We start from the raw sequence: 446,769 nt of genomic DNA on the forward strand, positions 1-446,769 counted from the left end.
CACACAGCATGTACTCTTTTTTTGTCTAGCTTCTTTCACTGAGGTTACTTATTTTGAGATTTAGCTACATTGCGCGTGTCAGATCCTTAGTTTCTATTGTTGAGTACTGACTAGTTCACTGTATGGATGCACCACAGTGCATTCATCAATTCACCTGCTAATGGACCTTTGGGTTGTTTCAGTTTGGGGCAATTACAAATAAAGCTGGTGCAAACATACAAGTACAAGTCTTTTTATGGACACATGCTTTTTTTCCCTTGGGTAATTACCTAGGAGTGAAAGGGCTGGATCATATGTTTAATTTTTCAAGAAATCGCTTTCCAAAATGGGTTTACCATTTTACGTTCCCACCAATGATGCATGTTTCAAAACAGAGAAACATTTAAGGTAGAAAGAAAGTCCTTAAGGTAGAAAGTAAAACTTCTTATAATTGTACTTCCTAGGTAACTGTTTCCTATAAGTTCTTCCAAAGTTTCAATTTTTTTTTTTTTTTTTTAAGTACACACAGAACCAGACAGACAAAGAAGTGCTCCAGGCAGACTAATAATTTGGGATCCCCTCAACTTGATATTTTAAAAACAGTGGTTCAAAGTGGTTCAAGGATGTGGAGAAACTGGCATTTCTGTTCATAAAATAGATCATTCTTCTTTTAGAAACAAAGAATTCATTACACATACAGAATGAACTGTGGTCTTTTACTTGGAATTTTCCTGAAATCGTAGTTGTCCAGGAAGGTTCTTGGGAGCTATATCAAAGGACAGATGGTTCAGGGGGGTGTGTTGTGTGCTCAGCCGTGTCTGACTCTTTGTGACGCCATGGACTGCAGCCCGTCAGGCACCTCTGTCCATGGGATTCTCCAAGCAAGAACACTGGAGTGGGTTGTCATTCCCTTCTCTGGTGGGTCTTCCCGGCCCAGGGATCGATCCCTCATGTGGCTCCTGCACTGGCAGGCGGGTTCGTTACCACTGAGCCACCTAGGAAGACCAAGACTCAGGTGATGAATGAACAAACAGCATGCAGCTCTGACCAGGGACTAAGCTGACAGACCAAGGCTCTCAGAGCGCCGTCGCCTAGCTGGACTCTGGCATGGTGGCGCCAAGGAGGGGAATGTTCTTATTTCCTCCAGAGGAGGCTATTTCCCTCTGAGCACCAGTTAGGTCTCAGTGAGTATGAACACTCAAGTTAACTGCCACTGTGTTTTGATCTAGACCAGCGCTATTTGGGTTCCCTTTCTAGTCTTGCACCCTAATAGGCTGCCTGGCTGATCAGTTCTGTGCATATATTCACATGTATTAGTGCTACCTTCATTTAAAAAAATGTGTACACAAATTGAATCATACAAAGTCACATTGATCTGTGACTCGCTTTTCTTTTTCCCCACATAACAATAACTTCTGAGATCCTTTCACATCAGCCTATGTGTGGATCCATCACATTCTTGTGTTATTATTAAAAAAAAAAGTACCAAGGTGGTCCAGATGGATGTACTGTAATGTGGGACTTAGCAACTTTAATGAGCATGTGAATTGCTTCAGGGACCTTGTTAAACTGCAGCTTCAGATTCAGCAGGTCCAAGGCGGCGCCCGGTGCCATAGGAGCTGCTGGCGGGATCACACCATGAGGGGCAAGACTACAGTGCAAGTGACCTCTACCCACAAGCGAGGGACACTTGGCAGTTAGAAACAGTGCTGCAGGAAACAGGCTTGAATATCTGAAAGCAGTCCTAGAGAACAGGCTTTGGAGTCAGAAGACACAGTGCTGAACTCCGACCCTGACACTAACCATGTGACCTTAAGCAGGTCACAACCTCTCTGAGTGGCCAGCGACTCCCTCTTCCCCCAGCAATTCAGTAAGTGGTCACAAAGGCCTCCACTCTCTTAGACCCCAGGGATAAAGATAAACAGTCGCTGTCCTTGAGTGCTCTGAGTAATACTACTAATCCTGGCCTGAAGAGCAGTGGGGGAGGAGGGAGTCAACAAGATAAGGATGGAAAAGGGCTTTGTCAGTGGTCCAGCCATCCACAAAAGGGCAGTTCTGTTCCAGCTGGAAGGCTGACTGGGTTTGCCAGGTGAGAGTGGCTAGACAGGGTTTTCTTTAGCTGAAAAGCACTCTGTGACATTTGTCTGCACTTCGGAAAAGCAAACCAGACTCACATAAATCTTCCAAGGAAGTCAATGCCAGATGGAATTGAGGAAGAGGGCCCAGTCATCTGCAAACTTTTTTTCTTTTTGGTGATTCCAATGAGACTGCAGTGGGGTCTGGGGCAGTGAGTTTCACCTTGGGCTGGGAAATTGGGGGAGGAATCCAGGGCCCTCAGCAGACCCTGACTCCTGCTCCTGCTGAATGAATTCCACACAGGTGTCCCGTGGATCGTGGCCACTGTCTTCAGTGCTTTGCCATCGCTGGGCAAACTGTGCCCCTGACAATCGCACTTAGAGACTCAGAACTGGCCTCTGGAGTTGGTTAGTCCAGGGTCTGCATCCAGATTCTGACACCTGATTCCCAAGGGACTCTGAGCAAGTGACCTGGCTGCTGCTGCTTTTTTTCAGCCTCAGTTTCCCTACTTGTAAAATGGGGCGGATAATAATAGCATCAAGCTCAGAGTGTTCTTGAGAAGATTAAAAAATTAACCCCCAGGGCTTCCCTGGTGGTTCAGTGGTGAAGAATCGGCCTGCCAAAGCAGGGGACACAGGTTTGATCCCCAATCCGGGAAGATCCCATATGCCGAGGAGCCGCTATGCCCATCAGCCACAACTATTGAGTCTGTGCTCCAGAGCCTGGGAGCTCCAACCACTGAGCCCATGTGCAGCAACTACTGAAACCCACACACCCAGAGCCTGTGTTCTGCCACAAGAGAAACCACCACATTGAGAAGCTACCTCAAAGAGAAGTTCACACACTGCAATCAGAGAGTAACCCCCAGCTTTCTGCAACTAGAGGAAAGCCCGTGCAGCAACAAAGACTGAACGCAGCCTCCCCCCCAAAAGTATTAGTAGTGATAAGAATGGTATTAAAAGCAAAAAACAAAAAAACCCTCCCAGACATGATGCTTAGCTCAGTACCTGGCACTAGGAAGTGGCCAATTACTACAGCTGGAGGATCAGAGATAAAATCACAATCACGTAGCCCGTTGAGTGGCTCCAGTAAAGAATGGCTTTCATGAACACTGCTCTGCCCATTCTGAGCTCTATCTTACCCAGTGGGTGAGTGAGAGAGTCGGGGTACCTTTTCGCAGCAACCTGCCTCCTAGAAGCCCCCACCTAATCTCAAAATCTCAGGGCAGGGCGGCCTGCTGGGGCCCCTGGGCCTGCAAAACACCTCTGCCTTTTGCCACCCCTTTGGAGGAAGGCCAGCTCTCCCAACACCCCTCCGCCACCCTCCCCCCCAGAGTAGGCTTCCTCTTAGCACCCCACCCACGTGGTCCCAAGGACCTCTGCAGTCAGGGCTGGCATTCCGGGGAGCTCCTGAGAGAACCAGCTCCTCTTCCTCTAGCGGGTGGAGACAGAGCAAATATTCTCGGTTATATTTTGCTTCTCTTTCTTTCTGGCAGGGTGTGGACACTGGTGTAAAATTACAACTGAGAAGGCCCCCACCCTAGGGGAAAGGTGCATCTGGTGAGAAGGGAAATTCACTTTGTAAGTCCTGGTTCTTTGTCTCTGTTCCCTTTGGAAAGTGGGCTTCTAAACCTGGAACTTTCAGACTTCACTGTTTGATGTCTGTGACAATAATAGCAGTATCGGCCCTCTCAGCTGACATGTACACGCTAAGTGTTATATACGTAGTTCTCATTTGTCAGAAATTCCTAGGAGGTACACTGTTAAGGTAGGTTACAGCTAAAGAAATAAAATCAGCGTTGCTGCAGGTCCCTGCTCTTAATCATGACTACTGTATTATCTTTCTTAGCCCTTCCTTAGAATCAAGTTTCTGTCACTCTGTGACCTTAAGTATCTGACTACTCCTCTCAACCTCAGTTTCCTTACCTGTAAAATGGGGATAATAACAACATCTTCTGGAGTTGCTGTGATAATTAAATGAGAATATCGGCACTTAAGAAGCAGAAGCTTCCATTATTATTACTATTACTACTATTCTTATTATTTCTACTGTTTTTTGTTAAATGAAAGCCTTGTCGACAAAACTGGAATGCATTGGTGAAAAGGCTCCGTGCAGAAATGCCTGCCCTCTTCTTTTATCAAATATTGATGAAGAGCCCTTTGAAGACCTTATGTGCTTCCTCTCCTTGTCACCAAAGCCACTGATCACCCTCCTCCATCATGGCTATGGAGTCCCCTTCACTCCGCATAAACTGCTCCCTTGGGTGTCTCCTGATGGGATGTAGAGAATCACCAGACTCATCCTAAAACAGGGGTGTCTCAGCTCAGAGTGAGGTGGACTAGATATTTATATGCAGAACTTAGTTATCTGTGTCAAGACCTGGTGAAAACAGACATATCTCCTGAGAAAGCAGAACCTTAGAACATTATCAGCTGCTGAGTGAACTGAGTTGATCACCTTAGCTCCAGTCTCACCTAGCAGGGAGGAGGTCCCCTTGGGAGTGAGACACTGGCTGATGAGTTTTGATGGATGCCTTTGGGTGGAAGAAAGCTTGAGGAACTAGAAGCCTTGCACATGGGGTAGGCAAGGTTACCCACAGTGCCTTTAGAGAATCTGCTGCTCAGGTTGTGTAGACAAAGACAAGGTCCAGGCTGGGAACAGCATGGCGGCTTTTAGGCACAGTACAGACTTTGGCGTTAGACCCAGGTTCAAGTCCAGCTTTGTCCAGTCCTTATCAGCTGACCTCCAGCAAATTTCTTCACTTAATCACAAAGAAGAGGAATGATTCTTCCAATAGTTACTGATCCTAACAATGGGCCTGAGCCAGGGCCAGGGCCAGGTAATAGCTTCTCTTCCTCAAGGCTCTTTTGAGCATTTCCAGTGAGTGAGGCAATCTATCTGAAGAAATTGCTTCCCCTTGTACACAAATGACCTGTTACATAATGCCACAACCACACATCTGTGGGCTCCTCCCAGAGCTGGAAGCCCTTGACGTCTATCCATCCTGCCCAACCTCTCTTCCCAACTGGGTCCTTAAAAGAATTAGATGTAACTATGGAGAACCAGAGAAGACAGCATGAGAAAGACTCCGCCTGATGTTGCTGGCTTTGAAGACAGAGAAAGCAGCCTCCGCCAAGGAATTTGGGAAGCTTCGAGAAGCTGGAAAAGGCAAAGAAATGAGTTCTTCCCTAAAGCCTCCAGAAAGGAATAGATCCTGCCAATATGTTGATTTTAGCTCAGTGAGCCCTCCGAGGGACTCTAAACTACAGAAAAGCCAGATAACAATGTGTGTGTGTGTGTGTTTTTTTAAAGGCAAAGTTTTGGTAATTTGTTATAGCAACATTAAGGAACTAATATACATGACAAATTATGGTTCATTTCTATCACCACCATTAGGGTGTTGTGATAGTTGATTTATACTTTTTTCTCCTATTAGTCTATGAACTCCTCAAGGTTAAATTATAAGTTTGTCTTATTTACCATTTGTTGGCAGGTGCGAAGAAGGCTGACAGGCCTTCAGTTAGTAGGCAGATAATAAATACTACTAACAATAATATTATAATTCATATGTGTTCAGTTAATATGAGAAGGAAAATGTCCAGTTCAGGGACTTCCCTGGTCACGGTGGATAAGAATTCGCCTTCCAGTGTGGGCAACAAATTTCCATCCCTGATTTCGGGACCTAAGATCCCACATTCCAGCTGGCAACTAAGCCAGCGCGCCGCAACTACTGAGCCTGTGCTCTGGAGCCCGAGAGCGCCAACGAAAGATCCCGCATGACGCACCTGAGACCCGAGGCAGCCAAATAAACTTATTTTTTCTAAATGTCCATTTCCTTCACGATGCTCCCAGTGCCTAGCACAGATCTGTGGACTGTGTTAGTAGCTCAGTCGTGTCCGACTCTGTGCACCCGTAGACTGTCCATGGAATTCTCCCGGCAAGAATACTGGAGTGGATTGCCATTCCCTTCTCCAGATGGACTTCCCAACCCAGGGATCGAACCCTGGCCTCTTGCCTGGCAGGCAGATTCTTTACCGTTTGAGCTACAGGGAAGTCCTTAACACAGCCTAGCACACAGCAATAGCTCAGTGAAAGGTCTTATTGAAGCTTATTGAACCTCAGGTGGATGAAATGCCCCTCCCCGCCACCCCCTCCCGCGTGACCCAGGCCACCGTCCCTGCCCATTCTGTCCAGGTTCCTGCCTCCACACGTCCCCTCCCTCTGGAACCGGGTGACCTTCTTGAGAAGCCGGACATGTCCCGCCTAGCTTCCTTTCACCGAGGCTGTGAGCACAGCGCGCGGGGACCCCAGAGGACTTGGGAGTTCGCGGGCCGCAATGCCCGCTTCGAGCGGCAGGGGGCGGGCGTGGCCCGGGAGCGCCCTCCTGAGGGTTGGGACGGGGCGGGGCTTCAGGGGCGGGCCGGCTCAGTGCGCAGGCGCGGGGCCAGACGCCTCGCGCGGCCACGGGCAGGCGGGCGCAGAGCAGCCCCAGCTGCGGCTTCGGTAGCAGCGAGTTCGAGCCCCGCTCCCGCTCCGCTTTGGTTTTTCGCTCCCCGCGGCCCTTGGGCCTCCCTACGCCAGTCTCCGGCAGCTCGCTGCGCATAGCGCTCTCCCCGCCGCCAGAATGCCGGTAACCGAGAAGGACCTGGCGGAGGACGCGCCCTGGAAGAAGATCCAGCAGAACACCTTCACGCGTTGGTGCAACGAGCACCTTAAGTGCGTGAACAAGCGCATAGGGAACCTGCAGACCGACCTGAGCGACGGGCTGCGGCTCATCGCGCTGCTGGAGGTGCTCAGCCAGAAGCACATGTACCGCAAGTACCACCAGCGGCCCACCTTCCGCCAGATGCAGCTGGAGAACGTGTCCGTGGCGCTCGAGTTCTTGGACCGCGAGAGCATCAAGCTCGTGTCCATCGGTGAGTGCCCTGGCCCGGCCGGTACCCCTCGCCCTCCACCCTCCACCGCGCTTGCGCCCCTGTGGAGGCTGAAGCTCCCCGTCGGGTGCCCCACCACCACCACCGCGCCGAGCAGCCGCGGGCTCCGTGTGGGCTCCGGGACCGGGGGACATTGTCCCCCGAGGGCGCGAGGACAAAGGGGACCTAGGCCCCCTCGGGAGGTCCATCCTCCAGGGCGCTCTCCTCGTGTGCTCGGACCCTGCCGTGCGCCGGGGCTGTGCGCCTGTTGGGGGCGGTGGGTTGAAGGTTCGGGTTGAGGCCGCACGGGGAGAGTCGGGGCTGTGGCGTTTCTCTGCAGCTGGGGTGTCGCTGCGGGAACTGGGGTGTCGCAGCGGGAGCCGGGGGACTGGAAGCCTCAGGTCCGCGGTCCCTGGGGGGTGGAGCCCTCGTCCGGCGCTCCCCGGAGCGCTCGCCCCGCTGCGCCCCGCGGCCGCCGAATGGGCGTTGGCTGGGAGGCCAGGTGGAGAGGCCCCGGGAGGGACTGTTCTCTGAATCCGGGGCCTCCCGCCCAGGTGGAGACGGGGACCTGGCGGTCGCCGGAAGGGGTGTGGGCCCCGAGGTGGGAAGGGGAGACGCGGGGGTGTGTCTTCCTCCCTCCCAGCTCAGCTCTGGCCGCGAGGTCGCCGCCGAAGGTGTCATTCAGCGATGGGTGGTGGTCACAGCAACCGCTGCCTGGTAGGAGCCCCAGCTAGTGCGCGCTGGGTGCCAGCCGCCTTCCCAGTCACCTCCCTCCTCACGCAGCCTGCGAGCTGGGGCGCCGTTAGACCCCTGTTGCAGACGAGGTGGGGGGCAGAGGGTTAATGGGCTCGCTCAGGCTAGCGAGGGTCCAGCTGAGAATTGAAGGAAGTGGGTGACAATTAAAGGAGACTTGGCCTTCCTCTCCCCGCCCTCCCCACACCAGGGTCTTCCTGAGAGGGGGCAGGGAGTTGGTGTTGGGTTCCTCTCCGCCGCCTCCCCCCCACCCCGCCACGGGGGAGGCAGAGTGGGGGTGAGGTCCCCCCTGTGACCTCGGCTGGTTGAGGGCTTCTGGAAGGGTCACACGGCGGCCGAGGGGTGTGGACTCTAAGGATCGGGGCAAGGGGTGTGTAGTGTGCGTGCCCGCGCGAGTGTGTCCGTGTGCAGAGGGTGTATGTACACAGAGCATGTGTGTGGAGAGCATGTCAGGGTGCAGAGAATGTGCACCTACATTGTGTGTGTGTGTGTTCTGCCAGGTGAAGCTCTTGCCCGTGAGTAGCTGCCCCAGGTCTCTTCCTGAGGAAAGCAGGCCTTGGAGTGACCCCCGACAGGAAAAAAGGGCCGCGGGTGAGGCTGCTGGGACGTTCTCCTGCCTAAACTGGCTTCCGAGGCTGAGTCTCCTGTCCTCTCCGCAGCCCTCCCCACACCTGTGGGGCAGGTAGGGCTGCTTCCCGGGCCGCCACCCATTGGCCTCCCCATCGAGGGTGGAGGCCCTGCCGAGGGAAGTGTGTGACATGCTGTCGCCTTTGGGGCGCCCATCTCCTGTAAGGAGGAAAGGAGAACCTCAGTTCTCTCTGGGAATTATTTTCTTTTCAGATTCCTCAGACCCCTCTGAGGAATCTCAAAGGCCGGCTGGGCTCAACATGGATCCCTTCTTCTTTGCTTTGGAAATGTGTATTTACTTAATTAACTGAACAAAGAAACTTAAAGTAAACCAGAAGTGTCCGAACATGACATGAAATCTCTTTAAAAAAAAACAACCACCAACCAAACCACAGTACTAGAAAATCCTGGACTGCCGAGTTTGCCAACGTTTACAGAGGCTGCAGCTGCCTCCAGCATGGTCTCCCAACAGTGCCCCCAAATTGAGGGTCTTATTCTAGACTTTGTCTGGCCCCGTACATTTTTCTCCTTAACCCTCATGATTTTCATTCCTGAACCCAGCCAGACCATAGCGACTCCTACCGTCCTGACATTCCAGGGTTAGCTTTCCCTTCCCTGGTTGTGGCCTGTGGACTTTGGCAGTTTCTTGCTATGGACCTCTTCCCACCACAGTTTACATTGTGTTATTTTCTCCTTTTAAATAATTTCTTGGATCATATTCCCCAGAGTGGAATTCCTGGGTCAAAGGCTGTGGTCACATTTATGACTCCTGTCATTGGCTGCCTAGTTGGTCTCCAGAAAGATCTTACAGCAAACAGGTTTTCCAGCCTCTGGAGCCTGGAGGCAGAGTTGCCAAGGGCCAGGACTCCCTGAGGCGGTAATGCCTGAGGCCTTTTCCCTCTGCTCCTGGGACTGTGCAGGGTAAAGGCCCTTCAGAAAAAAATTCACATCCTGTGAGGACTTCAGTTCAAGCTTTCCCTGCTTATGCTGTGTTGAATTGTGCTGACGATGACAAATGAGCTCCAACTTGGGACACAGGCTAGGTGTTGAGTGTGTTCTGTTGATGACCCCCTGATCACCACCTTGAATCCTTGAGATCTGGTTTCCTTGTCTATGTAAGTCCACTTCCCAGTCCAGGCCAAGTGCTTAGGAAATGGTTGTTTTTACTGGGGATGGTGGTTAATATCATTGTCCTCAGTCATGTCAGTCGAGTCCGACTCTTTGTGACCCTGTGGACTCTAGGCTGCTACTCTGACTCTATGGACTGTACTGCTGCCAGGCTCCTCTGTCCATGGGATTCTCCAGGCAAGAATACTGGAGTGGGTTGCCCTACCGTCCTCCAGGAGATCTTCCTGACCCAGGGATTGAACCTGTGTCTCTTACGTCTCCTGCATTGGCAGGTGGGTTCAAATGGCAACCCTCTCCAGTACTCTTGCCTGGAAAATTCCATGGAGGGAGGAGCCTGGTAGGCTACAGTCCATGGGGGTCACAAAGGGTCAGACACAGCTGAGCGACATCATTTTTCACTTTTCTTTACCACTAGCACCACCTGGGAAGCTGGTTAGTATCATTACCTCTATTTAAAGCTGGGGAAACGGGAGTGAAGTAACTTCTTGTGCAGCTCACCCAGCTGGTGAATGTTGGCTGGAACCTAGGTCTGCCAAGTTGTTGAACTTGAGGCTTAACTGACCTATTTTTCAGGGTCAGAAACAAGTAAAATACAGCCCCATTGTCCCACCAGAGAGCTCATATGAACACAAAGTTTTGTAAATCTGGGGTGTAGGGGTTTTGGTTGGACATCCATACATTGAGCCTCTGACCTTGAACAAAGTGAGGCCTTAGGTGAGGGATGAGATTAATCCTCTGAGCTGTGAAGAGGGTCCATGAGATGAGTGTCATGTCAGGAAGTGAGCAGAATCAGTTTGCATCTTTGTTTGTTTGCTTGTTTTGGGTTTTTGCTTTTCTCTTTCTTTCCCTTCTCTTTCCTTTGTTCTGTGCTCAGTTGCCTCTGACTGAGCACCCCCATTGTCTGTAGCCCTCCAGGCTCCTCTGTCCATGGAAGTTTTCAGGCAAACATATTGGAGTGGGTTGCCATTGCCTTCTCTAGGGGAGTCTTCCCAATCCAGGGATCAAACCCTCATCTCTTACATCTCTTGCAATGGCAGGTGTTTCATTTACCACTAGCACCAGTGGGAAAGCCCGAGTTTGCAACTTATATCTTGTTTTGAGGTGAATTTGTTGAGGGAATAGCTGCCCTGTCTTCAATGGTTTTGTTGTTGTTTATTTGTTTATTGGAGATTCCTACTACCAATGGGAGAAATTTCACTCCTGTAATCTGGAAAAGTATCTATACAGGGTTTTGTATACTTTGGATAGCTCCCAACAACATGAGTTGTAGGAATCATTAGAGTTGGCTATAGGCGCCAGTTGTGTGACATAGGTGGTTAGATGCTGAGAGCAGAGTGGCATTTCTGCCTAGAATTCGCTGGTTGTTTGTTTATGTTTGTGATTCCTTGTAGGGTGGGCCCATCCTCGGCTTCATCCCAAAGTTGAAGTTCCTTCTTATACCCTGGGCAGTTCATAATGAGGCCTCAGCATATTTAATTCCAGTTGTCTGCCAGGAGCTGGCAGGTTTATTTACTTGTTTTTCCAAAAGCTTTTCTGACCCTGGGCAGTGCAGCCAACTTGGAGAAGAAGGGGTCTCCCAACCCAGGAATGACAATCAGGGCAGCCTAGAAATTTGGGTGGTGTGTTTTGGTTTGATCCTTTATATAAAGGAATTCTTTCCTTTTTAATGGATGTGGTCTGACCCTGATGTTTGCTTAAAGTGCCTGTGCCAGGCCAGCACCCCAGAATAGGCGGGGTGCATGTTCCTAAGACCTCTGGTCACTGGGCAGAGTTTCCAGGGTGGTAGATCACTTACTCTGTTTTCTTTCCTTTCATCCCACTCCCACCAAAATAATGTACAAATAATACTAAATTCTGCTCTGTCCTGTAAGTACTTAGCAAATACCAGTGTGTCTTTCAGGCAGTGCAGTTCACATCTAGAAAGAAAAAGAAAGTGTTAGTCACTCAGTCATGTCTGGCTCATTGCGACCCCATGGACTGTAGCCTGCCAGGCTCCTCTGGTCTGTGGGATTTCCTAGGCAAGAACTCTGGAATGGGTTGACATTTCTTTCTCCCAGGGATTGAACCCAGGTCTTCTGCATTGCAGGTAGATTCTTTACCATCTGAGTGAGTCACTAGTTCACATCTAGGAATGGCTTAAAAAGCAGCAAGATAGCCGCTTCCTGAGAAGTTTCTGGGCCACTTGTAACAACGTAACACATTAGTGTCAGTTTGTTAAGAGCTAGGATTCTTGGTTCAAATCCTACTTGCCACTAAGTAGCTATTAAGAAACTTCTGTGCCTTGGTTTGCTTATAGCTTAAATGGGGATAACAGCTACTCCTTAAAAGGTTGTTGTAAAAACTGAACAAGTTAATATTTTTTAAAGTGCTCAGAACAGTTCATGGCAGATGAACTGTTGGTGCTGTGTGTTTGGTTAAATAAATAAAGTGCCGTCCAATAATATTCTCAAAAGTCACACTGGAGAGTTTGCACGCTGATAGGACATTTAAAATTGACACCATGCTGGGGAGACCAGCTCGGTTGGCTAATGGCGGTTCCTGTTGCTCTAATAGGGTTATGGATTGCCCAGAGGGTGTCCCCTCCTTCGCAGGGGGTGACCTCTGGTTGTGTTATGATTTTTTGCCTCCAGGACCCATTCATTCCAGCTTTGTTTCTGAGAGCTGGACAGGAGTTTGGAGTGGCTGGTCATTCCAGTCTCTCACCCGTTCAGGAATCTCAGGGCCAAATCATTTCCAGATGGTAGTTAGACGTCTGCAAGCTCCTCCAGCAATGGTGGGGCCAGCATGCCAGTCAGCAGCTGCCTTCTTTCTTGGAGAGTCTGTGCTGAAGGAGAGCTTTGATTTGGAGCCAAATTATGTCCCTGGGCACTCCCTCTTCACCCCCGACCTGGGGAGGGGGTCCTGATTCTTATCATGGGTTAGTCAAGGATGGCTGCCTTGCTCCTTGGGCAGCAGCTGCTCAGGTCGGAGCCTTGCATTGGCTCCGTGGCCAGGGTACTGCATCACCCTGCTTCCTCTCTAAACGGCCTTCAGGGTAGCACATACCTGAAGCTGTTTCTCACCACCATTCTGCCCCATAACAGTTATGCGACTCTGGTCCACTGCATTACCCTTTCTGAGCTTCAGAAAGGTTTGTAAAACAGAGGCGAATGATAGTTCCTATCATAGCTTTGCCGAGAGCATTCGATTTGATTTGGTTAAGTTACAGCATAATGCTGGCGTTGTCATTATTACTATAGTGGACTTTGTCTTACCCTCAATCTATTCTCTGGCCAGTCCTGCCACTGTCAAATGGTGTGTTAGTTATCCCCCTCCCTCCAGCTTGGCATTTCCACGGTGCCTCTCAAAATCCTTTCTCTCTTCCTTTCCTCATTTAACCAGCATATGAAAGACCAGCTCTGAGCTAGGCTCGGTGCTAGGGCCACAGGAATATAACGAGAGTCATGTCCCTGGCTGGCCTTACTGCTCAGCACAGAGGAGAGACAAATCACCAGGGCGTGTCCTCAACCCTTCAGGCACACACAGGTCACCTGGGAACTTGAAACTGGGGGCCCGTTAAAAAGGCCAGCCTGATTCACTAGATCGGGGTGAACTCTGAATTCCGGTCTTCCAGTTGGCTCCCAGTGGTCACTGTCTGCGGACCACCATGTAGTAGCCAGGACTGAGCTGACAAGCCCTCTGAGGGGGAAGAGCACCTTCCGTCAGGCTGGACTGGGTAGTTTGGAGGGCTTCCTGGAGGAAGGGGCTGTTGTGCTGAAACCTAAAGCCTGACTATAATTAGTCAGGTGAGCCCAGAAGTGGAAGAATGTGTCAGGTGGAGATCGGAGGGATGGTGGAGAGGTAGGCAGGGGCTGACTCACAAAGGATCCTTTGAGGCTAGAGGTTGCCAGGAGAGCATCTTCGTTTAGGGTGCCTGGGGTAAAGTAAGTGAACCCAGCTGAAATGGTTCAGCTGATCTGAGGATCTCTTCACTATTGCTCCAGTTACTCCTATCAGAAAAGAAAAAAAAATTGAATGTACCCCTTTCTCATATGCATATGTTTATAAGCTGTATACATATACCACGGTCAGTCTGTATATTAAATATTACTAAAGTTTAGTTTCTTTTTAGGTAGCAAATCCAAATAGGAGATCTGGTTTTTCCTCTGCTGTAATGGATAATCTTTTGCATCCTGGGGGTGCATATACCCTGTTTGGGGGCCCCCGACAGCTTGCATATCTGCATTTCCTTTTCCTTTTTTCCTCCTATTGTTATTAATCTGTGTTTGTTTATTTTTTAAAAATTTGACTGCTCCAGGTCAGGATCTTTAGTTGTGGCAGGTGAACTCTTAGTAGCAGCATGTGGAATCTAGTCCCCTGACCGGGGATTGAACTTGGGCCCCTGCATTGGGAGCTCAGAGTCTTAGCCACTGGACCACCAGGGAAGTCCCTGCATTTAGTTTCCATCTTTAATTTTTCTCTGTTAAAGAGGTAGATCTATAATTATAACCTCTTCCCGCAACAAATTGAACCAAATAATTAAATCCAATGGGATGAGCTGCTTCCATCTAATTGTGTGGTATTTCCTGCTCTTAAAAAGATTAAAAACTCTCTATCATGATGTTCTAGGCTTCCCTGGTGGCTCAAATGGTAAAGAATCTGCCTGCAGTGTGGCAGACCTGGGTTCAGTCCCTGGGTCCCGAAGTTCCCCTGGAAAAGGGAATGAATGGCAGGCTTACCTGGTGGCTCAGATGGTAAAAGAATCCACCTGCCCTGTAGGAGACCTGAGTTCAATCCCTGGGTTAGGAATATCTCCTGGAGGAGGGCATGGCAACCCACTCCAGGATTCTTGCCTGGAGAATTCTACGGACAGAGGAGGCTGGTGGGCTACAGTCCATGGGGTCACAAAGAGTTGGATACTTCTGAGCAACTAAGTAACACTTCATGATGTTCTGCTACAAGCCATTTTACATTACTATTGTAAATCTAGTTATTCATTAAACATGATTGATAATCACCAAATGGACTCATGTTATTGTATGATAAACAGCAGTACTTTCTTCTTTTGGGGCTGGGAAAGCAGCCTTGAATGTATAAGGTGCCTGGCTATTTTTCTTTAGAAATTGAGTCCCATGTTCTGGGAAGAGAGTTTATTTTGACAGAGTGTTAACTTCCTCCTTTCCCCCATTGTCAAAACCTGGCACAAGTAGATAGCTTGGCACGGAGGACACTTGTGCTTCTCCGAATATTCCTTGGCTGTTCTTGGTTTCAAGAATGCCCACCATGATGCTGTTCGTGTACCAAATGTTGCTGTGTGCACACGTATCTCTAACATAAGATCTAGCATCTCTCTGTGCCTGCTGTGTGCTAAGCGTTGTCCAGAGTGCCTTGCTTTGATTACTTCTAATCCTCATTATGAACCCTGCAAAGAGAGTGGCTCTATATCTATTTCCAAGTTATAGATGAGAAAACTGAGGCTCAAATCTACCTCACTTTACATGCCAGCCATGATCCTTGCCTGCATTAAGCTGTAGTTTTTGTTTTGTAGTGTCAAAGTTGGGTTCCACACTCAAAATAGATAAATTGTTGTTGTTTAATTGCTAAGTCATGTCCGACTCTTTTTCAGCCGTATGGACTGTAGCCTGTCAGACTCCTTTGTCTGTGGGGTTTGCCAGGCAAGAATATTGGAGTGGGTTGCCATTGCCTCCTTTAGGGGAACTCCCCAACTCAGGGATCGAACCCACATCTCCTGCATTGGCAGGTGAGCCCTTTACTGCTGCGCCACGGGGAAGCCCGCAAATGTTATACTGAGAGATTTTCTACTGCTTTATTCCTGTTCATTTCTATTTTATTTAAAACACTTTTATTTTACTTGAACATTTGGACTTGGTTAGTGTGAAATTGAAATTTCCTCCTATAAAACACAGCTTTGGGGGCCCACTTGCCTTACCTCTTCTGGCACCGTAAAGCTTTCCTGGGGGTCTTCTTTCCAGCTCTTGGAGACAGCTCTCTGGTTCTTTCCTGCCTTTGGTTTTCAGGGGCAGTGATTTCACTGCAGGTCTGGACAACAGGGACCAGCTGAAAGTCTTCTTGACAGAGCCAGGCAGGGCTTTCTTTGCGAGGCCTGGATGTCAGCCGTGTGGAGGAGGCTGCCTCCTGGCCACAGCCCTGTGGAGCTTGCATGCCCACCACTTGTGAGGGTGTACGGGGGGCGTTTGCTGAGACCCAGCCATGCTGGGAGATCCTTGGTGACAGTCGACATTGGCACAGCTGCGCTTTGTCGGCAGTGACCTCACCCCACACCCTCTCCTTGTGCTACCTGTAAACATTAACTGGCAGGGGCCGCGGGGTGGAGGGGGGTGTTGGGTTGTGATTGCCACTGAGCAGAACTTCTCTTTCCTGGCTGGCACTCGGCCTGTATCAGTCGAGCAGCCCTGGTACAAACTTCCAATCCATGCCAGCAGTTCCTTGCTCATATTCAAGGAGCCTGGGGGGCAGGCCCCTTGCTGTGTACCACCAGGGCACCAAGCCGTGCGCTCAGCACTGCCCTTGTGTCCCTAAGGGGCTTCTCCTGCAAGCACAGCTCCTGAGCGATCAAGCTGGTCTTGCCGGCCGTCTCTAGGTGCTCAGCCTCCCCAGAAATCTCAGGGCTGGCTTGTTGAAAGGTCTGGGCGTTAACACAACACTCCTGTTCTCCCTCTCTGAAGGCCCTTTATGCTGGCATGAATTCATTTTCTCATGGAGATCTGAAAGCTCTTTTGACTAAATGGGTCACCTTTCTGGGTATTTTCATAAGGCTGATCAGCTTTTGCCATGCCAGACAACTTTTCTGGAATTTCCGTTTAGATATAAAGGCAACCAAAGAGGTTGGAATTATTTGGAACCCCGTGTGGAATTTTGGCTTTCAAGCTATAGGGAAATGGGTGGGGACCATGGCCGGGACTGTGTAAATTCCCCGCGTCCATAAATTAAGATTTTCAGATTAGCAGAGGCAGGCAGCGGTCAGCTTTCCTTCAACAAACAGGAGTGGTGCTGCTCTCTGCCTTGTGTTCCTGGTGACCCAGGCAGAGGCAGGCCTCCCATGTAGCCTGGGATATGAAAGGAGTCTCAGTGACTAGAATCAGATTTCTCCATCTCCCCTGCAGCCCCGAAGAAAATAACCAAGTTCTTATCATGCTGGTACTGCACAGCTTGTGCGCACCTCCCTGAAGGGATTTATCAGATATTCTGGGAAAACAAGAATTATTTGGCATTCTACAGCCTGCTGGGAGCACAGCTCAGACTGGTGCTTTTTCCTTTTTTTTCTGCGCTGGGTCTTCATAGCAGCACATGGACTTCCTCTAGTTGCAGTGCACCAGTTTCTCATTGTGGTGGGTTTTCTTGTTGTGGAACGTGGGCTCTAGAGGGCAGGGCCGGTAGCTATGGCAGTTGGGCTTAGTTGCCCCATGGCATGCAGGATCTTCTCAGACCAGGGATTGAACCTGTGTCCCCTGCATTGACAGGCAGATTCTTAACCACTGGATCACCAGGGAGGTCCAGCTTGGTACTTCATGCACAGGAACAAATGATTGTTCCCTCGGTGAGGTAAAGCAAGCCAGAGGAGGAGGTCCAGGGCCTGCTGTCCCAGGGGTCCTCACGTGCTGAGGCCTCGGGGCTCCAACCCTAAAGGGCCTTTGTGACTTGGCAGTTCTGTTAATTGAGCAGAGTTAGTTCTGGGTTCTGTTTACAAGACTCCTTGTCAGAAGAGGCCGAGTTCTGGAAGACCGAGGATGTGCTGCTGGTGGGAATGGGGGCCGCTCAGTGCGGCTGCCAGCCATCCCAGGGCAGAACCCAGAAAGTGTTCTGGGAGAAGGAAACTTGGTGGATCCTGGCTTGCAAGCACCTAGGCAGTGGCTTGTCGCATTCCCCATCTCCACTAAAGGAGGCAAGCAAGCTGGTACTTGGGGAATGCCTCTTCTGCTGGGAAGTCTTCTGCTGGGAAGCGATCGAGGTGTCATGTTCCACTTCCAGTGGGGCACACATCTCTCACCATAATCGCCTCTCCTGTCTCCTCTTCTTAGTACTTTTGTTTGAAAGCCACGGGGAGTCACAGCCAAGGTGGGAGGGCGCCTGCAGCTCCCCACCCCCTGGTGCCCTTCCAGTTCCTAGCTTACTGAGCTGTGTTGGGCTCCTAACTTGCCTGTCTTGTTCTCCTACTGGGTGATGACTGCTCCAGGCCAGGCACTGTCTCTTATTTACCTCTGCGGCTCTGGGCTTGGCTTTTAGTAGGAGTATAATAAATAACTTACTGAATAAATAAACAACCTCCAGCATAGATGGATTGAATAGTAAGTTTGGTACTTTGACTTGTTTGCAGCGTATTTGCTTTCAGAAAATGTATGATCACCAGACTACAGAGAAATGGGAGTTATGTGCAGTGGACAGTTGGATCTGGGGTCCCCAGTAGAGCACCTCAGTTTTGGGGACAGTGAGTAGTAGTCACTCAGTCGTGTCTGATTCTTTGTGACCCCGTGGACTGGACCCTGCCAGGCTCCTCTGTCCATGAAATTCTCTGGGCAAGAATACTGGAGTGGGTTGTCATGCCCTCCTCCAGGGGATCTTCCCAACCCAGAGATCAAACCCAGGTCTCCCGCATTGCAGGCAGACTCTTTACTGTTTGAGCTACCCAGGAAGCCCCGAAATGTTTATCATTTGGGACAATGATGCTGAATATAAAGAATTCAGCTTTTTGTAGTCATTTTTTGAACATCCATAATTTACTTCAGCTGTTAGAGAGCAAGGTGTTTTCCAGGTTGCCATGTGAGGGTCAGAAAAATGAACATCAAAAGAAGCCACTGAAAGGCACTGTGATCATAGTAATAGTTTTGTTAATAGTAAATATATATCAAGCACGTACAGGTACCAGGCATTGGGATAAATCCTTTTCAATAATAGCTAAATGGAACTCCATTGCAACCCCAAGCTGTAGTTATTGTGGTAACCCCATTACACAGACAAGGAAACTGAGGCACGCCCAGATCAGCCAGCATGTGGCAGGCTGTGACTCGAACCCTCTCCTGAGATTTCAGTCCAAAGGAGGACATGTCAGCTCAGCATGTCTTGAAACTCACTTCTAATAAGTTGGGTTTTTTAAAATATATAAAAGTTGCATTTGTAGTTCTTTGTAAAAAAAAATTTAAAAACAAGAACATAGAAATATAAAGAAAAAGTGCATCACCTGTGAAGAATGTTGTCTTTTTTTCTGTTTTTCCAGAGTTTTGCTTTCAGTTGTCTTTTGATCAGAATGTGGAAGGGGATGCATTTTCTTAGGAAAAAGACTGTGGACTGGAAACGTTTTGTGAAATCATTTTGGTCATACTGATGGTTGTAATAAGATTCATCCTTGAGTTACTGTTGAGCTGTGGTCAGCATTAAAATTGGAGGTCTTGGTTGAGGCTCATCATGGTTTGCAAGTCTCCCTTCGTCTAGAAATATGTTTTGGTCAACCACAGAGTGGGGTGTTGCAGCCACTTCTGTCTCTTAAAAGTTTTTAGGATCAACTTTTATTGGTACAGCCAGGGTCTCTTAATAATAGTAATTATCTTTGGTTACATTGAGACCTTGTCTCATGATTAGTCCAGCACAGAAACACCAAACTAAAACATACCTTTTAGTTGCTCAGCTCCCTTAGCCGTTTAAATGTCTCAAATATGCTCGGTAACAATGTAGTTGGTTCACTCTTGCGTGCATGAGTGCTAAGTTGCTTCATTTGTGTCTGACTCTTTGTGACCCCATGGACTGTAGCCCTCCAGGGTCCTCTGTCCATGAAATTCTCACCCTTGCCTGTCTGCAGACTCTCAGATGTCTGAAAATTGTCTGCAGCCCTGAGTTCTTCATTGGTTTCTTGGGGACATTTTCTCAACAGCCCTCAGGACACCAGACCCCTGGAATCATCCTGTCTTGGTCTTGTTTGAGGCAAAGGAGATGGGCTATAAACCACTTTTAAATATAAATTGAGTCATTTCCTCAGGGTGCTTAAGAGTATGGGTTAGTTAGACCCTGCTACTTAATAACTAGGAGACTCGGGGGCAAGATGCTTGACTTCTCGCAGGTTATGTGCCCCAGGCTATATTAGTACCCCATTCTTGGTCTTAGTGAGGATAAATGATACAGTTCCTGTAAAGCACTTGACCCAGCCCTTGGTGGACAATAAGGGACCTTAACTGGTGGTCACTGCCTTCCTCCCTCCTCTTAATTCCTGGGCTAGTGGTGGCCACTTTTGACTGGAGGATGACAAGACCAAATTATCTTGTAAGGGGAAGGGTGGGTCAAAGAAAGTGGCGACTCAGAAATTGGTCAAAGATACCTCGTACCTTTTAGGGTGTTTTTTGACAAAGAAGTGGCCTGGATTTTTGAGGGCAGGAGTCACAGGCCAGTGGCATTTCCTGGTCTTCCGGCCAAATATCCCTTAAGAATAGAACACAGGTGCCAACTGTTCTTGACACATTCCCTGACTTTCCCTTTCTTCTTGTTTGGCTAGTAGAGCTGTATATGTGTGTGTGTGTATATAGACTAGCTCCTTTGCCCTCCTTTCTTTCTTTAGCCTTTCCTTTTGTCTCCTAGCGTGTCCTTTGCTCCCATTTCTTTCTCTCCTGATATTGCTCTCCTGGAAGTGGCTGTACCACTGTCTAGAGTCCAGATGACTGCTCATGGGTCTGAGTCTTAACTCTGCCACTTGAGAGCTGGCTGACCCCAGCTCATTGTTCTACCTCTTATTGTTGTTTTGTCGCTCAGTCATGTCCAATTCTTTGCAACCCCATGGGCTGCAGCACGCTAGGCTTCCCTGTCCACCTCCTCCTGGAGCTTGCTCAAAGTCATGTCCATTGAGTTGGTGATGCCATCCAACCATCTCATCCTCTGTCATCCCCTCCTCCTCCTGCCTTCAGTCTTTCCCAAAGCATCAGGGTCTTTTCTAATGAGTCAGTTCTTTGCATCAGGTGGCCAAAGTATTGGAGCTTTAGCTTCAGACTCAGTCCTTCCAGTGAATATTCATGATTGATTTCCTTTGGGACTGACTGGTTTGATCTCCTTGCAGTCCAAGGGAGTTTCAAGAGTCTTCTCCAACACCACAGTTCAAAAGCATCGATTCTTCAGTGTCAGCTTTCTTTACGTTCCAACCCTCACATCCTTACATGACTACTGGAAAAACCATAGCTTTGAGTATATGGATCTTTGTTTGCAAAGTAATGTCTCTGCTTTTTAATATGCTGTTCTAGGTTTGTCATAGCTTTTCTTCCAGGGAGCAAGCGTTTTTTTAATTCCATGGCTGTAGTCACTGTCTGCAGTGATTTTGGAGCCCAAGAAAATAGTCTGTCACTGTTTCCATTGTTTCCCCATCTATTTGCCATGAAGTGATGGAATCAGATGCCACGATCTTAGTTTTTTGAATGGTGAGTTTTAAGCCAGCATTGCATTATTATACTTTGAAGCCCTGCCCCTCCCACTAACCCTTTTCAGCCCCTAGTGGAGGAGGATGAAGAGAAGCCAGCTGTGCTGGAAGGGAAGTGATGCTGACAGCCTTGAACAATTTCTGAAGCCAAGCAGGTTATCCTAGCTGCTCCTGCAGCCCCAATTCCACTCCTTCAGCCTGGTTTGGTGGCTGACCTGGCCCTGGGCACCACTTTCTTTCTTTCTCTTCTAGTCCTGGCCCTTTGACATCTAGGATCATGAGGGGACTGCCTGAACCACTTGTCAGGATTTGTGCTGCCCTGCGTGTGGTCTTGAACCCAGCACTATCTAACCTCTTCTTATGGAGCCACCAATGTTTTTTACAGTAGTCCTTGGGGGCTGGACTGTTGGGGTGACACCAGCCTGTACAAACAGCATCAAGTTTGCCCAAATTGGGTGAGGGAAGGCAGCTGGCAACTGCAAACTGTGGCTGCTGAGACCAGGGGATGGGGGAGGTTGGGGGCAGGCAGCATTCTCAGTTCTTGTCGGGGATATGCTGGTCTTGGCCCAGACAGGCTGAAGGGATCTGTGTCTCGTGTAACTACCTGCTTCTCCCAGTTACCCCTTGAGTGCAGTTGCCTGCCGTGTCCTTTGTTGGGCCACATTTCCAATACTTGACTTTTAGGGAGTGTCATTTTTTTAGGTCATCTTTTGTGGGGGCAGGGAACACCCAACACCTTTCCCAGAGATAGAAGTTGTTGGGGGTGGGGGGTTACTTGAGTGAGTGACTAGTGCAGATTTTTATTTTTTTTAATGATTGCATTTATTTTTATTTCTTTATTTTTGGCTGTTCTAGGTCTTCACTGCTGCATGGTTTTTTCCTGTTGTGGCCAGTGGGGGCTTCTGTCTCGTTGGGGTGGGTGGGCTTCTCCCTGCAGTGGCTCCTCTTGCTGTGGACCACGGGCTCTAGGGCACTTGGGCTCAGCAGCTGTGGCTCCCGGACCCTGGAATGTGGGCTCAGTAGCTGTGGCACATGGGCTTAGTTCCCCAGCATATGCGATCTTCCCAGACCAGGGATCCAACCCTTGTCTCTTGCATTGGTCGGTGGATTCTTTACCACCGAGCCACTTAGGGAAGCCCGGTCTTTACGTTTTGATACTGGGAAGATATAAGTCAGCCTGGGTACCGTTTCCATGTGACAGAGCAAAAATGTAAACCATTATACAATGGCTTTTGTTTCTTTTTCGCCAGCTCTTAAAGTTGACCATCGGTTAGGTGTTATCAGTAAGATCAGCTCTGCATCTGGAGACCAGTTTCTGGTCCTGGAAAAGGGCCAGAGCAAGTTGGATTTGTCAGGATTTCCGGTCCCAGGCAGATGGCAGGACCAGACGCTGTATCCTAGTCCTAGGCCTGCTTCTGTCTTCCCTGGATGGAGAGCCCCGACCTCTCAGCCTGCTTCCCTATCTGTAAAATGGGGGATCTGGCCTATTCCCATGTTTCCCCAAATTCAGTTATTTGTAAAGGAACCACCTTTATTCTTTTTGCCATCTCCTGTGTCTCTTATTCCATTTTCACTCATCACCCCCTCCCCCGAAGCTGACTGACTCACTTTTAAAACAAATGTATTTGGAAAGGAGACTTTCATAATATGGAAAAGCAGTGTGTCACCAGGTAAACGAAGGTAACCATAAATAAACCCCAAACAGTGTTATTAAATCCCAGCTGGTGCTGTTGCCTGTTCTCAGCAGGAGGCCTACTCTTAGTTAAAAGGAAAATTAGCCAGAGGTGAAGAGGTGTTCAAAGTCACCTACAGCACACTGAACTTTTCTTCTTGACCTACTCCAAAGAGTTCAGAAAGAATTGGAAGGAGAATAAAAATTTTTTTAATTAATTTATTTTTAAATTGAAGGATAATTGCTTTACAGAGAATAAAATTTTCTCACCTGTAGCACAGAGTAGTAATGTATAGATACTTTGTTCAGTAAAGACTTGTGGAGCCTCTGCTGTGTGCCGGGAGCTATGCTGGAGGCTGGGAGCATAAAGGGGATTGGGGCTTAGAAGAGTGGCTAAGAAAATGATTTTTTAGAATTTGAGTGTTTTGAATGAACGATAAATTTATTTCAGCCCAGAATAATTCTGGGCTTCCCAGGTTAGCAAAGTGGTAAAGAGTCCACTTTCCAATGCAGGGGATGCAAGAGATGAAGGTTCAATTCCTGGGTCGGGAAGATCCCTTCAAGTAGGAAATGGCAACCTGCTCCAGTGTTCTTGCCTGGACAGAGGAACCTGTCTGGCTGCAGTCCATGGGGTCGCAAAGAGCTGAACAAGACTGAGTGACTGAGCACATAACAAGTCCAGAATAATTCTAGAGAAACGAAATATATTGAAATTATATCATAGTTGAACTATGATACATTGTTTCAACTATTGTATCCTAGTTGAAATTGTGTCATAGTTCTTACAGTAACCCTTTATGTGATGATAACCAATTTTGCCTCCCTAAAGCTTGCTTTGAGTTGAAACTCTCTTGGAGTCCCTGTCAGTAGACAAAGTAAAACAAATATGCCGGATACACTGTTTGTAGTACGCTCCCTTCCCCTCAGATTAGCATGTCCCATAGTTCCTACAAAGCAAGACGAACACAGGATTAGATCTCTGAATTACCTCTGGCTAGTCTCCAGGAATGGATGGTATGCTCTTAAGTAGTGGGGGTATGAGGCTGAGTCAGATTTTTTCATCCATCTGCTAGTTGATGACACCACCTGCCTCCCTTGGGTTTCTGGGAATGGGGAGCTCATGGTTAAGAGTGAGGACTTGGGAGTCAGGCAGCTCTGGGGTTGAATCTGGCATTTACTGTATGATGTAGTATTGGGTTACATGGTTTCTCCCGGTTAGTGCTCAGTGTTCTCACCAGTAAACTGAGGATAATCATAGTTTCTACCTGCAAGAGTGGGTGTGAAGATTTAATGAGTAAAGTACTTGCCACATGGGAAGTATTTGGAAAGCGTGGTCAGGCAATCAATCCCACACTTTTCTGATTGAAAGGGTCAGGTTTTTACTGCTCTAGGCTGGTGGGTGAGTGAGGTGAAGGAAGACATCAGATTTGGGGTTTGGTTTGTTGGTGCCGATTGGTGTTAGGTTTGGGATAAATGGTGTCAGGACCCCTAAGACATTGTGTATGGATGAAATGGATAGCAAGAAGAGCCCTCGGGCTTCTCTGACTCAGTGGTAAAGAATCCAACTGCCAATGCAGGAGACATGGGTTCCATCCCTGGTCTGGGAAGATCCCACATGCCACAGAGCAACTAAGCCCATGTGCCACAACTAAGGAAACTGTAGAGCCCATGACTACTGAAGCCTGTGTTCCGCAACAAGCGAAGCCACCGCAATAAAAAGGCCTCACAAAGAAACTGGAAGTAGCCCCTGCTTGCCACAACTATAGGAAAGCCCACACAGCAGTGAAGACCCAGCACAGCCAAAAATAAGTAAATAAAATTTAAAAAAAAAAAAAAAAAATGGATGAGTCCTCAGGAGAAAATGGGGCATTTAGAATCCTTTCGGTTGCAAGGAATGGGACCCTGAACTGGCTCGCTTACAAAAAATTGATTGTGTCATGTCAGCAAGTCCAGACAGAGTGGGTTATGGGTTTCTGGGATCCAGTGAGTCAGTGATGTCATCAAGAACCTAGGTTCTTGGGGTTTCTGCTCTCATGGTTTCATTGTTCCTAAGACTGATACCCCTTGTGTTTTCCCGTAGCAGAGAATTCTTCCTTTGAGGTTGAGAGGCAGTTCCTGGGGGTTCTTATAAGCCAAGAGCAACTTTCCCAGAAGGTGGTATCAGATCCTCCTTATGTCCCATCGTCCCAAATTAGATCACATGCCTACTTTTGAGTCCATATCTAGCAAGCAGGATGGTTTGTCTTGAGACCATGAGGCCTTTTTCAGAGCTGAGTGCACAGTCATTTCCTTGAAGGTGCACAGGTTCTATCCAGACTTCTACCAGAACTATTCCAGGAAGGACAAAGTAGGCTGGGTGCTGGGTGGGCCTGTTGTAGGAGGTGGAATCAGGGGTTGGGACTTGCTTGGGAGGAAGGAGGAGTATGACGGGGAAGATGTGTGTCTTATTCCACAGGCTTCTTGCTCCATCTCTCTACCTCCCTCAGCTCCTTTGTTTTATACCCAGGGGTCATGTCCACACCCTCTGCTCCCTCTCAGATCCTTCCTACTGTTTATCCTTCCTCAGTTCATTCAGTTCAGTCCAGGTCAGTCGTTCAGTCTGATTCTTTGTGACCCCATGGACTGCAGCACACCAGGCTTCCCTGTCCATCACCAACTCCTGGAGATTGCTCAAAGTCATGTCCATCGAGTCAGTGATGCCATCCAACCATCTCTACTTATCCTGTCTTCTTAAGACCTCTGCCTTCATACTGATTCTTTTGGTAGGAATCCTACTGATTGCATATCATTTGTAAAATAGAAATAATTTGTAAAGTATTTATTGTTTCTTTCCTAGTTAGGAGTAATATACATTTTTGCACAGAGGTGAGAAAATGGCTTAAAAATAGTAAAAGGGGAAAAATTGCTGATAACCTCATTGTTCATAGATAACCAAGGAATTGTTACTATTCCCTTCTGGTTTTCTCACCTATATGTATATAACACATTATAAATAGCTTAGGAGCCAGACTGGATGTAGTTTTGTATTTCATAATTTGATGATACTTTCTTTGTCATCAAGTATCACTTAAAAACTTGATTTCTTATAACACTCCATCATAAAGGGCATATCCTTTTAAATTATGTCAATAAAAATGGAGTACAGAACAATAAAAATGAATAAGCTATAACTTTGCTTAGTTTGGGGTCTCCTGAGAATCGGCTGGACACAAGGACCTACCCCCAGATCGAGGTGCCTTCTGGGAGTAGGATGATCCCAGAAAGTAGGAAGGAGGGATGATGAGTGGAAGAGAGGAGGCGGAGAAACCAATATTAAGGTAAATTATCAAGGTCATTGCTGTGGGCAGCAGGGACTGAGTTCTGCTGGGATCTCCTGAGGAGAGTACAGAACGCGTCTAGAATTGTCTACCTGGAGAAGGACAGGAAGCTGGAGACCCACCAGCTCCTCTTCTCTCCGTCTCCTTAAAAATGGAGACATGAATTCCTTTGAACTTCCATTCTGGGTGCACGTTGCATGCTGACTCTGGGGCGGGGGGAGGGGCAAAAGGGAAAAGAAGAGACCTGTGCTTGCATAGACAAGTGGTTCCAGTGAGAAGATCTGAGCTGGCCCAGAAGTGCCCATCATATCTGTAGCTTAAATCAGACATGGGTCAATTGAATGGTCACAGGCATCAGCAGCATCTCCAGGCTAATCACCCTGCATCAGTTTTTACAATGTTGAGAAGAAAAAGCAAACGGCAGAAAGATAGCCACTCTGTGATACTGTTTATATAAAGTTTTACATAGATAATAGAAATAGAGCTCTGTTCATGGGAATGGTTATCATCACACTTTGGATAGTGATTGCCTGTGGTAGGGGATGAAGGGGTGCAGTCATGAAGGGATGTGCAGGGGTTTTCCACTCTTTGTAACATTTTAGTTCTTCAGTTGCATGGTGATTGTATTGTTCTTCTGCCTTTGTGTGTGTGTGTATTATTTCCCTTTTATACTTTCAGTGGGCTTCCCCTGTGGCTCAGCTGGTCAAGAATCTGCCTGCAATGTGGAAGACCTGGTTCGATCCCTGGGTTGGGAAGATTCCCTGGAGAAGGGAACAGCTACCCACTCCAGTATTCTGGCCTAGAGAATTCCATAGACTGTATGGTCAATGGGATTGCAAAGAGTGGGACGTGACTGAGCAACTTCACACACATACTTTCAGTGCCAGTACATTGTATTATTGAAAATGATCAAGGGAAGTTAAAAGATGTTGTTGTCTGTCTGTTGGGCCTAGCTTGTTAGAAAGAAAACAGATCATTCTCAAGATGTCAGGATGATATTAAGACAAAAGACATTTACACTTAGCAAGGCTTCTACCCTCCCACTCCCCAAGTGTGTGTTGAAACTCCTGAGCTCATAACCTTAGAATGTAAGGCCCCTCCATTGTTTGTGAACACGGCAGGCTTGGGTTTCTCAAAGGCAGAGAGAATGTCTAATGTTTGCCTCTGGGAGCTTCTAGTCAATGGCTTTTTGTCTAAGTGAAGGCAGTATTTCTCAAGGAGCTATCTCAAGGGATTGCTGGTATGTTTGCATTGTCCTTAAAAGCAGGCGAGAAAGTCCAGAGTTGGGGATGGTTTGATGATGAAATGAATGTTACCAGTTAGCTACTTTCTAAGAACACCTTTGCATTATGACCAAAATCAAGCTTATCTATTTTGTGGTTTTGTGGTTCCTATCTACAGAGGCTGTGGTCTTGGTGTTCCAGGCAGCTGAATGTATAAGCTCAGAAATTTTTAACTTTAAAAAAGATTACTTTACTGAGTTATAACCAACATATAACAAATGACACGTTTAAAAGTGTACAATTCAAAGGCAACAAAAGCAAAAATGAACAAATGGAAATACATCAAATTGTTAAGTTTCTGCATAACAAAGGGAACCATCAACAACATGGAAAGGCAACCTACCAAATAAGAAAAAATATTTGCAAAATCTAGATCTGATATGGAATTAATATCCAAAATATATAAAGAACTCAAAAGCAGAAAACCCCAGACAATGGTGCCAGAGGATTTGAATGGACATTTTCCCAAAGAACACATACAAACAGCTAGTGAGTATGTAAAAACATGCTTGGCATCGCTAATCAGGGAAATGGAAATCTAAACCACAGTGACAGACTTCCCTGGTGGTCCAGTGGTTAAGACTCCACTTCCACTGCAGCGGGCATGGGTTCCATCCCTGATCGGGGAACTAAGATCCCACGTGCCCCAAGGTGCACCCAAAAAAGATGAAAGGGAAATGGAGCAACAAGCTATCACTTCACAACTGTTAGAATGGCTATTATCTAAAAACAGAAGAGATAGCAAGTATTGGTGAGGATGTGGGATAAGGGAACCCTTGGATACTGTAGCCACTATAGGAAAACAGTATGACAGTTCCTCAAAAACATTAAAAGGGGGTCTACCCTATGATCCAATAATTCCACTTCTGAGTATTTATCTCAAGATAGCAGGAACACTCAGAAAAGGAATATGTACCTGATGTTCACTGCAGGATTATTTACAATAGCCAAGATAAGGAAACAGCCTAAATGTCTAACAATAGATGAATAAAGAAAATGTGATATATGTACATCACATATTCAGCACTAAAAAATGGATTCTTGCCATTTTCAGCAACATGGATGAACCTTGAGGTTGAATAAGTCAGATAGCATCTGATCTCATTTGTATGTGGAATCTTAAAAGAAAACACACTTATTTGCACACACATAAAAAACCAAACTCATAGATACAGAGAAGAGATTGATAGCTGCCAGAGGTCAGTGTTGAGGGGTGGGCAAAATGAGTGAGGAGGATCAAAAGTTACAAACTTCCACTTATAAAATAAGCATATCCTGGGGATGCAGCATGGTAGCTATAGTGGATAATACTGTGTTGCTGTGTATGGTGACAGATGTTAACTAGAATTATTGTGGTGATCATTTTGCAATGTATATATACAAATGTTTTTAAAAAGTGATAGAAATGACTGTATCTACTGAACTAAGGGCAAAATCTCAACTTCTAAACATCAGTCGTGTGCCATGTTTTCCCTATTTTGCTCTGAAAGAAATCTTGCTGAGTCTCTATCGGAGTGTCTGTATAAAAAAGTGTACAGTTTGATATGTTTTGAGACACACACACCCACATTGTGAAACATTGTGAAGCCACCACCGTAACCAAGGTAATGAACATACCTCTCCAGCCTCCAAAATTTCTTGCATCTCTGTAATTCCTCCCTCCCATCTGCACACAGTCACTGATCTGCCTTCTGTTAGGAGGTCAGTTTACAATTTTTAGAATATTATATAAATGGAACCCTACAGTATATACTTAAATACACACACACACACAAACTCCTTTCAGCCAGTGTAATTATTCTGAAATTCATCCTTGGTATTGCATGCGTCAACAGTTCATTTCTTTTTATTGCTAAGCAGTATTTCACTTTATGCATATACTGTAGTTCTGTTAATGATGTCTGGATTGTTTCCAAATAAAGCTATTATGAGCACTTTGTACAGGTCTATATATGGACAGATATTTCCTTTTTTCCTGAGTGAATGATTGGATCATATGGTAGGTATATGTTTAACTTCTTAAGAAACTGCCAAACTGTTTTCCAGGTTTTCCATTTTCTGTTTCTACCAACAGTGTATGAGAGTTCCAGTTCTTGCACATCCTAGCCACAAGAAGTGATTTTTTTCCCCCATAAAAGAGAGTACTTTTTAAGCTAGTTGGTAAAGGCAGCTGTGGCTTTAGTCACTTTTCATTTATCTGTCCTCCACCACAAAGGTTTTCATTCTCACTGTCAACAGATTCTATAACTAGTTTACTTATAGGGAAAAGTCCCTGAAGTCCTTATACCATGGTGTAAGTGGTGGGTGCTTCTTGAAGATGAAATAGAGTGTCTCAAAGCCATCATTCAAGGAGAGGTAGGAGAACTAACATCTGCTGTGTGCTGGAGACTGCTAAGTGGTGCTTTTCATCAAGTATCTCATGAATTCTAACAGCCCTATGAAGTACATATTATCTGTTCTTTACAGATGGGGAAACTGAGGCACTGAGCTGTTTAGTGACTTGCCACATAGCCAGGAAGCAGAAGAAACAGACTGAAAGCAAATATATCAGTGAGGATGTGTATGGTTCCATGTCATAGGAAACCCAAATAATCCTGGCTCATCCAAAAAGGAAGCTCATGGGCTCCTGCAGCTGGAAAGTCCAGCAGTGGGGCAGGCTGCAGGTATATTTTGAGCTAGGGGTTTCTGGATTGTCAGAACCTTGGCTCTGTTCTCTAAGATTCTGTTGTCTCATGGACAGGCTGGTATAGCAGTTCCTGGCCCCCACAGCCACACCCATGCTTCCCAGAGGCAGGCCCTGGTCCAGGAAGTCTCAGGAAATCCATGAGGTTCTCTCTGATTGGACCAGTCTATGTCATCTGCCCTCTTATCAACCAATCACTGGCCAGAGAGTTGTTGGGATAGGCTTAACCTAGATCACATGTCCTGTCTTCCCCCACATCTGGGAGAAAGGAGCTCAGAGGGGTTTCTCATACTGGATCATTGCTACCTTAAGTTGCTCTTTGTTATTTAGAAACCTCCTTCATTTCATGAAACTGGTATCATTGGCTGTGGTATTATGTGGCCTGTGACTTAGAGTGATCACTTTTGTCCCCCCTTGAAGCAAGACTACCTCTTCACCTCACAAGCAGATCAAATAGGGGAAAAAAAAAAAAAGCATAAATTGTAGCGTGCTTGAGGTTTCTTTTACATTATCTGTATAATTAAAAGGTGTTAATTAGACTCGGATATAAAATAAAGTTTGGCTTTAAATGACATAATTTTCATGCCTTTAAAAATTAACATCATTTGTGACCCTCGGTATTGCAGGTTTGTTAGAGTGCTATCTCAAGAAGGTATAAAATGGCTGCAAGAGGCACCCTACTCCCCTTTCTAAGGGGAAGAATTGAAAGAAGGAATGAGTGAGGAATATGGGATTTGATTACCTTCCAGAGTCTTCATTGAAGGAGAGGAAAATGTAGCTTAGCCTTGGTGACTCTTCCCAATTAAAAATGAAAAAAAGATTGTGGTTCTGGGGCTTGGACTTCTGACAGACCGGCAGCCTCAGTCATCTTGAGTGTTATTCCAGATTGGAAGGTTCTTTTAGGTGTAAGGTGGAAGCTTCGAGAATTCCTCATTGGACAGTCAAGACTGTTCCCTTATCAAAGCCCCAGCCAGAGGAGACCACCCTAGTCACTGGACAGATGTGTTGACCACATGTGATGTCTGGCTCAGCACAACATACGTGACCTGAGGCGGCAGCTTGGGAATGAGTCTTATTGGGATTAACTTTCTACCATGATGTACTTTCAAATGAGACCATCCTTTTCTCTCTGGTGATCTCACCAGGGCCCTTATGCTACAAAGTGTAATTGTTTTGGACCCATAAATTTAAGCCTCTTAATTAATTGACTCAAGACCCAAGAGCAGATTTGCTGTTCCTTATAATGAGTCCGTGGCTTTGCATGCTCTGACTCAGATGAAAGGGGATTTCAGAGCACAAAATGAGAAGAACGCGGAGTTGGCACACCTAGTTCTTCTTCTGACTGTGCTCTCTGTCAGCCCTGCCCTTGGGCCTCCGTTTCCTCATCTGCAAGCTCTGAGCACTGATCCAGAATCAGGGGCAGCAATTAGTGGACTGCACTTTTCTCTCTTCTCGGCAGACACTGCTGGGTGCCCAGAGTGTTCTTTCCTGATGAGCCCAGACTTGACTTTCGAGTCCCTTAGCGGTGTGGTGCTCCGGGTAACCATTTAGTCCTTAATTGTCTCCAGGAAACTACCTGAACTTGACCTCCGCTTCATCTACAATGGCTTGAATTTTGCTCTGTGAAGAGCCTACAAAGTCCATTGTGCCCAGTGGGCTGCTGGTGATGGCCTAAGTTTTCACATCAGCTGCCCCGAGCGCCTTACTCTGACAGCATGCTGTCCTTCACAGCCCGAACCTTGGCCTCTTCTGTTTGAGCACTCATTTTTTAAAAAAATATTTATTTTATTTACTATTTATTTATTTGGCTGCATCAGGTTTTAGTTGCAGCATGTGGGATCTAGTTCTCAGACTAGGGATTGAATCCAGGCTCCCTGCTTTGGGAACTTGGCATCTTAGCCACTGGACCACCAGACAAGTCCCCACTCATTTTTCTCCTCTTAGTTTAGGAACCAGTTCCGGTGCCCCTTCCCTCAGAGAATCTGTCTTCAAATCCCCCGTGTGGAGGTAATCATTTCTTCTTGTGTTCCCACAGCACTGTCCACACAAATTGTGATAAGTCTCATAAAATGGCCACAATGCTGTTTATGACCACAGCCCTCCACCAGACCAGCCTCAGAGTCCTTTGATCTTCTTATATTACCATCATGATTTCTGCCTGCTAAGAGAGCCAGGATTATTTTCTGCATTTTTTTTTAATATACACTCATTTTGTTGTTATTGTTGTTTTGTTTGTTTGGTTTTTGTCCTCATCACACCTGAAGGCGTGTGGGATCTTAGTTTTCTGACCAGGGATCAAACCCATGGCCCCTGCAATGGAAGCTCAGGATCCTAACCACTGAACCACCAGGGAATTCCCTACATCTACTCATTTTTACGTTCTTTCATTTCACAAGGAAACTGTAGAACACAATCGTAAATAGAAAACCACTATCGCTTGCCTTAAAGGATAGGTCACTCCAAAAATAAAATCCATGGAAACAAGTTTTACTACATTTTTGAAGAGCTTGTTTAACACTCTGAGCCCGAGACCTGCCTAGAATTGGGGTGTGGTGATTCTTCATGAACCAACCCCAAATCTAGCAGTTTTCATCTCAGTCATGTGTCCTGCCCCTTCTTGGGAAAAGCTGCCTTTTCTTGGAAATGGAGTTTCAGCAGGAGCATAGCACCCGGAGGAGACAGATCTCCGGAGATGCTGGACGATTTGATACTCTAACCCCAGCCTCCCATATAGTGCCTTTGTTTACTGCAAAAGTAAGAATTGTTTAAGGATCATGAGAACAGTGAGTGGATAATATGTGACTTCAGTAGTTCACTGCCTCTGACTCCCTGCTGGCTCAGCAGGTCAAGAATCCGCCTGCCATGCAGAAGACACAGCAGATACAGGTTCAGCCCCTGAGTCGGGAAGATCCCTTGGAGAAGGGAAATGGCAACACACTCCAGTATTCTTGCCTTGGAAATCCTATGGATAGAGAGAGGAGCCTGGTGTGCTACAGTCCATGGATTTGCAAGAATTGTACAACTGAGTGCCTGACGCAAGCCAGACTGACAGGAAGGACTTGGTTAGATTAGGATTTGATAGATGAAAAAAAAAGTGATAGAAATGTGATTCCACCTTTGAGTCAACTCTAATGGAAAATGATGTCTTTGGTCTCTGTTCTTTGTAATTTACATCTAGGGAAGGCCTGATGATGCAGATACCCCCATTTCATAGATGGGAAAAGTGATGCCCAGAGGCCTTGAGCTAGTCTGACTGGGTGGAACTCGATTACCACCGTCACACCTTGATTTCCCATGTAGGATATTTCCTATTAGACTTATGTTGTTGTTTAGTCACTGAGTCACGTCCGACTCTTTTGTGACCCCACGGACTGTATTTCACCAGGCTCCTCTGTCCGTGGGATTCTCCAGGCAAGAATACTGGAGCAGGTGGCCATTTCCTTCTCCAGGGAATCTTCTCAACCCAGGGATCAAACCTGTGTCTCCTGCACTGACAGGTGGATTCTTTACCACTGAGCCACCTGGAAAGCTCCCAGACTTCCTCTACTGTAATTCAAGTTGCTGAGCAACAAACTAGAACCACAGTGGCTTTCTTGGAAACTTATCAGACTTCTTGGAAACATATTGGGGCTTCTTTTCCTTGCAAAGGATTCTGAAGCACTCTGTTTTGCCCTTGAAAGAATGCCAGTCAGTTTATTGCCTGTTCTCTTTGCCCAGAATGGTACCATACCGTGTTTTATTGGTGGGTGGGGAGCTTCCGGGTTTGACCTCAGTTGTTCAACACTTCACATGTTCCCAGTGAGGAGGTGGAATCTCACATTGTGAAGAGATGCTCCAGAAGTGAGCCAGATCCTTGGGACTCTGCCACAGCAAAACTCCAGGCTGTGCTGGGATGTCTGACCTCTTCTTTCAGCTTGCCTGTAGGATTAGTGTTTATTGGATAATAGCACACTCTGACCCAGGGAGCAAAAACCAATAGGACAGTCGCTGAATCTGGAGGGGTGTGTGAGTAAACAGCTGCATTCCACCCCCATGGAACTGGCCTCTGACCAGCAGCCTGACAGCTGTTTACCTTTCAGTCTTTTGGAGCCTTTGGCCTTCTCCTTCAGCAGGGTGGGCAGCCTCCTCGTCTCTGGATGCAAGTCCTGATGGGGAGGGAGGGACTTAGATCTCAGGGCACAGCTTCTTTAAAACATATGCCCCCCTCCATCCTCTTCATAGGTGAAGGTTGAGTGTATTTGATTTTTTCCTTTTCTCTCTAAATCTTCATTGTTTTAGATTGCAAAATAGATACATGCTTGTTTAAGAAAAAAAAAAGCTTGAGCATTATGCTTTATAAGTGAGGTAGGATGTGACTTGAATACTAACCATAGTGACTGAGTGCCTAGTATGTACTTGGTGGCTTTTTATGCCTCATCTCATTTAGTCTTCGCACACAGTCAGAGGAATAGTGTTAACCCCCATTTTACAGATGAGGAACCTGAAGCTCCAATGAAGATCACCCCTCTGGTATGCAAGTGACTGAGCCTGGGCTAGTAGCACCAAGTCTGTGAAACTCTGGAGACCAGAGCTCTGTGTGATGTCTTTGTGGAGGAAAGAATTTAGTTTGATTCAGTATCACTTTACTTGTAACAGAGTGAGGTTGTATTGTTTGTTTTCAGAAGAGAGGCCATACAGATTATTGTCATTTATAAAACAAGAAGGCATGTGAGCAAAGATCTCCAGAGATGAATTGTCAGCTGTGTGCATCTGACTCAGGCCGCTCAGTGCCCCTGGTGCCTGGTTAGTCTTTGAGCCAAAGCATATCCAGGCTGGGATGCTGGCAGGCTTCGGTAGGGTGTGACTCCTTGCTTTTCCTGAACAAGCCTCCCCACCGCCCAAACCACACCACCAATGGGGCAAGCCCATGAGGTCTAAGCCAACCTTTGCATTCCTAACTTAGTTTCCAAATAACAGGGAGCTTATCCACTCCCACTGCTTTGGTATCTCAGGCAGTCTTCAGCTGGAAAACAAACATTACCTGCCTTGAACCTTTGCCAAGCAGCCTCGATTGCAGCCTTGGGATCCATGGACCCTCCTTGTAGCAAGCTGAGGCTGAAGCCGCAGTGTGATTGTCCAGAATCCTCTGGGCTGCGCTTTACAAACCCACCTCACAAATCCATGCATGGCTGTCTTTGCTGGCTTCCCTTAGGAGACCTCACAGCCTGTCTGGAGTGTCAGCGGCTGGGTGGTCCCAGCCACACACACTGTCAACCAAGCCCCATAAGGGACTCACCCCGCTGCGTTGCCCTGGATGCCTTCACTGCTTTCTTTTCAGAGAACCTCATTAGAGAGGTTAGAGATTTTAGCATTCCTGAGATTCTTTCTGTGGCCAGTTAGGTGAAGCATTTCATTTCTTCAGTTTCCCAGTTGACCCCATTCTCTCCTTGACCCTCCATGGGACTGACAGGTGCAGGCCTATTTTGCATTCTTGGCAAAGCTGCCTGGGTTTGGTTTCTGTGGGTTTTCTGCCACCGAGGTTGAACACGTCTTCTTGACTTCTAAACAGTTTCTGACCCTTCCCAGCTTGATTTCTAAATTTGGCCTGGAAATGCAGCTGTAGAGAACTTACTCTCCTCTTTCACACTCTTGGACTCCCGATTTGCATTCACTGTTTGATTATTGTGTCTCATTAGTCTTTGTTGTGGTTTGTTCCCCTTGTAGGAACTTTCGTGTCTATAGGTTTATCCTCTCTTTCATCTTATGCCATGAAGCAGTTCTCAGGTTCTTACCCTACAGGTGATTGAATGCTGGGAATATTTATGGCAGCTAGCATGGTGCTGGGAGGGAATTCATTCTAGAAGGCTGAGGATTGGATCATGTTGTTCTGTTGATGAAGGTCATTAGACTTCTCTTCAGTTCTTCTGATGGACTGGAACGGAATTGGGAAATTTCACGGAATTTTCTCTGCAGTGTTGAGTAATATTGAGAAAATGTGCATCTCACTTTAGCTGTGTAGACCAGATAAGTCATTCTCGTGATGTATCAGGCACCACTCTTTTAAGTGCGAGAAACTCACTTGAGCCCGTTAAAGTGATAAAACTGTTCTTTTGTTAGGAAAGTTTATCAAGTTTTTTTTTATTTTTTAGTGGTGTGTGGTAGAAACCCATATGAAGCTACTTTAAAAAAAAAAAAAAGCCACTTTGCCCAGGAACTCAAAAGTCCCATAGTAGAGCTCCTCCCAAACATGGCTGGGTCCCCAGCTTCAAAAGAGTCAACAGGGTTTGTTTTTCTCATCTCTTTTGGTCCTTTTGGGCTCCATGTGGGGGCAGAATAGCTTTTGGCCTCCCGGATTCAAGTCCAGCCAGAAAAGAGAGAGAATGAAAGCTGCAGACAGGATTGTTGCTTGTGACTCCCATAAAGTCCCAGGATTTGACGACCCCTCTAGTCACATATGCCTAGCTCTGAACCAACTTCTGTGCTTAGGGGCACCTGTCACATCTACCCCACCTGAGGCCTAGCATCAGAAGCAACCAGTGACCCTTACAGACAGCTGTGGGTTCACAGACCTGGGGCAGTCCTGCGGTGGGGCTCAGGAAAACTTGGAACCAGGAATCAGGAAGCCACAGAGGCTGCCTCTGGTTTCTGTTTCCCTGGAGTCTCTTTTGTTTCCTTCTCTCTGTAGACGAGCCCTGCACACATCACGACTGCCCCACGGCTCCTGACTGTTTCCATTTCACGCAGTCTAGCTATGTGCAGAGACCTCAAGGGAGAATGTGATTCAGCTCATATTGGAGGTCCCACCCCAGTTCCTTTAGCTCTGGAGATTGAGACTGGGGCCCTTTAAGACAAATCTGGGTGGAGCCTGTGTAGGAGAAGATGTGATGTAGGCTGATGGTCCAGGAGGGACAGATAGATGCTTCTCATCTGGTTGAGAAGCCTTCTCTCTGCATCCTAGTTGTTGACATAAATAGTGTCAAGGGCCTGTCTCCCAAGCTAGACTTCATTGGACGGAGTTCCAGCCCAACGACAGGGTCGCCTGCTTCCTGCCTGGAAGCACCGCCCAGGCTCAGCACCTCGGGACCTCTCTGAGTACTCCTGTCAGCTCCAACATGGGCCCTTCCTTCCTGCCGAGGAGACGGCACCGTCTGAGAGGCATGAATGGGAATTTCCTCCTTCCAGGCCCAAGTCGGCATGACTTGGGATGGCTTCGACTGGAAAAACTGAATCAAAGTGTGTGCTTAGGCCAAGGATTTCCCCAAACACTAATCAGCAGTGATTACTTCCAGCGTGTTGCCTTTGGCCCTGCAGAGAGTTTTGTCCATTGTGGCTGCAGTGTCTGGCTCCTGCTGCTTAGAAGATGAGAAATCAGTTTGTAGGGATGAGCCTGAGTGAAGGGCTGTCCCTTCGCCAAACCGACCTTTACTAGGTGTGAAAAACCCTAATTACTGAATTCATAGGTCATTGGCTGGCCTTTTCCTCCAGCATTAACACTTGGGGGTGGAGGGTCATAACAGTGCTGCTGAAATGAAATCCTGAAAATGTGTTGAGGGAAGCTTGTATAAAAATCCTTGCTCATTGTTGGAAATGACTTTTCTCCTCTGTCTTTATGTCTTTTGAATTGAGCCCAGATACTAAGTATGAATAGAGATGCCATGCTCCAATCCCAAGGTCATCTAAAGGAAGTAACGCAATTCTGTGTACCTGAAACTCGATCTTGGATGAACTGAATGCAGTTTTATTATTGAGTCCGTGAAAGTTCACTGGCTGTGCTGTGTAAAACAGTGGTGAAAAACTTGTAGTTGGTTCTCATAGAGCGGCTTGGAGCGCCTTGAAATGCTTCCTGGTCAGATCTTGAGTTTACAGGCTGGAAGGTAAGAGCTAGCTCAGAGAGGGACAGGATGTATTCAAGGTCACACAGGGCATTGTGGCTAGGTTAGATCCCAGACCACCGGGTCCCAGGCCTCTGGGATTTGGCTTGTCTTAGTCTTGCCTGGTCAGGTCTTAAATTTAAGGCTTCCCTGGTGGCTCAGATGGTAAAGAATCTGCCTGAAGTACAGGAGACCCAGGTTTGATCCCTGGGTAGGGAGATGCCCTGGAGAAGGGCATGGGAACCCTCTCCAGTATTCTTGCCTGGAGAATCCCATGGACAGAGGAGCCAGGTGGACTTACAGTCCATGGGGTCACAAAGAGCCAGACACGACAAAATGACTAACACTTTTTCTTTTCTTTTTTCTTGGTCCTGCCTGTAACTGCCTTCTGCTGGGAAGGATGAGGCAGAACTTAGAGTCTGGAGTAATGGATAGGATTTAAAGAAAAAAAAAAAAAAGCAGCTTTACTGAGATATAATTCAAATGTCACAAAATTCACCCCTTCAAACTGTATTATTTTCAGTATGTTCACAGAATTGTACTATCATCACCAGTATAGAATTTTAGAACACTTTTATCTCTGCCCCCTACCCTGCAAAGAAACCCATTAGCAGTCACTCCCCATGCTTCCCTCCACCGAGGCCCCGGCAGCCACAGATTTGTTTCTCTGTGTAGATTTGCCAATTCTGTACGTTCATACAGTAGAATCATACAACATGTGGTCTTTTTGTGATTGACTTCTTTTACTGAGCAAAATGTTTTCAAGGTTCACCCATGTTATATCTATGCTTCAGTCCCTTTTTATGGCCAAATGATGGAACTTATAGGGATTGAATTTGAAAATAAAGCTAGAGCGGTTTCAAATTTATTTTTCCTTTGCCTGGTAAGCTTTTTCCTGAGAAACCAGTCTCTACATTTGGAGATGAAATGAGAGACTTTCTTAGCTTCCCTAAATCTAAGCAGTTGCTATTGATACTGTTCTTAAATATTTTGACACCTGGGAGAAAAGTTGGTCTTTGGAAGAAAGTGTACTCTTTCTTGTATTGCCAAGAAAATTAATACATGTTAATTAACACAGATGCTCAAAAGTCAGGGTTGTAACGAACTTTTTCCTTATGTTTATTTTCCAAATACTTGACTTGTTTAAACATTTTTAATTTTAGCAATAACGTAATTTTTCTTGCCCTACCCAAATTCATTGGAAACTTTCAACCCTGCAGACGATATGAAAGAACAGTATAGTGCACTCCCATGTAAATTTCTCCTGGAGTCTCCACTTGTTAATGTCTTTCTACATTTACATACTTTTGTCACTCTCTCTAAGGGTCCACATCACAGACCTAGTTTTTATGGAACCCTTTGAGAGTGCCTAGATCATGACCCTTCACTCCCACATACTTCAGTAGGTGTCTCTAAGATATAGGTCACGTTTCCTAACCACAAAGTCACTGCATACCCAAGAAGTTAGCTCTGATACAATAATAATACCTCACATAAAATCCCATGTGTCCTTTATGGTCAATTAAAAAAACCCAGGAACCAGATGAAGATTATTCAGTTGAATTTGGTTTCAAAGTTACTTCAGCCTTTTCTTTAATTTAGAACAGCCCCCATCTTTTAAAAAAAATTTTTTTTTTTTTGCCTCGACATTGCCATTTTGGAAGAAGTTGGGCCACTTGTCTTGTAGAACTGGTGCTTCTTAAATGTTATGTGCGTGAGGATGACAGAGTTGGAGGGTGTCTTGGTGAGGCACACACTCTGGTTCTGGAAGACACGGAGGGGCCTAGGCGTTAGCATTGCCAGTAAGCTTCCAGGTGCTGCCAATGCTGCCTGCCTGCACACCACACTGGGAGAACCGAGGCTGTGGAATGTTCCGTATTTTAGATTTGACTGTTTCCTCAGGACTAAATTCAAGTTCAACATTTGTGGCAAGTGCACTTCCCAAGGTCATGGGCGCTTTCCCTTGCATCATGCCAAGAGGCACATTGCATCAGTTTGTCCTATGATTTGTGATGCTCACTGCCGTCTCTTGATTGAAATGGTGTTTGCCAGCTCTCCATTGAAATAGTACCTTCCTCCTGTTGTAAGCAACAAGTGATCTTTGAGACTGCATGAATATCTTGGTCCCCAACAGTTTTCACCCATTAATCAGCTTCTTGTTAGGGGGGCGGGGATAAAACCATCTTGGGTTATAATCTCCAGCTGGCAACATTGCCTCTTATGTAATTAGCAATTAATTATATGGGTGTGTGAGTAATTTTTATTTTTTAAAATGTAGCTAGTGGCAGGTTCATTCCCATTTGTACTGTAAACATTGGCTTTTACAGTTTCCCAAATTTGGAAGCTTTACGGTCCTATTTTTATGATTCCCTTGAGAAGTATTTACGTCCTGCAGCCAGGGATAGTATGGCATATTTTAAATATTCACTAAAATAATTTTTTAGCACCTCCTGCAGTTGCTTGCTAGGACTATTATTGGGACTCTTAAATATCCCACTGATTTCAGAAAGTCACTCTTCTGTACTGGACAGGCGATTCTCACATGTTACAAGCTGTTTTTTTGTTTTTTGTTTTTTTTTTTAACTGAAATAAAATGTTGGGTGGCCAGGAAGGGAGTGTTTGAATAGGAGCCACTGGAAAAGTGTCTCAGGAAGGTCTGGCCCTTCCCCGACCCCCGGTCCCTAAGAAGCTGCCGAGGAGGGATTTCCACGTGAGGGCTGGGTTGGAGTGCATGACAGTTTTTCTAATCAGTCTAGAACCTTGAGCAGCTCCTTCACTGTGTGGTCTGGAGGTAGGAAGATTAGGGCTGGAGAGTGTTCAAACACCCCCTGCCCCCTGCCCACTGTCAGAAAGATGCTATCTGAAATTCCAGCCATACATCTCAGCAGCAGTATGACCAAGTTTCTGAACCTCAGTTTCCCTCAGTCTGTGAAATGGGGATGATGATGGTCTTGGCCTCTTAGGGTTGTTGGACACATGAAGGGAGATGACTGTGTGGAGTGCTTGACCCAGGGCTGATGACTCAGTGGATGCATGTTGATTGAACAGATTTCTGGTCCTTAAAAAAGAGATTTAAATCCTATTTTCACTTAAAACCTGTTAAGTATATATTTTCAAGTATATATGTTCTTGATTTTATTTTTCACTGTTCAACGAACGAGTATTGGTCCACATTAACAGATTCTGTGTATAACATTTTGGTTTACTGAGCTAATTTAAGAAAGGAGATCTTTAAGTTATATATATTTATGCTCTTCTATGCTGGGTATACTTAAGCTGACAGCAGGTTAAGTGAATGGATTACCACTGGCCACTTTCAGAATCACCATTATTCTGGAAATAATGTCCTAATCAGGGAGATTCATTCCACAGATATTACCTGAGCTTTTCACTCTGTGTCAATCACTTCTTCAGTATCTGTGGAACCCATGTGTGATGGCAGATCACCCACCACCCACTGTTTTGTGTAGAACCAGGACGTTTTCTGACAGTCGCTGCTTTGACTGGAGGCCCATGATTTTCTGGCGTGAACCACATTCACAGTGCATCATCCAGCTTCTAGTTGTGGCATCTTTAAGGTGGGGTGTGCTGTGCTATGCTTAGTCACTCAGTTGTGTCCCACTCTTTGTGATCCCATGGATTGTAGCCCGCCAGACCCCTCTGTCCATGGGGATTCTCCAGGCAAGAATACTGGAGTGGGTTGCCATTCCCTTCCCCAGGGGATCTTCCCAGCCCAGGGATTGAACCCAGGTCTCCACCATTACAGGTGGATTCTTTACCATCTGAGCCAGCAGGGAAGCCCAAGAATACTGGAGTGGGTATCCCTTTTCCAGGGAATCTTCCCGACCCAGGAATTGATCCAGGGTCTCCTGCATTGCAGGCAGATTCTTTACCAGCCTAACTACCAGGGAAGCCCCAGGGGATGGGGTAAGGTGGGGTAAGGACCTGGAAAACATTACAGGGGAACCCGAGTCTCTTGCTTTGCAAGTTCTCTGCCAGTGAGCCACCAGGGGAAGCTCGCAATAATTTTTACCTATAGGTAATTCAACAGCCCCCATTCCACCCCCAACCTTTGTTTTCCCTAAAAACTCCTTGGTATGTGTGCCTTTTTTCCCCCACACTGTTTGACATTTTGGGGGTTAGAGCAACTTACACATTTGTTGTAATGTGTAATTGACAGTTTAGGAAACCGATGTCAAACGAAGGGGTTAAGTCCCCTGTGGTGGTCCCCCAAGATTGCCAGAGAAAACAATTATATTTGAAGTTCAGATAAACAGTGAATAACTGTTTAGTAGAAGTATGTTCCAAAAATGGCAAGCAGTTCTCTCATGTTACAAGTCATTGAACAGGACACACAGTCAACAGTTGATTGTCTGAATTCACATGTAACTGGATGTTCTGTATTTTATTTGCAAAATCTGGCTAGGTCCAGCTGTCTGCTCAGAAATGCCCAGGGTTTTCATGTTTGCTGCAGGGTGCTATTTGCAGCTTCAGGAGTGTCCTAGGAGAGATCTGCTGAGGCATCTCATTAGGCTGTGGTTTAGCGCGCCGGGGTAGGGGCCAGATTAGTAATTAGCTAACCTGACCTCACTCATGAGGAATGTGCTCTTGCTAGGTATTAGCGGGAGGTTTAAGCTCGCAGAGCCATTGTCAGAAGCCTGTCAGTGATGTCATCAGCTGGAAAAGCTAGAGCTCCAGTTTTGGTAATAAATGGAAATGGAGTTTCACAGGTGGGGTGTAGAGGAATTTATTCCGACAGGAAGCCTGATGGAGCCTCCCAGCCTATGTGCAGCCCCCAGCCAGGTTTCTGAATCCTGAAGAACAACCAGAAGCTTCTGACGCGGCGTGCGATTACACCGTTGGCCCAAGGCCCTGGAAAAATTGGCCTGCTCTCAGCGAACACTCCAAGAGCTACAAAGGGGGTGTCAGGACTGTTTTGCAGCTCTGAGTGGGCCCATAAATTGGGGAGGAAGGGAGGCTGATGTGGAAATTGTTCATTAGATTGCTCAGAGTAGTTCTCAAATATGCACACTTGGTTCCGCCTGGGCCCGCACCATCTCTGTCATCTTGCCCTCTATCTACTGTGTGCGTGTGTGGTGGAGGGCTTAGGCAGGGGGGACAAGTCCTTAGGATTTACTCCTCACGAAACTCCCTTTTACCTTGAAATAGAGTGAACTTTCCATTTTTTTTTTTTTTTCAAAAGGGTAATTTGTTGTGCATGAGTGGGCTGTCAAACAAGTCCTGAGTGCGGTAACTATAGCCATTTCATTTTATCTGGAATCGCCCATAAAACATTCCGGAAAATGACGGGTGGGTGTTCTTTCTTTGGAAGCATTGACCCTGGGTCTCCTGGTTGGCTCACTTAACGGGGAGGCGGAGATGGATCCTCCCAGGCCCCTCTTTCCTTCCACATCATCCCCCTGGGGCCCCACCACTCACTGGGACAGTGTCCCTGTGTGCTGGGCAAATAGTACAGCCTCTGGGAGCCTCTGGTTTGGCATCTGTAAACCACGATGTTTGTGCCTCTTGTGGGCACGATACCGTAGCCGAGATGCTCAGTATTTTGTGAGCTTTTACTCTGTGGATGGCTTTTGTTGACTGGGTATTTTAGAGGATGTCATTGAAAGAGTTTGGCCTGGTCAGACGTTAGCTTTTGAATATGCCTTGTCACAGCCTGGCCATTTATCATTTGGGACCCTCGCCATCTCTCTGACCCATGTGTAAAATGGGAGTGCCCCAGGCCTCTCCAGTGATCGACTGGCTTGCTTGCAACACCCTTCTACTCCTGTATACAAGAGTTCATTATTAATGTTGTTGTTCAGTCATTCAGTCCTGTCTGACTTTCTGCCATCCCATGGACTGCAGCACACCAGGCTTCCCTGTCCTTCACTATCTCCCAGAGTTTGCTTAAACTGATGTCCATTGGGCCAGTGATGCCATCCAACCATCTTATCCTCTGTCATCCCCTTCTCCTCCTGCCCTCAATCTTTCCCAGCATCAGGGTCTTTTCCAATGAGTCGATTCTTTGCATCTGGTGGCCAGAGTATTGGAGCTTCAGCTTTAACATCAGTCCTTCCAATATTTCAGGGTTGATTTCCTTTAGGGTTGACTGGTTTAATCGCCTTGCTGTCCAAAAGTCTTACCCATTATTCATGGGTATTCTCTAAAAGAGAAAAAGAATTGCAATGCAGTTCTAAGAGGACCCTTCGGATTCTTTGCAGCATCATTCTTCCAAGGAACTGGCAGAATCATCCTTTCTTTGTTTAGAATTGGTTTCATTACTTTAAGACAAGTCTGTGAGAAAGGAGGCTTGACCCAATGGCCGAGGGCTGCACGGGGCTCCAGGCCACACTTGTTTTCTTTTCCCTTTCCTCCTTCACTTCTCTTGGGGTCTGACTCAGGCTCATTCGCTGTCAAAGAGAGGGACGAGGGATGACCTCCTGGGTGGGGATTCTGGGGTAATTGGATTCATGTGTGGTCTGGCTGCTGCGTGGTTCTGAACCCTGGCTGCGACCTTAGAACCAACGGGAAAGCTTTAACTATTAATGGTATTCTGGCCCCACCTCCAAGAAATGCAGATTTGATTTCCTTTTGGAGAAGGGGCAGTGTGCTTTTGTATTATTATTGTATTTTCTGGATCGAAACTCAAACGGTTTCTGTGAGTAGGAGAAGTGTTGAGGGTTAAAAAGACAAGTTGGACTAGCCAAGCTTGATTGGGACCACGGTCATGACCATTGTTAACAATAGAGCAGCCCTGATCTCTTGGGGGGCTGCCTGGAGGGATGGGATCACTGGGAGAGACTTCTTTTCTCACCCTTTGAATATAATTTGAATTGATTGTAACACGCTATTTGATAACTAGGGAAGTTTGATGATGATCAGGAAAAAACACTTTATATATATGTATGTGTATATATATATATATATATATATATATATATATAAAATCAGTACAAACATATGAAATGACTGGGATTCCTTCAAATTCAGAACTTCTTCCAACAAGGCTGCCAGAGTTCAAAGCCTTTCTTTGTAACTAGACTTAAAAGGGCCCCAGTCCCAATCATTTGAATTCCCTCAGAGGTGGCTGATCTCTCCCCCCTCCTCCCTCTGAGGGTGGATTTGATTCTTAACAATGGCCCAGCTACTTGGCACCCAGCCTGGTGAGTAAGACAGCTGAGTAAGAGGGGAAAACAGGGCCTTGGGTCAGAAAACCAGGATAACAAGTGGCAGGATTTTCTTATCTGTTCAGAGAAGCCCCAGAAGCTGCAAAAAGCTGTAGCCTCTGGACTGTTCTGTGGGCAGTGGCCGTGACATTTATGGGGAGAGCAGGCTGTCATCTCAGCAGTTGGGGCAGCTTAGTGGCTCGTGGGCTGGTGAACGTCTACTGTGCACAGTGACCCCCCCCCCCCACCAAGTGACTTCAGAGCTGGTGTGGCCAGAGTGCTCAGAGGATATGAGGAAGTGCAGCTGTTGTGTAACTCTGTGCCCTGCCTGCCCTGAGATAGACTGTATGGAAGGCTGGTTCAGGAATCCCGTGTTCATCCTGCTGCTTTTGCACTTTTCATCCTGCCAAGTCTAGTTTGTTTGCCTCCTCCATTCCCCATTCCCTGTGTTCATGGAGTGGGGGGCAGGCATTTGTGTCTCCCAGGACACTGCTGTTTATGTCTCTCAGCACTGATGCCAAGAATGAGTGGGAGTTAAGTGTTCTCTGTTTCTCCCAGGTCTAGACACTGTCAACCCATTTTACAGAGGAGGAAAATTGAGGCTTGGGAGGGTAAGATCTTGTGGTGGTAGTTGAATGGGATGTTAACCCAAGTGGTCATATCCCTCTGTACTTGTAGATCTGAAATTCATCTGGTAAATCTTTTAATTTCCAAAAGAAGTATTTTTTTTTTTTTTGGCTTGTGGGATCTTAGTTTTGTGACCGTGGATCGAACCTGGACCTGCAGCAGTGAAAGCATGAAGTCCTAACCACTAAACAGCCAGAAAATTTCCCCAGAAAGAAGTTTTTAAATGACAGCTTGTGTTAGGTACTCAGCTCTAATTACAGTTTGTTCATTTCACAAACTTAGTGCTTTCTTTTTAATTTTAAAGGCCCTGTGCTAGGGATATGGCCTTATCTTCAAATATCTCACAGAGAAGAAAAACAGCCAGAGAATGCGCCCAAGTTGCTGTGGCAGGTTTTATAGGACACGGCTTCTCACAGTGCCTCCCAGAGAGCAGTAAATTTCATCTGGGTTGTCTAGGAAGGCCTGAGGCAAAGGAGGCATTGGAAGGGGCAGAGTCAAGAGACAGGGTATTCTGAGCTGCAGAACTGCTCTGGCAGAGTGTGGGGAGTGTGGAATGTGAGAGCGTCTGGAATCAGCCTCCGGCCTCAGTGCTTCGGACTTGCTGAGGCTGGGATGGACCATCTGTTGTGCCATTGGCCAGGTTGTGAAGAACCTCTAAAGGGTGGAAAAGGTCTTGGATAGGACTGTCTAGACATGTGCTACCTGCCAGCCACTTATGGGTGGTTAAATTGAAATTAACAAATTAAATAAAATGTACAGTTGAACACTTCAGTCACACTAACCACATTTCAAGTGCTCAATAGTCCTGTGTGGCTTGTGGCTACTGTATTAGAAGGTACACATGTAAAGCATTTCCATCATGGCAGAAAGTTCTTCTGAACAATTCTGCTGTTAGTAGTGGTGCTGTAGTTTGGACTATGGTCTGTGGGGCCAAATTTGGCCCTCTGCCTGTTCTTGTAAAATTTTATTGGCGCACAGACCGCACCCATTCCTGCATGTTGTCTCCACTTTCTCACTCAGGCAGTAGTTTCGAATAATTCCAATAGAGGCGTTATGGCCAGTCAAACCTAAAACTTGGTGTTCAGTTGCTAGGTTGTGTCTGATTCTTTGCAACCCCATGGATGGTACCACACCAGGCTCCTCTGTCCTCTACTGTTTCCTGGAGTTTGCTGAAATTCATGTCCATTGACTCAGTGATGCTATCTCACCATCTCATCCTCTGCCACCCTCCTCCTCCTTTTGTCTTCAACCTTTCCCAGCATCAGGGTCTTTTCCAGTGAATCAGCTCTTCGCGTCAGGTGGCCAAAGTGTTGGAGTTTCAGCTTCAACATCAGTCCTTCCAATGAACACTCAGGACTGATTTTCTTTAGGATTAACTGGTTGGATCTCCTTGCCGTCCAAGGGACTTCTCCAACACCACAGTTCAAAAGCATCAATTTTTTGACACTCAGCCTTCTTTATGGTTCAACTCTCACATCCATACATGACTACTGGGAAAACCATAGCTTTGACTATACTAATCTTTGTTGGCACAGTGATATCTCTGTTTTTTAATATGTTGTCTAGGTTTGTCATAGCTTTTCTTCCAAGGAGCAAGCATCTCTGGCCCTTTAACAGAAAAAGTTTTCAGGTTCCCTATTATAGACCCAGGGGAACAATAGAAGCTGTCCAGGCTGAAAGTAACATAAATGGCTGTATCTATGGCCTGAGAGGATACCTAGGGTGTTGGTAGGTGGGCCATGTTGGTGAGGACACCCATTCATAGTGACCTCCAAGTGTCCCCATGAGAGACAAATGAGGCCTTGCCCTGGCAGATAATGTTCCACTGATCTGTGGTCCGTTTAACAAAACGTCCGTCACTGAAGTCCTCTAACTTCTGGTTCTAAAAATTATTAATTGGAGCCAGGATTCTTGCCTTAGTGTGTCTTAGACTCCTGTGACTCTCTGAAGACTGCACTTTTTCTTTATGCATCAGATAATATACATGGGGTTACAAAGGAAACCAGCTATGTTGAAATACAGTTGCCAGAAATAAATTTTGGACCTAGTAATAAATGCACATCTGTATTGAAATGTTTAGTAACAAAATCTAGGAGCAAGTCTAATGGCTATCATAATTTGGACATAGTGTTCAGTACAGAGGATATTTTGAGATATTGCTAACACTGTAATATGATGGGAACAGACTGATTTCGTTGGTGGCAGAACCACAGGTGCTTCTAATAATACACCTGTGTTTTATGGTCTACATTCATATAGAAAAGACTTGCTACATTGTAGTCAGAGGTTACTGAACACAAAGATTAAACATTTTCTCCTATTCTAGTTCATGACCTTCTCCCGCCCCAACCCCAGCTACCCCACCTTCCCCTGCAAGAGCCCCTGACTTAGGCCATCAGTCACGGGAAGTTAGAGGCCAGTTGAGGATGGTGGCTTATCTTGCTAAATGTCTTGGACACTTCATTCTAGTTCCACTTCTCTCTCGTTTGTGAGAGAATATTTTTTTACTTTTTTGGCTGCACTGGGTCTTCGTTACTCTGTGCTGGCTTTCTCTAATTGGGGTGAGCAGGGACGTCTTTTCTTTGTGCTGTGCTGGCTTCTCTCATTGCAAAGCACAGGTTCTAGGTGCTTGGGCTTCATGGGCTCTAGAGCGTGGACTCAGTAGTTGTGGCTCACGGACTTAGCTGCTCCACGGCATGTAGGATCTTCCCGGATCTAGGATCGAACCTCTGTCTCCTGCATTGGCAGGGGGATTCTTTACCACTGAACCACCTGGGAAGTCTGGGATATTCTTGATATATATCATGAAGCGTGATGCCAAAGGGAAAGGGAATGTGTCAGAGGAGACTGAACCTTGAACAACAGTGGCTAAGAAAGAGCCACGGAGTGAACGGTGGGAGAGGAGGGCATTCCCTGCGGAGGGACAGCCTGTGCAAAGATCTGGAAGGATGTGCAAGGTGGCTGCTGGCCCAGCCGCTGGGGCAGGGAGGAGGACGTATGGAGGCGTGGGGTGAGGGCTAGTGGGGAGCCAGGCAGGGACCTGCTGCAAGGGGCCTGAGACCTTGCAGAGGAATTTGGACTGTGTCCAGAGTTGCTGGGATGTTTTGAGAATTTTGGCCCTGAGCCCATCTTATCAACTATAATAAAACACACCCGTCTCTCACTTTGCAAAAACAATATATTTATGTGTAATGTTGTATAGTAATTTGAAACGTAAAAGAAAATAGTTTTACCTCTGCTTATATCTGTGCTTTGTTATATTATTTGGCTATGAATACTTCTTTATGTTACTACTGACTGATGTTTCAGCAGTCATGATACATATTTGGTGATTCTTGGGATATGAGAAAACTAACCTATAACTCATTTTCAAAATGTAGTGAAATTTAGGACTTCCCTGGCAGTCCAGTGGTTAAGACTCCATGCTTCCACTGGTGTGGATTTGATCCTTGGTCGGAGGACTAATATCCCACATGTTTTGTGATGTGGCCAAAAAATTTGGAGAAAAAAGGTGTAATGAAATTTCTGTGAATGCCAAAGTTAACAATTGCTAAAGAATATATAATGTTACATTCAAGAATTTAATAAAACATTTATTAATTTCAATTTCTTTTGCTTTTCTTATTTTGGAGTACCAATTCCCTCAATCTGCCTGTTACCAGCTTTCAAATTGTAGATCCCTGACAAGGAGCTGTGCCTGAGGGCCGTGAGGCAGCCCTGGTAGGGTCAGTGGGAAGATTTGGGTAGAGTTTTGATATGTGGGCTTAGATCAAGTAGCCAGTAAAGTGGGCCTGATATTAGCTGATGGATGGTGAGCTGGGGATGCATTCAGAGGTGGCCAGCAGTATTGGAGGAGAGAGGGGATTTGGTGAGGGAGGGTTGTTAAGGGGATCCAGTCGGGCTTGATAATTGGTTGTGTAGTAGATTTGTTGATTACTGGTTGCCTGGTCAGATTGGCTGGTGAAGATCTCGGGTGGCCTCAGCCTGTGATGGTTTGAAGCAGGGCTTGGGTTCCCAGCCAGACTGAGGCTAGGTCATGGTGGTGAAAACACCAGATCCTGTCTACTTGGTCAATGGTCAGTGACAAGGGCCCTGGCCTTCGACTTTGCAGAAAAGAATTTCCACAAAGACGGAAAGCAGTGAAGCAAAGCATTTATTAAGAGGAAAAAAAATACAGTGTGAGTGGATAGACACGTGGGCAGATTCAGAGGGAGAGTCCCTGAGCTGCGCCCTTGTAGTGGTCTGAATTAATTTATGGGGTATTTCTTCCAGTTTCTTTTGGCCAGTCATTTTTATTTGCTTGGTTCACAGTCCATGTTTGGGATATCTCAGAACCCTCCCACATGTGTGCAGTTATCTCTTAGCCAAGACGGATTTTACTGAACAGGCTTCTGGGTAGAACGTTCCTTGACATAACTCCCCTTTGGCCTCCCAGGAGCCTTTCTGCGCATGTGTGGTCAGGGAGGTCTCCTGACTTCAAGAACGAGAAATATGTGGTCTGGGTTGGGCCCAGCCTTCTCCCTTAATTGTCCTGCTCTTCTTATCTTGGAGTTTTGGGCAATAGGGAATGAATCTCCAATTGCTTTATCCTGTGGGGTGGGGATGGGGGGGGTCATCTGTCTCCTGCCTCAAATCCCCACTGAGGGACGTAAACCCCCAAAAATCTTTTTTGGGAAGATGAAGGGTGAAAGGTCTGACTTTTGACTTCTTCAAGCTTGTAGACCATACCTAGTTGAGGTCACAGAGCTCTTGACCTATCTCACTAAAGGGCCCCAGGGTGACTTCTGCCGTTGAGTCAGAATCTGCTGTGGGGAGTGGTTGTAGTGCTTGGGTCAGTGGGTTGTTGACTGGTTGATTTAATGATGAGTGGGTGGTTGTTGCTTTTTTTCCTAAAAAAGATAGAAAAGAAGATACCTTCTTTTTCCTGGCATCCTACTGAGTGCCAGGATCACATTGATGCTGCAGACAGAGTCGGGTTCTGACCCTAGGACGCTTTATTACAGTTGGGTAAACCTCAGATTTGGATCCTGAACTACACAGAGAGTGGATTTAATTAGCACCCACACTGTGTGGCTAGTTGCTGTTATTATGCTTATGAGTATTTCATTCCTCGGTAGCAACTAGGAATGCTACTTGGGTTTGGTTCAGTTATTTCACAAATATCTTTGTTAACTTTTCCTTAAGTTCTCCCAACTCCCCTGTATAGAACATTGAGAGCTAAGTGGAATTTGGGTGGAGGTTCTGGAGATTTCCCCAGATCACATAATTTAATATTCCTCTTGCTCACATCAGGATGACAGCCCCCATCCCACCCCCCATTTCTCCCAGTCCAAATTGCTGGGTTCAGTCTCTGACGCTTCATGCTTGACAATGCATTGTCTGAAGGATTTTGACATTAGAAGCTCTGAGGCAAACCCAGGCAGAAGGAGTCTGGCTTGTCTCTGTTTAAGAATTAGTTTTCACAGATCAGTAAGATGTTTCTTAGTGTGGTTTTTAAGTGAGTGGGTTTTGGCCAGAATTTCATAAACACTGTGGTTAAGGAGTGTGCTCCCCTTTGACACTATCAATGAGAACCGACCTTTTGAGACCTAGCCTTTATCTGTGAAACTGGTGGCTTCCAAGTCACAAGATTCTAGTTTCTTAATTACTGCCACCACAACAGTTGTAGATTAAAGACAGCCTTTTTAACTTATTTCCTGTTTTCTTTTTGTGTCTCTTGTCTGTCTCCTTCACCCCCCCACCTACCAGTTTCTTAAAACATAATTTCCTAGCCTATGGGAGGATTTAGGAGAAGTATTTATAGAGATCTGTAGGCAGTTTAATGTAGACGTTCCAAAATATCTTCTGGAGACTAATAGTGTCCTTTAGGATAGTATTTAAAAAGTTATCTAGTCACATAAAGTTGGGAAAATACTGAGTGACATCCTAGTGTTCTCTTGGAGATTATCCAGGTACATTTGGCTATTAAAGGCTCTGAGAAGTCCTGCTGCAGTTTAAAATTGTTCAGTTCCATATGTCTTCAGCTTATTTGACCACAGAAAGCCTTTTGTCTTAGAAAACCGGTTAGTGTCCAGTGCACTCATTTCTAAGTTGTGGTGCTTGTGGTACTCAAGATGTTTTCAGGTGTTATGCAACTTACATTTAAAGTTGTAACAGTTATGTGCCTATTTCCACAGGTAGTTTAAACAAAAAAACAACTAGTGCATCATCCACTCCTTTCATTCATTTGACTAAAGAGAAAAAGGTTGTGTAAGAGGGGGTGGGGGAAAGACTAGTAAATGGCCCAGAAAAACATCTACTTCTGCTTCATGGACTACACTAAAGCCTTTGATTGTGTGGATAACAATAAACTGGAAAATTCTGAAAGAGATGGGAATACCAGACTGCCTTACCTGCCTCCTGAGAAGTCTGTATGCAGGTCAAGAAGCAACAGTTAGAACCTGACATGGAACAACAGACTGGTTCCAAATTGGGAAAGGAGTATGTCAAGGCTGTATATTGTCACCCTGCTTATTTAACTTATATGCAGAGTACATCATGTGAAATGCCAGGCTGGATGAAGCACAAGCTGGAATCATGATTGCTGGGAGAAATATCAGTAGCCTCAGATATACAGATGATAACACCCTTATGGCAGGAAGCAAAGAGAAACTAAATAACCTCTTGATGGAAGTGAAAGAGGAGAGTGTAAAAGTTGGCTTAAAACTCAGCATTCAAAAAACGAAGATCATGGCATCCAGTCACATCATTTCATGGCAAATAAATGGGGAAACAATGGAAACAGTGACAGACTTTATTTTCCTGGGCTCCAAAATCATTGCAGATGGTGACTGCAGCCATGAAATGAAAAGACTTTTGCTTCTTGGAAGAAAAGCTATGACCAACCTAGACAGCATGTTAAAAAGCAGAGACATTACTTTGCCGACAAAGGTCCATCTAGTGAAAGCTATGGTTTTTCCAGTAGTCATGTATGGATGTGAGAGTTGGACCATAAAGAAAGCTGCACACTAAAGAATTGATGCTTTTGAACTGTGGTGTTGGAGAAGACTCTTGAGAGTCCCTTGGACTGCAAGAAGATCAAACCAATCCATCATAAAGGAAATCAGTCCTGAATATTCACTGGAAGGAGTGATGCTGAAGCTCCAATACTTTGGCCACTTGATGCAAAGAACTGACTCATTGGAAAAGACCCAGATGCTGGGAAAGATTAAAGGCGGGAGGAGAAGGGGACAACAGAGGATGAGATGGTTGGATGGCATCACCGACTCCATGGACATGAGTTTGAGCAAGCTCTGGGAGTTGGTGATGGACAGGGAGGCCTGGCATGCTGCAGTCCATGGGGTTGTAAATAGTCGGATGTGACTGAACTGAACTGAAAATGACCCAGGTGGTCAGAAGACAGAGCCAGGTTTCTGAATGTGACTTGTGGGACAGATATGCCTCAGAGCCAAGTACAGGCAAAGCTGGTGTTCTTGCTAAGGCAGGAAGCAGATTCTGACCCAAGAGTGGGACTCTTTAGATGAAGAACTGGTGATGAAGACATTTGACAGTAGGATGTGTGTCTCTAGCAACGGCGGCAGCTGCAGTTGGGTGATGTTTTGGGTATTTAACGTGTCACTCACTGGCCCTGCACTTGGACTCTGTGCCTCAGGAATGTTAGGATGTGTTCCCATTTTAGCAGCAAAGTCGACCTGCTATGTGCTCAGTCTGTTTATCTTACTGCCATGGCCATTTATCATGGGACAGAGGTCAGGGGCCCGGCGGTAAATCTCTTTTAGGAGGATGATGTAAGCCCTCAGCATTTATTTCCTCCTTGACTTTTGCCAGTTTTGAAAGCCTTTGCGATACCATCATGGCCGTGTCTGGGTCCCCTTCTCCGTGGCCCCAGGCTTGTCTCCAGACGGAACGATCAGTGCAGACACGAGTTCAGATCCCCTCCTCCACTTACGGGCTACGTGACTCTGGACGTGACTTGTCTTCTTACCAGTTTTTGCATCTGGAAAATGGGGCTAACAGTGATACTTCCTAAAGCAGTAATGAGAAGCCAGTGGGAGGGATTGCTCTGGGCTGGACCCCAGGTCTTCATGTGTAACTGAGAGGCTGGGCCTCTGCGTCATGGGAAGGACACTCTCAGGCAACAGGATGTGAAGGGAGCAGGAAGGTGGCTGGTTGTTTTTTTTTTTTTTTGGTTAGCTTGAAAGACATGCCCAGAGGCACCCAGATGTCTCCATTTCTGTGCAGTGTAATCCTCAACATCTTCCACTCCTCCGGCAAGCTATTTGGAAGTGGCCAAAGGCCACCTCCTGAGGCATGGAGCTTGCTTGCCTGGGATAGGTGTACCTAGCTGAGGAATGGGAAGGAAATTGGATGGCCAACTGTGAGAAAATGAGCAGAGGAAGTCACCACAAGGACAGCCTTGCAAGCCTGAAAAGCCTCCTGTATTCATTTGGTGATTGGTATCATTGCCTGTGGTAAAGATCAAGGGTGTTGTGAAAAGATGAGAAACTGGCTCCCTCCTGCTCCCCTCACCCCTGTCCCCTGCTTCTCTACTCAGATGCAATGGCAGTGTTGGTGGGAAATATCTCTTCTAGAGCAGTTTTATAAATATATGAACCCAATTATGTCATTTCCCCTGGTTGGCCACCCCTTTACTCCATTTCCAACCTGTCATACCCATGGCTTTCATCATTGGATAAAACCTGTCAATTTCCCCACATCAATGCCTATAGATCCCGACAAGCAACTTTGTCCAAATGAAGAGTTCCTTAACATTTGCATTACTATGCTGCTTTCTTCTGGGGAGTGTTTGTCAAAATTTATTATAAAAGTGGAGGGGAATTTGGGGGAGAATGGATATACATATTTGTATGGCCGAGTCCCTTCGTTGTTCACTGAAAACTATCACAACATTCTTAATCATCTACATCCCAATACAAAATAAGTTAAAAAAAAACACACAGAAAAGAGTAAGGTTTAAATTAAAAAAAAAAAAAAAATTCAAACAACATAGGAACATGTAACAGTAACAGAAAAGAAAGCCCATCTTTGCCATCACCCTGAGTCTTTTTCCCAGGGAGAGCCAGTGAGCACTGTTTGTTGTGCAGGCTTCCAGATCTTTCTGCTCAGACGCAGAGTCATGCCTTGTCAAAAACAGGATTGCACGAACTAAGCTTTTCTACACATTGCCCTGTTCCCTTAATATATCATGGAGGCCCATCTCTGCTGGAACACACGTATCCTTCTCATTCTTTTCACAGAGGCCTGTTATTCTCCCGCACGAGAATGTTCTATAACCTTTATTTAACCATTTATTCTTGGGAAGGCATTTAAATTGTTTTCAGTCTCTGCTCTCCCCCGTCCCACCCCCATTTTATTATAGTTATAAACTGCTTTAATGGTTAAAGGTCACTTTAATGCCCAGACCTCTTCTTTCCCCCACTAGGAAAAGAAATCACGTTAGGGAACCTCGCTGAATACGTTGCACCTCCAATTGAATTTTTTGACCTTGCTTTTAATTTTCTGTCAGCAGTGGCCCAGCCTGGCCTCTGCAGACTTCTTAGGAATCTGCTGGAGGAGTCGGGGTGGCCTGCAGATTTTAGCAAACTGCCAGTTCATTCAGCAGCTCGCTGAGCAAAGAACATCTTGATTCTATCAGGCTTAATCCTGGGTCCCTGATGGGCTGGCTTTTGTGGTTGTTAGCAGATGGAATGCTGCGTTGGAAGGCGGAGTTCTGGGGTATTGGGCTCTGAGCGGTCTTGAACCAGAATTGAATGGCAGTGAATCGTCCCCCGCACTCACGGGACGTGGGGAAGTCCCCGCACTCGTGTGTGTTTACAGTGACAAAGTGGTGGTTGTCATAGCCCTTGCTGAAGTGGCGGAACCCTCATCGGTCAGACTGCTACCTGCTTTACTACGATATCTCACAGCTGTTTGATGAGAAATGAGACGCGAGTCCAGTTATGATGCTCCTCTTACAGATGAAGAGGCAGCAGGGTCGAACCGTCCTAGTCCCACGGCCAGTGCGTGGCTGCGCCTGGGAGGCGGACCAGGATCATCCCTGGCCTCTGGGTTGCTTGGCCGCCAGTTATTTCAGCAAGTGAGCTCCCCTTTGTTTCAGTAGGTTCAGCCCTGCCCCCCACGCCCATGTTTTTTACACGGTGGAGGGGGAGATGCTGGTGGTGTGGAATTAATTTACAGGAAGGAGCCCCATGTCTGGGCTGAGACAGCTCTGTTGTGATTGGGTGGCATGTGTATCCACGGGCTCATGTAATTGTGGGTTGAAGGTCCAAATTCAAGGGGAACAAATCCCAGCCTTCAACAGAGCTGAAGACGCGATACAGAAAATGGCAATATAGGTATCTGTCTCTTGAGAACTTCCTCTCCTCCAACTTCATCTTCTTTCTGTTGGTAATGGTGAGAGCCAGCAGTCATAAATTATTTGGAATTTCCCTCAGCTTGGTTCCCATTCAAGACTTTAAATTGGGAGTTTTGTTCCTTTTATGACTTCACAATCTTTGGGCAGGCTGCCATTTCTATAACTGGTTCATATGAGTTGTAACATGAGGTGAGGTATGGGGGAAAAATGCAAACTGATTTTTCCCTTTTCAAAGTGAGGAAGTCACCTTGGTCTGATTTTTGTAACAAGCCTCAGCTTTTACAAGTTTGCAGTAGAAGAATGAATCCCTATCCTATTTATCATCGTTATTATTTTTTAGCTTTTATTCTTAATTGTAAAAGGAATAAAGAACCCTCAGGGGACATAGCCTAGCATGAGACACAAAAGGCAAAAAATTACGTGCGTTTGTTTTTCTTTTCTTTTTTCGCCTTAAAAGGTCTTCAGTGTCTTGCCTTGGAGTGGGGAGGTAATGCTGGTTTTCATTATAATGATGCTGTATCTTTTTGTGAAATATTTTAAAGGCAATCTAACTTATTTTCTTATTTTAAAGTGTAATTTGCATTTGGCACAGGGCCTGACACCCAGTAGGCAGTTAGGAAGTTATTTGTTGGCTGCAAGAATAAATGAGTAAAGGGAGCTTTTCAAGAATGCGTCCTAATTTCTGTTTTCCAGGGAAAATGCAGGTTAATATATTGGTTTGGGTCCACAAGAGCAGAGCTGAGTCATCTCCCTTCTAACTCAGTTTCCCTGCCGAGCAGCTGTTCTGCATGGAGGACTTGCCAGATGAAGGGCCAGGGTGGGGATCTTTAGAATCTCCAGTCCCTAGGGTGCAGCTGAGGCTGAGGAGTCATGGTTGAGGCAGAGGGGACTAATGATCCCGCCCTGACTCCTGCTTGCACCTCCCAGGACTTGTGCTGTTTTCTGTGCTATTTACCACGTTCTTTTCCTAGAGCCTTAGCAGTTTAGGGGTGGCGGGAATGATGGGCCAGATCAGAAGGCCTGCTGCATTCCCCTCCCAAGCACAGCTGCTCGCTGGCCATGCCACCCAGCGGTGGGTCGTATCCCTATGCACAGTCTCCTCATCTGTAGAATGAGAGTCATAACTGTGCTTGCCTCGTGAGAGCTCTCATGACATCATGTGTGTTCAGCAGAGTAGGGAGGATAAGAGTTCGGGCTCTGGGGAATTCCATATTTTTTTTTCTTGCTAAAATGATGCATAAATGCATTTTCATCAGTTAACATTACTATTACAGAAGACTTTAGAAAATATCTATATAGCTTGATGACTTTCTGCACTGAAAGAAATAGTTCTGCTTTATCCTCTTTCTCTTTAGAGTAGTATTGATAATAAAAATAAGCACTGGGTTTTGATATCTGAGAAGCATGTTGTAGTTCCTGAATGGGAAAGAAAAAAGAAATCCTTGATGGGATTTTTTTTTTTTTTTAATGCCAGCATGTCCTAGATCAGCTGCTGGTGCTGCTGCTAAGTCGCTTCAGTCGTGTCCGACTCTGTGTGACCCCATAGACGGCAGCCCACCAGGCTCCTCTGTCCCTGGGATTCTCCTGGCAAGAACACTGGAGTGGGTTGCTATTGCCTTCTCCGCCTACATCAGCTATTCCCTGGTAACTCAGTAGGTAAAGAATCTGCCTGCAGTGCAGGAGACCCAGGTTCAATCCCTGGGTCAGCAAGATCCCCTGGAGAAGGAAATGGCAAACCCCTCCAGTATCCTTGCCTGGAAAACCCCCTGGACAGAGGAGCCTGGTTGGCTGCAGTCCATGGGGTCACAAAGAGTTGGGTACGACTGAGCAACTAACAGTGTCAGTATCTGAATTTAAAAAAATAGAGCTTGGGCTCAGAGGCAGCAGAGAGAGCTGTGGTTAAATTTAGGCTCTCCTGTGTCATTTTGGGGAGATCCCTCTGTGAGCCTCTGCTTTCTCATCTGTAAGATGGGGTTAACTGCAGAAGCCATCCTGATAGGGTTGCTGTGAGGGTCGCATGAGGCAGTGCCTGTGGCCCAGAGGCGAGGTCTGCAGGCAAGGGCCGCTGTACTGTTTTGGCCGCTGTTGATGTCAGGACAGGACGTGTTCAGAAGTCTTTCTCAGGTCGCTCCTCCTGCCCGTACTCCTTTCCTTGCGGGCTTCCCTCTGGGCTCTGCACAGGATGAACAGTGACCAGCTGAGCTGGAGTTAAAGGTGCTGAGGGCCTCCATTCACAGCCAGCGTTTATTATTTCAGCTGGCCGTGTTCTCAGAGCTTTTGTGGCCGGAAGCTGTGAGAGAGGGTCAGACGCCTCCATGCTGAGGCCCCTAGAACTCACGCTGGGGTTTACCCGCACCTCCCAGGGGCTGGACTCTGGGCTCCTTGACTCAGGGCTCAAGCTCAGAAATCCCTGTGGCCCTTCTCCTGCTGGCCACTCAGGAGAATTGTGAGGCAGCAGTGGAATGACTTAATGCAGGGACCTGAAGTTTTAGGGTCAAAAAGCTAGTTTAGATGCACTGCTTTGACCATTTTGGAGCATCTTTCCATTTTTCCTTCTTTCTTTCACCTTTCTAACAGGTTAGATTCCTTGTTCTAACTTTTCAGGGATTTTCTAATAGTAAATGGAAAGAGATTTACTATCTTCTAGGCACTTTACTATAAACCATTTTGTTTAGTTCAGTGTGACTTCATTACTGAATATAGAATAATCCTCAAAAGTGGTAACTTTTCAAAAATGTCATTGAAAAGAAAACCCACTGGGATAATGCAGATAGTTCCCCAACCAGGGATCAAACCTGGGCCCCCTGCAGTGGAAGCACAGAGTCCTAACCACTGCACCATCAGGGAATTCCCATAAATGTAACTTTTAAATAAACAGATACCTCTTAATCAGAAAGTAGGTATTTGGGATAAATTATGAAGCAATGCACTATCATAGTACCTAAGATCTGAAAGTCCACCCGAAACTGTGTACCAAAATAAAAATAAGATGTTTATGGAATACTGTAATTTGTTCTAATTATTCTCAGCAAAAATTGTCCAGCAAGTGAGAAAGAACAGAAGGAATAGCTGGCAAGTTAGAAAATTTGACGTCTAAAGTGACATGCAAGAAATGTTTTATGGACATATAGACGAAACCTCGAATCAGGGATTTTTGAGAAGGTTTACTCTATTCTGTTGCAAAGAAATCCTAGTCACCATTCCTCATGGCATGCCCAGGGCAGACATTGCTAATCTGCACAGTAATCTGAGTCTCTGTATTCCTCGTGCCTTGTTCATGGCAGGATTCGTAATCCATTTCAGCAGTCTTTCTCACATCTAGATGGGGTCTCAGCACCTTTCTCAACTCAGTGAAAGATTTTCACCTCATGTGCCAACACCAATGACCACTCTTGGCCTACTGAATCTTCTCGTGAAAAATTCCTAGCATGAAAAGGCCTTCTGAATGAACTCTTAACTGAACCCTGACGCAGGGATGTGTAAAACGCGTTCATTCAAACAACCCCTTTGTCATCCTTGAGTAGTCCATGAGCAAGAAACAGAATCAAAAATCCAGCTGACCCCGTGCCCCGATCCACCCTTATTTCATTGTGGTCTATAGTTTATCTTACTGACATAAATGGGAATAGGCCCTGTGACTTCAGGTCTTCAAAGCCCAGAGCATCCTCTTATTATAGTCAAACTGCTGTGACAAAGAGCTTTTTAGAAAAATACAGTGGATTTTTTTTGGTCTTTAGGTTGGTGGGACACCCTATTCTGGGACCCAGGTTCCTTGCATCACCTGCCTGGCCTCTTTTAGGACAGGTCCCGTTCAGTGACTGTGATGCTGGGCTGGGAGGAGGCCCACCCGCTGCCCAAGGCTATGTGACTTGAGACAGAGTATATCAGACACAACTGAAGCATGTGAGCACGCACATAAAGCCTTGATGAGTTGTCCCCAAAAGCACATTAGAAGGAGGTTTCCTGAAACCCCTACCTGTCCTGGACCCCTTCAGCCACATGTCGTCTGCTTTTGACCTGGCAGCCAGCTGCACTGTGACTAGTGAATGCCTTGCTGTCCTTATAAGGGATGGTGTCCCCCCAGGCCTCTCCTCCTGGGTCCCCACTTCTGACACCCTGGCAATAGCCAGGAAAGAAGGTTGACATCGTGAAGGTAGTAGGAGTATTGATGGTTGTGTGGGTCCACACAACTCTACTTGTAGAATAGAGAGAGGGGAAACAGCATCATCTCTCTGACCTGGTGGGGACTTGTCCATAAAGGAGATATTTCTAAAATGGTGCTGAAGATTGCCCAAGAGTAGCTGGTTTCTATCTTCATAACTGCACCCATTCCAGAATGCTGCTTACCAGGACTGGGGAACTGATGTGCTGAAAAGATGTGAAAGCATCCCATCCTAGAATTTGTAATAGCTTGAGTTTAATTCTCTAGCTTAAACATTCCCCCCCCCCCCAAAAAAAAAACAAATATAAAAGCAATAACATTACCCTCACTTAGATGTAACTCAGGCTAATTTGAAGTAGTTTCAGAAGGTATGTTCACAGAAGGTGTGTGTGGCTTGAGAGCTAGTGTTGTCTGGAGCCTTTTATGTGGGGACTGATTGGTTGAATTTGGGGAGGAGAAACTTGTGGCCAGTTGCCAACCTGATCTAAGCAGATTCTAGGAGATTGGGCGTTGCCTTATTTTATTCCTGAAAGAGGCTCTCAGTAACTCAGAAGGTGGAATGCTGCCCAAGAGGCTTCCAGCTGACCTGGCTCTTTCCTCTTTTTACATCTCTGCTCCATGTTTACACTTGACATAAACATCACAGAGCACGTTCATGGCTGCAAATTCTGTAGTCAGCTGTGATGTTTACACATGGACACTGTGACGCTGTGTAGCGTTTCGTTTTCAAGGCGCAGGGAGTCTCCTATTTCATGTGGGTGGGAATGCGGGAGGCCTTTTGGGCAAGTCGCCATCTTTTTATTGTTCCAAGAGCTCGGTGAAGCATTTGAACTCTCACCTGTCAAAATCGCTTTTGGCGTGAGGATCGCTCTCCCTCTAGCTTCTCAGAATAGCAGAACGAAAGTATCATTTATCCCAATGAGACCTTAATGGGGGCTTTCCCGTTTGAACACCCACCTTGAATTCATTGGAAACAGACGTTCTGGGCATTGTACGTTTCATAAATTTGACTCCGAGTTTTACTGGGTCATATTTCCCCCAAAATCGTTTTGAGAAAGACTCATGTCTCATTCTTTTAAACCAACATGTGTAAGCTGGGTAAAAATAGAGCAAACTGGTTTCATGTTTTGATTTATGGATGAAATCTGCAAGTTTGCATTTGAAAAGCATTTAGCACATCACTCAGGAAAGTTTGAGCTTTGCACGCTGATGCCCGTGGCTGGGTGACACTCTGACCTGTTCAGATTCTGCCTGCTGCAAGATCTGACCCCGCCCGGTACACCCGTTTCCCTGATTAGCAATAAGTATGCATACTCTCTGCTTCTCTCCCCGCCCTTCCCCCGACCAGACTGTTCTTTGCCCTTTAAGTTGAATAAAGGAAATGGGCATGGAAAATTGTTTGACCCGATTTTTTTCTTTTTCTTTTTTGCCATCCATAGGTAGTAACTCAGTAATCAATAGCACTTTAAAGACACACTTGTAACAGGGCATCTAATCCAAAAATCTCAGTTATGGTCAAGGACTGGCAGTTGGTCCAGCAGAATGAGTATGAGCATCCTTGGATGCTCGTATTCTGTGGAGGGGTCAGTGTTTCATGCAGGTCTCTGCTTCTTTATTGGCCACAGGACCTCAGAAGCAGAGCTGGCTTCGTGGTTGCACAGCCTGCGCATCTGTCCAGGGCCCCATACTCACGAGGGTTCTGTGCCTGATTTAATGCTCTGCTGTTGCTGTCTTGATATTCTTTAATCCTTCTGGACAGAAGAATCCTGCATTTTCATTTGTCACTGGGTCCTGGAATTATGCGGACAGTCATGTGTAAACGCTAGTCGTACAGTTCATCACGTAGAAAATCCCTGGTACCTTAACTTTGAATGAGGATCACTTACATTCAATGTGTCTTACCGGCCAGTTCACGATAATCTCTACTCTCTCATTTTATGTGATCAAGTCTTGTTGTGACTGAATCTGTAACCATGAAATTACATTTGATTTCTGTGGGTTTGGGTGTGGGGTTTTAAGAGGGTTTTTTTTCCCCCCGCCTTTGTAAGAGGACATAACAATAAACAATCAGTTTGATTAAAAACAAGAAATCCCCACCCTTTCAGTTTTGAATGGCATGCCATTTACTCCTCCAGAGCATGTGAGTTTATTTTTCATGTGGTTGCAGCTGAGTTTCATTCAGTGGAGTTTGACGTGTGTTTAACCAACATTCAGGTGGCTTGCGGTCAGTGGGTGGGAAGGACAGGGCGTGGGGAGCTGCAAGATGAAGAAAGCTCAGTTACTCCCCATCCGGTGCTCACAGCCCTGGGGGTTGGAGGAGGCTGTGAGGGTAGAATGGTCCTTGCCATAAGAGGACCCTGGTGTGACCACACATAGGCTGGTGGGAATGAAGTGCGCTATCTGTTTTTAATAGATATGGCCCTTGAAAGATGACCCAGGGTTTATCCTGCTGGAGGTTAGGGTAAAGGTCCTTCCCATCAAAGGGGATACAGAACAGGTTGGGGTGTCCAGGGGGTTCAAAGCAAGATGTGCTTCAGGAATGGGGAGTCTTTGAGCCTGGATTGTGGAGTGTGGTGGGTGATGGTGACGGGGGTGGAAAAGCAGGCTGGGTAGAGGTTATGTGGGTCTCTCAAGGTGCTGAATGTTTAAAGAGTTTAACTCCGGGCAGCAGAGACCATTGGTGAATTGGGAAGCACATAGGTACCTTGCCAGAAGGATGGTTCTGGGTTCTGTGAACAATGGTGGAGTTTCATGGCTGTTGAGAAATCAGAGGGGAGGAGGGGCCCCCTATTTTAGGGGAAGGTGTAGAAAATTATTTGCCAAGAGGTAGGGAGGGAGGGAATTGTGGGAACTGCACCAGGGCTTTGAAGGAGAGTCCAAGAAGGTTCTGACATTTTCACTTTGGGGTCCTGGCAGAATGGGGGATTGCAACAGAAGTTGTTTGATGGGAAAAGGGTGTAGGAAATGGAGAGACAGACAGACAGATAGTTATCTTGGAGATAATGTTTGAATTTTGGTGGGTGTAGTTGGAGGTTGGAAAGAGGAGAGGGAAGCCAAGGGGAGTGGGAAGTAGAAACAGTTTCAGTGAGAGCTCCAGGAGGGGCCGGCCAGTGGCAGGGCATGTCCTCTTAAGCTGGGAAGTGACTAGAAAGGGGGCATGCCTTTGTCTAGTCACCTGTCCTCCTGGCAACACTTTGCTCAACTGCTAGTGACTTTCTTTTATGAATGACTAACTTGTCAGAGAAACAGAAATGAACGTGATTGGTAACACCCAGTATTGGTGAGATTTGAGGGAAAATGGCCTCTGAAACCTGTAGATGGGTGTGTAAACAGAAACAACTTTTTAAAAATTTATTTGTCTGCACCAAGTCTTAGTTCTGTTATGTGGTATCTTTTTAGTTGAGGTGTGCGGAATCTAATTCCCTGACCAGGGATCAAACCTGGGCCCCTGTATTGAAAGAATGGAGTCTTAGCCACTGGACCACCAGAGAAGTTCCAGAAGTATCTTTTTGTAGGGAAGAGATATCTGTGACATTGTGATTAGTGAAAAGAAAGATTTTAAGACTGATCATGTAGTATAATACAAATTCAAGACGGCAAACACACATATGTGTGTACACAATCTGTTAGATGGTATACTGCCTAGTTAATAGGAATGCAGCCACCTCTTTTTATTGTCTATATTTCTGAAATGATTTCTTGAAATTTAAAAAAAAAAAAGATTTTTTTGTAATGGAAAATTTCAAATGCATGTGAAAATAGAAACAATGTTGGGGGAGGGGGTGGGCTTCCCTAGTGGTCTAGTGGTTAAGAATCCACATTTCCAGTACAGAGTGTGGTTTTAATCCCTAGGCAGGAACTGAGATCCCTTCATCTGTGCGTCAAAAAAAAAACCAAAACAGTGATCAGAAGTAGAGACCACAGAATAATGTGTTCTCATGTTTTCATGATCCACTGACACTGGTTAACAACATTTTGGAATCTTATCATCTCTGCATCTCAGGTATTTGGAAACTGATGCCAGCATTCCATCCTTTCACTCTTAAATAGCTCAGTGTGGGTCTCCAACAGTTGAGGTTTTTATTTACTTTGTTACAAAGACTGATTCGCACCTGTGTGACTAGAGGCTTGACCCCGACTGTGTTTCTCTGCTCAGACAGCAAAGCCATCGTGGATGGCAACCTGAAGCTCATCTTGGGCCTGGTGTGGACGCTCATCCTCCACTACTCCATCTCCATGCCCGTGTGGGAGGATGAAGGAGACGATGATGCCAAGAAGCAGACGCCAAAGCAGAGGCTGCTCGGGTGGATTCAGAACAAGATCCCCTACCTGCCCATCACCAACTTCAACCAGAACTGGCAAGACGGCAAAGCCCTGGGAGCCTTGGTAGACAGCTGTGCTCCAGGTAAGTGCCCATGGCTGCCCGAGCCATCTCTCCCAGAGTGGGGGGACTGTTGACCCCTACACCTCTTGGTTTTCAGTGGGAAAGCTAGGTTTGCTGTGACTGTTGTATTTGTCCTGGTTTTTAGCTGATTGCGAGGTATCTAAAGGAACTAAAAATGGCTTCACTTGCCTTCTGATGGAAAGTCTTACAAGACTTTCCATAGACTTGTTTGAGCATGGAGTTATTTACCCAAATTCTGAATGAAGACCTTCATGCTCTAGGCAGACCTTGGGTTTAGCTTCCAGACCCCAAGTCCTGCTTCTTCCCCCTCTTCCCACAGTGGGTGCCTCGTTTCCCGTTGGCTTCAACATGTGCCCTATTAGGTGGTTTGGCATGAAAATCTAAAAACATTTATTGAGTGGAAAGTACCCGTTTTTATCAACCACTGGGTTGACTATATATGGCTTTCTCCACCCTTTTCTTTCTGCCTTGCTGTGAAATAGTTCTTGGTCAGGATCCAGTTGGAGCCTTTTCCACCCTTGATGGGCTTCTCTTTTCTGAGTGGTTGAATGTACACCAAGGTAGTAATTACCCTCACTGGAGGGTTTAGATTGATGGGTAGAGTTTGCTGTTACACTCTCAATAGAAAAAGCAGAGCCTGTGTTTATGTGCACCTCCAAAATTGTTTTTAATAAGAAATCTGCTCTAACAATCATATTTTCCATTTACTGATTGCTTTCTATATGCTGGGCACATTAGTATTAAGTAAGTTAGTAGTTCTCAATGTGCTCAACTAGCTGGTATCAACTGGAGAGAGGGAAGGAGGACTGGTCCCAGGCCCCAGTCTTCCTTGAGAGCCTGTAAGCTGTGCCATCCAGAAGTAACTAGAAGCTCAGCATTAGTTCATTTCCCAGTGCCCTCTTCCTTGCTTTCATGCAAAGACACATTTTGGGATGCCTCTTTCCAGTTTAAACCTGCAGATTTTTAGTCCAGTCCTGTAATTCTTGTGCTTACAAAAGATTTTGAGATCACTCTAGATTTAGATCTTTGAGTAAGTGAGTGTTTTAAGAATACAGGATGCTAGTCCAGTCTTTGTAGATATATCCACAGAGATATATATATCTTTGTAGATATATATCCAGGCTTGGGTTAGTGATATTATAACTTATAGTAAGAAATACATGTTTGGTCTTAGTCCCCTTTCCTGGCACAGAGCTCTTAAAACCCTTGAAATTTACCAAGTGGTGTCTTTCAACCATGCCTGAGTTTATTAATGAGGTAACTTTTGGAATGCCCTTAAGAATGGGGGCTGGGTGTTAGGGGAATCAACCAGTGATTAGAGGATTGGAACCTTTGCCCCCTGTCTCCTGACCTCCAAGAAGGGAAGAGGGGATAGAGGCTGAATTAGTTACTAATGTTAGGTGATGTGATCAGTGCATGTAATGAAGCTGCATAAAAATCCCTAAACTACAGGGTTTGGGAAGCTTCCAGTTGGTGAACATGTGGTCCTGGGAGGGTGGCATGCCTGAAAAGAGATGGAAGTTCCTTGCCCCTTCTCCCACCTTGCCCTATGCATCTCTTCCATTTTATAAGATCCTTTATAATTAAAAAAACCCAGTAACCCAGTAAGTAAACTGTCCTGAGTTCTGTGAGCCACTCTAGGAAATGATCCAACCTGAGGAGGGGGTGGTAGGAATCTCCAATTTGTAGCTGGTTAGTCAGAAGCCCAGCTCTGAATGAGCTCTGAAATTAGGGGTCAGGGAATCTTGTGGAACTGAGCCCTTAACTTGTGGCTTTTGATGCTATTTTTAGGTAGATACTGTCAGAATTCAGTTAAATTATAGGACACTCAGCTGATGTCAACCCAACACATTTGGTCACCAGAGTAGAGAAATAGGAGTGTGATGTGTCAAAAAAATCTCACTTCCTAAAAGACACCAGGCCCAAATGGTTTTATAGGCTTTGTTTGTTTATTTAGACCACCCCATCAAAGAATGGATAACCTCTATCTGAATGCAAGAAGAACAACCTGAAGAAGTCTCAGCTCAGGCAGAGTGATTTCTACCCTGGCATAGTTATACCCATGATACATTTAGCCCAGAAAGCATACAGTTCACTGAGATTTTTGGAAGAAACTGTTCTCTCAAGAGACTGAGTGAGTTTAGTTTAGGCACCGAGTTGCTTCCACCTCTTGAGTCAGTTAACACCAACAGCATCTTTTGTGTGATGTTAATAGGTCTGTGCCCAGACTGGGAATCCTGGGATCCACGGAAGCCTGTGGATAACGCACGAGAAGCCATGCAGCAGGCAGACGACTGGCTCGGCGTCCCACAGGTACGGGTACAAGACGCACGTCCCACCGTGCTGTTTCCTCCGATGCCCTGTGAAAGCCTTGTGGTTTTGCAGGCAGTCTGACCTCCTGAGTCGTCAGCTTTCAAGGAGCGTTGTCTGGGGCCCTCTTCCATCTTTCTCAGTTTATCCATTTTAATAGATTCTCATTGACTTAGATACTTGTCTGTCTGTCTGCTCAGTCGTGTCCAATTCTTGGCGACTCCAGGGACTGTAGCCGACCAGGCTCCTCTGTCCATGGAATTTTCCAGGCAAGAATACTGCAGTGGTTTGTCATTTCCTACTCCAGCCAATCTTTCCAACCCAGGGATCAAACCCACATCTCCTGCATCTCCTTCATTGGCAGGCAGATTCTTTACCACTGCACCACCTAGGTACTTGTAGATTCCCTAAAAATCTTTCTGTCACATGTGACAGATTTTCTAGTATATTTCTATTCCAAAGATCACAGAGGCCATGTTTGGAAGCCAGACTGCAAATCTTGACCTTAACTGTAAGAAATTACCAATATTTGACCATTTTTTAGCTGTGAAACATTTTTAAATCTAGTATCTTGGAGAAAGTCACTTAGAACTTTTAAAGAAATGTAAACCAAGGTAATCTGCCATTAACAGAAATTGTGGGAGAATTTGTATTGTCCATAATCCTAACACAGGCATATAACAAGGGAACTTAGAAATTGAATATGTCTTGGAGACCATCTGCCGTAGCCACGTTGCTTAGTTGAGGTCCAATCTTCTAAGCCCTTCCAAAGAGTTTAAATAGCATCTCCTGACATCATGACTCCCATGTTCAATGACTCGGTCAAGAAAAGTTATGGGTAGCCAGTGCCAGGCGATGTATGACCCCATTACAGACTCCATTAAGGTCTTAAGTTGGTATTCGGAGCTGAGGTCAGTGTATTTGTATCAGGATCCCTTGGAAGGCAGAAAATCTTGCCTGTATTTCTTTGGTTTGGTTTTGGCATCATGTCTCTGCTCCAAGGCCCATTCCTTGGCTCTTCCACCTTCAGGAAGTGGTATGATTTGTTTTTCATCTCCCTTTAAACTGAAATCCATCTCCTTTTGGTGTTCTTGTGATGTTGGCAGTGTGTAAAATTGTTGAAGGAGCTGCCTAGAAGAAATGCCAAATCAATGCACATCCTACATTTTGCGGGATGTATTGGAGGCAAGTGTACAAACCCAAATAGCTATCTTATTGCCGCAGGCTAATTATCAGAATATTTCCTGTTTGGTTTTTTTTTTTTTTTTTTTTCTTTTACCATGGAGTGAGGGAAGATGGGCACATAATGTTGTTCATCTGAATTTGGTTGATCTGGTGCATGAGAGACTTCTGTTACTCCGAAGAGGTATGGCTTATTGGGTGCAGGAGAACTTTTTTTTGCTATTTAGGGCTGGATCAAGTGGTGGAACTGGGACTATGACACCTTCAGGGTGTCCACCTACTTAGAAAGGGTCTAATCTTGCTCCTAAGCTGAATGTCAGGAGAAATTTTCCCCTTTCCTATTTTTAAAACGGCTTTAAACGTATTGAGACGTGTCTTAGCTCAGGCTGTTAGAACAACACCATTGACCAGGTGACTTAAACAACAGACATTTATTTATTTCTCAGTTCTGAAGGTTGGGAAGTCCAAGATAAAGGTGTGCCAAGAAGTTAGGTTCTTGGTGCAGGCTCTCTTCCCGGCTTGCACACAGCTGCAAGCTGACTCCTGGCTGTGTCCTCAGGTGGTGGTGAGAAGCTGAGCCCATCTTTCTTCCTCTTCCTGTGAGGGCGCCAATCCCATTGCGGGGGCTCCACCCTCACGGTCTCATCCAGACCTTCTCACCTCCCGAAAGCCCCACTTCCTGTTACCATCACACCCGGGGTTAGGACTTTCACATATGAATTAGGGGAGGGCACAAGCGTTCAGTCTGTTTCTTAGACCACACCTCTAATGTCATTGCATTATCTCATTTTTCTTTTATTTATTAAATTTTTTTTTTTAGTAGAAGCTGAGTAAATAGAAATGTATACACTAGATAAAAGAGCAAATATTTTGGTAATATGCTTTAATCCCGTGTGTTCTTGTTTCTTCTTCTTCCTTACTTGATAGAGATTAGTCTTTCTGGAAAGGAGAGTGGGTAGCCTTTTTTGTGGGGAGGTTTGAACCTCTGGAAATTACATACAGAATTGTCTGGAGAGGGTCCTTAGCTTCCAAAGGGAACAGTGACACCTCTAAAAGGTTTTTTTTAAAACAAAAAACAAAATAAAACTAATTTTGGCATGTGCAGTTTCACTTTATTGAGAGACTGACTCAATTTCTTTATACTTGTAGTGGTTGGTTGAAGAGATGTTTGCAAAAACTTCAGTAGTTGCAAAATGCTATGTTCTGGGTATTCATCTATCCTGTCATTATTCTAGGTCATCACTCCTGAAGAAATTATTCACCCGGATGTGGATGAGCACTCAGTGATGACTTACCTGTCCCAGTTCCCCAAAGCCAAGCTCAAGCCTGGAGCTCCCCTTAAACCCAAACTCAACCCCAAGAAAGCCAGGGCCTATGGCAGAGGTAAGCACTGGTCATGTTGGATTTGAGGCTTGTCCTCTGGTCTTGATTATTAATTTTTATTTATGTGTTTAATTTAAATTTATTTATTTTTAATTGGAGGATGATTGCTTTACAATATGGTGTTGGTCTCTGCCTATAGCAACATGAATCAGCCACTATGGTCTTGATTATTCAGGATTGAGAATGTGTAAGCTTAATGTTTAAAGACATCCCAGGCCTCCTTTGTCAGATAGCTTTTTTTTTCTTCTTTACCTAAAGGTCCTTGTGTTTATTTTCATCCTTTTCTGTCTTGTGAATCTAGGCTTCCAGGAACAGTGCTGCTTTAATGTAATGGAGATGGATGACTTTGTACTTTGTGATTTGGGTGCAGTAACCCTGAGATAAAGGACCATTCTTTCCATTTTTCAGATGAGCAATCAGAGGCCCAGTCCACAAAGGAAAGGGGATGTTGGAGTGGAGGGAGAAGGTGAATGGGGAGGTCTACCAGATTACCATGGTGGGGTGCAGCAGGAGCCTGGGTCTTCTGACTGCTGATTCGTTTCTCCTTTTGGTTATGCGAAAGCTGTGCAGGTTTTCAGATGCACTGGGAGCTATTGTTAACCCCTGGCAGATACTTCCTTGCTAAGACATCCTGTTTATAATCTCCCAGCCAGCTGCCAGGAGTGTTCTGCTCAAAACGTTAGAGTAGGTCAGAGGCATTCTGAGGAATTTGGTTTTCTGGTTGGCACCTGACTTCAAGCCTGTTAGCTTTTTTAAAGAGAACAGTTGCGTTTCAGCCCAGTGTGGTTTCTGGTAAAAATTAGTACAACAGGATACAAGTTATTCTCTTTTCTGTGGTGAGGGGGAAGAGTACATTCTATTTTCATAATTGCAATTAGGATAACACACCCACAAAGTATTTCCCATGTTCTCCCAGATTTCCTATAATCTGCCTACTGCTCTTAACATTCTAATATGTTCTTTTGCTCTGTGTATGTATGTGTGTGCATGTGTGTGATTGTTGAACAATTCAAAAATATATTGCAGGCATGGTAACATTTTGCTCCTCAGAACATCAGCAAACCTTTCCTAAGAATAGGACATCCTCTTATGTAACCACAGTATTCATTATCACACACAAGAAAATAGGACAATAATTTCATAACAGCTCATATGCAGTTTATAATTAAATTTCTCTCTTATCCTACAGTTGTCTGTTTTACAGTTTTTCTTGTTTTGCAAACCAAGATCTGATTAAGATTCACTTTCTACATTTGCTTGTTACTTTATCTGAAACTCTTAATCTAGAAAAATTTCCCCTAACTTTCTTTTCTTCTTTTTTTTTAAGGCATTGACTGTCTAAAGATGCACAGCACTTGTCTATCCACTCATTCCCTTTGAAGTTAGCAGTGCCCTACTTGGCATCAGCTTAGTCTTGAAATGACACACTACCAGGGCAGTGGTGCTGAGTGTGCGCTGTTCTCAGCCTCATTCTCGTCTTTTTCAGCATGATTTAGACCACAGGACAGAGAGTTCTGGGACAGACCTACTTGCCATTTGAAGTCCTTTTGGCAGTGAATGGGCTCTGTGCCATCATTTGTGTTATATCGAGACAGGGGACTTTGTTCAAAGCCATACCCACAGTGCAGTTGAGTGAGGGTTGGCATGTCCATGCATGCTTTAAAAGTGCTCTCTCTAAGCCATAGTCAAAGACACTGGCAGGAATAAGGAATCTGATTTGAAAGGTTATGCTTCCCTTAAAGGCAGAAAAGTTGCAAACAGCCAAATCTCTTTGTCAACAAAATTGGTCAAATGGATTGAATCTAATCAAGGCATAAAGTGCTTGTTTGCAATAAGCTTATCGCTGGTGTCCAGTTTCCCTGTTGTTAATGTGAAACGGTTTCCTTTCACAGTGCTGTTTTCTAGAAAATGACCTCTTGCTGCAGCTAAGGAATGTGGCTAGTCATTGCCGTTTCCTTCATTTGACTCTTTGTAAGTTTTATATACTTAGGGAGGAAACACACACACACATATATGCATATGTATGTATTTTTTGTATTTTTGTGCCATGGTATAATGCCTATAACATAACATTCACTAATTTAACTCTTTTTAGGTGCACCTAAGTCATTAAGTATATTCATATATTCACTGCGTTGTGAAGCCATCACCTCTATTCATCTCTAGAACTTTTGCATCTTCCCAAATTGAAACTCTGCACCCACTAAACGTAACTCTGCACCCCCACCTCCCCTGGCAAGTGCCATTCTACTTTCTGTTTCTATGTTGTTGTACAGTCGCTGAGTTGTGTCCAACTCTTTGCGACCCGGTGGACTGCAGCACAGCAGGCTTCCCTGTCCTTCACCATCTCCCCAAGTTTGCTCAGACTCATGTCCATCAAGCTGGTGATGCCATTCAAACATCTCATCCTCAGTCATCCCCTTCTCTTGGCCTCAGTCTGTTTCTGTGGATTTGCCTCTTCTAGGTACCTTGTAAGTGGACTCATATTGTATTGATATTTGTCCTTTTGGGTTTGGTTTACTATATGTAGCATAGGGTTTACAAGATTCATTCATATTGTTGCATGTATAAAAATTTTTCAAGCTGAATAATATTTTGTTGTCTGCATATTCCGCATTTTGTTTTTCCATTGTTCTGTCAGTGGGCATTCAGGTTTTTTGTTTTGTTTTTTTAATACCTTTTAGCTATTGTGAATAATGCTGCTGTGAGCATATGTATATAAGTATCTGAGTCCCTACTTTCAATTTTGGGGGAATATATGTAGAAGTGGAATTGCTGGATCATATGGTAATTCTATGTTTAATTTTTTTTTTTAAGTAGAAAGATAGAATGGTCATTTTAGGGAGCAGGGCCACATGTGAGGCCACATGGGCAGCACCTTAGGTATTGCCTTGTCCTTGATGAAACAAAGGTTCTGCTGACAGAACCAAGACAGAGAGAATGTTTCATCTTCTAGTTTTGGTGTTGGTGTTGATCAAGTTGCAGTTACCAGCTGCTCAGTCACTGAGACCCATTAACTGAAGGGAGGGAAGGCTGGGATGATGGAAGCCTGCAGCCACAAGCAGGTCTTTGTGATGGGCTCCCTGGTAGAGCTCAGCATGCTGGAAGCGTGTATCCATGGGCAAGCAGCAACCTTTAATAAAACCTTCTGTATGGAGCATCCACTGCATAGCAAGCCCTCAGCACGTTTGGTTCTGAGTAATCCTAGGGAACAGTGGTTTCTCTGCATGGGAAGCATTATCTCCGAAATAGATGTGGTTCTGCTTCCTAACCAACCATGGTTAGCCCAGTCTCCGGCCTTGGATAGGCTGACTCTGCAGGCTGTTGGAGTTTGATGGAGTGGGTATTTATAAATATTTTAAGTGCATGATCAAATCTTTGTTAAATGACATAATTGTTATATAAATTTTAAGCAAAAGAAAAAGTTAGAAAACAACAATTGAAAGTCCCATTTCCTAGCTGCTAGCCCCATTTTTTTCCTCTAGAATTGGAGGTATTTCTTTCCAGCCATTTTTCTATGCTGTAATGAGTTCAAACTGTATATTTTCTTCAATTTGCATTTTTTTTTTACTTAACAGGGTATGTTATATAACTATCTATCACCAGTTTTTCTTAAATTATTTATTGGAAAGCTAATACAAATCCAGATATAGTAACAAATGACCCAATGTCTTCAACCCAGACCAATGGGAAAGAAAAGAAGAGATGAAGAGAAATCTAGGGAGTAAATGAGGTTTAAGAGGTTTAGCAACCAGTTGTAACATGTGAACATTATTTGGTCCTATTTAAACTGTTTAAAAAAATTCATTATACTTTTTTTTAAGATTCAGAATATTTTATTTATTTTTGTGACACTTCTAAGATAATTTAGGACTTTGAACATTGAAAATTTGATGTTATTAAGGAATTCCACTTGATTTTATTAAGGAATTATTTTTATTTTTTGATGTGGGCATTCAAAAAATATCTTCTAAAGATACGTAGTGAATGTTTATGGGTGAAAACTAAGAGGACTAGGGTTTGTATCCAAATAATACAAGAGGAGAAAAGAGGTGAGAATGAAGTGGTGAAATAAGACAGGCTGTGGGTTGACAGTAGTTGAAACTAAGTGATAAGTATGTTGGATTCATTTTATAGCTCTCCATGTCTGTATAGGTTGAGGATTCTGCATAGTAATAATAATAAAAACTTTCTAAAAAGTAATACTTCTGGGAAGATGGAGTAGAAGTACTTTTTCTAATGCTTCCCACTAAGTGCAACTGAAACCCCCGGGAATTTTCTACAGGGTCAATGTAAGGAGACTCAGAAAGAGATTAAGGCAAAGCAGCTAGAGATCCTGGGTCTGAAGACTGGCACTGTAGTGAATTCCTTGAATGGTTGAAAAATTCCTAAATTTGGCCAAAAAAACAGAACATAAACCTACAGCTTCAAGAAACTGAGAGAAACCCAAGCAACTGCGCTCCTTGACATTTATCCAGAGGGATAAAAGCTTAACATTTGCACACAGTCCTGTGAATGAATGTTTATAGCAGCTTTATCAGTAGCAGACAACTGAAAACACCCAGATGTCCTTCACTGGGTGAATGGTTAGACAAACAGTGGTGCGTCCGTATCATGGAATATTACTCAATGATAAAAAGAACAGGCTATTGATACCGGCAACATCCTGGGTGAAACTGCAGAGAATGATGCTTGTGGAAAAAGCTAATCCCCAAAGGTTATACAATGTGTGATTCCATTATATGACATTATACAAATGATAAAATTGGAGATGAAGAACAGATTAGTACTGTGAAGGGTTACAAAAGGGATGGCTATGAAAGATCACCATAAGAGTTCCCTGTGGGGTAGAAGTGTTCTGTATCTTGACTGTACCTTGACTTGTGATGTTGTACTAGAGTTTTGTAGGATGTATCCATTTGGGGAACTAGGTAAAGGGTATTGTTAGTTCTTACACTTATGTATGCTACTGTATCTCAAAATAATTTGCTCAGTCATTCAACTTATAAATTTAGTTAAAAATAAGTGCAATATTTAAACCATTTTAAGTAATACAAAAATGATCTTTAGGGAATTCTCTGGTGGTCCAGTGGCTAGGACTTGAAGCTTTCACTGTGATGATCTGGGTTCAGTCCCTGCTCAGGGAACTAAGATCCTGCAAGCTGCATGGTGCGTCCAAAAACAAAACAAGAAACAAAAATGGTCTTTAATAAAAAAATGAATCACACTTTGTCTTCTTCCCCAAGGCAAGCCTGATTTCTAGTTACCACATCATTTTCACAGTCATATAATGTAGCCTTTTGACAAAAGTTCTCTGAATATTTCAGAACTGAATATTGCTTAAATAACAAGGACAAGATTTGAGTTATTTTAAAAAATTTATTTGGATGCATTGAGTCTTAGTTGTGGCATGTGGGATCTAGTTCCCTGACTAGGGAACACACCTGGGCCTCCTGCATTGAGAGCATGAAGTCTTAGTCATTGGACCATGAAGGACATCCCCAAATTTGTGAGTTTTTGACGTGATTATCCCCGTCACAGTTTGTCACCATCTCCCACATGGCAGAAGCAGGAATGGTTCCCGGTCTCATTTCCCTGAAGGAGGCACTGTTGGGGCCTGACCCAGTTTGTAACGTGCCTGTGTAAACCTGTGAACAGGTATCGAGCCCACTGGGAACATGGTGAAGCAGCCAGCCAAGTTCACCGTGGACACCATCAGCGCCGGGCAAGGTGACGTCATGGTGTTTGTTGAGGACCCAGAAGGGAACAAAGAGGAGGTATGTTGGAGGAGGCTGCCTCTGTCAGTATCCCATGGAACCTTCGGCTCTTATAACAGGGCCAGGGACTGTGTCTCTGTTTTTTTATTAAAGCTCACAGCAAAAGCTTTTCTTTTTTTTTTAAAAGAAGAAGAATCCTGAGTCTTATAGCAATTAAATTCACTTGCTTGCCTAAGGGTTGTGTTTGAAATATCATATAAATTGATACCCAAGGACACACATTATATAATACAATAAAATATTGCATTTAACTATTGTTACTGATAAAGTACAGTCCAGTAGCAATACTGATTCCCTACTCTTTGCCCATGCTGATCATCCTCTGGTTCCTCCCTCGGGACCTTTGCACATACTGTTTCTTCTGTCTACCTATCTTCTTAAGACTGTACTTTATTCCTAGTGCTTAGCACCATCTGAAGTTCTACAGTTATCAGTATAATTGTCTGTTTCTCCCACTGAGGCAGGAATTGTGCCCGATTTATTTTTGGTACCTGTCCCTGGGCTTGGTGTCATAAGCTCTTAATAACTACCGGGCCAATAAAGGTTTAGGTTACTAGCTACATAGTCTCTCCTATCTGGAAAGGTAACAGCCCTGAGGCGATGGAGGGGCCTGACTTGGTTATACCTGTGTGCCAGGGTGACTTTGTTTCCGTGACTTCAGGCTGCTTCTCTCCTGGAGCTTCCTGCAGGAGTGGTGGGCCAGAGAAGAGCCAGGGCAGGTTCCTGGCTGGCACCTTGCCGTGGGCCCTTGGCGAGCACAGCACACTTTTACTCACACTGGTGCCTTCTCTAACTGTCACTCATCTTCCATCCTAGGCACTCGTGACCCCTGACAGCGATAAGAACAAGACATACTCTGTGGAGTATCTGCCCAAGGTCACCGGACTGCACAAAGTAAGATAAGACATCACGGCCTTTGCTTGAATGCTCTTCTGTGCTTGCTTTGATAGATGCGGAGGAAGCGTGGTTTTCTTAAGTTCGTGTCTATCTGTCATCCATTTATCTATGGTTGCACTGGATTTTCGTTGCTTCTTGCAGGCTTTCTCTTCTTGTGGCAAGTGGGGGCTTCCCCCACTTGCATTGTGCCGGCTTCTCGCTGCGGTGGTTTTTCTTGCTGTGGTGCGTGGGCTCGAATGCTCCACAGTATGTGGGATCTTCCCCGACCAGGGCTTGAACCTGCACTGGCAGGTGGCCTCTTCACCTTTGGACCATCCGGGAAGTCCCTTAAATTCTCTTCTGATTTCTATTTCTGTTTATACAAGTATCCATGTTCATTGTCAAAAACCTCGGATCCCTGTGAATCAGTCTTGAACCATTCACTACCCCATGCAGATTGGTTGAATTCCATTAAATTCTTTGCAGTGTCGTTAAGGTTTTTCTGACTCCACCGAGGTAACTAACAACTGTAACTGTAAGCCTGGAGTGTAAATGCTGAGCTATGGGCTCTTTGCCCTTAGTGTTTCCTTAAATATCCCTCTTGACGGTGCTCTGGAGGCTCTGTCAGCATCAAAGCCTGAGTGCGGAGGAGGCCAGTGGCCCACCCAATCCGATAACCCTCAGAATTTAAGAGATGAAAACTTTGACTCAAAGTTTAGATAGAAATCTGTCTTATGTCTCAAATCCATGAATCTGAAAATGGTCTTGGTCCTTTGAAAAAATACTTTGACTCTTAGATTTGAACTCCTGGAACTCTACATGACATTCTACAGGGACAGTGGTCCCTTTTGCAGCTGCCTTAAAGAATCTGGTGTCTAGAGATTGAAGTGCTTGTGCATATGCCTCTATAGAGGCTAATCTCGGCATGTCTGATGTGTTTTAGTTGGCTAAAGGCCTGATGTCCCAGGCCCAGCTGTGTGGTTGGTAGAGTCAGATGGGAGTCCCAGTGAGGCCACTTCCCCAGAGCTCCTGGTTCCAGGACCTTTGTGTGTATGATCAGGAAGATGGAGGAGAAGGTGGTCTCACTGAGCAGGAAGAAGTGATGATGTCTCCCCTGCCTGTCATTTGTAGGTCACAGTCCTCTTTGCAGGACAGCACATCTCCAAGAGCCCATTCGAGGTGAATGTCGACAAGGCCCAGGGAGATGCCAGTAAAGTCACTGCGAAAGGCCCAGGCTTGGAAGCTGCTGGCAACATCGCCAATAAGCCCACCTATTTTGACATCTACACAGCAGGTAGCACCTCTCCTCTTCCAGAGCCGGAGATAATCCTTAGAAACCTGAGATCCTGGACTTTTTGTCTTTTAAATTGAATGGCCAACAACAAAATTAGCTTTTTCAAACATGTTGGTTATATTTCTAGATTTTTCAAAACCAGCTTTTCTTCTCTAAAATCTCATACTCAATCTTAACTTTGATTATTAATAATCAATTTCTGACTTGACTAGATAAATACTCCAAAGAGACTAAGGTTTGACAATCATCTCTTGGACCACATTCTATGCAAGGTCCGGTGGGAAGGAGGGGTAAGAAAAGGAATGAATAAAACACAACTCTTGAATTTTCAGCTTTCTTTTCGAAATAGAAATTTTAGGAAATAAGGATTGTGGAAAAATGAAAGTTGATTATGATCCCCCTCCCCATAAGCAACTTTCCTTTCTCCACCTTCCTTATTTCTGCTAGGAAACAGGTCTGGGTATGCACCTTCTAAATGCCTCTCTGTCTCCTATGGTTTACATTTTATAGCTGCCTTCGCTCTCATCTGCAGGGAACTTTCCAGAGGGCGACTTGGACTCATGGTCTGTTCTCTCTCTCCTAGGTGCTGGCGTGGGCGACATTGGTGTGGAGGTGGAAGATCCGCAGGGGAGGAACACAGTGGAGCTGCTCGTGGAAGACAGAGGAAACCAAGTGTATCGATGTGTGTACAAACCAATGCAGCCTGGCCCCCACGTGGTCAGGGTTTCCTTTGCTGGGGACACCATCCCCAAGAGTCCCTTCGTTGTTCAGGTTGGGGAAGGTGAGTGCTGACCGCTTCTGGTTCTGGCATTCAGGCTGGCTGTGCGTGACAGGGCCCAGCACTGAACTCAGACTTGTCATTTTGCTGCCAGGGCCCCTTTGGCAGGAAGTATCCTCAAGACATTAATAGTAGTATCTACTTTGTCCTCAAGATACGAACACTAATAGCTTCCTATGAGCTGTGCAGTGACCTAAGTGCTTTACTTATATTAACCTGTTTAATCCGCCCCCAAAACACTTTCTACCAGGACTCATGGTCCTCACTGAGAGATGCAGGATGGAAGCTGTGGGAGGAGAGGGTGTCTGTGGCTGAGATTAACAGCAGTGATGTGGCCGGTCCCCTGTGGCCTCCTTTACTGGCTGTCAGTCACAGAGCACAATGGCGTCTAATCATGACACCAGCCGCAGTGTCCCAGGGGCTATTGTTCCCAGTTGGCACCTAAGACACTGAGGCTTAGGTGTCATAAGGGGTGAGTCTGAACTAGACCCGTGGTCCCCAGCCCCTGGACCCGGGCTGCACAGTAGGAGGTGAGCGGCAGGCCAGAGAGCAAAGTTTCATCTGTCTTTACAGCTGCTCTCCACTGCTTGCGTTACTGCCTCAGTTTCCCCGCCTGTTAGACCAGCGGCAGCATTAGATTTCTTATACGAGCATGAACCTACTGTGCTTGAATCATCTCCAAACCACTCGCCTCCACCCCGGGCCATGGAAAAATGGTCTTCCACAGAACTAGGCCCTGGTGCCCCAAAGCGTTGGGGGCTGCCGGACTAGATGTCAGTAGGAATAGAACCGAGGTCTCGGTCGGCTCCTTAACCATGCTGTTAAACTCCCTCTGCAGCCAGAAGCATGCATTTTTCTCTAATGTTAGACTCTTTCCTTCTGACTCAGTTACTCTTTTTTTTTCCCCCATCTCTGCTACCTTTTCTAACCAGTACTTGCCTTTCCCTGTTCTGTTCTGTGCATCTGCGTCTGCAGACCTGGCTTCCTCTTCTGAATCCTGCCTCTTGGCCGGCCTGGAGCCTGAAGCTGTTGGCTTCCTAGTCGAAAGCACTGGGCCAGAGGCATCTCACTGGGTAAGGGCTGCCTGGGTGGGGCTTCTCTGCCAGTCTTCATGCTGCCTCCGGGTGTCCACCGGGCCTGTGCTCTTCGTGACCTTGGGAAATTACAGTGCAGGTGTTAGCACCACCTGTCTGGCCAGACCCCAGACTCATTCTCTATTTATATCTACACATCTCTAGGTCATTCAAGATGGTGGAAAATCCGGTGGTTTCCTTTAGACTTTTTAGTTCCATTTAGTGTTTATATGAACTGAGCAGTTTTCCTGCTGATGTTGAGACTCTTGCCCATACTCAGGATTTCCATGACTTATTTTTTTTTAAAGACACATTTAAACCGTCCAAGGGAAGTCCTGTCATCCTGTTGTGACTTATTTTCTGGTATGACCAACATCTTTCCCCTTGACAAAGGGGGAAAAAATTAAATAAATGTATTCAGAAACAGAACTTCATTTGACATAATGCAAGAAAGAATGTTGAACAGCTTTCCTAGTTTTAGTGATGTTTTCTGACTTCCTCTCATTTGTGAATTACTTTTTTCATTTCTGGCATATCCATCTATCACTGGTACTAGTTAATAGTTAATAGAGTTTTTCTGTTGATGTACTGACCCCTCCTCCACTTAAATGATTTTACGATAAACAGTCTTGTCTTCTGGAGTCTGTGACCCCTTAGTGTATAGAGGGAGCCTGTCAAATATGCAGTGTCAGATTTGGAAAGGAACAACATGACATTTTACCCATGAATCTCCTATTTCTGTATTTAATGAGAAGGTTGCTTATGTTACCAGAAAAGTCCCAGGGCACATCAATGTCTTTTATCAACCTTTGACAACCCCCATGGAATCGTTTTATGAACCTCTTATGTAGGAATGTTAGAAGCTACCTTTGCCCTAGACTTACAACTTTAGGTTTTTTAACTGGACCCAGAAATCAAATTGAGAGTGGGGTTTATTCCTGATTATAGAGTAGCCACCCGCATTCCGAGGTCCTTGTAACAGCACTAAACTGTCTGCCTTGGTCGAGGTGGGGTTGATCTGGTCTTTCTTTGCACCATCCTCTGGCTGTTCCTGGGGAAGAGAACAACATTTAGACTTTTAGAAACAACTGATCCAAAGTTTGGAACCAGGTCAGATGTTTTCAAGTGCTACATTTTCCAAGTAGACCTGAAAAACTCCAGTCTTCCCAATTACTGGACCCTTGAGTATGGCAGTGAAGTTTGAGCAATGTCCAACCCTAGGTCTTAACTCTCTTTTACCACCGAGAGGATAAATGCCAGGATTCAGCAAATACCAGGAGTCCAGCAAATTCCCGCTGTGCACTCCTGCTTTCTTTGCCAAAGTAACTTTTCCCCCCCTTCCCTGGACAAAGTTATATTGTGTCTTTATTTGCTAGCCTGGTGTGCTCTCTGAAGGAGACCCCTGGTCTCCGGCAGCTGCTGCACACTCCACAAAGCAAACATTTTCTTGGCGGGTGGCTCAAAGTTACCTTGGCTTACTCAACTCCGAGTAAAGAATAAAAGGTTGAATTGATGTCGAAACTGTGCTTGCAGCCTGCAATCCAAACGCCTGTCGGGCCAGTGGCCGAGGCCTGCAGCCTAAAGGCATTCGCGTCCGAGAAACTGCAGACTTCAGAGTTGACACCAAAGCTGCTGGAAGTGGAGAGCTCGGCGTCACCATTAAGGGTCCTAGTAAGTGCTCCTTTGTTTCCCTGTCTCGGTGTGATTTCAGCTTAACTTGACAGCCATGACATATGGGTGTCATCACACAGCCAGTTCTGATCAATTTATCCCAGAGAGCTGTGTCAGAGATTGGAGGCTCTCTCTGCTCCATGGAGAAGGAAACTGATTGTTTAGTAATGTTTGCCCTGGATGTGGGAACAGTGTTGGATTGACAGCCTCATATTATGTTAGGGCTTCCGGAAAAAGAAATAAATATTGGAGCTGGAACAGCAATATGAAATGGCCCATTTTTTTTTAATTTGAGGAAACCTAGGCTCAGAGAGGAAGGGTCTTGTCCACATTCACAAAGTTTTTAAGCATCTGAGCTAGAATTCAAGCCCGATCTCCAAAGCCAGTAATTCTCCCCTCTACAGGTTACATTTTATAGACAATGAAATTATGGCAGATCCCTAATTACTTTGATAAGTGCTTATAGAAGGAGAATAAATTCCCTACAACTAAGTCTTCTCTGTAGATAAATGCCACTTGTGGAAGAGTGCATGGCACCTTGCAACTCCCTCTCTCTCTCTCTTGAGAAAAGAGAAAGGAGGACAAGTATCTACTCTCTTCATGAGTTCCCCGCCCTGGGTCAGAGAAGCAGCTCTTTCTTTTCCAGTTGTGAGCGCAGTAGCCTCGGCAGTTTTACTCCCAAGCTTTGTAAAATCCTCTCTTCCTGCTCCGGGACTGTTCTCACTCCCCTATGTTCCTAACAGGCTGGGACAGGAGTGTTCTGAGCTCCAGAAAGTTAATATTTGATCTTAGAGCACTGAGCTTTGGGGCAGCTGTGCCCTGAGGGCAGCCAAGGTTCTAGACTGCCCAGACCTGGAGTGAGGCTGCTCTGGGGCTGGCCTCCCTCTTGGCTTGTTGCTACAGGAACTGAGGAGGCGTTCTTTTTTTTTTTCTGACCTTGGATTCTTACTTGACTAAATGGCTTTCCCGGCCAAACCTCAGGGCTCAACATAAAACAAGTTCCTGCCTGAAGGCTCAGTCTGGAGTTTGTGGGGTAGCCTCTGAAACCTGTTCTCTTGGAGATAGCATACAAGAACTTTCTTGCTTTCATTGTCCAGCTTTAGTTGAAAAGGATATGCCAGGACCCTAATGCCAAATACTCATAAGCATTTACTCCTTCTACAATTTTTTAAAAAATTTCTTTCCTTTTTTAATCTTTATTTTATAGTGGAATTTAGGCTTTCCCCAGTGGCTCCTTGGTAAAGAATCTGCCGATGCAGGAGACATTGTTGATGAACAATGTTGTTATATTAGTTTCAGGTGTATAGCAAACTGATTCAGTTATACATACATATGTATCTATTCTTTTTGAAGTTCTTTTCCCATTTAGATTATTACAGAATATTGAGTAGAGTTCCCTGTGCAATTTTTGCGGGCAGCTAAAAAGGATGGCTTTTTGATCATTGAAAAATATTACCGGCCCCAGGGGTTTAGGACCTCATAGGCCCCTCATACATGAGAAAGCTTTCTAAAGCCAGTGAGCTGGGAAATCTTCCATTTCCCCTTACTTTGCAGTAGACATGTGTCTGTTTTTGGCTTTGGAGTAACCTCCCAATTTGGGGTGGGGGAACCCCACACTCTGAGACCATCCACGTGGTTTTACTTTGTGGCTCTTGCTGTCTTTCTGTTCCTGTCTTCTGGATTCTTGTTCTGAGCCTGGATGGCTACTGGAAAGACCATGTGCTTCCTTCCCACAGAGGGTCTGGAGGAACTGGTGAAACAGAAAGGCTTTCAGGATGGAGTCTATGCATTTGAGTATTACCCCAGCACCCAGGGGAAATACAGCGTCTCCATCACGTGGGGGGGACACCACATTCAAAAGAGGTGAGTCTCTAACTGGGATTGTTGTGTCTTCTCCCGAGGCATGCTCGGCCCAGGACAGGCTTGTGGTGCTCACTTCCCAGGCCGCAGGAGGGAAGGAGAGCTGCTCTGTCAAAAGCTTTTTTTTTTTTTCTTTTTTCAGAACAGTACACAGTCATTTGGCCTGTTCTCAAATGCAGCAGAAAGTCACTGTGGTTTCAGCTGCCTCGTTTCAAATCGAAAGCTGGCGGTTTAAAGCTGTGGGGAGGCAGACAAGCCAGAAGGAACAGTGATACAGAGCAAATGGGCTGTGTGTCTATACCCCTAATTTAAACAGATTCTCTTTCTTTCGATGTGTGCCTCTCTGTTCATGAATGCCATGGGTAAAATGGCAGAATCTGCTCTGGTTGACGTTAGAATCCTCGCTGTGAGCGCGGTCAGGACGCGAGGGGCACAGTCTATAGCTTTGCCTTGCGGGCTTCACTTGCTTTCCCTGTATTCGTGTGCTTTCCAGCTTTCCTGGGGGCAGCTTTAGGCTCTGAATAAATTCCATTTACTTCAAGAGATGTCTGTGTATATTTTAAGCTTCTGAGAATCTAAGCAATGTTTTTTAAATCTCCTGTGCCGAAGTTAAAGCACGTTTATTCATGTTTGAGATAGAGCATATGCAATCCAGTTTTCTTGTTTTAGCGCTGGCAGCAGATGGAATGTAGGCACTCACTTAGCCTTCCAGGGCTCACAGCCTGGTGTGCATACAAGGCAAATGACCAGGATAGTGCCAGGCAGTGTGGTTTGAAACAGTCCTATTACATGATATTGTTGACGTAACAATGGTTGTGGGGGAACCTGTATGGAGGAAGGGCTTGGTTGGAGCTTGGGGCTGCAGATGAAAGGATAAGGCCAGTGGAAAGAGCGTGTATAAAGAGCTTGTGGTTGTATGTAGCCCTTTCTTCTCTTCTCTTTAATGCTTCCTCTGTTCCTTTCCTTCTAGCCCTTTTGAAGTTCAAGTTGGCCCTGAAGCAGGCATGCAGAAAGTCCGTGCATGGGGACCTGGCCTCCACGGCGGGATTGTTGGGCGGTCAGCGGACTTCGTAGTGGAGTCCATTGGTTCTGAAGTGGGGTCTCTGGGTAAGTGGAAGCGGCTTCTGGTGGCTGAGATTGCAGGGTGCCTGGGTCACGTGTTAGGCTGTGTGTTGAGGCCTCCTCTGAGCCTCACTACCCTGAGCCTCTGGCCTCCTGACCACCCAAGACCATCTCTGGATACTCCTGATGAATTGCAGTTCCCATGTTCTGCTTGTCCTCTGCCTCTGGCACCAACATTCATTCATCCACTAGACCATGAGGGCAAAGGCTTCCTGTGGATGTTGTGCCTAAAACAGTACCAGGAAAATAGTTGACACGTGGCAGATATTATTGACTGATCCTTAGTTTAGATGAATGAAGTTTGCTGAAATTAGAAATTTGGAAAGTGAATACTCTTTGGAGCGTAGTTAAGTGTATTTTAAATAAGCATCTGATGTAGATTTGATCATTTTAGAAGAAGGGTCGGCACCTCTCTCTGTTAAGGAACAGATAGCAAATATTTCCGTATTGAAGGTCGTATTCTCTCTGTCACAACTATGTGACTATCATTGTATCCTGATCGCGGCCATAGATAATGCATAAGTGAAGGGATGTGGTTGTGTTCCTTATTTACAAAAACATGCATTGGGTCAGATCTGGTTCAGCAGTTAAAGTTTAATGACCCCTATGTTAATAAATAGAAATAAGCAAAGAGGAAAAATTAGGAAATCAGATTTAATTTTTCTGTTTAGAGAAATGATAAACATCTTAGTATATCCTTATAGACTAGAAGCAGTATTAGACCTTTCAGTATATCCTTCTAGACTTTATTCCTGTACATAGGCATACAAATGTTTATCTGCTGCAAAAGTATCTTTATGTCTTTCTGCCTCAGGCGAATATAGGACCTGTCTCAATTTCCCATGTCATCTATGGAAATCCAAGGCATGGATATAACTACTGTTAGGCCCTTCAGCAAAATAGCTGAAGAGTTTTGCTATAAAAACAATGCTGATTATATATCCTTGTATCTAACTGTTTACACACATCCTTGGTTATTTCCTTCAGATAAAAACCCAGAAGTGGATTTGGTGGGGGCAATGGGTGGGTATTGTTTTAAGGTTTTTGGCTCATGTTACCATATTGCCAACAGAAAGTTTGCTGGTTAACCTTTCCGTTCAATGATGTTTAAAAAAAAATATGTAAAATCCAACCTTCCATCTCTTTTGAAGACTTAGTAAGTTCGGTTTTGTGGGAAAGGGACCCTAACAGATTGCAGTCTTCTGGCTAGCACTTGGTTTTCAGGGAGGCAGAAGGAATGGGTTGGTAATAACCCAGACTAGATACCTTGTAACCAGAGGGTCTTCCTACCCTGTCCCCAGGGTTTGCCATTGAAGGCCCCTCGCAGGCGAAGATTGAGTATGACGACCAGAATGACGGGTCGTGTGATGTCAAGTACTGGCCCAAGGAGCCGGGTGAATATGCCGTTCACATCATGTGCGACGATGAGGACATCAAGGACAGTCCCTTCATGGCCTACATCCACCCGGCCTCGGGAGACTACAACCCAGACCTGGTGAGTCAGAGTGTCGTGTTCCTGTCCTCTGGCTCCTGGCATTCTCTCCTATGCCCACAGAGTTTTCTTGAGTAGCGTGTGGAGAAATCACAGAGAAGAGCCTTTTAAAGCTTAGGAAGTTTCAAAAAAGACCTGAATTATAAGCCCGGTAGTACTTCTTATCGGGCTTCCCAGGTGGTTCAGTGGTGAAGAATCCACCTGCCATGCAGGAAATGTGGGTTCGATCCCTGGGTCGGGAAGATCCCCTGGAGCAGGAAATAGTAATCCACTCCAGTATTCTTGCCTGGGAAATCTCATGGACAGAGGAACCTGACGGGCTACAGTCCATGGGGTTGGAAAGAGTCTGACGTGATTTAGTGACTGAAAAACAAGTACCTCTTAGTACATTTCTAACATGTGGCAAGTAACTTAGCTCTCTGACTTCTGTATCTTCCTCTATAAAATGGGAACAATTCCAGTGGCTGCTTCCTATAGTTTCTGGCATGATTCAAGGAGGTAACATGAACAAAACCAGCTCTTATTAGCATAGTGCCTGGCCCACAGAGGGGGCTCCATAAGCTGCTATTTTTCTTGTACCCCAAGCATCCCATTTCAGTTTTACCACTTTCTATAGGTATTCTCTCAAGGTGCTCCTTAGATAAAGACTTGTTAATTTTTCTCCCCAGCTCCCCTTCTCTTAAGTTGGAGCAGTGTTTGCATTCTCTTCAGGAGCTTCTCTGAATCGTTTAGCAGGCTGATAAGCATGAAGTCTGAGCCAGCTGGGCTTTCGGCAGCCACCACCCACCCCACCCCACCCCGCAACGTGTGCTGTTTTTGGCCCACATGGACAGCTGACCGTAGGCTGACATCAGTCCAGCCTGGTAGCTGCTCCTCTTTGTCCACCTGCTGGTTCTTTGCTCTCTGGGGGCTGCAGACCATTGGGATATTATCAGTGGGAAAGGCTCTGAACCCCCTCCAAGCGGGAGCATTGAAACTGAGCACATCCGGAGTCCGTGCACTTGTTACTGCACACATTAATACAGGGAGCAGGGGCTGGTGTGGGGCCAGGTTTTACAGAGTTTTTCTCCTGCATGTTTTTAAGTTCCAGGTTGCCTGTGTGTGTGTATTCAGTCGCTCAGTCGTGTCTGACTCTTTGTGACCCCATGGACTGTAGCCCACCAGGCTCTTCTGTCAATGGCATTCTCTAGGCAAGAATGCTGGAGTGGGTTGCCACTTCCTGCTCCAAGTTCCAGGTTACTTGAGCATTTTAACTACCATAACCATCCTGTTATGTAGGTACAGTAAGTGTCTTACATACGAATGAGTTCTGTTCTGAGAGCACTTTCATAAGTTGAAGGATGTTACCCTGGGTACCTCACTAACACAATCGGCTATATGGGACTGTATATAATAGGGCTACCCAGGTGGCACACTGGCAAAGCATCTGCCTTCCAATGCAAAAGACACAAGAGAAGCTGGTTCGATTCCTGTGTCAGGAAGATCCCCTGGAGGAGGGCATGGCAACCCACTCCATTATTCTTGCCTGGAGAATCCCCATGGACAGAGGAGCCTGGTGGGCCACAGTCCATGGGGTTGCAAAGAGTTGGGCACAACTGAGCAGTCATGTACGTATGTACTGTAATAGGTTTATAATACTTTTCACACAAATAATATGTACATAAAAAACAAACACAAAAAATAAACAGTTTTAATCATACAGTACAGTACCTTGAAAGGTGCAGTAGTACCTTACAACAGCTGACATACAGGGACGGGCACACATATTCCCATCTTTGAAAGTTCACAACTTGAAAGTTCATATGTAGAGGACACTGTACCGTGAAGCCAGACATAGCTTCCCCTCTCCCCCTTCCCTGGTCGCCTGTCTTCTGTAGTTAGCACATTACAAAGAAAGGGAGTCACTGTTGGCCCTTTGCCCCAGGTGCAAGCATACGGGCCAGGTTTGGAGAAGTCCGGATGCATCGTCAACAACCTGGCTGAGTTCACTGTGGATCCTAAGGATGCCGGAAAAGCTCCCTTAAAGATATTTGCTCAGGTGAGTTTCTACCTGCTACCTGTGCAGGTAATTATCAGCTAACGGGATACATATAACAGCAAGTGACCAGTCCCTTGGATCTTCAGTTTCCTCATTCACACGTTGCAAAAAAGATGATTTTTCTCAAAGGGTTTATGTGAGGACTAAAGGGGATTCTAATATGTAAAGCAGGGTGCTTTTCTCATCTTTATGGTTTGTATTCTGTGGAAATCAGGCTTGTCTGTTTCAGATCTCCCCGTAAATGTCCTTTAGTGTGGCTATGATGGGAGGGTTTGTAAACAAGAGTGTAGCAAATATGTTTACCTCATTTAATTGAATTTTGGCCCCAGGATATAAATGCAGGAATTACAGTTAAGAAGCACTGAGTGACCATGCCTTTCTTTGGGGAAACCATTTGTTGTTAGTAATTAAAGATAAATAAATGCATGTAGTGTTTTATCACTTGTGTTCCTTGCATTGAGAACATGGCCCATCATAGGCGCTCCATGAAATTTGGTTGGATGAGTGAGTGGTGATTTGGGAAGACCCAGTGACCCTGTTTGATGGAGACAGTGTGAGGGCCAGCTCTGTACTTAGCCCCTACTCTTCTGTAGGATGGGGACGGCCAGCCCATTGACATCCAGATGAAGAGCCGGATGGATGGCACCTACGCCTGCTCATACACCCCGGTTAAGGCCATCAAGCACACCATTGCCGTGGTCTGGGGAGGTGTCAACATCCCGCACAGCCCTTACAGGGTAGGTTTGAAGCGGAATCCTGGTCATGGTGTGAAAAAGCCCAGTCCTGAGGCAGGTCTAGACTCCATGCTTGATGGTCAAGGCAGGTACATGGAAACACCATGCTTGGTGTATCTTGGAAGATGGTGTGGCCAAAAGGGCTGGGTGCTGTAGATTGCCCCCACGTATGACATTCTAACAACTGACCGTGTCTTTACTGGGTCCACATGCAGAAGAACTTGATTACAACTTTTCTCCCTGTCCTCTCTAGGTCAGCATCGGACAGGGTAGCCATCCCCAGAAGGTCAAAGTGTTTGGGCCAGGAGTGGAGAGAAGTGGCCTGAAGGCACACGAGCCCACTCACTTCACCGTGGACTGTACTGAGGCTGGCGAAGGTGAAAGGGGGCTTCACCCAGCGCACTGCTTGTTGCATCTTGGGAAGGAAGTTCTCTTTGTAACGTTTCAAGGGCAGTGAACTCTGAACCAAGAAACAGTCTGCCTGAATAGATGATTGTTCATCTAATGAGTGTCTGAGTCAGTTCGGTGGTGAGATCTTTGCTAATCCTCCATTCCTTCTCCAAAACCCTGATTTGAATACCATCCCTTTCTCAGGTTACTTACTGGAAAGTTCCCAGCTGCTTTTCTGGGGTGTGAGCTTAAGCTGGAAGTGATTGCATGGGACGTGCCGTTTCTTATAAACCAGTGCTAATAGGCTGGTCTGTTCCAGGTGATGTCAGCGTTGGCATTAAATGTGATGCCCGGGTGTTAAGTGATGAGGAGGAAGACGTGGATTTTGACATTATTCACAACGCCAATGATACGTTTACAGTCAAATATGTGCCTCCTGCCGCCGGGCGATACACTATCAAAGTTCTCTTTGCCTCTCAGGTGTGTGGGCAAGGGTTCTTTCTGGCCAGCTGTGTGTGTATTTCCTTTTATTTTTTTTTTTTAGCAACAGAGAAAGTATCTTGAGAACTCTGCCCAATAGTTTTCCTCTCTGGTTACTTAAAACCAAGAAGGAATACCAACACCCAAAACTAAAATATTACCACTTTCTAATGAAAGTAGGGATGCATAGTTAGTCAGTGGTTGAAAGCCAGGCTCTGGAAAGAAGTGAGATTTTTATAAACTATCATCAAGTTTTTGAATGAATTGTAATGAATTTATAGATTGTGTTCTACTTCAGTGTCTTTGAAACAATGACCTTGGCCTCAGCCTTTATAGGAAGAAAGAGTTTAGAAGTTTCAAATAGGGTTCATATTTATATGTGATAATGAAGACGAGGAGGAGCAGTACCCATTTTAGGAACCATGGAATCTTGTTGATTCAGATGCATCTTACATAAACATAGGGACCTCAGGAGAAAGCTCTGGACCTCAAATATTGATCTTGAGTTGGCTTCATCCATTTGACCTGTCCTGACTTTATAGTGCAAGTTTCTTTTTCTAATGTCAGATTTATTATTTTTTAAAAAATATTTTGCCAGGAAACTTGACATTTGGGATTGTAGTTGCCCAACTAGGGAGCGAATCCATTGCCCCCTGCAGTGGAAGCATAGAGTCTTAACCACTGGACCACAAGGGAAGTCCCTGCAGGATTCTTTTGGAAGCATTACAGTTAGTGCCTTGCTAATCAGTTCCTTGCATTCCTCAAACCCTAGCTCTCTGCTGTCCTTGCAGGACATTTCCTTCCTCCAATTCCATGTATTGTTGTTTTAGGTTTTATTCTTGGTAGTGTTTTTGCATCCTAAAAGTACTCAGCATTTGGTATTAAAGGCTGAGAGTTGTCTGGGTGTTTGTGGACACTCAGGCCCTTTAACTGTGAGGTCAGATACCCAGGGATTCATGAGTGACTACTGATGGCCCTTGCCTGATGCTAGCATGTAAAGACTTGACCGATCGTTACTCAGAAGTTACTCGCCACCCGCTAGACTGGAAGTACTGAGGTCTCCGTCTTTGCTTTGGGCAGAAGTTTAAGCTTAGGCAATGACTTCAGGGACTTTCCTCCTGAGACTGTATCTCTGCTACAGGAAATCCCCACCAGCCCTTTCAGAGTCAAGGTCGACCCTTCCCATGACGCCAGCAAAGTGAAGGCAGAAGGCCCGGGGCTCAGCAAAGCAGGTAAGAGGGCGTGTGCGCGAGGTCACCCTGGAAGCAGTGGGCCCAGTGGGTCCAGGGCCGGAAATGACCTACCTCCCCTAGAGCAGGTGCTCTGGCTGGGCTTCAGTTCAGCAGGGGCTGCGCTCAGCTGAGCTGCCGGTGTGGCTGAGCGCCAGCCCCTGTCTCCACCTCCTGCTTCTGGAAGCTGGTGTTGATGAACCTGTCAGACTGGTTCTGAAAGTGAAACTCCTCCGGCTGAGCCTGTCTCCTCACTTCACTGTCTCCTCCCAGGTGTGGAAAACGGGAAACCCACCCACTTCACTGTCTACACCAAGGGAGCCGGAAAGGCCCCTCTCAACGTGCAGTTCAGCAGCCCAGTCCCTGGCGACGCCGTGAAGGATCTGGATATCATCGATAACTATGACTACTCTCACACCGTTAAATACACACCCACCCAGCAGGTAGGCCCCTGCCTGCCTGGGCTGGGCCACTTTGGACACCAGAGGATAATCTCTGCTCTGATCTGTGCTCCTCTGTGAGAGGAAGAGATTCACCCTTTCCTTGTGAACCTCTCTAGGAACGCAGACCCAAAGCCTGGCTGGTTGTACCAGGAGGGCCTGGAGGATTCCCCAAGGACCGGCAGGAAGCTTGCCATCCCTCCCCACCCCAATTTCCCACCTCCATCTGGGTTTTAGCAGAGAAATCTGAGCTCTTGAAATTGGACCTAGTGTCTGCTTCTCTCGTAGACATTCTCCCCTCCTTACCAGCTGCCTTTGAGTCTTTTATTAGTTACTCAGAGGGAAAGAATTGCCACACCTCTGTTTATCCTTGCTGGTTCTTTTGCCTTACCTCACCCTTTTTTTTACAAGGTGGTACAGTGGGGTCTTTCTTAAAGAGCTTTTAGTTCCTCAAACCTGAAGTGGTACTTCAAGCTCTAAATTACTCCCTTTTACAAAATAGAGGAATACAGACAGGATTTTGTCATGCCACATGCTTTGCTGTTTGTTCTAGAAAATAAGGGCTTACAAATCTACCTCTCTATATGAATTTATGCTTACTCGTTTAAAATTTTGTTTTGATTCATGCCTATACCTCTAGGGTCTGCGGAGCACATACTCCTGTAGAAAAAACTAGATTCTGCTACTTCTGCATAGTGTTTTAACCAGTCATTCCAAACCTCTGAGAATCCTTCGTTTTTTAAAACAATTTTTGACAATTATTATTATTTTTTGGCCACACCGTGTGACATGTGGGATCTTTGTTCCCCAACCAAGGGTTGAACCCACACCCACTGCAGTGGAAGCATGAACTCTTAGCCACTGGACCCCCAGGGAAGTCCCCCTTCATTCTTGAAGCAGAACCCCACTGTGTGAGAAATGCCATTTGTAAGAGAGGAAGGGCAATGTTTTCTGCCAAAGCACTGTTTGAGAAGCATCACTCCTACCCCGGGCCTTGTCAGTGAGGACCTGGCTGGAGTGCAGTGGGGCAGAATGAAGGGGTACAGTGAGGATGAGGGAATGGTGTGGGTGTCCCCCTGCGCTGGGGGCTGCACATCCTTGGAGATGGAATCTTTTCTGTGAGAACCTCCTTGGCAGTGCGAGGTTCTCTAGGGCAGGTTCTTATGTGGCCTTTCATCTCCATTTCTGCTTCTTTTAGATCCTGTGTCTATATACCTTTGTGTGTTTCAGCAGAGCTGCTAGAAATTAAGTTGCCGACATCAGGACAGGTTTTGACTTGCAACCCCAGAAAGGACTTTGGAACTACCCTGGATGCAATGGGAGAAACCATAGGGAGCCCTATGGTTTCTTTCTGTCCTCTTGAGGGTTCATTATTAGTAATGGTGAAAGGGAAGCTTTCATAGGTGAATGCCATTTTCTCATTAGGACACTCAGTGCTCTGTAGGTCATTGTTTTCCTGCTGATGCTTATCAGGGCTGGTGGAAGCCGTAGCACTGGCAACACCAGCTCGATAGCATCTTTGTTTTCAGTTCTCCACATTCCTGAGGAGAAGGTACATGGCCATGCTCACTGGTCAAGATCACAAGATCATAGGTTCTGCTAAAAACATTCTGAGACTCTTAATCTTGTATCTATAAGCCTTGTTGGGTTTCAGCTGAGCTGCTAGAAAATAAGTAGCAGATGTCAGGGCAACCTCAGGTTTTGACTTGCCCCCTCAGAAAGGACTTTTGAACCCAATGCCCTATTAGTTATATATATATATGTATGTTTTTATTTATGTATTTATTTTTGGCTGTGCTGGGTCTTTGTTGTTTAGTCACAAAGTCATGTTTGACTCTGTGACGCTGTAGACTGTATAGCCCATGAGGGTCCTCTGTCCATGGGATTTCCCAGGCAGGAATATTGAAGTGAGTTGCCATTTCCTTCTCCAGGGGATCTTCCCAACCCAGGGATGGGACCCACGTCTCCTGCATTGGCAGGCGAATTCTTTACCACGGAACCACCAGGGAATCCCTAGTTGTGGCATGCAGGATCCTTATTGCAGCATGATAACTCTTAGTTGAGGCATATGGAAATCTAGTTCCTTGACCAGGAATCAAACCCGGACCCCTTGCATTGGGAGCACAGAGTCTTAGCCACTGGACCACCAGGGAAGCCTTGAGATGTGACACTCTTGGGGCAAGGGACCCAGTGGTTTTGTGTAGAATCCATCCTAGACAGTCAATACTCTTTCCTTCATAGAGGCACCTCATTTTTATCTTGGCTTTTCCCTCCTTCTTTATTACAAAAGGAATATAAGAAAATATTCCATAGGTCAAAAGCTACACCCTTTTAAAACTCCATCCGCGACAGCTTTTAGCGGGGGCTGAATTCCAGTGAGCCCTCTGGGGATTCATCCCTCTTTCCCCCTTGCTTCCTCCCCTCCCACATCCTCTTACGTGATACCCAGACGTTTGAGGTGAGGACAGCCTTAATCCACTGAGACAGCTGTGGGTTTTCATGGGGCCTTGGTGTGGATGGAGGCACTCAGCCGACCATGGCCAGAGGAAGCCAGCAGCGAGTGGGCCGGGACTGGCCGTGCCTCCACGGCCGCAGGGCTGCTGGCGGGGGGCCTGCTGAACCTACAGGCACAGTCCGCCTTCTCACTGGCAACTCTTCTCTCCTTGACATCCATGTGGGAGTTTCCATACTGTGCAGGGGGTCTTAGAACAGCCCCAGGCTAACTCTTGCAAATTCGTTTTTGCAGTGTAGTGGCCTGAAATCCCAGGCCATGGGAAAGAAAGATTTTGTTCAGTTAGAGGCCCCCAGGCAACCCCTGCCTTGCCCTTGGCCGGGCTGGTTCGTGTGTTTGATGTGGAGCTTGTGTGGCGGAGCATCTGGGACTCAGGTTCGGGTGACACAGATGTGAGGCCTGGCTCTCACATTTAGGACAAGCGGCTTCACCTCCCTGAGCTGTGGTTTTACTGCCTGGAAAAATGGTGACCACCTCTTAGCACCGTTTTCAGGTGGAATTGAGGAAATGCTTAAAAGCACACCTCAGCAGTGTGCTCTTGAAGCTGTCCCTCTTGCTTTTTTTTCCTTTTTTTTTGGTCTGATTTCTACATCATTCTTGCCATGAGGCTAAAAACTTAGATATATCTGAGACGCCTTCTAAATCTGCTGGGGCTATATACCCTGCATCTCTGGGAAGAATGGAAATCCTGGAAGGCAGGTTGAAACATCAAGTGAGTCTGCTGGTACCCACACATGTCCTTGGTTCTCTCTTATTGCAGGGTAACATGCAGGTTCTGGTTACATACGGCGGCGATCCCATCCCTAAAAGCCCGTTCACCGTGGGTGTGGCTGCTCCGCTGGATCTGAGCAGGATAAAAATTAATGGACTGGAAAACAGTAAGTGTGTCAAGAGTGGAGGGGGGGACGGGTCATTGAAGAGCAGTCAAGGTCCTTTCAAAGACAGTTCGTAGAGGAGCAAATTCTGCCATATGAGACTCTGCAGTCAGACAGACTCACGATTGAATTAGGGCTGTGCTATGGAGTAGCTCTGTGACCCTGCCTATCTCTTCACCTTTTCTCCTTTGTTCAGTGGAGGTGGGGGAAGAAGACTCACAGGCCTATTGTGAGAATGAAATGAGCCAGTAATTCAGGATCTGACTCAGAGGCAGCCCTCAGTAACTGCTGGCCTCACAGGGAAGGTTTTTATGACAAGGAGAATTGGAGGCATGCCGCTTTCTGGTAAATGTCTGTTGTACCAACTGTTCTTGACCACTGAATCCACCTTAGGGTCAGCAGTCAAGCGTAAAAACCAATTCCCAGGCACTCAGAAACCACAACTATGATGCTTCTCCCTATTCCCATCCAGATGTTCCTTTAGTTTGTTAGGGATCTTATTAGTACAAGCTCATTTCACTTAAATGAGTGAAGCAACTGAATGAATCAATGATAAAGTAAAGAGAATAGCATAATAGGGGCACTGATATGCTGCTCACTCAGCTTCCCAAGTTTAACACATGATCACAGAAGTATTTTTTTATATGTCATATAAAAATGCATGTTTCATCTAAAAACATCACAGACAAGGGTAAATTCTACTTTAAGCATCACTTCTCCCACTCCCTAGAGTGGACCAAAGTCACCAGTTCGTTCTCTGACCTTCCACATCTTCTTTCGGCATCTGTACATACTTAATTGCCAACAGAAAGTGTTTAGTAACATTTACTTCGCACTGAAGTTTCCCTGAGATACCCGCACGTCTTCAGCTTCCCTTTTTGCGTCAGTGTATCTTGGAGAACATTCATACCTCTATCCTTTTGTCAGCGTGACCACAACCTGGCTGCATGTCAGTGGCATGTATTTTCCTAGTTTTGGGGTCATGTGGGGCTCCATATACACCCCCAGGACAGCATTCTTGTGCTTATGAGGGTTTCTCTGGGTTTTGGGGGAACCCTTGGTGAACACCTTCAGGGTGCTGTGACCCAAATGTACAAGTTGTGACTGAAGCCAGCTCCCAGATCAGGGGCTCTGAAGCAAGAGCTCGATGCTGGCTTTTGTCCCTGGGGAGCAGCCACTGTCTAATCCTTCATGTGTCCCCTTGGTACTCCTTTCTCCAGGACACTGAGGATTTTGACTTCACACTAGGATGAGAACGAAGCCGATTAGAAAGAGTCTTTGGGATGTGGATCTCTGAGGCCTCTTTGTTTGTGGCTTGACACCATTCATCTTGGCATGCCCGGTATTGCCCAAGTCAGGACTTCCCTGGGTTGTGGTGGGGGCCCTAGGCTCCCAGTGCTTTTGTTTTGATTGAAAGTCCCTTCCTTGTTATTATCAAATGGAGCACATGGGTGTTCTGTGGCCCTGATTTGCAAATACTTTTCAAGTATCAACACAGTACAGAGAGTCACTTCTCAGGCCTTGCTTCAGTGCCTCTGTGTTGGCCAGCTCTGTGACTTCTGCCTTCTTTGGCTGTGGAATGGAATTTGCTGCCAAGAACCAGTAAATAAAACATTGGCTTCTGGGAGTGTTTTGATGCAAAGTTAATAATGAAAGTAGGCAGAGAAGCGACAACAGTATCAGGTTATAACTTACTGTAGATCATGGGGTCAAGTCAATTTAGATCAGTGTCCCAGCTTTGTGGTCTGTGAGATATGTACCCCAGACAACTCACTTCACACCCCCTGCTCCCCAAGCCTCAGTTTCCCTATCTGTTAAATTCTTTGGTTACTAATACATATACTACAGGGTTGTGATGAAAATGAAGAGAGATGATATGCTGTCCTCATGCCTGGCATATAAAATACATTCAGTGAATGATGACTATCATTATCATCAGTGATTACTTCATGTTCTTGTACTGGTTATTATCGAGGCTAGAATGCTGATTATTCTTATTCAATCTTGCATGTCATCCTGAGTCAACCAACGTTTGTTGCAGGAGCTGAGAAAACATTCCGTTTCCGAGGAACCATCTCTGCTGTCAGCAGTGTTTTCCCTACAGGGTCAGCTCATCCTTCTGGCTTGTCTCTCTTTGCAGGAGTCGAAGTTGGGAAGGACCAGGAGTTCTCCGTGGACACCAGAGGAGCAGGAGGCCAAGGGAAGCTGGACGTGACGATCCTAAGCCCCTCGAGGAAGGTCGTGCCGTGTCTGGTGGCCCCCATGGCAGGCCGGGAGGGCAGCACGGCCAAGTTCATCCCGCGGGAGGAAGGGCTCTATGCCGTCGACCTGACCTATGACGGACATCCTGTGCCCGGAAGCCCGTACATGGTGGAGGCCTCACTGCCTCCTGATCCCACCAAGGTCAGCTTTTTGTGTTTGTTCCAGAACGTGTCGTCTCTTGGCAGATGTAACAGTCCTTCTTCAGTTCCACCTGGTGAAAACCTTCAGAAAATTGTTTTGTGGTCAAAGTCAGTTCTAGGTTTTTCCTGGTAGCCCAGTGGTTAAGACTTATTGCTTCCAATGTAGGGGGTACAGGTTCAATCCCTGGTCAGGGAACTAAGATGCTGCATGGCCAAAAAAAAAAAAAGACAATGCCCATGAAATTAAACTGCACTCAAACCATTACAAAAAAAGAAAACCAGCCCCTAAGTTAGTTCTCAGTGACTGATAGTAGCTCTCTCTCCTATAATCCAGCGTGAAGGGTCCCATGCGAAGCTGGGTCCTAGTCCTGCTCCTTCTCTCTCTCTGGCTGTGAACCTTTGGTGAAGGACTCCTGTCCTTCATTTGTCAGCATCATAACAGTACTCCCTGCGAAGTGGGCCTTCAGGGTGAGGTCAGATGGTGGGTGTGGAAGCCTCGGTCTGGCATCTGGCACATGCAGTAAGCTCATCCTACACAAGCTATTATAATGAAACTTGCCTAATACAAAGAAAAATAGATTCTTCTCATTACCATTTCTTCCTTGTAGCCCTGAATCAAGGGTTCCGAAGTATTTCCAGTGTTCTGAATGGCATGGATCCTATAAAACTGTCTCATTTGTTGAATTTCACATGAAAGCCCCATCTGCTCCCTCTTTTAAAAGCAGGTTTTTTTTTTTTTAATGTTCTTCTTGTTTTTTTTTAAAATCTGACTTTATTCTTTAGAGCAATTTTAGATTCATTGTAATATTGAGAGGATGGCACAGAGATTCCCCTCACCCCACGTATATAACCTCCCCATGGTCACCATCCTCCCCAGGGTGCTACAACTGTGATAGTGGATGAATCTATGCGAACATCGTTGTCACCTAAAGTCTGTAGTTTATGTTAGGGTTCACTTTTGGGTGTTATATAGTCTATGGGTTTGGACAAACGTATAATGACATGTATTCACCGTTACAGTTTAGTTTTTTATTATGTTGAATTTATTGAGGGAGGTGTAGCAGCCAAAGCAGCAGTGAAATCCATGAAAGCCATTCAGCGAGTGCTCAGCCGGGGACACTGGAGTGCGTTGGTTGGACTGGACGTGCAGTGTCCAGCTCCAGCACTGGAGGCCAGGCTGGCAGGACAGAGGGGACCACGCCTCTGCCGTGCCCTTCCGCGCTGAGTGAGTTCCCAGTCAGGTCTCCCTTTGGCAGCCCTTTCAGCATCCACTGAACAGAACATGGCAGTAACTTGGCACTGTGGGTGAGCGAGTGAGACACATTAGACCCCAGGGAGAAGGACCACTCCATCCAAGGCCACCTGAGTGCTGAGTGCAGACTTGGCTGTTGAAAGCAGGGCTTGCTGAGTGGCTGCTCCCAGCATAAGACCGAGTCTGACTTTTATTTTGTGTTCAAATAGGTGAAGGCCCACGGTCCTGGCCTCAGAGGTGGTCTTGTGGGCAGGCCTGCCGAGTTCACCATCGACACCAAAGGAGCTGGAACCGGAGGCCTGGGCCTAACCGTGGAAGGTCCATGCGAGGCCAAAATCGAGTGCTCAGACAACGGCGACGGGACCTGCTCCGTCTCCTACCTCCCGACGAAGCCCGGGGAGTACTTCGTTAACATCCTCTTCGAAGAAGTCCACATACCTGGCTCTCCCTTCAAAGCTGACATTGAAATGCCCTTCGACCCCTCCAAAGTCGTGGCATCCGGCCCAGGCCTCGAGCACGGGAAGGTGGGCGAGGCTGGGCTGCTCAGTGTGGACTGTTCGGAAGCGGGGCCGGGGGCCCTGGGCCTGGAAGCTGTCTCGGACTCAGGGGCGAAAGCCGAGGTCTGTATCGAGAACAACAAAGACGGCACCTACGCGGTGACCTACGTGCCCCTGACGGCCGGCATGTACACGCTGACCATGAAGTACGGCGGGGAGCTGGTGCCGCACTTCCCCGCCAGGGTCAAGGTGGAGCCCGCCGTGGACACCAGCAGGGTCAAAGTCTTTGGGCCCGGAATAGAAGGAAAAGGTAGGTTTCATGAAAAAAAGGAGGAGGCCACCAAAGTCATAGGGGATGCCCCTGCAGCTCAGAATATTGGGGCGGCAAACTCAAATGTCTGCAGAGATCAGGCCAGGTAGAAGAAAACTCACCTGTGTTCTCCGCATCAGTGAGTGGTAGAGGAGACCAGAGTGAAGGGGTGAGCGCGTGGTGTTTCTGATGCCCAGCCCCTGTTTCTTCACAATCCTGGCACTGTCCGCAGGTTTCCCCCACCTTTTTTCTTTCTGGCAAAGCTAGAGATCTTGATTTTTTTTTTCTTTTAAATGTGGATACAGAACATATTACATTTTTGGCACTTACCTGAAAAAGGTTTAAAATGTGCTGCTGGCTGATACCACGCTTGCTGTCTTCACCCTTTGAGCTGTCCTGAATCTCATGTTTCTCTCAAGAAGTGGGCAGGTGGTTATGTTGTTACTTGGGGGAGCCTACCCTGGAAGAATCATCTTTTGCCAGGGAGATGGAAGGTGGGGAGGCATTAATATTCTTGATTCTGAGACAAAGAAACTGGTTGTCTTGGCAGTCACTGAAATTAGAATAAAGTGCTGAGAACCATGCCTCTTGAGTTTGCTGCTGAATATGAGGTGTTAGCTACATTCTTTTTTTTTTTCCTTTTTGGCCACACCACACATGTAGGATCTTAGTTCCCTGACCAGGGATCCAGCCCGAGCCTTCTACCGTGGGAACTCGAAATCTTTTTTTTTTTTAATTGGAGGATAATTGCTTTACAATAAGAAGCTCAGACTCTTAATCACTGGACTGCTGACACAGCCTCTGTCCAAGATATTCATTCTTTTTTAAAAATGTTTTAAAAAATTTATTTGTATGGCTGTGCTGGGTCTTAGTGGCAGCATGCAGAATGTAAGATCTTTAGTTGTGCCATAAGGGATCTAGTTCCCTGACAAGGGATCGAACCCGGACCCCTGCATTGGGAGCTCGGGGTCTTAGCCACTGGACCACCAGGGAAGTCCCAGTCGGCGGCATTCTTACTGTGTGATTGTTCAACAGATGTGTTTCGTGAAGCCACCACCGATTTCACGGTGGACTCGCGGCCCCTGACGCAGGTCGGAGGCGACCACATCAAGGCCCACATTGCCAACCCCTCCGGGGCCTCCACGGAGTGTTTCGTCACAGACAATGCTGATGGGACCTACCAGGTGGAATACACGCCCTTCGAGAAGGGTGAGTCGTCTTCTTGGAACATGATTCTTGCTTAGAGCTGTGCTAGACCGCCTCTCCCGGTGACTGGCGCTAAGTCCTGCCCCCTCGGCTTTGCCTGCCTCAGCAGAAGTACGGGCAGTGACTGGAGAAAGTGGAAGCCTGCCTCCCCAACAGAGCCCTCTGCCTGCTTGGTGCCCGACGTTTGGCTCTGTTGTGTAGCAACAGTTGGGCTGACTTCAGCCTCAGACTCATCTGAGCAGGTTATGGGGTGATGTCATGGCAGGTTGCTCATTTCTGCAATTTCTTAACATGATTCTTTCTTTTAAAAATTTATTTATTTTTTTGCTGTGCTGGGTCTTCGTTGCTTTCTTTGCGTGGGCTTTCTCTGATTGTGGTGAGCAGGGGCTGCTGTTCTCATTGCAGTGGCTTCATTGTTGAGGAGCATGGGCTCGAGGCCTGTGGGCTTCAGTAGCTGGAGCAGGCGGGCTCAGTAGTTGTGGCCTGCGGACTGTAGACCCTGGGCTCAGTAGTGGCACACGGGCTTAATTGCTTCTTGGCATGTGGAATCTTCCCAGACCAGAGATCAAACCCTAGCCCCCTGCATCAGCAGGCAGATTCATATCCACTGAACCTCTAGGGAAGCCCAGTTTTTTTCTTAATATTAGGAATTATTAAAATTTTTGATAAAGCATAAAAAATAAAAGCACCATATGTCCTCATTCCCTGTATATGTAATCCCTGGACATTATGATATAGATATTTTCAGTCTCTTTTCGTGAATGCTTGTCTATTTCATGGCTTTTCTTTGTCTTTTGATTAGTGACTGGGTATTTTGTCATATCAAGATGGTCTGTTTAAGATGACTGTCTTGAAAACAAACTTAGGGATTTTTGCTTGGACAGGCCTTGTGTGTGTGTTAGGAAATGGGGTTGGTATGTGATTGCCAAGTGAACAAAAGCATAAGCAGTTTGTATTTTTTAAACTCAAATCATTACCAGCATTGCTATTTGTTTAACCTATCCTTTCCGAATAGCTTGAGGTAGCACATAGACTTGAATGCTAGAGTGCTATTTCCTGCCAACAAGTGGCTCTTGTGCAAGTAAATTTCTCTGTGTTGTGTTGAACAGGCCTCCATGTAGTGGAGGTAACCTACGACGATGTGCCCGTCCCAAATAGTCCCTTTAAAGTGGCTGTGACCGAAGGCTGCCAGCCTTCTCGGGTTCAAGCTCAAGGACCTGGATTGAAGGAGGCTTTCACCAATAAGCCCAATGTCTTCACGGTGGTTACCAGGTAAGCAAAGGCCTGGGATTCGTGTGTTGACTCTGTAAAAGGAGAGTAGCCCTAGGTATTTTAAGTGATCTCAAAATGTTTTATGGATGTATCATGGTTTCCCAACTTTTTTTTTTCTTTTGAACTTTTTCTTTTGTGTTGGGGTTTAGATGATTAACAATATTGTGTTAGTTTTAGGTGAACAGCGAAGGGACTCAGCCATACGTATATATGAACCCATTCTCTGCCAAACCTCCTCGTATCCAGGCTTCCGTATTACACTGAACAGAGTTCCGCATGCTATACAATAGGTCCTTGTTGGTTTTCCATTTTCAATATAGCTGTGTGTACGTGATCTTCCCAAACTACCCCTTCCCCCAAGCAGCCATAAGTTCGTTTTATAAGTGTGAGTCTCTTTCTGTTTTGTAAGTAAGTTCTTACTTATGGTTTCCCAACTTTTGAGAGGCTTTTTATTTCATGATTTGTGAGACATCTTCCTCTGTAGAGACTTATATTACAGAGGAAGAGCAGGTATGATTTTAAAAGTACCAAAAAGCCCTTGATGATAGTCATAAAACTGCTGAGCAAAGCAGGCCTAGATGGAAACTCATTAACTTGATGATTCAGAAATGTAGAGCCGATGTCATAGTTAAATGAAATATTAGAAGTATTCCTGTTAAAACTGGTCACAAGTCACATACCTGAATTGTCCTTTCATTCCCAGCCAATGTAATTAGAAAAGATAAATAGATGAAGGGTGAGCGTTGGAAAGGAGGGGTGAAAGCTGTTTTTATTTATATTACACTGTTGAGAAATTCATATTACACTGTGAGAGGTATCACAGTAGTTGAGTCCAGTTGGCTAAGTGGGGTAGTTTATAGAGGGATTTACATGAATTTTGTCAGTAAGCAGACTGGCATGAACCACTAGTACAACTTGGCCTTATTTCTCACACTTCACAGAGGGGCAGGAATTGGGGGTCTCGGCATAACTGTGGAGGGACCGTCCGAGTCAAAAATCAACTGCAGAGACAACAAAGATGGCAGCTGCAGTGCTGAGTACGTTCCCTTTGCTCCGGGAGATTATGACGTGAATATCACATACGGAGGTGCCCACATTCCTGGTAAGCTGTCCTTCTGAGGGGAACCCAAAGGAGAACTGATTTTTGCATGAAAGCAGGTTTGATTTAGCTTATCTCTCTGAACAGGAAAAAATGTCTGATATTTACAATAGCTGTAAAGGGAGAATTTTCCTTTGGGCTGCATTTCCAAGAATATTTCAATTCCCAAGAGGACCAGTAATAGGGTAAAATACATTGGCTTAGAGTTTTGACTGAAAATTTAGTTTTGACTGAACAACATGATTGTTCACATGTTGAAGGACCTAGATCTTCGAGAAAAGCTGATTCTTTACAAAGTTGAAAATTTCCAGTTTATGTTGTGGTTAGTTCTTATTCATCTTACACACGTCTTGTTTTCTTTCTTCCGTTAACAGTCCTGGTAGCTGATAAAGACACACAAACTCAAATTTTTATACATCAATTTCTATTTAATGATGTAATATGGATACTTACTGTGAAAAATAAGAATAATTTAATAATAATTTCCTGTCCATTACATGGTATTTCTGTATTTCACATTGTAACAACCAAAAATGTCTCCAGATGTTCTCATAAATTCGCTAGGGGACAGCATCACCTGTAGTTGAGAACCACTGCTATAAATGATTCAGACATTTTAAAAAATGACTTATATAGTGAAGAGCTCTCTAACATTCATGCTCCAGCCAAGGAATCTTCATAGATTCTAGTTCTAGAAGGGTAGGTGAGTGTGTATGGTGTGGACACAAGACTTTGGGCTCCAGGGTTGCTCATAGTCAGCTTATCTCAGGTGGCACTAGAGGTAAAGAACCCACCTGTCAATGCAGGAGAAATTAGAGGTGCAGGTTCAATCCCTGGGCCGGGAAGATCCTGTGGAAGAGGGCATGGCAACCCACTCCAGTATTCTTGCCTGGAGAATCCCACGGACAGAGGAACCTGGTGGGCTACCATCCATAGTGTCACAAAGAGTTGGACACTACTGAGAGACTTAGCACACCTTGTCTCAGGTGTGGTGAGAGCAGGAGAAACCTTGGGTGGGTCATTTCTTCTGAAGGCCATCAGCCAGGACAGGACTGCAAGGAAGGGGGCAGGCTGAGCGCCCTACATTTGGATTTCTGGAATGACTTCCAGGACGGTGGAATGTCCACTGACTGCTTGTCGGTTATCATATGCAAACATGCACACACACCCATAATCACTCCTTTTGCATACTGATTGGGAGGGAAGTATTGACATTCAACTCAGATTCATTCTACTCAGATATTTGTTGAAGCCTTCAATTCCGTTCAGTCGCTCAGTTGTGTCTGACTCTTTGCAAAACGGTATGGACTGAAGCATGCCAAGCTTCCTTGTCCATCACCAACCCCAGAGCTTGCTCAAACTCATGCCCATTGAGTTGGTGATGCCATTGTGGAAGCCTTAATTCATTTAAAATGACATTTCTCCTCAAATTTGTCCTTACAGCTCTTTCAATATAGATTTTTTAATTTCTATAATCACTTGCCAAGGAGAATTCAGCCACGGACAAGACAAAGCTCCTGCCGTTTGTGAGCTTTTTGTCTAGTGTTTACAAAGAGAGCTGGGCTTGAGATAATACAGAGCCAAGGGGACCTTTTGGAGCTTTGCAAGTGTGCAGTTCTTGGGTTGGGAGAGTAGAGCTTTGAGAATGGCGGATGACCTGGTGACTCCCGCTGGGGAGACAGTGGGGATGAGCATCTCCTGGTTTTGATGGCAACAAAACTATTTTGACTTTTTTGAGAAGGTCTGCTGGATGCCATCAGCTTTGGAATTCCCCTGGCAGAATCGGGTGAGAGGTTGGGCCCCTATGGCTGACTCACGAGCTAGAATTAAATGGCCGAGTTGGAGCATAACAACAGCAAGAGTCCTGATTGGAATTTTCTCATCGGATGTAGATGGTGCCTCTTTTGTTGTTGTTATTGTTGTTGTTTTTTTTTAGTTTAAAATTTTCAGGCTCTGTTGCCTCCCAGAGCCAAATGCCAACTTCTAGACCCCAGAGTTTTCCCAGACAGAATCATTCAATAAAGCATTGGTTGGTTGTCTTAGTGTCAGGCTTCACAGTGAAAAGAATGCAGAGTTTCTGCCATGAAACATTCAACACCCTGGTTCTAATTTACTTTCATAGGAATTCTGGTTGGTTAAATATTAGTATGGTTTTAGCTGGCGTGACACAAACAAGGTATCCGTCTTACCCACAATGGCTTCCTCTGATGGGCCAGCTGGGGTCTGTTGGTGGTGACTGTTTCCACCACTGGATTGACTAGAATGAGTGCATCAGGAAGAAAGGCCATTGTGATTGATTGGTCATGTCTGCCTGGATCACAGAGCAGGATAGTGGCCTAGATTGCTTGGTAGCTACCACTCTAGATCTGAAGTTACCTTGTTGGTTCTTGGCTACTCTCCTGCTAAGTTCAGACCACTTCCACGGGAGGCGAACTTGGTGATTGGCTTTAAAGTCTGTTCATTGCCATTGCATTGAATTCCTCAGCTGTATTTAAAATAAAGCTCCTTTTTGTTTCCAGCATGGAGCATGGTGCTTGTCTTTGCCAGGGTCAGCCATTTACTTCAGTTAGCTGAAAAACCAGATGCCATTGAAGCCTGGCTATTATTAAAAAAAAAACAAAAAAAACCAGAGCCTTGGTTCTTTGTGTGGTCTTTGTTATTTACCACCCTTGATTCTACAAAGTACAAATGTTGTACAGTGCAAAGCAGAGAAACCTCAACTTACATGGCAGTTAACATCATTAACTTTGCCAGGCGTCTCGGGGAGCATGGAGTCTCCTGTAAGAGGTGAATGTCGCTCCTTGGTGATGGACTTGACAGCCTGAGGTGTGGTGCTGGGGACACCGCGGGTCCTGTCTCTGGCTGATCTCTGGGGAGGTCTTTCTTGGTCTTCCTTGGTAGAGGACTCCCTAAAGGCTTCTAGCCTAGCTCTTGTTTCTGTATTTAGTGTTTTACTCAAATCTCAACCTCCCTGCCTTTTGCAAGTTTCAGTAGTCTTTTTTTTTTTTTTTTAATAAAAAATTATTTTTCTTTATTTATTTGGCTGCGCCAGACCTTAGTTGTGGCACAGGCCCGGATTCATTACCTTCAGAGTCTACTGATACCTTCTACACATCCCCAGTCTGTGTTACATATGATGATATAGTGACTTGTTTACCTAAATCTTAGAGCGCTGTTCAGTACTCTGGACCTAGCACCTAGCACCTGGCACCATGTCTGCACATAGTAGGTACACATGGATGCACACAGCAAGACAGGAGGTGATACAGTGAGAGCCTAGGTGTGGGGCAGCAGGGTGGTTCTGGGTGCACACAAGCTCTCCAGTCACTAAGGGGGTTGTACTTAGAATCCCATGACCTCTTTTCTAGGCAGCCCCTTCAGGGTTCCTGTGAAGGATGTTGTGGACCCCAGCAAGGTCAAGATTGTTGGCCCTGGGCTGGGCTCCGGTGTCCGAGCTCGCGTCTTGCAGTCCTTCACGGTGGACAGCAGCAAGGCTGGCCTGGCCCCTCTGGAAGTGAGGGTCATGGGTCCACGAGGTAGGTACACACCCTTCCTTCCTGTCAATGCTCTCCTGCTCAGGACAGAGGCAGCCTGATCCAGAGCAGGCTGCTTATGAGTTTAGTCATGAACTTAAATTTCTTAAATTACTCTGTCGCTCTGTGTGCTAGCTAAACAGTGGGAGTTCATGCTTAAAAAGTAGGCAGGCCTGTTATTTTTCTAGCAGCCTATCTTTCCCCTCATTTAATAATGTAACCCTAAATGTCTTTTTAAAAATTTATGTATATATTTTTTCTGAAGTAGTGACGTGAAGCAAGCAGTATTTGGGCTCTCCCATGTGAAATTATCGGAACTGCATAAGTATGTTTTGGTATTTGTCGGTGAGCGGGTGGGTCTGGATTTGGGCAAGTGATGAAGGTGGAGGCGTTAACTCTCTTCAGGTTGCCTTGGTGCTCATGTAGGCTCACAGTCCAGATTTTTGGAAAGGACCAATACTTAGCCCCCGTGGCACACCGCCTTGTCGTTGTCCCAGCTCCCAAGAGAGGAGTCTCTTGGGGAATGGGCTTCCTTGGCAGTTTGACCTGCCCTTTTGCAGCCTGGAAAGCAATTTGGGTTGGGTGTGGCCAGCAGGCCCTTTTGGGACAAGTGCGGATGTGTGTTGAAATTTACCTATTTCGGTAGGTAATCGCACTTCCTCTCCCAACATATAAAAATGTGCCGTTCTCTGCCTCATCTCTTGAGTTATCTGGATTTTCCCTCAATGATGTGTTCTTGGCTTCACAGAAGTGGTGAATAAGGGCTTCCTACTTTGAAGAGGAACTTTCTCCTTAATGGGGTTCAGCAGGAGGTTATGCCCTTTGAAGCTCAGTGCAGAAGTGGTTTTGGGGAAATGAAGTCATAGGGCTGGAATTTGATTCCACCGACTTACTGAGCTTCAAGACCTCTGCACATGCGTGTGTGTGTGTGTGTGTGTGGGTGTGGGTGTGTGTGTGAGAGAGAGAGTGAGGAAGAGGAAGAAAGAAAGAGGGAAAAGCTTTATTTAGACATCTACCTCTATTACAGAGGACACCGAAATAACAGCCTTTTAATTTTAGCTGATCAGAGGATTTCCTGGTCAAGGCGCAGCCCCTTGAAAGCCATTTCAGGGTTCTTTAAACGTGACCGGAAGGGTGACGTTATGGAGACAGGTTTGCATTTTCCCACTGGCTGCTGCTCTGATGTATGGAACCTGAATGCCTCTTGCTGGCCTTGCCTCTGAAATTGCCCTGGGCCTGCCTCATCTACTTCATGAGTATGGCATGCTTTGATTAGGCCCCCCTTCCGTTGACCCTTTCTTGAGACTCTTGGCTAGAACTGGGATCTGGAATCTACCAACCTAATGCATGCCTTGACTATGATTTAATGTACTCTCACTTGCCCTGCATGCTACACCCAGCATGCTGGCGCCATAGTGGTTTTTGCTCAAAGGTGGATACAAGTCTTGACTGGCTGGCCCGTTGGTTACCTTTTGCGGTTCGGAGTTCTGGATTCTTTGGCCTTCTTTCGGCTGTAGACTGAAATTGCCACATCCCAAGCATGCCTAACCAGCTTGAAAGGATAGCATGTCTGCAGCATGCCCCCTCCAGCAACAAGTGCAGGCAGTCTCCTTAATTATACTCTCGGTCCAACTGAGTGTACTTGAGCCAACAAAAAGCTAAAGGTGTCTCTTAGGGTCATGGTTGCATTTGTGCAACCATGAATTGACCATCCTGTCTCCTGTGATTTCTTAGACCTCTGATTATGGCCTGCTTGCCTGTGTGTTACTCAGTGGAAACTCATAGCTCTCAGGGATGAATGTAATATTTTCTGAGCTCAGCCCAGGGTGGAGTGAAGGGCAGACCAGGCAGCTCCAACAGCCCTCTCATCTGTTTTTAGGCCTGGTGGAGCCAGTGAACGTGGTGGACAATGGTGATGGCACACATACAGTGACCTACACCCCATCCCAGGAGGGACCTTACGTGGTCTCTGTTAAATACGCTGATGAAGAGATCCCTCGTAGGTAAGCTCCTGACCCTTAGAGAAGGGGTCCAAGTCAATCTCAAAACCTCCTCTCTCATGATTAACTCTGCTCTGGTGCCCTATCCATCTATTCATCTACCCATGTATTTATCCATCTAGCTATCCTTCTATCCATTCATCTATCCATGTCTCCATCTATCTATCCATCCATCATCCACCCATCCATGTAACCATCTGTGTATCTATCCATATGTCCATCTACCCATCCATTTGTTTATCCATGTATCCATCCATCCACCCATCCAAGTATTCATGCATCCATCTATCTACCCATCCATCCATCCATCCATCCAGTCAGCATTGCTGAAAGCCTGCATGCCCTACACAAGCGTTAAAATACACTGGCCATGGTGTTTGTGTCTCCTCCTCTCTTGGTGCCCCCTTACATTTATTCCTTTCAGCCACCTTTAATGTAAAGATGAGCTGAAATTAAAAAGTGCATTAGTTCATCAAAGTCTTCTTTCTGGTGACTGTGCAACTTGTTTTCTAATCAGGGCAAAGATTTTTTTTTTACTTTTTTACTAATTGAGAATTTGCTTGACAATAGCATTCTCAAGAGATGTTGTTCGTATTAATACAAGGAATGTTATATAAGCTCTTCATCTCGCAGAACAGTCTACAAAGAATTTTTTTTAAGCATACTTAAAATTTGAATTTTCACCTATACTCCTAATATACATATTTTACATAAAGCTGTAGCTCCATGGAAATGTATAAATCATAAGTTACATTTGTAGTATTATTAATACTTGATTAATAGGTTTTGAATCATCTAAAACACACTAAAATGTAGAATATAAGAGGACGGGATAATATTGAAAGCATCAGTTTTAATGTTTTTTCTTTCCATTTTGGTGACCATTGTGTTAGCAAAACAAAAGTGGGTTACATGTGTTTAACCCCATGTTTGCCAAACTATTATGGATATTAGTTGGTATCCCATGGAATTCAGTAAGGGAAAGCTGATTTGCTATATGATGGTTACGTGGTTGTAAATTTCTCCAGATTTAAGGCTCTTGAGTCCTAAATGCTTTAGAAATTCCCCACTCAATCCCAGTCTCTTTGTGTGAGAGAGGTCAGATGTAGCTGGACTGAAGTGTATCCATACTGACTTGGGATGTGCATATGTCTGTCAAGTCCCTTTAAGGTCAAGGTCCTTCCCACATACGATGCCAGCAAAGTGACCGCCAGCGGCCCTGGCCTCAGTACCTATGGTGTGCCTGCCAGCCTGCCTGTGGAGTTTGCGATCGATGCCAGAGATGCTGGGGAAGGCTTGCTTGCTGTTCAGATAACGGTAATTTTGAGTGATTTTTCTGGAGCCAAACTGCATTAGTAAGATCTAATTTCCCAGTCAGGGATAAGAATCAGATTTTAACAACCAGTTCCTGATCTCACGAAAATGTTTGTCAGATTTCCCCGCTGGAGAGTCAGTAATTGTGCAGGGGAACAAACGTGCTCGCCTGAGAAATCTAAGGGTTTAACTCTAGGTACCACTTTTTGGTGAATCTCATGTATTTTGCTCCCTATTATAACTGCTCCTAAATTTTAAATTTCTGAATGTTTAAAATTACTCATTGGATTAGTTAGGACTAAGTTCTGCTGTGTATCACAGTAAACCCCTAAATAAAAGTGGCTAAACGCATTCATAGTTCTCTCTTGTTAGGTTTGGAGGCCAGATAAAGTCCCTGGGTGCTGTGTGACTTAGGAATGTGTCAAGGTTTTTCTTGAATGATTAGATGACAACATCCTAAATAGCATTTCTCTATGATCCACAGGACCAAGAGGGGAAACCCAAAAGAGCCATTGTCCACGATAATAAAGATGGCACGTACACTGTCACTTACATCCCGGACAAGACTGGACGGTATATGATTGGGGTCACCTACGGCGGGGATGACATCCCATTGTCTCCCTACCGCATCCGGGCCACACAGACGGGTGATGCCAGCAAGTGCCTGGCCACGGGTGAGTGCAGCTCAACGACTTTGGCATCACAAAGCCAGCGTATGCCATCTCATCACTGTGTGATCCGGGCAAGATGCTCAGCTTCTCTCAGCCTCAGTCAGACTTAGACGGAAGGCCTTTCTGGAAAACATTTAAGTTCATGAAGTTCTTCCAAGGATCAGAGACTTTCACAGGGCTATTACAGAGAGAGCAGATGAGGTCAGACGTGAGAAGTGATTAGCACAGTGCTGGCACGTGGAAACTATTATAATTACTTTCAAAGTGGGTGATTTGTTGAGATTTCAACTGTGATGGTAGCTCCCATAAAAAACATCAAATGTATGCCTTTCATGAGTAGATTGTTTAGTCTTAGAGATTTACTCGAGCATTTCAGGCCAGCACTAGAGAAACCCATTAGAGGACCTAGCTTTTTCCTCAATACTCAGGACTTACGTTTGAGTTTCTCGGGAATTTTCTAGGAATATTTGAGCATCATAGTTCCTTCCATTTCTAAGACACAACCATTTAAATATCATGAGCAACTCTGATGCTGCTTCAAGCAGATTTCAAGCCATAAATCTCCATCTCTGAAAGGAAACAGATTTGCTTCTCTAAATAAAACTTTACAGAAGTCTACCCTGGATGTTTCCTATTTCTCTCATCTTATTCTGAATGGAGAAATGCTTCTTGCTTTTAGGTTGTAAAAGCCAAACCTTTGGCAAGGTTATAAATTGTTCATATTGGCTCAGCACCCACCACAAAATTGAGAAATTCTGTAACACTGACCAGTCTGCCCCCTGTTAGGTCTATGCTGTTCCAGGGACAGCTGGATTGCATTTTGGTAACCTGTTGTTGTTGTTCAGTTGCTAAATTGTGTCTGACTCTTTTTGACCCCATGGACTGCAGATGCCAGGCTTCTCTGTCCTTCACTATCTCCTGGAGTTTGTGCAAACTCATGTCCATTGAGTCGGTGATGCCATCCAACCATCTCATCCTCTGTCGTCCCCTTCTCCCCCTGCCCTCAATCTTTCCCAGCATAAGGGTCTTTTCCATTGCGTTGGCCCTTCGCATGAGGTGGCCAAAGTATTGGAGCTTCAGCTTTAGCATCAGTCCTTCCAATGAATATTCAGGATTGATTTCCCTTAGGATTGCCTTGTTTGATCTTGCTGGTTAAGGGACTCTGAAGAGGTGGGGACTTCCTCTTGGCTTTCCAGGCTCTTCTGCCTCCCCCGCTGAGGCAGGAGGCTGCTCAGCCTGGGGTCTCATTTGGCCCCTCCTCTTAGCCTGTCATTCAGGGCCAGACTGTCACCTTCCCTCCACTGCTCACTGTCTCCGTGTGATTATCACTCCCTGCTGCTCCCACACACTTTGGTTTCTTTTTCCAGGGTGCCTTCAGTTCACACTTTTTGCACTCCCTGGTCCGTGAATCATCAGTAAAGGGGGTGCCATAGATGAGGGGAGGCAGACACTGGTCATCATTTGGAGGCAAAGGTTGTGAGTCTTCCTTAGCTTAGAGTGCCCATCCTTCAGAATTACCCTTTCTCAGGAATGCCTCTGTCGATGGGGCAACCCTGGGATGTATCTTTGAACTTTCACCTAGATGTGCTGTAGGATGCTTCTCTGAAGAACAATCATTGACTGCTTTTTGTTGTTGCACCACGCTGCTCTTGGGGTCTTAGTTCCCCAAACAGGGATGGAACCCACGTCCCGGGCAGTGAAAATGAGGAATCCTAACTACTGGACTACTAGGGAATCCCTGGCTATTATCATTATTATTATTTTTTGTGACTTAGTCCTCCCTCAGTGTTTTCACTGCAGACTGAGTTGTCATTCTTAGTGTCCAGCCTGCCTCCATCTGCCCAGTTAGATTTTGAGCATCTTGAGAGCTGAGACTCTGGTGTGCTCCCCTTTGTATGTATCTGGCATTTAAATGCCCAGGATGTGTTTGCTGATGAAAGTCAGCCTTCATCCCCATACCCTGGAATGCCAGCAAAGTGGGTTTAACATACAGTTGTCACTCAGAACTCACAGATGCTCCTCATTTAGTTAATAAGTGATGGATAGAATGCTCCCTGGAGAAACATCTTCCCTGGGGCATCTCTGGGCCATCCCTCTGCACAGTAGCAGCTGAGGGTCTGACGTTCATTCACAGATACAACAAACGTGTGCAGTTTGTTCTTGGGCCTCTAGGGCAGATGTCTGTGGTCGAAGCTCCCATACTTTCCTCCTAAACTTTTCTCCAGGGCCTGGAATCGCCTCTACTGTGAAAACCGGCGAGGAAGTGGGCTTTGTGGTGGATGCCAAGACCGCCGGGAAGGGCAAAGTGACCTGCACAGTTTTGACCCCAGACGGCACTGAGGCTGAGGCCGATGTCATCGAGAATGAGGATGGCACCTATGACATCTTCTACACAGCTGCCAAGCCGGGCACCTATGTCATCTATGTGCGCTTTGGTGGCGTCGATATTCCCAACAGTCCCTTCACTGTCATGGTAAGGAAACTACCTTCTCTAGAGTTTGTAGTTGTTAGCACAGACAGTAACAGCTGCTGATTGTTAAACCTGGACTGAGACTTCCTGGGCCAGTTTGTTTGTTTGTTTTTCTGTTTAAAAAATTTTTTTTTTCCTTAAGCAATCAGGATCTTGCAATAATCTCTAGAGACCCAAGGATACTTTGTCTCTAAGTGGTTTTAAGGAATCATATTGGCAATCAAAGTATCCATCATGCTACTGGGTCTTAGGCCATGTTTTGGCCTAAGCCCAGTTCAGAAAAATTACACTTTGACCCAAAAAATGTCCATAAGTAAAACATTACAGTTTTTCCTTCTGCTGGTTCTTCCTCTTCTCCTCCCCCGGAGGAGAGAGGCTCCCATGCTCTTGATATTACAGACTTGTCTCTAATGTACCAGGACTCAAAGTACCCCCAGTTGTGTTTTGGAAAGATTCAGAACTTTGATGGTAAGAGGGAAATAGCTTGTCTTTTGAAGCTAGGAACATCTGCAATAAAAGGAAGGCATTATGCAAATCCTCTGGGCCAGAGAATGGCTAGACCCTGTAATTTTCAAGTCTGAGTGACATTTAGATCTTCCTTTGATTACTTAGGTTCTTACACAAGGAAAAGGGGTTAGAAACCTTAGGAGAAGTCCTTCATTTCACCCCTAAAACTAAGCATTGTTGGTCCTGTTACAAATGCCACATAGGAGCAGGGATCAGGCTGAGTCTGCTGAACTCAGACTGCCCGCTCTGCACTGTCGCTGAGCACTGTCCTCACTGATGTCCTTTGATGTAACGGGAACAGACCACGAAGTTCACAGACCTCGGTTGGCCTGGCCGCATGCATGGCCCACAAAGCTCCTTCTGATGATTTGACTTTACACAGCAGCAGAGAAGGGCATGAAGACCATTGCAGCAGCAGGTCACATCTGTCTCCCGCTCTGTAAACAGCTGTACCTTTATTCTTTTCCATAGACGTTTGCTTATCTGTAAACATTGTGCCCGAGACCTGGAGCCCTTTTGTGTCTCAAGGATGGAGATACTTGTCAGCGTTTGACACTGTTGACTTGGGAGTGTTTTTCCTCCTTCAGGAGAGAAAGAGATGCAGCTAGAGAGTTTGTGTCCTAATTTACAGAGAAGTCCCAGTTGTAGCTTTAAGGATCTGTTTTAGCCCACAGGAGTTTTTTCTGGTTGGTTAGATTGGGCAGAGGTTGCCATCCTATTAGAGAAATGAGCTGGGGAAAAGAGACCACGTTTAGAGGGTGGGAATGAGGAAATCCGGAAGGGCACACCAAGGACTCTTCTAGCAGATGAGTCAGAAACCTGAAGTGGGGGCCGCCAAACTCTTTAGGAGGAATGTCCCTTCAGCCCTGGGATGCATACAAAGCAAGACTACTTGGTGTAAATGGTCTTCACCCCTGCCAACGACTGCCAAAGGCAGAAGAGGGTGACACTCAGGGCACACGATTTAGGTCTTCATTCTCTGAACTTCCTCCAGCCTTTCCTGGATGGGGTGACTTTTTGTTAATTGGCCTCTTGTGGGTAGTTTTCCTGCCTTTCCCTACAGGCTTGGGGCCAAAGGGACGGGAACATCAGTACTTTCTTTGTAGCCAATATGTGCAGGAGCCCCAGCAGGCTGGTTCATTTAAATACTTCACACAGGTGCACACAGCAAGGCATGGGTTTTGCAGCTTCTCTGCCTGTTGCCGTTGAGGAGTCATTGATCAAAGGCTATAGCATAGCCATTGAAAGATCTTACCGGCAGAGGTGTCCTGGACTCGCCCCCAGTCTGAGATGGTCCGGGAATTGGGGAATAGGGCTATTTCAAATGTTGAAGTTTACCAAGCTGCCTTTATAAGTGAAGCACCTTTCTGAGATGCCAGAATTCACAGGAAAGACTAAACACGGACACGGAAGTTTTCCTCCATAGGGGAGGATTTCTAGTTCTTTTATTTTTATTTATGTTTTGGCTGTACCGTATGGCATGTGGTCTTCGTTCCCTGACCAGAGATGGAACCTGTGCCCCACGCAGTGGAAGCACAGAGTCTTCACCGCTGGACCACCAGAGAGGTCTCTCCAGTCCTTTTGGTGTAGGAGAAGAGGGAACTGAGAAGGGGCCCATCCCTTAAGTCTCTGGTTTTGAAAAAATGAATTTAGAAAAACTTTTAGAACATTGACTACTATTGACACATACCAAGTAACAAGAGTCCCCGTTCCCAATGTCATGCTGCAGGGGTGGCCAGTGTTAGGTTTTTTTTTAACTTGTACAAGAAGCATATCAGTTTCGGGACTTTTCTGGTGGTCCAGAGGTTAATCCTTCATCCTTCCAATGCAGGGGCCACAGGTTCAACCCCTGGTCAGGAAACTAAGATCCCACATGCCATGTGGCATGGCCAAATTAACAACAACAAGAATACATCAGGGACTTCCCTGATGATCCAGTAGTTAAGATGCTGTGCTTCTAATGCAGGAGCTATGGGTTTGAACCCTGGCCAAGGTATTAAGATCCCACATACTGCATGGCCAAATAAATAATTTTTTTTTAAAAAAATGGCAAAATATTAAAAACAACACACCAGGTTACACCGTGCACATTGCTTTTCATCTTGCTTCCTTTACTCAATGTGCTGTAAATGCCCTTCTATATTAATTGATCAGACACAGTCACCTCTTCAGAGTGGCTATACTGGGGTCCACTGTGCACACTTACATAATTTCCTTAACCGACTCCCTTACAGATGGACATTGGGTTGTTTTAGCCTGTCCCGACAATGAATAGCACCAATAAAATCCTTTGCATACATCACATACCTATGGACTCTCCTGCTAGTATTTCTGTCGTTCTGCTTCCTAGAAGCGGGGTCACAGGTTCACAGGGCAGGTGGATTTGACATTCAAAGAGAGGAGGCCAGCTGGCTGTCCACAAAGGGAGGGAAGAATATGGGCTCCCGCTGCAGTGAGTGGCTCCCTGCTAGGCAGGATAGATAGGGGTGGAGGGGAGACCTTGGGTGGTAGAATCTTCTGAGTAGTGATGTCCCTCCAGTGTGATTCCCAACTAATTTGCATTTGCCACTGACCAGGCCACAGATGGGGAAGTCGCAGCTGTGAAGGAGGCACCGGTAAATGCATGTCCCCCTGGATTCAGGCCCTGGGTACACTTTTGGTTTTTGTTTTTACGTTTTCCCTTTTCCACGTCTGTGTTTACTCACCCTTCATTTTAGAAAAGCTACAGCCTGCTTTTGGGGGATTGCTTAAGCCCTCTGGGTGTCCTGGTCATTGGTTTGTCCCCACTGATCAGCCCATCACCATGGCCCCCGCTTTCTCTCTAATGAGACCCACCCGTGTCATCGTCTGCGCTCCACGAATCGCCCGCCACCATGTCTGTGATCACGCTCGGTGTAGTTGGTCTCCACATTTAAAGAGAAAGACGGACAGCTGTCCTCAGCCCTCCTGCTGACTCTCAAAGCCGCCACTTGCACATCGGGTTTCTGTTGAGGGAGAAAGCCACTGCTGCTCCTTTCTGCCACTTAAAACGCACCTTCTTTTCCAGGCCACCAGCAACTAAACCTTTCCAGGTGGAACCTCTTGGGACTCACAGACATTGCTGTCTCTCACTTTTCCACTTTCCCTGTGGGCACTGCTGGGAATTTCACAAGCAAACAGCCTAGGGATTTTTAGCAATTGGTCAGCATGACTCCTCCAATCCATCCCTCAGGTGTTGTCCACTCTGGCCCCAGAGCCAGTTAGACAAAGCCCACAATGCATGGGCAGCCATATCCTTGAATCCTGGCTGGACGAGCTTGCAAAATTCCCAGTTGCTCTGACCCGCCCCCTGCAGCTTCCCCAGCCCACACTGGGGAAGTGTTGCCCACTTTACCCAGTGACCGCTGCTTCCTGTTTCTAGGTAACAGAAGAAGCCTATGTCCCAGTGAGCAACATGAACGGCCTGGGGTTTAAGCCTTTCGACTTGGTCATTCCATTTGCAGTCAGGAAAGGAGAAATCACCGGTAAGCACTATTGGGAAAGCCCTCTTGTCCTCACTGGCTCTCACTAGCTATCCATACGGTGCTCAGGAGCTGGTTCCACCTGTTCCCCAGACCTGGGGTTCAGAACCCAGCATCCCTGGCTGTAGGGAGTCGGTCCATGAGCCCCTGAGATCGCAAAATGTTCTGTGTATTTATGTGTGTTTCTGAAGAGCAGGTTCATTTATAACTTGCATGCTGAAGAAAGGACCAGAAATTGTCTATAGAGGGAGAGCCACTGTGTTAATATCTCTCTTGATTGTCAGCTTCCTCTTCCCCCGCCTCTTCCTGCCTTTTTTTACTCTTCCACTCTTCCAGATGTGACATTGTCCCCGAGGTCTGTTGTGTAAGAGTTACTTCTCCTTGCCTTCTTTCAATGCCTGCTTCTGTCTGACTTGATGCTTTACTGGTCTGATTGGTCTCGTGGTCTTCTCAAGTCCTGTTTAAGCTTCTAATGGCTGTCAGTTCAAAAGACCCTTTGCTTGTGGGTTGCCTGCTGCATTTTGTGGAAACACAAGAGAACAGAATGAAGGCAGGTATGTCTCTGCTTCCTGTTACGGAGCTTGGTGTTTTACACAGCAGTGAGTGTTCTTGGGTCTGAGAACCTTTGTTGTGAAGGTCGCCTGTGCCTCAGTGCTCGGCTCCTGGTGGGACAGTCTTTGGTGGGGTCACTGTCCTGTCTCCATGTGCTCCAACAGGAGAGGTTCACATGCCTTCCGGGAAGACAGCCACGCCCGAGATTGTGGACAACAAGGATGGCACGGTCACGGTCAGATACGCCCCCACGGAGGTCGGCCTCCATGAGATGCACATCAAGTACATGGGTAGCCACATTCCTGGTGAGTCGGCTTCCACGCCTCTGCCGCCCGGCCCCGAAGGTCTCCAGGAGTCAGTTGTTCAGTCAGATGCCGTGCGGTTCTTGGTGGCAGATTTGGGGATGCAGTGTGGGCCTCCCTGCAGAACCAAGCAGCCTGTGACCCCAGCAGATCTGGCTAATTTCCAGCAGGGACGGTGCAGCCAAGTGGCCCGGGTCACAGTGCAGGCCTTTCGGTCTGGGATTGTTTTGTCTTCGTCACTGTGCCTAGCATGGCCAAGGGGTGAAGTAGGGAGAAAAAAATGGGAGACTTGTCAAGGGACTTTCCAGCCTGGCCTGCAGAGCCCAAAGCAGCATCAGGGTTTGGGACAGGAGGAGAGGTTGTGAGAAGAGGATATGTTGTTTTATTGTCACTCTGCCCTTGACAAGGAAAGCCAGCTCAAATTTCACATCCATCCACTAGCACATGTGTGCTTGTGCTCAGCTGTGTCCAGATTTTTCTGACATGTTGGACTGTAACCCACCAGACTCCTCTGTCTATGAGGATTTTCCAAGCAAGAATACTGGAGTGGTTTGCCATGCCCTCTTCCAGGAGATCTTCCCAACCTGGGGATGGAACCTCCTGCGTCTCCCGCATTGCAGGCAGATTCTTTACCATTGAGCCACTGGGGAAGCCCAGCATAGGATTACTTTCTTTTTCTTTAAATTGTTTAAATAGTTCTTTATTTCTTAGTGTAATATTTTAAGTATGTAACCTAGCCAAATAGTTTAAAAAAGATGTGGAGGAAGGTTTCCTTCCCACCCATGTCCCCTATCTACCCTCTCCTTGAACCTGACCATTACTGATTTTTTACGTTAGATTTTCCAAATAAGTTTTAAGACTCTTCGAGAGATGCGAATACAGATTTTTAATCCCTCTTTGTTTTGTAAACAGTAGTGTTCGCTGCTCATTATTCTGACCTTACTCTTCACCTAACATTATAACCTGGAGAGCTTTGCATGTCTGAATAGTAGAGTGTGTTCATGGTGTCCCACCGTTCGGGTGAACATCACGTGTGCACCCGCTCGAGGACCCAATAGAGTTCTTTCCTGCCTTTTGCAACCACTAGTCCTGCTGCAGTGGATAGCTTTTCACGTCCGTCCTCTCATACCTACAGGGTGTATCTGAGAGATTGGGTTCTCAGGGGAGTATTCGCAGAATGCAGGCACAACCATCTGTCTGACAGGTCTCAGCAAAGCACCCTTCACCCAGGCTCTTCCTGTTCACACATCCACCCACCATGTCACAGAGCATCTGCTTTTCCACCAATTTGCCAGTGGAATATGCCGTCAAATTTCTAGATCTTCACCAAATGGATAGTTAGAAAACAGTATTGCTTTGTTTGCATTTCTTTTATGAGTGAGCTTGAGCAACTTTCTATGCGGCTAAGTATTATATCTGTTTCTTTTTCTTTGAACTAGACATTTGTATCCTTGGCTCAATTTTTCTGTTCAATTATTGACCTTTGTCGTATCAGTTTCTGAGGGCAATTTAAATATTGGGGAGATTAGCCCTTTGTGATAGGAGTTGCAAATATTTCTCCCAGTTTGATGTTTGATTTAGTTTATGTGTAAGGATAATATTTGTTCAAAGGAACAGTGTATTTATCTGCTTCTATTTAAATATTCTAAAGATGCAGATACAGAAAAAGTAAAAAAATGTCTTCCTATCATATTCCTTCTACTTCCACAACTGTCTCTCTATACCGACAAATAAACATGCAATTTTGTTCTATTTTGGACTGGGATAATGGTATTGATATTACATAAGGGTCTATTATAATGGGTATATATTACTATATGGACTGTAGCCTGCCAGGCTCCTCTGTCCATGAGATTCTCCAGGCAAGAATACTAGAGTGGATTGCCATGCCCTCCTCCAGGGGATCTTCCTGCCTCAGGAATCAAATCCAAGTCTCTTATGACTCCTGCATCGGCAGACAGGTTCTTTACCACTAGTGCCATACTACTATATAGGGTATTATTATATAGATATTATAGTGAGTATTAATATTATATAGGGTATTAATATTATATTTGGTATTACTATAATGAGATATTGATATTAATATAGCAATTATCCTTTTTATTTTTGTCTTCTACTTTTACCAAGTATTTAATTAATCATAATTAACCAAAGCATGAAAGAATAAAAATTTCCCATTTAAAAGTCTTTCCTTCTCCAGCATACCAAAAAAAATGACATTTAAGTTTTAGGAAGAATTGTTAAATTTTAATTTTTTCCCTTTTGCTAGTTCCCTACCTTGATCCAGTTAATATTAAAATACTCAAAAAAATCCAGTCATCTTTCAACGTGGTGAACAAGTATTTTCATTGCAAATGAAGTATGTCTTATAAATGATTAAACAGTAGTAAAAACACCTTTTTCTCTTTTTAATGTAATATATATGGATAATCTCTTGAGTTAGTACACATAGATCTCCCTCATTATTTTTAATGACCTACAAGTCCAGTGTTTACTTAACCAACCCCCAATCGTTGAATTGTGGCATCTTTTCCTAATTTGCATCTGACCACTCTGAAAATGGAAGTACTTGTTCAGGGTTGGGGGTTGGAGTAGGTGGGCCAGAGGACCACAGTGAGATGGGTTCCTGGGGCTGAGTGCACAAATTTTGAAAGCCAGAAGCAAATGTCCTTCCCAAAGGCCCTCCCAGTCACACTGCATGTAGTGGGGGTCATTCCCACCCTGTGGAGCTGTTCCCTCCAGCTCAGGACTGTCTCCTGTGATCACTGAAGGGTCCATAGTGAGTAGCCCCGCCTTGGGTGTCCTAGGATGGTGAACCCCGCAGTCTCCTCTTGCTTCTGCTCTGCACAGGACACACCTACCCCTGCTGTTAGTTGAATCATCCCTCCATGAGTCCCAACATTGTGTGTGTTCTTTGCAAACCCAGAGAGCCCGCTCCAGTTCTACGTGAACTACCCCAACAGCGGGAGCGTGTCTGCCTACGGCCCGGGCCTGGTGTACGGAGTGGCCAACAAAACCGCCACCTTCACCATCGTCACCGAGGACGCAGGAGAAGGTACTGTAGTTCTCAGTTATCTGCTTTCATTTGGAGAGTTTAGGGAATGCAGTTCCACGGAAGCCTTTAAAAATGAGGCTCCTGAATGGTAGAATCTATCTTGTCTTTTCTCATATGAATCTCTTGTTAGAGCTCCTCTGTCTTTTACCCAAAACAGAAATTTTAAAGTCCTTTGTGTTCTGATTAAAGTCACAGTCATACTATGAAGTGTTGTCTGTGACTTGCCTGAAATCTAAGTGTATTTTGGTACGTAACATTTTTCTTTTTTTTGTACCTATACATGTATCCCCAGGGCCACATGAATGATTTAGCAGTTTAGTCTAGATAAAGCTCTATGCCCGTGCCCATTGTCATCACAGACATTTCTAATGTGTGGTTTTAATGGGATCGTCTCAGCGGTATCCAGCCCGAATCAGCAGCGATGTTTCTGTGTGTGACACTCTCTCCCGTATGTGTGCTTGGCTAGTGGGGTTCCGTCCCTTCCTCATCCCACACATCTGGAAGAACAGAACTTGAGGGTCACTTGCAGGAAGAATTCCCAGGGTGGCGTGTCCTCCCCATGGCACTTTCACTGTGTCAATCACTTTTTTCTGACCTACCCGCCTTGCCTGTGACTCCCATGGCTTGTGTTGGTCTGTCCGTCCTAGCATCAGGGCTGTCCCAGAGAAGGGTTGATCCCCTTTGAAACAAAGAAACCCTCTCCCTGATGGTTTCCCCCTCTCCTCCCATTCACAGGTGGCCTGGACTTGGCTATCGAGGGACCCTCAAAGGCTGAAATCAGCTGTATTGACAACAAAGATGGGACGTGCACAGTGACCTACTTGCCCACCTTGCCCGGTGACTACAGCATTCTGGTCAAGTACAATGACAAACACATCCCTGGCAGCCCCTTCACAGCCAAGATCACAGGTAGAGTCGCCGGGCTTCCTGCTCCAACAAGGACCTCTCCCCTCAGACCCAGAGCAGCAGGCTGGGCATCTGTCTGAGATTAAGTCTCACAGCAACTCCTTGGGAACAAACTAGGGGTGCAAGGCCAACACTGGATGGGCCAAATTCCTCCTTCAGCCGGCAATCCTGGGAAAAGCAAGCAACCATGTTTCAGGCACTTATTTGTGCCAGTCTGACTTCAGGGTCCAAAAAAGAAGCCCTCAAAGAGAGGCATTCAAATAATATGTACTGCATGAGTGAATGAGCTCAGAGATGCTTATCAACATCACTCTTAGATAGATTTTTGTCTCCGTTTTAATGATGGGGAAACTGAGGGTCAGAGAGACAGTGACTTAGCCAGGTTCACGGGTATTCTGGGATTCAGGTGGAGACTATCTGACTCAGAGCTCTGCTCCTGACTCCCACTGCGCTCTGTGTTCAGATCCTGCTCTCAATGGGATATAAACATAGTCTGTGTGGACCCAGGTCTCTAGTTCCTGCCAGCTACTAGTCGTCCCTGTAACCAGGCATAAGTAGCAATCATTCTTTCTTGGTTAGGTCTGCTCCTTGTCCGGGGCACTTTTTTCTTTTTTTTCGCTTAACTTTGCTTAACTAATTCTTGCCTGTCCACCTGTAAATGGTGTGTGATGTGAGGACTCTGGAGAGTTAGGGTGACCATGTGTAACCGAGCTATGTTGGGGGTGGTGTTTCCCAGACGACAACAGACGGTGCTCTCAGGTGAAGCTGGGCTCAGCCGCCGACTTCTTGCTCGACATCAGCGAGACTGACCTCAGCACCTTGACGGCCAGCATCAAGGCCCCGTCCGGTCGTGACGAGCCTTGTCTCCTGAAGAGGCTGCCCAACAATCACATTGGTGAGCCCAGGCTGCCATCTTGAGTGGGAGATGGGGATTCCCACCATGTCGGGGATCCCAGCCCTTGTGTGGGAGATTGGTAGCATCCTGGAATATGATGTGATAAACCCGCTGGGTCACGTGCATGGTCAGAATCCAAGCACGTCCACCTTTTGATGCTGACAACCCTCTTGGACATTGCTAGAAAGTCAAGAAAGAAGTCCTGTTTCCATTCTTTCAAGCTTGTCTCCCTTCTGCTTCCTCCCCTTTACATCACTCTCCCACCTTACAAACCCCAATCTGTGCTCCGGTCCAGGCATCTCCTTCATCCCCCGGGAGGTGGGTGAACATCTGGTCAGCATCAAGAAGAACGGCAACCATGTGGCCAACAGCCCCGTATCCATCATGGTGGTCCAGTCGGAGATCGGGGATGCCCGCAGAGCCAAAGTCTATGGCCGTGGCCTGTCAGAAGGCCGGACTTTCGAGATGTCTGACTTCATCGTGGACACAAGAGATGCAGGTGTGTGTGGGAGTGGACCCAGGGGAAGAGGCCCAGTCCTTTGGAACGGGCTTCTTTTTGCTCAGATTGTTTTGCCTTTTTATCCTGCCAGCTTTCTTTTCTTTCTGAGCATCCTCAAGCTATCGATCTTTAGATGTGGTTATCACTGCAGCCCAGGGTTAGCCGTGAGCTGTTTCATTATCAATACTCCCACCATTGTTCTCAGCTTCCCAGGGTCTCCTTGCCTCATCCTAAGCTAAGAATGTTGGGCCAGCTGGCCAAGGTCATGTTTAGCTGAGCAGGACTTTCAAGGAAATGAGGAATTTCTTCCTGTTTGCTCTTGGATGGTCTGGATTAGCTTGGCATACTCCAAGCTACTCCACCTTCCAGAGTCATGATCTTCTGCCTTCATGAGTAACGGGCTGCTTCACTGACTTCTGGACAAAGTCACATTCCCCAGGGAAGGAGCTGGAGAATTTCTGGTCCTGATAGGCTGATGTTCTCTGTTGATTCCTTAAGTTCTTAAAGCTTTAGATCTGCTGTCTTAGCGGTTCCCTGGCAGGACAGCCAAGGCATCTAGGAGCAGTTGGAAATGTCAGATTCTCAGGCCTGCAGCTGGTAATAAACCTCCAGGCAGTGCATGCCTTTCTTGGAGGCAGGTGGGGGATATATCTTCCCCAGCGAGTTCTGCAGGACAGGTGGTTGGTGGGATGTTAGTAGATAGCCTTGAGAAAAAAGTATGGTCAAGACCATATTCAGCCAGGTTATTTATTTCACTGCAGGAACCTGTAATTGACTCTTCTGCCCAGGGCTGTCCAACAGGGCCACTGTTACTGTCTTTTCTGCTGTCTGGAGCATTTGCTGGGGTGGAGGTCCTTTCTGCATTCATCAAGCTCCCCTTCGTGATGAGTTGCTGTCATAGCAGCCCCGGGCAACTGTGTTGCAGGTTATGGAGGCATCTCCTTGGCAGTGGAAGGCCCTAGCAAGGTGGACATCCAGACCGAGGACCTGGAGGACGGCACCTGCAAGGTCTCCTATTTCCCCACCGTGCCTGGCGTTTACATCGTCTCCACCAAGTTTGCTGATGAGCACGTGCCTGGTATGTGTGGTCCCCTCTGCTCTCTGCATCCCGTGCTTGGTTTTCCGTAAACTGTGTGTGGGCCCTGGGCCGCTCTCAAGGGCCCTCTCGGTTTTTGCAGGGAGCCCGTTCACCGTGAAAATCAGCGGGGAGGGAAGAGTCAAGGAGAGCATCACCCGTACCAGCCGAGCCCCGTCTGTGGCCACTGTTGGCAGCATCTGTGACCTGAACCTGAAAATCCCAGGTGAGCCTGAGGGGCTTGTGGATCCAGGCAGTGGGCGCCACTGGAAGTCCGGGCTTGGCCCAGAAGGTACTGTCCGTGTTTGCTATGGGGGATTACTTTTTGAAAGTGAAAGTGAAGTCGCTTAGTTGTGTCTGACTCTTTGTGACCCCGTGGACTGTAGCCTACCAGGCTCCTCCATCCATGGGATTCTTCAGGCAAGAATACTGGAGTGGGTTACCCTTTCCTACTTTTTGAATTTAATTTTATTTATTTACTTGTTTTCACAGAGGCCTATCCATGAAAAGTAAATCTATTTACTTTTCCTTCTTCCAGGTGAAAATAGCTTTATCACATCCCTTGGGGGAAAAATAGATAAGCTTTGAGAATTCACTGTCTGTCGACAGGACTAGCAGTGAAACAAGTGACCCTACTGATATTCATATTTGCAAAGAGGTGTCAGCCCAGTGACATCCTTCTGATTCCCATTTGTCCCTTTCATTCCTAAAATTGGAATGAGGGCTGGGATGCAAGGCGGGGTGGGTGGGTGGGCCACAGCTAGCCCTTTGCCCAAATTAGCCAGTCAGCAGCCTTAGTCCATCTGAAAAGTGGCCCAGTTTCTTTCTATTAAGCAGTGACTGTGTAAGTCACTTGAGGCTCCTCTGGCATGTGTGATGTGGAGTTGTAGATTTTATGGAGACAGAAAATCTAAACAGTCTTCAGATGAAGCTCACGTTGTGATGAACTTCTGGCTTCTAGATAAAACTCCACAGTGTCTCCTGTCTTTCCTAACTTGTCCCATGTCCATTTGCTCTGCCTTCACAGCAATACTTGATGGTTTCTTCCTTTCTGGATGTCGGTAAAAACCTCATTACTGTAGTGTCCAGACTAAGAGTCCTTAAAGAGAGATGCATGGATTATGATCATAAAAATTCATGTGCCAGACTTCACTAGTAGTCCACTGGTTAAGACTCTAAACTTCCACTGCAGAGAGGGTGCGCTGGTTCAATCCCTGGTTGGGGAATAAAATACTGGTAATAAAAAAAAAAAAAAAAAAAAAAATACTGGTAATAAACCTCACTATGTGGTCAAAAAAAAAAAAAAAGTTCATGTGTTCACAACCGGGGGAAGTAAGTGTCACCTGGTATCCCACCATTCATGGAGACTATGATTCATGTTTGAGGTCCAGAGCTGGACCTTGGGTGCCTCCAGCCTCCTAGACAGACAGGCTCCATCTCTGGTCACACTGATGCACTTCTTGCTCACTATATTGTGGGCATCTTTCCACACTAAAATACACTTCCCCATCATCTTTGATTGGCTGCCTAACAGTCCATCTCACCTCTAGGTACATGCATCATCATTTCAGGTACTCTCATCTCCATCCCTGACTTCTTTAGTCAGTGCCCTGTGACATCTCTCATCACAGTGGACTGATGCCCAGGAATGGGATTGCGGGACCCACACATTTCAGATGCTGCTATGCCTCAGCGGCCAGTCCTCCAGAAAACAAATTGGTGTTTCTCCATTTCCCCACTGGTACTGAGTAGCGATTTCTCACATTGATCAGTCTGATGGAAAGGAAGTTTGCAGTTCCATTTCTCCAGTCACTAGGCAGATGAACTGTGTTTTCATTTCTTCACTTTCCTTATTTGGGGAATTACGTTTCCTGTTGCTTTTGCCTGTCTGTGTCTTCTCTTTGTGTGATGAGGACGGTTACCCTTTCTCTCAAGTCTCGTCTGACTCTTGACTCCTTCCTCTTTTCAGTGCTCCCTGATGACTGGTGGAGACCACTTTCCCCTCCTTACCTAACGCATCCCCTCTCGTCAGCTAGAAGGGAGCAGAGGTCCTGTAGACCCAGGCCGTGTGGGCTGGCCTCCCCTCAACCTCCTTCCTGCCTCCTCAGGGCTCAGAGTCATGAGCTGCTACCCGGAGCCCGTAGGGCTGGAGGGTGCGGTTTCCTGCTGCCCTCGGTGATGGCATTACTTGGTCACCTGGCTTGCAGCGCACCTGTCTCCACCACGTCACGCAAGCACAGTCGCTGGCATGGCCGAGCACATCGTGTGGAACAGACACGGTCTGCTTCCTAGCGCTGGGGACCCAAGGCGCCGTGTTTCTGGAAGCACGGCTTCTGGTCTTCAGTTTGCTCAAAGCTTCGCTCACGCGTGGTTTTCCCTTTGCCACTGGGACCGACCCAAGTTCACTTTCTCCTCTAAATGCATTTAGATTTGTTACCTAGAAGAAATGCCAATGCTTCTTGACAGTGCTTTTTCTGTTTGTACCCATGGAAAAGAGCCCCTGTAAACATGCCGATAGCCCCATGTCACATTGGCTTAGAAACATCTGAGCCATCATCGTTGTTATTTACATGCTGTGACTATCAGCTCAGGCTCTGGTTTGAAAGCTCTGTGTGGAATTAATTAACTCAGCTCCAGCCAGGAGGGCTGTGCAAGCGCTTGTCAGTGCCCCCAGAACGTTCTCTGCACTGGGTGGCCGGAAGGGCCATGCTGTCTCCATGCTGACAAGCACCCAGGGGTTTGAGGGAGACAGGAGGGCAGGCATCCAGCCTGGATGAGAGGAAGCCTGAGCACCCCCCACCCCTGGGCTGCACTCACTTCGCCTTCTGCTGCTTGCCCTGCATGTCCTGTCCCACCTCGGGCCCTCACCCCGACCCTCTGTTTCTGCCTGCCCCCTTTCAGAAATCGACAGCAGTGACATGTCGGCCCACGTCACCAGCCCCTCTGGCCGCGTGACCGAGGCGGAGATTGTGCCGGTGGGGAAGAGCTCGCACTGCGTCCGGTTCGTGCCCCAGGAGATGGGCGTTCACACCGTCAGCGTCAAGTACCGCGGCCAGCACGTCACCGGCAGCCCCTTCCAGTTCACTGTGGGGCCGCTGGGCGAGGGGGGTGCTCACAAGGTCCGGGCAGGCGGCCCTGGCCTGGAGCGAGGAGAAGCCGGAGTTCCTGGTGAGCGTTCTGGGCAGCTTTCTTTTTGTTTGAGGAGACTGAACTCAGCCCGGTGGCGTGAGCACTCTGCACTCTTCACCCTGTTCTGAAAGGAAGACTTTGTATGCGTGAATCTGACTGGTGGTATGAAGGGGCTTTCTTTAAAACAAGGCTTCCGTGGCTAAAGACATTTGGGAGTTGCTTGCTAACCCAAAACTAAACAAGTGTCTCCCTGAGGGACTTTTTGGAGTCTGTAATTTAAGGGTGAGTGTTCTGAGTGTCTCAGAAAGGATCAGGGTCATAAAACTGTTTCCAGAGCATCTTGCAGGTATGGAACATGCTGGAATTCTTTAAAACGGATGGCAGTGGTCTTTTGCAGTGGTGGTTGCTGGGTGGGAAAATCTGTGGAAACCAAATTGCACAATCTCATCTTGTTCTGGCTTGGTTTGCATGTATTCAGAAGATGCTCTGATGCCATGAACTTTGTGTAGTCATGGATGGTACTTAGCACACATCTGCAGTGCCCTTGCTTGGGCTCTGCTTGGGATTAGAGAAAGAGGAAAGCGCTGGGAACAAATGAAACCCAGCACCAGGGCTCAGTCACTGACCAGATGTTTCTCTGTCTCAGCGGAGTTCAGCATCTGGACCCGGGAGGCAGGCGCCGGGGGCCTCTCCATTGCTGTGGAGGGCCCCAGTAAGGCTGAGATTACATTCGATGACCATAAAAACGGATCTTGTGGTGTGTCTTATATTGCCCAGGAACCTGGTAGGTACTTAGGGGCCAATGGAGGACATTAATCCTTGTTTGGGGATGGTTGGTTGTAAGGAATAGAAACTCACCAGGCTAGCACCAGTAGAAGAGGAGCTTTTCTGTATGGGCACATGGGAATGTCTCCTAGAAATCCAGTTGTGGTGTATCCTGCCAGGCCTTGAAGGAGCAGGAAATCTTGTTCTCCTTGTCTCTTGGCCTCTCTCTTGGCCTCACACCGTGTACTCTTGTTCAGCTGGTTCATTGTCCCCACTGAGCAGCCTCTCTTGACCCGCCCTCAACCAGAGGCTGGTGTGTCTGCCCCGGAAGAGGGGCCTCAGCATCTGAGCTCCCTTGAGCAGGGGTCTCAACCTTTCCTGTGCCATGGATCCTTTTGGCATCTGGCGAAGCCCCTGGGGACCATCTCGGGAAATATCTTTAAACACATGAAATAAATTACTTTGGATCACAAAAGAAATCAATTAAAGTACTGTTTTCAAAATCTTTTTAAAGGAACAGATAAGTAACATAGCAACATATACAGGTTTTCATGAATACGTTAAATCATATGTCTTTGTGATGGTCTGTTAACGCCCGTAGTTTCTAAGTGGTAAGGAGTGTAACTGCTGTGTCAGGATACATATAAAACTGAAAAGTGATTGTTTTTTGGTGACAAAAATCGCAATTCTTAATGCACTGTGGTCTCTTGTCAGCATTTCTAGAGGAAGGCGATGCTAAATTACAGTTAGAGGTTAGTAGAAATAAAGATACAGTTTTCTCCCATTCAAGTTTGGTGGATCTGCTGGGTCCTGTGTAGCGGCCCTGGTGGGCCCAGGTTAAGGATCCCCGCCCTTCCTCCTTGACTGGATTCTCTTCTCTAGTCATCACTCTGCTTCTGCCCCTGTTCTCACAGTTTCTGTCCTACTCTTCGTTGCTCAGGATCAATAATGGGATCCTAGTTACATGAGGCCCTTCTTATTCTTAAGCATATCATTTTTGATACAATACTTGGTCATAAGCCTCTCCTTTGGAAAGAAATTGGGCATACACGCAGATGTTGATGTGTGTACGGGTTCACATACACACAGGCAAAGCACAAAAGACACACTTCAGTGCTTTAGTCTTTGAAATTGCTAAACACAATATCTAAGATGGGAAAAAAAAAGAATACGTGCCCTCATTCAACTAAGAAAATCGCATTGGCCTGGTGTGAGCCGGGTGACCCTCTCTGACCCAGTCAGTCACAGCCATGGGCGGGGGCGTGCTGTGGGCAGTGAGGGGATCTCGCTTCTTCCCAGAACCAGGCAGCTGCTCTGGGACTGCGCTCCCGGAACCTCTGACATGGTGGGACTCTCCTCTCCCCACAGGTAACTACGAGGTGTCCATCAAGTTCAATGACGAGCACATTCCCGAAAGTCCCTACCTGGTACCAGTGATCGCGCCCTCGGACGATGCCCGCCGCCTCACTGTTCTGAGCCTTCAGGTGAGACGCAAGGAAACATCCATCTCCTTGGCCACAGCCTGACCAGTGAGGCCCTGGACTCCCACGGCCCCTTCAATCTCTGACTCTGTGCCAGGGGCCCCGGCGTATTTTGACCACAGATGCCGCCAGTCGTAGGGGAGCTTTCCTGGGGCAGAGTCACATTTAGGACAGGAGACTGTTGGGGCAAGCAAAAAGCAGCCACAGTCAACAAAACTCCTTAGCATTTGGGAATGAGTTTGTTTTCTAAATATTTATCCAAGAGAGACAAAGAAGGCCTGTTAATCATTGGTTAAGGGATAAGGAGGGCTTTTAAAACAAAACAAACACAAAACTAACAGTTCTATGATGTTCAGCTTGCTATTATTGGCTTCCTTTTCCTTGAGAAAGTCAATTGTGATTTATTTTATGAGGCTTATTTATTTATAATAAGTGTGGGCAAGCCACTGTGTTAAGAATTGTACCGGTGTTACTTCCCAGTCCTTGCAACAGCCTGGTGAATAGGTTTTTCTTGACCCTCCTTTTAAAGATAGAAAAACTGAGGTGCAGAGAAGATACAGCTCCTAGGAACCAGCTGGAATGAGGCTCAGAACCTTGCTCTTAATAGCCGCCACGTTAATGCCAGTCCTGGCATTGTGGCAGGTGGTTATGTAGCCCGACCTATTAGAATGGCAGGAAGTGCTGTTTCTCACCCTGGCTTAAAGAGGGCACGTCATTCAAGGTTGGATTAGAGTCTTCAGCAAACTAGGAACATTGGGGATGCCTTTGGGTCTTAGGACACTGAAGACAACTAGCTGTCTGAGTCAGCTATAGCAATCTGGCTGTAAAATAACACCAGAATCCCAAAAGATGATTTCTGGTTAAAGGGATTTCTCTAGAACCATCAGCGGCCCCTGGGTCTTGAAAATAATGGATAGATGAAAACTCATCCTTGTATCTCAGATTGATGATCGGTATCTTTGGACCTGGGTCCATGCACTTGGTTTATATTTGAGAGTCTGACTCTTCCCGAAGGGAAACTGGTACTGCTAGTTGTCCCAAACATTAGGGAACCCTAACAGAACCCCAACCAGAGTCACAGTCTACAGATTGAAGCGGCCTCTGGCGAGTACCAAGGGTGCTGACTGGTCATGGCAGTGCAGATGTTTTTCTTGTGTTTCATTTAAAGGCTTCTTAACAGAAGTCGCTTCTGTGGCCAGCTTAACTAAAACCTACGGAGGGAGATAAACCCAGCATTTGTTGAGGGGCTCAGAGCTGCCTTCATGCATCTCGAAGACTTCTTTTGGATCTTCCGAGGTGTTTATCTCCCTCTTGAGGATTTAGTGGCAAGCGGATTCAGGTAACGTAAATGCTTCCACCCAAAAGGAGCTGATGTGGAGAGACTTCTGTCAAATCTTCTTGTGACAGCTTGGTCATGAAATATTGAAATAAGTGTTCAGCAGGCTGGTGTGTCCATTAAGTTTTTGTAACCAGCTGCAACAACAGGAGGGACTTGTGTGTCAAGTTGGTCCCCTGTTCTCCCCTTGTTACTTGATGCCAAGGGATATGTAAAGTATTTTCCGGAGGTTTACTAGCAGGCTACACGGCAACATCTGGGACTGGTTAGGAAAGACAGGCTTGTTTTTGTCTTGCGTTTGAGACTTTTTAGAAAATTGGAGTCGGCTGGCATTCTGGATGGGGGTGGTCTGGTGATCAAAGACTGTAATTTTGGGTTCAGTCTTCCCTTGTCTGTAACCTCTAGGGCGGCTTGGTCTAGTAGAATGTTCTGCAACAGTGAGAATGTCCCATATCTCCAGGGGCAGCCGTGAGCTACTTGCAGCTCTTGGGCACTTGAAATGTGGCTAGTGTAACTGAGAGACTGAATTTTATAGTTGAAGTGATTTCAGTTTACATATATATATTTATATATATATTTCAGTTTATATATATATTTCAGTTTATATTTATATATATAAAACCACATGTGACTAGTGACTACTAAACTAGATGGCACTGCTTTAGTACCTTACCAAGATGTAGTCCTTGGACCAGCAGCCTCAGCATTGCATGGGGACTTACTAGAAACCTGGAATCCCAGGCTCCAGCCCAGACCTACTGAATCAGAATCTGCATTTTCACAAGACCCTCGGGTGCCTTGGTGGCACGTTGAGCGTGAGCCATGCTGCTTGAGAGTTATCATCTGGGTAGCCGTCTGACCAAATTTACGTCAAAACGGCTGCCTTGTAAAGTTTTGCTGTTCAGAACTGGCGAATCTTGAAATATCTCAAGCATCTGAACTTCTAATCCCTTTTTCCCAGTGGAGGATACAGTTTCCAGGAGAAACCATGGAGAGTAAAACTCATCCAGAAAGAGCAAAAGCTATACTTCTCCCGTGTTTTCTTAGGGGGGGAGGTGGGTGTGGGGGGACACTGAAAACTTCTAAATGTGTGTTAATATATAAGGAGAAGTTGACATTTCTGTTTTAAAACTATCCGATGTATGGGCCAGGCCCTATGCTGAGTGCCTTGAACACACAACTTCGTTTAATCCTTGTACCAGCTCCCTGAGGTAGATTTTAGTTATCATGCCCATTTTTACAGATGAGGAAACTATGGCTCGGAGAGGTTCAGCAGTAGCTACATACCTAGGAAATGGCAGCAACCTCAGGTCCTGCTGATTTTTAACTACTGTGCAGTACTGCTTGAAAGAAAAATCCTGGGTAGCCCTTTACAGATTTAGTAAAAAGTTCTCTCCATCTCCACCCATGAGATTTAAAAAAACCTTGTTCATGTTAGTGACTGCATGGTTTTATCAGCTGCTAGGTTACTCCTAAAACTGGGGTGGAGAATGGAAGGGTTTTTTTGTTCTTTCTTTCTTTCTTTATTTTTTTTTTTGGTGGTTGCTGGGGGTGGATCTGAAAAATCCTGGGTTTTCTGGCCTGTTTAGGTTTGTTTGGGATGCTGAAACTGTAGTCCTGCTGACCAGGATGTCTCGTCTCCAAACTCAGGAACCATGTCTCAGTTAAGATGGTTTAGATACAAGACTATGCAAATGTTTATCTCTGCTTTCTTATTTTTAATGCTGGAAATGTGGAATTACTCACCTGCTCTTTTGTTGCCAGATATTATTATGTAATAAAACATGTTCTAGGCCTGTTTGCATGAGAACTGTCCCTCCAGGAATCCTGGGTCGGGGTGGTGTGTGCTCCGAAGCAAGAACGCCAAGGGCTGTAACGTGTCTCATGTGTTGACTTCTCAGGAATCGGGATTAAAAGTTAATCAGCCAGCCTCCTTTGCAATAAGGTTGAACGGGGCAAAAGGCAAGATCGATGCCAAGGTGCACAGCCCCTCTGGAGCCGTGGAGGAATGCCACGTGTCTGAACTGGAGCCAGGTAAGTGCCGGCGCCCTCACCCAGGAATGTTTCTGCAAGTGACTCCCCCCGACGGAGGAGTCTTCAGATTCCCTCTGCTACTGCCAGACGCTATTTACAAATGAGGGTATAGACATTTGCTAGGGACAGGCTTTGAGATATAACACCCCTTCTATTTTTTTTTTTAAACAAATATGTCTTTCTTTTCAGCTGTTTTTCAGATTCTTTCACATTCATTGTGATGTTCTCATCTTTTAAGTAAATATCACAGATTTTTACTGTTGACCTTATGAAATGAATAAGTACACTTTGACCTCTGTTTACTCTGAAGGGAAGGTTGATTGATGTAAATGATAATCTGCAGGATTCCCTGGTGGTCTAGGGGTTAGGGCTCTGCGCTCTCACTGCTGAGGGCCTGGGTTCAATCCTTGGTTGGGGAACTATAACCCTGCAAGCTTTGCTGCCAAAAGAAAAAAAAGAGAGATAATCTGAGTCCTCAGTAGGACTTAATAGCATGGAATTTTCTTGCTCGCCACCTTGGTGTATGGAACTGTGTGATGTCAATCAGCTTTAACAAGACCATTTTGCAGTGAGCATATATGAAGTGTCAAGAGTTGACAGGAAGGTAAGACTGAGGAAGACATGACTCCTGCTCCTCAAGGAGGAACACAGACTGTAAGGAGTACCTAGAGAGAGTGAGCCAGAAAAATGCAGTGCCCTGGTGAGGACCCCTGCCGATCACCAACAGCACAGGAGATTTGAGAATCTAATGGTAAAGATGACCAGAGCAGGAGAGGATGAGGGTTTCTGCCTTGATGAGGTCAGGAGGTCTTCTCAGAGGAGGTAACATTAAGTGTGGGCCCTGATGCCTGAGGACAGGCCCTGCGACCACTGGCCTTATTGAGTGTTTGCTGGGTGCCCTGGTCAGATCATGGTTTGAGTCTGACCACATTAGAAAGAATGCTTTGGTTCATCTGAAAGACATGGTCATGAGCTGATGCTCCCAGAATGGTCCATGTGAGAAAACAGCGTTAATCAGCAGTGTTAGAAATGCAGAGGAAGGACTTGAGGCCAGAGTGCAATTGGCCATAAGGAATGAAAGTGAATTCAGGAAGCTTACGTGTAGCTTGGCGATAGGTTAGAAAGATGATGATTCAGTTAGTTAGGAAAACTCAGGACATGGGTGGACGAGGGTTGGTCGATGCCTTATTACATAGTTTAATATTTTATTTTTTGAAGGGTTTTCCAGTGTGTGCAAGATATCCAAGAGGGACTGTTTAATAGATCTTTAAGCATTGTCCTCAGCCCCAGGCAGTATTTGAAGCCCTAGGTGTGTCTGAGACCACTAGCCTGCCACAGTCAAGATGCTATTGGTGACAAATTACAGAACACCCATCTCAAACCAACTCACATAATAAAGGGGGTCCATTACACACATTAAAGGGATCTGTTCAGGATCTAAGATGGGTTTCAGTGACAATTTAATTCAGCCATTCAGCTACTTTCCCCATGGCCCCAGACATCTCTGCTCTTCTGATCTGTGGGCCTCATTTTGCAACAGCCTTCCTCTTGGTGGCAAGATAGCTGCAGCAGCACACAACACTAATCAAGGGAAACATCGTCTCCTCAAGATTCTTTCTCAGAAGATGCTCCTCCTGCAGAAGTCTTCAGCAAACCTCCCTTCCTATCTCACTGAACACACATGCTCCTTTCTGAGTCACTCTCTGTGGCTAAATGCTATGTGCTAATTGACTTGGGTTTGGGGGAAAGGGGATTTCTCCCCTCACTCTTCCCCATTAGCTTGACTCAAATCAAGGATCATACCTAGGCGTGGGATCAATTTCCCTTGAGACACATTGGCTTTCTGAGAGGAGGAGTGGGTCCCAGCTGGGGACTGGTGGGGGATGCTGCAGTGCTGAAGGATATATGGGTGGCGGTTCCATGTGGGGAGAGTCCAGAAGAGACTAGAAGAGGGTTTGGGTGGAACTTTGAGCAACAGAAGTTCTAAAGCGGGTGGAGGGCACGAGGAGCCAGGGAGTGGCCGAGACGGACTCGAGGAGAAGAGACTCTGCCTCCCAGCTGAGAGCCCTTCAGGAAAGAAGGGGACTGTCGAGGGGTGCGTGATGGGAGGATATTCTAGGTGCCCATTTCAGCTAACAGATCCTCTTGGTCACATTCTGTGACCCAAAGGCAGGGTGAGAAATCTGGCTGTTGCCCTGTGGGGCAGCTGCTAGCTTGGAGCTTACTTAAGGAGCATTAATGTCCAATGAAACCATTTTTCCTCCCTTCAAGTGGCCAAGCGGAGAAACTTTGCCAGAAGTGAGCTTTCCATAAAAGAAGCGTCCCTCTGAGGCTGAGGCCACAGGGGATTAAACACTGCATTCTAGACCTGGATGCATTTCCCGCAGGGCAGCCTAGAGACATGCCAATAGGCCCATCTGGTTTAGATCACCAACACTGGGCACCAGGCTTGCGGTAGAACCGTGGTCTTATTAGTAACCTCAGGTGGGCCCTCCCAGGTTGGCCTCCTGTCCCCTGTCCCCACCCATCAGGGTTGTGTCCACGGGCCCCATTTTACTCTCTGCCTTTGCTCATTCTCCCAGACAAGTATGCTGTTCGCTTCATCCCCCACGAGAATGGTGTCCACACGATCGACGTCAAGTTCAACGGGAGCCACGTGGTTGGAAGTCCCTTCAAAGTGCGCGTCGGGGAGCCTGGACAAGCGGGGAACCCCGCCCTGGTGTCGGCCTACGGTGCAGGGCTCGAGGGGGGCTCCACAGGTAACACACTGCCTCTACTTCTTGTTTGCAACGAGCCGACCCCAGGGAAGAGCAGATGGGGCTCTGCAAGCCCCGGGAAGCCAGCTGTCCGCTCTCCCCAGGGAAACTGCAGTCACCTGTCTCCCTTTGCCAGGTCCTTTTAGGAACAGGACACTGATAGGCAATTCAACACACCATCCTTCATTTTGAGGATGCGCAGAGTTTGTGATGCATGTAACGGGCCTCCGGGGAGGTCCCCTACCTCCAACTCCCTTAGTGGTCCCTGGGCTCCTAGAAACATGTCGAATCCATAATAAGACCTGTCTCGGCCAGGCTCCTTCTTATTCTGATCCTAACAGAGGAGGGGGAAATCCCAAAACAGTCAAATTCATCTTTAATCCTTGATACAAATGGGACGCGTTAGCTTGTAAAAAATATGGGCGGGGGGAAATAAGTAAAGTTCCATCTTGCTTCTCCCACCTCCCTCCCTCTGGGCCCAGGAGGAAGGATGGCTAACACATCAAGGGAGGACCTTCAGATCGTCTCTCTGTTGGTCTTCAGTCTTAGCCACTTGGTTGCTTAGCTAGTCAGTTCATTGAAGAAGCGGACACGGAGTTTTGCTTTTATTAAATAGCTATGGTCTTAGTGCTGTTCTCGTTGTGGTACAACTTGTTGTTGTCACCTGACATCCTAAGGAACTTTCCACGTCAGGACCTACAGATCTGCCCACCTCATGGTGGCTGCCGTTAGCGTCCATGCCGTGAACACAGAGGTGGGCGTCAGCCGAGTCCAGTGCGTCACCATTATGCAAGGTGCCAGGGTGGGTTTCTCCGCAGGTGTGGATCCGCTGGGGTGTGGCTGGTGTCTGGGTGTTACTTTGGGCTTCCTTAGGAAGGCAACCCAGTTTCTTGAGTCCCTTGGGTATGCACATTCTGCTCTTAGTGTTCCCCGGGTGGGTAAGTGAGACAGTGCGGACCCCCCTTGCCCATGGGCGAGGGGATAAGCAGCTGTGGTTGCCTGGCAACCAGCCCTGAGGTGCAAGCATCCTAAGGGCCCTAGGGACCTGCCCGGTGCAGGAGTGACTGACCAGCTAGCTAGCCAAACCAAGACTCTGGGCCAAAACAGTGGCCTCAGCAGTACTTCCCACTGGGTCTGTGTGAGGACTCCCCATCTCCCCAGGCCCATCCAGTCTTGACTCCACACCGAGCTCTGGGCCAGCAGCTTGCCCTTTGCAAGAGGCACAGGACTGCTTTGGCCTGGGACATGTCCGTTTCACAGATGAGCAACGTGGGGCTTAGAAAGGTTGAGCTGCTCCCCATCACTACTTAGCTTGGAAGGGCAGAACTGGAACCTGTCCAGGTTCACAGCCTCGAGGCCTGTTCCCTTACCCCCTTAGTTCTGCTGCTTTCCTAAGTGGCTGACTTGCCCTGAGGCAGCAGCTACACCCCTGGCCCACTTTGTGGGGTGTCCTACACCAGGACCCCTGTTTTCCCAGCTGCCTTGAAAGGTCCCCAGGCAGCAGCAGTTGCAGGCATTTGGCCCCTGATGAGCCATCCACCCTTGAAGCCCAGGCGGGGTCCTCCTGGCACCTGGAGCCCCAGCAGGCCTCCGTCCAGGCCCCACAGCGGCCACTGCGGTCTCCTGCCTTGCCAGCAGCCACCTCATCCACTGCTGGATCGTCCCTGCAGTGCTGGGGCCTCTGGTGCTTCCTCTTGGCTGTTCGCACACAGGCCTTCTCAGGAGCTCGGGTTTCAGACTGTGCTTTGCAGGCCCTGGATGCTGCTGAGGGAGGGAGCTGGTCTTCCAGGGAGACTCCCAGCCGGGAGCAGGAGGTACAGAGCATGGCTGTCTCAAGCCCTGTGTAAATATTGCCCTTGTCAAGGGGAAGGCGTCTTGTTTTTCTAGCCCTCCCGCTCCCAGGCCTTTTCCCAAATCTCCATCCCCAGCTTACACAGCTGCAGTGTGTGTGGAATGAAAAGGTGTCTTGTGTACGGCTGCCGCAGGGCCCGCATCCTGACCCTCGGCACAGAGCGGGCTTCCCTGTGTTTTTATGGGTGGGTTTGCTGTATCTCTTGGCTCAAGCTTTGAATGGTCCATTCTACAGGTTTTGAAGCACGGGAATGTGGAGAATTTGGGGTGGGACTTTTCTCTGCAGAGGGGCTGAGAAGGCCAGCAATTACACCAGGGAGTTCCAGGCTTCTCTGCTTGGAAGAGCCATTTTCTTGATGAAATGCTCCCGGAACCCCACTCTGCACGAGGTGTCTGAGCACAGCCTTGGCCCAGCACCTTTCACCCACCTTCAGGATGGAGTAGGGCTGCATCAAACTCACAGGGTCTCATCTGTACACACATGGGGATGCGGGGGGACACTGGAGAAAGCCCGAGAACAGCAACAGAGACCCAGTGCAGCCAAAAAATTAATTAAAAAAAAAAAAGAGCAGCAGTAATTTTGGACTTCATAAAACAAACAGAAAAAGCAAATATTATACTAGAAAAATAATGCGTAACAGGGCCTTGCCCACAGATGTCCTGGGTCCTGGTTCTAGCTGGAGGCAGTGGTGAGAGGGAACACCTGTGTGTGGATTTTCTTTCTCCCATCCACTCTCGGGTGAGTGCGCTAGCTCTGGGTTAGACAGACCTTCTGTTTAAACCCCAGTTCAGTCAGTCCCCAACTGTGTGACTTGGTTTGAGTGGTCTGACCTCTCTGAGCCTCCACTTTCATCCTAGTAAAATGGGAATAGTAAGGGACCCCACCTGATAGGTTGCTTTGGCCTATAATTCCTTATTTCTCTTTTTGCACCTCATCTTCCTTTCTGGACCCTCACAATCATGATGAACTGATGCTTCTCAGGGATGGAGCAAGAGCAAGGCCAGGTCTTTTCATCTTCACTTTAAAAGTATCTTTTTTTCCCTTGTTGTCACTTGCAGCTATTTCCTGGAAATCCTGTCCCTTGTTTGCACAGCCTCCTGCCTTTACCTGCAAGGCCTTGCTTCAGCAGCGCCTGCTGTGAGGGCTCCTGAACAGCACATTTGAGATAGTTGGGGGGAACAGGATGGGAGGGGGAGGGTTGCTGGGACAGGAGCCTCAGGAGCTTCCAGAAACAGCTGGGTTGTGTTTGGGGTTGCGTGATAGCAGTTCCTTTGTTTTATTGATAACCAGAACAATAATTCTTTCTCTGGCCTCGGAGCTATAATTAAACCAAAATAGTTCCCAGCTGGGGCGGGGTCCAGGGCTCTGGGAAGAGCACAGCCCTGCATGGGCATGCTATGCCGAGGGCGCCCCATAGAGGGCGCTGCGGCGGGTGTCTGGGCGCTACCTCTTCCTGCTCCGAGCTGGAAAGGGGGCTGGGGGCTGGGGGCTTTTGACGGGCTTTGGGCTCAGGCAGGAATGCCACTGTGATGGTTTGCACTCTCTCTTGGCCCAGCTTTCCTTCTATCAAAAGGCAGGATATCTGTGCAGGGGGCCCTCATGTACCAGACAGGTAGGAAGTAGAATGTCCTGGAGCCGGGTTAGGGCGTCCGAGGCAGCCCGGAGACAGGCCGGGGCTCTGGAGCCACGCAGACGTGCTCCGATACCAGCTCTGCCACTTCTCCTGTAGCTCCGAATGGCATGTGGTTGAACTTCGCTGAGCCTCAGTGTTGTTTGCTAAAGAGGAATCACTGGGCGTGTAAAGCGCTGGGCACAGGATCAGGAGTCAGAGTGGTGTGAGTGCTAATTAGCAGAGCTGCTGTCTGGTCGCCTTCTTGTTGCTGGTGTTCAGGGCACAGACCCCGGAAAGACGGCTGGTGTCTTTCCATCTACAGGATGGTGTCTGGGGCGGGGAGCCTGAGGAGGAAGGAGGCAGCTCTGGGCTGCCTGGGCTTCTCCAAGTTTACCCAGAGGAGAGAGAAAAGGTCAGAGGGGCCTACGCTCGCCCCACCCCTGGAGGCAGAGCCGCCTCCGGGGGCTGAAGCAGCACTTCGGGCACACAATGATGACTCGGGCTTCTCACCCTCAGCCACGGCGCGTGCCCAGAGGAGAACAGGGGGTGGGCTGAGAACAGAATGTCAGCCACACTCCTGCCTGGACCTTGGAAAGGGGTCACCATTCCGCAGGGCCTGAAGTTCTCTGTGCCAGGAACTCAAAGCTAGAACAGGTGGGTTCCCACACCACCAAGATGACCCCTCTGTGAGGGGACCTCTGTGTTCCCCGCCACTGCTTCAGGGCCCCCAGAACACTCCCCAGGCCCCCCCCCCCCCATCACCACCACCAATCCCTCCAAACTGTTCATGTGATCTTTATTCCCGCTTCCTTTCTTCCAGGTATCCAGTCAGAATTTTTCATCAATACCACCCGAGCAGGGCCAGGGACATTATCCGTCACCATTGAAGGGCCGTCCAAAGTTAAAATGGATTGCCAGGAAACCCCCGAAGGGTACAAGGTCATGTACACTCCCATGGCTCCTGGAAACTACCTGATTGGCGTCAAATATGGTGGGCCCAACCACATCATGGGCAGCCCGTTCAAGGCCAAGGTGACAGGTAACAACCAAATGACTTTGAAGTTAATGTTCCCCTTGTTAGCAGGGGAGGTGATCTTGTTACAGTATCGGCAGAGCTAACTGCTAGTAGAAACTGGATGATTTTAGATACGTTGAATCTGCCTTGAATCTTGGAGTAAAGAAGTAATAGGACATGTCAGCGGGGACTGCAGTTTCAAAACTTGCAGAATAAGCAGGGAGAGCAGGGGTGTAGAAGATGAGAAAGCATGTTAGGTCTCTAACAGAAAAGGAGTGCTTACATATTTGAAATCGTATGTATTTGTTTAGATCAGGGCCTGAAAAATCCCCTCATTTCTAACCTTCACTTTTAAAAGAATCAAAAGTGTTTTTTTTTAAATAAATTTATAAAAACGTGCCTTCTTCAGAACACTGAAAAAAGTACCAAACAATAAAAACCACCCCTTAGCCCACCATGCAAGAGAACCACCATAAATATTGTGGTGAATTCCTTCAACGTGTCTCTTTCTGCTTGGTTCACTGTCATATAAGTAGTATAATTCATTGCAGAAAATTGCATTAAAAATAAATTAACTTAAAATGTTGAAATTCCCTGACAGTCTAGTGTTTAAGACTCCGTACTCCCACTGCAGGGGAGCTCAGGCTCACTCTCTAGTCGGGGACTATAAGATTCCACATGCCGTGGGGCATTGTCCATCCCCCCAAGAAAAAAAATTAAGAGAAAAGAATTACTTTCTAATATGTAGAGCAAATCATTTTTGATATTTTGTTAGTGTTCTCCCACACTTCTACACAGCTTAGAAATATTTTACATAAATGGAAGATGTCCATTCCATAGGATGGCACGTGGTTATATGGGAGGCATTTCCAGATCAAGGATTTCCATCAAGTTAACCAAGGCCAGACTTCCCAATATTCCCAGAAAGCCATATCTTAAGTTGTGTGGGGCAGGACCCTAGAACTCCATAGAAGACAGTAGGCAGGTTGAGATGGGTAAGTTGTGGCATTTAGATCCAGGTGTTGGGTGTGTGAGGGAGAGGTGTGGTGGCTTTTGGATCGGTGTTGGGGAGTTGGGGCTCTCCTGGGATTTCTGCTCGGGACACTTGCCTTGTCTGACCAGTCACACCTGTTTCCTCCCTCCCATGTCCCAGGCCAGCGTCTGGTCAGCCCCGGCTCGGCCAACGAGACCTCCTCCATCCTGGTGGAGTCGGTGACCAGGTCCTCGACGGAGACCCGCTACAGTGCCATCCCCAAGGCATCCTCGGACGCCAGCAAGGTGACCTCCAAGGGCGCAGGGCTCTCGAAGGCCTTCCTGGGCCAGAAGAGCTCCTTCCTGGTGGACTGCAGCAAAGCTGGTAGGCAGCCTGGCCCTGCCCGGGGAAGGGAAGGTGTGGGGGCCACCCTCTGTGTCATATGTTCATTATCTTATTCTGCGCTGAGTATTTTTAAATGATTTGCCTCTTGATTTTTTTCAAATGACCTCAAGGTACATAGGAAAGGTTTCATTATCCCCATTACACTGAATCAGTGACCTGGCCTGTTCTCTGCCACTAATTGCTTTAACTGCAATCTGACTTGGGTATTTATTTGGGTGTCAGTGTGATTTAGTTGCCTAGGTCCTGGCACCTGGCACATCTGGCTGGAAACCTGGCTCCACCACTTACTTATTTCTCTCTCCCTCCCTCCCCAGTGCTTATTAGCCATGTGCCCTTGGGAAAGTTACTCAATATCTTTCTGAAAGTCAGTTTACTCTTCTCTAAAATGGGAATAATAATATTCCTGAAGGTTCTCAAGAAAATAAATGAGATTAGAGTAGCCAGCACTCACACAGCCTTTTTACTATATGCTAAGGGCTTCACATATAACAATTCCTCTAAACCTCACCAGTAGCCCAGGAGGTCTCTCTGTTTTTTTAAAACACTTTCACCCTCTGTTTACAGTTGGGGGAGCTAAGGCAGAGAGAGGTGAGGTCCCACATCCAAGGTCACCCACCTAGGAAGCAGCAGGGCAGGGATTTGAACTTGTATGATTCTTCTGCTCTCCCACCTCTCACTGGCCCCAAGCATCACATCCGAGAAGTGTAGGCAGTAACCGCGACCTTTCCTTTGGCTCCCACCTCCCCTCCTCTTCCTCTGCCTTCTTGGGTGCATCCTTGAGACATCACCACCTTCCTCTGCCCCCCACCCCCACGCGCAGGTTCCAACATGCTGCTGATCGGGGTCCACGGGCCCACCACCCCCTGCGAAGAAGTCTCCATGAAGCACGTGGGCAATCAACAGTACAACGTGACCTACGTGGTCAAGGAGCGGGGGGACTACGTCCTGGCCGTGAAGTGGGGAGAGGAACACATTCCCGGCAGCCCGTTCCACGTCACCGTGCCTTAAAACGCTTCCCGTCGGCCCGGCGGCCGTGCTGGCCGCTGCTTCTGTTGCTCATCTGTTCACTCATTTTATACAAAGTCCTCCGGCCTGTTTGTGGGGCTGAAAACCCCATCCTCAAAACATTGCCTCTTTTTTTTTTCCCCCTCCCTTTTAGTACAGAAAGAAGTCCTAAACTTGACTCTTTAGGGACATGTTGGGGAGTAAGGAAGTGAAAATTGATGCAATAGGCCTGGCCAGTCAGACCTCTTGTGGCACAGATCACCCCCTCCAGACAGAACCGGAACCGACCAGGCTCGTATTTTTAAGAAATGAAATTAGTTAGTCAGTTGACAAAACAAGGCTGGGAGGAGGGGCAGGGAAAAAGAGGAGACGTAGTTTATGCTGTCATTTGGAGAAGGAGATGACCGTGTCATGTGAGAAAGGGGTACTAGGTGGACACCTTTGTTTTAACACTACTACCGCCCCCCGCCGCCCCCACGGGCAGAGTCCGAGGTGACGGACTGGCCGAAACGGCTTCCTGGTGCCTCTGCCCTCATCCTGCTGCTTATTTCCCTGCAGGGTCCTTGCGTGTGACCATCTTGACAGCCAGGCCTTTGCTTTTGTTTTCAAAGTCCATTTCCATCACCGGGTCTGAGTGGTGAGCAGTCCCCCACCTGCCAAAGATGCCCCGCCCCGCCTTGTTTTAAACCAACACAAGTCCCTGTTCTTAGCCCTTGCTCCAGCCATTGGTCTGTCTGTTGAGTTTCCAGCACGCCCAGAGAGACCGCGTACGGGTCTGAGGGTTAGCGGAGGCCTCCTGCACCACCAAACGCTCCACACTCACCCCCAGTCGGCCCCAGCATGGCCTTTTTCTGGAAAATAATTATAGAAGGAAACCTCTGCCGACCTCTGGCCTGAAAGTCAAGGAATGATGGGAGGGAAGGACCACAGCTCATTCACCATTTGCAGAAACAAGGAAAACATATTTGGCCCCAAGGACATGCCACCTGAGGCTGTTGGGAAAGCAAGGGGCAGCTGCAAAATTCCGAGAATGGGGTATAAGGCATTTTGCATGCCTTCTTGCACACCTGCTTTGGAATAAAAATGAGAGTGGGGGGCGGTTGCTGGCTGACTGCAGGGCCCGGGTGTGCGGTGTGATCTGGGCAGGCAGCCTTTTCAGACTGGCTGCTGGGCCCTCACGAGTGGCTGCATTCATGGGTGGCATGGGGCGAGGTGGGCGACCCTCCCCAAGGTTCAGCAGCTGGGGGTGCATGTTGGCAAAGCCTACCTGTTAGAAACTGGAACTGCCCGAAGCCTGATGTGGAAGGACCACAGGCCTCGTGAACTGGGACGTGGAAGTGAAACTGGAACCAAATGCCGACTGTAAATTGTATCTTATAACTTATTAAATACGATGTTTGCTCCGTAAGCTCCCCGGGTGTTCTTGGATGGTGTCCTTCCCTAAGTGGTTTGAGGCTCTGACCCACCCTCCCAAACCCTGGCCGAAAGGATGCAGATTAAGCCACTTGTCTCTACAGGGAACTTCATCTCTTTTCGCTGGGGGATGTTCTAATTCTCTGCAGGCCCTGGCCGGGGGTGGGGGTGGGGTAGTTTATCAGGGTGAGGTGCCCTGGCACCAACACAGCCTCCTGGGGAAGTTTGCTGCGGTTTGCCCTGGTTAAGAGTCCCAGATATGAAACCCACTGAGGGGAAGGCTGTGGTTTTATAAGAGAGAGAGAGAGCCTTTTTCCTGATGAGCTGTGAAACCCTCACTGTAGGGAATGTATTGAGGCAAGAAGTGGTGTCACCTGTCACTCCTTGGGACAGCAGGGTTCGGAGTTGGTGATGAGTCTTCCCTCGCTCTGCTCCTCCTTGCTGCTCAGGAAGCTTCTCCTTGCCGTGTGTTTATGATGCCCTTAGCCCCTGCCTCCTGCTGCAGCCGTGCTGTGATACGATTTTATGGTGAGGATGCTAACTCAGGTGCTGCGGTAACATGTTTGCCGTCTCGAGGCTCACTGGGGGCGGATTCTGGCCCCTGCCTTTTGTCCCCAGAGTGGAAGCTCTACTTCCCTGCTTATCTTGCTGTGGGAGCAGAGACACAGCAGGAACCCAGGATCCCTCCTGGGTGCCAGCAGGTGCCATGATAACAGGAAGTCCATTCTGGACCCCCAGCCCTGCACTGGGGGTGGGGTGGTGGAGAGGAAGGCTTTTGGTGTGTATCCTTCCCGATGCCCAGTGGTGATGCATGTGTACCTCTGAGAGGTGGGAGGAGGACTGGAGGGATGGAGGGTCTTGCTGCCCGTCGTTCTGGAGAGAGCAGCCTTGTCTGTGGGCCTGTGCCGTGAACATCTGTTCCTGGACTCCAGGACATCCGTGGGCTTTGCGGAATGCAGGCTGTCTCCAGTGGGTCTGGAGAGGCCATGGTAGGCTGCGTTTGCCCAAAGAGAGCCCACCCTGTTGAACCCTGGCTGGTTTCTGGGGAGGCAGCATTTGTAAATTAACAGCTGGACTTTAGCATCAAGTAACCTGGTGATTACGTCCTGGCTCGGCCACTCACTGGCAATGTGGCTTGGGGAAGCTGCTTCACCTCTCAGAGTGTGCCCCCCCACCCCCCAGGAGAGGCTGTGAGGGTCAGCTGAGTGCCCTCTGGGAGCTGTGAGAGTCGTGGCCACTGCTGTCTGTGATCAAACCCTGCCAGAGGTGATGGGCCTCCTCCACAGGCTACTTAGTACAGAGGTGCTGCTCCTGGCGTTCCCCCGGCAATTACATGAAGGACGTCTCAGGATGAAACCTGTGCGTTTCTCAACTTGGTCAGTGGCTAGTACCACAGCGCAGTTGTTATCTGCACCTGGACTTGCTGCTATGGGAACCAGCTGTTGTTTGTACAAACACCTTGAGAACTTTGAAACCTGACCCTTTACCAACTGGGTGCCAGGCCCTTTCTGACTTTCACCGGTTGACTCTGCCCCTTTCCAACCAAGAGCTGGCTGGACCATCGCTCTCTGGTGACCAGTGGAAGTTAGGCGCACAACAGCTTCCAGCTGCCATGCAAAGACCTCCAACTCAGAACAGGTCCGTCCCCCTCCACGCCAAGACACCCTCCTGTTCCTCACCCAGTTTCCCTCTTCGACTCAGGGAAGCAATGCAACCAGGGAGGAAGCCTTTTATTAACGTGGGCCCTTGTCCACATGTCTGGTCTTAAGACTTCAAAGGGGCCTTGAAAGCCCCATTTTGATGAGTTTGGTGTAAAATGAGTTGGGCACACAGGGATTTAATTTTCCTTGAAAACTGCACAGCCTTAGAAATTAGCAGAGCAAAGATTAATGGCGAAATGCGTGCTCAATCCTCGTCAACCACCCCCCCCCCAAGTTTGTATTTTAAAATGGGCAAGATTGTTAATTCAAGTGCCCTTTGGCTTTAGTGTTTGACCAAAAGGATGGACTCTCTCCAAGTCTCCATTAACTCGTGGGAAGATGGGGTTTTGTAATCAACTAATTTCAACTAATGAAAACTCTCCCAGAAACACAGCTTGTTTGGCTAATTTTTTCTGCTCCTCACAATAGCAAATCATAACTCCAAGAGGGAGTGGAAATGTCACATCGCTCAAGGCAAGGCTGAGTCCCATTTTTTCCCTCTGCTTTGTCCTCAGGGTGCTGCCCACATGGTGGGAGGAATCCTTCTAGACAAAGAGATCCTTTCTGCTTTGTGATACGGCTTTTGTCTGGGCCCCTGAGCCCACAGGGGACCAGCTCATGTGCAAGGAATTTAGGGTGGCCCACCCTACACCCCTTCTTTCTTCCTCAGGAGTTCTCCCAAGCAGGCCTGCAGGAGGTGGGGAATTTACGAGCCTGACTTGTGGCTCGCATCCAAGGGCGTTCAGTATGTTGGGCCTGCTTTATCTCCCCAGGACAAAGCTCGAAGATGAAAGAATCTGCAAGCCTTTTATTGCCCACATTACTCCCTCTGCCTTGACCATGACTGCCGCCTTCCCAAGCACCAGACACCTCTCCCTGTCAGCATGGACATTCTTAGGGCAAAGCTGATGCCGGGCGCCAGTGGGGTGATATCAGAGAAGGAAGCCGTGGCAGAAGCACCAAGCCCCAGAAATGCCTGCTTCAGGCCCTGCTAGGAGCAGCAAAGGAAACTCATGTGTGAGAAATACTCAGCAAGCAGCAGGTCAGAAAGTCTGGCTTCCAGTCTCAGTTCACACACCTCAGGCATTTACCTTCTCTTGTGCCTCAGGGCCTTTATCCATAAAATGGGAAGATAATGGGGAAATCCACTCTAAGATGAATCTTCAGAAAGATCTCACAACACATCCATCTCCCAACTGAGCTGCCGGGAGAGGGGCTGCATGAGTTTTGAGGAGACTCAGCTGCCCAAGGTGAAGTGGAAGGGGTACCTCAGGGGGAAGCATGGTGTGTGGAGAAACTTTATCATGGGGGCTATTAGCACAGGCCGGCAGATTCAAATCTGTGACCTCCGGCCGATCACACACACTCACAGGAAACAGTGCCTCCCTTATCTTCTCCGATGACATGGGGTAATGGGACCTACTCCGTAGAGTGTTCTTAGGATTAACCAACAAGATGCCATAGAGAATATCACTGACAAGGTTCACAAAATTATTATTACTCACTCAGTGCCTAAAATGATTCTTCTGCTCTGAGAGCTTAATTCCAGGAGAAGCTACTTTAAAGGCACAAGTGCTGAGTCCTAGGAGAGGCCCTTGGACAAAGTTACAGGCTGGGGATTAGGGTTGGCTCATCAGCGGGAGTGGACAGCATGGGTCCCTGGTGGCCTGGGGGTGTGGCCAGAAGGCTGCGTGGAGACTCAGGTGCACCTGTGACCCTGCTCACATAGACCAGAGGCAGGCCCGGGGGCTGCCCCGACACCTCTGGGGTGGGTGGTGCCTTTTATATATTTTTTAATATTTATTTGGTTTCACCGGGTCTTAGTCGCGGCATGCGAACTCTTAGTTGAGGCATATGGGATCTAGTTCCCTGACCAGGGATAGAACCTGGGCCGTCTGCATTGGGAGCACAGAGGCTTAGCCACTGGACCACCAGGGAAGTCCCTGTTGGTGGCTTACAGACAAGTTTCAAAATCTATAGTAAGAAAAACATAAGTAACAATGCTAAGCACTGTTAGGATCACCTGTAATTTTTTTACAGGGGAATGTTCCCCGGGCTCAGAAAGGACAGTGATGATCAAGGCTGTGTTAAAACTCCGGAAGTCTAAACTAAAACTTGGGGTCCTGAAGCTGTCCCAAGGGGCCTCGCCCAGGTTGGACAACTTAACACGGGAACAGAATCTGAAGGCGGGTCGCCTTGTGGGTGGTTGGCTGTCCTTGGGCCCACTGAAAGGCAGCACTGTAGGGGTGCCTCTCTGCACCCTCCCACCAAGGGGGGAGGCCTGTCCGCTGGGTGAGAGGACAGCTGCCTGGGCTGTTGTCACCTCGCTGACCACCAGGGGCGGCCTCAGACACTCAGATACTCAGGCACCATGGGGAGCCCTGGTGGTGGGGAAGGCACAGGATCCCCGAAGCTCCAAGGGAGAAGGATGTCCGCCTCCACCCTCTTGTGCTCTGAGCACCTGGCCTAACCAGTCTGTGGGTGGGGGCAGTCTGGGCCACGGATGCTTTCTTGAGTTCTCCACCCCATCACTGTTTGACCCGAGGGTCTTGGCACCCCCAGGCCCCTAACTCTAGACTTTCCTCCCTCCATCCATCCTTAACCTGTCTCGTGGCAAGAGAGTTGCCATGAACCGGTGTTCATGGTTCAGTTCTCAATCAAAGGACACCTCCTCCAGGAAGACTACCCAGACCATCCCCCTAATTCCCTCTCTGCCCTTCTATCCATCTGGTTATGTATCTGTCTCCCCTGGACGGAAAAACACTGAGGGTAGGAAGCCTGTGGGCTCTGTCCCTTCTCATCTACCTTTATACCTGGCTGGGTGTCTGGCACAGGGTCAAGAGAAAGTGAATGTTTGTTGAACGAATAAACAAAAGTACAACGTGTAAATCTATGGCTGATTCATATCAATGTATGACAAAACCCACTGAAATGTTGTGAAGTAATTAGCCTCCAACTAATAAAAAAAATTAAAAATAAAAAAAATAAAAAAACAAAAGTACACCCAGCAGAGCAGAAAGGCAAGTGGCCCCAGGGCACTGTGGGTAAACTTCTCTCTGGGACAGGGAGGCAGAGTGTGAGGATCCAGGAGGCTGACTTCATGGTCCTGCTGGTGGGTCCTCCGCCCCATCCTGCCTCTGCCTCGCTCACGATGCCTGTCTCACAGGAGGGTCTGTAATGGAGCTGTGGGTTTTGGAGTCAGTCCCAGTGCAACCATTTAACAGGGCTGAGCATCACTTTTCTCACCTGGAAAAATGGCATAAGAGAGCCTATTAAGAAGTCACTGAGTGAAGCCCCCAGCCCAGGGTCTGGCGCACATGGGCAGTGTGCCCAGGGCACAGTATTTCTTCAGGCCTCCCTTTGCCCACCTGAAGAGGAGGCTATGAGAGCCCCGGTAATCAAGCGGGTGGTTTAAGGCACATGGAGCTCAGACTAGCAGCTGGCACCTAGCAGGTGCTTGTTAGTCATCAGCTGACATTTCCTCTGTGCCAGGCGCTGTTTGCCCCGTTGTTTACACACTGTCTTAATGTCCCTGTCTGAATACTGAAGGTCCCACCATCACCTCGCTGCACAGATGAGGCCGTGTAGCTGTCAGGTGGCAGAGCTGTGTGAGGGGCTGGCTCCCAGCCACGTGTCCAGAGTCTCCTGGAGTGGAGGCTGGATCTCTCTTTTAGACTCCCCTGGGTGCCTGGCACGCAGTTAGGGGTACACTTGGGTATGCCAGATAGAATAGAGGCTGTGGAACCCTATGTGCCACTGGGGATCCTCTGGGTATGAAGGGCAAAGGCGCCGACCCTGGTTCCCTTAGGGGAGAACGTGGCCCCCTGCCAGGCAGCCCGGGTGGGGGTGGCCTTGGGTCCTGTCTGTCCCACTGCCTGCAGATGGCCCCCCAGTTCCCCGAGCAGCCCAGCCCCTCCTTGCCAGCAGGGCCTCAGCAACTCAGCCCTCATTGGCTGCAAGTATCCCTGGAGACGAGGCACCGGCCTGTGCAAACACAGGCTGCAGAATGTTCCCTTCCGCCCCGGCCCCTCCCCCACACTGCCATGAAGGATCTGTTCACCTCCCAGAAGCAAGCCTGCTGGCAGGAGCGCATCCGCAAGGAGACTGCCGCTCGGGTGGCCTGGAACCTCAGCTATGGCCACAAGCACCCAAAGGAGGGAGCCTTGCCCAGGAAGCGGCCTCAGAAGGCCCCCTTCCGGTCGGCCTTGGGAGCGGGGCCATCGCAGGCCACCAGCGCCCCTGACAGCAAGGAGGTACCTGCTGGACGGCCAGAGACCAGGGGGCTCCAGGGTCAGCTGTCCAGGGGAGTGGGTGTCCACGGCCCTGCGCCCAAGGTAGACAGAGGCTGGCAGGCCCAAAAAGCAACTCGGGGGCCTGCAGATCAGACCAAACCCGTGGGCTCAGGGATGAGGCAGGTCTCCCCAAGCACCCTGCAGCTGCTCTTCCAAGGCGTCTCCTACGACGGCCAAGGCCGGGCCTCGTACCTCCGGGAGCGGTATCGGCAGAAGCCCGAGGAGAAGTTTCTGTACCCGATAGTGTCATCCTGGGAGTACGGCTGGCACATGGGTAAGGGCCACCACCCTCTTGCCATTTCAGGCCTTGGCAGGCGGGCCCAGCCTTGCCCCTCATCACATTCCTCTGGCTCACCATGCTCCGAGCAGGGCTCCAGATTTCTCACACTCTGGTCTTTCTTCTGCCCTCTCTCTGCTGGCTAACTTTCAGATGTCACCTCCTCTGAGAAGTCTTCCAGGAGTCCTCCAGGCAGATAAGCCCATCTCTGTGCGCTCATAGCTTTCTGAGTTTGCACAAGTACCATCGCCATTCCTTGAGTATCCCTCTAGCCTGGTGAGGCCTTGAGTATCCCTCTAGCCTGGTGAGGCCTTGAGGTTCCAGGGCTTCTTAGTTAAGGTCATTAATGCCCTCCCAGCTCCCAGGTTGGGGCTGGCACTCAGGGACTGTGGGCAAAATGAATATGAACTAGGGAATGAGGCTTTGATTTGGAATCAAGAAGTGTGAGTTCAAATCCTAGCTTCACGACTTTCATGTTGTGTGAGCTCAAGCAAGAACCTTAACTTCTCTGGGCCTCAGTTGCCACATCCAAAAAATGCGGACAAGCAAGTACTGCCCTTCCTTTGTCACAGAGTTTTGGGGGAAATCTGGTGGGAGAACACCTTGAGCGGGAGTTAGCTCTCAGAAAGCTGCATGAAGTGGGAAGGACACACATTCCTTCTGCATGTAATCCTGGTAGAATCTTGTTCAGAACAGCCAGTAGGGGCAGATGTGGAGCCATTGAATCCCAGCTCTGCCCCCAAATAAGTCAGCGAACCAACAGCCATAGAGCTATGCAGGTTGATATTATCAGACTGGGTTTGAACTCTGGTTCATTCATTTGTTCATTCATTCAACAGATGTTTACTGAGCACCTCGTATATGCTCCTCTTTTTGTCCTGGAGTGTCTGGCAGAGAGCCAGACAGACATGGCCCCTCACAGAGGGCTCGTGACAGACAGATGAAGTAGAATCAGGCAGCGGTCCCTGCTACAGAACTGTGCTTTTCAATCTTTATTGTCATCTGGGGAATCACCTGGGGGTCTTGTTAAAATGTGGGTAGTGATCTTTCAATGAATTTCAGGGATGGGGCGAGATTCTGCATTTCTAACCAGCTCCCAGATGACACTGATGTTATCGGTTCGGTCCATGGGTCACAGTTGAGGCTTTAAGAAGTGGTAAATCAGGAGACAGAGACAGAGGCGAAGGGGCTGCTCTGGTAGTACACAAGGTGGTCGGCGAAGGCCTGCTGGAACGGCATGTTTGAGTCGAGTCCCAGGCCAAATCTCCTCCATCAGATTCTTCTGAGAAGGGCCTGACTCCCTCTGTCTACAGAGCAAGATAGGCATCATACAGGGCTTCCCTGTTCCTCCTCTTCTGCTAGGCCCATGGGTCCATGCCCACTGCCTCTGAAACCCCTGCCAAGCACAGGGTTGCCGATGGAGCAGATTAAAATACAAAATGCCCAGTTGCATTTGTTTCAGATATGCAATAACCTTTTAGTGTAAGTAGGCCACAAGTATGGCATGGGACATACTTATCCTGAAAAAAGGATCCGTGAAACTCAGATGTAATTGGACACCCTGCATTTTATCCAGCAACCCAAGCACTGGGGTCAGAGGAGCTGGTTCTGAATGACCCCCTGGGTACAAGGGCAGTACAGGTTCAGGACAGTTTAGTTTTCCCTCATAGTGTTCTGTTGAAGCCACAGTTGCTCCCAGAATCTCTGGAACATTCTGTTTAAGCTGTGTCTGGCCTCATGCCCCTAAGCCAACCGGTTCATAGGCCAGAAGGGGAACAGATGGACAGACCTTCTGCTGACCCCTCCTCCCCTCCCCAACAGTTACAGATAGGAGCTGCGTCTTCCCAGCGGGTGGAAACAGCCAGGGAACAGAGGGGTTGAAGGCACCGTCTGGGCCCCAGCTGGGTCAGCCCCAAGTGACTTTTACACACAGAAAGCACTCGTGTAGTGCCTGGCACATCGTAAATGCGCAAGAAGTGGTTACTGGTATTATTTTTATTATTAATTCAACAGGCAGAATTTGCAGCCAGTGGGCATTTGCGGAGCTAGTTCAGCCTTGGGCAGGACCCTGGAGGTGTTTGCCATGGAGCACTGGAGTGACAGGGGAGTCGCTGGACAAGGGGAGAAATGTGATGAGGGGGAAGTGAGCCTGGGGTAGGGATGCTGTCAAAATAGTTAACAACCAGAGAACCTTACGGAGAAGGCAATGGCGCCCCACTCCAGTACTCTTGCCTGGAAAAACCCATGGACAGAGAAGCCTGGTAGGCTGCAGTCCACGGGGTCGCTAAGACTCAGACACAACTGAGTGACTTCACTTTCACTTTTCACTTTCATACATTGGAGAAGGAAATGGCAACCCACTCCAGTGTTCTTGCCTGGAGAATCCCAGGGATGGCGGAGACCGGTGAGCTGCCGTCTATGGGGTCGCACAGAGTCGGACACGACTGAAGTGACTTAGCAGCAGCAGCAGCAGAGAGCCCTAGGTGCCATCCATCGGGGCAGATCCTGGCCACGGGGCCAAAGCAGGGTGTTGAGGTTCCTATGCTTTGCCGGGCATACCGTTTAGTTAGTAGATTCTAAGGAAGGGGAGGGGGGCCTTAGATAGGGGTCAGGGGCTACTAACTGCACGGGAGCCTTTCACTGTCCAGCGCCCAGAGCCCCTGTGGCTGTGTGCTGTGCTGGGCTGGCAGGAGGTGTGGTGGCCCCGGCTCCACCAGGCCCTTGTTGCATTCCAGGGGAAGCCATGAAGGACACCAGGCCTCCAACTTATGCCAGGTTCCAGCCCATCACAAAGAGCTTTTACATCAAAAGTAACATCTTCCATGTCTCACGGCGAACAGACCAGCTGATGTGAATGAGCTGGGGGTTCAGAAGCTGCTCCTGCCTTTTCCGGTGGTCCACGTGGACCCTGCAGGGCAGAGACTGCCAGCCCCACCCACCCCTCTCTGTTCTATCCAGCCCTGCCTCTGCCAAGCAGGGGAGGGGCACAGGTCTACTCTAAGGTGGGATTCGGGGGGCCCCACCTGCTGCGACCTGTCTGCCCTCAGAGACCCTAGCTATTTGCAGAGCTCCCCACCCCCACCATCACCATTGCCAGCCAAGCCACTCCCGGGAGGGAAACAATGGAACTTGTAAGTGTTTCAGCAGCAGACCTGGGGCAGGGGAGGGGGCTCTTTCAGTTCTCAAGGTGCTAAGTGGAGCCGGGTATGGGGGGGGGGGGCACCTCCCTGGCCATACTCTACATTCTGTTGAAGGGACCCGGAGCAGAACTGCTGAGTCCCAGGGGAGCCCACAGTTTAGGGAGGAAGCCGTTTCCCTGTTTACCTTCTGCACACACCGCCCTCCCCCCACCCCACCCCGAGAACCTGTAAGGGTCAGGGTTGCCTCATTGCTATAACAAACGGCCCTGAATCCCAGCTGCTCAAACTTATTGACAAAATAAAGATATATTTCTTACAGCACAGTGCAATCTGAGGTTCAGCGGGTCACCCACCACAAGGTGATCTGGGGACCCAGGCTTCCCCCATCTATCTGGTGGCTCTGCCATCTCCGAGGGCCTCGGAGTCCTCGCCTGAATCCCTTAAACCCAACTGGGGGATGAGGGAAGACAGACTGAAGGACAGGAGAGGACACGCCCACTCTTGACTACCCTGGCCCGGAGCTGACCAACACGGCCACGTTCTATCAGTGAAAACAAATCACATGACTTGTAGAGAAGGCTGGGAGTGTTGCGTGACCAGGAGAAGAGAAGAAAGGGCCCCCAAACATGTAGCCCATCTCTGCCAGATCCCAGAGGGCCCTGCGGCTGCTCTGGGGGTGTATTTGAGTTCCGCTACTGCTGAGTATGGAGCCCGCGTGTAGACTGGCAGTTGTTTCCCGGGAGTTTTTGGACCTGCACCCTCTTCAAGCGAAGTTCCCGAAAAGACCACTAGGTGGTGCTGTTGGATCACAAGGGTAGTTACCACGGTTGGCCCCGGAAACCTGATTTCTCGGCTTGCCTTCTGCCATCCATTTGTTGTGTGGCCTTGGACTGCAATTTTCACAATTGTAAAAACACCAGGGATTGGGCTTCCTAGGTGGCTCAGTGATAAAGAATCCACCTGTCAAGCAGGAGATGCGGGTTCGATCCCTGAGTCGGGAAGATCCCCTGGAGAAGGAAATGGCAACCCACTCCGGGGTTCCTGCCTGGGAAATCTGATGGATAAAGGAGCCTGGCAGGTTGCAGTACACGAGGTGGCAAAGAGTCGGACACGACTTGGTGACTTAACAACAGCAACAACGTGGAGTTAGACTAGACTAGAGGAAACACGAACTTTGGGGGTGTACTTACTTGATTGGACTTCTGACTTCACTGAGGTTACAACCTCTGTGGGTTCTCAGGGTACTTCTGCCTTCACGAATCTCTTCCATAAAAAATTAATAAAAATTATATTTTACAACACTTGTACAAATACATTTATATTAATAGTAAATGCAAAAAAAGTCTGTCTTCAACCTAAAATTTTAATTTCTTTTCCTCCTTATTCCGAAACAAATTAAAACATTCCTGTGGCCTCTAAACATATGTGGCCCTTGGCCCTGTGCCTACTTTTTCTCATGGGGGAGGCACTACCTCCATGACTCACCAGCTGTGTGACAATGGGCAAGTTGTTTAACTTGTCTGGACCTGAGTTTCCTCCTCTATAATATGGAGATGACATCAGAACTCATATTATTGGTGCTCTTATTTCTTAAGAGCACTAATGGTATTTCTTAAAAACAGCCTGACACAGAGTAAGCTTTGGCAAGATGGCAAGTGCTGCTGCCATTATTATGATTATCTTTAAAGACACTTCTAGGGACTCGCCTGATGGTCCAGTGGCTAAGACTCCGCTCCCAATGCAGGGGGCCTGGCTTCCATCCTTGGTCAGGGAGCTAGATCCCGCATGCCGCAACTAAAGAGGCTGAGTGCGGCAAGGAAGATCAAAGATCTCAGATGCCACAGCGAAGACCCGGTGCAGCCAAAAACATGTTTTAAAAATTCTGCTCCCCCCCCCCCCCGCGAATAGTGACGTTTTCAGCTCTAACTTTGATGAAATTATTAAAATATCTCACACAAGGAAGAATCGTAAATAGGACGGAAAAATAAAATGAAACTTTCAGGGTATTTGATGGGGAAGTAAAGGAGGTTCTTAGAGAAAAAAGGCTCAGCAGAACTTTTTGCAAGTGACTACGACATATTTTCTCGTCATCAGGGAACTCGGATGAGGTAGGAACCTGGGCTTGTAACAATCAGCAGAAACCATGGCCGCCTGGGGCATGTGTGCTAGGTGGGCCTACGCGAGGTCGGGTAAGGGGCTGGGGGGTGCGTGCTTGCGAACTTGCATGCGTGGGCCGGCGTGGTGGGTGCGTGGGCCGGCGTGGTGGGTGCGTGGGCCGGCGTGGTGCCTGCGTGGGCCGGCGTGGTGCGTGCAGGCTGACGTGCGTGCGCCTGAGAGCTACTAGAGCGCTCCTCTCAGCGAAGGGAGGTTGACGTAGAGTTTGAAAGTGTTTGAAAGCCTTAGATTTAAAGAGTGAGGGACTTTGTTCTCAAAGGTTAGAGGGGCAAAGAGGGGACAGCACTTTTGGCAGAGGGAACGGCGTTACAAAGACCTGAGGCAGGAAGGTGGGGGGCACGTTTGAGGAACCGCCATGAGGTTTACCTTTAGCTGGGTTTTAAGCTTTTAGTTCTGTCTCTGATGCCGTCCTATTTTATTTGTCCATGCCAAACCACGGATTGAACCTGCTCCCTGGAGAGTGCAGGTGTTGGGGCCTAACCACTGGACCTCCAGGGAATTCCTGCCTTTCTATTTTATATCCCTCACATGTTCTTTGAGAAACTACATTACACTGGAAGACCCTGCTAGTTTTCTGTTTAATCCCTAGCTAGTACCAGCGAAAATTATTCCCTAACTTTGTAAATTAGATATTTCCATCTGGGAGGGTTTCTAAAAGAAAAATTATAACAATTTTCCTACCCAGTGTCTCCTGCCTTTTGCTCAGAATACATATATTTTTTAAAGGAGAACTCTGTAAAGGCTACTGCATTTTACTCCGGGATGTAGTACCCCCTGAGTTTGACTAACCAACAACAATGTATTAAGCAGTGACTAAAAAGACATAGCTCTGCCGTTACAGAGGTAGTAGGTTGGGGACGGAGAACAGACATTGGACAGGTGATATTACACATGTGATGAGGTATAGGAACGGAACACACAGGGCGCCATGGGAAGATGTAACTGCAGATCCCAAAATAGATTGGGGAGAGTTGGCCAGAGAAGGCCTCCCTGAATGAACAAGGTTTAAGCTGAGTTTCAAGGAATGAGAAGGTTGTTAAGTGAAGGGGGAGAAGAGCAATACAGGAGGAAGGAAACAGTATATGAAAAGTCTCACTCATGGCGAAAGCATGATCAAGGAGCTAAGTGGTGTGACTACAGAATGTACACGGTTGAAAGTGGAGTTGGAAAGGTAAGTGAAAGCCAAGAACTACTTTGTGAGAGCTTTGTGGGCCATGGTGAAGAATTGGTAACTGACACAGGTGTGACCTCTCTCGCCCACACACCCCCCTGCCCTTGTACTTTTTCTCCTTTTGGGAGGGAAGAGAGATGTGACCTCCAGTTTGTCATTCTTTTTCCCCCTGGTTTTGCATCTGTCCTTTACACTTGCCTTGTGCAACCCGAGGCAGAGGTGGGAGCCAGGGTGGCTGAACTGGAGAAGCTCCCTTCTGCATCCCCCTCCCTGCCCCCTCCAACCCACAGGCACAGGATGAAGGGCATGTTTGTTTGAGGTAAAAAAGGAGTGTGGATGAGGATGAGAAGATAACGAGGATTGGAAGTAGGGACATCTCCATTTCTCAAGACTCAAATATGCCAAAATACTTGCTGTGGTGAATGAAAAAGAATTGGAAACTTGGCCTGATTCCTTGTATGGCAGAAATTCATTCTAAATAACTGAGAGCCTTAAATAACTGGGTACGTATACCCAAAAGCTTGACTGGCTTACCGTTTGATGAAACAAGTCTTATTAATAAAAATACCCCCTCCATTTGTTGAGGGCTTTTGATGTGGTCGGACACATAGTGTTTTAAGTGCATTATCTTATTTAAACTTCCTCCAGGAGGTTGATTCTTTTTTTTTTTTTGGTTGATTCTTTTTTAACTCCAGTTTATACATAAGAAAACTGAAGGCTGGTGAGCTGCTCAAGGTCCCCCAGTTAGTAAGTGGTGTACATCGTGCTACAACTCTTCTCATCTAGATGGGTATAGGAGTGTGGGTGAAAAATTTGGTCCCCAATAAATAATGAAATAAAAATCTGGTCCTCGTATCACCTAGGCCATTCTCAAAGTGAAAGTCACTCAGTCGTGTCCGCCTCTTTGTGACCCCATGGACTATACAGCCCATGGAATTCTTCAGGCTAGAATACTGGAGTGGGTCACTGTTCCCTTCTCCAGGGGGTCTTCCCAACCAAGGAATCAAACCCAGGTCTCCCACATTTCAGGCAGATTCTTTACCAGCTGAGCCACCAGGGAAGCCCTCATATTACCTAGGAGCTTATTAAAAATTCAGGTTCCACGGCCCCAACCCAGACCTAGTGAGACAGACTCTGAGGGTCCTGGACCCTGGGGAATCGGCGTGGTAACTGGTTCCCTATGATTTCAAACCCTCTGGACAAAGCCAAAGCTGGATGAGTACATAGGACCAGGGTATACCCCACTCCCCCAAAAGTCACAGGAGCTCCTTGTCCCTGCCAAGCCAAATGAGCCAGAACAATGGGAGGAAGTCTGGGACTTGTGCAGTTGCAGCCAGTGAGAAGAAGCTGCACTTCGTCCCCTCTTGCTTGGCAGAGTTTGCCCAGAATGGGAGCTGGCAGATGCCCGTGTCCCCAGTAAGTTGCTCCATTGCAGGGACACAGAGATGTCTTACCGCCAAAGAGGCTGCTGGCTGGCAAGACCAAGTCAGAGACATGGACAGACTCAGGTAGTGTCTTGCTCACTTCCCCTGCCTGCCCCGTTCGGCACAGGACTCTCTTCCCAGCCACGTTGCTGGCCTTTGGGACAAAGGGATGACCCTTTGCTCAGCAATGAGCTCATTTTTTAATTGCTTGCTTGACCATTTTGCACCTTGGAAGTTGGAAGTTTTCCTGGGACTGTGAACACTGCTCATAAGGCCTCACAGAAGCTTTGTAGCCTTGCCACCACCGGTTGAAGCAGGACCTCTGAGGTTCATTGGATGTTTGGAGAAATCAGGGCATGTTTAAAGCAGGGCACTTTCGATTTTATTCTCTCAGCCATTTGTAACCAAATCTCAAATATCTGGCTTACAGTCTCTCATTCTTATATCAAAAGTCACATCGCCTTCAATATCATTAGGAAAATCAGCAAAAAGTGGGACTGCGCATATAGTATGCCAGGCTCTATTTCTCAAGATTACACACGGTGCTTATTTATGCAGAGTCTCTCAGGTAGAATGCGTCAGCTGGTAAGAGCGGCCCCTTCTGAGACAGGAAACCAGAGATGGAGGGCTGGGCACAGTGTCCCTTCTTGGTACTGCTTACAGATTTACTCCTGCGCGTGTACTACTCAAAGAAACAATATAAGGGAAGACAAAGCAAAACCAAAATGGTCACCATGGATATTGGTAAAATGGTACCTTGCTGCTGGACTCCTCTGCAAGTCTCCAGCTGCGGAAAGAAAACAGGATCCTCCAGTCCCTCTCAGCCTGCTGGGCCTTTGTCCCACCAGGCCCCCACAGAGCCCAAATAGTGGCCTTGGTGAACATACAATGAGGTCTATGTTCTAGTAGGAGTATGGTATATGGGGGTTGCTGAGCCCAGAAGGAGGGAGAGCTTGGGGCATGCAGGGAAGGGGCAGTTCTGCTGGGCTACAGTCCATGGTGGGCAAAGGTAAGGCTGACATGATAAACCAGGGAATAGAGACCTTCCTGGGCATCCAGACACCCTGGGCGCTCTCCATGTGGTGACAGGAGCTCCTGAAGGATTTAAAAATGGGGTGGGGATGGGGCTGGGCTGTGATCAGATTGGAATTTCAAAGGATGATACTGGTGATCGCTGGGCTAGCTGAGTTGGAAGACTGGAGGCAGGGAGATCAGTGGGAATGGCCTCACCCTGCATCCCTGCAAGATGTGATGGTGGCCTGACCTCACACAGGAGGGCCAGGTCCTAAAGCAGTTCATTGCCCAAATCATGCGGTACTGTTGAGGCCTTGGTGTTTCGGCCTTTAGGGTTGTTTCCTGTGGAACAGGATGGTCAAGACAAAGCCGATGTTCCTCTTCGTATGGCTTCTTGGCCGTTTGAGCAGTGACACCTGGTGGGGTCAGGATGTGAAGCCCCCAGTTTCCTTTCTAGACGTTCAGGGGAGGTTTGAGCTGAAGAGGGAGAATAAAAGACACTCTTCCCAGTTTGGCTTAAGATGAAGTAGATGCAGGTTGAAAAAGGGAAGCATTTGGGCCAGTCTTGTTTCCTGAGTGCAGGGAACAGTTCATACCTGTTGGAGCTGCTTTATTTAGAGGGAAGAAATAGTTAATAAAATGGCACCCTTGTATCTACGCATGACTGGCCTTTTTTTTCTTCTTTGAAGAGACAGATGTTTTCCTGTTGGTGAAGGCCCTCAAAAACTGAAGTTTAAATTCAACCGGAAAGTGGTCACTGACATCCAGGGCCTGTAAAGAGAAAAGGAAGATAGATTTGGAAATTAGGAGACACTTTGATTTTAGTGACAAATGAGTTCAAGCTGAGGGAGGCTGAGAATGAAATTCCCCGAGTCACCCAAAGGAACACACACTAGGAGCATCATCCCTGGACCAGTTCAATCAGAAATTGAGGCAGGTCTTCAAGTCATGGAATCATAGGCTTTGAGACTCAAGGTCCAGTGGCCCAGAGTCAGGTCTCCATTGGTGAGCTAAACCATCACTGGGTGACACCAGCCCGTCTGCCCAGGACAGTGGCACAGAAAGGTGTACCTTCTTTTCAGACAACCTGTAAGCTTTCTGGAAGTCAAAGATGTGGTTTGATTGAGGAACAACAGAGTTGACAATCTCTTCTCCTCTAAGCACGATCCTGGAAAAGGAGAGGGAAAAGAATCACATTAATCCACACTGTTGTTTTCTGAGATCAAACCAGGCTTCTTGCTTGACCTCTGGAATGACTGAACTGCTTGGCCCTTTCACATGGAATTCGAAAGTCCAGTCCTGGTTTTAGCTTGTGCTGAAGCTCAGAGCAGGCCACCCCCCAAATAGGCCAATAGCATATGATTATTTTGAATTAAAATTACTTAAGAAACAGCTAATGCAGGAGGAACACTCCTTTCTGTCTCCTTGAAAGCAGGAAATAAATCTCCCCTGTGAAAGGTACACTCCCTGCATCTGGAGGTAGAAGGAAGGACAGGCACCCTTATCTCCAGAAATAGGGAATTCAGGCCAACACTTCTGTGTAAACAAACTTTGTTACTTCTTTAATTGACTACCCCCAAGCCAAAACTCTGTTTAAATTCTTCACTAATTGAGCACACAAACCTGAGTTTTCTGTCCTGTCAATTCCTTGTTGTTCTTTGTCTAAAAATTATGAAAGCCTTCTGTTTTGACCACTGTAAAAAAAAATTTAGTTTTATTGGAGTGTATTTGATTTACAGTGTTGTGTTAATTTCAGGTATATAGCAAAGTGATTCAGTTATACATATATTCATTCCTTTTTAGATTCTTGTCTCATATAGGTTATCACACAATACTGAGTAGAGTTCCCTGTACTATACAGTAGTTCCTCATTGGTTATCTGTCTCATAGTAGTGTGTGTGTTCATTCCAAGCACTTGATCTATCCCTGTCTCCCACGTTTCCCCTTTGGTAACAATAAGTTTGTTTTAGAGATCTGTAAGTCTTTCTATTTTGTGAATAAGTTCATTTGTATCTTTATTTTTTTTACTTAGATTCCACATATGAGTGATATCATATGATATTTGTCTTTGGTTTACTTCACTTAATATGATAATCTTTAGGTCCACCCATGTTGCTGCAAATGGCATTATTTCACAGCGTATGGCTGAGTAATATTCCACTGTGTGTATATATATATATGGCAGATCTTCTTTATGCATTCCTCTGACGATGGACATTTAGGTTGCTTCCATGACTTGGCTATTGTAAACAATGCTGCAATGAATATTGGAGTGCGTGTATCCTTTAGGATTATGGTTTTCTCTGGCTATATGCCCACGAATGGAATTGTTGGATCATATGGTAGTTCTATCTGTAGTTTTTTAGGGAGCATCCATACTGTTCTCCATAGTGGTTGTACCAATTTACATTCCCACCAACAGTGGAGGAGAGTTCCCTTTTCTCAATACGCTCTCCAACATATTTGTAGACTTCTTGATCATGGGCATTTTGACCCTCGTGAAGTGATACTTTATTGTAGTTTTGGCTTGCATTCCTTTGATAATTAGTGATGTTGAGCATCCTTTCATGTGCTTTTTGGCCATCTGTATGTCTTCTTTGGAGAAATGTCTATCTAGATCTTCTGCCCATTTTTTTATTTGTTTTTTTTGACATAGAGCTACATGAGCTGTTTGTATATTTTGCAGATTAATCCCTTGTCAGTCACTTTGTTTGCAAATATTTTCTCCCATCCTGAAGGTTGTCTCGTTTTGTTTTAGGTTTTGTTTCCTTTGTTTTGTTTATGGTTTCCTTTGCTGTGCAAAAGCTTTTAGGTTTAATTAGATTCCATTTGCTTATTTTTTTTTTTTTAATTTCATTACTCTAGGAGGTGGGTTACAGAGAAGGCAATGGCACCCCACTCCAGTACTCTTGCCTGGAAAATCCCATGGACGGAGGAGCCTGGTAGGCTGCAGTCCATGGGGTCACAAAGAGTCAGACACGACTGAGTGACTTCACTTTCACGCATTGGAGAAGAAAATGGCAACCCACTCCAGTGTTCTTGCCTGGAGAATCCCAGGGACGGGGGAGCCTGGTGGGCTGCCGTCTATGGGGTCGCACAGAGTCGGACACGACTGAAGCGACTTAGCTGCAGCAGCAGCAGGAGGTGGGTTAAAAGAGATATTTCTACAACTTGACCACTTCTTAGGTCCCATTTCTATAAGACCTCTGTGGGTCCAAACTAAGATTTGTTTCTTTTTCTCCTATTAATCAGTATTGTGCCAACTTTATTGTCAGTCCAGCCACAAGAACTCAAGTGGGGTTGAAGGGGGCATTTCCCCCTCCCTGACAAAGACCCTCACCACAGCACCCGTGGTTGAAAAACAGGGTCATCCCTGCTGTGACCTGTGGGCACCAGGACAGTGTCCCCTGTTCGAGCAGGGAGCCCTGGCAGTGAAGAGATGTAGACATCTCAGCACATAGCAATGCCTGGAGTACTGAAAGATGTTTCCTTTGCAGTTATTTTCACTTTTCCTGATTCAATTATAGAAAAAGGTCCTGGCTTATATTTAATATTTCCCTACGCTCCTGTTTCGTCCGACAGAGTGTTCTGCCAACAAGAGAATGAAGGCATAATTTAACATCTTTTGGTTTTCATTGGGCTTGCTTTTATAATTATTTTTTGATTGATGACAAGTAATGCTGTTTCCTTACCTTCAGTTTTGTGAAGTTTTCTCTTGAAATTAATTTTATTTCAGTCATAATGGAATAGATTTAAAGACTAACACAGGGAAAGAAAACTATAGTACTGTCGCTTTGCAGTGCTGATAGAGAATAGGAAAGTGGGTTACATGGAGTCCGATATATCTCACATGTGATGGCGTGGTTAGGGTCTTCATGGCCCAACCAGCTGGCTGAAGAGTGACAGTCCGGGTCGGACTGCCCTCCCGTGACTGTGCACTGAGCCTTCCCTGAGTCCAGCCAGCTGACCTGGTTTCCTTTGTTGGCTCCCAACACCACCTGGCTAATTTTGACCTCGTCTTCGTAAGTAAACTCTTGGCATTCAGGTGGAGATTTCTTGAAGCCATCCTTTCCGACCCAGAACGTGAAGAACAGCGTAGTTAGGGCTCCCCTGTTTTGGACCTGTGTTGGTTTTGTGTGTGGGCGAGTCAGCGGCCCCCACTAAGCTTCCTGAGGCTGCTCCAGTGCCCAGCGGCTCCGAGCATCTTGGTGTGTCCACCAGCATGCAGCACACAGAACAGAGACTGCCCCTGAGGCCGTTTCATCTCCTCCCTTACATGCAAACCCTTCTTACAAACCATAAGAGATACATACTGTTACAGAAAACACAGAAATTCAGAGCACCGAAACAAGAAAGTAATGTTTAAAAAATCATGTAGTCCTGTCATCCTTCGGCATACACGTGCTTAAAACTGAAGGGCCTTTTGGGACTTCCCTTGTGGTGCACTGGCTAAGACTTCATGATCCCAATGCAGGGGGCCTGGGTTTGATCCCTGGTCAGAGAACTAGACCCCACGTGCCGCAACTAAGAGTGTGCATGCCGCAAATGAAAAAAAAAATAAAATCCCACATGCTACAGTGAAGATTGAAGATCCTGTGTATTGCAGCTAAGATCCGGGGCAGCCAAATAAATAAATAAATGAAAATAAATGTTACAAAAATACAATTTTTTAAAAAACATCTGGGAGTCCTTTAGTAAACATCTTTTTTGACCTGTTCCTCCACCCCATCTAATCTACCTTTTCCTGGGATGCACTGTTTTTCTGCAGCATTGCTTTCAGTCACCTCCCTTTCCTCTGCCAGGGAAGAGAAATGGGACCGCAGAAGGGACTTAACCTGCCAAGGCCACACAGCTGGCATATGCAAGTGGGCGAGGGAGCAAGCGACCCTTTTCAACCAGTTTTGAGGTAGCCCCTCATAATAAGGGTGGAGGGGGCAGTTCCCAGGCAGCTCAGTCTCCTGTAACTCCCCACCTTGGTTCTGCTTTTCCCAGGGTCGGGGGCCGGGGCTGTCTCCATTTAGGGAAGCTGGAATGATACAGTCTGCAGAAGGCACACTGGCCCTCTAAACTCTTAGAGGAACAAAGGAGGTCATGGGATGAAAATGAAAGTCAGAACTTAAACCTAGAGAAGTGAGAACTGTCCTCTTGGCCATCTCATGCTTCCTTGTGGCTTGTTGAGCGCAGGAAATAGCAACCACTTGGAGAACCAGAGCTCCTCCGGGCTTCCCCACCCGTGGTTTCTGCTGTGGATGGGCCCGTCATGAATGTTCTCACACTTCAGGTCCCTTCTCGCTTCCTGACTTAAAGAGCAAAGTTGAAAGCTGATTGAAAATCTCCAAGGAGAGTTTATAAATACTAGAGAATGCTATTATTTAGATGTATATATTTGCATTTAGAACGGTAAAGGATTGCAGATCCACCTGCAATGTGGAAGACCTGTGTTCAATCCCTGGGTCTGGAAGATCCCCTGGAGGAGGGCTTGGCAACCCACTCCAGTATTCTTGCCTGGAGAATCCCATCGACAGAGGAACCTGGCAGCTACAGTCCATGGGGAAGCAAAGAGTCGAACACAACTAAGCAACTAAACACAGGACAGCACAGGAATTCCCTGGTAGTCCAGTGGTTAGGATTCAGCACTTTTACTGCCGTGGCCCAGGTTCAATCCCTGGTCAGGGAACTAAGATCCTGCAAGCTGCACAGTGCAGCCCATCCACCCCTCCCCACCCCCAATGTATGGAAAAGCATTAGAAGTACAAATTTTCTTGCAGTAACTCATCTCATTTTTAGACTTTTTATCCTGAGGAAATCATAAATACAAAATGCATTTATATATATATATATATATATGAGGTTCATTACAGCTGTGCTTTTAATAGCAAACCCTTGGTAATGACCTAGTGCCCAGTGACAGAGAATTGAGTGAATAAATTGCAGTATGTCTTTGTGATGTGTAGTACTCAACAGCCAGTGAATATATTGAGCACTTAACCAGATTCCAGATACTGTGTTAGAAGATTTATACATGTTACCCTGTTTAAACCTCATGTTTAATACAATCTGTTTTACTAGTAAGGAAACAAATACACAAAGAGCTTGTCTCTCTTGGTCCCAGACTTACTAAGTGGTAGAGACAGAATTTGAATCCAGGCCCATCCAACATCAAAGCCCGCTCTTGCCACTGCTAAGCTATGTGTGCAAGGTCACCATATATGGCCATTCAGTTTGCATGCTTCACAGAGTACCAGTGGAGGGGGCCTAAAGTCTAAGCAACTCGGCTCTCCAAGCCAGGAGCTTCATCTGCCCAGGAGGAGCAGCCTTTCCCAACGCGCACCAAGTACTGTGTGGGCTCATGGTGGTCTGGCAGATGCCTCCTACCTGTCATAGGCACAGTTTGTGCTCTTCTTGACCGTGGTGTCCTCTTGGTCCCCGATCAGCCAAACGAACTTAGGGTCCATCCTCAGACGGATGTTCTTCCAGGCCTTCTTGGGGACGTAACTGCAGCCAGCATTGAAGTCACCCATGAAAATGAAATTCTGAAAGACAGGATTTGTAACTGTCTCCTGTAGGCATTGTTGTCTAACACTTTCATGCAGAACTGGTAGCAGTGACTCCACCTTGCACACCCAGTAAATGGTGAGTTCAGTTTATCAACTAAGGGTGTCCCCCCAGATTCATATGTTCTAACCCCCCGTATCTCAGACTGTATTTGCAAATGACCTTTAAAGAGTTAATACAGATAAAATGAGGTTACATATAGGGCAGGCCTACTCTGATATGACTTGTGTCCTCATAAAAAGAGATTAAGACATAGACACAGAGGGAAGACCAAGGAGAAAGCCAAACCCTGCTGCCAGTCTGGTCTTGAACATCCAGCCTCCAGAACTGTGAGGATAGACATTTTTGCTGTTTAAGCCATTCAGTCTTTGGGACTTTGTTATGGCAGCCCAAGCAGACTAATATAGGGTCTTAATTTCTTTTTGTTTTTAAAAGAAGAGGCCACAGTTTAAAACCAAGTCACAGTTCTGATAAGTATTGGACAGGTAAGTATGACAAGGAAGGATGTTCTTAATGGGAAGAAGGATATTTGTTGTAGCTGCTCCCTCCTATTCTTAATCCCCGAGTCACTCCAGTTTGGACTACAGATTAAAGATGAAAGAACACAGCTCAGTTATTCCTCACATCTTTTTTCTCTGTGGGTACAAACATATGAATGAATCCATGCCTTTTGTTTCCAAGAAAGGAAAAATGAACTCAGGTGGTGTATTTGGCCCTGCTCTTTCCTCTCTTGTTTTGAAGCTGGGAACTTAACTCTTCAGTGGGAATTTTGCCTATTGAGGAAGTGAGAAGAGGCTTACAGGGAGGGGCTGATAGAATGAGCTGTCCACCTCTGCCCTAATGCTACCATTAGAGTCTTCTATCTTGGAAGTTATTTCCCCTGTATGACTTTTGAGACAGGATTTTAGTATTCTTAGGAGAGGAAACAGATTTCCTTGTTAGTGCTATTGTTTGGTGCTGTTGCTGACCTCAGAATTTTCTTCAAAAACATTTTTCTTTGACCTTGGGTATCATGGTTTTCCCTGAGACTGGTGGGTGCAGTTGAGGACAGGATATCATCCTTAGCTGGAGTGTCAGGCAGCTTCTATTTATGTAGGCATGATTTACTGAGCACTTGCTGTGTTCCAGGCCAAACATTAAGTGTTTTATAAAGTTTATTTTAAATCTCACAATAAGCACTAAGAGGGAGAAGGGACCTTTGTCCCCTGTGGAAAGAGTAGAGGATATAGTGACCTTCTGTAGGCTACTCGACTTGGAAGTTCAGGTGGTGAAGTTAAGGACTGAATCCAAATCAACCTTCCTGAAAGCCCCTCCCTTGCTCAGCACAAGAGTTTCCCTTCTAGGTCACTTTTGTACCACTGAGGCCTCCCCAGTACCTGGCATTTAACAGATGCTCAATAAATTCTTGCCAAATGAGTGAATGGAATTTATAATTTAGGAACAAGTGAGTGTTTCTTGTTAGGAACAAGTGAGTGAGCCTTTTACAAATCAGCAGTGAAATACACCCCTTGCATGCACCATGCCCCAGCTCTGTGTCCACACTTTACTTGACTGATTTTGTACTTTGAGCAGCAGAGCTGAGGTGGAGGGATTGTGTCATTGGAGTCACATCTTAAAAGGAGAAAGAAGAATGAGGAAGAGCCCTCTGGATCATTTCCATATGTGCCACACACTTTCAGACACCTCACAGCCTCTGGGAGAGGGTGGCAGCTCTGTTTTTCCAATGAGGAAATAATTGAGGCCAAGAGGGATGGTGGATGTATTGTTATTCCCCTTCTGTGAAAGCACCGCTACTTTCTTTGAGAAACCATCTTCCTCTACCTTGGTCCATGAGGTTGGGGTGGAACTGACACAGACTTAACCAATTAGAGCATCTCAACCACCTGATCAGTTATTGGTTCAGGGATGAACATGTGATCCAGATATAGTCAATGAGGCTCCATCCCAGTGTATTTGTTCCATTGTGGGACAGAAAATTTGTCAGTTGCTTTAGAAACTGTTGGTGACTATCTTGCCATCATATGGGTGGAGACAGGCTGAAAATGGAGCCCGCCTAGGGGAACGGGAGGCTAAGAGATAGAGAGTGGAGAGAGAGAAGACAAGCCCTGATTGCCTTGTCCAGCTCTACCTTGAACCAATGAATTGCTTTTTCTTTTCATGAGCCATTTTGGGATTCTGTCACTTGTAACTGAAAGACTTCTGACATCTCTTGGTCTCACTGTTCTCAGTTGTGAAGTTGGAATGATCAAAGTTGTTACCTCATCCGGCTGTTGGGAGGATTAAGTAAACTTATCCATGTCCAGCCTTAGTGCCTGGTACCAGCTATTCATTTGCTCAGTGAATGTTGGCAGCCATTATTAGTGGAGCAGAGTATGAATTTCCCAAGACCCACAGGGAGCGTACCCAGGTACATTTAGCAGAAAGATATTTGGGGCTGAGAAAAGGCCTAAAATGAAGCTGTCGAGTGGTGGTCATCTGCACAGACCCTGCCTCCTCACCCTCCCTCAGAATTGCTCATCCCCTCTCAGGAACCAGATTCTGCCCCTGCTAGATGGGAATTCAGCAGACATAGAGGGTCATCACCTCTGCATTCCAGCGACGTTTCACATCTGTGTAGACATCAGCCAGCTCATCAATCTCTTTAACGGATGTCTCAGGGGTGGTGTGCAGGGGGACAATCACGAAGTCCTTGACAGCTGAGGAACAGGAAAGAAGCAGAGGTCACACATTTCCTCTGTCAAGATTCCATGAACACTGCTTCAGGGAAACAGGCTGTCCCCCCAAAAGTCACGGACTGTGTCATCTATGACCCCCCCATTTCCAGAAGGTCCAGTGGTTGAGATTTAAATAACCTTATGGTCATTAGACTGCCATTTTCAGCACACAAAAGCCTCTTTTCTCCCAGTTGCCCTTCCTGAGTAAGAGAAAGCTGGTAGACAGTGTTCCTCACTGGCATTGTGGGTGTTTTTATTTTCTCATTTTTAAAAAAATGCCTTGTATTTTCTATTTTTTAAAAAAACATTAAGCCTGTTTGACTTTGTACTAAGGGAAAAAAAAACTTTTTCTAAATAGAAAAAAAAGGTTTTTAGTTTATACTCCTTTTGTAAGTAGAAGGGGGAAAAAAAAGCCTGAACAATTTTATGTAAAAAGCAGAGTGGTCCTTTGTGGCCTCCCCAGCAGGAGGGACTGAGGGAGCCTGAGTGAGACGAGGTGGGTGTCTCGCCCGCCTGCTAACAGCAGGTGTCTTTCTGAACATCTCCTCAGGCTCTCCCTTGGTCTGTACCTGAGTCCCCTCTCTTCTCAGGAGCTGGGGTCTATTAGGTAATCACTGCTCAAGTCCCGCAGTGGGAAGCCCATCAGACCGGCAGCCTGTCTCCAAGACCTGTCCTGGTTCAGTAGCCTGTCTCTCACTCTGCCCCTCCCTCCTCCTCCCCACTCCCCAGCCTCTTTTTGGTCCCATGAACATCCCAGCTCCTCTCCTGCTTCTGAGCGTGTGTGCTCACTCTGCCCTCCCGCCAGAATGCCTTTCCACCAGCAATCTGTGACTGACTTCTCTGGTCAGAGACATTGTCTGGGGGGGCGTCCCCCAATTGCCCTATCTAAGGTGGCCCCTTACCCCGCTATTCAGTAAACCCTGCTTACTGCCTTCATGCCCTGAAATTACCTGCTTGGCTTCTTAGTTTAGCCCACTGGAACCTAAGCTCTCTGAGGGCAGTCTTATCTTCTTGTTCACCATCTTGGCTCCAGAACCTGGCACCATGCCTGGCACATTGGAGGTGCTCAGAAGTGTTTGTTTATTGAACTCATGAATGAATGATTGAGAGAATAAATGAAGGAAGAAAAGATAGATGAATGGCGAATTCCTTCCTCTTTAATCCCAAACAGAGGGGACATAAAGACATTTCCTTGTTCAGATGGAGAGAAAACTCCAAACATGGCAGAGCTGTGGTGCCATCCCAGCAGGGGTGGGTGTTGTGGGGCAAGGGTAGTAGGGAAGGGTGGAAGCTCCAGACAAACAGGTCTGTTCAGCAGTTCACAAAGGCTGAAGAAAGAAGAAGAAAGAATCGTTTGGTGGGAAGGGCCTCTCCTAACACTGCCAGGTCAGCTAAATGTGAATCATGTGCGTGAAAAAATGATTATTGAATGTCCTCTCTGAAAGGCATTTCTGGTTCCTCAGTAGCCCCCACCTCCTTCTCAGTTTTTTGTTTGTTTGTTTGTTTCCTACTGAAAATCTCCTGCTGTTCTTCCATGTTTGTTTTCTCGAAATACTCTGTTCTGAGCTATTAACCCTGTGCAGAAATAGTTAACTTCATAGTTCAAGATGTTAATATTTGTGTGATATAAATATAGGTGTCCATACATACAGCTCTGACTAGTTATTATCTGTCACCCCTGCTGCACCATAACTTCACAAGGACAGGGACCTTTTCTGTCTTGTCCAGTACCCATGTAGTGGGTATTGGAAAAAAGATCTGATTCTCTATAGTTCCAGTCTACAAATCAAAGTAATTCTTGACTTTCTGTTAAGTATTGCATGGTAGTTAAAAGCATGGGCTCCTGAGATGGCAGTTTGTGTTACAGCCCTGGCTTGTCCACTTCAATAACTGCTGGATGATCTTGGGTGTGTGACTCCATCTATTTGAACCTCAATTTCCTCTGTAAAGCAGAGACAGTCGTAATTGCTATCTTGTTGGGTGTTGCAAAGATGCCAGGAATCTGGCGTTCATCGCGGATAAATGATTGTTTGTGACTAATACAAGTACTATTGTTGTCAGAGATCAGAGTGCAATCTTTTCGATTTCCTCGACACCCCCAGTCTGTGGGGGAGATTGCTCTGTGGTTACTGAAGGGGCAGTGTGGCTCTAGGTTGGGAGATCATCTTTGTTGACCAGTGTTCAGATTTTTCAAATGAAGGAGCAGCTGTCTTTCATTGGGACTGGGGGATTTTTCTAAATAATTGCCATCAGCCTGAATGCTCCTAAGATTACTCTTATCATGTAAGAGTAAGGTTTTATTGATTCCAGAAAGTGGCTTCTAGGACGAGGAAGTCTTGAGCTGTGGCATTCTAAGCAGCCAGCCTGGTGTCATCAAACTATACTGTGTCCTCCGCATTCAAGTGTCAGGAGCCCCTAATGGTCATCTCAAGCGAAATGCCTCCTTAAAGATGCTGCATAAACCCTGAGATCACAGCTCACAACTCAGGGCTGCTGCCCATTCATGGGCTCGCTGGGGAAGTGAGGGGTGAGAGGGGCCTGTGGGTCTCACCGGTGTAGGGTGACTGGAACCAGACCACAAAGGGTTCCCTGGAAAATACATCTGCGTCTCCAGCCTGATAGTCATGGTAGAGGTAGCTTTGTTTTACAGACACTAGCTTTTCTCTGGAAGAAAAAAGAAAAAAAGACAGTCCTCCCAGATGAGTTGGCTCTCTTCTTACTTCTTTCAAGAAGCAGAGATGAATGTCCCCACAGCTTTATTGGCCTCCCCTGCAGAGTCGAGTGCCGGAAGGGATCTTTTACCTGAGGACAAGGCTCAGTCAGTCTTCTCAAGGGCCAGAGCCCTTGGGGAACTGAATATCTGGGGAGCTCAAAACTTAAAGGTCAGACTCAGCAGAAATAATTAGTAGGAAGAAAATGAGAATGTGATGTCCCAGAGCAGCCATGCTGGGCAATTCATGTTTCCATCCCTTGCCAGGACTTGACCATGAGAGATAAAGAACTCTTGACTTTCCTGACCAGGTCACTGAGTCATCCAACAAATTAGTTTTGAAGAGTTAATATTATCCTTTCCATCAGCCCCAATTTTAACAGTTCAGTAATTTGGTCAATATTGAGAACTGGTTTGACATCTAAATTTGGTTTTGAGGAAAAGATTTTTATTCCATTCACGATCATATTGATAAGTAAACCATGTTCCAGGAAGCATAATTTGTACTTACTTATAGAGAAAGGCATACTGTTCTTTGTATGTGTTTCTTCCAAGGCGAGAGCTAATCACATAGTTGTATGTTATGTTTCTTCTTGAATGTCTGGAAAACAAAAAGATTTTACATTGTGTCTTAAAGAACAAACATTTCTCTCTGCCTAGGTTCCCCTCCCTCCAGTCAGCCTCTGTATGTCCAATGGCATCATGTAGAAGGGCTTCTGTTCATTATAACTTTTGAGTCTCATAAGAAAGGCCACCACTGACTGGGAATGTGACATCTGCCATTATTTCTTGTCCTGATAAGGGGAGTACTACTGTTACTCCATTTTTATAGTTTGCAAGTACAGAGCTAGGATTTGGATTGAGATCTTACTCACCCCCAAACCCACCTGCTTTGTCCTATACCTGTGGGACATCACTGAGAGCATAGAAGATTCAGGCCACAGTCAGCCTCGAAGGTTGTTCTGGCCCGTGGCTGGACTGTACCTCATACTTCCTGGTAGAATAAACTTCACCAGGTTATCATATGCAGGATTCCTACTAAGATTTTTTTTAATTAATTTATTTTTTATTGAAGAATAATTGCTTTATAGAGTTTTGCTGTTTTCTGTCAAACCTCACCGTGAATCAGCCATAGGTAGACATATATCCCCTCCCTTTTGAAGCTCCCTCCTGTCTTTCTCCCCCTCCCACCCCTCTAGGTTGATACAGAGCCCCTGTTTGAGTTTCCTGAGCCACACAGCTAATTCCTGTTGGCTATCTATTTTACATATGATAATGTAAGTTTCCTTTTTTCTCTTTCCATACACCTCCCCCTCTCCTCCCCTCCCCATCTCCTCCCCTCCCCTTGTCGGAAAGTCTGTTCTCTATGTCTGTTTCTCCATTGTTGCCCTGTAAGTAAATTCTTCAGTACCATTTTTCTAGATTCCATATATATGTGTTAGAATACAGTATTTATCTTTCTCTTTCAGACTCATTTCACTCTGTATAATAGGTTCTAGGTTCATCCATCTCATTAGAACTGACTCAAATGCGTCCCTTTTTATGGCTGACCTACTAAGATTTTTGTTGGACATTTCTGCTCTGAAAACCCCCAGGCATTTTTCTTACAAGTCCTGAAACTTGATTCCAAATAGCTATTGTTTCTGTCCTGAGGGCTGAAGATACAGTCATAAAGTCCCATTGATCCTCTGCCTCACCCTTATCAGGAAGACTTGACCGTCACATGTGTGTGCCAAACCTGCTGATAACTCCGCCCTGGGCAGAGTCTACTTCATCTTCCCACTAGAAGATCTGGGGTATGTCTAAGCTGTGGCATATTCTCAGGTTCCATTGGGAGAAACCCAATGGAGGCTTTTAGGGGCCAACTTAGAGCCTACAGAAATTCCTGGAAATGAATATTGTAAGGCAGATCTGGCTATGGGGGCCCCAGGAGTGCAGACAGTGGATTCCACTGGGCTTCCAATTTGGAAAGACTGGCTCTGTTCTAAATCTAGCCTGCCAAGTCCTGGGTTGGCAAACTGCTTGCAATGACTCAGCTATGAAGTGACGAAGGCCCTTCCTGGCTTACAGAGGATTAGGAGACAAACAGGCCTGGCTCTGCTTGGAGTCCACAGCACAGTCAAGGGAGGGTGGGGAGAACTGAGGGTGGGAGGGCTTAGTCCAGACCAGCTGCAGGTGGTGCCTGTAACCCCCTGTAACCCCCTGTAACCCCCTGTCCCCTCAGTCGCCCGTACTTCTGAAAACTGGCTCGGGCCACTCCAAGGAAGGCTGAGGGGACTCAGACTAGAGCACTTGCTTTGGAGTCGGACACCACCCAGGTACAAAGGTAGGTTTGGCCATTTACTGGCTGGGTCACCTTGGGCAGATCCCTGCTGTCTGTGTCTTGGTCCCTCAGCTATAAGAGAAGCAGTGGTAGAACCGCTCTACAGGCTTGTTGTGAGGAGTGAATGAGATAGCACATAGACCGGTTAACAGGATGCCTGGCCTTTGTGATGGTTACGGTATATCAGTAGCTGTTTCCTGTGGCCCTCTGGATCATCAATTGCCATTACATACATCCCCTGACTTTTACTAGTGATGAACATCCCAGCACTTAGTTGCTACTGCTCCATACCAGGCACAGCTTAACCATTTATGTGCATGATTTGATTTAATTATCACCACATCCCAGGAAGATGAGTTCTGTTATTAGCTTTGTTTATAGATGGGGAAAATGAGGTACAGTGAGGTTCAGTAACTTGTCCAAGGTCATAGCCAAGCCAGAATCCAAGCCCAGGTGGCCTGAGCTGAGTGGAGATGCCGAGCGCCTGGGCTTCAGTCCCTCTGTCACCGTCAAGAGCAGACCTGGGAGGCTAAAAAGGAGATGCTCTGCTCTAGGTCTGGACTCTCAGATGAGAAACTGAGGCCCAGAGAGGGGTGGTTGGCATCAGCCCAAGGGCATCTCTCTGTGAAGGAGAGCATCGAAGGCTGTTTCTCTCAGCCTTCAGACTTTTTGTAAAATACTCAAAAATTCAAATCAAATAATCAAATTCAGACTTTTTGTAAAATAATCAAATCATACAGAGGTTTATATCCATTGGGTATATGTCCACGGGGTTGCAAAGAGCCAGACACAACTGAGCGACTGAACTGAACTGAACTGACAGAGGTATATAAAATAAAAAGCAAATGTTTCCCCTTTCTTCACACCCCGCTTCCAAGTGGTCCTCCAGTCATACCCACCACGCCCCAGAAGAAACCACTCTTAACAGTTGAGCACATCCTTCCTGTCTTTCTTTTATGCCCATGCACACTCAACCACACCCTTATTCATGTATGACGTAGTGTGATTACTAAAATGGGCTCTTCTACGTACAGTTCTGAACTTGCTTTTTGCCATGTATTGTAGCCATCTTTCCATGCTGGAATATTTAGCTCTAACCTACTCTGTAGTAACCGTGACTTTTAATCGCTGTGTAATATTCCAGCCTGTGGACATATCATGTTTTCATATTTGCACTCAGTCTTGTCTTTGTAACAGTACTTCAGCTCAGCTTCTAGTCTGTTTCATTTCTGTCAGTCCTGACTCCTCACCTGTTTCCCTCTTTTGTTTTATCATATTAAAACTAGCTGGCTGGTTAAAAAGAATTCATTTGAACCAGTCCTAATGAGATGGATGAAACTGGAGCCCCTTATACAGAGTGAAGTAAGCCAGAAAGATAAAGAACATTACAGCATACTAACACATATATATGGAATTTAGAAAGATGGTAACGATAACCCTATACGCAAAACAGAAAAAGAGACACAGAAATACAGAACAGACTTTTGAACTCTGTGGGAGAATGTGAGGGTGGGATATTTCAAAAGAACAGCATGTATACTATCTATGGTGAAACAGATCACCAGCCCAGGTGGGATGCATGAGACAAGTGCTCGGGCCTGGTGCACTGGGAAGACCCAGAGGAATCGGGTGGAGAGGGAGGTGGGAGGGGGGATCGGGATGGGGAATACATGTAAATCTATGGCTGATTCATTCATGTATGACAAAACCCACTGAAATGTGTGAAGTAATTCCCCTAAAAAAAAAAAAAAAACTAGCTGGCTGAAAATTCTCAGGACCACAGTTAGTAAAATTGAGAGCCTGGGCAGTGTTGGCCATGTGACCTGGTGGTCTGGGCCAGTGCAGGTCCTCACACTAGTTTCAGTTCCCAGGGGATTTTCAGATGTCCTTGCACCTGGCTTTAAGCCGGCAGAGGGTCCAGGGGCCCCATCTTTACCCATTTAGCTTCTCCATCAGCGTGGGACAGATCCTGTTGTTGCTGTCCTTGATTTCCATCAGGAGTATGATATCACAGCGTTTGATGACCTGCAGAGAGAGAATTCCCTGGGGGTGTGAGGCCATTTACTACAAATAATGAAACCTTTTATTGGGCACTTACTCTTATTTTTTTTTCATTGTAGTTGATTTACAGTGTGGTGTTGATTTCTGCTGTATAGCAGTGAGTCAGTTATACATATGAAAGTGAAAGTTTTAGTCGCTCAGTCGTGTGCCACTCTTTGCGACCCCGTGGGCTGCAGCCCACCAGGTTCCTCTATCCATGAAATTCTCTAGGCAAGAATACTGGAGTGGGTTGCCATTCTCTTCTCCAGGAGATAGAACCCTGGGATCAAACCCAGGTCTCCCGCACTGCAGGCAGATTCTTTACCGTCTGAGCCACCAACAATGTCAGAGGGTTCCCTTTTCTCCACATCCTTTCTAGCATTTGCTATTTGTTGACCTTTTAATGATGGCCATTCTGACTAGAGTGACTGTAGTTTTGATTTGCATTTCTCTAATAATTAGCAACATTGGGCATATTTTCATGTGTCCATTGGCCATCTGTATGTCTTCTTTAGAGAAATATCTATATAGAGTGCCCATTTTTTGATTAGATTGATTGATTGTTTTATTATTTGGGGGGCACTTACTATGTTTTAAGTATCAGATTAGGTGCTTTGTTAAATTAACTATCTTCTTCTCTGAAATAAATGATGGACTCCCTGAGGTAAGTACTATTATGGTATACATTGTAAAGACAAGGAGCCTGAGGTTCTTTCTGGGAAAGGTGAGATACTATCCAGAATCACCCAGCTAGAAAGTGGCTGAGCCAGGATGTGAACCTAGGAAACCAGAATCCAGACCAAAAGCACATGACCCCTGTAAGTCCCGCAAGTTGGCTTTGTTTGAATAATTAGAATAATAATAATAAATATATATATTAAGGCCTTAGTAAGTAAAGAATACCAGGCTGGATACTGCAGAAATAAAGAAGTACAATTATAATAATTGTAAGAGGTAACATTTATCGTGAGCCTACTGAGAGCCTCACTAGCTCTGAGACAGCTATGATTTTGAACTCATTAAGCATAGGAGGAACCACCCTCAGAGTGACTGACTGACTGAAGTCCTGAAGCCAGTATAGGTGGTAGAGTAGGATGTGAAATCAGGTTCACATGACTGCAAAGCCCACCATGCTACACTATTAAAATACAATCCCTCCCTCAAAGACTCCTTATCAGTGAGAAAGACAAATGGAAAGAACTAGCTACAGTGAGAGACCAAAGACAGTTGTGCTAATAAAAGTCAGACCTATGAGAGTGTTGAGGAATTACATCTGCCCAGAGGATCAGGGAAGGTTCCATGGAGGAGACTTTTGAACAAGCCCTGAGAGGCAAGAAATAATTCATTGTGGGGACTTTCCTGGTGGTCCAGTGGTTAGAACTCTGCGCGTCCTCTGCAGGGGTCACAGGTTCGACCCCTTGTCAGGGAACTAAGATCCCAAATGCCTGCCATAGGGAGTGGCTAAAAAAAGAAAAAAAGAAGAACTGAGTGGGTAAAGAATACAGGAGGGTCTCTTTCAGAATGAGCAGTAAGCTGAGGACCAGGGTGCCAACACCCACTGGAGGCTGCTGGGACCTTTCTTTGTATGAAGTTCTAATGGGCTGGAATCTGGTGGTCAAGGACAGAGCACCCTCAGTGTTCATTTTGTCTTCTCACATCGCTTCCAGAAACACGGAGCAGGGGGATTATGCCACTGGTCCTGTTTCCAGAGCACATGTATATTCTAGTTTCCTCTCTAAAAAGGGCAGAGCAGAGAGGGCCCCTGACACTGGCCTGGTGCCATTAAGAATTACCAGGGGCTGAAGATACACCAGTGTAGTGACAGAGGAGTAAGACTATGTCAGAGTCTGCATCCTTCCATCAACAGGCTTGCATATCATGGCATCAGACATAGGGTTCACCAGGGAGAGCTGAATGCTGCTCTCCCAACCAGCCTCCTGATTTAGTCACTTAATCACTGTCAGATCTTTCTGGAAAGCACTTTAGAATATGTTTGTGAAAAGTGAAAGAAGATGTTAGTCACTCAGTTACTCTGCGACCCCATGGACTGTAGCCCTCTAGGCTCTTCTGTCCATGAAATTTTCCAGGCAAGAATACTGGAGTGTGTAGAAGATCCCATCTCCAGGAGATCCTCCCAACCTAGGAATCTAACCTGTGTCTCCTGTACTGTGGGCAGATTCTTTACCATCTGAGCCACCAGAGAAATGCATTATTACTTTGATCTAGTTTTCTCACTTTGAGGAATGTCTTCCACTGTAAAAAGGTTTCTGCTACTACTCTGCATCTCAGTTTCCTTATCTGTAAATTGGCATAATAATAGTCATTCCCTCACAGGATTGTTGGAGGACAAATGAATACTTAGAACAGGGCCAGCCATATAGGAGGCAAACAACAAAATATTATTATTATTATTATTACTGTATGGGATTTCCCAGGCAAGAATACTAGAGTGAGTTGCCATTTCCTTCTCTTGGGGATCTTCCTGACCCAGGAATCGGACCCACATTTGCTTCTTAGCAGATGGATTCTTTACTGAGCCACCTAGGAAGCCCTTATTATTACTTATGCAGATCAAAGGCAAAGATGTATTGCAACAGAAAAACTGAAAATATCCTAAACATCCCCAGACAGGGAAGCATTGAATGAAACATGTTGGAAACACAGCATAAGGCATTAAAAGTTGTGTTTTAAAAGAATATTAACAACATATGAAATACTTCTTATATAAAAGCAGAATAGGATATCTCCATGCTGCAAAATAGATGCATGTTTATGTATTATTTTTGTATAGAAAAACATCCACAACAAAGTTACCCAAGTGCCAACAACTGTTACCTTCAAGTGATAGGATACTTCTTTATATGTTTCTGTATTTTCAAAATAGTCCATGTTGACTATTTTTAGTCTAATAAAATTAATTTATAAAATATGTTTATAATTTTAAAAATTACACTCCTCTAATTTAAAAAAATGAAGATGTTATTTCACACACACACACAAAAAAACTGATAGGGAAGAAATTGTGGGTGAGGAGGTGATAGTGTTTATGAAGACATGACAGATGTGATCATGGCTTACTTAAGTTAAATAAATTGTCCTAATATAAAATGCCTAATACAGTGACTGGCACAGAGTGGGCTTAGCAAAGGCTCTGTAAGTGTTAGCTCTTACCACGGACTCGTGACATTTTCACAGTGACCCTGCAGTGCCGGTCAGGTTGTGTGAGACCATCTTACTGAAAGGCACAGGGGCTCAGGGGAGAAGGAGCTGGCTGCATCTGGCTGTCAGGTGAGAGGTAAACCCAGGGCCCCTGGTGCTCCCACCAGAATGTGGTGTCTCTGGGGTTTTCTAAGGTAATAAAACCCAGAGCCTTGGGAAGGGTTTCAGCCCCAGCATCAAAAATAAATTAACTTCTAGGATAAAGTGGAGAAGGCAATGGCACCCCACTCCAGTACTCTTGCCTGGAAAATCCCATGGACGGAGGCACCTGGTAGGCTGCAGTCCATGGGGTCACTGAGAGTCGGACACAACTGAACGACTTCATTTTCACTTTTCACTTTCATGCATTGGAGAAGGAAATGGCAACCCACTCCAGTGTTCTTGCCTGGAGAATCCCAGGGACGGGGTAGCCTGCTGGGCTGCCGTCTATGGGGTCGCATAGAGTTGGACACGACTGAAGTGACTTAGCAGCAGCAGCAGCATAGGATAAAGAGAATCAACTGATACCAGAAGAATGTGAACAGAGTCTCAAGACATTGATCATATTACCCAAGGGAAGTCTTAGCTAAGTGGGGAGAAAGATTAGACTTGGGAGTTGGAAAAAGGTTGATGGCTAGAGGGGGAGAGAAGGAAAAAGAAAGGGAGAGGAGTGGAGGGGGTGGGAGAGAGTGCACAAGCTTCCTTCATCCTAGGGGCTAACTTCAGTTAAACTCCTCTTGAGTCTCTTAAAAGTCTGAAAGCTTTAGAGAAAGCGTGAGGGGTATCCAGCAGTCCTTCTAACAGGAAAATGTACTTACCTTCACAATAACATCCATGGCATTACAGTTTGCCTTCTTGGATTCCCCAAAGGACCTCACATTGAAGGAGCAGATCTTGAAGGCCAGGGCGCTGTGGGTGGAGAGGAGGAGGAGAAGCAGCAGGCAGGCCGGTGGCGGAGGCATCGTGGCTCCTCTGACTTCAGGGCTCAGAAAGAGGGTAGCAGTGTCTGGAGAGCGGGCTCTGGGCCACCTGCTCAGACTCCGCTGACTTGTAAAGCTTGCTGATAACAGGAATTACTGGATTCCTTGTTGCTGCTTTCACTTCTCTGAGGAACTGAAGATCATGAGTTTCATTCCCCAAGGGAATGAAGGAAATGAGCTAGTTTTTAGGATCCCCTGTTTTTGTCACTTGGATGAGGAAACGGGTCCGCTTAATCTAGGCATCAGTCTCTGTAAAGTCACTCGTAACCCAGCCGGAAGCCAGCCCTGACATCTGGTCATTTCTGCTGTGATTGTGTACCATATGCCTTCTCCTGGAAACTGATGAACTTGGAAATGGTCCACCCCAGAGGGCACCTGGGGTGTGGAGCCTTCTGTGTGTGGGTGGGAGGACAAGGAGGCAGGGGACAGTGGGGAATTCTGCCAGGTTTTCTGTCATCACTGGGATTTGGCAGTTAGCTGTCCCTGGACACACCCAGTTCCAGCTTGCCAACAACTCTGATGGGCGTAATTAAAGTCAAGTCTGGTTTGAAAAACATAAATTTTAAGGCAAGTTTTGCTATATACAATTTAACACACCAAATACTAGCAGTGTATTGCCAGAAAAGCAGTTGCAGATCTGCTGGGAGAGTCAGTCTTTGGACTGAAAGGACAAAGAGTTAAGCCTTTGGGGAGATCCATGATTCAATCTGATATTATTTAATGTTTGTGAGAGTTGTGTGTCCCTGTGAAAGGAAGGTTTTGCAAGAACTGTAGGATTTCAGTCCAAGTAAAATGGCTCTTGGGGCTTCCCTGGTGTCTTCCCACCAGTAAAGAATCTGCCTGCCGTGCAAGAGATGTGGGTTGGATCCCTTGGTCAGAAAGATCCCCTGGAGAAGGAAATGGCAACCCACTCCAGTAATCTTGCCTGGGAAAATCCACGGACAGAGGAGTCTGGTGTGCTACAATCCATGTGGTCGCGAAGAGTTGGACCCGACTTAGCAACTAAACAACAACAACAAAATGGCTTTTAGAGATTTGGGCAGGAAGATGAGAAGATCTGAAAAGCAAAAACAAGTACAAAATCCAGTCAATTTATAAACCCAGGTAGGATTTGCAGACCTTGTCATGGCAAAGTCTTCTGTGAAGAGAGGAAGTAATGAGAATAAGTTGAAGGCAGTGCTGGGATCTCCAGACCACTCCCTCTTGATGTGATGGGTGTGTGGTCATAGCCACAGGGAAGAGCGTGCAAGTATCACCAGCATGCATCCAGTCAGCATCCTGGCTAAATCACTAGCCAAGCACACCCAGGCGTTCTAAGGAGATAATCCCAGAGTGTTGAATACATGGAAGGAAATAATGACTTCCTGAACTGGTGGGGATGTTAATCTCCCCCTTGGCCACAGTCCAGACCTTAAGCCTGGTTGAATCTCTGGTGAAAAGCTGGTGGTGATTGTCCTCCCTGGTGAGTGGGTATCTTCCGACCAGAGAATGGTTGAGAATTCAGTGGGTACAGTTTTTTGTGTCTTTCAAGAGGGAATTTCTACATATGTGGTATTTTATGACCTTGTAACATATGAAAGATTTTAACCTATTAAACTGGCAGTCTTGTAACTACAACATAAAATGTGCAATTGAGGGAATGTATTTAGATTTGTAACCCTTGTTTGAAACCTTCCTTAGTTTCTGTACAGTTCTGGAACATTTATAAGAATTCTGCGTTAACAGTGTTTTATAAGTTGAATGTATTAGAATTATTTAGTATTAAAAAGGGTGGCTTTTTTAAATTAATTCAGATAACTGAAGAACTTTACAAGGAAATAGATATAAAAGAAGTTTAAAATGTTTGTAAATGGGTCTGTAACCCCTTAGAGGTAATTATTTAAGTTTGTTGGATGTAGAGTTGCCAGACTTAGCAAATAAAAATACAGAGCACTAGGTCAATTTGAATTTTAGATAATTCAAATTTAATTAGGCAACATGTATTTTACCTGGCAATCTTAGCTGGACTTATCAATGGAATAAAAAACCTGTATATGTCGAACTTAAAAGCATTGTCTAAGGCAGTAATCACCCTGCCAGGGTCCTGGGAAAGGTGTTCATTCTCAGCATCAAAAATAACCTAACCTATAGGATCAGAGAGTAAATTAATGTTTTTGCATTTTTTAACTTTGATAATTTTAATATTAATTTGAAAAATAAAGGAACCTCTGAATAATGGTTTCTGTATATAGACACTGCCCTTAAAGACATAAAAAAAAATCATATGAACAGATGAAGAGTTTGACCCCTTTTTGTAATTAGCACTCGAACTTCTTTAACAAAGTGCCTGGATTCTGGAAGTAAAATCTTGAGTCAAGTTTAGCTGAATCAGGTTAAGTGCAGGGCTTCACTGACTGCTTTCTGTTTCACCTCATCACACACTCCCCCAGGCCCTTACCGTGGTCCCTCCATTTTGCAGCTGAGCAAACTGAGGCTCGTGTTCAAAGAGGCACAGCTCGCCTGTGGCAAAGCTGCGGTCTGGTCCCACTCACTCTCACTCCAGACCAGCATTCTCCCCCACCAAACCAGGCACACCAGACTCAGTAAGAAACCAGCAGGTCAGGGGCTGTGAGGAGGAAAAAGAGAACTTCCAGGCTTTATTGTATACCCTTGGGTATTGTTTGAATTTTCTTTTTAAAATAAAAGCATGTACTTGCTTAGTAATTAGACAAAGTGCTAAAAAGCTTTTTATTCTTTTAAGTCGATTAAACAATGCCCATGCCAACATGTCCTTCTGGGCCAGCTTAGCCTCAGATGACTCTCAGCCAACCCCAGGCGTTCCTGATAACATGAGGGGCTGGAGCACTGGTGACCCAGGTAGAGCAGAAACCCTCTGCTTCTCCTTCTGCTGGGCTCCAGTGTTGGGAAGTGGAAGTTTGAGACTATCTCTTCCAGAAGCCTGGAGCCTGGAAAGAAAGGCAGACACTGGCCTGACCCACACTGAACACTTTGAGGTGTCCTTCTTTCTGCCATTAAGTGGCTACCGTGACATTTCCTGTGCCTTGTACTTCCAAACAGTAGTGTATAAGATGCTCCTGAAAAAAAGGATATTTATATATCCCTCCTTCTTGGAGATTTATAATACACGTTAGCATATTAAATGTCCTAAAAAGTCCTGCAAGGCTGGAACAAAGCTGCTTAACTATGTTGGAACAGTATGTCTTGAATTTATTGTCCATGGAACCCTTTATTCACATAACTCCTTTTAATATCTTGAGCTCCATCCACCTTGGGAAACACCATCCTGATTGAGCAAGGACAATTGGATTCCTTCAAAGACTTAAGCTCTAGTCCTTGTCAATAGACCCTACTGAAGATTTGCACGTGTCTTGTGAATGGGTAGATGTGAGGATCAGAGGTTGAGACATGTGACCCCAGACACCACCGGCAGCCACGGCCGTTCACCATGGGTGCTGGTGGGGCGGGAGTCAGTGGAGACAAAGGATGCTTAGAATTTGAGGAAGGCAACATGGGGATTCCAGAGGGAGTGAAAGTGTCACAAGTCAAGGTATCCAAAAGCAGCAAAAAAGAAATGAGGAGCCGGTGGGAAAGTTTTTACTCTTGGCAGGGGACATCCTCATGACTCAAAACAGGTGTTTCCAGTGACTGATGCCATTCCATGTGTAATAAGGAGTGTGTCTTAGCAATGATCTTGTATAGCATGCAGATTGCTCCAGTCATTATGTTTCATAACCAGCCTGGGGGTTGGGGCAGGGAGCGTGCATTTTATGTAAGGTTGCGTAATTGCGACAGATCTCACATTTGTATGATGGTTTCCAACTGGTGAAGCAGGCTCTGGTTTGGACCTCACGCAGCGTCTTCCACACCAGGCTGTGTCTGGACCTCAAGCTAGTTGCTCTCTGAAGGCAGTCAGTGCTCTGACTAGAATCCTTCAAAAGCTCTTTGTTTGACAGAAGGACCAAATTCCTTGTGGTGGCTTCTACCTACTCACCCCTTCAAGGTCCCATCCTCTATTCTCTTCTTGCCCCGCTGGCCTCCCCTCACTGCCTGGCTTTCAGTTCCCTCCTCCTGGCCTTTGCACAGCTGTTCCTGCACCTGCAGGGCTCTTCCTTCCACCTCTCAGTCTCAGCTTCAATGCCGTTCTCTCCCTGGCCCCCCTCAGCCCATGAGGGGTTTCCCTCTTACTCTCTTTCATGGAACACAGGTCTTTGCTTCATGGTATGTGTGACGATGTATTGTATTATTATCTATGAGCTCGTGTGTTGTCTGTTGTCTCTCCACCCCCACCCCCGACAGTTCTCATAGGCAGGGACACCTTCATGTAGCAGATGCTCAGTAAATCTTTGTTGAATGCCGGATATAATGCTCTGACTGACTCTGGAGCCTAGCTTCTCTACCACCCTTGGGATGGCTCTGAGCCAGGGTAACTCAGGTCCCTGGACAACCAAGGGAAACCCCAGGCGACTGAGACAAAAGAAATAATAACAGCAACCACTTCATACTGTCTGCCTTTCTCAGAGCACTGGGTGCTAAATTCTCACGTAACTCCCCAACCTCGGGAGCAGAGTGGAGCAGGAATCTCACCCTTGGTACTAATGGTATCTGAGGCCAAAAAATTCAGTGTCGTGGGGACTGCCCCATGCATTATAGGATGTTTAATAGCATTCTTAGCCTGTATCCGCTGGATGCAAGTAGTACACCCCCCCACCCCTAGGCACGACAAGCAGACATGTCTCCAGACATTGCCAAATGCTCCCACGAAGGTGGAGATCACCCTGTGTTGAGAATGCTGGAGGTTAAAGCATGCATAATTCCATTTATAGCTGTTCAGCCTCAGGCAAGTGTCTAAACCTCTCTGTGCCCATTTCCTCACTTTTGAAAATGGGGATAATTATAGCTCTTACATGTGAGAGCTGTAAAGATTTTGTGAGTTTATAGCTAAAAGGATGGAGAAGGAAATGGCAACCCACTCCAGTACTCTTGCCTGGAGAATCCCATGAATGGAGGAGCCTGGTAGGCTACAGTCCACAGGGTCTCAAAGAGTTGGACACAACTGAGTGACTTCAAGAAGAAGAAGAAGAAGATGGGAACTTCCCTGGTGGTCCAGTGGCTGAGACTCTGAGCTACCAATGCAGGCGGCCTGGGTTCGATCCCTGGTCAGGCAACTAGATCCCACATGCTGCAACCAGGAGCCAGTATAGCCAAGTAAATAAATATATTAAAAAAAAAAAAGAAGAAGAAGAAGAAGAAGATAGCTAAAGGGAAGACTCAGCACAGTGTCTGGCCCTTAGGAGTATTTTATTAGGATGATACTCTATCTTCAGAACAAACTGCAGATAAGGGATTGCCATTCCTACTTAACAGATGGGAATACTGAGACCTAGGGATAAAGAAGTTAGGCCCCAGTTGCTGATAGTGAAGTGACATAAAAAGCAGGAATTCAGGTTCTCAGGATTAATGCCCTTTGCCAGATCATGTGGGTATAAAATGGTCCATTAACTCCCGACCTCGTGACCAGTTGCAAACTCTGAGCTGGTGGTGTTGCAGTTAGTGGGTTAGATTCCCCAGGGTGGGGCTAGCGTGAGGCAAATGAGGCACTGGCCTTGGGTGCAAACTTTAAGGGGGTGCCGAAAAACTCAGTAATCAAGACAAATAATATTTTATGCATCGTTTTGAATAATTAATTTTAATAATTATTCAAATTAATGCAGATACATCTATAAAGATCAAAGTATCAAAATCTTAAAGACAAGATCCAACCTTGCATTTTCATGATTCTGCCTCATTCAGCTCACTCTGATCCTACTCCTGGGATCTGCAGATCTGTGCACTCGGTGGGCACACTTGGGAAGGATGACATTGGAGAAAATAGCACCCTCTTTTGGCTGATAGTGAACACTGCTCCTTTTCCAGGGAGCCAGTTCCCCTTCTTTGCCCCTTGAGGCAGCAGCGTCTCGGTGCTAGAAGAGTCTCTTCTGGCATCACAGTGCATTTTGCCATGATGCTTTAATGAGGCATCTAGGTTAAAAGGTAGCAGGCAGGTCAAATGATGTTGTTGGAGCCCCAGGCCCACCACTTCCCACTGCTCTTTGCTCTGAACTGGGTCCTGTTGCTTTTCTTGTTACCACCTGTGTGGACATGCCCTATGACCTGTCTCCATTTCTACGGAATATGCAAAAGCTGCCTGTTAATAGAAAGTTGGCTTTCCCAGCCTCACCATAAAAAGGGCCAGTGAAGAAACAGGGCCGAAGGGCAGTGGGAAACAGGACCAAGAGGCTTCTCACAGCTGCTGACTGGTGAGCAGGGAGCTGGCTGCTTCCTTAACTGCAGTTTCTTACTCTTCTTTTAAAGCTTTGGTAGCTTCGTTTTATTTATGTTTTACTTTTTACTTTGAAATAATTTCAAACATGCATGAAAGTTGCAAAAAAAGCCCCCTCACTTACATATCCTTCATCCAGATTCACCAGCAAAACTTTAGCCACATTCGTTTTTTCATCGTTCGTTTTCTCTAAAGATAGATTATTTTTTTCTAAACCTTTTGAGAGTAAGTTTAGGACATTATGACCTTTTACCCCTAAATCCTGCAGGGTGAATTCCCAAGAATAAGTACATTCTCCTACATAATCACGGGACAATTATAATTATAAAACATTATAGCAATTATAAAACTTGAAAGTTTAGCAATTATATTATTACCTAATCTACAGACCTTATTCAAATTTTACCAATTATTCTAATAAAGTCCTTTATAGCAGGATTTTCTTTCTGATCTAGAAGCCAATCTAAGATTAAGCATTGTTCTTAGCAGGCTTGTCTCCTTGGTCTCTACTCTTTCTTTCATATCCTTGACATTTTTGAAGTGTACAGCCCACTTATCTTGTTGAAGCTCTCTCAATTTAAGTTTGTCTGAGGTTTCCCCATGATTGCAATCATCTGATGCATTTTGGGCATGAATACTGTGTATGTGTCTCATGGAATTCTGTTTTTATATTTATTTTTGTTTATTTATTTTGGCTGCACCGGGTTTTACCTGCAGCAGGTGGAATCTTCAATCTTTTTTGCAGCATGTAGCATCTTTAGTTGCGGCTTGTGGGATCTAGTTCCCAGACCAGGGATGGAACCCCAGCTCCGTGCATTGGGAGTGTGGAGTCTTAGCCACTGGACCACCAGGGAAGTCCCTCTTGGAATGTCTTAAATAAGCTTTTCCTTGTATTCACAGGGCAGCTATGTGATTCTGAGACACAGGAAGCAGATTGATTTACAAGCTCTTACTAACAGCTAACATTTATTGAGCACTTGCTGTTTGACAGTCCTCTCAGCATTTGTTGATTTGGGGGCTTTTCTCCCCTTGAAACAATGTTATATGTGATGCTTATATTGGATCACAACAATGTAAAACAATAATAGCAGTTACGGACCCTGTTAGGGTCCGTAGGGTATTGAGGGTATTAAGCTCTATTTAGACCCCATGTTATACATACTCTTTACATGTGTGTATGTTGTTGATAAGGCAGTATCCGACTCTTTCGCGACCCCATGGACTGTAGCCTGCCAGGCTCCTCTGTCCATGGCATTTCCCAGGCAAGAGTACTGGAGTGGGTTGCCATTTCTTTTTCCAGGGGATCTTCCCAACCCCGGGATTCAGCCCAGGTGTCCTGCATAGTCAGGCAGATTCGTCACCACTGAGCCACCAGGGAAGCCCCCTCTTTACATGTTCAGTCAGTTCAGTTCTCAGTCGTGTCCGTCTCTGCGACCCCATGAACCACAGCACGCCAGGCCTCCCTGTCCATCACCAACTCCCGGAGTCTACCCAAACCCATGTCCATTGTGTTGGTGATGCCATCCAACCATCTCATCCTCTGTTGTCCCCTTCTCCTCCTGCCCTCAATCTTTCCCAGCATCAGGGTCTTTCCAAATGAGTCAGCTCTCCACATCAGGTGGCCAGAGTATTGGAGTTTCAGCTTCAACATCAGTCCCTCCAGTGAACACCCAGGAGTGGTCTCCTTTAGGATGGACTGGTTGGATCTCTTTGCAGTCCAAGGGACTCTCAAAAGTCTTCTCCAACACCACAGTTCAAAAGCATAAATTCTTCAGTGCTGAGCTTTCTTTATAGTCCAACTCTCACATCCATACATGACCACTGGAAAAACCATAGCCTTGACTAGACGGACCTTTGTTGGCAAAGTAATGTCTCTGCTTTTTAATATGCTGTCTAGGTTGGTCATAACTTTCCTTCCAAGGAGTAAGCGTCTTTTAATTTCATGGCTGCAATCACCATCTGCAGTGATTTTTGAGCCCAGAAAAATAAAGTCAGCCACTGTTTGCACTGTTTCCCCATCTATTTGTCATGAAGTGATGGGACTGGATACTAGGTTTTTAAAGCCTCCCTTCAACCAAGTATTACTACTATCCTCAATGTGCTGTAAGGAATTAGAGTCTCAGAGAGGGTGATTCACTTGCCGCAGATCTCACAGCTGGTAAGGGGCACAGCCAGGCCTGTTCGACACCAGAATCCGAGTGCCTGGCCAGTCTCCTGTACCGTGTCTTTCCTGGTACACAGCAGTGACGTGGCCGCATCAGTATTCCATCTCAGAACGCCAAGAACAAGCCATGTCCTCATCCCCTGACTCCCTGTAAAGATGGCGCTTTCCCCCATATTCTGAGGCCTTGTGCTTCCTCCACACAGAAGGCACATGAGAGCTTGGGGGACACCCCAGGCTGTGAGCAGGGGACCTGAGGAGGTGTGTGGTGTTCTCTAGGGGCAGATACCCCCTTTGGGTCATCACGCATTAGGCAATTATTTATAAACCATTGAAAACCACATCAATCATAGAGACAGGGTGAGGAGGGTATTTATGAGCAGAAGGTGTCAGTCTTTAACCAATTAGTGATTCATGAGTGTCACAAAGCAGGAATCCCATTTAAGAATGGAATTTTCCCTGCACAGGCAGAACCTGCTCCAGAGTCATCCCCAAACTGGATTTAGGTGCAGGCCAGTCATTCATAGCACATGGCCTTAAGAAATCAGCCTACTATAAGTGTGCGGGGGGTACAAAGATATATAAGACAGCTTCTGCCCTTGGGGGACTCAAAAATAGATAATTAATGGGATTTACCTTCGGTTTCAGTGAGTTTTCTATGCCTCTGAGCTATCATTCTATATCCCGTGGCCACAGAACTGTCATGGTTTTGAATTACCAATGTAAATCTGAGACCCAAACCTTCTTGAGTCCCATTGGCCACCATTTTATCTGGACTATTATGAGTTCTCTGACTGCGGAATCAGGGACTGTGGTCAGCAATTCTGGTTGGCCCAAGACTGAGAGGAGTGGGGGGTGGTATTCAGTGTAAAGACAGGGAAAGTCCCAAGCAAATCAGGAAAAATTGGTCACGCTGATGTTGGGAACAGGAGTGGCAGGAGGGGAATGGGTAGGTGGGAGAGGAATTATAGTAGCCAACACTTACTTTGTTAAGAATTTAGTAACACTGAGAAGAAATATATGAATTAAATACTTTATTACCCCTGTTTCACAGAGGTTTAAACTGGGACCCAGAGAGTAACTTGTCAGAAATACACGTTTAGTAAATGGTAGTCAGGCCTTCCAGAGAGCAATCTGTGTTTTCAGCCATTACTTTGCACTGCCTCAGAGGTCTCATGTGTAAACATGAGGCAGATAAAGTTTCAAAAATTATATTTTAAAAGTTGTCCATTTCTGTGAAGCTCAAGAAAATACAATGTATCTCTGAATGCCTAAATTGCTGCTTAAATCACAAGTTCCTTTTGGGGAGTAAAGAGCATGCAATTTTTAAAAAGAAACCATGTTGCAAATTAATTCTTAGATTGGAAGCAGACTCAGCTGGAAACAGAAGTGAGTGGAAGTTTTGTTTCCATAGAGACCCAGTCACATCCAACCCAGCAATGATCACATGACATGTAGCCCCAGTGATGTGGAACTGCCATTACTAAAACGAGGCTCAGCAAATGCTTGGTTTGTCTCGATCATCTTTGTAGCCCTGTGAGGTTGATGCCATTTATCAGTTCTTCATCATCGTCCCCTGTCTCTCCATGAACAAACTCAGGTTTACAGAGAGAGTTAATAGATGGCAGAGTAGGCTTCATGAAACCAGAGTGCACCATCTTCACTAGAAATGTGTTCAAGTGACTCAGACACCCAGAGCAATTGTTTCCTCATCTGCACCACCATCTGTGGGTTCTTGCCAGCCCAGTAGTCATTAGTCACAATTCAGTACCTACATCCCTGATTTCCCTGTGGTGTTCAGTTCAGTTGCTCAGTCGTGTCCGACTCTTTGCGACCCCATGAATCGCAGCACGCCAGGCCTCCCTGTCCATCACCAACTCCTGGAGTTTACTCAAACTCATGTCCATCGAGTCGGTAATGCCATCCAACCATCTCATCCTCTGTCGTCCCCTTCTCCTCCAGCCCCCAATCCCTCCCAGCATTAGAGCCTTTTCCAATGAATCAACTCTTCACATGAGGTGGCCAAAATATTGGAGTTTCAGCTTCAGCATCAGTCCTTCCAATGAACACCCAGGACTGATCTCCTTTAGGATGGACTGGTTGAATCTCCTTGCAGTCCAAGGGACTCTCAAAAGTCTTCTCCAACACCACAGTTCAAAAGCATCAATTCTTCGGCGCTCAGCTTTCTTCACGGTCCAATTCTCACATTCATACATGACTACTGGAAAAACCATAGCCTTGACTAGACGGACCTTTTGTTGGCAAAGTAATGTCTCTGCTTTTTAATATGCTATCTAGGTTGGTCATAACTTTCTTTCCAAGGAGTAAGCGTCTTTTAATTTCATGGCTGCAGTCACCATCTGTAGTGATTTTGGAGCCCCCCCAAAATAAAGTCAGTCACTGTTTCCACTGTTTCCCCATCTATTTCCCATGAAATGTTACATCTCCCCTAATCTAGCCATGTGGCTCAGGCCAGATAGGAAAGGGTTTCTTAAGACATAAAAGGCCACTAAATATAAAGGGTAATTTAACTAAATTAAAATTAATGTTTTTTAATTCCAAAATACTAAAGAAAGAGATGGGCTTCCCTGGTGGCTCCGATGGTTAAAAAAAAACACACACACACACACAAAAACAAAACACCTGTAATGTGGGAGACCTGGGTTGGGAAAAATTGCTCAAGCCCATTAATCTTGGAAATGAAGATTAAGATTGCAGTGAGGTGCCATCTTTTGCCTACCAGATTGAAAAAGCCTTATTGTGTCAAGTGCTGGAAAGATCCTAAAGATAGTCTCTTAAATTGTCTTCTAAAAGTTTACAGTTTTGCCTTTTATATTGAAGTCTTAATCTATCTTGAATTACTGTGGGGAAAGTGAGAATCATTAAATTCTGTTTTTTCAATATGAATATTTAATTGTTTTAGCAAGTTTTACTCAATTTCCTTCCTTTCCCTGGTGATCTGAAATGACAGCTTTGTCATAAACCAAGTTACCCTATGTAGATGAGTATGTTTCTCTGTTTTTTGTTTCATTAATGTTTTTATCTATCCTTACCTGAATACGTGGGCTTTCCAGGTGGCTCAAATGGTAAAGAATCCACCTGCCAATGCAGGAAACTGATGTTCGATTCCTGGGTCAGGAAGATCCCCTGGAGAAGGAAATGGCAATTTACTCCAGTATTCTTGCCTGGGAAATCTCATGGACAGAGGAGCCTGGTGGGCTACAGTCTGTGGGGTCGCAAAGAATTGGGCATGACTAAGCAATAACACCCGGAATACCTAATGTCCTAATAACCATACATTTTAAATAAGCTTGAGGGCTACCTTTTCTTCTTCATTGGAAGTATTCTGGCTTTTCTTAGACCTTTGCTCTTCCAATAAATCTTGTAATCAACTCATCTTTCTTGAAAAGCCCTGTTGAGATTTTGATTAGAATTACTTCTGTTTTTGAAGGAGGTATTCCTAATTTTTCATTATTCAGGATCGTATTTGCTGGAGGTTTTTGGTAGATGCCATTTAACTGGTTAAGGAACTTCTCCACTTAGTTTACTATGAGTTATTGCCATGAGGGACTGTTGAATTTTATGTTAAAATTTTGCAACTATTTAGATGATCTTATAATTTTCCTTTAATGTGTTGATGTAGTTAACTGCAAGGATGTTTTCCTAACTTGGTTATGAAGTATCATCCTTTTATATGTTGATGGATTCAACATTTTGAGTCCAACTTTACTAATATTTTACTTAGGATTTTTACTTCTGTGTGTTTGAGTTATTTATGAGCAATAATTGGTCTGGTTGTTTTGGTATCAGATTTAGATTGGCATCATCAAGTGAGTTGGGAATATCTCTTCTCTTTCTATTTTCCAGAGAAACTTATGAAAGAGTAGAATGATCTATCTATTCCTTGAAAGTTTAGATATGCTTCCAAACTTTCTTAATATTTCTGGACTTAATGTTTTCCTTTGATTAAAGATTTCTTCCATTTCCTTAGTAATAAATTATATATTTTCTGTAGTTTAGAAGTGACATATTTTGTTGTTGAATTGAACTCTTTATCATTATATAGTGATCCTCTCCATTCTTAATAATTTTTTTTGTTAGTCTATGTTCAGTTCAGTAGCTCAATTGTGTCCAACTCTTTGCAACCTTGTGGACTGCAGCTTGCCAGGCCTCCCTGTCCATCGCCAACTCCCAGAGCTTACTCAAACTCATGTCCAGTGAGTCAGTTATTCAATCCAACTATCTCATCCTTTGTTGTCCCCTTCTCCTCCTGCCTTCAATCTTTCCCAGCGTCAGGGTCTTTTCCAATGAGTCAGTTCTTCACATCAGGTGGCCAGAGTATTGGAGTTTCAGCTTCAGCATCAGTCCTTCCAATGAATATTCAGGACTGATTTCCTTTGGGATGGACTGGTTGGATATTCTTGCAGTCCACAGGACTTTCAAGAGTCTTCTCCAATACCACAGTTCAAAAGCATCAATTCTTTGGCGCTCAGCTTTCTTTATAGTCCAACTGTCACATCCATACATGACTACTGGAAAAACCATAGCTTTGACTAGACAGACCTTTGTTGGCAAGGTAATGTCTCTGCTTTTTAATATGCTATCTAGGTTGGTCATAGCTTTTTTTCCAAGGAGCAAGCGTCTTTTAATTTCATGGCTGCAGTCACCACTTGCAGTGATTTTGGAGTATTAGTCTATGTTATCTAATACTAATTTAGCTACACTACCTGTTTTTTGGATAATGTTTGTCAGGTGTATAACTTTCCACACTTTTACTTCAGCCTTTCCAAATTCCTGTTTTAGGAGTACCTCTTGAAACAATGCCTCTTAGACTTTTTTAACATTCAACTTGACAACTTCTGACTTTTAACTGATGTGTTAATTTATGTTTATTCTGATTATTAGTATATCTGGCCTTATTTTTACTATCTTTTTTTGGGGAGGAGTGTCACTTTTTAATATACTTCTTTTGGGTTGATTGGCGTTTATTTTGTTGTTGTTGACTTATGTCATTTTCCTCCTTCTATTGGTTCAAAAGATATATACGTATGTATGTACGTACATATATAGATATATGTCTTACTTTAGTGAATACCACTGGCTTTTTAACATACATTTAATAACGAAGGTGAAAATTAATTCACTTTCTACACAAATGCAAAGGCATTAGGATACTTTAACTTCAATTACCTTTTTTATGATTTATTGTTCCCAGCATTTTAGTTCTGACTTTGTGTTAAACGTACAAATTATATATGATTTTTGTTACCACTTTGTTTTCTACTGAGAGTGTTGTTTAAATTTGACTATATTTACCTATGTCTGCTCTAATATTTCTCTTTTCAGTTCAGTTCTTAATTGAGTCCAGTTTCTTCTTTCTGAAATGTATCTTAGAAGTTCAGTTAGTCGAGTCTTTCAGTTGTAAAATCACTTTGCTTTAATCTGTATCTCACTCTCATTCTTAAAATGGTGAGTATCCAATTCTCAGGTCTTTGAAGATGTCATTCTACTGTTCCTTAGCTTGAAGTGTTGCCATTGAGAAATCTGCTATCTAATTCCTTTTTTGTGTGAGTAATCCTTTTTTTTTCTTTCTTTTTTTTAAATCTACCTGCTTTTAAGGTCTTTTGTTTTTAGTGTTCGGCAGTTTCACTACTAAGTTTCTTGGTTTGGATTTCCTATTATTTATCCTGAATTATATGTAGGCTTCCTACATTTATGGAGTCACATGTTTTTTATGCTTTGGAAATTCTCAGTCATTACTGCTTCAAACTTTGCCTCTCTTTCCTTCTCCTCTTCTTTGATGATTAAATGGATTTTTAGATCTTCTCAATCTATCCTGCATATTCCATATCTTTTTTCATATTTTTCATGTCATATCATTCTGTGCTGATATATCTGAGTAATTTCTCCAGAGATGTCTTCCAGATCAGCATATTTGGTTAATCATGACCTGTGAGAATACTGGGCACTGTCTTACAGAGGGCATCCTTATTGGTGCTTGGAGTGAGGAAATACTGCTCCCCCAAGGCTGCTCTAAGCATTCGAGGGTCCTGAGAAATGTAGGCTCTGAGGTGCAGTGTATTCAATTTTGAGCTCAAGGATTAGTCTCCCAGTATTGTTTATGGATCTGCTGTACATATTTGGTCTAGGGACAACCATGTATTTCACTTTTATTTACTACTCACTGCCCGCTACTGTTTAGTGTTTTGAGAAAGGTGCCTCAGAATATCTGGCCTACTGTATGCTGAGATGCCATTTGAATTTTAAAAGCCTAAAGATGGCACTGCAAAATTTCACCATGTTTTTGGCATATTCTGAAACAATTTTGAACCCTGATTTTCTTTCCTTTGTTCAATTTAAAATTTAATGACAAGATTGGAGTTCTGTTTATCTAATTTTTTTTTTAATATCTAGGACGGAGAATTGGGGAGTTTCCATTAGAAAATTGCTTCCAGTCTGAAATTGTCAGATGAAAGAAAGTTGGGCCACTGTTGTTTAACCTTCTATGAATCCACTGAGCTGTGATGTTATGCAGTCTTGATTGCTTCATCTTGCCCATAAACACATAATAAACTGTTTTGTCCAAAGTCTGTAAACAATTCCCACAGCAGTCTTCAGATCTGCTCAGGCTAGTAATTGTTGAAATATCCTTCCTTTGTGTTTATATGGTGGACCCACATGAGCTCTTAGTAGTTACCTCCTTTGTTTCAGTTTCATAATCAACCACAGAATTTTGCTAGAAATCAACACCAAGCCTCTCGGTCTCTAGATTTCTGTATCACTCTTTGCATTTGAAGTAGGACCCCTTACTCTAATTAGTCTTCTGGCACGACTTACTGAAGACCACTGAATATGTTTCTGAGATCATATCTAAATATCCTTTTAATTCCCTGGGCAGTAATTTCTTTTGATCCCATGACTGGGACTGATTTTTCAGGTTGTTGGGTGTTCTTTCCATGTCTTTTTTTCCTATCCCGGGCTTGGTTTCCCTCTTTGTGATGTTCTGACCTGATCACATGGAAGTATTCTGCTGTGATGATTAAGTAAACAGGAACTGGTAGCTTTGCTTTCCCTTTACCATCTGTTAGTATTACATGTGCTCAGTTCCTTTTTAAAATTCATCTTCTTGATCTAAATCTGCTTTTAAATGAAACTTTTCTTTGGCATTCCAGTCTCAACTATTTTGAGTATTAGTTTCTCTTGCTTTTTCTTAATCTTTTGGAAAATTTCTATCATTTTCTAACTTATACAGAGGTATTTGGAAAATCTGGGCCAGAGGGCTAATTGTGTAGTGTTGGGGAGGAAGAAAATTTTCTCTACCCTTCTAAGTCCTTCTTGCTGGTCTAATAATTAAATCAACATGAAATACATTAACAGAGGAAAATCAAACAAAGTTTAATAACATGTATATACGGGAGAGACCCAGGAGAACTGAGTAACTTGCCAACATGGCCAAAACCCTCATCTTGAATATCGTCTTTGGCTAAAGAGAACAGAGAATGTTTGGAGGCAGTGGTTTGGGACTTGAAAGGGGAGAAGGCAAGTCACAAGAAGATGGGAAAGCAAGTGTTTGGTAAATAGGTATTTGTTGGGCCAGGCAGAGACAGTGAACACAGAGTGGAGTCTTAAGATATGTCTGATGATAACTCTATCCTGGGAACAGGCCTGTTACCTGAGTTCTTTAGGGAGCTAAGGGGGAGGTAAAAAGAAAAATTTCCTGAGTCTTCTGTCTCTTAAAAGTAATCAACCTAAATTAATCCTCGTGCCAAAGAGACATATTATGGAGTGGCAAATTTTGCTCCCCTATAGCAGTCACACTGTTGTCTTAATCCTTCTTTCCACGATCATATGCTACATTCTGACATATGTTGACTTGTCTCATGATATAATTTCCTGAACTCTTTCATTGATCTATAATAACTCATCCTGTAATTTATACTAGAGTCAAAATGTATGCGCTACAAGTTTGGTCCTATGCATAAACAGATACTTGACAATTACTTAAGTTACAAATACATGTATAAACAGTATTTTGAATTGTTTGTAAAGAAGATTTTTTTTTTTGCCTAAAAATTTCATAGATTTCTAGATATAAGCTCTTCTAAGGTGAAACTTTGCCATATATTTCAAAACCAATCCTATTACTAGTTATGGCAGTAGGCATCTTAGTGGTTAGGACATAGACTGCATTCAGATATACACAACTTGGTTTGGATTCTGGCAGTATCACTTATTAGCAGAGTGATCGTGGGTAGATTCACCTCTTTGAGTCTCAGTTTCCTCAAATGAGGCTCATTTTCCTTTAAAATGAGGCTAGTAATAGTACCCACCTCATAAGATTGTTGGGATAGTTCATTGAGATAATATATGTAAAGCGCTTGAGCACAAAGTGAGACACTCAGGAAGAGCTCAACACGTGATCGCTGACTATTATTTGCCTGCTCTGTGCCAGCCATCATGCTGGCCCCTGGGGAGATGGAGATGGACAAGGATTTCACAATCAGTGGAGTCAGGAGTCACTGAAATGAGTAAATACAGCATTATTTACAATGTGCTGCAGGGATATGGGTGATGAACTCGTTCTTTTTTGCATAGGTAATCTGGGAAGACTGCTTCGAGGTGATGACATATGAATAGCATATTGTGCAGGGGGCTCAGTGGTTGGCTTGCAGATGCCGTGTGGTAAATTTTTGGAGACTGGATTGTGCTCATTGGCCATAGACCCAGGGATGCTGTCTAGCTGGTATCCATATACATGTGGTATCATATATTTTTCATTTTTCTCCTATGTATATTTCCATATGGTATAGTATGTAAGTCTCAACCATGTTGCATTTGTACTTGGCCCAAATTTGTACCTATTGTTCCTCATAATTCCACCATAGCTTGTGTTTAATCCTTGATTGGATTGTTACTAATATTTCATCTTATTAAAGATAAAGTCCTTGGGGGCAGGAAGTGTTCACCCAGAGAGTACACAGCATGTAGTAGGTCCTTGGTAATGTTTGATGAATGAATGAACTTCTTTGACTGCTGACCCCACTGCTGGTTATGGTATCTTTTTTTTTTTTGTATGATTTTTTTTTTTTTTTTAATATGGAACGCTTCACGAATTTGCGTATCATCCTTGCGCAGGGGCCATGCTAATCTTCTCTGTACCGTTCCAATTTTAGTATATGTGCTGCCGAAGCGAGCACTGGTTATGGTATCTTGAGTGAGTCTCTTAACCCCTCAGAGCTCTACCTGTAAAGTGGGTTGGCATATCTCCCAGGGTGATTGTGAGGACTAAGTGAGGTGATGCCCAGTGCCCAGTCAGTAATAGGCGTGCATAAACAGTGGTGACCATCAGCATCACTCCGTTCTGACTGGCATGCCGCTGACTCCAGGGGCTTTCCATGGACTGCATGGCAGAGTGAAGCCTGGGGCCGTTTGCTGCACCTGCTGGCAGAGGAGAGGTTTCTGAACTCTTTCCTAATGCTGGGATGAGACCTATCAGGTAATAAGGAGTTTATACTGAACATGACTGAAGGGGCCTTTTGGAACCTGGATGGCCCCTTGGATTGCTCCCTGTCCTCCCACCCACTCTTGATTCCTCCGTGAGTGTTCAGAGGTGTTACTGACTTGGGGAGGGACCACACATGAGTTCCCTCCTCTCCTCCTGCCTCCTGAGCTTCACTGTGAAATGGAAGCTATTTAAGGCTTCTCTCCTGTCAGTCACCAGGTGGAGAGGAGTCACAGAGAAGGTGACTCCCATCTGGGGCTCAGTGTATCGAAATATAAAACTCTGGGGAAGAAAGCCTCTCTGAATGTAGAAACTGCAGACCCTAGGAGGCCTCTGGGGCCACAAACTATGAATTAGAAGAAAGATAACTTACCCATTTTTAAGGTTTTGGAGAGGAAAAAACATTAAATTTAAGCTATAAGTGTTTTTACGTGTTCAGACCCACCAAGTGAAGCTTATTGGTGGTTTCATGGGACCTTCCAGGAAGTCATCCATAAATTTTATTCCCTTATTTATTCATTCAGCCCCTCAGCAGCTGTTTGGTGAATGCTCCCTGAGCCTGAGATTTGCTAATAAATGGTGAGTGAGGATTAAAGTCAGTTTTAGTCCTTGCTGCCTCTCTGAACCTGTTCTGAGGGTGTTGAAGGACTGCTAGCTTGGAAAGACTTTGGCAGTGAGGAGAACTAAGGCCAGAGAAGGTACACGGCCTTTGATGAGTAAATTGTCCCCAAAGCTCTGAGAACAGTTCCATGAAGCAGGTCAGATGCAACTCTTGAAGTCTGAGTGATGAGGTGTCCAACATGCTCCGGCCCCAGCCAGGGAGATTGTCCCGTACTCTGGATGCATTCCAGCAGCCCTGACAGGCAGACTTTACAGGGCTTCCAGTGGCCTTGGAGATTCCTCTTTGCTACATTTCTGGTGCTTCTCATCTGTGTCCCATTCTTAAAACTCAAGACCTGACCAACTCAGCCAGGTTTTGCCAGGTTGGCAGGCCCGAGGCTGCCTTTGTGGTAGAGTTAAATGGCCGAGAAAGTCCTGCTGGGTACTGGTCCCACGTAGGTCTGGAGCAAGAAGCAGGCAAGCCAGGGACTCAGTACAGTAGGGAGACACCTCTGCTGCTGCCACTGTGTGCGTGCGCGCGCGCGCGCGCACACACACACACACACACAGGCTCAGCACATAGTAAATGTTCAGTAAATATTTGTGAAATGAATGAATAAGTACTTTGATGGAAGGAGCCCACAGTATAGTGTGGGTCCAAAGGGAATTTAAGGAAGGCTTCCTGGAGGAAGTGGCATTTAAATTGAGGTATGGAAAAGAGGTCCTGATGGGGGGAAAGACTGAGGGCAGAAGAAGAAAAGGATGTCAGAGGATGAGATGACTGGATGGCATCACGGATGCAATGGACAGGAACTTGGGCAAACTTTGCAAGTTGGTGAGGGACAGAGAGGCCTGGCATGCTACAGTCCATGGGGTCACAAAGAGTCAGGCACAACTGGGCAACTGAACAACATGGAAAAGAGGAAGGCGTAGCCAGGCCAAGTGGGAAAGGGTGAGAGTTCTTGGGGTAGAGTTCAGCCCCAGTGCCCCTGGGGTACTAGCAAATGCTGCTGAGGGTGTAAACTGAGGCCAGATGCTCAAAAACCTAGGCTTGGTGGCAGATAAACTAGACAGAAACAGTATTTGAATTTTAATGGGTGATGACTTCTATACACTCCTTCCTTTTTTTTTTTTTTTTTTTTGCCTAGTGAGGTTTAATTGTCCTTAAATGAAGAAATGGCGATAGCGGGGATTTAACCCATGCTTGAAAAGTTTATAAGATGGTCATTTTTGCACTCAAGAACTTTGAAGCTAGATGATCTAGGGTTGGGATTCCCAGTTCTGTGCTTTACAGGGCAAGTTCCTTGTCCCAGAAAAGCACAGTGCCCACCTCACAGCATCAAATGGGATGACCCACATAGGGCACGGTTACTTTGCTTGCCTGTGAACTTGTCTGTCCCTTCAAGCCCTTCCAAGGTAGAGATCCAGCCTGAGTCACTGCCGGTGCTGTGCCCAGCAATGCTAGGCACACAATAGGTGCTCAGTAAAACAGCTCAGCGGTAAAGAATCAGCCTACAAGGCAGGAGACAGGGGAGATGTAGGTTCGACCCCTGGGTTGGAAAAGGAAATGGCAACCCACTCCAGTATTCTTGCCTGGGAAGTCCCATGGACAAAGGAGCCTGGCGCGCTACAGTCCATAGAGTCTCAAAGAGTCGGACAAAACTGAGCGACTTAAGCAAGCAAAATAAACAATGCCGCGAAGGATTCTGTGGAAGTGTGTGTGGCTCTTTGGGTTCCAGCCCTCCCCCAGGCCCCAGTCAAAGCTTTGGGGCCGAGGCCTGGGTGATTGAGTTCTGCCACCCCTTCCCCTTCCCCGGCACCTGGCGCTGCAAAGGGAACACGGTAGGCGCTCTAGGATGTCTAGAGACAGGTTGGTGGGATCGGGTAGTGTCAAATACCAACTTTATCCTCCGGGCTTTACCCTATGACCCGGGGATGCCAAGGAGCTAGGAGTTCTCGCCCCGAGCCTTCAAGAAGGAACCCAGCAGCCTGGGAGCAGCGCAGGGGCGGAGCCGGCTTTTCTGTCGGAGGACCTAGGCCCGCGCACCGCGCCTTTAAGGCGACCAGCCGAGCCGGCCCAGGAGCTGAGAGCCGGTGCCGGCGGAAGGGTGAGCGCATCTGCAGGACCTGAGCTGGGGGCCAGGACCGAGGAAAGGCGTCTGGATAGTGCAGGGGTTCCAGACGGCTGAGGTCAGGTGAGGTGAGCGCCGGTCGGTGTGGGAGGCGAGGGGGGTGGTGGTGCTCATTTAGGAAGGAATATCCCCGGACTCCCCCAATGGCCCCATGACCTACCCTACACTTCCGAGTTCGGATTGCCTAACCTCTCTCCAGAGGGCACGATGCGAAGAAGGGTTGGGGACCTGTACCTCCCTTTTTCCTCCGTTTCCCCCGCCCTAGCACCAGCCCCTGCGCGCTCCCTTTGAGCGCCTGGATAGGTTTGACATTCCTGAATCCCTGGTCCCTATTTCCTGGGGCCAGGCTGCCTGCTGCCCTAAGCACCCGGACAAGGTGAGGACTGGTCGGGGACCTGCGCGCTTTCTATTCGGCCTCCCCGCTTCTTGCACCAGCCCCTAGGCGCCGCCTCCCCAACTGCCTCGATGGTTTGGAGGCTTCCTGCACCCGCGTTCCTCCCACTTTCTGGGGAAGGGCTACAGCTCAGCTGCCCCGCCAGCTGCTGTCACCGTCTCCATCCTGCCCCAGACAAGTGCACCCCTCAAGACCTTCCCAACCATAACTTACCTCCAGCAGCCTTTCAACTCTCCTTTCTCCACCCTCCGTCAGTTCCTTTGCATCCTCTCCTCCGCTCAACCCGCCGGTCAGGTTGCTGGTCCAACCACCCCAACCGCACCGCCCGGCATCCCCGGCATCCCCGGCATCCCCAGGGCTTCCTGGCCGTATTGGAAATGCGGGTTGTGTAACGCTGGCTGCAGGGCAGAGCTCGCGCAGGCTGTGAGCCCCTGAACCCGCAGAGGAGTAGAGGAGGCCAGGCTGAGGGAGGGAGGAAGAGGTTGTAGACTGAAAGGCTGTGCCAGCAAGCCACTGTATGAATCCTTTTCTGTGCCCACGGGCCTGAGTGGTTAAGAAAAGATCTCACCCCTCAAGGCTCAGAAATCCCTAATGGCAGACTCCACCTGGCTGGGAGTTTAAAATAGCTTCTTATTAATAATAGCTGACATACAGTAAGCAAAAACAGGGTGTCAGGCCCCTTCCTAAGCACCTTAGAAAACCTTACCTGGTGAACTCCTACCAATAGCCCCATATGAGGTAGGTGCCTCTACTGTGCCCATTTTTTAGAGGAGAAATGAGAGGGATTCAGAGGTGGGTCTCTCCCAGGACATACTGAGTCACCTCAAAGCCCCCATTCTGAACCACTGGGCTTACTTTGTTGTAACTAATAAATTTTTATCAACAACAGTTTTTAATACAGAAATTACATAAGTTAATAACCTGTGTCCCTAGCATAAATTAGTTTTTCTAAAATTAGGTTTTCGGACCAGCATGGGATCCTTGGTACCCTCTTTAAGGATATTGATGCCCAGAGAGAAGGGACTTGCATGAGGCCACACAGCCTGAAAGTGCCAGGACTGGGGTGCAAAACAGGTCCTGGAATGGCTAATTGGTACTTCCTGGGTTCTCTGACAGCTGCCTCGGCCCTTCAGTCTGGGATCTCGGAGACCCCGCCGCCCTCCCCTTCTGCATCGTGGTGTCTTCCTTTCCTGCTTCCTTTGCTCTAACCAAGTTAGTGAACACACGTTCCACCCTCTGCTGCCCTTCTTTAGCTTGTCACCTGCTCTAGGAACGCTGTTCCTGGAATCTCTAATGTCTAAATTGTCAAAAGTTCAGAAATAAGTAAAACCAATAATTACCAGAGTAGTAATTAGTAAGAATTTATTGTGCACACTCCAAAAAGACAAAACCAGGAGCGTTAAAACTAAAATAGTGGAACAAGGCTCAGGGATAAACTGTTTTAAAGCAGCTTCAGTTCAGTTCAGTCCCTCAGTTGTGTCCAAATCTTTGTGACCCCATGAACTGCAGCCTGCCAGGCCTCCCTGTTCATCACCAACTCCCAGAGTTTACCCAAACTCGTGTCCATTGCATTGGTGATGCCATCTAACCATTTCATCCTCTGTTGTCCCCTTCTCCTCCTGCCTTCAATCTTTCCCAACATCAGGGTCTTTTCAAATGAGTCAGCTCTTCGCATCAGGTGGCCAAAATATTGGAGTTTCAGCTTCAACATCAGTCCTTCCAATGAACACCCAGGACTGATTTCCTTTAGAATGGACTGGTTGGATCTCCTTGTAGTCCAAGGGACTCTCAAGAGTCTTCTCCAGCACCACAGTTCAAAATCATCAATTCTTCTGCGCTCAGCTTTCTTTATAGTCCAACTCTCTCATCCATACATGACTACTGGAAAAACCATAGCTTTGACTAGACGGACTTTTGTTGACAAAGTAATGTCTCTGCTTCTTAATATGTTGTCTAGATTGGTCATAACTTTCCTTCCAAGGAGTAAGTGTCTTTTAATTTCATGGCTGCAATCACCATCTGCAGTAAAGCAGCTTACATAGTGAGAAAGCAGTGGTGGTTTATTCTTTACAGTAGTTGGTTATAATATTAGAATTTTCTTAAATAATAGGGAATTAGTCAATAGTTACCTCATATCAACCTTGGGAAACAGTTCAGATTTTGCATATGATTTCTAGGGACATGAGCAAGAACTGACATAAGTGAGTCTTCCAAAATAAGTTAAGCTTTGTGTGGCTACACTAGTATCATCTGCTCAGGGAATCTTCAAGGCTGGTCTCCCATTTGTTTTTGATTTAACAAAACATTACCTACCCCTTAGGGTCTAACTTGTCTGTACCCTTGAGAACACTCCCCTGATTTCTCCCCTGCTCCCAACTAAAATCTCTTTCTTTCTCCCTTGGGATGCTGTAGCTGGGATCCTACCACCTTCTACTCCCATAATGGTGTTTGGAAAGCTCTGCAGCACACATCTGCCTTGTCCTCTTGGGTGCCGTCGTGCTGGCAGGATTGCTGGTATTCCCCAAGACTCCTCTTCCCACCTGCCTGGTGAAGCCCCAGGACAGAGAGAGGTCCATGGGGGATGGGGTGGTTTCTGAAGTAAGGATAAGTTCAGAATTTCTGAAGCCTGCAACCCCAAACTCCCTTCATTGAGCTGCAGCTGATCACAGGGAGAATGGCTCAGTGAGGTACTCAATGTTATAACTACATATTTGTTCATAACGCTGAGGGGTCCCACCAGAAAAATCAGAGAGACTGAGGTCCAAATCCCACTTCTACCACTGGGTAGCTTTGTGACTGTGGGCCAGTTACCTAACCTCTCTGAGCCTCAGCTTCTGGTAATAATACCTGCTTTAGAATGCAGTGGTGAGATTTAGATAAAGTAAAGCACAGGGCCCAGCACGTGATAAGCACTCAGTAAATACCTATTAGTGTGGAGAGTGACCACTACTTTGAGTTGTTGGAGAATTATTAACTTATTACTGTATGGCTCATACTGATTCTGCTTAGCGATGGGTCAGAGGAGTTCAGGCCAAGAAGAGGTAAGCATTTTTTGTGCTCAGAAAGGCCTGCCTGTGAGAATGTCTTCAACTGCATATCATCCGTTGCCTTTTCAATGCGATAAATTGTCTATTTTTTAAGCTTTAAAAATTTATGAGCTTCTAGTTCTGTGATGATCTGTGTTACCTAGAATGAATGCGTAATTGTGGTTTGTGCAGTTGTAAGTGATTATGAAACTTAGTGATAGGAGGGAATTAAAAAAAAAACCTAGAGATGACCTTGGTTTGCAGTGTGTGTGGTTGGTTCAGGCCTATCTTGGGAGTAAGAGGTTTGATTCAAAGGTTACCTGGGTTTGGAGAAAAGGAAAGCAAATGAATGCTTTATCCTAGTAGGCTAGTGAACTGCTCAGACTGTGGAAATCCACTTCCATGTGCCATATGCTTTTCCAGCTTCTGGTTATTCTGATAACTAGATCAGTCATTATAGTGGTGAGTGTTCAGAAGAAGAGGCGAGGAATGTCACCTTCAAAGCTAGTGTTTGGAATTCGATGGGAAGCTAGTTCTGCAGGTTTAAAAACTTTTTTATTTAAAAATTTCTCCTAAATTGATTCTTTACTGGAATATGTTAGGATCCCATTTGATAATTTAAGGACTGTCGAGTTTAGATGTTGTAAGACATAAAGTCAGCACAATATTGTAGAGCTGTTATTCCCCCCCCACCCCCCCGCCAAAAAAAGACAAAGTTTTGTAAGTTTCACAGTTGTATCGAATTTAGCAGCTGTGCAACTTTTATTTCTATGACCCTGCAGGGACATAAGCACTTTTCATACTGTCCTTTATAGTGACCTCTAGCCACATATCGCTATTAAAGCTAAATTAATTCAAATTAAATGTACAGTTCTGTTCTTCAGTCACACTAGCCGCATTTCAAGTGCTCATGTGCCATGTGGCCAGCAGCTACCATATTAGGCAGAGCAAACAGAGAACATTTCTTTCTTCACAGAAAGTCCTATAGAAGGGACTTCCCTGGTGGTCCAGTGTTTAAGGCTGCGCTTCCTACATAGAGGGCCCTAGTTAGTTCCCTGGTGGGGGAGTTAAGATCCCACCTGCCACGTGGTGTAGCCAAAAAAAAAAAAAGTCCTATAGGATAGCACTGTTTAGATCTATAAGGCTATGGAAAAGTCATGTGATTATGGGGTTAAATTCCCTTCTTTCTGGCAAGTCATCTGCAGGCCAAGTAATCGAGTATGCAGAGAATGTTTTATTGTTGAGAATGAAGATGTTAACAAATCCCCTTAGCCTCCATTTTGGCTGAATGGCTCACTGGCTTTTAACACTGCCAGATTCAAAGGATGGGGGAGAAGGGAGAATCAAACGAAATGTCTCTGGGCAAGTGCATCTGGCTGCCTGTTAGAACCTCCTCTGACCTCTGCCCCAGTCAAGCTGAATCTAAATCTCTGAGGGTGGGGCCTAGGAATTCCAGGAATCTGTTTTTGTTTCTTTTTTTCAAGCTCCCTGGGGTATTGTGCAGCCAGGGTTGAGAGGCAAGGTATGTATATGGAATCCGGAAAGATGGAACGGATAATCCTGTTTGCAGGGCAGCAGAGGAGATGCTGACAGAAAGAACAGACTTGTGGTCAGGGAGAGGGTTAGATGACTTGAGAGAGTAGTATTGGAACATATGGGGCTTCCCTGGTGGCTCAGATGGTCAAGAATCCACCTGCAATGCAAGAGACCTGGGTTTGACCCTTGGGTCAGGAAGATCCGCTGGAGAAGGGAACGGCTGCCCACTCCAGTGTTCTGGCCTGGAGAATTCCATGGACAGAGGAGCATATACCTTACCATAAGTAAAATAGATAACCAGTGGGGATTTGCTGTATGATCCAGGGAACTCAAAGCCTATGCTCTGTGACAGCCTGGAGGGATGGGATGGAGAGGGAGGTGGGAGGAAGGTTTGCGAGGGAGGGGACATGTATATCTGTGGCTGGTTCATGTTGACGTATGGCAGAAACCAACACAATATTATAAAGTAATTATCCTCCAGTTTAAAATGCAAAAAAAAAAAAAAAAAAGAACAGCTTCAAGACTGTGCCCTTAAAAAAAAATTCCTGAGCAAGAATTTTTCAAAGTAGATTTGGTAAGTGACTAAAAATGTTCCTCACTGATTAACTGCGGTAATAAAGATTGTAGTTGAGTGGGCTCACTTCCTGTAGAAGTGGGTCTCCACTGAGGGCAGCTTTACCCCTAGGGAGCATTTGGCACCATCTGGAGACATTTTTGCTTATCAAAACTTGGGGGCCTCTCTCCACTGATTAGTGGCAGGGGATACTGCTAATTACTGTCACAGTGCTTAGGAAGTGGATAGGAAAACCCCTCACAACAAAGAATTAATCTGGCCCCAAATGTCACTTGTGCTATGATTGAGAAACCCTAATTGAGACATAGGGCCCCCTAGGGGCTTCCCAGATGGCGCTAGTGGTGAAGAATTCGCCTGCCAATGTAGGCGCGTGCAAGAGATGTGGGTTGGAAGATCCCCTGGAGCTTTAAAACGGCTCCTCACTCCAGTATTCAAGCCTGATATGTGATGAAGTTTGGGAACTGAGCTATGGGCTGGACTCTGGGAGTATAAAGATAGTGACAGAGAAAAAAAAAAAAAAAGATAGTGACAGAGAACTGCCTACTGATGAAGCATCTGAACAGACCTGGGCACAGCAGCAGTGCATGGTGATGGAGGTGTATTTCTGAACACAAGTTCATGTGCACGATACACAGTGAGGACAAACAAACCGAAATGTCGGAGTTGGGAGCAGAGTAAATTTATTGCAGGGCCAAGCAAAGGGAACAGGTTCCTCCTCCCAGTGGTTTGAGGGGAGACGTTTTTAAAAGGCAAATTAGGGGTGAGGGCTGCGGGGTTTGTGGCTTTTTTCTGCTTGGTTGGTGGTGAGGTAAAAGCTGTGCTCCAGGAATCTTACACTCAGCAGGAAGTTACATCCTCAATCTGGGTGGGAGCCTTAGTTCCGACGGAAGAGATTGAAGATACTGTTCCGAGTGTTCCTTGAGGAGGAACCAGGACCCTGCCCCAAGGCTGAACTTTTCTTTCTTGACTACTCCTCTGTTTCTGCAGCCCCTCTCTTCCCTGATTAGCACCTGTTTGAATCTGCCCTGTGGAGCTCAGGGAAAGTCAAGGAGGCTGAATGAAACCTATTTCCTACAGATACGGAGGGAGCGCAGAAAGGCTTTTGTTCCCAGGAGGGCCCCGTAGGGTTTCAGTGGCATGGCTGTCTAGCTCCTCCCGGGAGAGCAGGCCAGTGCTTCCCAGCTGCGCAGCGAGTACTCATCACCCTCCAGTCCCTGCTTTGAGCAGTCTCCATGCATCATTTGATTTTGTCCCCACACTGAGGCTCCAAGAGGTTCTATGACTTGCCGAGGTCCCATAGCTGGTAGTGACAGAGCAGAGATGTGAACGTAGGTTATGGAACTGCACAGCTGACCCTCAGAGAAGCATTCACAGGTGGGGTGGTCCCAGGTGGCTCTGTGGTAAAGAATCCAGCTGCCAAGTAGGAAATGCGAGTTTGATCCCTGGGTTGGGAAGATACCCTGAAGGAGGAAATGGCAGCTCATTCCAGTATTCTTGCCTGGGAAATCCCATGAACAGAGAAGCCTGGTGAGCTGCAGTCCATGGGGTCACAAAAGGGTCAGACACGGCGGAGCAACTGAACAACAACAAGTCTCCTAGCCGAGACTTGAAGGATGTAACCTCAAGTCCTCCAAGCAGGGGTGTGCTAGGCGTAGGGGAGCCATTGTGCCAAAGCCCTGGGGGTGTGAAGGAGCATGCTGTGTCAGGATCGTAGCTCTCTCAGGAAAACAGGGGTCAGGATAAAAGAGGATGGCATGTGAAGGATGGGCAGGCTCCAGCTTGTCCATGGCCTTCCATGTCACGCTGTGGGCCACTGTGAGCCTCCAGTGGAGTGGGGCAGAGGAAGTGAAGCGCTGTGTGCCACTGGGCAGCTTGCTTCAGCTCTCTGGGTCTCAGCTGCCCCTCTGAACTGGAGTCTCTAAAGCTACTGTGATGAGGAATGCTCGTTTTGTTAGCGACCATAATGAACAGAGTGAAGAAATAGCCCCCAGTGGCGCTGGTGGGGCGGCGCTGTGATTCCTGGCTTGCCTGTTTGTCGCTTGGTATTCTACTAAGTGCCCCCCGAGGGACGGCGTGGTGACGCTAAAGTGCCGTGGCACGTGCTGAGATGTGGTAAGACTTGTCTTCAAGGAGCTTGCAGCCTGGTGCAGGGTGCAGCCAGTGTTTTCATATTACAGTAAAAGACATAGATCACAAATACTTGTCGTCATGGAGGAGGAAGTCAAGGTTACTGACCGCTGGGGGACTGAGGGAAGGTTAACTGAAGGAGATAACGCCTAGTTCTGCCAGAATGATTTGTTAGAAGATGGAGATAGATAGAGTGTATAGTTCAGATCAACAGAAAATGGGGAAGTGGAGAAAAATACAAAGCTAGTTCAGGTGCCCCCACCAGAGGGTCAGATTATCAGCCTGTCTGGTAACGAATTCCCCGGAGTTTCCAGGTTTTAGGGGGAACATGGCAGTTATAACAGGAATATATCCATTGATGGACTTGCCACTTACACACTTGGGTCCCACCCCATCATGCCTCCTCTCTTTTTAACCCTGGTGTCCAACCAGGCTCCTGGAGCATCCGTGTCTTGGTTATCTGTCCCTCCCAAGACATAAGGACATTTTACAAATATGAGACTTACCTTGAAAAGTGAAGTTATAACTGTTGACAGAGACAGAATTTCATGACATCACAGCAAGGGATGTTGAGGGGCTGCTTGAGTGACGTGTGGAGATTGTAATGGGTGGGAGTCTGGCAATGTGAGACCTGTTAACTGATGAAGAGAAGGGAGGGACTTGAAGCTCAAAGGATTGGGAAGCCTCTGGGAAAGCTGTAAGTAAAATATTTTTGCAAAAATGTCCCCTGAATGATAGCACTGTGACAACCAGATGTGAAGTGGAAGGATTTAGCATACTCTTAATGCAATCCGCATGAGATTAATTCTTTGTTCTAAGAATTAGCATAGGTGGCAGTTATTTTGTTCCATATTTGCTATTGATCTTAGAACTGACAGCTTTTGATTTTTACTTATTTGGATAGAATTCTAAACAAAACTGTGTTTTATTCTTAACTATGAAGTTTTTTCCTGATACTGATTTTCCCGAGTTACAGAGATCTCTGGGGAAGAGCTTCTGGTTAAGGAAGGTAGGGACCAGCTCACAAAGGGCTCTGAATGCTGGACCTCATGCTGGAAGCCAGAAATCTTATCAGGATCAAAGTGTCGGCTGTTTATAAGAGAGTTCCTTTTTGTCTCACACCAGCTTTGTCCCTGCAGTTAGAAAATACTGTAGACCAACTTCCCTCCTTTAGAAATGTCAGAACCCTCTGTAATCTCCTTGCTTTTCCTTTTTTAAAAAAATAGTCTTTTAAGCATACTTTTTAATTGGACGATGATTGTTTTACAGTGTTGTGTTGGTTTCTGACATACAACAACTCAAATCAGTCATAATTGTATATATCCTCCCTCTTAAGCCTCCCTCCCATCCCCACCCTGCTTTTCCTCTTGACTTCAGAGCACAGCTTCGAGAAATGGGAGAGTGTTTTGGGGATCTGAGGTTCTATTTCAGGCCTCTGCCACTACATACCCATATGAGGGCTATTTTAATTTCTTTTAGTCATGTGAAAGATAGTCACTTCTGTAATGCTCTTTCTAGCACTTTACCTTTGAGAATTGACCTCAGCCAAGGACAGTGCATACACTGGCACTAATTCGTAGAGAAGTGTTCGAATGAACGCTTGTTCCAGGCTCCCCAAGAGCTTGAAGACTTGGGTCCTTAGAGGTAAAGGATCAAGTGGCTTTTGGCTTCTCTTTTATCCAGTGAGAGACTGGCTTGTATCCCTGTAGGGTTGCCTGGCTTAAAGCATGTTTTCGAGCAGGTGGTTATTTCAGACTGTCGCCACAGCTGCATCTTGACCCCAGAGGCTGATGCTTTGAAGGTGCTGGGCTAGCTCAGGGCACACGGCGCGTGTTTCACTGCCTTGTCTCTTCGCCAGTACGATTTTTTAGAAGATATACCACAGGGTATATAAGCTACCTGCCTTCCAGCTGAGCCCCTGATTGATGTGGCAGCCTCTCCTCCGGCTGTGCCCCTTCTCCCGAGGATTGAGTAGCAGGATTTTCCAGTTCTCTGACCCTCTGTCCACAGGCCCCGTGTGGCTCGGCCTAGTTTCCTTGGCCATAGTGCTGCCCGAGGTGGTAGAAGCAAGGGAGGGGGCCATGGGCTTGGCTGGTTCTTAAAGCAAAAACCCCCATGGGGAATCAGGTGCTAGTGATTTGGTACAGAGCAAGACAGAGTGAATCCTCTTATCAGTACCTTTCCCAGGACTATAAAGGAGATAGAATTTCTGTGACTGTTAAGCATGTGAAAAGTGATTAGTGCAGCTGAAGAACTGATTTTTATATTTTACTCAGTTTCGATCAGTTTAAATTTAAACAGCCATCATGTGGCTAATAGCTACTGTATTGGACTGTGGAGGATAGACCATTGCATTTGAGGAGTTTATATTTTTTATTTTGTTTTTTAAAAGTTGATTATTCTCGGCTCTGCCGGGTCTTTGTTGCTGCGTGGGCTTTTCTCTAGTTGCAGTGAGCACTGCTCTTTAGCTTGGGTGTGCAGTCTTCTCATTGTGGTGGCTTCTCCTGTTGCACACAAGCCCTAGGGGCGCAGGCTTCAGTGGTTGCAGCACATGGAATTGGTAGTTGTGGCTCCCGGGTTCTGGAGCATATAGTTGTGCATGGGCTTAGTTGATCCTTGGCCTGCAGGGATCTTCCCAGACCAGGGATCAAACCTGAGATCCCTGCAGGGATCCCCTGCATTGGCAGGGGGATTCTTTACCACAGAGCCACCATGGAAGCCCCATGTCGTATTTTTTAATTAAAGAGGGAAAACCCTGTACACGCACATGGTAGCAACTCAAGAGGTGTGATTCATGTCAGTGAAAAGTCTCCCTCATCTCCACCCCAGCCTCTCAGCTTCCCTTCCCCGCCCCACTCGTGTGGTTCTCAGCTGCTTCTGCATCCATTCAGAAACGCTTTACACATACATAAGCAACAACACGCATATTTTTCTCTCTTTCTCACAATGCAAGAGATGTTATCCTACCCATTCTCTTCTGGTCCTTGCTTTTTTAAGTTAACAATGTACCTTGGAGGTCATTAGCCACAGAGACAAATAGAACTGACGGCTTCCCTGGTGGCTCAGGCAGTAAAGCGTCTGCCTGCAATGCAGGAGACCTGGGTTCAATTCCTGGGTCAGGAAGATCCCCTGGAGAAGGAAATGGCAACCCACTCCAGTATTCTAGCCTGGAAAATCCCAAGAATGGAGGAGCCCGGTAGGCTATAGTCCACGGGGTCCCAAAGAGTCGGACACGACTGAGCCACTTCACTTCACTTCATTATTTTAATGGCTTATATATATAATTATTGTCTGGAAGTGCTCAGCCTATTTATTTCACTTTATGCCCAACCTGTAATACGTAATGGCTTATATTAGTTTTATTTGCATTTAATGACTATACACTATAACTTGTTTATAAAGTTGTACCATCATTTACTTAACATGTCCCTTATGAGTGGGCATGCAAGTTCCATGTGTTTTGACATGATAAGTAATACTATAACAAATAACCCTTTACAAACTTATTCTCACATATGTTCAGGTATGAGCATAAATAAATTCCTGGAAATTAGAGATGATTAGAGATGATTTGAGATGATTTGATCAAAGGTATGTATATTTTACATTGCTGCAGGTTTTTCCAAAATGCCATCTGTAGATTTTGTTGATGGGAATGTAAATTTATATGTTGCTGAGGGCAACCCTACAGCCCCAGCTACACTGTCTGTTGTTACACTTTTTGCTGTGGTAAACAGAGATCACCATCACCTTGGAGGTTTAATTTGTATTTCTCTTGTAAATGAGGTTAAGATTGAGCATCTTTTTAGCTAAGAGTCATTTGTATTTCCTTCCTGTTCGATTATCTGTTCAGATCTTTTGCCCATTTTTCTATTGGATTCTGTTGTTTTTATTGATTTGTAGGAACCCTTTATTAGTCTGTTGCCTGATAATGTATCAACAGATTTTAATCTTGTTCATGCTATCCCTTTCCATGGGTCATTTAAAAAGATTTTTATGCAATCAGCTTATTAATCTTTATGTTATGGCCTCTAGATTTTATATCTTACTGAGAAAGATTTTTTCAGAGTTCTCATATTTTCTTCTAGAACTTTCATACTTTTTTTCACCCCTTTTGTTTAACTCTTTGATCCCTCTGGAATAATTCAGGGGTTTTGTGGATTTACCTTCCATTACCCATCTGCCCGTCTCCTCATTTTTCTGCTGTGGTGCCTTGGTCAGCATCTCTGCACTGTTCAGCCCTGCTTTGGCGCTTTGTAGTCCCCTCTTGTTTGCCATTCTAATAGAAATATTGTATTCATTTGCCCATTGGTTGCCAGCTTCCTCTCTTTTTTTCTGAGTAGAGCTTTTAGGTAGCCCTAACCCCAGACAGTTTTCCAACGAAGGTCCGTCTATTCAAAGCTATGCTTTTTCCAGTAGTCATGTATGGATGTGAGAGTTGGAAAGCTGAGCGCCGAAGAATTGATGCTTTTGAACTGTGGTGTTGGAGAAGACTCTTGAGAGTCCCTTGGACTGCAAGGAGATCCAACCAATCCATCCTAAAGGAAATCAGTCCTGATTATTCATTGGAAGGACTGATGCTGAAGCTGAAACTTCAATAGTCTGGCCATCTGATGTGAAGAACTGACTCATTTGAAAAACCCTGATGCTGGGAAAGATTGAAGGCAGGAGGAGAAGGGGACAACAGAGGATGAGATGGTTGGATGGCATCACTGACTCAATGGACATGAGTTTGAGCAAGCTTGGGGAGTTGGTGATGATCAGGGAAGCCTAGCGTGCTGCAGTCCGTGGGGTTGTGAAGAGCCGGACACGACTGAGCAACTGAACTGAACTGAAACCCAGACAGAGAGGGGAGTTTTAATCTTTGTTTGAAGGTTTTAGTTAAGTTTGAAGCCTCCAGAAGCCCCTGTCACCCAAGCATGCCTGTTTCCCTTGTTACCTCTCTCATTTGTGCAGCATAGTGATCACCAGCTCAGTCCCACACTTTGTCTTCATCACAGAATGCTTCTTCAACTTTCATGGCCTCCTGGCTAGGCTATTTATCTCACATGCCCTGCCTGCCCTTTGTGCAGGTTGCTTAACTGGGGGAAATGACCCGAACCAGAGGCAGCTTTAAAACCATAGGATATTTGCACTTTGTCCTTGCAAAGGAGGACAGGCTCTGCCTCGCATTATTGCCAACTGTTAGCACTTAATTCATATTCTCTGATATGATATGCTTTGTCATTTTCTTACTTGTGATTCCAGAGTCTCCTTTTCAGCTTCTGCCGGAGCCAGTAGCAGTTGGGAAAGAAGGCTGTGCTCTTTGAAGAGTGAGTATAGGTTTTTCACATCATAGGTTGCAAAAAAAAAAAGAAAAGAAACAGCCCTTAATGTGATGGGAGCTACTCTGTAAGCTTCCTGGCAGCCTTCTGCAGGCCAGCCTCTTAGCAGGCGGGGTGTTCGCTAGTTGAGTAGGTCTGGTGGGAGTGGATTGGAACCAAAAATTTTTTGTTTTGCTTTTCTTTTTCTGACTGAGCTGGGTCTTCATTACTGTGCACAGGCTTGGTTGCTCCACAGCATGTGAAATCCTCCCAGACCAGGGATCGAATCTGTGTCCTCTGCATTGGCAGGCGGATTCTTATCCACTGTACCCGCAAGGAAGTTCCACCCTGAATATTTTTAAAGCTCAAGATATGTATCCAAACCCCACCCCCTACTCCTCTCTCAGATACTGTGCTGGGAGCAGGGCTCTGAGTCTGAAGGGAGTCAGAAGACCTGGGCCTCTGGGCAGCGGGATGCTTTCCTGGGGAGAGTAACACTTGAATCAGTCCTGAAGGCAGAGAGGAGTTCATCAGGTGGGCGGGTGGGAGAGCGCTTGCCCCACACGAAGTGGGCAGCATGAGAAAGACGAGGCCTGAGGCTCTGTGGGTGCTGAGGTGTGAGGCCGGGAAGTTGAGTTGGGATCATAAGGGTGGTCAGCATTTACACTAGATGAGAGGCCCCAGTCCCTGGTGTGGACTACGAAGATTCTTCTGGCAGTTGGTAACAACTGAATGGGGTATGACAGAGCAGCCTTCACAGAAACGGGAGCAAGGAGAGGTGAGGACCCAGGCCTGGTAGGGTGGTTGGGGGAACTGGGATCTGACTCATATGAACTCTCACATCTGGTGGGAATGTTTCCTCCCTTGAGACATTCCTAGTAAATGTTAAGCCAAAGGAATTGGTTGTAAGGGGCTTTCGTGGCCGTAACCCCCATAAAACTGTGCTGTCCAACACACTAGCCGTTATTCATATGTGACTGTCAAGGATTTAATGACATGATGGACGTGACTGAAGGACTGAACTTTGAATTTTATTTACTTAATTGAAATGTAAATAGCCATATATAAACAGTGCAGTTTGTCTAGACTCAGATGACTTGCCTTCAGTGCTGACATCTCCTGGCCATCGTATGACAGGAGTGATGAGCAAGAAGGAAGAGTGAAAGATACATCAGTCTGGGAGGCCAGACTGGTGGGGACACTGTCGGCAGAAATCAGCAAGTCAGGAGAAGGAGGAGAGATGCCTCTGGGACATTGTAGGACTTTTGCATCGTGGAGATAGTCAAGCAGGCTTTTGGAAAAGTCTGGAAGGAGGTCCTGGCCAGAAATGTTGACTTTTTGCCTTTCCTGGTAGTAGTGGAGAGTATAGATATGGTGAGTTCTTCAAGGAAGACAATGAAGAGTGTATCATGGGACTGTTCAGCAGGGAGAGTAAGGAGAGCATCATGGGGATATCTGGGGGGAGAGGGAGCAGAGAATTTTAGGAACCAGGCCAAGCATGCTCATAGCATGGCTTGTTTATACATCAGGGCTGCCAGAGCTGCAGAGTACAGAGGAAGAGTGGGCTTAGCCAGAGTGAAGGGGAGACAAGGCCAGGAGGAGAAAGGTGAGCATCTCATGGCAATGATCCCAGGGTCATGCCACGCTTTCAGTGATGGACTGGACAAGCTTAACTGCTTCCTTGGAACGTTATGGAGGAGACAGATATGACAAGGAGTGTGAACTGCTTGTGTTTCTAATTATTTTCTCTCTTCAATCCTGGGACTTCCACACAAGAGAGTCTTAGTGCCTTTATGTTTTTTTTTAGCTATTGATCATTACTGATAGATTTGAGAAACTGGTTTATCTTTACAAGAGTCTAGTTTTAACAGCTGGCATTTTATACTCAGGTTTCAAGAGTATATTCTTTGGAAAGAATTTTCATATTGCAGAATTAAAAAAAATTATAAGCAGCACTGGTTAGTTTTTAAAAGACACCAGTAAGAATAAGGAGATAACTTGTTAACTTACAAAGTTAGCATGTTACTTGCTCTCAGAATACTTCTGGAGAAGTACAAAGAATGTCAAAGGGGACAGTGAACTCTGTGTCTTTTGTGTAACTGATGCACAATAAATATCTGCTTAGTAAGTGCTGAGAGAAGGCAAAGAACCAGACACACCTGCAGGACTGGATTGAAATGCAGCCCATGCCACGTACCAGTTAGGTGACCTTGGGGGCATTTGTTAACTTCTTTAATCTTTATTCCTCCATCTTGAAGGTGGGAGAAGTGCTTCCTACTCTCAGCATTGTGGGGGATAAAATGAGAGGATGTATATAAACCATCTACACAGAACCTGGCATGCGATAGTCACTTAGTAATTGGAGGCTGTTGCTTTTCTGTCGTTGGCTATGGTGGTAGTGACCATGGTCATTATTTTTGCTATTTTGTTGTTCAGTCACTCAGTCATGTTCCAACTCTTTGCGACCCCATGGACTGCAGCATGCCAGGCTTCCCTGTCCATCACCAACTCCCGGAGCTTGCTCAAACTCACGTCCATTGAGTCGGTGATGCTATCCAACCATGTCATCTTCTTTCGTCCCCTTCTCTTTCTGCCTTCAATCTTTCCCAGCATCAGGGTCTTTTCCAATGAGTCAGTGCTTCGCATCTGGTGGCCAAAGTATTTTTGCTATAGTTTTTAAAAAATAATCCTTATTTTGAAGAGACCAGGACATTAGTTTGTCAAGTCTGATGGACTATGAGTAGATGTCTAGGAGAAGACAAGATTCTGTGAAAGTGTTTTATATTTTGTGTTTGGAATTTTGCTTTATATCTTAAGATTTAACATGTCAGAACTTGGACGGGTTTTAAAGGTCAGTGAGTACGTTAAAAGACAACTGTGACACATTACGCCTAACCTCTCACCCCACTAAACTTGGGAACTTGAGTCCAGATGTTTATCTGAGTCTGATTAATCTTTGTCCCTGCATTCAGAGATAAAGGCCTCAAATGCACAGCTTAGATGATACCATGGGAAGGCCACATGGCAGGCTCAGGTCTCTGGGTGAGAGTGTGTTACCTTGCCTCATGCCATAAAGGCGAGCTCTCCTTCCCGTGGTCCCTTGTTTCAGACTGCTGCAGAGCCGCTAAAATCACTGTCTTTAAGTGTTGGGATCCTCACCTGATGCACCAGATATGTAAAGCGAGTGCATTTTTCTTTTTCAATCTATTCAAGTGTTATCAAATACTCAAACATTACCAAGCACCAAATATTAATATTTCCCAGATACTGTTTTAGGTTCCAGGGAGAATGTAACAGGAAATAAGATTCTCCTGCTGGGCAAGCCAGATCCTACTCTTCAGTTATCTGGCATAATTTCAGAAGTGTTTTAAGTCACCAGAGTAGGAAAAGACAGAAAAGATGTTTTGGATGAATGTTCTCATTAATAGATGAGGAAACCAAGGCCTCACAGTCAGTGTGAGGAAGGGTCAGCCAGAGCACCCCGCCCCCAGCCCGGGGCCAGTCCATCACTCACATCTACCCTGGCAGCCATTCGTGTGTCACCACCAAGATGTTCACCAGATCCATGTATCACCTAGTTAGCATTTTTCTTTAAATTAGTTCCTCCTTTTAAATTAATTTGCATCACTACCATAAATTGAAAATATCCACAAAAATCAACACAAAGAAACAATGTTATTAAATAGCTAGATACTGTTCCCTGCCGGAGGCTCAGGAGTTGGGTAGCTGTTTAATAACCACCCTCAGAGTTTCTCTTTGACCTAAGCAAGGTGGGAAAAGAACTGAAAAAAGAGATGACTTTCTCAGGTTGTATGGGAGTGTTACCTGGTGTCAGATAGCCCTGAGTGTTCTGCTCCCTGAAGTCATCTTGCAAACATCTGTTGTGTGGGCCCTGTGCTTAGGGATGCCCCATGTTCTACCCCTTAGTTGATGTTCAGTCATTGGTGATTCCAGGCTCATAAGGCTTCAGTTTTTCTGTGCCCAGCTTTCCCCCTGGGCACATAGAGCATCCTGTGAGCAAACCCCAGCAGAGTAGGCAACTGCCTTTTTAAAGACAAGTCCTTTGTCAGATGAAGGATGTCATAGAGGTAGGAATAATGGCCAGACCTGTATAGACACCTCAGAAAACATTAGTGTCTTCACTCAGGGCCTGTCTGTATTTGACCTCATCAGGGAAAATGTGCAGGAGTCTCTGTAACAAGTCCAAGACTTGCTAAATTGATGCTGCTCTGCAAAATCTCCTTAGCAAAGAGTTTATTCTGCCATTGAAGGAAGAATGGAGCCAGATAGTACCTTCCCCCAAACTGACTGTGATGTCCATAGCAAGCACTGATGAAGCCATGAGGTTTTTTTTTTAATGAGGTTTCTTTTTGATGATCATATCTTCAAGTTGAACCTCCCATCTCCAGTGTCAGAGTCGGTGACATAATATAGCTTTGGGCATAAAATGTCCTAATTCCTAGACTAAAAAAACATCATGTAATTAACTTCCTGCGGCTCAGGAATCAGAATTCATGGTGACCCTCAGCACTCTTTATGTGATGAAGGCAAGTCCTCTTGAATCTGACAACTCTTCAACTCTTTTGTGACCCACAGTCTTCAAACAGATCTGTAAAATTCCCTTCACTCTGCCATGAATTTGCTTACCCCTTGACAGTGAGGCCTTTTTAGCATCATAAACTGTAACCAGCATTAAATAGGTGACTCCTCTTGGGAGTTTTATAATTATTGAAAGAGAAAATAGTCAACATCATTGGGGATGGCTGTCCCTAAAACAAACAGGATTGAACCCATTTTGTAACTTTGACTTTTATTAATTCATTTGTAACTTATTTGTATCCTGTGCTATTCTAGGCACTGAGAACACACATGTAGCATTATTCCTATCCTCAAGGAGGTCTGGTTCTAGGAGGAGAAAGAGGCCAGTGAGTGATATAAGTGGGCTAGAAAAAAGCTGTTTACAGTGACTGAGAAGCTGAGGGAAGAGTTGAATCAGAAACACAGACAGAGCTCATGCCACTGGAAGGCAGCAGCTTTCATCACTGTAGACTCAGGACTGTCCCCAGACAGAGTGTGTATGGAATTGAAAGGACCATCTACAGATGCCTTAGTCCTCTAGGCTAAGGAGCTTGTTCCACCAAGCCTCTCATAAGAGACCAAACATCTAAATGGAGACATCACATCTTCATGAAGAAATTTGGGGCGATGAATGTGGTTGTTTAACAGCAAAGATGTTACAAAATCTGAGGAAAGGCCATTTGAAAAAAAAGAGAGAGAGAGAGAGAGAGAATGTGGAATTAGGAGCAAAGAGAGTGGGTCCAAGTCAGAAATCTGTTACTCAACCTCTCTGTGCCTTTGTTGCCTCAGCCTATTAATGGTGGATAAAGCTCCCACCATGCCTGTTTGATGGGGTAGGTATACTGTGCCAAAGATTAGCAAATTACAACCTGAAGCCTGTTTTTCACAATAAAATCTTACTGGGATATGGTCACACCCATTCACTGCACGTTGTATGGCCTGTCTGACTGCAGAGGCAGCTTGAGTAATTGTGACAGAGACCTATGACCCACATCACTGAACTATATATCATCTGCCCTTTGCGGAAGAAGTTGGCTGACCCCCATGCTCAGTGGTCATGAGGTCATATGTGCCATCATGAAATCATTATACAATTGAAGTACACATCAGCTGATAGAGGTGTATGGGGCAGAGTTCTCTGTTTCACAGGAAATATAAAGAAGACCATGACTTGCCAGATGTATGCTTTTTCTTGAAGAAGAGTCCTTTTTATGTTAGTGAGATGCACACTTAACACAAGTGACTGAGTCCGCAGGTGACAAACGGCCACACCTGACCAACAGATCCTAGCAGGAGTTATCTTCTCTACTGGGGAGGATGATGGAACTTGAAATATTTTTTTAATTCTATGGAAAATAAACCATGTTGTTCATGAGACAGAACTGGGTGGGGACCTCTAATTGAGGGGTGACTCCTAGAGCCCTTGAAAGTGGGTCAGGCCCCAGTCTGGGTGCTGGGGGTACGGCCCTGCCCTCCTGGGGCTCCCATTCTAGCCTGCACACGTGTCCTCACATCTTTGGGAGGACATCAGAAAGCGCACGGGAAGCGTGGGTGTTCTGATGTGTCCCCTCCTAAATTTGTATTGTGTATTACTTACTTTTGAATAGGCCAGGTGTGAACAGGGCTTCCCTGGTGGCTCAGACAGTGAAGAATCTGCATGCAATGCAGGAGACCCGGGTTTGATCCCTGGGTTGGGACGATCCCCCGGAGAAAGTATTGACACCCCACTCCAGTAATCTTGCCTGAAGAATCCCATGGACAGAGGAGCTCGGCGGGCACAGTCCATGGGGTCACAAAGAGTCGGGCGTAACTGAGCAACTAACACTTCACTTCATACATGTACATGATAAATAACCAAAAGATTTTAAAAAGTAGACTGTGAAAAGCAAGTCTCCCTCTGTCCCTGACTCCCAGCTTCCTGATTCCCCACCTCAGATGCTACTGCTATTGCTGGTTCCATGGACACCTTCCAGTGATGTTCTGTATACAGATAAGCATTCCTCTGCACATGTGTTGTTTTTCTTTCTGTCTGTCTTTATCTGTCTTTCAGGTCTTCTGTTCTTCTCTAACTTTTAGTTTTTAAAAATCGCAAACCTAATAGGAAAGTTGAAGGTTACAGTTGGGTTCACCAGCACATTTCACCATCTTTATTTCTCCCTTCTCTATACACACACTCACACATATGCACAAACACATATACACATTTTTCCTTCCTCAACTTTTAAAAGTGAGTAGCAGATATTACTATATTTTATCCCTTAATATTTACTTTAGCAAATGCTATGAACAAGGATGTTTTCCTACATACAAACATAACCACAACTTCATCACTGCATCACTGGTCTAATAATATTGTCTAATAACCAGTCCTTACTCAAATTTCCCCAGTTGTTCTTAAAATTTCCTTTATAGCTTAAAAAATCCAGGATCATCTCAATGATTCCTTATTACCTACACTTTTTTCCTCCTGATCCTTCTCTTCATTCTGGGTCATTCACTTCTCGCTTCCACTTTGCTTCTTCACCTTGTCTCCTGAGACAGAGTTTCAGTACTGTCTCTCTTTTCAGCCCCTCTAGGTATAAGCCAGACCTAAAGAGCAGGATGGATCTTGACGTGGTTAACATGTTTGTGATCGCGGGCGGGACGCTGGCCCTTCCGATCCTGGCATTTGTAGCCTCATTTCTCCTGTGGCCTTCAGCCCTGATAAGAATCTATTACTGGTAAGTTCATTTTACAGTTCAAAATTTTCAAGGGTATCATGATCATGCCGCTTTCTTTGCTTTTTGGTTGTGGCTCTTTGATATTTATCATGAAATATTCCGGACGTGGGGGCTTCCCAGGTGGTGCTAGTGGTAAGGATCCTCCCTGCCAATGAAGGAGACATAAGAGACATGGGTTTGATCCCTGGGTTGGAAAGATCCCCTGGAGGAGAAAATGGCAACCTACTCCAGTATTCTTGCCTGGAAAATCCCATGGACAGAGGAGCCTGACGGGCTACAATCTCTGGGGTCGCAGAGTTGGACATGACTGAGTGACTGAGCACTCATTTTAATCTTACAGAGAAGTTGAAAGGTGTTCTTTTTGGAATGTTGGGAATGTTCCTGAAGAATTGGTACTGGTAGCTTCTCACAGGTAAATTCTTCCAGGTTCCCAATGGTGTCTTTGCTCAGGAGACCACTCTCTCTCCCAAAGTCACTGATTCTGTGTGCATTCATAGGAATGCATTTGGTTTTTGTTAGTCACTGGATTCTAATCCAGTGATGTTTTGACAGGTACAGTGATAATCACTGAAAAATGAGTTAGAAACACCAGAATCATGGACATGGCATGGGTAGGACAGAATGTTTTTTGATTTGTCTAAAAGTGTTCGTTAGTAAAATGACAGGAAAAAAAGTTTCCAAAATTTCTGTCATTCTTAAATCATTTTTATGCTTCTTGCCCTATTTGCACACCACCTCTAGTTTTCTTTTGTGTTTTCTTTAGAGTAAATGGCTTTAAAAAAAAAATCTTACATTAGTTTCTGAGTGACATAAATATCACTACCTTTAGTTGAAAGCTTGCCATCCTTGCCACAAACAATTAATATAAAAAGTAAAAATGAGCACAATGCTTTACACTCTGTTCATGAATTCTCGCCTAGATACCATTGCCTGCCAAGGACTGACTCCTTTCTCTTTGTTACAAAAGCTGAGAGATGTGAGAGTTGCAGAGCTTTTCTCCTTTGATGAAAGCAGGTTTATGGTTGAAAAGAGAGAGACTTTTTCATGATGTGTTTCGGTAACTCTTCATGCCACAGTCCATTTACCAGAGAAAATCACTCCTCACATGCCCATGAATTCATCCCATGATGACGGAAGTACTGAAATCGACCTGGTTCCTCTCTGTGCCATAGGGGAGCGCATTGAGATTTAACCAGGACTTCTGGAACATAGGACTACCTTCTGAGCCCCCAAGGAAGAATGCAGGGAAACTGTACTTGTGCCCTTTCTCCGCCCTCCCTTCTGGCTCCCTTTTGTTTCATTAGAGTGTGGAATTTTCCGCCTGCCAGCCAGGCTCTGATCCTGGAAAAGAAGCTAATTGAACAGAAGGGAGCTTTCATCTTTCATTCTCTCTTGTGAGGAGGTGATGGCTCCTTTAGTGGGTCACCCAAGACCCACCTCTGCATTGATGAAGCTAAGACTCTGGCTGCTTAGAGGCCATTGCCCTTGCAGCACCCCAGCACAGCAGGAGTACTGTGGGGTCACAATGCCTATGGGACCCGTGACGTGGAGAGACCAGAGTGGTGTGCCCTCCTCAGTCCTGCAGAGGCACCGTGGACCTACACACACAGATTCCATGTTTCTTAAGTCAAAGTGAAGCAGAGTGCGCAGCTTCACGATGTGTCCCATAACCATGGATGTGGCTGCAAACAGAGGTGTGATTATTCCACCCAAAGGCTGTTTCTACCAACCACACGTGGAAACCAGCCTCTGTGCTGCACAGTCCCCCACCCCCAAGTTCCTCAGGCCATCAAGGAGAAAGCTTTCAGATTGTTAGAATACTTTTGATGCTTTATCTTTAAAGAGAAAATTAATGTCATTGCAAATAATTGACTTTTTTAAGTTAAAACTCATGTTGTTTAGAGTTCACTAAAACTCATGTGGTTCACCATTTTAAAGCATGCATTTAATTGGTTTTAATATATTCACAGTATTGTGAATTGCCACCACCTAATTGAGAACATTCTCATCTCCCCTCAAAAGAACCCCCATACCTATTAACAGGTACTCCCTGTTTTCTCTCTTCATCCCCTGGCAACTAGTAATCTGTCTCTTTGGATTTTCCTGTTGGTGACATTTTTGTGTCTGGCTTCTTGCACTTTTCAAGGCTCACCTGTGCTGCAGCGTGTATCTGTACTTCATTCATGGTGATGATTGAATAGTGGTCCATGGTATGGTTTATACCACATGTGATTCATCCAAATGGACATTTGTGTTGTTTCCACTTTTTGGCTATTATGAAGAATGCCTCATCACATAGAATTCACTTTTATTAACAAGTGAAGTTCAGTGAAGTGAAAGTCACTCAGTCATGATCGACTCTTTGCGACCCCATGCACTATACAGTCCATGGAATTCTCCAGGCCAGAATACTGGAGTGGGTAGCCTTTCCCTTCTCCAGGGGATCTTCCCAACCCAGGGATCAAACCCAGGTCTCCTGCATTGCAGGCAGATTCTATTAACAAGTAATACCACCGAAATTCAGAGAGGCCCCACAGAGAACACTCAGCCCTTTATTTGACCCCACAGACGCATGTGACTGTAAAGCCTGCCCCGGCCTGTCACTCCACTCAGAGCTGTAGCTGGAGGATGAACACAATGCTCTTTATTTCATGAACTCGGCCACACAGGCCAAGAAGAAACCCTGGTTGGCTGCGGAGGATGAAAATCCTGGAAATCCTTGCGGATTATGCCGGGTAGTGTTGTGGCATGGGGGCTGTGATTATAGTATTAGAACCTGTAATACCACTGCAGAGAGCTGCCCAAATTCCTGTGAGCTCTCCCCACCCACCCCACCGAGACACACAGCCTGTTTCCTTCAAGTCACCTCACCGTGAGTGACGCTGACACAGTGGTTGTCATAGGATGAGCAGCTTTACGTCAGTCCCCATGTCCCTCAACCACAGCTGCTCCTCCAGAGGCCTTCAGTCACTCAGCTGCCCGCGACGACCGCTTGTAGGTTCCCCCTGCAGGCCTGGCTTAGTTTAGTTAGTTTTCAGGATCCCGACATGAACAGAACAGCAGGCAGCACGGGTAACTGCTGTTGCTGCTGCTTAGTCGCTCAGTCGTGGCCGGGTCTTTGTGACCCCCTGGACTGTAGCCCACCAGGCTCCTCTGTGCATGTGATTCTCCAGGCAAGAATCCTGGAGTGGGTTGCCATACCCTCCTCCAGGGGATCTCCCCTACCCATGGATCAAACACGCGTCTCCTGTGGCTCCTTCCTCACAGGTGGATTCTTTACCGCTGAGCCACCAGAGGAGCCCGCAGAGGTAGCTGGGCATCCCAAAGACCCCGATCCTCCCTGCCGAGTGAGCATGCGGGTGTGAGGAGGGCCTCTCAGTTCCCTCTGTCCCTGGAGGAACTTCCCTGTGGGTCTCCTGAGCTCCTCAGGGCTCCGCAGCAGTGGCCCCGCAGCAGTGGCCCCCGGGGGCCACAGCCAGCCCTGGCAACCTCTCTCTCTGGGTCTAAGTGTCCCTGGCGCGTGGCCGGCACAGTCCCACAGTGATGGGGACTGGTTGCTCCTGCAGGGGGCGCCACGTGCTTGGCCGAGAGAGCCCGCAGAGAGCCATGCTGAGGATGCCGTCACCACCGTGGGTGACAGCAGGGGCCACTCTGGTTTTCATTGTATAAACTGTCAACACTGTTCACGGGGTGAAAAAAACTGACATTTTAAAAGATTTTCATTTTCCCAGAGAAACTCAGTTGTGCAATCAAGAAATCATATACATAAGAAAGAAGTGGATAAGAATTAGAAAAAAAAAACTGATGTTTCAGATGGTTTGCTTGTGTGCATAGAAAGTCTGAAATAATAATAATGATATGTGTAGATTATTTATTAGAATTAAAAAGTGAATTTGGAAGATTGCTAAATATAAGATAAGTTAACAGGGACTTCCCTGGCAGTCCAGTGGTTAAGACTCTGCGCTTTCACTGTAGAGGACATGGGTTCAATCCCTAGTCCAGGAATTAAAATTCCACATGCTACACAGTGGAATTAAAAATAAATAAATTTAAAAGTAAATAAAGATAGTTCAGGAATCTTGGCTTGAGATAAAGAAAGTCCGAAACCTTATATTAGTCAACATGGCGATGTATTAAAAAAAAAAAAATCAGTTTTATTCTTATTTCATAGCAACAGACAAATAGAACATTTAAAGTCTTTTACTGATACCATTTACCCTAAGGAAAGAAATAGTGCTATATTTTACAACATGAATGATCCTTACAAACATAATATCAAGTGGAAGTAGTCAAATACAAATAAGAACTATTGTGTGATAAAGTCCTACAGCATGTAAAACCCTCCTGTTTGAAGGTGAGCTAGTGGTCACCTGTAGGAGGTAAAGCGTCTGTGATGCTGCTCGTAGTCTCGACCCTGACCTGGGTGGCAGATGGTGGGCTCATTCACTTTGTGCAGATTCATCAGGCTGTACGCTTATGATATGTGTGCCTTTCTATATTCTTTATACTTCCATGGAAAGTTACTCTAAAAAACAACAGTGAAGGATATGGAGAAATTGGGTCCCTCATATTTTCTAGTGGGAATGTGAAATGATGCAGGCATTTTGGAATATAATCTGGGAATCCCTCAAAAGCTTACAAAAGGTAAAAAAAAAAAAAAAAAAAAAAGCTGCTATATGTCCCAGATATTCTACTCTTAGGTGAATTGAGAACACTCAACAGAATAGAAAACATATATCCACAGGAAAACTGGTATATGTATGTTCATAGTGGCATTATCCCTAAGAGCTGAGAGGTAGAAACAACTCACACGTCCATCAACAGATGAATGGATAAACAAATGTGATCTATCCATACAATGGAATATTATTTAGCCTTAAAAAGGAATGAAATACTTTTGATTTCTCCATCAAATATGAATGAGAGTCTTGCTGGGTAGAATATTTGTGGTTGTATGTTCTTCCCTTTGATCACTTTAAATATATCACATGATTCCCTTCTGGCTTGTAGAGTTTCTGTTGAGAAATCAAAAACTTTCCAGAAAAGCAACAGTTAAGAGAATTCAGCGCCACCAAACCAGCTTTACAAAAAATGCTAAAGGAACTTCTCTAGGCAGGAAGCAGAAGAGAAGGAAAAGACCTACACAAAAAAACCCAGAACAATTAAGAAAATGGTAATAGGATCATACACATCGATAATTACCTTATCAGTTCAGTTCAGTCGCTCAGTCGTGTCTGACTCTTTGCAACCCCATGAACTGCAGCACGCCAGGCATCTCTGTCCATCCCCAACTCCTGGAGCCTGCCCAAACTCATGTCCACTGAGTTGGTGATGCCATCCAACCATCTCATCCTCTGTCGTCCCCTTCTCCTCCTGCCCTCAATCTTTCCCAGCATCAGGGTCTTTTCAAATGAGTCAGCTCTTCGCATCAGGTGGCCAAAGTATTGGAGCTTCAGCTTCAGCATCAGTCCTTCCAATGAACACCCAGGACTGGTCTCCTTTAGGATGGACTGGTTGGATCTCCTTGCAGTCCAAGGGACTCTCAAGAGTCTTCTCCAATGCCACAGTTCAAAAGCGTCAATTCTTTGGTGCTCAGCTTTCTTTATAGTCCAACTCTCACATCCATACATGACTACTGGAAAAACCATAGCCTTGACTAGACAGACCTTTGTTGGCAAAGACAGCTTTTTAATATGCTGTCTAGGTTGGTCATAACTTTCCTTCCAAGGAGTAAGCTTATATGTAAACGCATTAAATGCACCAACCGAAAGATATAGAGTGGCAGTGCAGGTGAAAACCTGTGTACATATGCACTTCTACTTAACACATCACTCTACTTAACCCCCCAAATTGTATGTAAGTATTTTATATAGTTAGGTTAATCATGTTTCCTTTATGACTTGCAACTGTAATTATCTTTTATTTTTGGTCTGGCTGTTGATTGTGAAAACTGAGCATCTTTTACTATTGTGGATATGTAACTGTTATTTGCTTACCACTATTGCATCATGATCGGTCAACAGAAAATGATCGAATTCTGTATCACTTACTACCGTTTAATAGAAAATCCTGTAATCACTTTTTGAAATCTGAAAAAAAAGGAATGAAGTACTGATACATTCTATAATGGATGAACTTGAACACATGTTAAGTAAAATACATCAGACACAAAAGGCTACATATTGAATAGACCCATTTATAGAAATTGTGTAGAATCCATAGAGACTTGAAGTGAAGTAGTGGATGCCAGGAGGTGCAAGGGGAGGGAAATGGGAAGTGAGTGATAATGGGTATGGATTTCTTTCTCTTTTTTTATTGTGGTAAAATATACACAATACAAAATTTACCATTTCAACTGCTTTTTAAGTGGGTAGTTGAGTTTCTTTTTGATGGAAATGTTCCAGGATTAGTGGTGATGGTTGTATAACTTTATCAACACTAAAAACACATCAGTTGTACCATTTAAAAGGGTGAATTTTATGGTAAATAAACTGTATCTCTATTAAAAAAAAAAAGAATATTCAACATCCTTGTTAATAGGGAACATGCAAATCAAAACCTCAGTGATATATTACACACACATTAGGATAGGTGTTAGTTTTTAAAAAATGAAAAATAGCAAGTTTCGGTGAGCATGTAGAGAAGTTGGAACGCTTGCGCTTTGCTGGTAGAAATGTAAAGTGGTATAACTACCATGCAAAAGCTTAGAGGTTCCTCAAAAAGTTTAACACAGAATTACCCTGTGTGTGTGTGTGTGTGCACGTGCTCACTCAGTCATGTCCAATTGTTTGCGACCTCATGGACTACAGCCCGCCAGGCTCCTCTGTCCTTGGGATTTCCCAGGCAAGAATACTGGAGGGGGTTGCTGTTTCCTCCTCTAGGAGATCTTCCCAACCCAGGGATCGAACCTGCGTCTCCTGGCTTGCAGGCAGATTCTCCTACACCGCTGAGCCACTGGGGCAGCACCATCAGAATTACTGTATGATCCAACTATTCTACTTCGGGGTATATACATCAAAGTATTGAAAGCAGGGACTCAAACACATCCTTATTTGCCAATGTACATAGTAGTGTTATTCATAATTGCCAACAGAATGGAAATAATCCAAATGTCCATCAACCGATAAATGATAAACACAATGTGGTATATATGTACAGTGGGATATTATTCGACCTTACAAAGGAAAAAAAATTCTGATATAGTGTAGACAATGGATGAACTTTGAAAGCATTATGCTAAGTGAAATGATCCAGTCACCAAAGAACAGATATTGTATGATTCCACTTATATGGCTATCATATGTGTTACAAAATTTTCCACATTTTCCCCTTGAATTTTGGCAAATGATATATTTGAAGGGAAGAATCTTTTTTATATAATACTGAAACTGCCTTTTATTGGCTACTTCCTGTGTGTTGGGCATTGAACAAAACTGTAATGGCTTATCTCATTTAAAAAAAATTTTTTTTTCCGGATTATCTCTTTTAGTCTTAACCATATCCTCAGTAAAATGCAACACTTTTCCATATTGTAGATGAGAAAATTCAGTTTCACAATCATATAGGCAAAGAATGAATGAGCTGGGATATAAATGAGTGAACAAATTCATGTTACCATGTCATAACTTAGAACTTTGAAATATGCATATTTTGTCATAAAGAGAGCTGTTAAGCTAGCCAATTTTCTTGTATCTTTAATGTTTTGAGTGGCAATATATTCATTAAAAAAGCACTAAAAAGAAGATGATAAGTCTCCCTCCCACCATTGTTCCCTCTCCACCTACCTACTTCTCAAGAGTATTTCATACCTCCGCTCCAGATACTCATCTTAATAGCATCTTGTATATGATTCCATGCTTTTTTGTATGCAAGTACAAGTAAATATAAATATATATATCTTCCTCTCCCTCTCCCTTTATTTAATACAAAGGGTTTAAAGCTGATCCACTTAGACTATTTGCTATTGCATGTCTTGGCTACCTCTTTGGTGCAAAGTATACCACAAAGTCAATCTCTGATTGAATTAATTATCTTGCATCTTGATTCTTCATGCAGAGTGTTCAATTTGTTTAGATGGTAATATCATACTGAAATCATTTTCAGGCCAAACTCCAGCACTGCCAAGTCTTATGTAACCAACAGAAGCTGAGCTTTCAACCATATGTTGCAAGGAGTAAAACCAGAGAACAGATGAGATAATTCTTAAGAAACAAGTTCTCACTCCCAAAGTCTGTAGGAAAAATATATTTGGAGTGGAAGGCAGAGGAGGGCATGTGACTTTTATTGAGTTTATGTACCATAGTGGAAATAATGTCTCTGCAAAATCAAATGTGTGTCACCATATTCTGCATCACAATTAAAATCCACACTGTTTTTTGTGGTTTGATTTTCTGTCAATTAAAATCCAATTCTTGAGAACAATCAGCTTCTTTGAAACCAGAGTATCACTTAAATATGAGAAAGCCTGTTTGGCCAGTCCTGGTCTGTAAGTGATTCCCTGGACCCAGGAAAGGGACCAAGTTTCCAGAGCCCTGAAGACAAGGGGTAACACCCCAAAATATGGCCTCATCTTCCACTCCACGTTTATTGGCCAGGCAGCCATCAAAAGCAAAGGCTGCCACTATGGAAAACAGTGTGGAGATTTCTTAAAAAACTGGAAATAGAATTGCCATATGACCCAGCAATCCCATTTCTGGGCATACACACTGAGGAAACCATATCTAAAAGAGACACGTGTACCCCAATGTTCATCGCAGCACTGTTTATAATAGCCAGGACATGGAAGCAACCTAGATGCCCATCAGCAGATGAATGGATAAGGAAGCTGTGGTACATATACACCATGGAATATTACTCAGCCGTTAAAAAGAATTCATTTGAATCAGTTCTAATGAGATGGATGAAACTGGAGCCCATTATACAGAGTGAAGTAAGCCAGAAAGATAAAGAACATTACAGCATACTAACACATATATATGGAATTTAGAAAGATGGTAACGATAACCCTATATGCAAAACAGAAAAAGAGACACAGAAGTACAGAACAGACTTTTGAACTCTGTGGGAGAAGGTGAGGGTGGGATGTTTTGAAAGAACAGCCTGTATATTATCTATGGTGAAACAGATCACCAGCCCAGGTTGGATGCATGAGACAAGTGTTCGGGCCTGGTGCACTGGGAAGACCCAGAGGAATCGGGTGGAGAGGGAGGTGGGAGGGGGGATCGGGATGGGGAATACGTGTAACTCTATGGCTGATTCATATCAATGTATGACAAAACCCACTGAAATGTTGTGAAGTAATTAGCCTCCAACTAATAAAAAAAATTAAAAAAAAAAAAAAAAGCAAAGGCTGCATCTCCCAATACCTGGCAAACAAATGCTGTATCACCTTATAAACTGATTGCTTCTCTGAGGTGCCCTCAGCTGTATTTGTGGAGGAGCTTCAAGAGCAAGTCGAGGAGCAGCTGTCCTTCTGTAAGACTGAAGAGGTGCCCTGCAGGAATCTGGATGTTGTGATAGAGAGAATTGTTCAGGCAGAGGAAGCCGACGCTGAGATTACTAGGAAGCTGGAGAAACAGGAGAAGAAATGCTTGAAGAAGAAAAAGAAAGTCTTGTTGCAGTTCCCCTTGCGTCTTTGGAAAACTGCAGCAGTGCTCAGGAGGAGGGCCAGGAGATGCGTGCAAGACCAAAGAAGAAGAAGGTGGAGGCCTCAGGAGCCCCATCAGGAGAATAGAATGGAAGAGTCATCTGTATCTTTCTCCAAACCCAAGAAAGAGAAATCCTCTTCCAAGGATTTGGAAGGAGGAGCTGGTTAGTGGTGATCTTGAAGAGACAGCTGGTGGTGGAAGTCTTCCCAGAGGAACAGATCTTTCCCAATAGAGGAATCAGTTAGTGACCCTGAAGAGTCAGGAAACAAGAGTGTCCCCAAGAAAAAGGGGAAGATTCTCCTCCAGGAAGGAACTGTAACCAGTGGACCTGAAGAGGCTGCTGCCAGCAAGAGCATCAGCTCCAAGGGACGAGAAAGTTCCTAAAAGCTGTCCCAGGAAGACTAGAATGGATGTTTCACTGACAGTTCAGGCCCACGGAGATGTTTCACAACCCATCCCCTGTGTCCCAACGAAAACAAATTTCCAAGAATAGATAAATAAATAAGGCTAAGACTCAAATGCAGAGATTTTGTTGGTTGAAACCAGCTTGCTTAGATAGAATCACAAACAGGCAAATGTGTTTCTCACAGAGAAGCAGTCACTGGAACCACTCAAGGCGACAGCTGTGAGGTGTGTGGAGTCCTGAGACAACAAGGAGTTCAGACATCCGCCAGTCAGTCTCCAGTTGTCATCTCTTCCCATACGGGGATATGTGGGTGTGGAGTAACCCCTCCACCAGCAATGGCAGCCTTGATGACAGAGTCTGATTCCGCATCTCCACAAACAGGAACGCACTTTACCTTTAAGTCTTTTGATGCATTTCCTACCAATTAAAGTACCTCTGTGGTAAGGTCTTCCAGGTCAGCTGCACTGCACCCTGCGGCAGTCAGGCCCGCGAGTCCACGGCTGCTCGGCCCAGATTTCAGGTGTCGGTGAACATGGCCCGCCAGGAGCTGCCAGCCAGCTCTCCGCAAGGGGAAACCACCTTTGTCTTGGCCTCTCCAGAGCCCTTCCCGGCCTTACCACCAGCCGTTTTGAATTCTCCTGAAGCTCAACTGGGCAAGGCACACACCTGTGAGGTCCCACAGCCTTCTTTGCCCTGCAATTCAAACTACTAGAAACACGTATTAACAGAGGGTTATTGTGTGTCTTGCTTCTTAAGAAAACGTCCCGTTTTCCCTTCCTGATAGCGTGCTTAGGAACATTTACACCAGAATATTCACGTAAGGTACTTTCTGGAATGGCCTGACTTAGTGGTCCTCAAGGGTGACTGTGTAGAGGACGAGGGCTGGGAGAATCGTTGCTCTTACTTCAAAGTAAAGCTGTACAGAGTCCGCCTCCCAAAGCTGCTTCTCTGGCGCTTGCTGACTGATTTAGTCTGTATTTTCCATCCCCAGGTACTGGCGGAGGACGCTGGGCATGCAGGTCCGCTATGTGCGCCACGAAGACTATCAGTTCTGCTACTCCTTCCGCGGCAGGCCTGGCCACAAACCTTCCGTCCTCATGCTCCACGGGTTCTCTGCCCACAAAGACATGTGGCTCAGCGTGGTCAAGGTGGGGTGCGAGAGCCTTCCTTCTTCAGAGGGTGTCACTCAGTAAAAAAAAAAGAAGAGAGGGGGTTCTACTTAAATATGATGTCATCAGCAGTGGTAGAAAGCAGAGGGAACCCAGTATGATCACCTAAGGCTCAAATCACCCTAAACTAATGCAGTATATTATTCAGATCCTTTTATCAGACAGAACTTACTGAGCTGAATGTTATTTATAAAACCAGTGCCTCACCAGCCATTTCACCTTATGACTGTTTCTTTGGGAAGTTTCTGATACTCTGCTTCATATTTGGACTGTTATGACTATCAAAGTCCAGGTTTTAAAAAGTCATTTCTGTGTACTCCAAGATTCCCCTCTTCTTCCCTTCTCTGCTTCTCTTTCTCTCTCCCCATCTTCTCCTCCTCTCTTCCTTCCATTTCTACTTTCTCTTTTCCTTAGCCCTTTAGAGAAGCAGTCTTGATCTGACAGCTTTCTGGGATGGTTTCTCAAATCACTCACTTTCTGTCCTGGTTTATTTGGTTGCGTCAGCTTGCTTTAGTTGGTAAAAGTGAACAGCTGGTGAAGATGGGGGCTGGGAGAGGTCTGGCAGAGAAGGACCCCAGGGTCCCGCCTCAAGCAGGACCTGACTAATCCAAAGCATGCTCTACATTAGGACAAAGAGGCTCACACATCCCCTAGTTTCTTATTTCCAAAGTTCAGTATGAGGACAGTCATGCTTTAATGAACCTCTGACTTCCTCTTCATCTTTCATATAACTGGTTAGTTGTTTATTGATAGCTGATATATCTCAGATTCTTGGTTAAATGTAGCATATATTTAAATGGAAAGAGGTGTTTAGGATAAAAATCCCTAAGGAATTAGATCTTAATGTTAAAAAAAAAAGAATTGAGACCAGAACTAGGGCGATCAGACATGGTTCTTAGAAGTGTTGCTTCTGTGGACTCTGGAGCTGGCCGGGCTCTGGGAGAACAGAATCGCCCAGTGTATTAATAGTTCCAAGTTGGTGGCTGCGAGACTGGGATAAGCATATAAGGGATGAGGGAAGGGAGAAGGAGGTAGTACCTGCCAACAGGTGTCAAGAAAGAGCAAAGGACGCAGGCCTGCTCCCCGCTCCCCTGACCTCTGTTCTCCCCTTTCCAGCCATCCCGAGTCCTCTCCCATTGTGTATTAGACTTTGGGGGCTTCTGCTCTCTGTAAGGCTCCTGGCTGTGTTTATTCATGTCAGATGTTACTAGGGGAAGACAGGGGGTGGTTTAGGTTCCTACCTACCCAGTGGGGAGGCCGTCCAGGTCCCTTGGTAAATGGGGGAGCCTCCCCAGAAACATGGGCAGACATGCTCTGCACACTACATTCTGACTCCCTGGGCCTGTGTGTCCTCAGTTCCTCCCGAAGAACCTGCATCTGGTCTGCGTGGACATGCCAGGACATGAGGGCACCACCCGCTCCTCACTGGATGACCTGTCCATAGATGGGCAAGTCAAGAGGATACACCAGGTAAGCAGGGAGGCACCACCCAAAAGCTGCCCAGGTGGGGCTTGCCCACCATTGCATCCCCAGGTCTGAAGAACAGTCAGTGCGGGCTCCGTTGTGACTCATAATTGCAAACAAAATGGGAGCAGCCCAGTGGTATCCTCGGTCAGCTGTAGAGGGCCAGGGTTTACTGCCGACTTCTCTAAACCTATTATAATTGTTTCTGGAGAAATACAACCTCATTTTCTCAACTCTTCAAAAAGGGAGTTTAGAATTCCTCAAGACCGTTTATTTTTTTAGAGTGTATTTTTTTGGTTACCAGCTGCTTGATGATGGTGATAGCATGTCTGCCTAGTTGTGGAGGATGGGGAGGGTGATCTTTTCATTTTGTTCTGATTTAGTATCTTTCTTCAGCCCTCTCTGACTGAGCTTTCAAAGTCATGGGGCTCATGAACCATTTCAAAATTTAATGGTTCATACTCTTCAAGCTGACATTAAGTATTTTCTCCATCCAAGGATGTTTATTTAATGTCTGCCCCTCTCCTCTCTTTAAACTGTGTATTATTTGGAAGCAAGGAACCTTGCTGCTTTGACCGTTTGCTGTATCCTGAGCAGCTGACCATGGTTGCTTGTACGTAATAGGTATCCAGTAAATATTTTTTAGATGAATGGGTAGATGTAGGGAATAGTTGGTCAAATGGTTGAATAGATGAATGGATAGGTAGTTATATGGATGGATGTTTGGATGGTTGAATAGATGGATGGGTGGATAGCTGTGTGAATGGATGGTTGGATGGTTGGGTAGACACATGGGTAGATAGTTATACTAATGGATGTTTAGATGGATGGGAAGCGCTGTAAATTATAGCCAGTCCGCAAACTATGGCTTGTGGGCTTCGTCTGATCTGCCACTAAGTTTTGTAAGCTAAGTTTATTGGAAGACAGCCACAGTCACCTGTTTACGTGTTGTCTTTAGAAGACAGCCACAGTCACCTGTTTGCGTGTTGTCTTTAGAAGACAGCCACAGTCACCTGTTTGCGTGTTGTCTTTAGAAGACAGCCACAGTCACCTGTTTGCGTGTTGTCTTTAGAAGACAGCCACAGTCACCTGTTGTCTTTAGAAGACAGCCACAGTCACCTGTTTACGTGTTGTCTTTAGCTGCTTTTGTGCTACAGCAGGAGAGTTGAATAGTTGCAGCAGAGATAATAGGCCCTCAGAGCAGAAAATATTTACTCTTGGACCTTTATTTTAAAAATTTGCTGGCTCATGAATTTGAGGGATCTTTGTTGATTTTACGCTTAAAAATGACCCCTTGACAACCTATGTCAGGTAAAGAAGAGTACATGTATGTAACAGGACTCATCTGGATAATCAAGTAGATTTCAGATCCCATTTCATTAATAGCCCTTTTCCGCTTGTCCCCATAGGAAGTACAAAAGTTTTCAACTCTGGAATCCCCATTGTCATTGTCCACAGTTGTATAACCAAGGCCCTTTCTCATTTCCCTTCCTAGTTTGTAGAATGCCTCAAGCTGAACAAAAAGCCTTTCCACCTGGTGGGCACCTCCATGGGCGGCCACGTGGCTGGGGTGTATGCTGCTTACTACCCGTCAGACGTCTGCAGCCTATCCCTCGTGTGCCCTGCTGGTGAGTTGTAAGACTCAGATCACCCTGTGAGTGACGTGGACACAGAGGGACCTGAATCTCTGAAGAAGGCAATGGCGGTTTCTGCTGTGACTGTCTTTTTAGAATCATCTTTTTGACGATATTGTAGAGATACTAAAAAAGTTTGCCTTAATGGTACAATCAAGCAATAGTTGCATAACCATAATTGTAACCATATTGAGCTTTAAAATACAGAGCCAGCCTTGTCCCACAAAGAATCGGAGGTGGTTAATTAAAAAGTGTATAAAACTTTACAGCATATAAATACTTTGAAGTATAATGATAATATTAGCATCTAACATTTATTGAATTTTTATGAGCTAAACTCTATATGAATTTAATCCTTGCCATAACCTTATGAGGTGAAAGTAATGTTATTATGCGTCTTTCTTTTTTGGCTGAAAACTCAGAGATCTTTTCCTATTGCAAGATTTTTTTTTTAAATCAACAAACTTTGGTGTCTCTGTTCTTAAATGTATCCATGTCTACTTGAGCTGTAACATGTCCTCAGAAATTATGATCTGATGTTGGATTTAAAAAAATTTTAAAAATATGGAACACTTCATGAATTTGCATGTCATCCTTGCACAGGAGCTGTGCTGATCTGAATCTGTATTGTTCCAGTTTTAGCATATATGCCACTGAGACAAACACTAAAGTTGGATTTAAAATTTATATACATATATATGTATATGTATATAAATCTTCATACTTGAATTTATAGTATGTTAGTAAGAAAATTTTTTCTCTCTTTTTCCTTCTCTTGCCTCCCCTCTTCATCCCTGGTAATTTACTAGAATATGGTTTACACATAGTAAATTGTCCAGCTTTTCAGTGTATATCTCAGTGACTTTTTATATATGTAATTATTATCCAGATAAGGATAGTATGCCCATTTTATAGGTGCACATTATGTTAGTGTTGGAGCCAGGATAGGAACTGGCCCTATGCTGTCTGACTCCAGAACTCAAGCTGTGGTTTTTGGAGAAATCCTTTCATATTCACGGCCTCTTTTATATGACTCATATCCATTACTTTCTTTACCCACTAGAACCCAACCATGAACTGAACTTGTGCACCTTCTACTGAAACATAACTAAATTTATCTTTGAAGCCTTTCAACTCATTCAGAAAGTTAAGTTTTCAGATCTGTTAAGCTCGTTGAAATTGAAGGCAAGTTCCCAAAGGGTTTTCTCTTCTCCTTTTCCCAAGCACTGTGTCTGAAGTTATTTGATCTTATAATAATAAAGTCTGAGAATTGGAGGGGACTTACCAGGTGGTCCAGTGGTTAAGACTCTGTGCTCCCAAAGCAGAGGGCGCAGGTTCAATCCCTGGTTGGGAAACTAAGATCCCATATGTTGCACAACTCGGCCAAGAAAAAATGAAGAATTGGAGCCCCTCTGGAATGTTGTTAGATTTTAAATCACTTATGGAAGGTCAGATCTTAACTGACTAACCGACTTTTTTGAGTGTATCTTCGTTTGCCCAGAGAAGAGTTTTATACCTGTTTCCATTAGAAAGTTAGAATTGAATTTGTTTGTGTGCAAAAATGAAAAGATACACTTTTTTTTTTTACTTTGAAATAATTTTAAATTTATAGAAATGTTGCAAAGATAGTACCCTTCACCCAGTTCTCACCTTTAACAGCTCACATAACACAGCAAATTTGTCACAACCAGGAAACCCACATTGGTGTATTACTGTTAACCAAAATTCAGGCTTTATTTAGATTTCATTAGTTTTTCTACAATCGTCCTTTTCTGTTCCAGGATCCAATTCAGGATATACCACATGACATTTAGTTTAGGATTAATTTTTAAAGCCAAAAGAAATAGATCATGTAATCTGACCATGCATCATGAGAGCTGCACGATATGCATGTTAGATTCAGAGGAGTTGCTGAATATAGGAGATTTATGAAATATGGATTTCTGAAGCACAGTATGGGTTCCACTGCCTCTCTTTCTAAGCTCTAGCTCTTCAGCTAAGTTAAACACCTAGAAACTTGCTCAGTGTTGGAAATGAAATTAGTTTTATGCTCCTTCATACACCAGCTCGTGTGAACTCTTGTGTCATGCTTCAGGTGATAGAAAATAATGGTCAGTCTCAAGGCTCTTTCGGCTCAGGATTGCCTCACGGTTCCCTGGAGGAAGAAGGACTGTGTAGAGGGCAGTCCTGCCCTTCTGCCCCAATGTGTGGGACAGCTCCAAAGGGGACTCACTCTCACTGCATTTTATGTGCTGACCCCAAATGAGAGATTGTTAAGTGGGTCCAGGCTGAAGGGAGGAGTACTCAGTCCTCTCTGGTCATGCGTTTCACCAGGTCTCCTCTCAACCCTACAGATGTGAGAGGGGCTCAGGCTAGTTGTCTTCTAGACTCTCAAACTCTTCTTAATTTCTGTCCTACAGATGAATCCCCTGGCAACTTAAGGGCAGATTCTGATGTCAGAGACTTAGGGGAGGGGCTGAAGTGCTGCGTTTCTTACAGGCTCCCAGTTTGCGTAGCCAGCCCTTAAGATGTTCTGAAGAAAAAAATTTTTCCCTATGTTTCTCAAATTGTGGCTTTGACTTTGACCACGGACGCTAGTACCAATTAAAAAGAAATCTACCAACGGAAAACACCTAAGATACATTAGGTCTGGGCTGATTTTTAAGATACATTAGGTCTGGGCTGATTTTGGAAGTTCTCTATATAAAATGGGGTTTGGTAAGAAGGTAGATATAGTCCAAGCTTTTTTGGTTTGGATCCCCCAGGTCTGCAGTACTCAACTGATAATAAATTTGTGCAACGGCTCAAGGAACTGCAGGAGTCGGCCGCCGTGGAGAAGATCCCCTTGATCCCGACCACCCCGGAGGAGATGAGTGAGATGCTGCAGCTCTGCTCCTACGTCCGCTTCAAGGTGCCCCAGCAGGTAGTGTGGCCTCCGCAGCAGTGTGCCTGCCTCTGCCCAGTGCTCAGGTGGCCGGGGCCAGCTTCCCCCTCACGTTCCCTCCTTGTCCTCAGCGTTCATTCATTCAGCAAGTGCCGTGCCTGTGATGTGTCCAACACTATGCTTGGGCACCCTGGGGAAGAAATAAGACAGAGAAGGCCAGGCGGAGAAGCAGTCAATTAACAAGACAGATAATTTCATATTGTAGTGAGTTTTCTAGAGGAAATGAAGATAGTGATGTGCTTGACAACAGAGAGGCAGGAGAAACTTTGATAAGCCTCTGTAAGAAAACAGCCTGAGCAGGGATGGATAAAACAGTTAGGTTCAAGATGCTGGAAGGAGATGCCAAGGTGACGGGACCCCAGAGTGTGAGGGAAAGAATGGGTTGAGGTGAGGTTGGAATGGGACGCAAGGGCTGAATCAAAGATTCTCATTTAAAAAAACAAAGTCTCAGAGCACTTTTAACAGCCTTAAGAATTATTGAGAAGCCCAAAGAGCTTCTTTGTAACTATTGATGTGTACCGTATTAGAAATTAAACCTCAGGAGAACTTAAAACACAAGAATACACAAGTACTCATTTCATTAGCGATCAGAATGATGACATTATCCATCATTATGTAGACTCTGAAAATCAGCGTGCTTTTGAGAGAATGAAAGTGAAAAAGGCAAGCGACATTTAGTGTTATTACGAAAGTAGTTTGATGTCTTATAATCCCGAGAACTGCTTTGAGAACCACTAGGCTGGATCATGTAGAACTTTTAAGAGATTATGGGAAGGAGACTGGAGTTTTTCTAAGTACAGTAGGAGAAACGCTCACGAGTTGTAGGGGAACACAGAAGCAGAGAAATCGTTAGTGTGCTGTACTACTCCAAGATGAGGGTGTTGTAGACTGGGGAGTGGTGGAGAATGAGATCCGAGAAGCTTTGGAAGGAGGAGGTAGGACTTACTGGCCAGTGCGAAGTGGAGGATGGGAGAATGTGAGTCACAGGTGACTTCTGATACTTTAGATATCAGATAAAGGTAGTGTTTTCTTCCTCTTTTTAAAAGTTTTTATTATTTTCCGGCCACATCACATGGCATGCGGGATTCTCGTTCCCCAACTAGGGATCGAACTTGTGCTCCATGCAGTGGAGACACGGAGTCTTAACCACTGGACTGCTAGGGAAGTCCCAGGGTAGTGTTTTCTGAGTAGGGGAAGGGGAGGGAAGGTGGGTTTGGAGCATCAGCTGAGAGCTCCATTGTGGATGTGTTAAGTTCAAGGTCCCTGAGACGCCATCACGTGCAGGTGTCATGTAGACAGAAATACGAGTGGAGCTGAGGGAAGTCTGGCCTGGGCTGTGTGATTACAGCCATCAGCCAAGGATGATATTAAAAGTCACGGGTCTAAATGAGGTTGTGCAGGAGACAGTGTGGGGAACCGAGAGTCCACGAATGAGACCTCACAACAGCGCATTAGCTTACTCTGTTTCAGGAGCTGGACTCTGCCTCGGGGTGGGGTGGGTCCTCCTGGGAGTTGAGAGAATGGGCTCTGCAGAGGTCATAAACATGACTCATTAAAAGATGCGGCCCATCTCTGAGGAAGCATCACAGAATCAGATTCTGTGGTATGTTCTGTCCATGAAGTTCTCTTTTCAGTCATGACTTTATACTGATCCTCTCTCAGCACTGATCTCTTTCCAGAATAGAGTAACCAAGTAGGGTTTTAGAAAATTCCATGTTTTGAATTGTCAGAGAAGTGAAGACACTGGGAGAAAAGAAATGCAGATCCCAAAGTCTTTCCCTTGTAGGCAGGGAGGAGCCCCTAGGCACTCAGCCTGCTGTGTCACATTGTGTAATGACTGTGTTGGCTGGTTTGCGTCTTCCGGTCCTTCCTCTGTAAGAGCAAGGACTGTGTCTTTGGTGGTTCTGTTCCCAGCCTATGGCAAAGTGCTTGCATGAGATAGGTCCTAGGTAGAGTGGATGGATCAGTGGACGGGAGGAAGCCTGAACCACGCAGGGATGGAGAATGGATATGTGGGTAGATGCAGGGTAGAGGGGTGCATGAACGGATGCATGTGCATACATCACTGATTTAGGGGTGCAGAGAGATGGGTGGCCGAATGCGTGAATGGATGGGAGGGTGTCTGGAAATGGTAGAGATGGAGGGTGATGGATTGGTGGATGCAGGACAGATGGATACATGGGTATGCGTATGTGATTCAGAGGTGCAGGGTGGGTGGGTGATGGATAGGTGGATGTCTACATGAACCAGGGATGGAGGGTGGATGGGTAGCTGCAGGCTAAGTGGACACATGGATGGACATGTGCATGTCTGAATCAGAGATGCAGGATGGATGGATAGGCAGGAGTGTGGAGCAGAGGTGGAGGGTGGATGGCTGAATGCAAGATGGGGAGATGCATGGGTACAGGATAGATAGTAGAACAAAGGAAATATCTGATGCTGAGCACACTGTGTTGGACAGTTTGCCATTGGTCTCACCCCTGGGCTTCCACTTCCAGAATAGTCAGATGCTCCAGTGGGTGGGTTTCGTCCAGAGCAGTTATGACTGGGTCTTCCCACTTCAGTCAGCGCACAGGACTCCTGCGAGTGTGTTGAAGGGGTTCAGTCCGTTCCTAGGGAAATGAGAGGACTGACGGCTGCTGATGTGACCCCTGGACCCTACCTCGAGACCCCTGAGGTGGGGGAAGAGGCGGGCCATGTTCCTTCTGGCCCCAGCACCTCTCCGGGTCGGTCTCCCAGGTCCAGGAGCCCTGGCCTGTCAGCATTGCTGCAGCCCCACGGCCCGCGGCAGGGAGGGCCCGGCCAGTGTCACACAGTGAGCTCAGGACATCGAAAGCCTTCCCAGAACTTCCCTAGGGGTTGATTTCTTCATTGCTTAAGAGGCCCATCATCCCCAATAGTTAATTTTTTTTTAATAGACCTTGTTTTATATTGGGTATTACTGAGTAATTACTTGAAATTATTTTCATTCTGATTATGTCTCAGGATAAGCAGAGAATTCCTCATAGGTGAAGCAGCTTACATGCCACTGGGGTCCTTTGTCTTCACAGTTATTTCCAGAGTTCCTTCCTTAGGAGAAAGAAAAAAGCCTCTTACGAACCTAAGTCCCCATTACATTGCATGGTCATCACGGGAATTTGGAGACCAGGCCTTACAAACCTTGACAACGCCCGAAACTGCTGTCCTTTGGTTTCCCCTCTTTGTCCCAGACCCTTCTGAGGCCTGAGGATACCAATTTTCCCTCGCCTTCTGACTTTGGGTTATTTTTCCCTAGATCCTGCAGGGCCTTGTCGATGTCCGCATCCCTCACAACACCTTCTACCGAAAGCGTAAGTAGACCTGTGTTGACCTCTGAGCCTGTGACACATCTTCTGGGTGGCCGGCTCTTATTCCTTACTTTTCTGAGACTTTGACAGTTTTCTGGGACCCCTCAAGAAAGATGCAGTGCCTTAGACTTAAACACTATATACCTTGTATATATCCTATATATACATATACACTATTTATTTCCTATACTTGGTGGTGTCCACAGCACAGCCTACACTCACTTTATTTTCCTTCCCTACAAAGTGTTTTTGGAAATCGTCAGTGAGAAGTCGAGATACTCCCTCCATCAGAACATGGACAAGATTAAGGTCCCTACGCAGATCATCTGGGGGAAACAAGACCAGGTACGTGGTGTGTCCCTGGGGCTGCCTGCGACCCTTGCACCTGCCTCCAAGGACAAGCTCGCGGTCCTTTATGAGGGGAGCCTGGCTGCTTCCTGATACAGAGGGAGGTGGCACGCACCAGTGCCAAGTGCCACTGTTCCCAGGGAGCTGAGGGCAGTGACGGTGGCCTTCTAAAATGTAAGGCAGTTTGAAAGCATTTTTGCAAATTATCTTTCTCAAAGCCATATAGTCACGTGGCACAGAAACCTTGAAAGAGTACAGAAAGATGGATAAGAGTACACTCGGTCTCTTTGACATCCTAGATCCCAGTTCCCATTTCTTCAAGGCAGCACTTACAGTTCATGTGTGTTTCTTTTAAATTTTCTAAGGCAACAGTTGGCACACGCTTTCTATTAAAGGGCCAGATAGTAAATATTTGCAACTTTGCGGGTGATAAGTTCTTGTTACATCTATTCAGCTCTTCTGTTGTGATGGTGACATGCAGAACAAATGGTAAGCAGAGCTCCAGGGAACCTTCAGTCACAAAGCAGGCAGGGGCTGTTGTTTGCCTGTTTCTATTCTAAGCATGTATCAGAGTGCATAAAGAAGTGTTATGTATAAGATTTTCAAACATGCAGTATATACAGTTTCACACATTAATTGCTTCATATATATGAGAAATATGTACCTTGGAAATCATTTAATATCAGCTTGAAGAGATCCACACATTCTAGTACTTTAAATATTTTATTTTGAAAGAATCTCAAATTTACAGGATAATTGTAAAAATAGTACAGAGTACTCCTGTATCTACTTTACCTAGTTTCATCAGTTTTAACTGCTTTTTCAAAAATTCTCGTGCTATAAAATTTACCTTGTTGCACACCCCACTGCAGCCCAGTTGTAGAATGCTTCTGTCACTCCTGTAAGTTCTCTCTTGCCCATTTGCAGTTAATCCCCATTCCTGCTTTCTGTTCAACCACTGACCTGCTTTCTGTTTCTGAAGTCTTGTCTAGAATTTAGTTATCTAAAATTTTCATAAAATGATATTTTACAGTGGTAGTCTCTTGCATCTGGCTTCTTCCACTCCAGCATGATGTTTCTGAGGTTCATCCATATCGTCACCTATGCCAACAATTTGTTCCTTTCTATTGCTGAGTGTCATTCCATGATATGTATATACCACATCTTACTTATTACCAACTTTTTAACATTTACCACCTCATCTAGACAGATCTAGAAATATGTGTTTTGGGGCCATTTGGAGTAAGCTGCTTATATCATGTCCCTTTACCCCCAATGCTTCAAGGTGTGTTTACTGCAAACCAGAATATTATCTCACATGATCACAGTACATTGTCACATTTGGGACATGTAACATTGATACCATAGCTTTTAACTAATATACATATTAGTTAAATAATACATAAGTATTATTTATAAGTATACATAAGTATACATAAGTATAATAAATAATACATAAGCATATTTCAAATTTATTCCTTGTTTCAGTGATGTCCTACATAGAATGATCCTCCGCCTGCCCCTGTAACCAGGATCACATACTGCATATCATGTCTTTTTAGTTTCCCTTTATATAAAATGATGCCCTCTTTCTGCCTTTATCTTTTGTAACACTGAGATATTTGAAGAGTGCGGGCCAGTTATTTTACAAAATGTTCCTCAGTTTGAGTTTGTTGGCTGTTTCTTCATGATTAAATTCGGGATACATATCCCTGGCCAGAATATCTCATGGGTAATAAGACTTCACATCCTCAGAAGGAGAATATCTTTCCTTCAGTGGTGGGAATTTTTTAAACTATTATTTATTTTGGGGGCTGCACCGTGTGGCATGTGGGATCTTAGTTCCTCAACCAGGGATTGAAACTGCCCTAGACAGTGGAAGCCTCTTAACCTCTGGCCGGCCTGGGACATCCCAGTGATGGGAATTTTGATTGATTGTGATATCTGATTTCTTCATCACAGATATTATTTCTCCCCTTGCAACTAATAAGCAGTCTGTGGGGAGGTACTTTGAGACCATGCGGATATCCTGGTCCTCATCAAACATTTCCCTCTAGATTTACCATCCGTGAATGGTTGTTGCCCAAAACAAAAGTTTATGTTCTTTTTGGGAGCTGCATAGTACTCCATTATCTGCTGCATTAGTGCCCTACTGATGGTCACTTAGGTCATTTTCAGTTTTTTGCTGTTAAACCACACCGTGATGTGCATCATTATACATGTGTGTTTGCAGTGTGAGAGCATATCTGAAGGGCTAATTCTTGGATGTGGAATAGCTTGATCAAAGGCTTTGTGCATTTTAAAATTATGACAGGTTTTTGACAGGCTCTGTCAGATGGCTCTGTTAGTTTGCTAGGCCTCCTCTAACAAAGTACTACAAATTGGGAGGCTTAAACAACAGAATTACGTTGGCTGCCAGTTCTGGCATACAGATACACTAGGGGCTTTCCTAGTGGCCCAGATGGTATAGAATCTGCCTGCAATGCAGGAGAGCTGGGTTCAACCCCTGGGTCGGGTAGATCCCCTGGAGAAGGAAGCGGCAACCCACTCCAGTATTCTTGCCTGGAGAACTCCATAGACAGAGGAGCCTGGTGGGCTACAGTCTGTGGGGTTGCAAAGAGTTGGACATGACTGAGCGACTCACACTGTAACACCAGTTCTGGAGACTGTGAGTCCAAGACCCAGGCCGCAGCAGACTGGTTCCTGCTGTGACTGGTGGGAGCTGGGAAGCAGAGCCTGTTCCCGGCCTTTCCCTGAGATCCTGGGAGTTTGCTGGGGGACTTTGGTGTTCCGTGCCTTGTCGACGCCTCACCCTGACCTCTGCCTTCATCTTCAGATGATGCTGTGTTTAAACCTCTCATTTTTGTAAGACGCCAGTTATGATAGATTAGGGGTCCACATACTAGATTAGGAGTTCACCCTGCTCCAGTATGACATCATCCTAACTAATTACGTCCACGATGACCCTGTTTCCCAGTAAAGCCACATTTTGTTAGAACTTCAGCATACAAATTTGGGGAGGGGGCATGGTCCATCCATAATAAACCTGCCAATGAAATACTGACTTATACTTTGGAAACTCCCTTTCTGTTTGCAACTGTTCTTTAGAAATCATATCTTACTGAATGTTCTTGAAAAGTTTAAAATAAGAGGTGGTGGTGGGAAATGGAGCCTTTATAAGGCCAGCAGGCAGACAGAATTACAGTGTCTGTCAAAGGGTATCTGGTCGTCTCACACTGTTGACCGTCGTGAGAAGGGAAATGGGAGCAAAGCTCTCCCTGTTGAGAGAGCTCCCCTGTGGACGCTGGGGTGAAGCCACCATTGCGAGCCCCGAGCAGACTGCACATGCCCACCGCATGTGTGATGTGAGCACGGGCAGGAAGTCGGGCTGCACCTCAACTGCCCACGACTGCCGGAGGCCCAGGAGAGGAGACTGGGGAGAAGCCAGGTCTGTGCCCCGGCGCAGGGGGCAGGCAGGCTGGTGGCGCCAGTGTGCGGCCATCTCAACACCAGCCAGGTATGCCCAGCGCGGGAACCAGGGCAGCGGGAGGAGGGAGAACGCACGTGCTCCCTTCAAGCAGCCAAGGGACTGAGAACAGCTTTGTGGATGCCTGAGCGGAGAAGCAGGACCCAGGCTGGGCCAGCAGGCAGAAATGAGAGTTGGAACAATGAAGGCCTTTCTTCATCTCAGATCCCCAAGGTGACGTGGGCTCTCAGGGACCAGCAGGGAGAGGCGGGATCACGTCATGCTCCCCGTCAGCGGTTCCTTCTTGTGTTTTCTCAGCCCGGGGTGCTCTGCACTCTGCTCACCCCACTTCCCAGTGGGCAGCAAATCTTGGTATTACCAGTCTGGGTTGTGGAGAATGAAGCTCAGAAGCAGACAGTGCTCGAATTTTTGGGATTTTGCTGTCGCTGTTAAGGCCGGAGTGGAGGGGCCACCTTTGTCTTGGGGCAGGGAGGTGACGTGAAGGTGAAAGCGGTGACGCGAAGGGGGCAAATATAAATCTGACCCTGAAGGAGGAGAAAGTCAGTTAACTGAGTTGGGGTAAAAGCAAGGTGTAACCCAGGTGAAAATGAAAGGGAGTTTGAAAACCTGGGAAAGTGGTGGGCTTCATGTTGGAAAAGCACTGGCTGTTATTCACACACTTCAGGGCCTGAGGTCACACAGCTCCGGGACCCCCCGAGGGCCTTCAGGACCCAGTCCTCTGGTTTGTGATAATTCGTCTCCCCCTCTTGCATCTCTCCTGTGGCCTCCCCACAGCTTGGCCTCCCCTAGACCAGCTGCAGGGTGCATTCTCCGGGCCCAGCCCGATCGCGTCAACGTCCTTAATACAGCCCTGGGGCTCCCCACTGCCCTCAGACTGAGCACGACTCCCCGCACGGCCAGATGCACAGGCCCACCCGCCCCGCTCACGCAGCACTGGGCTCCTTGCTGTCCCTTGCACATGCCATGTGCTCCCACCCTTGTGCTGGCCCCTCTTCCATGATCCCCCTCCCCTGTGGCTTCTCAGCTCCCAGGATTCTCCCCCATCAGGGTCTTTGCCACCTTGCACTGCACTTGTCTGCTTTCCAGTCTGGCTTCCCCACCATACCAGGGCATCCTCAGGGCAGGGCCTGTGTTTCCAGCGCGGCAACACTGCAGCAGCATACCTCCTAGCACCGAGCTGCAGAGTAGAACGTGAGGCACGTGGTCACTGCCATCAGGGAGCCACAAGCCCCGACACCAAAGTGACTTGGTTCTAAAAATCACCCCTGCCAGGCCTGGACGGGAGTTCTGTCCACGGAGTGCGTTCGGGCACCTGAACCCTTTCCATCCAGTCTCCTCTTGTCCCGCAGGTGCTCGATGTGTCCGGAGCGGACATGTTGGCCAAGTCAATCGCCAACTCCCAGGTGGAGCTCCTGGAAAACTGTGGCCACTCGGTGGTGATGGAGAGGCCCAGGAAGACAGCCAAGCTCCTTGTCGACTTCTTAGCTTCTGTACACAACACAGACAGCAGCAAGAAGCTGGACTGAGGCCCCGGCCGCAGCCTGAGCTCCACACCCAGCCTCCACTCCTGTCTCCGGAACCTGTCACGGCCACCACTTCTCAGGGACCCTGCCCCAAATGCGGAGGGAGCGCCCCTGTCCCTGAGGAAGCCAGCCCCCGCTCCAGCCCTGGTCTCTCTAGATCCACAGAGCCTCAGGGGCCATGAAAAAATCTCCAAGATGTTTTTTCACAAAATGCAAATTCACATGGAACAACAAAAGAAAACCCATCCATGAAATCTACCCAGAAGTCTTCACATTTATGTTGCAGAGCGCCCACATTGGACCACTGAGGACATTTCCTGTAAGATGTTCCTCACAGACTGAGATTCCAGGTGTTTCTGTTGCTCAGACATTCTCCTGTGCATAGTCAGTGGCTCTTTTAGGAGCATTAGCCCCCTCTTCACCGAGCCCCTTGTTTATGTCTGATTTAAGTTTTATGTCCCATGTGTGACTGCCGCCCGTCAACTGCAGGACCATGGAGGAACACCGCAGGCTGGAGGAAATAGACACGCAGAAGACACGGCCTGCCTCAGCCAGCTGGCAGAGCAGCAGAGAACACGGCTGATTTGACCGGCACTGTGTGTCAGGTTATGTCTCACGTGAGCCTGGCTAGTGCAGTACAGAGATTCCCTGGCAGGGGGGTTTCCTGGGAATAATTTATTATTAAAAAAAAAACAAGACTAACAAAGCAATAATATTCTAGACATCTATCTGAATAATCAAACTCGGGTTCCACTTCAAAGCACCTCTTTTCTATCTTGCTGTGCTACTGAAAAACCTTTGGATGTTTGTTAATGAATTCTGTGAATTCTGTGAACAATAGTGTAATTGAAAATAAATCTAAACTGCTGTAAAAGTGACCACAATGACATGAAATAAATGTAATAAGTCTAGATCAGCAACATGCAAGTGGTTTCTATTTCTAAGCTCTTAATGAAGTGTAGTGTTGGCAGGTTTTCTGTAAACTTGAAAATGTGTTTCTTGTTTGCTTTCTTAAAATTATTTATTATTTTTGAAGTATTTTTACTTTTTGTTTAGCTGCTTCAGGTCTTAGTTTCAGCACACAGAATCTTTTTGGTTGTGGCATGTAACTCCTAGTTGCAGCATATGGGGCTAGTTCCCTGACCAGGGATAGAACACGGGCCCCCTGCGTTAGAATCCAGGAGGCTTAGCCACTGGACCACTAGGGGAATCCCCCAAATGTGTTTTTTATAGTAAGGCTGTTCTACAGGCATTGGAAGACCTTACTTGCATGAGTTACTAGTTTCATTTCCAGAAATCATGTTTACAGTTTTTTTGTTTTAATAGTTATGTATTTGGCTATGCCAGGTCTTAGTTGTGACATGTTGAATCTTTAGTTGTAGCATGCAGACTCTTAGTTGTGGCTTACAAATTCTTAGTTGCAGCATATGGCATCTAGTTCCCTGACCAGGGAGCCAACATAGGCCCCCTACAGTTGGATCGTGGAGTCTTAGCCACTTGACTACCAGGGAAGTCCCGTGTTTGCAATTTTTATTCAATTGAAATTGTACATCCAAAACAAAAGGTAAGGGTCATCAAACTGTTCTTTTGACTCTTCTGTGGCATTTGGAAACCTAAACTCCTCAGAGTATTCACTCTTTCAAATCTTTTTGCAGAGTCTGAAGCCCAGTAGTTCTGGAAATAAAGTGAGAACTCTGTGGTGAACATTGTGGTTTAAGTTGAAATTCAGGGCTTGGTCTGATTATTTTAATATATCAAGGAAAAGCAGAATATAGGTCTTAAAAATAAGAGATGCGAAAATGTGACATCAAACTTTGTGCAGCTAAAGCAGTGCTCACAAGGAAATTTATAGGCTGAAATACAAATGCTAGAAAAGAAAAAAGGCTAAAAATTAAATAATTTAAGCTTCTATCTTAAGAAGCTAGGAAAAATGTAAATCAAACCTAGGGGGGAGAAAATAGAAGGAAACAGTACAATGAGAGCAGAAATCAATGAAGTAGAAAAGAAAGTGTATATTTGTCATGTTGCTTGTTCTAGTCTCTCATATTCACCAAGAACTCTGAGCTTAATGAGGTTCCCAGAGGAGTCAATCACAACAATCATGACAGATATGACTGGGGACAGATGAAGAAGACCCAGACCTGGGATCGGGATCCCAGATTATTAGCCCTGGGTGAGGACAGATGGTTTCCTCCTGGGATAAGGATCCCAGATTATTAGCCCTGTTAGATGCAGGAATAGTTACCTCCTGGGTTGCACTAAGCATCACATCCAGAAGCCACTGCACTGCCCCCTCAGTGGAGCCGTCCAGAAAGGGGCATGTGCTGGCCATCACCCGTGGAAGAAGAGAGGGCAAGATCTTCAGGACACGACTCCCGCCTCCTCCTCTGTCACAGGAAAGCACAACTGGAACCCATTCCCCCTGCAGTAGAAGCACGGAGTCCTGACTACTGGACCGCCAGGGAAGTCCCTGGAGAGTTCTTTTGTTTGCTTGTTTATTGATTTATTTTTGGCTGTGCTGGGTCTTCGTTGCTATGAGCGGGTTTTCTCTAGTTGAGTTGAGTGGGGGGCTTTCTCTAGTTGCGGTGCGTGGGCTTCTTGCAGTGGCTTCTCTTGTTGCAGAGCACGGGCTCTAAAGCACAGGCTCAGTAGTTGTGGCACATGAGTTTCGGTGCCCCACGGCATGAGGAATCTTTCTGGACCAGGGATTGAACCTATGTCCCCTGCAGTGGCAGGCAGGTTCTTAACCACTTGACCACCAGGGAAGTCCCATGAGAGCTGTTTTTGATAGACCTGCAAAGTGGATTTTCAAGGTTCTCTCTTGACCCTGTAATTGTGGTCCTATTGTGCTAGGAAAACTCAAAAGCAGAAAAGCATGTCTCCCTCTTGAGCCCCACTTCCTGCCTTTGTCATTAGGAAGAGCCTGCAGGTTCCTGTGGAGTGTCTTTATTGATGGGTCCTGTGGAGCATCTTTAATGACAGTCTTAGAAAGAAGGAAGGGGTCATTTATCACAGCCCTGCCTGAAAGACTTCTGGAAGCTTCTGAAATAACAGTGGAAAGCCCCAGGAATCACATGTGGGCTCTTGCCTCACCGCCTGGAGCCGGATTGTTAGGACTACTGAGGATGGACCCTCCAGGCAGACGTAGAAGAGGCTGAGGGACCAGCAATGTTTAGAACTCAGTCCGCCATTAGTCTGGGCTCCTTGTTCTGGGCAGAAGTGACACCAGGAGTGACTGGTCAAGACACTGGATGGGCTGCCTGCCAGTGTAAGTCTTATCTTCTATTTGAGCCCCTGAGTTCCTCCTTCTTCCCAGGGAAGCTTACTTGTTGCTTTGTCCAAAGGAAGTCCCTGGAAGTTACTAGGAGATGTAATGCGTGTCAGGCTGGGCTGAATCTTGTAAATCACACGACTGAATCAGGAGAACGTGCCAGCTGCTGCTCTGTGTTTTGCATGCATCACCTTGTCAGACTCTCACGGAGCCCTATAAGAGACCAGGGGCCACTGTGCCCATTTTACAGCCAGGGAGACCAAGGCTTGGAAGGGCAAAGTGCCTGGCCCAAGGTCACACAGATAACAAGTAAAGGGAAGCCTCTTGGTTTGTGACTGAAGGTGACTTGCAAAAGCAATGCTTTCACCGATTCAGACAGGAGTGCTATTGCTTAATTTCCAGCGGAACCTGGAGCCCAGTTGGTTCACCTGGACCAGGCCATTGTGTGGCTGCTTCAGCTGCAGATCACTGAGGCCACACTTTGGGCCCCTGCTGAGGAAGGTGACCTGCCTGTTTATTCAGGTAAGTTCGGGATCTGCCATTGCTGAGCCGCCTGTGAGGCTGGAAACAAGCTCACCTGGATTCCAGCATCATGTTGCTACAGGGCACGTCAGGGAGCCTGCCCTCCTCCTTCTAGCCTCTTAATAGCTGGAGCTTGTGTTATTCGGTCCCTGCAGGGCTCATTTACCTTGCTGGTACCCTCATCCCTCCTCCACTCTCTGGAAATAACCGGGGCTGTTTGTCCAAAGCAGATTTCTGGGGTGGCGGACGGATGTTTCTGGTTGCCGCAGAGGTCAGGCCGCTGCTCTTGACTGGTGATCATCTGATGAGCACAAGGACTAGACCCCACACTGGTTGGAAGGAAGGCTGGTCATTGGGGTTCCCGAAACATCACCTGTTCCCTCACCACCACACAATCAGAAAATCATGCACCCTGTAGCCTCCACCCCAGATGTTGCCTTTAAACACTTCCCTCCGAGCCGTGGGAGAGTTTGGGTCTTCTGAGCTTGAGTAGCCCTCCTCCTTGCTTGGCCTTGCCATTAACCTTTCTCTGCTCCACACTCTGACCTTCAGTGTGTGTGGCTTCGCTGTGCCTCAGGCACACCAGCTAGGGTTGACGACAGTACTAAACCAAGTCTTTTATTAAAAGCAGTAGTTTATTGGGTCTATTTCAGAAATGTTTGCTAAAATACTCTTTGGCCAGGTTTGGGACCATTTTTAAAGGGTCTCTTGGACTCTGTCTGTTTCCCAAGTTTTTCTGTCTCTCTCTCTCTTCCCCACTCCTCGTCCCATCTCTTTTTCATTGTTTATCTCATATCTGTCTGTCTCCATCACCCACACCGACACTCTCTTAACAGTTGGAAACCCGACTCTTCTGATTCTTCATCTTTCCAATCTTCCAAGGTCACTCCTTGAACCATACAGACCAGGACTTTCCCATCAGGCTCTTCTCCCTCCCCCACTCTCATCCCTCCCAAATTGGATGATGTTCATACAGCCTCTCCATTCCTTGAAAGGACGTTTAAAAAAAGCAGTGGGGGTGGTCACAGGTGGGGCAGTGGAAAAGTCCTCAGATTACCTGCCGTGGTTTGGGCCAGAGGGCAGCCGAGCTGGGCTGCTGTCCTGGTGTCTCCAGCTTTCCCGGGACCCAGTGTTGCTGCTGTCTGGGCTGGAAATCATCATCAGGCTGTGGGCCTGGGGTTGCCAGTGCCTGTGATAGGATGAGGGTCTTGTGGGACCTTATGCAGGGCGGTGGGGGGAGAGAAGGATGTCCTTTGAGCAACAGGACAGCCCTGTCTTGTTGGCTCCTGGAGGAATCTTTCCCTGGTTTCTGGATCTTGGTCTCTAAGCCCTCAAGACAACGACCAGGAACCTCAGGGCACACCTAGATGGCTCCCAAGCTCTAGTAAGGATGAGAGGAGAAGAGATTCTTAGGGGCAGAAAATGGCAGGAGGGACTTCTCTGGTGATCCAGTGGTTAAGACTCCAGTGCGGGGGGTGAGAGTTTGATCCTTGGTCAGGGGACTAAGACCCAACATGCTGAAAGGTTGTTGCTGAACGGTAAGACGCGGGATTCTTGGCCTCTGGAGGAGACGAATTCAATCCGGGGCCAGAGACAAGGCTGGATCACTCAGAGCTTTTGTGTAATAAAGTTTTATTAAAGTATAAAGGAGATAGAGAAAGCTTTTGACATAGGCATCAGAAGGGGGCAAAAGAGTACCCGCCTCCTAGTCTTTAGCTGTAAGTTATATAGTCACTCACAGTCTGTTAATGAAAAGAAAGGAATGTCTTAGAATTTAGAATGGCACCAGATAATTCATCCCTCGCCATAAAACAATTGACTTGAATCTTGTAGAAGGGCAGATTACCAACAAATAGTTTCATTTACATAGATTAGGGAACAATACCTGAGTAAGTAGGTTGGGCCATTTGGCGGAACTTACAGAGTCTGGGGTAAATTAACATAGCTTTACAATAAACATTTCCATAAAAAAATGTATTGGTTAACTCAAGGTTTGAGAATAGTTAGCTTCAGGTGAAACCAGGTGTCATGGCAACACAGCATTTTAAGAGAAACCTCCTTTTAAATTTGTAAATAGAAGGAAAAACATATCGCTGGTTTGTTTCCTCCTGCCGCTTAAGATAGATAAAGATGTCTGGCACTTGCAGCCTATTTCCTCCGTTTGGAGACTCCTGGCCTTCCTGCCTGTTACCCTCTCAATGCCAAGAGATGTGGCCAAAAAAGGAAAAAAAAATGTGGCACAAAGATGACAATCCAAGCGACCCAAGTCAAACCTGACTGGGATTAGTTAACTCGCTAGAGGGCAACTATGAGTGTCAGACTACAGTCCCCCACCACACCTCACAGAACCAGATGTGATACTGAATTCAGAAATGTTCAGATTTTACAGAGGTATTATTGCATGTGCACCATGCATTGTGCAACACGCCCCGTGAGGTCTGGGGCTGCCTTCTGTGATCGAATGCATTTGTATTTCTGCTGTATGCTCTGTGCATATCCACAGCAAATGGGACAAAAGCTATAAAAAGCTTCACCTCAGTTCAGATTAAGCATTATGTCAAATGAAGAAAGATTTGGTTTCCAGAGTTTTCTTGGATTCCAGGGTGGCAGATAAGGGACAGTGAACCTGCCCTCCCTGTCCCCTCTCTCCTGCTTTGGGGAGTGGGGGTGGGAGGTGACATCTTGAGGAAAATCTGTTCTTCCAAGTTGGAAGGAGGGGCATGCAGATGGCTGTGGTCCAAGGCTCCCTCTGCTGATGGTAAGGGGCAAGTCCTGAGTTTTATTTAACAGTTATCAGTATTATAAAAGTGATGCCTTGTCAGTTTAAAATAAACAAACTGGATGCTAAAACATCACGAGCATTTCCGACACCTTCTACACAGCCCCACTCTTCTTCCATCAGTCCACTTGGAACCCTTCTAGACATTATACTTATGTATATATGTATGTATGTGTACACATAGATACATATACGTAACTGGTCAAGGCCAGTACGGAACCCGTTTGGCTGCTTGCTGCTCCAAAAGTCAATACTGAGACGAGTGTTGGTGAAAAAATGTGCTTTATTCAGGCACTTTCGCGTGGTGCCTGGCACACAGTAAACCCTTGATTAATATTAGCTATGGTGGACTGTGTCTGAGACCATCTCCTAGTTGTGGGTTAGAAGAAAAAGGTTTTAAAGGGGGGTTTCAGGAGTGCACAAGCAAGGGGCTCCATGCAGAACAGCACAGTCAGTTCCAGTAATTATCTCCAGACTGGTTGTGCAGTGGTCTGGTCAGCATCATCTTGACGGTTTTGTGTGTAATCAATCAGTAATCTACTCCAAGGTTGGGCTATTTCCATCTCCTTAAGGCCAGCCCCTGGAATTCTCAAGCAAGCAAGATGAATTCTCTTCTACTTACACACGGAAGGACTTCTGTACCCAAGAAGGGATCACAGGGTCCTGCTTGATTTCATTCCTCCCCATTTTTGCTGCTCTTCAATCCTGAGAGCAACAGGGGCACGACAAGAAAGGGAATAAAGTTTTGGATCGAGAGACTAATCATAAACTTGTCAAGGGAACTCGTTTTAGGGGTACTTGGTAGGAGTTGAGAGCTGGGCACGGGACGGCAGTGGTGGAGCCAACACAGACAAGGCCCCAACCTCATGGGCTTTCCATTCAAGTTTTGGCAGCCCCGGGCCCTTTCCTGTAAATACCCCTGACATATCACATAATTGGTGGTAATATGGTGCAGTGTGGAGAGAACTGTCCAGAGTCAGACGTACTTATAACTGTGTGCTGTTGATCTTAGCCTTTTATGCCTCAGTTTCCATCTCTGTAAAATGGATCATAATAATAGTCTCCTTAGGATTGTGAGAGTTCCATGAGGTAATGTACTTTTTTGCATAGTGCCTGGCACAAAGTAAGCACTTGATTAATATTAGCTATTATTATTGAATACACACAGTATGTTTCATGAGTACAGGGGCCATATCATCTTGTCCCCAGTACCTGTCACATAATAGGGGCCCAGCAAGTACTTATTCAATTAACGAATAGATGATACTTGGTTTACATTTGGAAAGAGAACCATCTGGGCTTTTTATGTTAACCCAGACAGAATACCTACTATACGCTGGGAGCCACAAGAGACACCGAGAAGGGGTCCTGTCCTTGGTGAGTGCTTTATAGGAGATGCTCACCAGAAGAGATGCTAGATACAAACTTTTTTGAACGAATGAAGGCATGAGTGAGTGAATGACTGCGAAACAAGCTCCTGGGCGCAGTCCCTTACCCCACGCAGACATCTGCACACACGGCTTTCTGCAGAGTGGGCACTAGAGGGCAGTAAGCGTGGCGAGTCTGAGATTCAGAGTCACTCCTGGGTCCTTAGGAAAACTCCGCGCCGTGGCGTCACATCCGCTCTCCAGGTCACACATCCGGGGGCGGGGCAAAGAAGAGCCAAACGTAAACACCCCGGAGTTTCCCCAGGCCGCAGGCTGCGCGGTAGCTCAACGTCTCGGTGGATTCTTGTAGTGAATAAAGAGTCCGGGAGGCGTCAGACTAGTCCGACGGAGAGCGGGTAGGCGGAAGTCCACAGCGGGGCGACTGTTTTCCGGGAGTGGGCTCAGTTGGCCGCACTGGTGACGTATGGACGTGCGCGCCAGGGGAGCGTGCGTAAGGCGGAGGGACGGCGGGCAGTGAGAAGCGGCCTGGGGTACCTCCCGCTCCTGCCACGGACGCCACGGGCTAAGGCGAGGCCGGGCCGCGGACCATCCCGGGCTTCTCTGCAACGCGGTCTCAGACGCACGGGACGGCTGAGAGGACTGAGCGCCACCACGTGTGCAGAGCGCATGCGCCTGGCTTCAGGCGGGCGCGAAATCAGTGGCGGAAGTTAGTCAAAAAGTTGAAAACGACCTCACCTGCCCAACAGTAGGGAATCGAGAGCGCGCTCTCTCCCTCTTTTTTTTTTTTTTTCCTCCCTCTTTTTTAAAATAACTGATTTCGTCTCAAAATTATATATTGAATGCCTGCCGTATGCGATGTATTGCTTTAGGTTTTTGGGAGACTTTTGGAGCGTATATTCTAGTAGGGCTGAGGAGGGAAATTGAAATAAAGAACAAATGAACTTAACAGTTAATGTTGGAGGGTGGTGAATGCCTTGAGGAAAAAGTAGAGCAGGGGCACGGGGCGGTGACATTAGATAAAAATGCCACTGGAACAGATCGGGCGCTGAAATTGAACAAAGTCATGAAAGAGGCAAGGGAGTGAGCCACGTGGCTATCTGGAGGAAGATTATTTCTAGCATGTGGAAAAGCTAGGAGAGATGTCCAGAGACCGGAGGGAAAAAGCTGGAGCTGGGGAGGCCGGCGTGGTGGAAGGAACTGAGCAGGGGAGAATGAATGGTAACACACGAGGTCAAGGCGTTGAAGTAGCGGGTATCGATCAGGTTGGACCTTAAAGGGCTGTAAAGACTTTGGCTTTACTCTGAAAGGGGAACCTCTGCAAGGCTTCGAGCAGAGGAATGATGTGGCCTGATTAGTTTGTTTTTTTTTTTTCCGATTAGTTTTTAATAAGGTCACCCAGGCTGCTCTAGAGACGAGGCTGGGGAGGGAAGCAGGGACACTTGTTACTAATAAGTCAGGTTATGAGTATCCCTGCAGCTACCAAAAAGGCTGACTTGAGAGATGGTGATGACGGCCACCGTGGAAGTGCTCACATTTTCCCGGTGAGCCTGGTGAATGTGCCAGGCTGCAGGGAGAGCTTCCTAGCCATCATTTCCTTTTCTCTCAGGACAACCTGCAGAGGGCAGTGCTGTCAATGACGCTGTGGCTCGGGCCAGTCAGAGGCCAGTCAGAAGTGACTGCTCAATAAACACCTGCTCCTTAAGTGTTTTGTTTGTGTTTTTTTTTTTTTTCTGTAATTTACCATTTTTAAATGTACAGTTTTCTGGCATTAAGTACATTTATATTGTTGTACAGCTATCACCATTATTCATTTCCAGAATACTGTGTGAGACTTTGTTGTTATTGGCATCCTAAGCCCCAGCTCCCATCTCACTCATCTACCTCAGGCAGCCAACTCTTCTAAAGTACTCAGTAACACTTCAAAAATAGCTGTTGTGTGCTGGGCAATGAGTGGAATGATTGAGAGTCCTGTTCTCCTTGCCCTTTTAGTTAGGGGAGACTGGTGGTGGGGAAGAAGCAGCAGGTACAGTCTGAAATCAAAGATATTCTTGAATATCCAGGGCTCACACTACTACCGATTGATCAGTTGTGCATTTAGTAAGCATTAGTTGAATATTCTGTACCAGACTCAGTTAATATTCATGATTGTTGAATGGATGGTTGGATGTAGCTGCTTGACCCTGACGTCTCCTTTTCTCTTGAGGTCATCATCTGGGAGTTATTGGAACTGAGCCCAGAGATGTGTCTGTAAATGCTGGTTTATAGCCATGTGACGTTGAAAAAGTTGCTTTCCATGGTTGGGCCTCAGTTTCCTGGTCCCTTTAGTGAGGGGAGCAGATACTAAATAAACAGACAATATTAAAATACTCCATAAAAAGAGGACTTAAAACAGGGTGTCAGAGAAGACCTCCTTGAAGAGATGATATTCCTGGAAGAGGTGAACTTTAAGTTAAAAATGTGAAGGCTGAGTAAGAGCGGTCCAGAGTGAGAGTGAGGTGGGATTGGAGCCAAGGACAGGGATTCTATAGAGGGGGACCGGTGTGTTCTGAGTTCTTGAAAGTCCCATATCTGTTGGAAATGGCTTGAGTGTCCATTCCAGACATTCCTCTTCAGACCTTTGCTGTTGAAGCTCAGTCTTTCAGGAGGCTGCCAGATAACCCTGTGCAGGCCTGGCCTCCAGACAGAGAACAGGCAAGTCCAGCGTTAGGAGAGTCCAGCAGAGCTGCCACCCCTCATTCTCCTTTTCATGTTCTTCGTTGACTGAGAGTAAAGAAGAGGTCCCAGATTGTACTCCTTGATGCTTTTATTTTTATTATTTGCATTAAGAGGCATCATGCCTGAGTGGTCTTGAGGGGACTCAGGAGAGTTAGAATCTCTGTGCCTTTGGGCAGGTAGTAGCCATCTTTGGCAGCGCTCAATGTTCTCATCTCAAAAATGGGGATACTAATAGTATTTACCTGCTGGGATCATTTTGAAGATGTGACCTAAAGTATATGAAGTATTTAGCACAGAGCTGGCTACTTAGTAAGGGAAAGTGTTTGCTGGGATTTAAATAAGAATACAGTGGTCTGGCATATGTAAAATGTAGAAACTTCCTTTGTGTCTGTACTGGTAACATCAGCTTGACCAGAATTAGATGAGTTATTGTACTAGGACTTCTTTTAAAAAATCAGCTCAAATTCTCTTTTTTAAAAAAAGTGAAAAATAGCTTATATCTTTGTAATTTTTAGCTGTCTTGACTCAAGGTAGATGTGATCAGCACTGGAAAAAGATGCCAGCCCCAGCCACCACATATGAAAGAATTGTTTACAAAAATCCCTCTGAATACCACTACATGAAAGTCCGCCTGTAAGTTCCGTCTCCTAAGTTTCTTATTTTTTTTAATTGAAGTTTAGTTGATTTACTTAAGTTTCATTTTGATTACTTTTTTATGAATCTAAGTAGTATGAAATTTAACACAGTGCATTAAAATTTTTTTTCTTACAGAGAATTTCAAGATTGTGGGGTTGGCCTGAACGCTGCACAATTCAAACAGCTGCTTATTTCAGCCCTGAAGGACCTGTTTGGTGAGGTATGGAATCACTTGGTAGTTTGAACACCACTAAGATTTTGTAGGGGCTTCCCAGCTGACGCTAGTGGTAAAGAACCCGCCTGCCAATGCAGGAGACATAAGAGACACGGGTCTGATCCCTGGATCGGGAAGATCCCCTGGAGGAGGGCATGGCAGCCCACTCCAGTCTTCTTGCCTGGAGAATCCCATGGACAGAGGAGCCTGGCGGGCTACGGTCCATAGGGTTGCACAGAATCGGACACGACTGAAGCAATTTAGCATGAAGATTTTGTAGGACATACTGAAAGGACGTTTTTCCAAAACTTATTTTAAAACCACATTTGAAACTGCACAAGCAGAGTTTTAGAAGTGATGAGTTTTGAGTAGGTTTTTTCTAATATGTCATTTAGTTGACAAGAAACTTGTGAGGCAAATGATTTACTGTAGTGCCACTCAAACTGTGGTGCAGACTGGCAGCCTGCAAACTGTTGTTTTTTTTTTCCTTGCCCACTGTGAGGATTAGTGGCTTGTACCAGAATGTCAGTCAACACACCATTTCCTTTACTGAGACAGTCTTCAGTGAGAAAATCTGACCTGAGCTAAACACTATGTCCACTGATACTGTCAATTTCCACTCTGGTGCGGCTCCTTATCACAGACCAGCACTTCTGAGTAGTACTATTTTAGTATTCACTTGAAAACAAGTAGAGTTTTGAAGAGAAAGCAAAGACAGATGATTCTCAGGAAATTATTTCCTGGTACATATGTTTTATTAAATTAAAATCTGTCAAGCACTCATCAAAATTAAAAACTTACTCTGCAACAGACTTGGTTCAGAGGCTGAAAAAACAAATTACAGACTTGGGGGAATATATTTGCAAATCACATAAGGACTGATATCTGGAATATATAAAGATCTCTTAAAACTCAGTAGTAAAAGAAACACAAACAGTCTGTTAGAAAATTTGCCTAGTGGTTAGGGTCGACACTTTCACTGCAGAGGCCAGGATTCCCTCTCTGGGGAGCCATCCCACATGCCACATGGCTTGGTGCAGCCAGAATACTAAAACCAATCCCCAAAAGTGATATGTTGAGTGATTCCATTTATATCATGCTCCCGAAATAATGTAATTATTGTACATAACTATATAGTCTAGAGACAGATTAGTGTTTGCATGGGTTGAGGACTGAGGAGGCAAGTTGAAAGAGAGCCTTGTGATGGTATAGCTCTTTATCTTGATTATGGTAATGGTTACATTAAACAACCTATATGACAGTGTTGCATAGAACTACACATATGCACATGTAAACAAATGTGAGTGCATGTATAACTGGCAAAGTCAGAGTAAGCTCTGACTTATTAATTTTGGTTTTCTGGTTTTGATGTCATACTGTGGTTATGCAAGGTGCTACAGTGCGGGAGGCTGAGTGAAGGGTGCATGGAACCTTCCCGTGTATTTCTTTGCAATGTAATATGACTCTAGTTTTTCAAAGTAAAAAGTGTGAGGGAAAAAAAATCCATGCACCTTCTATATGTCAAGTATGAAACCTGATTGCTGGGGATGTAGCTGTGAACAAGCAGACATGGCTTCTGCCTCACAGACTGTCGGTGTTGGTTATGTTAGCAGGAAACCATGTTGAACAATTAATGGCAAGAACGGTGAGTATTATGAAAGGCGTGGTGGGTCCTGTATGTGAAAGAGCGTAGCAAGCTACTGAACTTAATCTTGGGCATCAGGGAAGGAACAATTTAAAAAAGACTTGAGAAAAGTAAAGAGGTCTTAGCAACATGGAAAGGTATAGGAATAATGATCCAAGCAGAGGGAGCTGTAGAAAAACGGGCCTTGTACTCCAGCACCATTAAATAAAATACAGATTTTTTTTGGAGGAGAAAAGCAATTAGAGTTCAAGAGTAAGGATGATAGTCATCTGCTAACAGTATCATTCTCTACTTAGGTTGATGCTGCCTTACCTTTGGACGTTCTAACCTATGAAGAGAAGACCCTGTCAGCCATCCTGAGGATATGCAGCAGGTATGGCTGACGGTGGGACCCTTCTAGTGTAGCAGAGCAGAGAGATGGATGGTAAAAAAACAGCAGAAGTGCTCCCTTCTGAGAATGAGGAGAGTTTTGTCCTTGTGAACTCCCAGCAGCTTTTGGAAGTTTAAATGGGGGAGAATGTGAACACTCACCCACCAGGAACTTTATAGTCCAGTTAGCCAGACTTGGGATTTACTTACCGCTGTAGTGTTTCCCAGTTGGTAGTCACAGTTGCAGACTCAGAAGTGGGAATTTTACAAACATGCCTGATTGAGGGTCATTCTGTCCTCTGCCTTGACATGGTATGCTTTCATTTGTAAAGTTTTCTTATTTAAATCAGGTTTCCGGTAGAAACTACTTTCTGGCCCATCAGAGAAGAAAGTACAAGTCAGATGCTGCAGGGACGAATCTTTACTGACGCTTTCTTGATCTTTCCGTAGTGGTCTTGTCAAATTGTGGAGCTCTCTGACCCTGTTAGGATCCTATAAAGGCAAGAACTGTGCTTTCAGAGTGATTCAGGTAAACACACCTTCGCATACTCCAGTTGAAGCTGAGTAGTAGACCAAATTGCTTTATTAATATGTGTCCCATTTTTGCTTGCATAAATCTAGTGTGGTTAATGCCATCCAGCTGGGAGGGGGAAACCCAGGGCGTCAGTAGTTATGAAAATGTCAGACAGAACGCTTAGATTTTAGGTTGTATGGGAGAGGTTTGGGGATAAAACTTGGAACACCTGTGGAAAAGTCTTTTATCTTAATGCCTCATGCCTAATGTATTGAATGTTCTCTCTGAGCATGTCATGCCCATTTATTTATCTCAGGCTAGCTCTCAAGATGCTCTTTAAAATGCTACTGCATCCTATAAAACGGGGCATGTTTCTACACTATCCTGGATTTCCAGGCAATTTTCTCCCGATACTGCCTTAAAATTTTTTTCCCTCTCTTACAGGTTTCTCCATTTCTCCTTGCATTATCTGGCAATAGTAGGGAACTAGTATTGAATTGAGTAATCTTCAATTTGAGAAAATATTCCTCACTCTCAAAAGTACTTTTTGGTGCCAGCATAATGCTTGGAGACTGAAGCAGCCCAAAAACTCCTGTCGATGGAATTTGAGAGTGCTGAAGATGTTCCCAGTAATGTCCAACCATCGCCTCTGGTGGGGTAGGCTTCACAGGAGAGTCTGCCTGAGCCAAGCAGTGCTGAACAGGCAGCCCTTAGAGCGCATGCACCTCAGAGTTGGAGACCGGGCTGAGCTCAGGAGGGCCTTCACTCAGAGGGATGTGGCCACCTTCTCAGAATTAACAGGGGATGTCAATCCTTTGCACTTAGATGAAGATTTTGCAAAACACACCAGATTTGGAAAGACAATTGTCCATGGAGTTTTGATCAATGGACTTATTTCAGCTCTCCTCGGTACTAAAATGCCAGGGCCAGGCTGTGTGTTTCTTTCCCAGGAAATTAACTTTCCAGCCCCTTTATATGTTGGGGAAGTTGTTTTAGCTTCTGCAGAAGTGAAAAAGCTGAAGCGGTTCATTGCCATTATTGCAGTATCGTGTTCCGTACTAGAAAGTAAAAAGACTGTTATGGAAGGCTGGGTTAAAGTTATGGTCCCAGAAGCTCCCAAATCCTGAAATACGTCTTTAAAGATACAAATTCAGACACCAGTGTTGTTATTATTGAAAGCCTCAGGGGAAAACAGGGATTGCTATTCTTCAGCAAGGACAGGCTCATAGACCTGTACTGGGGGAGGGGAGCAGGTAGAGAAATGTTCCAGTGTCCACTTATGTTTCACTCTGGATTAAATATATTCATCATCTATCTAGGTTTTCAACACTGAAAAAAAAAAATAGGCAATTTCCTGGTGGTCCAGTGGTTTCACTGCCAGGGACATGGATCCAATCCCTAGTCAGGAAAGTAGGATCCCACAAGCCATGTGGCACAGCACACGCATGCGTGCACACACACACACACACACACACACACACACACACACAAGTGAATAGAGGAGATCAGAGGTGATTCTAAGGTTGCACATTGTTAACCAGGCTCCCATGAGGTGCCATTAAAAAAGAAAAAAAAAAACTGGAAAAAGTGTTAGGAAAGTTATCGTTTAGCTTAATGATCTACTTTTAGGATTTCAGACCTAATTAGATTTGCACTCATATAACACAAACCTACCTATATCTGTGTAGAATAAGAATTTACTAAAGTCACTGAGTTTATAAGTAGCAAGCATTTAATTATTAAAGGCAATGATGGAAGATAGGTCATCTTTGAACACCTGTCTTTTAACACTAAATATTGTTAGATCCTGTTCTTCAGCAGTTTCTGAATCAGAGTTTATTATAATTTGTTACTGTTTACACCAAGATGGTGATTTATTGACCCTTCAGTGTCTCTTGCCCTTCAGATGGTTTTCCTGTCACTGGGGGAGGGCTTATGTGCATCTTTGGACTCAGTTCTGTAAGCTCTCTTGGTTTCATCTATAAAGCAGGGATAACGACTCCATACAGGAGTGTTGGAGATGACAGATACAAATAGGTAAGCACAAGGCCCAGCCTCTAAACAGTAGCTACTGCTCTTGTCATTCTCGTCTGTGAGCAAGGTTACAGGTTTCCTGAGTTTGGAGCTATCTGGCCGAAAATTAAAGAATAGATCAGTCTTTCAGTATGTCAGCCAATCTCCATTGGTTTTCTAAACCTGGAATAGATCTTGAGTGCAGTTTCTGTTTTAGCAATCTAGGTGATTTTCTCTCTCCCTTGAAAATATTTTGGGGGTCCCCACCCATTATATAAATAATACATGCTTTTATTAAAATAACTGTAAGATAAAAAATTGAAGGAACACTGTGGTGGCCAAGTTCTTAATTAAGAGTTGAGGGGTGTTAGAGAGGAAATGTGCCTAATTTGTTATTGCTGGTCATCCTGTACACAGCCAGCACTATTAAGACAAGAATCTATAGTAGAACATACAGGTAGTCCATCTGTGCTCTGTGGCTTTAGATGGTAGCTCAGACCACAGCTGGTTGCTTTGATCAGGAAGATAAGATCAAATTAATTGGTTGCATCTACCCACATTTCCTAGAAAAAAAAAATTTTCCTGCTGCTGGATCAGTAACTAGATTTCTTTTTATTTGTTTACATCAAGTGAGTGAAGTCGCTCAGTCTTGTCCAACTCTTTGCGACCCCATGGACTTTAGCCTACCAGGCTCCTCTGCCCATGGGATTTTCCAGGCAAGAATACTGGAGTGGGTTGCCATTTCCTTCTCCATGTTTGTTACATCAAGGGGATCCTTAAAACAGACTACTAGAAAGAATTGTTCTCATCACTAGAGGGCAGTGTTGTGTATAAATGAGTAGTTTAATATTGTACCACATTCTAGTTTGTGTTGGTAATGTGGAAAATACCAAAATCAGGATGCAGAGCAAGGATGCCATTATCATGAGTTTCATAATGGGAAGCTTATAGAGGTTCAGGTTCATCTGAAGAAGGTGTATGTTTAGGTGAAACATGATACATGCAGATAATTGGATGTCACATTGGAAAACAAAACGGAGAACTTGAATCACAAAATAAACACTTGATGCTGAGACCATCTGTTCCTGCAGAATTCGTTCTCTGGGACTTAATGGCAGTCCTGAAGTATGGGTCTGCAAGTGGAGTGTGGTGTGATCATTGATACTATAAGTTACCATTCTTTCAATGACAAGCCAGGTTTCTACAGTAATTCTAATCCTTCAGACAGTTTTATGAAGTTACTGTTCCATTTTATAGGCAAGCCATTTTATAGGCTCTGTGACTTGCCCAGGGCTGTATAGCTAGTATGCAGTAGAGCTGGAATTCACATGGGCCTGCCTGGCTCCAGAGCATTTCTTTTCTCCATTACCCTGTGGGTCTTAAAATGTTCCCATACTGGAACACTATCAGTTTCTATAATAGTATCTTATGTTGCATTTGTATTTGGAACTACCATCGTACATAATTTTTTTTCTATTTAGAATATTCTAGATCTTATTCCCTGTTAAAGTTTTAATGTTTTCCTCACTGTTACTTGATGGCTTCTACCAATACCTATCGCCTGTACTTTTTCTAAGTTGATATTTATTCAGTGAGTGTCTTCAGAACAGAATTACTGAAAGAATTATTCTAAAGATGAAACTGTGCAAGTCAGGCGTTGTGGGGACTTGTGTATATGAGATCTGATGGATAGCTGATTAACAGTGTGTAACTTAAAGTAGCTTCTCAGGAATGTTTCCTTTTTTTTTTTTTTTTTTTTTGATGCTCCATAGATGTCATGGTCTTCTTTGATCTTTATAAACTGAAAGAAGATGGAACAGAGAATTAGGCAAGGATTTAGGGAAACTCTGTAAATGATAATTTGTTACTTTTACACTGAGCCAAGATTCTCAGACCACTTATGCTTTGTTAAAGCTGACTATAGCACAAGCTAGCTGGCTGGCTTTTTCATTTTGAGCTCTCTACAAGTTGCCAGAAAGAGTAACTCTTCTAATGAAAGCACGAGTGACTCCCATATAGGAAATCCTCTTGCAAGTAATTGAGAAGTGGCTTTGACTGTCCAGGGTCACAAAGAGAAGTGAGTACAAAAGTACTGACTGAAAGAGCAAGGCAGATAGTCCTAGTGCTTTCCACGGAGGGGCATTATAAGGCTGCAGTTCATAGGATGTTTGATCGCCACAGAAATATATCCATCGTAAGCAATTTCAGCCTAATGTACTGGAAAATTGCTTAACAGATTTTTGTATTTGATTAGAAACATTTCCACATTGGTGAAATGCCACTCATTTCTTTTTCTGAGCAGTGAATCTTAAGTAGCGGCAGGGAGAAAGCCTCCCCACAGCCACCGTTCGTCTTGCGTGTTCAGCTAGAAAAAGAAGAAACTGCTAAAGGCCCATTGGTGCCTCTTAGGTAACCACAGGTTTTCATTTTGTGCTGAATTATTAGGCATTTTTCTTTTTATGTTCTTAGAGCATGATTAAGAGACCAATTTACTCCCAAAGAAAATTGCTACTAAATTACATCTATTACGTTTTGACATTAAAACATACTCTTACCAAAGGTCGACAGTCATTGAGCGGCTGTGCCGCTCTGAATGCGTCATGTGCCGGCAGAGTTTATTAACTGACTCTGCAAGTGCCGTGAAATGACTCTGGGACTGCACTTGAGTCTCTCCAGGGTCCTGGATGTTTCACTCCCTTTGTCCTTGGCTTTTCTTCCTATGGATTACACACAGAGACCAGAATTTTCAACATCTTCAGAGAAATTTTGGTTTGCAGAAAAATCATAAGAAAACCTAAGACAAATGTGGACACTACATAAATAGAACAGAATTAATAGAAGGCTCCACAAACAGTCGATTTCTAGGCCACAATCAATTTCTTGGGTGGCTCTTAGTGAGGCCACAGTTCACATGACCTTATAAACCATGAGCAAAATTCCTCTGCGATGTGATGAAAAATTCCAGTATGTAAGGGAAGTAAGAATAATCACAAGTGACTTGAATTTTCTTTTTTTTAATGCAGATCATGAATATTTAAAGAAAGAAAATAATTCTGAGTGGGGAGGCGATGCTGCTTAGGAAGCACTGAGTGTTTCACTAGGTTCTGTGAGTTGATTTGTAGAACAGGTGCCAGGTCTGGAAGCGTCCTCACTAAAACTCATTATTTTCAGTCAGTCTGGCCAAATGTCAAGCCGTTAAACAACCTGTGGACTATCTAAACATTTGGCAGCATACAAGGATATAAATCTTGCTTTATTTTCCCTTGCAGCCCTGAGTAGTTATGTATATGGCAACAGAAGTACTGCATATCTCATTTGCTTTACCCAGTATGAGACTGGAAGCAAAGTAGATTTGATTCAGATCAGCTCTGGACTAGGGAGTTTCTCCACATTCACCGTGAGCCACTTCAAAAGCCAACTGGCTTTACAGACTATCATAGCCTAGTCTCCAGAGGATCCAGGGATCCAGTTAAGTCTAGGCTCTTCAGGGCACTGATTTGGGTAGATAAGATTATAAGGCTCTCTATAGTATTTATTCTCAGAGGCTTCAGGCAAGAATTCCTCGAGCACAGAAAAGCCTAGATTGAGAGTTAGTCTCTGGCTTCAGTCCATCAAATACATGATTTCTCACTTTCAGTTTCATTTCCTTAGTAAGGAAGAGGACAGGCTCTCCTTTGATGACCTTTGCAACCCAGTTGTATAATATTGTTATGTTTTTTCCTAAACATACAAGTAAAATATTTTTAGAGACATTTTGAAAAGTGCAGAAAAAATAGCATCATGATTCTGTTTGCTAAAGACCTTCAGCTAATATTTTGGTGGGCTTCCTTCTGATGTTTTTCCTATGAACATTTTAAAATCTTGAGATCATAAAATGCATATATTGGGTTTTCTTCCTACTTACTGTTGTATCTAGGGCATTCCCCAACATCATTAAATATCCTTTGATAATCTAATTTTTAATCTTTGTAAAATATCTATGATTGTATCACAATTTGTCCAGTCTTCTATTGTGAGATACATACTTTTGAGTGCTATGTATTTGCACTGATTCTGAGTATTTCCTTAAGATAATCTCCTACAGGTGGGATTACTGGGTGAGGACATTTCGATGTGTGTTGTCAAATCCCAGCTGCTAGTGCCAGACCTCTTACATGGTTAAGTACTCAGTAAATAATTGTTGAGTGCATAAATGCTCCAATTTATATTCCCCCAGCAGTATGCAAGAAGAGCCTTGTCTCCGGTCAGCCCACATGATATGAGTAATGATTAAAGCCGAATTTTGGTTTCTGTGAATCTGGTAATGAAATAACGTATTTGCCTTAAAAAACATAAGTAAAAAGTGAACCCTCCCTAAGTGATTCATAGTTTTAATAGACTGCTGCTTTATTATCTCCATGTTACAGATGGGAAGCTGGGGCTCAGAGGTGTTGGGTAACTAATTCAAGGGCACACAGCTGGTAATTCCAGCTCTCTCTGTTGTCCTGGGATGCTGCCCTGGCAGACAGCACTGTGGGTGGGTCAGGATTATGGCCTTGGGTTCAGGCAGATTGGGGCAGATTTGGGTCTGAGTTGATCAGAGTTATCTGGCTGTGGGTTTTGACGTTCTTGGAGCCAGTACGGTGGGATGGAGCACCCCAAGTCAGGTTGAAAGTTTGAAGGCCTGTGTGCTGAGCTTAGAACTGGGCCAGAGGGTAGAGACTGGGAGTTCTGGGCCAATGCCCAGGTTTTAGGGGCTCCAGTTCAAAGAGCTTTGGGTCTGAGAGTGTTGGAGTCTTAGGGCTTCAATTCTGAGGGCCCAGCTCTTAGGTTTTTTAGTCTGAAGAGCCAAGTTCAAGAGCTCCCCACAAAATCTCAATTTGAGGGGCTTGTTCTAGAAAGTTTGTGGTTCTGCAAGGCACAGCAGGAGAGTCCCATCCTGAAGGCCCTTTTTTCTGGGTCTTAGGGTTCTTTGGCCTGGGAGGCTTGATGGGAAAGGATCAGTTGTAAGTCAGGGTGTACAGTTTTCAGGGCCTAATAAGAGAAACCCATTAAGGAATGTTTGGGATTGTTTGGGCCTGAGCGTTCCGGGAGCCCAAGACGCCGTGTCTTCGGCTCTGAGGACCTCTGGGGGTGATGGCTTAGGGTGAACTGTCCCGAGGTCTGAGGCCGGTGCTGAGGGTATCGAGCTTGCGGTGCGCCTACGTGGAGCTTGGAGGCGCAGCTCCAGGACAGCTGTGACCGACGGTTTGGCCCTAGGACCCCGCGGGAGGTGGCAGCGCGAAAGGGTCGCCTGTGCCCACGGCCCAGGCGGCGGGGGCCGGGCGGCGCTAGGACCCCGCGGGCCCGGCGGGCGGCGGCGGCGGCGCGTGGGGCGGCGCGTGTTGACAGCGGCGGCGGCGGCAGCGGCAGGACTCGGCGCCCGCGGTTCCTGCCCCTGGTCCCGAGGCGGTGGCGGACCGGCGTCCCGGGATGGCCTTCATGGAGAAGCCGCCGGCCGGCAAGGTGCTGCTGGACGACACGGTGCCGCTGACAGCGGCCATCGAGGCGAGCCAGAGCCTGCAGTCTCACACGGTGCGCGGCCCGCCGGTCGGGGCGGGCGGCGTGGGGCCGCCCCGGGCCTTGAGAGGGTTGCGGGCGGCCGGGCAGGGTCGCCCGGGAGGGGCCCGGGGCAGGGGTCGGCGGTCCGGGCCGAGAGGGCTCGGGCGTGGCGTCGCTTATGGGCCAGGGTCCTCGGGGCCCAGGCGGCAGCCGAAGTCCTGAGGGGACGAGGGTGGTAACCGCAGCCCCTTGGGCCAAAGGAGTGGGAGGGGCTCAGCGGTGCCCTGGGAAGGGACTCCGAGTCGGGGGAGGTGAGGGACCCCCGGGCCCACCTCGGGCCGGCTGGGGAAAGGGACCACTCAGGACCCACTCCATTTCTCCTCTTTGGGGCGGCTGAGTTTCCCTCCTTTCAGCTGGGGATCCGAGTGGTGGGGATGAGGGTGTGCCGGGCCAAATGGAAGGATGACTTTATAGAGCCTACTTGTTGGGATGGTAGCGTGGCCGGTGTCTGAAGCCCCCTTTCCAGGTCAGCTGCTTGCTTGAGGCACGGGGAGATGGTGAGGGAGGCAGTTTGGGCTCCTGCTGAGGCAGGTGTTTGAAATTGCTCCTTCCCTTGCCTGACATGCTCTTTAGCAGGCAGTGGTAGCATTCAATTGAGTTTAAAACCCACTGGAGTAGCATAAAGGAGTAATAGGTCCTCATAGTAAACACAGACAGAGTTCATTTCTGTTACATAGTGTCTTTTATGGGTCTTTAAAACCGTGGTTGTTTTCATGTGCCTGTACCTTTTTTTTGAAAAGCACACTGTGCATTATAATTTACCGGCAATAAACCAGCAACCTCCCCCCCCCCCCCCCCCCCAAACCAGGAGCTGCTAGCCAGTGGGACTTTGGGAAATAATGAATGGGGAGAAAGAGATTCCTTAGATTGTAATGTTTTGTTGGGTCACCAAATCAGATTCCGGCTCAGAGGCTTGTTTGTTTACCATTGCTGGGTGTTTGGGGTTCATCATCTGGAGCCTAAAGCCCCACAATAGCCTTCTGTTTCTCTTCTTGCTCAAGCTGTTCTGGCGACTTCAAAGACATCTTTTATTCTGTTGTATTAAAGTGGGACTTTTTTGAACCTCAGTTTCCTCTTCTGACAGTCATGCTTTGTAGGGCTTGGATCCTTCAAAGTGTTCGCTTCCAGTCTAGGAAAATGATCATGTATTTTTTAAAGTGCATTTTATTTCACTGTGCATGTCTTTAATTCTGTTCTACAGGCTTGTGAGAAGGCTCTATATGGGACAGAATTTGTTAACCCTTCTGTAATTTGTGCTTAAGGGAATAGGGGTTAGGAGTTGAAATTTAGGACTGGGAATCAAGAATAAATTCTGCTATCTTAATTAGATTATTATTTTAACTTGACTGTTGACCAGTACATCTTATAACCTGTCAGGGAGTGGGGTTGGGTCTTAGGCTTATTTTGTACTGAAAGTCCAGAGGAGTTGATTATAAATGCTCACAGACTACTTCTTCCAGAAAGCATTTCATGGTGGATGGCCACTGCCCCATGCCCTGTGCTCACCTCCACCTTAACCTTGATCAGTTTATTCTGTCTTTACTCTAGTTTTCCACTCTACCAGGCTATGAGAGGAGGGACAATTATTGTTCATTTTTGGGCCCCAGTTCCAGGCATCTGATAGGATTTCATGTGTCTGTTGATTGAATAAATGAATGAATTGTAACTGTCCTTCATCTTCTTTTCTGTTTGTGTTAAACTGGAGTGATAAAAAATTGGAATAGCATGACATCTGAGGCTCTACATTAAGGGGTCAGTGCTTCAGCAAAGTGGTGAAAGATGTCGTAGGATTCTGTTTTTATTGCAGAGGTTTTCTTTAAGAAATAAAATAATTTAGGGTAGAGAATGAGAGTTCCTATAATGATGACTGAACACCAAAGACACTGACTCACAGGAGACACATAGAGGCAGATGTGGCAGAGTGAAAAAAAAAAATGCAGCATTGTCTTGCTTAATTTTTGACTGTTCTATGTTCTTGTCAGTTTAGCTGTAAAATATGAGACTGAAAAATATTGCATCAGCCCTGAACTTTATTGAGAAAATCCTATGCTGATGCAAACTTTTTGGACTAGTAGAGTCTTAAGGGTAAGTCTCTTTAAAACAGGAACTGTTGGAAATTGTTTTGAAAAGCAGTAGTTGTTAAAAGTGGTATATAGAAGAAAAAGGCATTGTTTTCTGTTGGGAAGTTGGAAGATGGTTTTCTGGCTTGTTAGCTGAAGGGAGATGGTATCCCCAAAGTCAGAGGACCATCCTCCCTTTCAAATGCCAAATCTCTGTGAAGTTACTCCTTGACTGTATGTAGGACAAAAAGCTATGGAGAGGGTACATGGTAGACATCCTTTGGGTTGAACGAGGCAGGACCCTAATGTGGGTTTGGGGTGACATGTCCTGTGATGACATTGGTTGGGCAAGTCACTTAAGCCTTTTTTTTTCTTTTCACTTAAGCTTTTTGATGTTTAGCTTTGTCACCTGTAAATGGGGTAATAAAATGCCTGCCCTGCCTGCTTCCCAAGGTTGTTGAGAAGATCAGATGAAAAAGTCTTTACGAAGTATTTGTAAAGTACATTCCTTCCTCCTTCCATCTATTCATTGTGTGGCCACATACATGCAAAGGGTTAAATACATTAACACGTTTTGATTGCAAGTAAGCTAATTTCTGGCCATGGTTGCTTTTGTTTATCAAGGTTGTTGAGCCTTGGGAAACAGGATTTATAGCAGAAAATGTTTTGTTCCATATGATTTAGAATTTATGGACTTGGGAGGGGAACATTCTGTGGATTGGAAAATAGAGATGCCAGAAGGATGAAGGGAACACAAGGTCACCACCAGAAAGGCATATTGGGATGAAAAACCGGCAGAAGGTGCAGCTTGGTAGGTGGTTCTGTGCCTGAATGTGGTTTGAATGATTTTGTTTTCACATTTATGGAGCACGATGAATTTAGCTTCAGGAAATAGAGCAGGCTTCTGCTGCAAGGAAATGAAACTTCCATAAAATCAGAAAGGACAGTATTTAGAGATGCTTTCAGCAAGGGGAGTAGGGAGTGGAAAGGGAAGAACTTTCCAGACAAAAGAGATTCTAGTAAAAGAAGTCACCCAGGTAAATTGTGGGAAACTTTGGGAGCGTTATGAATGAAATATGTAAGTTCTCAACTACATGAAAGGGAAAGGTTTGGAAGTCGACAGACTGAAGAAAACTGCTTAGCTAGCTGAAATAGAAACCAGAGGAAAACCTCCAGTTTTGGAGAAGGTTGTTGTCAAATGTCTGTATCTAATTTTTGCTGGTCACTATGCTGTAGTTTGATAGGTCTTAATTTCCCATTTCCTCCCTTTTTAACTGTTCTTCCTTGAGGTTCATCAGAATTAGGGCCCATTGACTCTGCATTTGGTACATTTTGTTCTTGAGAAACAAGATGGTTTAATGGTATTTGAGGCAAAACAGTATTTTACAAGTCAGTGGAAAACAATATTTCATGTTAAAATCTTTACTGAAAATGGATCTCACCTTGAACTTTGATTTTGGAAAGTGCATTCCTGCACAGCTTGTTTATTCAACAATACCTGTTCCCTTAACACAGATGTGCTGAGCGCCTAGTATGTGCCAGGCACCTGCTGGAGGTGAACTTCACAGCTCCTGCCCGCATGGAACTTTGTTCTGTCAGATTCTGAGGTCTTCTGTTTTCCAAGGTATATGCAAGTCAACTAGAATCTTTACCTGTCATAACAAAGAGTTTTGAAGTTCCTTTTGTGGCTTGGTTTATTGAGCTTCAACCTCTTCTAACCTTTTGTTTTTTAAATAAAGTGTTTTAAACTCTATTCCCATATCACCAGAATACCTGATCCAATGTGATGCCAAAACAGGAGACATGGTTGCTTGAAGGCCCTGACAGTTTAAATAGTCCAGTGCTCAATATCAGAATCCATCTGGGCTTCCTTTGGAGATGTTATTTGGAAACTTACTTTGATTACCAAGTTATATTGAATATTAAAAAAAAATTTTTTTTCAGGGTGTTTGCTTAGACAAGTGGAAGAATTATCGTTATCTTGCAGCACTTGCACACATTATAATAAGATAATAATAGTGATTTTCTGGGACTCTAATCACTCATCTTCTACTTGGTTGTATATTTTTCTGTGCTTGTCCTTGAAACCCCTAATGGATGCAGTCAGAAAACGGAGCTGGATGCTTAGAGACTTGTAATTAGTTAATTTATAGATTCAGTCTCTTCTTCAGTCTCTTTCTGCTAAAGAATCAATTGTTTTGTACCTTGAGGTAGGGGCTGAGAATTCTTAATTCTCATAGTCACCTCTTTTGAGGATTATCCCACTAGAAAGCTTTCTTGTTTCAGGAATACAGATAATAACCTGGCTGGAGTTACTGGGAGGAAACAAGGATTCTGGGGCTAAGGTTTATTTTAGGTGAAAAGATACTTACTTGCTTTGCTCCCCAGAGGTAATAATGAAAACAGCCACCCACATGTACACTTCCATGTGTATCGTGATCTTGAGATTGTTCAAAATACAGGTTGTTGATGGAGCACCTCAGTGGGTTCATTAGGGGCAAGTTAAACAAAAGCTCTGTTCTCCACGGCAAGCAGGTGGTGTGAGCAGTTTCCAGGCAGCTTCATATGAAATGAAGCTCCTTTCTGTTCCATCCTGAAAATGGGCAAGGTGGACACAGGCATTGTTTCAGGACTTGGAAGTGATTAAGCGTAGGGGAGGTGTTGTGGCAGGGAGAGCAGTAGGCTTTTCCTATTGTTTTTCCCCTTAAGCTGGCATTTGCCCTTGTCAGTGACTTCTTTCATGGATAACGTTCCCATGGTTTTGGGAAAATAGGACGTGGCTCCTCTTCAGAGGTGATGAGGGGGGCCCTGTGTTTTCAGCTTGAAACTTTTAACGAAGGGCTAAGAAACAAGTACTTGACCTTGGATAAGTACTTGGACCTCTGGAGGGAAGAGTGCCTGCCCGTTGGCCACTTAATCTCTGGTGGACTTTTCTGACCACCAAATTTGAGGTAAATCTGGCCATTACCAGCTCAGGATCATGATATCATGCATTTCCCCCAAAAGAGGACAGTTGAAAGCAAAAGGGAATTCCATTGTCATTATTGTCTTCAAATAGTCCAGTAGTTATTTTTTTAGTGGCTAACAGGGTATTCATTAACATAATGTTAGCTTGGGAAACTCACTGCAGAGTAACAGGAGTCTTCCCCGGAAGCTGTTTGCTTGTGTCGCAGCTTTATGTAATTCACATACCATACAATTTACCCATTTAAGGTGTACAGCTCGATGGCTTTTTGGTATATTCACAGAATCATGTATCTATTGCCATACTCAATTTTAGAACACTTTTCATTATCTTGAAAATAAGCCCCCGACCCCTTAGCCCTCACCCTGGAAAGTTTTGACATTGCCGGATGCTAACCGCAGGATATATTCTGAGTCTTTTATCTCTTTGGGTCCAGCTCCTTCAGGGTATCTGATTCATCAGAGGGACCAGTCCTCCATAAACACTCTTACACGTTTATATGACCTCTCAGAACCTCACTGACCTGCTCATGGGCTCTGAATCTTCAGGCTGGAACCACTGGAAGAATTTTGAAAACTGTAAATTTGGAGAGTTACTTATTTAAATTGGTGGGAGATGTGCATTTTAAAAAATGCACCGCACTATCACATATATTACCACTTAAAGAAAATCCTCTAAAGATGACTTTTGAACAACACCGGGGTTCGGGCACTGGCCCTCCTTACCCTGGGAAATCTGCATATGACCTTGTAACCTGCCCTTTGTATTGGTGGCCTCAACCAGTCACACGTAGTGTAGTACCGCGGTACATATTTATTGGGGAAAAAAAAAAATCCTTGTGTAAGTGACCCGCACAGTTCAAACCTATGCTGTTGGAGAGACAGCCGTAATGAGAACGGCAGATGAATTATGTCCCGTGAGTGTGAAGAATTGCTCCGGGCCGCAGCCTGCCTGGTGCTTGTAGGTGTGAGTGGCAGGGGACTTAGTGACCAGAGTACCCAGGGGAAGGGCAGAGGGCTCTGTGCCCAAGAGCCCCGCCTCAGACCCGCCTCTTACCGCGGCACCTCTGTTTATGATACTCAAACAAGGCTGCCCACGTTTCTTTGACATGGCTCATCAGAAACAGGCCATTTCTCCTTATTTTTCAGCTGCGGCTTTGTCGGCGGTGGGGGGGGCGCGGGAAGTGGGGCTGTGCTTAGACGGCTCACCTCTTCCCCTTCCCACTCCTTAAGTGGAGAGGGCCACACAGGCCACTGTTCAGCCACTGTGGGTGCTTTTCTTCCCTTTTTTTTTTTTTAACTTGAAATCCAGCCTTTCATGTCTATGTATTGCTATTTTGATTCAAACTAGCAGTCTCTGCCACAGACAGGAAGCATTCAGTAAGTACTACTGAACCCATGAGTTTGTTGAATGAATGCATTTATTCAGGGCTCAGCTCAGGAAGCCCTTCCTGTAGACTGCTACCTACTGTCTTACCTACCAAGCTACATGTGGTTTCCTTCCTCTGTCATTCCCACTCAATTTTATTTGTGCGAAAGTCGCAAGCATTTTACACACAGATTATGTCTTATTCCCTGTTCTCTGTTTATGCCCTCTCTCTCCAACACAGGTGAAACTGTAAATAGCTGGAGGAGTGGGGCAGTGCCTTAGTGATCTTGCTCAATCTCTCCAGCCTCAGTTTCTTCTTTTGAAATTATCTGGCTGCGTTGGGCCTTAGTTGCCGCATGCGAGATCTTGCCTTGTGGGACAGGGATTCTCTAGTTGTGCTCGTGGGCTCAGTAGTTGGGCTGCAAGGACTTAGTTACCCCTTGGCATGTGGGATCTTAGTTCCCCAACCAGGGATGGAACCCATGTCCCCAGCATACAGGGTGGATTCGTAACCACTGGATCACCGGGGAAGTCCCAGCCTCAGTTTCTTCATCTCTGAAGTGGAGTTAGTACAAAGATGCTCGGGCTCTGTGTGACGATTAATTGAACTCAGACTCATGGGTCATTCTGAACAGAACTCAGCACATAGATGTCACTGTTCTGGTTGTAGTTTACCCTCTGTATTTGTTAGAGCCTAGTAACTTTTTAGGTACTTGTACTTTTTTAGGCATTGAATGGAAAAAGGAAAATTATTTCTTTAAAAGTTCGTCTCACTGTCAACTGTGACTGCTAGAAAATAGCAAAAAAGACCGGTGACGTTTCAAAGAACCCGACCCCCACCCCCTTCCCGACTCCTTGTTTTTCCCTTTTACCCTGGAGGGACATGCTCTGGCAGCCAGGCTCAGAGATAGAGCACAGAGTCTCCTTACAGGCCTGCCTGGCAGCGGAGCTGGCTGTTGGTGTTCAGAGGCAGCAGGGGAGGTGGAAGAGGCAAGTGGGCAGGCCACAGGCTCAGCCACCAGACCAGCAGAGGAGTTCCTGAAGGCCAGACCCGAAGGGAGGAGGTCCCTGGCCAATGCCCACTTCAGCTCCTCACATCCCAGCTTTTGTTCATCATCAAAGGAATCCCAACATCAGTTCACACACACTTGACCTCTGGTAGCACGGTGAAAAAATAAAATAGAAAGCCCTTTGCTTTGTTCTTTTTCCTGCCACTTCCTCTGACAAGTGACCATGCTCATCGCCATTCGTAGGGGTGGAGGGGGAACAGGCAGCTGACATCTTCTGATCACTGCCTCCTGAGAAACGCATGCATATTCTCTGTGGCCTGACTGCCTTCCTTTCCGCTAAGACGAGCACGGTCAGGCTGTGGGTTTGTATCCCAGGCTTGGATGCAGGCTGCTGTGTGAAGCACACGGTTTCTGCCATGTCAGAAAGCCTCTTAAGACGTTGGGAACATTAGCAAGCACTTAGTTTTCTATGTGCCAAGCACAATATTGTGTATTCAGCTAAAAAGATGAATGAAATAGTGAGCTTACAACCCTGGTAGAGGTGGTAGACCCATAAACCAAAGGAGAAGTAGGTATTGAAAGTGCCAGCCTGCCTGGGAGCAGAGAGGGCCAGGTGGGTGTGGCCCCACCCAGTTCTCCTGGGGGAAGGAGGAAAGGCTTAACAGAGCCTTCCAGAGAGCTTGTTGTAAATCAGCATTCCACAGGCCTTTTTTTCCCCTTGCAGACTCTTTTCATAATAATACTGAACTGTAAAAACCACCTCTGGAAGTGATTTTTTTTTTTTTTTTGGAAGTGATTTTTAAATTTAAAAAATATGCTATTCAGATTAGCACGTTTTTAAAAATTATAATATTTTATCTTTGGGATCTGAATTACACTGGCTTCTGAAACCTTACAGTAAGAATTGTGGTAAGGTAAACATACCTGCTGCTTCAGGCAGTTTTCAGAATAACCATTTTTACAATGATTCCCATTTCTTGTCTTTCTTACTAACTCATATTTTGCCATTGGCTTTTCCTTAAATCTGCCTTTAGTCACAGTCCATTATGGGTGTAAATGAAACCCTATATGACTAAGAAGAAAATAATTTTAAAAGCTACATAATGGTCAAAACCATGATAAATCAACTGGAACTATGAGCACACTCATCGCATCTCTGTGATGCCTCCCTTATGTCTTACGCATACACTTGGAGACCCTTTGTTTTGAGTTAAAGGGAAAAAATACTTAAATATTTATTGACAGATTGTTTTAAAGTAGAAATAGAAGCCTTATAAGCTTTAACACATAAATTTTGAAACACTTTCCAGAACCCCTAGTTGTTTATCTTGTTCCAAATTATTACTAACCCACCGAAAGGATTTCAGTTAAAAGAAAAAAAGAATGAGAGAATGAGCAGCTCTATTCTCTGAGGTCAGGATGCATTTTCAGGGTGCAGAAGGTCTTTAGTTCATTCATCAGATGCTGCTGAGTATACCCCTGTGTTCCTGGCACCATCCTAGGCACTTGGGATCAGGTCTAAGCAAGGCAGACTCGGTCCCTGCCTTCATTGGTTCATTCATCACACAAAGATTTATTGTAGAGGATTCTGGTGTAGATTAAAAGATGGAAAAGGACACTAGAGCCAATTGTGGGGTCCTTTGGATGCCCCACTAAAGGATCTGAATAGCAGGGAGGGGGCTCGAAGCACACGTGTGGCAGAAGGTAGTATTTTAGGAACTTCATTTGTAGGCAGCGTGCAAGGTTCAGTAAGAAAGGTGGAAGGAAGAGAAGAGTCCAGAGTGATCACGAAGCAGTGAAGTTAGAAAGGCCATATCTCAAGTCGGTAGCAGGAGGGAAACAGGGACACTAGAAATGATTGCAAAAATAGTATATAGTATAAGGTAAGCAGTGGGTAGCTGGTCTTCCCAGAAAGATGGTGAATCTGAGTTTGGTTTTAGACAATACTTGTCATGAGAACAGTTAGCATTGTTAAAGCACTTTTTATATGCCCTGTGCTAACTTTTCTCATTTGAAAAGTTTTAACCCATGTAAATGTAACCACTGTGTAACATTTTCATTACTTGAAATATTTTCTTGGTCCTCTTTGCCATCAGTACCTGGCAACTACTGATCTGCTTTCCGTTACTGTTGTTTCACCTTTTCTAGAATGTCATATATAAATGGAGTTTTGTAGGATATAGTCTTTGGTGTCTGGCTTCTCTTACTTAGTTTAGAGCTTTGAGCTTCCTCCATACTATTGCATGTTTGTTGTTGTTTTTAAGTGAGGGCAGGTTTATTAAGAGAGATACTCCACAGATAGAATGTGGTTCTTCTGTTGCATGTTTTGTTGTTGTATGTTTTTTATTACTGAGTAATGTTCCACTGTTTGAATGTTCTACAACTTGTTATCTGTTGACCAGTTAGTAGACTTTTGGGTTATTTCCAGGTTGGTGCTAATCATGAATAGAGATACTATGAACATACAAGTCTTTGTGTAGATGTGTTTTCATTTCTCTTGGGTAAGTACCTAGGGATGGAATTGCTTAGTCACATGCTAAGTGAATATTTAACTTTATAAAAAATTGCCAGACTTTTCTAGATTCTCATCTGATCCTCATAACCCCTCTGAATTGTGTCTGTTATCATCACCATTTTTTCAGTTGGAAAAAAGTTAAGTGCAGGAAAGTTGGAGGAAAGTAAAGTACGTAACTTGCTCCAGGCCATAAGGCTGGGGGTCAGCAGAATGAAGGTTTGTCTGAGGCCTTTGGGCGATGTCGGGAGCTGTTCCCAGCCTGCTCTGTTGTTAGGGCCACACCTGTTTGGTGGCTCCCCCACACTGAGGCCTGGCCAAGGACAAACCAGCGGGCCTTCCCCAATCTGCAGAACCAGACACTAACTTGAGTGACCATTTTCTCGCTTCTTCTATTTGGGCTGCTAGGAGTGGAAGTATAAAGAAACAGGTGAAATTAGATAGTATATTCTGCCTAACCCACTGTCTCTGAAATACTGTCATCGGTTATATACAATCAATGTAAAGATTGTTAATGTATTTTACATTGTTTATATGAAGCTTTTGAAATCTGGTGTGTATTTCCCAGTTACAACATATCTCAGTTAGGACTAGCCTCATTTCAGGTGCTCAACAGCCACACATTTTTTGTGGCTACTGTATGAGACAGCACAGATATAGGTATTAAAAATAATATCCAGAGGTACAGTTACTAAAATGGAAAAAAATTCATGTTACATTAAGTGAAAAAAAGCAAGTCATAACACTATATTTAGTATGCTTATATTTTTATAAATACATGTTTATATCTGCAAATATGTCCTCTATAGCCGTATTGGCTAGTACTGTAGCCACTGGACTACTTAATTTTTTAAAAAATAAATTTTATTTATTTTTGGCTGTGCTGCATCTTCGTTGTTGCACGGGGCTTTGTCTAACTCTGGCGAGCGGAAGCTGCTCCGTAGCTGCGACGCACGGGCTTCTCAGGGCGGTGGCTTCTCTTGCTGTGGGGCACCGGCTCTCGGGGCGTGAGCTTCGGTAGTCGTGGCTCCCGGGCTCTAGAGCTCAGTCAGGCTCAGGAGTTGTGGTACGCTTGCTTAGTCGCTCCTCGGCGCGTGGGATCTTCTCGGATCAGGGCTCAAACGCGTGCCTCCTGCGTCAGCAGGTAGATTCTTTACCACTGAGCCACCAGGGAAGGCCTGGACTACTTAAATTTAATAAAGTTAAATGAAAGGTAAAATTCCGTCCTTAAGTCAGACAGGGGCCACGTGTGCCTCGTGGCCGCCACATTCAACCTCACCTCCTGGGGTCACTGCTCCCTTCAGTCTGCCGACCCGACTGAGAAAGACTGAGTGAGACAGTGGGATCTGCCAGCCCAGCATCCAGCAGGGCTTGGTGACCTTGGAGATCCAGAGCCTCCACGGGTTTTAACAGTAAAACACAAGAAAGAGGTTCACTTATCCCGCATTAAACTTAGCGTTTAATGGGAGCGTCGTGTGGAGACATGGCAGCCTAATCAAAGACCCTGTTCTGTTTTGGTACAACTGCCATTCAGATCGCTGAGTATTCAGAGCATCCACTTCAGACACGTTCATGTAAAAATGCTCCTTTCTGCTTCAGAACATGCCTAGTATTCATGGTGGGGCTTGTTTAAAATCGTTTTCTTATTTATACACACTTTGTATTCCGTGCCCAGATAACATCCATCCTGGAAGCGCATAGACAACAGTTTGTGTACATGTAGCAGGAAGTGGGTTGCAAAGTGCGGGGTATTAACGGCAGGGCGGTGTTGAGAGAGCTCTACAGCCGCGTTAACTCAGATCCCCCAGGCCGGAGTAACCCTCCTCGCTTGGCCCTCACTCTGTCCCAACCTCTTCCCAACTTGACGGACTGGTTCTGCCCGTTCATCCAACCTCAGAATGAGGGGTAGATGGTATGAAAGCTTTCTGCCCAAGGCCATAGAACCGGGGAACTCCTGTGCCCCTGGGTCAGTCAGGCCTGGGGTAGAGGCCATTCTAGCTGAGCACCCTTGTTTAGGGCATCTACCCTCTCTGAGCCCCAGGATTGTTGTAAAAGAGTGACATCTACCTCCACGTCCTGCTGGGAGATGGACTAAGCTGAGGAATAGAAGGCGTAGAGTAAGTGCTCCATAAACAGCAGTTATTACCTTCGGCTCTGAAGAGAGAAATGGCCGGATGGTGTGCGTAGTCACATATGTGGTTGGTTATGAATTGGGAGTAGTGTCTCAGGAGAACACAGTGACATTTTTAGGCCAGGTGGAATGAATTTCTGTGTAGTCAACTCTCTGTTATCCTTAGTGATGGTGACCAGTTCTACTATAAATTATTGAAAGCAGTAGGGACTCCCCTAGCTTGACTTCTACTTTCAAGCTTTTTTTTTTACTCCCACCAAATGTTTTACCATCCCTGATACAAGAAGGGTTCGTTTGACTTTCATCTTCTGTTTTTCCAGTCTTCCCAGCATAATAAAAGTGCTGATGAATTGTAAATTGACCAAAAGGTCCCTTGCCAAAGGAAAAAAGATGCTAGTTTGCATTTATCATTGATAACATACTATGCTCTTATCCAAGCTTGAATAATTTTGGTCCTTATCTTACTACTTGAGATTCTTTAAAGTACCATGTTTTAAATGATATGTATGACAAACCAAGGAACTTTAAAAAAAATGGCTTTTCCTAATTTGAAATGTAATATGTGCTCATTGAGGATAAAGTGAAAAATAGGAAACAAAGAATAGCTATGAGAATTTAAATCACAGATAATTTCACCTGCGAAGACAACAGATATTAACATTCGGTGTAGTTCCCTCTTCCTATCTATGTCATCCCAGAATTTTTTATCCTTTTTTAATAGTTAACATCATAGCACACACCTTTTCCCAGGTAATGAAAATCACTTCAGTTCATCCTTTTAAAGGCTTGCATATTCTTCCACTATGTACATAGTGGAACTTGCCCATCCTCTTATTGCTGATATCCAGGTTATCTTGGGCCGCCCTTGTGGCTCAGCTGGTAAAGAATCCGCCTGCAATGCCGGAGACCTGGGTTCAATCCCTGGGTTGGGAAGATCCCCTCGAGAAGGGAAAGGCTCCCCACTCCAGTATTCTGGCCTTGAGAATTCCATGGACTGTATAGTCCATGAAGTTGCAAAGAGTTGGAAACGACTGAGCGACTTTCACTTTCAGGTTATCTTAGGGAGGAGGCTTTTTAATTAACCTGCTTTAAAACTGGGTGTAGAAGCTGGGACGATTGAGGCTGGAGGAATGGTATTCCTTGTTAGCAGTCGGAGACGGATGAAAATTGTTTTCCACGTTCCTAGGGAACGGCTGTTCCTTCTCCCCTCAGCGCTCCTGGTGCTGCTGCTGACTCCTGTGCTTGCAGGTTAAAGCCATGACAGGTTCCCCCTTGAACACCGTGCCTTTGCTGTTTTTTTTTTTTAATATTTATTTTGGGAAGCTTCCCAGGTGGCTCAGTGCTAAACAATCTGCCTATCAAGCAGGAGACTCAGGTTCGATCCCTGGGTCGGGAAGATGCCCTGGAGTAGGAAATGGGAACCCATTCCAGTGTTCTTGCCTGGAGAATCCCATGGGCAGAGGATCCCGGCCGGCTACAGTCCATGGGGTTACCAAGAGTTGGACAGCCACTGAGGGACTGAGCCCGCATGCACACCGGGTCTTATTGTGAGATGCAAACTCTTAGTTGTGTCATGTGGGATCTAGTTGCCTCACTAGGGATTGAACCGGTGCCCCCTGCATCGGGAGCCTCAGCCACTGAGCCACCCAGGAAAGTCCTTCGCTATTTTCTTAGCAGGAAAGAAAACTAAGTTACAAAGCCAGCCTTTGTGCTGGCTGCTCTAAGTACGGATGTCACTGAATATTCGCCACAGCCCTGTTGGAATGTTATGATCTTGCAGATGAGGAACCCGAGGCTCAGAGGAGTTAGGTCACAAAACTGGTAAGTGGCAGAGAGCCGCTGTGCCTTCCCCTGAGGCCCTGTGGTCATGGCTGATCACCACACAGTGACCGGCTAGAGGGACTCGGGGTGGCCTGTCTTCCAGGCAGTGGCAAACGAGGATAGAGCGAGAAGCAGCCTGAGGAAGATGAATGCTTCTGCCCCGGTACTTAGGTTGGTAGTAGCTGAGCGTGTGAGGGGTGAGTAGTTGGCCATCCGAGACACCAGAACCCACATAAAAGTCACGATCACCAGCCAGATCAGAATTTGTGTGTTTGTGTTTTCTAGCCAGTTAAATATGTCATGTGTGATTCTCTGAGTTCATGTTCTCTGCGTCTATTTCTACCCTTTTAGGACATTGGCCTAAGAGGTGTGAGGACTATTGAACAAGCAAAGGTCATATTTCATTTTTAATTACTATTTAATTGAGTCTCCAGATTTTCCAGGGTTTATTTTCTTTGCTCTGATGTAACATGGAATTCATGAGTTTCCATCCTAGCAAATTATGTAATGGTTTTGGTGTCATTTAGGGGTCTCTGTACTAGAGAGCAGCTACAGGAACTGCTGTTTAAAACATCGCATCCATCCTGTAGTCTTGTCTGAGGTCAAAAGCATTTTTGAGCGCTGCTTTGCAGTATCTCTCCTGGCTGGAACGTGGGCTGTCTTTGAAGTCGGCGTGGAGACCAGCTCTCCCGGCAGAGCAGCAGACCATACGGCAGAGGAGAGCATGGGCTTCAAAGGGCCTAAGAGAAGGACGCATGCGCAGTCCTCCTTTTAAGGACGCTGACTCTCATTTCCGGGATCAAAGCATGTTTGTGATGTGATCCTTGTCCCTTCTGTGAACGCAGAGTGGAAACTGGAGACTTTGTTTTGCATAAAGTTAGAGCACAAGGTTCTATGATTCAGTCAGTTAGGTTTTTTTTTTTTCCAGTTAGGTTTTAAGTGAAATTTATTTCATGTGGTTGAAAAGGAGATACACTTGACTTCACTCAGTTGGCCAAAACGTAGGTGAACATAGCAGTGATTCTTCAGATGCCTTTTTTTTTTTTTTGGCCTTTATTGATTTTACTATATTTGTTTATTTAACTGGAGGATAATTGCTTTACAATATTGGGTTGGTTTCTGCCATACATCAACATGAATCAGCCACAGGTATACATATGTCCCCTCTGTTTTGAACCTCCCTCCCATCTCCCACCCCACCTCACCCCTCTAGGTTGTCTCGAGCACTGGGTTGAGCTCCCTGCCTTATACAGCAAATTCCTACTGGCTGGCTGTTTTACACATGGTAATCTGTATGTCTCCATGCGGCTCTCTCAATTTGTCCCAGCCTCTCCTTCCTACACAAGTCTGTTCACTATGTCTGTGTCCTAATTGCTGCCCTGCAGACAGCTTCATCAGTACTGTTTTTCTAGATTCCGTATATATGCGCCATTGACAACAGCTAGGGCATGGAAGTATCCTACATGTCCACTTACAGATGAATGAACAAAGAAGCTGTGGTACACAAATACCATGAAATATTAGTCCTAAAGAAGAACCCACAGTCAGTCCTAATGAGGTGGATGAGCCTAGAGCCTGTTATACAGAGTGAAGTAAGTCAGAAAAACAAGTATCGTATATTATTGCATGTATGTGGAATGTAGGAAGATGCTGTTGATGAACCGATCCGCAGGGCAGCGGTGGGGATGCAGACATAGAGAAGAGATGCCTTGTTAAAACCTGAATGCCTTCATTTGTTTGGGGGCAGGTTTTGTACATTATCGGCTCGCACAGCAGTTGAAATAAAGCACAGGCACATTCTAGCTCTGAAAATCTGCAGATGAAACAGTGATAATGACTGTTTAGTAGAGCAAGGAGTAGTCATTCATTCTCAGTGAAATATTAAGGATTGTAAGCAGGCAGGCAGGTGGCCTGCACGCCGAGCAGAAGTCCTGCAACTGTGAGAATTTCCTCAGGAAGCTTGCTGTGCTGCAGGGTGGGGCCACCCCCTGCCCTGCTATCACGGTGTGGTAGCGCAGGCCTGTGTATTGATTTTCATGCAGTCTGAGGGCCTGGGAGATCCATGGGGATTTCCTGGAGAGCGCTTCTAGACTTTACCTGGATGCGGGTGCACATGCGGGTAGCAACATGCCACCTGTTCCCCGAAGGGGCTCGTGATCAGTTAACAGACACCCGTCACCGAGCACTCGCTGGGCTTCTGCGCCTGGCCTGACCTTGTGCTGAGTGCTGTTCGGAATACAGAGAAATGTGTGATTTTAGCCTTTGAAGAACTCAATCCAGTTGGAGAGACACTCACTCCCCAAATGTAGGCAGACGTTGGGACAAAGATAACCCTGATATGGTTAAAAAGCTGGACGTCCCACGTTTTGACTAGGCAGAACAGCAGAGGGAGAGAAGTAAATAAGGGGTGTTCAGGCTCTGCGAGGCCTGATTAGGTAGAGGAGGGATCAAATAGAAAGGGTTAGGACAGTTCGCGCAGGCGATAGAAGAGCGTGGACGCCAGGCTGAGGAGTTTGGGTTTTATCCCGCGGCCAGTGGAAGCCCCTGCCGGCTCCTGCCCAGGGAAGTAGCACAGTGTTGGGGGTCCGGCAGGGTCGCTTGTGCTCAGCTTTCCCTTGGGGGTCTGGCAGTGGACTGGGAGTGCTGTGGTGCCCGGTCCCTGGAGACCCAGGCCTGGCCTCCTACCCCAAATCTCCTGTTTTCTAGTCCAGGTGTTGACCGTTTCAGAGACTCTGCCCCTGGCTGTAAATAAAGCTTCCTGTTTCTTCCTTGCTCTCCTGAAGGGACATTGGCGGATGCCGTGAGTGGGGCCACTACCGCGGGACTGTGCGGGGAGCGCTAGAGGGCTCAGGTTAGGCACCTCCCATGCCCAAGAAGAAAGGAGGACCCCTGCGAAGAGGCGGGGAGGGCTGGGGGAAGGGGGCAGAGGACACTGTGAATTGTGGCGGGTGCTTGGTTCACTGGTTCCCTTCCTCTCAGGAGAGGGTTTTTATTTTTGTAGTGTGAAGCTGCTTCCTATTGACGAGGTTTTAGAACAGTGATTTTCACCTCTGGTAGCATATTGGAATCACTGGGGAACTTTTAAGACCTACTAATGCCTGTGCCTCAGCCCAAACAAGGTAAATCAGAATCTCTGGGAGGTAGGGTCAAAGCATGGGTATCTTTTTTTTTTTAAGTTCTCTGGGTGATTCTAGAATGTAGCAGAGTTGGGACCCTCTGCATAGAGGTAGAGAAGTAGGAACACCGACAAGTGAAATACCTCCAAACAACTTCCCGGTCTCTCTGTGCTCTGAGTCTCAGTGAATCTGATTGTTGTGCCTAATGGGAAGAGAAGAATGCCATCGATGCAGTGGATTTGAAGTTTGGCTTTAAGTTTTGGCATTAGCTTCTTTTACACACTTCTTTCAAAGTGGTCTGTGTTTGTAGCTCACTAAAGTAATTTGGGGCCAAAGTAAGTTTTCCTCTCTAGTTTTTCCTGAAATCTCATCACACTGATGCACCTTTGAATAGCAGCTACAGTGCAGTAAAATCTTGAGTATCTTTTTGGAAACTCGGGAAATACAAAATGTCAGTGAGGATACTTATTGGGGAAATGCCTACATTGGGGGCATTGATCAACTCTTGTAGAAATGACAGCTCCTACCTCTGCCCCTGAGAATGAGTCCATCTGAATTCCCCAGACTTGGTGAGGACCCCCATCATTCAGGACTGCAGAAAGAGCCAGGCTCAGGGCATCCCCAGGGCCCTGGGTGTTGCCAGCCATGCCTGGCAGGTTGCAAAGTCTGAGGAATCAATCATGTGGGTTCCAGCTCCCAATCAGCCGCTTCCCAGCTGTGCAACCTTGGACAGCTCACTTAATTTTGCCGATCCCGTTTTAGCAGAGGTCCTGCCACAAGATCAGTGCTTATCTTACGGCAGTTCTATCTTCTGTCCCCTAGCTTAAGTCAGAAGTTACGTGGTCCCGGTGTCTTTCCAGATTGAAAAACTTCAACCCCCACCACACTGATTTGCTGAGATACCCACATTCTAGGGCTCTCTGCAGGGCAGCCACCCCACCCGGTCAAGATAAAGGGATGTGGTGTCCTGAAGAGGAGCAGGAAGGAGGCCCTTTGGGGAAGTGGCAGCAGATGGCAGGCCGGGCAGCCGGCATAGATCTGTGACGCAGAGCCGCCCCTCAGGGCTCTTAGCTCTCCCCTCTGTGCCCAGTGCTCTGCCATCTCTTACAGAGCCCGCAGGTTCTGTTCCACATCAGAGACGGTGGCATCAGAGAGGTGATGCACTAGGAGATTCTGGGCTGCTGACTGCAGCTCTGGAGGTGGAAGCCTGCCTTAAATGTTGGGTTTCTGCTGGTCTCCAGGGCTCTCTTCTCTCGGTTTTCATCAGCGCTGCAGCCTGGTAGCAGCAGTAGAACAGCTGTGCTATGTTTGCTTTTCAAATCAGGGATTTGAGGTGGAGGTATTTTCCTTTTAGTAAGGCTGGGTGGTGACATTCAGGCACACTGAAAAAAAATTTTTTTATATATATTTTGGGATGAACTTGCTCCTTTCAAGTGGAATGAGCATATTTCTGAGCAAAATCACCCTTACCTGTCTCCCACTTTCTATATCTGTAAGCACACGGCAGATGGGACCTGAGGGCAACACTGGAGCCTGAAGGTGTCTCACTGTGTCTGTACAGGGGAGGCACAGTGAGGTTTCTGATGCCACCAGTGATTAAGGGGGCCCTCTGGGTGGGTGAGCACGTGTCACCCACGGTGTGTGGAGCAGGCTGCAGCAGAGGACAGGCGATGGCAGGACTCCCCCTTCCACCCGCTGCACCCCCAGCCTCCATGGACTGGAGGGGCCTGTTTCACTTGATGAATGTGGCCCTGGGGTTCTCCGTCAGCACTGTCAACATGCAGGCCCAGGTTGTCTCTCATTGTCAGGCTGTCTCATGTGCCTCGTGTGTATTTAGCAGCATCTCTGGCCTCTGGCTCTCAGGTTCCCATGGCATTTCCTCATGCTGTGACAACCGGAGATGTCTCCAGGCATTGCCACATCTCGGGGCAGATCCACCTTCTTTGGGAAAAAATACTGATGTCAACATAAAGAGTGTCTTGGCAGAAACGTTAATGAGGATGTCATGTGGGGACATCCCAGTCTGACTGTTTGCAACCCCATGGACTGTACAGTCCGTGGATTTCTCCAGGCCAGAATACTGGAGTGAGTAGTCATTCCCTTCTCCAGGGGGTCTTCCCCACCCAGGGATTGAACCCAGGTCTCCTGCATTGCAGGCAGATTCTTTACCAGCTGAGCCACCAGGGAAGCTCAAGAATACTGGAGTGGGTAGCCTGTCTCTTCTCCAGGGGATCTTCCTGATCCAGGACTCGAACTGGGGTTTCCTGCATTGCAGGTAGATTTTTTTTACCAGCTGAGCTACCAGGGAGACCCCTCTGACCTCAAGACCCCAGCCTCATCTTGTAGTTACTGCTTCCCTTTTGCCAGATGTTTCCCCTCCACATCGTCACATGCCATTTTATAGGCAAGTTACAAAACAAAACCCCTGAACTGCGTGTCCACAGAGGGAAGAGTGAAGTCAGACTGTGGGAGTTGTCCCCCTAGCATGGACAGAAGCACAGGGATGGGGACGTGGTAACTGCTCACGTGATGTTTATCATCTGCAGCAACATGTTTGTAAAACACAGGTCTGAACTTTAAACTCAGAGTATATAAAGCAGGACAGCAGTGTTCATTTCACATCTACCAAGCGCTCAGCATTGAACTGCAACTTATTTATTTATTTTTGACCGTGCTGGGTCTTCGTTGCTGCACGGGCTTTTCTCTAGTTGTGGAGAGTGAGGGCTGCTCTGCAGTCCCGATGCACGGGCTTCACATTGCAGTGGCTTCTCTTGTGGCAGAGCATGGGCTCTAGGCATGCGGGAACCAGTAGTCATGGCACGTGGGCTCAGCAGTTGCAAATACTTGTGGTGCACGGGCTTAGTTGCTCTGTTGCATGTGGAATCTTCCCCGATCAGGGATAGAACTTGTGTCTCCTGCACTGGCAGGCGAATTCTTTACCACTGAGCCACCAGGGAAGCCCTTGAACCGGAATTTTGAAAGTATTATTCCTCTGACAGATCATAGTGAAGCAATGGATGCTTGAAGTGATTTTTGAGAAGTAACAGTTCCCCCCGATTTGAACATCAAAACCTGTTTGCATGTAGTTGTTTGAAAGTACGCAATTAGATGTGCTGATTTTAGCTTTACTATAAGAATGTAAAAGCACAGACAATCTGCCAGTAAGAGAACCCTGAGAAAAGAAGAAAATGTCAGAGCTAACAGACTGATCTCCAAATACAAGAAAGCCAGGTATTTTTAGCATTTTATCTTTATGTATTCAGAAATAATTGCATTGGCATATTGCTTAAGAGATTTGCCATACTACACAAGCCAGTTTTGAAATATTTATATTATAACCTGACATGAAACCAGCTAAGCAGGGTGCCAGCCACGTAGTTGATTCACTCGTAATTGAGTGGATATTGTTGAATGTACCATTCTTAACATAGTCCAGAGTAGGCAGAAATTTCTGCTTACGTGAACTTTATCAACCTTTGCAAACTAAACATAGTGGAAATGAATGATAGTGTAATAAGATCTATTTTAAAATTTAGCTGCCAAGTTAACAATGCTTATTTGGCTTTATTTTCTACATAACCTATTTAATTCAGAATTAATTCAGTAGAAAGGATTTGTTGAGTCCTGTGTTGATTAAGCATTTGTTGAGTAGTTACTGTGAGTAATACCTGAATCATACCATCCCAAAATGTTAAAACAATTCTGAGCATTTGAGGAAAAAAAAGTTACTGTTTTTTTCTGTGCTTCATCATAACTCCCTGTGTGTGTAAGCAGAAGGCTGAGTGAGGTCTCTTGTTTCCTGCTTATTTGATTACCTGGGGAAGCTATGAAAACTTCTGATTCCTAATTTCTATCTTGTAGATTCTGATTTAGCAAGTCTTGGGAATGGTATTTTTAACTCGCTCGCTTCTCCTTGCTCCCCAGGATCAGGCAGCTTCCAATGATCAGGCAGCTTGCGAGGAGGGGGAGGTGTCACTGGATTTGGTTTCTTGGGAAAATGCTATCACTGCATTCCTATACTACCTTTTTACCTGTTTTCTTAACCAAGGCCTTTTCTAACCGAAAAGCTTATATGCAAACTTTGAGCAGGAAAAATCATTGATCTTAGTCCTCTGACTCTACTAAGCTAATTTTGAATGCCTAAGGTTAATTTTTTAGGTTTGAGATAATTGCAGATGCACATACAGTTGTAAGAAACATTGCAGAGATCCCATCTATCTGTTACCCAGTTTCTGTCATTGGTGGTGTCTTGCTAAAGTTGATATGGTATCATAACCAAAATATTAACATTGACCAGTCAAGATACAGCACCTTTCTCTTGGCCCAGACATGCTCATGTCTTAGTCCATTCAGACTGCTCTAACAAAATACTGTGAACTGAGTGGCTGATCCACAACGGATTTGTTTCTCACAGTTCAGGAGGCTGAAAGTCCAAGACTAAGGTGCGAACATGGCTGCCTTCTGATGGTCCTCCTCCTGGTTCAGAGCTAGCACCTTCTCAAACGACCCCATGTGGCGGAAGGGGTGAGGGACCCCTCTGGAGCCTCTCTTATAAGAGTGTTGATCCCATTTTTGAGGGCTTTGCTCTCATGACCTAAGTAACTCCCAAAGGTCCTCCCGCTTTCTAATACCATCATTTTTGGGAGCTAGTATTTAAGCATGTGAACCTTGTGGGGACCGAGACATTCAGACCATAGCACATCACCTTGCCCTTCTCTCGTCACACCCGATTCCCTTCCACACACACCCTGCTACCCCAGCCATAACTGTTGACAACCAATAGGCTGTTCTCCATATCTGAGATGATGTCATTTCATAAGTGTTGTATAAATGGAGACATGTAGTTTATCATCTTTGGGGATTTTCTCTTTCACTCCGTGTAATCCTCCAGAGGGGCTTCCCTAAGTGGCTCAGATGGTAAAGAATCTGCCTGCAATGGGGGAGACCTGAGTTTGATCCCTGGGTTGGGAAGATCCCCTGGAGGAGGGCATGGTAACCTACTCCAGTATGCTTGCCTGTATAATCCCCCTGGAGAGAGGTGTCTGGCGGGCTACAGCCCATGGGGTTGAAAAGAGTCTGACATGACTGAGAGACTAAGCACACACACCCAGGATCCTCCAGAGATTCATCTAGTTTGTTGCACGTATCAATAGTTTATTCATTTTTGTTGCTGAGTAGTATTCCCTGGTATGGAAGTAGCAAAGTTGAAACATACACCTGTTTAAAGACGTCTGGCTTTTCTACTTTGGGGCTATTACCAATGAAATAGCTGGGAACATTCATGTATAAGTTACTGCACAGACGTAAGTTTTTGTTTCTCTGGAATGAATGTCCAGGAGTGCAGTTGCTGGGTCATAATGATAGCTGCTTGTTTTAATTTAAAAAAAGTTGCCAAACCATATTATAGAGTTTCAGTGCCATTTAAAATTCCCACCGTTAATTTATGTGATCCAGTTTCCCTATTTGGCTATTTCCCTAGCCAGCATTTGGTGTTATCATTATTTTTTTGTTTGAGCTGTTCTGATAGAAATACAGTGATATCTCATTGTAGTCTTAACTTTGCATTTGATTGATGACTGGTAATGTTGAATATCTTTTTCTGTGCTTATTTGCCATCTGTATATCCTCTTGAAAGGAATATATATTCTGCTGTTGTCGAATGGAGTGTTCTATAAATGCTGATTACATTTGTTAGTTGATGATGATGAAATGAAGTTCATATTTTATGGCAGGAAAAGAAAAAAACTGAGATGTAAAATTTTTTTCAGCCCATTTGGGCCTCCCAGAGCCCTCCCCTATAGTATGTATTCTGCTTATGCATTAACTAGACCAGTTTAGGAAACAACATTCCTTCTTGTTCTAGTAAGAAGTCACCATGACCACGACTTGCTTTGTACGACTTGTTTCTTAACTGCAGATCTGGGTTGTGTAAACGGTTGATACGTCATTTGATGAATAACTGTTTGTCCACAAAACTTGTAGAACTGTGCCTTGGCCTCTACTAGGCCCAACAGTCCTCAAGAGCTTTCTGAAAGAATGTCTCCTGGGTTATAGTCCCCAGGTCGACTTCAATAAAAATTTTCATTGTTTGCTTAGATCAACTGTTGATTAATTTTTCATCAGTAGTGGTTTTGTTGAATTCTTCTCTATTCTTACTGGGTTTCTGTTGTTCTATCAGTTGCTGCGCGAGAGGTGTTGAAATCTCCGACTCTGATGGTGGATTCTCTGTTTCTTCTTCCAGTCGTTGTCAGTTTTTGTTTGACATGTTTTGCAGCTCTGGTGTTTGAATGCACATACACGTTCAGGACTGCTGTGTCTTGGGGACTTCCCTGGTGGTCCAGTGGTTAAGACTCCATGCTTTTAATATAGGGGGTGCGGGTTCATCCCTGGCTGGGGAACTGGGATCCCACATGCCACAAGACTGCTGTGTCTTGCTATGAGATTACCCTTTTATCTTTATGCCCCTCTCTGTCTCTAGTAATCTTTTCTGAAGTTTACTCTATCTGATGCTTTCACATCATATTTTTTATCCTTGATTTGGGTTTTATAATAGAGTTTTATATTAGAGACTTTTTTGTTCTTCTTTTTTAGGAATATATCATTCGGGTACAAAGAGGAATTTCTGTAGAAAATAGCTGGCAGGTAAGTTTTTTTGTTTTTTGTCATCAGAAAAATATTTAAACAAAATTCTGGCCTGGAATCATCTAAAAATCTGCAAAAACTAAAACACGCATAAATATACATTGTATTTCTTTTATAATACTTTAGCTCTAAGACATCTCTTACAAAAGGCTTTCCTGTTCTCATTTGTTTGGTTTAATTCATGTATGATGTTACCACAGAGAGTAGAAATGTGTGCCCCAGTTGGACACAGAGTAAGCAGAGTAGGCAGATGACTTGTTTTGTTCCTCGTGTTGAATGATTCAAGCCTCCTCCCCTGAAGCCAGGGTGTGGGTAGGGCAGGCTAGTAGTCAGTCCACCAGTTTGAAAGATGAGACAGTGCCCGAGACATTGTGCAGCTCGGATGCTGCATTTCATGGACTCTTAAATCTAGTCATGGGCCGTTTCTATTGATAGGTCCCTCACTGACCGCAGGTCATGTCTGTTTACAGCTCCAAGGCCAGCTTTCCTGATGGGTGGCCCCAGAGAAAGAGAACTTACTCTATAGATCTAGAGGTCCTTTCCATCCCAGTTGACTTGCAGAAAGAGGCTGAATTCTGTACAGGAGCCATTTCTTTCCTGCTGTAGTGATTACAATGACGTTCGTGTTCTGTCTTCCAAAAACCTTACCTTGTCCTTCACAGCCCGGCTTGAACCTTACCTCTCACCTCAAGCAGTCTTTGACCTCAAAGGCTCGTACTTGGTCTTGTATTTGCCTGAAAATTCTAACTACTTTTAGTTGGAATAATTATAACATCACAGACTCGATGAACATGAGTTTGAACAAGCTCCTGGAGTTGGTGGTGGACAGGGAAACCTGGCATGCTGCTGTCCATGGGGTCGCAAAGAGTCAGACACGACTGAGCGACTGAACTGAACTGAGCATTTATTGTTAGGCACTGGTTCAAGCACATTAATTCACTTAGCCTGTTAAAGCCAGTTCTGTGCCATCACATTAGCCTCATTTTACATTCAAAAGGCAAGTAACTAGTCCAAGATCATACTGAAGTCTGTGACGGAACAGGGATAGAATTCAAGTATTCTCTGTGCCACCTTTTGCTCCCTTGCACTTATTAGGTATGGCCTCATGTTTAACTTTTTGATATATATGAATGTCAAGCAGGCCCAAGGACAGTGTCCTACCAGAAAAATCAACCTTTTATGTAGTCTTGTAAATCCAGTGCTTTAGAGGCCTGGGGAATACTTAATAAAAATGTAGATACTTAACTTCCTGAATTTGTTTCCCTTTGGGTGAGTAGGGTCCTCGATGATCTCCAAGTAATTCTCCTACACACTAATATTTGAGAATCATCAATAAACATTAGAAAAACTATTTGAAAGCCAAACAGCTTCCTTCCCCTCTGACTGAAGAGCTAGTGTAATTTGCTGTGGCCTAATCAGTGGCAGGAGGAAATGGCAGCCCACTCCAGTGTTCTTGCCCAGAAAATCCCAGGGACGGGAGCCTGGTGGGCTGCTGTCTGTGGGGCCGCACACAGTCGGACACGACTGAGGTGACTTAGCAATCAGTCGCATCAACATAGCTAAGAGAAAATGTGTGGACAGTGGGTGTGGACAGTGGGTGTGGACTGTTAGCCAGGAGGGGAATTGGTGAAAGGTGGTGCCAGCAGGTGCATCCAGCCTCTAAACTGGTGCCATCTCAGAGAGGGGCTGTTTTATTCAGGGCAAAGATGGAATAGCTTCAAAACTGTCTACATCCATTTACTTTGATTTCATGTTCAGTTAAACATTTTTTTTTTTTTTTTTGGTAAATTATTAACTCATCTTTCTAGTTAACTAGGTGCCTAGTTAATTGAAAAAAAAAAAAAAATTAAAGGGCTATTCACCCTCAAAACATCATCCTTCTCTCTTACCTGTTGGCATCTTGCGAGTTTGGCTGGCATTAACCAGTTTCCCACGGCCCGGCCAACTCTGGAACACTGCTTGGTCTGTTTTCTGGGGCTGCCAAGTGAAACAAGTTAAGCTCCAGGTATAAGCCCTGCTACCCTTAATGCAAGTGCCTTGATTCTAGAATGCCAATAAGTATTAAATAAGGAAATGAAAATTGATAGCTTGTGCTGAATCAAAACACCACTGTTTTCTTTCTTCCAGATTGTTAGGAGATACAGTGACTTTGATTTGCTGAACAACAGCTTGCAGGTAATTATTCTAAAACACCAGTGACACACATTTGTTGCTTGGGGTATCTTCCAGGGTTGGAAATGGCAACATCAGGAGCAAGAAGTTATCAGATTTCCCTAGCAAAGGTGATAAGCTCATACTTCAAACAGATGATGTGTGACTCTAAAAATAAACTTGGGGAATAAATGTCATTTATAATAGTCACCGTACAGCCGGTTACCTTTTGCCAGACTGCTTCCTTAACCGCAGTCATGGGATGCTGTGTGTTATCTCCTTTTCACAGGTTGGAAATGCCTAGGTGGATTACTAGAGTTGTTCAGTGAGAGCAGGGACTCTCAGACTCTCTTAAACTAGGCCACATAGTCAGCAGTACAGATAAGCACTCAGCAGTAAGTAGAAACAGGCTTTTTCAGCATTAGCTTTTTTCTCTCAAATATGTATTCCCAAATCCCTTTGGTTTAAATGTTTGTAGCTCAGTGGCCATGATGGAAAGAGGAGTGAGCTGGAAACACATCTGGTTAGTGGTCAGTGAGCCCCGTGGGAAGTGCTGACATCATCACCACATCCTCACCTGGCAGATGGGTCTTCAGGCTCCATGGATTATTAAAGACCACTGGGGCTCCCCTGGTGGCTAAGACCAGGATTCGGTAAAGAATCTGCCTGAAATGCAGGAGAGCTGGGTTAGATGCCTGGGTCGGGAAGTTCCCCTGGAGAAGGAAGTGGCAACCCACTCCAGTATTCTTGCCTGGAGAATTCCATTGACAGAGGAGCCTGGTGGGCTACAGTCCATGAGGTCGCAAAGAGCCAGGCACGATTAGGGACTAACAGTACCACTGTCACTTTCATTGGGCCTTTATTGTATCTCAACTTTGAGTGGTGGCATAGATCCTTGGACCAGAGTGCTTAGCTCAAGACCAGCTCACCCGGGGGGTGAACTGGCTCATCACTGATTCTGAGTGATCTCTTACCTTGTCCACAGAGGACAGGAGGATGGAGGGCTGGGAGGGAGTGTCATGCTGCCTTTCCATCAAAAGGCCATTTTTTACTGACCAGCCTTTGGAAAAAGAGCAGTTGTAGAGTCTAGACTTTCACATTATTTACAGCACTGCTGAATGCCATGTTCTCCATCCAGTAGAACTGGCCTGAGTATCTGCAGACCTTTATGTCATTGACATATGGTCTTGCTTCACACATGTTATCTGTCTCCATTTTAATTGTAGTGTGACCAGTTTAAATATACAGATAGAATATCGGCAGAGATCAGATTGTCAGAGATGGCTTTAATTGGTTTCACTTGTGGATTTTAAGAGCATAGTCTTTCCACTCAGACAAAAACTGGGCCTCTGATGACTGTTGTAGGTAAGTCGCTGACTGACATGCTGTTTATTCCAGCAGTGGATCTCGCCCACAAGGCTCCAGACATTTCCATGTGCTCAACGTGGCACGAACGTCTGGGAGCTAATGTTGGGCCTACTCTGTGCTTTCACCTTTATGCACAAGTGAACCCTTGCCTGGTTTTAAAAGAAAGGGTCGTGATTTTGTTCAGTGCTATTCAGCCAGGGTTGAGTAAGAATCATGAGAGAGATACTTCTGAAATGGAAACTGCCTGGGCCTAGACCCCAAGAATATGGCGGGGGGGAGTTTTATCTCCTGTTTGTTCTTGCTTTGGGGATAGAAAGTTGAATCTCCATGACTATTCAATTATGGCCTTATTTAATATAATGGAATTTTATTTTTACATCAGTGTAATTTTCCCTTTTAAAATGGGCACTTTCAATGTGCATCTTATTTCAAATGCAAATATCCACGTGTATTGATGTTGGCTTGTGTTGGGCAGGATATGGCCAGACAGCACTTAAGTGGGAGGTTTTCCTGGATCCAAGTAAACAGACAGAAGAAAGTACATACAACTTTTTGGCAGCAAAATAATTTCAAAACAACCTCCATAAAACAGACCCAAAAGACTCCAAAACCACAGAATAAAACTGAGACCATGAATTTCAGTTTCTGATTACCCTTCTGACAGATAAATGAGTTCCTGCTGAAGGAAGAGAAATATAATACACATAGGCAGGGTTGTTTGAACCCAATAGAAAAAATATCTAAGTGAAATAAAAAAGCAATGTGTAAAAGTATACATGCAATATAATAATTACATGAAATGTTTAGGAAAAACTGTTGGGAGGAAATATGCCGAAATGTTAACAATGGGGACCTCCAGGTGGCAGGATTATGGGTTCTGTTGTTTTTTTTTTTTTCCTGGTTCTTTATACCATTCTGTACTTTCCAAGTTCAGTACAAATAAGCATGTGCAAGTTATATAAGTGGAAAAAGAAAAAAAGAGCTGTATTTTCCCAATTTTTTATAGTGAATATATCTTATGATAACAGTGAAGAGAAACCACTACCTTATTTTAAAGGCACCATCAAATCAATGACCGTGTAGGGAGATAGAATGAGACACAGGAAAAGACTGCAGCAGGAGCTCCAGTGATGAGAACCGTAGGGGACCCTCAGACTTGAGATGGGGACCCAGCCTCTGCCTGGGCTCTGGTACTTCCCCTCTGTCCTCACTGTCTCCATATGAAGCCAAGAGGCTGAGCCAGATGACTTTTCAGGTCTCTTGCAGCACAAATGTTATGCGATTTGGTTTCACTGCCCATGCTGGGGGAGAAATGGGGACAAATTAGGGTCTGATGAGCACTTAGCACTCCTTGGAATACTTGCTGGAATGGAGTTCAAGGCAATTTGCAGATCATTAACAGAAGTGAGACATTAGCTGATTCAGAGTTAGAAGGTTTTTCCTCCAGACAAAAAGCTAGTTTTCTTGAAACTGATAGAGTTTGCCATGGAATTTAGAAGTTTTTGCTAGGCTAGCATGGGTCAGGTTACGGGCTCGAGACCCCACTTTGGCTGTCAATCCCACTTTGCTTTGTCACTCTGCAGGTGTTAGGAGTGGAGGAACTCTGGGGACTTCTCTGTTGGCTTTCTTGTTCTCTTTCCTTTATACAGGGAACTCAAGAATGGAATCCAAAGGGCACTTTTAAAAGGGAACAATTTAAAAAAAAAAAGTCATGATGAGGGGCCTTGGCTTGAAGCCATCCCTGTGGCGGTGTCTAGGAAGTCAGTGGCTGAGTGGCTTCATCATATGTGTGCTAGTATTCTCTCTCCCTCCTTTCTAACAAGTAACGGGAGTTCTAAACTTTATATTCTGTGATGGGTAAGCATTTGAGAGGTTCTGAGAGAAACTGAAAGAGAAAGTTAACTTCTCTTGAATGTTAGCCTCCTGTCAAAGGCAAGATTTTAAAATCACACACACATTGGAGAGTTTCAACACTTGGAGAAAAATTTCTTGTGAGAACCCAAACCGGGGCAGGAAAACACCTGCCATGTGCCTAGCAGACTGACATGGCAGAGACACTCTACTCACAGTTGTTGGTGAAGAAATTTTGTTTCACCTGATGGTTTGGAAGAGCTGATGAGGTGTCTGGGGCAGAGCAGTACATTTCATTTCAGTTCAGTTCAGTCACTCACTCAGTCATGTCCAATTCTTTGTGACCCCATGGACTGCAGCACGCCAGGCTTCCCTGTCCATCACCCACTCCCAGAGCTTGCTAAAATTCATGTCCATCGAGTCGGTAATGCCATCCAACCATCTCATCCTCTGTCGTCCCCTTCTCCTCCTGCCTTCAATCTTTCCCAGCATCAGGGTCTTTTCCAATGAGTCAGTTCTTCGCATCAGTTGCCAGAGTACTGGAACTTCAGCATCAGTCCTTCCAATGAATATTCAGGACTGATTTCCTTTAGGATGGACTGGTTGGATCTCCTTGCAGTCCAAGGGACTCTCAAGAGTCTTCTCCAACACCACAGTTCAAAAGCATCAATTCTTTGGTGCTCAGCTTTCTCTATAGTCCGACTCTCATGTCCATACATGACTACTGGAAAAACCATAACTTTGACTAGACAGACCTTTGTTGGCAGAGTTTATGGTTGGCAGGTAATATGCTGTCTAGTTTACCTAAAGAGAAATGATGCTTGACTTAAAAAATAATAATAATTTTTTTTTAAGCTTGGAGGCCACAAAGTTTGAAACAGCTAGCTTATCTAATTCATTCTGACATCCCCACTGTGAGTGAAAAATAGCCCCATTGGGGTTTAAATCTGGTCTTGTCAGGTGTGACTCTCCATTCTGAGTGACCCGGGCTTCAGCTGGGTCTGCTCTTGAGTGAGTAGTGCAGGCAGATGTGCTGATATTGGCTGTCGGTATTTTTTTTTTTTAATCCTTGTTGTGTATATGATAACTCTGATGAGCAAAAGTGGTTTTTTAATTGAAAGATAATAAATAAGATGTTAACCTTTCATAGTATAGAATTACCACTCTAAAGCAGGTAGAGTAAGTCCTTTTAGACATTCTTTGTGTATATGTAACAGTATGCCTGTGCTTACACATAGGTGCACACAGACACGCAAATGAGATTATATCCTGCAACTTAATAAAAGAGTTTTTAAAAGAAATAAATCAATTACATTTTCAGTAACACATTACCATTGATTCCCTTATATTACTCAGTGCTCCTGAACAAAAATAATAATAAAACAGTTGACTTGGATGTGTACCAGATGAGTGACGTGCTTCCTTCATAACTTTGCTTTTTTATTTAGTTAATAAAGAAACTGCTATTCCATAAAGCGTAATTGTATGAGAGAGGAAAACAGCCTGAAATTGAGTGTCTTATTTGGCAGTGAATTTGGCCATGGTTGAAAATTTATTCTTAAGTGTGTTCTGACATATTTTCATAAGTATGTTGTAGAAACAGGCAGTTCAGAATTATCAGCCAACCTTGTCATCTTGCCTAATTCAAGTTCAAGGTTCAAACTTGCCTAATTGCCAAGTTCAAGGTCTTCATTGTTTGAAAAAATGGAATGAAGCAGGCTCAGTTAGGTTTGCTCACATGGGTGATTTAGATGACATGCTTGTCTGAATTCAAGATGCTTTTCTGTTTTAGACCTTTCCCTCGATCAATACACATGCCACTTGGACCACTCTAAGCACAAGGATAGACTAGCACTGCTCTTTGAAAACAGTTTTTTGCTCATTAAATTATGATTCCAATCTGATACTTTGTTTTTTAAGTTTAAAAAATAGAGTCAAAGTTTACATGATCTGGAAAATGATAGTACATTGCACACCTGCACTTACTTTTCCTTTCTCCCCAAGCCACTCTAAAACAACAGTAAATTTGATCTTGTATATGTACACACACACACACACACACACACACACACACACACACACACACACCTTCAAGGACAAATAGAGGAGAAAATTACAACAAAAACATTAAAAACTAAAATCCAGTGAATGAGAGCTAACTAATTAAGCAGATATGGGACGGCAGAATTGCGAGATGGTAGTAGGGGTGGATAAACCCGTTTGGTCCCAGTTTACACCATAGAACCTCCAAAATAATGACAGCACCAAGTGCTGCCTCCAACGTGGGGTGAGGTCAAGCTAAAATCAGGAGTTGAAAGTATGTTTAAGCAGTTGGATTACCAGGGCTCCCCATCTGAACAACTTATGCCTACTCTTCTCCAGTGGAGAAACTGGGGTTTTTCCCTCTGGAAAGGGTTGAACATTCTTTGGACTGGAGAATGCAGGCACAGTTGGAAATATTTACATATTAAAGAGGAGACCTGTCCTTCCCCCACACCCAGCTGAGCCCTCTCCTTCCCCCCAGTGCCCAGATTACTGGCATTTAGACTCTCCAGGCACAGGAGCCAGGAATATTCCTTTGGGGGATCTGCCCAGCCTAAGAGAATGAGCTAAAGAGACTGAGGTCACAGGTTCTGAGAAAAATTATAGTTTTTAATCTCAGAGACAAAAAAAGTTGAATGACATTCAGGATGCTATTAAGGAAAGCAAGGAGAATTTAGAAATTATATATATATAAAAAGATAATAGTAGTAGAAATGAAAACCCTTTAGAAGGCCTGAAAGATTAAGGAAATATCCCAGGGAAAAAATGTTTAACATAGTTGTTTAACATAGTTTAACATAGTTGGAAATGAGAGGGAAAAGATAAGAACAGAGGACCGACCAGTCCAGAAGGTCCAACTTTGGAAAACAGGAGTTCCAGAAAAAGAAAGCATAGGGCATGGAGAGAAAGGAATAATGACCTAATGCAAGACAATACCATCAAATATAAGGATATTAATTTCTGGAGTGAAAGGGCTGAGTACTCAGTACAGAGAATGAACACAGAGCCACATTAAAGGCAGGTGGGATTCACAAACAGATCAAAAAGAAGATCCTAAAAGCTTCCAGGCAGAAAAAAACTAGAATCAGGAAACTACTGTTTGAACTGGCGACTAAAAGACAATAGTGTCGTTTCAGGGCTTCCCTGGTGGCTCAGAGGTTAAAGACAATAGTGTAGCTTCTAAAAATTCTGAAGAACAAATATTTCCGACTTAGAGTTCCATATCAAGGCTCATTATCAATCAGATGTGAGAGTAGAATAAAGACTTTAAAAAAAAAAAAAAAAGAATTTCTTTTCTCTCTTTTTTTAAACTAATTCCATGTGAGGCATGTGAAATCTCAGTCAACCCCTTGGCCCCCAACCACCACTACCAGTCAGGGGTGGAACCCTTGACCCCGGCAGTGGAAGCTCAGAGCCCTACTCACAGACCACCAGGAAATTCCAAATAAAGACATTTTTTATTAACGTGCAATGTTTCAAACAATTCTTCCTTTCTGGAAAGCTGACAGATGGTATCTCCACCAAAAATGAGGGGATTATCTAAGAAAAAGGCAGGCGTGGGTATAAAAATGGGATCTAGCAGGAGAAAGGGCAGAGGCTTCTCTAGCATGGTGGTGAAGGGAGGTCCCAGGATGCCAGTCTTGCCGCAGGTCTAGGGATCACCTGTCCTGCTTGGAACAGGTTTCTTGGTTCTGGAGAGTGCTCTTCAAGAAGATGACATTGATTCATCTTTGCATCTCAGTGTGTTGAAGGCTCAGATGGAGAGTTTGGAGTTGAAGCGAAAACTAGAAAAAAAATGTTAGTTGACAGAAAGGAGTAGAAGCATGCTCTTTGGCTCAATTGTGAGTATCGTTTACCTAATGTAAGCATGCATGCTGCACTTATTTAAAAGATAGCATCATGATGTTAGAAGAATTAGGAATAGAATGTGTGTGGATGAGATCAGGTTGTGAAAGAGAACTTAACCCTCATGTCCTCTAATGAGAAACTTACAGATAATGCCTAAAAGTGAAAAATCGAGGCATAACAATGTAAACCATCACTTCTTCCAAAAGATTAGCTGAAAGAGTTGAGCGTGGCCACCTTTGGGGAGTGGGGAATGGATACCTTTTGGCGGGGGTGTTGGGGGGCGAGCATCACGGGACTTTCAGCAGTAACAAACAAAAGAAGTATTTGACTCTCGGAAAATATGTTCATGTGTAAATTTCATTAAAAAAATTAAGTCTTAAAGTTGCTACACTTAGTAAAGCATTTTATCAGTTCTAAGAGGTACAGGTTTTCACATGTTTAAAATACAACTGATGAGGATGTATCTTGAAATGTTTTAGACCTAACGAAACCTGTTGGCTCAGGATTCTGCTATTCTGTCTTATTTGGGGATGACGTGAGTATAATACTTTTCTTTTTTCTTTTTAATTAAAGATTGCAGGCCTAAGTCTACCTCTTCCTCCCAAAAAATTGATTGGTAACATGGATCGTGAATTCATAGCTGAGAGGCAGAAAGGTCTTCAGAACTATCTCAACGTTATCACCACAAATCATATCTTGTCTAACTGTGAGCTGGTTAAGAAGTTTCTAGATCCAAACAACTATTCTGCAAACTACACTGGTAAGTAGAGGAGTCTTATCAGCTACATTCCTGGGACAAAAGAGGCACTTTTCTTTGCTGGAGATAATATATGTGGGAGAAACTCTCCTTCCAGATGGGGAGATGTGTTCTAGGGCATTATTCATGTGCTAGTACTTATCTGATTGTAATTTACCATAGATACCTAAGAAGAACATATTTTTAAACTGGAAGATAATTGCCGTACAATGTTGTGTTAATTTCTGCTGTACCGTAAAGTGAATCAGCTGTATGTATGCATATAGCCTCTCCCTCCTCCACTTCTCAGCGCCACCACCAACCTACCCTCTACGTCCCCACGGAGCACTGAGCCGAGCCGCTGTATTTTTAGCAGTTTCACACTGCCTATCTGTTTACGTATGGCAGTGCGTGTATGTCAGTCCTAATCTCCCACATCACCCCACCCTCTCCTTCCCCCACTGTGCCCACATATCCATTCTGTATGTCTGCATCTGTGTTCCTGCTTTGGAAATAGGGTCACCCGTACCATTTTTATAGACACACTTATATGTGTTAACACACGATATTTATTTTTCTCTTTCTGACTGACTTCACTTGGTATGACACACTCCAGGTCCATCCATGTCTCTATAAGAGAAAAATTATTCTAAAATGTTTTTAATGCCTGTTTAGAAAAATATGGACGAGAACTTGTCTGTGTACAGAGTCTTGTCATTATGATCTTCCCTGACAAAACTGAGAGTAAAGAGTCCACAATGATCTGTACAGTAATGTCAGTTTGATTTATATTTGCCTGTTTTTGTGTTTACAGTATATATTATCATGCCTGGCTCTTCTGGGAATTACTTCAAACACAACAGTGATTCAGAAGGGGCCTTTCTGTGTCTTCCCAGTTGCTTCCTGAAACCTGCTATGTGCAAAGTCTAGGGAGCAGGTGGTCCCTTTCCAAACCTGCCCTGGACAGAGCAGCAGCCAGGGCCCTGAGTGGGAAAGGGTTCCCGTCACGCATACGGCCAGCAGCGGTTCTGTAAGCCCATTGTCAGCAGAATGAGTGATTAAATGCTTAATACACTCTGGCATGGCCTTCAACAGGCCAATAGAAGCTGTTGTGAAACCAACCCAGTGACTAGAATTCAGCCAATTTGTTAAAGCTAAGCCATGCTGAGAGTCGAAGTGGAACACTGGGTATCATTAATAAGCTGATTTCCTTGCTAAGAGAATAGACCATTTAGAGGCTATACTTTGGGTCCTTAGAACACTGCTTTTGAAGTAATTAGAAGGCGATGCTTTTATTCTTGTGTCAGATAGAGGGAAACAGAGGACTACTTATCAGGCATGAAACTTTTCGTTATTTTATTTTTAATTAATTAATTAACTAATTAATTTTTGGCCATGCTGGGTCTTCGTTGTTCTAGCTGTGATGTGCGGGCTTCTCACTGTGGTAACGTGTCTTGTTTCGGGGCACGGGCTCTAGGGCGTGAGGGCTTCAGTAGTCGCAGCATGTGGAGTCAGTATTGCAGCTCCCAGGCTCTAGAGCACAGGCTCAATAGTTACGGCGCCTGGACTTTGTTGCTCTGAGGCATGAGGAATCTTCCCAGATCAGGGATCGAACCGAACCGGTGTCTACTGCCGTCTACTGCCGTCTACCTGGGAAGCCTGAAACTTTTCTGCATAATGGAATCACCTGGGGAGCTTTAAAAAAAAATTCCAATGCCCAGACTGCATTCATGCCAATCAAATCAGAATCTCTGCGGATGGGGTTCATAATTTGTAAGCCCGCCCTCCCCAGAGATTCTAATATGCAGTTGAGTTTGAAAACCACAGTTGGAAATTGCTACTCACATCATGGGTCCCCTGACCAGCAGCACTGGCATCATCAGGAGCTTGTCAGGGATGTAGCATTCAGGCCTCAGCCCAAACCTAGAATCAGGATGTTGTTTTTAACAAGGTCCCCAGGTTATTTGCAGGCATATTAAAGTTTGAGAAGCCTTGCCTGAGAACATGCCTGTCATCTTCTAGTGAAAGTGCCTGCAGGGGTAAGAAGAATGCCTTTGTAGAAAGCAACCCACTGAAGGGAAGTTTATTTCAAACTCATATTTGCTGTGAGTTATGAAATTGAACTTTGAATTATTACAAGGCTTGCATTTTTACCCTGCTTGTTTCTTGGAGCTCATTGGAGAAAAAGCATGAGTGGCCTGGAGCTCCCAGGACAACTCGTGTTCTTTCAGAGCAGGTCTCCCTTGGCTTTCATTTCACCTTACTGCAGCTTGCTTGTTCCAGGATTGTCACACCATGGACTCTGGGTTGACTTTTATTGAATCCCTTGCAGCTCAGCCCTGTTCATGGGTTTGTTTGTCCATAGCGTTTCCTGACAGTGTCTGCTGGTGTTCTCTTGAGGTCAAGCGTCAAGGTGTAGTGTACACGTGATGATGCTATCCATTCCGTACGCTTGACTGTCTGCTCTGCCCATGCCCGTGCTGGGTGCAGGGCTGGGTGTTGGGGTACAGGTGTGAGGAAAATGTGCTCCTTGTTCTCAGGGAGCTTGTACTGGAAATACCTTAAGTTGCCAGGGGATCAGAGCTAGCAGGGACCTTGCAGCAGATGCATCTAGACTAACCCTCTTGTTTTATTTATTTTTTAATGTAAGTTTTTTGTTTTCCTTCCAATTTTATTGAGATATAATTGACATACAGCACCGAATATGTTTAAGGTGTACAGCATAGTGATTTGACTTACATACGTTGTGACATGAGGATCACAGTAATTTTAGTGACCATCCATCATCTCATAGAGATGCAGGATTAAAGTAGGAGAAAAAAATTGCTTCTGTGTGATAAGAACTCTTAGAATTTACTCTCAGTAACTTTCATGCATCCATAATGTACAGCAGAATTAGTTATATTTATCGTGCTGTGTATTGCATTCCTAGTACTTATTTATCTTATAGCTGGAAGTTTGTACCTTTTGGCTACCTTCATTCAATTCCCCATCCTCCTACCTCCAGCCCCCACCTCTGATAACCACAAATTTGATCTCTTTTTCTGTGAGTTTTTGAAGAATAATTGACCTGCACTAGTCGGAAGAGGCAATGGCAACCCACCCCAGTACTCTTGCCTGGAATATCCCATGGACGGAGGAGCCCGGCAGGCTGCAGTCCATGGGGTCGCTAAGAGTCAGACATGACTGAGCGACTTCACTTTCACTTCTCACTTTCGTGCATTGGAGAAGGAAATGGCAACCCACTCCAGTGTTCTTGCCTGGAGAATCCCAGGGACGGGGGAGCCTGGTGGGCTGCCGTCTGTGGGGTCACACGGAGTCGGACACGACTGAAGAGACTTAGCAGCAGCAGCACTGTGTTAGCTCCTGTTACACAACATTATGATTTGATGTTTCTATACCTGTCAAAATAATCATCATGATAAGTCTACTTACATATGTCACCATAAAAAGATATTGCATAGTTATCAACTGTATCCATCCATGTTGTTGCAAATGGCAAGATTTCATTCTTTTATGTGACTGATTAACATGCTGAACTATGGTGTTAGAGAAGACTCTTGAGAGTCCCTTGGACTGCAAGGAGTTCCAGCTAGTCCATCCTAAAGGAGATAAGTCCTGGGTGTTCATTGGAAGGACTGATGCTGAAGCTGAAACTCCAATACTTTGGCCACCTCATGCGAAGAGTTGACTCACTGGCAAAGACCGTGATGCTGGGAGGGATTGGGGGCAGGAGGAGAAGGGGACGACAGAGGATGAGATGGCTGGATGGCATCACTGACTTGATGGGCATGAGTTTGAGTAAACTCTGGGAGTTGGTGATGGACAGGAAGGCCTGGCGTGCTGCGATTCATAGGGTCGCAGAGAGTCAGACACGACTGAGCGACTGAACTGAACTGAACATGCCACTGTGACACTTAGGTTGCTTCCACATCTCAGCTACTGTAAATAATGCCACAGTGAACATGGTGGTGCATATATTTTTTTCTAGTTAGCGTTTTCATTTTCTTCTGGTAAATACCGAGGAGTGAAATTGAAGAACTGTATGGTAGTTCTACTTACACATTTTTTGAGGGCTCTCCGTATTGCTTGCTGTAGTGGCTGTTTCAAGTTACCTTCTCAGCAGTAATGCACACAGGTTCTTTTTCTCCACATATTCACCAAAGCTTGTTATTTATCTGTGGTCTTTGTGATGGTAGCCATCCTGATGGGTGTGAGGTGATACTCCATTGCGGTTTTGATTTGCATTTCCCTGATGAGTACTGATGTTGAGCATCTTTTCATGTACCTGTTGGCCATCTGTCTGTCTTCTTTGGGAAAATGTCTATTCAAGTATTCTGCCCATTTTTTAATAGTGTTTTTTCTTTTTTGATATTTAGTTGTATGAGTTCTTTGTATATTTTGGATATTAACCACTTGTCAGATACATTGTTTGCAAATCTGTTCTCCCATTCAGTAGGTGGTCTTTTTGTTTTGTTGATGATTTTCTTTGCTATGCAAAAGCTTTTAAGTTTGATTAGGTCCCATTGGTTGGTTTTTGCTTCTTGTGTTTCCCAAGGGAACGTATGCAAAAAAACATTGCTAAGACCAATGTCAAAGAGTTTGTCACCTGTGTTTTCTTCTAGGAGTTTTATGATTTTAGGTCTTCCATTGATGTCTTTAATCCATTTTTAGTTTATTTTTGTATATGATGTGAGAGAGTAGTCTAGTTTGGTTCTGTTGCATGTAGCTGTCTAGTTTTCCCACACTTACTGAAGCGGTTGTCTTTTCTCCACTGTATATTCTTGCCTCCTTTGTCGTATTAATAGATTAATTGCTGGTGGAAGTACGGGTTCGTTTCTGGGAGCTCTGTTCTGTTCCTTCATGCTCCGTGTGTGTGCTTGTGCCCGTCCCAGTACCACACTGTTTTGACTATTGTACCTTTGTAGTGTGCTTTGAAATCAGAAGCATGATGCTTCCAGCTTTTCTTTTTCAAGATTGTTTTGACTATTCAGATCTTTTCTGTTTCCATAAAAATTTAGAATTATTTGTTCCAGCTCTGTGAAAAAAGCTAGTGATATTTTATAGGGATTGCACTGAATCTGTAGATTGCCTTGGGTTGTACAGTCATTTTAGCCACATTAATTCTTCCAGTCCTTGAACACAGTATATCTTTCCATCTGTTTGTGTCCTCTTCAATTTCTTTTGTTAGTGTCTTAGAGATTTTAGAGTACAGATCTTTTACCTGTTTAGTTGGATTTATTCTTCTTGATATGATTGTAAATGGAATTGTTTTCTTACTTTCATTTCTTTCTGATAGTTTCTTGTTAGTATACAGAAATGCAACCAGTTCCTGCATATTAATTTTGTATTCTGCAACTGTGCCAAACTCATTGAGTTCTAGGAGAACCCTCTCATTTTATACATGAGCAATCTCCCAAGAAGGGCCTTACCTAGGGTTGCACATTTGTATGATTGTACAAGTGTCTAGTGTCTGAATGTTTCCCAATTAGAATGCTGCTCACCCCTGGAACATTGTCTGATCCATATATCTCCTCCTCTTATGCCTCTCTACATGCTGCTCTTGTCCTGATCTTTCCCCTCTCTCCCAGGATGCCAGACAATCAGGAATCCAAAGGAGATGAGCACAGGAGTATGAGAAAACTGTCGGAGACTCCTGCCAGAACCCAAATACTTAAGTAGCTGCCGCTATTTAGAGGGCACAGTCCTGGTGAAACAATGAGGGTTGGGTGCTGTTTTCAGAGAAGTGCTGATTAATTTCCCCCTTTGCATGAAACGTCAGAACTCTGTCTTTCCTCTGCGCTGACTCACCAAGTGCCTCAGGAAAGGGAAACCCAGGCCATGTCCTCCGCATCAGCTTAACTGAGCGGTTCCCCAAAGAACAGGGTAGTCTTGCCCAGGTTTCCCAAAGCTTACAGTGTGGCCATGGCCCCCGAGGGCACCCTGTGCACCTCCAGCTTCCAGCATTTCCCCTGTAGTGTGGATACTCTCTGTACCTCCCTTTAGTTTCTGTGGTCACTGTCCAGCTTCCCTTCAGCAGGATCTGAGTTCTTTGTTCAGGTGTGGCTGAAACCACCAAGGCCACGTTTCCTGCCTATTGCTCTGACTGAGCCTGCAGGTGTTTTGTCAGAGGGGAACTGTTGATGCCACCCATTTCCCAGGGGATGGGTGACCAGCAGCTCTCAGGACATGAGCAGCTCCCTGCTCTCCTCTCTGGGACCCCAGCCTGGGATTCTGATCCTTTTATTCCTTTCCTTTTGTTTTTGTTGTTGTTCAGTCACTCAGTTGTGTCCAACCCTTTGTGATCCCATGAACTGTGGTACACCAGGCTTCCCTGTCCTTTACTATCTCCTGGAGTTTGCTCAGACTCAAGGAGTCTGTTGAATCCATGATGTCATCCAGCCATCTCATCCTCTGTCGTCCCCTTCTCCTCCTGCCCTCAATCTTTCCCAGCATCATGATCTTTTCCAGTGAGTCAGCTGTTCGCATCAGGTGGCTGAAGTATTGGAGCTCAAGCTTCAGCATCAGTCCTGATGAATATTCAGGGTTGATTTCATTTAGGATTGACTGGATTGATCTCCTTGCTATCCAAGGCAGCCTCAAGAGTCTTTTCCAGCACTACATTTCAAAAGCATCAGTTCTTTGGTTCTCAGCCTTCTTTATGGTCCAACTCTCATATCTGTATGTGACTACTGGAAAAACCATAGCTTTCACTGTATGAACCTTTGTGGGCAAAGTGGTATCTGTGCTTTTTAATATGCTGATTGGGTTTGTCATAGCTTTCCTCCCAAGGTGCAATCATCTTTTAACTTCATGGCTGCAGTCACCATCTGCAGTGATTTTGGAGCCCTAGAAAATAAAATCTGTCACTGTTTCTGTGTTTTCCCCATGTATTTGTCATGAAGTGTTGAGTCTGGATGTCATATCTTAGTTTTTTGAATGTTGAGTTTTCAGCCAGCTTTTTCATTCTCGTCTTTCACCTTTATCAAGAGGCTTTTCAGCTCCTCTTCTGCCGTTAGGGTGGAATCATCTGCATATCTGAGGCTGATATTTCTCCCGGCAATCTTGATTCCAGCTGTGATTCATCCAGCCTGGCATTTTACATGATGTACTCTGCATCGAAGTTCAATAAACAGGGTGACAATCTACAGCCTTGATGTACTCCTTTCCAAATTTTGAACCAGTCTGTTGTTCCATGTCCGGTTCTGACTGTTGCTTTTTGACCTGCATACAGGTTTCTGAGGAGGCAGATAAGATGGTCTGGTAATCCAATCTCTTTGTACTACCAAATTCACTGAAGGGAAATATGGGTCCTTGGTGCTTTGTTGAGGGTTGGTTTGGGGTTGTTCATTTGAATTAAAAAGTCTAATTGAGGGCCAGCTATTGTACAGGGAAATCAGTTGTCTCCTGGCCAGTCATGCAGGGTTTATGTTGAGAAACATGTACACATACACACACATCACCTTATTCATCTTGTTAGCAAGGCATAGTAATCACTGCACTGTAACCATCTTCCCACCTTAAACCACTCCGTAAATAAGCTTTTTAATGTCCATGCAGAAGTCACTTGGACCGGAAATCAAGAGGCCTGCATCCTGGCCCCAGCTTTCTCATTAGCAGCAGCCTCTCCACTCTATGGTCCTCAGGGTCCTGACTGATAACGTAAGAGGTGGAGGTGGGGAGAGTGGACCAGATAGCATCCAGTGTTCTCTTCTAGCTCTAAAATCCCAAGAGTCCTGTGAACAGGTCAGATAGTAGTTGGGCTCCAGGATGGAGTGGAAGAGGGAGAGAGGGTTTGGACAGGAGGGGAGAGTGGGAGGGAAGGTGAGATTATATTCAGAACAAGGGCAGGGTGCTTCAGAAAGGCTGCAGTTTGCTGTAACATACCAGCTACAGCTGGGGGGAATCTGGAGCCCAGTTGTGGAACTAGAGGAGCGGTTTGTATTTCCTGCAGTCACTTCATGGGGCTGAGATCTAGGGGGTCAAAGGCTGCACACAGTGGGGGCAGCTGGTGTTTTCTGAGCTGAGAAGTCTGAACTCTGTGGGGAGCATCAGGTGGACTTGAAGGCATCACTCTGCGTTTCCTGCCTGGGGCTTGTTTGTCAGCGTCTAGAGAGCATGCAGTTTCCCCCATGCGTCAGTCAGTGCTGATGAAATGGAGGACAGATGCTTTCCTTTTCATGGATTTCATATGCTCATGAGCGAGTGTCTACACCCATTGCGCATGCATTCAACCCTTGCTACTGTGGTGTAGTCGCTCAGTCATGGCCGACTCTTTGCTACCCCATGGACTGTAGCCTGCCAGGCTTCTCTGTCTATGGGATTTCCCAGGTAAGAGTACTGGAGTGGGTTGCCATTTCCTTTTCCGGGGGAATCTTCTCAACCCAAGATCGAACCCACATCTCCTGGTTGGCAGGCAGACTGTTTACTACTGAGCCATTTAGGAAGCCCATTGAACCCTTAGTTAGTTCTTACTTCATCAGATATTTGTTGAGCACCTGCTTGTGACAGGTGCTATGACTGCAGCACCAAGCAGGGAATAGTCTCCTAGCCCAGCTCCTACCCCAGGGCACTTCTGTAGGGAGATTGACGGGTAAAGACTGTGCCAGGTTAAAGACGTGATAGCACCTCGAGGGTGGGGGTCCAGGTGGAGATGACCCAGCTCTGAAGGTGGAGGAAGGCTTCCCAGAAGAGGTGACACCCGCGTGGAGACCTGAGGTGAGTAGAAGTTAGCTAGGCCAAGAGGCAAGGGCCAGTACTCCAGGAGAGAAAGAAGTAAATATTTCTCTATGGCCGTGGGCTCTGCCATGTTTAAGATATTTCTTTCTAAAGCCAACGATCACAGTCTCGTGGAAGACTAGTAGGACAGAATGCCATAGGAGAGGGCCGTGTGGAGCACTGGAGTGTACAGAGGAGGGAAGAAGGGAGGAAGCCCTGGCTAGGGGAGCAGCAAGTTTGCATTGAGCCTCAAAGGTTGGATGGGCAGGAATAGAGAATGCTGAGGATTAGGGTAGGCCAGTCTTCAGGGGCCGTGGCATGTGTACTCTCGGTGACAGGAGTGTGAGGCTCACACATTATTGAGCGGTGGGGATGGGGGGAGGGGGGCTAAAGACAGAAGGGTGACGTAGAGCCAGAGCTAGGTTGAACACTGTGAGGTTTAGAAGCTTGGTCCTGATTGGTAAGGACATGGGGCGCCAACAAAGGTTCTAAGCAGAAGATGTTTAGAATTGAGATATGTTACCTGAATCTGGGGAGGGAAGGGATGAATATTGGGAGCATGGTGGTTGTATGGCTTACTTGAGAATAAATGATAGTTCAGAGGAAAGAAAATGTCCTGTTTATAATTTCCTGATCCCAAAGATAAAAAAGAAGAAAAAAAAAAAGCTAATTTCTAATTCTTAATTTGTCAGTAACGAATCTTAACATCTTCCATTTGCTCACAGCTACTTCCCCCATTCCAAAAACAATGTGCAATGCCCAGTAGCATACAGTAAACTTGGTGGAATAATGAGATTGTAGGGGATTATGAGTCACTGTTAGTTCTGAACCAACTGTCCCTTAAAGTCTCTGAGAATGACAGTGTATCGTATTTAGAAAATTATTTTTCATAATCCTTCTCAATGTTGTCATGATTTTCATGTAAAAGAATATCTTTTGAAGTAGCTTACATTCAAGTTATTTTGGAAATGCTGAAAGCCTTTTATATCGGTATTACTTACAGAAAAATTTCAGAGCTTCCAGTGTTGGTTATGAAAATTCGTCTGCTGCCGCCACACCCAACCTCCCCAAATGGTTGTCACGTTGGAGTAGTTAAAGCAAATGTCAACGGAGTCTGTTCTGTATCTGTCATCTCATGTTCTTTTAGGTGCAGACAGCACTGACACTTTGCATATTGAGTCAATAAGATTGTTTTCTTCCCCAAATCTCTTAATTGATAATGTACTCTACAATATATCAAAATAATATTGTCTGCCAAGCTCTAGGCATAGTGGTTCCAGACTAGGTCATTTCAACACATGGAAAGTGTTTCTGCTGAATCCCTGGTGCCTGGGATGTGACTGATGCTTGGCAGAAGTGCAGTTCCACAGTGGATTTGCAGGATTGCTGTTTGCTTTCAGGGATCCGACGTGGCTTTCATTCACTCACTACATTGAGGGGGAAAACAGCAAATTACAGATGTTGCTTTTTTCAGGAAATGTAAAAGCACAGTTATTCTGATGATTTTTTCATACAGTGAACTTTAAAGAATTTCCTCTTTTCATTGTCTTCGTAGAAGGGGGAAACGTTCTCATGATAAACACAAAGAGAAGGATGGATATTTTTTTTTCCAGTAAGCAGATGTACAGTGGTTTCCCACAACAGAACTATGTTGTTGCTGTGCATGGATGTTTTTCTAAAACACTGGCTTGTATTTCCAATATATATATATTTAAGGCTAATCGCTTCTTTGTTGGTGAAAGCTATAATTTCATGAGGAATGAAGATGGGATAAATACCACTTGAAGCAATGTTTAATGCTATTCCAGGGTGACCTTAGGACACATTTTGAGTTTTGTGCTCCAGTTGTTGTCTGGTTCATATATTGAATTCTTGCTTAAGACAACTAGTTTGCATATTTTAGATCTTCCAGTTTAATTATTCTGGTACTAATTACTTTCTTTAATAAACTTTTGATTGTAGAATAATTTTAGATTTACAGAAAAAAAAAATGGCAGTGGTAGTATAGAATTTCCATATACGCCCTCACCCAATCCCCTAATGTTAACATCTTATATAAGCATGATACATTTATATCAAAACTAAAAAGTTAGCATTCACACTTTACTATTAATTATAGTTGTATTCAGATTTCATTAAATGTTTCATTAATGTTGTTATTCTGTTCCAGGATCCAATCTAGAGTCCCATGTTTTATTTACTCTGTGTTCATTTTTTTATAATTAAATTTTTAAAGAAGGTCATAGGGACTTCCCTGGTGGTCCAGTGGTTAAGGCTCCATGCTCCCAATGCAGGGGGCCCGGGTTCGATCCCTGGACAGGGAACTAAATCCTGCATGCTGCAACTAATACCCAGTGTAGCCAAATTATAATGAAGAATTAATTAAAAATAATAATACAGAAGGTCATAGACCATAGGAGTTTCACTTGCAAGAATAACATCTGAAGTGTATGGCACTTTCCTGATATGTTTGTCTAATACATTTGCAAAATATCTTTGCAGAGATTGCCTTACAACATGTTTCCATGTTCTTCCGGTCAGAGCCAAAGTGGGAGGTGGTAGAACCATTGAAAGACATAGGTGAGAAACTGGTGTGCCCATTGTGTTAAAAGAAGGATCACAGAACTGGGTTCTTTGTCATGCTTTCTTATAAGTATCCCAAAAAAGCTTTTATGCAGGTGAAATGCGTAAGAAATGCAGGTGATATCTTTTTTTGTCTGTTTCCATACTATTTGAGGATTCAGTCCTTAACTTTTATTAGTAAATGAATCTTGGTTACAGACGCATCTGGGGATTTGGATGGTGGTAACTAAGTTTCAGAACCATCATTCATTCCTCTCTTATCTTTTCCATTAAATCTAAACTGAAGTGCTGTTTTCCTTTTTCCATGAGTAATTTCTTTTATTTTTTTATTTATTTTAGTTCAGCTTTTACCATTTCAGTATTACCAAGTGGTTTCTTACAGTTTCCTATATAGCTATGAATAATATTTCTGAACTTAATTTTTATTAATTATTTGGTCAGTAAAACAGAATCTGTTGGTGTTAGATCATGTAGCTATAAACACATCTCCTTTTATGACAGGTTGGAGGATAAGGAAGAAATATTTCTTGATGAAGATTAAAAATCAACCAAAGGAACGGCTAGTGTTAAGCTGGGTAAGCTAATTTTGTTTTGTTTTGCTTTAGACTAATTTCAGGGACTTCAGGTGGGTTTATGAAAGCAAGAGAACTGACAAGAGAACTACAAAATTGTACTGTGCTGCCGAGAGATGTAAAGTCATACATCAAAGAGTCATACATCAAAGAGTCATTTTAAGTCACTTTGTTTATGCATGTGGTAATATCAGTGTGACTACATTTCAACAGCTAGTAAACATTTGGAAAGAAACACTAACAGCTTAAAATAGTTTTCTTGGACCTCTTTAGGACTGACACTTTGGCAGTTTGTTTTAAAAAAAATGCTTGGGCATTATTTTTGTTTTATCTATCACTTTGGGAGCTCTAGTGATACATTTGGTTAATAGAATTAAGTAACATTATAGTTAGGTGCTATTATTTGTATGTTTATATACTCCAGAAAGGCCATGAGGCAACACAAATTACTATGGTTTTCGTCTTTGGTTTATAGTCATGTATTTGGACAGATTTTTTTAAAAAAGGAAAGGCTTGTGAGGAATTTTTCTTCTGATGACCAAAACAGCACCCTGATATTTCCTCCCATGTTTGCAGGCTGACCTTGGTCCTGACAAGTATCTGTCAGATAAAGATTTTCAGTGTCTAATCAAACTTCTGCCTTCCTGTTTGGTGAGTACGAGTCCTTCTGTTATTCTTGATGCCGATGACAGATTCACAATGTTTTCTTGTGGTTGGGTGACCATGGACAGGAGAGCTGGAAACACTCTCCAGGCTTGAGAATGGAGAGGTAGAGTGGATTTCTCTTCAGACTGGAAGTGCTCAGGGCTACTCCCACAGACCATTGGCCATTTAAATGACATTCATGACTTCCAGACCACCCATGAAATGTGGTAATTTATTTAATTTTTAGTATTCATTTGGCCACACCACGTGGTATGCAGGATCCCTACCAGGAATCTAACCCTCACCCCTTGCCGTGGAAACACAGAGTCTTAACCACTGTATTGTCAGGGAAGCCCAAAATATTGTTTTTGTGTTTTAAGCAAATATCAGAATAGGAAAGCACCCACTTCTCTGAGCCTCTTGTTCTTGGTGAGGATGTTTATTATCAATGAGTTGAGAGACCTGTTTCCAGCCTGAGGAAGCAGAACTGATGCAGATTTAGATTAACTGGAATTCTAATCCAAGGCTTTCAGTGGTAAGAACCTCATGAATGTCTTTCAAAATATATGCAGATATTCTTAAGGAAAAGACTAACCTGGCCAGAGAAAATTGAGTTAGTGTTGATATTTGTTTTTTGAAGAGAATGTCTTGTCAAGCTAGCAAGACCAAGCGTTTAATGAGGTGTGATACCTGGCGGAGAAAAATATTGTGGTCTTTGAGTCTGATAGGTTGTGTCACACAGGCTGTGAGTGCTCAATCCTAATTTTTTTTTCTTGGATATGCTTTTTTTTTTTTTTTCATTTATTGGATATGCTTTTTTAAAAAAGAAGATAGTGCAAGGCTAGTGGTGCATATTAATTGCAGAAAGTCAGAAAGCACCAATAGGCAAAAATAAAATAAAATTTGCCCATAGTTCCAAATAACCTGAAGTATGGGCCAAAGTGTCATGTCCAATTGTTACTTCTCTAGAATTTTATGGTATTTTTTTTTTTTTTTGGCTGTGCCTTGTGTCTTGTGGGCTCTTAGTTACCCGAACGGGAATTGAATCAAGGCCACAGTAATGAAAGCCCAGAATCCTAACCACTAGGCCCACCAAGGAACTCTCTTACATGATTATTTTTGAAAAAAATCATATAGATACTGTTCTAAAGCTTGATTTTTGTTGTTGTTAGTGGTATACCCATGAACATCTTTTGTTGTTAATAAATACAGTATAATACATCATTATTGCTACTGCTGCTGCTAAGTCACTTCAGTTGTGTCTGACTCTGTGCGACCCCATAGACGGCAGCCCACCAGGCTCCCCCATCCCTGGGATTCTCCAGGCAAGAACACTGGAGTGGGCTGCCATTTCCTTCTCCAATGCATGAAAGTGAAAAGTGAAAGTGAAGTTGCTCAGTCATGTCCGACTCTTCGCGACCCCATGGACTGCAGCCCACCAGGCTCCTCTGCCCATGGGATTTTCCAGGCAAGAGTACTGGAGCGGGTTGCCATTGCCTTCTACTGACTGCATAAAATTATCATTGGCCATACCTCAGTTCACTCAGCTAATCCACTAGACATGTGGATCACTTCTAGTTTTTTGCTCTTATTTTTTTAAAAAATGCCATGGTGAACAATTTTAGCTGAACATTTGTACCCATCCTTAGTTATTTTTATAAGATAACTAGAACTAATTAATAAGCAACTGTAGGGAGGGTTTTTTTTTTTTTGAGACTATATAAGTAGTATAGTCTTTATCAAATCCACTAGTTGTAGCATTCATAGAGATGTTTTAACGCCATCATTTCTCTTATATTTACTGGTTGGCATTCTACTCTAAGGAAGAGCTTCATGTTCTCTTTTCTTTATCTGTTTATGTCAGTATGGATTCCAAGGATTTTTAGTTTATTCATTGGGTTTCTTTTTGAGGTGATGAAAATGTTCTAAAATTAGACTGTGTGATAGTCACACAGCTCTGAATATATTGAAAACCACTGAGTTGTATACTTTAAACAGGTGAATTATATTGGGATGTGAATTGTATTTCAGTAAAGCCATGAAAATATCCACAGCAATCGCTTTGTTGTGATGATCAGGAGGAACTTCATGATCAATTTTCTGTATTTCCTTGGGCACCCTCTTCCATCCCCCTGCCCATCAAGTCCTCACACAATCCAGCTCCCAAGGGTTTGAGTCTTCCTGGTACTCCTTTGAGCTCATGGCCATTGTAATACTTGAAGTCAGTTGGTCCATGTATCCACAGTTCCAGGTCACATGAGGACTTTTCTTTCAGTCATTAAATAATTGGTCTTACTCCCCACCCTGCTTTGTTGACATCCGTGTCCGCCCCTCAGGAGGGCAGTGTCACTCATCACACTGCACAGTCCAGCAGAGGGACAGGAAGACGCACGCTCACTGCCCTGGAAAAGGGCCAAGATGCCGAAAGACGCTGCCATTGCTTGTTTTCTGGCTGTCATGCTCCCTGGCTTATCACTAGACAGCAGTGTGGAGTGTTAGGCAGCAATGTGAGGGGAGACACATTTGTCCTGGTTTCCACTTGGCTGCTCTCGAATTTGGCTGGTTTTTTTTTTTTTTCGCCAGTTTACAGAGGCAGAATATTAAAACCACCTTTCCCAAAACTCAGACCTTCCCTCTGTTGCACCACACTGTCGCTTGAACTATGAGACCACATTAAAGCAGATACCTTACCTTGGAGAGCTTAACTTCTAGCCACTTTGCTTAATCACTGTAGTTTGCCTTCCTTCTCCCGTCTAAAAAATGAGTTAGTAATTGATCATCTGATGACTTGAAAATACCATGTGTTCAGGGAATGTTCTGCATTTATGTGCAGTTAAACTATCAAACTGGCACTTGATTCTAGATCTAAAAGGAACCTAGATGCTGATGCAGATTAAATGTGAATTTCTTTTTTTTTGTTTTGGCAGCACCCTTACATCTATCGTGTTACCTTTGCCACAGCCAACGAATCCTCAGCATTGCTAATTAGAATGTTTAATGAAAAAGGAACCTTGAAGGACCTGATCTACAAGGTACTGGAGGTGCAAGTTCCTGGTCATCAAAAGCTCTCAAGTCCCTCAAGAACCTGTTACTGATACTTGATCCCTAAGCTTCTAGACGCTAGGCCCCGAGGATTTAATTTTAATTTTATTTGGAATTTATATTTATTTTAGCAATAGAAACTACCCAATTTGGCTAAAGAGCATTCCTTTACCCACACGAGAAAAGGTTGAACATTTCATGATTATATCCACTAGATTGTAGGCTGCTCTTAGGTCAGTTTTAAAGTTTAAATTTTTTGTTAAAGGAATACTGAGAAGCTTTACAAACACACTCATAGAAAAAGAGATCAGATTTGTGGTTAACAGAGGTAGGAGAGGATATTTAAGGGAAATTAGATGAAGACAGTTAAACGGGTAAGATGGGTAAATACTAGAGGTGTAAAACACAACATAATAAATATCATTAACACTGCATGCTTGCTAAGTCACTTCAGCTGTATCTGTTTCTATGCTACCTTGTGGACTGTAGCCCACCAGGCTCTTTTGTCCATGGGATTCTCTAGGCAGGGATACTGGAGTGGGTTGCCATGCCTTCCTCCAGGGGATCTTCCCAACCCAGGGATTGAATCCATGTTTCTTATGTCTCCTGCAGTGGCAGGTGGGTTCTTTACCACTAGTTCCACCTGGGAAACCCATAATTAACACTGCTATGTGATTTTTTTTTTTTTTTTTAAAGCAATACTGAAGAATTCTAACAGTATACAAGACTTTGGGGTCTGCTAAAGTGAAGACCAGGAACATCTTCACTGGACTAGAAAAAGGCTGGAACCCTGGTCAGCCTCTTTCTATTAACTGTGCAGGCTTCTGTATTTAACAGCCCATGTCCTGCCAGCTGGACTCATCTGATGCCCCCAGCCTCTTAATGTGTCCTGTATGTTCAAGGAGGCCATGTGCGTGTAGAGTTCAACCCCTCTACTGCCTTCTTATGTGCTCTTTGTTTCTTTCCAAAGGCAAAACCGAAAGACCCATTCCTGAAGAAGTACTGCAACCCTAAGAAGGTTCAAGGCCTCGAACTCCAGCAAATAAAAACATATGGGCGGCAAGTATTAGAGGTAAGAAGTATCTGACTTTTGTTTAAGTTGCATTGGAATTTCACCCAGCATCACGTATTCTTTTGGGAACATTTTCAGGCAATATCTAAAATAGTTGAAATTATCTGGTCACATACAAACTGGTGGCACTGTCATATTTTATCCCCAGAAGCAAATATTTGAGACTAAAGCAGTAATCTAGACCAACACAGTTCCAAAAGCTTAGCTATTGGAAATTCCTAAACTAGTATGTGATTTTTAAGAACTTTATTGTGTGAATACCAAGTTTTGTGTTATTTCTGGTTGATTTATCTTTGTGCCAAGATTCTTGCTTTTGTTATATCCTATACATAACCATATGGCTCCCTTACAGAAGTGAAACTAACGTGAAAAAGCCTTTCCCACATCACTCTCTAGAGCAGCATTCACCAAACTTCTTGGATTATGCAAACCTATCAGTGAAAACAATTTAAGCATAAACACTCCCATGTTATATATGTTTAATTTATATACATATATATTATATATATTCTATTATTAATGTATTTTGTCCAGTATAAGTTAAGAAAGAATGAGAGTAAAAACAAAACAGACAGGGGACTTCAGTGATGGTTCAGTGGTTAAGACTCTACTTCCAACTCAAGGGGTGGCAGGTTCGATCCCTGGCCCAGTAACTAAGATCCCACATGCCACATGGCATGGCCAAAAAATTTAAAAATAAATAAATGAAAAACAAAAGACAGAAAAGCTGTAATACTTTTCTTCCGGTTCTCAACGGATTATCTCGGGCACCTGCTTCAGCAGGGCACTGCTGTGGTTCACCAGGTCTTTGCAGGGCTGTATCCAGTCTGTGTCACTGGCTGAACCACTGTTTATGAAATGGCAACTGAAAAGTTTGCTTCTTTTTGTGGGAGACTGTCATGTGTTTCTATTAATAAACAGCCAAATATATTCTGAGGTGAGACAGGACTAGAGATGTTTTCAGCTCAACCCCTCTTCCTGAATAATTGGCAGAAGCCCTGGCAGGATAGCTTTATTCATCTGTGCGGAAGGATCTTTGCCCTGAAGAGAGCTGGGTTGTGGTGCTTGGGTAGAGAAAGTGCTCACGGTAGAGGCTTTTGGCATCAGAGCTGTTAACCCGAGCAGGTGCAGGCTGCTTCTCTGTTCTTTGGAAATGAGGAGCTTTGCTTGGCGTGTCCACAGCTGGAAAGCACTCAGCGTCTGTCTCTGTTCCAAAGAAATACACAGACATGTACTCTTTCTTTAGGAATCTCCCCGGTGACTGGTTTGATCTTATTTCAAAATACATTGACTGAAAAAGCAAAGCTTAACCTGTCCCGTATCGAATGAGTTGGAGGGGAGTATAACCACTACATTCTTTTCCATAGGTCTTAAAGTTTCTACATGACAAGGGATTCCCTTATGGGCATCTTCACGCTTCCAACGTGATGCTGGATGGGGATACCTGCCGGCTGCTGGACCTGGAGAATTCCTTGTTGGGCCTTCCTTCCTTCTACCGATCATATTTCTCACAGTTCAGGAAGATCAATGTAAGTTGGTGAAAGTGATGAAACAGCAGGCTTATTTTTAGGTGTAAGTTATCCCCGTGGCAGGATGCATGATCTGTCCCTGTAAGAAATGTGTTCTAAGCAGGGGTGGGTATGGTTGGGGCAGGCAGGCCTGTTGGCCCTGTCTCTCCCACGGCACTGCTGGATCTGAGGCTGGTTGAGCAGGGCCAAGGAAGGGTAGAACCTCTGACTGCACCACCGTGAAGGGTAGGACCAAGACTTTTGGTCAAAATGATGCTTTGTGAGCTTTTACAAAAGGCCTCGAGTGGTCACTACCAGTTGTGGATGGGGTTGCCCCTGGGCCATGTTTCTTAGTGGAAGCCCAGGGCTAGGGATTCACAAAGCCAAAGCCCTCTGCCGTCTTTTCTTCTGCAGACTTTGGAGAGTGTGGACGTCCACTGCTTTGGCCACTTACTATATGAAATGACTTACGGACGACCGCCTGACTCAGTGCCTGTAGACTCCTTCCCTCCTGCACCGTCCATGGCTGTGGGTCAGTATGGGGTTTGTAAGGGTCTTCTGGGCCCTGGTCATGCTCGGAGCTTCTCACCGCCTTTTCCAGAGTTCAGGGAAGGACCAGAGGAAGTTACCGTGCTCCATAGCCAGGAAGTCTTACCAGGAAGTAGAAGTTACGGGAGTAACTTCCTTAAATGTATTTCACTGAAAATTCAGATCGCTCGTCTGTTTGTCAGGCTGTCTGAAATCTCAGAGCCCTTCTGTAACATGCATCAGAGTTTTGGAAGCAAGAGAATGTGAAGAGAAGTATGGCCAGACCTAGTGAGAGGTAGAAGCAGAAGCTAGGAGCAGACAACTTGCATGCAGTCTTGTGGACTCAGGCAGAGTCGGGAGGTATCCCAAGGCTGGAGGGGGACCTGTGAGGACAGCCACAGGCCGGACACCCAGCAGAGGACAGCCCGCCAGGCCCAGAGCTAGGAAAGGTGGGCAGGAAACCCTGGATCCAGGAGTTCTCCCAGCACCACTGAGGGGCTCCCGTAGGAAGGAGGGATGTCAGGGCTGATGCAGAGTCACCCAGGGACCCTTTCCTCCCCTCGACAGCCAGCTTACACCCCCCTGGGGCAGGGGTGGCGAGGGCAGGGCAGCTCTTAGAACATCGCGCCTTCCATGCGTTCGGGTCAACCTCCACCAGCGTCTGTTTTGTGTTGTGAGATGGTTCCAGAGAACAGGCCTGGAGACTACTTTGGGTTGAGTTTGAACAGCTGAAACGGAACAGTGACCTGCAAGTAAAAAAAAAAAAAAAATCTGGCTGCTTTTGTAAATAAAGTATGTAGGAGGATGTACATAGTTTGTATGCAAATATTAAATACCAATTTGTATAAGAGACTTGAGCATCTGCAGATTTGGGTATCTTTAGGGAAGGAGAGGTTCCTGAACCAGTGTCCCAAGGAGACTGAGGGATGACTATATGTAATAAACGATAATTGTGAAAACTTGCTCCATATGAAATGTCTTTTTCATTTGTGATCATTTTTTTTTTTCTGGTATAACCAAGTACTATATTAAGTTTAGAAGTTTGCCTCAGTTTCCTTGGATGTATCTCTTTACATAAAGTAAGAATTCATTTGGATATGTGAAGAATTAAATGTGTGTATTTGTGTGGGTAAAAAGCATAATGTTAATAATAGTTATTTCTGAGTGGTCAAATTATGAATGAAAAACAAAAATCTGGCTGCTTTTGTTTACACCGTCCAAGATGTTGGATGGTGAGATACCAACAGTTGGCACTTCGTATGTTGGTTTTGACTAAAAGCAGGCAAGCAGAGACATGTCTTTCAAGTTGAGAATTTTACTCATGTGTGGTGTTTACTTCTCTTTTAAGAGAGCAAACACATTTATGAATGATATCTTGAGTCCTTCCTCCAATTATCTGTGCAATATACTTAGCTTTCTGTCAGCATGTGGTTCCTGAACCTTTTTTTTTTTTTTTGAGTCATCGGGAGTTGTCAGCATTTCCAGCAACCCCCCTTCCCCCTCCACCCCCTGCCACCACGTATGCCATCTGTCTGTGCGTGAAGAGTTTTGACACTGTCCTGATGAGCCCGCAGACAGTTGTTGAGAAGTGGTGTCAAACTTTTCATCACCAAGTGGGTTTGCCAGCATGTTCTGTGGAACTAAAACGTGTATCTGTTCATTTCAAGTGGCCGTGTTGGAGTCCACGCTGTCTTGTGAAGCCTGTAAAAATGGCATGCCCACCGTCTCCCGGCTCTTGCAGATGCCGTAAGTCAATCCCACGCCTTGGCTGTAACCTTCCTAACCGTGTCGAGCCCTGTACCACTGGCCCAAGTGTCCAGTCCCAGTAGAGACTCATCTGCGGTCCCCATAGAGTCTCTGTGGCCTGCTTGCCAGTGGTCACTGGCCACGTGACATCCTGACCTTTCCTCGTGACCCCTATGCACCGTAGTCTGACTGCTCTCTCTTCACACCCGTGTCGTCTTCACGTGTGTCCTCGTGTATGTCTCTCCCTGTCATTGTGTACATGGACACATGACAGCCGCCCGCTTGGGAGGTACTGCAGGGGGGCAGCCCTGTTTCCATTCATCACGTGGCCCCCAGCGGTGGCTGCATCGTAGTCACTGGTCAGGCAGGGTCTGGCCTCCAGGAGGAGGGCTGCCTGGCTTCGGCCTCCCCTGCACGTGTTTATTCATCTCCTCACTGGGTAGCGTATATCTGATGTCTGACATGTACCAGGCCCTGTGCTGGGGCTTAGAGATGAATGGTCAATTGAGGCGGCTCAGATAGTGCTTTGGGGTCTTTTTTTAAGGTGCATGTTCTGTTCCTTCACGGAAAGGCAGCAGGATAGTTCAGAGGCTTGTGTCTAACTTTAGACAGACCTGGGTGTGGGCACAGCTTTAGCGCTTTGTCCAGATGACCTTGGGCAGGTTTCCTAACCTCTGGAAGCTGAGTTTCCTCCTCTATAATTGGGGATAATAATAGTCTCCACCTCAGAGGGCTGGTGGGAGGATTTATTGAGATGATTCCTAGTACAGACCCAGTTACTTAAGAAGTGCTTACTAAATGCTATTTACACAGCTTCTATTTTGTGCTCTGAGATGTACCCAATGCTCTGTGAGCAGATGTATTTGGGAAACAATTACATGGGGAAATGAGGAAGGACAACTTGAAGTACATACAACCCGAGTTCAGGGGAGGCAGTGTAACTTCAGATTCCTGTGTCCCAGGGGGTCTGTCCCAGTCTGAGGCCTGGGGAGGATGCGCTGTACAGAGCAGCCAAGCCCCTGCCCCGTGAATGTGACTTTTCAATGTTTCACTGACGCTGGAGCATCCCTCTGTGAACCAGGCACAATCAGCAACAGTGCAAACGTGGGAAAATCATTCTAGTCATTTTCACCATTCACTTATAGAACACATGCCTTTGTAGTTAGGAAACAGCCTCTATCCATGTCAGTTTACTTGGGTTTGTATTTGCACCCCCTGCTCCAAAGTGCTTGCATTTTCCTCCCAGCCTTCCAGTTCTAAAGCAAATCCAATTTTTTTTTTCCTTCACTTAAGTCTTTCTACCCTGTGGGCTTCAGCCTGGGATAGCATTTGGCGAGGTGTGAATTCTGCTTAGTTAAAAACGTGTTGTCTGGGAAGTAAGTCAACCCCTTGGCCTTGAAGGGGAGAGTTTTGTCTCCATCTCTAGGCCGCCCAGGGAGCGCTGTGGGGAAACGTTAACCCTGTCTCTTCTACTTGAGATGTAGTTACCCTTTTTCAAAAGGGGGGACAGTTCAAGGAAAGACTTATGCAGAACCATTTGGGCAGTGCCCAAACAACTAGTCAGAACAGTTCAGAATTCCTCACACTATTCTTTTTAATAGCATACTTTCAAGGAGAGAATTGATATTCTCCAAAAGCTGCTGTTTCTTCTTGAGAGAGCATGAGAAGCACTGCTTTTCCTTAAAAGAAGATTATTTTCTCTTGTTGGATTCCAATCAAAGCAATTCCTTTTTACTTACTCGCACATTTTTATTATATTGAGCTTTAGAATAAATTTTATCCTCCTCTGGGACAAAAAAAAAAAAAGGAAAATCAATCGTTCTGTTTAGAAATATCTGCTGCATATATTAATTGCAGTATAATATAAACAATGGGCTTCTGTGGTGGCTCAGGGCTAAAGAGTGCCCGCAGTCCTGGGGCCTCGGGCGTGGCAGGAGATGGCAGCCCACTCCAGTACTCTTGCCTGGGAAATCCCATGGACAGAGGAGCCTGGTGGACTATAGTCCATGAAGCCACAGAGTTGGGACAAGTCTGAGTGACTAACACTTTGACTTTTCATAACCATAAGTAACTTACAAATTTCTTTTCAAAATGCGAATTAATTTACATGAGATGACTGTTGGCCCTCTGTGGGGAAGTCACTTCCCCTACAAAGCTGACCCAGTCCTCCTGCTGAGCTCGGAAATAATGGGGAGTTGGGGTTCCTGGAGGTCACTCTGGGTGGCCTGGAAACTCCTTTGAGTTTATTGATAAACCTGAGGTGGTAGGTTGGACCGGGGCTGGGGGACGATGTGGGGGTTGGGAGGGACTTAATGGGCTAAAAATGTCTTATTCTGCTCTGGTTCTGTTCTGAAAGTACACCTTAATTAAGAAAGATATTTCTGTTTCTTTTCTTTACAGATTATTCAGTGATGTTCTGCTCACAACTTCCGAAAAGCCACAGTTTAAGGTAAAACAAATTATACCATTCCTTGGTTTGTGTCATGAATGTTTTCTTGGAAAGTTAGTTTTTTATTCAATAAAGAGAAGATACGGTATTTATAATAGATGTGGAGTGGGAAAACACATGCTCTTATCGATTTTGGGGGACCTAGGTGAGAACAAAGGCTGGACAGCCTCTCTCACAGCTCTAAGGAACGACTGTGAAGAGGCAAGGGAGCAGCCAGGATATAAATGAACTTTTTGCTGAAAATACCACTTGTCAAGCATAAAAAGATTGCTGCTAATCACAAAAGACAGACATCTCCAGTTAATGATTTTGATCGCTTTTTGTATGAATGATGCAGGAATCTGGGGTCACTGAAAATTTTCCTTAGGTGTGCATCTTAACTCTCTAGGGTCTGCTTTCCTGTTTTTCTCCACCCTGAGTTCTTACACCCCCAAGCCCCAGGGGTGAGCAGTTGCAGTGGGTTGCAGCTTAATCCTTGTGAAACAGGAATGGCCAGCAACATTCTTCGTTTTACATAAAGAAAAATTGAAAATAATCTAAATGTTTTACAATCTTGAAGTAGTTTAATAATTTACAGTACATGGATTGAGTGTGTTTTATCTAATGAAAGTGAAATTTACAAAGACATTCTAGTAGCATGGAAAGTGATTATTATTTGGGCTGAGGGGGGAAAGCAGAATATCAAATGCAGTATGTAGGGGCTTCCCTGGCGGTCCATTGGTTAAGGGTCTGCACTTCCAATGCAGGGGCACAGGTTCGATCCCTGGCTGGGAAATTAAGATCCCACATGCTGTGTGGTATGGCCAAAAAAAAAAAAAATAGTGTGAAAAAATACTTCTGTCTAGAATAAGGACTGGAAGCAAGTATCCTGGGAAGTAGCCATGCTATGCAGTGTTGTGGAAACAGCAGGAGCTTTAGAGCTCCCCAAAACCAAGTTGATGCCTTACTTTGCTTTGGTGATAGCCTCTAATCACCTCCCAAAGGTTCTACGACACTTGACTCTTTGGACCAGGTCGTTCTTTACTGCTGGGGCTGCGCTGTGCACTGCGGGATGTTGAGCGGCACCCTGGCCTGTGACCCCACTGGAGGGGAGTGGTGCTCCCTTTCCACCCCCACATTGTGTGGCTATCAAAACTGACTCCAGATGTTGCCAGCTGTCCCCTAGCTAGAGAGGGGAGGAGGGCAAGATCACCCCCATTTGAAAGCCGCTAATGGAGGGGCAAAAACCTGTCCTGTGGGTCTGTGTTTGCTCATGTAGTGTTGGGGAGTAAAACCTGACTGCTGCCAGTGGACTCCTGAGATGACCCAGGACACCTAGTACAGGCCGGGCCCCCCGCAGCGCTCACTTTTAGCATTGTTTTGGAGAGGAGTGTGTTGCGAGTGTGCTCAGTCATGTCTGACTCTTTGCAACCATTTGGACTGGAGCTCTCTAGACCCCTCTGTCCGTGGGATTTCCAACGCAGGAATACTGGAGTGGTCTGCTACTTCCTTCTCCAGAGGATCTTCCTGACCCAGGGATTGAGGCTGTGTCTCTTGCATCTCCTGGATTGCAGGCAGATTCTTTACCACTGAACCAAAGGAAGACCTTTGGGTGGTAGTTCAGTTCAGTTCAGATGCTCAGTTGTGTCCAACTCTTTGCAACTCCATGAACCGCAGCATGCCAGGCCTCCCTGTCCATCATCAGCTCCCAGAGTCCACCCAAACCCATGTCCATTGAGTCGGTGATGTCATCCAATCATCTCATCCTCTGTCGTCCCCTTCTCTTCCTGCCCTCAATCTTTCCCAGCATCAGAGTCTTTTCAAATGCGTCAGCTCTTCGCATCAGGTAGCCAAAGTATTGGAGTTTCAGCTTCAACATCAGTCCTTCCAATGAACACCCAGGACTGATCTCCTTGAGGATTGACTGGTTGGATCTCCTTGCAGTTCAAGGGACTCTCAAGAGTCTTCTCCAGCACCACAGTTCAAAAGTATCAATTCTTCTGCGCTCAGCTCTCTCTATAGTCCAACTCTCACATCCATACATGACCACTGGAAAAACCATAGCCTTGACTAGACAGACCTTTGTTGGCAAAGTAATGTCTCTGCTTTATGCTGTCTGGGTTGGTCATAACTTTCCTTCCAAGGAGTAAGCGTCTTCTAATTTCATGGCTGCAATCACCATCTGCAGTGATTTTGGAGCCCAGAAAAATAAAGTCAATCACTGTTTCCCTATCTATTTGCCATGAAGTGATGGGACCGGATGCCATGATCTTCGTTTTCTGAATGTTGAGCTTTAAGCCAACTTTTTCACTCCCCTTTTTCACTTTCATCAAGAAAGAGAATTACCCTTCATTGGGTGGTAGAATGAAGGATAATTCTCTTTCTCCTTTCTACAGTCCCCACAAACCCATAATCTTAGAATGAAATTAAATTTACTGGGAAAAAAGAAAGAAAACACCAAACAGGGTGGTGTCTGAAGATATTATAGGCAAGGGAGAGTCTTCCTTCTGTCCTATTTTGCCAGTTAGAGGGGGCTTCCCTGGTGGCTCAGATGGTGAAGATTCTGCCTATAGTACAGGAGACCTGGATTTGATCCCTGCATGGGAAGATCCCCTGGAACAGGGCATGGCTACCCACTCTAGTATTCTTGTCTGAAGAATCCCCATGGACAGAGGAGCCTGGTGGGCTAAAGTCTATGGGATCACAAATAGTCAGACACTACTGAGCAACTAAGAACAGCACACAGCAGAAAGAATAGCTTCTTTGGATCTGAAGTTGGAGTGAAAGAAGACTTTTGGAATTCATGTTTTTTTTTTTACCGAAGCTCTTCAGGAAATGCATTCAGCCTTGTAAATATACTCTCCTCAAGTCTAGTAGTCCAGCCCAGGGGTTACCATTAGCCCTTGTTCTTCCCGCAAGCCAGAGTGTCTGTGGTAAAGATACTGTGATCTTAAAAACCATGTTAATCTCTTGTGTGTCTGTTTTCTTTCTGGAAATATACACAAGAGACTGGTGGTGTTAGTTGTCTCCACGGAGGGGAACTAGGTGGGATGCTTTTTTTCTGTGGATATACCCTTTTTATGCCTACTGAATTTTGAACCATATCACTGCATATTACCTACTCAAAGATTTTTTTAAAGTTAAATTTTTAGAATTTGTTGTTCTTGTTCAGTAACTAAGTCATGTCTGACTCTGCAACCCCATGGACTGCAGCATGCCAAGTTCCTCCGTCCTTCACTATCTCCTGGAGTTTGCTCAAATTCATGTCCATTGAGTTGGTGGTGCCAACCAACCATCTTATCCTCTGTTGCCCCCTTTTCCTCCTGACCTCAATCTTTCTCAGCTTCAGAGTCTTTTCCAGTAAGTCGCCCCTTTGCATCAGGTGACCAAAGTACTGGGAGCTTCAGCTTCACCATCAGTCTTTCCATTGAATATTCAGGTTTGATTTCTTTTAGGATTGACTGGTTTGATCTTGCAGTCCAAACGGCTCTCAGCGTCTTCAGCATTGCAATTTGAAAGCATCAGTTCTCTGGCACTCAGCCGTCTTTATGGTCCAACTCTCACATCTGTACATGACTACTGGAAAAACCACGGCTTTGACTCTATATAGACCTTTGTTGGCAAAGTGATGTCTCTGCTTTTTAATACACTGTCTAGGTTTGTCATAGCTTTCCTTCCAAGGAGCAGGTGTCTTTTAATTTCCTGGCTGCAGTCACCATCCACAGTGATTTTGGAGCCCAAGAAAAAAAATCTGTCGCTTCTTCAACTTTTTCCTCTTCTGTTTGCCATAAAGTGATGGGACGGGATGCCATGATCTTAGTTTTTTGAATGTTGAGTTTAAGCCTGCTTTTTCATTCTCCTTTTTCACTCTCTTCTAGAGGCTCTTTAGTTCCTCTTCATTTTTGCCATTAGAGTGGTATTATCTACATATCTGAGCTTGTTGATATTTCTTCTGGCAATCTTGATTCCAGCTTGTGATTAGTCCAGCCTGGCATTTCACATGATGTACTCTGCCTGTAAGTTAAAATAAGCAGGATGACACTATACAGCTTTGTTGTACTCCTTTCCCAATTTTGAACCAGTCCATTGTTTTGTGTCTGGTTGTAACTCTTGCTTCTTGACCCCCATATAGGTTTCTCAGGATTCAGGTAAGATGAACTGGTATTCTCATCTCTTTAAGAATTTTCCAACTTTTGTTGTGATCCACACAGTCAAAGGCTTTAGTGTAGTCAATGAAGCAGAAGCAGATGTTTTTCTGTCATTCCCTTGCTTTTTCTGTAATCCAACAAATGTTGGCAATTTGATCTCTGGTTCCTTTGCCTTTTCTGGAAGTTCTCGGTTCAGGTACTACTAACGTCCAGCTTGAAGGATTTTGAGAATAACCTTACTGGCACTTGAAATGAGCACAGTTGTGCAGTACTTTGAACGTTCTTGGGCATTGCCCTCCTTTGGGATTGCAATGAAAACTGACCTTTTCCAGTCCTGTAGCCAATGCTGAGCTTTCCAAATTTGCTTGCATATTGAGTGTAGCACTTTAACAGCATCATCTTCTAGGCTGTCTCTTTGTTCCATAGGTCTGTTTGTCTTTATGCCAGTATCACACTCTTTTCTGTAGCTTTGCAATAGATTTTTGAAATCAGGGAGTGTGAGGCCTTAGGTTCCAACTTTCTTTTTCAAGATTGTTGTGGTAATTTGGGGTCCCTTGAGAATTGACATACTTGAAATATCCATCATGTTTATGTGTTCATTTAGTAATATACTTCTTGTTGAAAAATGCTAATGAGGTGAGTGGGTTGGGGATAGCAAAAGTCGGCAGGATAGGAGTGAAGTGGACAGCTTGTAAGTGATTTCCTTCCAGGAATCCTCTTTGATGAGCAACCATTTCTTTGTTCAAACCACGACTCGAGAGAACCTCCGGCCAGTTTCCTCTGTGGATTATGTACTTTCTCTTTTTTCAGATCCCCACAAAGTTAAAAGAGGCATTGAGAATTGCCAAAGAATGTATAGAAAAGAGACTGATTGAAGAACAGAAACAGGTAAACTGCTAATAGTTCCTCTTTGCCTTTTGGTGTTTTAGCATCCCCATCCTCTGCTGTGGTGATTGCAGTGATTTACTTTTAACTGATCGTTCATTCCATAAACATGTCTTGCATACCTGCTGTGGACCAGGCTCCATGTTCAGTGCTATGAGACAACTGAATACTAAACAGTCCTACCTGCAGGGAGCTCAGCCTGTGGCAGAAAGAAATGTGTTCACAAAGGATGGTCACTCTTTATGATCAGGGCAGACTGGGTGGTTGGGGGGTCATGCATATTTCATACTCTGATGGTTCTGGGGGCCACACTCATTTTCTCTAAGAGAGGAAAAGGCAGGTGAGGACCTGGGGGCGGATAGGGAACGGTCTTCACCTGCTGGCATCCTCTTCTTCCCTACATCCAGACCCAGTGTGGAGGCAGAGGCTGAGCACGGAAAGCATTTTCATCCAGATAATTTGATTTGGCAAAACATGGTAGAAATTTTCATTAGCGTAGGATATGCTTACATTTGTGGTGAACTGTGTTCTCTTAAAGATCCACCAGCATCGAAGACTGACGAGAGCTCAGTCTCACCATGGATCTGAAGAAGAAAGGAAAAAGAGGAAGATTTTAGCTCGAAAGGTAAGCCCAGTGTCTCTGTGAATTCTTTCTTGTGAATGCTTGACTCCATGTGAAGAAAGTTCTAGGTCAGTGATGTGCGTCTAGTTCTTAACAGATCTCTGTGCTGTATCTTTCTGAAAGCTAAAACTTTACAGATGGCTGGTTAGCTGCTTCTCAACAAAAACCATATAATAGTGTCAGCAGAGAAATGGACCACAGAATTCCCTGGCTTGCTGGGCTGATGATGGCCTTACTATAATTGTGGGGAAGGGTTGGCCTGAGATTGTAAACTCAGCATTCTTGGTTTTTATTTCTCCCTTTAGTTTTGGCTTGTGGCTTCTTCACTGTTATAAGGCTCAATATGACCTTGTGTGTAGCGAGTTTATAACTCTGTGCCTAGAAAATGTTTTTATTCTGGTATGTTCATTCTTTGCTTCCTACCACCTTTCTTTTTTTTTTTTTTTTAAAGAAGTCAAAACGATCTGCTGTTGAAAATAGTGAAGAGCATTCAGCAAAATACAGCAACTCCAATAATTCAGGTAACTGATTATAGGTTATAGTGGGGCCTGGGTCCCAAAGATTAGGGCCAGGAGTCGAGGTTCTTGGGTTCTTCTTACTGTATATAGCACAGGGAACTGTGCTCAATGCTTTGTGGCAGCCTGGATGGGAGGGGAGATTGGGGGAGAACCGTGTATGTATGGCTGAGTCCCTTTGCTGTCCACCTGAAACTTTTATAACATTGTTAATTTGGCTATACCCCAATATAAAATAAAAAGTAAAAAAAAAGGAGTCCCTGGGTTCTACTAGGCAGTGTGGTGACAAATGCAGAAAACAAAAGAATTCTGTTCCCAGGGAAGAGTTGCCATAGCACTGAAAGTCTCACAGGATTCATGTACTAGAAGGGACCCCAGAGCTTAATGGGCCACGAGCCTCTTCACCAATGGCAGGACTCGATCTGTCAAAGATGAGCATCAGCCCTGGAATGAAACCCCACCCAATAATGCAGTGCAAGGCCTCCTGCTTACCAGGAGAGGCTACACTAACTGAAATGGCCCTAAACCCTGCCCTTCGCTCGGTCCCCACGTGGCAGAAGGGCGCGCCCTCCTCCATTAAGGAATGGTCTCCCCAGTGTGCGGGGATTGCAAAAGGTAACATTCCAGAAGGGCGAGGAAGGCATAGAGAGCACTGTCCCTGCCCTGCCTGGCTGGCTTTGGGCCTTCATGTCCCCATCTCTTGACATCAGATCAAGTGACCCCCTGGGACCTTGCAGTTCTTCTGCCTTTTGAGTCTGTGAAGTGGAGTTCCACATGGAGAAGGGAAGGTTTCATCCTCATAGGGGCAGCTTTGCCTCAGCCCTGGAGGCCAAAGGAAGGGGATGGTTTTTTTTTTCTTTAGGTTGAGGGATAGTTGCACATACTTCCAGTCAGGATAAGGACCCAGTAGAGACAGAGAAACTGAAGATGCACAAGAGAGAGTAATTGTTGAGGGAGACAAGGTGAGAGGGTGCTAGAAGGCCACGGGGTTAGGATCAAGAGCCCAGCTGTCAGTCTCAGCCTTGGAGAAAACCCATGCATCCTTTCCTGGTGTCAGGAGCAAGTGGAGTAGGTGAAGAGGCAGAGGCATCTGAAGTGGAGGGGAGAGAGGAGATTGAGGGTGTTCACAGACCATGCCTTCTCAGAGCCTTTCAGGGAAGTCAGTGAGGAAGACATCTGCCAGGGGCAGGAGAAGAAGTGAGGGGTGTGTGAGACCTAAAGGCTGGGCTGGCCGCTGCCAGAGGGTGCAGGCTTTTAGGTAGAGCTGGAGCTGGAAGAGTTGGGGTGGGAGAAGATCCTAGACTCTGGGAGGGGGGGAACTGCCAGCACCGCTGCTTGGAGAGTCAAGCCAGGGAAGGGCTCGGGGATCTAGGGGGGAAGAGAAGGAGGCCCTGGAGGTCTAAGTGAGGACCAGGGCTGGCTCCCTGGGGATGAGGCTGGGAGACGAGGAAGGGGCTGGAGGCTATTGTGGCTGGTACATAATTTCAGAGTTGGAGGTCTGTTTTCTCATGGTTGATGGAATGTACATGGGCCAGTCATTTTCATCATTAGCCTGAGACTCGTGTCTTCAGTCAGCCTGTCACACTGGCAGACACTTTGTCCGATGTGGAGAAAGCCTGGCTCGGTGTCTCCACCTGCCTGCTTGCAGGGCTCTATGCGAGCTAGGGCTGTCCTAGCTCAGTTGGTAAAGAATCCACCTGCAATGCAGGAGACCCTTGTTCGATTCCTGGGTCGGGAAGATCCGCTGGAGAAGGGCTAGGCTACCCACTCCAGTATTCTTGGGCTTCCCTTGTGGCTCAGCTGGTAAAGAATCTGCCTGCGTTGCAGGAGACCTGGGTTTGATCCTTGGGTTGGGACGATCCCCTAGAGAAGGGAAAGGCTACTCAGTCCAGTATTCTGGCCTGGAGAATTCCATGGGCTGTATAGTCCATGGGGTCGCAAAGAGTCGGACACGACTGAGTGACTTTCACTTCACTTCACTTAGGCCAGATGCAGCCAGGTGGGAGGCTAAGGACTCCAAGACACCACCTCAAGGAGTTTAGGAAAGCCAGGAAACAGTTGATAGAAAGGTATAGATCATCTCCAGACCCCACTGAGTCACAGATGCAAACCTTCTCCCCTTTAAAACCCATGTTAGCACTACAAGCAGCGTAATATCACAGTGGGCTGGATTTTGCCATCTTTTTCAGTGAAACGCCTCCCATGTGTTATAGGAGGTGAGAGAATATTGCAAATAGTGGAAAGGGATTCAGCTGGCAGGAGATGTGGTTTAATTAGGACATTTCTCCTTGTGCTCCGTGTCTGTGTGGTGTGGGTGATGGGAGAGGTGGTGGTAGGAGGCGCCCCCAGAACAGGTGGTGGTCTCTCAGGGGCGTGGTCTCAGTTCTCCCTGCAGGGAGCTCTGGTAATCCTTCGCTAGGACCTCCATGTGAGGGAAGGGGCTTGTGTGGGCTATTCTCTCTGCTCACTGGGCTACTTCCAGGTTAAGTCAGGAGGGTGTATTCTGGGGATTTCTGAGCAGCAGAAGTGATGCTGGGGAATTTGGGAGTATCTGAAATATAACAATGTTACTAGGTCCAGGAAAAGCATACAATCGATGGGGATATGCACCTTATTTTAATGTAAATAAGGGTGTTTGCTGAACTTCAGGTAAGAAAAAGCCTGGGAAGTCCACACACTGAAGAGGCCGATCCTGTCCACTTCAGTGCGCCTGCTGGTAAAATGGCACTTGCGCAGGGAGCATTGCCGGGTGGATGCACTGGAGACCTCTCTCTTCCTTTGGAGAGGCCTCCACCACGCTGGCCTGCGCCCCTCCGTCACCTGTTCTGCTGTGGCTCTGTCATTTGTCATTCATTACCCAGGAAGAGGGGTTGGGTCCACACGAGAGACTGTAGCCAATTGCATAAGCTGTTGGATGCCACAAAGTTGATTTCAAACCAAGCAGGCTGTGGGGAGCGGTGGGAGGCAGCGAGGCTTGGGGAGGGAAATGCGCCCTGCACTGGGGTGGACGCCTGCAGTCACGGGTCCAGTCCCCGAACTCTGTCCCCGCCACGTCCACATGTGAGCCAAGTGCAGGGGCTCAGACAGTGGTGGGTCCCAGCTCAGGCCACATTCCAGATGTCTTTGTTTGGTCCCCATGAGGGTTTTCTCTATTTTCTCTCTTAGCAGGATCTGGGGCCAGCTCACCTCTCACATCCCCGTCCTCGCCGACTCCGCCCTCCACAGCAGGTCAGTGACAAGGCAGTGACCTGCCTGCCTCCCCTTCTGCACCGGTGGGGAGGAGTGTGGGGCTCTTGCTCTTCTCGTCTTGGCTCAGACATTTGAGGGGTTAGAAGGGACCATCCTCCTCCAGAGAAACCAGTGGGGGTGCAGATCAGCAGTGTCACTTGGGAGAAACGAGGGTCTCCGTTTCCAAACTCAGATTTCAAGGGGAATGGAATAGTTGGTTTTAGGGCCACTCACCCACCCCCTACCTCCGGCTCGCTGTCTTCCCTGTCAAGCCTCATGCAGGCTCCTTACATCAGACGATGTCTTGGTATACGCTCAGGCTGAACAAAACAACTGCGCTGCCGCCCAGGGGCCCTGTCCTGCCAGGACTCTCTCCTCAGGGAGCCCAGCCACACTGCCGGCTTTGTCACAGAGCACAGCTGGTGAAATGCCCACCTCTAGGAGTGAAATCCCCACTGAGCTTCTGATTTCCTGATAACCATTTGTGCTCTGTTCTGCTCTGCATCTCATCATCTGACCACGTTTCTGTGGCTAGCCAACCTTTGTTTCGCTTTTCTGACTTAAATCAGGTTTCTTGGAGTTTCATTTGAAAAATGTAAAGAGTTTTTTTTTCAGGGAATACTTATAAAAATAACCTCTAAATGTGTGCAGTGGCCTCATAACGCTATCTTTTTTCTTTCTTTTTGGAACTAATATCTCTCTCCTAATGACTTTGCAAGCCCCATAAAAATGCATTGGGGTACCAGTATCTCCTTTCCCTCCTTAACTGAACCAGATGTTCTAGATGTCAGAGGAACTGGTTCTACCACTCAGAGCTTGCCAGCTGTGTTTGGAGGAGTCTCTGCAGCCTTTGGAAGGGAGAGTGGGCTGGGGTTGATTTATGAGTTGACAGCAGCATACTCATTAAGACTTAAAAGTGGCGCCCACCAGCTACCAAGAGCATTACCCAACCCTTCTCAAATGCTTCTAACAGACCTTCCAAAAAGAAAAAAATAAAAAGATGACCATCAAATGTGAGGGGACTGGTTTGAAGGGCTTGCATCTGGTTGTCGGGTGTCTTGATCATGGAGGCTGGTTGCTAGTGGTTTGCTGTCGAGTGTTCTGGGGCCAGGGTCTATTTTAAATAAAGTGCCTGTCTCATGGAGACGTAATATCCTATTTCCTGTCCGACTCTGTCAGCAGATTTTACAAGAAGGCCTCCACATATTGATCCATACAGAAAGTAGACTTCTTCTCTGTCTTTTGTAGCGGTGACCTCTATAGGCTGATCAGAAAGTTTTGGAGAGCCACTGCCCATGATCACGTTGAGCCATTTTCTAGATGAGAGGATGGATATCGATTTCACACCGCTTAGACATACTAAGGAAATAGGAGAGAACTAATAGTGAGAATCCATGAAGCCTCCTTTAAGAAGTGAGGTGTCTGCTTAGAAGTGCAGACCACCTTGCTGTGTGCATTTGAGGCGGGCAGTTAGCTGCCAGTTCTCATTTTTAAATACCTTGGAGAATTCAGTCTGTTTGGATTATGTTTGATGAATCCTCTAATCTGAATTCTCAGTTGAGTTCTCAGTTCTGATACAGTAGCTGGTTTGCATGAAATGAGGCAACATTTAGAATGAGAAGAAAAAGAGGAATCTTTTGTAATTAGAGTCAGTGTTGGAAAAAACTTCATCTGAGGTGAGAGGGAACAGTCGGGAATATAGTTCTGTGTCCTGAAGGGTAGTCACAGTATTCAGAGGGAAACACATGTGAGGCCCCAAGCACAATGCCTGGCAGAGATGTGAGGTGCCAACAGGTGTTGGCTCTCTCTTTTCCTCTATGTCCTTTAATGTTTTATTGATGAATTGATTGACTCAGCCCCAGAGACTGTACTCTGACCTCTGCTGGGCATTTATTGTTACTGCAACTCATAAAAATAACTGGCATCTGCCTATCAACCTAGCATTTAAGGCCCCAAGCAAGCCACCCACAGGGAGTTTATTCATTCAGCTACTTTAGATGCATTCATCCAGAGCCTGCAGTATGCCTGGCATTGTGCTAATAAATCCTGGGTCACAGAGATGAGCACGCAGACAAGGCCCCACTGAGTGGCCTGGCATTGCCGGCACCTCTCAGGAGCTCCAAAATGATAGACACTCATCAAGCAAATGCTTTCCTCAGGTCCCGCCCGTGGTAATTTCCTCCCCCAATAGTTCTTCTTAAATAGAGAATCTCCTCCTAAAAAAAACTACCAACAAAGCAGCATCTCGAACTTCTGTACTGTGCAAGGCCTCGCAGGTGGTACCGTCATGCTACCAATCCTATGGGAAATGCTCCACAAATCCTAGGGAAGATGGAGAAACTCTATACGCAGAAACAAAACTGGGAGCTGACTGTGGCTCAGATCGTGAACTCCTTATTGCAAAATTCAGACAAATTGAAGAAAGTAGGGAAAACCACTAGACCTTTCAGGTATGACCTAAATCAAATCCTTTACAATTTTACAGTGGAAGTGAGAAATAGATTCAAGGGATTAGATCTGATAGACAGAGTGCCTGAAGAACGATGGACAGAGGTGACATTATACAGGTGGCAGTGATCAAGACCAACCCCAACAAAAAGAAGTGCAAAAAGGCAAAGTGGTTGTCTGAGGAAGCCTTACAAATAGCTGAGAAAGGAAGAGAAGCTAAAGGCAAAGGAGAAAAAGGAAGGATATATCCATCTGAGTTCAGACTTCCAAAGAATAGCAGGAAGAGATAAGAAAGCCTTCCTAAGTGATCAATGCAAAGAAATAGAGGAAAACAATAGAATGGGAAAGATTAGGATCTCTTCAAGAAAATTAGAGATCTCTTCAAGAAAATTAGAGATACCAAGGGAACATTTCATGCAAAGATGGGCTGTATATTGTCACCCTGCTTATTTAACTTATATGCAGAGTACATCATGAGAAATGCTGGGCTGGAAGAAGCACAGCTGGAATCAAGATTGCCGGGAGAAATATCAATAACCTCAGATATGCAGATGACACCACCCTTATGGCAGAAAGTGAAGAACTAAAGAGCCTCTTGATGAAAGTGAAAGAGGAGAGTAAAAGAGATGGGTTAAAACTCAACATTTAAAAAACTAAAATCATAGCATCTGGTCCCATCACTTCATGGCAAATAGATGGGGAAACAGTGAGCAGACTTTATTTTCTTGGGCTCCAAAATCACTGCAGATGGTGACTGCAGCCATGAAATTAAAAGACCCTTGCTCCTTGGAAGAAAAGCTATGACCAACCTAGATAGTGTATTAAAAAGCAGGCACTTTGTTACTTTGCTGACAAAGGTCTGTCTAGTCAAAGCTGTGGTTTTTCCAGTAGTCATGTATGGATGTGAGAGTTGGACCATAAAAAAGCTGATTGCCGAAGAATTGATGCTTTTGAACTGTGGTGTTGGAGAAGACTCTTGAGAGTCCTTTGGACTGCAAGGAGATCTAACCTATCCATCCTAAAGGAAATCAGTCCTGAATATTCATTGGAAGGACTGATGCTGAAGCTGAAGCTCCAATACTTTGGCCACCTGATGTGAAGAACTGACTCATTGGAAAAGACCCTGATGCTGGGAAAGATTGAAGGTGGGAGGAGAAGGGGACAACAGAGGATGAGATGGTTGGATGGCATCACCGACCCGATGTACATGAGTTTAAGCAAGCTCTGGGTATTGGTGATGGACAGGGAAGCCTGGAGTACTGCAGTCCATGGCATCATAGAGAGTCGGACATGACTGAGCGACTGAACTGAACTGAACTGAACTGGGTGAGGGCAAGGCTTTCAGCCTACTCGCCGCCTGCGCAGCCCTCACTTAGACTGGTCCTTTCCCTTTCAGGACAGGCGGCCAGGCTTCTCACTGGGTTCGTCTCTCTTGCTGCCTCTCTGCACGCTCCCTGTCTTATTGCTGGAATCACAATTTACTCCAATTTATGTCTTTACTTCTAGGCCACATTTATGCTTTATCTGGAGCTAAGTCAAGCATAGTATTAATATCTTCTGGCTTTATGATAATATGCGATTTTCTCAAGAAATGAAGGAAAAGTCCTCATTTTCAAGGGCTAGCATTGAAAAGGAATTTCATCTGAAGGTAGCATCTCAAACACAGCTCCATGTGGGAGCCCTTGAGAGCTACATCTTGGCCTGCAGAACCTAAACTTGAGGGTCACCACTCTGTAGTTCTAGATAGAACCTTGGAGAAGACACTTGACCTCCCTGGGCTTCAGATTTCAGAATCAACTGAGGCCCCATAGGGCTCCTGGGCATGGAGGCCCTTTTGTCCCTTGTTTCTTGTAGACAAGACTCCAGCCTCCGTGACCTTCCCTGAATTTCAAAGGGTAGAGTAGCTAATCAAGGGAGGAGCATCCAGAAACCTGCTGAGACAAGATTAAGCCCTGCACACACCTTAATCTTGTCAGGACCCCACCCTTAGACTCCTGTTACAAAACCCCTCGCCACATCCCCTGGGGGTAGAGATGCATAGTTTTTCAAAGCAGGAGCCCTCTGTGTTACCTGTGCCTGGCTAACTAATAAAGCCGTCCTTTTCTGCTTTGACCCAGAGAGGTTTGATTTAGTTTGATTTAGCCCTGGTGTACAGAGAGGCAGAGCTTTCACATCAGCTTCACGTTTGTAAACAAGGATAGCAACAATGCCTGTCAGTGGATATACTATGAGGAACCAGAGAGTCCGGGCCTAGGAAGTTAGAACAGCACCTGATACACAGTCAGTCCTCAGGGCACTGTGAGTTACTGGGAGACCTTGAATAAGTCTTCTGGGTTTGGGTTTGGGTTGTTGTTGTTTATTTGCTAAGGCATATCTGACTCTTTTTTGACCCCATGGACTGCAGCCTGCCAGACGTCTCTGTGCGGGGGATTTCTCAGGCAAGAATACTGGAGTGGGTTGCCATTTCCTTCTCCAGGTGATCTTCCCAACCCAGGGATCGAACCCTAGTCTCCTTGTTGACAGGAGGATTCTTTTGGGTTAAAAAGGCAAAAGGGAGGGGGTTAGAGGAGACTGTCTCAGTTCTTTCTAATCAAGCATCCTCTAAACCCACTGTTTGCTGGAAAATAACATAATTTATACAAGTGGCTCAGCGGGTAATCAATCCGCCTGTAATGCAGGAGATACAGGAGACATGGGTTGAGTCCCTGGGTCAGGAAGATCCCCTGGAGAAGGAAATGGCAACCCACTCCAGTATTCTTGCCTGGGGAATTCCATGGACAGAGGAGCCTGGCGGGCTACAGTCCACGGGGTCATAAAGAATCGGACACAGCATACGTAAACCCACTGTGGCCTCTCCCCTGGCAGTTTGCTCAGCAATAGATCAATTGAGGCAAGATCAGTTTGACAACATTGACTTTCTTCCTGAAATCATCAGTTTTAAAAGCATTTGTGGTAACTAAGGGTGGTTTTAAGCTCAGTTACTTTCAGGACAGGGCAGAAGAGACAAGTGTTTCTAAGCCAAGGAGTCTTACTCTCCTGAGTCCTTTCCAGCATCTGTGTAAGGACTGGGGCCTCTCCTGTTTCTCTCTGAACCTCCCTGCCCAGGGCCTTTTCTTGAAATCCTTACCAGATTGATGGGAGAAAGAGTTGAAAGATTTCCTTAAGTTTGTTGGCAGTTCTATTGGGTAAGGTGGAATTCTCTAAAGTTTGTTTTTTTCCAGTGAGAACATTCCTAGGTCTTTCTTTGTTCTAAAGTGTATGTTTCCTGCCTCTAGAAGGTCATTCTTAAAGAACTTTGAGATACTTTATCCTGACTCATCTCTGGGTCAGTGTCACCAGCTAGTGTTTACACTCTGTATTCGTGGAGCTGAGTGGTTTAGAAGTTCCTGATTTACATGCAGATTTTTGCTCCTAGCTCCCTTTGGGAGGAGACAGGCCTGCAGTCTTGCTATTGTGTGTGTGTGTGTTTTTAAAAAGATTTGCAAAAAAAATAAAGATTTGCAAAAGAGTATAAAGAGTATTTGGGGAACTCTTAAGTAAGCAGGAAACCCAAATTAGTATTGTTGTTAATGATGGTATTTCACATGTTTTGAGTGTTTATTTTGTCCTAGACACTGTTCTAGGAGATTTATAGTTACTGTTTTATTTAATCCTCATGAATACCTTCCTATCCAAGAAGCAGGGATTATACTTATAGCTCCTTTTCACAGACAAAGACATTGAGGCTCTAGCAGACCTTGACTGAGGTCACACAAGTGGGAGATCCTGGAGCCAGGATTCAGTCTTAGTTCCTTGGCCTGTTCATCTCCCTGATTCCTCCTGAGCACCTGCGCACTGCAGGGCCTGTGCTGCTAAAAGCTGAGCTTGGCTGGTGTGATAAGAGCCCTGAAAGAAGCGCTAGTAACCCCGGGCTTGGGACGCAGCTCCACCACTTGCCGGGTGACCTTGCACAAGTCATCTCCATTCTTTGAAGCTGTCTTTTAAGAGAATTCCTGGTCTTTATGAGGTAGATAATGTACACAGGGCTTGATAAGCAAGAAGGTACTCTGAAGTTAAGCTGTGAATACCCTGCAAGAGAATTCTAGCCCTCCTTGCTTGCAGATTATCATTTTTAAGCAATAATTTTGAAGAGAGAGAGCTGGCAGTTGGTAGAAAGCCAGTCTGTGAGAGTAACTGAAAAGAGGGAAGTTTCACGTGTGCGGGACTGGAGGAGGCGGCGAAGGGGGCCTTGTGGGCACAGAATGACTGAGAACTAGAGTAACAGGAAGGAAGGTTTAGGATAAATAAGACACAACTATGATGTGTAAAATAAGCTACCAGGATGTAGTGTACAGCACAGGGCATAGAGCCAAAATTTTACAATAACTGTAAGTGGAGCATAACCTTTAAAAACTCTGAATCACTATATTGTACACCTGTAGCTTATATAACATTGTACATCAACTATACTTCAGTAAAACAAATAAATAAGGTACAAGAAAAGGAAGAAATTCTTTTAGAATGTTGGAGCTCCCAGGATTTATCTAGCCACATCAAAGTCTGAAACCCACTCTAGGCTCAAAATAGACATCTGTGGCCCTAAAAATCGCCTCTTTTTCTCAAAACCACGTAAAGCAGTTTCCATTTGGGATGAGTGGCTCTGTCCTGTGGTGCTTCTCTAAATAATGTGTTGGTTCTGCTCTGCTCCCGGCCTGCGGCCCTCCTCCCTGCCTCCAAGCCCAGTGTATGAGCTCCTTCCCTGGGTCCTCAGTTGCTGGCGTGGGGTGGATAGGCAGTGGCCCCAGCATCCTCCCAGAGCTGCCCCAGGTCAGTGGTCAGCCTGCTGCACCCCACGTGGGCCTCTGACCAGCCCATCCTCAGAGGAAGGGATTCTCCTTTAGGCAGGGGAGCAGGTTGGTTCATTCAGAACTCTGGAATTCACTGTCAGGGAAAAGTTTATCTTTCACAATTAACCTGGAATCTAGTCAGTTAAAAGGAGACAGGAAAAAAAAAGTGTTTGGTGTTTTTTTTTTTTTTGGCTGTGTTCTGAGGCTTGCATGATCTTTGGTCCCAATCTGGCAGTGAAAGTGTCAAGTCTTAATCCCTGGACTGCCTGGGACTTCTACCCCCCGCCCTTTTTTAAATAGTTTTCTAGTCTTAGGCTCAGAGGTTAAAGCGTCTGCCTGCAATGCGGGAGACCTGGGTTCAACTCCTGGGGTGGGAAGATCCCCTGGAGAAGGAAATGGCAACCCACTCCAGTATTCTTGCCTGGAAAATTCCATGGACGGAGGAGCCTGGTGGGCTACATTCCATGGGCTCGCAAAGAGTCGGACACGACTGAGCGACTTTACTTCACTTCTTCACTTCAGTCTTAAGTAGATGCTGATGCCTTAGCCAAAGCTCCAAAACTTTGGCCACCTGATGCAAAGAACTGACTTATTGGAAAAGACCCTGTTGCTGGGAAAGATTGAGGGCAAGAGGAGAAGGGGGCGGCAGAGGATAAGATGGTTAGATGACGTCACCAACTCAGTGGACATGAATTTGAGCAAACTCAAGAGGATGGTGAAGGACAGGAAGGCCTGGTGTGCTGCAGTCCATGGGGTCACAAAGAGTCGGACATGACTTAGTAACTGAACCACAAACAAGTCTTAAGTAAGCTACTTCTGTTCACTGCCCTGTTTAGCCTCTGGATCTAAGCTCCTTCAGGGAAGGGGCCTCATGTTCCTGCCCAGCTTACACATCCCCGTGCTTTTGCTCTTCCCAGCTTTGAAAAGACACATCTCTATTTTAGACTATAGAAGACTTGCGTGGAAAAGTGATCAGTTCTCATTGTGCTCTCCTCTTCATAAACTGGCCTTATTTAGTAATAGAACTAGGTACACTCCCAGGACCCACTCCACTTTTTAGGGGAGATAAAACCATGATGGGTCTTCTGAATAGCACCTAACTGGTTTAGAAGAAAGAAATAAAAAGAATGAAGAGGAAAGTGACTCATCGGTTACTCTGTTAGTATTAATATGTTTGCCATGTTCTTAAGAGGATCACCGTCGTATTTACAAACCATGCTTCTTGTGATTCACTTAAATTATACCCTAGTTTGCAATGAGAATAATCAGCATGTGATTCAGACTAATATTTTATTGTCTCTATTTGATTAAATGACACTAAATAATGTCACTAAATAATGACACTGAATAATGACTTGTGTCCCCCTCTCTCTCTCTTTGCTGTTTTCAGTAGAGCATGCACCATTTTGAACGTGAATTTTCGGTAAAGTAAGCGATACTGATTTTTCTAACTTTAAAGATGCTCTGTTTCTGTCTGTGAAATGGGACAGTGTGTCTAGATCACTGAAGTGATGAACAAATGGGAAAGCTGATTCGAGACTATTTCCTTGTCTGGATATTTAAATGAAATACAGCATCTTTAAAAGGCACCCCAGTGACTTCATTTACATTCATTTCATTTTCATCATGACCTTCAAAATTTTCATTTTCCACTCTGATTTTAGTTTTAAAATACAGCCCTAAAACCTACACATCAACTGCATGGCATTTTGGTATTTTAATTTTGGAAGCCAGCATCTCTTACAGTCCTGTTGTTGCAAACGTGCTGGTTCCTTGTTACTTTGACGAAAGGGAAAGGACGTTGGGCGATTGCATTCCTGGTCACAGGGAAGCCACTTAGTGGCTTTATGACTGATATTAGGGAAAACAGTTCTTTTTTAAGCATCCTTAATAATAATTGGGACATGAATACAGCCTCCCCATCTTTCTGAGGTAAAAGGCAAAGGCAGTTTCAAACAGTTTCAAACAGCCCTGAACAGGGCTGCCTGCTTCAGGGGTCACTGGCCTGCAGCTCCTTCTGAGGGTGGCTGGTAGGTCTGGTGTTGGTCTGAAGGCCAGGTGGTCTTCCCTCCTGAGTGTGGGGACCACAAAGGAACCCAGACCCGCAGGCAGTAGTTGACCGCCCACTGCCAAAGTTGGCCCAGGGAAAGGGACTCTCAGAGGTCCTTTTGACACAGCTGGGGAAGATGTTTCTGGCAAGGTGTTTCTGCCTGGATCTAACCTATGATCTTGCTGCAACAGTCTGTGGCCTGTTTCACAGCCTCTGCTGGGCTGCCAGGCTCCCATTTGGGGTTACCGGGGAGGGTGGAATAGTTAACTCTCAGGGGTTTTGTCTAAGAGATTGGACAGATCATGACTGACCTGGTCATCACTGTAGATAAGCTGTTTTGGAGCGTTCCTCCACCTGGGGTGTTGGAGGCCAACATTTTTGAAAGCTAGATCCAGTTGGCAGTCAGTCTACTGTGGAATCTGGTGGTGTCTGCGACCTGGGGATGGGGCTTTAGGAGGCCTCTGGAGGGGCCCTCACTCACATCTGGGGAGTAGGGAAGCCCAGGCATCAGGCAGTTGTCCCAGATTTGTCACAGGCCCAAGAGTCAACTCTGAATTTGGATGGTGGTAACATTCCCCCATCTCCCACATTATTAGCCATGTGTTATAGCTTAAGTCCCAGTGAACCTTTAAAGGAATTTTGTGGACCATAGAAGAGGCAAAAAAGGAAAACTAAAAAGGGACCAAAAAAATCGATGGGATCTGTAATTAGACTGTGAGTCCCTGGGGTGTGTTTTTGCCTCCTCCAAGGTCAAGTGTTGACCTTGACCTTCAGACCTGGACCTCCCTCCCCGCACCCCCACCCCCACCCCACCCCACTTTCCTGAGGCTTCTGAGCTGCTCCTGGGCCTGATCCTATGTATGGAGATCTGCCCTGGTTGTTGCAGGCCCAGTGAGGAGAGGCGGACCTCATGGGACATGGGGCCCTTTATGATTGGTCTGGCCCTCTGTGAGGGCACCTCTGGTGACCTTATTTTGCCCTTTGGATGAGCAGACTCTCCTTGCACGGCCCCCAGCAGCACAGGTTATCCTGTGGCACTTTGGACAGTGGAATTATTTACCCACCTACATATTCAAAGCAATTCATTTAGACAGTCTTAGCCTTTACTTGGACAATGAGGGTCCATTTCCTGAGCATCAACCCCAGTCCCCAAACTGTGGTAGTGAATGTGCACTTCTAATTTTGAGCGCCCAGTAGTAATGAGGCCACAGTCCAGGGTTGGTTTCGCATGAGGGCCAAGCAGTTTAGTTCTGTGCCAAGATGGCAGCCTATATACCAAGTCTAGTCCCCGAGGCCCATCTCTCGCCTCCCAGAGTCCTGGGCTAGAAGGGTGGCTGGTCTCTGGGTAGTCAGTTCCATGCCTTTAGTAGAACAAAGTGCTGTTGCAGCCCTGTCTTCTGGTCTGTAGCCCTCCCTGACTCTTCTGCCGGGGTCAAAGCCCAGAGCTGGGAGGCAGAAATGCTGGCGCTCATTCCCGTACATATTGGGCCCTCCAGGTCAAGTCCAATTCCGCTGCCCTTTTCTGGCCATTGGCTGCGAGTGCTGGGGAGGGGCCCCGGGAGGGTTTTGGCATCCACTCAGTCCTCCGGGCTCTGCAGCTGAGTTCCCAGAGTCTTCAGAGGCCATCTCCCCATTTCAGTGGTCACTTTCCAAGAACACCCTTCAGAGGAACGCTTATATGACACAGCGGTTTTCCCTGCTCTTCTCATCTCCACAGTCATGTCAGGTTGCAAGTCCTTTTTTATCTCTGTAACCCTGTAACACCAGGCCAGGAGCATCTTCCCATAATCCACCCTGGCATACAACATAATAGAACTTCATTAGTTGTCATTGTATAGAACCAGTGAAAATGACATTTTGTTCATCTGTCTGTGTTCACTATTTGTATTGCCATATTATTTGAGAATTTCAAGAACTCCAGAGCATGAGTGTGTGTATCTGTGTGATTCTTTAATTTCAGCTGCCTTTAGGTTTGGGTAAAAGATGTAAAAGAAGGTAAGTGGTTTCTATGAAATACTTTAACCATGGCCTATCACAGTTGGTAAAAAAAAAAGGTTGCTCTTGCAGAACTATGTAATTGATGGTCCTGAACACCCATCCATATAAAGTCAAGTTGTGGTGGGTACGTTCTCTTGTCACCACAGCTCAGGGAGGTGGTGGGGGAGCCATCCAACAGAATGTCTTGCTGGGGCAGCCCTAGGATAGGGTAGAGGGTGAGGCTAGGGACAGAGAGGTGGAGTCACAGGGAGCTGCCCAGTTCCCAGGAAATGGGGCAACTCACTGTAGCACAGGCAACTTCTTTGAAGCAAGGCCTTTTCTCAACCTAGTGTTTATTTTGTTCGGGATGAAATTAATTTGTTGATTCAAAAGTATACAATTCAAGTGCACAACGTCTGTGTACCTGGAAGGAAGCTAAGAGAAGTTTCAGATACCTGTTGAGCTTCCTTATTGCCCACCAGGGTAGAGCCTGCCACTCCAGTCTCCCCCAGCACTTCAGCAAAGATGTAGGGTTAGTGCATTTCTGTCTTGTAGGGTTGGCTCCCAGTGGAGACAAGGGTGTTTGAGGAAGACACCTCCTTGAGAGTGCCATTGCAGGAGGAAGTCCTCTGCCCCTTGCTGGGCATTGCTGACAATTATTAGCCTTTTATATTTCTTTCAGGCAACCTAGTACACTCAAGACAGATGGAAAAAAAAAAAAAAAAGACCCTCCTGAGGAGCCCATAACCCAGCAGACAATGGTTCCTTGCTGAGAATCCTAAGTGGTTTGTCATATCATGTTAAATCACATCCTTCAAATACTGTGTGCGTTGGAGCAGCTAAACAACTGTTCATCCCTTTCTAGTAATCGATATTTAGGTGCCCCAGCTCTGGGCATACAGATATCTGTCTTTCACTGCTAGCCCAGGAGTAGGTGGAGCTGCCTGGAACGTGGAAAGAGTAGGGAAGGGAACCTTTCTTTTGGGATCATTTTTAAAATCTGGAAATTCATCTATGCAGGGAATATCACTGTGTAGTTTTATGTAATCTGTGATATTTGTTTAGTCTTTTCTCACATGACTGTTAACTTGGAGGAAATGGCAACTTTAAAAAAATCACGAAGTATCTTGGACCCTCTGAGGGAAAATGTTTGCAGCCTTCCCCAAGTCCTTTCTGCCCAGGACTGAGCATAGCATGTGCGCAGGGTACCTGCGGAAATACTGACTATCCCCTCTCCTCCACAGGGATGTCCACGTTACCTCCACCTCCTCCACCTCCGCCTCCACCAGCAGCAGCTCCCCCACCTCCTGCGAGCACAGAGGCGCCCTCACAGCTTCCACCCCAGGCTGTGAATGGCGTGAGCCGAGGGGCCTTACTCAGCTCCATCCAGAATTTCCAAAAAGGAACTTTGAGGAAAGCCGAAACCTGTGATCATAGTGCTCCTAAGATCGGCTGAAGCTTCGTGTTTACACTCGGAGGGGAAAGTTCTTTGTTTTTTTTTCTCCTTCCACCTCCACCCACTGAAGTACCCTCCTTCTGGATGAATAATTGCTGAGCCAGTACAGCCACATACGACTTTGCAGATGCTCATGTAAGGGGCTTTTCAAGAGGGAAACACAGTCTTCAAGTAGAATGAAGTCAGGCTGGCATTGCTGCCTTAAGAAATATTTTGCTCCTTGGTTACTATCGGAATCTGGTTCACCCTCTTTTGGTGGGCAGCAGCGTATCAGAATCAATTATTTCCACCAACTGAAGGAAATGGACAAAAAACAAAAATGATGACAATATTCAGTCACTGAGGTGAATGGCCTTGGTGTTACAATCCCTCCCATCCCGCCAGCCAGCTCCTAGAACTGTTCCTCTCATAATTTCTCTATTCTAAAGCATTTTGATTATTTCTTAGATAAAACTGTTTTTTGCTACCTTTAATTTCATCTTAGACATTAACACTGTAGCCCAAAGCATAGTGATGTCGCTGAGAGTCAGAGAAGCAACCGAGTTCTTCATTTCCCCCTCAAGTAGAAGGTGAAAGTTGACAACTTTCTCTCAAGTTCAGTCAGGAACTCCTTTGTGGTTACAGAACTCAGGGCTGCTAAAGGAACTACTCTAGGCTTTGTTCCTTTTAGTTAGTACATGTTGAATAGACAAAAAAATGTTGACATCAGGAAAAGCTCTTGCCAAGTCAAGGATCTTCTTAATCCTTAGCATTTAAGTCAAGTTTGGGGTTTGTGGGGGGTCATTATTACAAGTAAATTTGGCATCTATAGAAATCAGTTCTGATTTTTGAAAGATTTATCCAAATATATCATCTTTTTAACATTACTCATTTATTAGAAAGATCCTTTATCCTATGATTTGCTTAAACCCTTAAATAAATTGCACTTTAAAGGATTATAAATAATCCATCTAAAAAAATCAAGTTATACACATCAGTGTTGGTTACTATGCAGAGAGAATGTCATTGTGTATAGTTTCATGTAATCTGTGATAAATGTTCAGCTGTATTTTTTATTAAAATAAACTGTGTCAAGAAAATGTGTTGTTTTTAGCTTGGCTAGATATTTTAATGGGAAGTTTTTGTACCACTTATGTGCTTCTGTAACTAACTTACATCTATTTTTTCCATCTCAACTTCTGAGGAGAGCAGGGTATGGCAGAATATTATGTTTTTTGGCAGTGGGAAAAATACCCGACGCGGATCTTGGTTTAACTTTGAAGAGAACCTACTGGAATTAAGCATCTGAAGAGTCGGTGGACAAGTTCCTGTTGTGAGTGAGTGATGCAGTCTAGGAGATTAGCGTTTAGTTCCTGATGGCACTAATTTCTTGACAGAAGTCTAGGACTTCTATGCCACATTTATTATCTCTAGAATATAAAAATACCATTAGTCATAGTTAGGAATTCCTTTATTCCTTATCAAAACAATCTTAACAGTAAATGCAGATTAAATGCTTTTATTTTTACATATAAGTTATCCTTTTTTGGATATATCTTTCATCAGGACTCTGCCACATTTACACCATGTTCTTCCAGTGAGAGGGTAAAATTGCACATGAATCTTATTCAAAGAACATGGTACTGTAACAGACCAAAAAAAACATGGAACTTAGGAGAGTTTTACCACAAACACATTTAAACTTCTTCCCAGTAAAAAAAAATCTGTTGTTGCTTCAGAGATAACTTTATGAATTAAAAGGTCTTTAGGACAATCCAGATGAAGAGTCAGCAAGTATTTTAAGCAAATTCCAATGACCTGAACTTCATGTCCAAACTAGATATTCAGTGTTTTCTTTATTGCAAATATGATGTCTTTAACCTGAGGTACAGAGTTGTCTTCTAGAATCTTTGCGTAAGGCATAGGCACGTCGGCACCAGTGACACGAACTGCAGGGGCATCCAGGAAGTTGAACGCGGGGCCTGCGAGGGAAGGAGGTGCAAGTTGAGAGAGGCAAGGAAAACCGCTGAGCACCACCGCCTCAGCACAGCAGGTATGGCTGCCCAGAGCAGGGAGGTCTGAAATCTAGGCTAATTACAAAGAGCTGTTCATGGTTTTGCTTTTCTCAAACATTTACTCAAAGGAAAAGTACCAAGCTGACAAGTTGAAAATTTCAAGTCATTTGATCATTCCTAGCTTTTGCTTGTTCTGTCCTGTAATAGACAGTGTTTATTACAGCTTAACTCTTCTGGAATCAGTGTCTCTGAAATACCTTCCATGATCCTGGCACAGATTTCAGCTCCTACTCCGAATTGTGGCCAGCCTCCTTCCACGGTTACAAGGTGATTGGTTTTCATGACACTGGCTTCTATTGTTTCAATGTCCATTGGCCTGATGGTTCGCAAATTTATCACCTAGACAGATAATACAGTAAACAGCTTTCCAGAGCCACCGCCTCACAAACAGTTCTATCCCCACAATGCCGCTTCCCTTCTCGTATGTGTGCGTTCTAAGCCACACAGTCATGTCTGAGTCTTGACAACCACATGGACTGCAGCCCGCCAGGCTCCTCTGTCCATGGGATTTCCCAGGCAAAAATACTGGAGTGGGTTGCATTTCCTACTCCAGGGGATCTTCCTGACCCAGGGATGAAGCCTGCATTTCCCGTCAATCTTTGAGTCTAGGGAAATCTGCCTATGTCAAAGGGGAAACTAATGAAAAAACTACAAGCAGCTTTGTTCACTTACAGAACCCAATTGTCCTTCCTTGGCTTTAACTTCCTCATCAAAATAGTAACTAACATGTGACTGCTTACCAAGTACCAGATGCTACAGTAAGTACAAGTCCATAGCCACCCTGATGGGACAGTAAATGTATTATCCTCACTTTATTGCTGATGACACTGAGATTTATTAGAGTACACATGTAACTTGCTCAGGCATAACTAGCAAGTAGTATCTCCTGGGCATCAAAGGGTTAGACTCAATGACTTCTAAGTTTTCCATTCCCCCAACTTCCAGCTCTAAGGTTGGATCTTAACTTGATAAAACAGATACCAAAAAGATCCAGACACTAGCTGGTAAAAAGCTAGGTGTTTGAAAACCAAGTAGGTTTCCACCATTAAGCTAAGACAGAACTAAGTGACAGAGCAAGATTTTATATCTAATTAACCCGTTACAGAACTCAGACTCAAACTCCTCTTTCTGGGCCTTAAATTTAAAGGTATCTTTCTGATTCTCTAAGAACACATGAATGTCCACTTACCTCACACTCAATTCCCTCTTTAGACAGCACTGTTGCAGCTTCTAAGCAGTGGCCCACAGGTCTTGAATGAGCAACTATAGTTACGTGTGTTCCTGAAACAAAGTTGTCACAGATCAGAGGTCAGGTTGAAACCAAACACACTGTCCTTCTCTGTAGCCAGCTGTGGTTCTTGTTCATTTGTAAAATCTTAACTTCATTCCAGTGAGATGCAGAATGTGATAGCCTTCCTGGAAATGAAGTACACATCTACTAGGCTCAGATTTAGAAAAGCACAAATACATGGTGCAGTCAGGGCATAACACATTTTAAGCTTGAACTCGTCCTATAATTTCCTAGTCAAAGTAAAGGCCAGTAACTTCTAGATCGACATAAACAGAAGGAACAGAGTACTAATAATGTTGAAGTGTATACTAATTTCTCTTACCTGGCCTTTCTATTTTGGCTTTTCCAATAGGGATCAGAAAATCTTTTGACTGCGCTTCTGAAGGAAGTTCAAAAGGTACTCCATACATCAATTCATTCTCCAGCACCACCACTGCAATATATAAATATTTAAACCAAAGTAACCACATGACTAAAAAGATCTACACAACACTATCATTCATTCTGTGAGATGTTTCACCATGCTGATTAGGAAACATCAGTGTCCAGTAGCCTTATGGATGGTTTAGATACAGACATCTATAGTCTGGTTAATTCTGATTTTACCTCTGGGGTTAAACAAGTGTTACAGGTGTGTAGTAAATTTCTCTTGTACCTAACTGGCCCCCATATAGTAACAGTAAGAAAAACACTATTTTGTTTTTATGTTTACTACATCTGTAAATCTCTAACATATGTCTACGCCTAACTTTAATGATCTTTAATGGTTCCTTCCATGCAGATGTTTCATTTTAGCACTTCAATGTTCAAAAGAGATGCACGACACACCCCTCTACTGACCTGGGTTGTTATCCCGAATGGCTGATTTAATAAGCCCTTTTGCATCCTCTGAACTCCAGGGGCTGACCACCTTTAAGCCTGGGCAATGCCCATACCAGGCAGCAAAACACTGTGAGTGCTGGGCAGCTACACCTGCTGAGGCGCCATTGGGCCCCCTGAAGACTATGGGCACAGACTGAAGGCCCCCTGACATGTAGTACGTCTTGGCAGCTGAGTTTATAACCTGGTCGATGGCTTGCATAGAGAAATTGAAGGTCATGAATTCACAAATGGGCCGTAACCCAGCCTGTCAAATCAAAAATGTTGAAAAGATGTTGAAAAGACTGGAAAACATCAGTTTAGAGTGGCAAATAACTACTTTGCCCCCCCCAACACTCAAGCAATGATTTTAAAAGGTCTTGTTAAAAGAAATCTCTTTGGGTGACATTCCCAAAGAAGACTACATACCATAGCTGCACCTACAGCAATTCCAGCAAAACCCATCTAGAAAATAAAATGCAAATATAAATAAAAATCCACAAAAATTAGAGTAGTACCCTTTAACAAACATGCCCCTCCAAGGTCTGCTTCCTGATGGAAGGCTTACCTCAGATATGGGAGTATCTATGATCCTCTTATCTCCATATTTCTTCCACAGGCCTCGACTAACCTATAATTAAGGAATGACCCCATTACTTCTAATTGTACTGGGGGCAAATGGCCACCTCAATTCTGTATAGTGTTTTTTTTTTCTCTTAGTTACCTTATATGCCCCATCGTACTGGGCAACTTCTTCCCCAAGGAGAAATACCTTCTCATCTCTTTCCAGCTCCTCATCCATGCCTTGATTTATAGCCTCACGAACTGTCACCTGTCACAGGTATGGGAAAGCAGTCAATAAACTACAGGATTACTTAGGATACTACTGAGATTCTCTCTTGACCTAGGTTGCCCATAGCACATGATACAAAAACCATCAACAGAACAGGCTTCTCTTTAAAAGTTCAAAGAATTTAAAAAGTAACATTTCTATTGCTCACTGCCAGTCTATGATTAGATGTATAAATGAGAAGTATACTAAACACTTCCCTTTTTAATATTTATTGGCCGCACTGGGTTTTAGTTGCACATACGGGATCTTCCCGTTGTGTCACGCGGGATCTTTCATTGTGGCTCACCGACGCAGCAGGTGCCATACAAGAGCTCAGTAGTAGTGGGGCACATGCTCAGTCTCCCATGTGGGATCTTAGTTCCCCCAACAGGGATAGAACCCACGTCCCCTGCATTGCAGGGTGGATTCTTAACCACTGGACCAGCAGGGAAGTCCCCTTTTTCTTAATGACTACCTAATCTTGAGAAATCTGCTTGCTGGCCAGACCAGTTCACAGGTGCTTTCTTCCTAAGTAGAAAGTACACTGGATAATTTTATTTCCACATTTGGTATACTGTGGGGCAGAGAACAGGTAAGGAAGCCTAAGTAATACTACATATTGAGCACTAACTAAGAGTCAGACACTGCCAAACACTTTGCCTTCAGGATCTAGGAATTACTCAGCTATAACGGTTGGTAGAATCCTCCAGTAACAAAAATGAGAAAAGAGAGAAATTCCTCAAAAACTTGAACACAGAATTACCATATAATCCAATAATTCCAACTTCTAGATTTATACCCCAAAGAGAAAGCAGGGACTCAGATAACTGCACATCAATGTTCACAGCACCATTATCCAAAATCCAACAGGTGGAAACAACTCAGGTGTCCATCAGTGGTGAGTGGGTAAGAAAAAGTGGTATATGCCTACAACGGAATACTATTCAGCCTTAAAAACGAAAGGAATTCTGACACATGCTACGACATGGATGAACCTTGAAAACTGGGTAAGTGAAAGAAGTCAGACCTATAAGGAAAAATATGAAATTCCATTTATAGGCCATCCCTGCTGCTACTGCTGCTGCTAAGTCGCTTCAGTCGTGTCCAACCCTGTGCGACCCCATAGATAGCAGCCCATCAGGCTCCTCTGTCCCTGGATTTCTCCAGGCAAGAATACTGGAGTGGGTTGCCACTTCCTTCTCCAATAGGCCATCCCTAGAATACATGAATTCATCACCACAGAAAGTACCGAGGCTTTAGAGGTTACCAGGGGCTCAGGGAGCGTTACTGTTCAATAAGTAAGTTTCTGCTTGGGACGATGATAAAGTTCTGCTGGTGAATGGACGACATGCTAAATGTACTTACTGCCACTGAATACACAGTTTAAAACAGTAAATTTTGTTATGTGTATTTTACCACAATAAAAAATGTTAAGGGGAGGTGAGGGAAGAAGTGTCACGTCTAGTTCCTTCAGCTCGGCCATTTGATTCCATTAATCCTCGCGTGGGTGACATGCGACCCCGGCCTCTGCCCTGGGACCAGGGGCCCCTCCCGGCCCGACTAGTGTCCGGGCCGGCTACCTGCAGTGCAGCCGGCGCGGTCCGGTGGAACCGCCTCCTCAGCAGCCCGGAGACCTGGCAGGGAGAGAGAGAGGACGCTCAGAGGGGGACTGAGTGGGCAGGGGTCGCGCAGGGTCATAGGCGAGGGAGCCATTGCCTACCTGCTCAAGGGGTCTCCGCACCAACACAGCAACAACCGCCATCTTGACCGTGTCCTCTAGCCGCCGCCGAATGACAGCACGGCAGGGCCGCGGACGAGTCGGACCCCGCTCCCCCGCCGGCGCGGGCCAATGGCAGGGCACGACGCCTGCGTGCCCCGCCTCCCGCAGTGCGTCATGGGCCGAGGGGGCGGGACCGAGGGACGTGTGGGTGGTCCCAGCCTGCGGCGGCCGGGAAACAAGTAGGGAACGCAGGCGGTGCACGCCTGGGGCGCGTCCCTCCGTGTTGGTATTTTGAACGCGGGGCCCTAAAGTCAGACGCTGAGGAGCGTAACTCGAGGCCGTGAAAACTGCAGGCACAGAAACGCTTTGGTACGAAGTAGCACTTTATACATAATCTGGTGACTGGGTATTTACAGTCTGACAAGTTACTGTGGAAACACTGTCTTTTGGTTCCTTGGAATGTGAACTGGAGCTAGCTTTCGCGTGTGCCAGGCATTATGTTAAGTGCTTTATGGCTCACTTAATTCTCATAGGAACCCTCTCAGGTAATTAGTGTTAATGTTATTAACTCTATTTCTCAGATGGGTAGACTGAAGCAGGGACTCAGAATTTGACTTTAGGACTCCTGACTGTAAAAGGTAGTCTTTCCCCACTGCTTGGTAAAGCGGAAGTTGGGGTCCCAACCTGGGAGGGAGTTACAATAACCTGCATTTAGAGAGGGCCTATCACCTGAGAAGAGGGCGTCAGAGAATCAGATGGCTGGATGGCTTCACCCATACAATGGACATGAACTTGGGCAGAGTTTTGGGAGATGGTAAGGGACAGGGAGGCTTGACGTGCTGCAGTCCATGGGGTCACAAAGAGTCGGATACGCCTAGTGACTGCACAACAGCAACATAACCTGACTAGGGAAGCCTCTGGAAGCTTTATCTCATTGGTCTCATTTAGACTTGGGGGCGAGGGGAATGGGTCAGGTAGGACCTCTGGGAACTCCCCAGTCCTCACTCTTATCCAGAACATTTCAGAAATTTCTGTGAGGGCTGCGAGCTGCTGGTCTGCAACCTGAGAATCTGGGTTTACTGTAAGGGCCCCGGAGAAGCCAGTGCAGCAGGGGAGAGACTAGGTCACAGGAATCTGGTTGCTGAGTGGGAATGAGAGGAGAGGGGTGAGGGCAGAAGCAGGGAGACCCCAGGAAGTCTTGGTAGAGAGAACTGGAATAGAGGATAGCTTCAACATGAAGAGGAGGTGACAGGTTTAAGATCTGTTTGGGACTGGAATCAATAGGGTTGCCATGAGGGAAGGGGAAGAGTTGAGGAAGATTTGGGTTTTCTTTGTTTTTGTTATTTTTGGATGGGTAGGGGAAGGGAGGAGACTAGGTGTAGGTGGGAGGTAAGACTGTATTCTGAATAAGCTGTATTTAGACAACTGGATCATACTCAGGTTGAATGTTTGGAGCCTGGAGTTAGAGGCTAGTTGATGCTAGAGAAATAAATTTGGACACAGCTGCTTGGGCATGGCTTTTAGTCTCTGGGCTTTTGCTTCATCATCTTTGAAATGGAGAGTTTGTCTCTAAGATGTGAAGTCAAGACATTCTGTCTTCCTCACCTGACATCATTGCCTAGTCCCTTCAGTCTGTGGACTGAAATAAAAACACACAACAGTGAGAGCTGTGAGGTTCGTTTTATTTGGGGACTTAATGAGGACTATACCCCAGGAGACTGCTCTCAGTGCATTGTGATTTGGAGAAGGGTATGCAGTCTGGCACACATCGGGGTAGAAGGTTACTGCTAGCCATGAGTAGATATTTTAGTTAATGATTTTTAGTGCTTTTCCAAGTATGGTGAGATGCCAGAAATTGGGTTCATAAGCTTTTCTCCTGAAATTATCTGAAGGCCTGTTTTACCAGGTTTTCTCAGAGCTCAGAGTGCCTCATTTTTCAGTCTTTGTCCTGAATTCCTTTCAGGGTATGTTGATGGTCAGCAGTGGCAGTGACTAATAACTCAACTGTTGTAGAGCACAATGGCAAGCAACAGTCTTGTCAGGTCCTTGACAGGAAACCAGTACTTCTCTGGCAGCCACACAGCATCCTCGGGAATATCCTCAAATTTGAGCTATCACCCCTCACTGGTTCCTGGGTTCTGCTTAGAACAAAAATGTAAGTCAGTTCTCTTGCCTCTCTCACCTCTCCCACCATCCAGCACTAAAAGATTTCAGAATTACAAAGCAAAAGGAGATACCAACGTAAGGGAAGAAAGGCCTAAAGAGAAGCCAAAAATATGGACTACAATGTAGACAAAGGACAGTATTCTTGGACTTTATTTACACAGAGATCCTAAAAAGCCAGGAATCCTGAGACTGTGTAGCTAGCCTGGCCACTTCAGTCAGAACGGCAGTAGCAACTCCAGAGGACTCAGCCAGTCTCAGGTGAGAATTTCCTTTAAAATAATGACTGCAAACATTTTAGACACATTGAATATCTTCATCTGTATACATGCATTCCTTTCAAACTCTGTAAATGGCCAGTTGGGAAAGCCAGGTATAATTTTATGTTTTGGAGTAAAAAGCACAAAAGTTGGAAGTGCTAAAGTATAAATCCATAATCTTTTTAAAGCCCATCTACATTCATAGGCTCACTGAATTTTACAGAAGAGGTTTGGAAAGTGTAAGTTGGCTAACTAGGCCACTTCACTCTTGCAATTACATCTTTCCAGAGTTCCAGGAATATTTGTCCTCCAGTATCTTTGGGTCGTCACTCATCAGAAAGTCCTTCATCCAAAGTTTCAATCTCCACAGGGTTCCACAATTATTATTATTATTTTGGTCATTGCAAGCAGGGTTTATTAAAGAGGATTTTTCACTCCATCTTTTTAGCTATAACTTAAACACATTAAAATGCACATTTCTACCACCTCAGAAAGTTCTCTCATGTTTCCTTCTAAGTAATTCTCCACTCAATTCAGTAGGCAACCACTGATCTGATTTCCATCATCATATTTCCATTGGCCTGTTTTAGAACTTGAAACAAATGGAGTTATATTTGTTTATATTTATATATATATTTGTTATATACCTTGTGCTCTTGTGTTTGGCTTCTTTAGCTCAGCAAATGTTACTGAAATTGATTCATCCATGTTAAATCTTAATACTTTATTCCTCTTTTTATTTTCATAACTTTTTCTTTTGGGAGATCTTAAGACTCACAAGAAGTATAAAAATACGAAGAGTGTGCAAGAGTTTTCGTGTACCTTCCCTCCAGCTTTGCTCAGTGGTAATATTTTATATTGTTTGTTGTTATTGTTCTGTCACTAAATCATGTCTAACTTTTTTGTGACCCCATGGGCTGTAGTCCTGCCAGGCTCCTCGGTCCATGGGATTTCCCAGGCAAGAATACTGGAGTGGGTTGCATTTCCTTCTTCAGGGGATCTTCCTGACCTAGGGATTGAACCTGAATCTCCTGCTTTGCAGGCAGTTTCTTCACTGCTGAGCCACCGGGCAACTGACTCCAGTCTTGCCTGGGAAATCCAATAGACAAAGGAGCCTGACTGGCTACAGTCCATGGGGTCACAAGAAAGTTGGACATGACTTAGCAACTGAACAACAACAAAAATATTTTATGTACTGTGGCTTGTTGTTGAAACCCAGAATTAACATTGGTACAATACTAGTTAGCTAGACACTAACTAACATTGGTACAGTACTAGTTAGGTAGACACTCTATTCTGCTTTCACCAGTTTTTACACGCATCTTTATGTGTGTGCGTGTGTGTGAGTAGTACTACAAAATTTTATCATCTGTACAGATTTATGTAGCCACCAGCACAGAGTACAGAATCATTTCATCACTATAGAGAAACTCCCTCTGTAGACACACATAGACACCTTCTCCCACCGCTAACTCCACTGTTCTCTTCTTAACCACTTTAATTTATTATTTTAGGAATGTTTTTACATGGAATCATGCAATATGTAATTCTTTGAGATTGACTATACTTACTCACCCTAATGTCCTGGGGACCCATTCAAGTAATTCTGAGTATCAACATTTTATTCTTTTTTATTGCTGAGTAGCTGTATGGCTTTGTCAGTTTATCCATTCATCTGTTGAAGGACTTCTGAGTTGTGTTCATTTTTAATTATTTCCAGGATAGCTGCTGTGAATGTTGGTTTACAGGTTTTTATGTGAGCTTAAATTTTCATTGCTTCGGGTAGCCGGCAGTATGATTTCCTATTAAGTGTATATTTAACTTTAAGAAATTGCCAAACTTTTTCCAGAGTGGCTGTTCCATTTTAGTTTTCCTCCAGCAATGTATGAGAAATACAGTTGCTCTGGGATCCTTCCCAGCACCTGATATTGTCAATAATTTTTATTTAGGCATTCTAATCAATGTGTAGTGGTGTCCCTTGTGATTTTAATTTGCATTTCCCTAGTATTTAATGATACTGAACACCTTTTAAAATCCAGCATCTCACATGATGTGTCCTGCATATAAGTTAAATAAGCAGGGTGACAATGTACAGCCTTGACATACTCCTTTACTAATTTTGAACCAGTCCACTGTTCCATGTTCAGTTCAAACTGTTGCTTCTTGACTCACATACAAGTTTCTCAAGAGGCAGGAAAGGTGGTCTGGTACTCCCATCTCTGTAAGAATTTTTCCGTTTGCTGTGATCCCCACAGTCAAAGGCTTTAGTGTAGTCAGTGAAGCAGAAGTAGATGTTTTTTTGGAACTCCCTTGCTTTTTCCATGATCCAGTGAATGTTGGCAGTTTGATCTCTGTTTCCTTTGCCTCTTCAAAACCCAGCTTGTACATCTGGAAGTTCTTCGTTGATATTCTACTGAAGCCTAGCTTGGAGGATTTTGAGTATTACCTTGCTACCATGTGAAATGAGTGCAATTGTCTGCTAGTTTGAACATTTTTTGGCATTGCTTTTCTTTGGGATTGGAATGAAAACTACCCTTTTCTGGTCCTGTGGCCACTGATAAGTTTTCCAAATTTGCTGACATATTGAGTGCAGCACTTTAACCACATCATCTTTTAGGATGTTAAATAGCTCAGTTGGAATTCCATCATCTCCACTAGCTTTGTTCATAGCAATGCTTCCTAAGGTCCACTTGACTTCACAATCTAGGATGTCTGGCTCTAGGTGAGTGACAACACCATCGTGTTTCAGTCAGTTCAGTTCAGTTCAGTCGCTCAGTCATGTCCAACTCTTTGCAACCCCATGGACTGCAGTACGCCAGGCTTCCCTGTCCATCACCAACTCCTGTAGCTTACTTCAAACTCATGTCCATCGAGTCAGTGATGCCGTCCAGCCATCTCATCCTCTGTTATCCATTTCTCCTCCCACCTTCAGTCTTTCCCAGTATTAGGGTCTTTTCTGGTGAGTCAGTTCTTCGCATCAGGTGGCCAAAGTATTGGAGTTTCAGCTTCAGCATCAGTCCTTCCAGTGAATATTCAGGACTGATTTCCTTTAGGATAGACTGGGTACTCTCAAGAGTCTTCTTCAACCCCACGGTTCGAAAGCATCAATTCTTCGGCCCTCAGCTTTCTTTATAGTAAGCTCTCACATCCATACATGACTACTGGAAAAACCACAGCTTAGACTAGACGGAGCTTTGTTGGCAAAGTAACGTCTCTGCTTTTTAATATGCTGTCTAGGTTGGTCATAGCTTTTATTCCAAGGAGCAAGCATCTTTTAATATCATGTCTGCAGTTACCATCTGCAGTGATTTTGGAGCCCCCAAAAATAAAGTCTTTCACTGTTTCCATTGTTTCCCCATCATGGTTATCTAGGTCATTAAGACTTCTTTGTATATTTCTTCTGTGTATTCTTGCCACCTCTTCTTAATCTCTTTTTCTGCTTCTGTTAGATCAGTACTGTTTTTGTCATTTACCTTACACATCCTTGCATGGAATGTTCCCTTGATATCTCCAATTTTCTTGAAGAGATACCTAGTCTTACCCATTCTATTGTCTTCTTGTACTTCTTTGCATTGTTCACTTAAGAAGGCTTTTTTATCTCTCCTTTCTAATCTCTGGAACTCTGCATTCAGTTGTATATATTTTTACCTTTCTCCCTTGCCTTTTGTTTCTCTTCTTTTTCAGCTATTTGTAAAGTCTCCTCAGACAACCACTTTGTTTTCTTGCATTTCTTTTTCTTTGGGATGGTTTTGGCCACTGCCTCCTGTACGATATTACAGACATCTTTCCATGGTTCTTCAGGCACTCTGTCTACCAGATCTAGTCTCTTGAATCTATTTGTCACCTCCCCACTATATAATGTTAAAGGATTTGATTTATGTCATACCTGAATAGCCTAGTGGTTGTCCCTACTTTCTTCAATTTAAGCCTAAATTTTGCAATAAGGAACTCATGATCTGAGCTACAATCAGCTCTCAGTTCAGTTCAGTTCAGTCGCTCAGTCATGTCCGACTCTTTGCGACCCCATGAATCGCAGCACGCCAGGCCTCCCTGTCCACCTCAAACTCCCAGAGTTTACCCAAACTCATGCCCATTGAGTCGGTGATGCCATCCAGCCATCTCATCCTCTGTCATCCCCTTCTCCTCCTGCCGCCAATCCCTCCCAGCATCGGGGTCTTTTCCAATGAGTCAACTCTTCGCATGAGGTGGCCAAAGTACTGGAGTTTCAGCTTCAGCATCAGTCCCTCCAATGAACACCCAGGACTTATCTCCTTTAGGATGGACTGGTTGGATCTCCTTGCAGTCCAAGTGACTCTCAAGAGTCTTCTCCAACACCACACTTCAAAAGCATCAATTTTTCGGCACTCAGCGTTCTTCACAGTCCAACTCACATCCATACATGACCACTGGAAAAACCATAGCGTTGACCAGACCGACCTTTGTTGGCAAAGTAATGTCTCTGCTTTTTAATATGCTATTGAGGTTGGTTATAACTTTCCTTCCAAGGAGTAAGCATCTTTTAATTTCATGGCTGCAGTCACTATCTGCAGTGATTTTGGAGCCCCCAAAAATAAAGTCTGACACTGTTTCCACTGTCTCCCCATCTATTTTCCATGAGGTGATGGGACCAGATACCATGGTCTTCGTTTTCTGAACGTTAAGCTTTAGGCCAACTGTTTCACTCTCCTCTTTCACTTTCATCAAGAGGGTTTTTAGTTCCTCTTCACTTTCTGCCATAAGGGTGGTGTCATCTGCATATCTGAGGTTATTGATATTTCTCCCGGCAATCTTGATTCCGGCTTGTGCTTCTTCCAGCCCAGCGTTTCTCATGATGTACTTTGCATATAAATTAAATAAGCAGGGTGACAATATACAGCCTTGACGTACTCCTTTTCCTATTTGGAACCAGTCTGTTGTTCCATGTCCAGTTCTAACTGTTGCTTCCTGACCTGCATACAGGTTTCTCAAGAGGCAGGTCAGGTGGTCTGGTATTCCCATCTCTCTCAGAATTTTCCACAGTCAGCTCTAGGTCTTATTTTTACTGACTGTATAGAGCTTCTTCATCTTTGGCTGCAAAGAATATAATCTCTCTGATTTTAGTATTGACCATCTGGTGATGTCCATGTGTGGAGTCGTCTCTTGTTCTGTTGGAAGAGGGTGTTTGCTATGACCAGTGTATTCTCTTGACAAAACTCTCTCTTAGCCTTTGCCATGCTTCATTTTGTACTCCAAGGCCACACTTGCCTGTTACTCCAGGTATCTCTTGACTTTTTACTTTGCATTCCAGTCCCCTATAAGGAAAAGGACATCTTTCTTTTGGTGTTAGTTCTAGAAGGCCTTGTAGATCTTAAGAGAACCATTTGACTTCAGCTTCTTTGGCATCAATGTTTGGGACATAGACTTTGTTTACTGTGACATTGAATGGTTTGCCTTGTAAATGAACTGAGATCATTCTGTCATTTTTGAAATTGCACCCAAATACTGCCTTTCAGACTCTTGTTGACTGTGAGGGCTACTCCATTTCTTCCAAGGGATTCTTGCCCACAGTAGTAGATGTAAGGGTCATCTGAATTAAATTCAAACATTCTCGTCCATATTAGTTCACTGATTCCTAAGATGTCACTGTTCACTTTTGCCATTTCCTGTTTGACCACTTCCAATTTACTTTGATTCATGGACCTAACATTCCATGTTCCTATGCAATATTGTTCTTTACAGCATCATACTTTACTTTCACCACCAGAAAGTAGAAGTGTTAGTTGTTCAGTCATGTCCTTCTCTTTGTGATCCTATGGACTGTAGCCTGCCAGACTCCTCTGTCCATGGTATTCTCCAGGCAAGAATACTGGAATGGATTGCCTTCTCCAGAGGCTCTTCCTGACCCAGGGATTGAACCCGGGTCTCCTGCATTGCCGGCAGATTCTTTACTGTCTTAGCCACCAGGGAAGCCAGACACATCTACAACTGAGCATCATTTCCACTTTGGCCCAGCCGTTGTATTCTTTCTAGAACTATTAGTATTTGCCTCCGCTCTTCCCCAATAGCATATTGGACACCTTCTGATCTGCGAGGGCTCATCTTCCAATGTCATATCTTTTCCCTTTCATGGATCATAGCCTTGTCGTAGTGAAGGGGCCTGTGTAACTCAGTGAAGCTATGCCGTGCAGGGCCACCTAAGATGGACGGGTCATAGTGAAAAGTTGAGAAACGTGCTCCACTGGAGGAGGAAATGGCAACCCACTCAAGTATTCCTGCTTAGAGAACCCTATGGACAATATGAAAAGAAATTATAATCAACTAAAAATAACTGCATGCGTGTGCAACTGGGGCAAAATATGAACAGTTAAGATACAAAAAGACCAAAACACAACCCGTTTCCGTGTTCTTGACTGGAAAATCCCATGGCCAGAGGAGCCTGGCAGGCTATCATGCATGGGGTTGCTAAAGAGTCAGATACAACTTGGCGACTAAAGACAACTGCCACTTCTGCGGTGCTGGGAACAAAAGCAGGATACCATGCATGATCCCTGCACACAGTACCTCCAAGGGTGTGGGCAGAACACCTTAACCACCCTGTGTATCTTTACGCCATTTAAGGAGCCACCTCACAATTCTCCCTTGGGGAGGGGGGATGAGCAAGAGCACCAGTTACTTGTTCTTAGTCCCTTGTGCTGTGACCCGAGTCCCCATAAAGCTTTACCCAAATTCCTTGTCTGGCCTCTTATCTATTTCTGTTGATTCAAGAGTCCAAGGACCCTGACTGGTAACAGTAGGACCTCTGACATAATGCTCTGTTGATTGAATCTGCAGGCATGGAATCTGAAGGCCAGCTGTATATTCTCCTAGTCTGTGGCATATCTCATCATTTTTCAATAGTCTTTCAGAAAAAAAGGGTTTACATTTTGATGAAATTCACTTTACCAGAATTTTCTCACATGGATCATGTTTTGATGTTATCTCTAAGAACTTTGCCCAACACCAGGTTGCAAAACTTCTTTGATGCTTTCTTTTAAAGTTTTACAGTTTTCCATTTAGATCTGTGGTTCATTTGGGGGTAATTTTTGACGGTGAAGGACAGGGAAGCCTGGCGTGCTGCAGTCCATGGGGTCACAAAGAGTTGGACACGACTGAGAGGCTGAACAAGAACTAAGTTTAAGTGCAGAGTTAAAAACTTAAACTAAGTTTAAGTGCAGAGTTAAAAAAATTTTTTTAAATTATTTATTTAATATTTGATTGCACTGGGTCGTCATTGCTATGTGCGGGCTTTTTCTAGTTGTGAAGAGTGGGGACTACTCTCTAGTTGCAGTGCGTGGGCTTCTCTTTGCGGTAAAATTTTCTTGTTGATGAGCACAGGCTCTTGGCACACAGGCTTCAGTAGCTGTGGCTCTTGGGCTTAGTGGCTGCATGGCATGTGGAATCTTCCTAGACCAGGGATTGAACCTCTGTGCCCCTCACTGGCAGGCAGATTCTTATCTACTGTACCACCAGGAAAGTCTCCAGAGTTTTTTACATATGGATATCCACCTGTTTAACATTATTTGCTAATAAGACCATCTTTTCTCCACTGAATGGCTTTTGCACCTTTGTGCAGAAATCAGTTCGTTGTTTTGAGTGGTGAAGTTGGACTCTTCTGGCCCATTGGTCTCTGTGTTTATCCCTTTTTCAGTCTTACACTGTCTTAGTTACTCCTGCTGTGAGGTAATTTTTAAAATCAAGTAATGTGAGTGTTCCAACATTTCTTTTTCAAAGTTTTTTTAACAATCAGCTTATCTGAAGCTACCAAAAAAAAAAATCTTAATAGAATTTTTATTGAAATAGTGTTGAATCTATAGAACATTTAAAAAAGAGCTAGTATCCTATTTATTTCAGTCTTCTTTGATTTTTTTTATCAGCCTTTTGTAGTTTTCCACATGCACATCTTACACATATTTGATTTCTGTCCTTTTTAGGCTATGGTACATGTTATTTTTAATAATTTTGGTTCCTGGGGACTTTCCTGGTGGCTCAGTGGTTGAGAATCTGCCTGTCAATGCAGGCGATGTGGGTTCAATCCCCTATCTGGAAAAATCCCACACGCTTCTGGGTAACTAAGCCCATGCACCACAGCTGTTGAGCCCATGCACTGCAGCTACTGAAGGCGGTGTGCCCTGGAGCCCATGCTCTGCAACCGGAGAAGCCACCACACTGCAGCTCTAGAGGAGAGTAGCCCCTGCTTGCCACAGCTAGAGAAATCCTGCATGCGGCAGCAAAGACCCAGCACAGCCAAAGATGAATAAATTTTAAAAAACTTAATTTTTTTAGGTTTTTGGTAGTTTACTCCTAGTATGTAGAAATGCAGTTGATTTTCAGGTGTGGACATGACGTTCTGCAACTTTGCTAAACTCATTTGTTGTTTCCAGAAAAAGCTTGTTTTGTATGTTCCATGGGATTGTCTGCTTAGACAATTATGTTTGTGACAGAGACAGTTTTTTTCTGTCTTTCTAATATTTTGCCTTTTGTTTCTTTTTCTTCCCTTTTTTGCTGCTATTCTAGTACCCATGTTGAATAGGAGTGGTGAGAATGGACATCTTCACCTTGTTCCCCATATTAGAGGAAAAGCATTCACTCTTTGACCAGTAAGTGTGATGTTTGTTTAAAATTTTTGTATGGATGCTTATTCAGGCTGAGGAAGTTCTCTCTGTTTCTCAGTTGCTGAGTCCTTTAATCATGAATGGCCATTGCATTTTTGTCAAATATTTTCTCTGCATCAGTTTACTAATATATAATCATTTGATTTTTCTTCTTTAGTTTATTAACATTGTGGATTATGTTGATTGATTTTCAAATATTGGAGCAATGTTGCATTACTGGTATACACTATACTGGGTCATGGTGAGATATATGTAAAGACACACATGCACACATATATATTGCTGGGTTTTGATTTGCTAGTTTTTTGTGGAATTTTATGTGTATGTTTATGGAAGATTTCTTGTGTTGTCTGATTTTGGTGTCAGTGTAATGGTGGCCTGCCTCAAACGGAGTTGGGAAATGTTCCCTCCTCTTCTGTTTTCTGAAGGAGGTTGTGTAGAATTGGTTTTATTTCTTCTTTAAATGTTTGGTAGAATTTATATTTGAAACCATCCAGAGATTTCTTTCTCATGGAGCTTTTGACTACAAAATCTGTTTCTGTAATGAATATAGAGTTATTCAGGCTATCTATTTATTCTTGGGTAAATGTCAGATGCTGTTATTTTTCAAGGACTAAGTCCAGTTCAGGTAAGCTGCCAAATTTATATGTGTTGATTTGTTCACAAAATTCAGTTTTATATTCTGTAGGGTTTGTAGTGATATCCCCCTTTTCATTCCTGAGATTAGTAACCTGTGTCTTTCTTCCTTATTTGTTTGTCAGTCTGGCTAGAGAATATTCATATCTTACATTTTTGCAGATAATCCAGATGATTTGGATTTCTACCTGCCTGCTGTGGAGAAGGCAATGGCACCCCACTGCAGTACTCTTGCCTGGAAAATCCCGTGGACGGAGGAGCCTGGTGGGCTGCAGTCCATGGGGTCACGAAGAGTCAGACACGACTGAGCGACTTCACTTTCACTTTTCACTTTTATGCATTGGAGAAGGAAATGGCAACCCACTCCAGTGTTCTTGCCTGGAGAATCCCAGGGATGGGGTCGCACAGAGTCGGACACTACTGAGGTGACTTAGCAGTAGCAGTAGCTGTGGGCTGTGGTTCCAAAGTCAGCTCAGTTTTTAAATTTCCAAAATTTTTTTTAAAAAATTTATTATTTATTTATTTTTGGCCGCACTGGGTCTTCTTTGCTACACACGAGCTTCTCGTTGCGTTGGCTTGTCTTGTTGCAGAGCATGACTACAGGCTCAGTAGTTGTGGCTCAAGGGCTTAGCTGCCCTGTGGCAGATGGGATCTTCCCAGACCAGGGATCGAACCCATGTCCTCTGCATTGGCGGGTGGATTCTTTATCACTGCATCACCAGGAAAGTCCCCAGCTGATTTTAAAGCATTTGCAGTGCTATTTGGATCCGTCCCACGTGTGTGCCACCCAGTGGTCACTTGGGGACCTTTGGTTGTACGTTACCTCATAGCTCAGTTGGCAAGGCTTCTGGTATGCTGTGTAGGGTCAAACCTGTACACGTAAGCTCCAGGGTGAGTCCAGGAGCTCATACATAACTTCCTAGGGTGTCTGTCTCGATCTCCCTCATCTCTATAATGTCCTCAATACCTTCTGACGCCCTTGACCCTCCCTTCCTAGTCCCCCAGCCAGAAAGATAACTATACTAGTTTCCCCAGGCTTCCATAACAAAATACCACAAGCTGGGTGACTTAAGCAACAGAAATTGATGTTTTCACAGTTCTGGAGGCTGAAATTCCACGATGACGTTTCCTACAAGGATGGTTTCCTTTGAAGCCTGTCTCCTTGCCTTCTTGTTCTGTCCTCACATGGTCTTTCCTCTGTGTGTGCCCATGCCTGTGTCCCAGCCCACTCTTCTTACAATGACACCGGTCATGTTGGATTAGGCCCTCCCCTAATGACTTCACTGTACCTTCATTACCTCTTTAAAGGCCATCTCCAACTGCTGCCACACTCTGTGATACTGAGGGTTATGACTTCAGTATAGGAACTTGATGGGAATACAAGTCAGCTGATTACAGTGTGGTTTTAGTTCATCTGCTCTGTTGTACACTGCTTACTGCTGTTTCTGCATCTGGACCAAGGAGGACAGGAAACAGCAATGGTATTCTCTCCCTGCTCTTGGAATCCCAGCTCCTCTGCTTAGAGACAGATTTCCCCTCCCTTAGAGTTTTAAGCCTCTGACCACCCACTGCTGCCACCAGCACTAAGGTATTGCATGCAGGCTAGGGCAGGAAACAGAAAATGAAAATTGAAATGAAATATTCTCCCGACGCCCCCACCCCCCAGATCAGAAAGAGAGGGCTTCTCTTGGAACTCTTTCTGTCTGCACCCGAGGAAAACTTCGGAGTTTTGAGCAGGTGCCTTTGAATTTAGGCCAGGCAATGCTGAAGGGAGAAAACCCGAACTCCCCACCAGTTTTATGGACTTTTGAATTCTGGTCTTTTTTCTGATTCACCTGCTGCCATTTGCTTTCTACCATCCTTGGGTCATTGCTCTCTACGTTGAAAGGGTCTGTAGTTGCAGTTAGTATGATAGCTCGGGCAGAGTGTGTTTACTCTGTCTTTCCTCGAATCCTCACCATGTACTTTGGAGTATATGTTAACTTTTTTCTTAAAAAAAAAAAAAAAAAAATATATATATATATATATATATATATATATTTTATTTACTTGGCTGCACCAGATCTTAGTTGCGGCACGTGGAATCCAGTTCCCTGACCAGGAGTTGAACCCAGGCTCCCTGCATTGTGAGCAAGGAGTCTTAGTTACTGGAGCTGTGCATTTTAAATTGTGTTCAATATTGTCATGTTGATTTCCAGATGTAAATTCCAATAAAGAGTATCTGAAAGTGGCTTTTTCCCTACAGTTTTGCTGATACTCATAGGTACACGTTTCTACATTGACATCTGTGTTAAAGGCCCACAGGTAGGAGCAGGCATCCCAGTGCTGCCACTCACCTTGAGCTCATTGCTTGTGGCATCTGTGCATCATCTCTCATGTGTCAAATGGGTGTCTTGAGTCTGCTTGGGCCACTATAACAAAATATGGTAGACATGGTAACTTATAAACAACAAATTTCTGAAGACTGGCAAGTCCTAGATCAAGGTGTCAGCAGATGTGGTGTCTGGTGAGAGCCTGCTTCCGGGTTCATAGCTGTCCATTTTATCCGTGTCTTCAGATAGCAGAAGGCATGAGGCACTCTCCAGGGTCTTCTTTTCTTTTTTAATAAGGGCACTGATCCCATTTATGAGGGCTTTGCTTTGGGACCTAATCACCTCCCAAAGAGTCCGTCTCTAAATTTGTCACATTGGGGATTAGATTACAGTGTATGTATTTTGTTGGTTGGGGGGGGGGTGCCAATACATTTAGTTTATTGCAGTGGAGATAGTAGTGCCTACCGTTTAGGACCGAGGGGCAGGTGAGTTCCCCAGTTCTCTCTCTACAGGGATTGGAGGAAGTCTCTCGGTTCGTGGGCAGCTGGCAGGCCCACAAATATCTGTAGGCCTGAGACCTCAGAGAGAGATTGGTCACGGCCAGCAGAGCAAGTAGTGACTCAGCTGGTTTAGCTACAGCTTGTTTCCCCTAGTGGGGAAAAGGGTTAGTCTGACCAAATATAGTTCAGTATGTGGTAAAAACCCACATAGTCAGAGATGCTCAGTAGGTCTATAAATTGATCAATCAGTATATAATGTAAAAATAAAGGAACATAATGTGTCATATATTGCATGTAAGTGTGTAGAGAAAAAGAGAGGCCTAGCTAGCATTGAATCTCTACTCCGTTTTTATCACATACTGAATTGTATTTTCCCTGGAGAATTTCATGCATGGAGGAGGCTGGTGGGTTACAGTTCATGGGGTTGCAAAGAGTCAGACACAACTGAGTGACTTTCACTTTCATTTATATATATATATTATCTGATAACGTGTATTATTATACATGTTAACATGTATTAATATATGTATATTATATTGTGTATATGCATATTATGAATTACATATGTTATTTGACATATTTAGAAATCTAGATAGCATGTTTGTTTTTTTACTACATACTGAGTTGCATTTTATATTTATTGTACTTTTTTTAGATCAGAAAACAGTGAAAACTCATTATAGCATGGTCTATGGGAAGAGGTGAATATCTGTAGTCATGGAGGGATTTTCTCAGAGCAGCCCAGAAGGAGCTAGTGTCAGGCCACCCTCTGCCTCCTCCCTGCTCTCCGGCCTGCCTCCAACAGAGTAGTCGGTAGGCTTTGTCCCTTTCCTACAACGTACGATGACCCTTCTGCTCTGGACCTGCCAGGAGCCTTTCAGGAGCTGAGCGTTTGGGGAAGTGGGAAAAAGGCTACATGGGGAAAAGGCCCAGATGCCAGGCCCTCCTGGGGCCCTTGGTGCCTGGACAGGCTGGAGTCACTGAGCTCTTTAGAGCCCTGTCGTCTGCTCCGTAACAGCGGTGTCCTGTCTGTGCTGCTCACCTTGGGCTGAGCAAAGTCGATGAGTTGACCATGGAATCTAAAAGTAAAAGAAGGGAAATATAAGAATGATTATGCTGTTGCTGCGGTTTACTCGCTAAATCGTGTCTGCCTCTTTGCAACCCCACAAACAGTAGCCTGCCAGGCTTCTCTGTCCATGGGATTTCCCAGGCGAAAATACTGGAGTGGGTTGCCATTTCCTTCTCCAGGGGATCTTCCCGACCCAGAGATTGAACCCGCGTCTCCTGCTTGGCAGGCAGATTCTTCACCACTGAGCAGCCAGGGAAGCCCAACAATGACTGTAGTTAACATTTATTTATTGAGCGGGTGCTCTGTGCTTGGCACCATGGCAGGTATTTACAGACTGTATATCTTATTTAATGTAGTGTTCCCTCACAACTTCTCTCAGAGGTGGTTGTTATTACTAATATATTTATTTCTATCGATGATATACTCTATACAGAATTCAAAGGGCATAAAGATTTTTGCTGTGAGTCTCTAACTGAATATTTCTGGCAAATTAATAGTAGAGATAAAACAAATATGGTACATGGTAACAGTTGTGGAATCTAAGTGGTCAGGATGGTCGTTATACTATTATACTATTCTGTCAACTTTTCTGTGTGTTTGAAACTTTTTCATCCCAAATTTGGGGGTAGGGGAAGTTAATTTCCCCGCATCCCCATCTCTCTTATGACATTTCCCTCGCAGGAGACAAGCACTGCTACTAGTTTCCTGCTTCTCCTTGCAGAGGTAATTCGAATTTTATGAGTGTGTTCACACACACTTAGATTATGTCTGGTATTGTGTTGATAGACATTAGGTTTTGGAAGCTTTAGAAAAGTGCTGCCTAGAAAAGGCCATGCAGGTGAATTCCCACGGACCCTTCCCCGGGGGTCGGAGACTGTTTTGTCCCCCAGTTTCACCTGTAGAGGGCACCCTCTCCTCTTGATTGGCAGCAGCAAGCCGCAGCAGGTTCAGAAAGGACCTTCTCAGGGATGCTCTCCCGTGACTCATGAAGAAGGGGTCCTCTGAAAGTATAAATACTTCTGTTCTCTGGCCTTAGCCACATTTTTTGTGGGAAGCAAAGCTCAGACTCTGAGCCCACATTTTGGTTTTTCAGTAGCAGAGGGAAAGGTTGCTCAGAAAGCTTCACCCACATGCTGTAGCATGAACTTTCAGAGCATGAATAAAACTCTCCATTTCCAGGCACAAGGAACACTTCATAGCATCCTGGACATTTTGATGTCGATTACTTGACTAGAGTTAAAAAATTCTTTTTTGACCAAAGGAAAGCCATTTTGTTTAATACATTGAAGTGAAGTGAAAGTCGTTCAGTCATGTCCCACTCTTTGTGACCCCATGGATTATACAATCCATGGAACTCTCCAGGCCAGAATACTGGAGTGGGTAGCCTTTCCCTTCTCCAGGGGATCCTCATTAGACCTCCTTTATAAAACACTGGGGTTTGGAAAGTATCTGTGAATTAATAATACTAGCCTTATTCTATGTCTGGTTGTTATGTAACTTAGGGAGACAAGATTTCTTCACATTATCTCTGAATCTGTATAAAAATGAACAGTATTATAATAGTGAATATATAAATTAAAATTTTTATTTATTTATAAAAATGTTCACTTATTTGGCTGTGCTGGATCTTAGTTGTGGCATGTGGGAACTTTTTACCTGTGGCATGTGGGATTGAGTTCCCTAACCAGGGACCGAACCTGGGCCCCCTGCACTAGAAGCGCAGAGTCTTGCCTCTGGACCAGCAGGCAAGTCCCAAGAGTTTTGTCAGTTTGAGAATATTATATAAATGGAATCATGCAGCATGAAATTTTGTTTTTTCCCCACTTAGCATAAAGCCCTTGAAATCCATCCAAGATATTGCCTGTATCACCAGCTTGTTCATTTTTATTGTTGAAAATAATTCCATGGTCAGTATGTACCACAGTTTGTTTAATCATTCACCTATTGTAGGACATTTTTTGGTTGTTTCCAGTTTGGGGCTATTGCAGAGCAAGCGACTCTGAACAATCCTGCACAGGTTTTTGTGTGAACATAAGTTTTCATTTCGTTGGGATCGGTGCCCAGGATTGCAATCGCTGGGTTGTAGGATAAGTGTATGCCTAGCTTTTTAGAAGCTGCCAAATTATTTTCCAGTGCTGTACCATTTCACATTCCCATCCACAGTTTTCTTTTCATACAAAATGCTATTGACTAGTGTTAGCACAGCGGCACGAGGCCAAAGCCACGTGAGAATCTGAGATATTTTTAATTTCTAGAGAAAATTAATATACATTAGATGGAGGAGAAAAGAGAGCTCAGGACTAATCTCTTTGTTAGACCACAACGCCCCATGTTTATCATCCCGGGTTTTCAGAATGATTCTTCCCTCACCATCAAGCTAACCTTCGATTGGAAAGCCACAACATTGCACAGGTCACTGGGGTGTACCCCTGACCTCTGACCCCTGCTTGTATTCTGTCCCGAGGCTCCCTAGGAAGCTTGGTCTTATTGTGGAATGTTCTACCTCTGAGAATAGTCATTTAGACACCTTTCAGAGTCATTTCAGAGCCACCTCCTCCCAGGGGCTTCTGTATTTACCCTGCTCGCCAGGCCCCCAGCACTGAATAGCATGAATGTGTCTGTCCACCCTGACCCCTACCGTCCAGGCTTTAGTTGTTAGGGTCCAGGTGTCTGGTCACACACTTACTCGTGTCAAGAATGCAGGCTCCAGGTCATGCTGCCCTCCCTGATGTCCTTGGACAAGTAGTAACAACGGAACCTGAATTTGCTCCCCTGAACAGTTGAGGTGATAGATTATAACAGTACCTACTAACAGGGCCATTTGGTTGTCCTGCAGGTAGTAAGAGGGCTGGCTGAGGACACAGTGGTGAATGAAGATGAGGCCTTGTCCTCAGGGAGCAGAACTAAAAGAGAGAATAAAACTACAGTGTTCAGCCCAGCCTTTGACATGTAGTTGAGAAATGTTAGTTGTTTCATTATGGTAGTTAAACTCAATACTTGTGTATGGATCTGAATGGAATATGAACCCAGTATTACCCATCAGGTCTAGTATAGACTCGTTCATTGTAGTCAGCCATTAATTACCATTAATTGTTAGGAGGTATGCTGGTTTCATCCCGTTGCTAAAGTCAGATCAGTTGCTGACCAAGGTCACTCCATTTTATGCTTAACACTTAGAATTATTCTGAATTTAATATCTTATGTCAAGTTCAGTAAAAGTCTCTTACTGTAAACGTACAGCTTAGAAAAAAGTGTTGTTATTCACTCTTGCAAAAAAGTCCCTGACAGTGTGTTCAGAGGTTCATATATTATCAAAAGCCTCCCATAACAATAAAGAACAATTTCATTGTTCGTAAAAAGCAACACATTCATAAATAGTTAATCAGAAATAGAAAATTTAGCAGGGGAAAAAACCCTTACAGGAAATTAATCTTTTAAATTTGTAACGATGTCCAAAAGTTGGCAAGAAAAAAAAAAGCAGCAGCAGATGACAGCTGAATGAATACTGACAAGAGTATTTGACTTTTAGGCAAACTGTTCATCATGCAATTGGTAACTGGGCAAGCTGGTCACTAGGATATGTAGTTCTGGTCAGAGTACTCTGTTCCTAGGCCAGAACCAACATGATGGCCATGGGCAGGTTGGCTACTGTTGGTAGGGCTGGATGGAAGTGTCCTCTTGGATGAGTCTTAAGCTATAGAAAGTGGGGAGAGGGATATGGGGCCTCTCTGACTTCCACATGGTAAATGGGGGCCTTGTTCCCTTCTGTGACCCACACAACCACAGAGGCCCCCAAATAGTAACCAAAAGATGTTCATTATGGTAAATGAATAGACAGAGTGAGGTAACATTGACTCCAGTCACCGTTCCTCAGCCATCCAGCAAAGTGACTTTGCAAAAGTACTCTAAGCTCTCCTCAGCCTGAGTTTACTCATGCATAAAATGTCAGTGTGGACTTAGATGGTCGCTGCCATCCCTGTAAGCCCAAGATTTCCTGAGATTTCACTGCTGTCAGGACTCCTCCCAAGCTCTGACCTTTCCAGAAGGCTGGAGGCTAGAATGGAGATAAGGAGTACCTTTTTTTTTTTTTTTTTTTGAGGCGTTTGAAGACAGGCATGACTTTGCTATAGCAAAGGTTAATGTTCCGTGTCTCAAAGATCCATTTCCCTAGGCTCTCAGAATGTAAATGTTAAAGTGATGAAAACAGCGAAATCTAGCTCTGGTTCATTTGAATCAGGGCTCCTCACCCCTCATGGTGCAGTCCTGGAACAGAGGATCTCCTCTGTGGCCTGCAGCTTCATAAACTTGGGTTTAGGTTGTCAGCACTGATTTAAACAGATTTGGTAGTTCAGTTTGCTTCTGGGAAAGAACTGACATTCCCAGTGGGGTTTGGGGGCTAACAGTGAAACCTGAGCTGGCTTCTTCCCTCCCTGGAGGGGCAGAGTGAGTCAGATGTTTGCACAGACGGCTGTGGTGTCAAATCCTCAAATTCACAGGCCTTATGCTTTCTCTACTTCAAACCAGAAAGGTGTTGCAACACGGTTTTAATTGCTAAACCTTAGGTGCAAACCCAAATCTCTGGGTTTATTAAGAGTTGGGTGTGAAAGGCTGTGAATACTGGCTGTTTTCTGCCAGGTGTGTCTCTTTGTTCCTCCTTCACTCATTTGCTTCTGTGTTTGTGCCTAAAAACCCAGACCTCCAGGTGCTAGGCCTGCAGCGGTGGCTATGGTTTGCCTTCACTTCGCTTCCTTGCTGAAGTCTGTAGACCTTGTATTCACCTCAGTCTGTTGAGAACAAGCAGCTGTTGAATTCTTCTTGCCATAGCTGGTATGAATCTCAGCCCACAACTCCGGTGGGCAAGAAATAAGGCTTGCTTTCCTAGAACTCCACTCTGAGTGCAGGTCTCTGTCCTGCTGAGGTGGTGTAAAGCCTCTAACGGCAGTCTGTCCTGGGCACATCGCCCTCTCCTCAGCAGTACATACATCCTGAGTGTTTCTCGGTCCCGGAGGTTTAACCAAGACCAAGGTTGGGGAGAGGGAGAGCTCTAGCTCTGGGTCATTATTCACATGGTTGGCCACAGGACCTGTTGCCCATGTTGACTTAAAAATATGAGTAGTCACGATCTAAAAGTTGAGAGTTACGTTTTATTCAGTAGGAATTTTTAGGACTTCAAGCCTGGGAGACAGCATGTCAAGTAACCCAAAGGGAACTGGCTGGGAGGGGTGGGGGTGTTGGATTGTATAGAAATTTGCAACAAAGGGCAGGTAGTCCGAATATCAAAAATATTTTTGTGAATTAAAGAAAACCAGGTATCCCAAATTAAGGAATTCAGTGCTTCTCTGTGTATGGGAAGATGCAAGTGTCTGGGCTCACTGAAATCACCCCTTTCAGCTGCACCTCAGCTATCTGGGGCCAGTATCCTCCGGTTTTCCTCAGTGCTCACCATAGGGAGTGGCTGCAGCCTGGTGGCTGCTGGATCACAGGTATCCTTCTCCTTCCTGGTTGCTCTTCGGGCTCAGAAATTCACATTTGGAGGGCCTAAATCACAGATGACTCTGACATCCTTGTTTACGGATATGACGGAATACTCCACTTCTCACCTGTGTGGCCCCTTTGGCTCCAGGGTCCTCTGCTGCTTTCCTGACATTGTGGGGCCCCAGGAATATTTCTGAGGTTGTCCCTTGGGCTGGTTGCACCACCTTCCATAGGCTTGCAGACTCCAGGCGGCATTCCCAGAATCAGTTCCCTTTTCAAGTGAGAGGAAGGGAGAAAGGAAAACACAGGAAGAGCCGACGGTGTGGATTAACACTCTCTGGCATAAGCCAGGCTGGTAGTCAGTTCACCCTTTACTCCAGCTCCTTGTTTCTACACAGGGGATTATAGGCATCTACTTTTTCAAAAGGGATAATTAAATGTTAAGAAGTAATCTCCTCTTAACATCCACTGAGTACATTCTGAACCCTGGTATTATCCAATTTAATCAGCACACCTGCCTTTTGAACGAAGAACTATGGTCATATCCATTTTTTACAGATCTGCACACTGGGGTTCAGGAAGATAAGAAACTTGCTAAAGGTCACACAGCCAGTAGTGAGAGAGTTGGGATTTGAATCTCAGTCATCCTGACTCTAAAATTCGAATCCTATTTGTAGGCGGTGCTCAGCTGCATCCTAAATGCTCAGCAGTAATGCCAGACCTGTAAGCCTAGGGTGGAGTTTAAAAACTTCTATTTCTATGAAATTTGTGGTATAGTTTAGCCCTCCTCTCAGTGGGCTGTGAAACAGCACCCAGCAGTTACTCCAGCTGCCAGGCCCGTGTTATGAGCTCCGTAAATGCTTGTTACCCGATTGATTGTGCATCTCACAAGCAATTTTGCACTTGAAATACTTTTGTGACTGGTTCAGAAGTGGCCAAAAAAAGTGAGAAGTTGCTGGCGGCATTGTCTTCCCTAAAAAAGTAAGAAATACCCTTCGAGATCTGTTAAATTTCTTTTTTTTTTTTTTTTTGCCTGTTGAGGTTCCTTCAATTCTTCCTTCATTTGGGCTTCCTAGTCCCAGCCAGACTCACTCAGAATGGGATGCCCTGCAGGGTTTTGGCAGGACAGTAAGAACTGGCCTTTATATCCTGGCTTGGACACTTGCTGTTTGTGTGATCCGGGCTCATCACACACCTGTCTGAGTCTCCACAAAATTTCTTTAAAACAGGAGCAATAATAAAAACCTATGTCAAGGATATTATGAGTGTAGATAACAGTTACTCAATTCCTAGTTCTTATCTTTATTAATTAAATCTATCAATTTAGACATTAAACTTAAGGTTCTTCTGAAAACTCTTTACAAATGCCATGAGTGAAAAAAAAGAATGTCATTGATGGGTAGATTAAGGAATTCACATTAACCAATACAGCTTAAAGATGATGTTCCAAAAGGATGTTCTCAGCATCAAGGAAGAGAAAATGCTGACCCAGACTGGCATAAATAGTAAGAAAATACGTCATCCAAAGGTGTGACTGTTGAATCAGTGGCTCACTGGTGTTGGTAAGGACCCAGGTTTCCCTGCTCTCATCCTCCTCTAGAGTAGGCTGTATCTACTGGTGGTCACAGGTTAATGGGAGCAGCAGGTAAAGGCATCCTACTTGGATACAGAATATCCAGAGGTAGAGCACGGGGGCTTTTATTCCAGTTTCTTCTTCTTAGGAGGGCTTTCCTGATAGCTCAGTTGGTAAAGAATCTGCCTGCAATGCAGGAGACCCTGGTTGGATTCCTGGGTTGGGAAGATCTGCTGGAGAAGGGATAGGCTACCCACTCTAGTATTCTTGGGCTTCCCTTGTGGCTCAGCTGGCAAAGAATCCATCTGCAATGTGGGAGACCTGCATTTGATCCCTGGGTTGGGAAGATCCCCTGGAGAAGGGAAAGGCTTCCCACTCCCATATTCTGGCCTGGAGAATTACATGGACTGTATGGTCCATAGGGTCGTGAACAGTGGACACGACTTTCACTCACTCACTCACTTTTTAGAAACCAGGAACCCTTTCCCACAGTCATCCCATCAGATATACCTTACATTGCAGCAGGCAGAACTGAGTTACATGCTAGAGTCTAATGAGACCCCTAAGGTAGAATTAAACCAGTTAGGATTTATCTCTGAGCTAGGGATAAGTCACGTTAGGGCGGATGGCTCCTTGAAAGAAACACAGGTTCCATTAGCAAAGGAAAATGGGGGAGGATTGCTTTGATCACCTCTTCTGCCTGTTAGTGAGGAGGGATTCCTGCCCTGTGGTGTGGGGATGACCAAACACAGGACACTTGCCGATGGCCAGGTGAGACTGACAGCAGTTGTTAGTCACTGGTACCCTCAGCCTTGGGGAGGAGGACGCCGCACACCCATGCCGGGCCACGTGGGAGTACACTTGGGGACAGAGAATACTCGTCACAAGAGGTGAGGTACCACTTAGTTGCTGCAGGAGGAGCTGATTGGCTTTTTGGAATAATTCCATGGGCTGGCAGGAACTGAAGCCCACTTCTCAGGGTTAAGCAGGAACTGTGCCTGATGCCCTCGACAGGAAGGGTTATATGGCTAGGGAACCTTATGGGTGCAGAAAAATGGATAAGGAGACTTGTGGTTAGACTATTTAAGGTCCTCCCAATTTTATCAGATGTCAAGGCAGCACATAATACAGAGCTTTAATTTTAGGACTTAGCAACACAGATATGGATGTGGAATATATTACATGTGGCAGATGACCATCCATCCCTTCCTGCCTTTTGTCATCCATCCAGCCATCCATTATCCATCTGTCCATCCACCCATCCTGCCGTCCTCTGTATCTTCCACAAAGGATTGACGTTATGACTCCTTCTCTGGTTAGTTTCCATGGCGTCCATCGCATAGTTGTTTGAGAGTAGTCAACATTTGGATCAGCCCTTCTCGTCCTGTTGCCAACTCTTCACCTTTCTCAACTCTGCATTTGCCAGTAGAGTCAACTCTTTTGACCCTGGAATATGTTTGTTTTCTGCCCTACTTCTGCTTTTGCTATAACCATCCTCCTTTCTTTTAAACAACTTGTCCAAATTTCCCCTCCCTTGAGCCAACTCCCTCATCACTCAGACACACTTTCTGTCCCTTCCCTGAATTCTGGTTCTTTCTCGTGTCAGCCCAGAACTGGCAGGGCAACTGCTTTGTGAGAGCACATAACCACACACTCCTGTTGTCACTGCACTTACCATCAAAGTGAAAGTGAAAGTGTTAGTCGCTCAGCCGTGTCTGATTATTTGTGACCCCGTGGACTGTAGCTTCCCAGGCTCCTCTGTCCATGGAATTCTCCAGGCATGAATGCTGGAGTGGGTTGCCCATTCCCGTCTCCAGGGGATTTTCCAAACCCAGGAATCGAACCCACGTCTCCTGAATTGCAGACAGATTCTATACTGCCTGAGCCACCAGGAAAGCCCATTTACCATCAAAGTCCTGTAAAAAATATTTATGATGTAGATACCAAAAGCAGTGTGACTAGAATCTCTAAGTGAGCATTTATCTAGCATCTGGCATGTAGAAGGCACTCAATAAAAAAGTGTAGAAATGGTCAATAAAACACCTGAATAGCCCTAAAATTCTAAACATTATTTTTAAAAGCCTGCATATTGATTGATCTGCAGAGAATTTCAGAGCTCAGAGAAATGATTTCTCTCAATCTAGGTCACTATTTGACTGGCTTCAACATTTGCTGCACACAGCCTTAGAATTTTCATGTTATCTATGCACTATCTATGTTATTACCAACGTTTCTTTAAACTGATTCATTTTAAAACCTATTGTAGCTCAAAGCAACAATATCTGTGATACTGAGGACTTTATGTCCTAGTTATTTTCTGGTATCTTAGAAAAAAACACAATTCAGGTATCACCTAATTGTCTAGGTGACACCTGAACTTCTCTCATGTGCCATAATTGGGAAACTGTAATCTTGTTATATTCATATTTATATCTTTTGTGATAAAAAGCCAGTCAGACACAAACACACCATTGAATGTTGGCTTCTGTGTGCTTCCATATGAACATTTTATTAGACGCAAGAGACAGAGCATCAGTGGTTTCCTGGGGCCAGAGATGGAAGTGAGGTTGACCTTGAACAGGCACCAGAGGACTTTCTGGGGGTGATGGAAGTATTCTAACACTGGATAGTGGTGATGTTGTACACTATATATGCTTAGTCATGTCTAACTCTTTGTGACCCCATGGACTGTAGCCCACCAGGCTCCTCTGTCCATGGGATTCTCCAGGAAAGAATACTTGAGTGGGTTGCCGTTTCCTCCTCCAGAAGATCTTCCCGACCCAGGAATTAAATCCACGTCTCCTTGTGTCTCCTGCGTTGGCAGGTGGATTCTTTACCTAAACTAGTGCCACCTGGGAAGCCCGCGCACACTGTATGAATTTAGAAGAATTCATCAAACTGTATATTTTAAATGGATACATTGAATGGTTCATAAATTATATCTCAAAGAAGAGGAAGGAGGAGGAGAAGTAAGAAAAATGATCACCCAGCGAGATGCATGAGGGAGTTTCTGGCATCCTGGTGATTTGTCTGTTTCTTGATCTGGGTGTGGGTTACACGGTGTGTTCACTTTGTGGAAAATTCATCACACCATTCATTTATGTTTTATGCACATTTGCTATATGAATGTTATATGTCAGTAACAAAATTTACTAAAAACAAAATCAGCCAAGGTGGGGGAGGGGGACACAGTTCCTCTCCAAGTGATAAAAATTTATTACTTTCCTATTTATTATTTTGTATAATCACATTACCCTGCCAATTTAGTCTTGTGACATTATAGGATCAGGTTTGGTCTATCTTAATGCAGAAAGGGTTATAAAAAGATAATATTTAGCTTGTTACACAAATGCTATAAGAATGTCAGCGGAAGCCATTGTTTCTTAATTATCCACTGCTGTTATCAACATGGACAATATTCAACTTGGAACCAAAATAAATAGATGTCTTAAGAGACCTTGGTGGAACAATCGAATCACCAAGTCTCAAAAAGTAACCCCCTCTCTTAGCGCAGTTCTCCTGCTGCCTGCCAGAGTTTCAATTCTATATTTATCTTTCCAGATCAGCAGTAGAGCAATTAGTTATTATAATAAGAGCTACCAGTTTATTGTGTGCCGACTTTATGCCAGGCTCTGCATTAGCAGAGTTTTCCACACTTTAATTGCCTCACTTCACTGTCATAACAACCCTGACACAGAGTTGCTTTATTCGACTTTATGGTGGAAGAAACTGTGGCTGAGGGTCCAGATCCATACTGCTGGTGACAGGGCCAAGTGAGTCAGCTAGAGTCCCACCCTGCGTGCTCTGCTCTCTCGGAACCTGACGTCAGGCACAGGAAATAAGTGACACGTGTAGAATTCTGAATCCTGAAACATGGCTCTTTACACGGTTACTATAGTTACTTCTCTACACGATGCTCTCATTTTTTTTTTTTTTTCCCACCAGGATAACAATGGATCCACTATTAGTCAGTGAGGATTTGAACCCCCACCATCATCATGAAACCCAAGGCCATTTCAGTAGGTTTAAAATAATGTTGCTGCCTTGTAAAGAGACCTTATATTTCAGAAGCCCCTGGGACATGAACAGATCCTCTTCTGTGGCAGCTTTACAAATATTGTTATTTGCTCCTTGTGTAAAACATAGGGGCTTTCTACAGGTAATACAGCTATATTTCAGGCAGAGTCCCACAGGACTCCTTGATAAAAGCGATGCATTTGGGTGTTGGGGGCAGGGTACACGGGTGTTCCCATAGTACATAGGGGGAGGGGGAGAGCATCCAGGCAGGAGGGCATGTGGAAAGAGAGGCTTTGGATGTGTTAAGAAGAAGAGAATCAGCCTGAGAGGGACTGGACAGAGGGGACAAGAGCTGTGTGCTCTGCTAAGCGAATGAGGCTCTTGCTAAACTAGGAAACGCATGCCGAGGAAATGGTTTGGATTAGGAACAGGCAGGAGGACAGCAGGGGCCTGCAGTGTGTTACTGACAAGCATTTAGAGCCCTGAGCTGCCAGGGAGGGTGAGAACTCAGAATCGGGAGTTGCCTTGCCTCCTGCGTGCCAGCTGGCCGTGCCATGGCCAGGCGGTTTTCTTCCCTCTTGGCACAGAAGGACTCTCAAGGCCCATGAACTTCTCACATGAGGCCTGCTGAAACACTCGGGGGACTAAAGACAGAAGCCGACCTCCTGATCCCTTTAATTACAGAGTCAGAATGGTGAAGAGGCTGGTGACATCCAAGGGACGACCACAGGGCCTCTCTCTCAACACTGGTGAGAACCAGATTCCTTCCCCTGGTTCTGTAACTCCAAGCTGAGCTTTGGAAGCCGATTAAAGAGAAGATTAGATGTAATAGGTAATTAGAAACCTTATAAAAAGGAAAAACGCTCTCGTCTAATTTACCAAAGCGTCTCCATGGCTGGAAGTGGGGGAGGCATTGGAAACCTTGCTGGCTGCAAGAGGGTGGCCCAGAGGCTGGGGCAAGTGTGCGGAGGGACTGGAGCCGGGCCCCAGGGTGGAGCCGGGAGCCTGTTCAGAAATGGATTTCCGGCAGGGCAGCCAGTGGGCAGAAGGCTAAGGAAGCCTTTACCAGCCCCAGGAGAAGCTGAAAGTGCCACCTGTGGCACAAGGATCAAAGGTGACCGAGGGGGAGAGAGGGAGAGGCGCTCACAGAGGAGGTGAGACGGAGCCCCGAGAAGGGCAGAGGGGAGTGGGCTTCCCCACGGGCCGAACCCTTGGCTCTTCAGCACACCTCAGCAGGGGGCGTTGGGAGGGGTTCAGCCACATCTTGAAAAGTGAAGCATAAACGTGTTGGTCGCTCAGTCATGTCTGACTCCTTGCAACCCATGGACTGTGGCCCGCCTGGTTCCTCCCATCCACGGAATTCTCCAGACAAGAATACTGGAGTGGGTTGCCATTCCCTTCTTCAGGGGATCTTCCCAACCCAGGGATCGAACCTGGGTCTCCCTCCTTGCAGGCAGGTTCTTTACCATCTGAACCACCACGGAAGGCTTCAGCTGGGTCTTGGGTCCAGATAATCGACACAGCTGCTTTAGGGTCCCTTACCTCCTGGGGTCCCGAGAGACTGTCCCCATCCCAGGAGGGGTTGTGGGGGGGTAATTGAATCACCCCAAGTGGCCGAATGTAGGTTTAGCCCCCAGATGACCTGCTTGGACTCTCCAAGCAGTTGGTCAGCATCCCCCAACTTTTGGGGGGCACCTTCCAACCCAGGGGCTTTTCTCAGCCTCTCTCAGATCTTTGAGACGTACATGCCCTTTTTGGTTCCCACAGGACCTCCCACTGGAACGCTCCGCAGTCTGGGGAAGCCTCCTGAAGGCGCACAGACTTTCTTTTTGCATATGCCTGGCCCACCCATCCTAAGGCCCCAGGAGGTTGGGGGACCTGAGGGGCTCTGGTGACACGGTTGAGGTAAGGCGGCAGGGGGTGCGCCCCGCTGTGGTAATCATCCGAGAGTCACGCTGCTTCGGGGGCCACGTTTCATTTGCTGGTTCCATTTCCCATCTTGCTTGCGCTTTTCTCTTCGGTACCCTTTCATTTCTCCCTCAGTGAACCTCCCCACCCCAGCTTGTGGCGGGGGCTCTCCCAGGTGAAGCCAGACTCCCTGAATGAAGGCTGAGAACACGGCCTGCTCTGTCAGCAAGGTCGCATTCCACTGGGTAACCGACAGTCAGAAACAGACTGTTTATGCTCAGTGGGGGCAAGCAGAGGGGATGGTCTCGGAGCCCAGGAATGGGGACGGGGCGGGGAGGGAGAGGCCAGGGAGGTCTCCCGAAGGAAGGGGGAGCCGGTGCTCGTTCCTGCTAGAGTTCCCAGATAAAATACAGGACGGCTTGTCATTTAGTGCAGTATTTGTGACGTACTTAAACAATTATTGGTTGTTTATCTGGAATCCAGATTTAACTGAGCAGCCTGTGTTTTCCTTTGGTGAACCTGGCAGCCCTCGTTCCTGATGAATATACAGGAGTTAGCTGAGTAAACGGAGCGACCGGAGGGAAGGGCACCCCTGTGGTGGGAACAGCATGTGCAAAGCCGCGGTGGTGACCGTGCTTCACTTAAGGAACTAAACATCGTCCAGGGCAGAGGCATGGGGTTTGGGTCGGGGGGAAGGGAGGGGGTGGAGGGAATGCACTGAACTGTCACGCGGGTGTCGAGGAGGCGCTCAGCGCCAGGCACGTGGCGAAGACCTTGGGTGCTGTTGTGAACCAAACGGACAAAACGGCCCCTGCTCTCAGGGAGCTCAGAAGCAGTGAGGTGGACAGGAAAAAAGGGACACTGTGGAAGTTACCGCTGGGGGACGTCAGCTGGGCTGGGAGGTCACGGGAGGCCTCTCTGGGGAGATGACAACGTGCTGAAGGAGGAGGAGACAGGCTTGCCCGGGCGCTGGGGGAAGAGTGTTTTAGGTAAGGGAACAGCATGACGGCAGCCCTGAAGTGAAAATGTTTGCTGTGGACTCCCGATACCAGAGAGGCCGGGGAGGTGAAGAGGTGCCAAGGGGGAAGGCTGGACCAGTGGGCGGGGGCCGGATCACACGGGAGGGAGGGGATGGGGACCAGATCCCCAAGGCAGTGGGAGCCAGAGACACCGAAGTTGAAAGGAAACAGGGTGACACTGCCAGCTTTGTGTCCTTGAAGGTGACTCATGCTGGAGAGAGGAGGACGGATGGAGAGCGTGGGGGCGGAGAGAGCAAGGGAGGCCTGGATGGGGCCACGGCAGAGGCCCAGGACGGACAGTTGGGTGGCTCGGCCCCGCGCGACGGAAGTGGAGACGGAAAGAAAGGGAAGGCGAGATGGATCCCGGCCGCACTGAGGAGGAAGACTTGGCAGCGCTGGGGGATCTGGTGCTGGGAAGTGAGGGGGTGGGAGAAGCAGGCGTGACTCAAAGCTGCTGGCTTGGGCAGATGGGAGGACGGTGGCGCCACTTGCCCAGCTGAGCTGGGGACTTGGGAGGCTTGGGGGTGGTGAGGCGAGAGCATTCAGGTTTGTACATGTCGAAGGTGAGAGAGCCGCTGGTGGACTGCGGAAGGGGAGCCAGGCAAAGCGGTGTTCAAACCTCCTTTCTCGGACTTGGCCGTGTGGCCTTGATCACCGACTTCACCTCTCCTTTCCTTTGTTTTCTCATCTGCATTTATGGGATGATGTGGGTTGTCCTTCTAGTTGCGAGGGTGCAGTGGCCTCCAGGATTACCTCTAATGATGCCGTCTCCTGGTATTCGGGTCCTTGTGTGGTACCCTGCCACGCTGCAATAGGCTTGGTCTGTGAGACCAAGAGATTCTGGGTGTGTCACTTTCAAGGCTAGGCTATAAAAGACGCAGGACTTTCCTGGTGGTCCAGTGGCTAAGACTCGCGCTCCCAATGCAGGGAGCTGGGGTTCCAACCCTGGTCTGGAAACTAGATCCCACATGAAAATTACACGAGTGAGCTTGAAGCACATGTCTGTGCCCCAGCCAACAACAGTCCTTCTGACATCCAGACTGCAAGATCTTCTGCCTACCTAATCTGCTTTCAAATTCTTGACCTTCAGAAACTGTGAGATTAAAAAAACATTTGTTGGGAATTCCCTGGCAGTCCAGTGGTTAGGACTTGGCGCTTTCACTGCCTGGGCCTGGGTTCAGACCCTGGTCTGGAAACTAAGATTCCACAGTCTGAGTGGTGTAACCAAGAGAAAAAAAAAAAGTTGTTTTAAGCCCCTAAGTTAAATTTTGGGACAATTTATGATGCAGCCACCCTGAATATTCATTGGAAGGACTAATGCTAAAGCTGAAGCTCCAATACTTTGGCCACCTGATCCAAAGAGCCTACTCATTGGAAAGGACCTTTGCTGGGAAAGATTGAAGGCAAGAGGAGAAGGGGGCGACAGAATGAGATAGTTGGATGGCATTGCTAAATCAACAGCCATGAGTTTGAGCAGACTCTGGGACACAGTGAAGGACAGGGAAGCCTAGCGTGCTGCAGTTCACGGGGTCGCAAAGAGTTGGACATGACTGAGGGACTGAGCAACAAGAAGTAGATAACTGACACAGAGGATAAAAGCATTTAGCATAGTGCTTGGCACATAGCAGGGGCTTTAGCATATGCAACATTTGTAGGTCTGGAGTTCAGGAGAGAGGCCTGGGCTGGAGGTGTGGATTTGGGAGTGTTTTGGCTTAGAGATAGTAGTGGCATCCACGGAGGTGACTGAGTCAGTCCACAGGGAGGGTAGATGGAGAAGAGGGTACAGCCTCACAGAAACCGGGGCATAGGCGTGGGTAAAGCAAGAGGAGGTGCATCTTCACGAGTCTGAGACGAAGGAGGAAGCTAGAACAGGGCTGGGGAAGGGGGTGTCCCTAGGAGAGTGTGGGCAGTGATGTCACTTCAGGGAGATCTGAGGGGTAGCTTTCGGATTCAGCCACAAGGAGATTCCTGGTGGCCCACAAGAGCTCTGCAGGTGGAGAAGTGGGCCCCGAGGTCAGGTTGAATGCTGTGAGTCAGGATATAAGGGTAAACTCTCTACCCCCAGCCCCCAAATCAAGATGGCCTATAGGAGAATTGTATGGAAAACCCAAACAACAGAAAAATCTCAGTCTTACAGAGGCTGCCCTAATGAGTAGGCACCCACTCCTTAATTTATTTTATGAGGCTCATGTTACTTTGGTAATGAAACCAGACAGAGAGAGAATGTGATAGGAAAAATCATAGGCATATCTCGTTCATAGCAATGGATATAAAAAGTCCAAATAAAATATTAACAAATGAAATGCAATACTATATGAAGAAGAAGAAAAAAGCACATCATCAAGGTGTGTTTATTTCAGGAATGCAGGGATGGTTTAATACAGTAAAAGCCATGATTGTAATTAACTACATTGTGGGGGGTGGCGAATTTCACATTTGATAAAATTCAACAGAGCTTCCCTGGTGGCTCAGACAGTAAAGAATCTGCCTGCAATACAGGAGACCCAGGTTTGATCCCTAGGTCGGAAAGATACAACACCCATTCATAATAAAGTAGAATAGTACTCCCTTACTCTGAGTAAGGGAGTCCACCAAAAATCTGCAACAAACATCATATTTAATGGTGCCATATTAGAAACAGTTAAGAACAAGATAGAAATGACCACTATCATCATTATTCAAATTTGTGCTGGAGGTTTTAGTGCAGTAAAATAAGGAAAAGAAAATAAAGACTGGACAAGAAGATTCCAAATGTTATTACTTGCAGACTCTATAACTGCTTACATAGAAAATTCAAGAGAGCATATAAACTTATTAGAACTCAGTTAGAACTAAAAGAGTTGCTGAATATAAAATTATTGTAGGAAATGAACCACATTTCAGTAACTATGTTATAAAATATAAATTTGATAATATAAGTTACAATAGCAATAAAAACTTTTAGATATATAGGAATTGTACTGACACAACCACTGAAAAATTAATTCCTCTCAGTTTTTAGATGAGGAAATAGAAGTCCTGAGAGGGGAAATGACTCCTTCAGGGATACCACTAAGCAAAGGGCAGTTTTGGATTTTCATTGGCACCAAATCCTGGAGGTCTGAGTGTTGGGTAATATCAGAATTATCTTTCTTAAAAAATAAAACTTTTTTTTTCTGATTATAAATTCAGCATCCATGGACTGTAGAAAATATAGAAGATTCAGAAGAACATTTGAAAGTGATGTCACTAATATTCCCATCCTACTGCCTAGAACTATGATCAGTGATTTGATATATTTGTTTAAAATGTTTGTCTATGGATATTTACATTTTTGAAAATAAAATCAGGATTATATCATGTATACCATTTTGCACACTGCTTATTTTTACACACATTTCCCTGTATCCTCACCTAGTCTTTTTGAATATAATGGTGCACTCAGGTGTATTAATGAGCCGTATGCCATTTATGGAACCTATTTAGCCAGCCAGGCTCCTCTGTCCGTGGGATTCTCCAGGCAAGAATACTGGAGTGGGTTGCCATTTCTTTCTCCAGGGGGTCTTCCTGACCCAGGGATGGAACCCGGGTCTCCTGCTTGGCAGTCAGATTCTTTACCACTGAACCACCTGGGAAGCCCACTGAGTTTTTCAGAGAAAACCAAATATCAGATATAACTGTGATGAGTGTGCAGATAAATACCAGAGGCAATCACACACTCAAAATGGTGAAGCGCAGGTGAGTTTCCAAGGCAAGTGCTTATACTGGTGAAGTTCAGTTCAGTTGCTCAGTCGTGTCCGACTCTTTGTGACCCCATGGACTGCAGCACACCAGGCCTCCCTGTCCATCACCAACTCCCTGGAGCTTACTCAAACTCATGTCCATTGAGTCAGTGATGCCATCCAACCATCTCATCCCCTGTCATCCCCTTCTCCCGCTTTCAATCTTTCCCAGCGTCAGGGTCTTTTCCAGTGAGTCAGTTCTTCGCATCAGATGGCCAAAGTATTGGAGTTTCAGCTTCAGCATCAGTCCTTCCAATGAACACCCAGGACTGATCTCCTTTAGGATGGACTGGCTGGATCTCCTTGCAGTCCAAGGGACTCTCAAGACTTTTCTCCAACACCACAGTTCAAAAGCATCAGTTCTTTGGTGCTCAGCTTTCTTCATAGTCCAACTCTCACATCCATACATGACCACTGGAAAAACCATAGCCTTGACTAGATGGACCTTTGTTGGCAAAGTAATGTCTCTGCTTTTTAATATGCTGTCTAGGTTGGTCATAATGTTTCTTCCAAGGAGTAAGTGTCTTTTAATTTCATGGCTGCAGTCACCATCTGCAGTGATTTTGGAGCCCCCCAAAATAAAGTCTGTCACTGTTTTCACTGTCTCCCCATCTATTTGCCATGAAGTGATGGGACCAGATGCCAGGATCTTAGTTTTCTGAATGTTGAGCTTTAAGCCAACTTTTTCACTCTCCTTTTTCACTTTCATCAAGAGGCTCTTTAGTTCTTCTTCACTTTCTGTCAAAGGGTGGTGTCATCTGCATATCTGAGGTTATAGATATTTCTCGCAGCAATGTTGATTCCAGCTTGTGCTTCCTCTAGCCCAGCGTTTCTCATGGTGTACTCTGCATAGAAGTTAAATAAGCAGGGTGACAATATACAGCCTTGATGTATTCCTTTTCCTATTTGGAACCAGCCTGTTGTTCCATGTCCAGTCTGTTGCTTCCTGACCTGCATACAGATTTCTCAAGAGGCAGGTCAGGTGGCCTGGTATTCCCATGTCTTTCAGAATTTTCTACAGTTTATTGTGATCCATACAAAGGCTTTGGCATAGTCAATAAAGCAGAAAGATGTTTTTCTGGAACTCTCTTGCTTATGGTGAAGGAGAAATGGCAAAAACCCTATACCTGATCTCACCTGGAAAGGGATGGGGATTTGGTTAGCCGGAAGTGAGTTCCGTTTGGAAGGAATCTATGTTTGGAAACCAATTAGCTCTGAGACTTTAGGTAATTCCCCACTCTTGCAGCCTTGGCTTCCTTCGTGGTGAAATGAGGACAGTATTGGTGCCAGCTTCCTCTAGGGCTGGCTCCTTCAGTCCTCAGAGCTTCTGCACTGGTCGTTTTCTCTGCTGCCCTTCTCTCAGCTGGCTGTCTTTCCCTACTCCTCCCACAAGACTGGAGAGGTGACCTTATCAATCCCACAGAGGGCAAGGCCAGGAGTCCTGGGACCACAGTCCCGGAGTCCAGATCTTGTATAGTCACCGTAGCTGCAGCAGAGACCCCCTCCCTTATTCTCCATCGAATTCATGTACCTCCCAACATTTTATAATCATAACTTTTTTTTTTGGTCATTGTTTTGTCGGCCGTTTATTTGGGTCTTTAATGTTTCTCCTTTCCTTAGGAAGCCCTTCCTTCTTGGTGACCGCTTTACTCGCCAGGCCTGGCACTTGGTCGGGGCCCCTTAAGTATTCGTAAAATGACAGGAGAAACTAGTCTTGAGTCCTAGCGAAAAGTGCCGGGGGCTGGGCAGATCCCTCAGTGCGGGCGGAGGCGGGACGTCGGGCGAATTCTGGGCGGAGCACGTGGGTCTTGGGCCCGAGCCTCGGGGGCGGGATCGGGCGTCGGGGCGGGGCTTCAGGGCCGCCGCGGAGCCAGCCTGAAGGAGCCGCCCAGGCTACGCCGGTTTTGAGTTTCTCCGGCCGCTCGGCCCTTCGGTCACTAGCCCGCGCCGCCGTTAGAGGGCGCCCGCGCCCGTGGCGCCGCGTCTCCGCTGGAAAGGCGCCGCCCGCGCCGGGCGGCAGGAGCCGCAACTCCGGGCGCGGGCTCAGTCGTCCCTTCTGCCGCCGCCGCCGCCGCCGCCGGGCGCGGGCTCGCTCGTCCTCGCGCTCGCGCTCTCCGGCCGCCGGCGTCTCCCGGCCCGGCAGCCACCGCCGCCGCAGCGCAGTGAGTAGGGGCGGGCCCACGGCGCGGAGGCCCGGGGCTCGGGAGGGCCGGGCTCTAGCAGAAGACCGCGCGGAGCGGCCCGGCAGCGGGGTTGAGGGGAGCCCGGGCGGTGGCGGGGCCGCGCTCAGGGGACCTCGGGGAGTCCAGGCGGCGCGCTCCGGGGCTGGCACGAGCCCGCCGCGGGCTGCCCGCGACCGGAGGCCGGCCTGGGCGGAGGATCCGGGGCCCGCCCCGCTGGGACGTGCGGGTTCGGCGGACCGGGGTTCGGGGCTCGGGTGCGCGCCCCATGCCCGGGCCCCGAGTGTCTCCCGTCCCACGCCCGGGGCCCGGGTCGGGGTGGGGGACTCGGCCTGTGGGCAGCAGTGAAGCCGGGACGGGAGCACCTCGAGGTTTGCTGGAAAATGATTGATTTTGGGTGGTGCTTATTTGCTACAGTTTACCTTATTTTAAAGCCTCCGGCAGGACTTCTGAACCCTGCCTTAGGGGATTTTTCTGCCCCAAAGAGACTGACCGCAGCTGAGTTCTTAATGCCCAGATTTGTGTGTGCCAGGGCGTTTTTAATGCTGGACGTCAGAGGTGATAAATGGCCATGGTAATGAGGAGCCTCTGAAGCACCTGCCGGGCTGTCAGTGGTGGAGGCTGTGTCTGAGGGGTGGGACTTGAGAGATGAAGCAGAGATCCTTTTTGGATATTGTGCTGAAGTTATCATGTTTCTGCAACTATACCAGTTCTAGAACAAGTTGGATACTTCCAATTTTAGGGCTTTGTGACAGAAGAGGTTTGAGTGCCAAGAGACCTGAGGTGACTTGGTTTGGCTAAGAGCGTTTGGGGTAGCCTGAGCGTGTGTTACCGTTTTCCCTTGGCATGTTCATTTTCTTTGCTGTCACAAACGCCCGAGCATATGAACGATTCCAAGATAGGAAAGAAGCGATTCCAAGATAACACAGGACTGAGCCCAGGACTGAGATGTTTTTGAATAAACAGATGTGTAGCTAGGAAGAGGAAAATCTTTTTTTTTACCTGCATGGTTGGTAGGTTGAGACAACTTGCTTTTTGGTCAGACCATACTAGTACTTCATTTTGCATAACATCATAAATATTATGAATTGAGTGGTGAGGACCACCGTAGATGCTGTTTCTAAGGTTCATGTCATTTAAATTTTAATTTGTCACAGTTTAAAGCATTACTACATAAAGAAATGCTAGGGTGAATCTGTGAATCACTGAACGTGTCTTGGATTGTGATATTTGGAGTTTATTTAAAATGCAATACAAATATTTATTTGGATTTGGCTTTACCTTGGATATAATCCTGAGTCATGCTTCAGAGGAGTGCCTTCTGTGATGAAGAGTTCCGACGTCTGGTGGTCTCTTGTGAAAGCCAGATGCTCCCTGTGATCTTCCCTTGTGGCACTCCAAGAAAAGGAGGACGGGATGAGGGAGACTGGAAGCAAATTAAGTGACCTCCTCTTCCATCTTGCCCTGTCTCCATGCCCATGCTCTGAATTACTTGTGTCCACACTCTCAAGTTTCTCAATTAACCATGGAAGTTATATGTATGCTACTGCCATTAGTATTTTCACACTTGCCAGGTTACCCATAAATTTTCGATTCATGATCTCATTTATTTTTTCTCCAAGAAGCAGCTGGGCAACACAGTGATTTACTCTGGGTCTTATAATTAGTAATGAAGCCAAGTTGGCTTAAGGATCCTCACCTGTGACCATTTCTCTCTCTCCTGCTCTGGCCTGCCTGTGGCCTCAGACCCCAAGCCCCCATCTGTCACCGTGTAGGCCAGTTGTTGCCCTTGTGTTGTGCTTAAGTGGTACTATTACTTTTGGGAATGTGGTATTACTCTGTTTTATCTTACAGAAATTTAGGTAAGAGGAATAGTCTGGTTTTGTGACTGTTTGTGGTAGCTCTTCAGTATGAAAAGTCAATTTTCAAACCTAGAGCACCTTTTTTGGTAGACCACATGGAGAGAGCAGAGAGAAAAAAGGATTAGTTTTTGAATGAAACGATCTTTATTTGTGTAGTGGTTATGGTCAGGCATAACCTAACATCATCATCACATTCTCCTTCTGTGCCTGGCTACTTAAACCAGCCTGTATGTGAGCGTTAACCCAAAAGACTCCTTTAGATGTTGCTGAACTAGTTACTATAAAAAGTATTTCACTTTCAAAAACTCCCACATTTCAAGAACAGAGAAATTCAGCACAAAGGTAATTTTGAAGGTATGTATAGATGGAATTTGTTGAGTCGTCTGTTCTGAATGCCAGCCACAAAGATTTCAGTAGAAAGTAGAAAGGCATTTTAAAAGGGCTACCTGGAAACTTAGGGAAGGAAATAGTGATGTTTTTATTATTTATTCAAGTTTGGAGGTGTGTCTTGCAGTGTATAAGTTATTTTGTAGGATGGGGGTAGGAGTTTTATTCCAGAGAATTCTTAGTCTGTAGCAGAAATGATAAGCCCAGAAAGTGTGTGTTAAATTAGTTCATCATAACCACGAAGCCTGTAATTGAGTCCTGCTGTGGGGAGGAAAATGAGTTTCAGGGGTCCTTACGTTATTCTTTAAGTCATTCACTTGTTGAATTGTGTGTTTTTCACATTTGCTAATGTGGAAAATTGTTAACAGTTTTTTTTTAAGGCTTTCATAAATTCTTGAGTTTGTGTTTTCCTTAAAATAATTATCTGCTAACATTATATTGTCAGAATTTATATATTAGTCATAATTAATGTTTGAAGCTGCATCTGGGTGAATTTTCAGAACTACTTTACTTTGGGAATGGTCTGCTGGTTGTTACCACATGTATTTTATTTGAGCCAAAGGTCAGATCTTTTCAGGTGAACTTGATTTTACAGGGTCAGAAGTCTTTGTTTGAATTTTTGTTTGGTTGTATTCATTGTTGTTTAAAACAGTTTTTAGTAAGGCAAGTCACTATAAAGGAAAGATGTTTTTCATTGGTACCTTCATGATCTCCATTCCTGGCCATTTTTCTGAAATATTAGGTCTGTGTTCCTCTAATAAGACAGGCACATTTGATGCCCATTTCAAGATCTTCCTTCTGCTGTCTGTCTTGTGGTCCTTCAATTTCTCATTAAGTCCTCCACTGCTGAGTGCCAGAAGGGAGAGAAGATGAAAAGCAAATGAATCATTTCTAATTGTTAGCAGCTCTGGAAAATGACTTAGTAGAAGAGATTGAAGCTATTCTGGAATTCTTTTGCACTGTGTTTTATTTCATTTATCTGCATTGTCTCTGAGATGGTCCTAACAGTCATCAGTTTAGAGGTTGATTTTCCAGCTATTGGTTGACCAGGAATGTCCTTGCTTCTCTTGTTTGTTTGTTTTGTTTGTGCTGTATCTGAGCATCTCTACAGAGGATGTTTAGAAGTAAGGCATAGAGATAAAATGTAAATTGATCATTACTCTTTTTCCTGCTCTAGAGCTCTTAAGTGAACATTTTCATTTTGAGGGTACAGTTTAGTAGTTGTTATCAAAAGTGACTGCTAGTAACTTCATCTTATTTTGATGTATCCTATACAGAAATGAAGGGAGCCTTTGGGTACTTTTTAAAGAAACATGGACTTATAAGATTTCCATAATTGCTTTCCTGAATTATTAAGCTTTGAGGTTTTATTACATCTTTGTACAGGAATAGAACCTTGCCTTTTGCTGTAGAACAGATTCAGGAGCATCATCGAACTGTGTGTGTGTGTGATTGCCCAAGAAGCTATCTTGTTTTGATTTAGCAGTAAAAAAAGAAAGGATTAATAGTGGACAGTCCTTGCATAACAGCCGTGACTTTGATGATACCTTTTTCTTCGTTTTTTAGTTGTCTTTGGTCTCCTTTTTCCCTTTTTTTGCATCTCCTGTGTCTTATTTAACTATTTGGATATTCGCAAAGTGGAGTTGTTTAAGATCGAAGATAGCAGTCTTGAATCACACTGGACAGTAGGCCCTTGCTATTTTGCTTCAAGGGAATTTTACAAAGCCATGAAAACTGCTCACTTTGACTGAGTTACTGTTACATTTGTAAATAAATCCTCACTAGGTGGATAGGGTTAATAGATGGCTGTTAGGAGTTTTTAAGTTAATCCTTTGGATTTCTTGTTTCTTGGATATTATTCTTTCAGTTTCTGTCGGAGGAGTTGGTTTATGGAAAGATTTGGACTAGGAGTCAGAAAACCCAAGCTCCTGTTGAGTTACTTTCTAGGTATGGGCCCTTGAGCAAGTCTCTTAATGTGCCTTTTGTCTGTTACATCTCTGAAAGTGAAAAGTGAAATTCGCTTAGTTGTGTCCAACTCTTTATGACCCCATGGGCTATAAGGTCCATGGAGTTCTCCAGACCAGAACCCTGGAGTGGGTAGCCTTTCCCTTCTCCAGGGGATCTTCCCAACCCAGGGATTGAACCCAGGTCTCCCGCATTGCAGGTGGATTCTTTACCAGCTGAGCCACAAGGGAACCCCAAGAATACTGGAGTGGATAGCCTATCCCTTATCCAGGGGATCTTCCCAGCCCAGGAATCGAACCGGGGTCCCTTGCGTTGCAGGCAGATTCTTTACCAGCTGAACCACCAGGGAAGCATCTCCAAAAGGAGGATAATTATGCACATTCTGCTTACTGTATCAGGGATGTTGTGGGGGAGCCCTCAGCCCTTTACTTAATTGTTTCTTTGTTCTAGAATCCCTTTCAGGTTGTTCACACATTCCTGCTGCGTCCCACGGAGAGGAGCCCTTCCCCAAAGTCCTCCGTTTTCATGTTTGGTGGTGGTCTTGCTCTTTCTCCCCCAGCTCTCTGCCAGCCCAACTTTTTTATATGGGACCTTTGAATCCTGTACTTTAGCTGTTGCATGTGGCCCTTCTTCAGAGATTGAAAGCCTCACCAGGGCAAGGGCCGGACTTTGCTGTTTCTGTGTATCTGGCTGGCACATAGGCCCCCCGCCTCTGTACCTCCAGTGAATGCTGGGTGATGGGAGAAGGCCAGAGGTGGGCATCTTAGCAGAACTTTCGGGTGACTGGCCTTTTAAATCGCTCAGTTGTTCCATCTGCTGGTCTGTCTGTCGCGTCAGTAACTGGATCAGGTGCAGGTAATACAAGTTGGTCAAAACCTCTTTCTTGGTTCTGTTACTTAAAATTCTGTTGTTGAAGTCAGTCAGAGGAATGAAAGGTGGTCGTAACAGCCCTGAATTTGACATGTGTTCCATTTCTCACCCTATAGCATGTGGAGCCCTACCTATACCCAGCTGCTGAATGTGGAGAATAAAAACTGACCCCACAGTTGTCTGGTTTACATTTTAGCTTGTTTGCTTTGAAGAATTTGCAAGGTAGAGAAATGGATGCTTGAGGCTCTGATTTCAGCCCCTGCTGTGCTATGCAAATGTTCTCTACATGCCTGAGTGACCTTTTGAGAAAGAGCCTTTGTGATCTTCTGTAGCCAGGGCCTGTTCTGGGAATGAGTGTGCCAGATTCCTCTAAAAGTGGGGAAAATGAATCCGTTAAAAAAAACAAGACCAAACAAACAAACAAACAGTGCTTTTCCTGGTTAAATACCCTGAAGTCCATGTTTCTTACTGTCTCTTGCCAAAGCTTTTGAAATTTGCCTTGGAGTTTGCATTGCCGGGTGGTTTGGGGATTGATGTGTGTGAAGAACTGACTGAAGCAGTTCAGTAGCTGGGAAACTGTTAAAGTGCTTTTGAATTGTAGATAAAATAAAAATGGCATCATTAATATCTGGGTGTTTGTCAATGTCTTCAGGCATCCCTTCCTAAGCACCAGCCTAGTGACTCCCATGATAGATTGGTAAGGTTCTTTTCTGCCCCAAATTGTGCTCCTATGGTTTGGCATGTAACTTGTTTTGTATTTGTTTTGATTATTGTAGCAAGTGAAATGTATCATTATTAAAAGTGTAATTAGGTTTTCTGTGTTACAGCAGAGCTACATTTCTGGTGTATTTCTGTTGGAAAGAGATGCCAGTGTCTGGGAGGTTTATGGCTTTTAATGCTTTTACTAAGATGTTTAGTTTATGTAGCTGAAATGCTTATGAAAAAGAGTTCACTGTTTCCCTCTGTTAACCTTTTTGATAAGGATCGTCATAGTTTTGTACCAGATAAGGTTGTAGGGTTAATCATAATGTTCTTCTGCAGGAATTCTAAAAATTGAATTTTCAGAGAAGATAGGTAGAATTTGAGTAACTGGTTTACTCCCTAGACTCTTTACCTTCCTCTCAAAGTTTAGGATAACTGTTTCCTGTGTATAAACATTTGCCAGTCTCTTAGGTACCCATTGTGGTAAGGATGTCGGGAGACCCCTAGAAGACCTTTGGGAAATCATTTCTGCCCTAGATCTTTGCCTCAGAGCAAAAGATGAGGACTTCTCTGGTGTTTGGCCTGCTGTTGGGTGAGAAAACCTTTCTTCTGTTTTCATGGTGATACGCACTGTCACATGTCTTTTTCTCTTCCCCAAGTTTCCCTGGAACCTGGGCTCCCCGAGACCAGCACTGGAGCAGATGGATAATGGAGACTGGGGCTATATGGTGAGAGGCTTCTGAGGATGCGCTTTGAAGGCTGGCAAATTATTTCTGTGTGTCTTTTCTCGCTTCATATGTATTCTTAGATATAATGCATCTCAATAAGAATGGAACTTACGAACGGTACAACCCTTCCCTCCCCCCCAATTAGTTTTTGTGTATTTTGGGGTGTTTTAACTTTGTTTGGTGTTTTTAAGTAAGCGAGCTCAGTGTGGACTCTCCATGTAACTTTTAATAATCACTGTTTTTTGGTCTTAAAGTATATTTCTCTTAAGACGCTTCCTTCATAGAGTAATGACTGTTAAATGAATGTGTAGTAGGTGACAGCAGACAGGACATTCTTGTGGTTGGGGAGGTTAATGGTTGAGAAGATGCCATTTCGCCCACTAGTCCTTTTTTTTGTTTTTTTTTTTTTGCATGTGCATGTGTCTTCCTATATTTTTTTTTCCTTTGGTAAGAAATATTTTATTTGCATATTACCTGTCTTTACCTGTCTTGCTTTATTTCTTAAGTATGATTTTAAAAGCTGAAGGTATGTATTATTTAGAGAAGCTTGCTTTTCGAAATTAAAGGTCAGATTGTGACATTAATGTTACAAAAGTGATTATACTATCAGATTATGAAATTTGAAAGCTGATATTAGCCTTTGGGTATGTGAGAACCCACTCCAGTATTCTTGCCTTGAAAATCCAGTGGACAGGAGCCTGGCAGGCTGTAGTCAGTGGAGTTGCAAGGAGTTGGACATGACTTAGAGACAGAACAACAACAAAAAATGTGAGATTGTTTTGACCAAACTGTATATTTTAACTTAGTGTTTGGCACTATTTCTTCCATGAAAAGTTGAGATTAAATGCACACAAATTTCTATTTTTAAAATTTCATCATTTCCCTCCTTATGTTGAGGGGGGAAAGACAGAAATACTGAAAGTAGGTATCTTTATGTTTTTCAGTCATTTGTATTCTATTTTATGTTAAATTGAGTTAAGAAACATAGTCTTTTTTTTTTTTTTTATTGGGGAAAAAAATGAGTATATCTTAAGTTTCTCTTCCTCTTCCCATAATGTACTCTAATCTGAAAACCTCTAGACCTTGGGCCTGAAATTAAATGGCTTCGGAAGTTATGCCCTCCTTTCTCAGTGGCAGGCTCTGAAGCGGTGGACATACCTCTTTTTTTCTGTTGAAAGCGAATGTTAGATCCCTTCATCTGGGTGGGTTTCTCACTGAAACTAAAGCTGTTTTGCATCAGTGGCTTGCTGGATGTGCTGTAGCCTGAATCTTTCGCTTTGCTTGTTGCCACTAATTTTCTTAATTTGTCAAAGTTAGGATTTAAGAAAAAGAATTTTTTTTCAGATGACTGATCATGTTTTAAACAATTTCAGATGACTGACCCAGTCACGTTAAATGTAGGTGGACACTTGTACACGACGTCTCTCACCACATTGACGCGTTACCCGGATTCCATGCTTGGAGCCATGTTTGGGGGGGACTTCCCCACAGCTCGAGACCCTCAAGGCAATTACTTCATTGATAGAGATGGACCTCTTTTCCGATATGTCCTCAACTTCTTAAGAACTTCAGAGCTGACCTTACCCCTGGATTTTAAGGAATTTGATCTGCTTCGGAAAGAAGCAGACTTTTATCAGATTGAGCCCTTGATTCAGTGTCTCAATGACCCCAAGCCTTTGTATCCCGTGGATACTTTTGAAGAAGTCGTGGAGTTATCTAGTACCCGGAAGCTTTCTAAGTACTCCAATCCGGTAGCTGTCATCATAACCCAGTTAACCATCACCACCAAGGTCCATTCCTTACTAGAAGGCATATCAAACTATTTTACGAAGTGGAATAAGCACATGATGGACACCAGAGATTGCCAGGTGTCCTTTACTTTTGGACCCTGTGATTATCACCAGGAAGTCTCTCTCCGAGTCCACCTGATGGAGTACATTACAAAACAGGGTTTCACGATCCGCAACACACGAGTGCATCACATGAGCGAGCGGGCCAATGAGAACACAGTGGAACACAACTGGACTTTCTGCAGGCTGGCCCGGAAGACGGATGACTGACCTCCAGCCCCGGGGGGCCTGGGACTGCGCTTGCCGGGAGATCCAGGAGGCTGGCCTTTTTTTTTTTTTTTTAAAATCACAGTGTGAGATTTTTTTTTTTTTTAATATTTGTATTTATTTGAAGGCATTGGGGACCAGAAGGAAGTTTTGTGCTTTAGCAGACTCCTCTATGTTTTGTTCCCTTCACCCCAAGTGTGCATGTGCCTGTTCCGAGCCTCCAGATACCTTTTTTTTTTTTTTAATACAAAGAAGTCTGAAAATCATTATGGTCTATAATGTACCCTTAACAAAGCTTTCCTTTTTTTTTTTTTTTTTGCAGTGCTAAAATGATTTCTGATTAAATAGTCCCTAAATTAACTAGAAGGCTAAAAATGCAGGAGTGAAAGAATAAACAGTACTCATGATGCCTTGGGGAAAAATCAGAACATCATGTAGGGTGACCTAGTTTTCAGACCAATAAGCAGTATTGTAATATTAAAGGAAAACTATTCCAATCATGTAAAAGTACTTGTTAAGTACTGCTTTTTACAGTTATGACAACTGTTTCTTTCTATGCATATAAATGAAGCAACCAAATATCTGTAGCCATGGAGATGTCTGACTAGAAATATTTATACTGGATTCTGAATACAAAACGTCCCTGTGGTAGAAATCTTAACTTCTTATGCCTGGTGCAGTATAATTGTCAAGTGGTACTGTCTACCAGAAAAAAAAAAAATACAATAAAAATTGAAATATGAAAATTAGGTGTGTATTGGTTGATTATTGTTAAGGGGGAAATCTTATTCCTTGTCTAAAATATGTATTGTTTTCTGTCCTAATAAATATTGCATATAGCACTTTTGTATTTGATTCAGAAGGACCCAGTGGGAACTTCAGGGTGCAGTTTATGGAATTCTACTGTGCTGTTGAGTCAGGGAATTGATGAAATTACTAGTTTTGTCTAAAACAGTGCATAGCTGGACAGCGAACGTGCAGCTTGACAATTTTTTTTCCAATAGTACTCATTTTGAAGATTATAGATTTTCCTCCAGTTGTCACTGCTGCATGACTCTTCTTCTAGTTTTGTGTTGAGCACAGGGACCAACGGACTCAGACCTTTTTATTCTCATGTGTTAATGCTGATCCATGAATGCAATTTATTACTAAGATTAAATTTCTGAGGAGAAGGAAACTGGAGTGAACGAAGGATCTAGAACAGTTGGAGATATGGTGTACTTTTATTTACTTCACTGTAGTCTTATTTTGCATAGTTCATTTGATTCTGTCTCTTGGAAGTTGCTCACAGGAAGGATTATGTTAACTATAGTGAAACTTCCTCGTTTACTAGAACACCTTTTAAAAGAAAATTCAGAAATTTCCCTGTTGTCTAAGGGAGGAGTACAGTTCTGAGGCTGTGCACCCCAGACTCCCTTTTCTTCTCTGAGTAGATTCTGAAATTCTCTTCTTTCAAAGGAGCATGAGAACACTGTCTTACCATCCGTTTTAGCCCACGTTGCTCTGAAAATTTAAGGTTTGACAAATGACCAATATCTAGAACCTGTTTTCACCGTTTTCAAACTAAAATCCCTTAACGTTAACTATTGGTAGGTGGCTGTGGTTTCAGTAAATGCACTAAGTGAGATTATCATTTTAGAAAATTGTCTCTTACTTCAAATTGATTAGTGGTTACCTAAAAAAGAAATGACAAGAAAAAGGAACAGCCTAGCCAGTCAACTCATTGTTGAGTTAACGGAGGTGAATGAAAGCTAAAATTAATTTGGACTGAAAACTGGTATGGAAGGGTGACTATTAGTTGTTCCAAGGTTTTAAGAGTTAAATGTTTATGAGGCCTCTTCCTTGTCCAGATTACTGGAGATAAGTTTGCTTTTGGTAAATTTTCTAAGATTTATGTTATTAACGATTAAATGATTCTTTATATGAGTATATTAGGAAAAGTAGCCTGCTGAGGTTTTTTGCAATTTGTTTGATAATATTTAATTTTGAGTGTGTTTTTTTTTTTAACTTGGGCAGTTGAAAATGATGTGGAAAATGTAGCATGGTTATATTTGGATAATTTGAGACAGTTATGTCTTTTATGAAATTTTAAATGATTTTTACTGTAGAAGAGTTGATTTTTAAACATTTATGTTGTATTCCTGGAGCTTTTTTTTTTTCTTTTCAGTTTTTAAATTGAAGTATAGTTGACATGTAATATTGTGTTGATTTCAGGTGTACAACATAGTGATTGGACATTTATATTTATTATGAATCGATCACCATGATAAAGCTGGTGACCATGTTCACCATAGAGTTTCCACGGTGTTACTGACTATACGCCCTATGGTATACATGACACCCTGTGCCTTATTTTATAACTGAAAGTTTGTACCTTTTCATCTTTCACCTATTTCCTATCTCCCCAACAACCACTGCTGTATCTATGTCTGTTTCCGTTTTGTTTGCTCACTTGTCTTTTTTTTTTTTTTTTAGATTCCGCATAGAATTGAAATTATATGGGCTTTGTCTTTCTTTTGTCTGATTTATTTTACTTGGCCTAGTACTCTCTAGGTCCATTCATGCTCTTGTAGATGGTACAATCTCATTCTTTTTTGTGGCTGAGTAATAGCCCTGTTTATATACACCACAGTTTATCCGTTCATGTGTTGTTGGACACGTAGATTGTTTCCATATCTTTGTTGTCCTAAAGAATGCTGCAGTGAATGTAGGGGTAACACGTGTTTCTGTTCAAGTTAGTGTTTTTGTTTTCTTTGGACACATACTCAGAAGTGGAATTGCTGGATTGCATCACAGCTCTATTTTTAACTTTTTGAGCAACCTCCATACTGTTTTCCATAGTGGTTGCACCAACTTACACTCCCCTCCAATGGTGCACAGGTGTTTTCCTTTCTCCATATCCTTGCCAGTACTTATTATTTATTACCTTAAAAATTTTTTTTTTAATTTATTTTTAAAGTATTTATTTATTTGGCTGTGCTGGGTCTTAACTTGTGGCATGTGGGATCTAGTTCCCTGACCAGGAATCGAACCCTTGCCCCCTTGCACTGGAAGCAGAGTCTTAGCCACTGGACCATGAGGGAAGTCCCTATTTCTTTTTAGTGACAACCATTCTGATTGGTGTGAAGTGATTGACATTTTATTTAGACTGTACCAGGTATATACACTTTTAGAAGAGGATTGTTTATGTGCATGTGTGTGCGTGTATGTTTTCTTTTAAGCCCTGGGATGAATAAATGTGTGCTGTAACAACACAAGTGATAACTAATAGATCTAAAGCAAAACCCTGGGATTTCCCAAAATAAATGCTACAAATGGATAGTGCTTTTTTTTTTTTTTTAATTGTGGGACATTTTAAACATTCAGAAGTAGAGAGAATAGTGTAAACACCCACGTACCCATTGAACAGCTTCAACAATGATTCACTCCCCCCTTTCCTTCCCCTGGATTATTTTGGAATAAATCAGATATTGCATGTGCTTCAGACTGTGTCTCTGAAGGATAATGATTCTTTGAAACAGCACGTACATGTGTAGTTGTAGATTTTAATGACACCTGTACCGTAGTATGACCAGCATATGGTGGTGCCTCTCCAGTGCTGCAGCTCGTCTCAGAGCCTGGCTCTCTGGCCTTGTAATAGTGGTCTTATATATTTCTCATAGGCAGGGTTCCCCTGTGAGTAGAAAGAAGTGCATTATTAAGACAGACTCTTTCTGCCAGGATTAATGACTTTCACTTTCAGATTAAGTTTATAGTTTTAAAACAGTAACGTTACATAAGATTCTTAATTTTTAAATTTATTTTTAAAATCCATTTTGTGGTGAACATATGGGGAAACATTTTTTTCCAAAGGGCATCCTTCCTTTTCTCATGCAGATTTCAAATTGTGGTTGCAGGTGGCCAATTAAAAAAACACAACTTACCATTTTGCTTTGGGGATTTAATAGAAATAAAAGGCTTGACTCTTTGAAATTGCGCACATTAACCACAAAGCAAGAAACCAGAAGGTGGAATGAAATAAGCAGTGTTCTGTGTCAGAATTGGGTGTTCTTAATACACCTTATTCTCTCTTTTTAAAAATGTTTATTTTTTATTATTATTTTTTGGCCACATCACACAGCACGTGGGATCCTAGTTCCCCGACCAGGGATCGAACCTGTGCTCCCTGCATTGGGAATGTGGAGTAGTCTTAACCACTGGACCCCAGGGAAGTCCCTACCTTATTCTCTAATGTGATGTCTTGATTTCACTGCTCTACCCTCATCTTTTGTAATATTGTTTCATTTGCCTGTCTGAGCTGAAACTGTAAGCTCCCTGATGACAGGGTTCTCCACTGTGTCCCCAGTACCTAGCATAGTTTCTGGTGTACATCATATGCTCAGTAACTGTTTGTTAAATGATTGAATGAGTGAATGAATGGTAGGTGTGTTGAACATATGGCAACCATTTTAACAAATTTCTACAGTAGACTAATTGGGGGGAGATAGGATTCTTGTTTAGAAATTATCCCCAGTGGTGCCTCTACTGCTTGTATCTATAGGGAATCACTTAGAGGAGTTCTAGTGGGGAAGGGGAACAGCCTTTTGCAGTTCATTACAAAGAAACCGTCTTGCATTAGCGTCCAGATCAGGGGGAAACACAGAAAGGAGACCCTGTGGAGAGAGTAAACCACGGGAGTGCATCCTGCCGACTGGGTTCGAACTCAACACTTAACCTCCCCCAGACAGAAGAGATGCTTACAGTTCTAAGACATTTAACTCAGCATAGCATTTTGCTTTTGGTAGAAATGTCAGTGAAATAAATTCCCGTTTGTACTTTTGGGTCTCCTGAGGCATATTTCAGAGTAGCTTTCATTTTAATTGATTTGAAATACCTGTAGTGTTCCTTTTTCTGCTAGCGCAAACGAGGGGGAAAAATGTCTCTTTCTGCAGTTTCAAAATTACCTACAGCAGATTAGAAAACAACTCTTTAAAAGTGCTATTTTGGCAATCCGTAGAGGAGCCGGGAATGTAAGATGAGTGTCATTTCAACTAGCTGGAAACAGTTCTTCAAGGTCAGGTGTGAACTCACATTCCTAAAATCAACGTGTGTGCAAGAGCCACGTTGCTCTCCCTTTCACCTTTTAGCAAGGTGCGGTACGCTAGGATGGGGAGAGTTGGCGTTATTGTGTGCGCAGCAGGGTCCTCGTCCCACTATGTAGATTGCAGAACCATGTTCATTTACTCCGTAAATGCAAAGTATCTACTCTGTGGCAGACCCTGGAGTTAGGACGATGAAGATTCTCCTTGTTCACAGTCAAGTGGCAGGAGATAGGGGAGGGTGCCTGGGATGTCGAGCATCCACATGTTACCTCCCCAGTATGCTGATGCCCTGGGTCAGTGACGCCTCGCATTTAGACAAGCCTGCCCTCATACAGTGTCCAGATTAAATTCTTTCAAGAAGAGCAGAAACAAGTAAAAGATGAGAGAGTCCCCTCTGTTTTTGGTGAAGATGAGGAACAGGAGAACTGGCGTGCTTCCTTGCGTTGCTGCTAAAGCAGGTTTGAGCTGGATATGGCAGTGTTCCCTGACAGGTGTTAAGGCAGGGGAGGTTTTTCTCTTGAGCATCAAAGGGCATGTGTGTCTCTCTAGACCACAGGGGCTAATCTAGAGGGATGGGATCGCTGTATCTCTTTGCCAGGGTTTAAACTTTAGAAAGTAGAGATCTAATCATTAGAAAAAGTAACAATGTAAGTAGATTGGCTGTGCTAAGCAATAAATGTACAGTCTTTAGGTAAGTTCTTGATATTTCCTTGCTGAGTTAGAAGGTTGCCTTCCTGGAGACAGGGTAGGACCAAAACGGATTGGCCTTCTATCTGATAAACATCTTGGGGGTAACTGGTTGTGGTGCAACTTAAGATAACCATGTTAAATTAAGCTGTGAGGTATGACAGGATGCAGAATGTTAAGAGCAAGTCTAACACCACGCTAAGTGTGAATGGAAGCCTGAGAGGTGCCAATTTGATGAGGTGTTAAGACACTTTTTCTGAAATCTGACAGAAGAGGTAAAAAAGTAAGCTTCATCATCTGAATAACACATTTGCAGTATAGAATTCAAAATAGCCTGTTGTGTAGCTATAGAGAGCCTTTGTTTTGATCATCTGTATGGAGTTAGCTATTAAATGTTGGTTTCCCAAATTCTAAATGCAGGATCCATTTCTCTCCTCCAATTAATGTACCCATTGATACTCATAACGTTTCCCTCGAAGCTCACAGCAGAGAGTCTGGGACCCTGGCCCTAGGCTGTTAGGATTTTATGAGTCCTCCCCCTTCTTCTGTTAATGAGTTCTGGTGGTCTCTCCTAGGACAGCTGGGGATCTTTTCACCGTCACCCTTGTAATTGTCATTCACTTGGCTTCCCTGGGATACTGATGCAGTGCGGCAGCCCCCTCTGTCCCTGGGATGCTGTTCCTTAAAGAGGAAGGCGGCATCTCTCGCAGGCGGTGAGGTCTGAGAGAGACATTCCACCCCCCCCACCCCCAAGCTTCCTGTCCCTCTCAACACCTGTATCAACACTAAACTGAGGGTTAAAAGGCTGAAAATACGGTGGTTAAATCAGTGCAGTCGTTTGTCTTTTTATTTCTGTTACTTAAATGCCAGCCTGCTTCTCTCTGTGTATGCCCTTGGGTATGTCAAGCGGTGATTTAGAGCTTGGTCCTTCCTCCTAATTCCCTTCACCAAATTCTGAGCAGTGCATTTTGCTGATTACAGTTCAGACTCAGAGACGCTGCCAGGCCACATCCCTGCTCCTGGGTGGTGGTTTTTTTTTTTTTTTGGTATTCTTAAAATATTGTAAATAGACATACTGTGCCAAGCAATTTCTAACCTAATGGACATCGATTGACATGGGAAAACATGGAGATATAGTCACTGCTTGTTCCCTGCTCTCTTAGGTAATTTATGAAGTGTTCTAGTCAGCTACCTCAGTATTGGTGGGTGACCTCTGAGCCCACTGGAACAGGCGTTCATAGGCGTGTCCATCATAACAGCCAAGCGCTGAATTTAAGCACTGATCCGTGAAGTCAAAAGCATCAGTTAACAAGATAGCATCCTTCCTGAGAGGAAAAAAGAGTTTGTGAGTATATTAGATTGCTCGATTCATCTGGAATGGTGAATAACAACATCTAATTAGAAGTTGCATCATTATCCACTTTTTGAACACCTCAGTTTTAATTTTTTTTGGAAGTTTTAATTTTTGATCAGTTATGCAGGCACAGTAGAAAGAGTCAAATAGTTTTTCAAGGCTTGTTACTTAAAATCAGCATATCCCTGCCTCTCACCTCCATTTCTTACCCCCAACCCCTAGAGGCAGTCGGCTTTACTCTCTTAGCTGCTGTTTGGGGGACTGACCTGAATGCCTCTCCGCGTCTTGTTTGTGTTACTGCTGCTGATTCAGTGTTGCTAGATAGCATCTGTTGACTGTTAGAGCAGACGCGGATTTACTTGAGCACCCCTGTCCTCGCCTGCACCACCACGCCCTCCCCATCCCCAACCTCTGCCTCCTCTCCTTGGTCTTCTGTCTCCTAGTGTGGCTAGCTTTGGCCAGACGAAGATTCCGTGCTCACCTGGTTATGACTGTGTATTCTGTGTATCATCATGACTTCAGATGTGCCCTGTTCACAGCTCGGCCTTGTTCCCACCCTCTCTGCTGACACAGTGATCTCTCTTCTGGCGCTTCTGTCATAATTCTTAGTGATTTCACTGTCTGCGTGGAAGTTCCTCTAGAACCTGATGTCTCAGTCCCTTGACTGTCCTCCACTGATCTTCTGCAGCCTCCCTCTGTCTGCCAGGGTCACACACCGGGACTTGTCCTCCGTGTCTGCATTTCACCGTAAGCCCAGCCGTTTTCTTTTTCACCATTTCTTATCTTTCTAGCTTACTCCCTGTACCACTCCAACTTCTATAATTCTCATTTTACCTTTCAGGCAGCAAAATCATTTTCTTTTAACCTATGGAATGAAGTATTTAAAAGCTTGTTTACATGCTTCTCTTCCTTTTTTAGCAGAGGATATGAAATAAAATGCATGACTGTTTACACTCTTCCCTAACCCTGATTTCACACGGCATTTGAGGTGCGTGGGATACTGCACTTACATTAACCCTGGGTGGCCTTTGCTCATTATTATGACATGGTTTTCCTACAGGGCTGTTCATAGTTCTTGGACTCTACTGGCGCCTGCTGCCTCAAGTCCCTTATCTGTGTGGTCCCACTTTCTTCATCCATCTGAAATTCCATCGTCTATTATATTCACTCGCTCCAAGATACATTCAGCAGGGTTTCTTGCTTGTCATACTTGTTCAGCAAAACCCCATCCCTTGTTACAGCTCGTTTTCCACCAACTTTGTTGTGCACCTTTGTGACAATATATGCCTGAAAAAAGCAATACTGACTATACTGAAGACCTGAGTGGGCCCTAATTGCTACTTGGCAATCAGTCTTGGTGGTTCTAATTCATTTACTTGTTCATTCTCTTAGGTGATTCTCTCCCACCTTCTCTTTGATGCTCAGATCTGTTACTCACTTCCCCATCTCTCTTAACCTAGGTGACTTTGAGTCCCGTTTCACTGATGTGAAAATAGAAGTGGTAAGAGGAGTCCACAAGTTCCCAAGTGTGCGTTTAAACATGTAGGGTTTTCTCTCTCTGAACAGGTACACTGTCCTAGTTCCCAGCTCAGGCCAGTCCCTCCTTATCCACTGGATACCTTCCCCGCTTGCCCAGTAGAGAGCCGTGTGTCAGAAGTCCTCCTGTATTTCCCCCGCAACGTCAGAATTCCCCTCTGTATTGGATCGTTTCCATCAGTCACGCATAGGCTGCCGTCTCTCCCATCTGCATAAAAACACCTATTTGACTGTTTCCCTCCCCATCACCTCACCTATACCTTGCCTCCCCTCTGTGACGAAACTCCTTGAAAGTGTCAAGCTTCTTTATGCTTGCTCTTTCCAGTTCTCGTTCTTCTTGTCTGGCTGTTCTCCTCAGCTAGATTCAGGTTTTCATTCCCTCCACTCCACTTTTGTCGAGGTCGTCTCCTCGTCTTTGAAGGGTCCTGAGACTCAGTGCCTGGGCCCCTCCTCTTCATACGCTCACCCCTCGTGATACTGTCCTTCTCGTGGCTTTAAATACCAACTGCATGCCAGTGGCTTCCGAATTTCTCTCTCCAGCCTCACCTGCTTACTAATGGTTTACATGATTTCTAGCAGGCTCTTCAAACTTGATGTATTCCAAAGCAGACTCCTGATCTTGGAGACATTCTGTCCACCCTGCCCAAACCTGGTTCTCCTGTAGCCTTTCCCATTTACAGTAAGTGGCGACTCGGTCCTGGCTCCAAACCTGAACTCCTCTCCATCTCTTACTTCCCATGTCGGATCTGTTAGTAAATCTTGTTCTGTCTCCAGAATAAACCCTAACTTGGACTGCTTCCCACCACTTCCAGTGCTGTCACCCTGGGCCAGTCCGCCAGCATCTCTCACCGGGCGTATTGCGGCGGCCTGCTAACTGGTGTGTCTGCTTTTCACTCATCCCCCCTTCCCAGTGGGCTCTTAATGTGGCAACTGGAGTGATCCTTTAAAAGCACGCCTCAGATTCCCTCAGATGGTGCGTTAGGCTCTCCCTCACAGCTTCTCCTTTGCCTGGAGTGCACTTCTCCCAGCCAGCCACACGGCTGCTCTTACCTCCCCACCTTCAGGTCTTTCTTCAGATCATCCCCGTCCCTGGGAGGCCTCTCTGATGTTGTAAAACTCCGGTCCTCCCTCCCCACCTGCAGCGTTCCTGGTCCCCCGCCCTGCCGTCCCGTCTTCTAGTGTTTGTGACCACTGCATAAATGTCTGACCTAGTTCATACGTGTCTGTCTGTGTCCTCTCCTCTGGTCTGTGGCCTTTTCAGCCTGAAACTCGTATGCTTCGTTTGAGGAATGTTTTCTTGCATTATTTCATTAATGATTTGCCCCCTTCAGTATTTTCTGTCTTCTCTTTCTAGTCCCGTTCTTCAGATGGACAGTTAGGATCAGTCCTCTTACTATTTTTATATCTTCTCTCCTTTTAGTGTCGTCTTGCTTACTTGCTTGCTTTCTATGAGATTTCTGCAGCTTTGCCCTCCAGTCCTTCAGCTGAGCTTTTCATTTTCACTGTCATTATTTTCACAGAGTTCTTTTTGTTGTTGTTCTCTGGATATTACTTCTTAAAAAATGACATTCTTTTGTGCTTGCCATATGTCCTCTGAACTCTTTGAGGATGTTATTGATCTTTCAAAAAAGTTTTCACCATGAAGATTCTCTTGTGTCTTTGGAGTTGCCTTGTTCTTGCTTGGTCTCTGTCTTTTATGATGGGTTTTCCTCGAGTGCTGGCAATCCCTGAGTGTCTGGTCATAGCTAAGAGTGGGTGTACTTCTCATTCTAGCTGGTGAGAAGTCTGGGTGTACTTGTTAGTGTGGAATTCCCTGTGGGCTGAACTGGGTGGACCGCTGGGGACCGCCGGTGTCAGTATCTTCACTTCTCTCTCCTTTGGACTGGTCAGATTCTCCAGAGAAGGACCATGATGTCGTTTTCCTACAGGACACTGACCTGGCCCCCAGTTTGCTGGGAACTTGTGGGAAAGTTCCCACCACCACTTGCCAGGTGGTGCTGGAGGTAAAGAACTCACCTGCCAGTGCAGGAGACATGAGAGATGCGGGTTCGATCCCTGGGTCGGGAGGATCCCCTGGAGGCGGGCATGGCAACCCACTCCAGCATTCTTGCCTGGAGAGTCCCATGGGCAGAGGAGCCTGATGGGCTACAGTCCACAGGGTCGCAGAGAGTCGGACACGACTGAAGCGACTTAGCACGCATGCACGCGTGGGAAAAGAGGGCTAGGGGAGAGGGCTGGCAGCACTAGCCTGTAAACATGGATTCAGGCCCCTGGTTTCTGTAGGGTAGCCCAATGGCCCTCACCTCAACTAAGCCTGAGGTCTTCTAGTCAGCAGACCCTCTGTTTAGCCTTCTGCCAAGGTTCTGTCGGGGAAAGTCTTACACCTGCTCAGAGAGGAGGAGGGGAACGGGGGATCCAGCCCACCCTGTTGGTCCCCCCTCACCCCCGTTGCCAGAGGGACCTGCTGCTGCAGATGCTGCGTTCTGTGGTGGCCCTGATGGCTTCTCGGCTTTCCCTGCTTTTGGTTTGTGATTCAGGGTGATCAGGTCTGCCAGGTCACTGTCTGTCCATCTCCTCTCCCGATTTCATGCTTCCCTCTCCTGCTCGCTCTCTCTGTGGGTTTACGCCTTTTAACATTTTAAAATTAATTTACTGATGTTTTTAGTAGAGTTTCAGGAGGGAACAAAAGTAAATGCATATGTTCAGTCTGCCATCTTTGCCTAAAAGTGTCACCCCTGGGATTTTATGACTTTAAACCACTGAAAACTGTTTTAGTCACTAATTACCATGACTCAGAGAGCTGGTTCTTGGTGTCACTTAGAATAGTGTGCCATCCTTCATTTGTCGTCTCAGAAATCCGAGGGTGATACTGAATAATCAAGGCATGCAGTTGTGACATAGAAATGTTAAAAGCCTGGAGTCTCTTAGGTTCCTAACTACCCTGCTGCGTGCGGTAGGAGGTTACTTTAGAAACCATAATGGGAGTAAATCAACTTATGGGTTTGATGCATGTGTACGTTGTCTATTTGTGTCAGTGCTGTCTTTCTTGTCTTGAATTGTAAGTCTCTGGGGCCAAGGGAAGCACTCAGCGTGCTGTTGGAAATTTAAGAAAAAAACTATGCTTATCGGTGATCTTGTGTGTTTCATTATCACCAGCAGTCAGGGCTAGAACTTTATCATCTTCATGTGTGTTAAATGCCAAGCGTTTCAGAAAGTTAGATACACTTGGGCTTGAAGTGTGCAGTACTCAATTACGCTACTAATGGTCTTAACCACTGGGTTCTCTCTATTAGGGAAAGTTTAATACCTGGGACATAATTTTACATCTGATGTAGTTTTGATAATTTTTGAGTTTTAATTCACTGAGCACCAACTTGGAGTCACATGTAACATGTTGGATATTGTTCGAAATGAAAAGAAGTTGGTCTAGTTTTTTTTTTCTTTTTAAATCTCCTTCATAAATATCTTTTTTTTTTTAAGTTCAAATCTTTTTTGGTTGTGCCTTGCGGAATTCGGGATCTCATTTCCCTGACCAGGAGGGATTGAACCTGTGGCTGCTTTCTGCAGTGGAAGCGTGGAGTCCTCTAACTGCAGGACCATCGGGGAAGTCCCCTTTTCTTTTGTTCTCTTATTCTTGATGATGATGTGAACTATTGTAGGTTTTAGGGGAAGAGTCGTACACGGCCATGCCCGGCTTGGCTCCCAACAAACACAGCAGGCATCATGTTTCTCAGAAAAGCTTATGTTCTCAGCTTGTCTCCTTTTCCATCTTATGGACAATGGTTACTAATTAGTAATAATTTCTATTTCTTCCAGTATCCTGGTCATGTTGGGGCTTTGGTTTTCTTAAAGTGGTCATTTTGATTATCTCTAAAGTGAGAGGATGAATATATTGCATTAGTATGTCATGGCGGTAAACTGCACTGCTTTATGCTGTCTGTAAAAACTATATTATTGTTGAGCAAACTCCAGGAGATCGTGAAGAACAGCGAAGCCTAGCATGCTGCAGTCCATGCAGTCGCGGAGTCGGACACGGCTGAGTGACTGGACGACAAATTGTTTCACAAGCCAGGAAGTGAATTACTGGGTTTTAGAAATGTCATCATGAAGCTCAGGGAGTATTAAAGTGAGCTTAGTCAACTAAGCACATTCAGCAAAAGTAAGGATATATTTGAAATAAACGATAGCCCAGCCTTCATTTCAGCATCAGTTTAAGAGCACGTGCTCTGGAGGCAGACATCTCCTAGACTGTGCCCTGTCCCTCTTCTGGCTGATTGTGTGGCCTTTGACCCTAAGTCCCAGTTTTCTCCCCTTTATAAAGTAGGGAAATTAATAGTATCCAGTTTGGAAGGCTATCAGGATTAAATGAGATGATGCATATAGAAGCTTTTAGCATACTGTCTGGCAAACATAAGTGTTCCTTAAGTACTAGCTAAGACTAAGACTCATTAATACTATTCTTGATACACAGTATTAATATGTAGCATGCTTCATTTTATTCATATTATGTAGATTCTATCATTGTCAGATAATGTTAAAGAGTTTGAAGTAGCTAGATAATTTATTCTGAAACGTTTTAGTTGTGATTTTTTTTCCCTTTTTTTTCCCCTTCCTTAACCCATAGTGTTAACCCAGGACTGTTGCTGCTTTTGCCAGACCCCCATTTAGCAAGAATTTTGGAGCTGAAGGTTTTGGTGTTTGAAATGAGCAGAGGGTTGAGGGTGAAGGGCAGCCACTCACCGGATGAGGCGGAGCAGGTCCAGGTAGGCTTTTCTCGCCATGTCTATTTGGGCACCAGACAGGAAGCCGTCGTGGAGGAAGTCGCCCGCGTTAGTCAGGATGCCATGTAGGGCATAGAGGTCACAGAGGCGTCTGAGCACCTGCTGAATCGCTGGCTGGCTTTCCAGTTTCTCCAGAGCTTCTGTGAAAATCTTCACAGTGACATAGTGGAGGTGCGCCTACAAAGACACAGAGATGCGTTAACCTCTGATTTCTGCTGCCACAAATCATCCCAGAAGCTTGGCAAGACTGCTGGAAGAAGGCTGCTGTGGCCGTGTGTTTCCCGGCAGACTGACAAGCAGCTGCCTCTCTCCTAGCTCACTGCGTCTGGCTAAGCCTTTTCGGTGGTGTGCGTGCTCGGGGCTGGTGGGCCCTGGAACTTGGCCCTTCATTTCTCATTGTGCTTGGGGCAGTTCCAGGTTGGTTTGAAAGAAAGAATACAGGAGTGTTGGAGGCTGACCTGGGCCAGTGGGGGACAACACCGCTTTTCTCAAGAAAATAGCTGTTTATTGTCTGCCGTGTTCACCGCTTTGCCACCTGTACCTGGGCCGCTGAGCCCGTGCCGGGTTTGCAGTGTTCGGATGTGGTTAAGGAGCGGATGTGCTCCGCCACCCTCCTGGGTCAGATGCCGTGGTGCTCAGGCTGCACCCAGCGTGACAAAGTTAGAGACCCTCACTTTTCCGCTTACACCCTGTGTCCCTTTTCTCACCTGAAAGCCGCATCCTTGAATTCTCAGGGCTCTGGGTTGAAGAGTGAAGTGATGAGCTGCCCGAGGGTGCCCGCCTCTGCCTTACGGAGCAGGAGGGGGACCAGAAGAGGAGGGACTCCTTGGGGAAAGGCTGAGCTGCGCCCCGGCACCGTGCTCTGAACACAGTCAGCCTTAGTGTGTGCAGGTGTTGGTTTCAAGCTTCTCTCCTGTCCAGTTTGGGGTGGGAGTGGGATTTATACTCTGTAGCATTTATACTCTGTGATTAGTCATGTCTGACTCTTTGCCACCATTGGACTGTAGCCTGCCAGGCTCCTCTGTCCATGGGATTTCCCAGGCAAGAAGACTGGAGTGGGTTGCCACTTCCTTCTTCAGGGCATCTTCCCAACCCGGGGATCGAACCCGTGTCTCCTTTGTCTCCTGCTTTGCAGGTGGATGGATTCTTTACCACTGAGCCACCTGGGGAGTCTTGTGGCTCTTTAAGTTTTACATCTATTAACTCATATAACCTTCACAATAATCTTACAAGGTAGATCCTATTATTAGCTCCATTCTGTGGAGGAAGCGTGTGTGGCATCTAGAGAGTAAGTTCCTTGCCCAGGCACTGGTTAATGAGTGGTAGCAGTGAGTTCTGAACCAGGGCAGTCTGTCTCTCGATTAAGAATTGGTAGCATTACCTGCTACCCTGCGTCACCAAAGCCACCAGAGACAGACTGGATTTTAATGGGCCAGGACCAGAACTCAGGCTCCTGCGTGTCCACGCCTCTACCACTGTTCCCACCAGCCCTTTGTGTTGCTCAGCTGCACACGTCGGTTTCCAGATGAGACCCAGTTGGGTCCTCGAGCTTTCTGTAGAGGACAAGGCCTCCTGGAGCGCAGAGCCCAGGAAGTGCAGATTTCCCTGCCCATTATGACTTTAGAGGGTCAGCATCAGCACCGCCTTCCCAAGAAGCTGTTCATCCTTAAAACTGAGATTATGCTCCTCTCCCTCTCAGGGTCATGGGTATTAAATGAGGTAACCCCAGCAGGTAGCGTCTGGTGCCTTTGAAGGCAGGGCATGGGTTTGGAAAGCAGGTGAACAGTGGGCAGATGCAGTGCCTTTCTAGGTGTCTGGTGAGACTACAGCCTTTGCTTACCCTCTTCTGTGCTGACGGTGCATTGAACACAGCGGGCAGCACCTCTGTGGTGGACAGAGTGGAATGGAGGGTGGCAGAATCACCCCCCGACACACACACACCCCGCACCCGCTGATGCGATGGAGGTGGCAGGCCACCAGGTGGCGCTCCTGTCCGCCTGCCGCCGGGAGCCGCTGCAGAACCCTGGTGGGCTCTCCTGTTCTAAGGCAGCTGTTTTCTGGGCCTGCTGCCTGAGGACTGAAGTGACCACTTGGCTCTCCAGCTGTAGGTAGGGCCAGAGGCCCCGCTGCCTGAGCTGGAACTCAGGAGCCAGTCTTCGCTCCATGCCCCTGCACTGCTGTCTGAAGCCTGTCCCTTGCTTTCTTCCACACCCTGAGTATCTCTGCATCCACCCACTTCTCTCCTTGCCCTCTTGGCAGGCTCATGGTCTGGGGCACCCTCAGCCCTTCCCAGACGGCTGCTGCCTGCTCTGTACTGGTGTCTAGCCTTCAGTCCTCTCCTCCCGCTGCAGTCTGTATGATCCTTCTAACATGAAACTCATCGCTTCACTCCTCTGATGGAAACCCTCAGAAAAGCAAAGGCTTTCCACTGCAGTGAACACAAAAGCCAGACTTATCACAGTGCTGTCGGAGGGGCCAGGCCGTGCCTATCTTTCCTTCTCCCCTCTCCTCCTTCCTCTCCTTGTTCGTCGTCTTCCTTTAGGTTCTCCTTGGAAGGACGTGCATTTCCTCCCAAACACTGTGCCTTTCCTTGCCTCCACCCCTAGCATCTCCTGACCCCTTTGCTGGAAACCCTTCCTCTCCAAAGCCACAGCCTCCACCCACTGCCTGGCTGATTTCAGCTCGTCCTTGCAGTCTTGGCCTGTATGATTTTTCTGAGAAGGCTTTCTGACTCCTTGAGGTGGGTGGACTTGGACCTGCTCTGGGACCTTGGGGCAGCCTATATTTCCCCGTGACAGATCAGCTTTCCTGATCATAGCCATGCATGGCCTCTTTTGAGCCCCCCAGAACCCAGCCTGACGGCAGGTGTTGGAGTGCAAGTATTTGCTGGCAGACAGTGAATTATGCACAAACACAAAACACAGTGGAAACGGAATCAGACATCTATGGATTGTCTGTGGGGCTAAGGAGAGACTTGACCTGCTTTTCATTCTGGGAGGCAACAACCTGAAGCAAATCCAATAACACCGCCTCATTACGTTTCTTCTCTAAGAGCTGCCGGTCCAGCAAGACTGCTTTGGAGTTAAGTCCTTTAATTAAAATACCCGGGGCTAAAGCCTTGAAAGTGAAATGAGGGCAGCCACTGAGCAGGGCTGAGGCATAATGGCAGGTTTTCTCGGCCTGGCAGCTTGCTGGGGAAACAGAACGAGCCCTTTCAGCTCTGGCTGACTGGCAGCTCACCTTGGTGGCCTGGATGTGGATGACAGTGGTCTGGTTCCACGCATCGTGCTCGTCGGCCCCGGCTTGCCTCAGTGTCTGTAAGTGGTGCACCGAGTCCTTTATGAGCCTAAAGGCCAGAGGAGAAAAATGTTCTGTTTCTTGACTGAGCGGAAAAGGGATAGATGGCATTTGATCCCGGATGCCTGGGTCCCACAGAAGTAGAACAGTTCCATTTATTGACTGTTTGTTGGTGTTAAAAACCTAAACAGTGAGTTGCCAATGTATTTGTTATATATAGTCTCCTTAACCCTTCTAAGGGTAAGGCATTCCCAGTTTGCAGTGGGAAACATGGAGTCCTCGAGAGGTTAATTAACTGGTCCAGGGTCACGCAGCTAGGAAGGAGCTCTTAACCTCCTAGCTGCACCAGGTGCCCTCCCCTCTTTCTGATGCAGTCTCCGCCCTGATCCCAGCATTCTCAGACCACTCAGTTGACTGACTTCCTGTGCCCGAGCCAGGAGAGTGATTTTCCTCTAAAGGCTAGTTGAAGCCTGTCAGTCACCCACTCTGCTCCAAGTTCCACCTAAGGGACTTTAGAAGGGGAAAGAAAACCATCCCTTGTTCTCCAGACTACAGAATTGGTCGTTTGCCATTTAGTTAACCTTTACTCTTTTATCTTCTGTTCCCTGCCCATCCGCTCCTGACCCTTGGATTTGTATGCAAAACAAGCTCAGTTATTAAGCAGTACTTACTTTGCTTTGTCATGGGATAGATAAGCACACGTCACATTGAGTTCTGAGCAAAAAGCAATACACAGGCATCCCTTGCTACCTCTGGGGGTGGGTGGGGGGCAGGGAGAATGGTCTCAGGACCCCCACAGATACCAAACCAGAGATACTCAAGTCCCTGTATGAAAGTGTGGTATGGTCACGGGCTCTGCATCCGTGGGTGTGGAAGGCCAGCTGGGATGGCATTTTAATTACTCCGAGCAGCCTTCCTTTGCCCGCCCCTCCACAGATGAAATGTTACTTCTGTGAAGCCTGGACTTTGGTTTCTATCAGATTGGTCTACTGATGGATCCTTAGAGCCTGGTGGATTATTACGTACTTGCTAGATATTTGTGGAGAAAATAGATGAATGTTCTAAGTTGCTTTTGATCTTGAAATAACTATTAACCATCCCTGGGATCACCGGTTGGGATATAAGACCTCTTATTATGTACTGAAGCTGTTTTTTCCGGGTTGTTTTTGGTGTCCTAGTTGGGGAGGGCTCAGAAGGTTTCCCTTCTGGGTAGTTAAATCTCTGCATCTTCTGCGTGGGAGCTTCTCTGTTTGGCCATGCCCAGTCTTTATCCCCAGTCCCTGGCACATGTGGATGTTCCTGGTACATGGTCGGTGTCTGACGGTATTTACTGGATGACAAGAGTGGATGAGGCTTTGGTCTTGTCTGTGTGCCCTGGAGCCTACTAGACCCTGGGAGTAAACAAAATCTATCCTTTGTTACACTCATATTTTTAAACGTTATTTTTAGACTGTGGGATGTTTTGACCATGTAAGTACCATTATCCCTCTGTATCCAGTTTTCACATCTTCAGATTCAACCAAGGATCAAAAATATTTGGGAAAAACAAACTCCTGAAAGTTAGTTCCAAAAAGCAAAAGTAGAATTTGGTGCACACTGGCAACTATTAACATATCAGTAACGTTGTATTTATACCTGTTCACATAATATTTACATTTTATTGGGTATTATAAGTAATCTGGAGATGATTTAAAGTATATGGGAGGGTATGCATAGGTTTTATGCAAATACATACCTATAATATTGCAAATCTGCAAATATTCCATTTTATAGAAGGAACTTGTGTGTGTATCCTGAGAGTTTGATAGCTATAGAGGTCCTGGAACCAATCCCCTGAGGATACGGAGGGATGACTCAATGCTTTATTTATTAGTATTAATATTAGTACTGATAGCAGTATTAGTATTATCAGTATTACATTATATAATTATGTATAACTATTGCATATATAATTATAATTATGTTACATTATCATATATAATTATATTATTATGCCATAATATTATCAGTATTAGTACTGATACATTTTTGGTATTTGCGATGTATGGGTACATTCTTTGTATTTCAAACCATAATAAGAGCCTAAAGATTTTAAAAATTCCTTGCACTGGTTTGAGAGGTGATATTTTCCTGTTATCTTGAGCAGGATGGGGAAGTGACAGGTGTGAATTTGCCTTCTCTCTGCCCCTCGTGGCAGAAACTGAGAGGAGGAGGTTGGAAAAGGGGGCTGGTTTTTGGAAGAGTATCCGAGACTGTCCCCCCGGCCAATCCCAAAGGCCTTCAGTGGAACGGAGCCTGCCCCCGGGTGGGACAGTGGGTGTCTCAGCGTGGCTCACCTGACCGCCACGTGTGCCCAGGCCGCGGTGTAGAGCTCGGGGCGGAGGAAGTCGGCTGCCGTTTGGGCTGGACACCTGGCCAGGTCAGGTGCGGTCAGGTATGCGACAGACTGAGGGAGCGACCCCTTCGATGCGGAGCCTGGGGACTTCTGAGTGTTCAGGTAGCTCTTTATCAGAAACCTGGGGGCAGAGGTGCCAAAAGGTGAGAGGGTGGGGGGCCCTGGGACAGCCCAGCACCCCTCTCTCCCAGCATCGTGCACCCTTAGGCTCCCCGTGGAGAACCAGGGCCACCCACGCTCTTTCCTGGGTCCCTGCTGGCGGCTGCTCCTCACTCAAAGCCACAGTGCACCTGAGGTTATAATTTCTTTCACAGAGAAATGGGGCTGGAGCCGCAGACCTGGGCAGACATTCTCAGATCCTGAACGTAAAGCCTTCTGATAATGGAACAGAATCTTCTGTCTTGGTTAGGATCTTGTGATTTGGGGATTTATGACGATTATACCGTGACTGCGGAAATTAAATTTTCTTAGCTGATCAAAGGATAGAGGCAAGATTGCGAACATGAATGGGAGAATTACAGGTGGCTCTTAGCTTCTTCTTTATAATAACCCAGTGGTTAGAGGCTCTGGGTCAGAGAAGCCTGGATTCCCATGCCACGCCACTGAGACCTCTGTGACCCTGTAGAAGTCACTTCACGTCCCTCAGCCTCCATGCTTCCATCTCTAGATGACGATGATAGTCATCTGATAGGGGGTCCGTGAAAACTGGATGAGACAGTATTTTCTGAGTGCTTGGCACAGCGTGGGGCATAGAATATCTAAGACATGATTTTGTATTCCTTTTGTAATTTGAAAAAAAAAGTCATGTTGTATATTTACAAGTTTTAAAAGAAATGTTATATAGCAAATTTGCCAGTCCTTTCTCCCTGCCTGGAGAAGTATTTGTCCTGTCTAGTCCCCTGAGATGGAGGCACGTGAAAGGCCTCATCAGCCACAGATGCACGAGAGAAGAAACTGCCTGTTGGGGGGATGAGGAATGAGGCATTCCCCGTTGTCTTCCAGGGTGGGGCCTCCGGCGCAGACCCCCGCGCTAAACCTGGGCATGCCGCAGTGAACAGGGCGCTCCCCACCACACAGAGAGAGACGCTCAGATTGTGATAACTGCTCCAAGGAAATGGCAGTTGCTGCCCTAGACGGAGTGGTCAGGGGGAGTGTCTGGAGGAGATATTTTAGCTGAGACCCGAAGGGTGAGGAGGAGCAGGCTGTACACCAGAAACCTGGGGGTGGAGGGGAGTGAGGGTGCAGGCCCCGCAGAAGTGAGCAGAGGAGGAGGTGGGGAGAGGACGGAGGGAGGCAGGGCCAGATCGAAAGGCCCTTTTAGGCTGCAGCGTGGGGTGTGGCCTTTTCCTGGGAGCTGAGGGAAGTGACTGAAGAATTGGGACCCGGGGAAAGAGGTGATCATCTTTAGGCTTTGAGAAGGTGCCCTTGGCTGCCTGTGGAGAAAGGACTGAAGTGGGGCAGGTGGGAAGCTGCAGAGCAATGAGGAGACTGATGCTGTGGTCCAGGGGGTGGGGCTGGCGGCCTGGCTGAGGCTGCAGGGTCTGGGGATGAGGGGTGGATTGGAGACATGGCGTGGGATCTGGGCAGCTCCCACGTGGCGTCCCCAGAGTCAGCTCCCTCCGTGGGCGTGAGATGATGCGCCAACGCAGGCAGCAGCTCGGTGGGGTCCCTGGGGGCCAGGCAGAGGCCTGGGCCTTACCTGGCCGTCTGCAGGTAGAGCACCGTGTTCTCGCCCTCGTAAGTGCAGGAGGCTGTCACTCTGGCGAGCAGGGAGGGCAGGCCGCTCAGCTTCGAGTAGCCGTGCCCCCCGCAGGCCCTGCGGCACTGCTCTACCGCCTGGGTGCACAAGTCCGACAGCATGGCCTTCAGACCTGCGCTCAGCGCGTGAAGCTGCGAGGATAAGAAGGGGGTCAGGCGGCGTCGGGAACCATGTGCCTTCCACTCAGAGCGCCCATGGGTGCTGAGCGCCGCTCTGTTTCCTCAGCCCATGACTTGATGAATGAAAGACCCGGGTCAGAGAGAGAGGCAGTGTCTCTGGGGGGCTGGTAAGAACAGAGGAAAACCATCCAGGCCAGAGTCTCCAGGGTCTCAGGAAGAAAGTGCTTCCCAGGTCGGTCTCACCATTATCCAGGAGCTGCAGATTGTCCCCACAAGCAGAGATTTTGGAGAGCCTGTCTGTGAGCACGTGGGTCCACCGTCAACCCACTGTTTTGAATTGGAGGAGCGGCCGCCAGGCAATAGACCTGGTCTGAGTTTTTGGTTCTTGCAAGTCCTTACTTGGTACTTGCAAGTCCTTACTCAGACTTTCCAAGTCCTTGGGAGGAAGGGCCATGTCCCTCAACCTCTCTGCTTCACTCTCCTCATCTGTAAAATGGGTATGCTGCCTGCTGTAGAGTGGACAGATTACTGAAGCAGTGCTCATAAACTCAGGGCCTGCACAGACTAAATCTTAGTGTGTGTGTATGTCCACAGTCCTTTATCTGAGAGGGCTTTGGGGCCAGATGTTTTTGGAATCAGAATATTTTTCGAATTTTAGAAAGGTAAAACAGCATTTAAGGTGGATTAAATATAATACACCTAGAGGAGCCCAGGGGCACCTTAGTGATCTGATTGATGTACTGGTATTTCTGCTGCAAAATGTATTCACAGCGAGTGGGATAAATCTGGGCAATTCCGGTCAAACTGTGCCACCCAGTGAGTTCTACATGGCTTTTGGTTTTCAGAGCTTTCTGGGTTTCAGAGACACACCAGGGACTGTCCCCTGTGTTCTGTACACTGTCCGTGATTACTTCATCTAACATATTTGGAGCTTCCTGGGGGCCAGACCTGGGAGGTTTTCTATGTCAGAATATGGTTCACCCGGGGCGGGGGGGGTGGGCTGGGATGTTGAAAATCTGTGGGGGGGTGGGGGCAGAAAGAGCCCAGGGCGGGCAGGACTGGGGCTGTGTCCCGGGGGAGCAGGACTGGGGCTGTGTCCCGGGGGAGGACAGTTTCAGCCACGGTCGCAGCTCCTGCCCCCCCAGGAAGCAGGTACCTCAGGCAGGAGGGTGAAGTCTCTGTTCAGAATGAGGCTGTAGGAGCTGCGGAAGAACTCCAGGAGGTGGTTGCCCACAAAATGGAACGCGTAGGCCATGGCCAGCGGCGGGAAGAGTTTCTGCTGCTGCGTCTGGTAGTCTAGGACCTTCGCCTCCGGGTCGCTGAGGGAAAGGAAAGCAGATTTAGAGGGTTGCTACCTGCCCCACCCACCTTCCCGCATCCCCAAGGCCATAAAAGCCTTAAAAAGGGACAGTTGTTGATGACTCACTGCCAGACCTGACCTGGACGGACATGGGACTAGTAATAACCTTAAAATTCCATCTCACATGAATATCGAACGTTTCACTGTGGAAATGCTGACATGTTTGTTGGTGGCTGCTGCCCCTTGTGGAGGTTTACAGAATTACACTATATGTACCTGCGAAAACTGGCAAGTTCTGAATACCAGCATACCCGGTCTCAAGGATTTGGGTGAGGGCTTGTGGCCCTGAAGCCCGGGTTATGTGACCCTTGACCTTTCACTGTCCAGCTTCACGTGCTGTGTGCTGGGAAATACTGTGAAACCTAGTCAGTAATGCCGAGGTTGTGAACGTGGGTTTGATGCAGTTCTGAGGTAGGGATTTCTCCTGCCTCATGCATTACTGTGTCCCCAGCGCTTGGGGCTCTGGTCAGCATTTGGGGCCCACGGTAGGTAACTACTTGTGGGTTGAAAAAAAGTGTGACCATGAGAGGCTTCCCGTGGGTGATGGGGCGAAACCTGGTGTCTGCTCTTCGGGCCGGCAGCCCCTCCCCTGGACATGCACTGTTAGAACCATCCTCAGGGCATTTCTGCAGCTCATAAACCTGGGCTCCAGCAGGACACCACCGGCAATACCGTCCTCCCAGCTCGCCTGTCCCCAGAGACGACTCCCTCAGCCCAGGATTCTGCAGCCAGGCTGGCCGAGGGGCCTTGGGCTTGCCAGTGAAGGACCCTGGGCTGAGGGCCTGGCGTGCCTCAGCACCCTGGAAGCGCGTTCTTGTCAGGCCCGTGAGTAGATGGGGACGCCGAGGGGCGGCGGGGCTGGGCGCCCAGGGTCGTTCAGTGGAGTCGGGGCGAGAGCTGCCCTAACCCCCGCCTGTCTCTGCCCCACGAGCTCAGTCAGCTGTGCCGTGCCCAGCCCAGCCTCTCCCCCTGAGCTCACACTGCAGCCCCCTAGGCCCAGACTCCAGTTTGCTGCAGCCTGGGTGTGTGCCCATGTGGGACATGTTTATTCTAGAAAATTCTTTGTCTACTGAAAATTGAAATGTAATGGGCAGTTCTATATTTTTTTCTGGTGAATTTGATAACTGCGTGTGTGTATGTGCCTGCATGCATGAGGGAACATGCCTTTGTACACATACGCACATTAAAGCAGAAAAACTTATGTTTTTCTCCTGTGAATTACCTGCTCCTTTTTTTTTTTTAACTTGCTACTTTTAAAATGAAAAAAATGAGGGCAAATCATTAAAAAAAAAAAAAAAAGCAGAGGCTGTAGTCAGCCCTTCAGTGCCATGGAGTAGACAGTATTAGCCCGACACAACCACAGACAACAGAAGATCTAGATGTGGGCATACCACAGCCAGCAGCTGACAGTCACAACCAGACAGAACCATCTCCAGCCCGGATGTGACAGCGGGCTTTTCTAGGCACAAGCATTCACAGCTGACAGAACCACCTCCGGAGCGTGCTCACCCACAGCGTGGCGCCCAGCCCGTCAGCTGACACTCAGCCTGGCACGGCCATAGGGGACCCATGTGGACAGACCGGCCCACTCGGGTGGTGCGGGGCCAGACTCTGACCGCCAGATACAGTGGGGCCGGCTGGTCAGCGGGATTCCAGGGAGCCAGATGGAGACCCCACAGACGGATGGGCCAGGCCCAGGCGACAGTGTGTGCACGAAGCGGGTCAGGTGTGCTCCTGGCACCCCACTCTGGCGGAGGGCTGGGTCAGGGGGCAGACACTGTGGGATCGGGGGGCCCCGCTGTGGTGGCTCCGCTGGGCGCCCCTTGCCTGGGCCGGAGGCGGGACTGGCGGCGAATGACGGAGTAGCGGATGGCAATGATGCAGGCCTTCTGCAGCAGCGGGATGACCTCGCCCAGCAGGACTTCCACACGCACCACCACCATGCTGAGGTAGTTGGTCTGCGGTACTCCCAGCTTGACGTAGGCGCCATCTGGCAGGACCTGGTAGACAGTGGGTCTGAGCTGGGGCTCCCCAGCCTTCCGGCGCCCAAACGGTGGGCCTCCCTGCACTGTAGACACTGCCATTCTCGGGCTGCTCACCCGGAGTAGACCCGGCCAGCACCAGCCGCGGTGTGCTGGTGCGGCATTGTTAAACGGAAACTCGCCTGCACTTGCTGCTCCATACCCACTGCCCACATGCCTCGGCTCACAGCTCCTCCCCGGGACACCCCAGACCTCCCCACAAGCCACAGCTTCCTGCGTGTCCATGGTCCTGCATGGCAAAGTGGGGACCCCCCCGCCAGAACTTCCTCCGGCACTCGGCTGTGCCTGCCAGAGATTTGTGTGCAGGCTGTGCTGGAGGTGCATGCGCACACCATCCTCAGCCTGTCCCTCTTTTCCTCACGTGGCCCTGCCACCCTGCCCCGTTACCGCTCTGCCTCCCCGTGCGGGGAGCATTTAGTCAGGTTCAGAGAGGCCAAGTGACTTGCCCAAGATCACACGGCTCCAGAACTGGGACTTTACTGAGGTCTGCGGGACACCAGAGCCCCTCAGGGAGGGGTGCCCCAAACCCAATCCTAGAGAAGGACCCAGGGGCAGCAGCAGCATTCCGTGGGGTGTGTCTGCCCCCTCGCAGGCAATGCAGGCTTGCATCCTCCCCAGCACCCACCTTTGCGAAGCGATTCAGCATGTTCTCCCTGGGGATGCGCACGTGGTCCAGTTTGAGGAAGCCATTATCCGTGTGTTCAAAGTCCATCTTGGGCCCAATGTCCCCAATGGTGATCCCTAGGAGGAGACGGAGGTGGGGTGGCCGTCAGTTCAGGGCTTACATGTCAGGTAGCACACAGCCTCGGACGAGGCTGGCTTATCCGAGCCTCACAGCCGCCCATGGTGTTGGGGTCATCACAGCTGTTTGCAGGTGAGCAGGCTGAGTTCAGGTGCTGAATCTTGCTTGTATCCACCCAGCCGGTTAGCACCAGGTCTGTGCAACTGGACTGGTCCCTGCCCAAAGGAGACAGGCCCCAGTTTCCCCCATGGACCTCTGGGGCCCAGGACAGGGAGGCCTGGTAAGGTCTCCTGGCAGGGGTCCTAGAGGAGCAGGAGCTTACCTGGCAGCGGACTGTGGTCGTCGAGGCTCCGGATGGGGACGATAAAGGCGTGCATGCCCTGCCGGGCTCCGGAGCAGATCAGCTGGGCCTGGACCAGGGCATGGGTGGCTGACCGTCCCACTGCGGGCAGAGAGGGGAGAAACCCAGCGTGACCCCGCATGTTAGAGAGGAGCAGGCCAAACCCCCCCATCGGGACTGTGGAGGAGGGCCCGGTCTGTGAGGAGGACCAGTGTGGTGGCGTGGGGGTGGGGGATGCTCTGTGAGGCTGGAGTGGGGCTTTGTTTGATCTGCCTCGGAGGGCGTGGGTCGGGGAGGCTGGAGGGCATAGAGTATTTTCCAGGGGAGCCACACGGGCCAGAGTGCAAGGTAGAGGGAGCAGCATGTTCAGAAGCTTGGGGACCAGATCAGCCTGGTGGGTCCCAGGTCGTGGAGTTGGTGGAGCCAGAGAAACTGAGGGGTGCTCAGTCAGGATACCCCTCAATTTATACGGCCTCCACTCATCCTTGGAGATGACTGGAACCACCCCAAGAACTTTGGTGTGAGTGTCTCGCTCTATAATGGGTGGGATTGGAGGGATTTATGGAGAGTTGGTGGCTGGGGGTACAGAGGGCTCTGTCTAAACGTTCGGTTTGTATAGCAGCCACCCTGCAGTATGCAGAGTCTCCATGGGCTCAGGAAAGGAGGAAGGCTGATGGAGCTCTTAAGGGGGACCATTGCCCTCCATCCCTTCCAGCTGCTCTTTCTTCTAAAGGCAAAGCTTGACAAAAGCTATGGATTTTAATGGAAAGGCTCTGAAGGGAGCAATCTGGGAGAGCTTGGCATCTTTTAAAACTTGGTCCTGCCACAGCCTCCTGACTGAAGTACACGCGCTTGGTTATTTTCTTTGGAATCAGGGGGGACAGGATTTTTACATCATGGCTGCGAGGGGAACGTATGTAAGGATCTGTGGTGGGAACACGGGTCCCAAATCACAGGGAGATGTGTGCCTTGCTGCTCCACCCCAGCAGGTGGGCACCTCTGAGACCTCAAAGAGTCGCTGATCACAAAGAGAGGGAGCTAGCCCCAAAGAGCCAAACAAATCTGGCCGTGACTTGCAAAAGGCGTTGTGACATAAGCACACTTTTTCTTCCTCGGTTCCTCAAAAACCTATTAATGACCCTGTGTGCCATCAATCTAATAATAGTGGCTCAGATACCAGCATTTCCAGTCTTTGCAGGCAGTGTGCCCAAGTCCCATTTTCCAGAGAAGGAAGCTGAGGCTGAGAGAACAGAGGGCTGCGCCCGAGGGCACTGACCTGAAGGGGGCAGAGCTCGGAGCTGAGCCTGCCTGGTTTCAGGGTTCCTCCTTGCCTGCAGTTTGTCAGTGGTCGCTGCTCTCTCAGTTCTCTGGCCTCCCTCTCTCCAGTGGTCTCTGCTCTCCATCCTTCTCCCTCTCTGCTGCCTCACCTCTCTCTGTCTCTCTCTCTCTCTCTCTCTCTGTCTCTCTCTCTGTCTCTCTTTGTCTCTGTCTCTGTCTCTCCTCTCTGTCTCTCTCTCTCTCTGTCTCTCTCTCTCTCTCTCTGTCTCTGTCTCTGTGTCTTTGTCTCTCTGTCTCTCTCTCTGTCTTTGTCTCTCTCTCTCTCTCTCTGTCTCTCTGTCTCTCTCTCTGTCTCTCTGTGTCTCTCTCTCTCTCTCTGTCTCTCTTTGTCTCTCTCTCTCTCTCTGTCTCTCTTTGTCTCTCTGTGTGTCTCTCTCTCTCTGTCTCTGCCTCTCTCTCTCTCTGCCTCTCTCTCTCTCTCTGTCTCTCTCTCTCTTGGGACTGGGCCAAGTGTGTGTAGGGTGGCAGCGTACACGTGAGAGGCCTTGCCCTTCATCCCCAAGGTCGGGGTCCGTTTCCTCAGCTGTTTCCAGGTGCCTCCAGTGGCTTCTTAGCCACTCAGTGATGAAAGTTTTCATACCCCAAATGTTCTACCACGTAAGAACCTGGGGCTTTGGGAAGGGACTCGCCCAACGTCATCAGCCTAGAACAGTGACTCCGTCTGAGGTCTGCTGGCCATCACCATCAGTGCTGTTCTGCTGTCCTTGGGGGATGAGGGGGCATACTCACGGTCCCCAGGCCACCATTTGATGGCCGTCATCGTGGGGCTATGCACCACAAACTCCTGTGTGGCTGCGTCGTAGGTGGCTTCAGTCTCCAGGCCCTGAAGATACGTCCCTGGGAATCAAGGCGGGTAGTTAGACTCTGGGCCAGGGCGGGAGTCCGCCAGGCTAGCAGCGTCTGGGTGTCGCTGGAGCTCCCAGGCACCAGCCAGTGTGGAGTGGGGTACACTCCCACTCCAGTGTGTTCCCCGGCTTGTCTCTCCCTTCACTGGTGGGCTCTGCCGGGGACACATGGCCAGCCCACGGTAGGGGGCGGTGGCTGACATTTCCAGTAGGAAGGACTTGTGCCACCACTAGCTCATACAACGTGTTCATGTAAATTAGAAAAAAAGCAGCCCCTCATGAGGACCTTTACACACCACCTGCTGTGACATCTTGGCAGTGTATCAGCCCGTGACCACCGAGATGGACATGGGCCCTCGGGTACTGCACAGGGCCCTGCCTGAACGCTGCACGCAGCGGCCTCGACTCACCATGCCCCATCTCCGTCTGGGCGTATGTCCCCAGGATCTGGAACTTGCTGCAGAGTGGGTCCCACTTTGCAATCTGCTCCTCTGAGCCCAGGCTCCTGATGGTTTTCTGGAAGATCTGGTGTATCCCGAAGCTCAGATCTCCAGAAACACTTCTGCAGGGGAGAGACACAGTGGTTGAACAGCCCAGCAGAGAAAACTCAGGCTGGTAACCTCAGGCTGGCAGGGGGCAGGAGAGAAGGGGCACCTAACCCTGGTTCCCCGGGAAACAGTACCTTTGGTATAAGAGCCGACTCACTGGAAAAGACCCTGATGCTGGGAAAGTTTGAGAGCAGGAGGAGAAAGGGGCGACAGAGGATGAGATGGTTGTATGGCATCACTGACTCAATGGACAGGGGTTTGAGCAAACTCCAGGAGATGGTGAAGGACAGGGAAGCCTGGTGTGCTGCAGTCCGTGGGGTCGCAAAGAGTCAGACACGACTGAGTGACTGCACAATATCAACAGCCAGTATCTTTGCTGGGGAATGTAGCTCATGGGGTGGGTTTTCTGGGTGACCCCAGGTGGATTCGTCTCTGGTGGGGGCGCCCTGGGAGTGAGCACCTGGAAGCGTATTGTAATTCACGACTGCCTTCGGACCAGCCCAGGTGGTGTGCTAGCATGAGGATGTGGAATTTCTTCTTAACGGCAGCTTCGTAACGCTCATTCTGGGTCATGAAATAATTATCCTTCAGGCTAAGCTCTGGTTCACCGTGGATGATGCTTTCTGTGAGAGGGGCAGAGAACAGAGAGCTTAGTGTTCTGGGTGAGGTTCCTGGTACCTTCGCATCTTCCCATCCACTTGCCTCATGAGTGTGGAAAGGAAGTCAGACGCCCCTGTCAGTTTCCAGATGCAGTCAGTGAGGTCCTGAGATGGGGAAGCGACTCACCCAAGGCTGCGAAGCTATGCCGTGGAAGAATAAGGACCTCAGGGAATACTGACATGTTAAAGCTTCCTTCATAGTCCAAAGGGACGAATCTCTAATAGTGGAATTTTGAGAGTAGCATTTGTTATTTGAAGATGTATACTGTGTGCTAAGTCACTTCAGAGAGTGTCCAACTCTGCGACCCCATGGACTGTAGCCTGCCAGGCTCCTCTGTCCATGGGGATTCTCCAGGCAAGAATGCTGGAGTGGGTTGCCACACCCTCCTCCAGGGCATCTTCCCTTCCCAGGGACCGAACGTGTGTCTCCCACATCACCCACACTGGCAGGCGGGTTCTTTACCACCCGGGCCACCTGGGAAGCCCATTTGAAGGTGGGACTGCTATGAAGGGACTTTCCTTCCAAGAAATGCGCGTGGGCACACAGCCGGGGCTCCGTTGCCCAGCCTGCTCTTACCCACTTTCCTCCGGAGTGCGGTGTTCTGGGCGTCTCCATCAAGGATGTTGGTGAGTTCCTCCACATTGAAGGACGGCGAGTGCCTCTCGCTCTCTATGTCGGGGTGCATGCTCCTGCTCCGGGCGTCCCCCGCTGACACTCGGGGCCCTGGACTGCCCGCCATCGCCCGGCTCTGCCTGGCGTCCGAGGAGAGAGACTTCCAGCCCAGCTGTTCTGAGCCGTGGACTGCGCTGAGGAGCTGTGTGCAGCACGAACTGCTCAGGGCCGAGTGTCAGCTCAGCCTGCTTGGGAGGAAGGCACGTCCCTAGGCGCGCTCGCGGGCCCCTCCTCCCGCACCCCATCCGCGGGGCCCTGGCCGGGTGCTGGGCGCCGCCGGCCGGCCTGCGGCGACTGCTCCGCACACAGTGCTGCCGTCAGCTGCGTTCCAGCCGAGGCTCCGGCCGGGCCTGAGGACACCGCTGGGGTTCTGCCACTGCAGCTAGTGTTGTAAGCACTGCCTGCGGGGCGGGGCATTCTCAGAAAGCATCCGTGAAGGTCACGCATGAAGAAAATTCACCTGAGGGAGGTGAGGTGTGTGGGCTCTAGCCACAGTGCTGGAGCTGACCAGGAGCTGGGTGGTGTCTGGCCACAGAGCACATGCTCTGCTGATGCTACAGCCGCCTCTCACCGGGAGGGACCGGTGACCCCATTCACCGGCTCCCCTAGGTCCCAGGCTCAGCTGGCCCATCCCTGTGAGCCTGGAGAGGGGTACTGTGGAGCTGAGGGAGGAAGCTTGCCTCTTGGCTGTGACGTGTTGCCCCCAAACCCGGGAGTCCCCCACAGCCACGGTGGACCCTGCATCCTTCACAGCACCCCCTCGGCCTCTTACAGCCCCTGTTCCCCCACAGCAGGACAGCCCCCATGTTGAGTCTGTCAGCCCCAGTTGTTCCGACTGCCCATCCCCTCTGTGAACCACCTGTGCCGCCCTCGCCTCGCACCTGTGGTCTCAGCGCCTCTCGCCCGCTCTCCCCGCGGCCAGGGTGAGCTCTGACCCTGGAGTCACCTGCTTGCCTCCCCTGCTGGCAGTCTGGCTTCGGGTGCTCACTGTTTGTGGACTGGAGTCCGTGCTCTTTGCATCTCACCACCTCTCACCCACATGCCCCTTGCCCCGTATCCACGCCTCCTCTCCCGCCCCCCCTGCCCTTTGCCCACTGCTCTTTCCCCCATGTTCCTGGTGAGCCCCAGTCTCCAGGGCCACCCTCTCCACCTCCCTGATGGCTGGGCCCCCTGGGAGAACCGGGCCCCCTTTCAGTCCCCACCCCCCTGGCTGCTATTAGAGTCAACAATCAGGAAGGATTCCTTATTCATTCAGATGTCCCTCTCCCAAAGTGTGAGTGCCTGGGCGGCCAGCGCTGCTTTTCTGGGGTCCCCAGAACCTAGCTCACAGGACGCATGCTGTGAAGCTTTCCCGCAGGTGGCCTCTGTGTTGATTCCCACTCTTCTTCACAGCCCTGCAGATACTCTGTTGTTATCACTGTTTACTAGAGAGGGCAGGTGCCTCGGGAAGAGAGGAGACTTTGTAAGGTCACACAGTCACCTGTGTCCGATGGGGTTCATGCACAGACTGACAAACTGATACCCCTGAGTGGAGGTGTGGGGAGTGTCGCGGGGTGCAGACAAGAGGGCCCCAAAGCTTCAAAGAACCCGGCATCTGCCGCCTGGATCCCCACAAGGCCTCAGGGCCTGGCCCGTCCGCTCTGCCACTTTCTCCTGCACTCTAACTGCTGCATGCGGCCTCACCCCCTCACCCCTCCAGAGACCGGGGCTGTGTCCTCCACCCAGAACATTCTTGCCCAATGTCCTCACCGCTCCCTGCCTCCCTGGGCAGGTCCTTGGTCTGCGCCACCTTGTCAGCGAGGCCCACCTGACTGCCGTCTTTAATCGCCCACACCCCTCCTCCAGCCTCCCCCATCACCCTGCTCTGGTTTCCTCTTCTTCCCTTATCGTAACATACAAGATAATTTGCTCATTTACTGTTTTGTTGGTTTTGTTTGTTGCTGTATCTACCTACTTCAAGTTAGACTTTCAGTACAGGGCCGGGATCTCGGTCACATTCTAGCTGTGGCGCTCATACCTGGCTCCCAGGGAGCGTCCAGGAGCAGGCGGCCCGGGGAAGAACAGACTCAGAGTCAGTCCCGCGCCCTCCGGTGCCCTGACTCACCTCTTTCCCGTGCCTGCACGGTAGGCCTGGCCTGACCTCCCCGGCCGTGGCCCAGGCGTTTCAGCGCGGCTCGCCGGCCTCTGTCTCCTCCCCGGGAGGGGCTGGACCACAGATGACAGAAGGCGCTGGTTGGCAGGCTCCCAGCTCCCAGCTGCCCGCCTCCCTCTGCTGGGTGTGGCCGGGCTGTGCCTGGCCCGGGTCTGCCCTGGAGGGTGGCTCAGAGATTGTGAAGGGGGACAGATAGCTTAGCACCAGGCTGGCGCAGCACCTCAGTGAGCGCCGGCCTCTGAGCCTCTGTCTTCCCCTTCCTCTCGCTGCCCATCCGGCAGCCTCCCAGAACCTGGTCGTGGTCAAATGCACAGTTTCACTCTGTGTAAAAAAAAAAAAAAAACAACCACTACAGGTCCCACCCGGAGTCAAGAGACCAGGGTTCAAATCCTGGAGGCGTGCCTCTTGGGGCACCACTTCTGTAAGTCCTTGCCCTTAACTGTAACTCACAGGATATGAAGGAAAGCTCTTTCTTTTTTTTTTCTTTTTTTAAAATAAATTTAAAAATCTCTTTATTTTTGGCCATGCTGGGACTTTCTTGCTTCCTGGGCTTTGTCGAGTTGTGGGGAGTGGGGGCCACTCTCCAGCTGTGGTGCCTGGGCTTCTCACTGCGGAGGCGTCTCTTGTTTCCAAGCACAGGCTCTAGGGTGCTTGGGCACAGTAGTTGCGGCACACAGGCTTAGTTGCTCTGCATGTGCCATATTGGGCTTGCCAGGTGGCACTAGTGGTAAGGAACCTTCCTGCCAATGCAGAAGTTGTAAGGACATGGGTTTGATCCCTGGGTTGGGAAGACCCCCTGGAGGAGGGCATGGCAATGCACTCCAGTATTCTTGCCTGGAGAATCACGTAGAATGAGGAGCCTGGCGGACTCCAGTTCATGGGGTCGCAAAGAGTCAAACACGACTGAAGCGACTTAGCACGCATGCGCGCACGCATGTGCGAAGGTTCGGCTTGTATGGGATGCGCAGATTCGGTTATTTGTCAGTATTTATTTTTTAGACTCCATGGTGGTCTGAGTGCTGGGCAGAGCAGGAAGCCCAAGCCACAGAAAACAAAACTATACTAGGGCCCTGCCCTTGGGAAGCTTCCAGGCTGGAGTCGGGGGGCTGCTGCAGGGACAGAGAATCCCATTAGGAATGGGCAGGTATGCCTAGCTGGATACTCACAGCCGCTTCTAATGAACTTACAACTTTTCGAACTTAAGGTCTCCTTGCCCTCTCTCGCTGCTGCCGCTGTTCCCAGGGCGTTCCTGATTTGCCCGTCTAGTTCTTGGTTTTCGGCTCGCCACAGTGTCACACTCTTTTGGGAAGTCACCCTAGTCTGGATTAGAAGCTCCTGGGCTTGCTTTCTTAGCTCCAAGCTTTGGCGCCTTATGGTATAATAAAAGTTATAGATTCAGTCTTTGCCCTTGGTTCCTGGCAAAGAGCTCCTAAAAATCCTTTTCATCTCCTGAGTGATAGGATTGTCTTTTGTATCCTGGCTGCGGGCCTGCACACAGCTTCGGGTTGGGTGGGGGGCGTTGCTGCCAGACAGACCGGGCCTTAATAACGCTGGGGCTGGGGCTCGCAGTCCTTCCCGCCGCCCCCTCTAACCTCCTGGCTGGGAGAGATGCTGGAGACTGAAGCAGTCAGCAGCGGTCCATGATACAATCATTTATACCTGCACTATGAAGCCTTGGTAAAAACCCCTACAACAGTGGGCTTTAGGGGGCTTCTGAGCTGGTGAGCACATGGAGGTGTTGGGAGCGTGGCCCCCCCGCCTCGTCCTGCCCCCCGCCTCGCCTCGTCCTGACCCCCCGCCTCGCCTCGTCCTGCCCCCCGCCTCGCCTCGTCCTGCCCCCCTTCTGCTCTTCTGCCCCCCTGCCTCGCCTTCTACCCTGACCCCCGCCTCGCCTCGTCCTGACCCCCGCGCCTCGCCTCGTCCTGCCCCCCCGCCTCGCCCGCTCGTCCTGCCCCCGCCTCGTCCTGCCCCCGCCTCGCCCGTCCTGACGTCCCCGCCTCACCTCGTCCTGCACCCCCACCCTGGACACCGCCTCGTCCTGCCCCCCCGCCTCGCCTCGTCCTGCCCCCCGCCTCGTCCTGCCCCCCCGCCTCGTCCTGCCCCCAGCCTCATCTTGTCCTTCCCCCACCCCCACAGTGGCTGTTCCTGAACTGGGTCCCCTGTAATAAACCCGCAAATGCAATTCAGGTGGTTTCCTGAATTCTGTGAGTCATTCTGGCAGGTTATTGAACCTCTGGGAGGGGGTCACGGGAACCCCTGAATTTACGTATAGCTGGTAGGTCTGAAGTCCTGGTGCCCCCGGCATCTGCAGTTGTTGTCGGAAGCAGGGGCAGTCTCACGGGACTGAGCCCTGTGCCTGTAGGGTCTGCACTAACTCCCAGAGGCAATTTGAAATGAAATGCTTGGACATCCAGTGTTGGGAATCAGAGAATTGGTTGTTGCTGGGTTGGGAAACCTCATGTTTGGTGTCACAAGTGGTGGCGGAAACAGACGTCACGCCCTTGGTATAAGAGGTGGCTGCTTTTTCTTTCATTACTGGTTTTTGTCTGAAGTATCACTGAAAGCAAGGACTGTGTCTGCTCTGCTCTTGGTCCTGAACGCAGTCCCAGCTGCAGCCCAGCGCCTGCCCCCGGCTAGGTGCTTAGCAAGTACTTCAGTTCAGTTCAGTAGCTCAGTCGTGCCCAACTGTCTGCAACCCCATGGACTGCAGCATGCCAGGCTTCCCTGTCCATCACCAACTCCCAGAGCTTGCCCAAACTCATGTCCATCGAGTCCGTGATGCCATCCAACCATCTCATCCTCTGTCATCCCCTTCTCCTCCTGCCTTCAGTCTTTCCTGGCATCAAAGTCTTTTTCAATGAGTCAGTTCTTCACATCAGGGGGCCAAAATATTGGAGTTTCAGCTTCAGCATCAGTCCTTGCAGTGAATATTCAGGACTGAATTCCTTGAGGATTGACTGGTTGGATCTCCTTGCAGTCCAAGGGACTCTCAAGAGTCTTCTCCCACACCACAGTTCAAAAGCATCAATTCTTCGGTGCTCAGCTTTCTTGATAGTCCAGCAATCACATTCGTACATGACTACTGGAAAAACCATAGCTTTGACTAGGTAGACCTTTGTTGGCAAAGTAATGTCTATGCTTTTTAATATGCTGTCTAAGTTGGGCATAGGTTTTCTTCCAAGGAGCAAGCGTCTTTTAATTTCATGACTGCAGTCACCATCTGCAGCGATTTTGGAGCCCCCAAAAATAGTCTCTCACTGTTTCCATTGTTTTCCCAGTTCTTTACCATGAAGTGGTGGGACTGGATTCCATGATCTTAGTTTTCTGAGTGTTGAGCTTTAAGCCAACTTTTTCATTCTCCTCTTTCACTTCCATCAAGAGGCTTTTTAGTTCTTCTTTGCTTTCTGCCATAAGAGTGGTGTCATCTGCATATCTGAGGTTATTGATATTTCTCCCAGCAATCTTGATTCCAGCTTGTGCTTCTTCCAGCCCAGCATTTTGCATGATGTACTCTGCATATAAGTTAAATAAGCAGAGTGACAATATACAGTCTTGACATACTCCTTTCCTGACTTGAAATCAGTCTGTTATTCCATGTCCAGTTCTAACTGTTGCTTCTTGACCTGCATACAGATTTCTCAGGAGGCAGGTCAGGTGGTCTGGTATTGCCATGACTTTCAGAATTTTCCACAGTTTATTGTGATCCACACAGTGAAAGGCTTTGGCCTAGTCAATAAAGCAGAAGTAGATGCTTTTATGGAACTCTCTTGCTTTTTTGATGATCCAATGGATGTTGGCAATTTGACCTCTGGTTCCTCTGCCTTTTCTAAATCCAGCTTGAACATCTGAAAGTTCTCAGTTCATGTACTGTTGAAGCCTCGCTTGGAAAATTTTGAGCATTACTTCATTAGCGTGTGAGATCAGTGCAACTGTGCGGTAGTTTGAACAATCTTTGGCATTAGTAAGTACTTGGTGGATGAGTAAATAAACAAGGTTGGCTGGATCCACCAGGGTTCTCTACCCCAAGGGCACGGCCCTACTTGAAAGGACTCTGGAGTTTGGGCGCTCTCTTTTTTTTTATTTGGTAATGTTTATTGACTCTTTTCTGCTTGTTTTTTTTCTGCCTTGATGTAATGTTTTAATTGAAGTATAGTTGATTTTCAATGTTGTGTTTCAGGTTATAGCAAAGTGATTCTGTTTTAAATATATGTATATCTTTCTGTGTATAGATGTAGATATTGTGTTCAGATTCTTTTCTATTGTTGGTTACTAAACGATACGGAATACAGTCCTTTGTGCTATACAGCAAGCCCTTATTGGTTATGTATTTCATTCATAATAATGTGTTGATGTTAATCCCATACTCCTAATTTATCCCTCCCCCTCTTTCCTTTTTGGCAACTCTAAGTTTGTCTTCTATGTTTGTGTTTTCCAAGTACATTTGTAACATTTTTTTTTGCCTCCCCATATGAGTGATGTTATATGACATTTGTCTTTGATTTATTTAGTATGATAATCTCTAGGTCCAACTATATTGCTGCAAATGACATGATTTCATTCTGTTTCATGGTTGAGTAATATTCCATTGTATATATGTATCCATCCTCTTTATCCATTCATTAAAGGACATTTATGTTGCTTATGTGTCTTGGTTATTGTAAATACTGCTGCTATAGATATTGGGGGTACATGTATCTTTTCAAATGATAGTTTTCTCTGGATATATGCCCAAAAGTGGGATTGCTGAGTCATATGGTAATTCTATTTTTAGTTTTTTAAGGAACCGCCAAACTGTTCTGCATACTGGCTGCACCAGTTTACCACCAACAGTGTAGAAAGGTCCCTTTTTCTCTACACCCTCCCCATAGACGCTATACAGTGGACTCCATAAACAATACAGTCCATGGAATTCTCCAGGGCGGAATACTGGAGTGGGTTGCCATTTCCTTCCCCAGGGGATCTTCTTGACCCCGGGATCAAACCCCGGTCTCCCACACTACAGGCAGATTCTTGACCAGCTGAGCCGCCAGGGAAGTCCGCACCCTCTGCAGCATTTATTATTTTAGAATTTTTGCTGATAGCCATTCTGACCAGTGTGAGACGGTACCTCATTGTAGTTTTGATTTGCATTTCTCTAAGTGTGTTAGCCATCTGTATGTCGTCTTTCAGAAAAACATCTATTTAGGTCTTCTGCCCACTTTTTGATTGGGCTGTTTCTTTTTTGGATACTAAGCTGCATGAGCTGTTTGTACATGTTGGAAATTAAGGCCTTGTCAGTCGCATTGTTTGCAAATATGTTCACCCATTCCATAGATTGTCTCTTAATTTTGTTTATATCAATTTAATTGGATCCCATTTGTTTGTGGAACTTGAAAACAAATGACTTCTTTTTGGCTGCACTAGCTCTTCCTCACTGCATGTGGACTTGATCTAGTTGGGGCTGCTTCCTCTAGCAGGGGCTTCTCCTCGTCGCAGTGCGAGGCTTCTGGCCGTGGTGGCTTCTCTTGTGGAGCACAGGCTCCAGGCGCGTGGGCCTCAGCAGTTGTGGTGCAGGGGCTTAGTTGTTCCTCGGCATGGGGGATCTCCCCAGACCAGGGGTCGAAACTATGTCCCCTGCATTGGCAGGTGGATTCTTATCCACGGTGCCACCGGGGCATGTTTTGAAAAGGCAAGGGTTTTGAAAAGGCAAGGGGCATGTTTTGAAAAGGCAAAGGCATGCTCTCAAACGGTGCCTCAGGAATAAGACAGACGGTTGAAACGGCTCAGCAAGCAGTCTTGACTTCTGTAGAAGTGTGCGCTCCAGACAGAAGTCTGGGAAGCAAGCACAGAGTGGGGAGCCCCCTAGATTTTTATCCCTGAGGCGCAGGTTCCCTTCTCTGGCTCCTCATAGATTGAGGACCACAGAATTACAGGCTCTCCCGGACATTGCCTAATTGTGTTTTTATTTTTAACAATTGGTCTCCATGAGGGCTTGTAAATTCCTGATTGGAGCATTTATGTTAACTGTTTTCCTCACCCTTTTAGTTCTTTGTGTATGTCCAGGATAAAGCCTGAGCAAATAGCCTGCCAAAGTTCTTATGAGGAAGGAGAATCAGGAAGTGAAAAGAACAAAGGATTGGAAACTAGCCACCATTTTAGACATCTTACTCACAGCCGGCTGTATACCGTTCTGTTCAGCTCTTCTAAGAGCGAATCACTTCTTCATTTATGACTTCTGCTTTGAGAGAAAAGACCATACCTCTCTTACCGTGTGTGTGTGCGCATACATGTATCCACCCTGTTTATACCACCCGCGTGCCGCGGCCAGAGACCGGTCCTCTAATCTCAGAGCCGACGCCTCTGTGTGCCGGGCTCTGTTTCCAAAGGGATCCCGGCCTTTCTGCTGCCTCTCCTGAAGGCTCCAGTCCCCGTCAGGAACTCGAGTCTTTAATATCCCAGGACCTTAGAAGAGACAGACCCTGTGTCTTCAGTCAAAGAATTGCTCTGTCCTGTGAGCAACCACAGTCCTGCTCTGAGGTTTGGCTCGTCTTGTTTATGCCCAGCGTTAGTATTTGCACACTCCTGTCCTTTGCTCCCTGCACGGATGTCTGTGGAGCACCTGCGGGCGTTGGGCACTGCTTTGAGTAGGACCCAGAGGGGAGCCGGGCCTCGGGGAGCGCGGTGGGACGTCTGTAGGCTCCCTCGCTTGCACTGCACAGCACCCCTGCAGAGTAGGACGCTGCTCCCCATTTTGCAGGGGAGGAAAGAAGCTCGGAGTGGTATTGTCACTTGCCCAGGTTTGCACAGCAAGTAGATGACAGAGCTGGATTTTGAACCAGGTCTTTTGATGGTAAAGACTTTCTCTTAGCCCCGTTTGTGCACAGTTGAAAAAGAAGTCAGGAGACCGAGGGCTTCTGTCCCGGCAGGGCTTCTAAGATACGGGGAGCTGAGGGGGTGCCCTCCCCGTGTGGGTCTCTGCTTTCCCATCTGTGATGAGCGGTGTTTGCTCAGGAGTGGGCCTCACTGCTCTGCACACGCCCCCGAGGTAGTGCCTGGCTTCTGTCCTCAGGGGAGCGGGATCCAAACTCTGAGACATCACCTACCAGCTCCTGCTGGGACTGGGGGGCCGGACCCCTGGGTCTCCTGTTACCGTTGGCAATGGCTGTACCCAAGGTGGCGGCTTCAGGGAAGGTGGCCTTGACCCTACTGTTTGGAGGGCAAAGTTCTGGGTTCCAGCCTGCTCTCTACCAGGGATTTATACTATTACTGACTATGGGAAATTAATATCTAATTTCTCTTTGCCATAGTTTCCACATGTTGGTTGTTTTAAGAGTAAGCTCTTGTTTTTCTTTTAATTTATATATTTTACTATGTAAGTTTTAGGTATATGGCATTATAATTTGACATCTTGTACACTACAAAATGACCACCCCCAAGTCTAATTACCATTAGTCACCATGCAATTGAACCGCTTTACCCCCTTGGTTCACCCCTCCAGCCCCCTGGCCTTCTGGTAACTGCTTTATCTGAATCTATAGGTTTGTTTTTGTTTGCTTGTTTTGTTTTAGATTCCACATGAGGGTCAAGTCATATGGTATTTGTCGTTTTTCCTTCTGACTTCTTTCACCTAATGTAATACCCTCAGTGTCTCTTCATGTTGTCACAAATGGCAGGATTTCCTTTTTCATGACTGAGTAGTATTTTACTGTATATAGATACACTACATATGCATTATTCATCCATCCATTGATGGACACTTAGCTATTGTAAATAATGCTGCAGTGAACATAGCGGTGCATATGTCTTTTCAAGTTAGTGTTTTTGTGTTTCTCAGGTAAATATCCGGAAGTGTAATAGCTTGATCGTATGATAGTCCTAGCCTTAATTTTTTGAGGAACCTCCATGCTGTTGCCCACAGTGGCTGCACCAATTTACAATCCGACCAACAGTGTGCGAAGGTTCCCTTTTTCCCACATCCTCTCTGTTGCTTGTTATTTTTTTTGTCTTTTTGATAATAGTCATTCTAACAGATGTGAGGTGAAATCTCAATTTTCCCTATAATAATCCCCTTCCTGATAAGCCAGTTTTGGGCTTCCCTGATGGCTTAGATTATAAAGAATCTACCTGTAATGCCAGAGACCTGGGTTTGATCCCTGGGTTGGGAAGATTCCCCTGGAGGAGGAAATGGCAACCCACTCCAGTAGTCTTGCCTTGGAAATTCCACGGACAGAGGGGCCTGGGGGACCGCAGTCCCTGGTGTTCCTGAGTGACTAACACTTTCGCTTTCCCTAATAATCAGTGAATGTTGACCATCTTTTCATGTGCCTGTTGTCTGGCTGTGCGTCTTCTGTGAAAAGGTGTCTATTCAAGTCCTTTGCCCAGGTTGTTTTGTTGTTGTTGAGCTTTATGGGTTTTTTAATTACTATTTTGAATACAACTCTGATGAATATGATTTGCAGATATCTTCTCCCATTCAGTTAGGTGTCCTTTCAATTTGTTGACAGTTTATCCTTCGTTGTGCAGAAGTTTTTTAGTTTGATAATAGTCCCATTTGTTTATTTTTGCTTTTGTTTCCCTTGCCTTTGGAGTCAGTTCTACAAAAACGTCACTAAGACCAGTGTTAAGAAGCTTACCACCTATGTTTTCTTGTAGGACTTCTATGGCCTCAGGTCTTACATTCAATTCTTTAATCCACTGTCTTTACCTCACTGTGTGTTCTAGGCTCCTTTGTTGTAAATGAATTATCCATACATATGTGGATTTATTTCTGGGCTCTCAGTTCTGTTCCATTAATCTGTGTGTATGTTTTTGCACCAGAACCGTGCTGTTTTGATTACTATAGCTCCATTGGAATGTTGATAGAGATTGCATTGAATCTGTAGATTGCTTTGGGTAGTATGGACATTTAAACCATGTTAATTATTCCAGTTCATGAGCATGGAATATTTTTTTCATTTCTGTCTTCTTCAGTGTCATCAGTATTTTAGTTTCCAATGTATAGATCTTTTACCTCCTTGGCTAAATTTATTCCTAGATGTTTTATTCTTTTTGATGGAATTGTAAATGGGATTATTTTCTTAATTTCTCTTTCTAATAGTTTGTTGCTTTATAAATAATTTATCCCTCCCTTTAGTATATGTTTACCCTTTCCAATGAGAATTTTACTTTCATATGTTTTCTTATTAATCAGTACCTTTTCTTTTCAGCCTAAAGAAGTTATTTTAAGATTTCTTGTAAGGCTGGTTTAGTGGTCATAAACTCTTTCAGCTTTTGCGTATCTGGAGAACTTTTACTCTTTCCTTCAATTTTGAATGATAACCTTACCAGGCAGAGAATTCTTGGTTGGAATTTTTTTTCCCCCTCTTTCAGCCCATGACAGTCCATTCTGGCTTATACATTTCCTGCTGAAAAATCTGCTAAAGCCTTAAGGAGTTTTCCTTGTACATAGTAAGTTGTTTTTCTCTTGCTGCTTTTATTCTTCCTGTCTTCTAAACTTTCACCGTTTTAATTGTATAGTGCCATGGTGGGTTCTCATGAGTTTCTCTTCCTTGGAAATCTCTAAGCTTCCTGGACCTGGATGTCTGTTTCCTTCCTCAGGTTACGGAAGTTGTCAGCGATTATTTCTTCAAATATTTTTTTCTGGCCCTTTCTCTTCTTCTTCTGGGGCCTCTTTAATGGAAATGTTATTCTACTTGATGTTTTCCTAGAAGTCCTTTAAGGCCTTTTCACTTTTTAAGCTTTATTTTTCATTTTGCTGCTCTTTCTAGATGACTTCCTTTGCCTTGTCTTTCAGCTCACCGATTCATTTTTCTACTTCATCCAATCTGCTGCCAAACCCCGCCAGTGTGTTTTTCAGTTCATTTGTAGCTTCTCTTTGGTACTTTGTCATATTTTATCTTTGTTCAGCTTCTTACTGTGTTCCTCCATTTTTCTCCTGAGATTGGTGAGCATCTTAATGATTATTACTTTGAACTGTTTATCAGGTAGATTGTTTACCTCCATCTTATTAAGGTCTTTTTTTTCAGGGATTTATCTTCTTCTTTGGATTGGAACGTGTTCCTCTGTCTCCTCATTTTATCTGTGTGTGTTTGTCTGTATGTATTTTTCAAAACTGCTGCCTCTCCCAGTCTTGAAGGAGTACTCTTGTGTAGGAGATGATTCGTGGGACTCAGATACACAGTGGACACTCAAGGGGTGTCCCTCATGGGGGCTCCCCACGCCTGCTGGCTGTGGCAGGACTGCAGCGGCGGGGTGGGGTGTGCAGGGCAGGCCAGTGTACACGTGCCCGGCCGGCTTCGCAGCTGCCAGCGTGCGCCGGGCTGGGGGCGCTCACCTGGGCCCGCTGTCATGCAGCTGCTGCTGGGGTGGGGGGGGTGGGGGGAGATGGGGGCGGGCAGAATGCAGGTTCCTCTGCTGTTGGGTGAATTCTGTGTTCCAATGGTTTCTTTATCAACTTTGTTGCTGACTCTGCTTTGTATGTTTTGGATGGGATCCTTTCAATTTGTTGCACCAAACTATTGACTCCTCTAGTTTAAAAAAAATTTTTTATTACAAAAAATTAAAAACTTGTGCACAAGTGGAGAGAGCAATATAATGATTCCAGATGGTACCTAACAGTCAGCCTCGGCAGTTACCTTCTCATGTCTCCCTATTCTTTGTTTTTAACTTTTTGTTTCAAAATGACTTTAGACTTTCAGAAGATTGCAAAAATCTAGTAGAGGGTTCTGTATGCCTTTCACCCAGCTTCCTGTAGTGTTAGCATTTTACATAACTGTAGTGTAATTATGGAAAACAGGAAAATACCACAATGAACTACTGTTGACTGATCTTCAGAACTTAGTTGAGTGGAACTATATGTAACTTTGTTCTGTATCTTCCGCGTCTCCTGTAGATGTGTTATCATACTTTCATAATTAAAAAACAAACAAACTGCAAAAACAACAACAAAAGAACTTGAGGGTGTTGGAAGGTCCCCAGGTTCACCTGCTGCTTCAGTGATTTGCTTGAGGGACTCAGAACTCAGGATACCTGTTTTATTCATGATCATGTTTTTTTTTTTACTGCAAAAGGATATAGATTCAAATCAGCCAAGGAAAAGGCAGGTAGGGCGGAGTCCAGCAGAGGCCCGGCACGGCCTTCCAGTGGCGCCCGCCCTGCTGAGTTGTGTGGACAGCAGTCCTTCTCCCTGTGGCGGCATGCACGTGGAACCTACGCCCAGGCCGGCTCAGCACAGCCTTGTCCCGGGTTATAGTGCTCGCGTCCCAGAGCTGTGGGAGGTTGGTGTGGCTCATCTCAGTTCCTCAGTCTCCAGCCCTTCCAGAAACCGTGATCCAGCATAACCCACGGCCACACACGAATCACGCCGTTAGTGGGGATTGCCTGGCATGGCCCAGGGCCCCAGGTGAACAGAGGCTCTCTTTGCAGGCAGGCTGTTCTGAGGGCTCAGAGGTGATCTCCCAGGAGCTGTCAGGGTCAGCGCTTCCTCTGGAACGTGCCAGGTTTGAAATCCCGCCGACTTCATTCTTCCCGCACACTAGATCTGCCAGGTTTCCCGCCCAGACCTCTTTCCTGGCTCAGGATCCCCCACTGCGCTTATGTGTCCTGTCCCTTCCATTGGTCCAATTCTCGGTCTGTGTCTTTTATGACCTTGAGACTTCAGAGAGTACTGGTGAGGTGTTTCTTTTAGAATGTCCCTTATTTACTTTGAGGTTTCAGAAGGTGTGGATGATGCCTCGCCCAAAAGAGGGGACTGGGAGGAGGGTGGAGGGTCTTGGGGTGGTGGCCACCCATGAGGGAGGGGTAGGTGCCAGACGAGCTAAGGGCCTCAGAGGAATGAACCAGTGGAAAAAGCACTTGCAGGGGTCTGGTCAGTGACAGACGTGACAGAGAGCAACTGTTGAGGACAGGGAAGACGATAATTAACTTTGAGTGCTGGCCGTGTGCCTACACCTAAAGAACACATTATGTTTGTTAGTTAATTCATTCCTCTTAACAGCCTGTGAGCCTGGCACTCCTGGAGCCCTCATTTAACTGATGAGAAACTCAGAGATGGTAAGTGAAGTGTCAGGGTCACCGCCCATATGACAAATGGCAAGACCAGGTCCCCTGTGCCACGCCCAAGTCCAAAGTATGTCTGGCTCTGCGGCCTGGCCCGTAACAGCCATGCTGTGCCCCCGTCACAGTATCCTAAGAAGGGGCGGCAGAAATGGGGGGAGAAGTTACCTCCACCCCTTGAAATGTGCCAGGCCCTGGGCACAGTACCCTGTGTCTATTCTCTTGTGTTTTAAGAGGTGCTAGGCATATAGTAGGTGCTTAATGCATGTTTTCCTCTTTCCTGCTCCTTCCCTGAGCTTCCCGGGCCAGGAGCAGGCATGTGGACCCCTGTGCCCCGTTTGGACGGTCTGCTCTCAAAGCTGTGAATGGGATGGGGCTGGGGTTCTGGGCCCCGGCCTGCTCTTCCTTCTCAGATTGGTTTGGGCTGGGCCACCTGCTGGGAGAGAAGGAAGAAGGAAAGCCATTTGGCTTTGGTAGGCTTGCAGGATGCTTCTGGCAACAGATGGGAAGGCTGGAATGTGGGTGCTTTGCAGAACGTTGTCCTGTAACCTCTATCGCAGATGCTGTTAATGCAGGAAAGCCAGCAGGCGGCGGGGGCGGGGAGCGGGGCAGAGCGTTCACGGCTCGCTCCCGCCGCCTGCTGACGGTGTGCTTTCGTGCGGTTGCTTTGCCTCTAAACCTTGGATTCTCCTGTAAAATGGAGGTAAGGACAGTCCTGGGGGATTATCGAGGAGATTCACACAGAGTATTTAGCCCAGTCCCTGGCACAGACGCTAAATGTTCAGTGAGTACAGGTATCATTGCCTGTGTCACAGCTGTGGAAAATACGGTTCAGTTGAGTTGCCCAGGCTTGTGACAAGTAGTGATCGGCAGAGCTGGGGCTTGAGTCCAGAGGTGGGCCCAGAACTAACCCTCCTTACAGGGCAGGCCTGGTGCTGACCTTGCAGGGAAGTGAGCAGTTTAGTTCAGGCACACACACGGGAGAGCTGGGTGCCCCGGTCCCGTGCGAAGCCCTCCCTTGGAGGGGGAGCCCGGCTAGCTTAACCGTTGCCCAGCAGCCAGGGTTGCCAGGGCCTCTCCCCGGGCAGTCCTGCTCATCCCTCCTCACGTGCTTTCTGGGAAATGGATGGGCAGATTCAGTGAGGGGGCCAGTACTGGAAAACGGCCCAGCCCCTCGTCTTCTCTGGGGGAGTGCCAGCCGATCATCAACACGGATAGCTGTGACGGGCCGAGGTGAGGACAGCAACCACAGGGATGAAAGGGTTCTGTTCTCAAGAGACCCAGCAAGAGGGGGCGCTGTAAAACAAGGCCCTGGTGGGAGCAGGGGCTTTGAGGTTGGTTGATGAGTCTCTGGGAGCAATGAAACATCAAACGGTTTAGACTACTGCTGAGTCACAGGTCTGGTTCTGCAAGGGGACGGGAATCCCGCAGTGACGGTCGGTCCCAGAGACTGGCTGGCTTTGTGGTCCTGGGGGTGGGACCACGTCTACACTCCGCACACATTCCTCACCGCAGGTCTCAGGTCAGTGTACGCTGGCCTGCATCTGTGTTTGTGGTTGGAAGGGAAACCTCAAGTTCAGATGGGAAAATGGAAGGTGAGCTTGGTTCCTGAGTCCTGTGCCCCGAAGGATGGCATAGGGGCCCCCGTGAGCCCTTTCTAGGAGCGCGGCTGTAGTGGGAAAACTGTAGGCTTCTCAGACAGACGGCTGTGTGTGAATCTCCTCTCCCCCACCAGGGATTGTTTTGTGACTTCTCTCAGGTCTGACTCAATGAACGTGAGTTTGAGCAAGCTCCGGGAGATGGTGCAGGACAGGGAAGCCTGGCGTGCTGCAGTCCGTGGGGTCACAAAGAGTTGGACGCGACTGAGCAACAAGAACGATCAGGTCTTTTAACTTACCTGAGCCTTGGTTTCTTCATCTGCATAACAGGGAGGATGAGATCAGACTGTTGCGGGTGGTGACCGTGCTGGCCGTCCGTAGTGCAGTCAGAGCATGGATGAGGTGTCACATTTATGGGTAATCGTAAATGATAGCTAGTCACAGCTTTTGTGAACACACACTGTGTGCAGAGCCCTGGTTGGGAGTGCTAAGGGGGAGCAGTCAGGTGGGTCCCTGCGCTCATGAGGCCTGGAATCTGTATAATGTCAAGTGTGGTGAGCTGGGCCTGTGAAAGCGCCCCCGGAGCACACACAGCGGAGCCGGGGAGGAGGCGTCCCTTCGCCTCCTGAGTGCTCCCGTCTCTCTCCCAAGGTGGTGGTGGTTTTTTTTTTTATATTTCTTTGGTTGCTCCGGGTCTTAATTGTGGCATTCCCTCCCAGGGATTGAACCTGGGCACTCTGCATTGGGAGTGTGGAGTCTTAGCCACAGAGCAGCAGGTACGTCCCCCAGGTTTTGTGTTTGGTGTGTGTGTGTGTGTGATCTTCCCCACCCAGGGATCGGGCCCTTGTCTCGTGTCTCTTGCTTCGGCAGGCAGATTCTTTACCGCCAGCGTCACAGCCGGTCTGCCACTGAAGAGGGTGTCTCAGACCCAGACGGGACTTGTGGTCTGGTGGCTGTGAGTGTGACCTCGGTGTGAACAGGGCTCACTGCTCTCGGCTCCCCGTTTAGGGCACGGTCTGCCGTCTCAGCTACAGCCTCGGGCCTCTCCTTCTCCAAGATCTCTAGGACAGGGTGATGCCTGACCTTTGCCTTCAGGGATGGCCTAACTCTGGGGGTGCCCAGAAAGTGGGTGGTGGGAGCCACGCAGCTCCACCGTGCATCCTGAAGGCACAAGTGCTGGTAGGGCCCAGGCGCGCCGACAGAAGCCCGGGAAGCCGGAGGAGAGCTGCTGAACCAAACGGACAGCTCCGGGCGGGGGTCAGTGTGGCGGGGGCGGGGGTCAGCGTGGCGGAGGCGGGCGCAGGCGAGGACGGGGCTGCACCCTGCGCCTGGGAGGAGGCTGGAGGTGCTGCGGCAGAAGACGGGGGAGGAGGAGGGGTTCTCGCCCCTTCAGCAGACGTGTACTGAGCACCTGTCGTGTGCCCCGTGCGCTCAGCAGACGGCACCTGTTCTCAGAGCCGTGAGTGAGGGGGCTGGGGTTCTCAGAGCCGTGAGTGGGGGTGCTGGGGTCCTCAGAACCGTGAGTGCGGGGGCTGGGGTTCTCTGAGCCGTGAGTGGGGGGGCTGGGGTTCTCAGAGCCGTGAGTGGGGGGACTGGGGTTCTCAGAGCCGTGAGTGGGGGGGCTGGGGTTCTCAGAGCCGTGAGTGGGAGGGCTGGGGTTCTCTGAGCTGTGAGTGGGGGTGGGCTGGGCTTTTCCTGGGGCCCAGCTGCCAGAGTGGCACCAGGGAGGCCATCTGCTGGCAGGGAAGGAGGATAGCCGTTTGAGATTCACCATAAACAAGACAGACACACATCTCTGCCCTCGTGGAGCCAACATTATCCTTAGGAGAGACACACGGGGAAGGGAATACATGGTAGATGGGGACAAGTGGCAAGGAGGGACAGGAAGAGTGTCAGAGGTGTTGAGATTCTAGCAAGGGTGACCCAGGGGACCCGGTTTAGGAAGAGCATGAAAAAGACCTGAAGAATGCGAGGGAGTGCACTGTGTGGCTCTGGGAGGGAAGGCTGGTCCTGGCCCGGGGCAGAGCAGGTGGACAGGCAGGGCGTGCGGGGCAGGGGGTGGCCTGGCTGGAGCTGGGTGAGGAAGGGGAGGGTGGTGGGAAGTGGGGCAGAGGTGAGAGAGAGAGCAGGATGCACAGGACCTTCTAGGTCACAGGAAGGACTCGACTGGGAGTCAGACAAGCCTTAGATCTTAAACAGGATTGTTAACACTTCAGCTGCTGTCGAGAACAGGTTGTGGGGGGCAGGGGCACAAGCAGGGTCAGCAGGAGGCGGCGGCCCCGCAGCGATCCAGGCATGTCCCCCACACGTGGCACGTCTCCTGCCACTGAGCAGGCTCTCAGCACGTACTTTTGATGTGAGTCGGTGACACCCAAACACCTGTTCGCAGACCTGTGCCGTGTAGGCTGCCTGGCAGAGCTGCAGAAACAGACCCTCAGCACTGTTGCTGGGGGTCCTGATCCAGTAGGTTTCTGATGGCAGAGGGGAACCTGGCTTTCAGGACATTCTGCAGGTAACTCTGGGCTGCAGAGCTGGGCTTCTGTTAGGAATGTTTTTCCACAGAATAGAGACTGACCAACAGTAGCTTAAACAAGGGGGATTTATTTGTATTTACAAGAATCTGGGAGGAGGATGGCTGCTGGCATTGGCTTGGTCGCATGACAGTCGGGCCCGTGTCTTTGAGATTCTCTCGGCCTTTTTCCTCATAGTTGCAACATGGCTGCTGTGGCTCCAGCCATCCCAGCCTCAATGAAGGGAGGGAGGGGCAGTGGGGTGTTACCCAGTCTGTCTGTTTTGTCAGAACAACAAGCTTTCCAGGACCCCCTGTAGACTTCGTTGTAAATGTCACTGGCCATACCTGGTCTCATGGTCGCCCCAAACTGCAGAGGAGGCTGCAGCAGTGAGACGCTGTGTTTGCAGCCTCTGCTGTGGGAGATGGCTGGAGAGGAGGAGTGGAGACTGAGCCCTGGGGCAGGATCAAGGGTGTCTGTCGGGCTCGGTGGACGCCGTGGTACTCGAGGTCTGTTCTAATACTGCCAGGGCTTTGCCTCTGTGCCCTGCTGCCCCCATGGAGCACCTCTCGGGCCCACGGTGAACCCCCAAGCATTCCCTTGGGGGCTACTCCATCCTAGAGGCTCGGTCTCGTTCTCCTCAGGTCTGAATGACATGGGGCGACTTCTTTGGGGAAGTGGTGGTCAGGGGTTGTACATTTTTAGCATGACCCTTGCCAGACACACATGTAAAACAGTGTTCCCTCCTCCTTCTTACCAAAATGGTCACATTCAAGAGCCTTTTAGAGCCAGCATGTCTATATTCACGCCCCTCCACACACAGGAGAAGGACGATGTCTCTGGTCACCCTCCAGCCACCCAGGGCGGTCCCTTCCCTCCCACCTTCGGTCCAGGTGCCAGACTGCATCCCAGCGGCAGCTCTGTCCAGCAGTCTTGGTGGGCGGGGTGGGGGGTAAAAGGAAATGCTTTTCTACTAGTGCCCTGTTACCTAACACAAAGTCATGTCCGACTCTTGCGATCCCATGAACTGTAAGCCGCCAGGCTCCTCTGACCATGGGATTCTCCAGGCAAGAACACTGGAGTGGGTAGCCATTTCCTTCTCCAGGGAAACTTCCCAACCCAGGAATTGAACCCAGGTCTCCCATATTGCAGACGGATTCTTTACCAACTGAGCTATGGGGCAGGGGTTTTATTCTTCAGGGGAAAAGGAAAAGGCCTGGTGGGTCTCCAGATCTTTAAATATGGGACAGAAGTGAAAGTTCAAACATTTGGTCTAGTGCTGGGAGGTGAGTTTGGAGGAAGAACGCGTGACTGAGTTCACGGAGTTGGCCTCAGGCGACAGAAACCGAGTCTGGTGTGGGCCTCAGGCCGATCAGCGGGGCCAGGGTGTCAGGGTGGTGGTGGGGCCTTCAGACTGGTTTTTTATGTTTTCCAAAGCCTGTTGAAAATCACTATATATTTGCTTTTTGTAGACTTTGGGGAAAGGTTCTTTTAAAAAAGTTTTGTGAGTTTTTTTGGCTAGAATTGCATCAGTATGGTGAGAAAGGCAGATTGGCAATTACATGCATCTCTGGTCACATAACCAACACCACTTCCTAGCTAGGGGTGTTCCCGGGCCCAGGGCCCCTGGGGTGGGAGGAAAATAAAGAGCGCCTTAGAGGCGGATGGGAATCTCCAGGATGGGGGTCACGGGAGCTGGGGCGGGGGGGACTTATATATTCGCCTCGGATCCTGCATTTTTCCAGGGACAGTGTGGGCCTCAGAGTGGCAGTCCAGGAGCTTGTTAGAAACAAGATTCTCAGCTCTCACCCCAGCCTGCGGGATCAGAAGCCGTCTTCTAGCAAAGGGCCCTGGTAATCATAGGCACAGTAAAGTTCAAGTAGCACTGTTCTAACTTCCAGAAGCAGAGCGGCTGCAGCCCTGGGCTGCTGTGGTTACGGGGTCTGGATGGGGTAGGATGGGGGCAGGGGGAGCGTGGAGGGATGAAGGGGTGGGGAGAGGCCGAAGCTGACTTTGTTAGTGCGCCTCTGCCTTGGAGGGCGGCCTTGGGCCGCCCCGCCCTTCCTTAGGACATACCGTTCTCCCCTCAGGCTTTCAAGGTAAGTGCCCCCCATGGGGCCTGGGCAGAATGGACAGCTCGTCCAGCCAGAGGGGCACC

At 45.9% G+C, this 446,769-nt stretch overlaps 10 protein-coding genes, 2 long non-coding RNA genes and 4 other non-coding genes across 56 annotated transcripts; 8 read left to right on the forward strand and 8 right to left on the reverse strand.

Moving 5' to 3' along the window:
* The first annotated feature begins 6,524 nt into the window (after window positions 1–6,524).
* On the forward strand, window positions 6,525–143,030 carry FLNB (filamin B). 5 transcript variants are annotated; one of them, XM_043443038.1, is made up of 47 exons: window positions 6,525–6,971; window positions 64,175–64,423; window positions 66,639–66,736; window positions 69,151–69,298; window positions 74,957–75,075; window positions 75,892–75,969; window positions 77,083–77,245; window positions 77,829–78,026; window positions 80,630–80,767; window positions 82,504–82,630; window positions 83,598–83,734; window positions 85,051–85,244; window positions 87,166–87,279; window positions 87,873–88,016; window positions 88,267–88,390; window positions 88,723–88,883; window positions 90,025–90,115; window positions 90,386–90,555; window positions 93,825–93,942; window positions 96,080–96,342; window positions 97,803–98,400; window positions 99,436–99,609; window positions 100,716–100,878; window positions 101,820–101,980; window positions 105,346–105,513; window positions 106,570–106,662; window positions 107,390–107,513; window positions 108,671–108,827; window positions 109,309–109,498; window positions 111,721–111,968; window positions 115,049–115,120; window positions 115,873–115,975; window positions 116,689–116,829; window positions 119,756–119,884; window positions 120,620–120,793; window positions 121,527–121,685; window positions 121,981–122,184; window positions 123,110–123,262; window positions 123,363–123,485; window positions 126,161–126,427; window positions 127,035–127,172; window positions 128,522–128,637; window positions 131,872–132,004; window positions 134,587–134,763; window positions 139,045–139,263; window positions 140,393–140,596; window positions 141,438–143,030. In XM_043443038.1, the coding sequence occupies exons 1-47, from the start codon at window positions 6,680–6,682 to the stop codon at window positions 141,623–141,625; spliced, it is 7,902 nt and encodes a 2,633-aa protein (XP_043298973.1). In that variant the 5' UTR covers window positions 6,525–6,679; the 3' UTR covers window positions 141,626–143,030. The 5 variants fall into 5 exon arrangements, with proteins under 5 accessions (XP_043298973.1, XP_043298969.1, XP_043298970.1 ...); XM_043443034.1 differs by lacking the exon at window positions 106,570–106,662; XM_043443035.1 differs by lacking the exon at window positions 106,570–106,662 and having other exon boundaries at window positions 115,049–115,087.
* LOC122424830 lies at window positions 33,658–34,972 on the reverse strand. Its single transcript, XR_006264568.1, has 3 exons — window positions 34,859–34,972; window positions 33,911–33,983; window positions 33,658–33,756 (listed from the first exon to the last, which is right to left on the reverse strand). It is a non-coding gene; the product is annotated as an uncharacterized LOC122424830 (long non-coding RNA).
* TRNAG-UCC lies at window positions 58,631–58,703 on the reverse strand. Its single transcript has one exon. It is a non-coding gene; the product is annotated as a tRNA-Gly (tRNA).
* Window positions 143,031–148,778: 5,748 nt separating the features above from the next.
* Window positions 148,779–153,160, forward strand: LOC122424373 (protein ATP6V1FNB-like). Its single transcript, XM_043442124.1, has 2 exons — window positions 148,779–149,301; window positions 152,040–153,160. The coding sequence occupies exons 1-2, from the start codon at window positions 148,779–148,781 to the stop codon at window positions 152,156–152,158; spliced, it is 642 nt and encodes a 213-aa protein (XP_043298059.1). The 3' UTR covers window positions 152,159–153,160.
* Window positions 153,161–157,573: 4,413 nt separating this feature from the next.
* DNASE1L3 (deoxyribonuclease 1 like 3) lies at window positions 157,574–179,079 on the reverse strand. Of its 2 annotated transcripts, none has more exons than XM_043443046.1 (8): window positions 178,587–179,079; window positions 174,467–174,555; window positions 170,719–170,808; window positions 170,049–170,161; window positions 167,367–167,479; window positions 164,604–164,761; window positions 159,300–159,396; window positions 157,574–158,999 (listed from the first exon to the last, which is right to left on the reverse strand). In XM_043443046.1, the coding sequence occupies exons 1-8, from the start codon at window positions 178,728–178,730 to the stop codon at window positions 158,883–158,885; spliced, it is 921 nt and encodes a 306-aa protein (XP_043298981.1). In that variant the 5' UTR covers window positions 178,731–179,079; the 3' UTR covers window positions 157,574–158,882. The 2 variants fall into 2 exon arrangements, with proteins under 2 accessions (XP_043298981.1, XP_043298982.1); XM_043443047.1 differs by having other exon boundaries at window positions 159,316–159,396; window positions 178,587–179,077.
* On the forward strand, window positions 163,834–163,905 carry TRNAK-UUU. The gene has a single exon. It is a non-coding gene; the product is annotated as a tRNA-Lys (tRNA).
* On the forward strand, window positions 172,400–246,584 carry ABHD6 (abhydrolase domain containing 6, acylglycerol lipase). Of its 7 annotated transcripts, none has more exons than XM_043443040.1 (10): window positions 199,380–199,530; window positions 212,367–212,431; window positions 219,568–219,720; window positions 230,765–230,921; window positions 232,299–232,412; window positions 233,902–234,034; window positions 236,806–236,963; window positions 240,259–240,313; window positions 240,555–240,655; window positions 245,495–246,584. In XM_043443040.1, exons 3-10 carry the CDS (start codon window positions 219,602–219,604, stop codon window positions 245,669–245,671), a joined length of 1,014 nt encoding a protein of 337 aa, XP_043298975.1. In that variant the 5' UTR covers window positions 199,380–199,530; window positions 212,367–212,431; window positions 219,568–219,601; the 3' UTR covers window positions 245,672–246,584. The 7 variants fall into 7 exon arrangements, with proteins under 7 accessions (XP_043298979.1, XP_043298980.1, XP_043298976.1 ...); XM_043443039.1 differs by having other exon boundaries at window positions 199,381–199,525; XM_043443042.1 differs by having other exon boundaries at window positions 199,389–199,525; window positions 212,381–212,431.
* LOC122424828 lies at window positions 184,475–200,203 on the reverse strand. The gene is made up of 3 exons (XR_006264567.1): window positions 200,070–200,203; window positions 190,282–190,375; window positions 184,475–184,766 (listed from the first exon to the last, which is right to left on the reverse strand). It is a non-coding gene; the product is annotated as an uncharacterized LOC122424828 (long non-coding RNA).
* LOC122425271 lies at window positions 196,319–196,425 on the reverse strand. The gene has a single exon (XR_006264807.1). It is a non-coding gene; the product is annotated as a U6 spliceosomal RNA (small nuclear RNA).
* Window positions 234,599–234,702, reverse strand: LOC122425204. The gene has a single exon (XR_006264752.1). It is a non-coding gene; the product is annotated as a U6 spliceosomal RNA (small nuclear RNA).
* Window positions 246,585–253,866: 7,282 nt separating the features above from the next.
* On the forward strand, window positions 253,867–260,806 carry RPP14 (ribonuclease P/MRP subunit p14). 8 transcript variants are annotated; one of them, XM_043442036.1, is made up of 6 exons: window positions 253,867–254,023; window positions 256,859–256,976; window positions 257,115–257,199; window positions 259,135–259,211; window positions 259,658–259,736; window positions 260,166–260,806. In XM_043442036.1, exons 2-6 carry the CDS (start codon window positions 256,900–256,902, stop codon window positions 260,220–260,222), a joined length of 375 nt encoding a protein of 124 aa, XP_043297971.1. In that variant the 5' UTR covers window positions 253,867–254,023; window positions 256,859–256,899; the 3' UTR covers window positions 260,223–260,806. The 8 variants fall into 8 exon arrangements, with proteins under 8 accessions (XP_043297971.1, XP_043297975.1, XP_043297974.1 ...); XM_043442040.1 differs by having other exon boundaries at window positions 253,874–254,023; window positions 256,874–256,976; XM_043442039.1 differs by lacking the exon at window positions 253,867–254,023 and adding an exon at window positions 254,103–254,373 and having other exon boundaries at window positions 256,874–256,976.
* Window positions 260,342–266,096, forward strand: HTD2 (hydroxyacyl-thioester dehydratase type 2). The gene has a single exon (XM_043442031.1). It carries the CDS (start codon window positions 260,342–260,344, stop codon window positions 260,846–260,848), a length of 507 nt encoding a protein of 168 aa, XP_043297966.1. The 3' UTR covers window positions 260,849–266,096.
* Window positions 266,097–266,795: 699 nt separating this feature from the next.
* Window positions 266,796–347,012, forward strand: PXK (PX domain containing serine/threonine kinase like). Of its 9 annotated transcripts, none has more exons than XM_043442011.1 (20): window positions 266,796–267,287; window positions 290,889–290,939; window positions 293,067–293,114; window positions 300,774–300,960; window positions 312,157–312,234; window positions 312,739–312,812; window positions 313,386–313,460; window positions 316,382–316,486; window positions 317,467–317,568; window positions 318,936–319,097; window positions 319,491–319,608; window positions 321,272–321,350; window positions 323,751–323,799; window positions 328,737–328,814; window positions 329,350–329,436; window positions 329,885–329,954; window positions 333,117–333,176; window positions 340,422–340,430; window positions 344,471–344,495; window positions 345,722–345,908. In XM_043442011.1, exons 1-20 carry the CDS (start codon window positions 267,186–267,188, stop codon window positions 345,906–345,908), a joined length of 1,746 nt encoding a protein of 581 aa, XP_043297946.1. In that variant the 5' UTR covers window positions 266,796–267,185. The 9 variants fall into 9 exon arrangements, with proteins under 9 accessions (XP_043297946.1, XP_043297945.1, XP_043297942.1 ...); XM_043442010.1 differs by having other exon boundaries at window positions 266,801–267,287; window positions 333,114–333,176; XM_043442007.1 differs by lacking the exons at window positions 340,422–340,430; window positions 344,471–344,495 and adding an exon at window positions 341,841–341,878 and having other exon boundaries at window positions 266,922–267,287; window positions 345,722–345,847.
* Window positions 347,013–347,365: 353 nt separating this feature from the next.
* PDHB (pyruvate dehydrogenase E1 subunit beta) lies at window positions 347,366–352,805 on the reverse strand. The gene is made up of 10 exons (XM_043442012.1): window positions 352,689–352,805; window positions 352,549–352,602; window positions 350,861–350,968; window positions 350,705–350,767; window positions 350,566–350,601; window positions 350,119–350,404; window positions 349,601–349,711; window positions 349,177–349,268; window positions 348,185–348,326; window positions 347,366–347,894 (listed from the first exon to the last, which is right to left on the reverse strand). The coding sequence occupies exons 1-10, from the start codon at window positions 352,728–352,730 to the stop codon at window positions 347,749–347,751; spliced, it is 1,080 nt and encodes a 359-aa protein (XP_043297947.1). The 5' UTR covers window positions 352,731–352,805; the 3' UTR covers window positions 347,366–347,748.
* Window positions 352,806–352,911: 106 nt separating this feature from the next.
* KCTD6 (potassium channel tetramerization domain containing 6) lies at window positions 352,912–397,508 on the forward strand. 6 transcript variants are annotated; one of them, XM_043442017.1, is made up of 4 exons: window positions 352,912–353,057; window positions 363,644–363,726; window positions 394,637–394,705; window positions 396,079–397,508. In XM_043442017.1, the coding sequence occupies exons 3-4, from the start codon at window positions 394,679–394,681 to the stop codon at window positions 396,763–396,765; spliced, it is 714 nt and encodes a 237-aa protein (XP_043297952.1). In that variant the 5' UTR covers window positions 352,912–353,057; window positions 363,644–363,726; window positions 394,637–394,678; the 3' UTR covers window positions 396,766–397,508. The 6 variants fall into 6 exon arrangements, with proteins under 6 accessions (XP_043297952.1, XP_043297951.1, XP_043297950.1 ...); XM_043442016.1 differs by lacking the exons at window positions 352,912–353,057; window positions 363,644–363,726 and adding an exon at window positions 381,117–381,228; XM_043442015.1 differs by lacking the exons at window positions 352,912–353,057; window positions 363,644–363,726 and adding an exon at window positions 387,937–388,173.
* A 2,759-nt stretch (window positions 397,509–400,267) lies between these two features.
* ACOX2 (acyl-CoA oxidase 2) lies at window positions 400,268–428,574 on the reverse strand. 10 transcript variants are annotated; one of them, XM_043441994.1, is made up of 15 exons: window positions 428,423–428,574; window positions 426,223–426,460; window positions 425,447–425,609; window positions 424,849–425,000; window positions 424,323–424,430; window positions 422,238–422,357; window positions 421,799–421,914; window positions 420,959–421,131; window positions 418,928–419,090; window positions 417,593–417,783; window positions 415,835–416,014; window positions 413,442–413,547; window positions 410,161–410,378; window positions 403,723–403,855; window positions 400,268–400,435 (listed from the first exon to the last, which is right to left on the reverse strand). In XM_043441994.1, exons 2-15 carry the CDS (start codon window positions 426,383–426,385, stop codon window positions 400,373–400,375), a joined length of 2,049 nt encoding a protein of 682 aa, XP_043297929.1. In that variant the 5' UTR covers window positions 426,386–426,460; window positions 428,423–428,574; the 3' UTR covers window positions 400,268–400,372. The 10 variants fall into 10 exon arrangements, with proteins under 10 accessions (XP_043297929.1, XP_043297930.1, XP_043297926.1 ...); XM_043441995.1 differs by having other exon boundaries at window positions 426,223–426,398; window positions 428,423–428,554; XM_043441991.1 differs by having other exon boundaries at window positions 426,223–426,503; window positions 428,423–428,531.
* Between the last annotated feature and the right edge of the window lie 18,195 nt (window positions 428,575–446,769).

This window comes from Cervus canadensis, chromosome 22 (genome assembly GCF_019320065.1).
Source record: "Cervus canadensis isolate Bull #8, Minnesota chromosome 22, ASM1932006v1, whole genome shotgun sequence".
Classification (NCBI taxonomy): Eukaryota; Metazoa; Chordata; class Mammalia; order Artiodactyla; family Cervidae; genus Cervus; species Cervus canadensis.

What these genes read in the sequence shown, in the direction of transcription:
- FLNB (XM_043443038.1), top strand. Translation starts at nt 6,680, where the DNA reads ATGCCGGTAACCGAGAAGGACCTGGCGGAGGACGCGCCCTGGAAGAAG. An exon ending in CTGTACTGAGGCTGGCGAAG is followed by an intron (nt 88,391 to 88,722) that starts GTGAAAGGGGGC and finishes GGTCTGTTCCAG; the next exon opens with GTGATGTCAGCGTTGGCATT. An exon ending in GGGTGACGTTATGGAGACAG is followed by an intron (nt 106,663 to 107,389) that starts GTTTGCATTTTC and finishes ATCTGTTTTTAG; the next exon opens with GCCTGGTGGAGCCAGTGAAC.
- PDHB (XM_043442012.1), bottom strand. Translation starts at nt 352,730, where the DNA reads ATGGCGGTTGTTGCTGTGTTGGTGCGGAGACCCCTTGAGCAG. An exon ending in AGCCAAAATAGAAAGGCCAG is followed by an intron (nt 349,269 to 349,600) that starts GTAAGAGAAATT and finishes ACTTTGTTTCAG; the next exon opens with GAACACACGTAACTATAGTT. An exon ending in CTGTGCCAGGATCATGGAAG is followed by an intron (nt 347,895 to 348,184) that starts GTATTTCAGAGA and finishes CTTCCCTCGCAG; the next exon opens with GCCCCGCGTTCAACTTCCTG.
- ACOX2 (XM_043441994.1), bottom strand. Translation starts at nt 426,385, where the DNA reads ATGGCGGGCAGTCCAGGGCCCCGAGTGTCAGCGGGGGACGCCCGGAGC. An exon ending in GAATTACAATACGCTTCCAG is followed by an intron (nt 425,001 to 425,446) that starts GTGCTCACTCCC and finishes TCTCCCCTGCAG; the next exon opens with AAGTGTTTCTGGAGATCTGA. An exon ending in ACTTCACCCTCCTGCCTGAG is followed by an intron (nt 417,784 to 418,927) that starts GTACCTGCTTCC and finishes TTATCCTCGCAG; the next exon opens with CTTCACGCGCTGAGCGCAGG.
- PXK (XM_043442010.1), top strand. Translation starts at nt 267,186, where the DNA reads ATGGCCTTCATGGAGAAGCCGCCGGCCGGCAAGGTGCTGCTGGACGAC. An exon ending in AACGGCTAGTGTTAAGCTGG is followed by an intron (nt 312,813 to 313,385) that starts GTAAGCTAATTT and finishes CCATGTTTGCAG; the next exon opens with GCTGACCTTGGTCCTGACAA. An exon ending in CAGCAACTCCAATAATTCAG is followed by an intron (nt 329,955 to 333,113) that starts GTAACTGATTAT and finishes TTTCTCTCTTAG; the next exon opens with CAGGATCTGGGGCCAGCTCA.
- LOC122424373 (XM_043442124.1), top strand. Translation starts at nt 148,779, where the DNA reads ATGAAGGATCTGTTCACCTCCCAGAAGCAAGCCTGCTGGCAGGAGCGC. An exon ending in GGAGTACGGCTGGCACATGG is followed by an intron (nt 149,302 to 152,039) that starts GTAAGGGCCACC and finishes GTTGCATTCCAG; the next exon opens with GGGAAGCCATGAAGGACACC.
- ABHD6 (XM_043443044.1), top strand. Translation starts at nt 219,602, where the DNA reads ATGGATCTTGACGTGGTTAACATGTTTGTGATCGCGGGCGGGACGCTG. An exon ending in GCTTCAAGGTGCCCCAGCAG is followed by an intron (nt 236,964 to 240,258) that starts GTAGTGTGGCCT and finishes ATTTTTCCCTAG; the next exon opens with ATCCTGCAGGGCCTTGTCGA. An exon ending in TCTGGGGGAAACAAGACCAG is followed by an intron (nt 240,656 to 245,494) that starts GTACGTGGTGTG and finishes CTTGTCCCGCAG; the next exon opens with GTGCTCGATGTGTCCGGAGC.
- DNASE1L3 (XM_043443046.1), bottom strand. Translation starts at nt 178,730, where the DNA reads ATGCCTCCGCCACCGGCCTGCCTGCTGCTTCTCCTCCTCCTCTCCACC. An exon ending in CAGTATGCCTTTCTCTATAA is followed by an intron (nt 170,162 to 170,718) that starts GTAAGTACAAAT and finishes TTTTTCTTCCAG; the next exon opens with AGAAAAGCTAGTGTCTGTAA. An exon ending in AACGTCGCTGGAATGCAGAG is followed by an intron (nt 164,762 to 167,366) that starts GTGATGACCCTC and finishes CCTGTCTTTCAG; the next exon opens with AATTTCATTTTCATGGGTGA.
- HTD2 (XM_043442031.1), top strand. Translation starts at nt 260,342, where the DNA reads ATGTTCCCAGTAATGTCCAACCATCGCCTCTGGTGGGGTAGGCTTCAC.
- KCTD6 (XM_043442014.1), top strand. Translation starts at nt 394,595, where the DNA reads ATGGTGATACGCACTGTCACATGTCTTTTTCTCTTCCCCAAGTTTCCC. An exon ending in ATGGAGACTGGGGCTATATG is followed by an intron (nt 394,706 to 396,078) that starts GTGAGAGGCTTC and finishes AAACAATTTCAG; the next exon opens with ATGACTGACCCAGTCACGTT.
- RPP14 (XM_043442032.1), top strand. Translation starts at nt 254,768, where the DNA reads ATGTCCAGAGACCGGAGGGAAAAAGCTGGAGCTGGGGAGGCCGGCGTG. An exon ending in CACTACATGAAAGTCCGCCT is followed by an intron (nt 256,977 to 257,114) that starts GTAAGTTCCGTC and finishes TTTTTCTTACAG; the next exon opens with AGAATTTCAAGATTGTGGGG. An exon ending in GTGCTTTCAGAGTGATTCAG is followed by an intron (nt 259,737 to 260,165) that starts GTAAACACACCT and finishes CCTCTCTTACAG; the next exon opens with GTTTCTCCATTTCTCCTTGC.